Genomic DNA, 563,366 nt, shown 5'->3' on the forward strand with positions numbered 1-563,366 from the left:
CCTATCGTTTGAACTCCCCCTAACAATCTGATGTAATAGAATATTTGGAGGTATTGAAACCATGCTCCAGCCGGTGAGCCCTGACCCCAAGCACCTCTCTCATGGTTTTAAGACAGTCACCCCCATACATATTTTTTACCCTAGGGATTTCTTCTGACTGATCACTTACCAACATGTTAACAATGCATAAGCCCTTATAGAATGTAGGAATGTCTATATTTCCCACTAGCGCCATCAACGGGCCTAGTCTCTTGATTTGTCCTGCCCTGGTTGAAGCCTAATTTTAAAGCGACCCTCCAGTCCAAGACAAACCAAGATGGCTGCACTGCTTCGTTGACTACTTGGGAGGCTATGTTTATTTGCCTGGGACCAGAGGGTCACTTTAACAAGTGCTCTTGATTGCCACAAAATAATCACGGGACTCTCATGCTCATGGAGCAAATTATGGGATACAAAAACCAATCAAAAAGCATATTTTTTCTTCATGAGTTTCATATGGATACTGTAGTAGAACAACATTTTGGCCAAGCTATTTAATCCATTGAAGCAACTTTGTTACAGCACAAAAGAATGTACTGATATGAGGAGTATGCATGGATTTTTCATAGATTCTTCATATGGTTGTATGCCTGAGGCCCAATTTTGATTCCGCTATATCACATCACTTGATAAATTTGTTTTGAAGTCCATTAAAAAGTGTTTTTTTAAATTTCTCAACAGTGCAACATTAAGTTTGTATTTCTAAATACTTGAAAGGCAAACCTTATTCCCAAAAGTGAATATGAAGATATTGGTTATTTCCCCTTTCAGTAAAAAACAAAACCAAACAGCTGCAAACATTGAGCTTTTTGGTTAACAGGATGTGCGAAGAGCACGCACCCCGCTTATATGCCCTGCTAGGGTATATGAACGTCATAGAGTAAGGTTTTCCCACTGGAGACTCAACCATATAACCCAGGAAAGGGAGATGCTTCTTAAGTGTGGCTCCCATTGTGGCTGAGAACCTTCCCCCCCTGGTATTACAGGACAGCCATTCAAGTGAATAGTCATCGTGTGATAGTAAATTTACCCTGCAGCTGTCAGGCTGGCCAAGGCATCCCCATTGCAAAATCAGCCAATGGTCTAGGGTATCTAGAGCGGGACCAGGGCAAATGAGTTGTTCGTTCTGGGCTCCGCATTCTGGAAGGAGTTGTGCATGTTGGCACAACCCCTTTAACCTTTGTCTACACAGATATCCTGCAAAACAATATGTGGGACGAGTGGATTTACAACACTGTATTCCTAACACAACCCTAGTATCTATGATTACAAATACATAGTAAAAATATCTTAAATCCTAAAGTTGTGAATCTGGTGCCTTTGCGAATATAATTCTCAAATTCACCAGTAGCTCTAGCTGTGTCATCCACATCATGTCTACAAACATTTTTATATATATCATCTTCTGGTCCAACACTGGAAGAGATCAGCTGGCAACTACTGGGGTGATCCTTTTAAGAAGGATTAGCAATGTCATTCTGCGCTTTATTTCATCTCGCGCATCACTCCAACTGTTCGTAAAATGTCAGCCCCAGTACCTGCTGACGATGAAAAGAGCCTGGAACCAATACAGATGTTTAGTATAAGCAGGAGGGCTGTGGATAACACTTACATCCAATACTGCAATATACACAAGCGGAGGCTTGGAATGATCAGACCTAGTTACTGCATGTAGAGCAGAGGTGTTGGTTTAACCAGCAGGTGACTTTAACGGTACTTATTGTATAAGACAGCTGAAAAATATCAAAACCGGAGAGTCAAAAGGTGATAAGGAAAATTGTATTTTTATCAACATTAAAGACTGCTTACATAAATATATATATTGCTGACAAAGACAGCTGTGGCTAGCTAGCCACAAATGGCTGCATTTACCCTTCATACAAGCCAGACCTACACACAATTTTTTATACTATAAAATATACATTATTGTCCCGTCGACATATTATATGCACCTAAACAACAGTAGAAGATTTTTTTTATACAATAGTGTTGACTTCAAAATGGCGTAGAGTAAGCAGCTGCCCTTTCCTTCCCACTTGCGAATGTTAGTCTAATAAAATGGGAATAGCTTCAGAAATCTTTGGCAATCAGCTGTTCTCATTGGGGAAAGTTATGGTTTGACATAGATTTAAAATGCAAGTTTGCATAGTGGTCAATGAAATAAATGACCATTCATGTCAGGCCTTGTTAGATCACATTTCAGCCTCCATCCCGGGATTTCCATCTGGGTCGCCGAAAATAGCATTGAGACAGAACTATAGATTTTCATTAATCTTTGTTTGGCAAAAATGATAAAAAAGGAATGGAAACCTGGCCAGATAGACTAGTATAGCTGACTGGAAGGTAAACTGTGAAGTGTATAGAGCTTTCAATATTCCACTGAACAATTGTATACCAAATTATATACCAACTTTTTAAGCAGGCAGACCAAAAATTTGGGAAGTCTGAAGCAAATTTGAGACTTGCTTTAGACCCTTGAATCTATGATCAGAACTAGAGATGAGCGAGTATATTCGCTAAAGGCAATTGCTCGAGTGAGCATTGCCTTTAGCGAGTACCTGCCTGCTCGAGACTGAAGGTTCGGGTGCCAGCGGCAGGCAGGGAGCTGCGGGGGAGAGCGGGGAGGAACGGAGGGGAGATCTCTCTCTCCCCCCTTTTTCCCCCCACTCCATCCTGCTGACAGCCGCTACTCACCGCTCTCCCGTGCCGGCACCTGAACCTTCAGTCTCGAGTGGGCAGGTACTCGCTAAAGGCAATGCTCACTCGAGCAATTGCCTTTAGTGAGTATACTCGCTCATCTCTAATCAGAACGCAATCACCGACTGGGTTGATCAGGAAAATGCAGTGGATATAGTATATCTTCACTTTAGTAAAGCATTTGATAAAGTATCTCATACCATACTTATTGAAAAAAATGACCAAATATGGGATAGACAAGACAATGGTTAGGTGGATTCACAACTAGCTAAGTGATCGCACTCAAAGAGTGGTCATATATGGCTGCACATCCAAGTGGAAAAATGTTTCAAGTGGGGTACCACAAGGCTCCGTGCTAGGCCCAGTGTTGATCTAGATGAGAGAAGTGAGGGGAAACGGATCAAATTCACTACCAACACAAAACTAGGAGGGATAGCTGACACTAGAGAAAAGAGAGTGAGGATTCAAAAAGATTTGGACAAGCTTGAACAGTGGCAAATAAGAGAATGATATTTAACAAGGAGAGATGCAAAGTCCTACATCTGGGCAAGAAAAATGAAAAAAAGCACATACAGAATGGGAGGAATTGAGCTGCGCAGCAGCACATGTGAAAAAGACTTGGTTATACTAAAATCACAACCTGCACGAGTCAACAGCGTGCCGCAGCAGCAAAAAAAGCAGTGTGATGCAGCAGCAAAAAGCAAACAAAGCAGGGATGTCATAAGAGACGCATAGAGTCTAGATCACCTGAGGTAATTATCCCCCTCTACTCTTCCTTTGTATTCCAGATGAGGTCTGACTATGTCCAGTTCTGGGCACCCCACTTTAAAAAAAGACATAGACAAACTGGAGCAAGTTCAGAGAAAATAGACTTTAAAAATATTTTTTTACAAAAAAACTGCTAAAAAATGCCAGAATTGCCATTTTAGTTCATTCCCATGACAAGAAAAAAAAACAAACTTCCATTCACCCCAAAACGGTGCCAATGAAAACCACAACCCACAAAATACAAGCCGTATGTCAACAGAGTACTGGACATGTGATTTTTTTTCAAGCCTTTTTCTTCTTCTACAGAAGCCTATGGAAAAATGACTGAATAAAAAGGCACACCTATACCATGCTGTGTTTTGAAAGATAAAACAAAAAAAGAAAACTCACAACACTACTGACCCCACCGGTTCCTTGTTGAGTTACAGCCAACATCTGGCTCCAGCTTTTTTTGAAAACACAAAAAAAAAAATAAAGAGAAGAGGAAACAATGCCAAGAAAAACATTGTAAAACAAAAACAATTGACGTGTGAAACCACCCTCAAGTTGCTGAAAACTTTGCGTTTGGCCCCGTTGGGATTTTATTAGACCATCTCTACCTTTTGTTAATTTTAGCTAAGGAATTATTCTTACTGTTTTTTTTTTAAATTTCGGTTTGTCTTCAGGTAGAACACAATACGACTACAAATATCTTATTTCTACTCGTGAGCAGCTTAAATGTTAAGAGTTAAGACAAAATTGTAAAGTTACAATGTAAAGGCTAAAATAAATCTATGCATAAAGTAATTAGCTTTTATTTCTTCGTTCTTAATAAACAGCCCTTTTCTCCTGTTCAAGTACAGATCCCGAATCCTACATCTTTCTAACTATCCAAATTTACTGTAATGTCCACAGAACTGATCCGAAGTACATAGACGCTCAGATTTGTAATGCCTCATTAAGAGAGGAAATGAACGCCCTTCAAATGCAGTTTTCATGTCAGTTACCAGATGTCCCTGCAAAGTCTCTCAACTAAGATCCCCTATTATAACTACACACCAAATGCTGGAAGTGATGTTCAAAGCAATAGTTCCACCTACAGCTGAAAAAGCCGAAAACATAACCCAGCTGAAATGAGCTTAAACTGAGTGCAGAGACAACCTACCCAAACTAATCAGATCCGCCGCAGTCTGAGCCGAACAGCCTATTATTGTCTAATGATGACATTTATTTTTATTTCAAATAGCACTTCATTTCAATGGAGAAATTATGAAAGTAACGCTCTAAGGACAATTTAAAGCAGAAATGGAACTGATTTAACATCCATACATAAGGTCCTAAGACTCAAAGTAGTCGGATATGCTGAAATACCAAAGGCACAAAAACCTGAAAAAGTAAGGCTTACAAATTACATCAAGAAGATTAACACTCAAGAACAAAGGAAAACCAGTGGTTAGCATTGCTGTCTGTCCGACAGAGTCTGCGTTCCCCCTGTGTTATTATTAGTTTACTTTTCTTGGTGTCCTAGTTTTCCGCTTTGGCTTAGGAAAAACCTACTTGTGTAAAAAGAAAAATAGAACATAAAAAATATTCAAAGGCCTAAATGATACAAATCTATTATTATTAACAAAAGGACCTTATGGTTAAGGTTGGGCTAAGAGACTGTGGAAAAAAATTCTGCCCTATTTTCGGTTTACTGAGGGTAATTATTTGAATCAACTTTTTACCCTACTTTTACTATCGATTTCCAAAAACAGTCGCCGTTCTTCTTCCTTGGTGAATGATTAGCCAATGGGGGGACATTTTTTTCTCTGCCTTCTACCCTGCATCATCATTTAGCCTCTGTTATAATTGTGATTTCATTTGTAAAATGTATTAATTTCATTATTAGGAGTTTTTGTAGCAATTGTAGTCTGTATTATAAGATTCTGCAGAAGATGTAGCCCAACAGCAAGTCCTTAGATCCAGTGAAGAACTGCTCTACCTAGGCATTGAGACCTCATGTATGGAGAGGGCAGGGGAAGGCTTAAAAATCTTTTATACCAGCCAATGAGCATGAATGAATGTTCGTCAAATTTTTGGTCACCCAATTAACCAGAACTGGCAGCAATCGTGTGTTGGTTGATTGCATCTTTTCTGCTCCAGAAAAAAACCCAAAACATTGTTGCTAACAATGATGAGAAAGTATGAGGGCTGAACAATTGCATGAACGATTGGCTGAGCAGTGGCCAAAGAACCAATCAGAGCCATCACTTCCTGGAATTGGCTGAGCCGCGGCATTGAATGACCAATTCATAAATACCGCCTGCACAATGTGCTGGTTGTTGATTGGTTCATCCAGAACTGCATTGATTGGCTGAGCAGTGGCCAAAGAACCAATCAGAGCCATCACTCCCTGTAAGCGGAACTTATGAATCCAGCAACCAGAAAGTGATGATCTGTGGGTGACTGAGGACTGCAGAACACCTGGCAGAGCTTTGGAGAGCAGCGGGAAGACCCAGACTGAGCCTTTTAGGTAAGTATTCCCCTTTTTTTTTTTTTGGAGTGCAGCCAGGACTTCGCTTCGAGGTAGGGCTTATTTTTGAATATTAAAGTTGCATTGTATTAAAACCGTGATTTTGTGCATTAAAGTGACAAAAATGAAGGTTCCATAGGGATACATGGGCTACAAAAGAATAAAAAAAACAAAAAACACAAATCATGGCAATATAGAGCATCCCGCAATTTTTTTTGCATCGCAAGATAGCATCAGAGAACACAGCGCTAACGTGAAGAAACCCATTGTAAAGCATGGGCTTCACATACACGTGTTCAAGTACATACAGACACAGGAGCATTTCCGAAAAATTATTTCAATCGAAAGACTGTTAGGTTCTACAAACCTTTGAAGACAACAGTGTGAGCAGACCTAAGGTTTACTCGTATATATTATAGCTCCACAAAGGAAGCCTTAGCCAACTAATTATAGATGCTAAATGTATATGCTTTAAATGTAGTCTTGGCAATATACCCCCTGATATGTTGTTTCAACATGGCACGTTCTATAAATCCCCAAAACGTTCCTATCTTTCATGCCATAAACCCTCACCCTTCAAGTGTACAAAGTCCTTCAGATCAAACATGAATCCCGATCATTTGAAGCATCAGTCACATCAAAATGTTCAATGAAGGTAAACCCTGTGGTGTCAAGTTAATCATCTTTTCAGTTCTTCTCCCAGGCAATAATACCTTTGTGAGCTTCCCTTCATTTGCAGTCCACCGTTACACTTAATTACTAAAATACAATGGATAACACCTGCATAGTTTAAACTTGGCTTGTCTGTCGGTAGCTTAAACATTAGGAATCATCACAATTACTGTTTTCTAAAGAAGTAATCCACCCCTCAGTGTAGTTATTGTCCTGCATTTTTACATCATGTATAGTATGTATTCGTGACATGCGACAAGGTGTACGATGCGGATATTAGAGGATGTTCACGTGTGGCAGATTTGGGTTGCAGAAATCCATCACACAAGTGTCCTTTGTGAAAGTTCCATGTAGAGTACTTTGCAAAGTTTTAGGCAGGTGTGGAAAAAATGGTGGAGTTTGGAGCCGTATTACAGCAAATGGAGTTGGGGATTTGGTCAGGAGTAATGGTGTTGTCAGTGCTGAGAAATACAGGTAGATACCTATATGTAATACCATCAGGGAGGATTCCGATTGGCCCCAAATTTATTCTGCAAACATCTAGCCAATGTAATTAAGAACTATCTCTTCAGTGTAAAAAAAAAAGGGAGTCCTGGAAGTGATGATACGGCCCCACAGAGCCCTGATCTCATCATCAAGTTTGTCTGGGATTACATGAAGAGACAGAAGGATTTGAACAAGCAGACATCTATAGAAGAACTGTGCTTAGTTCTCCAAGATGTTTGGAAAAATCTCCCTGCTAAGTTCTTTAAAAAAAACTGTGTCTACGTTTACGTAGAGGAATTGATGTGGTTATAAAGGCACATTTCATAGTGGCAGTGCCTGATATAGCAGCTCAGAACATTTAACAAGTGAACGTGAGTTTAAAGGCCCAAAAATAGGGCACAACGCTCACCCGAGCTCTATGCTCTTTTCCAACAGCTGATTGGCAGGGGTGCTGAGCTACAGACCCACACTGATCTGATATTGATGACCTAGCCTGAAGATAGGTCATCAGTACTGAAGCCTTGGAAAACCCCTTTACGGTTCAACTGCCCATGCTATACATTTAAGGTGATAAGGGGGTAAATACAGAGAAGGTTAATAAATCAAAAACAAGATATTACATCTGAATCGGTCTGTTCGATTGTCAGATTTGAGCAATGTATTTACATTTCATTTCACGATGAGGTTACTTGGATAACTTGGAAACATTAAGAGGAGTTTTTAAAGCTACTTTCAGATATACGTCCTCCTGTATTTGTAACTTAGCCATGTTTTGATAAAAGATAAGATGGTGTTAAGTGAATTGATCCAAATCACAACAGTCCAATCCTTATTGCTTGCTGTGGATTAGAAAGACAGCAAATCAATAGTAAGTCTAAGATTTATGTCCAGTCTACATACCAGTGTAAACACTATAGTTGTTTCATTACATCAGTGCAAAAACAACCAATGTAACACCATTGCACAGTTTAAGGATTTAGACAAGAGATACATGGAGACTTTTTATCTCACTACAAAAAAAAATTGCTGTGATATCCCGGTCTTTAAAGTTTTACTATCTATTTATTTTTTATTCACTTAATAACGGAATTTTAAAGGACCATTTAAAAGGAGATTTTTTTAAAAATTTTTTTTTTAGTTATTTGTTATGTAGTTATTCCCCAAGTATATATAACTAATGTTACCTTAGTTAGTTATTTTTTTTGTGTATGAAACATCCGGCCTCCTCCTCAGATGGTCATGTGATCTCAGATCTGCTTGGGGTTATGTATTCATTTTCTTGTCAAATTTTGAGTCCGTGTGATGCTATTACACGAGCCCTAGCACAGAAACTGCCTAGAGGGGAATACAAGCACGCCTATCACAGTAACCAATGATGATCACGCAGCTCCTGTCACACTGTTATAATAGAGGATATCACAGTTCATCCTCCTCACTAGATATTTATGGGTTATAGCTTAGTTAAGTGATATAGAAGGTAATGATAACTAAACTGTCCCACCAATAGGCAAAAATGGTATAGTCTCAGCTAATGCTGTGCGGATGCATCATTAGATAGGTGTGAAAGTGAAGTAAAAAAAAAAATCACAGCCTCAAGATAGTGCTGGATAAGCAGACAGGGAGCTACAGTGCAGGGAAGTGGCTGGAAGACGGGGATGTAGAAATGTGTTTTTGCTCTTTAAAGTGGCTCTTTAAAGTGGTAGCTACTAGAGATGAGCGAGTATACTGGCTAAGGCTAACTACTTGAGCGAGTAGTGTTTAGTCGAGTATCTGCCCGCTCGTGTCTAAAGATTCGGCTGCCGGCACGGGTGACAGGTGAGTTGCGGCAGTGAGCAGGTGGGAGCGGGGGGGGGGGAGAGAGAGGGATCTCCCCTCCGTTCCTCCCCGCTCTCCCCCGCCGCTCCCCGCCGGCACCCGAATCTTTAGACACGAGCGGGCAGATACTCGACTAAGGCACTACTCACTCGAGTAGTTAGCCTTAGCGAGTATACTCGCTCATCTCTAGTAGCTACCTATTTCTCTATAAAGAGATATGAAAATCACTCAGAAATGTTTTGCAAATCACTTATTATAAAGCAATCTTCCAGTAAAGACTGGGAGAAGTAACATTTTCCGGGTCCTTCCATTTGCATTGTTCTGCTGCGGATCTTCGTAAAACAGAAGAATAGCCCCAGAAATGACAGATCTGTGGCAGAACAGCAGAAATGAAGGGCACCAGATGATAATACTATTCTTCTATATCTAGACATTGTCTCTGGGACCACAGGGCCATTTTATCGTTTGGATTTCTCTATAGAAAAGGAAAAAAAAAAGTCTTCGTACAAAAAGCCTAGGTCTAACCCCAACTATTTGCTCAGTCTACACAAGGCTTTTTTTCCCCGCTGATTGATTTCAAGTATTATGGAACATCTGCAGTCCACAAGATTGTGTACACCTCAATGTATGGATCAATCAGTACTGCTACAAAAAGTATCTTTAAAGGGCCACTCTGGAGAAAACACATTTTCCCATTCCTGCATCACTCAACTGATTGTCACATGACTGTCACAATCTGGAGGTCTCCTAGAATATATTGCAATCATTTACATGCTGTGCAGTTTCCCATTTGATACTTATCATGCACCATCTTGATGCTCCATGCTCACTTTCTATATGCTTTGTTAACAACTCGCATGATGCATCAGCACATCATCACATGAACAGCCAGAGACTGTACCATCGCTGCCTAGAGGGAGGACACTGCCATTACCTTTTGTATTCTATATTTACCTAAAAAAGCTACAAACCATAACAGTCAGGAGGCTGAGCTGTGACCTCCTTCATTATAACTGTGTGATAGGAGCCTCTAATCATCAGCAGTAACTGTGGTAGGAATGTATGTATCCCCCTGTAAAGATCTTGTGTGGTAGGGTCCATCACAAAGCATTGTAACTAAAAAACTGATTCATTTGAGAACACAAAGCCAAGTAGATCTCAGGTGGTCAGAAAGAAATTGCATGGCCATTTAAGAAAAGGGATCCAGGAGTTTCATATAGAAACCAAGTAATATACTCATATATACTGGGTCTTTAACTTAAGTAATGAGCTGATGTGTTGCTTTACTTATCTTGTGAGGATTCTAAAACACAGCCTTCTGTATCATCTTCTGGAGTGGTATTCACAATTCTGCAAGCTTCAAAGTTTAAACACTACACAGTAATGCTCCATTTAGACAGGACGACAGTCGTCCAAGTGCCTGCACTAATGTCAATGTCACCGCTAAGGTCGTTAGCGCTCGTGCAGAGTATTTAGATAGGCAGAGTACACTGGTGGATCGGGGGCTTCTTGCTCAGTGCTTCACTTTGTATGTGAAGCCAAAATTAAAGGTGGGGCTTCACTTTAACAGGCGCCTCTCAGTCTTTTCGAGCAGCATACACTAGCGTTACAATGCTTTAAGGTGAGGGCACGAGGAGTCTGGGAGGTACGTTTTATACTCACCCAGACCCTAGTTACCGTGTTGTGTCTGTACAAACAGCTTCACTCTCTTAAGGCAGGATGTCCACGGGCGTTGCGAAGTCCCGCGGCAGATCTCCGCCGCGGGAGCGGCCGCCCGGGAGCAGATAGGCTGGCCGCGGAGAATCGGGGCAATTCGGAGCATGCTGCGAATTGCCCGCCGCGAACAGAGAATCGCAATGATTCTCCGCTTGTGGACAGGGCCGGCGCTTTCCATAGCGATGCTATGGAAAGCTTCAGCCGGCGTGATTCGCTGGCGGTTTACCGCCGGCGAATACACGTCCATGGAAAGGGGACGTAGAAAGCTCTGTGAACAGACTCTGCAATTCATATCTATAGTAAAAGAATAAGGTCGTGTGCACATGCCAAGTCCGGGGGACACATCACAGAAACAGGAGCTCCGATGAGTATAAAACATACTTCTTTGGTCTCCCAGCTCCCTCAGCTTTGATCACCGTAACCTAGTTCAACATGCTCAAATGTGTTAATAGAGGCCCTTTAACCCTTTCCAATCCACTGTGTGACGTCTTCACACATTATGATTTAAGGCTGTATAGCTCCGATGTTGGAATACGTCCGCCGGGGTTCTCTTACTGTATATTGCCAGCCTCTCTGCTGTCGGAGCCTATCCAACGTGTCACCTCATGCAGTATTGACTTTAGCCAGCATATAGCGGCATTGTATAATGGCAGAAAAAGAGTAAGCCCCCTAGGAAACAAATTGGATTGGAAAGGTTTAAGGTACGGATTTCCCAGCAGCCCTATTGAAAGTTTCAATTATCGTACAATGATTTCACAATGAGTTGTGTCAAATGACAAAAAGCCATGCTACAAATACAACTCTTCTGAATTCGAATGTTCTCTTCATTCATGAAACTAATTACCGAGTTTGTTAGTACATGTACCCTCTGAACTGTAAAGCACTACAGAATATGTTGGCACGATAAAGCATACTACCAAAACAAACCCGACGACCATCAACTATTGCCAGGCCAGTTGGCATCTAGCAAGGGTTTGTCTTTATAAGACAACCCTATCTGTATTATTCTGTACTATACCTAATACTAAATGGCACTGCTTGTGCTGTTGTCTTCACTTCAAATAACCTATGATTAGCTAAAGTGAATTGGCTCAAGTCAAGAACAGTATAGAGACAGCAAAAACTATTTCAGGTGTTGGAGGTGACATCTGACATGGTTACACCCACATTTCTGAACTGTAGACTTCAGCATGTGTGATGGCCTATGAAGCGTACCTTTACAGAGGTAGTTGTATGGGAAATCAAAAATGCATTTCCAGCATATGAGAACTTCAGGATGGATTAGACAATGTGTAGATGTGTGCTGCAACATTGAATTGAACTCAGTAAAATACGACATACAGAAGGACCTACAGCTCCAAAGTGTAGACTTTTAGTTGCCAAACTTATAATGGTGGTAATCTTTTTTTTTCACAAATTAAATAACTTTTCTGATTTGCTTTGGCTATGAAATGAGGATCGGCAAAATTGCAGAAAGGGCGATGAAACTTATTCCCATACCTGAATCCTTTACAAAACTTAACATAAAATATTCATCAGAGGCAAATTTACTGAAAGCAGAAGGCATTACTCACCAAAAGCAGAACTTATTGCCCACACTCACACAGTGACCTTTATGCTGCAGTTGAATTACACGTCCAATTTAAAGATCATTACAACCATTCAGGACATTTTATGGGCGATTACGACTCCTTAGTTATGTGAGCTCATCACTTTGTATCAAAGAAACCCTAAATACAGTTCATTCCCAAAACTATGGAATAGGTCTATTCATACAAAAACCTGGATCCCATCAGAGGTTTAATACGGACAAAGGCCGCAATCATAACCATAAATAGCTTGCCAGCAGTTACAAGACAAAAACAAGCGTAGAGCGGAAGAGAAAATAATATTATAACTGAGTGAATGATCAGCCTATAAGTGCACATCAAGATATTACATGGAATACAGGTTGTCTAAGAAGTGTGGAAACACTCATAGAATAAAAATGGTTTGGCAGACAGTGATGTAATTTCGCATACAAGCTATGGAAAAAGAGGGAAACTTATTGGGCGATTTCATTAAAATGACGGCCATTTTGAATGCGGTCATCTTGGATTCAACTTTAATTTTTCCAGTTGAAGGTCGGTGTGTGATATATCAGACTAGCAGAGAATTTTACCAGGAAAACAATGGTGTGGTTCATTTTAACATAACGTTATTTGTTCCCATGTAAACACAGTGATTTTTCTTAATTACAATGTGAATGATGCTGTTATCTTAAACAGAACATGTTGAGATCATCCTTATACCAGAAGCACATGTGTCATTGCTGCAGATTTCAATCAATGCCACCCAACCAGACCTCCCATTATCCACATTGCAGTTGCCAAACTGATTTCTAAATTCCGAGAAATGAGTTCTGTCACTGATTAATCTAAATCTGGATGACCAAAAACCATTGATGATGAATGAGGCCAAGGCAGTGGTTGCTGATGCTGCATGATGCAGATATAAAATCAGACCAACCTGCAATCAATGGTTTTCACCAGAATAAAAAATGCTAAAGGAAAATCTATAGGCAGTCGATGTATTGAAAAAATCTAGAAGGGTCCTCATTAAGAGCGCCACTTTAGCAATGAGCCCACTCAATAAGCGGACGCTTCTTGTACTGTGTAAACAGAGACAGCGACAACAGAGAACAGAGGGTATCATGACGGCTCTATTGTAGACCTGAAGGTCAAGATAAGACAGGATAGCAACACTTGACGCCCAGATAAAGATCTGCATGTATGTCACTCCCTATTCTCTGGGAAGGGGGTCCATATGCCATCACTTCCTCGAGACTGCAATACACTATTGATATTTCTCTGACAATTAGCTTCCATTCAATGCAGCTGCCGTAAAGCGCACACACACCCTGATGTATAGTATATAAAAAGGGTAGACGGATGTATGTATTCAATATATTCATCCCCAGCAAAGCTGTTCAAATTAAAAACTACAGTAGCTACATTAAAAAAGTACAATTTTATTCTACAGATTTAAAGGTTTTGCCCCACAAAATAGGCTGATTGTTGGGGTTCGGACCGTTACAAGCAATAGAACTTGGCCATCTCTCGTGGCTCCATTTTAATAAATGGAACTGTGGCACGCATTCACGATCATTGCCCCAAGTCTTTGGAGATGCTCAAGACCCACATTTTCCCATTTGTCAGGAATCCCAGCGGTCGAGCCCCCAATGATCCAGCTAGTTATCCTTAACTTAAATTTTGTGAGACAACCCCTTTAAGGCCCACATATATATTAGGGAAACATTGTCCGAACCCAACTATTATGGTGGAAAAGATGATGTTGGGGAAAAGGAGGATTGGGCACACTAAATGTCAACGGCCGAGGCTTTTGTCCTTCCTGGAGATCAGCCGCAGCTTTCTGCACTTTTTCCAAGGAAAACACACGAACGCTTAGCTGAAACAAAAATTTATGGGTATGGGGAAGTCAGAAGAAATAGCTGTCAGCTGAACGAGCATTCAGCTGACATCTATTGAAAGTATATGGGAACCTCTATTTTAACATGAATTAAACTAAAATGAAATCCAGGAAATACCCTTTTATGCTAATCCTACATATATCTACACATTCTTTACATAACGACATCATAGGTATGCAACGTGTGAATATGTATAAAGACACCCAATAAACAGTCAAAGCTTAGCTATATTGAGTTGGAGATATTACAGAGGTACTCCAGTAATATCAAATTATCCTCTATCCATAGTATAGTGGGATAACTACCGGATTCGTGGGAGTCGTGACCCCTGGTATCCCGAATCTATCACCAGAATGAGGGCCCCATATACCCCTGTATGACTGCCAATGAATAAAGTGCTTGTGTGCATGCTCGGTCATCACTCCATCAATTTCAACGGGACTGCCAAAAATAACTGAGTGCTTGAATTCAGCTATCTCTGGCAGTCCCATTGAAATTAATGGGGCATGATCCACGATGCTAGCTCCTCCAATTCATTGCCAATCCCACCAGGGGACATGTGAATCCAGTTCCAGCAATTAGTAGGCCAGGAGTCAGACCCCCTTCAATCAGGTAGTTATCCTCTATGCTATGGATAGCTTGATATTACTGGAATGCCCCTTTAATAAACACAGGGAATTCTTCACCTGTATAGATGCCATCTTCTTTTTTTTTTGGGGGGGGGGGGGGTGAGTAAAGACAGGTCATGGACTTTTTGTTGCCCAAATTCAATTGTCTTGAGAAAGGTTATGGGAAAGCAAAGGGGCACAACCCTACAGACCACACAGTGTCTAGCATGCATCTTGACTTGTAAGTCTAGCTGTTATATAAACATCTTGCATTCGCCTCTTAAGTCGCGCCTCAATATTCCTTTTTTTTAAACCGAGGACAATAAAAACTCAGCTTCTAAATTTAACACAACAAAAAGTGTTTGTGTTCCAAGCAGCTCCAGTTAAAGATATAATAAATGCATCTACTGATGTGGCCGTCTAACTTATTAATTACGAGAAGGACTCTGGGCATTTCCAGACTGTGTTTTTGGCCTAATTGTGAGTATTTCATTGTCTGCCAATTTTTAACTAGCAAGTAAAGCCAGTCAGACCGCAAGCCATCAGGTTACCTGCGGCTAAAGACTTTACTGATGTCTTCATGAGTCGCAGACTTCAACTTCATACCGGGCAGCAACGCCGGCTGCCAAGTATGGGAGGGACACCCGGCATGCCAACTCTTGGCTGCAGCAAAGGTCATAGAACTACTCTATTAACACAAGGCACATCAAGTCAGGAGAGTGCTTACTTATTCAGTGTGTACCCTGTAGGAGCGGGAGGGATACACGTGCAAGCATCCAATGCTGGTAATTACAGTAAAATGTGTTATTTTCCCTTCAGGCTGAAGACAACATCCTGTTTCTGCAGAGGTGGAGAAACCCTCACATTCAGATCAGTTCTAACCACCAATTAAATCCCCTTGCCTCAAAATGACAGTCACAAGCCCACTCTGGCATCATGTGTTTAACTCGGGGACTTTACAGTCCTGTTCAAAGCGCAGAAGGATTCAAAAGCTCCAGTTAACCCTTGGGACACCGGGGAGGTTTTATTGCTGCATGTTTATAGAGCAACTTGAATTAAGATACATAGCAGTCATTAGCCCCCATATGGTTAAAGAGGTCTTTTTATATGGCAAACCAATTATTCTCAGCAGTGTGAGGTTCCCTGCCATGCTTTACTTTGTAGTTATAGAGAGCAATGCTATCTGCATCTTTAACTCTAGTTAACAGATGCTGTAAAATTTACTTTACTGCATGTCTAATCCAATACTGCCACTTTGCATGTATGATGCAGGAGAACTGCAACCAAAAGACTAATATCAGCTCAAGAAAATGAAACAGATGTCTGGAAAAGTGATTATAGGGAATCTGGCAGCAGTTTTGATCCATGTTGACAGCACTTTATAGGTGATCAGGAAACCAGATCAGACATACAGTACATGTGGGTGTTCTTAGTAGGGGCATGGCCAAGGAAAAGGGGTCAAGCGCTGTTATGTGACCACTGTGCCCTCTGCAGACCATACAGATTGGGATACTTTTTGGACAAGACAGAAAAACTTGGCAGCTGGCATTTCTCGGCCCTGTCGAAAAACAGTATACGGATGTATACAGTTTATTTACTTTTACACAATAAAAGTCAAATGGCAACCGGATCCAACTATATGGGCGTCCGGATGCAGTCTGTTCTAGTAGAATATATATTACAGATTAGAATCTATCCATTTTTCATGCACCAAAATCAGATGTTCGTCTGAAAAAACCCTTTTAGTCGTATCCCTCATCCATAGACTATAAAGTCATGAGTTTCTCATGACAGATTCATTAAAAGGATGCCTTTATAGTCTATGAGTGATGGATGTTAGTTAGGCATCCTTTTCACACAAGTATCACCTGTTGGCTACAATGGCCTTTGTACAACATAGACGTTAAAAATCAATGGGAGCTGCAGTTATAAGCACTGGCCACTACACAGGAGCTGGAGCAGGAGATTCCGCTTCGTATCCCTGTGGGTAGCGGCACTGACAGCAGGTGCCCGATCAGCTGCGGTCCTAAGCCGAAGACCCTGGGCAATCAACTGTTGACCTATTCTGAAGATGGTCAGAGAAGGCAAGTGTCAGCAGGACAATCTTAGTAGTGGTCTTCAGCGAGGCAGTTTCAATGCAAAGTCACAAGGGAACCTGAATTAAGAGTCCAAATCTATACCAGCAGCAAGGAACTATGACAGTATTAGTGGTGCAAAAGCAAAGAAGTCTCTTTATTCTTCCATGACGACATGTCAGCAGTAGTTGTTTGGCGGGAATCCACTGTTTGGGGTCCCCACCAATCATGTGATCTTTTGGTCTGCTATCAGCACAACAGGGCCAGATGTCTACATCAGTTATCAGGACTGGTAGTGTAATAAACTGTTTCACTCCCACTGAAATCAATGGCAGCAACGTCTTCTATTATACCTCCGGCTCAGCATTATAATCAGAGCTGGAAGTGAAATAGAAGGTATCCACCGCTTACATTGAGTTTCATGGAAGCAAAGCCATCTATTAAACTTCCAACCCTGAACACTGATGTTCGCATCCAGCCGCACTGCACTGAAAGGACTAGAACAGGAGTCCCCAACTCCAGTCCTCAGGGACCACCAACAGGTCATCTTTTCAGGATCTCCTATAATAAGAACACCTGTGGCAATGTCTGAGGCGCCGACAATAATTACATCACAATACTGAGGAAATCCTGAAAACATGACCTGCTGGGGGTCCCTGAGGACTGGAGTTGGGGAACACTGGACTAGAAGATTAGCTGATCGGTGGGGATCCCGAATGGCGAATTCCCGAGGATCAACTATTGAGGACCTATCTGGATGGTAAGTGAACAATAATAATTGGCCAAAATACCTCTTTAATGGGGTCTGTCACCCCTCTGGTATTTTTATGCAGACTAGGATATTCTTGCTGTTAAAATTACAAGAAAACGTTATGGAAATTCTTAAACCACAATTTGAGTGGGAACCTTATCCACAGTCCGTGGTAATATCACGTTTAAAAAATAAATAGAGTTCCTGCAGCTGTCTTGCTTTTTCCATGCACTCAGTTTTCCGTATACGTTGCATGCCTTACGAGTTCCCTTTTTAGTTGTATTCAGATCACTTCTAAAAGGCACTGCAAGTGCAATCAGTTTATATACGCGGCAACAATGCGTTTTTCCAGTGTGTTTCGGAGAGCGTTGTCTAAGGTCTCCTAATGGTTATTCCTTGCAAGAGGCAGAAGTGTGACTAAGCCTAACGCTCTTATTTTATCATCATTTACAAATCTTCTTGGAGAATCCCTGTAACTATCCCTACTACTTTTTCTAATTAAGGCAGTAAGAAAATAAGGAAAGGCAATGCACAATCCACACCATCATAAAAAGTGGAAGCAGTCTATCTTACGGCATCAGCATGTAGAGCGAGCCTGATAAATTAGCCATGTAGCGGTGGCTGCTGCATGCCTGATATTCCACATGACTGGCTTCCATCCTTCATCGTTAAATGGCTGGATTTACTTGTGATCTATGGTGTCTCTATTTCACACAGAACACACACGGAAGCAGCTGAGCTTGTAAAGAGGAGCGCGGTTTGACCACATCATGCAGTTTATTTGGTAATCGCTCAGTCGCACTAGCTACAAGACTGAGGAGTTTCATTGCTGAAGCCAGAGCAGAAGAAAGAAGATTGAAGAGGTTGAACCAGAATCCCTATCCTGTGGATCACTGAGACCTACAGCTGACCTCGAGAACAGGGGTCCTGGGATACCCTCTGAGTGTCACTGTTGGGTTGCTGCTTGCCCCACAGTGACATCAGAATGAATGGAGCACTGGCCAAGTATGCGCCATCGGCACTGCATTCATTTCAAATGAGGCTGATGGAAATACTCAGGCACTTGCTGCTCAGCTACGTTTCCATGGCAAGTTCCTGAGTGCTGATCCTTACTATCTGTCAGAGGCGTAACTTGAAGCTTCTGGGCCCCAGTGCAAAACCTGTAATGGGGCCCCCAACTATAATGTTTTATTCATAGTACTGAGCACCCTATATGGAGAGGAGAGGCCTTATGGGCCCCCTAAGGCTCCTGGGCCCGGGTCCAACTGCATCCCCTGCACCCCCTATAGTTACGCCCCTGCTATTTGTTATATGATAACTATCCTAAGGATTGGTCATCAGCAGTATTCTCCCTGGAAAACCCCTTTACAAATCTATACTGCGATATGAAAAAGCAATGACTCCTTTGTAGGCATAAGCTGGGCTTCTAGCAACCACCCACTTACAGATCAGCTATGGCAAATCCTACTGCTATTATATCAATATCTAACTATGACTGAACTAGCCTATTCATAGAGAGATGTTCAACATGGCTCAGAAAACGGCAATCCTGTAAAAACACTAAAAATAAGTTCTTTAGCTTAGGGCCTCGTTCAGAATTCCGCAGAGGATTCCGTACCCAAGTATGTAGCAAAATACTCATCATTTTAGTATTCTATGAAAATCTGCACCATAGTTCGGGCGGCAAGGATATTTCTGCACACAGATTCTGAGGTTTGCGTTGTAGAAAAAACAGGTTGGTTGGCACTTGTTTATTTTTTTCCCCTTTTTTCACATGGGTGGAGAATCAGCTTATGGGGACGAATGATCATCAATATGATTGTTTCTCCCTAAAGGCCAGCTGTACACCTCCCTGTACTGATGAGCAGCAAGCATTTTAATGCTCGCACAAATAAGCCGCAAGCACAGAATGAAAATATTTGTCGGCTGATACTTTGCCCCTTTACACTACCCCTTCTGAAAACAGCTCAGGCCTGAAAATCAGCTCCTGTCAAAGGACCATAAACCTGAATGCAAATCTGTGGCAGAACTCCAAGCTCTAGCACCAAGTTTCTGCTGTGGATTTAGTGTCAGACTAATGCCCAATGTCCACAGGCAGATTTGAATTGTGGAATCTGCATGGGGTACCCGCGTGGATAATCCGCAGCTCAAGCCACCCATAGGGAAACATTGGCATCCGCAACTAAATTACAGCATGCAGATGTAAGAACAGCCTGCACCCGACGTTGTATGGAGCGGGATCCACCCGTGATCCTGCTCCATACAAGCATTTGTTCGACTTGTGAACAAAATTGACTTGCGAACAGGTTCCTGGAACGGAACCCATTCGAAAGTCGGGGACTATCTGTACAAGAAAAAGGAGCGCAGATCTTTTACTGTAAATGTGCACTGGCCGGTACTTCCGTACACATGTGCAGTAGAGAAAAAAGAAGGCCTGGACGGGTAAAGCAGGGTCCTCGGCCATGGGCAGGGTCGGATTTCGCTGCAGACTCCCGCATGCAGAATCCGACCCCACCATGGACCTGAGCCCTAAGATTGGAAGAATCTAAGAGGTTTTAAACCATATGAATCTGCCCTAAGTGGTAGTCGTAGAGCAAACTTGAGTACCTCCCAACAACTTTCGCTGCAGTCCTTTGGTGTTCAACAACACATAATCCTAGAACTGCTTCCATGAGAAACTTTAATTGTAGTCTCCATATGTAAAATAGACATCCAATTTCACTGGGTTTGAATAATAATAAAGAAGGCACTGGCTGCGTCTTATAAGCTTTCAAAAAATGTACATATTGTGATAGCCTTCAGTATTCGACCATCTTAAAAAAAGGAAACAGATTGAACACGGACACGATAAATCCTGAATGCTTCACATTAGCAGGGAGAGTGCGCGACCGGCTTACCACAAATCTACATTTGTTCGGATGGAAAACGTGATGCACAGCAAACTGTAGTAGTGGGCGATAATGAAAATGCAACACCATTTATTAATTTTAAAGACTTCTACACTACCCTAGAGACTCCTCGAAGGGGAAGAACATGTCTGAATTTCACCATTCAGTGCCACAGGCAGTAAGTGAGAGAAACTAAACAAGTACATCCCAAAGGGAACTGGAACGCCTGCAGCTGCTAATGACCTTACGTACTTCGCTGAAGAATTTTTGATGTTGTAATTTGTTAATATTTTTTAAGACAATTCCGGTTGTAGTTTGTTGAATAGTTAAGCACCTGATGTTTTTAAAGCCCATGATCAAAACACATCAGACATTCCTCAAGAACATCAGTTCAGCAACAGAAACAGTTAAAAACTCAAGATTGTTTTATAAACTGAAGTAAAACTTGTGAAATTCAAATTTTACATTTGCAAATTACATTTGCTTAGCTGTGATCTAGCAGGTTGAATACTGCTCCCAATATTGGGGAGAAAACACACCCACTGGCCATTCTGAAAAATAGTAAAGCAACATATACCCACCTATCCCCTGCAGTGCGGTTGCTACAGTTTTCCCCGATAATAAGACCTACCAGGGTTTTCGGGGGAGGCTTGAAATATAAGCCCTCCCCCAAAAATAAGCCCTAGCTAACCTACTTGAAAAAAAACACATCAATACTCACCTGGTTTGCGGTGTCCAGGCCCAAACACAGCCGGAGCTTGATCATTTACAACCATTCAGTGAATGACATAACTGAATGGTTGTGATAGGCTGGCGCTCGATCCAATCACAGCACTCCCTTTGCTGGAGGCGGGGTATTCAAAGCCCCCTTTACCAGAAAGAAACGGATATGTCAGCACGAAGTACACTGCAGCTTGCCGCAGCGCTGCTGGTGACTATCGCGAGGAACTGGGACACCGCGGACGAGGTGAGTATAAACCACCCACCCCCATCCTGAAAATAAGACACTGTGCCTCTTTTCGGGCAAAAATGAATATATGACAGTGTCTTATTTTCAGGGAAACACAGTATATTGACATGCTGCAATCAGTGTATCAATCAGAATGTCACAGACTGACTGCAGCCATGTAAAGGCCATAGTGGTGCATCTGCATTCTGACAGCAGCATACAAATTTCCCAAACAGCCCACAGCGATGATATCACAGAGGGCTGTTTGGGTGTCATGGCAGCCAGGGGCCTTGTGATGGCCCCCAAAGCTGCCATATATTTTTGTCCATCAAGATACTTCAATGGAATGTCTGCAGAAATACTTAAGTATTGCAGTATATTGTATAAGCAATCAAATAATCGCAAATTAAAGTCCCCTAATGACCTTAATGAAAAAAACAAAGTAAAAATGCTAAAGTTTTTTTCTAATACAAAAAAACTAAAAATTAAATTAAAAAAATACCTCTGCTATTGCCGATGCCATACACATATTGATCTATTAAACTCATGCATTATTTATACTGTACAGTGAATGCAATTTAAAAAAATACACAATGCCAGAATTGCGCTTTTTTGGGTCGCTCTGTTGCCGAGAAAAAAATAAAGTGTCAAATATACCCTAAAAGGGTACCAAAAGAAGCCCCAGGTCATCCTGTATAGAGAAAAAAAAAACAAGCCTTCACACAGTATCAATCATCAGAAAAGTAAAAAAAGGTTATGAATGATGGATAAAAGATGACGACAAAAAAAAAAATTTGACATTTTATTTTTAAAAAGAAGTCCAAAAAAAATAAACCTATAGAATATTTAGTATCATCGTAATCGTACTGACGTACAGAATATCATCATATCCTTATCGACAGTGTGTATGCTCTAAAAGTAAGAACTCTCCCCTCCTTGCCCCCCCCAAAAGGCACAAATTAATTTTTCACATTCTACTGCACTTACAAACTTCCGTTTATTAAAAAGCAACACTGAAAGACTATAACTATGTTTAATGTTTACAAGTTTTTTTTCCATGTTTCTCACTATGACCCGTCTGATTCCTAGGAAAAAGCTTAACAAGGAGATGGGAGGGCCCCGACGACACGGCACGACCACCACTCAGTTGCACCCACGGCTCGCTGGGACCGGGGGACGCGACAACAACAAAGAGGCAAACACAACGGTAAATATAACCAAAACACACACATCAATATGCCCATAGACACAGAGACAACAGAATACCAAACACCCAAAACACTACAAATACTATCCTGGAACGTAGATGGACTTAACACACCTATTAAATGAAAAAAAGTACTAACACACCTGAAGCGAAACAAACCAGACATTGTGTTTCTGCAGGAAACACACTGGAAAAAAGAGGGGAAGGGTGAGCTGAAGGCACCTTGGATAGACGCATGTTACACAGCTTCGCACACATCAGCATCCCGAGGAGTAGCCATCCTAATTAGGAAGAACATAACATACACAACGAAACAAACCATAGCAGATCCGCAAGGAAGATACCTGGTCCTGAGGGTCGATGTAGGTTCACAAACATACTGCTTGGTGAACATTTACGCCCCCAACACAGACCAACCAAAATTCTATACTGCACTAATAGAACAATTACAAACCTATTCAAATGACCACATAATCTTGGGGGGAGACTTTAATGGCATACAAGACGACTCACTAGACAGAACGGGACCCTCCACTCAACCAACCTCAACCACGCACGCACTAATCACAGTAATAGACCAACTCCACGTGTGTGAACCGTGGCGACTCTCGAACCCCACTAGCAGAGAATATACATGCTGCTCCAATGCCCATCACTCATTTTCCCGAATTGACTTCTTAATATCAAACAAAATCGTTAACTGCCACCAACAGTCCATAATCCACCCGACATCCCTAAGCGACCACGCACCAATCGCAATAACATTGCAAATGATCCCCTCTCGGAAATTGTCACGGATATGGTCTTTCCCCTCATATTTAAGGGAATCGGAAGACTTCAGAGAATATTTAAAACTACACTGGAACAACTACGCAGACGATAACAGAGAACACAGACAATATAACACTATTTTGGCAAGCCTCAAAGGCAGTGATGAGAGGCCACGTCATAGTTTACGTGTCCCACAGAAGGAAAAAATTTCAAAGAGAATTTGAGGACTTACATAGCTCCCTTTTGGCAGCACAAAAAGAACACAGACTCCCAAAATGACGACTCATACCAAATATTTCTCACAGCAAAACACCTGCTGAATGAATTCGTACACACACATGCACATTGGCAAACGCAACTAACAAAAAACAAATTTTACAGATGGGGCAACAAGACAGGACGTTTGTTAGCAAATCTAGCTGAACAAAGACAGCCACACAATCCAATACTAACCCTAAGACACACTAATGACAACACCCTTACAACAAAACAGGAGGAGATGACTCAAATACTATACGAATACTTCGAAAACCTATACCGGGCAGAGCCAACCAATACACAAGACATTCACAGTTTCTTAGAAACAATGAGCCTACCGAGACACAGAGGAACAAAGAACATTACTGAATGCCGACATACGAGAGGAAGAGGTTCGAGGAGTAATAGCGACAGCAGCGGGGGGGGGGGGGGGGGGGGGGGGGAATCACCAGGGCCGGACGGCTTCTCGACGGAATATTACAAAATATTAACAACAGACATAGTACCAGTGCTGACCCAATTATATAACGCAATATACACGGAAGACACTCAAATAGAGGACTTCGGAACCTCCAGAACAGTCTTGCTCCCCAAACAAAACAAAGACCCGGCAGACCCACGATCATACAGACCGATCGCACTACTAATGTGCGATTACAAATTTTCATCCAAAATATTAGCCGACAGGCTTCAATCCATTCTACCATCCATACTAGACCCCTCACAAAAAGGCTTCATGCAAGGGCGCAGCGCCTTAAAAAACATCAGAGCCGCCATAACGGTGACTGTCGCAGCACAAAACCCTGAGAATCCCGTAATGATGCTTCTAAGTTTGGATGCTGAGAAAGCATTTGACACAATGGCCTGGCCATTTTTAAATATACTACTGAGAAGACAAGGGTTTGGACAGACTTTCACAAACTACATTAACAGAACACAAACAAACGCCACCACAATTCTCACAGTTAATAGCCTCAACACCCCCCACATCGACTTATTCAGAGGAGCTCGACAGGGCTGCCCTCTCTCGCCATTACTCTTTAACATATCAATAGACCCGCTACTTAGATTCCTAACGCACACAACACTCTTTGCGGGAGCACGCTATGGAGAAATAAAGATAAAGGTAGAAGCATTCGCCGATGACCTCTTACTCATAGTTAACAACCCTAGGGAAACACTAACACCCCTACTACAGGAAATAGAGAAAATAGGCAAACTCTCGGGTTATACCCTGAACCTGGACAAAACAGAAGCATTACTACTTAAAGGACCAGCTAAACCTCCATGAGCAAATCAATATCCATTCAAATGGGAAAAACACTCCATAAAATATCTGGGAATCCAAATCACAAAAAAACCCTCTGCACTTTACAACACAAATATTGAACCATACATCAAAAAACTAGAAACTACCCTAAATGTATGGAAAAACTTCACGGTCTCCTTCTTGGGGAGAATTAACCTCCTAAAGATGATAGAATTCCCAAGATTACTATATATCCTACACTCGCTACCCATATTCTTAAAATTAAAAGACATAAAGAAGATCAACTACCTATACAGAAACTTCATTGGGGGGGCGACCGCGTATTGCTCTCAAAACCCTACACAAACACAAAGATAACGGCGGCGCTAATCTACCAAACATACGGGACTATAATTTAGCAGCACAAGCGCGAATTATCCATGACTGGATTTATTCCAAGTCACAGTTCACAAATACACAACTTGAACAGACAATGGCTAACCCAACGCAACTACAAAACATACTTCATCAACCATACTCAGAATTACCAGGAAAAATCAAACATAACCCTCTGATACTGGCAGCATGGAAAACATGGAACAAATTACGCAGAGACAGTCAAACATCACCACACATATCCCCACACCTATCACTCATAAACAACCCTAACTTTCAGGATGGAAACCCCCATAACATTTTTCTTGAATGGAAGACACATGGATTGGATTCAATAGATAAACTATTACACAAAAGGGAAAAACGAATTCTAACCCAAACAGAAATAAAACAAAAATACCCTGAGCTTCCGATCCCACTATTCTCATATCTGCAGGCCAGACACTACATCACGGAACTCATACCACAACTCCAAGAACCTGACTGGACACAGACAGGAGACACTTGGATCTCCAAGAAAACGGGAACCTGGGGAATGATATCTAGACTATACAGAGCAATTAGGAACATGAGGGAGGAAGAGGACATTGACCCAGACCTCACACCTACACTAATTAGGGTCTCCCTGTCGTTAGCCCACAAATATCTGCCATTGGCCAGATTTCTGGAGATGAGGCCACAAATAGCACACAGGTCATACCTCACCTCAATCAAGGGATTTTACATGGGAATCTACGATACCCCAAACTGCTTTAAATGCAGGGAACCAAACACCAACTTATACCACAGTCTGTGGACATGCCCCCTGATAAAAATATTTTGGGCCCAAATACGCGAATATACCATATCACACCTGACAAACTTCTGCCCACAAGAACCAGCCTGGGCAATATTTGGGTACCTAGACCCCAAGACATATCACTGTGCTAGAGGAGTAAGAAAATTACTGCACTTCATAGCAGCAGCAGGACTAAAAGCAATTTTACAGACATGGGTGCAACCAACAGGCTCCCCATTTAGATTGTCCTTGGAAAAACTCGCATTCTTGTTTCAAATGGATTGGGCGGAAACAGCTCTATTCAAGGAGAAAATGGTGCAGGCTTTCTTCGAAACGTGGGGAAGCTTTATCCAACTAATGCCACAGAGAGTAAAAGAAAAACTAAAAAAAAAAATCCTTTCACCACACCTATTGGTTCCAGGAGCGAGTAGTGGTGGGAGATATGCCTGTGTAGGGTGAATCATTGGTCGTGCCGTGGTCGAGCGGGGCCTCCACATTTTCCGAAGATCTCCAACTTGAAGGTCAACAGACTAAATATGTTACTATCAGAATGGGGCAAGAGTTTGGTTTAATGCATGTGTTTCTCCCCCCCCCCCCTCCTCCCCGATCTCTTCCCACCCCGCTGACACGCCCCCCAAGAGGGATTACTATTATTATTATTTTTGTTTTTTCTTCTGTCCTCCCTCCCCCCCTCCTTTTTGTATTTTTTTTATTTTTTATTTTTTTCTCCCTCCTTCTCCCCACCCCAGCCCCATCCCCCTTCTTCCCCCCCAGTTATATAAAAATGTTATGCAAAATATGAATCAGGATGACTTATACATCTATGATGCTAAAGTATCAAAAACAACTGTAATGATAAGATTTGTCCTGGTTTATCTAATAAAAACAAATTAAAAAAAAATAAATAAAAATTAAAAAAAAAAGCAACACTGAAAAATACTTTTTGTGGGACGATTTGTAAGCCAGCTACACCGATTAAAAAATTATAAAAAAAAGTTAACACAATGAAAAAACAAAAAATATCTGTCCTCAAGAGGTTAATATTAACTGCAGAAAACGGTCATCCATTAAGCAAAAATAATAGGTTTTCAAGTGGAAGAAAAAAAACACATAGCGGAAAATCCCAGCAACCAGACCCCGGGGGTCATTGGCTTCAATGATCATTTTTTTTTGCCAATGGTTCATACAACAGGAATTTGCCAAATTCCCCTGACTTGTCACATTTTTGTGAACCTCGCCTCCAGTCACAAGGACCCGCACGCCATATATAATAATAGCAATTGAGCTCCTCTATCCTGTCCAGCACCTACCGCAGTGCCGGTGAACTCTCGAAGAACGCAGAATTCAGTGCAGTTTCTAAACCAACCCTTCTCCAGGATTCAGGTTAACTTTCTTCTTTATTAATTTTAACGTTTCTTAACATCTATTGATATTCTGGTCAGATACAAACCCCAAGGCTTTTGACATACTTTCAAAAACCCACACCTCTTTCTCCAGAAGTTCCCTGGAGCCTCAGCAAGGCATCCAGCAGAGTGAATGGAACATCAGATGTGTGTAATGGAGAAACGTTAAGTCCGTTTTAGCCTGGCAGAAACTTACTTTTTGTGGATGAGATCGGTTGAATTATTTATGCTTATTTCATTTTTAACACATATATTTGAAGTAGATATTACAAGATAGATCGGCATAAATGTTGGATAAGGTGTGTAGGGCTTATTTAAAGATTGCTGTGTGCTCTCGCTGCGAAGCTCTATGACCTCTTCAACCGTGATGCACTTTTTTTTTTCCCTCCTTCGGCTTCTCAGCTACAATATATTTCCAAATATTCCCTGGTGTGCTCATGCAACCAGATAGCACAGAAAGATGCTGAAAAATCCAAGAGCACGATCACAGGCAGATTTTTTTCCCTCGCCTTCATCCTGCATAAGGAGAGGAGCTTACACTTCAAATGAGTAATTGGATTTTCAGAACTGCAAGTGGGCTTTCTTTGCCTGTTCAGTCAAGACGGGGCCACAAGGTAATGATACATCTGCCACGATGCAACAACCTGGCACGTCTACTGTCAAGAGTTGAAATCATAAAGGAATAAGCTGTCGTTAACAGCCTCTTGCCGAACACTGGAGCTGTCAGACTATTGTTTTCCCTCTCCTGTATGGGGGCTGGTGTGGGCTTACAAAACCTGTCAGCTCTGTAAAAATAAGCTTTTAACCTCTGATTTTTCCAATTCTTTATTTTTATTACTTCAGCATCCTTCCATGGGTCTTACCGTATAAAAGCTGATAATTCCACATAGGCAATTAACGAAGCTGTTAACAATAGAAGCAAGATGTGAAAATATAAAGCCTCATAAATGTCTTCCATCCTTAAAGAGCATTAAGGCAAAAAATAATTATAATTCCTCAACAGCTTAAACAGTATTTACTTACTAGAAATTATACCTTTCCTTAACTTGATTTTACGCAAATTATTTTTTCTTTTTGCTATACAGTGGAAATGTATGTAATTAAAATTTCTGCCGAAGCTATGGGTTCCTGACCTATCTAACGTAGAATTTCAATTAGATTGATTGTTAATAATAATGTGAATGGACTGGAGTAGTTGAAAATAAATAGAAGATTAAAACATTTCATTTTGACATTAAGTGTGAAGATCGGGGTTCATCAAAAAGTTTTGGGGTATCAGGCACCATCTTGATGTTGAAATTTTTGCTTTCGCATCAATACCATGATGCATCGGAACAGCATTACATGAGCAGCTAGAGGTTGTACCATCTCTGCTGCAAGTAAAACAGTGCCATTACATTCTGTATTCACCTAAATAAGCTACAGACAAAAAGTATACAATCAGGAGAATGAGCTGTGATCTCCTCTATTATAACTGTGTGATCATAATCAGTAACTGACAGGAGTATCCGTGTCCAGCTCTAAGGAGTTTCTAAAGGTATGGTCCATGTAATAGCATCACACAGACTGAGAAACTGACTAGAACCTGAACACATTACCCGAAGAAAATCTGAGCTAGTCAGAATTGAGATAACATGACCCATCTAAGAAGAAAGATGCCAGGAGTCTCAGATAGAAAGGGATAACTAGTGGACTTAAACATACTGGGGGACTGGCTGCATAGTGAATAGGGGGGGGGAGGGGAATCTCTGGGAGTGGCTCTTTAAGAACAAATCTTGCATTAGATCGTAAACCAAAGAATACAGCTAATTTTTTTGTCAAATGTATACTTGTCAAAGTGTAAAAAAGTTTTTAAAAACTTATGGTCTGTTTTCAAGTTGAAGGAGACCACTGTGATCACCTCAATGCATAAGGAGCACCCCAGAACCAAGACTGATTTCTAGAAAATGGTAGAGTCCAATAATGTTCATAAATGAGAGTCACACACTTAAGTGGTTGTCTAATTTAGGACCCATCACTTGGCCAGAGTGGAGAGCAAGTACAAAGAGCATCTCTTGCTTCGGGGGACCTGTCTTGCATTTCCCAGACAGCTCATTGATTTGAATGGTTTCGGGATCTGTACACATGGGGGGGTGAAAATAACAGGTACTTACTCGGCATTTATTAGGGTGGGTTTACAAGAACAGCCATCATCCGAATAGTAACTCAAAATAATCACTACAGTGAATTGTTAGTGTACGAATGACTGCTGTGCTTCTACACACCATGATTGATGCTCGCTTGTTTATTTTTGCAGTCACTAAATCATACACCTGCAAAGTGATTGGCTAGTCATTGAAAGACAAATTAATGCCTGTTTACACCAGGCATCACTCTGTTGGTGGCCGCAAAACACATCAGGTCAGTGTTGCATGGGCCAGACTTCAAATATCAGTTCCATTTGGCATTCTGAATTCTGAAACCAGTCTACACTAACTAAAGACTTGAAATATTCCAGTTATAAGCTCTGTAGCAGCATCCATGTTGTTTGAGGGAAACCTGGAAATTCCACACTGGAAGGAGAAGAAATAGCAAGTCCCAGTACCAATCTACTCATGACAACATTAATATCCAGGCCCAGAAAAAAAAAACTTACCAAAGGCTCAGTAAATTGAGCTCAAAGAGAAAACAGAGCTTTCCTAGACTTTCCTGTCTCACCCAAGCTGGACATCTGAGTGAGACATATACTTCCTCCATTACTTTTTGACCTTCTGGGTGCTCTCCTTAAGGAGAGACAATTCCCCCCCAACTCATGTCATAGGCCACCCTTTAGCCAAGTCAGAAACCTACTGCACACTGATGAGGGTCAAACACCATAAAACAGCTGTTTGTGTATAGATTCTGGCTTGGTTTTCAATTCCCAATCTTTGTTAAGACCTATATAAAGGGGTTTGACATTGATTTGAAGGAATGCTGCCATCCAATAGGTGGCGCTGTGGAGGTATTATTCCATCTTCCTTATTTGCATATTACCCAGAGGAGCATGCATGGCCTTAAAGTGTCCTCACTCACCTTCTAGTTACCCTCCTCAAGAGACGACAATACAACTCCTATTTCCAGCTGTGTACTTACAGCGGGCACTGGGTAATGTTTAAAGAGAATCTGTCTCCACAATACAAATTGCATACATGATTACTACTACATCTCTTACACCTGATAAGGCTGGTGTGCTTAGTTTGAAAATCTATGTCAGAATGGCTGTACCATCTTTTCTAAAAATTTCCCCACCTGATAATAAAAATGGGCATTTTATGAGTCCAGCTAGAGACAGCAAGAGTTCATGAGTCTGATATATTTAACGACTCATTCACACGGGCGACACAGCATTGCAGCAAGAAAATCGCAGTGATATCGCATCACTGGTCCGTGCGATATCGCTGTGGTTGCATGCTACAAAACATCGCATGTGTGAAGTAACCCATAGGAAAGCATGGGCTTCACATACATGCGATTTGGAGCATTGTAGCAACGCAACAAAATTGTGTGATTGTCGATCGTGTGAACGAGGCCTAAGAGTGACACTCAATCTCCACCCAACTAGAGATCTACTCAACCTGCTAGAAAAACAAAAGTCTCACCCAACCCCCTACTTATCTCACCCAATCCCCATTCTGCTGATACCCGATCCCTCATTGCTCTGTACTTCCTGTTGCAGCAGCAATGACATCTTGGCAGAGGGATATGTAACCCCCAAAGGGAGTCTGTGTTGGGCTGGAGTGGGCACATGTCCATGTTGTTAGTGACATAACCCCTGCTGCTTGAAGATGGGTTCTTTCCTACTACAAAAGCAGTTTGTACTGAGCAGTGTGACACTTCAGCATGAGGGGAGGTCCACTGAAAGTAGCTCGTCAATTAGGATAGGCGGGTGGAGACCCAGTTTAGCCAAGGAATACACCGGACTCATGAGTTCTCAGTTTCTATCTGGACTTATAAAATGTTTATTTTAATATCAGGCAGGAAAACTCTTAAAAAGAATTATAAAGTCATTCTGACATGGATTTCAAAGTGAGTGCACCAGCCTCATCAGGTCTAACAGATCTGCTTAATAATGTATGCCGCTTGTATTGTAAAATCTACCAACAAAATCTCTTTTAAATTCTCTTGTGTTAGCGCAGCAGGGAAATTAAACACTTGCTGCCAACAGATGATAGCGGATCACCAGGGGTCCCAGCAGGGGAACTCTTTATGAACATCGCATTATCAGGGGCCCTTCTAGCAAGTAGGGATTATCCAAAGAGGAGAACCCTTTTAATGTCGATAAGTCAAACCTGATGGGACAGTCCCTCCCCATCTGTCCTTTATTTAGGGCATATGAAAGTCATAGGGAATCTTAGGGACAGCCCTCTTAGGCCAGCTCCACACGATCAGGTCAGATTCCGCATGCGGGAGCCCGCAGCGGAATCCGGTCCTGAACGCAGCTAGCGTCTGCGCGTACCTGTCTCTTTTCTTCATCAATATTGCGGATAGACATGGCGAGTCACCGTCGGACATGCACAGTACAGATTTTTCTTTATGTTTATTTTCCCGTGCCGTCTTTGATGCGGGTACCTGCGACCTATCATTAATGTTAGCTGTGGGTCGGACAGCTTCCATTGACAATAGAAGCGGTCAGTGTGGAATCCGCACTAAAATAAAATGTGCTGCGATTTTTCCTCTGCTTGCAGGAATTGCAATTTGCTTCAGCGAGTGCGTAGGAAAACGCTTTTTTACAGGTTCTGAACGGCATTTACTGCAGATCTGCGGGGTGGTTGCTGACCACGGTTCCTCAATGCCAATCTGTTTGTTTACAGCCGGCCTTAGTCAGAGCAGAAAGCCTCTGGAAAACTTAACACAACCATGTATTATTACACGTCCATTCAGGACTATGTATACCAATCAGCTTTCTATATCTTTCATTTGTGATAACAGCTAAATCACTGGGGGAAGCCAGACCAGCAGCGATTAGCTCAACACCCAGTTAAAGATTACACTCGTACACAATTGCCCATTTGACAACTAAATATTTATACAAATCCTACAACTTTAGTGTTTAAGTTTCAACAAGGTTTTATTGAATATTTTTGCAGAATTAAATGGCATTTAAAAAGTGTTAATTCCTCACACAGGGGGCTAAAAATTGTAAGTTTGAAAACTATAAACTAATGTAAAATGAGTAAGAGGTAGGGGGTAACCAACAACACATAGCAGAGGGTCGTCAAGAATCCACATTCATTCTCCATAGCTATTGCAGTTGGTAATCATACCTAGTTAATGGTGGCCAGGTTAGGTAGTTGAGATATTATAGTATAGCCCCAGGGCTTCCAGGTAATGAGTCCAGGGGTTGCCAATCATTCATGAAATTGGGCAAAGAATCTATTCTGATTGCATGACTTCTTTCGTACAGCATAACTAAAGATATCGTATTAATGACTTCTGGAAAAGAAAGATTAATGGATTTCCATCTGGGGGCAATGTGGATTCTTGTGGCCATACAAATATACGGTATAAGTTTATGGACTCTAAACCTAATACGTGGTGGGCAATCTCCTAGTAGGAAGACTGAAGGAGAGTTTGGCATTGGACCTACAAACATGTGGTTTAGTAGGCCACAGACCCGTGTCCGCAGCCCGTCCACTACTGGGCAGGACCACCGGGTGTGAAGCATGCTCCCCGTTTCTTGGCAACCATGAAAACATAGAGGTTGATGGAAATATGGTAGGCAGTGTACCCTTTGTGGAACCAAGTACGTTCTGTGTAGAATCTCAATCGAGGTTTCCATAAGGGAGACCTGATGGCTACTTTTAGATACCGTTGTGCAGCAATGTTGCCACAACTTTAGTGTCTTATTGCTATATTCAAAATAACTAAAGCTCCTTTCTCAAAACTCCCAAATGTCCTGGATCCAATGGGACAGTCCTGGATTTCAGGGGCTGTTCTGCTGTCCTGGGAGGTTTGTTGTATTTCCCGACAGGCCCCTAGTCCTCATCTTACACCTTACAGCCATTTGTTTGATCCTCCAGTCCCAGTAGTGCAACATGTTTTACATAGGCAAGTGAAATCAATATTTTTAGCAAAGTGGGGGGTGGGGGGTTTTGGGTTGCCATATGGAAGGTATGTCTCTAACTAAAAAGTTACCATTCTCTACATGTGCTAAACAACGTACAGAAGTTTGTGTGTTAAAGCTGCTTTTCCTACTGTAATTAGGGGTAGTCATTTTGAAGCTCTGGTCACCCAGGAACATGATGCATACAAGTATACACAGACTCTTATCTACTTACTTATCTTGCTTCATTGTTTCTTTATCTGCCACTTCCGATAATGTTACTCACATGATACATAAAGGACTCCTACACTGCGACAGGGATAACTGCAAGACAGCCTACATTCATACTGGTAGCTACAAATGCAAAATCTGCCTTCTAGGCTTTCCATTCATTTCGAAAGGTAGGCAGAATCTGAGAAAAGCACCATAACATAGGCCAAATAATAAAATTGGTAAAGTACACCTGTGGTATTTTAATCCTTTCGCTGCCAGGGTTTTTGGACGTTTTGCACCTCTGGTATCAAGGACCGTGTTCATGGTTTTGATATGTACTTATAAAGCCTTAATTACAAATTAAAAGATTACACTAACCCTTTATATCCATATATTTTCTGAAACCAGACAACTGTCACATTGTCAAGATGCCTCTCAGCACTTTATACACACAATCACTTATGTGCAAATTACAAAAACCGCAGGAATGTACAGACCAATTTTTGCAAGCAAGTGAAATTAGAGATTATATAGTTCTATCACTTTCCATCTCCTTATACAAACTCTATCCTTAATCAATAATCATAAATCTCTAAACCTAATAAAATACATTAACTAAGGCTGCTTTCAGACAGGCGTAATACGGGTGCTTTTATGCACTTCAACTTACTCTATTTCAGGTTTTAAAGGCCTGAAGTTTGGTTTTAAAACAAACCATGACTGCTCTAGCTGCAATCTAGCCCGAGATAGAGCCATAAGGAGCATGGGCTAAGATGAGAGCAGCAAATATATAGGACACTCACACTTCAGCTTGCTCCATCACCAGCTGGATCCTTTAATAGCAAGGATACATCTCTTACATCCTTTGCTACGTCTCCTTACCTGGATGTATGGCATACGGCCTTAGCAGGAAAAGAGTTAACAGTACTCCATGGAACACATATTTACAGGGAATTATGAGGCAATTAACCAGAAAGAGGCTTTGAGTTTAATATTGATGCTTCCTGTATACTGAGAAAACACTCCATTTCAGATATACAGTAAAAGCTTCCGTTTTCCCTCAGTTTTTTTGAAGTTCAATGGAAACTTGTTAATACCAATCCATAGACTGCAAAGAATCTCAAAGTACTTCACCACATTCATTTACAATAGTGCTTTAGACAGCCGTAGAGAGAATCTGCACTTACTTCCACGGCTTTCTTGATGTAAGGAATTTGTGTTCCGCTGTTTAGATCTTCATTGATTATAAGTCTTCTTGCCCACTGTCCTGCTCGGACCACTCCACTACCATGAATTAAGACCAGCATTTTGTCAGGATTTGTCATTGCATCCTTGCTCATAAAAATAAAACTCTTGGGTTCGTTTTCAGTAGCGTCTATCTGGAAAGGAAAGTAACACACAATATAAGCGCTGCGGAATAAGTTGGCGCTATACAAATAAAGATTATTATTATTAATATAAATTTACATATCCTCAAAATGGGAATGAACTACGGTATGTGATAAGGGTATATAGGATTTGCTAAATTTATAGACACATTTTGAGTTTTAGAAACATTGGTAAAATTAAACTTGAGTCACAAACTGAAGAGCCAAAAACTGTTACTTGCTTGAATGCTGCCATTCTAGACAGCTATTTTCCATTGTCCTCTACTAAGCCGTAGTTGAAGCCCGAGTTGGCCTGAAAAACTTGACCACAATCTTTTTCGGGAGATGAAGTGTCCCATGTCCCTGGCCAAAAGCTGAATTTATTTCTTGAGCAAAGCTTCACTTGAAATCAGATCTCTAAATGCCAAGTAGATCATATGTTAGAGACTTTAAACCTGATCTGTCGGTATAATATTTTGCCCAAGAAGTCAATGTCAAAAGGGTTACTAGGGTAAAAATATGTCCAATACCCCTTCACAAAGATTAGACTCCTCCACACCTTTCGAACCCTCCAAAGTTGAATGTTGAAGAAGCCATTATTCACTGGTGAGGAGGGAACAATAAGATGATGGCCACTATCTCTTTATGAATACCACCGTACAATCATGAGCACCTACACTTCAAGGAGCTCTATCGCCAAGTAGCAGTAAGCCATCATATCCTGATCAGTGGTGGTTATGTAAGGAGAGGAGAATTCCTTTTAATTCCAGAGAATGGAGTTTACATTTTACATGATGTAAAATATATGCATTTATTTTCAAGCGGCCTCTGCAATATGCTTTATATGTTCTTAAAGGGAATTTGTCACCTCCTTTCAGCCCTATAAGCTAAGCTTGTAGGTGTTATACTTACCTGCCCTATCATTCCACCTGTATGAGCGCTGGAAACCACCATTGAAAGCACTGAGTGGCACACTAAAGTAGTCTTCCTGTTCTAATTTTATAATGGGTGGATTACTTAGCATTGCCGTTCAATGCATTCAGTGTTGGCTTCCAGCACTAACATCCCTGGACTCCATGGGTTACCTACTCTCAGCCCATAAGCTTAGCTTGTAGGGCAAAAATTAGGTGACCGAGTCTCTTTAAAGGAGTTGTCTCATCACTAACAAACATTTTCAGAATGGAGCACCCGAGGCTACCAGCTGATGCCATGGTGTAATACAAGGTTGGCACAAAGTCCACCAGGAGGAGAGCTCTTACAGAGTGGGGACCTCACTAACATTCATATGAACAGGAGTTGGGATCTTTAAAACCCCTTAAGCTTGTGTATTTCTTGTTACAATGTTGCTAGGGTGTTAACACATCATGTTTTTCACCTGCTTCTTTGCTAAATATATTAAGAGTCTGTTCCTAAATGCACGAGGCAGGCCTTAGACTTCTTCCCAGCGTGGGCTGGTTAAGTTGGTTTTTATGGAGTTGTTGACAGCTGTATTGTACCCTTCATTTCTCTACAACCATTCAAAAATAGCCATCTCCTGCACCACCAGCTTTTTCAGGTTTGACCGATCCTCAGAATGAAGGGGCTCCAGAGCTGTTTGAGTTAAGTGATGTAGAGACATCTTCACCTTTTGGCTTCCCCCTGTGTAGGAAACTGCGGCATTGCCCCATTCACTTTCATTTGTTAGATGCAGAGTTACTAGAAACCAACCCTACCCTCCGGAGGACTGAATCCCAGCTATAGCCCATCAGTCACATTCTTTGTGACTGAGTATACTGCCTTTAATATAATGCAGAAAATGGGGTAGTACTACACTTGCTTCAGTACCCATTACCAAGGGATGGATCCTATCAGTCTACATATGCCAGGCTTTCGACCTCAACACGCGACAGAAACTGCCCTTACAAGGGTATCCAATGACCTACCGACAGCCAAATCGAGGGGTGATTACTCCCTACTGATCCTCCTCGACCTCTCCGCAGCATTTGACACTGTTGACCACAAACTCCTCCTCAGTATGCTACGCTCCATTGGCCTAAAGGACACTGCCCTCTCCTGGTTCTCCTCCTACCTATCTGACGGCTCTTTCAGTGTCTCCTTTGCTGGCTCTACCTCCCCTCCTCTTCCCCTTGCTGTTGCGGTCCCCCAGGGCTCTGTCCTCGGCCCCCTTCTTTTCTCTATCTACACAGCCCCTATTGGACAAACCATCAGGAGATTTGGCCTCCAATACCACCTGTATACTGATGACACCCAGCTATACACCTCTTCCCGTGACATCTCTGCACCTTTACTCCAAAACATCACTAATTGTCTGTCTGCTGTCTCTAACACCATGTCCTCTCTCTACCTAAAACTAAACCTCTCTAAAACTGACCTGCTGGTATTTCCACCCTCCACTAACCGACCTCCTCCTGACATCTCCATCTCAGTGTGTGGCGCCACCATAACTCCTAGACAACATGTCCGCTGCCTTGGGGTCATATTTGATTCTGATCTCTCTTTTACCCCCTACATCCAATCTCTTGCCCGAACCTGTCAGCTACACCTCAAGAACATCGCAAGAATCCGCTCTTTTCTCACTGTAGACACGTTAAAAACGCTTACTGTTGCCCTCATCCACTCCCGGCTCGATTATTGCAACTCGTTGCTGATCGGCCTTCCCTGCACCAGACTCTACCCTCTCCAATCCATCCTGAATGCGGCAGCCAGGCTCATCTTCCTGTCCAGACGCTACTCGGACGCCTCTGCCCTGTGCTAGTCACTGCACTGGCTGCCCGTTAAATACAGAATTCAATTTAAACTCGCTACCTTCATCCACAAAGCCCTCCACAGTGCAGCGCCCCCCTATATCGCCTCCCTCATCTCAATCCATCACCCAGCCCGGGCTCTCCGCTCTGCTAACGAAACCAGACTGAGTGCCCCTTTAATTCGAACTTCTCATTCCCACCTTCAAGACTTCTCCAGAGCAGCACCGGTCCTCTGGAACGCACTACCAAAGGCTACCCGAGCAATCCAGGACTCGCAGAACTACAGGCGTGCTCTAAAAACGCACCTCTTCAGGGAGGCATACCGCATTCCCTAAATAAAGCCCTCTGTACTCCGCCTGATAACATGCTCCCTGACCTACTGACTGCAATCCCTGCTAGCCATCATAAACCGCTCCTGTAGTCATACGGTTTCTGCCGTCACACGGCTCAATGTCTGACCATTGTCTGTGTATAACATCCCTCACTCTCCACCTCCCCATACCGTGCACATCTCCAGCCCGCCATACCGCGCACATCTCGAGCCCTTTACCTTCTGTATCACCCCACTATTCGTAGTATGTAAGCTTGTTGGAGCAGGACCCGCACCCCTATTGTTTCCATCAATTGATTACTATGTAACCGTGGTTCTGTAATGTTTGTACTTTTGTCTTTCTGTATCCCCCCTGTCTATGTAAGTGCTGCAGAATATGTTGGCGCTATACAAATAAAGTTTATTACAAATGTTGCAGATTCTGTCTATACACTTCCCAGTTAACTTTCTATATAAATTCAAGAAAACTTTTCTAGGATAATCTCAATAATTTATTTTCCATGTTAATGAAAATCATATTTCCATGACTTTTGCATCAATTTGTAACACATAATGCACTTTTCTGTCCAGTTTCACCTTCGCCCCACATCCTTTGTTTCAGTTGTCAATGAGGTTGCTCATTGAAGATTACAGCCCGGCTCCTTAACATTGTGCTACTCTCTACACAACAAATTATTTCCTCTGACATTTTAAATTTCTCTATTTAAAAATCCTAATTAAAACTTCATACAACAGCAATTTGTCTTTTTACTGTGGTAATTCATTAAACAAAGCTTTCACTGAGGAACGTCCAAAAAGGTCAGGGCTGAGCACAACCTCGCTTTATCGACAAATCAACCAATAATGCATTTAGTCCTACCAGCAGCAAGACTACATAAAGCAATTTGTATCTATTAAACCTGCACAGTATGATAGGGGTTAACAAACAGGTTCAACTTTAATAGGCTTTTTAGAAAATATACACAAAACTTAAAAGATCCAATGGAATTATAACACAAGATGGCCTTCCCATAAATATTGCTTTGCTATTCCTGATGACGAGATTGGAGTGTAAAAACAATTTTCAGAATTGCAAATGTACAAAATAAACTTTAGAAGGGTCTTTCCAACATGGACATTAAAGGGGTTGTCTCGCGAAAGCAAGTGGGGTTATACACTTCTGTATGGCCATATTAATGCACTTTGTAATCAGGAGGCTGGAATCGGCACACGTGACGGGGGCGGAGCTATGCAATGACACGTAGAAGAGGGCGGAGCCAGAACGCCGCTGCTGCCGAACCGAGCCGAAGGCAGAAGACCCTTCTGCGCAAGCGCGTCTAAATCGGGCGATTAGACGCTGAAATTAGACGGAGCCATGGAGACGGGGACGCCAGCAACAGAGCAGGTAAGTGAATAACTTCTGTATGGCTCATATTTAATGCACGATGTACATTACAAAGTGCATTAATATGGCCATACAGAAGTGCTGAACCCCACTTGCTTTCGCGAGACAACCCCTTTAAGGACATGCTCCTCAAGATTGTCACAAGCTCAAGATGCCTAATCTTCACCAATCAAAAATATGCAAAAACAGTGAATGGAAATCCCTCCTCAGTAGATAATAAAACAAAATCATCATTCATCTTAATTATAGGTCATTTATATATCCATCATTGCTGGCCAACACATATACAGTTAGTCCCCGACTTGCGAACAGGTTCCGTTCCGGGAGCCCGTTCGCAAGTCCGTTTTGTTCGCAAGTCGAACAAATGGTAGTATGGAGCGGGATCGCGGGTGGATCCCGCTCCATACAACGTCGGGTGCCGGCTGTTCTTACAGCGGGCACCCGGCGGCAGCAGTTCCGACGAGCCGTGGCGCTTGTCGGAACTGTTAACACTTTAAATACCGCTCTGACAGCGGTATTTAAAGTGTTAACAGTTCCGCCGAGCAGCGCGGCTCGTCGGAACTGCTGCCGCCGGGTGCCCGCTGTAAGAAACAGCCTGCACCCGACGTTCAGGGGGCCGGTACAGCGTCCCATGATGAGATCGCGGGACGCTGTGTGGTTGCTAGGCAGCCGGGGACCTCCTGAAAGGCCCCAGGGCTGTCTATGCAGAGTGCCTATCAAGCGCACGGCTTGCTAGGCGCTCTGCATAGACAGCCCTAGGGCCTTTCAGGAGGTCCCGGGCTGCCCAGCAACCGCGATCTGACCGGACAGGCTTCTATCAGGCTTGATAGAAGCCTGTCCGATCCCTGCACAGTATGATGTAATGCCATAGCATGACATCATACTGTGCTGTACAGATAGTTCGTATCTAGCGAAATTCGTAAGTCGAATGTTCGCAAGTCGGGGACTATCTGTACGTCTGTGTGCACAAACCAGCTCTTCCAGATTAGCTGCTGTGTAGGGGCACAAGCTCACCAGGAAGGCAATGGATAAACAATGGATATCAATTACACAGAGGGAATGATTATAAAACTACAAGCAACTAAAAGATCAAAAAGCAAATGAGCCACAGTGTGGTGAATCATGGAGTTAAAGTTGGAGTTTCTCCAGGCCTGCAGAAACAAAGATGGCTGCACCAGCTTCTCCGACTACCTGATGTACACTGTGTACTAGTAGACATCATTAGTGTCGAAGTGCCCTTTTACACACAACGGTCGCCCAGAAGCCATCTTTTGAGCGATAATTGTTGCATGTAAATGTGCCCATCTTTCACTTTTCTGCCGAATAATGATTTTATGTTCGGCATAAAATCTATAGTTCGGCAGAAGAGCTGATAGCAGGGACTTCACGCCGTGTTCTCCGTGGGGAGCGCTGATAACATTGTCTCAGCTGTCAGACCCACGACAGAACAAAGGGAATGTATTCAGAGAACAGACCACCCACTGTTCTCTGAATATAGCTCCAGGTGGCTCACATGCATTAATAAGCTACTAATTGGCATTAGTACCAATTAGTAGTTTATGCAAAAGGATTGTTTAAAAGCCATTTTTGAGCGATTATCTGTGTGTGTAAAAAAGCCTTAAGACACTACATGCTGTTTAGATTAACCAGTGCTGTCCACATGAGCGATGCTGGCGGGTCAGAGCAGCATGTAATGTCTTAGACTAATGATACATACTAATGCAAAGTGTGCATCAGGAGCCAAAGAAGTGGTTCGACCAGCTTTGCTTCTCCAGGCCCGGAGGGTTGCTTTAAGTTTTAGGGCTCATTCACATGGGCGTATTCCGTTTGTCAAATACACAGTGTTTTCATGGACTGAAACGGTGTTCATTCTCTGCATATTGAATTTTTTTTGTATACATTGCATTTTTCACGCGCTCAAAAAAAGACGTAACCTCCCCTACCCGTCATACCTATCTCTATCTTCTCTCTCCTGTTTTTTTTTTTTTTTCCTCTCCCCTACATTACTTCATCTCTAACTCTACTCCATACTTATTTGATTTTACCAGTTCACTAAAAGTTTGCACTTAATTGTAGTAGTAGATTTGGATACTAGGTGATTGCTCAGAATTATTTAACTGGAAAAACAAACTGCCTTAAAGATTAGATTGCACTAAGAATAATGAAGATAATGAACGGGTATTTTTATGTTTATTTGTTGATATCTTCAAAATAGCAATGTGTTCATTATACATGCATGGCAGAACAATAAAATTCTTTTGAACTTTAAAAAAAGAAAAAAAAAAAAAAAAAAGACGTAAGGTGGCCCCATTGATGTAATGCGTATTTACACAATCGCATTGACTTTAGTGGGCTATTTCAGTCTGTAATACGGACTTGAATAGGACATGCTGCGCTTTTTTTCACAGGAGTGAAAAATTCATGTTTGAATACCTTAAAGGGGTTGTCCCGCGAAACAATGTGGGGGTATACACTTCTGTATGGCCATATTAATGCACTTTGTAATGTACATTGTGCATTAATTATGAGCCATACAGAAGTTATTCACTTACCTGTTCCGTTGCTAGCGTCCTCGTCTCCATGGTGCCGTCTAATCTTCAGCGTCTAATCTCCCGATTAGACGCGCTTGCGCAGTCCGGTCTTCTCCCTTCTAAATGGGGCCGCTCGTGCCGGAGAGCGGCTCCTCGTAGCTCCGCCCCATCACGTGTGCCGATTCCAGCCAATCAGGAGGCTGGAATCGGCAATGGACCGCACAGAAGACCTGCGGTCCACCGAGGGTGAAGATCCCGGCGGCCATCTTCACAAGGTAAGTAAGAAGTCACCGGAGCGCGGGGATTCGGGTAAGTACTACCCGTTTTGTTTTTTTTATCCCTGCATCGGGTTTGTCTCGCGCCGAACGGGGGGGCTATTGAAAAAAAAAAAAAACGTTTCGGCGCGGGACAACCCCTTTAAATACAAATCAATGGTGTTTCAGTTTTCCATATCATACACACAATACCAAGCGCAAATACGCCCAGTGTGCAGTTGCATTTGACTTTCCATTTTCCTATTCTGTCATGGGAGCAGGAAAACAGAATACCATATCCATCCTATTGCACAAAGTAAGGGTACCTGATGGTAATTTTACTATAATTGGGTCTGTTGGACTACCACCATGCCCTGCACATTTCCCAGATATGATAGCGCAGCATGCTACACTATTTCACCCTAGATCTTGTGATAGATGTCCTCCAGAGGCCCCGACACAGATGTAAACAGAGCCAAAAATGTTGCCTTTCTGGCAAAGATAAGTTTAGGCTATTGTTTGTCATGTGACATTGCCTAATATCACTTGGAACTTGGGCCATCTTCGGTAATGTATGGGACGAAAGTCCACATGTGCGCTATCCTACACTTTCACACACTTTGGGGCATTCCACACATCGGCTGTTGTGAAACAACTCCTGGTAGGAGGTTGGCAGGAGTATGATGCGAGCACATACCTTCTTCATACATGATCTCTCCAGGTTGAATAAAACAAAGTCACGTGGGTTATTAGTTACATAGACCATATTCCCACACTAAAACAATGTATGTGTGACAACAATTACCAATGCACTAAACTAAAACGTCTTTGTCGACTGCTTACAAAATGATAGAAAATATTCCTCTGTTACAGTACATTCTGCCTCAAGGCATCTGGGTATATTTCATGGCCTTCAACACTGAAAAAGATCTGAAGTCTTTATGTTGCACATAGACTCGAGCAATAACAACAAGAAAAACAAGATCTGCAGGATAACACATATAATACACTACGTTATTACAAATGTACACAGATCTGAGCCAGCCAATTCAATAATTACTCCGCTATTGAAAGGGCATTAGAATTGTTTTTGCTTTCATCTTCTCCCATTATGAGTATAATGGGTTATAAATCAAGTATCCATCTTTGAATGATGCGAGGGGGTGAAAGAAGGAAAAAGGGAAAAAAAAAAAAAAAAGAAAAAAAACTCACGAAGGGTCGCAGATTAGTGGAAACACAAAGAGAAGCTAAAAGGGAACTCCACAGAGGTGTCCAACCGGGTTATTTGATTATAAGCTTGACGTTACAAAGGACATTTTGAAATGTTCAGACACTCAAATAAGAAGAATTTACATTTATATAGCATCTTACATTTGTCTGGCCTCTTTACAGTGCTTTAAAAACAGAACTAGTATTAAGAAGAATTCTCATGACATCAGTCACAAGCACCTGCGTGCAGCCGAACATAAAAGACGGGGCTTCTTTATGGAAGGACTACAAGGCAGGAAACACAAGCTGCTGACCTCATATTTCTTAGAGTGTCTAGCTTTCTACATCCATCTTACGTCTGTATTGTTATTGTAGAGCATTCCTGACCCTGCCCATAAAAAGGAAATAATGAGACGTCTGGCACATTAAAGGGATATCGCTCTCGGAGACACTGAAGCGTGGAGTCCCAAATCAAGTCTACAGAATCGGGCTTGGCTCAGGACGCCTTATGTCTAAAAAATGTATTAGACAATATCAGCATAACTACATGGTGTGAGTGGATTACACTCTAAAGTCCAAAGGCAAGATGACACACTGGAAGCCACTCTAAGGTTTCCTACTATGGCAAAGTTAAACTTTTTTTTCATGCTCAACCATTTCTTTTTATAAACATCTGTCACACAACTGCACACTAGATAAGAACCATTGCTATATAGGATCTATCTGTAGATGCCTTAAAAAGGGTTCTAAACTTAGTCAGTAGTCAATTCCTTTCCTTATACTTTTAAAAGCTAGACCAAAACTCCATAATATAGTATACCTGTAGATCAATATATTCATTCTCACCTAACGAGCTGTTAAAGGCCATCAATAGCAAATCATCAGAGGTTGGCTGCTAGGAGCCACCTCTGATCACGTGTCCACCAGCCCAATGTGCTTATCCACTGAGCTGATTTTTGCAGGAAGCAGACAGCTGTGTTTCCACTGCAGTGGCCAGGCTTGGTATTACAGGTGAAGTTCCCATTTGCTTCAACAGGAACTTTGTAATACCAGGCCTGGCCACTGCAGTGGGAACAGAGCTGTATTCTTCCTGCAAAAATCAGCTCAGTGCACAAGGCCACTTGCCGAGCAAATAGCTGATCGTCAGGGGTCTTAGGCAACAGAAACCCGCCGATCTACAACAGATGGTCTATTCTTCAGACAGGCAATCAAAAGTTTACAACTGGACAACCGTATAAAATTGCAGACGAATTTGAGACACATATTGGGTCTTCCAGTGAACTACATTTATGATGTCCAATGAAAGAGCATCAGTAATCACAAAGCAGTTTTCATATTTCTGCATACATTACTTTAGAATGATATAATATGTATATTTTGCACTACATGAGAGATATTGGGGGAAATTTACAAAAGGCTATATGCCAGAATACAGGCGTACAAAAGTGCGCTAAAATGTTGTGACTTTTCTTCCTCCTGCATCGGCACTGCCACCTTTTCAAAAAGTGTGCAGGGCTTGTCGGTAGGGGGCATAGCCGCCAGAGACCAACAGATTTATGTGTAATTTACACCAGAAACTGGCATAAATTACGCCAGGTATGTATGCCCGGTCTGGATCAAACATACATTTCTCAGAAGGCGCATGGACCTCCCGGGAATGCACCGAATACATGATGAGGCTTGAATCCCTGATGAATGTCCAGGATTCAAAAGCCTTACGGAGTATTGCGAGAAATAGATAAAGGGGGTGCTACCCAACCAGGTGGACCCATCAACGACGGGCGGACTAAATGTGCAATGAGGAAAAAAAAGCTGATACCTCAGCGCCACTCTCCAATAAAAGTCGTAAGACAGTGGGATGACATATCCAGCTTCTCTTAGGATGAATTAAAAGAAGACAAAATGTGAATGGCCCTCAGAGGTCTTACATGATGTCATGGGGGACATAGATGTAGAATAAGGATAAAAATAAATTTAAAAAATTACAGAATAAAAAAAAAAAAAAAAACATTTTAAATTTATACTTATTAAAGGGGTTGTCCCGAGGCAGCAAGTGGGTCTATACACTTCTGTATGGCCATAATAATGCACTTTGTAATGTACATTGTGCATTAATTATGAGCCATACAGAAGTTATAAAAAGTTTTATACTTACCTGCTCCGTTGCTGGCGTCCTCGTCTCCATGGTGCCGACTAATTTTCGCCCTCCGATGGCCAAATTAGCCGCGCTTGCGCAGTCCGGGTCTTCTCCTCTTCTCTATGGGGCTCCGTGTAGCTCCGCCCCGTCACGTGCCGATTCCAGCCAATCAGGAGGCTGGAATCGGCAATGGACCGCACAGAAGCCCTGCGGTCCATGAAGACAGAGGATCCCGGCGGCCATCTTCAGCAGGTGAGTATGAAGACGCCGGACCGCCGGGATTCAGGTAAGCGCTGTGCGGGTGGTTTTTTTAACCCCTGCATCGGGGTTGTCTCGCGCCGAACGGGGGGGGGGTTTAAAAAAAAAAAAAACCCGTTTCGGCGCGGGACATCTCCTTTAATTATATATAGATGTTCATCCTCACCACTGACGACAACCTAAAACATCATATCTGCCCTGTAATCCAAGACTATAATAATTATTAGAGATGAGCGAACGTACTTGGTAAGGCCGATTTCACAATCGCGCACCGCGATTTTCGAGTATTTTCGGGGGTCGCCGGGGGGCAGGGGGAGGCGTGGTGGAGTGGGGGGGGGGGGGTAGCAGCGCGGAACAGGTGGGAGCTCTCTCTCTCTCTCTCTCTCCCCCCCCCCACTCCCCTCTGCAACCCACCGCTCACCCACAGCACACCCGAGTACTTTTCACCCGAATAGTGAAGTACTCGAAAATCGCGGTGCTCGATTGCGAAAATCGGCCTTACCGAGTACGTTCACTCATCTCTAATAATTATATATCAAAACGTCTAAAACAAGATGAGGAACCCATTCCTGTATTTTTTTCTAGCTTGAAATAGACAAAATTTAAAAAATAAACTAAAAATGTACAAAGAAAAAAAAAATTCCCCCTAATAAAACTAAACAAAAAAAAAGGGGGGGGGGGGGAGGAAGGACGAACAACTTATAGATGTCATGGGGAAAAAATTACTACAAAATAATTATGAACCCCCCCGAAACAAAAATTGCAGTATGTCCCATCCTTGGGTGTTCCCTCTGAACATCTCACCCATTGTTTTCAATGGGGCTGCAAAACACATTGCACAGCATGCGAGGTGGACGTGAGAGCAATGCAAGGTTTCTCATTGAAAACAATGGGAAACACTTTCTGATCCTTAGCCGCGCCCGAGGATCGCAACTATACTGAAGTGATGGGGGAACGTATTTGACACAAAAATACATCCCACCCGCGGGGACCGCGCAGGATGGCAAGCATAATATATAGAGGTGAGTTTCACAGCCTGATATCGCACTCGTCCGTGTGAAATTAGCCTTAAATAAGGCACACAAATCCAATGTGGTAAATAGAACGATATTACCAATACTAAGGACTCACCGGTAAGTACACCTTCTGTAGATTACAGTCTTCTTCCAACAATTCGTATACATGCTTTGTTATAATCTGTCATTAGAAAAAATAAAATGGTAAATCATCACTACAGAGAAATCACGCATTAAAGAAGACTTGGACACAAAATAACAAATTGCTGAATACAAAGGTGATGTAAATGTGTGAATTCAAAATTCAGTTTGACAATAGCAGTTTTTAGATTTCGCTGCAACAGGTTCTATTTGCCATATTTTTGTAACATTCTATTTTATGTATGATATGAGGAAAAGCCAGAAGAAAACGAGTGTACAGATAGTTCCCTACTTCCGTTTCAGGAAGCTGTTTGTAAGTGCATTTTTACGTATGTCTGAACAAATACTTATATGCAGGTAGATGACGTGTGGATCCTGCTCCATACAAGATAGAGTGCAGGCTGTTTCTTACAGCCTGCAACAGCTCCGATAAGCCGCACCACTCATCGGAGCTGTTAATTCTTTAAATATTACTGTTGACAGAGATATTTAAAGAGTTAACAGGTCCAATGAGTGGTGCGGCTTATCGGAGCTGTTGCAGGTGGGTGCAGGCTGCGAGAAACAATTGCATTGCAGATGGGCCGTGGATTCCACAGGAAAGCAGGAGTTAAAAAAAATAAATAAATAAAATCTGGACAGCACTTGTCCGATGGCGAGTCCTGCGGACCATCCGCAGTACAGATGTCCTGGAAGAAGATAGGTCCGCCTGCAGACACAGGTACACAGGGTCCTTGGCCGCAGGCAGGGTCGGATTCCGCTGCGGGCTCCCGCATGCAGAATCCAACCCGTCCGTGGACATGGGGCCCAAGTCTGTACATGATGGCACCCTATACAAGTCTTATTAGTGTGCAAGTAGAATACTATGCAGCTCCCCTTCTCGAAAAAATGGTAGGTGTGGTTGCTTATCAGTGGTTCATAATGTTTTTATACCCTATTGTACAAGGGGTTACCCAAAGGAAACCGTAATCTTCTGGTGAGCAGGCATTACTAGTACAGGCTTCTGTTGGTAAGTGAATGTCTGCAGAGCCCTTTTGAGGTGGTATGTCAGCCGGTGTTGTTGGGGAAGGTTGCACTCAGTGATTTGATTTTCAACAAGTTGTTCAGTTTTAGATTTTTTGATGGCCGATTCATATGAAAGCACAATTTTGAAATGTTGTTTTCTTTTCCGCGGTTCAAAGCACACTTAAAAGAAATGGCACTTGGAGCGAGATCTGGCAAATACGGAGGGTGATGCAAAGGTGTCATACCATTATTCATCAAAAATTGCTTAAAATTCAGCACTGCGTGGGCAGACAGCTGGCTGGTTCTTTAAGATACATTGTCATGAAGAAGAAGAACCCATCACCCACTTGCCCACACAGCACTGAGTGTTAAGCAATTTTTGACAAAAAACACCCTCCGTATTCCCCCAATCTTGCTCCATATCACTTTTTTTAATGAGTGCTTTGAGCAATGGAAAAGCAAACAAACATGCACAACTGCATTTTTGTATAAATGAGCCATGACAAAAGGCAGAAAACTGAACAACCTTTTTGCATTAAAAAAAAAAAAATCAAAAAAAAAAAATCACTGGAGTCCAAATGCAACCTTCCCCAACAAGGTCAGCTGGCATACCGGCTCAGAAGGGTCTCAGAGACAGAATTTCTTGTTACCCCCTGCCTGCTCAGAAGATTAGAAGTACATACTGTAGATACATGTAGATTTTTGATGACACACGTGTACACCCCATTGCAGGCTCCACATACAAAAATATTTATCATACCGTCGGTAATGTGAGAATTACAGTGGCTAAAAATCATAGTGCGGGTCTGAGAGGACATAACTTATTGACAATAAATGATTTTACGTGGCTATTAGCTCTTCCTTGCGCTGTAGCAGGTGTTCGGGAAGAATTCCTAATCAAACTTAATCATTCAGTTAATAATTTTGGCTTAAAATTTGTTGCATTAGTAAACCAGGTTTTTGTAATTCCTATGAGGTGAGACTATTCTCATGGATTACAATGGCTGTGGCGTCAGAGAGAGAAAAGCAGGTAAAACAAAGATTTCTATAAGGATACCTATAAAGAATTACACTATTTGGGTGCCAAGAACTCCCACTACACAATACTCAGAACCTGTACGTTACATCCAGGCATTTATGAAGACCATTTTGAACAGCTGATATGAAATAAATAAATCTTGTTATTTGTATAGCACCAACTTATTCCGCAGAGCTTTCAGTTAATTTATTTATTACACCCCACCAAGCTGGGTACTCATCTTACCGACCTCAGAAGGATGGAAGGCTGAGTCAACCTTGAGCCGGCTACCTGAACCATGCGGGGATTGAATCCACAAGAGCTTAGGACTGTATTTCTGCAGTCTTCTATATTGAAAGTGGTCAACAGCCAATACTGTTCCCGAATGTTTTCTCTTACATATAAAGCACAGCATACAGACCTCCCAAAAACTGGTTCCTGGAGCTTTACATTGAAAGTGCTTAGAACCCCCTATGATGATCCTATATAGACATACTATAGACCAGTATTTATCAATATTTCTAAACTAAACATCCCCTTATAACAATAATGATCTTTATATATCACCAACATATTTCACAATACTTTGAGTATCCCGAAGACTATCATTAGAGGTATTTCAAATGATAAGTACAGTAGGAAGAAAGTGTGAAGTGGTAAAAGGAACCCTTAACCAACATTTCACCCCCAGAACTAACTTAACTTCTATTGCCTTCCCTTTCATATTTAACCCCCGTACCTCTGCAATTATGTATCAAAGTTATCATGCAAGTGTGTAAATGAACAGAGAATAATAATCTGGCCGAGAAGAGTCATGCCAATTCATGATCTGCCAAGTTAACCCCAGAGTCTTGAAAAGACAAGTTGACACAATCCCTATTGCACAGGAAATCATGCGTATCAAGAGAAATGCGGCATACTTACCTCGGCACCTCACGAACAAGTGTGACTCTTCTCAGCAAGATGACCCTCTGTTCAGTTGCATGAGACACAGGATGACTTTGATACCCAATTACAGTGCTACCTGAGCTCATTGGGAAAATCAAGGGCATTATAAGCTATTGAGGTTTCATTCCCTGTTGGCCAGTAAAGCTAGTTTTGGGGGTGAGATGGTGACAAGTTCCCTTTAACCCAATAGTGTACCCATTAGTATGATATGCTGATTTACATATCCCCCTACTCAAGTAGGAAAATGTAAAAAAAAACAACTATAAAAGTCACATTCAGTAGTATTGTGAAGCCCCATTCACTTTTTTCAAAAAGTTTTCTTTGGACAGATGTAATCTACATATAACTTTGGCAGACGATGCAACTTCAAAAGGATCAATTTGCTCTGTGGTCATGAATCCATCATGAAAAACCTTCTAAAGTTTAAAATAAAGTTACAACTGTATTAAAAAAAAATAAAAGTTACTAAAACTTGCCAGACCTGAAAGTTGTATAAATACATTTTTGAAGGTGAAGCAAGATATTCTACTACACAGCAGTACAATAACAACACAGAGGAGTAGAGCCAAGCGCTAGACAGCCTGGAACAGATGTTTTTGTATCTTTTTTAGTTCCAATTGCTTGGCGACTACTTTGTTTATGTCAGACTACTGATGGTTAAGGCTTATAAAAGACCCCTAAAAGATAAAACTTGACAGAAGATGCAGATCAGATGCAGGGGTGAGGCACATCTTATTTAGGGAAGGACCTCTCAATAGTCCATTTGAACTATGGAATGCTGAGATTCTTACCAAGTCTCTTCTCGGACATGAAAACACATTTGTAAAAAGACTTCATCTACTTATTTGCTTGCAAATAAGCAGTTTTTTAACCACACGCTGGCAATATAATCAGCATTTCAGAAGAGAGATTAGTGCTTCACTACTACCAATTACAGGTTTTAAAGCAAAGGCACCAAGATATAAACTATTCATTTGTGGCGACATCTAAAAATACTGTTTGCTCAAAAGTATATTGTCTGTTCATAGTCGTAAGATAGCAGTCTGATGTCTTAATTGGGTTATTTAGGCCAGTATCAGATCCACCCTTTCGCACATCAATAGGGGCTCCTGCACACTGGCGAGAGCGATATCAGAATGTGATTGATGCCCCAATATCACTCTCGCAATCCATCTGAAGCCCTGAATGTGAGGCGTTTCCGCAGGGAAACAGCCTCCCATCCCAGCAGGGCTTAGGGAATCTCCTGCTGTGGCGGTCACAGCCACGGCAGGAGATAGTGATCTTCTCCCATTGATTTCAATGGAGCCGGCAGCAGCAGCAGCGCCAGCACCATTGAAATCAATGGTGAGGATAGCGATCACAGCAGTGACAGGGGACTCACCACGATAAGAATTTTCGGGTGTGGGGTGCTTGAAATATAAACCCTACCCTGAAAATAATCAAAAAAAAATTTAAAAAGAAGAATACATCACCTGGGAAGCGCTGGTATCTCTGGCACGCCTTCTTGCAGGTCCGCTGCACTCTTCTTCTTCTGCTTCTCTTCTGGCCGGGGAATGATAATCCCCGCCTCCTGAAGCGCTGCCTCTGATTGACTGGGTGCTGTGACCAATCAAGGGCAGCGCTCAGCTGTCATTCAATGCTGAGCGCTGCCTCTGGTTGGTCACAGCACTCAGCCAATCAGAGGCAGCGCTTCAGGAGGTGGCGATTTTTAATCCCCGGCCAGAAGACAAGCAGAAGAAGAGTGCCGGGGACCTGCAAGAACACGCACCAGAGATGACAGCACTTCCCAGGCTATGTATTCTTGTTTTTTTTTTTTTTCTTCTACAGTTATTGATTATTTTTTAGGGTAAGGCTTATATTTCAGGCCCACACCCACGCCCCTCCCCCCTTCCCAAAAATCCTCAACGCGGAGAGTCCCCTGCCACTGCTGTCACAGCAGTGGGAGAGGATCGCGATCCTCACTCATTGATTCCAATAGGGGTGGCGCTGCTGCCGCCGACCCCATTGGAAGCAATGGACAAGATCGCAAAAAGAATGGACATGCCACAATTTTTTTTTATTTTTTTTTTTAACGCTGCATCGCAAGCATTAAAACACTGCAAATGTGCATGGAGCCATTGGAAGCCATTGGCTTCATAATTTAGCGATTTCTCACAGAGCTGGGAAATCACGCGATTTTCTCGCAAGTGTGAAGGCACGCTCAGGGTGGTTTCACACACTGTTTTTTTTTGTTTTTTTATTATTATTAAAAAAACAACGCATTCATTGCAGTATTTTTTTTCTGGCATTTATTGACACATTTTCTTCTCTAGCACAAGAAGCAATGACCAGATATTACACAGTAGCAGTTTGTAACCCTAAAAAAGACCTACTATGTTCCCTGTCTTACATTAATTTTTGCCCCAAAAGAGGCAGTGTCTTATTTTCAGTGGGTGTCTTAATACTCACCTAGCAGGCAGATTTCGGATCACTCGCACTGGTCTCTGGCGCTGCTACAGGCTTTGTGTAGTCCTGAACGCCAACAGAGTATTTCTTCCTGGTAGCGGGGCTTGAATATCCCGCCTCCAGCAAGCAATGGCTCTGATTCATCAAGCGCCGCGTCAGCCAATCAGAGCGGGCACTCGATTAACCAATCACAGCCATTCATTGAATGACACAGCTACCAGAAATAAATGCTCTGCCGACGCTCAGGACTACACCGAAGCCTGCAGCAGCACCCGAGACCAGTGCGAGGGACCCAGATGCCACCTACTAGGTGAGGTAGGTCTAGTTTTCGTGAGAAACTCGGTATGTCCATCCAGTTCAGCCTATTATCCTGCCATGTTGATCCAGAGGAAGGCAAAAAAAAAAAAGAGGTAGAAGCCAATTTTCCTCATGTAAGGAATAAATAAATCCTTCCCAACTTCAATCTGGCAAATCAGACCTTTCTGGAGGTAAGCTAATGACTAGAACATGTAATATTATAGCGATTAGATGAGATTCCAGCATCCAAGTAGAAGATTCAAATACTATTTTTGTTCCACATGTAATACTTTTTCATACAAGAAGGAGTTTAGGCCCCTCTTGAATACTTGTAGGGAGTTTGCCATCACCTAGTCCACCAGAAAGAGTTCCATAGTTTTACTGCCCTTACAGTAAATAACCCATTTCTATAAGGATGTAAAAACAGAGGATTCTAGTTGTTACAGTCCTGTCAGTAGCTCATGGGAGAGATCTCTCTATTGGCCTCTGATATACTTCTATATAGTTATTAGGGCACCCTTTAACCAACTTTTTTCTAAATAATAACAGTAATGAAACACACTACAGAAAGTGCATTTGTTTGTGCCATTTTCCTTGCTAGTTTTTTTTCACTAAGTGGCATTTTTTTTCTTTTGCTTTCAAGAAGCAACATATTCCTCTCCGTTAACCGTTCAGCGATAGCCTTTACAGCAGTCACATATACAAAGGAGACCAACAGTTTGGAGAGAACTCATTAAAGGGCCACTCTGGGATTTAAAGAACAAAATAATGTATTTTATTCATTCATTATATAGCTATCCACCCAGTATATATAAGTGAGCTAGTATTACCTTGGTTAGCCATTTCTGTCTGTCTGAAATTCTGCCTCTTGCTCCTCAGATGGTCATGTGGTCTCAATTCTGACCAGTGTGGATTTACTTGGTGGTTATGGATTCATTTTCTATAACTTTCTAAGTCTGTCTGAAGCTTTTACCTGGATCTACCACGCAAGATCTTTACAAGTGGACACAGACACGTCTATCACAGTTAGGGCGAGCACCCACTGGCGTTTTTTTACCTGCGTTTTTCCTGCACAGGCATAGAGATAACATGTGTTCCTGTCCACTGGCATTTTTTTTGCGTTGCGTTTGCGTTTTTAACATAGGAACTGTCAGTTGCATATGTGTCCTTATTTTTCTCCTAATGCACCCATGAATGTCAATGGAAATTAACGGAAAAGCCGCGAAAACGCCGCGAAAAACGCGCGGAAAAATCGCGGGAAACGTGGCGAAAACGCTGCGTTTTTTCCCCGCGGAAAACGCAATCGCCAGTGGGTGCTCGCCCTTACTGATGAGAATGATGATGATCACACAGCTGCTGTCACACAATCAGGTGAGGGGGGTGAGGGATGGAAAAATGTGTTTTTGTTGGAGTGTCTTTTCTTTGGCATGCAGGAGCCACTATGCAGGGAAGGGGAGGAGGTGAACAGTTTCCATCACATATTGGTAATGGTGGATCCTGTGTTGTTGGCCTCCAGCTTTATAATTGAGATGTTACCCTCCATTGTAATGAGATTACTGCTAAATGTTTCCATTACAGAACCAAGAGTGACTCAGTATGGTCAGTGTGATAGGCCCTTTTTATTTACATATATATATAAAAATAAAAGCATCAAAAATGTTTAAAAAAATAAAATATCACATGTTTATCATAAACCAAACAAAATGTTAATTTTCTAATGTCACATACCATTTAAGTAGCAAAGGTTATTATCAGTCAAAGAATCACTTCAAAGTATCCGTTCTTATACAACATCAACTTTGAAGACCTGGGTTTAAGAGGACACATGGTTGTCAGTTTTGACCCCTCAGTTCTCCTCTCCCTTTCATCCCCTTTTTCCTGCTTCCATCTTACCCCTGTCCATCTCTAAATGACAACATTTGCCCACTGTGCATTTTTACTGCCACTTATGTCCCTTTAAAGCCCAATGTCCACTGGCGGATTTGAATTGCGGATTTTGTGCGGGTGCAGTTCAAGTCACCCATAGGGAAACCTGGGCGACCGCAACTGAATTAAAGCATGCAGATTTGATTTGCGGACCTTTTGCTGCGGAAATCAAATCATAGCATGCTCCATTTCAGTGCAGTTCCCACACAGACGGCTTTCATTGAAGCCCCAAATCACATTGTAGAGCAGCACACAGAGATTTGTTAAAAAGCATTTAGCACCATAAGGTGCCTCCTTTATGATCTCTCCATAAAATCAGCGACGTTTCAACCAAATCAAGGCCTTTGTCAAGCCATCATTTGGCCAAAATGTCAGCTAATCATGCTTGACAAAGGCCTCGGGAAGTCTGGATTCCATTTAAGCGTGCACCTTCACGGCTCCCCCAGTTTGTGGGACTTATCTAAACTGTGCTGCTGGAATCTTTACTTGCTTCGGCTTCAATTGAAGCCGTCCAATCTGCGGGTCGTGGATTTCAAGGGAAAGCAGGGGTTTTGAAAAAAAAACAAACAAAAAACAAAAACTTTACTCCGATGCGCGCCGACGCTTCCGCAGTGGAGGAAAAAAAAAAAAAAAAAAAGGCTCCCGCATGTGCAATCCAACCTGCCCATGGACATGAGCCCTATGCCGATTTCTTCTCATATGCTATATTAATCTGTGTTTCTATGAAAACTTACAATGTAGTTTACCCGCAAGGACCATGGCTTACAAAGAACATGTCTTCCTAGCCACAGTGCAACAATCATTTGCATTGACCAAACAACTAATGGAGGCCTGTCCCCAGGACAGTTGATGCAATCGGCCATCTTCATCAGAAGGGTGCTGTACAGCTGGATTGGCTGCTCATGGGTGGTCAAATGACCCATCATTCGTTTCTTGTACCAAGACAAAAGCCTGCAGGAAGCCATGTTAAATCTGCGTCCTTAGAATGACAGAATGTGGAATATGATGAAAATAATTGTCAACCACAACTTGTTATTCACCTTTAGGAAGATCTATTTAAATAAACAAAGAATCCAATCTTTGGAGACCTTTCAAGCAATCCCTGGTATAAGACGCACTTCATCTTTCAGAATAGTTACTATTGTGCTTTAGATGTAGAGTGTCATTAATATCATGAGGTTTTCTTCTTCACTACAATCATTTTATCACACTTTGTATAACATTTTGTTAAATACAATAATGCCTAAAGGACACAGACAGCTAAGCCGCCTTCTAGATTTTTTTTAATAGCCTACAGAGGAACAATTGCAACTGCTTCAAAGAATCCTACAGCTTAGAGTATGAGGGAGTCCGGGGAATGGATGAAATCCGCTAGCAGGTGGGGGACTGTTTTGTTCATGTCCTTAACAATACACAATAAAAAGAATTTATTGTCTATAGGGCAGATATTAAAGTCCTACAATTCAACAAGAAAGTTGAATCATATTTTGACTCTAGTGAGTTTGCAGTGCACCGATATAGATCTGGATGGAAGAATTAGCCTCAAGTAAACAACCAGGTCAATAGGTCTTTGCTCCGTTCTGTTGGAATAGTTGGAGAAGACATGTTTGTTATCAAAGTTTCAGGCTGTGAAAGTTTGTATTCAAACTTCACAAATTTCTACTTGTAAATAGATCAGATGATAAGAACTGTCCTGGTTTACTACACATAGCCATGAAACTGTAGCAAACCGCTTGTTTTTTTCATGGATGTATTGACATTGATTAGATTAACGTCTCCTGCAATGGTGGGTCGGACCGCGCATGCGGGATACCCACAGCAGAGTTTGACCCCATGCCCGGCCTGGTGACCCGTGCTGACCTGTCCAGCGGCTTCTGCACACGCTGCCGATGTGCCGGTCGGCACTCCGTCGCGCATGCGCAGTAGCTGCTGGTGCTGGGGGGTAGTGCGTATCCCACGATACTTCTGCAGTGCTCACCACAGAAGTGCCGTTGGACAGATGGCTTCCACTGACTTTAATGGAAGCCAGCCGTGCATAACCCGCACAAAATCACAACATGCTGCGATGTATTCTCTGCAGAATCTATTTCCGCTCGTAAAGATGAAATGGTGCTTTGCCCTTGAATAATATGGGCTGCATTTGCTGCGGAGTCCGGAGGCGGATGTCCGCTGTGGACTCCGCAATGAAAATACGCCCCATGTGCAGAAGGCTTAAGTCAGGAAAAAAAACAGAGTATGGAAATATGCAATATAAAAATGCAAGAAATAGCAACAGATATAAAATACCTTCAACTGTGACAAAAGTTCCAAAATTAAGCACTGAGGAACAAAGTTTGACATAAATTTTCTTTGCCAGTATCCAAATTCCAATAAACTCTTAAATCCTACAATTGTCACATTGGCCACGGAGCCAACACTAGAGGATGATACTTTCTTTTTCGTAGAGTTTACTTTGCAGCGTGTTTTGTTTCATAGAAGTCAATTAATTCATTTAGTACTATCCCCAAAAGGATGCAGACAATGTCAACAAGGGGCTCTCTTTTTGCGTAAGCAAGAAGTGGCATGTTTTATTCACAGTATACTTTGTGCTTTACCATGGACACGTTATACATCTGCTTGTGAAATTATGAGTGTAAGCCATTACTGGATCTTATCCATGCAGATATAAGCCATTTAGTACTGTTTATGAAAGTTAGCCAATGATAACGTACCTCTCCAAGAGCCTCATAACGCTTCTGGTTCCATCTATGCAAGTCTTCTTGATAGTTGAAAACAAATGGTTCTCCAGTCTTAATATGTCTCAGCTGACCATCTAGATAAAAAGACAAAAAAATATTACCAATAAAAGCTTTTTTTTTAAAAATTAGATATTTTTTATTGAACATTTTTTTCTTTTACATATTTCAAATATATTATCAGTCATCATTGTACATAACTGTTTCCCTCCCCAACCCCCGCCTCCCTCCCCTGGTCTCTCTCTTAACAATTGGTCCAGTATATATGAGTAGCTTAGGTTCAGTAAGTTCCATCTGGTGTTCTGGTTATGTTATAAACAAAGAGGGTTTTAAATGATAAATGTCCATTATAGTTACCAATAAACGCTTTTAAACAAGCTAAATTGACTACGATCTTTAAAAATGAGGCTTCAATTATATCAGAACAGAGTCTCCAGCACAGATCCAGCACAAAATCTAGAATGAAATAGTGCAGCATGCTTCGCTATTATGCCCAGGAAAGTGTCTGACACCATGCCAGAAGTTGCACAGACCCCATCAGAGGCGTAACTTGAAGATCCTGGGCCCCAAAGCAAAACCTTTAACAGGGCCCCCAACTATAATGCTGTATTCATAGTACTGGGCTCTATATATGGAGAATAGAGGCCTTATGGGCCCCCTAAGGCTCCTGGGCCCGGATGTAACCGCATCCCCTGCATCCCCTATAGTTACGCCAGTTGACCCCGCTATACTCAATGGAGTCCGTCTGGGGCCACCTAGGTCTGATATGTACCAGATTCAGAGATTAACGTATTTTTGAAGTTCAACTCCAAGAATGGAGCCAAATAATGGAGGAACAAGCACAGGTGTAAAAGGGGCCTTACAGGTTATGTAAAACATCTTCTGACATGTCAGTGAGACAAGTCATCAGATGCTATTACAGGAGGGATCCGTTATGCAGTATTCCACAGATCTACTTTATTTGTGTATTTGATCATTTATCATTTTTGTTGCTTGAACGGGTTATTCTCACCTAATCCCCGCTCCTGTTGTGTCCCATGGCGCCTCTCGGTCCTCCACTCCTATATTTGCTAATAGCTGCAGTGCTGCGCAGTTTACAGGACGTCCCAGGTACTGCAGCCAATAACAGAGCTACAGTGCTTGTGACGTCCCATAAACAGGCTGGGAAGTCTGTAAACGTGACGTCAGAGGCGAGTCCCGAAGTGGTGCTGTGCGGCATGGCGAGAGAGGGGAGTAGAAGCCTATTTGTTATGTTACTCCTTGGAGGGAAATAGTTTTAAACAGTATCTATAACTTGGACAACCCCTTTAAGGGCTCTTGCTGGTGGATTTCTCTGTTTAGGGCTAAGGACTTCAACTATGCAATTTTGCAGTACGCGTTTCAGGCTTAGACTAATATTAACAATTATACAAAAATAGACAGGGATATATTTTACATAATTGAACTATAATCATATTGAATTAATACATTATGTACATGTGTATAGATAGATATCCTGTTTCCCCTAAAATAAGACAGTGCCTTATATTAATTTTTGCTCCAAATTTTTTTTTACATCTATAGCTGCCTGGAGACTATTTAAATAGGTTTTTTTAATTATTAACTGTAACTAGGGCTTAATTTTCGAGCAGGACTTATGCTTCAAGTATCCTCAAAATACTGAAAAATCATATTAGTGCTTATTATCAGGGTAGGTCTTATTTTAGGGGAAAGGTATATACATACACATACCTTACATCTTTGTCTATTTTTGCATCAGCTGTAAACTGTTCTGTATGGGATGGTTGTTGCTATAACATACGTATTTTTGTATTCTGTCTCTTTGTGTCATATTGAGCTCTTAGCTAGTATTTATTATGTAGAACTGCATCCACTTTAGGCCTGATGCCCACGGCCGGGTCAGATTCCGACTGCGAAATCTTGCAGTGGGGCATGACACAGATTCCTGTGATACTTCTGCAGTGCTCACTGCGAAAGTATTGCGGGATAGACGGCTTCCATTGACTGCAATGGAAGCCGTCCGAGCAATTTTACATGCCAAATAGAGCATGCTGCAATTCTCCCCTGCGAGCGGAAAATTGCAGTTAATTTCCGCTCGTGGGCAGGGAAGAAAGTTTTAACATAACATGTCTATGGATGCACATTGCTGCAGAATTTGCGGCGGGCGTTTGGACGCAAATTCCGCAGCAAAAAAACGACCGTGGGCATTGGGCCTTATTATAAGATTCTGTAAGGGTAAAGGGTGGGGATGCTGCCCTTCTTTCAGGGGTGCCCCAGATCCATACATTGTGTCTATGTACAGTTTTAAATGTACTAACATGTATTTTTCAAAAAAATGCTATCATGTAAGATATATATATATATATATATATATATATATATATATATATATATATATTCGGGTGTGCCGGATTATTTATATCATCACACAAACCAAAGAAGATACGGTGTATCACTAAAAAGCAGGGGCTGCAGAACTCTAGAGCGCATAATACACCTTTGATTTCCGATTTAATTAATATTTATATCATTGCCATACAATTTATCAGAAAAAGACTGGGTAGAGTAAAAAAAAAAAAAAAAAAAGTTATCTGCATAAACCTTACTTTCATTAAAAGCATATTCAAACCCCTCCAACGTATCTGGGAATTCAAGAGGTGGTTCATCTTTTTTCATCAGTTCATCCAAGTCTATTCTAGAGAGGAGATCTGAATAAAAAGAAACATAATAAAATTATATAATTCAAGTAGTACTATTCAATTTTGTTTTGACTTCTTTCCTGTTTACTAGCTTACCACCATGGAAAATGCACTTCAGTTTCTGCATTTGTTTTAAATATTATCATAAGTATTATAGAAGTAATGAAATAAAGATCACTGATACATTAAAGACTTACATTAGAGCTGTTCAAGTTCCAAACAGAATCTCAATGTATCTTATACATGCACTGGATATTTTAGGTGATGAAAAACGTGGCAAGATCCATGTGTTCCGCCTTATTTTAGCACAGGTGTAGACTTGAACCAGATATTTCAGATCCAAAAACGTCTGCTACCCAAAAAGGGCAGAGTCAGCCATAATTGTTGACAGAAGTAAAATAATGACAGTGCCGTTTTCCATGATTTGAGGCAAGAACTATCAATAGTTCAGCATAGGACGATATTTTAGAGCAGAGCAACTATACAACTTTGGAGTGGAGCTGACACTTACTGAAGAGAGGCGACGGCTTATGGAGACATAACCATCTACATGTGCTTTCCTCATTCTCCCCCTGGCCATGTACTCTTGCAAAATCTGTGGCTGCAACCCCCACAGTGAAGGCAGAAGTTAGTGATAGTTCACGTGAGCAAAGTCAGAATTTGAATTAATTAATTTTGGGGGTCTGAGTCTGGCATATGAATTCACTTTGGGGGGGGGGGGCTTTATTAACTTTGGGGGTTTGGGGTATGAATCAATGTTTGATAAGCAATAAACATCTGTAATGCCGAAGAGAAAGTTCGAAGATTTTCCCTGACCCACTTCTATTTATCGCAGGATGCTGAAGCTACACATGTGTAATGATATAAGTCTCTATAGGTTACGTGCCAATTTGCAACTGTGAACTGATAACGGTCTTTCTTTTACAGGTGCTGAAGTGGTGAAAGGTCTGATAATGGACCCAGTGAATACAGAGCAGTCATCAAGTTCTTTTAGTTGAAAGGCCACAAACCAAAGTAGACGTTTGATGAGATGAAAGAGGTTCATGGGGAGGATTCCCCATCATATGACGTAGTCAAGAACTGGCATCGTCAATTCAAATGTGGTCAGACTTTGGTGGAAACAGCTCCAATTCCTACGTTGCTATCGATGAACACACCATCCAGCAAGTGGAGGCTGTTATTTTAGAAAAACGCCATGTAACCATTTGCGACCTAGCCCAAAATGTCAAGATTAGTGAGGGGTTCATGGAAAAAAAAAATCATTCAAGACCATCTTCATATGCATAGGGTATCCGCTCGCTTGGTTCACCAACTGCTCACATCTTTCCAGAAGCAGGAATGAGTCGAATGAGCCAAGGCTCCTTTGACGACGTGCCATGGAAACCAGGAGGACTTTTTCAACAGACTGATCACACAGGATGAAAACTGGGTCCATCACTATGATCCGGAGACTAAAGTCCAGTCGATGCAATGGAAGCATGAGGACTCACTGCCTCCAAAGAAGGCACATGCCCAACCCTCAGCAGACAAGGTCATGATCACAGAAACTAGCACGGAGTAATCTTGATAGATTTCCTAGCAAAGGGTACCACAATTACTGGGGCGTACTATGCTGCACTAATCCAGATGTGGCAAGCTCACCAAAGGTGTCCTCCTTCTGCAGGACAATGCTCAAGTTCACAACTCACATGTTGCCCAGATGGAAGCACGCTGCTGCGGGTATGAAATCCTACCGCATCCCCCTTATCCACCCAACCTCACACCACTGGACTTCCACCTCATTCCAACAATGAAGTCATTTTTAAAGGGCAAGAGTCTTCCAGAAAGTGGGTCAGGGCAAATCTTTAATGAACGCCCCTCGTAATACAAATGGGATGGGCACTAATATTCTTAAATTCTTTGTTGCAGAAAGCATAACATGGCTTAATGATTGTGCCTATGCAGCCAACCAGTCTTGTGGGTCATGCAAGGCAGGCAGCCGGCCCCCTAAGATCTTCACCTTAGGCGCAAGGAAAGAAGGCTACCCTTATCCCCCTAGATCCAGTAAGACAGTACGATCCTTCAGCACTTAACGGGTTCCAAAAACAGCTTCTTTGTAATGTAAAATAAATATTGTTCCTCAGCAATAGCACACCTTGAGGTAAAGATAAAATGCTCAAGATGGTTTCGGTTCAGAAAAGGCCAATGACTCATTAAAAGAGAAACAAGATTACACCATATTTGTACTGATTAGAATGAGAAAACTACATCAGAACACGAAAGAAATCTGCACTTGACCCACTGAACTGACTAAATCCTACTTAGACTTACAATGGCTGCAATAATAAGTATACCATGAGCAGATTAGTTTCCCCAGGTTCATCTGATTGACTTCTATCACAGCACTGCACATTTTCTCAGTCTTCTGTAATTAAATGCATAGCAGAAACTAAATGAGAAATCATTTCCATAGCACATTTGTGGAGATTTCCCATGTCTCCTCATGCCAGGTATAACCTTGTATTGTGTAGCTATGTATGTAACTGAAATGAGGGTGGTTATAGAGGGAGTTATACAGCGCTAAGGATTAAGAAGCATAATGAAAATATTTTGAAAGCCAAAAGAAAATTTAATTACTTTACAAAAACTATATGAACACACTCTCTTCTATATGCCCGTCTAGAAATTATGCTACGGCCAATTCCACAGGTGCCCACCTCCATCCTCACTAGCATAATGCAATGCTCAGCAATTAGGTAAACACCAACAATCGATGGAGTACCATCACTCATTGACGCAAAGGATTCCATAGTGAGTGGTCCACAGCTTGCCCCAACTGCTTGTAGAAGTACATAAACAGTCACTACACATGGTTTCCTTTACCTCGAAGGAACTCAATATTGAGAATCCACTTTTTAAAAATACTCTTACTTTTTAATGTTAGCCCGTAACAGTTAATCATTATGATTATATCGGATTGTGAACACATGGACAGTGAAAGGCTGAAGGTCAGTCTCCTTGATATGAGCAAATGCTCCAACCCAAGAAAGGCGCAGAAATCTGTGAGGTTCATTGAACACTGATTTCTGCTCGGTGTGGTGTAATATAACACTATAATGGCTTCTGTATTATATGGGGAGAAGGCACAGGGAACTTGTTTATCATGGGAATCCAAAAAGTAGGGCTTTAAATTGTCGCTGAGCAAACACATTTGTAGTGTACCAGAGTTGTACACTCCATAGGTAATGTGGTTATTTCTGAAATGTGTATATATTACTTTAAAATGTTAATATCTTGCTGGTTTTGCACTCATAGTTTGGTTGGCAAGTCACTCTGTACTTTATTGGATAATTACGTAGCAAGAGATATCTACCAATCCCCGGGCAACTAAGCCCTCCACATGGGTTGACTGAGAAGAAGCAAATACAAGAGAGAGAGGGGAGTAGCAGTAGTTCGTTAAGAAAGGCCTAGTCTACAAAGTAAAGGAAGGAGAAGACGTTGACTGAGGAGAGCCAGTGCAGTAGGAAGGAAGAGGTGCGAGTACCCAAGCAATGTGCAAATTATAGAAGAAAACAAGAAAAACAAAATACCTTTTAAAGCAGTTGTCTTTTCTTTTTCATCTGGACCTCCTCCTTGTTGGAGTTGTGCCATACTTAAATCAACAAACAAGAAGACCAATACTAAGAAGAAAATGGACATCAACCTTCTTGTTCACTCCTGCAGATTCAATAAAAAGAAACAAACTTGTTATTCTTTTTGCCATTTTATATTTGCTAAATCTATATTTGTATTTTGTTTCTATTTGAGTGACATAAAATGAGCAAAAATACAGTTTTCGGCATAAAAGATGGAAACAGACAGAAATAGGATAGGATAGGGGATAACTTGCTCACCAATCTCAAGAACATGGCTCCTGAGGAGGAGACTAAATGAAGCACTGGTCACTTTCAATGGGACTGCCGAGATACCAGAGCAGCACCCACTCAGGGATTTCCATTAGTCCCATTGAAATGAATGGACGGCTGACCACGCATGTTATTTGTGTCAAAAATCTGGTGCACACCATAAGGCCACCTGCCCACGGACGGAGCAAGATACGCCCGTGGTTTTACACGGCGGGAATCCAGTGGGGATAAACAAAAAAAAAATCCCTGCTAGTGATCGAGGAAAAACGCACTTTTTACCGTGTTTTTCTGTGGTCTCCATTAATACTATATTATTGGAAACTTCCCGCCGTGGAAAAATGCAGTAAAATAGAACACGCCACCATTTTTTTACCATGGCGTAAATCCGCAGCAGGATCCTGCATGTGAGGGCTGAGCCATTAGGTTCAATAGAACCTAATAGCTGCGTTGTTCCGCTGCGGATTTATGCCGCGGGGAACGCGGCATAAATTCGGTCGTGCGCATTAGCCTTTAATCTGCCGTTTTAGACTTGACAATACATGCAACCTGTTGAAAGACAGTTTTGAAAGTAGCCAGTAAAGGTACCAAGAGTGTCTAAAACACATAAATGTGTCAAACGGCATGTATGCTAGTATTTTGGCACAGCTCTGGCACACAGGCATTAGTATCATAAAAGAATGGGTCAGATTAGCTACATGCCCCAAAGTCTTATTCTATGGCATTTATTTATTACCCCCTCCACTTGTTTACAGTGTTTATCCAAACTAGACCCAAAAATAAATATTTGAATTTAAAAAAATAACATAGTATAAGGCTGAAACAAATACCCTTGTCCATCTAGTTCAGCCTATTATTCCCCAATGTTGATCCAGAGGAAGGCAAAAAAAAAAAAAAAGAAGAACATAAGGTAGAAGCCAATTTCCCTATGGAACACATGCACACTACACAAAACACTGGCTAACCCTAGGCCAACACTAGGCTAAGCCTAAAGCAAATGTAAGGTTTTTTGTTTGCTTTTTGTATCCCACAGCAGTTCTGCAGGATTTAACCACATTTGAAAATCTGCATTTGCAATCCACCACCCCTTCCCAACTTCAGTGAGTGTGATCAATGAGTGGAACAGGTTACCACGGAAGGTGGTGAGTTCTCCTTCAATGGAAGTCCCCAAACAAAGGCTGGACAAATATCCGTCTGGGATGACGGAGTGAATCCTGCACTGAGCAGGGGATTGGACCTGATGACCCTGGAGATCAGTTCCAACTCTACCATTCTATTGCTTCGGGAGACAGTGGAGACTACCTTCCTGGTCCTAACTGTAGCTACTCAGGAGGCAGAGCTAGGTTCGAGCTACTCTACCAAGGATTGGAGTAAGGCGTTCACTCTCCTGCAAAAGTAACAAGATCCTTACCAGAGGGTACAGGACACCTGCCTTGCTCCCTTCCTTCTGCCTAAAATGCTCTCACCTCTGATAGCGTAGTGGTACATCTCGTGTAACCCATGCTCACACCTGGTAGCAATGATCATATATTGCTCCTTTCTGGCAAGCTACTAATGCACTCTATACTAGGGTTTGCGGCAATAACCATCAATGATCTCCAGAGATGGCTTTACTTTCCATTATTCCTGGGTACCCATCATCTCTGAAGAAGAGTCTCTTACTTTGAGCAGCTCACCAGAAGAAATCCTCTCAAGTTGCTAGCCTACAGGAGTGGCATGACATTTTCTGTGCTTATTGCCCAAGATCAACAGCCCTTGTTCCTTGGATATTGTTTTAGGATAGCCCAAAACTCACCACCTGTCTATTTAGACTGTGATTCATGTTAAGAGGCAGTTTCACCACCACCTACCTTCCCTGCTCCCCTCCCATCCAGTCCGTCCCCCCTTTTTCCTTCTTCTTCTTCCCCTCTCTCTTTTTCTTATTATAGTAAATGTGATGTCTATTCTGGTTGAGTTTTTCATGACTGAAGTGCCCGACTCGACAATTTATCATTTATGACTCGTACCAGGGCACGTTCAAGTGCAAATTAATATTGTTACTTTTGTATGTTATGCTTTGTCAGTTCTGAATAAAAGCGATTAAACCATAAAATGTATGTTTTTTGACACTCATTCAGCAGCAGTTACACGGGTCTCCATTTCCCTTAACGCAACATAACAAGTGTGAAGAGAGGCAGAAAAATGTGGACAGACTTAACTTTGTTTTGCAAATAAAAGTTTATGCGATCACCATGGTCATATGATTGGTCATAACAGTGACCAATCATATGACCTGGATCAATTCTATTGAAAGAAACAGCCTGGACTTTGGGATTGGAACGAATGGCTTCTGGGGTTTTCTTAGGAACCCATCAGCCCTTTCAACCCTACTAAGCAAACTATAGCAGCAGACTAATAAGTTACAGCTCTTTCCAACAATACGCTTGTTATCTTTTCATTAGGAAACATACCTACAGGATGTACATTTAAAAATTTACTGTGCTGCATGCCAACGCCTGCGGTCCGGAGGGTGGCCGGAGTGTCTCTTCTTGCCAGAGTGTTTAGCATGGACCAGCTTAACTCTGTTGCCATGTCTTAGGTCATTCATGGAGTGGTATGAACTCGGACGCACTTGCCAGAAGTTCGTGGACTGACTCATGCGTGAATTCATACCACTATATGGATGACGTAGGACACAGCAGCTCAGTTGGGTGGGTTTATGCTAAAACCTGCAGCCAGAAGAGAAAGTCCAGACCACCAACCAGACCGCATGCAGACATGCCGTGCAGGAAATTCAAAAAGATTTTTTCTGCAGTTATGCTTTCTAATGATAAGATAAGCTTATTGCTGGGAGAGCTATAATCGAGTAATCTGCTGGTCTAGTTGGTTTAGTAGGGCTGAATGTGCTGACAGGTTCCCTTTAATTAACAAGAAAAACCTCGATCATAATACTTCATGAGACTAAAACCTGCCCTTGTGTATGTAGGAAGGTAGAACACCATATCAAACAAAGCCAAGTATTCGCGTCGTCTTAAAGCTCAGACATCCAATTTCTGCGTATTCCCAAGCAATAATGTTACCAAATAAGAAAAGGCCAGATAGGAAAATCAAAAGGATTTGTATGGTTAACTTTCAAGCACCATTTGTGAGATACATTAAAATCTGAAGTGCTCAACTGCACTCATGAGAAAATTCATATTTCATGCTTGAAATAGAGTATTATACATCGATTTAATACTCCTTAGTTCAGCAAGAAGAGACGGGAGATTTACACATACTAAAAAATAAATAGAACCCCTGTATTCTCTCATCACTGGGGAAGGAAAAGACAAAGTAGGAGAGACCAGATATGCCACAGATGCTTGTTCTGCCACCCCTTTTTTATAAAACGGGACTACAAATGATAGAAACCAAGACCCTCTAATGATATTTGGAACATACACCATGTACTGTATATCGCGTTAGAGTAGCTGGATTCATATACTGCACATCACTACAGTAATAATGCGTCACTGCAACAACTTTGGCCGCTGCCCACAAATGGGTCAGATTCCGCATGCGGAAGCCCGCAGCGGAATCCGACCCTTTGCCCGGCCGGTGTCCACCCGTTCCTGTAACTTTCTGTACTGCGGATGGTCCGGACGCTTGCCGTCAAACATGCGCAGTACAGTTTTTTTTCTTCAAATTTATTTTTTCCGCACCGTCACTAGGCAGTTATGCGGAATCTGCGGACTATCCGCAATGTCAATTGTGGAAGGACTGCAGGTCGGAAAGGCTTCTATTGACTTTAATGGAAGCCACTTGTGTGGAATCCGCACAAAAATAGAACGTGCTGCGACTTTTCCTTTGCTCGCAGAAATAGCAATTTAATTCAGCGAGTGTGCAGGAAAAGCACTTTTACGTAGCATGTAATATACGGCATTTGCTGGGGATCCACGGTGCAGACATCAACCGTGGATTCCGCAATGCTAATCTGATCGTGTGCAGCCGACCTTACTTTATTGCTTAAAGCAAAAACAAACAAAAAAATCTGCAACTGAAATGCCACGTGTTAATACACAACCCAAGGGCGGCTTTCCTCGGTATCCTCCATTGCGTCTTTTTCTGCATTCTCTCAAGAAAAAAAAAAAAGGCCAAAGGTCTAATCGAATTCTTTTCCATTTGCCCTTCTACTGTATATTCTTCCTCTAAATCTATTGAAGTCAAGGGAAGCCATCAGACCCGCAACCCTTTCGCAATCAACGTTGCAAATAGGTTGCAGCCGTCGATCAGCTAAATAAAAAAAACAAAACAAAAAACAAGTATACTGCACATGACCAACAGAGAGCGTCCATGGTCATCTTAATACAGAGAAGACTGGGTAAGCAGGGTCGCCAGGCAGGGACAAAGCCGAATTCCTCTGCGGGCCACCGCACATGGAATCCAACCCGTTGGTGTGAGACCGGCCAAAGAGGCATTCCTTTTTAAGAATAATAAATAAAGGTGGTGGCCTAAGTGGTGCCCAAAACTCCACCACAGTTTTTGAACAATTTTTGTTGTAACCTAAACAACTAGAAGATGGTCTAAACTAGACAGTCTTAACCCTTTCTAATCGAATCTCCCTGCCGCCCGCACACTCCCCGGCTCTTATTTATTTTGGGTGGGAAAGCGCTTTGTGGATTCTCATCAAAAACACATAAAAATTATGTCATTATGATTTTATTAGCAATTTTTTGAAAATTAAACGTGTATATTATATATGCATGTTACAGTATACAGGAAAGAGGTCCGACACTTAATATTTCCCCGATCCAGATTGTTCAGTATAAGGCCTAATGCCCACGGCCGTGACAGGCTCCGCAAGCGGAATACCGCAGCGGAGCCCGTCACGACGCCCCCCCCCAGAGACCCCATACTTACCCCCGGATTCGCCGCCCCGCATGACGTTCCGGTGCCCATGCGCAGTAGAGCGCATGACGCGCCCACCTTGCCACATGACACGCCCACTGCGTCACATGACACGGCCGGAGGTAGGCGGGGACGCGTTTTCACGCTATCTTCCGCTGTGCTACACAGCGGAAGATAGCGTGACAGACGGCTTCCATTGAGTGCAATGGAAGCCATCTGCATGTACGGCCACGGCAAATACCGTAGAACATGCCGCGGGTTAGTACGGAAGAATTCACGGGGCGTAATTCCATGGTGGAATTCCGCACCGTGAGCATTGCTCTATTAGGTTCAATAGAACCTAATAGCTGCGGGGCAGCGTCGCTATTTCCGCCGCGTGACACGCGTTGGAAATCCACCCGTGGGAAGGAGCCCTAAAAGGGTCTGCAGTCTGCACTAACCTTATACAATATTAGCAAATAATCCCCTTTGAGTCCTCCAGATAGAAGGCACTATTTGCAGTTAAGCCGGGTTTACACAGGCGGGTCAGATTCCGCATACGTATTTCCGCAGCAGACGACCTGCGATTATTTGCAGAAAATAATTGCGAATGATTGCAGAAGATCGTAGATGTGATTGATTTTCCACGTAGATACACGTTATGCACAGCGTATTGTCCGCATGGACTATACGCTCCAGTCGGCATTCCTGACGCTCATACGCAATGTTAATTGCGTATGGTGCAACACCCCAAAGGGATAACCCTGGGCACCTGGCTAACGTGAAGAGCTGGGAGGGATAAGTGCTGTCTTGTCATGGTGGCACTTACCAGGCTCTGGTCCCTGAAGGATGACAAGCAAGCCAAGGCCAGTGTAGATTGCAAGCCAGCTTCGACACTCCTTTGGCAGGGAGTGCCAATAAAGGGGATGAGGGAAGGGGGTTGTAGTAGTATGCATCACTCGTGACGCCACCATTCCCACACACCGTTATTCTATACGGCGGAGTAATAACTATAGAGACTTGTGTATAGTATCTCGGGTCCCTAGGAACGGTTAGGGCCCGGTATAACTTTTACTTGAAATCAACTTGGTATAACAGATAATACAGGTACAGTTCACTCTCAGCAGAAAAACAGGCTAAAGCTCAGAGGTAGGGAGGATACACAGGAGGAATACGGCCCTATAGTCCACGTTATCTATAGGTCACCGGTCCTGGATTGGGAGCACTCCAGAGGAGGTAGAGGGGTAGGGGTCACTCCGCAGACACTCTGACAAGAACACTTATTCCGGAAGGCTTAGCCAATATACACCCCGCACAGCAGATGCATGGGTGTCTCACTAGAGTACCTCTGTGCAGTTAACCTAATGCCGGACGGCCGCACAGGAAGAGCCTGTGGTGTGAACAGGTACCTGTTTTAGGAAACTGGGGTCCTCCATACTCAACACAGGGAAACCAGAGGTGTCCCTCTGCGCCCCTGCAGATTCTCCAACGGATGGGGGAAGAGGGAAGATCCTCAGCTCCTGCAAAGGGAGCCTCTCCTTCTCCATTTTCGACACAAGGAAAGCTGAAGGTACTTCCCTGCATCATGGTGGGTCCTCCAACAGCATGGGTAGATGGATGATCATCAACCACCTTTACCGCTCTCAGACACTCACATTTATAACCTCACTTATACCACATGACACAGTAGAATAGATACATTCAGCAGAACGAGCTGACTGGCAATAATTTTATTAGTTAACCCTTCAGACGCTGCTGCTGTCCAACACACATGCAGAAAATGACACGACAGCTTTGCACAGTGCATCCACATAAGACAATACATGCATGACATTTATGGAGGGGACCAGCATGGTGTTCCGGACCACTACAATAGGTGATGGAGCTTTCGCATCCATTGACTTCATTGGGGGCTGTCCGCATGGAATTTGTGCAAAAATAGAACAGGATACGATTTTTATTCTGCTCAGAGGATCCGCAATTCCTACCCGCACGTCTGAGCGAAGCTGCAAAAATTCATGTCTTTCAATGGGCACGTATTACTGTGTATCGTCCACGCGGCTGCCAATCGCAGATTCCACAATTCAAATCCACCCGTATGAGCCTGACCTAACTGTCCGATACAGACAACAGTTGAGAGCCCCTCAAATTAGCCAGAATTTCCTAGCAGGCAATTTGAATATGGCTTTTCTAAACCAGGCAACTCCGCAACAAAGACATAATAGCCATCTCCGACATAGCCAGTGGCCATATACAAGACATGTGCTACAACCAACTCCTTCTCAGATCCAGTTTACATAACCAGCGGATTATTCTGACTGCCATTATTTTCCCTCCAAAGTGGGGTAAATTGGCTTCTGCCTCGTTGGGTTTTTTTTTTGCCTTCCTCTGGATCAACAAGGGGGGTGGGCGGGGGAATGGAAACAGGCTGAACTGGATGGATATTTTGTATTTTTTCAGCCTTGCAGACTATGCTACTACTATATTACAATGTAGTTGACCAGGACAAGGAGTCATTTATTTTTTATTTTACTTTTTCTCTTTAACTTTTTGGAAGCTGAACCGATTTACTATTTGACACATTATAAGTGCTAGCAGACTTATTAGCTTTATACGGTCAGTCACATCCTTCAGCAACCAATAACGAACAGCTGGAAAGCCTGGCCAGTATTGAGGTCATACATGAAAACAGCAGTTTCTTTAGGCTTCATTCATGCTACTCTATAGAATGTGGAATAAAGTGAAAAACCAGGTTACGGATCACTAATAGCCAAGTCAGTGTGTCAGAGCAGCGGAAAATCTGTCAAGTCCCGCTAGACCCCAAAAATACATCTGATCATTATCAGTAATCTTTACACTGACTGAGCAGGTCTGTCACCATATAGGATTGGGTCTGTCATTGTAGCGGTGCGCCGGGCTGTCAGTAACTGTGTCAGTGTGTTTCCAGCCACATCTCATCCAGCCTGCTGTCTGTCTCCATTGTATCTTATTTCTTCTGCCTGTCAATGATGCCTCCCTGAAGGGGGCAATGATGCAGAGAGATAGGGTGAGGAGGACAAAAGGATGGAAGATGCTGTGTGTAAGGGGGAATCCTCAGGGATAAGTGATTTACTGTATAAGAAAGGATCCTGACTGCTAGTGAAGAATTATTTCCACTGGATGAAATGACCTGCAACGTGTCAGCTGTTTACATAAAGCAGTTCAAGTGTGACGTCTGAGACATTTGGCAGACTGTCGAAAACGCACAAACAAGTTACATCCCCCCCTTTCACCTCCAGCAGGAATTAATATTGGCGAATGCATTAAGCAAGATCTGAATGATTAGCGGAATTTACATACAGTACATAAGAACGGTTGTTACCATCAATGGTTGGACTATCAAATACTAATCTGCAATCTAGAGGGAAATACACCGCATGCCAATGTGAGATCTGCTAACAGCCCTCCCATCTTTAGATGTATCTGACGTGTGGGACGATACAGCGCTACAGGTGTATACAACACATCGGGTGCTTGAAAAATTGGCTTGCGCAATTGAAGACAAATTACCATTCTCAAATTTTAATGTTGTGTTTTATGTATAAATAGGGCTCTTTTCAAATCAGAAAAGCTACGTTCTCAATGGCGACGTCTTCGGTGAAATTCCAATCATGAAAGGATCGCAAGTCTTTCCCAATGAGAAGCTGTGCACTGCACATCGCACAACATGCAAGTACCATGCAGTATCTTTTAAGATCCCATTGAAAAATATGGGCGAGGCGTTCTGATGGAACCCCAAAAATGAACCATGCAGTGTGGCTCATGTGAATAAATCAATTCAAAAGAATGTATTTCATATTCATATGACATAAAGCTTGTGTGAATAATTCTTTACATTTGCTGCAGTCGCCAGAAGAATCTCTTGAAATACACAGGCAGCAGCGTAATAAGTACAATAAATAACTCCATTTACAGGATTGTAGTTGAAGGGGTTCTCCATGTAAATGCTACCAATGACCTATCCCCAGGATAGGTCATCAAGAGTTGATTGTCTGCGGTCCAGCCGATCAGTTGGTCAGGCATCCTCCATCAGTGCCACAATACGTAGGGGTCGGATAGGAGGTGGATGGCTCGGACTCCAGTGTAATAACCATAGCTTCTATTTACAGGCATAGCTCTCAGTAAAATCAATGGCATATGCATCTGCAATTACAAGCTCCAGCCACTACACAGGGGTCCCAACCATCCGCTTCTGCTCTGATCAGCTGATTGATCAGCTTGGGTCCGGACCTGGCCAAAGCTATCATCAGAATTGGTCATCAATAGTATTTGTGTGGAAACCTCTAAGTTATAACACATTGTCAAGTTAACATTTGCTTCGCCTGTATGTACTGAGCGTAAAGCCTGTGTATGTACTTGTGTGCCATACAGTTGTATACTTTAACATGTCATCTATAACATGTCAGTAATGGAGATTCCCGGGTGCAACTCACATCGGACAGCGCATGGATAACCTGCCCACGTGTTGTCTTATGTGCGGGACAGCGAACACTGCGTGTCCTACTCTAGTCCATGAAACGGAACAGAATAGGAAATGCTGCAACTTTATTACAGGGACCATCAGTCCACGAAAAAAAAATCACGTCTGAATAGCCCCACTAATTTTAATGGGTCCAAGTTCACTCAGTTACAAACTTGGATCTAAAACTCGCTAGTGTGGCTTGGGACTTTTGGGTTTGAATACCAATGTTATGGGGTAACTGGTCATTGTGACAGCCATTGTTAAAAAAGGTAGGGTGGCTATAAAACATATATACACCACCATAATGGTAGACCTGCTATGATAGTCATTGTTATGACAGGGTAGCTTCTTAGTCCACGCCAGCCAATGTTATTGGGGGTCTTGCAATGTGCCATCCATTGTTACATGGGGTAACAGTAGAAGTAGATATGGTGATCAGGACAGGATCTCTGTGGCAGTCTCTTATGTGGGAGAGCAGCATCGCAGCAATACGGTAGTGGCGATGGTGGCTACCACTGCTATAGTGGGAGACAGCGGCTGTGACTTATGGGGAGCACCATGGCAGCCACTGTTTCAGATCAGGAGCAGTGTGGTGGCTCTCAAAAAGAGCCGCGTAAAAGCTTGACCACAGAATAGTGTACAGACTACATATACAGCACAAGCTTGGAAGCACTGTATATATGTATTCTTGATTCCAAAATATAGAAAGGAATATTGTTCCCTGTTCTAACTAGTGATGAGCGAACTTTTCAAAACTTTGGTTCAGCTGGGGAAAAAAAAAAAAGTTTGGTTTGGCCGAAATTAGTTCTAACTGAACTTCAACAAGGCTCCTAAAACAGCGAGGAGGAAGAAAGGGGAAAAAATGAAGCACAGCTATTTTTGTGGGTTCACTCTAGACGAACTACAAGCTGCATGAGGTTCAGGTTCGCACCAAACTTTTATCCAAGTTTGACCCAAAACAGGTTTCAACTACTTCGTTTAGCTCAGTACTGCTCTTTTCAGGGTCTCCAAAAGGTACAGCTTTATTATGTATTGGGGGCTCAGAATTTTAACAGCAAACATCCACTTTGTAATGAGTATTAACTAAAAACCCAAATTCCACGTAACCTTTCTTCCACCTGCATATAATAACCCATATCCATCCAGAACATAGTCACAAATACTGCCCATATGCCTTCTGCATCCTGTTGCTACTGGAAGGCTAGAGGGAACTTTTTGCAGCCCATCTTTTGTCCCCTCTATTAAGACCTTTGTGAATCGGGCAGACAATGTATGCAGCGCTGGTAGCAGGTGCTTGCGGCACAGAAATCCCCTTCCTGTCTAGAGTACTATATCATTAGGCAAGTTGATCATTCACACTATCAGGACAATCAGCTAAACTCTGCAAGAAATCCTACATAGAATTCAAAGCTTAGGGATTACATGTTTCCAAATTACTGTCACAGCAGGGCTGCTTTATAAAAATAGGTGCCCGCTCAAAACATACCTCCCACTATGAACCTAAAAACCCAATTACAAAAATAAAGCACAGCATGCGTGAAAATATTCCACTTTCTGAAGATTTAGAAGGCTTTGCAGGGGGCCATATATTTTGTAAACTGCACAGTACTTAAGTATGGATCTTTCTACCTTTTGTGCATCTAGAAATAAACATAATACAGAGCCACGCTGGCGCTTACACCGCATCATCCGTAAATGGCGTGGGTGCATAAAAAGCTAGAAGCACTAAATCAAGGGTTTCATTATCTAAAGAATCCCTTCAAATAGGTGCAGGCTAGAATTACAGAATCAGGGAGCAGGGCACCGCATCACAGCTTAACATTCTCTGATATGGTAGAAGAAGAAAAAAAAAAGAAAACCTAGAAGCAAAACAAACAGATTAAGACGGTAAGAATTACTTGTAAAAGGGTTTGACAATTGGATAATATAAATGTAATATTTCCAAACACTTTCCAAACCATGAGCTAAGAGGAAACTCGTAACACTTCATGCAGTATGTATTATGAGAAGACTATACCCCTACTATAAATTATGAAGAAGATTGATGTATAAAAACCAAATGGATTGTCAAAAACCAAATGCGGTTACAAAAAAGCCACAAGCACTATTTTGATGTGGTTGAAAACTGCAACAAAAACCGCCACATGTGAATGCGGCCCACTGCTACCATCTTAACAAGCTGTACCTGGTAAGTTTTAATCATTACCTGCACTCAAATGTTTGTGTATTGGCACCATAGCAGGTGGCACTCAGGGTAGGGTTCCAGCATTTGGATACGCCAACAGGTTTAACTTAAACCCCTTCACTGCCCTAGATTGCTAGGTTTGCAGACATTAACTGTTTCTTTTCCCTATGGCCCAGGAACAATACCATAAACCCATTAAGTATTCTAGCCAATGATTTGGCATTATACAACAATATTTATTTGCTGCTGTTTTGGATCACCCAACATGGAAGAAACACCCCCAGTGACTGCCCCCCACTCACTAAATACAAAGACTTAGCTCACGTGTCAAACTCAAGGCTTGCAAGCCAAATCCGTCAGGCACGTGATTTTATATGCCTACCATGAGGTCCAGATGTAGGACGACTGGCTCTACACTTTTCCTGGATGATGCTGCCAGCGCGTGGCAGAGGGGGCAGCACCAACACAGGCAGTCTTCTTGGACTCTGAGCTCTGGCGCGTACCTTTACATGGTTCTGTTCAGCAAATCACAGGTGGTGGCACAGCTCTGACAGCCCTTCCTGGGCAGCCTGGCCACCCTCCAGTGTAGTAAGATCAGTGCCAAAGAGGCGGAAGGGGAGAAACACCACCATAGTGTATAGAGCTCCAAAGCCATGTTAAGGACTCATTCACACGGCCATATGCATTTTCGGTCCATGACATACGCAGGGTTTTCACAGACTAAAACTGCCTATTCAGAGCGTGTTTTATTGCGGACGCATTTACTGCATTCTTCATATGCACAAAAAATATGCCGTAAATCCGCCCAAATCATGCACATTTACACAATTCCATTGACTTCAATGGGCAGTTTCAGAGCATGACACGGACCCAAATAGGACACACTGCGGTTTTTTTTCACACATGTAAAATATACACTTGAAAAATCTATGTTTAAATACCCCAATGCAAATCAATGGGAGTCAGGTGGTCCATATTACGAGCGTACTACGGAATGCAAATACACCAGTGTGAATGAGCCTTTATAAAAATAAATAAATAAAAGCCCTTGAAAGGCAACCATAATGCTGATATGGCCCTCGTGAAGATGAGATTGACACCCCTGACTTAGATGAAACATTGGCCACTTTGTTGTTTCCTTGGAATTGAATTAATCCCATAGTTAGAGGAGTTGTCTAGTTGTGAACCATTAATGTCCTATCTGCAGGACAGTTGTAGACTAGTGGGGGTCTATTGCTAGGTACCCCCCTGCCAATCAGCTGTTCTCTAGGCCAGTGTCCTCATGTACATTGTTGATTTGTTCATTGCTGATTTCTGCAGGAAGAAGATGGTACTATTCCTACTAAAATGAATGGGAACTTGTCCTGTAATACCAAACCTGGCCACTGCAATGGGATTGGCATTGTCTGCTTTCCACAAAATCAGCACAGTGCATTGGCCCAGAGAACAGCTGATGGTTGGAATTCTGGGGAATTGTATGCAGGCAGTCTACCAGATGTCTTATCCTGAGTTTAGCCTGTGAAGGCAGCATCCACACAGGCAATTTTGTAGCTATGTGACACTGCTACAAATCACATGTATGCAGAACCCATGCTTTCCTATACAAGCAATGTTTTGTAGCCTGCAACATTGCAAGACTACAAAACACGGCATGCTCTTTATGCCTCCTTCACACGGGCGACACGGCATCACCGCGAGAAAATTTGCAGCAATATTGCATCACTGATCCGTGCGATATCGCTGCGCCTTCTCACGGCAGTACCGTGATTTTGTAACGCTACAAAGTCACGCGACTTTGTGGCACCACATGCGAGGATTTTCGGGGGGGGGGGGGGGGGGTGTAATATAGGCCCTACCGCGAAAATCAGCCATAGCTGAAGAAAAAAAATAATAAAGCATACATCACCTAGACGTGCTGTCCCTGGCTCCTCCGCAGCTTCTCCCCGGGTCCCAGCACTGATCATCTTCTTCTCTTCTGGTCGGGGTTTGAAAATCCCCGCCTCCTGAAAGTGCTAGCTGTGATTGGCTGATCCTTAGCTAATAACAGCCAGCACTCGATGAATGTCTTGATTGGCTAAGCATCGGCCAATCAAAGCCAGCACTTCCAGGAGGTGGGGATTTTTTAATCCCCAGCCAGAAGAGAAGATGATGACGATGACAAGTGTCAGGGACCCGGGATGCGGCCGGGCTGACAGCGCTTCTTAGGTGATGTATGTGTATTTTTTTTCCCTGCAGCAAAGACTTAGATTATAGCTTGGACAGTAGAATTTCCTACTGTCAAAGTTGCATAGCACCACACAAAAATCATGTTTTGTGCGATGCAACAGGGAGGAAGGCTCCATAGGGAAACTTGTGTTACAAAACCTCATAAGTTGTGTGCATATCGCCGGACCCGCAAGGTTTGTCTCTGGTTGTAGCATGCTACAAAACTTAGCATGTGTGAATTAACCTATAGGAAAGCATGGGCTTCTCATACATGTGATTTGTAGCAATGCAACAAAATCACGCGTCTTTGTCGCCTGTGTGAACGAGGCCATATAGCTGTGATGCGCTGTTTTTTTTTTTAGCCCATTTTTCTCTATGGAGCCTTCTTGTTTATCGCATAGCACATATTTGTGACTTCCATGCTATAAGATGCGATTTTAACATTAGAGAGTCCTATTAAACTTCTCGCTACAAAATTACGCAAGAAAATCGTATGTGGCAGCGACACGAAGCTACATTTTTTCCCAAGAAAAAAAAGCATCACTGACACTACAAAATTCGAGTGTAAATACCGTGTTACCTTGAAAATAAAACCTACCCTAATTTTTTTTTAAATATAAGCCCTACCCCTAAAATAAGCCCTAGCTACACTATATGAAAAAAATAAAGCAATCCTCACCTAGCAGGCACCATCTGGGTCCATCCCGCTGGGCTGTGGCGCTCTGGCAGGCTTCTGTGTAGTCCTCAATGCTGACAGAGCATCTCTTGCTGGTGTATTGAATACCCCACCTCCAGCAAGCGATTGGTTGGTTGGTTCAGATTGGCTTAGGAGGTGCTTTTGAACCAATCGGAGGCAGCGCTCGATGAACCAATTACAGCCATTCATTGAATGGCTGTGATTGGTTCATCGAGCGCTGGCTTTGATTGGGCAGGGTATTTACGCAGTGTCACCAGCAAGAGATGCTCTGTCGGAATTGAGGACTACACGGAAACCTGCCAGAGCACCACAGCCCAGTGAGAGGTACCCAGGCGGTGCCTGCTAAGTATGTATAAGACACCCCATAAAACTAAGACCCTGTGCCTCTTTTGGGGCAAGAGTTAATATAAGACGGTCTTATTTTCTAGGAGACACGGTAGTAGCAATTAAAAAGGAAATAGCAAAGTGGCCAATGTTTCAGCCAAGGCCGGGGAGTCAATCTCATTTTCACAAGGGCCATATCAGCATTATGGTTGCCTTTCAAAGGCTTTTTATAAAGGTTCATTCACACGGGCGTATTTGCATTTCGTATTACACTCGTAATATGGGCCGCTTGACTAATTGCATTGGGGTATTCAGGCACACAGTTTTCCACGTGTATATTTTACAAGTGTGAAAAAAAAAATGCAACGTGTCCTATTTGGATCTGTATCAGGGTCTGAAATTGCCCACTGAAGTAGATGGAATTCTGTAAATGTGCATGATGTGTGTGTATTTACTGCTGTGAGGGAAACACCACTCATGTGTAGGACTCGATTCTAAAGAATGCAGTTCATATCTGCACGTGTATTGTGAATCTTGCAACACACAAAACTCGTGCACGATTCTCACCGTGTGAAACCAGTCATATGTGTTTGTTCTGAGGTCTGCATTTTTTTTGTTGCTATACAGGCTAGGGATGGCGGAAGAGGAAATGGTTCAAAGATTTCTTAGCAGCAAGCTGGAGCTGTCAAGATAACTGTCACTGCGGTCTGGGCTGGATGAAGAAGAAAAGGAACGACTGTATAAAATTAAAGATGACATCAGCTGAGGGTCACTAGATTTCTAGAGGATCTGTCCACTCTACAGCCTGTGACTGTATTCAATCAAAAGTCTTTATGTAGCACAATCCTAATTTACAACTGCGTGTTACCATTCCCTTAGTCAAGAAGAGGTGTTCCTAGACAGTCTGACCATGTCAACTATAATTAGACACTGACAAGGGAATGGTAACAAGCAGTTGCAAGTCTATTCATAAAAGCAGAACAAGGAATTCACTACTGTCTGGACATAGACAAGAAGTTGGGGGGTGTCACTCGCCTGCGGATCGCTGACCTCTCGGTCCAGAAATGGCGCACCTCCCGTGAAGGTAACACTCAGCAGAAGTGTTAAAACTGGCACCTGCCAGCGTTTATTTCACATTAGCACAGCATACAAATACAGTCCAGCTTATCATATGACACTTCGCACTGCTGTAGGTCACAGTGCACACAGCATCAGTGTTTCAAACAGAACAGCAATGTCCATATAAGCACCCCACCTGGGTGCAAGTGTAGGGGCGTCCTTCCCTGTCAAACTCAAGGCCTTTTTATGTCCATAAGTTTAGGGTTCACAAACCCACGGTGTCCCATCACTAACCCCGCCCAGGGTGTCTAGAGGGCATCTTCCTCTATCAGACGTGTGACGGTCGCAAACTGGTCCACAGGGATCAGGCTCCCAGTTCCCGACTCGGCGTCTCCACCGCTTCCACTAGACCTCAGGTTTTCAGCCCTTCCAGCTCACTGGGCTGTAACTTCCTTTCTGGGTGTGGCAGTGGCAAACTTTTATTGCTTCCTGCCACACTCAGCAGGTGTTAACCATTTGTTTTAGTGGTATGCTGCCTGCAGCCCTCTAGAGGCCCTTCTATGTATTGCACTGCCACACCACATGAATGACCCCATTTTAAAAATACACAATTGAATATATTCAGTGAGGGGTGTCAGCAGTATTTTGACCCCACTGTTTCTTTTCAGGAATTAATGCAATTTAGGAGGAGAAAAAATAAAATTACATATTTTTGCAAATATGTCATTTAAAAAAACAAGAGTTTTTTCTGTAGTGCACATGAAAATGAGGATTTGCACCCCAAAATGGATACCCCTGTTTGTCTCGTGTTCAGAAACATAGCCATTGTGGCCCTAATCTTCTGTCTGGATGCACAACGGGGCCCAAACTAAATGGAGCATCAAACTTTTAACTGTCTTAACTTTTACGTTATCACCATTATCCGTTGGGTATTCAAGCTTTCGGGTACCTTTAGTAGCCAGGAGCAAGGAGATTTTAAATTTCCCAGGCTTGCGTCTACCATTTTGGTGAGGTGCACATGCACCGAAGCTAGGGAAAGGTCTGCAGATAAGGATCCTGTCGGGAGACATTGCCGCAGGCCTTAGTTAAGTAATTTCACCTTCCTTCATCGTTCGGATCCAAGGTGAAACTTCAGCTTTTTTTTTTCTTTTTCTTTAACTTTTACGTGATCGCTGTTATCCATTGGATAACTGCAATCACATGACCAAGAACCATGTACTGTGGCCCCCTGTGAGATGCCCAGGCTTTCAGCTATGTTTAGTAGCCAGGAGCGGGGACATTTTAAGTTACCCTGGCAATCTGTGGCTTTTGCGAATGCGTCTGCCATTTTGGCAGCGGGTGCGTGCGCATAAATCCGGAAGCCTTAGGTACATAATTTCATCTACCCTCACAGATATGATCGATGAGGGGAGGGAGATGAAACAATTTTTTTTTTTTTTTTTTAAAACACATTTTTTTAAACTTACCTGATCGCTGTTATCCATTGGATAACAGCAATCATGTGACGAGGAACTGCATACAGCAGCTCCCGGTGACAGCTCCGTGCTCTCGGCTACTCATACTAGCCGGGAGCAGGGAGTTTTGAAATTTTCCTGCCCTCTGCGCATGCATGTGAATTAATGACGTCTGGCGTGCATACGCAGACGCTGGTGTCAGTTCCTGCAGGACCAGAAGGCCGCAGGACATCTCAGAGGACGGGGGTCAGTATTCTCAGCTCGCCGATCCGTTAGGGGAGTTGAAACTCAAACTTTTTTTTTTTTTTTTTACTTTCAATTGACTTTAATGTGAATGTGATACCGGCGATCGTGTGACTTGGGAGGGAGGATGCGGTTAAACAGTGGTTAAAAGGGTTAACAATGATTAAAACACTAATAAATATACACTGTTAAAAAAAAAAAAAAGGAATAGTCTTTTTACTGCAAAACTCGACATGCAATTACATCTGAAGGCAATATGCAAGTTATTAGAGCTGTGGTAGGATTACATGTTTGGTCTGGTTCAACCCTTGGCTTATAAAAATGTTCTGAGAGGCTGCTTGTATATAATGGACCTCTTTTTCTGCTTGTGTAGAGCTTGTTGACCACTAGACGTTTTCGTCCTGTTAATAGTTTGGATGATCATATCAACGAATTTCCTGCCAGCTGGGCCGTTCTGACCAGACTGTTAGGAGGTGTTGGGACCAGTGGATGTGTGAGGGCACACATGGTGACCAGGCTCAGGAACCCCCACTCGACAGAGAAGATAATCTGATACACATGAGCAGCTCCAAACGGTTTTGTTGTCCTCCATCCAGAGGCATCTGACACCATTGTTACAGGCCCGTGTCTGTTGGTACCACTTCCAGGCAATTGGCTGAAGGACATTAAGTCTCATGGGGCCCATTACATGTACAACCTTTGACGCCTACCTCCTTGTTGCCTCCATTTGCAGTAGTGTTGTGGGCGATGAAACTGGACTGCTATGGAGAGGAATCATGTTGTCCTCAGTGATAACTCCAGATTTAGTTTGGGCACAGACGATTGCTGTGTTCATGTCTGGAGACCTAGGGGTGAGCACGCATCAATCCAGCCTTTGCTGTGGAGCAGCGCACTGCCCCCTGCTGGTGTGATGGTCTGGGGGGCCATCACATACAACATTCACCCATAGTAGTAGTACGAGGGACAATGACAGCTCAGCGATATGTTCAGGACATCCTGCAGCCACATGTATTCCTCTCATGGTGGCTTCCAAGAGGTATTTTCTAGCAGGATCATGCTCAGCCGCACACACAAGGGGGTCACAGGAATGTCTCCACAACATTTTTACACCTCCATGGCGGCCCGGTCGCCAGATTTATCCCCAATATAACATGTATGGAACCACCTAGGATATCACATTAGACAGCCTATGCTGACTGGGGAAGGCAATGGCAAACCACCCCGCAAAAACAGTCTGCCAAGAAAACGTCACCCCACGAGTCAGTCATGACTTGGTGCTTGCACCAGGGGACTTTACCTACAGATTTGAATTCTCATCTAAAGTTATACAAAATAGTCTTTTTTTCCCCTCATCTGGATATTTAAGGTAAGGAAAAAGATATCTAAATCCAACTGTTATACTTACAAATTGGGGACTCTACGCTTCGAGGAATGTACCATCTCTCACCCGGGTCGGAGTGTCTAGCTATACTACTAGACTATTGGGAATTATGTTCATTCTCTAGCTGGAGCCTTCTTTTGGAAAAACAAGAAAGAAAAAAAGCTTTTAATAAAGAATGTATGTAAAAAAAAGAAAAAAATTATAATTTGAGCAATTTTTCAGCCAATAGTTGGCCCTGTGTAAAAGTACCCTTAGATAACAATCAGATCCCATCTTATTAGTTTGCACAAATATAAGTAGACCCCCAGTATTCACGATTTATTGCAACTATGTACACAGACCAGGGTTACTTTTAAGGTAAGAGAAGTAAACTATCTGCACTGTGTTTGGCCAGCTTATGAATTGCAGCCGTGCCATTATCACCCCAGGAGAAATGCCAATTTATCAACTTTGGTGTGCTAAATCTTATATGACAGAAGAGCAAAAATAGAAAGCAAATGTGTGCATCTTCCATATGGAAGAGAAGACGGCCGTATCCTTGGGCCACAGGCGGGTCAGAGTGGCTTCACCAAGATAACCTTTAAAAGGTGTATTATGTCTATTCTACGTGATGCGCGACCTAGCTGCCCGTCCCAATCACAGTAATCATAGAGACGCAACATTAACCACTACACAGGGCCCGCTCCGGACTGTCACATGGTCAGAGGGCAGCGCAGACTGGAAATTCACGGCCAGTAAACTGCATTACTCATGTAATGGAATAAACATTCTCAGCGTTCAATGCAAAAGGTAAAAGAGCAATCTAATTTAGGATGGTTAAAGGGGAAGAGTAACATCAGAATACACCCTTATTGCAGTGCGGTAAGAGGGGCGATGGTGGTCAGCAGAAATTAATAACTCAGTCGCAGGGAGATAGACTACACCCAGAAATGCAGAAACTCAGTAAAAGACGCCTTCAGCCCCATTCCCATGGTATATTTTCAGCATGATTTCTGCCGTGGATTATATATGTCAGATTCACGTCCGAAAAATCTGATGCAAATCGGACACAAATTAAGTCATTTAAACATGCCCTTAAGGTGTGGTCCCATGCAGAAGATGTCTTGGACTGTCCCATAGCTCTGAATGGAATTTGTAAAGATCTATACACATATTCCAAAAACAACCCAATTCATATGTAGGAAGTGAATTCTCAGTCTTTCAGTAGACTTTTAGGTGTTGGGACCAGTGGATGCATGAGGGTACACAAGGCGACCGGGCTCAGGACATTCCTCGACAGACCACCAGTAAAGAGGACCGTCTGACAAGCACAAGCAGCTACAAATCTTTCATTGTCCGCCATGCAGAGACAGGTGGCACCATCATTACAGACCCCTGTGTGTCTTTTGGAATTTGCCACCCACCGTCTCCCCCATTTGCAATGGTGTCATGAACGATGAAATTGGACTACTACGGAGTTGAACCAGGTTGTCTTCTGTGTTCTGGAGACCTAGGGGGTGACGTCTCATTCCTTCCTTTGCTGTGGAGTGCCACACTGCCGGTGTGATGGTCTGGGGAGCCATAACATACGACAGTCAGCCACCCCTAGTAGTGGTCTAGAGGCTCAATTACAGCAAATCTAGAGGCTCAAAAACAGCAAATAAGGACTAATATGCTGAATGATACCATACAGAACCGGTGTACCTCCATGCCTGCCCGTATCACATCTTGCATCCAAGCTAGAGGCAGGACAACAGGGTACTAGAGCCTCTCTGCCCACCCGTCTCACATCTTATATCCAAGCTAGAGGTGGTACAACAGGGTACTAGAGCCTCCATGTCCACCCGTATCACATCTTGTATCCAAGCTAGAGGCGGTACAACAGGGTACTAGAGCCTCCATGTCCACCCGTATCACATCTTTTATGCAAGCTAGAGGCGGTACAACAGGGTACTAGAGCCTCAATGTCTGCCCGTATTGCATCTTGTATGCAAGCTAGAAGCGGTACAACAGGGTAATAGAGCCTCCATGCTGGCCTGTATCACACCTTGTATCCAAGCTAGAGGCGGTACAACAGGGTACTAGAGCCTCCATGTCCACCCGTATCACATCTTGCATCCAAGCTAGTGGAGTTACAACAGGATACTAGAGCCTCCATGCCCACCCGTATCATATCTTGTATCCAAGCTAGAGGCGGTACAACAGGGTAATAGAGCCTCCATGCCCGCCAGTATCACATCTTGTATCCAAGCTAGAGGTGGTACAACAGGGTACTAGAGCCTCCATGTCCGCCCGTATTCCATCTTGTATCCAAGCTAAGGGCGGTACAGCAGGGTACTAGAGCCTCCATGCTGGCCAGTATCACACCTTATATCCAAGCTAGAGGCGGTACAACAGGGTGCTGGAGCCTCCATGCCCGTCCGTATCACAAACTGTATCCAAGCTAGAGGTGGTACAACAGCGTACTTACTAGAGCCTACATGCTGGCCTGTATACCACTTCTAGCTTGGATACAAGCTGGGATAACAGGGTCCTAGAGCCTCCCTTCAGGTGTTCAGTTTTCCCGCAACAAATTAGCCTTTTGCTTTCAAATATTGTAATCACTTCTATCAACATTACAATCACACAGAGAACGTTTTATGGCCAATTCCAAGCACTCCTGGGTACTTCATTTATTTATTTATTTTGACAATGAGTGTATGTACCTGAAGAATGGCACCAATAAAAACTACAATTTTTGATGCAAAACACAAACCCCCCAATATGGCCTTGACACCATGGGGTATCCATGCACAGTTCGATGAGAGCTGTGCTTGAGAATCTGGGGTGAATCTTGCCATCGGCCGTGTGAATATGGCCTAACGGAGTTTTCTCACTAAACTTATTACTACAAGACTGGTGAAAATATTATTGCTCGCTGGCACGTGAGGCACCAGCACATCCGCAATGCAGAAGACTTGTAAGCATACGATAGACAGCTCCAAGGAAGCGGAAATGCTCAAGTACGGTACATTGTCAGTGAAGGATAGATGGGGAAGAACTGGCATACTTCTTACCTCCATAATAGTGTTGTTGGGTCCCAGCGACCTAATGTTTATCACCTGTGGTGTAGACAGATGTCAAATATCCCTAGTGGAAAGCACCCCTTAAAGGGGCTGCATCGAGATCTAAAGTCATCCCTCATCCATTGGATAGGGGACAACTTTATGATCTGTGTAGTCAAACAGCTCAGACCCCTATTGATCCTGAAAATGGGGATCCCGACGGTCCCTGCATGAATGAAATACAGGTGGCAAACGAGCGCTGACGCTCCATTCACTTCAACAACAGCACTGGAGATTGTTGAGTGCCCACATGCTGCAATGCGAGTGCATTCCGTTTTTTTGACTAGGCAATTCTAATCTGAGAATTGCACCAGAATATACACATTGACTTTAATGTGTTCAACTCATGTTTCAAATTTGGACATTAAAATTGTCCGTGTGAATAAACCCAAAATATTGTAAAGCTTTTTTTTTTCTCTCCTTACACTCTATAGGCTGGGTTCACACGGGGCAGAATTGCTGTGGAATTTCTTTGCGGAGAATCCACAGAACTTTCATTTATGTGACAAAACCGCTGACAAGTGTAGTTTATTATCGTGTTTATTGTTGCGTACTATGTGCGTTTTTTCTGCACGGAATCTCTGCGGGTTATAAAATATTTCCAGCCACGGTTTTTGCTACTTACATTGAGGCCTATGGGCAAAAAAACCCAAAAAAATGCTGCGTAAACATCCAAACAATTGACATGCTGCGTCTTCAAAAATTGTGATGCAACAACATTTCCGCACTGCGGCAGAACGGAAAAATCTGCACTGTGAGAACAGCCTTTTGCCAAAACACATTAACTGACTTGCATTGCAAACGCAGCGGTTTGTCCATCCTGCGGATCTGTAATCACAAAACGCAGCAAATCCACCCCATGTGAACCCAGCCATAAAAGGCCCCTCCCTGCAGATCAGCAGTTAATCCACAGCAAAATCTGCAACTATTTGGATTGATTGTAGGTTTTGACTTTGTTAAGGAAAATCTGCAACCAATCAGCATCAATTAACACGCTGCAGATTTATAATCCGCACTTCAAGTCAATTTAAACTGCAGATTTTAAGCAGCACATGGATGAGATGTCCCTAAATATCATCCGCTCTGCTATAATACACTGCACGCTCTTTGTATGCAAAACTGTGGCAGAAGATAAACTTCATAAACACCCTGAAAGTTGGAAAGATTGAGGCTCCTTTACATGGGATGATTGTCGGGCAAACAGCCCAGACCGATACATTTAGCAAACAACAAACATGAACTGATACAATGTAGAAAACCAACACACAGATGTGCTGATGATGTCTGGAGCTCACAGAAAGCTTCCCAGACTGAATACACTTGTGTCCACCTCTCAGCTCTACACAGCATGGGTAGGGGATGTCTGGGACTTCACTACTGCTGATCTGTCTTCCGGATAGACGATTGATGAGCAATGGTCAGCCACTTAGGATCCCAGCTGATCACTGGGCCGCTGTCAGCATGGACAGACCTGTCGTCATTGCAGCGCCCCGGTTTAGTACTGCGGGTGCAGATCTCTTTGAATGCCTGCAGTAGTAAACAGGGCTGCTGTAACACGGACAGCACCATCTGCTTCCAGTGGCAGAGGCCTGTCCATCAGCTATAGATGACCTACCCTGAAGGTAGATCATCAATAGTAAAAGTCCTGGACAATTCCTTTAAAGAAGCTTTCTCCAGGACTGTAATATTGATAACCTATCCTTGGGTTAGGTCATCAATATCATAACGTGCCAATTTAGCAGCTTTTTCGAGCGTTTCCCGATTCCAGTCCTCAGGGTACCTCACCAGATCATATTTTGTGGATTTTCTCCGTATTGCCCAGCTGATGCGATGTCTTACCACAGGTGTTATTACTATAGTATATCCTGAAAACATGACCTGTTGGGGTGCCTTGAGGACCGGAGTTGGGCAACACTGCTCTGTGCATTGGGTGTGCTTGTATATGGCCATCTCCAGCAGTGCCTTAAAGATTAATAGGGTAGCAGTGCACATGCGGGACTTGGGATCCCTATTTTCGTGATTGTGGGCTCCCAGTAGTCACAGCTCCGCCCACCGATCAGACACTTAACCCCTGTCCTGTGAATAGGCGATACGTTGCTTTATTGGGACAACCCCTCTTAGCAGTTCTCTCCATTCAGCTGGTTACAGAGTTGTGAAATTTAATATAAGTCATGCAGATGTGTGCAAGAAACACGTGTCAGATTATCAGATGCCGGATCACACGCATGCCACCAATTACAGTCACACACATGGATGTGATGAACTAAAAACTCGCCATTGCAGTGCGGCCATGCATTAACATCAGATAGACATGCAGAAAATCATGCTCCCCCAAAGTTACAACCCCCATGCCGTAGCCCCGCGCTGGCGCTGCACACTCACTTGGCCGCCCGCTTTATAGGGGCGCTGCACCACCTCCGCGTGTGATCAGCTCCACAGACACAACGCTCCAGCGAAATAACACAACTACTACTAATACAAGGCTAAAGATTAGTCTGCAGGGCTGGCACTGCACACACAGCTGAGGGGCACTACTGAGCCAGCAGGATGGGGCAGCACTTCTTCCACACTTCTCAGATTCCTTCAGTTACTAAAAAAAGAGAAGAATTAAAAAAATCCCATTAAAATCCCCCATAATCCAGAAAGCAGCCCCTCCAGCCACTGACATGCACAGCCCTGCTAGAAAGCTAATTTGAGAGGACCCGGCCGGAAGGAAGGAAGAGAAACTGGATGTATGCGATGCAAGCCTCGCTCTGGCTGGGCTCCACCTTTTATTAGTCATGTGATCAATCTCCTCTAATTCATAGAATGGTTACTAAATAGCAGAACGCGAGAGGACCTTCGGTGACGTCACGATCATGTGATCAGTCATGTGGCTGGGAGGAGCCAGTGCTGTGCTGGTGGAAACGAGGTGTTGTTATGTACGATGTGACCACGTGACGTGTAGCGCGCGGACTGCGGGGAGTGGAGGGACGAGTGTGAGTGCAGCGCCGCTGTCTGAGTGCTGCTAGTCGGAGTGGCCGGAGCAGCTCCGGTCTGCCGTGTAATATGCATGCACTGCAGCTGTGTCCATGGAGCTGATATATATATATATGTGTATATATATATATATATATATATGTGTATCTCAGTGTTTCCTAAGCCTCTCAGCTTTGGGGCACCCTGGGAAGCTTTTTTTTAACAAAAAAGGGGGTGTGGCTAATCACAAGGTATGATTTTACCTGCCATGCCCCGGGCATCGGGCGACCTCTAGTAAGTGTAACAGCGCCACCTCTGCATCACCTGACCAGCAGCGCTGCACTCACTGGAGGCCACCGGAGCGCGTATTTTGAGTCAAAATCTGCAGTGACTGCGCCTGTTTTGACTTTGTGTCTATTGTAGAAATGCTGTAGACATGGCGGCATTCCCTGAGGCTGGTGTCACATGGGCGAGGGGAAGTCGCGGCGCGATATTGCACTTTCCACCATGTAAAAGTCCTGTACGTGAAAACAGCCACGCATCGCTGCGGGGAATCTGTTCATCCCTGCCGAGGCTGAAGGAATCCCCCGCCGCAGCAGAGGAGCAGGGAGTTCCCCCATTGTTTTCAATGCGGACGGTGGTACCAGGCGAAGTCGCAGATAGGGCATGCTGCGATGTGTTTCCCGCACTGCGGTGCCATGCAGGGCGATGCCAGCCGTGTGTCTGACCCAGTCAATAGAAGAGGGGTTCATATTTGAGCGTCTCGCTACACAGAAATCTCCTGCGATTTCCTCGGTCGTGTAAAGGCAGCCTCAGGCGGGGCTCAGAGCTGATTGGCTGCGGAATGTAAACCCGCTCACTTGAAATAGGTGGATTCCGCAGCAGAAACGGTGATACGATTAGCGTGCTGTGGAAGTGAATTCCGCACCGCATGTCGGTTTCTGCACGGGTTCTGTAGATTGTTTTTCCCAAGCAGCCATCTCATCCACTCTGCTGCTGCTGTAAGTGCCGTGTGCCCAGCCTTAAGGGGTTTTGCAGGCAGCATCCACCACGATTTAGCGGGGTCTGAGTGGAAGCCGCTGCTGTGACCCCTGTGTAGCGGCTAAAGCTCGTAAAGCAGGCGCAGCTCTCATTGAAATCGATGTGCACCCTGCTTGTAATTGCAGGCTGGGGTCCTGTTCTTTTCCAGGATAGCTGCAGCTGCAATTACAAGTCTTGGCCACTACACAGGGTCGGAGCAGTGCTTCCTGTTGAACCCTGGTGTATCCCGGCGGGTGCTGCCTGGATAACTCACTTAATGCGGACAGGAAGCTTCTTGTAGTTGTTTCAAATTAGACGGAGGTGCTGATATGCTCTGAGCAGCTAACAGGAAGGGGTCATCCATTCATGCTGCTTACACCAAATTCTCCCCCATCAGTATAATGCAACGGAAATCTGGATCATCTGACCAGGCCGTGCTGTCCTCCTGCTCACTGATCCGGAGGCGCTTGAACTAATCATCTGCTGCTATAGCCCATCTGTACTGAGGAATGGCGAGCTGTGCATTCAGACGCACCAGTGTTGTATTCAGCTGTGATTTGCTTTACGGCACCACCTGGTCTGCAGTTCCTGACATCCTCTTCTGACCCCTTTCACCAACACGTTGAAAGGGTTTTTTCATTAGAGTAAAAACTTTTCCAGCAGCTGGGCCCGTTATAAAAAATAGATAATACTCCCCTCTGATTGGACCCCGAAGCGGCTCACCCTTCCGTGGCTTCTGGACGGCTACAGCCTGTGAGCTAATCCCACAGCCGCATGCATAAAGTGCTGCGGTTTCCCGTGGCGTTTTATACATCACAGCCGCTACGCTCTGCAAGGCAGCGTCATTATGTGCTTTTTTTCTAATGCTGATTGCAAAATAAAATCTGTCATCAGAGTCATTGCCCCGTGTGCAGCCACCTGCAGCCACCTGCAGCCACGGCTTTTCTCTGCAGTCCTTCTAGGCTACAGTCGCCTATGTGACTACACATGGCTTTTTGTTAAGTCGCATGACATCCCAGTCTTGTGGCCAGGGCTGCCCCTTTTCATCACAGTCCAGCTCCTGTTTGTATTGAATGCATGCGTTTTTGTAAAATCGTAAAATTTTTGTCGCGTTCGTTGACTATCCAAACGTTCTATTTCTGCAGCAAGAATGGATTAAAGGCGATTAAACTCAGCAAAGTTGTGATTCAGCCACCGCCGAGGAGCGCCAAGTACCAGTAAACTCAATGCCCTCCCGACTAGAAGAAGGAGATACAACATAGTTTTAAATAAACTTTCTATTGTCCTTTGTTGGTCTACTTTTATGTGCCGTCTACTCGTCCAGCTATTAGGCCTCATGTCCACGGGCACGCACGGTGGAATTCCGCGGTGGTTTTCACCCATGCCCACAGCCATGAGGCCAAAAATGTCATTATACTCCCCTGTCTGGACGCTGTGGGTCTCCCCTCCATCACGGACGGATCTTCTTTCTTCTCCCCGACGGATGTGCAAGCATGCGCCGTGCACCCTTTTTTTTTTTTTTTAAATCTGCTCTCCCGTGGATCCGCAGCACAGCACAATGACAGCTGCGGGTGTGCCACGGATCCGGACGGCTTCCATTGACTTAAATGGAAGCCGTGGCAACTGTCCATGTGGGAGATCCACAGGAAAATGGAGCATGCTGCGATTACTTTCTGCGCGTGCGAACCACAGGCCGGGAACATTAAAAATCACATCTGCATGCGTTTACCTGCCCTGCGGATGCTAATGCATCCCTATGGGCTTCTGGAGCTGCGGATCTCCCGCACAGATTTTATAATTAAAATCCGCACGTGGACATTGGGCCTTATGGAAGTGCAGGATGTGCCTTAACATAAAAACTCTGTTTTGTTTCTAGTAGCTAGATATTTGTGAACACATTTTCTTATACAGAAATGTTTCTTTATTTGCATTTTCATTTGTTTTTATTTGTATTATTTTTCAAATAAAGCAACTAAACAAGCTGATCTAAGGCCGGCTCCCCCGCGGAATTCCACGGCGGAGCCTGTCACGGCGCCCCCCCAGAAACCCCAATACTTACCTCCGGATCCGGCGTCCTACGTCCCACATGACGCTTCGGCGCGCATGCACAATAGAGCGCGTGACGTGCCGCAGCATCACGACGCGCCGGTCGCGTCATATGACGCGGCTGGCGGTAGGCGAGGAAGCGGTTTCACGCTATCTTCCGCTGTGCTACAGCAGAAGATTGCGTGACGGGCGGCTTCCATTGACTGCAATGGAAGCCGTCCGCGCGTACACCCGTGGCAAATAGAGCATGCCACGGGTGATTTTATGGTGCAGTATTCCGTGGTGGAATTCCGCACCGTAAGCAGTGTGCTATTAGGTTCAATAGAACCTAATAGCTGTGGGCAACGCGGCGGAAATCCGCCCGTGGGAAGGAGCCCTAGCTGAGATGCAGAGGGCAGCCGAACTATTATAAAAAGGGGTAGTAAATGATGTAAAACAGATTTAGGCCACCTGTACACGGACGGGTTGGATTCCGCTTCCGGAATCCTCCCCTGGCAGCAGCGGTGTCCACACGTACCTGCCCTTCTGTATCTTCATCTGTACTGTGGATGGTCCACATTGCTTGCTGTTGGACAACCACAGTACAATTTTTTTTTTAACTGCTAGGCACTGGCATGGAATCCATGACCTTTCCACAATGTTAATTGTGGAAGGTCCGCGAATCGGACGGCTTCCATTGCCTTCAATGGAAGCCATCCACATGGAATGCGTGCAAAAATACGAGCATTCTGCCCCGCTTGTCTTCTGTATCCAGCTGTTCTTTGCTTGAAGCACCTGGCTGTTATACAGCTGTGTGCTCTGAGCAGGGTATGGAGAATAGAGCTGGACCGCTGTGTTCTTCATACCCAGCCTGTCATCAGGGAGCGGGATACAGCTGAAACAATAGTATCAGCTGTATCCCGCTGTGAATCCCTGATAAGGCTCATCGTTGTCTTTCAGCATGCTGAACGAAAACTGCATGATGTCAGTGCAGTCACACACAACGATTATCGCTCAAATACGGCTTTTGAGCGATAATCGTTGTGTCTAAATGGGCCTTTAGAACTGTTTCTCCGAAATGTATTTGTGTGCGCTATATGCAGTGAATACAATACATTGATTTCAAGGGATCAGTTCACATAAGCATATTTTGCACGCACATTTCATTCATGAAAAAAAAAAAAAAGCACAGTATGCTATATTTCCTGTGCATTTCCACATGAAAATAGCACATATTGAACTAATTACCATAATTGGATATTTCAATGCATGGTGTTTTTTGTTTTTTTTCTCACGTGCAAAAAGTACAGTAAGCATACACATGCAAAGCCCATTGAGCAAAAATGCAGCACCGTCCACCTGACAGTGATGTGTGAACAAGTTCTAAAACATACCCGCTGTGTAATGAAGAGTGATGCAACTTTCTGTATCTACTCATAGCAACGTTTACTCTTCATTCCTGGATGAAGGAGCATAAATCCACATTGGTCAGCCGATGGGGGCCCCTGAGCTCACAGGTCCAGTTATCTCTTTATTCCTACCTGCATTTCTGTCTTCTTCCTTCTCTTCTCTGCTGTTGTACAGTATTTGCATTTTCTCACCTGATCCCCAACACTGATAACTGGCACTTTGTTTTTTTTGTGCTGTTTATATTAGGGAGTGTTCTCTCTTAACTGCGCCCCTCTATGCCCCGGACCTCCTGCTGTTTGTTATTTGTTACTGTCTTTTGTATTGTAATTCAGTTTGACAATATAAACAACATTATGTAACTTTCTAATATATTCTTCACCATCTTCAACACCTCTGCTTGCAGGCAGCCTATGGAAATATTGATTATATTGAAAAGCTCATGTCATCAGACTGTAGACCCACCCTCCGTGCGCACATTTAAGACTTACTGCTTTATGCCTTGCTACAGTAAATGAATGAAATGTAAACTGCGACTAACGGAGAGTTCAGATGAATCTAGATTTGAAGCCCTTTCTATAATAAAGTGCACTTTATATACCATAAAAACAAGCTGCAGAAGGGAAATAGCCATGGTTTACACGCCGCCTGGCAACATTCTGCACAGCAGAGTGAGAGGCAGAAAACAAATTTCAATATCAGGTTCAGAATGACACTCGGTATACAGTAATAAATCAATGGCATGCCACTTAGTAATCTAAATTATATGCTTAGTTGCACTTCATTTTCCTATAATTTAGCTGAATAGATGCTGAATGTTTCAGTAAAATCACCTACACACGAGAGTTCGCTTGGGTTTTTCTCTTTCAATCTTAAGTCTTGTTGCCTTTTCTTAAAACTTGGCTGCAGGATGTTAAGGCAGAAAAGTTAGAACAACAATAAACTTAGTATTTAAAGGGCCACTGGTGACTTTTTTTTTTTATCATTCACTAGCTTACCTGTCGCACGTTGCTGCGAAGACAGACATACATACATTCGTTTTTATATATCTAGATAACAACCAATCAAAGCGCAGCTTTCAAGTTACCTCAGCGGTATAAAATATAACAACCAATCACAGCACAGCAGCTTTCATGTTACCTCAGCAGTATAATATATAGCAACCAATCACAGCACAGCTTTCATGTTACCTCAGCGGTATAATATATAGCAACTAGAGATGAGCGAGCATCGAAATGCTCGGGTGCTCGTTACTCGGGACGAAATTATCGCGATGCTCGAGGGTTCGTTTCGAATAACGAACCCCATTGAAGTCAATGGGCGACCCGAGCATTTTTGTATATCACCGATGCTCGCTAAGGTTTCCATTTGTGAAAATCTGGACAATTCAAGAAAGTGATGGGAACGACACACCAATGGATAGGGCAGGCGAGGGGCTACATGTTGGGCTGCATCTCAAGTTCCCAGGTCCCACTATTAAAGGGGTTGTCCCGCGAAACAAAGTGGGTCTATACACTTCTGTATGGCCATATTAATGCACTTTGTAATGTACATTGTGCATTAATTATGAGCCATACAGAAGTTATTCACTTACCTGTTCCGTTGCTGGCGTCCCCGTCTCCATGGTGCCGTCTAATCTTCAGCGTCTAATCGCCCGATTAGACGCGCTTGCGCAGTCCGGTCTTCTTCCGTTATGAATGGGGCCGCTTGTGCCGGAGAGCGGCTCCTCGTAGCTCCGCCCCGTCACGTGTGCCGATTCCAGCCAATCAGGAGGCTGGAATCGGCAATGGACCGCACGGTGCACGTGAACATCCCGGCGGCCATCTTACTTAGGTAAGTAAGAAGTCGCAGGAGCGCGGGGATTCGGGTAAGTACCGGACCGCTTTTTTTTTAAACTCCTGCATCGGGTTAGTCTCGCGCCGAACGGGGGGGCTATTGAAAAAAAAAAAACCCCGTTTCGGCGCGGGACAACCCCTTTAAGCCACAATAGCGGCAAGAGCGGGCCCCCCCCCCTCCCAACAATTTTTACTTCTGAAAGCCCTCATTAGCAATGCATATCTTAGCTAAGCACCACACTACCTCCAACAAAGCACAATCACTGCCTGCATGACACTCCGCTGCCACTTCTCCTGGGTTACATGCTGCCCAACCCCCCCCCCCCCCCCGCACGACCCAGTGTCCACAGCGCACGCCAAAGTGTCCCTGCGCAGCCTTCAGCTGCCCTCATGCCACACCACCCTCATGTCTATTTATAAGTGTGTCTGCCATGAGGAGGAACCGCAGGCATACACTGCAGACGGTTGGCACGGCTAGGCAGCGACCCTCTTTAAAAGGGGCGGGGCGATAGCCCACAATGCTTTACAGAAGCAATGAGAAATATAATCCTGTGCCACCGCCATCAGGAGCTGCACACGTGGGCATAGCAATGGGGAACCTATGTGCCACATACTATTCATTCTGTCAAGGTGTCTGCATGCCCCAGTCAGACAGCGTTGTTTTATAAATAGTCACAGGCAGGTACAACTCCGCAATGGGAATTCCGTGTGCACCCACAGCATTTGTGGCTCCCTGGAACCCACCGGCTTGACATAAATGTATCCCATTGCAGTGCCCTGGACAGCAGAGCTAACGTCAGATTAAATGCAGGTGGGCTTCGGCCCACAATGCATGCCCCAACCTGACCGGGGTTTTTAATTCATAGACACAGGCAGGTACAACTCCCTATTGTGAAGTCCCTGTGGACCGACAGCATGGGTGGGTGCCAGGAAGCCACCGGCGGTACATAAATATATCCCATTGCATTGCCCATCACAGCTGAGGTAATGTCATGTTTAATGCAGGTGGGCTTCGGCCCACACTGCATGCCCCAGTCAGACTGGGGTTCTTTAGAAGTGGACACATGCAGTTACAACTCCGTGTGGACCGACAGCATGGGTGGCTCCCTGGAACCCACCGGCGGTACATAAATATATCCCATTGCAGTGCCCATCACAGCTGAGGTAATGTCATGTTTAATGCAGGTGGGCTTCGGCCCACACTGCATGCCCCAGTCAGACTGGGGTTCTTTATAACTGGACACATGCAGTTACAACTCTGTGTGGACCGACAGCATGGGTGGGTGCCAGGAAGCCACCGGCGGTACATAAATATATCCCATTGCAGTGCCCAGCACAGCTGAGGTAACGTCAGCTTTAATGCAGGTGGGCAAAAAATTAATTGGATTACACTGTAGGCGAGGGCCCAAAAAAATTGGTGTACCAACAGTACTAATGTACCTCAGAAAAATTGCCCATGCCCAACCAAGAGGGCAGGTGAAACCCATTAATCGGTTTGGTTAATGTGGCTTAATTTGTAACTAGGCCTGGAGGCAGCCCAGTTAAAATAAAAATTGGTTCAAGTGCAAGTTTCAACGCTTTAATGAGCATTGAAACGTATAAAAATTGTTTACAAAAATTATATGACTGAGCCTTGTGGGCCTAAGAAAAATTGCCCGTTCGGCGTGATTACGTCAGGTTTCAGGAGGAGGAGCAGGAGGAGGAGGATGAATAGAATACACAGATTGATGAAGCTAAAAGGTCCCCGTTTTTGATGGTGACAGAGAACGATGCTTCCATCCGCGGGTGCAGCCTACGTATTGTTTAGGTATCGCTGCTGTCCGCTGGTGGAGAAGAGAAGTCTGGGGAAATCCAGGCTTTGTTCATCTTGATGAGTGTAAGCCTGTCGGCACTGTTGGTTGACAGGCGGGTACGCTTATCCGTGATGATTCCCCCAGCCACACTAAACACTCTCTCTGACAAGACGCTAGCCGCAGGACAAGCAAGCACCTCCAGGGCATACAGAGCGAGTTCAGGCCACGTGTCCAGCTTCGACACCCAGTAGTTGTAGGGGGGCAGAGGCGTCACGGAGGACAGTCGTGTGATCGGCTACGTACTCCCTCACCATCCTTTTACAGTGCTCCTGCTGACTCAGCCTTGACTGGGGAGCGGTGACACAGTCTTGCTGGGGAGCCAGAAAGCTGTCAAAGGCCTTAGAGAGTGTTCCCCTGCCTGTGCTGTACATGCTGCCTGATCTCCGCGCCTCCCCTGCTACCTGGCCCTCGGAACTGCGTCTTCTGCCACTAGCGCTGTCGGATGGGAATTTTACCATCAGCTTGTCCGCCAGGGTCCTGTGGTATAGCATCACTCTCGAACCCCTTTCCTCTTCAAGTATGAGAGTGGAAAGGTTCTCCTTATACCGTGGGTCGAGCAGTGTGTACACCCAGTAATCTATAGTGGCCAGAATGCGTGTAATGCGAGTGTCACGAGAAAGGCATCCTAACATGAAGTCAGCGATGTGTGCCAGGGTACCTGTACGCAACACATGGCTGTCCTCACTAGGAAGATCACTTTCAGGATCCTCCTCCTCAGGCCATACACGCTGAAAGGATGACAGGCAAGCAGCATGGGTAACCTCAGCAGTGGGCCAAGCTGTCTCTTCCCCCTCCTCCTCATCCTCCTCATGCTCCTCCTCCTCCTCAACGCGCTGAGATATAGACAGGAGGGTGCTCTGACTATCCAGCGACATACTGTCTTCCCCCGCCTCTGTTTCCGAGCGCAAAGCGTCTGCCTTTATGCTTTGCAGGGAATTTCTCAAGAGGCATAGCAGAGGAATGGTGATGCTAATGATTGCAGCATCGCCGCTCACCATCTGGGTAGACTCCTCAAAGTTTCCAAGGACCTGGCAGATGTCTGCCAACCAGGCCCACTCTTCTGTAAAGAATTGAGGAGGCTGACTCCCACTGCGCCGCCCCTTGTTGGAGTTGATATTCCACTATAGCTCTACGCTGCTCATAAAGGCTAGCCAACATGTGGAGCGTAGAGTTCCACCGTGTGGGCACGTCGCACAGCAGTCGGTGCACTGGCAGATGAAACCGATGTTGCAGGGTGGCAGCGTCCGTGTGGGACTTGCGGAAATGTGCGCAGAGCCGGCGCACCTTTCCGAGCAGGTCTGACAAGCGTGGGTAGCTTTTCAGAAAGCGCTGAACCACTAAATTAAAGACGTGGGCCAGGCATGGCACGTGTGTGAGGCTGCCGAGCTGCAGAGCCGCCACCAGGTTACGGCCGTTGTCACACACGACCATGCCCGGTTGGAGGCTCAGTGGCGCAAGCCAGCGGTCGGTCTGCTCTGTCAGACCCTGCAGCAGTTCGTGGGCCGTGTGCCTCTTCTCTCCTAAGCTGAGTAGTTTCAGCACGGCCTGCTGACGCTTGCCCACCGCTGTGCTGCCGTGCCGCGCGACACCGACTGCTGGCGACGTGCTGCTGCTGACACATCTTGATTGCGAGACAGAGGTTGCGTAGGAGGAGGAGGAGGGTGGTTGAGTGGAGGAAGCATACACCGCCGCAGATACCACCACTGAGCTCGGGCCCTCAATTCTGGGGGTGGGTAGGACGTGAGCGGTCCCAGGCTCTGACTCTGTCCCAGCCTCCACTAAATTCACCCAATGTGCCGTCAGGGAGATATAGTGGCCCTGCCCGCCTGTGCTTGTCCACCTGTCCGTTGTTAAGTGGACCTTGGCAGTAACCGCGTTGGTGAGGGCGCGTACAATGTTGCGGGAGACGTGGTCGTGCAGGGCTGGGACGGCACATCGGGAAAAGTAGTGGCGACTGGGAACTGTGTAGCGCGGGGCCGCCGCCGCCATCATACCTTTGAAAGCCTCCGTTTCCACAACCCTGTACGGCAGCATCTCCAGGCTGATAAATTTGGCTATGTGCACGTTTAACGCTTGAGCGTGTGGGTCCGTGGCGGCGTACTTGCTCTTGCGCTCCAACACTTGCGCTAGCGATGGCTGGACGGTGCGCTGAGAGACATTGGTGGATGGGGCCGAGGACAGCGGAGGTGAGGGTGTGGGTGCAGGCCAGGAGACGGTAGTGCCTGTGTCCTGAGAGTGAGGTTGGATCTCAGTGGCAGGTTGGGGCACAGGGGGAGAGGCAGCGGTGCAAACCGGAGGCGGTGAACGGCCTTCGTCCCACCTTGTGGGGTGCTTGGCCATCATATGTCTGCGCATGCTGGTGGTGGTGAGGCTGGTGGTGGTGGCTCCCCGGCTGATCTTGGCGCGACAAAGGTTGCACACTACTGTTCGTCGGTCGTCTGCACTCTCAGTTAAAAACTGCCAGACCTTTGAGCACCTCGGCCTCTGCAGGGTGGCATGGCGCGAGGGGGCGCTTTGGGAAACAGTTGGTGGATTATTCGGTCTGGCCCTGCCTCTACACCTGGCCACCGCACTGCCTCTTCCAACCTGCCCTGCTGCTGCACTTGCCTCCCCCTCTGAAGACCTGTCCTCAGTAGGCATAGCAAACCAGGTGGGGTCAGTCACCTCATCGTCCTGCTGCTCTTCCTCCAAATCCTCTGTGCGCTCCTCCCTCGGACTTACTCCAATTACTACTACCTGAGTGATAGACAACTGTGTCTCATCGTCATCGTTCCTCCTCACCCACTGAAAGCTCTTGAGACAGTTGCCGGAAGTCCCCAGCCTCATCCCCCGGACCCCGGGAACTTTCCAAAGGTTGGGCATCGGTCACGACAAACTCCTCCAGTGGGAGAGGATTCGGAACCATTGCTGCCCATTCTGGGCAGGGGCCCGAGAACAGTTCCTGGGAGTCTGCCTGCTCCTCAGAATGTGTCATTGTAATGGAGTGAGGAGGCTGGGAGGAAGGAGGAGCAGCAGCCAGAGGATTCAGAGTTGCAGCAGTGGACGGCGCAGAACTCTGGGTGGTCGATAGATTGTTGGATGCACTTTCTGCCATCCACGACAGGACCTGCTCACACTGCTCATCTTCTAATAAAGGTCTACCGCATGGACCCATTAATTGTGAGATGAATGTGGGGACACCAGAAACGTGCCTCTCTCCTAATCCCGCAGCAGTCGGCTGCGATACACCTGGATCAGGAGCTCGGCCTGTGCCCACACCCTGACTTGGGCCTCCGCGTCCTCACCCGCGTCCACGTCCTCTAGGCCTACCCCTACCCCTCAGCATGCTGTATTACCAGTAATGCAGAAACAGAACGCTGTAATTAAATGTGCCGCTTATTGGCCTGTGGTTGGAGGCTGACTTCGCTTACGGAACGCACAGCAGAGCCAGGAAAGAATTTTGCGCAAGCCTGCTGTAACACTTAGCTGGCCGCGTATGAATTAGGACAACTACCCCCAGCAGAGACGCAGTACACTGAGAACGGTCACAGGCAGCCCAAATAGATTTTTTTTCCCAAATTTTTTGGGAAAAGCCCACTGCCTATATAGACTGTATATGTCTTTCACTGTCCCTGCCTCACCACCACTACTGGCCATGGACTATGTAAAGTTACTGCAGACTGTTTCACTCTGGACAGAATGACAGCGGTGATGTAAGAGGCAACGCAGAGCCAGGAAAGAATTTTGCGCAAGCCTGCTGTAACACTTAGCTGGCTGCGTATGAATTAGGACAACTACCCCCAGCAGAGACGCAGTACACTGAGGACGGTCACAGGCAGCCCAAATAGATTTTTTTCCCAAATTTTTTTGGAAAAGCCCACTGCCTATATAGATTGTATATGTCTTTCACTGTCCCTGCCTCACCACCACTACTGGCCCTGGACTATGTAAAATTACTGCAGACTGTTTCACTCTGGACAGGATGACAGCGGTGATGTAAGAGGCAACGCAGAGCCAGGAAAGAATTTTGCGCAAGCCTGCTGTAACACTTAGCTGGCTGCATATGAATTTGGAGAACTACTACACCCAGCAGAGACCCAGAACACTGAGGACACTCACAGGCAGCCCAAATAGATTTTTTTCTCCAAATGTTTTTGCAAAGGCCCACTGCCTATATTCAATCAATATGTCTTCTGTCCCTGCCTAAGCGCTTCTGACCCTGGAGTATGTCAAAGAACTGCAGAGTGTTGCACTGTGGACTGCAATACAGCGGTGATTTAACAGCCCAGACAGAGCCAGGAAATAGTTGTGCGCAAGCCTGCTGTAACACTTAGCTGGCTGCGTATGAATTTGGAGGACTACTACACCCAGCAGAGACCCAGAACACTGAGGACACTCACAGGCAGCCCAAATAGATTTTTTTCCCCAAATGTTTTTGTAAAGTCCCACTGCCTATATTCAATCAATATATCTCTTCTCTCTCTGCGTCACCACTTCTGTCCCTGGAGTATGTCAAAGAACTGCAGAGTGTTGCACTGTGGACTGCAATACAGCGGTGATTTAACAGCCCAGACAGAGCCAGGAAATAATTTTGCGCAAGCCTGCTGTAACACTTAGCTGACTGCGTATGAATTTGGAGAACTACTACACCCAGCAGAGACCCAGAACACTGAGGACACTCACAGGTAGCCCAAATAGATTTTTTTCCCCAAATGTTTTTGCAAAGGCCCACTGCCTATATTCAATCAATATGTCTTCTGTCCCTGCCTAAGCGCTTCTGGCCCTGGAGTATGTCAAAGAACTGCAGAGTGTTGCACTGTGGACTGCAATACAGCGGTGATCACAGTCAGGACGGTCACAGGCAGCCCAAATAGATTTTTTTCCCCAAATTTTTTTGGAAAAGCCCATTGCCTATATAGACTGTATATGTCTTTCACTGTACCTGTAACGCAGAGCCAGGAAAGAATTTTGCGCAAGCCTGCTGTAACACTTAGCTGGCTGAGTATGAATTAGGACAACTACCCCCAGCAGAAATGCAGTACAGTCAGGATGGTTACAGGCAGCCCAAATAGATTTTTGGAAAAGCCCACTGCCTATATAGACTGTATATGTCTTTCACTGTCCCTGCCTCACCACCACTACTGGCCCTGGACTATGTAAAATTACTGCAGGACGCAATGCTCTGGACGCAATGCTCTGCACGGCCGATATACAAAAAATAAAAAAATGTGCAACACTGCAAAAAGCAGCCTCAACAGTACTGCACACGGTCAGATGTGGCCCTAAGAAGGACCGTTGGGGTTCTTGAAGCCTAAAATCAATCCTAACACTCTCCCTATAGCAGCTCCGGCATCAGCAGCACTTTCCCTGATCTCTGTCAGAATGCATCTGTGGCGAGCCGCGGGAGGGGCCGATTTATATACTCGGGTGACACCTGATCTCGCCAGCCACTCACTGCAGGGGGGGTGGTATAGGGCTTGAACGTCGCAGGGGGAAGTTGTAATGCCTTCCCTGTCTTTCTATTGGCCAGAAAAGCGCGCTAACGTCTCAGAGATGAAAGTGAAAGTAACTCGAACATCGCGTGGTGCTCGCCTCTAGTAACGAGCATCTCGAACACGCTAATACTCGAACGAGTATCAAGCTCGGACGAGTACGTTCGCTCATCTCTAATAGCAACCAATCACAGCACAGGTTTCTTGTTGCCTCAGCAGTATAATATATAGCAACCAATCACAGCACAGCTTTCATGTTACCTCAGCAGTATAAGAAATAGCAACCAATCACAGCACAGCTTTCATTTTACCTCAGCAGTATAAGAAATTGCAACCAATCACAGCACAGCTTTTATTTTACATCAGCATTCTCAATATCCAGCAATTGTCTTGCGAAACGTTCGGCAGATGCATCATTTTGTAGTTGAACACACATCCCGTTGCTCGTAATGCCTTTTGCTTTTGTGCTTGGGATGGAAATCAAACGATCTTTGTCTGGGGGGCATAACTGTCGACGATGCTCGCACGCGCGCCATCTATCGTAGGATAGATGTACTATGCCAGTAATCTTCCCAGGAGTGTACTCAACAACTTCCCAAAGTTTCATGGCGATTAGATGAATGGTGTAGTAGCGCAAAAAGGACAGACAGACATTCCTTTTTATATATATATAGATGACATCAGGAAGTGAGAGAATTAGATTCCATACGTATAATTTAGATGCTAATTCTTTTGCTCTTAGAATTGAATAATTGAGTTGGGACCCATTAACTTTTCCAATTTTTGACATAATCAATGCTCGTGCCAAATTTCAAGTTTCTATGACATTGGGAAGTGAGAAAATTAGATTCCGTACGTAAAATTTGGGCGCTAATTCTTTTGCGCATAGAATTGAATAATCGAGTTGGGACCTATTAACTTTTCCTATTTATGACATAATCAATGCTCGCGCCAAATTTCAGGTTTCTATGACATTGGGAAGTGAGAGAATTAGATTCCGTACGTAAAATTTGGATGCTAATTCTTTTGCATTAAGAATTGAGTAATCGAGTTGGGACCCTTGAACTTTTCCTATTTATGACATAATCAATGAGAATTAGTGGCAATGATGGAAATCAAACGATCTATGTGGGGAGGAGGGCGTAACTGTCGATGACGCTCGCACGCGCGCCATTTATCATAGCATAAATGTACTATGCCTATAATCTTCCCAGGAGTGTACTCAACAACTTCCCAAAGTTTCATGGCGATCGGATGAATGGTGTAGTAGCGCATAAAGGACAAACAGACACGCATACAGACAGACATACATTCAATTTTATATATATAGATTATGTAGCTATTATATATGTTAGCCAGTATTACTTTATTCCTTCCTATCTGAAACTCCTGGCCTGTTTCTCCTCAGGTAGTCATGTGATCTCAATTCTGATCAGTTTAGATTTACTTGGGATTATGGTTCAATTTCTACACTATTTCTCAGTTTGTGTAATGGACACAGACACTCCTATCACAGTTAGGCTGCCTGTCCACGGGCGTTGCGATATCCCGCGGCGGATCTCTGCCGCCGGGGAGCAGGAGCCAGCTGACGGATCTCCACAGTGAGCCTATCTGACGTGTTGCTATGGAAAGCGATTACTACGCTCCCCGCGCCCAGATTATTGCCGTGGGGAACGCAGTGGACAGGAGCCCTAAGGCTGGCTCCACCCAGCCAAGAAAATTGCACGAGATTTGTGCGTAGCGAGACGCAGAAATCTCACACAAATATGAATCCTCTTCTTTTGAATGGGGTCATGCACATGAGCAATGTTATCCTGCATAGCACTGTGATGCAGTACTACACGGGAAACAAATTGCAGCATGTTCTATTTTGCGGCGTGTTCTCACATCGCAACGGTTATTGTTTTCAATAGGGCTGGCGGCAGCAATGGGTGAAATTCCGTGATCCTCTGCCGCGGCTGTGAAAGACGCATCAGAGGATCCCTTCATCCCCACAGTGGTTTGAGGCTGTTTTAGCATGAAAACACCTTACATCTCTGGGGAATTCACATGGCGGGAGCGAGATTCACAGCCCTATATCGTGCTTGCCCTTGTGAAGTTAGCCTAACGGATGATGACCACACAGCTGCTGTCACACAGTTATAATAGAGGCGATCACAGCTCACCCTCCTGACTGTATACTTACGGACTGTAGCTATTTTAGGGGAATATAGAAGGTAATAACTAAACTGTCCACCCAGCAGACAGAAACTCCTGGCCTCTTTTTTTTAGGGCTGCTACCAATTAGGTTTTTTTAACGTTGGGATATCGCTCCAGTTTTTTTTCGCAAATGTCAATGGGACTTTCTAATGTTAATAACGCATCGCAAGTTTGTTCTTTGCGATTTTTGTGCGCTGCGTTTTTTAACTTCAGAAAGTCCCATTGACATTCGTGTTAAAAAAAGCAAGTGGGTAGGAGCCCTTAGGTGAATGTAGAAACTCCTGACCAGCTTTTTAACAGGTCTACAACCTGTAGATAACGCTGTGTTGATGCAGCATGGCATTGATGTGCAAGCAAATTTTTAACCATCAAGATGGTGCCTGATAAGCATCAGAAAGGTAGCTGCTATACTCAGAGGAGACCTCAAGAGTATGACAAACAATCATGTGAGGAGGACAGGAATGGAAAAATGTATTTTCGCAAGAGTGGCCCTTTAATATAATAAATAGCTACATCTTCCTTTGTATTTTGTACTTTATGGACTCATTCACACGGCCATATTGCGTATTTCAGTCTATGAATGCAGTGTATTCCTGCACCAAAATATGCTGATACTGTGCAGATTTCTGCTCATCATGATCTTTTTTTGGATGCGTAAATATGCAGTGTATTCACGGGTCCAAAGAAATGCATGAAATCCTATTGATTTCTTGCATAAATACGAAGTGAGTATGCAGGCTTCCTGCATATTTATGCATGCCCATTCACTTCTATGGGCTGTTTTTGTGAGTAATACGCATTACAATAGGACATGCTTGTTTTTTTTCCCATGACCGAAACTTGCGAGCAAAATACGCAGCTGTGAATGAACCTGTGGAGATCAATGAGTTCTACGCACCGTGCATTCCACACTTAATACGCTGCGTAAATATGTTTGTGTGAATGAGTCCTTAGTGTAAATATTAATGTAACATCTAATTCCACATTTCCCCAGCAGGCAAGCACCGTTTACACAAAACGATTATCATTCAGTTTAAACATGACCCAACGACTGAATGACGAGTGGGAATAGTGAGGTTCTCGCTAGTCGTTTAGTTTCGGCCGACATAAAAAAGCAGCGCCGGCTCGTGCACTTATCATGACTAGAGTTGAGCGAACATACTCTGCCGAGCTTGATGCTCGTTCGAGTATTAGCATACTCGATGGTGCTCGCTACTCGAACGAGCATCACGCCATGTTTGACCCCGCCCCAGTTTTTGGCTCCTCCACACCATGACGTGACTGTTTTGGACGCAGCGCGCCCGTCAATGGCAAATTTTTTGGCTGAGAGGGAGAGAACACACGAACCAAGAAAAAAAAAAAGCTCCAGACTCGGCGTCCCACATACAAAAATGCTTGAGTCTCTCATTGTAGTCAATGGGGTTCGTTACTCGAGTAGAGCTCTCGAATTTTACGGGAAGCTCGACTCGAATAACGCGGACCCGAGCATTTGGGTGCTCGCTCATCTCTAATCATGACGTTTAAACACTGTTCATTCAGTGTTTTATATAGGAATGTGAAATGTTGAATGATAAATGCATGAGGACTGCACAATTTTCAACAAGAATTGCACAGTTTAAACGGGATGCCCAAGCGTGAACAAGCTGGTGATGACCTTTTGGGCAAAAGAGAATCGTGAGCTTCTCAGCCTGTGAAAAAGGGCCATTAGAAAAGCCAAGACCAGTGGGTCTATTTAACATGGGGATGCCTTTGTGAGACAGCCTCCCAACCCCCATTAGTAAGATATGGTATTGTCATAGGTTGTGTCCATATATAGATGTGACAAATCTTACCTTGATTGTAATAGCATAGTGCAGAAAGTTATCTTAATCTATTAGAAAGCTATTGTTCCTTTAGAAAGCTCTATGTTCTAAGAAAGCTCTGAGTTCTATTAGAAAGCTATTGTTCACTTATTGTAACATAACAAAACTGCCTCAGGATGTGGTGGTGGCAAATTCAATAACCTTTTTTAAGAGGGGCCTGGATGCCTTTTCTTGAACAATACAATATTAGATGTTATAATCATTAATAACTTCAGAAGGGTTGTTGATCCAGGGATTCTTCCGATCTCCAGATTGTAGTCAGGAAGGATTTTTTTCCCTTAAATGGGAGAATTGGCTTCTATCTCATTGTAGTTTTTTTTTGCATTCCTCTGGATCAACATTGGGGGTAATAGATTGAAGTGGATGAACAGATGTTTTTTTTTGGCCTTACATACTAGGTTACTATCAGTAGGGCCAGTTAGACACGCCTGGAGTCTCCTCACCGTCTCATGTTGTAACTATGGTGGTAGATGTTTTCATCTAATTTCTCATGCCATACAGTGTGCTATATTCTATCACTACCATGTTACATTCGGCCATGGTAAAGAATTCAAGAATGGCGGTGCCAGAGACAAACTCTTTTCGTAGTCTGAACATAGCTAGTAATTTTTCCAAACTGAATGCACGATTCTTCAGCAGCATTATATTGTAAATTAATAAAATGTACACCTATTGCTGTAATGTATATAGCTCAGGAAAAGGGTAAATCTAAGGAAAAAAGTAAAAAAAATTACGTAAAATACCATAACCGCTTCACAGTTCGGACCTTCTTGGCAACCTCGTGTAACTTCATGTGATAGCAATTTTGGAATGATTTTACTCACCCAAATGATTCTGATATTTAGAGAAAATTGTGAAAAATTTTCATTTTTCTAAATTTGACATTTTCCATTTGTACTACTGATAGTAATACCCCACAAATGGTTAATGAATTAATAAAATGTTTATCAGTTGTTTGGATTATTGTTTTAGTGGAATGGTGAAAGGTGTCTCAGGTCCAAGATAGTAGAGGCTTAAGGGTAATTATCCCTATGATCCGATCCCATGTCCATACAAAGAATCTACACCTATCCTGTAGACCTGATAGTAACTATGCCTACTAGGAATAGAAGTGTTTGTGTTCAAAATCAATTAATTCCAAAAAGAAAAAAAATTTAAAATACTTTTTATTATTCAAATCTGCATCCAAACTGCAAAATCCATGGCAACAGGCCAAGAATGGCATTGACATGTAAAACATTACATCTATGTACTGATAGCTCATCTAGGTGTACTGTAGCACAGCTATAACTGCCCCATATGTATGAACAACCAAATATTCATTGTTGAATAGTCATGAATCACTGAACTTTTCTGCCCGGTACAGTCTCTTAAATCTTCTGACGAACTTGTTGAAGTCACCATCAATGTCTTCAGGAAGGCTTTTCTCCACATTGTATCATATCTTTCAGCTGTTCCATCAAGTCCTTTTCCTTATCTGTAAGACTTGCTACATCTTTGCTTTCCCACCTGGTGAAAAAAAAAATACACATTAAGTTTGTAATATGTAAAGAATTATTACATGCGTATATAGAATAATCTGAGACATGTTCATCAACAATATATCCCTCAACAACAGCTGATAGAAAATTGTGATCTTCATGTCTTGAGTTACACTTTACAGAAGAGCTGAAAGTAAATCTGAACTATATACAAAAGTTAAAGTTTATGTGTTCAAGAGAATATCTACAGTATGCAGTAATAATTGATGAAATGGGTGTTCATGCACCATTCATCTACCTCCTAGCACTGACACAACTTATTTCTACATCAGACCATCTTCAAGATAGCTGCCTAGATAAAAAGCAACACCCAGTCCATTTTCAGATAAGCCTCTGCATTTGGTCTGTGTTTTGTGGACTGTAATATGGAGTTAATGTAAATTTGTGTATCTATTCCAATGGCCATATTTTATTTTTCATTTTTTTGCCTCCTTATTTGTATTCTTTTCTATGAGGCAAATACAGATCAGTATTTGTCCAGTAGACAATCAAACTGCTAACAACCACTTGTCAGTTAGTATGTGAGTGCTTCTCATGCTCCGCCCCTGGTGACGTCATCGCAGGTCCTACAACATACATAAAACACAGAGCCTGACAGACAGAAGAACAACACAGTTAACAACACAGGCTCTTGGAAGGGGAGGACAAAAACAACAAAATGAAAATACAAATAAGTCATTATCTCAGACACAACTCAGTGGTCCTGACAGAAGACACTGACCTACCGCCACCACAGAGATACAGTGAGCCTAAGAACTTTCAGTGATCTCACTGCTGTGGGAGGGGCCATTGTGCAATTTGGTAGAAAGTACTGTATACTGAATAAGCTGACAGCAGACACCAGGACCTGTGATGATGTCACCATCATGTGATCATCTGTGTGGGTGGAGTCAGGAATTACATGACCATGAGTGATAACTGTATCCAGGAGTCTGGTGATGTGTGGAATAGAGCTGTCTGTGTCATGTCCCATGTGTGGGGTCAGGATGGATGTAAAATGTAGCAGAGCTGTGTGTGTGTGATGTGTTGGGTCAGCATGCATGTAGTAGAGCTGTGTGTGTAATGTGTGGGAATCAAGATGGATGTAGTAGAGCTGTGTGTGTGATGTGTGAGAATCATAATGAATGTACAATGTAGCAGACCTGTGTGTGTAATGTGTGGGAATCAAGATAGATGTACTAGAGCTGTATGTGTAATGTGTGTGTGTGTGTGTGTGTGTGTGTGTAATGTGTGTAATGTGTGTAATGTGTGGGGGTCAGGATAAATGTAGTAAAACTGTGATTCGTTGGGTCAGGATGCATGTAGTAGAGCTGTGGGTGTCGTGTTTTGTAGTAATCAATATGGATGTAGTAGAGCTTAGTGTGTGATGTGTGGGGATCATAATGAATGTACCATGTAGTAGAGCTGTGTTTGTCTTCTGTGGGAATCAAGATTGATGTACTACAGCTGTGTGTGGCATGTAGTAGAGCTGTGTGTGTGATGTGTGAGGTCAGGATGGATGTAGTAGAGCTGTGTGTGTAATGGGTGGGGATCGCAATGGATGTACCATATAGCACAGGTGTGTGGCGCACTGCGTCACCAGAAACACTAGCACTATAATTTCCTAATAATTCATAGTATTAGTAAATATAGAGGAAAATACTGATCAAGTACTGATAACATATGTTTAAAACGTCTTATGGAACCAGCCTATTGCCCCTTTTAACCAGTTTAGGACCTGGCAATGTAAATTTATGGCACCTGGTCCCGCACTTAAAGCCCATCCGTATGTAAAATTAGGGCCCCCTGCTCTGCAATCAATCAGGATGGGTTGTCAGCTGTTAGTGACAGCCGATAACCCGGAGGAGAAGGCAGGAGGGGTTTTTAACCCTTTCTGTCTTCTCCTTCCCCAAGTACACAGCGCTTAATGAGCGAAGTGAAAGCAGAAGTGTAACTTTCACTATGGGAGTCCGGCGGTCACGTGACTGATGGGATTCCCTGCTATAGAAGAACAGCAGGGTCGTATTAGACCCTGACCAGCTCTGCCAGTGACTAGTGTCACTACAGGGGATGTTTTTCCCTGTAACTGGGGCTCCTAAGGATGCCCCAGCTACAGTGGAAAAATGTCAAATAAAAAAACAACATGTGAATGTCCTCCAGGAGGTCTTATATGACGTCATGGGGGACATAGATAGTAAAAACACATAATTACATACATGAGTAAAACAAAATTACAGAATGAGGTCTTATTTAGACGACCGTATATCGGCTCGGTTTTCACGCCGAGTCGATATACGGTGTCCTTGTCTGCAGGGGGGGAGGATGGAAGAGCCAGGAGCAGGAACTGAGCTCCCGCCTCCTCTCCGCCCCTTGCCACTATTTGCAATAGGAGGGGGGCGAGCGCTGTTACTTAGCTCCGCTCCCGTCCCGGGCCTCCCATTGCAAATGGTGGTGATAGGCAGGGAAGGGGCGGAAGCTCAGTTCCTGCTCCTGGCTCTTCCATCCCCCCCCCCCTGCAGACAAGGACACCGTATATCGGCTCGCCGTGAAAACCGAGCCGATATACGGTCGTCTAAATAAGCCCTAAAACAACAATAGATACATAAGAAAGAAAATAATCCAAAGCCGACGTCAACCAAAACCTTCGCCGTATGCACCCTGTAAACCAAAACCATATATATTATATATCAAAAAATGAGGAATCCATTCCGATACTTGATTTTAGCGTAAATATACTAATTTAAAAAAAAAAAAAAAAAGTATAAATGTTAAATCTTTTTTTTAGCTTTTTACCCCCAATAAAACAAAAAACGGGGAAAAAAGTCAGTGAAAGCGATATTTTAAAATATAGCCCTATATGTCACGGGGAAAAAAAACGCAGCAAAAATAATTTTGGTAGCTAAAGAAAAAATAGGGCAGTAAAACTACCACATGGGTAAAATCCCTAAAAAGTGTCTGGTCCTTAAAATACAAAACAGCCTGGTTCTTAAGGGGTTAAACAAGCTGGTTCACCAATACTCGCTCACTATGGAACTCAACAGCTAGATCTGTGACCCTCCCAGGGGACTCCAACTCACCTTCAAGTACATCCTCTACTCTCCCAACAAATATATGAGGTATATATCTATGGAGCTAAATCAACAGAACAGTTTTCTGTACCCTTTCAACTCAGGTGCACCGATATGACAGGCTACAAGCACAGCCCGACTCCCCCCACTCCTTGATCCTCTCCTTATGTGTTTTCCCCACTGTCTTTATACACGTCTCTCCCTAAATGTTAAGGCTGATTTAGACAACGATTTTTGCTAAAAATTACTCAAAGCCGTTTTTTGAGCGATAATTGTTGTGTCTAACTGTACTGACATCGTGCAGTTTTCGTTAAGCAGTCGCTCATCGTCGCCTTTAAGCATGCAGAAAGACAACGATCAGCCTTATCAGGAGCTCACAGCGGGATACAGCTGATACTATTGTTTCAGCTGTATCCTGCTCCCTGAACACAGGCGGGCTATGAAGAACACAGCGGTCCAGCTGTGGTCTGCATACCCCGCTCGGAGCGCACAGCTGTATAACAACCAGGCACTCTGAGCAGAGGACAGCTGGATGCACAAGACAAGCGGCCCCGCTTGTCTTCTGCATCCCGCGCTTGGAGCACAAAGTGATCGCTCAACGTTTGAGCAATCACCCTGCGTTTGAAGGCACACAACAATCATTGCTCAAAAGAAATCTTTTGAGCGTTAATCGTTGTGTCTAAACCAGGCTTAACTCTTGTTTCAGGTCTCTTCAGGCTGATTATAGTTTGTTTCATTAGGGGTTTATCTAATAAAGGAATAAAACTTTGAATTTTACTTTAGGCCTCCTTCCCACGAACGGATTTCCGCTGTGTAATTCGCGGCGAAAATCAGCTGCGTTGCCCGCAGCTATTAGGTTCTATTGAACCTAATAGCTCAGTGCTCATGGTGCGAAATTCCACCGCGGAATTCCGCACCGTGAAATCTCCCGTCCTCACCCGCGGCATGCTCTATTTGCCGTGGGTGTACGCGCAGACGGCTTCCATTGCAGTCAATGGAAGCCGTCCGTTCACGCTATCTCCCGCTGTAGCACAGCCAAAGATAGCGTGAAAACGCTTCTCCGCCTACCGCCGCGTCATATGACGCGGCCGGCGCGTCACATGACAAGGCCGGCCACGTCATGTGACACGGTGGGCGTGTCACGTGCCGCGGCCGGCGTGTCACATGACGCGGCTGCGGTGGGCGGGGAAGCGTCATGCGGGAGCGGGAACGCCGGATCCGATGGTAAGTATGGGGTCTCTGGGGGGCGCCGTGACGGGCTTTGCCGCGGAATATTCCGCGGCGGAGCCGTCACGGCCGTGTGCAGCCGGCCTTACTTTACTCTGTAAGAAGTAATAACTGATGTATGTAATTCTGGCATTTTGCCCAACTTTGTAACTTTGTAATGTAATATTGAAAGTCATGTTTAATATGTTTTGACCTTTCTAAAAAAAACAAATAAAAACTTTGTTAACTTAAACAAGCTGATCCTCATTTGAATGAGTGAGTGATAAAGACCCGTTGCGGGTTGAAACGTCGCTGCTGGCGCTCGTACCATGGGTTAATAAGGTCTATTTGTTTGCATCTATTAGGCTGCTTGGAGTGCTGCCTTTACAGTTCATTATTGAATTACTCGGGGATTGTGGATCCAGTCCCTTTAAGGCGAGCACCATTATCTTTTCTATTCCACCATACTTTGGTATTGTGGGGAGTGCTGCTGACTACTGCTTATTCACTGGACTGAATGAGTAAGTGACGTCAGCGCTAACTCATTTGCAATAGGGCGAACTGTTAGGACAGTAAGATTATTGCTGAGACTTGTTAACTTCTCGCTCAGTGTGCCATATTCCTACATGAAACACTGAGCGGGAGTGTTTAAACACAACAAGAAGTGAGTGGTCCAATGATGATTTTTAGTCCTGATGAAACTGAACGATGAACAAAAAGTGCATGGTTCTTATGCGTCGTTCCGTTGTGTTTAAACCAATTATCACTTACTTTCGCTCATTTTTATGATTTTTTTATGATAATCGTTAAGTCCAAATGCAGCATTACACAGAGAAAGGCAGCAGCTACCAGATTTATGAGCACTGATGTATTTTTAACCAAGGAATAATCGAATTAGCAGATCACAGCTCTTCTATAACAGAGCAAGAAGTCTATTTCCTAGAGAAGTGCATGGCATGTTCTACAGGTCGTGCCCTAGGTCAGTTTGGCTTTTCAAAAAATGTTGTATCTGGGATTCTGTGATGAGCCTCCAGCTTCTCCTCTCCTGCTTTATACTATTTGACACAAAATAGCATTTTGCTCCACTCCATCATCTGCCTAGATGAATAGACCCTTCCCTGGATTCTGGGAAATGTAACAGACAGGACTGTTTATGACACCACTCCATGTTCTCACTCGCCAAAAGCAACATATTTATCAACTGGCTCAATTATGATTACTAAACGAACAAAATAATATATGGCCTGTGCCATATTTCTCAACATGGAATATGACCTGCAGTAAACTAACTCGGGGGGGAGTTACCTATTCGATCCCATAACGACTGTAAGAAATGTAGATGCACATTATAGTTTATGTGTGGGGGGGTGATGGGGGGGGCCATCACCCCCTCCCCCCACACACACACACACACATAAACTATGATGTGTATCTATATTTCATACAGTCGTTATGGGATCAAATAGGTTCAGGAACCCGTCAGGTATCGGCTTAGTCAAACAGCTGAAACATGAAGGCCGCAATTTCAGATCACTGATCTCAGTCATTTAAAGAGTAACTGACATGTCAAAAGTTTCCAAAAGGTGCAAAGCAACAGATCAGTGGTGGTCCCGCTGCTGAGACCTCTGCTGATTACTAAAATGAAGGGACTGCAGCACTCATCCGAGCGCTGTGCCCCTTCAGCTGTCTTCACTGCCTGTCAGACCTCTCAGCAACTAAAGATGGGCGAGTAGAGTTCCCATAAAAGATGTCTATAGACTTCATCAGATAAAAGGAGTGGATAGGCAGCAATGGTAGCCAAAGAGGCACAAAGCTTGGGCAATTGCTCTAGACCCCTCGTTTCAGCAGTGTGACCCTTACTGATCAGAACATTTGACATACCGCTCTTAACACATCAAAAGTTTGTAAAAAGTGCAGTTACTCTGTAACCAATCAAAGCTGACTGCGGTATATAAGCCTCAAGACAGAGTAAAGTGGCTTCCTCTGTTGCCTTATCGCCTCACCCCTCCATCCTGATAGGTTTGATTAGTAGGCTAACATTGAGAGGTGCAATAGAATGCATATTACAATATAGTGTACTATACTGTATGAGTAATCAAGTAATTGTATGTTCAAGTCCGATAATGGGCCTAAAGTAAAAAAAAAAAAAAAAAAAGTTTATATATGTTTGTAAATGTTATTAAACAAATTATATAGTCCCATTTTTTGGGGTATAGCATGGGAAACTGTTAATGAATACACCTCCTAAAAAGGAACCATCAATACTATGTTACATTGTGTTATACAGATAACAAGTATGTAAGGGCAAAACGGCAGAAGCTCATAGTTGCATATGTTCTTTTACACATTATGAACAATTGTCTGCCTCTAAAATAACTACAGTAGTATGAAAGGAACAGAATATCATTCCCACAAAGGTGGTTCTATAATAATTTCATGCACAGTGAGTAAATGATTTGTAGCCTGGAGAACAGAAAGCACCCCCAACAGTCCATTATGTCGTCCTCTGCACCAGCAGTGCTATGTGATTAAGTAAAGGACAGCTTGTCCACCTCACATTGTTGAGATGTGAAGTCTAAACTACAAGTGCTGTATTCCTGTCCTAGTGGAATTCTATTTAAAGTCTTGAGTTTCCTCAGTAAATCACTGTATTTCTCCAGTCTTGCGAGGCTGTCAGGAGTAGACTATTGTGTTTAATATCAGCCAGGGATCCCTGAAGAGAACAGGTGCATTGTTGGAGACAACAGTGATTAGACCGACCACTAATATAATGTACTCAGGCCGTACATGGCTCTCCTGAGGTAGCATCACTGCTTAATAAACAGGTCTCTAATCACACTCATATCCCTCACTGGAAAGTGCAGAGCAAAGCTTAAAACTTGTCAATTTCCTTGTCACTAATGATTTAAAGCCACTATAGAAGGGGAAAAAATCGTTTAGATTATGAAACAAGTACAGTATGTCCACCTCTATTATTCACATCTCTCTGTTAAGTCCTTACTAAGGTCTATTCCAATAAATATATCAGTAACTTCATGGTGTTTCTATGTTTACTGCTGTGTGGCCGTACACATTAGATAAATGTTGAACAAACCTGACAATTTTCGATGGGGCCTCCCAATATCATGCGAATAAAGGATTGGGTATTTTGGATTTCAGCATGCCTGATCCTTTGTATCTGCGGGAAATAAGTGGAAGCCAGAGCTGTCTGGCAGCAGCTCATCCCTTTTTTTCCCCCTTTGTAAAAACATGCATGTGCCACCAAGAGTGCATGTGTATGCTTAAAGGGGTTGTCTCGCGGCAGCAAGTGGGGTTATACACTTCTGTATGGCCATATTAATGCACTTTGTAATATACATCGTGCATTAAATATTGGCCATACAGAAGTTATTCACTTACCTGCTCCGTTGCTGGCGTCCCCGTCGCCATGGCTCCGTCTAATTTCAGCGTCTAATCGGGAGGCTGGAATCGGCACGCGAGACGGGGCGGAGCTACGCGATGATGCGTAGAAGGGGGCGGAGCCAGAACGCCGCTCGTGCCCGGACCGACCAGAAGGGAGAAGACCCTTCTGCGCAAGCCGCTGAAATTAGACGGAGCCATGGAGACGGGGACGCCAGCAACGGAGTGGCTAAGTGTACAACTTCTGTATGGCCAATATTTAATGCACGATGTATATTACAAAGTGCATTAATATGGCCATACAGAAGTGCTTAACCCCACTTGATTTCGCGAGACAACCCCTTTAAGTTGGGAAGAACACCTAATGAGCATTTGATCAGGCAACTATCAAAAGTATAGGGCCAGCTAAATAAATCTTGACTACTTAATAAAGATATTCATACTGGAAACCTTCCATGTGCCATCGCAGAAAATACCCTTTATTAGAGATACGCTTTAGTGGCTAACTAATAAGGCATCCCTTACATGTGCGTCGCGGGGATAAGGGAATCCCCTGCCATAGCTGTCACAGCTGTGTCAGGGGAGTGCGATGTATTCCCTTTTTTGTCAACAGGGCTGATACTGCCGCCGCCGGCCCCATTAGAAACAATAAGCGATAGCACAGATTATTCTTAGCGCTGCGAGCCTTGAGTGCAGACATCGCTAATGAGAATGAAACCATTGAAAATCATTGGTTTCATAATCATGCATTTTCACTCACTCTCGTATCGCAGGAAAATCTATTGTCAGTGGGTAAGAGCCCTTACATCCATATTCATCTAGCAATGAGAAAAGTTAGTGTGATTTTCCAGTTGATGTAATTTAGGCCAAAGTTAATAACTAGAGATGAGCGAGTATACTCGCTAAAGGCAATTGCTCGAGCGAGCATTGCCTTTAGCGAATATCTCCCCCACTCGAGACTGCAGGTTCGGGTGCCGGCGCGGGGGAGCGGTGAGTAGCCGCTGTCAGCAGGGGGGAGAGAGAGATCTCCCCTCCGTTCCGCCCCGCTCTCCCGCGCAGCTCCGTGCCCGCTGCCGGCACCCGAACCTGCAGTCTCGAGTGGGGGAGATACTCGCTAAAGGCAATGCTCGCTCGAGCAATTGCCTTTAGCGAGTATACTCGCTCATCTATATTAGTAACCGAACTAAAGAGGACTGGTGTTGCCAGAATCTGCAATGAGTGGAAGCTCCCAATGTAGATGAGTGAGACCGTCATAAAAATGTGAACATACCCTAAAGGAGAGTGACTAGAGATATGTGACCTCCTCTCAGCCTGATAACAAGGAATATGACAAATATGTGTAATCATCTGCTTTAGACGACGTCTTAGGTGTTAAATTGGAGCAGCTAATTGTTGGGCTGCCGTAGGAGAGAGAGGTCTCCTGCTCCAGACCCTCATCCATTATGGAAAGTCAAGAACTGCATCCAACACGTCTCTGTGCTCTGGACCACTACACGTCCTATGAAAACATTGCATTAGATTTCCTCTTGATTCCTACACTGGAAGGCATTGGCTCAATCCAAGCAATGAGTAATAAATAATTGTCTCCTTAGTATAAAGTCATGGACTATAGTGGGGTTCATGTATCAATGTGTTCTAAGCATAAAAACAACACTGTTGATTCATGAATGCTGCTATGACTGGGTAATAGGTCTGCAAAACAGATTTATTCCCTTAATTTTACTACTATGTTTAGTGGTCTAGTAGTTAAATTCATTATCTTGTAATTAAACCCTACCTAGGAATGGATTCTCCCCATTTACAAGAGTGTGTTCTCTTCGCTGTGATTTATATTAAATGCAGTGGTTTCTAGTTTTCACTCAGTGCTTTTAAGCTATTTATCTATATTATCAGGCAGAATTGTTACTTTGCAGCCATGGGATACAACACAGATCCTCTGCGGCCTTTGTTTAGAAGACAATTGTATCCAGAGAGAAGCTTCATTTTGTATCCCAGGGCAATGAAAATAAATAGACTGGCTTTATTATAAAATACGTGCATGGAAAAAGAGAAGGAAGCCATCTGAGGGAGGGAGGGGGGACGCACCTGTTTAAACTAGAATTAAAGTATATCTAAAATTTCCTATCAGTATTAGGCATGGTGGATAGCGGTGTTATTTACACTCCCTCTTAATGGGGATATAATAGCTAGTTTGTAGACACAAATGTATGCTGCGCTAATAAATACAGTATTTGCAGGGCTCCAGCAAAGGATTCATGCAGAGCTATATCCTATGGAACAGAAGAGAATGTGTTCCTCTACGGCTTGTCAGATTGTTATTTATATAGAAACAAGTTTTCTTTTAGCAGGACTTCTAAGTGGAGCTGTGTACCAGAAAATGTATCCAGGAAGTGTTATATTATATGTAATGAATACAAGAAGAAGTACAAATATTGGGAAGATATTCTCCATGGAAGCTGAAATAAACGGAAAATACGGACATGCATACATAAGAGCTCCAATTACTGTCAGTGGATGGAAACATATATCCATAGGCCATTTGTTGAGAATATTACCCTAAATAGTTTACAGCGATCCTCTGGTCCAGGACAGACAAAGATGGCCACACCGCTTCTTTGACTACCTGATGCATACTGTATGTATCATTATTTTAAAGGCCCAGTTACACGGGCCGATGATCGCTAAAAGATCGCTCAAAGGACAGTTTGAGTGACAGCTTTGAGCGATCATTTTGGATAAACTATTAAGTAGCTACCCAGCTACTTAATAGCAATTAAGTGTGCAAATGAAGCCTTAGCTGAATGCAGTTAATAGCCTGAGGGCTCTGATCTGCATTCAGATCCTTTGTTCTCCACGGGGAAACAATGCTGTCAGCACTCCCCGTGGAGAACTGCTGATAAGGCTGGCCGATGATTTTTAGGTTGGACTGAATTTGACGATCAGCTAGCAGTGCCTGAAAAGTGCATGATGGGCACACATTTAGACACAACGATGATTGCTAAAACGATCACCGATTAGCGATTTTTATCAGTGATCATCGGCTGGTGTAAATGGGCCTTAAGACACCACATGGCGCCTTGATTGGCCAGGGTTGCCCACGTGAGCAGCATGTAGTGTCTTAGAATATCAAAACATACTAATGCACAGTGTGTAACAGGTCGTCAAAAAAGCAGTTCATTTTCGCAGTTGCTGAACTGCACACCTTCCTGCAAAGTTATTGGCTAGTTATTGAAAGACAAACTATTGCCTTTTTATACCAGATGGTAATCAATGAACCAGCGACTATTTTTAGGTGAACTGCAGCAACTAGTGAACAAATTCTCACCGGTCGTCCCACTGTGTTTACACGGAACAACTGTTTGTTCGCTTTATCGAGTGACTATTAGGACAATAGTTGTGCTGTGTAAAACTGCCCTAAGGCAATTAAGAGGGCCAGCACTATCAATATTTTAAAGTATAAAGGGAAAAGGGTTTCTAGAAGTGTTTGGTATGCTAAATGGAAAATGTTGTGGTACAATACAAACTGCTGTTTTTCTCTTGGTTTCCATTACAGTTGCAGTTATCACATTAAAATTAATAGGAAATCAACTGCCATGACATAGGACATCCTGAGGCCATCGAGTGTGCCGTTCCTCTGTTATTCCTCCTACAAGTTTATGAATAGAATTTGTATCTGAGTGTTACCATTCCTCCTATCAAAGTGGTGTGATTGGATTGAGCACTGATTGGACTGTGTGGAGACACCCCCACTTCCTCCAAATGCTAAAACCCATTTGTCAATTTCTATGCAGAATAACAGAGTATCACCACAGTGTGCAGTTATAAGAAAAGATGCTCTACAATTGTTACATGGAAAGTACACGGGAGGTAATAGAAACTTTTTAAAAAAAGATTTAGATTAAAAGTGACACTGCAGTTTTGGGACATAACTTTGTATATCAGCTGCAGTTGTTCATCTCTGTCGTCCCTCCAATCTGCCCCTTCCCATTGTGGGTTGTCCAAGGTGGCTGATGCAATCTTTAGGCTAACCAAGCCCCACAGTGCATTGATAGTGTTCAAATACCTATGCATTATACCTGCTCTCAGATTGGCTAGAACTGCTCACATGATCAACACTAACCAGTCAGTAAGCAGTGCACAGTGTAAATTAGGTAGTCTGAAAATTATTGCAGGCACCCTGGATGATAAGGTAATAAACCTCCTGCCCCTTCCTGTCTCAGAACAGAATTTTGTCTCGAAACTGGAGGGTTGCTTTAATTTTACACCCCCCCCCCTCCCCCTTCCATACAATGCTCATAAATTAACTCTGGATGACTACCCCGGGTTAAAATTCATCCAACCCAATTCTCAGACTGGTGCCACCAGTGTGCTATTCATTTCATTTATTGTATTACAACAAAACTGTATTGAGCTCTTATATGTATGATGATGATATACTTGGCAATTGTTGTAAAAATACCTTCAGAAAAAAAGATATCTTCATATATTTTTTATTGTTTTAGGTCAAAATGCAAACCAGGTGAAAATTGACCCTGATGCAGTATTAATGTTTGTCCGGAAAGCTGTAGTAAAGCAGGGTTAAAGGTTTACAATAGCATTAAAAGGAAACAGTATCTGTAAAATATTATGGAAAACATTTTTAAAAACATGGTGTTACTAACATATTACAATCAATATCCATAAAAAAAACCCAAACTATCATCTGCAGTGCGGGGGCGAAGTAGGTGGGAATAATGTTAGGGGGGGGGTGAACAAACCATCATGGCAAATAACAACATTAAATCATTATAGGGTAATAGCATAAAAGTACTAATAAGTTAATGGAAAAAATAGAGGAGGCACAGTGTGTGAACCATTCTACTCCTCTTTAACCCTTCTGACAAAGAATTGCCGCTAATTATATGTGAAACTGTAAATTTCCTTTTTCAAGGTGACAATGATCACACATTGTGTGACTTTTAGAAAATCAATCCAAATGGGCAAATTAAGAATACTGTATCCTGGTAGCTTTTATTTAGCGAAGTAGACAATAGGCAGCATATTTAGCCTGTGGCTCCTGTCTCCAGTGCATGCATAGTGAAGATGTGAAGAGCAACAATAGGTCCAATTATCTAGTAGGCTGTACATTTTACTGGATTACTCAGGATTACTCAATGTCATCAGATATCATTCTCCCTGTAATTTGTAAAACAGTGTGATAAATAGTGGGGAATTATAATGTTCAGGTAGAGATAAAACAGCCTGTTAATAGTTCATTTCCCAAGTGTTCCATCCATGCCCTCAAACCATTTAGCAAAGTCAGTTCTTTACATCAAGTCTGTGAAATGCTAAGATGTTACACTTTCATATTGAAATCATAGCCAGATCGCATTTCGGCAAGCTGAGCGCAGAACCTTGTTCACCAACAGAAAATGCAATTTGTAAGGGGAAAACAATCAAAGGAGCGGGTAAAGATGATACCTTTGTTGGCCATATGGTATAATCAGATGGAAGCTTTCTAGAGAGTTCATGTCATTTCCTCAGGCATCTATTTATCCGGACGCTTGAGAAAGAGTGCTAGCGAATGCCACCAACGCTGTATAATCTTACCACACTCTTTGTTATCCATCTACTTAACGAAGATAGTAGGATCCATAAATTGTGTCAGGTTAAGAGAACTAATGCTACCTGTCATCATTCCCTGAAAAATAATGCAGCTCGTAACAGTTAACACTCTATGGTCTGAAATATATTAAAACCCAATCGAAAGGTTCACTTTCAGATGATAATGCGAAAAAAATAAAACAAAAAATAAATAAAAAATTAAATTAATTAGAAAAATAAATTTGTATATATAGGCAGCAGTCAACACCAGTGCTTAGAGTATATCACAATGGGCATGAGGGGGGAGGGTGTGTGAATTTATCAACACACTTGAGTCAGTAAAGAAAGTCACAAATTTCAGTGCATGTTCCCCCCCCCCCCCAAAAAAAAAAAATTGTTTTTTTTTACTTTTTGAACCCCACATTCAGCACTTTTCAAAAAGTGGGTGGAGCTTAGTGGGAGGACGCGGCTCCTTATGGACACACAATTTCTAAGATTTACACCAGAATCTTGTATAAAAATATGATACAAAACTATGTCGGTCTAGATTTAATTTTCTGGCGCACAGACTGCCTCTTAATAAATTTGGCGCAGCTTCCTCCAACATATGAAATATGCGTCTTAATAAATCTGGGCCGAAGAATATTTTATGGCACCATGTTTCAACAATGTTGCCCCAACTGATAATTACAATTAGCAATTGAAATTGCTGACAATTGCAAATGATCTATCTATGGAACTCTGCTATGTGGCAATCACAGATTTTTACATTTATTAACACATTGCCTGCCACACTAGAAAAAAAAATTCCCTTGGTGTTTTATTACCAAAATAGGATAAAAGCTTTGAAAACAAAATGATCCTTTGTAACCTATACTAGACCTCTAGGGTTATTACACATTAATCCATAGAACGCATGAATATTACCTTCACTGCCTGTATGAAACAGCGAGATTAGGGATTAACCCCTAAACTACTCTTTAGCTCTAGGTATATTACCAGGAATATTCTCTCTAAGGGCCCCTACCCACTAGCGAAATGTTTTATTGCGATGCGAGTGAAAACGCATGATTATGAAAACCAATGATTTTCAATGGTTTCATACTCATTTGCCATTTTTTATCCAAGCCTCGCAGCGCTAAGAAAAATCTGCAATATCGCTCATTGTTCTCAATGGGGCTAGTGGCAGCAGCGCCAGCCCCTTTGAAAACACAGGAGTACATCGTGGACTTCTGCCACAGCTGTCACAGCTGTGGCAGAAGTCTGCGATGCTATCCCATTGCTTTCAATCGGCCCAGCGCTGCTGCAGCCTTATTGAAAGCAGTGGGTCGCAGGCAACCCCGCAGCAATGATTTTCGAGAAAGGGCTTCAAGTATAAGCTATTCCCTGAAAAACAGCCTTAGCTGTAAAAAAAAAAGTAAAAAAAGATTTTTACTCACCTAGGAGAGCAGCCCGGCCCTTCCTCCCCGGCCCTGGCAGTTGTCTTCTGGAGGCTGGGGATTGAAAAATCCCTGCCCCCATGAAAGCGCTGCCTCTGTGACCTATCACGGCAGTGCTCAGCCGGCATTTAGAGGCGCTGCCTCTGATTGGTCACAGCGCTCAGCCAATCAGAGACAGCGCTTTCTGGGGGCGGGGATTTTTATTAATCTCCCTGCCTCTCCCCCTCACATACACTTCTATAGCACTCTTTGTCAGCTAGTTGCGTTTTTGCGCAGCAGGGAATTTCAGTCGCTGAGTTCAGAGGCTGATGTCCTATCTTTTTAGGTGCGATTTTTTTTTTTTTGTGCGGGTTAAAAATGTTCATTTGAACATTTCCATAGGAAACCATTGGTTCTATTGGATTTTTTTGCACATGTAACTTAGCTGCGCAAATTCGTCCATGTGAACGAGCCCTTAAAGTACTATATGTAAAAATGATTGAGCTGGATATAGTATGTAGTCAAAATAATTTCCATGTTGCTAAATGAAAACCAAGACATTTTGCTATTTAAAGCTGTTTTATTATGTTTGGCCATGGGAAGAAGTGCCCAGTGCCTATGGATTAAACAGTTCTAATGGCTGAACTGAACATTTACTCTGCTGTTCACCTTTCTAATCAAGTATTACAATCATTTAATTAAAAGAAACACAAGACACAATCAGAATAAGTTAAATAAAGTGAAGCGTTACAGATGATATCAATGGTGCAAGTATCCGAAGAAATAAGATATTTCTCGCCGTATACTGTGTAATGGTTTTAGAAGATTTAGTTTTCAGATATTAGTCCTACTAACTGGTGTCACACCACAGCCTGTTTCACCTTAGCAGATCGCCTTACATTGATCTTTCCCCACTTAACATGCAAGCAAATTTTAATCCAGTATTTATTATGAGCCATCTGGACTACTGAAACTTGCTTCTATTGGCTTTCCTCTCACGCAGTTGGCCTACTAATTACAACAACCCCTGCCAGATACATCCACATTATCTATTACATTTAAGGTGCCCATACACATTAGGTAAAAATCAATGAAAATGACCGATATGAACCAAATCAGTTGTTCGTCAGGTGAAACAGTAATCATCTGGAAATAAATTGGCCATATTTGAATCCACAAACGATCTTTCTTTGAAAGAACATTCCTAGAAAGCTCTATCGTCCATTGCCTGGTGTGATGGAACATGTATGGCCAGTTTGAATGACTCTGATATTCTCTCTCTCCTTCTCTCCCCCCCGCTCCCCGCCGCAACTCACCTGTCACCCGTGCTGGCCCCCAAATCTTTAGAGACGAGCGGGGAGATACTCGGCTAAGGCACTACTCACTCGAGTAATGTGCGTTAGCGAGTATACTCGCTCATCTCTAGCCAGGAATCTTTGCATAACTCTATGTAGCTAATTAGCTACTTAAGAGTTAATGCAGGCAGAGCAGGATAACGCCGCAATAGCTCTGAGAACAAAACAGCTGTTTTGTATATGCAAACAGCTGCATTGTTCTCGGAGCTTTTAGCCGGTGTCCCACTGAGAACTGCCAGTGGAATACCAGCTGAAAGAATACTATCAGCGCCGCTCGCTGAGAAAATCAGTGTGCGGCGCTGATAAGAGTCATCGGTGATTTCTAGCTTGCTAGAAATCTCCGATGAACGAATAGTACATGAAAAGTTCATAATGGCCGCACGTTTAGACACAATGATTTTCACTCAAAAGGTGGCTTTTGAGCGATAATCGTTGCGTCTAAATGTGCCTTAAGAAATACTCGTGTTCCAGAAAAAGTCTCTGCTTAGCCCAGGCTTAAATGACAATAGGGCTTTACAATTCTTTTTCCCAAGTGGCTGTGCCCCTCCACATTGTCATACTGTCAGTGATAATTAGACACTGTCAGTGCATAGGGACACAGCCCTTTGACAACGGAAATGGTGGTATTGATATAGACACAGCATGGCAAGGTGGCAATGGGGAAGTGGGAGGGCTGATAAGAGACCAGGGCCTAAGATCTACTTCTAGGGATTGTGCCATATTTGCAAGTTATAAAAATACCCTTAAAATAGGCTATTTCTAGCAGTCCCATTGAAGTGAATGAAGCAGCAGCGTACATGCTGCTACCCACACTTTGGAACTTGCTGGGTAATAGCAGTTGGACCCTTGTGCATCTGCAAGTTATCCCCTAACCTGTGGATAGAAGATAACTTGCAATCATGGCACAACCCATTTAGTCCACTACTCAGCCTAGCACTTGTTTGAAGCCAGTGAGTAGCATGAAAAGTGTATCTTCCTGTTTCTGTAAGAGAAGGGTAGGAAGGGGAAGCTACAAGTGGCAGCCTGTTACTTTTATTTCTCCCCATGTATAGCCTCCAATGATCACACAAGGCCATACAGTAAGGATCATTTTACATGGGACAATTGTACCTCTGCACTCGCACAAGAGTGATGGTCAGTCAGTAAATAGAGGGAGCAGCAGGCTGTTCGTAGATGAACAACTGCCTGTTTACATGGGCCGATCATCGTTTGATATTTATGCCTGCAGAAACTGAAGAAGTGAACAACTTATCGTTCGCCGCTCAGTTACTGACAGCATTTACACTGAATGATTAAGATCCCTGCTATCCAGCGATAAAGTGAACAATAATCATTCCACGTAAAAGGGCTCTAACTATTCTTCATATTATCAATCTCCTTAGCAACTACAGAGTATACAGTATGTGCTGTTTGATTGTCACATCTGGAGGAAGAAGTCTATTTTCTCTATTAGAGGTGTAAAGAGATGAGCAGTTTTACATTGAATCTCCACTTACACCTAAGCAGTCTATTTGTGGACTCTTTGTTTCATATGTTTGCTGGCATCCGAACTGTAGAGATGTTTGGTGTATTCAGTTCTTATGGTTATATGATTGTATTAGAGGGGTTGTCAAAAGATAAAAAGTTTTTAACAAAGTGGTCCCACAGTGTATAAACATAATAAAGAGCTCATAGAGCTCACACTCACCTCTCTCCACTCATCCCCTGCTGGCAGCTCCAGGTCTCCCTGGTGATGTCATTTTTGCAGGCTGCAGTCAGCCTGAACGATCTCCAAACAAGCTGCTGCAGCCAATAACAATGTTCAGCAGTTGTTACGGGACATGACAGGCTGACACAGTGGAGGCCTGGAGCCGCCAGCAGGAGACGATCAGGGAGCGAGGAGAGGTGAGCATGAGCTCTAGTAGGTCTTTATTACATTTGCCTTCCTCTGGATCAACAACATGAGAGGATAAACAGGCTGGACTAGATGGACATTGTCTTCAATCAGCCTTACATACTATATTACTATGTTAGAATGTGGGGCCCCTTCGGAAAAAGACGTTTACCCTGGAGAACCCCTTTAATATCGTCATATAACCATCAGTACTGAATATACCAAAAATCTCCACAATTCAGATGCTAGCAAACATTTGAATCACAGAGTCAAAATTAAGTGTAAGGTATTAAGATACGTGTATTATGACATAATGTTACATTTGTACGTAAAATTGCATGAAGGTGCCCATTGTCAGGTTTTGCTGCTGGGATTGTTGTTCTATATGGGTTTGCAGCAGCACAGCTAAACAGGTCTGGAATAATTGAGCTAGCTGGGTGTGGATTTCTCCAGCCAGCAAATCCCCTCTGGTCTTCTGCACATATATACCAGCCGTCCGGTTAGAGGATGCTGGTTTCCCTTCACACTTGGGTTTTGCTTTCTTGCATGCCTGTTATGTGTTTTGTGTGTGTCAGGTTTCTGAACATGAGGTATGAGCAGTCCTGTTCTGTGTTGCATACATTCCAAGGTGTGTTGGTGTGAACGGCGTCCTGCCCTGCTTTGGATTATTTTCCATCCTGGACAAGTTAGGTCCGCTGGTTCCAGCATGGGAATGTTCCTATTGGGATGATCGCCCTGCATTCAGGCAGGTTTCATGTGGAAATTGTCTTGTTAGAGTAGGGACCCAAGAGACAACGAGGACCCTTGAATTGGGCTCGCATGCTTAAGTATCCTGACTAAAAATATGAACTAATACTTCGTACATTCCATAGTTATTCCATCTGGCTATGTGTTCAGGTATGCTGGTGAGTGCTTTGAGCATTTGTCAGTCCATGAGTTGCGTTTGCAGTTCTACAGTTCACGCTTGAATAAGATGTGACACCCATGAATGTAAAGTGCTGAATATCATTTTTTATAATGTGGCAAATGTCTACTTTCAAAAAATACATGGGTATGGGGGTAAAATAAGGTTTTATTGCATTATTTGCATCGCCAAAAGGGTCAAAATTTCCCTAGCAGTGAAAGGATCAAACACTTAAGCTGGCTAATAATGAGTTATTCTGCAAAATGTGAATAGTAACACATCAACCAATCAGTCATCAATGTTAGCTGGTCTATGTCTGGACAGTAGCGTAGATAGGTAGGTCATTGTGGTGTTGCACATACCTTGCACTAGAATGCAGTATTAGGAAAGGATGCTCTTGGAATTATCCTTGACTGTATTTTTTGTCCTATTTTGTCAAGCTATATGAATAAGACAAGGATCCAATAGGCATTTTGGAAGTCTTCTATGCTTTCCTCACAGACTTGCATTAATTCACCATCTGCTGGCTTCCACTCATTTATTTGCGTTAATTGCTGGTCATTCATCTCTATGGTTTGATGAATCACTGAGAAAAGCTAGCAATATCAAAAGGATTATGTATGAGGTTTAATTTCTGTCTGAAACCATCACAGTCAGCAAGTTAATACCACAAGTTCCCCCCCTTCCACCCTTTAACCACCTCCTATATTAACTCGTTGATTGCTGAATGGAAGGAGGTTATTAAGTGTCCTTATTGCAATAGCTGCCATCCCACATATACACAGCATTACTCACGAGATCCATCCTCCATTTAGCACATAATTCACCACCTTTGCCACAGTGATCCATGTACTAAAATTAAATATGAAATAAAGAAAGATTGGAGAAAATATCCCTAATGACCATCATTGATTACACCAAGACAGGTGTCTCAAGCCTGGGAATTAGTGTCAAGCGGCTCATTTTTCATCTTTAGTTGGCTTAATTTGAGAATGTGCAATGAAAAATCTGTGTATTATATATTATGTATGCTATTACTATACTGGGCAGTGAGACCAAGCCTGGCAGAGGAGGTGCACCCTAAAATTGCCCAATACAGCTCATTCAAATGATTTGGTTTTTCCAAGTGTTTTGTGTACAAAATATTAAATCTATTCATATACGGTAATAAAACTGGAAATGGGATTTATTGACTTGATGTGCCCAGATACTGTATACCGAAACTTTCATCATCTTCAAATATATGAGGTTTCATTTCTGTCTAAAATCATCACGGTAAGCAAGTTACTAGCAGAAGTGCCCCCCTTCCACCCTTCAATCACCACCTATATTTCATTACCTTTTTTTTTTCCTCTCCACCTTAGTCCGGGCAGGCCCGCAGCAGATTCCAGCTATGAGCGCGGCCGGTGACCCTGCGTACCCAATTAAACTGTATTATAAATGACCGCAGTGGCTCGGAGGCGACCATTCGTAGTATGGTTCTTTTCCCTTTGTTTGTATTACCGACGCCGTCGCTTAGTGATGACGTGGGTACCTGCAGCCCATGGGCAATGTTAATTGCGTAAGGGCTGCGGGTCGGATGCCTCCATTGACTTCAACGGAAGGAGTCCGTGACAAAATAGAGCACGATACGATTTTTCTTCCGCTCACGGAACACGCAATTCATATCCGCAAGTGTGAAGGAAAAAAAATTGAAACTACATGCCTTTCAACGTTTGCATTTTACCGTGCAAAATTCACATGGATGGTGATCACGGATTCGGCAATTAGAATTAGTCTGTTTGAGAGCCATTTAACAAGAGCCTTTTTTTATTTTTTCCATGGACACAGATGCATGGGGGCTTGTTTTTTGTGTGGGCCCAGCTGGATTTTTTAATGGCGTGTTTTTATGTACCATATAATGAAGTGAGAAACATAAAAAAAATTGTATGGTGGAATGGTAAAGATGCAACTTTTGTATTGCTTTGTGGGTTTCAATTATATGCTGTTCACTGTGCGATTAATATTTTTTACGTAATAAGAAAAACAACTTTTTGTAAATTTGTGGTTTCATTCAAATTGCTTCCTGTCACCATATTTTGAGACACTTGTAGGGGGTTTACCAGGATTTTACTATTGGTGACTTATTTTCAAGATAGGTTAATAGTTGATCACCACTCGGGATCCCTGCCAATCATCTGCTTGCCTAGCCCGCTGTCAGAACAGACAGAGCTGGAGACAGATAGCTTGGTCCATATTGTAGCAGCCCATGTTGGTAATGCAGGTACAGCTACCATTGAACTCCATGAGCTGTGCCTGCATTACCAACCCAAGCTGCTGCAGTGTCTATTAAATTCAATGGGAGCTGGGCTAGCATTACTAACTCGGGACATTGAAGTGTTGATCGACCTACCTGCTTCCAGCTCTGTCTGGGCAGGGACCCTGAGCGGTGAAGCCCCACCAATCTACCATTGATTACCTATTCTGACGACAGGTCATCAATAATAAAGTCCTGGAAAATCCCTTTAACTTATTTATTTTCTTGCTGACACAGATATGTGGAGCCTTTTTTTTTTTTGCAGGGTGAGCTGTAGCTTTTATTTGCACCATATTGGGCTAAGTACAACTTTTTGATCACATTTTATTCTGTGGAGATGAGTGTTTGTTTTTTAGGATGTGTACCATGCAAAATAAATAAAATGATATTTTAATAGTTCAGAAAATTACAAACCTGTTTTTTTGTTTACATAAAACATATAAAAAAGGATTTTTTACATTTTTAATATTTGGGGATTATTTATAGATCTTTGAAAAAATTTCCAACTTAAAAAAAAAAATTCTTTTAGTCCCCCAAAGGGACTTGAACAGGTGTTCGCAGGCAATGTATTGTACCTGTTATTGTTTATTTATTAATCCCTGTCTCTGCGAGATCCTTATAGGTTCCCTTACACGGCAGGTTAGGAGGCCATTGTTAGGCAACAGACTGCCATGAGAACCACTCTGCAATAATATCACAAGAAGTGCTGATTGGGTGACAGAGGGAGCCCTCCCTCTGTGTCTAACCTCTTCGATGCTGCAGTCCCTATTGACAGTGGCATCTAAGAGGTTACATGGCGAAGGTCAGACTTATCTCTGTTCTTAGCCATTACAAATGGGTGTCAGCTGCATAACAGTCAACGACCATCATGTATGGATCAAACTAAGGTATTATATTACCTTTCTAGGGTAGCAATCATGTACAAAGCCCCTTCTTTTCCATCTGCAACTTTTAGCTACGATTAAAAGCAAATGTTCCTTGAAACGCGTGAGACCTCTGGTAGGCATTTTAAAATTGGAGATTTATTTCATGGATTTTAAAACAGATCTGTAAAGTTTTGGAGATTTCCTGTCATCTGTGAACTTTATTCCCCTATATCTCTGGAACTCGTTTGGGGTGGAGACCCAGTGAGAGCTGGTGCCTGTGATTTATGCAATTTCCATGTATGATTTTTACTGAAGTCATTTGTATTAGATAAGTTGCTCATCATATTATGTATAAAATCCTTTTATTTCACAGTTTCAATGCCTGAACCAGCAGTCCCCTCAGAGCTGTATTAAGGGAATGTTAGAAATGATTTCTGTGAGTCTATCAAGTACACAGTAGCCTGGGGTAATCCACAGGGAACAGTATCAATCACAACACAGGCTCTGTGAGTGATTTATATGTTCACATACAGCAAATCAATTAGTGTTAAATAATCATATGCCGAGAACTGAGTTATTATGCTTCACATCAGGCCTGAAGATCCTGAGAACAGAAAGGGGAAAACAGATTTAATTTTTGGAAAGCTACTTTAGATACTCATATTGCAAGAAGATGATGCTCCTTTCTTGGAGCTTTGAATAAAGATGTGCAGCTGATATACAACTTTATATATATAGTGCTCAGGTCTTATGGCCAAATGATGATACTCATCACCAGTTAGACTTGATTCACAAGGGTACATAGAGATGTTCTACTGATGTATGTTGGCATCTGGTAAGAACTGTAAATACACTATAAAAAGTAGTAATTGCTTTGTCTAGCATATCATTTCCTCTTCACATTGCTCACATAAAACCTCATACCCCAGCATATAACCAACTTACTGCAGTCCACTCCCACACACCATCGTATAGCCAGTATGCCTCCATACAACATCATACATCCAGTATCCATCTATGTAAGGCTTTTTTCACACCACTTTTGAGAAGTAGCTTCCAACATATGCCTCCAGTCGAAGGCTCCTACATATCACACTGTACATGCATGTATTGGCATATGTTGCCTATTAGATAGCCATACATGTGTCAATTTTCCCACAATCCAACTAGTCTAAGGGCGTTCTTTACTGCTCAAATGCTAGAGATTAAAGGGCTCTATACTACAAGATTTATGCCATGATGAGAATGATTTTCCCCCTGAACAATTGATCCCTTCATTCTAAACATTTATGGGTCTTTCAGCATGTTAATCCTTTCCAATCCACTGTCTGACGTCTTCCTAAATTCTGATTGAAGCTTGTACAGCTCCAATGTCAGAAGACATCCGACAGGGTATTCTTACCGTCTATTGCCAGCCACTCCACTATCGGAGCCTCTCTGGCGCTCACACACTGGCTTTAGCCAGCAGATGCCACTATTGTATAACAGCAAAAAGAGAGAGCCTTTTAGGAAACCCTGAATTCGAAATTGGATTGGAAAGGGTTACTTTACTTACACGATAACTACAATCCTAACTGATGTAATTATTATGGTCATAAGAGGAGATTTACTAAGGTAATTGCAGTAGAATTGTGGTTAATTTGCCACAAAAACTGGCTTACAGTGCATATAAAAAGTCTACACACCCGTTAAAATGCCATGTCTTTCAAGTCTAAGCAAGGAATCTCATAACTTTCCTAGCTTATTTCCCCACATGAATATATTACTTTCATTTCATGTTATGATTATAATCATTATTCTTCAATGTTGTCAAAAATCAATAAAAATATTGTAAAAAGAAATGTTTTATTGCTTTGTTAAAAAATCCGACATAGATGAATAATTTCAGATTTGTTTCCATCGACGATGTGACCCGTTATCGGTACAATTCCATTAAAAAACAAACTGAGATCATTTATGGTGAAAAAATGAAAAAACTAAAATAATGTGGTTACACGCTTTAAAACGAACACTTGGTTGGTGTACCCTTTGACTTTATGACAGCATTCAGTCTTTTTGGGTAGGTGCCTATCAGCATGGCACATCTTGACTTGGCAATCTTTGCCCACTCTTCCTTGCAAAAGCACTCCAAATCTGTCAGATTGTGAGGGCATCTCGTGTGTACCGCCCTCTTCAGGTAAACCCACGGATCTTCAATTGGATTCAGGTCTGGGCTCTGGCTGGGCATTCCAAAACTTTGATCTTCTCCTATTGTTTTGTTGATTTAGAGGTCTGGTATGGGTTGTTGTCGTGATGAAAGATGAAATTCTTCTTCAGCTTTTTAGCAGAGGCCTGAAGGTTTTCTGCCAAAATGGACTGATATTTTGAACTTTTTATAATTAGAAGAGATTTTTTTGTGCTTTTGAGCTGGCTAATTATGCTTCACCTGAGAGTGCTCATTAAAGAGAGGTGTGAGACTCTCAGCTCTGGCTTCCATTCTGAAATAGAAACAGACTGCCAACTGGAAAGAGAGACAGGCTGGGCCAAACAACCTGTGGGAGTCATATAGCAGTGACTATAGTGCATAACTAGGTAAGGGATGCACCCTGTGCAGTGCTATGGATTGTGAGGTTTTGGTTCCTAGGCCTGGCGGAAGACCTGTGATTCATCGCTGAAACGAATTGCGATTGTTTGTGGACTACGAGGATGCAATCATTTTTTTTGCATGGATGTACATGGAGGCACAGCGTATTGTCCGCGTGGAAAAAAGACAGCAAGCAGGTGATTACATCAGAAAGTTGCCCAACCACCTGGAAAAACCCTCCTATACAAAAGGCTTATGCCCCGACAACATTCTCTTCTGCTTTTGTGGTGCTGAGAGCTTAGAACCGCCTTCAGAACGGCATGCTACTCTCTTGGCTTGGGAGAGCAGTGAACCCGCCCATATACAATCCCTTGGCTACTGCAATGGACAATGCTGTGTTCTTCTCTGAAAAAAAATAGTCCTGCACCATCTTTTCCCCGCATTCCTGCTTCCTTTGTTTCATTTTGTTATGTGGTCTCCTAGCAACCTACAAACTACCTGCCTACAAATGCATGCCCATCTGCACTGCAATTTGAATGCTCCCATAGAGATCAATGGAGCCGTCTATGCAGAATCCACGCTAAAATAGAGAATGTTGCGATTTTTTTTCCAATTAAAAAACAGTGCAATTCGCATCCACACATCTGCTTAAAGCTGTACAACTTAATACCTTCCAATGGGTGAATATTAAAGCGGATCGTTCGTGCTGATGCCGATTGTGGATTCTGCAATTCAAATTCGTTCGTGTGCAGGCGGCCTAAGAGGTCAGATGACCAGGGTTTATTATGGACTGCACTGTGTTGATGTAAAGTGCTGTAGGGAGGTATTTGCTCTGATAAACAATAAAACTAGTCAAACTTGAAAACAAAAACTTCAGTGTGCTAGTGAATTACTTTGTGTGCCAACTGACTTAAGGCCCATTTACACAGAGCGATTATCGCTAAAAAATCGTTAAAAAGTGATCGTTTTAGCAATAATCGTTGCATCCAAATGCGTGCCCACCGTGCACTTTTCATGCACTGCTAGCTGATCGTTAAATTCAGTCCAACCTAAAAATCATCCTTCAGCCTTATCAGCAGTTCTCCACGGGTAGTGCTGATAGCATTGTTTCCCACTGGAGAACAAAGGAGCTGAATGCAGATAAGAGCCCTCGGGCTATTAACTGCTTTCAGCTAAAGGCCCATTTACACTGGACGAGTGTCAGGCAAATGATGCCCGACACTCTTCCCTGTGTTCCTCACTCCCGTGCTCCTGCACGGAAGCTAGCACAGCTGGCTCGCACACGGAGCGGCCAGCAGGGGGCAGGGCAGGTGATTTCTCTCCTCTCACTCCCCGCCCCTCTCCATTGAGATACACAGCAGCCATTCGCTATTGAACGGCGGCTGTTTAAAATTAACGATCAGCTTCATCGCTCATCTTTTATGCTACATAAAAGATGCGTTATGTAAATGGAAATTGGCGGGGGAGCGAGAGGAGAGAAATCTCCTGCACTGCCCTGCCCCCCTGCTGGCTGCTCCGTGTGCGAGCCAGCTGTGCTAGCTCCTGGGCAGGAGCACAGAGACACAGGGACGAGTGTCGGGCATCGTTTGCCCGACACTGTCCAGTGTAAATAGACCTTCAGGCTTCATTTGCACACTTAATTGTTTTTAAGTAGCTGAGTAGCTACTTAATAGTTTATGCAAAATGATCGCTCAAAGCTGTCACTCAAACTGTCGTTTGAGCGATCTTTGAGCGATCATCGGACTGTGTAATTGGGCCTTTATGCAGAAAGATAGTGATCTCAGTAAGTGATCAATCCCCCAGTAAGTAATCAATTGCCCAGTATGTGATGAATCCCCCAGTAAGTGATGAATCCCCCAGTATGTGATGAATCCCCCAGTATGTGATGAATCCCCCAGTATGTGATGAATCCCCCAGTAAGTGATGAATCCCCCAGTATGTGATGAATCCCCCAGTTGCCACACTGTATATAAGCTCCTTAACAAAGAAATAAAGTGTAAAATAAAATTCCCATTCTATATATACTGTATATATTCCAGTCTATCAGTCATGCTGCTATCAACAATAACAATAAAATACTGATAATGTAAGCTAGGCATTGTTCTTATACCTTATCCGATCAATACGCTCCCCAGAGTGATGAGCGCGTCCAGTCATAACGCATATTAAGTGACTTGCTGTCTGTGTTTATAATGCAGGTTACACGTATCTATAGGACTAAACATAATGGACTACGGCGAGACTTGTTTAAGTACAAAAACAATAAAGTGTCAGTCAATAGTAATGGAAGATCAGCCTCCCTGTTATTGATAAATCAATTGGCTCTCACTCTACTCAACTGTAAATGTTAGCAACTTGTCATTTGTTATTACAAGTGGTGTCTCATGCTGGTAGCCCATTCTGTTCTCTGTCAGCGGTCAGACAGTGACGGGGAGCTCTTTATTGGAGATGGATTTGGATATCCCAAAATGATTTCCATCTATCATTTATAGTAAAGTAACTCCGGAATCCAAGCTACCTTTATGAGGTATTGATTGGTATAGTATTATCATGGTATTTTATGTGGTTTCTTAATTAGATTTGTGACTTGAAAAGTCTGAGAAACAAGGAAGAAATAGAATAAAATAGGCAATTATCCGATGTGATGACTTTCCCTGAATTTTATCTCTTTACATTGACTAAAGACACAACTGTGCCAGGATTATAACATAGTGCGCAAGGCTGAAAAAAGACACGTCTATCCTGTTCAGTCTATTACTAGAGATGAGCGAACGTACTCGGATAAGCACTACTCGTCCGAGTAATGTGCTTTATCCGAGTATCTCTCCGCTCGTCCTGAAAGATTCGGGGCGCTCCGCTGCTGACAGGTGAGTCGCAGCGGGAAGCGGGGCAGAGCGGGCGGGAGAGAAGGAGAGAAAGATCTCCCCTCCGTTCCTCCCCGCTCTCCCCTGCAGCTCCCCGCTCCGTGCCGGCACCCGAATCTTTCAGGACGAGCAGAGAGGTACTCGGATAAAGCACATTACTCGGACGAGTAGTGCTTATCCGGGTACGTTCGCTCATCTCTATCTATTACCCTACAATGTTGATAATATAGAGGGCGGTAAAAAAAAAACCACATGAGATATAACCGAAAACCAGACCCAATCTGCAAGTAGGCACTTGTTGGAAGGACTAGTGAACCAGACTACAGTAGATTCAGTAAGTGTTAACCATTTCATATCATAGGCATTTCTGTTTGTTTGTTTTTTTCATTTCCCACCATCCAAGAGCTATGACTTTTCTATTTTTCTATCAACAGCCATATAAGAGCTTGTTTATGTAGGTTAAGTTGCACTTTTTTAATGGTACCATTTAATGTATCATATAATGTAGTCAAAAACATTAAAGTGGGGTGAATCAAAGAAAGAAAGTAAAAAAAAGAACGATTCCGCAATTTTAATTTTTTTTTGGGGGGGGTAGAGGGGTGGCTTCAAGTTTCATAGCATACACTGAGCGGTATAAATGACATTTTAAAGGAAACTTCAGGTCCTGAACAAACAAAGATGGAAACACAGCTTCTCTGATATACACTGTGCAATAGTATGCAACATTAGTCTAAAGGCCCATTTAGACTGGACGAATGTCGGGCAAACGATGCCCGATACTCGTCTCCGCACATACTAGTTCTCCTGCTGCTGCACGGGAGCTAGAATTGTTAGCTCTCAGCGGGGAGGCTGCAGGAGATTTCTCTCCTCGCTCTCCTCTGCCCCTCTCCATTGACTTAATAGCTGCTATTTACACTGAGTAATCAGCGATAAGCTCATTGTCCATCGTTTATGCTGCATAAACAATGAACGATGAGCTGATCGCTCAGTGTAAATAGCAGCGGTTGAGTACTGAACAGCTGCTATGTTAAGTCAATGGAGAGGAGCGGGAGAGCGAGAGGAGAGAAATCTCCTGCAGCCTCCACGCCCCCTTGCTGGCCGCTCTGTCAGTGAGCCAGAGATACTAGCTCCTGTGTAACAGCACAGGAGCGAGTGTATGTGGGGAGAGTGTCGGGCATCATTTGCCCGACATTCGTCCCATCAAAATGGACCCAAACACACTACATGCTGCTCTGAGTGGCCGATGCTTCTTATGTGGGCAGCCATCAAATACATAAATGAGCCATCATTTCCCACTGGTAAGATTAGGATTGATCTTGATTTGTACCAGGGCAGTTTTTAATGCCTCTTATACATTCACATCTATAAATGCATACATTGTGGCGCACACTCTTCAAGAAAGAGGAGAATCTGCAGAATGCCTGAGTCGTTGATAATAGGTATTTCCTCAACATACTGTCATATCCTCATACATTCCTTTCATCTAGTTCACCAGCCATGAACACTTAAGTGTACTGTAGCAGTTCACTGTATATGGGGAGTAATTATTCTTGTAGAAACTGCATCTGTATTCTTTACTAATGCTATTAAAGATCCCATGCCACGCAAGACTTAAAATAATGTTTATTTGTAAATCTAGGGAAGTTTACATTAACACAAAGCCAAAGTGACAAAACTAAGGGTTTTCATTGAAAAGGGAGAAAATAAAATAGTGTAGAAGCAGACGGCTAGCTGTGGGAAATAGAGATTCCAGGAGAGCGTGCTGTGAATCCAACAGCTGGGACCCCATTAAACATATGTTAAATTATGAACTAACTTTTAAAAGTGGTTCTTAAAGTGATGCGTGCCTGAGTGCGTGAACATAATGGTTATTCCATACATATTACTAAGACAAAGAATCACTCGTATGCCAACTGCATAATCAGCGCTACTTTAGAAATGATAGATTCATTTAAGATAGATAGATAGATAGATAGATAGATAGATAGATAGATAGATACATAGATACATAGATAGATGGATGGATGTTTCTTTGTGGAGCCCTGCACAGGTACCACCACTTATTAGGAAAGGTGGTAGGACCACATAGTCTGCCTCCATAGTACATATACTATTGGATTAGATAGGTACATACATACAGGGGCACAGCTATAAGGGGTGCAGAGACAGCAGTCACACTATGGCCCAGGGGCCTGAGAGGTTCCAAAAGCTGTCTGCACATAAGCAAATCCCAATATTATGGCACATAATAGGTGGAGGATGGCCCAATAGAACCAGAGCACGCAACTGGTATGGGGCCTACAGGACAAGGGTGGGCCAGGGACCGAATGGTGCCAACCCCCTGCTCCATTTGCAAATCCCTTATCCCCTGAATCACCTTCTGGCAGTAAAAATGTGATTACATACTTTGTCAGGATGACGTCCACTGGAGCTCTTAAGGCCCGTTTACACGCAAAGACAATCCAATCTTTCAAATGATTGAAAGATTAACAGTTCTAGTGATCATTTCGCATAAACTGTTAATGGACACTGATGTCCATTAGCAGTTTATTCCATTCATTTGTGTGTAAGTAAGACTCCAGCAGCTGTTTGCAAATCCCAGCATGTAGTCTGGACTTTGCACTCAGCTGCATTGTCTGTGCACAGGCTGCTGTGGGCTGACAGCTGAATACAATGTAATCAGCTGCTCCCATAGAGAACACAGCGTGTGATCCCTGCTATCTCTCCAGGTGAACCATGGATTTTATGCTCACCTAAAAATCATTGTTCAGCCAAAGAGTGAAAGATGAAAGCATTTACACGCAATGATTATCGCTCAAAAGCCATTATGTGAATGAATTTTGAGTGATTATCGTTATGTATAAATGAGGCTTCAACGCACCATCGGACTCCTCCCTTACCTGCTGTCATTGTAGAGTGTGCAGGCGACTGGGGGAGTAGGGATGGTGCACTGAGCGCTTCGACTAGCTTAAGCATGACAATGTATATAATCACATTTTTACTGTAGCCTGGTAGTTCGGGGTATAATGGTACTGTGGGGAGGCAGGTGGACTAATACTGAGTGGGAGTAATAGAGGGCACCATTCCAAATTTTGCTATTGGGCCCTATGAGCTTTGTGTATGCCACTGTAGGTGGGGCCATGCTTTAAGTTCAGCATTGGAGCCGAGAAATTTCAAGATATGCCAATGGATAGATGCATCTGAATTTGGATGGCAGCAACTTTATCACTTATTGACAAAATGAACTATTTACAATTACGGCCCGAGTTGTTCTTGTCTTGTGTCCATAAATCTATATGGTAAATTGCATTACAGAAACAATGCTGGGAGAAATCCAAGCTTTCAGCCTGCGCTGCTGTATGTAATAAAGTTAAGAACAACATACATTATCAAATTAGCCGTTAGCACGAGCAGATCCATTGTATTCAAATGATTTTATAGATAAAATGGTTCTGGAGCCTGAGATTTGAAATGGAGAGTTAACTATATTAATGGTAAAAGCGCATGCATAAGAATAACAGAGCTCTTATTATTCACTTCTAGCATTTGATCCTCTGGATTGCTAGTGGGGAATATTACATAAAGCAATGTACAGACAAACCTGCAGGAGCCTCCTAGTTCCTGTCTGGTTCTCTGCTTCTTAAAAGGCAACTGGCCATTTCTGGGAAATAACAGAGGGTGAGTAAAAAGGAAAGTTGGGTATTATATTCTGATATATCATGGATAATTGCATGGAAGTCACACTGTTGACAGTCCTGATCTAGAACCAGTACTGATCAGCGAGTTTATAAAGCTCTCTCACCCGGCGTAAAAATTTCTGTAAATAGAAATCTGACATGAGATTCTAAGCAAAGGACTATTTATCTAAAAGGAGTGTGAAATCAGAAAATGAGATTCTTTAAACCACATTTTTATGCTAAATATTTTATTTATGGGCAATTTTTATATTTATTTTAATTTTCCATGTCACTATCTATATATTCTATAGAAAATCCTTATAACTTGCAGTTTTCACTTTGGCCACTAAGCCTAATAATAGGCTGATACTTCCTGTTCTGTAAGGATCACTTCTCAGCAGTCACCTCATTACCATCATGGGCAAGATTACAATAAACGGTAACCTCTATATAGAAAACAAAGGAGCCACTGTTCACAACAGTTGTTGGTTACAGCTCACCTCCTCCCCCTCCTTATGCATTGAACTCTGCACAGGTCATAGCGCATGACGCCAAAACTCTCTCATAGAAGTCAGTGAACATTTCTGATGTATTGTTTCTATGGTCCATGAGGCTGCTGTACAGAACTCTCAACTTAGTGGACTGAGTGAAAACTGCAAGATGTTACTTTTTTGGTTTTTTTTAAAATATACATAGTGATGGGGAAAATGAGAAAAAAACAATATGTAACATAACAACATAAATATAAAAAATATGTCATTTTTTGATGACACATTCCTTTGAAGTACACCCTTTTAATCTAGCAGATGACCAGTTTGAATGCATGTGTCCATTAAAGAGAATCTGTTACAAGACAGATCTATTTAAATTATGGCATCTATTAAATACCTAAAAGTAAGTTCAGCTATGATGGTTTTGTTCCTTTATATAGAACTCATTCTCTTATGTCCACCAACTGGTTGTTCAAAGCGGTGACCGTTAGTGCAATAGCAGCTACTGGCTCACTTTTATATGGGGATTGAATACGGTTCCTTGATAGTTTATGTTTTTATTAATATTCCAGTATTGGAGAAGACCAGGTTGGAAACTAACTGGCTAATATTTTAATTAACATGATCATCAGTTAAATTATTATTTTTGCTAAATCCTTGCTCTGCATGGTCTCCGAACTACAAGCCCAGCTGAATAATATGGAATAGCGAGCCCAATCTGAAAACTCCCAACTCTCCTCATATACATGCAGCTATGGTATAAATGCAGGTATGTGTTGTGCTTTCTCAGTCATTAGCACTGATCTCTTCCTATCACAAATGCTTTTTTGAATGGCTTTAATTGCATATATTTTTATAAAAATATTGACATCAGCCAAATTAATGTGAAGCTAGATCCATATGTGTTTTTTTAATCTGCATGACAGCCATCATTTATGTGGATCTATAACCATGATAACCACATAGAACGTCATCACTAAGGGTCCAGTAAGTGATTTGTGAATTATCTCATAAGAAATATTATAGATCCTAATGGTTAGAGATTGGCTCCAAAATCAGCACCCAATGGTGTTGTCTTCTGTTGGACCTGTGGTGCCCTGTTGTATTAGTACTATATATTAGCTACCCAATAGTGATAATATTTTGTGAAGAAATGCCTCGGATGGCAAAGGGGTTTTCCAGACATTGTTTTTCTCCATTGATGACCTATCCTCAGGATAAATAATGTGTTCAGTTATTTTACAAGTCATTATGGATATGATGATACCAAATATGTAAGACACTTAATTTTTTTTTTCATACAAACGGGAAAGTTTGCAACAAAGAGTTGGTTTTGTAATTTCTTTACATGTTTTTTTTTGCATTATTTTTATTTTTTATGTCCCTGTAGGGGACTTGAACCATAAAAGCTCTGATCACTATTAAAATGCATTGTAATACTTCTCTACTGCAATACCTTATTGCTCACAGTGGTGATCACAAGCAATTGCAGGCCCGATGTCCAGTGTATGGTGTCTGGTTGCAATGGCAACCTATTGGCACGTTGCGATGTGGACCTCTTGCATGCCACAATGTATATTGATTGCGGCATGTAAGGGGTTAAGAGTGGAGATTGGTGTACTCATTGATTCCCGCTGTTACAGCAGGAGGTCAGCTATCAGTCACAACCGCTTCCCATTGTGGGATCGCACAGGCTCAGAGCCTGAGCTTGTGCCATCCACAGGATGTAGGTTTACATTCTGTTGCATTAACTACCACCCTGCCAGGATGCAAACTTATGTCCTATGATAGTTAAGAGATTAATGGGAGCTGTGCCTGCAATTACCAGCATTGGCCACTACAGATAGGCTGGAGCCATTTGCTCCTGCCCCCCACTCTGTGTATTTTGTCAGTAACAGGGGGTGCCGAACATCTGATCCGTCAGGGTCTCAACCAGCAGACTCCAGCCAATCAGTTATTGATAGCCTATCCTGAGGATAAGTCATCAGTGAAAAATACCTGGAAAATCCCTTTAATTCACCACTCAGATGGCTATAGCTGAACTGAATAACCCGTGAAAAGCACAATGGACAATCCTCTAATGTTCTGGCTGGCCAATTCGAACCATGATTGCAATTGTGAAAAAAGTGGTGAAAACATGTATAATCAGTAAAAAAAAAATAGCGAAAATGTTAAAACTTCCTATGGTGAGATGGGAATGTACTAATTCACTAAAGTGATTTTCAACATACAGACTTGAAAGCCAAATGTGGTCACCCAACTAGATCAGAAATAAGTGCTCTACATAGCCAAGTATATAAAACAGCTTTATGTGTGCAATTCCTAGTCTGTTATGTCACTGATCATTACATTTTTGCATCTTTTTAATTCTAATTAGTAGTGAACTGTGTAGAATAAAATTTACAAATGTAAGCTACAGCTTGTTTTTACCCCAAGCTGCGTGTGCAGTAATATACTCTAAATAGCAATTTTCCACCACATTCTTATGCTCCATTACCCAACACCTTCCACTTTCATTATTTTTATGGGGGAAATTAGATGGCTAGCAAGATAAAAAACCAAAACAGAGCACTAAAATAGGAACAAATGCAACACACATACTCCCATTATTGTGCTGCCCCTACAATGCCCCAATATAGGACCAGCGTGTATATATACAGTATTTTATATATAACCCTGTCCTTTCTTAATATTTTCATGGGTGCTGTTGGAACACAAATGCATGCCAATTTTCTTATGAAGGCGGTTCAGTATCTGTTTGCAGGAGTAGAGTAATCCATAAGTATATTATAACACCTTCGAAAACTGAGAAGATATCAATATATATATTTTTTATTTTAATATTTCCTTCAGAAATACAAGATGCAATTATTGATATTAGAGAAGAGTGAATGCTAATTTAATATCAGAAGATAAATACCTTTTATTATTGAGGAGCCCAGCACAGAAAATGGAAAAAGAGTATAATAGAAGAAAACAAAATGAAATCATTCTTTCCACCCGATGTAACCTTCATGAATCCACAGTTGAAAGAAAGGTAAATTACAAAAGTATGCGTTTATCTAATCATTTCAATACTATAATTACAAAGATGGTTCATGAAAAGACTCATTAAAACATAAAAACAATACTAATTAAACCCATATTTAAATAAAGGCTATAAAACCAGGCTCTACAATAAGGGCCATGCTGAAAAAGAGAGGATTCTATTAAATTACATTTTTTTTTCATAGGATTCATTAAGCTATTATTTCACTGAATGTGTATATTTTTTTCATCATAAAGTAACCTAAATATAAGCCATGAATTATGCGCCCTATAGTATAAAATCGTGGTATAACTGAATGGCAAATTGTATTCTCAATTGCGGATTAATGGTAAAAGTGAATAGCATATAAGAGGTAAAAAGGAAATAGTTCTAGTATAATAGACAATGGGAATCAAGAGATTTCTATTATCCTAACACGCTATGCAACACATGGAGGAATAATAGACATAATAATATAATAAAATATTCAGGTTTCATAACGTAATTATTGTGTCCAAGCAACAATAACAGTTTACTATACAGCTGAACTCAAAATTATTCAACCCCACCATTACAAATTAGTTCTATTTGCCAAATTCAGAAAAGTTTCAGCTTATTGTAAAAAATAAATAAATACAATAATTAAGTAAAAACAACTTAAACAGCTAAACACCACTAACATAATTCAACACAATATGCCACTTTAAATGACTTCTGCAGTCGCAGAATTATTTCACCCCTTCATGACAAGTATCTTTAGTACTTAGTAGGACTCCTATTTGCTGTTATGACCTGCTGGTGAAACTTATCCCATTTCTCATGGGCAATGGCCTTCATATAACCAATATTCCTGGGTTTACTACCAACAACCGCCTTCTTCAAATCCCACCACAGATTTTCTCTGGGGTTAAAGTCAGGGGACTGTGGTGCCACTCGAGAATCTTTCATGACTTCCGAAACCAAGCTTTGGTGAATCTAGAGGTATGCTTGGGGACTGTTACGTGTGCTGCTGGGATCTGTAGTTCTAGCACAGGGACAGTTTGCCTGAAATCCGTGTGCGCACCCAGTCCCCTTTGGTTGCAATCGTGTGGGCCCCGTGCTTACTTTGCCCACACGATCGTAACAGGGACATTATTTTCTTGGAAGATCCAATGATACCCAAACTTCAGCTTCCTCACAGAAGGCATGACATTTTCTCCCAGGATTTTCTGATACTTGTCTGAATCCATCTTGCAGGTTTCCAGTGCCTTAGGAAGCCCCAGAGGATCACTGAGCCACCACCATGCTTCACTGTAGGCAGGATGTTCCTTACTGTGTATGTTTCATTCTCTCTTTCTCCAGAAATGACACTGATCCATAAGCCCGAAAAGTTCCAGTTTTGTTTCATCACTCCACAGAACAGAATCCTAAAACTTATTTCTATGGTTTAAGCATACAGGAGCTGACTTTTCTAGTGCGTTTTAATAGGGGTGTACGTCTTGGAGTTAGGGCATGAAGACCTACAGCGATAAGTATGCACCAAATCTTGCTCCAGGTCTTTTGCAGTTACTCAGGGCTTTTTGATCACCTTCTTCCTTAGGAATCTGGTGATAGCCAGAGATGCTGTAGCTTCTTGAGTGTCTTTGCTCTCTTTTTGTATGCTTTTCCTTGTTTGTGCAAGGCAATGATCTCCTAACTTTTTGGACCACTCTTCTGATTAAGGGCCCTTTTACATAGGCCAATAATCATTCAGATTACCACAATCCATGTAAAAGGGCCCTTAGCCATGTTTCTAACGTGTCATCAAACGTCACTGTCAACAAAGCTCTACAAAGTCCAGGTATTGTGTTTTATCTCAAGCATACCTCATGCAACTAATGAAGCCCTTGATTAGTTCCATCAGGTACTCTTGAGACAATACCCAATTTGCAAATGTGTGCCCTTATGAGAGATTCTATTGAATTTGTTGAAGGGTGTTGAATTTAGAGAAACCACTTGTTATATTAGTGGTGTCAAATTATTTAAATTGTTTTTGTTTGATTGTGTTTTTGCAAACAGATGAAAATTTGTAAAATTGCCAAATAAACCAACTTTTTAATGGCATTTGAATAATTTTAATTGCAGCAGTAAAAAAAAGGACTGATCAAAGTGTTAATGGCTTTTCCCATATTGAATGGCTACTCATACATAAACTCTTCTTTCCCTTCTACATAATTGTGTGACTGCCATACAGAGATGCCTTTGACTCAGGAATCAAAAGGTTTACGAGAAACCTTTGTCTCATACTATCTCTCTTGACTTTGACCTTGCAACATCCCATATATTTTACATCCTTCCACCTTCTTACACAATGCGTATTGTAAAAAAGAAAAAGTCAACATCTCTTTAAGTAGTGTTAGATGTGTATTATATGCAGTCAGAAATGATGTGTGCAACCTGCATATTCTGGGTATTTCTTCCCTTCCTCCTCATAACTGTAAATGTCTATCTTCTCTGTATAACTGTGCAGAGCGAGTTCTTCATGGGATGGAGCTGTTGAGTTGCGCTCTGATCAATCAACTGCTCCCACTCCCCCTCCCTCAGCATGAAACCTATACAGACACTGAGGAAGAGATACTGCTGCAGCACCCCTCCTTTCCATCTAGAGTTTACACTTTAACACTAAATCAGACTTTTTGTTGAATGATGTTTCTGAATATTTACAGAAAAGCTGCATACAGGAAAAGCTTGACATAGATTGAAAGCTTTAGCCAAATCAACCTCTTCCATATATTCCATGCAATCAGTAAGCCAAAATACTTTTGATGATGGTTTGATGACTCAGCACGGTACCTCAGTTAGTATTAGGCCGTGTTCTCATCTACAGTGGAAGCCCTATCAAGACCGCCATACCAGATTTTGTCAAAAATACAAAAAAAATATTAAATAAATAGCACAGTATGCTCTGCTATTTTTCTGGTTAAATGCAGTACATCATGATGGAAACACAATGCTGTTGGTCTCTATCTGAGCAGGACAACAAAAATAACAACCTAAATGTGAATGAGACCTGATATGACCTGATTCCATAATATGCTTATAACAAGCTCATAGGGAAGCTGGAAAATCAAATTTCCTACTTGTGTCAACGCATTAGTAGAATGCAGGCCAGATAGCAAACAATTAAGATGGGGCCCCCTTCTGTTAGTGGAAAAACAGTCCAGCTTACTAATAACTGCCTCTGGCTACATGGAAATGGAGGGTTACATCTAATGTCTTGCAGAGTAATAGAAAAGTACAGCGTCCAAGAGCAAGATAAAATCCAAGGCTTTACTGGATTACTGTATACCATCCAACACACACAGGGCAAGCACTGCTAACACATTTCAGACTGCACTGAATCCTTAGTTGTTAGTAGTGTACACCATGCAGGAATCGTAGTCATCGCAACCCAGAGGGTCTGCAACACGTTAGCAGTGCTTGTCATGTGTGTGTTATATTGTATGCAGAAATTCAATAAAGCCTTGGATTTTATCTTAATCTGGACACTGGACAGGAATTACCATGTTTTAGCTGGTAAACCTTAGTACAAGAAAACAAAGAAAGTTGTGGTTTACACCACCATATTGCTAAGTAGATGAGACAGGAGGCCTTTATGGCCATGAATTACACCTAGGGCACTCTTACATGGGACAACTGTGGCAGCACTTCAGTGCCCAACACTCATCCTAACGATCAATGCGCCTGTGTTTTCACACAGAGGCAATTATCGCTAACTGAATGGAGGCAGAACGCGTCAAGATCTTGTCCAGCCAAGTTCAGGCAAGTGATGTCCGGTGTAAACAAGGGACTTGAGAAGACAAGTGAGCGAGAATTGCTCACTGGTCAGAGTCACTTGGTTTTCAGATCACCTAAAAACCAAGCGAATGTCAAGGTGCACCTCCATGTTCACGCCATGTAAACAGGCAGTGGTTCATTTAAGAATGACTGCCTGTTTATTCTGAATGGAAGGGGCTAGCTGGAAGAGATCTCTGGAGTGCTTCACTACCAGTGAGTGATAATCACTCCAGGAGTGATGATCGCTGGTATGACTGTGGGGCTCTGTCTGTTGTCCTGTGTAAAAATACCCTAAACAAGCAGCCGTTCACAGATGAGCAACTGCCTGTTTACATGGCCCAGCAGTCAATTGGTTTTTAGATCAGCTGAAAACCTAGCGACTCCAACATGTGAGTAATTCTTTCTCAATTACTCTGTCGGGTCCTGTCTTTGCAACGGGACAACAGTCACCCGTAATTGCTCCTTTGAGCAATTAGTTAGGCGATTATTGGCCTGTGTAAAAGTACCTTTATACATCACTAACCACCATGAGGACTTGATACCTCCCCACCACCCCCTACTCCTTTGACAATGTTGCAAACTATACAGAAAGAATCCCTTAAATTTCTCACCATCCATTAAAATAAGGGATGAAGCCAATGGACTAGTCTATAAGCCAAGTTGTTCGGTGGCTCCAGTGGTACTCTATTGTATGTGTGGGATATCATTAAGTATGAATAATAATGATTGTCACTAACAGAGCTCGCTGTAACAGTCGAAGGGAGGGTGAAAGTTTCTGGTTTGTGCCGAAACAAAAATCCTCCCGCCACTGCTGAGATCACACAACCGACCCTATGTAGTAAAACAACCACTGGACATTCTATTACTTCTGACTATAATAAGGAACTAGTGTGATATATAACACACATTTGCTACTTTCACATGCATACTATGAAAATTCTGCAATGTGCGTGTAAGCAAGTGGTGCGAGAGAGGTTTGTCCCCCCCTCCCTTTTAATTCTAAATCTAGGTTGTTGAAATCTGTTTTGGAGAGCAGCATGGGGCACCAATACTTTCAGATGCACCACTGTGCCGCACAGAAAGATGACAAAAGAAATTTGAATATGATTTGTATTGTATGAGGCAGCAGAGAGAAACAGGGGGGGTCTATTTTATTTCATCCTGACCTCAGAACAGCAGGCTTGAGGAATTGGAAGGGAGGAGATGAGAAGAATTAAAAGCATGCCCTTGATCCATAAATAAATACCAGAACAATACATGGCGGGTATGTTTAACCCCTTCATGCTTGAGAAATGACTTTCAAAGTGTCCTCTTATAGGACTGCTGGCCTGTCATTTTAACTTACTCCAAATCCCATTCTCAAGTACAAAAACAACATTACCAGAAGTAATAGTTTTTATTTTAGTCATTCCCTTTTCCAAAGTCTGCCAGTTTTGACAGTGCGAACCTGCTTGATGTATGCCTTGTGGGAATCCCTATATTGGCTGCTGGTTAGTGATCTTGTTTTCGCACAGGAATCCCTGGGATGGTACGCTGATCCAATTCACCACCCAGGTGGCTATATTTGGATTAAATGAGCTGTGAAAGGGTTTTAACTCTACCCGTCACTGCTTTCCTTCATGGAGTCCCACGGTTCGCAGCCGCTTCCCTGGCTTGATTTGTCACAAGCCGTCAATACAAAATAAATTATTGCTTTCTCACTTGTCAATGAGCTTATCTTCACCTCGCCTGGCCTAATGATTGGAGACTCTGAGGGAACATTTTCTCCTTGGTAGAAGTCATTATGGGCTGGACACATTACTTTATGTGCCCCAACCAGTTTAAACATGTAGGGTGAGCAGATTAATTGGATCTTTGTGACAATGATAATAGCATTACGCTTCAACATCACAAAAGCTCATTTCAGATACTGAACACTGGGCCAGCTCGGATAATTATTTGCTTTCAAGGTTGTTGTTTATAGCCGCCGCGGAAAGTGGTCAAAGAGTCTAGATCAAGGATCCCTACCCTGTGATAAAGCTGAACGTGGAGCTGTAAAAACAAAAAGGGCCCCAACTGGTCGAGCAGCTCTACAGCTCATAACGAGGGCGGCGAGTCTACATTTACAGTTTTGTTGCTTGTTTTCTTTATTTTCTGTACATATTTACAGCAGTTTCTTTCCAAACCCTGCTCTAGTGATGGCAGTCATTTGTAAATAGGGCTCCTTGGGGTTGCATAAATGTGTTTGACTTACAGTCTCCATGTATTGTACATTACTGGACTGAGAATTTGCAGTGTACAGATGGCAATACCTTCAAAGGCTTTCTGGGCTTATTTCAATTAAGAATGAACAAATATTGTGCCCATGCTAGTATTATTAAATCAAATAATTGATAGATAATTTAATTATTATGGCTTTGGAATGTAATTTTTTCTGAAAATATTAAGAATTTTTTTTGATATTATGAAATATACACACGGTTAAGTGTATCAGGTCACGAAATAGAGTTTTACGGCAGTCAGAACAAATGAGCTGTCATTACCTAAAGATTGCAAATCTACTCTTTTTGAAGCAACTCACATGCATATACACTGTCTTACAAAAAGCAATTGGACACCCGAGCAAGAATCAAAAGTAGAATTTATTTACATATGTTAATACTTAGTGGGGTTCCTTCGGCCCTAATAACATCTGATACATTTCAGCTGGTATTTCTCTGCATTAACCTGCAAACAGCTGTTGAGTTCTCTCAAAGAAAATGGATGCTATTTATATTTCTTGACATGTTACTGTGTGTTATCTGTGGTGTAACATAGGACTGCAGGTCACATCTACTACATCATCTGTCCTCAGCGTTATCACTGTGTTCTCTGTGCTGTTGCATAGGACTGTAGAGGACATCTGCTGTACTACAGTACATCATCTGTCCTCAGCGTTATCACTGTGTTCTCTGTGCTGTTGCCTAGGACTGTAGGTGACATCTGCTGTACTACAGTATATCATCTGTCCTCAGCGTTATCACTGTGTTCCCTGTTGAGTTACATAGGACTGCAGGTCACATCTACTACATCATCTGTCCTCAGCGTTATCACTGTGTTCTCTGTGCTGTAGCATAGGACTGCAGGTGACATCTGCTGTACTACAGTACGTCATCTGTACTCAGCGTTATCACTGTGTTCTCTGTGGTGTTACAAAGAGCTCCAGGTGACATCTGTTGTATTGCAGATGTCACCTGGACTGCAGGTGACATCATTATCTGTCCTCAGTATTATCACTGTGTTCTCTGTGGACTGCAGTTGACATCTGCTGTACTGCAGTACATCATCTGTCCTCAGCGTTATCACTGTGTTCTCTGTAGTGTTACATAGGACTGAAGATCACATCATTATTTGTCCTCACTGTTGTCACTGTGCTGTTACATTGGAGTGCAATTGTACAGTACTGTACTCTACTAGTTTATTACCCATCACTGATTATGGAGAAGGGCAAGCTGCATTACCAGCAGCAGGAGGAGGATATGCCAAGCAGGAGATCATGTGTGTTCTGCAGCAAGGTCACATGGGCCGTCACACACCGATGTTATTAGAGGCAACCAATGTTACTAGGGACAAAATTTTTGCAAAAAAAGTGGCTTTACTTCAAATTGGCCTTAGTAGATGTCAATGCTAGTAGAGGCTTTACTGTATCTAAATCTTACGTAGCATGGTTTAGAACACGTTACATGCTAATAAGACTGATAGCGGAGTCCAAAACCATTTAGTAAACCATTTGTAGCATTTGATATTCATGATAGGGTGTACAGTACATAATGATAAAAAGAAGGTGGGAACGGAATTTCGATACTAATTAGCAACTGATAGTCAGGACTAACCTAGGAATAATAATTCAGGTTGAGAAAATATATATATATTCCTTTAACATTCATACTCAACTGCAACTCACAAGTGGCTATAATTTGCAACAATTAAAGAGCTTATTCATGTTTAGAAAATTTGTTTGTGTACCTTCATGCCAACATCACATTCCCCTACAGTAAATGGAGGTTTACAATTGTGCGCTAGTTTTGGCATAAATATTGTGGCAGAGATGAGTCCTTCCTTAACTTGCCTTTAAACCCAACATATCCCAAGAAGTATGGTGTAAGAAGTTAAACAAACGTGAAAAAAAGATATGTGCAATGGATGCCATCCATCAGACATCAGTGGTCCATTGACGCCCATGTTAAAAAGTACGTTTAAAACATACATCATTCTACTGAATAGCTCTGATGAATGCCTTCCATCACACATGGTTTCCATGTAAAAAAAATTAAAGTAAAATTAAATATATATATATATATATATATATATATATATATATATATAGAGTCGGTATCATAACAAATTCAACAGCTTAACACAATTCAAGAAAGGTTAAGGTTAAGTTCACATAGGAATTAAATGCTACAGGTTTTCTGCAGCAGAAGATCTGCAGCATTTATAGTACAAGTATTGTGATGAGATTTTAAGAAATCCCATCCACACACAACAGAGAAAATCCACAGCATAAATAGACCTACACTGCGAATATTAATTTCACAGCGTGTCAATATATCCTGTGGATTTTCACTGCGGATTTGACTCCTTCAAATGAGTGGGTGAAATCCACAGCAAATGAGCTCAGTTTGTGATTTGCCACTTCGGATCAGATGCAGATTAGCTGCTGTAGAAAATCCGCAGAAATGAGCAGGAAATCTGCAAAGTGTGAAGAACCACAAGTGCGATCACCTCTGCACGTATATGTATGTCAGCTACCCTGTCTCCCAGAGAAAAAGACATACCCTGAAAATAAGACATACCCTGATCTTTCGGGGAGGCTTGAAATACAAACCCTACCCTGAAAACAAGCCCTAGCTGCATTACATAAATAAAGGAATACATTACCTAGCATGCTCGGTCCAGGTCCGTCCCGCTGCTCTCCAGAGCTCCGACATGCTTCTTGCAGTCCTCGACCGCCCACAGAAGATCACTTCCTGGTTATGCGATTCATAAATCCCACCTCCAGGAAGCGATGGCTCTGATTGGTTCTCGAGCCTGCTCAGCCAATCAATGCAGTGCTCGATAAACAAATGTGATGGCTGTGATTGGTTTATCAAGCGCTGCATTGATTGGCTGAGCAGTAGTCTAAGAACCAATCACAGCCATCGTGTTATGAAGGCAGGATTTATGAATTGGCCAATCAATGCCACGGCTCAGTACTTCAAAGCTCCAGAGAGTAGCGGGAGGGACCTGGACCAAGACTGCTAGCTAAGTATAATAAGACATCCCCCCGAAAATAAGACCCAGCGCCCTTTTTGGGGGAAAAATGAATATAAGACGGTCTTATTTTCAGGAAAACACAAAATTAGGTTTCTAAAATGCCATCAATTTTATCAGGCCATGTACGCCATTTTGACTCTTCAAGCTTATAAATAGATGCATCTTATAACACTAGTTAGAAGTTATCCATATTTGAAGGGGGGAAATCTTTAGATCCAATTTATCAGGTTTCTTCATTTGTGAATCTGGAACATTTCGTATCGGGCCAAACCGCATAACATCACCTTACTAACCCAATGTGCTTGGATTGAATGAACAATTTTGTTTAATATTGAATTGATTTGTTATCTTTCCTTCAACTTTATTATACAGCTGTGGTCATGTCTCTCTGATAATAAAATATTAAAAACGGATGCCAGGAAGCTACATTTGAGTCAAACACAAGTAAGATGTATCAGGAACAGCTGAATACATTTCAATGCCGAGGCCAATCTATAAGAAACAGCTTGTAAATATTCATTTGATACAAGTAGAATTATTCTGTGAGAGCTGGAGAATAATGTACGCTTTAGAAAGAAGCTGTATTACACAACACGTCAAGATACATCTGGAAATCAAATGCCTGCACTAAGTACAGTGGCTTTAGGCTTATCCTAATGCCTGGCTCTGAGCCACTGAACATTGAGCTTTGCACATGGATGTGTCATAGTGCGCCCTGTAGGCTATAGAGTCAGAACAAGCACATGGGGCTTCTCACTATCTCAACTATGCAGTTGTCAACTGGCACCGTTTAAGTAATGAACGCTGCATGTGACCTGCAGATCGGAGCCGTCTGCACGGATCAGATGCAGGAAATAAACCAATGTAAGTTCAATTTTACCTACATAACATGATGCCTATAGTAATGGGATAAATATCGATTTTTTTTTTAACAATTTAGTTATACTTTAGTAACACTGTGGGTCTTAGCAACCCTACAAACTATAAGTCCATTACGTTCAGCCTATTATCTTGCAATGTTCAAACCAGAGGAAAGCAAGAATAAATCTCTGGATCACTGTTCCAACTATAGTCAGTTGCAAAGTCAATTGAGGCCCTTGAGGAAGGTAGATACTGTTATCCTTACACCTATTCATAGCTTTTATAGTGACTGTAGCTTGTAATATTATTACATGCAAGAAAGGCATCCAGGTCCCTTTTGAACTCTTTTAGTGAACCCAACATTACCATTTCCTTAGTTGGAGCCTTCCATAGTCTCACTACTCTTACAGTAAAACATATAATGTGAGCGCATGAAATACTCATCCTTCCTGGTAAATATTCTGAATTCCCATAATTTATTGGCACTCTAACCTCTTCAGAGGCAGGTTTATTATTACCATATCAGTGCAGCAAGCCCCGGAGATTTTCCTGAGGTAATTTGAAGTGGCAAACATGTACAGTGGTACAATAACTACGTTTCAAGGCCAGCATTTCAGCACTAGAGCTGTCCGCGGAAATCTTCCGGGGTTTAACTGCTTGGTCAGTGCAGCAAGCCCTGGGGATTTTCTGGGTGTGCCACTAAAGGGGTTAAAAGATGTCCTATTAGTAGAAAGGTATAAGAGGTGCTTTAATTTTAATGCACATTAAAAATGTGAAAACTTTTTTTCGATTTCTTAGGACTTACACACAGCAAGGCCTGTGTAAGCAGCCTGTACAGCAGTGGACAGAGCCAGTATGGCTCAATAAGACTCCATGTGTACAAGCTCTTTTGAACATTTGATAGGGCATATCCCAATCTACTCACATGACTGAAGTAGATGCAGATACAGAGTCTACTGCTGCTCCTTATGCCCTTTAGTAATTTCAGCAGAGCTCATATTATATATAAAGTGTCATCACTCTAGGTAGCACTCACATTAGGTAATCTTGTTTCAGATACTCTGAGTGCAATAAAAGTTCATTTTTTCCTTTCCAAAATTAAAAAAAAAAACTAAATCCATTAATAAATAAAATACTAATGCTGACTCCCTCTGCCTTACCAGGAGTTACCAAGATGGTGAGCGGTCTGCAAATCATGTCCTATGAAGAACGGTTAAAGGATCTGGGAATGTTTAGCTTGCAAAAAAGGGGACTGAGAGGAGACTTAATAGCTGTCTACAAATATCTGAAGGGCTGTCACACTGCAGAGGGATCAGCCCTATTCTCATTTGTACAAGGAAAGACTAGACGCAATGGGATGAAACTAAAAGGGAACAGACACAGATTAGATATTAGAGAGAACTTCCTGACAGTGAGGGTGATCAATGAGTGGAACAGGTTACCACGGGAGGTGGTCAGTTCTCCTTCAATGGAAGTATTCAAACAAAGTCTGGACAAATATCTGTCTGGGATGATTTAGTAAATCCTGCTCTGAGCAGGGGGTTGGACCCGATGACCCTGGAGGTCCCTTCCAAATCTATGATTCCCTGACATCCCTAATACTAGTGCTAATGGCACATAACACACTGTACAGCCCTTCATCTGCATGGCAATACGACTGTATCATCACAAGTTAGACACGTGTAGTCTGAAAGACTACCGAAAAATAATTACAAAACATGTGAGTTGATAACAGATATGTATTTATAGAATAATTGGCAATGGTTGTGAACATTCCTATTTATAACACTAAATATCCTGATCTTTACAATATGGAACATGCAGAGAATAAAAGGAAAAATGATTGTATGCAATTAAATCATTGATTGTGAGATTTAATTACAGGAATAAAATAATAACTGCCTAAGGTCAGTAATGAGATAAAACAACATAAAAATGAAAACTCAGGAAGCAGCCAAAGACAGCCTGGTCTTTTATAGTGGAACCTCTCAGATGAATAGAAAAGAATATGGGCTGTGTACACTACTGAAAAATGTGGATGACTGCTGATTTACCAGTTTGCTGAAATAAAATACCCGATTGGTCACTGAAATATTCTTTAACACTTTTTTTTCAGCTTAAAGTGAAGATACAACTGTCTGTAAAATAGGCTAGGCTATCCTTCATTTTTCAGTTTTGTTAAACTCAGATCAGTGCTGTTTCCAGGAAACTATCAACAAGCAGGGTAGCTACTGCAATCCCTCAACAAACAGATGATTTTGATAGAGAAAAATGAGGTTGGCTATATACTTCCACTAAAATTGTCATTATAGGGGAAATATACTATTACATAGTGATCATTCAAATGAATGAATGAATGAATGGATTGCTGGCAATGGATGTCTCAAATCTGCCAGAGTGGCATCCCAACTGAGAATCTTGAAGATGTCAGGACTTTTGTGGATCTGATTGAGGAGGGGGAAAGGGTTATGAGAAAAGATCCCTTTACTGGCCTAAAACCTAAAAGTATCAGAATGTCCCCTCCATTTGATACACAAGCTATTGACATTTTTGTGAAGGTTGTAACAGAGGAACTAGAAAAACTGGGGGAAGTTCTCATCAATTTAGGCACAACTTGTGTAGAGAAGAAAGAATGAGCCTTGCTAACGTAGAATTGGATCCATCCATTATTATTAAACCCTCAGATAAGGGTGGGAACCTGGTAATATCAGACTATGACAAATGCTTGAGAATGTGTAAGGATTAAGAAATTGAAATAGAAATTCTTGTAAGGTCCTTAATTCAGATCCTACTAAACAATATGTACAAAGTTTGGAGGATCTATTAATTGAACCGCTGGATGATAATTTGATCACAAAGGAGAAGTTTGGATTTATGTTAAACAAGGAACCAGCAATCCCGACATTTTATGCATTTCCAAAAGTGCACAAGGGGCTTGTACCCCTGAGGTGCAGACCTATCAGGGATAGACTCGGTTGCTCAGAACCCTTGTATGTACATGACTCACTTGATCTGTTTCAAAAATTTGAAGGTGTGTATTTGGATGAGAAAATTAAGTTAGCATCAATAGATCTTGGGGCTCTATACAACAGCATTCCACGAAGAGCCCATGTGCACCCACTTATGCCAACTTGCTCCTGAGCTGGTGGGAGCACACCATAGTATTTGGAGAAAAAAAACATCAATGGTGCTTCCAGATTATATATTGGGTGTTTTTTTTGATGAGGTGTTCATTTTATGGGATAGTTTTAAAAGACTTTTTGCTGTGTTTGTGAATTTTCTTTAACTATAACAGTCTGGGATTAAAATACACTTTTCGCTGCTTACCACCAGGTTGGCATTCTTGGATATCATAATAGAAAAAAATGGACTAAGGGGTCTTAAGGCAAGTACATGTCACAAACCAACCACGTGTAGAAATGTGTTGAGGTGAGAAAGATATCAATCACCAAATGTAAAGAAAGGAATTCCTCATGGACAGTATCCACCATTGAGACAACCGTACTTCCCTGACTGATTACCACCAGAAAGGAAAAGAATTAAGGGATCATTTGGAGAAAGGGGGTACCTGGTCCTCTCCTCAAAGAGGCATTTGATTTTGCTCTGGGGGAGAATAGATCAGGATTGTTAATCCTGAAAGTAAAGAAGGAAGAGGATAGTTTGATATGCTTCATTGCAACCTATGATGATAGATCTGAGATTATTTTTGATATTTTGAAAAAGTATTGGGGCATTCTGAAATGTGATTCCATCTTAATGAGGTTGTCCTCAATTGTCCTTTAGTAACATACAGAAAGGGGAGATCCTTCAGGGACCATTTGGGCCAAAGCCACTATAAAAAAGAAGGAATCGAGGGGTATGCAGCTGGATAGACGCCTAATTGGGATGTTTCGGTGTGGGGACTGCATTGCTTGCCCATAAATTAAATACACTAAATCATTTAAGAGCCAGGCGACTGACAGGAGTAATGACATCAGGGGTTTTGCAAACTATAAGACCGAGGGGGTAGTTTATCGATGCAGCTGTAGTTGTCCACTTGATTATGTGGGTAAGATGAAACATCAACTTCACAGAAGGATAGGGATCATCTGGGTGCCATTCTTCTAAAGCATGATACACCATTGTCAAGACATGGGTGGGAACATCATGGAGGAAATATGAAAGTGTTAGGTTTTCTGATCATTGAAGTTGTGCCCAAATCACAGAGAGGCAATTGGGACAGGAAAATCCTTCAGAGGGAATCAGAATGGATATTCCTCATAAAATTGATGACCCATAAGGGTCTGAATGAGATGTTTTCTTACAAATGTTTTATTTGATTTGAGGATAGTATACCAAACCTGAAGTAGTATTCAAGTACCCTAGTGATTGAGTAATTTGATTTATCTGGAAGCTTTTTTTCTTTATTCATCAGCCATAGGCTAGTTTTAATATCCAGCTTGAGGATGCATAACTTTTCATCATAGTCATAAACAACAAGGAATGACGTTGTGTTTCCTGATTGGCAAAAGTATGCATGATGAAAATCTCCACTATTGGTTCCGATTACTAGCAATTATGTGTGAGTTCTTGCTTTTCATCTTTTATTGGCTAGTACCTCTCCACATAAAAAATGCTACATTCTCTACTGAATGACATACAGAGTGTAGTCAAAAAGACTGATCCAGCTGTATATCTCAATACGGGTGTCCTATATAGAAATCATAATAGCTTACTTTAATAGGAAAGCATTGATATGCTACACAGTAGTGTGGCGCAGGGGCCCTTGATTTCAATTTGGTGTTGTGACCCCTGTAAGAGTAAATTGCAAAGCCGAATAGTGGCATGATCAAAGCAGAAATCTGCTTTCTGCATCTCTCTATGTCCCGTACAACTGCTGCTATGACTGAGGTACAGAAATAAGGGGGTTGAAACAATACCTCCACAAGGCCACCTATTAGAAGGCAGCAATACCTAAAGTCAATGTTAAACTCTTCATACAAGCCTTGCAACAATGACTAGAAATTGAAAGCACGCACAGCTGTTTCATGGTTTCTGCCCTTCATCAGTGTGCAGTAGGATTCTGACTTTGCTAGAGAGAGGCCTATGACGTGGATCAGAAGTGCTAGCTTTTCTCCTTAGGAGAGCACCTAGATGGTGAGTGAGATATGGAAGTCATACTCAAAATGGCCTCCTTCTGGTACAATACATGCATGAAGCTGTCGTTGTAGCTATGTTCATTCCTGGAACTTTCAAAGCAGATCGATGCCCAATTCTCCTGCAGACAATGGTGGATGATTTCTTTGATGATCTGCCCTTTTTGCAGCAGGAGGCGGCCACTTCAAGTATGCGCTCCTTACTTCATTCATAGCAGCAGTCCCACAGGACTAAGATTTCTGCTTCTCACATGCTACTCTTTAACTTTGCAATTTGGTTTTCTCTTTCAGGGGCCACAACACGAAATTGAAACCAATGTTCCAGGGTCCCTAAAGTACCATGTGTTATACTATTGTGTAGCACATCCATGTCTTCCTACTGAAGTATGCTATCATTATTTCAATATAGGGACACCAGTATTGAGATTTAGCGCAGGATCAGTCTTTTTGACAATACCCTGTGTATTAAACCAAGTTATGCCCTGGAACCACCGATGTACCTATAGGGGATGCAGGGAATGTGGCTGCATCCGGGCCCAGGAGCCTTAGGTGGCCCAGAATGCCTCTCTTCTCCATATAGGGAGCCCAGTGCTATGAATAAAGCATTATAGTTGGGAGACCTGTTACAGGTTTTGCATTGGGGCCCAGGAGCTTCAACACCTCTGCGTTAAGGGGTTAAGAAAAGTTGCGGAAGGGGGGGGGGGGGGCAAGAAAAACGTTTGCACCTGGGTCCATGAGCCCATGCCCCTGCCTGGAACCACTGTTTCTTGTACAGTATTTTAGGATAACATGATTGATCATAAAGCACATAGCTAAATACACAAGGCCTCAGAGCACGCTGGGTAAAATCTCCTCAGAACTTGCACCTTTTTCAAAAGTACCCTTTAAATGAGCAGAACTGTACACAATGATGCGCATTATTCTTTAATCACATAAAGTAATTGTAATTGTCTGTTTTTCCAGCTGCAAGTCAACCAGAGCCTGGTGGTATCACAGGAATAATTCTGCATAAAAAGAAATATCTGATGTGATAACACTAATGCGTTTTTGCAACTATTAAACCAATAATCATAGCAATAAAAATGATAATAAAACTGCATGGAGAGAAGACATTACTAATATCTCTCTAACAGGAGCAGGAATAAAGTAGAACACAGGCACAGAACTAAAATACTTGGTATAGGTCTAGTAAAAAGTGACTCCGGGTGTTTTTGGTGTTGTGGGGGTTAATCACGCCTGCCTGAAAACGTTTAACCGAGTGCGTTCTGCTAAAGAATCGATAACATAAAAGGCGGTTTACGCTTGCAATGCATTTTTGTCCAATTAATAGATTGCCTGTGTGTTGCATATTTTGCATGACAAAGGAGCGGAATATTAAACTGCCATTCATAATGAAAATGCACTTTGCAAATTAAAAGCATCGAAACAGAAATTTTTCACCCTGTTTAGGAAATAAACAGTCCTTAACCAATTAAACTGCATTGTAATAATCCTATGATTTATGGCAAGTTGTTTAACTTTCAAAACTCGGCTAACCCATATTAAGGTCACAATCCATCATGTCTTGCTTGGAAAGGCAACGAGTAATGGCTGCTGTATTAGCCGCTTTTGATGATAGTATGAAAGAAGTATTAGCGCTTGTCAACAAAACTGCTTACAACATAACATTAGCATGCATGGGCTGCTCTGCCTATTCATTATTCTGGCAGTTTCACACATATTGTTACAAGCTTATAAAACCCTGTGTTGGATAACTTGAAGCTCGGAGCGTACAGTTTGGACTGCTGATAGACTGCATGCCAGAAATGCCCGGACGGACTGACTTAAGCACCAATGTAAACAGAGACCCACATCCTTTAGCCTGCACTTATTGATAGCGTAAAAGTGCTGAATTATTCAGAATCGGCCTCTTCTATTTGTGTCTACCAAAGTTATCAATTGCCCATCAGTCTCCATGTCAAAACAGAATGGATTAATGTGGCTGAAAATAAGACAAATAAATGGATACTATTACAGGGGTGCTGGCTTGCCAACCTGTCAGAGGGGAATCTAGGCTGTGACATTTTCCATCAAAAATGGGATATCTGTCTTAAGTGAGCAAACGATTCCCCACTGTGAGCCAAGAATGCACTTAGTGTACCGTAAGTAAATTAATCCGCCGTCTATGGCGAGTGCTGTATTATCAGCAGCGATAATAGAAGCTAAGAAGTTATTTTTGCTATGCAGACTGTTGTACCTGGACATTTAAATGAGTGAAATGTTTGCGTAATTTGGTAATAACGATTGATGGGGGAGATAGGGGAGGTAAACATATTTTAATTGGATGGTGTAGTACGGTTTTTAGCATGGTATTGGTATCAACAGATCAAAGGATCACTTTCAAAATAACACTACTAAAAAAAAATGTATTCTCCAGGAGGATCCTGCCTGGTTTCTGCATAATGTTTCAAGATGTCTTTGCCAATAATATAGGTGAGGTAGTATTTCAGTTCTTTGATTTTTTTCCATTTTGAATGTATAGTTTTTTAATCCCTTGGTCTTCAAGTAAGAGATGGAAAGTGCATAATAAATACAGTATATGAGCTGCGGTGGGTTCACATATAATGCCGAGTAGTATCTCAAATTACCTTCTGGATTACGATTACTTCAATGAGCAGAGAGTAGAAAGGCAAAACTCAAGGTTTTTTTTATCTGCTGTCTCGTCTGTTCAGTCCTGTTGACAAAACCGGCAAATAGATACAGAGGCCTAACACATACTAGGAGTGTAAGACAATAGAATGAACTGTGCAAGTAACAGAAGCAAGACCTAAATGGACCTGCCAATAGAATAGAGCACCCGCCTTGAAAAGGGTGACCCTACGGCTGGAAGCTAACTAGATTGCCTAACCATCCCCAGATGTAATTAGGGGGAATGGGTAGACATAAGGGAAGAGCGACACTGAAAAGACTTATAAACAAACCAAGGATGGAGGATGACAGAAACAAAGATTGGATACTGGGATAAATTGACAGTAGTAATCCAAAGTCACAAAGAAGTACACAAAAGCTCAAAAGGCAAAGTTAAACCAAGCAGCAAAGCAGGACCAGAACACCAATGTATAAAAAAAATTATTCCTGGCATCTTCTACAGAGAGGAGCCGAGATAAATAACCAAAACAAACCACTCATCTTCTGGCTGGGACGATAACGCAGCAAGCCAATCAGTTAAAGAACAGAAGGAAGATACTACTAATTTGTTATGCAGCACTGAACACCACTGCACATGCACCAGCAGGCACATCACATGGTCCATCACTAACGCCATGATGTCACACCGCACTTGCACATGTGCATGACACCCATTGGTGCCCTGCCATCTGCTTTTTATGTTTATGCACATATTTCATGCACAAATCTCAGCCTGATCTCGCGTCTAATGACGCATACTAAAATCATCATAAGAATCTATATCATTTTATTAACAGTCCAGACAAGATAACAGACTGAACAATTCACCTGTTTGCTGATCAGCCTTAGGGCTCTTTCACACGAGCGTATATTGGCCGCTGTTTTCATGGCCAGACGATATACGCTACGATCTGATGCACTGAATTCCAATGCATCAGATCACATGGCCGTATTCCTGCAGCGTAAAAGTGCAATATAGCGGCTTTCATGCCGCGCTGAAGAGATAGTCTTGGAAACATCTTTCCGGGCAGAATACGTTGGCCACTGCATAGGTTCCTAAGGGAGCCAATGACAGTGGCCGGAGAAGGGAGGTGGGAGGGAGTTTAGCAGCATGACTGCTAAACTCCCTCCCACTTCTCTCCTCCTCTCTCCTTCCCTCCGGTTGTTTGCAATGGGAGGGGGCAGGACTGGGGCAGACCTAAGCACCGCCCTGCTTTGCCCCCTCCCATTGCTGGCTGTGGACAAGGGGCAGAGAGGGGCAGGGTGCTTATCTCCACCCCCATCCCACCCACTGCCATTGCAAACAGCCGGAGAGAAAGAGAAAGGAGGTGAGCCGCCAAGGGGGAGGGAAGGGGAGGCAACGCATTGCGGCCTCGGCGTATTTGCGCCGGGGCCCATGCTATCTAAGCAGGCACACAAACGTTAGATTTGTGCACCCATTCACACGTTTTTACGGCGCTGGTGGGCACATGTAAAAATGCCTACAGCCGTGTGAAAGATGCCTTAAGGTATGTTCAGCCATTTAAAATTTGCGTCAGAAAAATCCAACATGGATTTCAATAAAAATCCTGGACAGAAATCAGTGCAGTTAAATTGTTGTGGACTTCTGATACAGATTTGCATTACAGCTATTATTCTCCTTTAGTTGGGCTAATCTGCATGTGGACATCCAAACGCAGATTACGCAGGAAGAAAAATTTTACATGCGCTGTGATCTGTATGAAGTAAATGGGACACTTTGGCACAGATTTGCCATAAATTTGATTTGGAATCAGAGTGGATTCTGCAGCAAATTCCGCCATGTAAATAAGGCCTTAGGGTAGATCGGCACATACAGTCTTTGGGGCAATTTGTTTCGGTGAACATAGGAGCAGAACCCCCCCAAAACAGTAATACCTTAAACAAATGGAAGCCATTTGTAAGCAAATGTAGACATTAAAATGTCCTCCGAAAAACAGAACTACAATTACTGCATTTTCTAATATTAGTCGCCCTTCTATGTTATTGTTAGCGGAAGCACTTCCCTAGAACATTTATGTCTGCCCCGAATGAGTTACTATTTTTTGGCACTTTAATTACTCCATGGCACACACTGCAACTTGCTGGATAGAAGTGTTTTTGATTGATAGTCCGGTTGGTAAGTGCTGAGTCTTGGCAAATCAAGAGATGGTTAAACATACTAGAGAGATAAATGAGATGACAGACATCCTTTCTGTTCATAAAAAGCATTTTTCTCAATTGTAGGCATAACAAAAAGAGTTACAGAAGATATATATAGCTGTGTGTGTCTGCGCGAGAATTTATTATTTATTAGGGAAAATATATTACAGCTTTATCATTTGTAAATTATCGTTACTTCCAGTTTTATACCCTTTTGTCTACAAGAGTTTGTGCCTTCAAACCCCATATCTCAAGATACTGATTGGGTGGTGGAGCAAAGGGGTCTTTGGGTTTCTAACATACATTCCACCATGCAGGCTACAGACAACTTTTGGCCTGAGATCTGTGCAGACATCTGTGCATTTACCAAAGGCACCGCACCCTATGACTGATGAATGCTACTGTATAGCATCTGTTACAGGCCTCCATTGGACGTATATGCCATTAGTATATACCTCTGGCGGAAGCCACAAACGCTATGTGCACAGAGCCTAAGCTGATCATGCAAGCCACATTCCTGCACATCTAGCCTTGGCGTATGCTGTACAATTCACCTCTTTATAGAAAAGATAGCGTGTAGGCTACACAGGAAGCAAAAAATTGCACCACAACTATGTGAACAAGCTGCGTTTCTGAGAAAATACAGTTTATAAAACAAGGTGGAAATGGGGGAAATATCTGTGCAGTTCCCAGCTGGCTTCTCCCCACCTGGCTCAGCATGATTGACAGATCTCTCCCTATATCCAATGGGTGTAGACTTGTCAATGTAGCCAAGCCAGGCGGGGACAAGCCAGCAGAAGGTTGCACAGAGGACTGTTCTTCCCATTCCCATTTACTTTTTAAAGCCTCTCTAAGGGCTCAGTTAGACGAGCGTTTTTTTGCGCACGCCTATGTGCACAAAAAACTTGTCTATTAGAACCATTGGTTTCCTATGAAGTGTTCACATGTCCATTTTTTAGAGGCGCAACATACTCGCACCTGCAAAACATAGGACATGCATGCCTAGAATGTGTGCCTGTAAAGGTGCAAGCTGTGCATAATTACACCGTGTAAACACACTATTTTGCGCACATGGTAAGAAAAAAAGCATGGAGCCTCGGTCACGCACATTTTGCACATCCGTGGAGCGCATTTTTTTGTGCGCAAAAAAACACTCATCTGACCTCGACATTAAGGCTGCATAAGACAGAATATGCTGGCAGGCAAACTGATTATAGGAATGTCTGCTCCAAGTATATGTGCAATGCTTTGGGAGAAACGCGGTATTAGTAGCAGTGATACACTGGTGACTAGTACTTAATATTCATGAGCTGTGGAATAGCCCTACCCTACCCTGTGGGTGAGGCTAGTCAGAGTGCACAAGTTTTGAAGCTAGTTCCTGTGTGGCCTTCTACAAATAAAATGAAAGTTCCTTCAAACTCCTGCATGTGTACTTAGAGCAGACATAATGCTGTATTCGGTGTACCTGTTACTACCTTATGCTGCTGTCAGAGAGGTCAGCAAAAAGATTTACCTGCATTATAATATATATGTACGTCTAAATCATACACAAAAGCAGAGTTTTACACATAAGAACAATACAAAAACACTAAATGAAGGTTTGTAGAGTTCATATATCGCACATATAGGAGTATCCCAGAGCTTAAAAAAAAGTAAATCAACATATACTCATCTACTGTTGCTCTGATTGCAGCTCACTTTTGAGTACAGCGTTCGCATTGCCCATCTTAGTGTGTGACCACAGCGACCGGTCTCAGTACCATTTAGGCCAGTGATTGGCCACAGCAGTCATATGCTTAGAGGGGCACTTAACTAATGGATCATGAAGCAAATTAGGACTAGGGGACGCTGTACATTAGAGTGCAGTCTGTTAGGTTAGGTAAGTATCACTATTTATAATTTTTTTAGACACAAAAAAAGTTTGGTAGCAGATGACAGGTCACAGTTAGGCTCTAATGATACCCGTGCATTGGGCCCATTAGAGTCTTCAAATATTGGGCCCACTAGAGTATTAAAACATCACTGCTGCATCTTCCCTGTGCTATTGGGGGAATATAAGAATGCAGGCTATCTATAAGCAGAGAGATGGCGAGAAAACACTTAGTTAACGTAAATGAATTCAAGTCTCAAGGTTCAGATGAACTGCATCCTAGGATACTAAGGAAAGCAGCGGAGGTAATTGCTGAACCACTCGCCATAATCTTTGAAAATTCCTGGAGAACAGGAGAAGTCCCAGAAGATTGGAAAACAGAAAATGTTGTCCCTATCTTCAAAAAAGGGAAGAAGGTGGATTCAGGAAACTACAGGCCTGCGAGCCTGACTTCTATATTGTGTAAGATCTTTGAACAAATTATTAAACAGCATGTATGCAAGTACTTGGATAAAAATGGAGTAATTAACCAGAGCCAGTATGGGATTGTAACAAACATGTCATGCCAGACAAATCTAATTTCTTTCTGGGTGGATCAGAGAAATGCGGTGGATATAGTATATCTTGACTTTAGTAAAGCATTTGACAAAGTATCTCATACTATACTTATTGAAAAAATGACCAAATATGGGATTGACAAGGCAACTGTTAGGTGGATTCACAACTGGCTGAGTGATCGTACTCAAAGAGTGGTCATAAATTGCTGCACATCCAAGTGGAAGAATGTATCAAGTGGGTTACCACAAGGCTCTGTCCTAGGCCCAGTGTTGTTCAGCATTTTTATAAATGATTTGGAGGAGGGAACTGATGGGAAACTGATCAAATTTGCAGACGACACAAAGCTAGGAGGGGTAGCTAACACTAGAAAAGAGAGAGAGAGTATTCAAAAAGATCTAGAAAAGCTTGAACAGTGGGCAGCAAATAACAGAATGGTATTTAGAAAGGAGAAATGCAATACCCTACATATGGACAAAAAAAATGAAAAAAGCACTTACAGAATGGAAAGAATTGGGCTAAGCAACACATGTGAAAAAGACTTGGGTATACTAATAGATCATAGACTGAACTGAACAAGAGTCAACAATGTGGTGCAGCAGCCAAAAAGGCAAACACAATTCTGGGATGTATTAAGAGAAGCAAAGAGTCTAGATTATGTGAGGTCCTTATCCCCCTTTATTTTCCCTTAGTCAGACCTCATCTGGAATATTGTGTCCAGTTTTGGGCACCCCACTTTAAAAAATACATAGACAAACTGGAGCAAGTTCTGAGAAGAGTTACCAAGATGGTGAGCGGTCTGCAAATCAAGTCCTATGAGGAACGGTTAAAGGATTTGGGAATGTTTAGCTTGCAAAAAAGGCTGAGAGGAGACTTAAAGGGGTTGTCTCGTGCCGAAACGTTTTTTGTTTTTTTTTGCATAGGCCCCCCGTTCGGCGCAGGACAAACCCAAGGGATGTGTTAAAAAAAAAATATATATATTACTTACCCGAATCCCCGCTCTGCGACTTCTTTCTTCTTCCTACTTCTTCCTTCTCCAAGATGGCCGCCGGGATCTTCACCCACGATGCACCGCGGGTCTTCTCCCATGGTGCACCGTGGGCTCTGTGCGGTCCATTGCCGATTCCAGCCTCCTGATTGGCTGGAATCGGCACACGTGACGGGGCGGAGCTACGCGATGACGCGTAGAAGGGGCGGAGCCAGAACGACGCTTGTGCCCAGACCGAGCAGAAGGGGAGAAGACCCTTCTGCGCAAGCGCGTCTAAAAAAGCAAGAAGACAGCGAAATTAGACGGAGCCATGGACGCCAGCAATGGAGCAGGTAAGTGAATAACTTCTGTATGGCTCATATTTAATGCACGATATATATTACAAAGTGCATTAATATGGCCATACAGAAGTGCTTAACCCCACTTGCTGCGGCGAGACAACCCCTTTAATAGCTGTCTATAAATATCTGAAGGGCTGTCACAGTGCAGAGGGATCAGCCCTATTCTCATTTGCACAAGGAAAGACTAGAAGCAATGGGATGAAAGGGAGGAGGCACAAATTAGATATTAGAAAAAACTAATGAGGGTGATCAATGAGCGGAACAGGTTACCTCGGAAGGTGGCAAGTTCTCCTTCAATAGAAGTGGTCAAACAGAGGCTGGACAGACATCTGTCTGGGATGATTTAGCAAATCCTGCACTGAGCAGGGGGTTGGACCTGATGACCCTGGAGGTGCCTTCCAACTCTACCATTCTATGATCTGGTGTTAAGCACCTGAGCTGCCCTTTTTTCCACTCCTGCCTTAAATCTGTTCTGTACTTCTTGCTAATCTGCCAAACATAATATAGGTGACAAAGCAGGCCATAAATGGAAGAAACTATGACTGTAGGATTAGACTGTACAAGGTTTGTGGAGGGGCAATGTCTGCATAGGTGATGCAAAAACAAAAATATAGTTTTCTTGTTTTGTTTTTCATTAAAACCTGTTAAAAAGTAGCTTCATTTTTGAGCCAATAAGATAATACAAAAATTGGTTGTGAATGTAAACACAGCCTTTAATGAGGCACAAATACCAAAATATTGTAATGGTCACATAGGAGAGGATATGATTTAAGCTGCTGGCACCTAAATGCTGACAGACAGGACTTACAACTAAGTACAAATGAGATCGAAAAGCTATGACTTTCACAGAGAAGCGAACAAGAGTATCTTCAAAGTAACTGGGATTTAAGGCTTTACAAACAAAAAATGTCCTGGCTATCCAGACAGATAAACATATCCTGGATTTATCAGTAGAGACATGCTAGAGAGATTGAATAACAGCTGTGGTCATATGTAATATTTCCATCATTAAGGAAGACATCCCTATAAAAAATGTTGCTATAAAGGATCACGATTGTTTCTCATCAGCCTTCTACTCCTGGTTTTGTCAGCTTCTTGATTTTCTTGCAGTTCATTGCCAAAACAAGTGACAGTTTATCAGAATTTCTGGATTAACAGATGCTAAATTAAAAGGGCTGTCTGCTTATTGGACAATATTCACCCAATAGCTACAATCTACAAAGAGCAGTGCTTACCCATCCTCTGTCATGAGTACCCAGCATGTAGCTCTGCCATCTTCCTGACGTTTGCTGTGCAAGATGTCTTCACAGGAAGTCACCCCTGCAGCGTCACCGGTCATTTTCCTGGCATCAGCACTCACATCCTGGGTGCCATAATGCCAAAAGTTCAGAAAGGTGACTGTGCATACTCTGACTGCATGCAGTGGTTAGGTGACTTCCTGTGGCAACATATTCCGAAACAAACACCGGGAGGATGGCGGGGCTAACACATTCGATCCCCATGACAGAGGACAGGTAAGTACTGCTCTTTTTGTTATTTTAATGCAAGTGCAGCTATCCAGGGAATGTTGTCTAGTAACTAGACAACCCATTTAAAGAATTGCTGATGTAATATACATTTAGATGCTTGATTAAAAGAATGCTTACAACAATCAAGCTTTTTTAAATATTGCATATTTTTTCAAGAATCAAACTACTAACGACCAATTGTCCGTCCGTGTGTGAGTGAGTTACATACTCCGTTCCCGATCACATGACGGGGACATCATCACAGGTCCTATTCCATAGCAACTGAGGCCGCGGGAGTTTGTAGGGGATGCATAACTCACTCACTCGGGATGACCTCCGGATGAAGGACCTGTGATGTCACTGTCATGTGATTAGAAAATAGTGAATATGGTGGCAGCATAAGCAGAAAGCATTTCGTAAAATATACAGAAAACTTTATTAATCCATGGTCCTTTACAAAAGATATAAGCCAGGGGTTGTCCCGCGAAAGCAAGTGGGGTTAAGCACTTCTGTATGGCCATATTAATGCACTTTGTAATACATCGTGCATTAAATATTGGCCATACAGAAGTTATACACTTACCCCCTCCGGTGCTGGCGTCCCCGTCTCCATGGCGACGATCAAACTTCTTCTCTGGTCGCACGAACAGTCGGGCTTGCGCAGAGAGGAAACCTCTTCTGGATGGTCCGGGCTCACGAGCTGCGTCCTGGCTCCTCCCCCTTCTCAGCATCATCGCGTAGCTCCGCCCCATCACATGGTGTCGATCAGCCAATGAGGTGGCTGGAATCGGCAGTGTAACGCAGACAGCAGAAGAACATCCACAGTGCACCATGGGAGAAGACCAGCGGCAGCCATCTTGGACAGAAGATTTTTTAAAGTTGCTGAACGGGGATTCAGGTAAGGGACTTTTTTTTTTTTTTTTAATAACACATGTCAGCGGTTTTCCTTTACAGATACTGGGGGACTGGGCAAAAAAAAATTTTTATCTTTCGGAGCGGGACAACCCCTTTAACTTCACCAATAGTCCTACTTTTGCAAAGAGAAGAACTGTAGAATGTTTGGCACTGTCTTCTTGGCTCTGAGAGACTTTTTATTTTTGCCTCATTCTTTCTATTCAAAAATTGATTTGTTTCTCTAGGATGCTACAGGTTTGAGGGAGGTTATACAGACCAATATCAGAACCATCACCTGGTTAGATGATGCTCTAGTGTCTTTATCACTACATGATAAGTTTCCCTATTCTCCTTCCTTCCCTTTGAGACTTAATGAATATATGTTTCCCACCCAGGACACAAATCTAACTTGAAAGCCGAATTAGAAATGTTTTTTTTTTTTACCAGAGAGAGAAAAAATTAACTTCCCTGATCTTTCCAATTAATACCATTGACTCCCCAAATAATGCTAATCTGAAACCTCAAAAATTGGAAGAGCTATTTAGGTTGTGGGAGAGGCCTCAAAGTCTTTTGGTGGTAAAACCTAGTTTTCTACTGAATACAGCTGTAAAAATGTATAATAATATCCTCAGCATCTAACTCTTCTATTCTCGCAACATTGGGTGCTGCAGATCAAGTTGGTTTTGTCCCACAAAGCTCTCAGTCGAACCACTGGTTCCTGAATCTCAAGTCTGCTGACCTTGGTCGTATACCTTCTTTATTCCTAGCGAGAGATGAGCGACTATACTCGCTAAAGGCAATTGCTCGAGCGAGCATTGCCTTTAGCGAGTATCTCCCCCGCTCGAGACTGCAGGTTCGGGTGCCGGGGCGGGGGAGCAGTGAATAGCGGCTGTCAGCAGGAGGGAGCGGGGGGGGGGGGGAGAGGGAGAGAGAGATCTCCCCTCCGTTCCGCCCCGCTCTCCCCCGCAGCTCCGTGCCCGCTGCCGGCACCCGAACCTGCAGTCTCGAGCGGGGGAGATACTCGCTAAAGGCAATGCTCGCTCGAGCAATTGCCTTTAGCGAGTATACTTGCTCATCTATATTCCTAGCCCTAGATGCAGAAAAGGCATTTCAATGGGTTATTTAGAAGCTGCCTTAGGGAAAGTTTGTTTTTTTTCTGGTCCCATTAAATCTGTGATCTTATCTTTATATTTTGCACTAGAGATGAGCGAGCACCAAAATGCTCTGGTGCTCGTTACTCGGGACGAAATTATCGCGATACTCGAGGGTTCGTTTCGAGTAACGAACCCCATTGAAGTCAATGGTAGACTCGAGCATTTTTGTATATCGCCGATGCTCGCTAAGGTTTCCATTTGTGAAAATCTGGGCAATTCAAGAAAGCGATGGGAACGACACAGCAATGGATAGGGCAGGCGAGGGGCTACATGTTGGGCTGCATCTCAAGTTCCCAGGTCCCACTATTAAGCCACAATAGCGGCAAGAGTGGGCCCTCCCCCTCCCAACAACTTTTACTTCTGAAAAGCCCTCATTAGCAATGCATACCATAGCTAAGCACCACACTACCTCCAACAAAGCACAATCACTGCCTGCATGACACTCCGCTGCCACTTCTCCTGGGTTACATGCTGCCAAACCCGCCCCTCCCCCCCCCGCGCACGACGCAGTGTCCACAGCGCACACCAAAGTGTCCCTGCGCAGCCTTCAGCTGCCCTCATGCCACACCACCCTCATGTCTATTTATAAGTGTGTCTGCCATGAGGAGGAACCGCAGGCACACACTGCAGAGGGTTGGCACGGCTAGGCAGCGACCCTCTTTAAAAGGGGCGGGGCGATAGCCCACAATGCTGTACAGAAGCAATGAGAAATATAATCCTGTGCCACCGCCATCAGGAGCTGCACACGTGGGCATAGCAATGGGGAACCTATGTGCCACACACTATTCATTCTGTCAAGGTGTCTGCATGCCCCAGTCAGACTGCGTTTTTTATAAATAGACACAGGCAGGTACAACTCCGCAATGGGAATTCCGTGTGCACCCACAGCATGGGTGGCTCCCTGGAACCCACCGGCGGTACATAAATATATCCCATTGCAGTGCCCAGCACACCTGAGGTAACGTCAGCTTTAATGCAGGTGGGCCAAAAATTAATTGGATTACACTGTAGGCGAGGGCCCCAAAAAATTGGTGTACCAACAGTACTAATGTACCTCAGAAAAATTGCCCATGCCCAACCAAGAGGGCAGGTGAAACCCATTAATCGCTTTGGTTAATGTGGCTTAATTGGTAACTAGGCCTGGAGGCAGCCCAGTTAAAATAAAAATTGGTTCAGGTGCAAGTTTCAACGCTTTAATGAGCATTGAAACGTATAAAAATTGTTTAGAAAAATTATGACTGAGCATTGTGGGCCTAAGAAAAATTGCCCGTTCGGAGTGATTACGTGAGGTTTCAGGAGGAGGAGCAGGAGGAGGAGGATGAATATTATACACAGATTGATGAAGCAAAAATGTCCCCGTTTTTGATGGTGATAGAGAACGATGCTTCCATCCGCGGGTGCAGCCTACGTATTGTTTAGGTATCGCTGCTGTCCGCTGGTGGAGAAGAGAAGTCTGAGGAAATCCAGGCTTTGTTCATCTTGATGAGTGTAAGCCTGTCGGCACTGTCGGTTACGCTTATCTGTGATGATTCCCCCAGCCGCACTAAACACCCTCTCTGACAAGACGCTAGCCGCAGGACAAGCAAGCACCTCCAGGGCATACAGCGCGAGTTCAGGCCACGTGTCCAGCTTCGACACCCAGTAGTTGTAGGGGGCAGAGGCGTCATGGAGGACGGTTGTGCGATCGGCTACGTACTCCCTCACCATCCTTTTACAGTGCTCCTGCCGACTCAGCCTTGACTGGGGAGCGGTGACACAGTCTTGCTGGGGAGCCAGAAAGCTGTCAAAGGCCTTAGAGAGTGTTCCCCTGCCTGTGCTGTACATGCTGCCTGATCTCCGCGCCTCCCCTGCTACCTGGCCCTCGGAACTGCGCCTTCGGCCACTAGCGCTGTCGGATGGGAATTTTACCATCAGCTTGTCCGCCAGGGTCCTGTGGTATAGCATCACTCTCGAACCCCTTTCCTCTTTGGGTATCAGAGTGGAAAGGTTCTCCTTATACCGTGGGTCGAGCAGTGTGTACACCCAGCAATCTGTAGTGGCCAGAATGCGTGTAACGCGAGGGTCACGAGAAAGGCATCCTAACATGAAGTCGGCCATGTGTGCCAGGGTACCTGTATGCAACACATGGCTGTCCTCACTAGGAAGATCACTTTCAGGATCCTCCTCCTCCTCCTCCTCCTCAGGCCATACACGCTGAAAGGATGACAGGCAAGCAGCATGGGTACCCTCAGCAGTGGGCCAAGCTGTCTCTTCCCCCTCCTCCTCATCCTCCTCATGCTCCTCCTCCTCCTCCTCCTCCTGAACGCGCTGAGATATAGACAGGAGGGTGCTCTGACTATCCAGCAACATACTGCTTCCCCCGACTCTGTTTCCGAGCGCAAAGCGTCTGCCTTTATGCTTTGCAGGGAACTTCTCAAGAGGCATAGCAGAGGAATGGTGACGCTAATGATTGCAGGATCGCCGCTCACCATTTGGGTAGACTCCTCAAAGTTTCCAAGGACCTGGCAGATGTCTGCCAACCAGGCCCACTCTTCTGTAAAGAATTGAGGAGGCTGACTCCCACTGCGCCGCCCATGTTGGAGTTGGTATTCCACTATAGCTCTACGCTGCTCCTAGAGCCTGGCCAACATGTGGAGCGTAGAGTTCCACCGTGTGGGCACGTCGCACAGCAGTCGGTGCACTGGCAGATTAAACCGATGTTGCAGGGTGCGCAGTGTGGCAGCGTCCATGTGGGACTTGCGGAAATGTGCGCAGAGCCAGCGCACCTTTCCGAGCAGGTCTGATAAGCGTGGGTAGCTTTTCAGAAAGCGCTGAACCACCAAATTAAAGACGTGGGCCAGGCATGGCACGTGCGTGAGGCTGCCGAGCTGCAGAGCCGCCACCAGGTTACGGCCGTTGTCACACACGATCATGCCCGGTTGGAGGCTCAGCGGCGCAAGCCAGCGGTCGGTCTGCTCTGTCAGACCCTGCAGCAGTTCGTGGGCCGTGTGCCTCTTATCTCCTAAGCTGAGTAGTTTCAGCACGGCCTGCTGACGCTTGCCCACCGCTGTGCTGCCGTGCCGCGCGACACCGACTGCTGCCGACGTGCTGCTGCTGACACATCTTGATTGCGAGACAGAGGTTGCGGAGGAGGAGGAGGAGGGTGGTTTAGTGGAGGAAGCATACACCGCCGCAGATACCACCACCGAGCTGGGGCCCGCAATTCTGGAGGTGGGTAGGACGTGAGCGGTCCCAGGCTCTGACTCTGTCCCAGCCTCCACTAAATTCACCCAATGTGCCGTCAGGGAGATATAGTGGCCCTGCCCACCTGTGCTTGTCCACGTGTCCGTTAAGTGGACCTTGGCAGTAACCGCGTTGGTGAGGGCACGTACAATGTTGCGGGAGACGTGGTCGTGCAGGGCTGGGACGGCACATCGGGAAAAGTAGTGGCGACTGGGAACTGAGTAGCGCGGGGCCGCCATCATACCTTTGAAAGCCTCCGTTTCCACAACCCTATACGGCAGCATCTCCAGGCTGATAAATTTGGCTATGTGCATGTTTAACGCTTGAGCGTGCGGGTGCGTGGCGGCGTACTTGCGCTTGCGCTCCAACACTTGCGCTAGCGACGGCTGGACAGTGCGCTGACAGACATTGGTGGATGGGGCCGAGGACAGCGGAGGTGAGGGTGTGGGTGCAGGCCAGGAGACGGTAGTGCCTGTGTCCTGAGAGGGGGGTTGGATCTCAGTGGCAGGTTGGGGCACAGGGGGAGAGGCAGCGGTGCAAACCGGAGGCGGTGAACGGCCTTCGTCCCACCTTGTGGGGTGCTTGGCCATCATATGTCTGCGCATGCTAGTGGTGGTGAGGCTGGTGGTGGTGGCTCCCCGGCTGATCTTGGCGCGACACAGGTTGTACACCACTGTTCGTCGGTCGTCTGCACTCTCAGTGAAAAATTGCCAGACCTTTGAGCACCTCGGCCTCTGCAGGGTGGCATGGCGCGAGGGGGCGCTTTGGGAAACAGTTGGTGGATTATTCGGTCTGGCCCTGCCTCTACCCCTGGCCACCGCACTGCCTCTTCCCACCTGCCCTGCTGCTGCCCTTGCCTCCCCCTCTGAAGACCTGTCCTCAGTAGGCGTAGCAAACCAGGTGGGGTCAGTCAGCTCATCGTCCTGCTGCTCTTCCTCCGAATCCTCTGTGCGCTCCTCCCTCGGACTTACTGCCCCTACTACTACCTGAGTGATAGACAACTGTGTCTCATCGTCATAGTCCTCCTCACCCACTGAAAGCTCTTGAGACAGTTGCCGGAAGTCCCCAGCCTCATCCCCCGGACCCTGGGAACTTTCCAAAGGTTGGGCATCGGTCACGACAAACTCCTCCAGTGGGAGAGGATTCGGAACCATTGCTGCCCATTCTGGGCAGGGGCCCGAGAACTGTTCCTGGGAGTCTGCCTGCTCCTCAGAATGTGTCATTGTAATGGAGTGAGGAGGCTGGGAGGAAGGAGGAGCAGCAGCCAGAGAATTCAGAGTTGCAGCAGTGGACGGCGCAGAAGTCTGGGTGGTCGATAGATTGTTGGATGCACTTTCTGCCATCCACGACAGGACTTGCTCACACTGCTCATTTTCTAATAAAGGTCTACCGCGTGGACCCATTAATTGTGAGATGAATGTGGGGACGCCAGAAACGTGCCTCTCTCCTAATCCCGCAGCAGTCGGCTGCGATACACCTGGATCAGGAGCTCGGCCTGTGCCCACACCCTGACTTGGGCCTCCGCGTCCTCGGCCGCGTCCACGTCCTCTAGGCCTACCCCTCAGCATGGTGTATTACCAGTAGTGCAGAAACAGAACGCTGTAATTAAATGTGCCGCTTATTGGCCTGTGGTTGGAGGCTGACTTCGCTTACGGAACGCACAGCAGAGCCAGAAAAGAATTTTGCGCAAGCCTGCTGTAACACTTAGCTGGCTGCGTATGAATTAGGACAACTACCCCCAGCAGAGACCCAGTACACTGAGGACGGTCACAGGCAGCCCAAATAGATTTTTTTTCCCAAATGTTTTTGGAAAGGCCCACTGCCTATATACACTAAATATGTCTTCTGTCGCTGCCTCACCACTACTGGCCCTGGACAATGTAAAATTACTGCAGGACGCAATGCTCTGCACGGCCGATATACAAAAAAAAAACATTTGCAACACTGCAAAAAGCAGCCTCCACACTACTGCACACGGTTAGATGTGGCCCTAAGAAGGACCGTTGGGGTTCTTGAAGACTAAAATAACTCCTAACACTCTCCCTATAGCAACTCCAGCAAAACAGCACTTTCCCTAAACTTTGTCAGAATGCATCTGTGGCGAGCCGCGGGAGGGGCCGATTTATATATTCAGGTGACACCTGATCTCGCCAGCCACTCACTGCAGGGGGGTGGTATAGGGCTTGAACGTCGCAAGGGGAAGTTGTAATGCCTTCCCTGTCTTTCTATTGGCCAGAAAAGCGCGCTAACGTCTCAGAGATGAAAGTGAAAATAACTCGAACATCGCGTGGTGCTCGTCTCAAGTAACGAGCATCTCGAATACGCTAATACTCGAACGAGTATCAAGCTCGGACGAGTACGTTCGCTCATCTCTATTTAGCACCATCTGCACAGTTTTTTTCATCTGGATGCATTTCCCCTCTATTTATAATTTCTAAAGATACTCGAAAGGACTGCCCACTCTTGCCCCTTATTTCTGCCCTTCTTATGGAACCTCTAGCTTAATAGATTAAAAAATGTGAAGCCATCGTGCACTATTTTTTCATTGGTCGCTTATTGCTGAGTTTCAGCTTAGGCGGAGAAGCAAAACTTACATAACATTACACCGGCTAAGTGATACATGAATAACATGTGATTAACCCTTGGTTATATGCTGCAAAGACTAACAATTATTTTTTTTTTACTTTTTGAATACTATTTCAAGAATTAACACATTAAAGGAATTCTTCTACCTGGTTCATGCTGCTGGAACCACGGGCAGCATTAAACTTGGAAAGGTATGCTCATTACTCCTGTGTATGTTTTATTTTGAAACGCTGTAGCATTTTAGAGTAAACACACTTTGAAGTTTGACTTGGAGCTGAGCTCTGAGTCACAAACACGGGCCCTGCCGGTCTGCCCCCACCTGCATCATGCAGAGCGACGGCATTTCACACTGGCTTTATCAAGGAACAGAGGCAGTGTATAGCCAGCATCCGGGTCTGTATTTCTAATTGTACTTTATATACATCTTTAGAGGAAGTGTGTTTGTGTCAGTTAGCTAAGCCTTTATTGTGCACTTGCACTTTACTACTTGGTTTCTAACCTAGTACTGCTAGTCTTACCATTGCTTATACCTGATGTGGCTTTGAATGAGCCTGTGTGTCATTTTTTGCATTTTAATAGTTTCATAATAAATTGAATCTCTTATTACTTTAGTTTTGCGGTATGTTTATTTATAGGTTTGCTGCACATTGATTTATATGCATTCTAGTGGTCATATTTTGGACTCTAATGTATTTATAGGTTATATGTCTACCATGAACCTGGTGACAGAATCCCTTTAAGATTTATAGGGGGAGGGGTAAAGACGAGTCAGAGTTTGCTGAAACTTTATAAGTATTTTCAGCTTTATTTTGGTCATTATGTTGAATACTTCTTAGTACTTTGCAAATTCAGTCTGAAGTAGGTCATGCTGCAAGCACCATAACATAAGTAGGCGTTATAATGTTTATTAACATTGTGAAAAAAATCTCACAGTCTCCGATCCGGCCATCAAACTGACTAGAATTAATTTCCAAGTGGTTGACGTGGGTCACAGACAACTTGTTTTATTTTCTGGATTCAGCATAGGCATAATTCAAAAACGAAGGCCTTGGCAAGTTGCTCAGTAACCTCAATAACCCTGTTTCACATGCATACCTCTCAACCTCTGAACCAAGCGTTGATGCCATCAATCAGCTTCCTCATCTTAAAAGGAAAATCTGTTTTATTTTTCAAGTAAATACAAAATGCAGCTGTTAAAATGATTTAAACTGTAAAATTACATTGAACTTTTAAACTCTGCAGGTTTCTCAAGTACGAATCGTTTTGCAAGGGGATTGTCGATCGCAGACTTTTTAAGAACAGCTTCAAATTACTATATAATATACTTCCCAGCCCTTCTAACCCTTGCTAAAATCAATAGCCATTATACATGCTGGTATATTTATTTCAATATCGCTCAGGATTAAGCTTTATTTCAGCCTAAATTAGTAGAAGGAATAATATACCTGAGGTTAATAAAAAATAAAAATCAGGAGAGGTCATTTATACAAGGTAGGAGTGTGTTATTGGAACTCCAACAAATGCGTTTGTGTAGCAATGTATCTTTAAGCCAGCAGCTCCTGATTAGTTAACTGCCATATTATAGCCAGGCATATTAATGGAACTGAGATATGCATCATTAACTTGTACTCCACTCCATATACCAAATCCCTAAGGCTGTAACGAGGAAACATGTAGTATATCTAACCATGCTGCCTGACTCACAGCCTGTGATAATACACACATATGTTTATGTGATTATATATACACACACGGGGTTAACACATTCCTGGAACATGAAGTTAAAGTGCTGTATAGTAAAAGGAAGATTTAGGATTCTGCTTGGCAACTGCATGAATGTATAAAAAAAAAGAGTCATATGCTTATATTAATGTTTGCAAGAGAAAACTATTAATTAATGTACAAGATTAATCTTAAAGTTTATCTGCCAGGATGTCAACATTTCGTTCTGATAGAAGGTGGAGAGGTTATTTTTTTCTCAAATATAATGAATGCCCTGATAAGAGATGCTGCATATAAGTGTAAGGGGTCATGGACAACTGTACTACGGGAGCCATATATTTAAAGCCAAGCACTGGATGTCATCTTGTTAGATCCCAAAGCTAGTGGAGCTGTAGTATAGAAATGTGCATCAGGAGCTTGAAGTAATATAAAGAAAGAAGAACCATCTTCCAAGAACCAAGGACAGCAAGTCCCACTTGCAAGGGTCCTGCTCCATCGATGACACAAATCCACATAAAACAATGATCCAGCATGCCTAGGGTAGATAAGATTCCAAACTTTATTCCAATATTATTTTTTTAAAAAGTTTTCAGTTTCGGACTGAACACATCCTTAGTCGAGTTACGACTAAGGAATGGTTTCATCCAAAACACATCAGCAGTCAGCAGCTTTTGATGCAGTATAGCAGTTCAAATCATTTTCTTATGTGGACTTAGGCAAATAATTCAAAAGTTCACTGAATCTCTAGTAAACTCTCCCAAAAGGGGTAAATCTTGTGATAGAGAGCCAGATGGACAGCAACTTATCGGAGAGTGAGGGGAAGCCAGAATGGGAGGTACCAAAGGAGCCCGCAGAAAAGTGACGAAGGAAGAACCATGGGAAAGTCAAGGAGAGAGTGATGTGGTACAGACAGAAGGGGAGCTATTGAGAGGACTGCTGGCGGAGACCGGACGCTAGGAGTCTGAGCAGACTAAAAACTGCATAGCGAAGCCAGCACGAAGAGGCTTTTGAGAACAGAGCTAGAAGGGTTGCAAGGGTTAGAAAATATGGTTCCTTACACAGCAATAGACCAATCAACGTACCCCAGAAATTGGCCACAAAGTAACACTGCAGGCTTTGCTTGGTCCCATGCCTAAGGATTGAACTGTGACCTCACCCTGCCCTATATCAGGGTGCATTAATCTCTACTACTGATGCTTCTCGTTGAAGAAGAAGGTGCTGATCACAATAGTGCACCCCAAAGACCGTGAGAAGCACATTTGAGTGCCATTTTTTTCCTCATTTTATATTCTTCACTTCTGCCTCCCCCTTTCCCACTGATCCCCTATTGCCTTGTGTCCCCATTACCACAGAGCCCATGCCTCTTATGATCTCCTTCTCAGCCCTCAACAGAGCACTGCACTCTGTGTCCCCCTGTCTACTATCCCCTACTAAAAGAGCCCATGCCAACTTTTGTCCTTCCAAACTTCTCCCACAGAACCCTGACTACCTTGTGATTCCCCTGCCTACCTGACAAAGCGTCTGCCACCTTATGGACTCACCACACACACAAAGAGCCACTGACATCTTCTGCTCTTCCAGACTCTTTCTTTACAGACCTCCTACCACTTTGTGTCATCACTGCCCTCTTATCCACACACAGAGCCACTGTCCCCTTGTATGCTTTGCCCCCTAAAGAGCCCTAATATCTTATATCCTCCATCACACATACCCCAGCCCAAAACAAATTCTAAAGGCTAAATAAAAATTAAATATTAAATATATCTACCCCAAAAGGGTGCCATGAAATAATATGACTCACCCAGCAAAAACAACAAGCCCTTGTGTATGTGTACGTAATGGTAAAAAAAAAGTTATGGCTGTTAGAACACTGTGAGTAAAAGTTTCAATATGGCCTCTGGATTTAGAAAAATATGACAATTCAACCCCAGACTAAAAAAGGTTTGTGCACTTCAATATTAGACAATATGTTCAACAGGAGAACTGTGTATATGAGGACAAGCTCCTGCTTTAAGGCCCATTTACACGGAGAGGGACAGTTTTAAGAGAACATCTTTGCATAACTCTAAGAAGCTAATTAGCTACTTAGGAGTTATGCAGGCGGAGCGGGACACCGCCGCAATAGCTCGGAGAACAAGGCAGCTGTTTTGTATATGCAAACAGCTGCTTTGTTCTCGCGGTGTCCAGCTGAGCTGCTAGCTCCGAGAAAGAACTCCTTTGTGGGATACCAGCTGAAAGAATGTTATCAGTTCCGCCCGCTGAGAAAATAAGCGTGCAGCACTTATAAGGCTTATTGCTCATTTCTAGCTGGCTAGAAATGAGCGATGAACAAATAGTGCACGGACAGTGCACGATGGCAGAGCATTTAGACAGAACGATTATTGCTCAATTTTGAGTGATAACATGTCTAACTGGGCCTTTGGCGATACATTCTCTATGCAGAGACTCAGACTCCCATAGTTTACATTGTTTTTCAGTAAACACAAAGTTTCTTAATAGTTATGGACATGACAATAGCCTGGTGTAGGGGAAAATGGTCATCTTAAAAGTAGATAAGGAGCCATTTTGATTTGACAACATATATTACAATTCTTTTTTATCTTTGCACACTCTGTTGATTTTTATACATATATATCAGCCACTCGCCAATTAATAGCTTATAGATTTTTTTTTTACATTTGGAAATACCATGGAGAATAGTATGGTCTCTAATACATAGAGGCTTATCATGGACTTTTTGACACCTTGCAGTAATGCTTTTTAACCGCAGATCGCAGTGCAATATTCACAATAGACTGCAATGAGCAACCTTCTAAATTATGTAGCAACAAACAAACAAATATTTGCTATCTTACACTGCCAGCACTATTTAGTGTGATAGCGCAACAAAAATATACTTAATTTTGATTGCAAATTTCATTTGTATCCTTTCTTTCTAGCGGTAGGCAGCTAAAACACAAACAAACACGTAGATACATTAGCAGTGCAAATAATTTGCAGGCGCAGGTTGAGATATGCAGTGCAAGCTAAACAGGAGAACATTTGCAATTTAAAGTATAATTCATGGTAATGAAAATGTAAAGCAGTAGTTCTGTTTTATTCAGTATGGCAGGTTAGGAGTCCCTGTGAAGATACCGAGAAGCAAAGAGTAGATTAATAATTCAATTTAGCTCTGAAATGTGCACGTCGGGCGCCATGAGCTTTTATTCTGTTACCAGCTGCTGACCCTAATATGGATTAACCAATTAGACATCTCTATTTAATTGCTGGATGACCCATCTAAAACTCACTAGGAATGTTCATTACAAACAAGCTCAATTGCCTTAAAGAAACCAAGTCATCCCCCTACTGGAGACTAATGGTTGGTAGAGGCACACAAAGACTCTTGGAGAAATGCTGGATCATTACAGTTCTTGTTCAGTAACAAGCCATACTTATTTTTTTTTTTTGCCAGTCCCCTTTGGCAGAGTACCAGCTCCCTCTCGATAACCCCACATAAAGCAAATACCATTTGTCTGAAGTTACATTTGCGTCTTGTTATCACAACTTACGCCACTTAATTCGTTATTCAACGAATTCACTTTCTTGCTTATTAGATGCAAGGTAGCTGCTCTCCCCTGAAGGCCATGTATGCAAAAGACTGCTTGTAATCCTGTCACTTCAAACCTCTCTAGGCTCTTACACTGCTCCAGGAATGTGAAATAAAGAAGCAAACAATTTAGATTTATTCATGACAATATTAAATCTACAGATGAAAAAGGAACGAGAACAGCATAGTTGCTTACAATAAAAAAAAAGTTCTAAATAGTTGAGATAAATGAGTTGCTTAATAGATAAAGATTAAAAAACATATCTCCTCCAACCAAATAAAAATCAGCTCAGGTATTATTCATGTCATAAAAATGCTTTTGTTTCGACCTTGTCTTTATTGGACTAGTTAGACCATATTTGCGAGGGAGTAATATTTCAATGTCAAGTCTAAATCAGTATTGTACTGCTAATGCATGATAAGTATCTTCAATTACCTTTATTATAGTTCTACTTACCGGATGCATGGAACCTATGCATTTTTTGGCACACTAAATACATTTAGATATACAAATTAGGGCAGTCTAACACATCTGATCCACTAAATTGTGAGGACATGTGGATGGTTTTTTTAAGCCCTTCAAGAATTAGTCTTATTTGGGCTTCAGAACCACAATTGTTTTAACATTTTTTTTATTTTTCATATTGGCATTCCAGAATTTACAACCTTTTTTATTTTTTTTTATCAATGCGCCAATTTATGTGTTAATTTTGTCCAGTTTCTACACTTGGAACTTTGTAGCATGTATATATAATAATAATCTTTATTTGTATAGCGCCAACTTATTCCACAGCACTTACATGCTAATATTTATTTTTTTATTAACTTTATTTTGAGGGAAAAGCAAAAGAAAAAAATTCTGCCATTTTTGACATTGTTCATCACTGACCAAGAATGAGATCTCCTACAGGGGCTTCAATGAAAGTGACCAATCAACTTAATATTATAGTATGAAGATGCCTGAACTACCTATGGCCTTGTTCAGAGGAGCGTGCATTTGCGTGCAAGTATGTGCGCATAAATCAGCACATTCACAGACGTGTCAAAACACGAGTGAATGCAGGTCCGTGCCCATTGCCTTTAATGGGGCCGCCACTGCTGCCGGCGGCCCCATTGCAAGCAATGGGCTGCCAGCAACCCCTGCAGTGATTTTCGGGGAAGGGCTTTAGATATAAGCCCTTCCCTGAAAATCATCCCTGGCTTGTATAAAAATAAAAAAAATATATACTCACCTCTCCGCCGCTGTCGGGGCTAAGGCGCATCCAGTCGCTTGATCTCCCGGCAGTGTAGTGAAGTTCTTTTAGCAGGTGGGGATTTAAAATCTCCGCCTGCTGAAAGGGTTGTATCTGATTGGCTGAGTGCTCAGACAATCAGATACAGCCCTTTCAGTAGGTGGGGAATTTAAACCCCACCTGCTGAAAGAACTTCACTACACTGCCGAGGACTAAGCAAAGAAGATGCACCTGAGCTTCGACAGTGGTATATATTTTTTTACACAAGACAGGGATGATTTTCAGGGAAGGGCTTATATTTAAAGGCCTTCCCCGAAATCACTGCAGTGGTTGTCTGCATCCCATTGCTTTCAACAGGGCGGCGGCCCCATTAAAAGCAATGGGAAACATCACGATCCTCTGCCACAGTTGTTACAGCTGTGGCAGGGGATCCTTTACTCCCCGCACGGAGTCCCCTTGTCACTGAATACCGTGACAGTGCTGTCACAGTGTTCCGTGACAAGGGGACTCCCCGCGGGGAATATTGAAGTGTAGCATGGAACTATGGTGCACGCATGTCCTATGTTTTGCAGGTGCGCGCGTTTGCACGTCTGTAAAAGACGGACATGTGAACCAATGGTTTTAATAGACGCATGGTTATGTGTGTACGATTGTACGCACATAAACACACTGGTCTGAATGAGCGTTAATGTAGTAAATGTAAGTAGCATCAAGTGGGGTTTCGGAGGAATACAGGAAAATCAATTTAGCAAACCGCCAACAACAGTGCATTGAGCACTGCATAAATTGACCTGAATATATTCTTATAAAGTGCAAATTGTTCAACAGCTGGAACCAGATGACAAACTGCAGAGACGGGAATGTGCCACCAAAATGCTTGATCGTCTGAACACTGACAGTCACTTTCTTGGAAGCATCTTGTTGTCAGGCAAGGCTACATTTCACCTGGATATATCAAGTTGGCATAATATGCAAATATGGGGAAAGTAAAAACTTTAGAGAGAGAACATATCCAATATAGCCCAAAACTGAATGTTTAGTGTGGTGTAACGAAGGGCAAGATTATTGGTCTGGTTTCTCTTCGGTGTACGGACACTAACTGGCTCCACATACCTGGACATGTTGGTACAGTTCCTGTATCCGCAAGTAGTCAATCTGCAGCCCAACATTATCTTCTAGCAAAAGGGGCCTTGCCTACATTGGAGTGTTGATGTCCAGAGTTCCCCCAATAACACATTTCCCGACTGCTGGATTGGACGCGGCAGCAGACCAATTTGGTGGCCACCTAGTTCATTATATCTAACTCCACTGGATTTTTTCCCTTGGGGTTAAATGAAAAAAGCGTATATTTGCTACAATCCATGATCCCCCCAGACTTGTAAGCCCACACCTGTGATATATTGGAGATAACACAGCAATAAACTGAGTACAGACTGGATATTGTTCTTGCTACCAATGGGGCAGATGTGACGGGTGATTAGTGTGCATCCCAAAACATTTAGAGTTGTTCTTACATTTCCTGTAACTTCATTTTCCTACCATTCATACTTTCTGATCTGCTAATAAAACTATATAATACCAGCAAAATATTTGGGGACAGGTTTTCATGTATTTGGTGTTCTTCATAGAACAATCATTCATGTAATGGAAAAATGGCTCATCATCCAGGAGTATATATAATTTGCTAGTATGACTAATGAAAGAGTGGATATACAGCATCATATCTAACGGTAGAGACATAGATAATCTTGTACACAAGCTATACACTAGTTCCAAGAAACCACAGTAGGTAAACTCTATTGCAGGGATAAAGGGATAATCTTTGTAGCGAGATAGTAAGATTATACTACATCAAACTGACACTGCCAAATATCTACATATAATGAGGAATTAAGTTCATGGCCCTTTAGGAAGTGAAAACCTCATTTCCATGTGCTTAGCACATGTAACCTTGAAGTGCATTTGCATAACTATTCTTCCCTTTTTTATATAAAATAAACTGCAAATTAGGAGAGATCAACAGTGTTGTTCTCCAGCTCTTACAGATGACACCATAAGTGGCAAGTTTTTCAGCTTCACTTCAATTGTTTTTTATTAACTTTGAAAACTACAGTGTAAAGTATGTGAACACCATGTCACTTGTATTCACACCATTGTACTTCTAACAGCTTCTACTTAAAATTGTCACTGACATCCGTGACAATGGAGGAAATTTACTATATTACGGTATTTTCTGCGTCAGGCTTAGTACATTTCCCCAAGCAGAAGTATGAAGAGGTATACACCTCTTCATGTATTCAATGCGTCCAGGCAGCTCCATGGGTCTAGACAGAAATGTACGTCAGGTTGGACTTGGCGTACATTTTTGGTATAAATTAGGCCTCCTGCACACGGGCAGAAATTCCGTAGTGGGATTTCCCGCAGAATTTCCACCCGTGCACACTGCCATAGGGCTGCATTGAATAATAATGCAATCCTATGTCTGCGTGAAAACATGCGCGGAAAACAAATTGCGGCATGTTCTATTTCTGTGGGGGTCTCGCAGAGGCCTGCACAAAAATATCACTGATGACGGGCCAGCTCCGCTCTGTGCATGCGCCGGCTGGGCAGCAGCTGGCACATAGTGCAGAGAGAAGACACTGGTAGCGGGTGAGCCGCAGGGCTGTGCAGGGGCACGGGTCCGCATCCCGTTGCGAAAATTCTCGCAGCGGGATCTGACCCGGCCATCTGCAGGCGGCCTTACACCAAATTCTGGAGTAACTTATGCATAAATCTTGACGAGCCCCACCAGCTTTTTGAAAAAGTGCCTGAGTTGGTGCAGAAAGAAGAAAAGTCAGAATTTTTTGTGCAAATACACTTTGCAAAAATTTGTGACTTTTTATGCCAGAAACTGGCATAAAAAGTCATAAACATGCCCCCAATGTCTTGTGGGTTTTAAAAGTTAGAAATGTTGCATGTAGGATCCAGCCACATCCTAAGGGTGGCTTCACACGAGCGTATTTATGTGCGTGCATACGCACGCACAAAAACACATGTCTATTACAACCAGTGCATTCCCTATGGTGTGATCACATGTTCATGTTTTACAGGCATGCGCCTGCAAAGACAGAACATGCGTGCACCATAGGGAATGCATGCATTGCTTTCAATGGAGCCGCAGCTGCTACCGGCGGCTCCACTGAAGGCACTGGACTGCTGGCACCCTTAAAGTGCTTTTCAGATAAGAGCTTTAAGTATAAGCACTTCCCTGAAAATAATCCCTTTTAGTGTAAATAAATAAAAATATATATACTTACCTGTCTGCCGCTGCAGTGTCCCCCATGGGGATGAAGAACACATCTGCTGCATGCAGCAGATGTGTTCTTCATCCCCGTGGGGAATAAAGAATTCCCTACTGCACCTGTCACAGATGTGACAGATGCGGCAAAGGAGTTCTTCATTCCCGCGGGGAAAAAAGAATTCCCTACCGCAGCTGTCACAGATGACAGCTGCAGTAGAGGATCCAGCTGCCGGCACCCATTAATTGTTTTTCAGGGAAGGACTTTAAATATAAGCCCTTCCCTGAAAAACAAGCCAAAGTAGTGTAAAAAATGTAAAAAAACACATACTCCATTTTCTTCAGCTGCCGGGGCTCAGATGCGTCCTGTCTGCGCTATCCCCAACTCTGCAATGAAGTTCTTTGAGCAGGCGGGGAATTAAAATCTCCGCCTGCTGAAAGAGCTGCTTCTGATTGGCTGAGCACCTCAGCCAATCACAGGCAGCTCTCGCTGAAAATTACAAAAACAGAAACATAAATGCGCTCTACAGTGGCAACCCATAGACAACCACTAGAAGTCATTTTGTTGACTACACCCCTTATAAGATTACCTAAGATCTCATTCATATGATTTTCATATCCATATTCTCTTCTATATCCTTTTTCATGAAATTTGCGACAGCATCCCAGCAGATGAAAGAAAGAAATTCCTTTGGAGAAGTTTCTGATACTACTTGTACTAACCCTATAAACTGTGTGTCCTATAAAACAACCTCCATTTCCAATGCATTATTGGCTTATCTTGTTAGCAGACTATCTTTCAATGCCCATACTAGTTGCCTGACCAAATTGTGGGTTTACTGACCCCAACTCACAATATCATAAATGATGCTCTCAATTCAGGTCAATAAAAGTTGCGGTTGGACACTTGTCCGTAAAATGGATCAAAAGTTCACTCATAATACACCCGTGTGAAAACAGCCTAACATTTACTGCAATTAAAAGAATTGTCCCAACTTGAAAAAATAAAACCTTTCTACGTGATCTATTAGGACATATGGATGTCAGATAAAGGTGTCTTTGGCTCTTGACGCCCTCTAAGAGCCACAATGGGAAAAAAATTAATACAAGCTTGGACATACAAGCTGTGGCTGTTGCTATTATTTTGCTGGATGTAGCATTATATATGTAGTCAAGTCTTTTTCATTGTAGATTATACAATATGCACAGACCTTTTGGAAATCAGTAAAGGGGTTGCCCCAAGATCGACACTTATCACCTATACAAGACACAGAAGGTGATACGTGTCGATCTTGGCATGCTACCTCTTCACTGAAACTCTCTGGGACAGACAAAGATAAGCATTCACGAATGGAACGGTGATTGGACATGCAAACAACTGCTCCATTGGGAGTCTATAGGACAAACAAAAATAACCATTCATATATAGAACTAACATCCTGAATTAGTTCTATATATGTTAAAGATGTTAAAGTCAAATGTAAATGTTAGGTATAATATACTAAAAAGCAGCAGCAAACACCAACAACGCGGATATACTCTAAAAACATTCAGTATTTTCCTAATGTCAAGATACGGCAGCCCGTAGCAGATAAGGGACTGCAGATAGTACATCTATCTCTTCCAACATCGACAGCAGTGCATTTATTTTATTATTGTCCAATGTTACATAGGTTTGTTTTATCAAACGGGAAACTGAACTACTTCAGGCTTTTGTGCCATTTTATTATCTTTGCATTACCTAAAATTCTCAGTTTTCCTCATGCGAGCAGCTAATTGACAGAATCACATTATCACTCCATTTTATGTTACTGCTGATATCTGGGACAGATAAATTTGTTCGTCATTTTACAATTCTTGATTTTTTAATTTTTTTTTTTGCAAGTGGGAGATTTTAAAAGTCACCTAGTGATTTTTACAGTGCAGCCATATGCTAGATAAAGATATTTAAGCTGTCAGGATAAACCGCTTCTGTTTTCATTTTGCATTTATTTCACTGCCAGACTCAAGGCATAAATTTTTCATCACCTGCAATGCTATGAATAAAAGATTAAAAAAAGAACTGAGAAGAGATTCTAACACATGCAGTGTATGCAGGACATTGTGCAGACACAGTATGCATAACTAGATGTTTAATTTTCTTTTTTTTTTACGTCAAGAATATTATTATCTAGGTTAACATTGCACCAGACAATTTCCAGACTGGGAAAGCCTGACCATACACAGTTTTAGGCCAATTATCTCCTATTTTACTAATAAAAGGCCCTGAGACACAATCTGATCTTATGTGATCACGAGGGGGTAAAATAACATCTTAATCATATAAAATTCATGTATTTGCATTAGTAAGACTGAAGACCCTCAAATCCAATTTAGACTAATGAAAGTGCTCCAAATAGAAGTGCTAGTGTACTAAAAAAATATATAACCATTTATGTTAACACGGATTTTACTTTCCAAAATGGGTTAAGTGAGAAGTGGGCCTGAGTTTTCTTAAATGCTTGTAGAGTACGACTAATGTACTGGGTAGGCAGTGAAATACTATTGATGACTGATCATCAGAATAGGTCATCAATTGATCGGCCGGGGTCCGCTGCTCAGGATCTGGACTGATCAGCTGAGTGGGCCCATGTTGTCAGCGCCACAATAATACAGAGGTCAGCACGGAAGTTGATTACAATGAGAGCCGTGTGTACAGTTACAAGCGCCAGTCACTACATGGGAGGTCGTCGCAGAGACTTCCGCTTCAAATACACAAATGCCATATAGTGGCTGGGACTTGTAACTGCAGGCACGGCTCCCACTGAAATCAATGAGAGGCATGTCTGCAGTTACAAGCGCCGGCCACTACACAGGGGTCACTGCAGAGGCTTCCTCTCTGATCTCTGTGTTATAGTGGTGCTGACAACATGGTCCCGAGCACCAGATCCTGGCCGATCAACTATTGATGACCTATCCTGATGATAGGTCATCAATAGTATTTCACTAGAAAACCCCTTCAACTTGTGAAGAGCTATCAAAGCAGCGAGCACATAGATCCAATGTTCAAGGTTCCTTTATATGGACCAACTATTGGCCAAAATACATCACTCAAACGAGGAATTTTGGCCAATAATCATCCCGTGTAAAACCGGGACCCAACAGTAGAGATGAGCGAGTATACTCGCTAAGGCACTACTCGTCCGAGTAATGTGCCTTAGCCGAGTATCTCCCCGCTCGTCCATAAAGATTCGGGGGCCGCCGCAGCTGACAGGTGAGTTGCGGCGGGGAGCGGGGCAGAGCGGGCGGGAGAGAGGGAGAGAGAGATCTCCCCTCCATTCCTCCCTGCTCTCCCCCGCAGCTCCCCGCCCCGCGCCGGCACCCGAATCTTTCGGGACGAGCGGGGAGATACTCGGCTAAGGCACATTACTCGAGCGAGTAGTGCCTTAGCGAGTATACTCGCTCATCCCTACCCAACAGTAGTCGCTAGTCTCTTTATTTCAGCGGACTGAAACGAGACAACTAATGAGCGTCTTCTCACTCAGTATAAAGACAGTCATTCATCTACAAATGATTGCCTGTTCACTGTGAATGTAGGTTGGAAGAAAACTGTGGCACACTCCATCTCCATTCACTGAACACCTATCACTCTTGTGTAAAAGCACAGAAGCAATAGTTGTTGGAATGGCTGTTTGGTGCTTAACAGTGGCTAAACCTTCAGATCAGCGCCTGCAAATTGGTTCCTTCCTGATGGCACATAAATCATTCGTCAAGGAAATTTCACCCTTACTAAGTAGGTTTTATTTTCTTGAATTGAAACCAGACCAAAATGCTTTTCAATAAAAAGTCCAAACCAAACATTTAGTAGACAGGTTTGTGGGGGAAAAGGGAAGCGACAAATTTCCAGGTGCCACCAAAAAGTGCTCAACAGCATTAAAAAAACCTGTATTGCAAGTATCATGTGCATGGTACAATCTCAACCACCTCATGGCACATTCGGCATAATTTAAAGGGGTTATTTTGATTAAGACAACTTCTTTTCAGCCTCCACAGACACTTGGTTTAATGCTGAATACAGGAAGTCAGATTTTTGAAGCCACCAAAATCAGTGGTGGTCGCTAAGGAGCAGCAATGTTGATGCTAATTTGCCCTGCAGTGCAACTGCAGTAAAATTAAAGGGGTTGTCCCGCGCCGAAACGTTTTTTGTTTTTTTTCAATAGCCCCCCCCCCGTTCGGCGCGAGACAAACCCGATGCAGGGGTTTAAAAAAAAAAAAACGGATAGTACTTACCCGAATCCCCGCGCTCTGGTGACTTCTTACTTAACTTGCGAAGATGGCCGCCGGGATCTTCACCCTCGGTGGACCGCAGGTCTTCTGTGCGGTCCATTGCCGATTCCAGCCTCCTGATTGGCTGGAATCGGCACACGTGACGGGGCGAAGCTACGAGGAGCAGCTCTCTGGCACGAGCGGCCCCATTCAGAAGGGAGAAGACCGGACTGCGCAAGCGCGTCTAATCGGGCGATTAGACGCTGAAAATTAGACGGCACCATGGAGACGGGGACGCTAGCAACGGAACAGGTAAGTGAATAACTTCTGTATGGCTCATAATTAATGCACGATGTACATTACAAAGTACATTAATATGGCCATACAGAAGTGTATACCCCCACTTTGTTTCGCGGGACAACCCCTTTAAGTGTTACAACTCACTTAAATCCATGAGCATCCGCTAAATATAATGAACCTGAGCCAGGATATATACAAAGTTCAGCTTTAACCAATAGGAAAAAATGCTAAGAAGACTTGAAGGTGTTTTGTTTTTTTCACAGTAGCATCAGTGTTCATTTTGCTAGTTTTGATTTGGATGAAAATCAACAAGGTGATACTTGGATAATGACTAAATCAGAAAAGCAGTAGAAAGCTTGCTTAGCCCTTTCCAATCCACTGTCTGACGTCTTTCAATATTCTGATTGAGGCCTGTACAGCTCCGATGTCGGAAGACGTCAGGCAGGGTATTCTTACTGTATATTATTGGCCGCTCTGTTGTCGGGGGCCTCTCCAGCATGTCACATACTGCAGTACTGGCTCTAGCCAGCAGATGGCGCCATTGTAAAATGGCAGAAAAAGAAAGCCCCCTAGGAAACCCTGAATCCAAAATTGGATTGCAAAGGGTTAAGGCCAATTTCAGCTGGCCATAATATGTCAACATGTTAGTGTCCCTATTGCAGCTGGAACACCTGTATCCAACACAATCCTACTGAAGCAAACTTCTTTCAAACCAAACCTCAATGTTTTATAGTCAACAAGTTTCGTTCAGTAGAATCATAAAAGTAGGGGAGTCAACATGTTATGTCCATCATAAAGAACTATGGGGAAAGTTAAAAAGTCTAGTACCTACTGGAGTTGTGCATTGAGTGCAATTATGCCTTGCATATAAAGTAGACATGTTTTTGACACACTCCTGGTTTCCTTCTTGGGACCATTTGTACAGGAGAGAATCCCTGGTCCTAAGAAAGTGAGACATGTCCACAGCGCTGTTCCAGAATATCCACCCTGGAAGTGCAGGTTAAAATACTGGTGATCCTTGTGATTGTGTTATCTAACCTTACAAAATTGATGGGCTCTCATCAGGACAGACCATCAGGATCTGATTGCTGAAGATCTATAGCAGTCGCTTGAAGTACTAGAGGTCTGTCTTATTCACTTCAATAGGTCAACCCTGTAGTACTCATAACAGCCACTAGAAGTACCACAGCATTCTAAGTGCAGACAGGTTCTTCCTCAGATGTAATCATTGAGTAGGCAGCAGCAGCAGTAGAACCAGCATCGTGGCCCCTTCAATCAGTTGATCAGCACGAGTTCCGAGTGGCAGACTCCGGCTGATCAGATACTGATAGTATATCCTGAGGATAGGCCATTAATTTCAAAAGGTTGGATAACCCCTTTAAATCTCTACAGCTAAAATAAGGCATAAAACTGACTGCACTAAAAAATATATTTAACCAATCCATACTGCATCAAAACAATTATGTACCAATATTAAATGACCATACCTTCCAAGAATGTATAAATCAAGTTCTAACACTCAATGGGGAACAGGTTAACATTCTCCTTGAAGTTCAAAGCACATAAAATAAGTTTGTTAAAAAAAATTCAACTTGATTTAATTCCTAATTAAAGCTCATTTTGTGTTTAAAGCCGAAGGATGCGCACAATCCCGCGAGACCTATGAGCTCACACTTAAGGCATTACTTAATTTCACTCCTATGAGTTCTCATTTTTAACAGCATTTCACATTTCCATCCTTTTAGATTAACCCCTGAGAGGTGCATGGATAAGTATTCTTGTTATCTCCCATATGCAGACACTATCAATGCAACATTAATGGGAAGGGATGGAACGCAACTAGTGTCTTCTTCCTGCGTCCTAAGATTTCTCAGCCCAGCACTGGTGTTAATTGACTGTATTCAAATAGGAAGTTGGCTCAAAATGCTTGGAAATTATTCAACACTTCAGGATTAATCCAAGATAAATTTTATGTCCATTAACTACGGATATTAACTTTTCATTAACTCTTAACTGAGATGGTACCAAAATATAGTCTTCAACATAGACTAATTGCTATACCATACAGAACTAACAAAGCTGAGGGCCCTATATCAAAATGATTTTATACATAGGTAATAATAAAATAGTACATGGACACAATAAACATCAGATAGGTGCACCTATCTTCTTTCTAACCCCCATAGCCCCCGACCTACCTCTACGAGGTGGTCAGCATTATGGAAATAGCTGAGGGGGCTTTTTCTGCAACTGTTTCTGTAACTCCCACAGAAGTCAATGGGAGTTACTGTACACAAACAGCATAGCACAACGAGCTCTGCTTTTTCCACAACTCCCAGGTTATAAAAACAACATAGCTCACTAACGCTACCTGCGTAACTCTCATTGACTTCTATGGGAGTTATGGAAACATCACAGCCCAGCTGTGCTTGACTGTTTCTGTAGTCCCGACTACTAGGCTACTTTGTACACTCCTTTCAAAAAAATCTCTATATACAAAGCAGGAGGTCTTGGTTTGGCATCCAGCCTAGGTGACACAACAAATAGAAGCATATTTTTGATCTGAACATAAAAAAAACAATTTTTTTATATAATCCTCTTCCCACTGCAGCCTTTTTGTCTTTTTTCATCTTTTTTATTCCCACTTTTAAAATATATATTTTTTTTTTATTTTTTCGGTGATGTAGCTACAGGAGGTTTGTTTTCTGAGGGACAAGTTGTATTTTTCAAAGGTACCTTTAAATTTACCATATAATGCGTTGGAAAAATTAAACATTATTAAGTGGGGCAAAATGGAAAAAATGCACATGTGCCATTCTCTGTATAATAATGTTATAATTTAATAAATGGGACTGTTATGAATGCAGCATTACCAATTTTAACATTTTTAAAAATGTTTTTTAGTCTTTGATGTGATGACTGGGAAAAGGATTTTTTTAAGGGATTGTCCAAGTTGTAGCTTCTCAGTAAAAGCCTTTTCCTATGCACTAACATAACAAATAGGCTTATACTCATCTCTCCCCGCTGTGTCTTGGTCCTCTGCTCTGGTGTTTGTTTACTGGCTGCAGTCCAGCCCGATTTACAGGATGTCACATGTGATGCAGCCAATGACAGAGCCCAGCGATCGAGGGCTGAGCTTTGCCATTGATTGCAGCACCTGTGACGTTTTGTAAACAGGCTGGGGTAGCCTGTAAACATCACACCAGAGGGAGACTCAAAGTGCCAGCACAGGACACAACGGGATCCGGGAGAGGTGAGTATAAGCCTATTTGTTATGTTACTGCATGGGGAAGGGTTTTTATTGGAAAGCTAAAATTTGGAAACCCCTATTAAAAAAACAAACAAAAACATTTCCCAGTCATCGAATCAAAGAATAAAAAACTGTTTTAAAAAGTTAAAATTGGTAACGCTGCATTCATAAAAGCCCACTTTATTAAAATATAACATTATTAATCCTGCACAGTGAATGCCATCAGAAAATATATGGAATGCAAAAATTATGCTTTTTTTGTTGCCTTGTGTCCAAGAAAAAAATTGAACAAAAAGCAATTAAAAAGTCATATGCACCCCAAAATGCTAACTTGGACAAGCATTTTCATTATTAAGATTTTTTAATTTTTTTTTTTTAGTAACTAAAAAAGTCCAAAGGGACTTGAACTTACTGTTGTTTGATACTGTAATTTGACAGGCATTCTATTCGGGCGTGCCACCTGCACATCTTAATAAGCAAACATTCATGGCAGCCTTCAGAAGCTTCCAGGCAGATATGACATCTGTACACCTCAGGATTTGATTGCATTGCAGTGGTTGGGATGCTTGGGATGTCTCTTTCCCAATCAAGTCATTTAAATGCTGCTGTCAGTACTGACAGAAAATTAAAATGGTTAAGATCCATTATCGGAGTTATGTCCTATCCTGGCTATCGCTGGCAGGTTTCAGCTGCTGAAGATATCCGACAGCCACCATATAACAAGTGGGCCCATTTCCCGAGCCTGTTCCATACAGTAACACCCTATGTGCCATATATGTACAACATATGTTAGGAAGAGGTTCATACAACGGCTGTGTGTCTGGTGTGCTACTCTATGCCTTTCCATTGCCTAGAAATGCAATATGACCTCTGACTCCCCAAAACATACTTGAAATTAGATAGCAGATAAGCAGCACAACCCACTACTATAGTCATCCCCCAGTGTATAACGGACTTTTCTGTTTCATTTTAAAGGAAGACTATATTGGTTGGAGTAGAATAAGATGTATCATCAGAAAATAACATGGGCTTTTATTATAAACATTTTTTTTAATAATCATTTTTTGTGAGCTTTATTAAAAAAGGGAACATAAAAACAACGCAAAATCTCTTCAACGTCCTCTCCCTCCTTCCATCCACTTCATTCTAGTGTACAGGTAAATACAGTGAATGTTAGCATAGGAAAGAAAACACACATTTCATAAAGATCTGCCAGTACAATCCATCTATACAATATTGTGACAAATATTAAACAACCTGGAAATAGCAACAATTGGTCTCATTTATCAAAACTGTCCAAAAGAAATACTGGTCTTTGTTGCCCATAGCATCCAATCAGAGCAAAGCTTTCATTTTATTAAAGCACTTTTAGAAATTAAACCTGAACTCTGATTGGCTGCTATGGTTTTGTTTTACATAGTTTTCATAAGTGAGGCCAAATATATTGAGTCTGTTTCTTTATTTTTATGTGACTATCCATGTAAAAAAAATGTAGTTTTTGCACTAGTCACCAGAGCAGACAATACAGGCAGCCAAATTTGCTATGTAGACTGACACAGAGTCAGCAGAGAGTGGTAGATTTCATGAAAGCTATATTGTACTGCTGGAGATAAGGCAACAATGCAATAATAGACGCACAGATAAAGCTCTGCACATCATCCTGTCACTCCCTGGTCTCTTGCGGATAGACAGTTATCTATCACTTCTTGAACACTCTAAAGGCCCATTTACATGGAACAATGATCGTTCAAAATTTGCTCAAACGACCGTTTTGAGCGATCATCTTTGCATAACACTAAGCAGCTAATTAGCTACTAAAGAGTTAATGCAAGTGGAGCAGGATTCCGCTGTAATAGCTCGGAGAACAATGCAGCTGTTTTGTATATGCAAACAGCTGCATTGTTCTCGGCGCTTTCAGCTGGTGTCCCACTGAGAACTGCCAGCGGGATATTAGCTGAAAGAATGCTATCAGTGTGTGGTGATGATAAGGCTCATCGCTCATTTCTAGCTGGCTAGAAATGAGCGATGAAGGAACAGTGCACAAACAGTGTGCGATAGCCGTGCATTTAGATTCAACGAATATCACTCAAAAGATGGCTTTTGAGCGAATTTTGAGCGATACTCATTGTGTCTAAATGGGCCTTAAGGGCCCTTTTACATGGAACGATTATCGCTCAGATTATCGCTGGATCTTGTATATCTGACCAATAATTGTTCACTGTAAGCCCCGCCACAAACTGAACGACGAATGATAATTTGTTCATTTATCATTCGTCGTTTCGTTCCGGTAGGCATAAAAATCAAACAAACGATGGGCCTGTGTGAACAGGCAGTTGTCCATCTATGCAAAAAACTGTCTCCATAGTGCATTAGAGCTCCCACAGTCCGGCACTCCAAGCAATGTGAAAGAAAGCTGGCACAATATAGTGCTACAGAAGTAGAGAACATACCATTAGACTGCATAACTCCAACTATGTCTTCCTAGCCCACTGCAACTGATTTAATGATGTTTATCAAGTTTACTATAATACGGCAAACTCCTTAAGAGTACAGTAACACAAGCACAATTACAGCCATACGGTACCCTTGGTGCATACTTGTTATAATATTCTAAACTACACACTCCTCACTTAGTAATATGGATCTTTCTTGGGATCGACATCATGCAGAATTTCTGGAAAAGTTCTTGAGTAAAACTTCACTTGTTTATAGAGTTGTTCTTCAGCAGACAAATTGGAATAGTAACTTTCCTGTGTACTAAAGGGTCTCTTTCGACCCTTAAGGGTATTTGAGTATTGCATCAGTGGCTCTTTGATTAGTTTAAGATGCTTACAACTGTATTGGAAGAATGAGAATGAGTGAGACTATGAAAACGAATATAACAAAGTAATAATAGGCAGAAATCAGGTGCTGAGAAGATGCCTCTCCATATGTCATTCTGACAGCCCACTCATAACAATGAGAAATCCTCTAGTTATGCCAGAGGGTATATTTAACACTCACGGGGTTAAGGCAACTAGCAGTAGAGACGGCTCCTGGAGGATGCTGAAAAATAATCTAAAACTGGGAACCATATGAATAAAATATGATATTAAAACTAACTTCTCTTGCTATCATTTCTAAACTAGCCCTTGTTTTATTTTCTTCTGTAACCCCTTGCTTTATTTTAATGGCCTAAAGTGTATGATAAAGGCATCAGTTCAGAGCAGGATAATATTTGAAGGTTACATGTATACTTGAATGCCAAAAACTCAAAGATGTTCTTTCTTTCATAATCCACTATAATGTGGTTAGAAGTGCATTGAAATTCATCTTGTTAGAATGGTAGTAATATATCCCACCAGGACTTCTGTTCCTAGTAGCAATTTAAAATAATTATTGTGAGACTTGATGCTAGACATCAGGTTTGTAACAGAATTACAATGAGGGAAGTGTATTAGAGACAAAACATTGCTGCAAGAAAACTTCATAATGGTGCAATTTGAAACCAAGCCTCAATTTTACAGTAATAGATTCTCTTTATGGTGGCACAAAGGAGTAAATGCACTTAGCAAATTTAAATCTATTACTTGCCACACTTTGCGGATTGTGGTGCAAAAAAAAAAAAAGAAGAAAGACCAGAGAAAGGAAAGACTGAAGTGGCATTACCTCCAAGCGTCTTCCATGCATAAGCAGGTCCTTCACTAAAGAGCAGCTCATTAGAGTCGAAATATACAGCGCCCATTACTGCAGGAGATGCTACAGGTGAAACAAATATGTATGCCCAAATTACATATTCTAATTAGTGTGTGAAACCACGGTGGAGCCACAGATTCTTTACCCACGAGAAAAGTTGTTAATAACCGAAAATAGAATTTTACTTCCCCTAAACAAACCATGGATGCCTTAAGACATTTACAGATTTGTAAGAATAGACTATAGATAGCCTTGGTTTATATATATATATATATATATATATATATACATATACATATTATTATTATTTTTTTACAAACTAAAGCTACACCTACATACACATTCTCTAATCCTCTAATATATATATATATATATATATATATATATTTATATAATACATTTATAAAACTCAATAGTATAATATTGTGTTAGGACATTAGTCTACAAAATTGGTTCAGAACCTAATTGTACAACATGTTCTTAGTGGTTGAACACACACACATTATTATTTTTAAAGGGAGCCCATCATCAGTTCTAAGTATGTAAAACCACCTAGACTTACAGAAGTAGAGTGGTTTTCCTAAACAGATTTTCCTATGATGCTTGAATGAAGCATAACTTCAAAAACTGCTGTTTAAAAGTTTCCACACTGCATGCAAATGGTAGCCATCCGGTCAGGTGTACAGGCCGGACTGTCTCTTATTACTGCATAAGTCAGTCTCTCTATGGCATGATGTCATCAACAGGACAATCCGGTCCTCCAGGAAGTGTGATGACTGGTGGTGCATTTGCAGATCAGTGCACCAAATCTGACCACTAAAGTACCAAATGATCTGCGCCTATGTCACTCTGCTTTATTATAGTGCATGTGTGAGAATGTGAGAATAAACTTGTTTTTTGGATGACATCACAGGGCAGGCTTATGTAGCAAACTCTGGTCCGACCCCCCCCCCCCCCACTGGACTGGATGGCCACCATTTGTATATAGGGCAGGACATTTTAAACAGTGATTTCTGAAGGTATGCTTTATTCAAGAGGCATAACAAAATTAGTTTAGGAAACAGCTCTACTTCTGTAGGTATAGATGGTTTCACCTGCTTAGAAGTGATGACAGGTTCGCTTTGCTGCTATGCTATTAAAATTAACTAAAATTTGTCGGTACGATTTTGCACCATATAAAAAAAAGTTATTTATATAAACATTAAATTCTAAAATAATTATCTGCCCTTCAGGGGACTTCATCCGACCACCATTTAGACAGCTTCCATTACAATGAAGGATTCAGGGATGAGCAGTTGTCTTTATTGCAATCTTACCGCTTTAAACCAAGTACAGAATCCCTCACATAGCCTCCTGATTAAACAAATTAACTGTGATGTTCACTGCAAATGTACACACCAGAGTGCTGGAAATGAACAGATACAATGGCCAAGCCTGTATTTAATTTTAATTAAATTTCGTTCTCCAGCTCAATTAATCTACGTCTCCAAATGTCAGCAGGACTTAGGCAAATGGAGTGACATCTGCTGTACTGTACACTAACTACGAAAACTGACTGTATGCTGGAAGTTTACAAGTACCTCTGTAAATATTAGCTGTCTGCATGAAGCAAAATCTATGGAAATTCAAATATACGGACATGTCCATTAAAGTGAACAAATACAAACTCCATGCGATGCCAGTGTTATATGACAAATATTCTATACTTCACATAAAGGCATGATCAGAATTCTTCATGAAATCCTGGTTCACCGTGTAGAAGACTACAGGCTATACAACTCGTGTTAAGGTGATTAATCATGAATCTGTAGCTTTCTTTGGTCCCAGGTTCGGAAGTAATTACAAAGTCAACCACAAAATTGGCTTTTGTAGTTCGAAGATAAAACCTTGTATGAAGCAGTTTGTTTGTAAAATGTTTTAGTTACTTTTACTGTATATGTTAGTGCCTGCCATAGAATGAGGAGCATGATATGCCACAGACTTTTTTACCCCCCTACCTGGGTGTCTAACTATCCCTCCAGTCGTCATCCCATTAAATCACCCCTTTCACTCAATCCCCATTTCTCTTGCTTTAGGAATACTAATGTATTCTTGGTTGTGCCAATAAAGCTTTGAATTGAATTGAAAATTGTAATGAACATGTAATTGTTCTAAATTGACTAGCTAGAAGATAGATACACTATTCAACCAAAAGTAATGCACATCTGAGCAAGAATCAAAAGTAGTATTTATTTACATAAGTTAATACCCAGTGGAGTGTCCTTTGGCGATATTGACATTGGATACTCTCCATGCATACTTTTTACTAATGTCTGATACATTTTAGCTAGTATTTTCCTACATTCATCCTTCACACATCTGACCAGTTCTCTCAAAGAAAATAGGCGCTTTTCATATTTACAGACCTGGTGTTCCAGTTCGTCCCAAAGATGTTCAATAGGGTTCAGGTTGGGACTGTGCAATCATGGAACATCCATATCCTCAAACAGCATTGAATTTGTGACAAGGCATGTTCTCTTGTTGGAAGTATTGTGGACCGTTTCTAGAGTATTGCCATATTGTTGGCAAAACATTATTGTCTAGAATGTCAAGATACACATCTGTGTTCATGGGTCTTGCGATTACAACGAACAGATGAAGACCATGCCATGTAAAACTTTCATAGACTATACCAGAAATTCCACTGTACTTAAGGATTGGCACAACACACTCAGGCAAAAGGCATTCTCTAGTTGTCCTTCACATCCAGGTACATCATTCTGATTTTGAGATGGAGTAGTGTAATTCATCACTTCACAGAACTGTCCAGTGATGATGCTTCTTGCACCATTGTAGATGGGCCAATGCATTGTGCTTCATGATTGACAGTTTGTGTGTAGGGCCTTCACCAGTATATCCAATACTATACAGTTCCCATCCAGGGGTCTGCATCACATGTATCATAATTTAAGGCATGTGACTTGCTAATAAGACGTGATCCCTACCACTGATGGGAGGTGTCCAAATACGTTTGGTAGGATAGGATAGTATTAGATAGCTAGAGTACTAATGGGTCTTTTTTCACCTATTATGCTGTATATTACATTTTTGTTTTAGTATTATATATCACCTGAGAATGCCAACATTCATGGGTAGTGAAGTCTAATCTAATTTTGGACATAAAGTATACAGGAAATTCAGTTCAAAGCATGGGGTAAAATTAAATGGAATAACAACCTGCATAGCAATGATCCTCAAGCACCAATCAATAGCAGACCATTAGCTCTACCCAGATCAAAAGTAAACACAAGATTAAAAGTGGCTGGCATAGCGGCTGTAAGAGGTCACACAAAGGCTACTAGAAACTTTGCCAGAAAACTACAGAATAATTATAACTTGCTTCTGGAAGAGATGCTAGAATGAATTATGTTACTATACAGTGCCATTTTTTTCAGACAGATCAGACACTGACTTAAATGAAATACTTACCAGTATATAGTAATCTGTGATTCGACCTTTAGTAAGTACTAATTCCCCTTGCAGAGATCCAGCTAGTAGGGAGCCCTCATGACAATGCTCTCAGGTATGCAAAACAGCTAGAAAAGGGAAACCTCTATCATGCCACCCATAGATGGCTATTCTGGAGGTTAACATCAGATCAATTAAAAGGTATTAAAACACAATTCAATCAAAAGCCAAACCAGACACACTCATCTGTAGACCGAACTGTTTGGAAGTTGTTGCTCATGTGAAACAGTGCTAGTACACCGAACCAAGTTTCAAGGCTGTAAGCCCTCGACTATCATAGGCCACAAAGAATATTGGAATTAACCAATTTAACATCTTAGACCACCTGAAAAATATGCATTGACACTACATATCACAGCTATTATTGGGATGCTGTCAGTTTACTTCAGTCAGTCTGTTGTAGTATCAGGCTGGTTTCACACCACCCTCTACTGAATGACTTTTTATAACCCCTTGTTGACATCCGCCATACAGGTACAGCAGTGTCAATGTATGGAGCAGGCTTGATAGCTGAGCCAATATCCCTCTAGCGAGATAATTGGTATTATTCATGTCAAACGTGCAAACTAATTTATGATATCCAATCTATTTAAAATACTTTGATTATGACTTTCTATTTGGTATCCACTTTGGTATCCATAGAAATAGGTAGAATGATAGAAGATAAGTTTTATAAGCAAAGACATTTGAAAGTAGCGTTAAAAGGCAAAGAGTGTGCCAGTTACGTATAGGTTGTGCAAAAGGTGAAAGCAAGGAGACAAGCATTAGGAAATGACAATGACAAATGACTTGAGAAATAAAGTACAGCTTTCAGAGCAAACATCTATAAGGAAGGCTACGTGGATATCAGCCTTCAGAATTACTTATTTGGCCTCCACGATGCAGAAGATATATTTTTAGCGTTTTAGTGTATCAGCCATTTAACAAAACATAAAAAATGCTGCAAAAGTATTAAACCAATTTTTGAATAAGGTAGTTATGCCTCTCAGCCTAGGTTCCTAATACATCTATGTTGTGTTGTAGTTGTAAAGGCCCAATCATATAAGTGTGAATAAATACAGTCATGAGAAAAATGAAGTATATGCTTTTAGAATTCTATAGTTTTATGTATCAGGACAGAAAAAAAAAATCTGGTCTTAATATAGGTCTTAAAATTAGGTAAAAAAACTCAGATTAATAACCCATGAAAAATTACACTGTGTCATTATTTACCAAAAACTAGACACGCAGTGTGTGAAAAATTAAGTACAACCTTACTGCCTTTATAGAAATTAAGAGGATAATTAGAAGCCAGGAGTTGCTAATGAAATGTCCTTGACTAACTGATCATCAGCAAGTATGACCACCCTTATAAAAGCAGAAGTTTGGATAGTTTGCTGGTCTGGAGCATTCGGGTATGTGTTGCACAATGCCAAAGAAGGTGTAGATCAAGAACAATCTTAGAGAAGCAATTGTTGCCGCCCATTAATCTAGGATGGGCTATAAGTAGAGATGAGCGAACGTGCTCGGCCACGCCCCTTTTTCGCCCGAATACCGCGATTTCCGAGTACTTCACTACTCGGGTGAAAAGTACTCGGGTGCGCCGGGGGGCGGGGAGAGGCGTGGCGGCGTGGGGGGTAGCAGCGGGGAACAGGGGGGAGCCCTCTCTCTCTCTCCCTCTCCCCCCCACTCCCCGCTGCAACCCCCCGCGCCGCCACGGCGACCCCCGAATTTTTTCGCCCGAGTACGGAAGTACTCGAAAATCGCGGTATTCGGGCGGAAAAGGGGCGTGGCCGAGCACGTTCGCTCATCTCTAGCTATAAGGTAATTTCCAACCAATTTTGCCCTCATTATTCCACAGTGAGAAAGATTATTCACAAGTGGAAAACATTCAAGATAGTTCATGAATCATGATCTTCCTAGAAGTGCATGTCCAAGCAAATTTATCCTAAGGTCAAACTGTGCAATTCTCAAGAGTTGGTGCAAAACACCTAAGAGCTCCAGGTCAGACTCTAAAGGCCTCAGTTAGTATGTTAAAAATAGAAGTTCATGACAGTTCGATTAAAAAAAGAATGAACAAATATGGCTTGCTTGTAAGGGTTGCCAGGAGAAAACCTTATCTTTTTAAAAAAGAACATGGCAGCACACATAATATTTGCAAAGCTGCATCTAAACAAACCACAAGACCTCTGGTACAACATGCTTTAGACAGATGAGACCAGATGTCTAAGCATAAGGCCGCTTCCATGCGGGTAACTATCACCCGATTTTGTTGCAAATGACAGTGCAGCAAATCACAGGTATGCAGAGCCCATGCTTTTCTATGGGTTCTTCCACATGAGCGATGTTTTGTAGCCTGCGACATTGGAAGACTACAAAATTGTGACATCCTCTATACAGCGACGATTTGAGATTTTTCTTAGTAGCCCAAGTTTCCCTATGGAGCCTTCCTTTCTCTTGCATCCCATCACACAAAAATGCGGTTTTCATGCGGTGTGATGCAATTTTTACAGTAGGAAATCCTACTGTAAAAGCCATGAACTAAGCCCCAGCTGCATCAAAAGAACAAAAAAATAATACATCACCTAAGAGGTGCTGTCATCTCAGGTGCGCGTCTCCTCTTCACCCCTGGTATTTGCCTTTAGTCTTCTGCCAGCCCTTCCTGGATTGGAGGATCAAAATCCCCGCTTCCAGGAAGGGCTGCCTGTGATTGCTTTTTGAGCGCCGTGGCTCAGAGCCAGCGCTCGATGAACCAATCACAGTCATTCATTCATTGAATGGCACTCAGCCAATCAGAGAGAGCTCTTCCAATCCCTGACCAGAAGAGATGCCTGAAGACAACTGCCGGGGACTGGGGAAAAACGTGGTAGAGCTGACAGCGCTTCTTAGGTGATGTATGTGTTTTTTTTATGCAGCTAGGGTTTATATTTCAAGCCCCCACTTCCCCCAGAAAATCCTTGCACGTGGTGCTACAAAGTTGGCGCGACTTTGTAACGACACAAAATCCTGATATCGCTGCGAGAAAACGCATGGATATCGCACAGACCACCGATAATAAAAGGACCTGTGACGATGTCACCATCATGTGATTAGGGACAGAGCTCACGGCCCCAGTCACTGATCCCATGACAGTGGCACCTCGACATGTAACTCAGACAGTCACTCATTCAGACAAGTGGTCATTAGCATTGCATAGCAACTGAGGCTGCGGGGGTTTGTAGGGGATGTAGTCAGCCTGTAATCTGCACAGAGATGAAGGACCTGTGATGATGTCACCGTTATGTGATCAGGGGTGGAGCATGTAATTTCGGGACACAGAGCCCAGGTGACTGATCACATGACGGTGACATCATCACAGGTCTGCTGTCAGGCTCTGCATCTTTTATGTTTTAGGACCTTTGATGACATCACCATTATGTAATTAGGAGTGGAGCATGTAACTCACTCACAGACAGGTGACCATTAGTATTTTGATTCTAGAGTCAAATGTGAGGACATCTATCCAAAAACTAAGGCCTGTGTCTCACTTGTCCCTGCAGCCAAGGGTGGTCACCACCACGCTCACACTCCAGTATGTTGGGTCCCATCTCCAGTTTCTTCTTTGTCCTCTTCTTACTCCCTGACCTCTGCCCAAAAGGCTTGCACGTTCCCACCCAGTTCCCTTAAAGAGCCGGTGCGCGGTCCCATAAAGCATCCATTTCTGATCTTCTTATTCTACCTGCGGTATTAGGCATCCACACCCTAGGGTGGCTGCCTAGGCTATTTGGTCTCCTACTGTCATTTGTGATAAAGCTCTTGTTTGTGCATTCTGGTTATGACTTCTACACGGATTCACGGGCATTCTGATTTCTGTGCTCTCTGACCTGGGCATTACTATTGCTTGCTGCCTACTCTGACCTTCTGCCTGGACCTTGTTACTACTGTGCCGCTAGCCCCAACCATTGCTACGTCTCTGGATAAGTTCTTTTTTTATTGAAAAAAACTATGTACACCCTGATATGTAAAACCATAGAATCCAAAGACAGTGTACTTAGCTTTTTTCAAGACTCTACCATGTGTATTTATAGTCTACCAGCATTACCTCTCTGTTACATATAATAAAGTACTCCTTACAGATGCAGAATCAAATAAAAAAGTGAGTTGAACAACTTGCAAGAGGAAGACAACCTGCTCCACACTGAATGGCTACTATATCTTACTAAGTGAATGTGCAATTTATCAATATAATATGACATTCTGTAGCTTTTTACATATAATTCCAACAACTCCACTATTAACATTTATAGTGAAATTCCACCATGGTGCCAAATATAATAAGTCAGGACTGAACAATGAGCAAATTTCGAATATAATAGACAATCTTTATTAGGCTGGGCTAACATGTTGTGATCTGCATTTCCATGCACCTGCAAACCATGACAATTAAAACAAAAAAACACTAAAAATTTTTAAAAAAATGTGTTTAACATAAAACCTAATTTATACAATAGGTCATTTTCTGATGACACATTGAGTTTAAGTGCATTTCAACCACGCTACTGGCTGGAGTGCCTCTCACAATATTGTTCCTGCTTTCTATTTATCCTTATAACGGGACAGTTTTAGGCCCCCTGTCCACGGCAGTTTATTCTCCGGTGGTAAACCGCCGGCGAATCACGCCAGCCGACGCTTCCCATAGCATTGCTATGGAAAGCACCGGCACCTGTCGACGAGCGGAGAATCACTGCGATTCTCTGATCACAGCGGGCAATTCGCAGCATGCTGCAAATTGCCCCGATTCTCCGCGATCAGCCTATCTATCAGATAGGGCTGACCGGCGGAGATTCGCCGGCGGCTCCTGCTCCCGGGCGGCGTCTCCCATGGCGGAGCTTTGTTGCGGGATACCCTCTCACGTATGAACAGCAGATAATATATATTGATACTATTGCTTTGAATTTCCCCTCTCCTCTTTAGCTCTGTTATAATTACTTGTATTACTGTGTTACCAGCTCGGGGCACCATTTTATGCTTCTACACTACTGTGGCGCTGTTGGAATAGATGTTTTTACATGTTAAATGTGGCATTTATTATATTCTCCTACGTTTTGGACTAGCAGTGTTACTGTTGATTACGACTCGCTTCTTTCACCTGTTTGCACACTGAATTGCTGGTGTAATTAACTTTATATTTTGCTGGTATTTAATTATCTTTATGCATTTTAGGGGGGAGGGAGGAAAAAAAACTATTGGGATACTGATTTTTGTGGTTTATTTTTATAGCATTCAACCCACAATTACAAACATTTCCTGTATGTTTCTATCCCCATATATTCCAGGGCTACTATTGGAATAGTACCACCTGCTGTTTCTTTTTAGGAGCTTTTCTGTGTCCAGTCCACCTTAGTAAACATTGCCAGATGGTCTCACCTACTCAGTCTTGCTTCTCTGCATGTCTCACATGAATCAAAAAAGGTGGCCATTTTCAATGTGGTGCCCAGTCTACCATCAAGGCTGTGTGTCCTTTATTACTTTCCTTATATCTATGTATTAATATGAATATTCTATTAGGTTCAGGGATGAGGCAGGTTAGGTTATACAATATCAAAGCAAAAGGATAATTTATTGTAGAAAACTGAACACTTGAAGGTAGGCTCTAGTACCCTGTTGGGCTGTCTCTAGTGTGGATGCAAGATGGTGGGCATGAAGGCACACAGGTTCCATGTGGTATCCCTCAGTAAATCAGTTCACATTGCTGTAACTAAGCCTCTAAATCGTGCAAACTCATAGGCTGTCATAGGTGGTGTCTCAGATGGTCCCATACATGTGCTATTGGCGATAAATCTGGCAACCAGGCAGGCCACATAAGTGTGGCAATGTTGCGCAGGCATTCCTGTGACCCCCTTGCTATGTGGGAGTTGTAACTGCATGCCAAGTTTTGCAGCAAAATGACAGCTCCTTCTAAGGCCTCATGTCCACGGGGAAAATCAGATCCGCTGCAGATTCTACATGTAGAATCTGCAGCGGGTCCCTCCTGCCCCGCGGACATGAGCGCTGAAAATAGCAATTTAAAAGCATTTACCTTTCCGTAGCGGACGGCGAAGATCAGCTGTTCCTCACGGCCGGATCTTCATTTTCGGCCGGCGGATGAATTCCTGACGCCGGCAGCACATCGCCGGCACGTCGTCGACGTGCCGCGCGCATGCGCCGGGCACATCCGCCGAGCCGAAGCAAGGGAGATGCAGCCGTGAGGAAGAGCAGAGCTTCGCGGCCGGCTGCGGGTGAGTAAATGCTTTAAATTCCTATTTTAGGTCTCCCGCGGATCCGGACGGCTTCCATAGGCTTCAATAGAAGCCCGCGGGAGCCGTCCCCGCGGGAGACCCGCATGAGACCCGCATGAAAATGGAGCATGGTCCAGATTTTTTCATGCTCCATTTTTTTTAAAATCACTTTTATTGACGATCCGCGGGTATTTATGTACCCGCGGGTGGTCAATGCATCCCTATGGGATGCGGATCCGCGCGCGGGAGATCCGCTGTGGATTTTAAATGTCATTTTGCCCGTGGACATGAGCCCTAAGAGTTTGTATTTTTTTCCTTTACAAAGAGTGCATTTTATGACTTACAGTTATTATTTCTTGGTGTTATATCCCCTTCTGTAAACAGATTTATCTTTCTATGTAAACTAACTTAAGTGTAGTCATGTTTTAGGCACAAATCACTGATGTTTGTAAAGGCCCCTTTACACGCAACGATTATCGCTCAAAAGTCATCTTTTGAGCGATAATCATTGTGTGTAAATGTGCACCCATCATGCACTTACCGCTCACTTTTCGCCCATCGCTAACTTCAGGTCCGCATGAAATCCTCGTCCTTCAGGACGATAAGATAAGAATGACCGCACACTGTGTTTTCCACTGGCAGTGCTGATAACATTCTTTAACAGCTATTAACAGCCGCTATCCCGCTCGAGAACAATAGCAAAGTATTTAGAGAACAGACCACCCACTGTTCTCTAAATACATGCAATGAAGTACTAAAGGGCAGATTTAGCCCCTTAGTACCTATGCAAAATGATCACTCAAAACTGAGAGTTTCTGACAAATTTTGAGCGATCATTTGTATGTGTAAATGCACCTTAAGTTTCTGGACTACTCTAGGAATTGATGATAAATATGCCCCTTTATTTTAATGGAATACAGACAACAAACCTTAAAGCATACCAACAATTTCAGATGGCTTTTCAGAATAAGCTGCTGTGTATGTGAATGAGGAATACCAATGTATTTGACAATTCTATGGTTTGTATCCTCTATTTTTTACCAGTTTTCCCTTCTGCAGGCTCTCTCTCTCTAATTTTCTGTTTTTCCTGAGTAGATGGGAGGAGACTAGTTGCTATGATGTTTTCTATACACTGCAGATGGAGAAAACAGCAGATTCTGCTCCCTAATTGCGACACACATAAATAGCATCATTATCAAAGTCAGTGTGCTGTAGAACTGATCAGTGTAGATGTGATTTCAGTAGCTCTAACACAGTAAAATACTATTAGCTCCAGCCATTTCTGTCTGCCTCTTTCCCTCTCCAGCATCCTTCCCCTCCCACCTCCAAAGACTTCTTTTGGCAGCATGAAACATTATCCTCCTCACCTCAGTGTATTCTGCCTTGTCTCCGATACTGGAGAAAGATTTCACTTGACAGCAGGCAGTGGACAGCAATTTAGAAGGAAAGGAAATCACTAGTAGCCAGCCAGCATATCAAAGGGATTTGTCATCACAAAGAGGTCTTTTAAGTAAATAAAGTGATTTACACCTTTGCTAGTTATCACATTGGCCATCACATAAGCACAAGTTGCCTTAAAATGGGATGGCCATCTAATAATGCATCCCATTTGAACAGGTCCTAACACCTGCTTTACAACAAATCTGTTGGAATTGAGACATTTACATAATAACTGTATGACAGATGCCAGCAGAAAGAATACAGATATGGAAATCTATATAGCACTGGCATCCATATTGCAATATAAAGTCAGCCAGTGACATGTTCCATATTTTTGCATTACTATCATTTCCGACCGTGAATGACAGAGAAAATACATAATAAAGCTATTATACATAGGCTCATGTTCAGCTTAGTGAACTTATGTGAGATTCTCGCTCAATTACAACTTGTTACACAAGCCCTCCTTTCCCATAGCTCCATTCATTCCATCTGATCACCCAGATCAGAGCTGACTCTCAATTACATAAAATCTTTCTCAGAAGATGACAGTCCAAATACAGTAGAGATAAAATATATCAGGCTGCGGAATAGGTCCGTTCAGCCCCAGTGCAGTTTCATCATGAAATGATATAATTCACCACTGCCTCTGCCTGCTCTAACATATGTTCAATTCACAGCCTGCGTCAGTCTTCATTTATAATTATTCCTCTTCCCTTTCCTCCGTCCCTTCTCGTAATATACATTGCTTGGCTGAAGACAAATAGTGAGAGGCAAGAGTATTATCACATGATGACCTGTTCCAGGGTGTTAAACCCCTGTCAAGGTTTGATCTGAACATGGGGCACTGATGACAGTACATCAATTCAAGAATCATGTTGTGAATTAGGCTGTATTAATTATCACTTGGGTGCACAATGCATGAAAATGCTGTGCTGCTGACTATAGGAATGTGAATGCAGAAAAATCTATTCTCATTTAGAGGATTATTTATAATTTTTTTTCTTTTTTTTTTTTCCTTTGACTTTGCTTTGAGTCTCCTGCTCATTCTCTTATAGTTTAGCTTCGAGGGATTCTTTGGGAGTAAAAAAAAACAAACTGTTATCATAAACTTTGAATAGGCCTTCAATATGTAAATTGTGGGAATCTGACTTCATCATTAGAGTGAACATTCGAGTTAGGGTTTATTCATGCGGGCATGATTCACATCCATATGGTGTCCATATGTTAAACGGAGTTTACAAAGACCCATAATAGCCAATAAGACTATTTACACCTGCACTTTTTTTAAAAGACCAGCCGATGGTCCGTGTGAAAAAAATTACAATGTATGATGGTCCATATTCAGGACAAGAATAGCCAATTCAATGGTAAGAGGTCTGTGAAAATACGGACAGCACATGGACGGCGTCTGTGTGCTGCCAAAAGTTTTTTGTATCCATTTTTTTTCTAACCCAACACGGGCTCGCCAAAGTGAATAAGCCCTTATTGAGGCTAGACATGTCAAGCCACTCGGTTTTACAGGAAGTCACCCTTTTTTCAGCCTACTTGTCATAGTCACCCTATGATTCAAGGTTTTGCAAACTTACCCAGCTCTTGTTGAGCTCCAACAGTTTTGGACTGGGTCCTGACTCCATCAAGCGTTAGGATGTAGTGTATGGAGGTGCATACAGCATCCCGATACTGGACAGTTGTCAAGACCCAATGTAAAGCAGTCTACAGCTGAATAACAACAGAATGAGAAGGCTAAGTATACAGTTTAGTCCGGGAACAAAATTTGTTTTTAATCCGAGGTCTGAATAAAGTTAGAGGTCTAGAATAATATAACAGGTCTGGGGTCTGACTCTATTTAGAGGATCTAGGATGTAAATGTATTTAAAGGATCTGGTTTGGGGTTTGAATTACGTTAGTTGCCTGATATAAATATGGGGGGTTGGGGTCCAAATATATTTAGGGTGTCTGTTCTGTGGTCTGATATTAACATAAGGGGGTCTGAACATATTTAAAGTGTCTGAATATATTTAGGGGGTCAGTGGCCTGAAATTAAATTGGGAGTCTATCCTGGGGTCGGATATAAATATAGGGGTCTGAATATATTTGGCCCTACTCTTTAAATAATAAACACCCCTTAGAAATGCAACTCTCAGTTTCCCGTAACTGGCTATTCAAGTATCACTCTGTAAAGGGCTCTCCTAGCTTGACATCTCTGTGAGGCTGATCTACACTACTAGGCACATTATCACAGGAACATGGCTAAAAAACCCCATAATTTTTAATTAAACATAAGTAGAATACCAAATCAAAGATATCAAATAAATCCATAGTTCATAATGCCACAAGGGTATAATAAACCAAGAAACAAAAAGAGTTAGTCAACCAGAGGATGGACAAACAATCAAAATATATAGCAGGCAGCGATAGGAACGAAGGTACACTTAAATACCGTCCCTCATCAAGACCCGGGTCAGAAACGCTCTTTTCTCCTTAGGGAGAGCAACTATATACTATAAACTAAGTGAGGAGACTCAAATGGCCATGCATGCTCCTCTGGGTAATATGCAAATAAGGGAGATGGAATAAATCCTCCACAGTGCCACCTATTGGAAGGCAGCATTCCTTCAAGTCAAAGTCAGAGTCTGACTTTGACTTGAAGGAATGTTGCCTTTCAATAGGTGGCACTGTGGAGGATTTATTCCATCTCATCAAGACCCTTTATGCCCTAATGTGATACACAGCACCGACTCTGCAAAGAGCATCCTCCATCCAGGAAACTCATCCTAATGCACCCAACACAATTCCTTAGCATAAGCATCTGCGGAAATTTGAAGACTTCCAATAATCCTGCGGAAAGATCATTGGAAGTGTTCAAACAAAGGCTGGACAAATATCTGTCTCGGATGATTTAGTGAATCCTGCACTGAGCAGGGGGTTGGACCTGATGACCCTGCAGGTCCTTTCCAACTCTACCATTCTATGATCTCAATGCATTTCTTTATTAAATGTTGGTTCAAGAGGGGACAACAATAGGGAAAGAAACAATCAAGATAATCAAAAAGACATAATATAACAAAATGGACAAATAAGATAATGATCAACCAAATACATTACTAGGAACAGCTACACATATGACTGAACAATTGTGCCAAGGTAAACAATGAAGAGGCCAATCCAAAGCAAAATCTGACATGAAACCTACTGTAGAGTGGTTCATTTATAATGCTGGTGTCTTCCAGTGTGGTAGAGGGGTCTTTGCTCCTCTTCTGCCACCAGGACCCAGGTGCAGCTGTTACCTCTGTATCTAATATACCTCTTGTTTAAATGGGCGTATTCCAAATATTCAGTTACACTGGGTCAAACCATACAAGGATTTGTGGTGCGGTAAAAAACTTTGGGGGTAATGGGGGTTGCAGTTGTTTCATCTGGAACATGGACAGTACATTGTTAAGGGGCATTTCTAAAATTCACCTTTATCATCTATCCTAGGATAGGTGTTAAATGTCTGATTCATGGAGTCTCACCACTAAAAACCCCACCAATCCCGAGAATGGGGGTCCAATGTCACCCTCTTCTCATCATTATGGGCTTGCTGCATCCACTTGCAGTGATGTGGGGATTGAATGGAGTGATGGTTACACATGCGTGGCACTTCCTCCTACATTTCAATGGGGATGACGGAAACAGCAAAGTACAAGCACTCCGCTATCTCTAGTAGTTTGATTCAAGATGAATGCAGTTGCACTTTGCATACCCGACCGCCACTCCATTAAATCTCTTCCTCACTGTGATGAATGTAATAATCCAGCAGTGTGGTGGAAAGGGGCACAAGGGAATCCTGTTCTTCAAATTGGTGGGGATCTCAACAGTGGGAACTCCACTGACCAGATTTTTATCATAGAATGGTAGAGTTGGACGGGACCTCCAGGATAGGTGATAAAAGTCATTTTTGGTAGAACCCCTTTGAGTACAGTGTACTTTGCTGAAATTAGATTCTAGAGACCTTTGTTATATAACACTTAGGCTCATTGAGACGAAATTATAATGTCTTTTCATACTTGTTCTAACCAATTTTGCAACAATTTTTTTAAATTGCGGCAAAACACCAACACAACCACAACACAATACCTTAAACTGTTACAAACATCGCTAACTGCATACATCATTCAGATCCCCGAGGACACTCATAAATATTAACATACCCAAAATAATGTCATTTTGGAAACATTGCACAGGAAAAATAAATTCGCACCTTTTTCCATCGTTTTCTTTAAGTTGACATTGATACACATGAATGTATTCATCTCCCATACAGAGACATACAAGTATATGAGCTTCGAATGAAGGTATTTAATTAAGCGGTGTCAGACTCAATGTATGGGCAAGGTTTTCTTCTTTCCGTGTCGCTGAGTTGTGAGAAATGTTGAAATGTCTTGCTAAAATAGATCTGGTGAATATAGTGATTAACGGATTAACATGTTTAACAGGATTTTTTTTTTTTAAAAATCACAAAAATATGTCATACAGCAGAGTGATGAACACTGTAATTAAACTTAGCGCTGCGGAATAAGTTGGCGCTATACAAATAAAGATTATTATTATTATTAACTTAAACAGAACCTAAACTTGTAGTAGTGGAATGTTAGGATCAAGGATGAGCATATTATTACACCGCAATACCACTGTATAATATATGCAATAACTGTGTTTGAGAAAATTACCATAATAATAAAAGGATATATAAAATACTATTCTACAACCCTCAGCATTCAAGTAATTTATATTTGGTTGCAATTTGCTCTTTGACCACAATTATAAGCTCATACAGATGAATACACTTTGCAGCATGTCTATGTTTAGAATAGATCAGTTTGCAAAGGTAAGAACTACTGCCATGCCATGCAGAAATATGTTTCACCAGTGACAAGCACTGACATGTTCCTCACCCCCTGCTGTTACAGTCAGCCGTTCTGACTTTGGATTCTTATGGATTCTATGCAGCCTGGGAAAATGATCTGTAATATGCTGTATTCCTGCTTCCCTAGTCAGTGTTATGTATCTCACTCAGCGATGTCATGCAGAGGAGAAGACTCAATTCGGAGACATATTTTATACAGACATCAAATTGAAACAGATTTGATGCAGGAAGATCTCCCCAAGAGATGATGGAACTGGGTGTCTGCCATTCTGACTGTAAATTCAGTTGGACACTCAAGTTTCATTTGCAGCTTCAGTGAAACAAAATGTATACAGTTTAAAGCCAACTGTCAATGGAGAAATGAGCAGCAGTCTTCTAGGCTGGTTTAGGATTTCCTTTATCATATCTTTACTTGAACTATACCTGCTGTATTAAGATACATGTGATAATAAGATGAGATGAGAAGAGGGAAGCAGGAAGAACCAAGCACATGATCTTAAATAGGGATGAGCGAACTTTTGAAAAGTTCACTTTGGCCGGTTCACTGAACCTTTGCAAAAAGTTTGGTTTGGTCCGAATTACTTTGAACCGAACTGGACCATGACCCTTACAACAGGTGTATAACACTGTCTAAAGGCCCTGTATGCACTATGAGAATGTCATGCAGGGCTTTTATAGTTCTTACAGAGTGTTCAGGACTAATGTTGAACAGACCAAACCAGCTACAACTTTCTTAAAAGCCCAGTTCGGGATTGTGCCAAACAGAACTTTTAGCAAAGGTCGACCTGAAATTTGCTCAACACTAATCTTAAAGTGCCAGTCTTATCAAAGCAACATGTACATAATCCATATTAGGACATACCAACATCATGGATAAGGGTTCCCACTCAGGACCCACCTCTATAAGCAAGAATGAAGAGACACTAAACTTAGCAGTCCATTTATAGAATGGTCAGCCATTTGTATCATACTACATTTACCTGTATTGGGGGCCAGATGAACTTTTTCCTGGTGAGAATAGATGATTCTTGGAGGCTCCATGTGTTAGACATGTGGAGCTTATGGAGAAATTTATAAAGCTATACACCTGTATAAGCGGGAGAGCTGGGAAACCTTAACATGTAAGTTCAGCAATAAAGTGCCAAGAAAGGAATGATCAGATTGGAGAGGTTGACTTGTAACACTGCCATCAGTGCCTTCCCACAACTGACTGGCCTTCCAAAACAATTCCGATGATGCAGTGACAGCTCGCGTATAAGTCAAAGAACACAGAATGAACAACATATATCTGTAACCTCCGATAAAGTCGGTGTTCATGACTCCTCAAGGGTTGTAACACTGTACAACTCCTGTACAACATAAAGGTATATTTACATAATACTGACCTCTTTAATAATTGTATGGAGTAGATAACTTTTCATGCCCTATTAGGAACTATGAACAGGGGTTGTTGTCTTAGGCCCAACCTTTCTAATATTATGTTTAAAGGAGCTCTGTAGTTCTAAACAATAGTAGCATAGCGCTAGGTTATATCACTGAGGTCTCCACCAATCACACCGATTTCATAGTATTCCAAACTACCTAAATTACGTAAAAAATCCATTTTACAGGTTGTAACGAGTAAGAGGTAATAAGAATTCTATTTTATTTAAAACTATTTGTTTAATGGTAGCATCTATTATTTGTTCTGTGTTTGTGTTGTTTAATCCTTTCAGGACCAAAGATTCTTTTTGTCCCCACTTCCAAAGCCATAACTTTTTACATTTTCATTCAACATAGCGGTTTGAAGGCTTGGTTGTTTTCATGATGAATTGCATTTTTTAATAGGCCCATTTGATCCATCATAAAATGTACTGAGAAACTTTCAAAAATGTTTTAGGTAGGGTGAAATAAAAAAAAAAAAAAAGAAACAAGTGCACAATTTTTGGGGGGTTTAGTTTTTACAGTGTTCATAGTGCAGTAAAGTTGACATGTGAACTTACTTCTGTGGCTAGGATTATGGCAATACCAAAATAATGTACCGTATATACCGGCGTATAAGACGACTTTTGAACCCCGAAAAATCTGCTCTGCAGTCGGGGGTCGTCTTATGCGCCGGTAATACAAAAAAAAAAAAGTGTAAAAAAAAAAATTTTATTACTCACCTCCCACGGCATTCTGTCGCGCTCCGGCAGGATGTCGCTCGCTCCGGCAGGCTGTCGCTCGCTCCTCGTCCCCGCCGCAGCATAGCTTTCTGAATGCGGGGCTTGAAATCCCCGCTTCCAGAAAGCTAATACACACGCCGGCAGCCATGACAGCATTGAATGGCTGTGATTGGCTGAAGGCGCACGTGTTAGCAATCACACCCATTCAATGATGTCATTGAATAGTGTGATTGGCTGAAGCCACGTGTGCTTTAGCCAATCACAGCCATTCAATGCTGTCATGGCTGCCGGCGTGTGTATTAGCTTTCTGGAAGCGGGGATTTCAAGCCCCGCATTCAGAAAGCTATGCTGCGGCGGGGACGAGGAGCGAGCGACATCCTGCCGGAGCGCGACAGAACGCCGTGGGAGGTGAGTAATGAATTTTTTTTTTTTTCTCCACTGTATACCGGCGTATAAGGTGACAGTTGGGGGGGTCGTCTTATACGCCCCGTCGCCTTATACGCCGGTATATACGGTAGGTTTTTATGTTTGATTACTTTTAAAAAGTAAAGGAGTATTAAAAAAAAATAAAAAATTACTTTCTGTTGCCATATTCTGAGACCCATAACATATTTTTTCCATCAACTGCGCTGTGTGTGGGCTTGTTTTTTGAGGGCGAGCCTTAATTTTTATTAGTACCATTTTGGATTACATATATATTTCTGACCACTTTTTATTCATTTTGCATAAAAGCAAGGATAAACAAAACTCTCCACAATTTCTATATTTTGTATTTTTTTATGGTGTTTACTGTCCACAATGTGGGTTTTTCATGGTTTTGATTTTTTAACCCTTTCCAATCCAATTTGTATCCTGATTTTCCTAGGGGGCTTACCCTTTTTCTGCCGTTATACAACGGGACTATCTGCTGGCTAAAGCCAGTACTGCATGAGGTGACATGTTGGATAGGCTCAGACAGCAGAGAGGCTGGCAATATACAGTAAGAGAACCCCGACGGACGTCTTCCAACATCAGAGCTGTACAGCCCTAAATCATAATGTCTTCAGAGGTCAGACAGTGGATTGGAAAGGGTAAAGAAAAAATGGAGAAAGGGTTTTTCTTGAAGTTATAGTATTTTTATATTTCTTTTAAATGTTTTAAAAGTTTTACTAAATCTTCTTTACACCTTATTTAGTCCCTATAAGGGACTTGAATTTGGAGGCTCTTGAGTATTTAATACTATATACTGCAGTATATAGTAACTTTTAATGTTGCCTATTAAGCCCTGGCCAAAGCAGGGCTTAATAGGCATCTATGCATGACAGCCCTGAGAGTCTTCACTATGCTTCGGGGTGTCATGCTAGCCCATCAGCACCCTGTGATCAAATCCCAGGGAGGTCGATGGGGCCCCCCTGCAACTGATTGTTTAGACATGCGCTCAGCTTTGATTGCAGCATTTCAATAGTTAACTGCCCTGACCTGAGTTAGCTCTGACCACAGCAGATGACAGTGGCTATTAGCTGTCAAAAACAGGTGATAGTCACCAGACATAGAGCAGCTGCTATGTAATGTGATTGATTAACTATTTAATCAAACAATTTTTTCTGCCCGTAAAGAAGAAATTAACTATTTTTTATTATGACGCATTGGAATACCTATGTTAAATATAAAACACACATGTAAAATGCACAGGTAGCTGTTAGGACATTCATTAGGTACAGTATGGGGACTTTGTTTTTTCCTATCCAGACCATTGCTGTCATATAATAGCTATCAATCAGAAAGGTTGCGAATGCGATGTTACTCCTCATGCAAATGTATGAATTAATTGACAATTGGGTGTTACCACTCTCCCTGGGCAATAGCATGTGTTGCTACAGAGTTTGACAATGTCAGCAGTATTTGTTTAGGGTGACTTGGGACAATTGTTGGACGTGTAAGTGCCCAATAGTATCCCAACAACTATCGCTCCTGTGCTTTCACACTGGAACTATAGTCATTAGTGAATGGAGATGGAGCGTGAGGAGATCACTTCCAGCTGCTTACCTCTATTCAGAGTAAACAGGAAGTCATTCATAGATGAGCTACTGCCTGTTTATACTGAGAGAGAAGTCGCTCGGTAATCTCTTTGTTTCAGTGAGACGAAACTAAAGGTGCATTTAGACACAAAGATGATCGCTCAAAAGATGGCTTTTGAGCGATCATTTTGCATATTCTACTAATTGGTACTAATGCCTATTAGTACCAATTAGTAGCATGTGAGACACTGGGGGATGAATTTATTCAGAGGACTGCCCGCTGTTCTATGAATAAATTCTCTTTGTTCTGCTGGCAGGGCTGATAGCTGAGACAATGCAATCAGCTGTTATCAGCTCTCCCCGGGCAGAGAACAGTGTGCGGTCTGTCTTATCAGCTGCTCTGCTGAATGACAGATTTCAAGCCTAACTGAGATTCATTGCAGAAAACTGAAAGATGGGCACATTTACACACAACGATTATTGCTCAAAAGATGGCTTTTGAGCAAATTTCGAGCGATAATTGTTGTGTTTAAACGGGCATTTAGTGAGTAATGAGCAATTTCTCACTCAGTACCCTGTGTGGTTCCATGTTTACACTAGACAACTATAGAGGAAAATCACATGTTCGAGTGATTTTTTTTTGGCTGATAGTTGGCCTGTGTAAAGCCACCCTTTGTTTCAGACTATGTAGACAGGTACCTCATTAACAAGGGGAATGGTAGGACCCTTTCCATGAAGAATAACAGCAAACATGTCAGGAGAGCTTAATTTTGTACTATTCCAATTTAATAAAGTTGTGTCCAAGATGATTTGCTCTCTAATATTGGCATGCATAAATAAAATATTTTGTAAAAAAAAGTAGTCCTCCCTCTAGTTATAGTTTTCCTCTCAGTGAAAAACCCGTAGTTCAATCATAGAACTAAGATTTTTCTAAATAACTAATGAACACCCTAAAAATGAACTCTATTTTTTATACATAAAAGTAGTAGCTTGAAGCCAACTACAGCCCATGATCAAACTGACCAAAAATAGAATCAAACATAGAAGTGAGTGAATCACAATTTCAATGTATGTGTCAAAAACAAAATGCTGACTGAATGGGCAGCCAAATAGTGGTCTCCACCCCAACCTTCTCTTCCCTGTTCAGATAAAAAATCTCAAGACAAATGTAAGTGGCTCCTACCCTGGACCAGCAGTATATTTTCACATCAAGTGCAATTAGGATTTTTATTGACTGATTGGTTCATCTTAATGGGAAACTTAAAGCAAAATAAATGAACGTAGCGCATGCTGTGTATCTTATACATGTGAAAAGCTTCATAGTATGGGACGATCTTTAATGAATGGTCCTTAGTAGAGATGAGCGGGCATACTCGCTAAGGACAATTACTCGATCGAGCATTGTCCTTAGCGAGTATCTGCCCGCTGCGAAGAAAAGGTTCGGCTGCAGGTGTTGGTGACAGGTGAGTTGCGGCAGTGGGCAGGGGGGAGGGGGAGAGGGAGAGAGAGACCTCCCCTCCGTTCCTCCCGCCTCTCCCCCGCCACTCCCCGCCCCCTGCCGGGAGCCGAATCTTTTCTTCCGAGCGGGCAGGTACTCGCTAAGGGCAATGCTCGATCGAGTAATTGCCCTTAGCGAGTATGCTCGCTCATCTCTAGTCCTTAGATTATGCTTTTCAAAATAATACAATTATATATACAAAGTACGCTAAAATTGTGAATAGCACATAAATGTTTACTAAAAGCAGCTGCCATTTTCAAGAGCAGAGTATAAAACAAAAGCTGCTCTGTGATTAGTTGCTATGGGCGAGCGAGAGAGAGCTGGAGTACAGTACTAAAACTGCCTAAAAGCCAAACGGTGCAAACTAAAGGTCCTTTTAGACAAGCCAATTATCGCTTTAACAAGCGAATGATGTCACCACTATCTTGTTCGCTCTCGTATATCCTGTTTACATGGGCAGACACATCGTTGGCTAGTTCAACTGTGTATCGTTCAATCTTTCACATTCCCTGTATAAGCAAATGAGAAAAATTGAATGATTGCTGTTTAAACTGAAGGATAAGTGAACGAGCCAATGATGATTTTCATGCCTGCATAAAATGAAAAGCGAACACAAACTGAACGTTTATCGTTCGTTGCTCACTCACTGGCGCACGTTTAGACTGAACGATTATCGTCTGTTGCTCATTCACTGGCGCACGTTTAGACTGAACGATTATCGTCTGTTGCTCACTCACTGGCGCACGTTTAGACTCAACGATTATCGTCTGTTGCTCATTCACTGGCGCACGTTTAAACTGAACGATTATCGTTCGTTGCTCATTCACTGGCGCACGTTTAGACTGAACGATTATCGTCTGTTGCTCATTCACTGGCGCACGTTTAGACTGAACGATTATCGTCTGTTGCTCACTCACTGGCGCACGTTTAGACTGAACGATTATCGTCTGTTGCTCATTCACTGGCGCACGTTTAGACTGAACGATTATCGTCTGTTGCTCATTCACTGGTGCACGTTTAGACTGAACGATTATCGTCTGTTGCTCATTCACTGGCGCACGTTTAGACTGAAGGATTATCGTCTGTTGCTCATTCACTGGCGCACGTTTAGACTGAAGGATTATCGTCTGTTGCTCACTCACTGGCGCACGTTTAGACTGAACGATTATCGTCTGTTGCTCATTCACTGGCGCACGTTTAGACTGAACGATTATCGTCTGTTGCTCATTCACTGGCGCACGTTTAGACTGAAGGATTATTGTCTGTTGCTCATTCACTGGCGCACGTTTAGACTGAACGATTATCGTCTGTTGCTCATTCACTGGCGCACGTTTAGACTGAACGATTATCGTCTGTTGCTCATTCACTGGCGCACGTTTAGACTGAACGATTATCGTCTGTTGCTCATTCACTGGCGCACGTTTAGACTGAAGGATTATCGTCTGTTGCTCATTCACTGGCGCACGTTTAGACTGAACGATTATCGTCTGTTGCTCATTCACTGGCGCACGTTTAGACTGAACGATTATCGTCTGTTGCTCATTCACTGGCGCACGTTTAGACTGAACGATTATCGTCTGTTGCTCATTCACTGGCGCACGTTTAGACTGAACGATTATCGTTGACTTTCACTTGTTTGAATGTTTTTTTGGAACAATAATTGTTCTGTTCAAAAGGACCTTAAGACAGACGGCCTAAAAATGCACCGGATGTATCGCAGTAACTCATGCTGGATGTTCAATATGTCAAATTTTAAGACTGTCTAACCTGAGTTTATATCACCAATTAGTTGGCATACTTTGCGACAAAATGTGTGCAAAATTTCAGTGCAATTTGGCACAATTTAGGTCATTAACCCTTTTCGGAGGAGCTGGGAAAAGTGTCCGAAAGTGTCTAAAATGCATCATAAATGTGGCACAAAACATATAAAACAATTTGCACCAGAAAACTTATATTTTGAATAGCAAATCTGTTCCAGTTATTGTTTTTGACAGCTGTCATAAATCTGCCCTTTAACTTCAGGACAAAAAAAGTTGTCAGAGTTTGCTGGAAGAAAAAGTGCATAATACACAACCTGGAGGGGACAAGCTCCAGAACTGGATTCTTCACAGCAGAGGTCACTGATATTGTTATGGATCCCTTAAAAAGTTCTCAGCTGGTCGTATATACGGCTTTCTAAAGAAACAGAATTATGGTAAACACTCCAGTGTCAATGCTTCAGTGTTCCTAGCTGCTGGGATGGAATTCATGACTAGGGAGATTATATTGTTGGTTGGGTCGGAAGACCTGTGGGGAACAGCCTCTGCTATAAACCCTGTCACCTATAGTTGTCGATACATGCAGTCGTGTCAGGGGTGAAAGGGCACCACAGAAAAGATTAAAATGATGGCCTCCTTTTGCTACTGGTTAAAGGGGTATTTCCATCTCACCAACCAATCGAGCTACTCTGTTTTTTTTTTTTTAACTTCCATTCACTTCTAAGGGAGTGTACAATAGTCTGCATGGCTGCCTCTGAACTCCTGATCACTGCTGGCCACCAGATACAGCTGGCCCTGGGAGCTCAGTTTTTGAAATAGGTGTAGATCTCAAAGGTGGGATCCACCTATGTAAGACCTAAAAGTAAAAGTCTGAGATGGGAATACTCCTTTAAGGATAGGTCCACATCTGCACTTATATTTCAGTTCCATTTTAGGATACTCATTGTTATACTGTTTATTATTTACACAGAGAATAGTAAATCTAATTTTAAAAAGCTTGCAGGCTTTTTCTTGCACCACATTTTGACCCCTTTGCATGACCTTTGGTGGATTATTTTGGGGTCATTAGATTTATGACATCCTCGCCACCGCCATAAAATCATAAATTTGAGACTGATACATTGAGTGACCAATCAGGCCAGGTCAAAGTTGCTACGTTAACCCTTTCCAATCCACTGTCTGACATCTAAAGACATTCTGATTGAAGGCTGTACAGCTCTGATATCGGAAGACGTCCGGCAGGGTATTCTTACTGTAGATTACTGGCCGTTCTGTTGTTCGGCATGTCACATACTGCAGTACTGGCTCTAGCCAGCAGATGATGCCATTGTATAATGGCAGAAAGAGAAAGCCCCCTAGGAAACCCCAATCCAAAATTGGATTGCAAAGGGTTAAGTCTTGCGGCGTGGTTGTGCTTCAGCCAAGAGCGCCACTAGGGAGAGTCAAGCGTTGCTAAGTTACGTTCATATCAAGTGCTTACCAGTCTGACTGTTGCCATGTCCCCAAGACGTGGAAGACCATGCTGTGGATGGCGAACAGTTCAATCCTCGGCCCAGCAACATAGAGGCGCAATTGGTACACTGAAAATGTAGTTGATCCTGAAGTCCTGGCCAATTAAAATAATCAGTTCTTAAAACATTTACAACCATCTCTCCAAATATTTTATGTTCACATAGCGATGAAATAACAGGAAAACGGAAACCCTGAATGTGAACAAAGCCTTAAGTAAGTAAATCAATCACGCTTATCCATTTCCAATGTGCACATGGTTCCGACTCTCCTATTTATTTATTTCATACAGTGCATAGATATTTCGCAGTGCTGTACACAGATTAGCATTACTTACATTTGGCTCTATCCCCACTGGGGTTCATAATTGATATTCACCTAATCAATGTTTTTTTATTGTAGGAGGAAACTGAAGAACCTAAAGGAAACCCATGTAAACACGGGGACAGCATACAAACGCCATTTAGATGTTGCCCATGATCAAATTTGAACCCAGGACCCCAGTGCTGCAGGCCAACAGTGCTAACCGATCAGCTTTGTGCTGCCCCACTGTGGCTGAGTGAAACTTTAAAATAAGTGCTGATCAATAAATCATTAAAAGAACCTGAAATAGATGATGGGAATCATTCTTCACGTTTATCTGATGTTTAGCCAATAAGGCCTCCTGGCTAAGTCTAAACCAAAGTAACTTAGCAGCTTTGTCCTATTCACCCTTCAGTAATGCTGCTCCCACACACAGGGAATAGTCATGATAAGGTCAGCAAACATAAAAGCATGCAATGTGTAAGCAACTTCGTGCCTTGGAGATTGCACATAGAACTATATACTGTATTTCATGCTACCAAATCAAATATTTGAGCTTTAAAGGGGTTTTCACACAAAGCATGCCCCTCTACAAAGATTTCTGCACAGGGCATTATGTGTACGTACAAGTCATGCATTCCTCCTGGCTCCAATTCCTTTCACTTGTAAAGCTATTTTTTTATATCTCTCAGAGCAACAACTTGCTACGTGGATGGTTGCCGAACCTAGATTTTTTTAATGAATTGGGTGTAAACTCTACAAGCACTTCGACACCCGTAAGAAGCCTTTATAAATCATACATGGAGTACGACATTCTTTACGTCTTAGAATATCTTCAATAATAAGCATCTCATATCAAAGTGGAAACTGTAGAAGGGCTACAACAGAGCATATATATATATATGAACAGCATTCACCAGTAGTCTTCTACAACAATATGTCAAAGCACATGCAATAGAATACATTGCTTAGAAGCCGTGCACCCTTCAAAGGAACCCAGCCATGTAGGACAGGGCATGAAGACGCCGCACTCTTGTATTTGTTGACAAGGAGTCTCAGTGTTGTCGCCTAGCTGCCTGCCTCTAGAATCGGGGTAGATTACAGATCTCTTTTATATTACATGAAGGGTTCCAAATTACCACCCAGTAGAGAGAGTTCACGGTAGGTTCTCTGCCTTTAGTTTATTTTAAAAGCTGTTCTTAAGGTGTCATATAGGTCATATGATAATTATAGGCTGCATTCCTTTTTAAGACATTGCCCGATTTAAATCTCAAGGCTGACCTACAGTGTGCAGAATATCTTATGGCGAGGCGTCACAGGATGAAAAGAGAAGTCACACAAAATCCAAGACATTCCCCGTCTTTGATGCTGCTTAGTAAGATGAAATGGTTTATGTCCTCGTGAATATGACTGGTGCGTTTCGGTTTCGCACTGGAAAGTTAATTTGTTACCCTGTTCCTTGCACCTGACAGAAAACTACCCGTTAGTTATAAATGGCGTCACGGTTTGCACATCAAAAAATAAGAAGACAATTACTCAGATATTGTCTTGGCAGCCAACAATTATTCATCAAGAGCCTTTCAAACATTGAATTTTTTTTTCCAGACTGGCAGATTAAAGAAAATAAAAGAAACTTTTGTTTTAGAGAGAAGCCAGTTCTTGAGCAAAATTTAGAAGAATAAGAATGAAGTTATTGTAAATGCGTTTGTGTGAGGAACCGACTTCTCCTCAATATTCACAGGTTAACATTCCAGCATATTAAGTCAGTTGTCTTTGACTTGCCAAAAGACAGAATGGCTGCTAATTGTAAGCAGATAATTGTAGACGCAAATGTGTAGACACAGTGCTTGGGGAGAAAAGTACTATATTAATAAATGGAACTATTGCTATCACTATGCAAAGTAAGGGCTATTTATTGAATAAGAATGTGAGGCTGCAGTTCATGGAGATAAAAGAGGCTATATTTTCCGTTCTCTATGTGCATACATTTTTCTTTTAATTCCGAGGTCAGGCAATTCATGTATAAAAATATATAATTCTAGTATATCAAGTATATGTAGGTGTGTATATGAATGAAGAGTGTGTATGGTGTGCAGCAGAATCGAGTTAGGCAGATATAGTAAAGTTACACTTGTCATGTGTCACAACTCATCAAGGCTGGTTTCATGTACGGATGTAGCAGGCGTTAACTTGACATTTAACATGTTACAACTTAACTGCAATGCTGGAAAATTAGTTATCAGTCATGTTAACGATTGATACGTTTGTATAACGCTTTTAGGAAAAATTGCACTTTTTTGCATCCCGGTTCCTGGGCATTTTTCAAGTGTTTTTTTCTTATTTCATAAAATGCTATATAATGCACTGCAGATATGTTTTCCCACGGGCTTCTCTGTCAAAATGCAAATATATGAAAAAATATATGAATTTTCCAAAGAAGAAACTCAAAAATATATTGGTATATAATGCATGAAATTCATGGCGGCTTTTTTGGGTTTTTTTTTTAAAGAAAAATAAACCATAAAAATGCCTAAATGAAGAAATTCAGCTCTGCTACACATGTGTAAGAGAGCCAAATGTCTTATTTGACAATGAGTTTATTACACACATAGCATACTACATCTGACTCAGTACTGCTACATAGACGTATATAGCCTTAATGCTGCATAAAATGATACAATGTGGTTAATTATATAGGATCCTAATTTAAATGTAACATGGACGCACATCATACACACCTTTATTCATAAAACTATACACAATGCTGTTAATTGTTTACAAACAAAAATAAAAAAAAGTCAGGAAAATGTTAACATATAGAAAATGCTAAATAAACGAAGACATTTCTTACGAAGAAAAGATTCCCTAACTACAAATCCCAGGATAAAAGATCCCTAGTTCCCATTGAAAACCCAGAGAACAGCATATTATAGCTGTGATGAGAGTAAACACAAAGTACGGTACTCCACATCGTGGCTGCTCCATTATTAACTGTAGGCTCTACTGCTGTGTTAAGCATTCACCTGCATGGGCAAAGTGCTTTAGAGCGACACTTTAGCAAACTCTGCAAGTTGTTTAAATAAAGGTCTGCCCCTATTCATTCCCACCCCCTTCATCTGCTACCAGGAGACCATTTTAATTCACTCACTAAAATAATTTCATCGAATATAGAAACATAGGAAGCAATATCCCAGCTATCAGTTTTCATACAGCCAAGCTGGACCTTTTCCATTACTGCTGCCCTACATTCATTGCTCTTTCATTGCATCTGTCAGCATTTCCTGACAGCGCATTATGGAGCACATGGCTACAAAGTCACTATCAATCAGCCGGCGACCATGCAGATATAAGTAACAGACTATTGATAATGGATCCTAAATCAGATCATCATAGCTTTAGCCCAGAACTCTTAAAAGGCAGCAGCCCGCTGGGATTCCGCACTCTTTTTCATCTGTGCCTTTCGTGAGATAAAAAGTATAAAAATGTCTGCAATTTCTCCACCTTGCCAGCAGTGAGCATAAAGAAAAATGTGACCACCGCAGGTCAGAAATACAGCATGTCACCCGTACTGTGAATTAAACACACCTTTCTATTCATGCCAAGTGCCAGTCACAGGAGAACGGATAGCATCTGCCAACAGGAGCTGTTTAATAAAGAACTGAATGGCTACAATACAAGTAGCAGCTCTATGTGGACGTTGCTCTGTTCCGTGCAATGAATGACATTTTACTTCAATGGAATACAGTCTTTATGCATTTATATGGCGTTTTGTGATGCCCTCGTATTAGTAATACTTGGGGTATGTTCACACATGGTGGATTTATGGTGGCAAAGAACATTAGAATTCTAGTTCTTAAGGTTTTACAAAACCTCATTCAAATGTGTTAAAAAAATATCAAGAAGGACGTTATGGTCATTCTCTATATGAAATGCAAAGGGTGAAGTCTTCAGCACTTGCTGATTGTGTCCAAATGAATGGCAAAAAAAAAAAATCATGTCTGTATAGAACTTTACCGGTTATTCCAGTAAGACATCTGCCAATTTAACTAGGGCCTTATACTCCGCCACAAATGTTAATGTTTCCTTGTATGTTAAATATGTTCATTTGTTTCCATGGATCTATATTTTTTAGAAACTTTAAAAGTGCGAAAATTTGAGGGTTTTTTTTGCAGATTTCTAAAACCAGAAATGCAAATTTTCCCAAAAGAAAAGAAAAATTAAGGTGATAAATAGATTAAAAAAAAAAAAAAAAAAGAGGTTGACTTGGCGTTTAGTATTCCTCCGTTATCACCATAATTGCTGCATGTCTGTCATCACTAGGAAAAGAAAAAAAAAGTGTCTTTCTCAGCTGCTCCCCTGCTTGTTTTGTTCCCGTATTCTTGTAAAGTGGGAGAAAATATGTGTCATTTAATGAATAGTGCTATTCTTTGTCTGACAGCTTCATATCTGTTAGGTGTAGGAGGCCTAGTACTTTCCTTTTCTGATAATGTTTTTGACAGTGTGCTAAAATCCTCCCCCAAAAGGCCGGCATAGATATTCTGCTAAAAGGGGTTTCATCTTTACTGAATGGGTGCCCTCTTTTAACCCCCTTCAGCTTCTCTTTTTCCATTAATTGAGCTGATCAGATTGAGCATATGAATTTGCCTTTGATGTATTCGCGTGTTTAGTCGACGTTGCTGTCTCTCTCATTGGCAGCGGACGAAGCTCTCAGACAAATAGGACTGTTGCCTTGGTAACAGGCAATAGCAAGGGATCACTTGAAAAATATTTTTATTTCAAAATTCAAACTGGAAAATTCTCACTGGATATGATGCCGGGTTTTCGACATGTCATATCTAATGATGAATGCAATTAGGAATCTCACTTGTGTTTTAAATAATAAATTAGGCTAATTTCCGAGACCTTTTTTGATAGCATACAAATATGCCATTTTTTTTTATTATTCAGAACTAAGAATTTATTAATCACTTTTGTTCTTTGGGTTTATTAAGATAACTGTAGCCAGGCAATGCAACCTTCTAAAGTGTTAAAACAACAGGCCTAAAGGTAATCATATTTTTAATACTCAAAGCTGCTCAGCTGTTTGGTAATTCCCTTTAAAAGCAGGTATAGAAATCACTGTCTAAACGCCTATAGCGATACTAGTGAGTGAATCTCACAGGACACGAACATGCCCACAGCAATTTTTAATTACTGTGCTGGAAAAGTGGCTTGATGCAGAACATAAGTTTTTGAGGCCCTGCTATCTTGGAAAGCTAGCTTTGTTGTTAGTGGAAAATCACTTGATAAATTGTATTTCTGCTGGCTAATAATGCAATACGGATCTGAAAAGATCGCAAAGTAATGGTTGTTATGAGACTAAAGGTAATACATAACCTTTAAACCAAGTTTTTGTGTTAGACCTCGGTCACACTAGAACTTTTCTTTTTGTTTCACTCCATCATAGGAGAGCTGGAGCTGGCACTACATGACATAAACGGTGCATGCTAGACCCCACTGATAATGGGATCCATCAGGATCAGTCATGCCGCTCAGCAGTTTCCCAGACAAAATATGCACAGCATGCTGTGCTATTCTCTCCAGGAATGAGTTTTTTCATACTGCATCCCTTAAAGGAGATGTCCCGAGGCAGCAAGTGGGTCTATACACTTCTGTATGGCCATAATAATGCACTTTGTAATGTACATTGTGCATTAATTATGAGCCATACAGAAGTTATAAAAAGTTTTATACTTACCTGCTCCGTTGCTGGCGTCCTCGTCTCCATGGTGCCGACTAATTTTTGGCCTCCGATGGCCAAATTAGCCGCGCTTGCGCAGTCCAGGTCTTCTCCTGTTCTCTATGGGGCTCCGTGTAGCTCCGTGTAGCTCCGCCCCGTCACGTGCCGATTCCAGCCAATCAGGAGGCTGGAATCGGCAGTGGACCGCACAGAAGAGCTGCGGTCCACGAAGGTAGAAGATCCCGGCGGCCATCTTCAGCGGTAAGTATTGAAGTCACCGGACCGCCGGGATTCAGGTAAGCGCTGTGCGGGTGGTTTTTTTAACCCCTGCATCGGGGTTGTCTCGCGCCGAACGGGGGGGGGGTTTAAAAAAAAAAAAACCCGTTTCGGCGCGGGACATCTCCTTTAACTCAATCAGCATTTAAGGAGCTACTATTATCACTCTCTGATCATCGGACAAAGTGGCAAATGCATCCAAGCCAAATATACTCAACTAAGAAGCATACAGATCTTTAAAATAGAGCAAAAATGTCTCCAGAATGTCATCCTCCTTTATGACCACAGAATTCTCAAGCCTTCTCAATGCTGCCATATAAGATGATGATTTCCTGTGCCTTAATTATAGAGGCCAAAAAACAAACCCCTACTTACCCTTCCTCAAAGAGCTGCTGTTTCATAAAAAGACACTTATTTTTTGCAACAGCTCTCAGATGTTCCAGAAGTTCAGACTTTGCCTCTTTCCAATTAATTTCTGACCTGATTAGTGGGGATATATATCTGGAAAATAGACTAAGGAGAAATAATTTCCGACTGATGGAGATTCCATAAACGGTGGAAAGATTGTATCCAAAAGAATTTTTTGAGGGATGGCTGAGAATGGCATATGAACAGTCCATTCTTCCAGTTCATTAATACGTGTCTCTGCTTGAAACAATCTTTCGAAAACTTTCTGTTAAACATGTCGTATAAATCCAACATTCTCTTTCAGGTTACCAACCTGGGCATAAAGGGATGCCAAAAAAGTATTGCTTTTTGTCACAGCTAAAAAAACATCACATTGAGTGGGTTCATTTTGTGTTTCATTTTGCATATCCACACCACTAGCCTCTGCTTAAATGGCCTGCATAATAGTATTCACAGAGGCAGATGAAGCATATAAAACAGGGCCATGCTCTCCCTTCTCAGCAGAGTGAGATGACATATTAAAAGTCCCATCAGAGGAGGCAAATACAACTGTAGATGTTTCATGAGCATTTCTTACCAGGGTTGCAGGAGTTGAATAAGCCAATTCCATCAACTTGTTTCACCGCCTCACTGTATCTCTCAATAAAGTAAGCAGAATGGTCAAACTGTTCTATGCATTCAACACAATCACCTGGGTCAATATTCAATATTACCTCCAAAGTTGCATTGGCAGCCTATTGGTGCAAAGTATTCGCAGTAACATTCACATACACCTGTGCCTGAGCTCCATCATGAAGCATACATGCACTGCCAACTTCTTTCCTCCTCAGCATTGCAACTCAGGGTTAAACGGCAGACAGACATCACAACAGACCGGCCTCTGCTATCACTGCTCCTCCATTCCTCCACAACAGAAACTGTGGTGCAACACTACCGAAAGACCCACGGACCAGCAAGGCAGCCAACTCAGAAGAGTTAAAAACACTGCCTCAGGGGAAAAACAGACAAGCTAGCATAACAGGTGGGAGCTCTCCTGTGTCTCCACTGTTCACATCACACTCTAGGCCCCACCCTGTTCATGTCCTGTCTGGGATTTGGTGCCAGAACCTCTAAACAGAGCCCTTGATACTGATGTAAACTTACTCTTAAACATATTATTCAAAAATATACTTTCAGAAATTTTTCACCCAAGTCATTGAACATTCACAAGAGACTTTATGTAGATCACCTTTCAGTTTATGCGGTATATACTGGGGCAGTATTGGCAGTCATCATCAAGTGGCAGAATTACAATGAAGGATAATGCCTCAATTATATAGCTGGAATTCAATAACACAAGATTATCTCATGGAAGCTACTGCATATGTAACAGAGCACGCCTCAACACTCTACCATTTTTTTTTTAATTTTAGGTTTTTACATGTCCAGATGTCTGCTGTACAGCAAATCTCTGCAGATTCTTTTGAGGGAACCTGGGAAAGATGTCTGCCACTTACATATTCATATAAAGAAAGCAGCAAAGAAATATATACAATAAGAAAAAAAAGAGCATGTTTCCATACATATTAAGGGCTCGGTCAGACGAGCACGTGTTTTGCATGCACATAATGCACGCTTCTAAAACAACCAATGGATTTCTATAGAAGCGTTCTTATGCATGGAATTTGAAGCGCAAAATAACGCGCACCTAAAAATAGATAGGACATAGGTGCGCGTTTTGCTGGAGTTTCGATTGACTCCTATGGGAGCAGCAGTTAATGGAAACGCCTGCGAGCGCAATAGCCTCCCCGCTACTTACAGCAGGGCATTTAAAAGGTGCTTCTGGCCAGAAGCACCTTTTAAATGTCCCACTATTAACCCCTTAGTCCCCGCGGGGATAAGGGGACACCCCGAAAGTTCTGTTAATCCCCGCGGGAGCTCCCCACATCACTGAACACTTGGACAGCATTGTCACAGTGTTAAGTGATGCAGGGACTGCAGCAGAGACAAAAGAATCCTTTGCCACAGCTGTGGCAGAGGACCGCGATGCTCTCCAATTGCTTTTAATGGTGCCGGCGCAGCTGCCGCCCCAGTGAAGGCAGTAGGATGAGGGCAACCCCCACAGGGATGTTTGGGCAAGGGCTTGAAATATAAGCCCCTTCCCTGAAAATAGGCCCTAGCTGCTGGAAAAAAAAATACATCACTTAGCAGCGCTGTCGGGGCTCTGTCATCTCTTCTCCCTGGCACTCTCCTGTATGATTTCCCTTGGCCGGGGATTTAAAAATCCCTGCCTCCTGGAAGCGCTGCCTCTGATTGGCTGAGCGCAGGGACCAATCACAGCCATTCAATGAAGTGGGGTGCCCTCTATAAAGTGGGGTGCCAAGAGGTTATCATAAAAGCCTGGGCTTAATGACAGTTTCTCGGGTCTCATGACAGCTCTGGTTTACTGCTGAAGGCTTAGCTAAGATAGGATAGTAACAATACGCACTGAGATAAGTCACTTTATGCAGCTCCCTTGTCACTTCCTGGTATCGCAGGCAAGTGACTGTACTCTGTTACCTCCTGGATTATGTAATATATAATTTGTCTGTCAATTGACTCCCATTCATTGCAGTTGCTAAAAAAAGCACAAACTCTTGCAGTAATCTCTAAAAAGACAGTAGAAGTTGGAAATGTCCCTCTCCAATATAGGCATCTCAAAGAAGTCAAAAACAAACAAAAAAAATAAAATTATAACATTTTTAAAAGGAAAGAAACCACATTATTTCTCTATTGTAGACTGACATCTATTTTATAACGCTAAAATTAAATAAGGAAACATCTCCACTAATGCGTTTTTCCAACATCAATAGTTGATAACTGCCTAGAAACCCCTTCCCCAAACAGCTGATCACCAGGTGCTGTCAGAAACATATTGCTCTGTACACAATGTAGTGGCACAGAATGGTACTGCAGGCAAGATTTCCGCTTGTTTCAGTTAGCATGCTCCAAAAAAAATGGAAATTCATATAAACCTGGTCCAACTGAGACCAAATTTTGCAACTTTGGTGTCTGTTTCACCAATTAAAATCTTCAGGTTTAAGCTGGAAAAAGGGGTTTGTGTACCCCGAAATGTATTGCCCTGTATTTGTCTTAGGCCTCTTTCATATGAGTGTGCATTTGCACATGTGTAGGTGTTGACAAATCTGCGCATCCAAACTCGTGCTAAAACAAGCGTGAAGGAAGCTCCATGCAACATTGCTCTCAATGGGGCCGCCCTGAGTGTTTTTTGGGGAAGCGCTTTAAATATACGCGCTTCCCCGAAAATCATCCCTAGTTGTAGAAAAAAATAAGATTATATATATATATATATATATATATATATATATATATACTCACCTGTCCACCGCTGCCAAGGCTGAGGTGCATCTAGCCGCTTGCTCTCCCTGTATTGTAATGAAGTTCTTTCAGCAGGCGGGGATTTAAAATCCCCGCCTGATGAAAGAGCTGCGTTTGATTGGCTAAGCGCTCAGACAATCACAGGCAGCACTCAGCCATTCATTGAATGACAGCTGAGCATTGCCTGTGATTGGTCACAGCGCTCAGCCAATCACAGGCAGCGCTCTGCCATTTATTGAATTTTAAATCCTCGCCTGCTGAAAGAACTTCATTACAGTGCAGGGAGAACAAGTGGCTAGACATGCCTGAGCCCCGGCAGTGGCAGACAGGTGAGTATATATATTTTTTTATTCTTTACTACAGCTAGGGATGATTTTCAGGGAAGGGCTCATATTTAAAGCCCTTCCCTGAAAAATCACTGCAGGGGTGTCGGCATCGTATTGCTTTAATGGGGCCGCCCGCAGCAGCATCTTCATTAAAATCAATGGTAGAGCTTCGTGATCCTCTGCCACAGCTGTCATAGGTGTGACAGGGGATTCCTTACTCCCCACGGGGAATAGCCTTGTCACTGAACACAGTGACAGTGCTGTCGCAGTATTCAGTGACAAGGGGACTCCCCGCGGGGAATATTGATGCGCAGCACGGACCTATGGTGCACGCATGTCCTATGTTTTGCATGTATGCGCGTTTGCACGCCTGTAAAACACAGACATGTAAACACACCACAGGGAACCAATGGTTCTAATAGATGCACGGTTTTGTGCGGACGTATGTAGCACATAAACACGCTCGTCGGAATGAGGCCTTATGCTGTATGCCATTTTGTGCGAATAATAAACAAAAGGACATTCCGTGATCTACGTTGTTTTGAGGCGAACTTGGAATGGGGGGAAATGGTTGTCTCCAGATCCCCCCAGTGAAGTAAGTGTATACCTTCTTGTGATTTTTAATAGGCAATTGTAGCGATTTTTTTCTCTTTGTTTTCTAAATATCTGTGACAGAAAAGGCAATAAAATTCATTTTAGAAAAATCTAACCAAATGTAGACAATGCTAATATATTTCCAGATTCCAGGCTAACCTCTGTCTACTTGGTGTACACTTCCTGTACCAAGTGATAATTTTTAAAAACTTCTGATCTGTTGCATTTCTAAGAATAAGTCTGGATGATATGAACTATGTTTAGATTTTCCATAAAGTAATATAATAATATAGCAAAAGGCAGAGCAAGACAAGGACTTGAATAAGTGCTATGTGCAGTTACTAAGGTACTTTTTTTTCCAAATGGACAATGACAAAGCGCTATATAGTTAGATGAAAAGCTCAAGTTTATATATATATTGTAGCTGTTCAGTATACATCATTATACACAAATATAGTATTTATTTACATACTTCGTTAGGTCTCCTTTAGCCCTAATGATAGTGGATACTCTCCGTGGTATACATTTTACTAATGCCTGATACACTTCAGCTGGTATTTTCCTCCATTCGTACTACAAACATCTGACGAGTTATCTAAAAGAAGATGCATTGGCCGGTTCACAATGGTGCAAGCAGCATCATCATTGGACGGTTGAGCAATGGAAGAATCTTCTATTGAGTGACGAATCATGCTACTCCATCTTTTAATCACATGAATGTACCCGAGTGTGGAGGATGGTGGTGGAACTCCTTTTATCTGAGTGTGCTGTTAACAGTTAAGCACGGTAGAGGTTCCGTTATTGTGTGGTGATGTTTTATGTGGCATGGTCTCTGTTTGTTAGCTGTAGTGGCAAGAATCATGAACATTCTAGACAGTAATGTGCAGACAATGCGGCAACACTGTGGGAATGGACAGCAAAACCTCCAACAAAACAGTGACTTGCCACAAATCCAACACCGTTTTACATTGGTTTAAGGATATAGTTGTTCTACTATTGGACTGACCTGCAGAATCCCAATCTGAACCCTACTGAACATCTTTGAGATGAACTGGAACATCAGATATTAACAGTATCCATTTTCTCTGAAACAAATCACCAGATGTTTGCAGGATGAATACTATATTCATCTTCTGGACAAGCAGAAGATATGGATAAACGCTTTCTATATCAGATGGCCAAGCTCTTAAAAAAGCATGACATAGTGATTATGGGAGATTATAACTATTCAGACATTTGTTGGAAATCTCTCTCAGGTAAAAGTAATGGATCCAACCAATTCTTATCCGCACTTGCTGACAACTTTATCTTCCAAAAGGTCGAAGAGAAAACAAGGGGGTCTGCTATCTTGGATCTAATTCTTACAAACATGGAGGGAATGGTTGAGGAAGTAAGGGTGGCTGGGACCTTAGGAGGCAGTGATCATGCTATCCTTAAATTTTTGGATAAAAAGGGGAGGAAAACCTGAGAAAACGCAGACCTCAAGGTTGGATTTCAGAAAGGCAGATTTCAATGAACTCAGAAAGAGGGTAGGAAAAATCTAATAGCTGGATGTTCTTAAGGACAGAAATGTCCAAGAAGGTTGGGAAATATTGCGAAATGAGATTCTCAAAGCACAATCGTTAACAATCACTAAAAGAAGGAAGAATGGGAAGCATTTAAAGAGACCAGGATGAATGAACACAGAACTTGCAGACATGTTAAGAACGAAGAGAAATATGTTTAGCAAATGGAATGAGTGGGGGAATATCTAAGGAAGAATATAATGCGGTCTGCAGAATCTGTAGGGCAAGTGTCAGAAAAGCTAAAGCTAATAATGAATTTAGGCTTGCAACAGAGGTCAAAAGCAATAAGAAAGGATTTTTGGGGTAAGTCAAAAGCAAAAGAAAAGTCAAAGATGCTATAGAATGCTTACAAGATAAACATGGTGAATTGGTTAAGAATGATGTTGAGAAAGCTGCACTTTTAAATCATGTCCTATAAAGTACAGTTAAAGGATCTGAGAATGTTTAGCTTGCAAAGAAAAGGCTGAGAGGGGACTTAATAGCTGTCTACAAATATCTGAAGGGCTGTCACAGTGCAGAGGGATCAGCCCTATTCTCATTTGTACAAGGAAAGACTAGAAACAATAGGATGAAACTGAAAGGGAGGAGACACAAAGTAGATATTAGAAAAAACTTTCTGACAGTGTGAGTGATCAATAAGTGGAACAGGTTACCATGGGAGGTGGTGAGTTCTTCTTTAATGGAAGTGTTCAAACAAAGGCTGGACAGACATTTGTCTGGGATGATTTAGTGAATCCTGCACTGAGCAGGGAGTTGGACCCGATGACCCTGGAGGTCCTTTCCAACTCTACCAGTCTCTGAGTCTATGAAGTGTATCAGACATTAGCAGAAAATATGCCACAGAGTATCTGATTTCATTAGGGCCAAAGGAGCCCCACTAAGGATTACCTATATAAACAAATACTACTTTTGATTCTTGCTCAGGTGTCCAATTACTTTTGGTATGTGGTATGATAGTGGAAATTCTAGACAGCTATAGTTTATTCTAGAACAGAAAAATAGGCATAGTGATTCCTAGGGTAGTATATTAAAGTAACAATGGCACATACAGAGCAAAGCCTTGCTCACCTTCTAGTGTTGTGCCTAGAGCACAACATCCTTACAAGTATAAATCCGTGAATGGGTATGCTGATGCACTGGATAAATTGGTAAAGCATATAAGGTTCCAGGACCAGGGCAATATGACAAACATGAAAAAGCCAGTACTTGCGCACCACAATGAATGGAGGGAAATGCTAGCTGAAGTGTATCAAACGTTAATAGTAAGTATGCCATGGAAAGTATCAATGCCATTAGGCCAAAGGAGGCCCGCTAACATATGTAAATAAATGCTACTTTTGATTCTTGATTAGGTGTCCAATTACTTTTGATAGAATAGTGTGAATTCCAGACCGCCATTTTTATATCCCTGAAATTTTTTTTGTTGTATTCAAATTGAAAGTGGGAAACAGGTGGATATCACTTGTACATCAATTGAATGTTATCTAGTACTTAGGCCCCGTGCACACGGGCGGAAATTCCGTGTCGGGATTTACCGCAGAATTTCCGCCCATGGAAGCTGCCATAGGATTGCGTTACAAAACACAATCCTAGGCAGACGGCCGCGATTTGTTCGTGCGAAATCACGAGCAGAAAACAAATCGCGGCATGCGAGACCCGCATAGAAATGTCACTCCCCGGCCACCAGCTCCGCTCTGCGCATGCGCCGGCTGGCCGGTACATCAAAGAGTTGGAGCCGCGGGAGAGGTGAGTGCCGCGCTGGTCCCTGCAGGGGCTCGGGTCAGGCCCCGCTGCGAGAATTCTCGCAGCGGGATCCGACCCGGCCGTCTGCAGGCAGCCTTATGACAAGATCATTATTATATTACAAGGGTTGTCAAGAATTAGCTTCCCCCCCCCCCCAGAAACAGCACCACTCTTGTCTCTTGGCAATGATTAGTATCTCGGCTCATTCTCATTTAAAGGTGTTTTCTAAAATCTGTCAAAAAATACAGGGGAAGATAACCTTATAAAAGAAAAAAAAGTATAAATCACCTTTCCAGTGGTCACACCTGTCCAGCACCACTGCTTTGACCCCCACTGGCTCAATCCCGGAAGTGACTACAGTGGCCAACTACCATTCATCACTCACGTTATTCTTCAAACAATCACAGGCTTCAGTGGTCACACGCCATTCACGTACAGAGGCCCAATAAAGCCAGTGATTGAGTGATCATCTGAGTGTTGAATGGCACGTGATCACTGCAGTCTTTCTGGTACCAGACCGTCAGGGACTGGAACTGTGGCACTGGTTAGAGGAAGCCATTGAAAAAAAGAGTATACATTTTTTATTTATATTATAAGGTTATCTGCCCCTTGTAATATTTTTTGATGTCTTCGAAAATCCCTCTTAGTGAGACGGACTCTTTTTGTAGGAAAAAGGCAGACCCAATATTTCTAATCCGGGCCAAGCCCTTAAGTGTCTTACACGTACAGCTGTCCTTGTCATTCCTAATGATCATAAAATAAGAGAAGTAATCAAGAACACCAACAAGGTATATGATAACTTTATTATTCATGCATCTGGGGTAATATACCTGTATGTGTTTGGTCTTGTTAACTTTTTCTCATTTACATTCTCATTGATCCTTTTAGTGAAGTGACCTGTATAGTTGACTTGCATTCTGCTACTGCTCATTAAAATCCCTTTGCCTGTGTTTGCCAAGACAAGGATTTTCACATCTTTCCAACTTTTCTGCATATAACACAAGGTTGACCACAGGAATCAAGCTAAAGTCGTGATGCAGATGGCTGGCAAAGCAACAGAGATCCCTTGGGTACTGCTCCATCCACAGTACTGTCTACACTAGAGGAACGCTAACAAGACAGTGTGAGAAATACTACAGCGCCTGTATATGAATTTTTGGATAAAGCCTTCAATAGGAATAAACTATATTACTGGAAGATCATTTTTCTTTCCTGCCAGACTGAAATAAACTAGGTAAAATCTGTGTGCAATGATATTACAGAAACAACCTATAAATTATCGAGCTGTTATGAAGTAAATCTAAATACGGCTATAATTTACAGAATTAATGAATATAAAATTTAGCATAATTTGTGTAATACAGCTGCATTGTTTGGTACCAAATCACTACAGCTGTAGATGTAACATTTCTGATACTCTAATTCTCTTAATATTTAAATAATGTATTAAAATTTAATTTACAGCACCTGGAAGAATCTGTTTATGTGCCAGAAATGAGGTAGTTGGGCCTGGAGCTTCGATACATATGGGACTAAAAACAACCTATCACAAATAATTGCTAAGCTGTAGCAGCTGTAGCCACCACACTAGTCATTTAGAAAGCAGGTCAAAGTTCTCAACTGCAATGCTTTACACAGTATATATGTATATTGTCTATTCGAGCTAACATTATTTTTGGTCGATAATTTAAGTAAACCAATATTTGCTATTTTTAGAAGTAAATTGTGCACATAGGATATTTTTATGAAGAAGGTAATTTCTAAATTGTTATTATGCAATTATGTTGTATTATTATGTTATTGTTGTGTTGTTTGCTTCTAATTAGTATGTTTAAGTCCAACCAAATGGAATATTAAATTATGCAAATGTTAACATTTTCACATTTTAGGTTAGGAAGACTAGCAGGATCGTTGATATCATCAATATAACTTCTTGATTACTTTTAAAGTGTAGAATTGGTTTAAGTAAAATGACTATTCTGAACTAAATCCCCGAACTAAATGATTGATCTTCAATCTCACAAACAATTGGGCTCTCACTAATATCAAGGCAATAATAGATAAACCTCACACTATAAACATTTCTAAACTGTTTGAAAGTATGAGTGGAATGTACCATACAGACCACTTTACTGCATTGAAATTACAATAACACACACACATATATATATATATATATATATATATATATATATATATATATATATATATATATATGTATATATATAATTTCTTTTTTTGTTTCAATCAAAGTTGACAAGTTCTAAAAACCCTTATTTATTGCCAGATTTTTACACTATTTAAAAAAAAATTTAAAAAAAGATAAAATTGAGCAAAAATTTAAAGCTATTGTTTATATGATTACAAATAACTACAGGTTCAAAATGTTGTATTTTATTATTTATTCAAAAACGTAAGTAAATTAATACCAAGTCATCCTTTTAAAGAAAGGAGCCCAATAAACAATAAGTGATGGTCGAAAATATATATCAAAAAGACTCACAGGCTAAGCTCCACAATTAAAGAGTGTTAATGAACACAGCCTTCAAAGACTGATTTAGGAGGAATTGATTAGATTGCCTCTAACTTTATGTTTTGACACCTTCGTCTTTCGTGGCATTATATTGTCTTTTCCCATCATACAAAGGAGGTATTTTACAAGGCCCACACATGAACAGGAGACAGCGCCGCTTCTGAAAGGGGCTGTCAAGGCACAGAGCCAAAATGGGACTCATTTAGATTTCAACAGAAGAAAACTCCTAATGCATTTCATTACAATGTATGTGAGCCACTCAAAGGAGGAATGGATTGGGAATCTCATCCCTATTAATTTATTGAAATTGATTCAGTTTTTCCCTGTGTATATCAGGAAAGACCATGTGTTTCAAGCAAGGTAACAATGTTATAGTCCTAAGAACCAAATATGCTATGATGTTTCACACCCATTGTAAATCAGGGAGTAAGTTATCCCATGATAACTTGGGTCTTAAGCTGAAAACCAATTATTTATAAAAAAAAAAATGAATGTTAAGGGAACTCTAAAAATTCCTTTAAGACAAATGATACTTTACTTATAAAGCATGGTGTCTCATACATCATATCCTTCCTTGGATACATAAATCGGGATATAAAAGGAAGACACTATTTGGAATATTGGGGACATTTATGAGGCAATATCTGCCAGGATTCTGGTAGAAATGGCACAAATAAGAGCAATGCTGGGTGCAGGATTTATCATGGAGTTTAGATTTTGCACCCTTGTTGATAGTTTTAACCTATATCTAGAAAATGAGGCATGGCTACTGTCATAAGAATATTGGTGTAAAGTACATCCATTATGAGGTCGAATAACTGGAAACGGACATCTTCATCCAATAGAAGCAACTCTACCATTTTGTGTGCACTGCTTTGTTAAATTTGGTGCAAATTAATATACTTTCACTATCTCATAAAATAATGCACTGTATAGCATAAATTCCTCCACAATCGTATTCTATTACAGCGCTCTAAGTTACAAAACAATATATATAAGTTGCTGCAAACCCAATGGCAAAAATGGTTGACAGCATGAGACTGAAAAAAAAAATAAAAAATGCAGGAGCCCTTAAGTCTGTGCATATATATATATATATATATATATATATATATATATATATATATATATATATATATATGCACAGACTTAAGGGCTCCTGCACACTTGCGCTTTTTTTGCACTTTTTTTCACACGATATCACTGCGCTTTTTTCACGCGATTGTCAATGGGACTTTCTAATGTTAAAAACGCATCACACAAAAAATTGCAAAGCACCAACTTGCGATGCGTTTTTTAACATTAGAAAGTCCCATTGACAACCGCGTAAAAAAAATGCAGCGATATTGCATGAAAAAAACGTGCAAGAAAAACACAAGTGTGCAGGAGCCCTAAGAATTAAAGAACTAAATATGTATGATTTGGTGATTTGGAGCATAAAGGAGAAAAGGGCAAGATGACTAAAAACTATGACCAGGGTTACATTTTGTAAGGAACGATATTTACTAGATAGTTCACTGGTCAGGTGTAATTATTGCTTTAATTAAAGACTTGCTCATTATATTACCATGCTGGCCATTATACAGAGTGATTCAAAAGTCAAGGCCACCCAGAATGTCTTCTGAATGAAAAGAGATACAAGGAGGAAACTTTGTAGAACACTTAAATGCAGGGGGGACGGGACTTTTCGGCACTATAGTGGTGCCTGTCGGTTATCTTGGTGGCAGCAATCTTGGATTCTGCATTTCTTTTTGTTCTGAAGACATTTCAGGTAGCCCCAACTTTTGTGACCTCATTAACCATCACAATGATGGGGTGCATTCAAAACTGCTGTTGGACGCAGTAACCTGCATCCAAAAACGGCAGTAAAATCAATGCAAAATGCCACAAACAATAGTGGAGTTTTGCCGACGCTATGTGTGAGAGTGGCCTTGGGCACATACAGAGATGATTGGACCATGCCAGAGTACATAGGGGCACACCTCAATGGGTAACACATTTCTAGGAAGCGTTATAGAGGAAATAAATAATACAGAGTTCTTAGAAAATGTTTACTTCATGAAAATATAAGAATAAACCTAGACATTTCAAGTGTCCTACTTTTGATCTATGTAGGTGATCTTTTTGGCATTTTCATCTCCCTTTTTCAAAAGTCATAACTTTATTTTTCCACTGACATGGTCATATGAGGGTTTGTGTTTTGCGTAGTGAGCTATAGTTTTTATTGGTATGGTCTTTGGGGTACATATAATGTGTTGTATAAATTTTGTAAATTTTTTGGGAGTGTAGAGTGAAGAAAAAAAAATTCTACCATTGTTTTTTGCTTTTTCTTACAGCACTCATCGTGCAGTATAATTGACATGATAACTTGTTTCTGTGGCTTGGAACTATTATGGCAATTCAAAGATTATATTTTTTTCTGTGTTTTTCACTTCTGCACAATAAAAATAATTTTTTTAAAATATTTTTTTTTGCATCGCTGCATTCAAACACCCATAAAAATCCATAAGAATTTTGGCTCATATTTTTTTTCTCTTATAGAGTTTGCCTTGCGGAATAAAATGTCTGTTCAATATATTGTACGGGTCGTTAGAGATGTAAGGATACTAAGCGTGGTTTTTTTTACAATTTAATTTTTGTAAACAAAAAACAAAAAAAGTGTGCAAAAAAGGGATTTTTTTACCGTTTTTTTTTCCTTTACTGCTTTTTTCCCTTGTAGGGGACTTGAACCTTTGATCCCAAGATCACTCAGATAATACACTGCATTACTTCTGTACTGCAATGAATTATCACTATTTCTGCCTATGGCAGGCAATGACTGACCTGGATGCCATTGACTGGCGTCCAGTTGCCATGGAAACCAACCGGTCTTCGCAATTTCATGCTAAGGGCCGATGAAGTCAGACAGAGCGCTCTCCCTCTGTTAACCTCCTATGCTATTAACATTGATCATGGCATGTAAGAGGTTAATAATGGGGATAGGTGTTTGCACCGATCCCTGCTGTTGCAGCAGGAGGCAGGGTGACAGTCACAAAGTACGAGCTCAGGTCCTGAGCCCACACAATCCATAGGGCATACCTTCTCACCCAGGCTGTACATATATACCCTAGGGCAAAAAAAGGTTAAAGCAAAGATCCACTTCTTTCACTGTCCCTCTTTCTGGTGGCACACCTATATTAATAGCAAACCTTGCAGATATCTGTGCCTTGATATGGTCAGTATACCACTTAAAGTAGTACAGTTGATAGTTGACTGGGATCTTTTTTTTAGATCACAAAGAATTTATTTTGTTGCCATCTTTAAAGCGACTCACACACAAGGTCATTCAATGCCCTTAAATAAATGGTGGCTGTGGATGCTGGTGCACTCACTGAACAAGCAATAAATGTCATTGCTTATAAACAATGTTTATATAGTCTTCTTAGCTCATTAGCATTCATAAGTACATAAGACATCTAAAAGTCCCTCTAGTTGGTACAGTAACATCCGCTTTAATCAATTCTACAATTAAATAAGAAGTGGGAGCAGGGAGGGCTTTTTTAAAGTAGACTATCAATATAACTTTTATTAAATAGATGTTATCAACCTATAAAACCTCCAAATACAAACATGTTTCAATTAAAGTTTTTCTTTTTTTGAAGACTTTTTTTTACTACTGCAGGAAGAGGGTAGGGGCAATCGCTTATATAGGTCCACTCTTATCTCTCCCCAGTTTCTTCCAAAACCTCATTTTTCTTTGATTTCTAAATCTGTGACCATGTAGAAGATAACAGGTAATCAAACTATGGGTCAGGTGAAGTCAATGATTGCTCCTATTAGACAGATCCCTTATTATTTGTCCTGTCATTCTGGCTAATAGGGGGGTTGCCCCGTCCTCTTACTATGCTGCCCTTACATAGTCTGGTGATAGATCTGCTTTAACAGATGGAATGTTTTAGAACAATGCATATTCAGTTTTTGACAGAAGCAAATTGAGAAGTCTGCCGTTGCCCCTCCTGTATAAGCAGGATACAGGCGCTGTCTATGGCCCCTGTAGACCGTGTTTGGGGAGAGGATTGGGACTGCTGCACTGACCATCCATATTGTAGAATATTCTTGGCATCATCTTTTCAGTAATCTGAAATGTACGATACTACTTTTCTCCATTATCTAGCTATACTAATTTTTACTCTTTTAACCCAAAGTGTACACACATTTCAATAACAAATAAAATAAACTACTCTTTAATACAAATGTGTAAAGTACAATAAGCTTAGATTTTCTAGGTACCATGTTTTTCCCAACCAGTGTCTTATTATTTTTGGCTGTGGTTGAGCATAATTGGCCAGCAGTTCTGGGGAATAAGAGAAGCCTTGAGGGTGTCTAAGGTTATGGGGTCGACCTGCCATTGTTCTTGCTGTTTGTCTACAGTAATTTAACAAACTCTTTTTTAGATATCCCGAATACAGTTTTTTTCTTGTGAGAAAACATGAACATATATGAATGTATATCTTCAATTTTAGTCTTACAGAGAAGCACTTGACGAATTGATATAAATATATATTTAATTGGACTTGCAGTCCATTGGAGAATAACAAGAAAATAGTCTTCATTGAAGGCTACATTAAGTGAGAGCAGACTTCTCTGATCAAATTTTTACTTTTTAACTTCATATATATATATATATATATATATATATATATATATATATAGACATACATATACACACACACATATGTTATATGCACAGAGCGAGAGAAAGACAGACTGCTTGCTTTTATTTCAATCTTGGTGAAGGGGCTAGATTAAGGCCAGGCTCACATGAGCAGGTTGGATTCTGCATGCAGATTCCCACAGCGGAAGACCTGTCATCAATCATAGAGAGTAATTGCAAATAATCGCAGGAGACCGCGGATGCGAGCGTTTTTCCACGCAGGTGTACGCAATTGCACAGCATTTGTCCGCACGGAAGAACGATCTCTCGCTCCCCTCCAGCCACCATTCTGGCTTTTCTATCTATTGTCCTCTGAAGTTGCAAGCATCTAAGCGGCTCATTCATAATGTTAATTGTGTAAGGGCAACAGAACACTTGCATCCACTGACTTTAATGGGGGCCGTCTACACTGAATCCACACTAAAATAAAGCATTCTGCAATATTTCTCTTCTGTTCGTGGAATACGCAATTCTTATCCACGAGTGTGAAGAAAAACTTTGAAACACATGCCTTACAGTGCCCACCTTTTACTGCGGATCTTCCGTGCGGACGGTGACCATTGATTCTGGACATAAGTTCCGCCCGTGTGAGCCCGACCTAAGCCTCTGTTGCCAACTTTCATGAGAGCGCTGTGCTGTTGTCTGGGAAAATGCTCAATAGTCAGACGGAAACTGAACAGACTTCATTATAGTCAAATGGGGTCTGTTTGGCACTGTTCAGCTCCATCATAAGATGGATCCATTTGATCAGTGGGTGCAGTTTTCCTGTTCCCATAATGAAGGAGAAAAATCAAAACTCCAATGCAAATGGGAAAAAAGCATTAGTCTTCAGAGTGATTTATCTAGAAATATACAGTCAAGAAGACTGATCCAGCTGTATATCTCAGTACTGGTGTCCTATATTGAAGTAACAATAATGTACTTGAATGGGAAGGCATGGATGCACTATACGATATATGGCGCATGGGCTTCACCGCTTGCTAACACAATCCCGCAAGGATAGAATCAGCCCTGGGCTGCACTGTAGAACGACTCCATGGATGTATGATAATAGGAGGAGGCCACTTCGAATCCTCTTTCCTTACTTAAATTACAGCAGCGGTCCCACGGGATTAAGAGAGACGTCAGAAACAGAAATCTGCTTTCCACATGCTACTCTGGGTTTTACTCTCCATCTCTTACAGTGGACTCGCACAAAATTGAAATCCATATTCCGAGGCCCCCATGCCTTCCTACTCAAGTACGTTATTGTTATTTCAATATAGAACAGCAGTATTGAGATATACAACTGGATGAGTCTTTTCGACTACAAGGCTATATATGATATAATTGGTCTGCTGTTCTTAGTACACTCTTTGGGCTGATGCTTCAGTAAGGTTAATTGGTCAGGATTAAAGGGGTTGTCCCGCGGCAGCAAGTGGGTCTATACACTTCTGTATGGCCATATTAATGCACTTTGTAATATACATTGTGCATTAATTATGAGCCATACAGAAGTTATAAAAAGTTTTATACTTACCTGCTCCGTTGCTGGCGTCCTCGTCTCCATGGTGCCGACTAATTTTCGCCCTCTGATGGCCAAATTAGCCGCGCTTGCGCAGTCCGGGTCTTCTCCTGTCTTCTATGGAGCCGCTCGTGCAGAATGCAGGCTCCGTGTAGCTCCGCCCCATCACGTGCCGATTCCAGCCAATCAGGAGGCTGGAATCGGCAATGGACCGCACAGAAGAGCTGCGGTCCACGGAGACAGAGGATCCCGGCGGCCATCTTCAGCGGTAAGTATTGAAGTCACCGGAGCGCGGGGATTAAGGTAAGCGCTCCGGTAAGCTTTCTTTACCTCCCTGCATCGGGGTTGTCTCGCGCCGACCGGGGGGGGGGGGGGTTGAAAAAAAAAAAACCCGTTTCGGCGCGGGACAACCCCTTTAAAGATGAGCGAACGTGTTCGGCTCCGCCCCTTTTCGCCCGAACACCGAACTTTGCGAGCAATTCCGTGCTAGGGCGAAAAAAGTTCGGGGGTCGCCGTGGCAGCGCGGGGGGGTGCGGCGGGGAGTGGGGGGGAGAGGGAGAGAGAGAGGGCTCCCCCCTGTTCCCCGCTGCTGCCGCCCGCGCCGCCGCGCCTCTCCCCGCCCCCCGGCGCCCGCCGAAGCTTTACGCGCGGACACTGAAGTCCTCGGCAAAGCCGGTGTCCGGGTGCGTAAGTGTTCGTTAAGAACACGTTCGCTCAACTCTAGTCAGGATGCAACATTTTTAACTCACCCGAGTAGCCTTTTCCAAGCCCAGCTTGGACCTAACTAAGGTTTATTGACAAGCTCAGTCTGTAATATTATTTAGGTAAAAAACAGCACTTAGGACGCTATGACACAGTGCTGCTAGTGATTTAGATCTAACTGCTGGGTTACCCCTGCATCCCCAGATGCCGCCCGGCAATTATTTCATAGCATTATTAAAAAGATTTATTTTGACGTTAGTTCACAAATGACAAAGTTGTTTCTACTACTTTTCTTTACCCCTTTATGGGATTTAAAAACATCTTGTGTACCTGCTCCAGAAAGCATCCTATTCACATGTATGTGTTACATTTCTGTAACAGTTTGCATAAGGCATGCATAGTATGCTGGGAGCAGTGCTATACTGAGAGAACAGCTGAAAGTTGCCCTGTTAAATGCAATTTCAGTACTGCCACCCTAAAAGCCATTATATATACACGTGGGAATTTGGTAATATTAGTGAACTTATAAACATTGGACAACAAATGAGTTGTACCAGAAATGACTTTTAACATCTATCCATATGATGAGTTATAAAAGTCTGATAGGTGGGCTGAGCCCCTCATCTATTCTAAGAACGGGGATCCCGTGGCCTCTCCTTCTCGTTACTGTGTGCTCGCTACACCCACCCGCAATGGCATCAGATTGAAAGGAGTAGTGACTGTGTATGGGCAATCACAGCTACATTCATTCCAATGGGAATAAAGAAAATAGCAAAATACAAACACTGAAAATTAATGAAGTGTCACCACTAGAGATGAGCGAGCATACTCGTTAAGGTGATTTACTCGAGAGAGCATCGCCTTTTTTGAGTACCTGCTGGCTCGTCCCTAAAGATTCGGGGGGCGCGGGGGGAGGGGGGGTTACGGAGGGGATCAGGAGGGAGAGAGAGATCTTTCTCACTCTCCACCCCGCTCCCCTCCGCCGCCCTGCGCTGTTCCCTGCCCCCCACAGCCACCCTGAATCTTCAGGGACGAGCCAGCAGGTACTTGAAAAAGACTATGCTCTCTCGAGTAAATCGCCTTAACGAGTATGCTCCCTCATCTCTAGTCACCACCCATGCATGACAGTTGCTATATTCAATCTCCTCTTTACTGTGGGTGGTACAGTAAGCCAGCAATGAGGAGGTGAGTAGGACAAAGGATCCCCCTTCTCAGACTTCTCTGCTAAGACCCCCACCAATCAGATTTTTATCTACTATCCTATGGATTTTCTACGGCCATTTTTTCGAAAACACAGCATGATCTATTTTTCTGCACATTTGTCTGTATTTGTATTCTCTTCTATTGGGCAAATACGGACAATTATTTGCCCAATAGAACACATTAAAAACTCAGACGCAAATACAGATGAAAAACTGATGCCATATGGATGTCTTTTGTAATACGGATCTATATTACGGATGTGTTGTTATATACTCATCTAAAACTGGCTTTACAGTGGGGTCCACTTAGTGCTGCTAAGGTGTCCATTGTGTTGATAGGAAAAACAATGCCTCCAATGAAGATGTGAATCTAGTCAAATGCAATACCCAGAAAGCTCCTATGGAAACACTTTTGTCAAATTTAGTTATGTTAAATGTAACAGTTCACATATTTTTCCAAACTAAATCATGTCACGAAACGTGAAAATAAATCACAAAAATAACTCATTCAATTAAGAAGCAAAGCAAATCTGCAGTATTTACGGTAAACATTTTTTTTCTGCTTGTGCGCTTCAGGATAGCTATGACCGCACTGGGTAATCATAAAGTTCTGATACAAGAATAAAAAAAAGTTCTTTACATCTTTAGCAGGCTAACAAGAAACTGATATCCTGCTGTACTGCTCCAGGCCCAGAATTAAGGCTCGAATGGCACAGGGAATTAGCGGCCAACATTTGCCTGGGCATTTTTAAGAAAAGCTATGCTTCTCCCTAGTGCTCAACACAGAGAACTATTAATAGCTGAGACACTCTGGATCTTTTTGGAGTTCCAGAGGAGTATAAAACATCATTTAACAAACTACAAAGAAATAGTTGGATGATAAATTATAATTAACAGCAAAAAAGTTAACCTTGTTAGATTTCATTCGTACAGACATACTGTATAAAAAATATCAAACATATGCTCTCAGTGCTCTTTAACACCATTAACATTTAAAAATGATTGATTGTGTTATACCAATACCATTTACAGAGTTTCAGGCAGATCTGTTTTTATGTTAATCATGCAACCTGGTACTTAAAGTAAAGGTTAAATAGACATAAAATCTTACTCTGCAGAAGTTAACAGCATATATTGCATTAGATGTCAAGTTACACTTTCCCTTCAGAAAAAATGAAAATTAATGCACGGCTTTAAATAGGGGTTTAAAATGGTTATAAATAAAGATGTTTAGTCATGAATTGAAAAAAAATAAGTTACTTTGTAACATAAACTATGTTTTCATTTTGCTATTTTGTAAAGAATGGCTGTTTCAGTTTGGTTGCCATAGTTACGTCCAGGGGCACTGTCTATATTCCATTGTAATGGTATTTGTTTTTTTATGTTTTTCTTAAAGGGGTTATCAGGCGATTAAATATCTTACCAGAACATGCAGAGTCATACCTGTCACTTCCGACAAAAGGTCACATGGTATCGGGGCCTCAATTGTCTGTGATGTCATAGAAAAGTGACGAGTTGTCACCTCATTAAAATAATTAGGCAAAGCCCTTTTTTTATCACTGCACTGATGGAAAGAGGGCCTTGCCTAAATATTTTAATGAGCCAACAGCCTGTCAGTTTTCTATGAAGTCACCAACAGGCCGCAATACCATGTGACCTCTTGTCAGAAAGCAACCGGAAGGGACGGATTCGACTTTGGTAAGAAATTTAAATTGCTGGATAACCCCTTTAAGGAAATAAAAGCATTTACCTGCTAAACTTCAAGAGGGATACTTATAATATATCTGTGTATTAGTAAGCTAACAAATATACAGCCAGATATTTTACATGTCCAAAGACGTGACCATTTGACATATCCCTCAACTTGACTTTGGCAACCAATATGGAAATACCCAGTTCTAACATTGCTGGCTACATTCAGAGAACTAGATAGGATGCAGAAGAGGCTTTTGGTTTCAATTAATCACTGATGCAGAGGCATATGAAGCTCATACTAAGGAGCAACAGTGACTTCACATGCTACATTATGGTACCTCTGTACAGTACAGTATTGTGGAGTTATTCTCCCCTAGATGTAATATTTCCAAGGAAGGATACCTTTATACTATGGCATTCGATTCTGCAGATCACAATATTTTTTTCCTGTAAGACTGACATGGAGCCCAATAGGAAAAAAAAACAGAAGACGACTGTATTCCAGCACAACCATATAAAATATATCTTTCATTGTTGCATATTCAAAATATCCGCAAGAGGTTCAAGAACAACATGGTGAATGCTTACATGTTTCGATTCATAATGGTCCTAAGCGATGAGCTTACATTCTACTACTCTTAGAAAACAAAACTGTTGTGCATGAGCCCACTGGGTCATCTTTAAGTCCATATCAATGCAACCTCGTACAAGGGCGTCTGCACACTGGCGATCACGATAGTGCTTTTTTTTTTTTTTAACGCGAATGTCAATAGCACTTTTTAATGTTAAAAACGCATCGCACAAAAATCGCAAAGCACAAACTTGCGATTTTTGTGCAATGCGGTTTTAACATTAAAAAGTCCTATTCACATCCGCGTTAAAAAAACGCAGCGCTATCGTGATCGCCAGTTTAAAAAAAATATGTATATTTAGAAGATCATTCAGTTTGCTAAAGAGTAATTTATTGCAAAATGGCGCAAAGAAACATGGTAGAATATCTGTGTTTTAGAGTAAAGCATAGCAGTGTTTCTTCCAAACTTTAGTATTAGACTTTAACATACACTTTAAGAGGAATCTAAGTGTAAATACCCAATGATATAACATATTATATTAAATATTCATTGTGTTCTTGATTTTTTAGAAATCATAATTTAATCAGAATGATGCATGTCTCCTGTTTTATCTTGACAGATTCTGTATATCCGGGTACTGCCTATTAAACACAAATGTTCAGCAGGTTACTTGCTGAATAATGCATTCCTGCTACTTAAAATTACCAAGATTTTGCTAAGATCTGCACATAAAGATATAACGCTTAACATATATCCAGCTTAACCCCTTAGTAGGTTCTATTTGTTTATGCTGTATTCTTGGCTATTACATCTGCAGCATATTAGAGCTGAATTTATATATATATATATACATATATATATATATACACAAGGAAAAAGGGATATTCCTATACCATAGAAGCCGAAAACAACTTTTATTACAAAAATATATAATAAACTAAAATATCAATTAAATAAATTAATTACAAATAATAATTTGTTTTCTATTTAGATTAGATCTATAAAAAAATATGTTTCTCCTGGAGGAAAAAAAAATGTACATATTGACATCTAATCTTCTAGTTGTGCTTCATGTCATTAATGATGCGGCACAGTTTATTCTTCACAACGTTCCTGTGAACTATATTTTTAAATTGAAATATTGAACTTTTCTTCTACTGAGCGACGAGTAGAATTCCTTCTGGATTTAGGCATTTTAGTCAATAATTTGGCATACAGTTTCTAAGGGATACTACTCCAACATTCAATTACAGTCTTAATGTTGAGAACAAAGCAGGAGACTTTTTTCACTCTATATGGCATTAGAGATATGATTGATTCCACTGACTAAGGCAATTGCATCGGTTGTCTTAATGGTGGAGCTGTCAATGCCAAATATGTGTTTATCTTTTCATTCTGCCCATTCTGGAACACACAAATCAAATGTTTGAAGGACATTTCACTGACCTGTTACGGCCCTTCAAACACAATACTGGTATTACTCATATAAGTGCCACATTTTGGAGGAGAGAAGCTTTATCAGTGACTGTTTTGCGACATCTGGCGGTTCCTAGGATTTCTGAAAATTAAATTACGATAAAAAAAAATAGTTGCAAAAAAAACAAAAATTATTGCATGTCTTTAAAGCTCTCCATATTTGTATATCTTTGTTCAAAAGCCTTTAGTACCCCCTAGCGGGGGGACAAAAGTAGCCCGGTCTCTAGAATCACCACTTGGACTGCCATGAATCTACATGGTGCAAAGGTCACAAATCTTGAGATGCCATGACGTGGTGACAATGGGACACTTTCTAGACAGAAGCTGACCCAGCTTGAATATAAAAAGGGCCACAATCACATGTTCCCACACATTTAAGTCTATAGATATAAAGCGACATGCAAAGCATTCAATTCACTTGCTAGGGCTTGGAATTTAACCCTGTATAATCCTGCTAAAGCACAACAAGAAGAGGATCTGTTCATTTTTGGCACAATATATCTATATAGGAGTTAAAATCAGAACTATTTAAATAACATAGACAAAGCTTACTGCAAAGGATGATTTTACTCTAAATTTGGACCAGTTAATAACAATATCAATTCCATTAATCCTAGAGACTGCAGAACATGGCCTATAGGTAGCTCTCAATTTAAAAGTACTCGTTTTAATAACTCCTTAGTATTATATCAAGTTCACTTTGTATGTAATATACTCATGTTCACAAACTCCTACTGTAATAGATGTCTTTAGACTCATGGGAAGATAGATAGATATGAGAAAGATAAATAGATAAGAGACAGATAGATAGATAGATAGATAGATAGATAGATAGATAGATAGATAGATAGACGGATAGATATGAGATAGATAGATATTACATAGATAGATAGATAGATAGATAGATAGATAGATAGATAGATAGATAGATAGATAGATAGACTGAGTATGTATTGAATCCATTATTTTTACATGTCTAGCTCCTGCTCATCTTTGTTCTGCAGGTTTATTTTATAAGGGATGCCTTCAGTTGCTGGAAAAGGCATACAGTGGCCCCCGCTGCAGCCGCACAGCCACAGCTCCAAGGGGCTTCCTCGCCACCGACTCACAAGGCGAAACCAACCTATGTGTTTTGGCGCAGCACGGGCTACAGAGCACTGAGGCGAAAGCACTGAGAAGTGCATTTTCCTGCATCGCCCCAAAAGAGCCCCCAACCGATGTTACTTTCACATACCGGTCGCTGCAGGCTGGCCACAGGGCTGGCGAGAGAGACACTCAGAGCCGACCCGCGCACCGTCCAGGAGCACACGCTGGAGGCGGCCCCTACTCCCCCAACACCACCCGATGTAACTTTAAAACCATGGCCATTGCAGGGAGGCCACAGGGCCAGCGGCAGAGACACTGACCGCCGGCGTCCGCACTGTGCAGGAGCACAGCAGGGATCACACAGCCCAGTCGCCTGAATGGATTAGAAGGCAAGGGACCCAACAGCGTTGGGGGACTGCCACATGGACTGCAGCTCCCTGAAGCAGGAAGCCAATAGCAGTGGGACAGTGACACCAAGGTGGTAACATGGGTGCAGCACAGCGGTTGGTAAGAGAGAGGGTGTGCAGCTCACTTACATGAGACGCCGCTCTGCCCCTCATCCATTGTGGCACCTTGTAGGACCTTTACCTATTCCGCCAATCGGAAACAAAGGGTGTAACTGGGGCGTTTTCCCTGTCAAACCCCTAGCTTCCGGTGGCGGCAAGATACAATAATACAAATAGATAGATAGAAGATAGATAGATATTAGATAGATAGATAGATAGATAGACTGTATTGTAATGTATTGAATTCATTATTTTTACATGTCTAGCTCCTGCTCATCTTTGTTCTGCAGGTTTATTTCATAAGGGATGCCTTCAGCCAGGGAATTCCTCTAATAAGAAGCCTACATTGCAAATCCTTATTAAGTAAGACCTTAAATTATTATAGGTTAATGATACACACTGCTGAAGACAATAAGGGAATATTATTCAGCATACAGAACAAAGTGAAATGTGCAGGTGGTAAAATGCAGCTGTTAATTTCTTCCTGTAGTTATCATTTATGAAAAAAGTATATATTTAAAAGCCACTCATCTCATCTCGCCTCTATGATACATTAATGCTGCACCGTGAAGCCACAGTGATACCAAAGTGACAAGTAATGTGTGATGTACTCCAGGCACATTCTGAATACAAATTAACAAACGGTATGTAAAAATGATTTCTTTTAAATAAGCATTATAGGTTTACCCATCTTAGTCATTTATGGCATATCCATAAGGTATTCTATAAATGTCTAATAGCTGGGGGTTCCATATATGGCAAACCTAATCACCTGTTTTCATAAGACTAATAGACTTGAACAGAGGAGCCATTCATGAGCACAGCCGCCTTCCCATTCATTCTTCGCCTGGATTGGGTAGCCATTTAGCCTTACACAGTGGAGGTCAGGATATCCCAATTCTTCCAATGAGGGGATTTCCAGAGGTGAGTTATGTAGATGTGTCCACCCTTAACTTTCCACAAACCTTGTTATGGAATCAAAATTCTCATTATACAAATTCAAAACATTATAGGGACATGCTAGCAAAACTCTCAGCCGGCTGCAATTCACATCACAACCACCAGGTGGAGTTAAACTGGCAAACGTAGCATAGACATCTCCCGACAGAGTATAGTAAAATAATTTTTTTTTTCAAAGCTGGTCATCTTATGCCATACATCTCAGGTTATGTCAAGTCAAGAGTGAAAGTAAAGAAGGACATATCTGTATATATATTTTGTATATTGTATAACAGGACATACCGTATATACTTGAGTATTAGCCGACCCAAGTATAAGCCGACTCAATAAGTTTTACCACAAAAACTGGTAAAACCTATTGACTCGATAAGTATAAGCCGTGCTATACTTGAGTATATGCTGTGTAAAAAAAACAAAAAAAACCTCCATACTCACCTCCCAGCTGGCATCTGTGTCCCCGGCGGTGGTGCGGCAGGCTGCTAGAATCCTCCCCGTCCTCTCTGCTTGGCTCTGTCATTCCCCACTGTCAGCGCTGTGATAGGTTGTGAATGATCGAGTGCTGGCTGTGATTGGCCGGTGCTTGATCAAATCACAGCGCTTCCTTTCACAGCGCTGACGGCGGGTGATTTGAAAGCCTTCCCTGACTCGAGTATAAGCCGACGGGGCTTTTTCAGCACAAAAAAATGTGCTGAAAAGCTCGGCTTACACTCGAGTATATATAGTAGTTCATTTAGTTATTAAATCTAATAGACTATATCCCATATTAAGGCCGGCATCACATGGGCATATTTGCATATGCAATATGCAAAGAATAGAACCCACTGGTTGCACAAAAAAAAAAAAAAAGTAACATGCTATATTTTTCTGTGCAACTGCGTATCAAAAGTCCCCATAGACGTCAATGGGGGGTGCAAATGCGTGCACAATATGCTAGAAGATGCGTAGTACGTTGCATAATTCGGCTGGAAAAACAAAACATCTGGTACTAATTATACAAATTATCCATTACAATCGGTGCGTCTGTTTGCCGCGCACAAATGAACATGGCCCACATGCGGACAAAGCACAGTAAAATACACCAATATATGTTTAAAAAAGCCTCGTTCGGTGCGCAAAAAAGTTGTTCTGAGGCAAACACAAACACGCATACATCCGTGTGATGCCATCCTAAATGTATATATTTCCTTGATGTCCGTGACCTTGTCGTGATTGATGTGTAAAAAGCTTGTTCTGACACAACACAGCCAGACATGGAGAAAGGGGCTCGCTGGAATATCTAACAGCCTGCCTTAACACTTTGGAGCAGTTGCAAGCTATTTGGGATTTGTGGGACAATTAACCTCATGGAGAAGCCCACATGGTGACCCTCCCTTACCGACTGAAAATATATTTCCTATTCATTTGTTTCAGATCAGGGTGAGAAATAATGGAAATGATCTATTATAGGATATGACAGGATAGTATACATTTCCTTTATTCTGACTTAATTGTACTGCACAGTTCTTTTGTTTAAGTACCTGGACAATCCGTTTTATCTATTTAGTTATTGATTTCTTGATTTTGGAGATTTTGTCCTCTTTTTCTATATACCGTACATTTTTGCAAAACATAATAAAAATTACAGTTATAAAAAATACATAGGCTGAATGGCTTTTCCATTAATAAATGTTAATTTATTCAGCTCATTCAACACAAAGTTTGGGTTTATTTTTTAATGCTCCATTGCATAGATATTGCACTTATGTACTTGTTCTGATTCCATCTTAGAATGTCCATTTAATGTGTTCAGTGCTGGTGAGAAAAATGTACTTCTATTGCGCCAATTCTTACTGGCTGACCTGCTCAATAACAGGAATCACTCCCCATCATGTATATAAGAGGACTAGTAATTATTAGGAAATTATATAGTACCAGTGTTTTTGGTGGGGCAATACACCACACAGCTCTGCTACATGCACGTCACACATACCCAGCTCTGCTACATTGGTTTCACATATGAGCTGCATATGAATTACGAACTTCAGCTGCTCACTGAGGAGACATGTTCACTCGTAGCTTTTGCATATGTGCTGCACATGTTTTACTAACTTCAGCTGGTGGCTGAGGTGAAATTGTGGCTTGTCACTGTGTCACATAAACTGCATTATCTTCACGGCGGTGTTGAACCCTTTGCGGTGACATGTTTGCATGACATCGATGGTTTGTTTCAACACTGGACAACGGTTGACGATTAGATGGAGGCTGGACTGGTGTTGGCGGCATTAGCACTTGAGATGACATGATATGACATTCAGGAGATGTGAAGATAGTGGTGAAGGACTAGGCTTCAATGTTGTTGGTCAATATGCACTGTCTGCTATGTATGTGGACATATGTGAGGTGTCATTTATTGGAGTCTCCACACAGGTGTGCAGCTGTCTCAGAACCAGCTACAAACTACCAGACTGAGGACTTCTGTATCCATAGCAACTCAGACTGCATGGGTTTGTGGGGGATGTAGTCCACCGATAATCCCTGATTCAGCTCAGAGTCCATGTGACTGATCACATGATGGTGAAAATATCACAGGTCCTGTGAGCAGACGAGCTATATATGTGTACATTTATGAGGTGTCATTTATTGGAGTCTCCACACAGGTGTCCAACTGTGTCACTACAAACTGCCAGACTGAGTACTGCTGCATCCATAGCAACTGAGGCCACAGGGGTTTGTGGGGGATGTAGTCCGCCCATAATCCCTCCTTCAGTATGCAAGGATAAAGGATCTGTGATGACATCACCGTCATGTGATCAGGGAGCAGAGCTAAACTGGTAACTGACATTCACAGGTGCTGTCAGGCTCTGCATTCAACTCACACACACACACACGGACGGATGGACAAGTAGTCGTTAGTAGTTTGATTCAAGCAATGGGAGTGAGCTACTGAGCATGTATGACCACAAGCTTTGACAAATGAGCTGGAAGTTCAGGGGGGCGCAATAACAAGTACATCATAGCAATATTTAGGCAAAGGAGCATTTTTATAAAAAATAACTCTAGTTAAAAAACTGTTGTATTTTGCATGATCTAATGGCGAAAACTAACATTACTATATGCGGCAACCCCCTTGAAACAGCTGTATATTTTTAATTAAAACATTTACATATATTCCCAGATAACGTAACACACAACTCCAGAGTTTAGATAACACTTAATAACCTTCGTCAGGTTGTCACTAAAACAGCCCAACTGTAACAATGTGATAAGGAACTGACATAATCCCCGTCATCAAACTGCAATAACACAGAACTTCATTGGAACTTTGTGTTTGCTACTACGTAAGCGACAGATTCCACAATGACAAGGTGCCATGGAAACATTTGAAGTCTTAACAGGTTAACAGAATAAACACCTTTAATGCTCAATCTTTGTAATATATTTGCTATCCACATTCAGTCCCTGAGAACTGATCTTACCGATAACAGAAGAGGCAGGGGACAGGGCATTGTAAATTGTTTCATCAAGAGCCTAGAGGCCCTTTGACACTGAACAACAACCTCACGATTCTCGTTTGCGTAGTGAACCAGCTGGTGACGTCATCAGCAGCTCGTTTGTGGTAAGCCAGCCTATTTAGACAGGCAAATCATCGTTCAGTGTGGGACATTCCTATGTGACACACTGAACGATCAGGAGTTACACGCAACGAAAAGCCAACAAGCCAAAAATGTTTTTTTATGCTGGCTGAAACTGAAGGACGAATAAGAAATGTACAATTCTCTTTGGTCATTGGCTTGGATTTACACTGAACGATCCGTTTACTTCCGTTTATTTGAACTACTATTTGAATTATTTTTTACAATAATTGTTCAGTCCTGAGGCACCATAAGGAAGCTACCTGTGAGTGTTTTCAGCTCTAAGGCACTTTTTAATATTATGTTTTTTAAATCCAGTGCTTGTTCCATCCTCCATGCAGAACCCAGGAGGACACCATAAGGGAGTTTAGTATATGTGAGATAGAGACCTGTTTGGTCTTTGTCTCAAAGTTTCGGTCCCTGACAATATTTTACGCTAGACAATAAAGAACCAAGCAATTAGGCCTATAGAACCACAGCAAGCCAGCAATGGTACTTGAACTGGTTGCCTGCTCATACAGCGAATTCCTGCTAAGGAATGTGCATTTAGTTACATTAGTTAGAGCACTAGTAATCTATTCACTTGTAATCTGCTTGACTGTGAACCGCTTGCTCATCAGAACTATTCTTGACATCCTCCTCCGACCCCTTTCATTGTATATGTCAGCAGGATCCCCTTTGGCTTGATGTTTTTCTTCTGTCATATCATTCTTGGTATACTCCCAACACCGTAGCACAAGGAAAACATACAAGGTTGGCAGTGTAAAAAATACTGGCCCTGGTTAGTCCAGCACCAATAACCAGGCCTCATTCAAAGTCGCTCATATTACTCGATTTTACCATCTAATGTGGATTCACACTGAAACGGATTCACAGAAAACTTGCTCACTTGATTTAATGCTGCACTCTGGGGTCACGTGTTTCAATTAAATACAGGGCAGCTCCAATCATAAAAGACTATGTGTTTCTAATAAAGTGGCTATTCAGTCTACTATCTAGCAAATGTTAACTTGACACAATGTGTTATATACACAGGTGTAGAAAATGTAAGAGCGCTATTACATGAGCGCTTGAATTTTGCCGACAATTGCCCGCTGACACCTGTGCCACAGGGCAGTTAGTGTTATTACAACTTTTTAATAGTGCTAATTGCAGGGTGCCACCTGTACTCACAGGTGTTGTCCAGCAATTGTGGGGAAAACAGGAGTGCTAACAGCTGCTACTATCGCTCATGTAATAGCACCCTAACTTGAATTTTTCAATGGCTTTCATCGTGTTAAGTGGCAATATAAAGTTTGCTGTAACTTTATACAGTAGTTAACATGTTAAAGGGGTATACAACTGATGTTAAAGGGGTATACAACAGGCCGCTGTCAATGTGGTCAGCTCAGAAGCAGAATGCACTGACTATAGTGCTGTGGCCCGGGTTGGCCTCTTGAATCCCATGGGAGCTGCACTGCAGAGCCACCCTGGGCTGCTGTACTATAGTCAGCTCATTTTGCTTCCTGTGCTGACCACAGTGACAGCAGGGTCAGGGATCAGGTGATAAACGGGGATCCAAGCAGCAGGTCTCTCTCAGTTATCAATAGAATATTTTTTTTAGTCTAGAAATTTAAGTGTCAAATTAAGATTCGCTAAATCTGTGCACCATCACGAATTGATCTAGATCAGGGATTCTCAATTTTTTCTGCTGGGGCCTTGTCCGCCAAAATATGCTAATGTCTAAATTATGGTCCATACCTTTATAAAATATGTATCACTCCTTTGTCACCTGAACCTAGTAAAACAATACAATAACCAAACAAATAGTCAATAATGTAATACCACAGTTTGGTGGGGCCACAGAAAAGCCACCAGTTAGGTCCCCTCACAAATTGAGAGGCATTGATCAAGAATAATTTGTACTTGATTAATAATAGACCTTTGGAGAATGAGTATCTAAGGCCTTATGCACCCAGTACAATGCTGGCATACAGAGGTACAGTACAGGTACTCAGATTTCTATGGGTGCTGTATTAAAGGGCATCTGTCAACTACTTTTAGCCCTACAAGCTAAGCTTATAAGGTGGAAAGTAGATGACCCACTAAGCCCAGGGATGTGTTATACTTACCTCCCCAGTCGTTCCCCTGGTGTCACCACTGAAAACCGCCACTTAATGCATTAGTCCTCCCTTTCTAATTTCAACACTCACACCAGGGGTACGATGGGGAAGGTAAGTATAACACTTAATAATATAATAATAATCTTTATTTGTATAGCGTCAACATATTCCGCAGCGCTTACATAGACAGGGGAAATACAGAAAGACAAAATACATAAATTACAGAACCACGGTTACACAGTAATCAGTTGATGAAAACAATAGGGGTGAGGGTCCTGCTCCAACGAGCTTACATACTACAAGTAATGGGGTGATACAGAAGGTAAAAAGGCTGGAGATGTGCACGGTATGGCGGGGTGGAGAGTGAGGGATTCTATACACATAGACAATTGTCAGATATTTGGCCGTGTGACGGCAGAATCGGTTTGACTGCAGGGGCAGTTTATGACAGCTAGCAGGGATTGCAGTCAGTAGGTCAGGGAGCATGTTATCAGTCGGAGTACAGAGGGGTTTGTTTAGGGAATGCGGTATGCCTCCCTGAAGAGGTGCGTTTTTAGAGCACGCCTGAAGTTTTTGGAGTCCTGGATTGCCCGGGTATCCTTTGGTAGTGCGTTCCAGAGGGCTGGTGCTGCTCTGGAGAAGTTTTGGAGGCGGGAGTGAGAAGTTCGAATTAGAGGGGTGTGCAGTCTAGTTTCGTTTGCCGAGCGGAGAACCCGGGCTGGGTGATGGATTGAGATGAGGGAGGCAATGTAGGGGGGCGCTGCACTGTGGAGGGCTTTGTGGATTAAGGTAGTAAGTTTGAATTGAATTCTGTATTTAACGGGCAGCCAGTGCAGTGACTGGCACAGGGAAGAGGCGTCCGAGTAGCGGCTGGACAGGAATATGAGCCTGGCTGCCGCATTCAGGATGGATTGGAGAGGGTAGAGTCTGGTGCAGGGGAGGCCGATCAGCAACGAGTTGCAATAATCGAGCCGTGAGTGGATGAGGGCAACAATAAGCGCTTTCAGCGTGTCTATGGTGAGAAAAGAGCGGATTCTTGCGATGTTCTTGAGGTGCAGCTGACAGGTTCGGGCCACAGATTGGATGTATGGGGTAAATGAGAGATCGGAGTCAAATATGACCCCAAGGCAGCGGGCATGCTGTTTGGGAGTTACGGTGGTGCCACACACTGAGATGGAGATGTCAGGATGAGGTCGGTTAGTGGAAGGAGGAAACACCAATAAGTCAGTTTTAGAGAGGTTTAGTTTTAGGTAGAGACAGGACATAGTGTTGGAGACAGCAGACAGACAGTTGGTGATGTTTTGGAGGAAAGGTGCAGAGATGTCACGGGAAGAGGTGTATAGCTGGGTGTCATCAGCATAGAGCTGGTATTGGAGGTCAAAGCTCCTGGTGGTTTGTCCAACAGGGGCTGTGTAAATAGAGAAAAGGAGGGGGCCGAGGACCGAGCCTTGGGGGACCCCAACAGCAAGGGGAAGGGATGGAGAGGTAGAACCAGCAAAGGAGACACTGAAGGAGCGGTCAGATAGGTAGGAGGAGAACCAGGAGAGAGCGGTGTCCTTTAGGCCGATGGAGCGAAGCATACTGAGGAGGAGTTTGTGGTCGACAGTGTCAAATGCTGCGGAGAGGTCGAGGAGGATCAGTAGGGAATAGTCGCCCCTCGATTTGGCTGTCAGTAGGTCGTTTGATACCCTTGTAAGGGCAGTTTCTGTCGAGTGTTGGGGTCGGAAGCCAGACTGTAGGGGGTCGAGGAGAGAGTTCTCTGTTAGATAGCTTACAAGGCGGGAGTAAACCAGCCGTTCTAGTAGTTTGGAGATAAAAGGGAGGTTTGAGATGGGTCGGTAATTGGCAACGTCAGTCGCGTCAAGAGTCGGCTTCTTTAACAGTGGGGATATGATGGCATGTTTGAAAGAAGAGGGAAAGATGCCAGAGGTCAGAGAGAGGTTGAATATAGTGGTGAGATGGGAGATGACCACTGGGGAGAGGGATCGGAGGAGGTGTGATGGGAGATGGTCACTAGCGCAGATGGTGGGGCGAGCAGAGAAGAGCAATTTGGAGACTTCTTCCTCTGTCGCTGGTCTGAGTACAGACAGTGAGCAGGAGCTAGATGCAGTGCTGACAAGACTAGGGTCAGGGCTAGTCTGGGATTGGGAAGTTATTTCCTGACGGATGTCATCAATTTTCTTTTTGAAATAGGCAGCCAGATCTACAGCACTGAGATCCGTCACAGGGGGCTGCGGTTTAGGGCTGAGAAGGGAGTGAAAGGTATCAAAGAGCCGCTTAGGGTTGTGTGATAATGAGGAGACGAGAGAGGTGAAGTAGACTTGTTTGGCATGATGGAGAGCGAGGTTGTAGGTTCTGAGCATGAATTTGTAGTGGAGAAAGTCTGCGGATGTTTGCGATTTCCTCCACAGCCGTTCAGCACTTCTAGAGCACCGCCGGATAAAGCGCGTTTGAGGCGTGAGCCAGGGTTGGTGCGTTCTACGTCGGATGGCTTGGATCCTGGGGGGAGCCGCTTCATCCAGGGCATGTTTGAGAGCGGTGTTGTAGCAATCGGCAGCCAGGTTGGGGCAGGAGAGGAGAGGGATAGGGGACAGAGAGGACTGTAGGGACTCAGCAAAGTCTTGGGTGTGTATGGCCTCAAAGTTCCTATAGGTACGGTAGGTAGGTGGGTGTGGAGAGATGTTAGGGAGTGTGACAGCAAAAGAGAGGAGGTTATGATCCGAGAGTGGGAGAGGGGAGTTAGTGAAGTTGGAAGCAGAGCAGAGACGGATGAAGACCAGATCAAGACTATTGCCATCCCTGTGAGTGGGAGAGGCTGTGAGTTGAGAGAGACCAAGGGAGGAGGTGAGTGAAAGAAGCTGAGAGGTAGATGGGGAGTTGGGGTCATTAGTGGGGATGTTAAAATCGCCAAAGATGAGGGTTGGGATATCGCAGGATAGGAAATGGGGGAGCCAGGCGGCAAAGTGGTCCAAAAACAGGCGAGGCGCACCTGGGGGGCGGTAGATGACTGCCACTCGCATGAACACTTACATCCTTTGACTCAGCGGATCACCTTCTTTCATCCCATAAGCTTAGTTTATATGGCTAAAAGTAGGTGACAGAGTCTCTTTAAGAATCCATAATAGACTGGGCAGACAAGCCTCCTCGCATAGCCCATTGTGCCTTGTCAAGGCCCAAAAAGAGAGGGGTCTAGGCCTACCAGATATGGTGGCCTATCATCAAGCCTCCCATTTACTGCATGTGGTTGACCGGAATAGGCACACAGTGTTTAAGCAGTGGGATTTGCTGGAACAGTCGTTCTCCTCTGTACCCCTGACCGCACTACCCTGGATACAGGGGGACATTCCCCCGGAGACCACTTCACACCCTACAATAGGTTCTACTCTTCAGGTCCTCTCCTGAGTTTTTCCAAATCAGGGCATTTCACCCGGGCCTTCTCCACTATTTCCCATTTTGGGGAACCCAGCTTTTCTGTCTAGCTTGGAGGGAGGTGGGCTCCACCTTTGGATCCAGAGCGGGAGATGTAGAGCAACCCACGTCTTATCAGAGGGGCATTGGTTATCTGTAGATGCACTAGCAAATATCACAGAACCCACACCACTGAATTCTCTTTCAAATTAGACATTTCATCTTCTCTTTGCCCCCCACCTTGGGATTCTTTAGAGCAAAAACTCCATTTAAGCAACTCTGTAGTGGCTTGGCCCCTCTCGACATACCCTCTCACATGTATATAAGATATTAACTATAAATACCGAGACTCCACTACCATCGTATGTTCTGCCCGGGAAAGGGACTTGGCAGTATCATTTACACCAGAACAGCTAAATAAAATCTTCACCTTCACACATAAATCCTCTATTTCAAGCAAGACTCAGGAAACCGTTTTCAAGATCATCTTGTGTTGGTACAGGGTGCCCTCCCGGCTTCATAAAATGATACCCACTGTTTCCCCCCTCTGTTGGAGGTGCAGCACATGCCATGAGACCATATTACATATATTTTGGGAATGCCTAGTGCTAACATATTTCTGGTCCTAGGTATGGCGTATCTCCTCCAAATTTACGGAGTATGCACTTCCAAATTCACCTGCATTCTTTCTCCTATATTTCAGCGAGATTCCCTCGTACTCCTATATGCGTTCTGTGGTGAGACGAGCGTACTGTGGTTGAGGCAGGAAGGACATGTATTCCAAAACTGTGGCGACAATTGTCAACTCCTTCTATTTCAATGTGGTTTTGTAAGGTCCATGGGATTATGGAGATGGAGGACCTTACAGCATCCATCAAACACACAGGACAAATTCTCAAAAACATGGCATTATTGGATTGAGTTTCAAAACTCAAGTATAAGGAGTAGAAGAACCTATGCGCGTAACGGGCTCATTGGACCAAACACTCGACGCCCAATTCTGAGCCCTAATTCCGCCACTCCCAGGCCCTTCTTACCTCAGGTAATAAACTAATAATAATACAATAAAATGTAGGGGGGTGGTTGGGGATTGTGTGTTTTCCCCCTGTTGCCACCTATGTGTCTCCTGCCCTTCCCTTCCCCTATCCCTGTCCTCCCCTCCCCCAGGTCGTATTCTACCTCCCTCTCTTTTGGCTTCTGGGAGCCAGTGGAGAACTCCCACTTTAATGGCATAGTTTGGTTAAATAGGTAATTCAGTTGAAGTGTTCTAATTTGGTCAAATTCCACATTGATTAAGAAAATAACCTGCTACAGCTATGACAGTTGACAGAGTTTACGAAAATTTTGAATCATGATCCTTGTGCTGCTATCTGACAATGTGAAAATATATAAATAAAGAATAAAAAAAATAAAAAGAATCTATAATAGGCTATATTAACACAGGCAAGTGCAATTTTTGCCAGTGAAAGCTGCATGATTTAACTGCAAGTGTACATACATTTGAAATCAGTTTTTGTTCAGTGGTTGCGTTTTCAATGCGCGAGTATCATCTGGGTGGAGTCAGTTTTTCACAAGCTTTAAAAAAAATGGAAAGTCGCCCAATTGATGTAATTTAAAAATCCCATTGAAGTCAATGAATGCATGAAAAAGTAAAAAACAGCTCACACATGCCATGTGAGTGAATTTTGGTTTTTGCACACACTCCCTGACTTTAAACGTAATTTTGTTCGTGTAAATGCATTAAAATAGTACATGCTGCGATTTTCTAACAAAGACTACCAGTCAGTGAAAAAAAACTAATTGCAAATGACTGCATTCACTTTAACGGGTCTGAGTTCTGTCAGGGTTCTGCAAACTCTGATGTTAAACTCGTCTGTCTGAGTAAGCCCCTACTACCATGAGCAAGAGGTGAAATACAAGGATAAAGCTTACTACGTATTCTACTAATTAAGGAGTAAAGAAGTTCCAGTGGTGACAACAGGCTCTGTGATGAAGTCATAAATATATATTTTTTTTACCAGTGCAGACTGTAAAATACTCCAAATAGGATCTTAATAAGACAAGAGGCATTAGAGAAAAAATACACATCTGCTTCAAACAAGACCCCTTACTGTGATGCCTCATACTAACACTACTTCAAAGCTGTCGGCAGATGGAAAAACTGTATATTCATGACTAGTCTAAAAAATATGATATTTGTATATTAATGCAGCAGTTCTGACACTCGCTTAGATGATTTAATCATTACATATGTGCTGTTAAGTTGCATTTTCCTCTGTCTTGCCCAGTTCCTCCCACCCATAGTTCTCCTGCAGCTCTCTATTAGGCAGCGGTAATCCCAAGAACTTGCAAATTTAACAGTGTAATGAATACGTAACATCCAGCAAAAGTTGGAAACCACTAAAAGCTATTTCAAATTCCTCTATTACTTTTTTTCTGATTCTGAACAATTTTATACTCCAAATATTCTGAGCGGGTATCCTGTACTTTTGAACGGCGGGCAATACCACATTTGCCCTTTTGCCCTTACCGCGGTGATAAGAGCTGATTATCGGAGATTTCTGAAGCAGAAAAACGTTGACCAGCTGATCACAGGCAGGCTTGATCTTGATGGGGCTTGATGGGGTCCATTGCTTAGGAGTCTGGCAGATCAGCTGATCGGGTGTCCGCTGTCAGCACCACGACACACTGGGGTATGGAGCAGAAGCAGCTGCTTCGCCCTCAGTGTAGTGGCCAACGCTTCTAATTTCAGGTTGGGAACTCATTAAAATCCATCGAAGCTGCAGCTGCAGTTACAAGTACTGGCCACTACATAGAGGTGGAAGCAGTAGCTTTTGCTCAGTAGATGTCCAACTGTTAACCCGAGGTAGACCCCAGCTGATCAACTACTGATGATCTATCCTGAGGATATATCATAAATAATATTTCCCTGGAAAATCTTTTTAAAGCAATCGTTTTCTGGTTTGGGGACCAAATTCTGTCCTGGAATTGGAGGGGGTATATCACATGTAGTTGTTCTTCTCTGCTGCCCCTCCAATCCACCCCTTTGGACCTAGTTTTCAGCTGTCTAAGATGACCGACGCCCTCTTTAGACTACCTAATCACCTTAAGTGAATTGGTAGCGTTAGACTACCAATGCACTATACCTGCTCTCTGATTGGCTTGCACTGCTCATGTAATCAGCACTGGCCAATCACAGAGCAATGCATAGAGTGTATTAGGCAATTAGAAAATAGAGGTGACCATATTGACCGCCAAAATCGAGGCCCTGAAACTGCAGAATGGAGGCATGGCACTGAAGATTCTTATAAAAATGGTTTGGGGCAGCTTCAGAGTACAAGACACCATTTGGGATGTGCTGGCATTAACCACTGGAATGGTATGGATCAAAAAATCTTTCACTTTCCACACCAATAAAAAGAACAATGGGGGAAATGTATTAAGCCGAGCATTTCCTGTGTCGGGCTTATTAAGATTTCCCACAGTGCACGGTGCACTGAATACATGAGGAGGTGCAGGCTTCTTCATGTATTCAGCACATCCCCGGCACCTCCATGTGCCTTGCAAGAAATCTATGCCTGGTCCTGGCAGGTGTACATTTCTGAAATAATTGACACCAGTTTGTGGCATAGATTATACAGAAATCTATTGGTCTATGGGCCACGCCCCTCCGAAAAGCCCCACCTATTATTCAGATAAGTGAAAGTGCTAGCATAGCAGGAAGAAAAGTCAAATTGTTTTGCGACTTTTCTATGGCGGTATTCTGGTGTAACCTGTAAGTAAATGTACCCCTATATATATTCCTATTAACATAGTCTCACCAAAAAATTGTGTCCGTCCCTTAATTCATTGTCCCAACTAGATCTAGGGATAGGACAGATCAAAGATAATGCTTTTAGAGGAGAGAAACTTGTAAAGCATAGTCTGCACCACTGGCGTAACTATAGAGGATGCAGAGGATGTGGTTGCACCCAGACCCAGGAGCCTTAGGGGGCCCATAAGGCCTCTCTTCTCCATATAAGGAGCCCGGTACTATAAATAAAGCAATACAATTGGGGGCCCTGTTACAGGTTTTGCATTTGGGCCCAGGAGCTTCAAGTTTTGCCTCTGGTCTGCACTATGGATATCCTACACTACTATACCTCTCTAGCCTAAAACATTTGCCCTATGTGTTTCATCCCCTTCAAATTAACTGCTGTGGATCACCAGGGACAAGCAGTGAACCTATAGTAAGCTAGATAGCCATTTAGTAGCAACTAGCAGTGGTGCACCCGCTATAGTTGGGAAAGGAAGCAAGGTTATTCTGGGTGCAGAAGGTACAGTTGGGGTTCTTGTTGGGGATGACTCAAGGTTGCTGAGACATACTGTACCTAAACTGAAAGAAGCAGTGTAAAACCAAAAACATGGAGGGAGCTCATCCTTTAGGGTCGTCGAGGGTCATGAACAACTAAACGGCTAACAACAGCAAAAACATTACCTAAAGGCTGGTAACTGATGGCAGTATTGTGTTTTCGCTGTAGGGTGAGGTGGTAGTTTCTTAGGCCGAGGACTTTTCAGCATGCATTCCGATTATTTGCTCTACATTCAAGAAATGCTGAAACATTGACAGTGTGGTCATTAGTTAATATTATCCTAGCTCAGCAAATTAAATGAGTATTGGCCACAAGTAACCACTTAAATATGTCATAGCCACATCACTTGTAAAAGATAATTTTTTAATACAGTACTTCAATTCATGAGCATATCTGAATAGTAGATAATTCTGCTCTCCAATATTTCCAATCTACGGTTAAATTGTCCATATAATTATCACCAGAGAAATCATTATACTTCTTTTATTGCTAATTTGATTATCTCTCTAATGCTGCGAGTTTGCCTAAATTTAATTTGAGTTAGTCGACTTTATCTGAGTTTAATACACACTTAGGAGACATTCTACATGCACATAACGTGTCAGACACTTCCATTTTAACCATGCTCTGTAAACTTTAGGACTTAAAGGGGAGATCAATATGTCGGAAAACATATTACAGATTTAAAAGAGATGTGTGCCTGGCTACATTAAAAGCAGTTTCTCTCTTCTACTATACTTACTATATACTTTTATACGAGCCGACAGTCGCCCAAGTAATCAGTCAGTCAAACAAAAGGGTACAAAAGGGGCCCTACAGGGCAAGTGAGGGAGAATCACTGACAGTCGGAGTCACTCAGTTTTCAGTTCATATAAAAGTCGAGCGACTGTTGGCCCATGTAAACAGGCAGGTGTTCATCTATGAACGACTACCTGTTTACTATGAATGGAAGCAGATGGAGAGAATAGATCTCCTGCATGCTCCACCTCCATTCAGTGATTGATCATCGTTCCTGTGTCATCGGAAAATGACCTATTGTTTACTTCAAGTTTTTGTGTTATGCACTTTTTTATTTTTTTGGTGATTTTTTTTTTAATTTTTCATGTTACTATGTATATTTAACCATTTCCAACCCACTGTCTGACGTCTAAAGACATTCTGATTGAAGGCTGCACAGCTCCGATGTCGAAAGAGGTCCAGCAGGGTATTCTTACTGTATATTACTGGCCGCTCTGTTATCAGGGGCCTCTCCAGCATGTCCCACACCACAGTACTGGCTCTAGCGAGCAGATGGCGCCATTGTATAATGGCAAAAGGAGAAAGCCTCCTAGGAAACCCTGAACCCAAAATTGGATTGCAAAGGATTAAAAATAATATCAGATCTTGTGGTCTTAACCCTGGCCACTGAGCCTTATAATAGTTTGACACTTCTTATTTTGTACAGCAGTCTCATGAGCTATAGACAGAGTGTTCTAGGCATGTGCTGTGCAGAAGTCACTGTGCAGGGAGAGGAGGAGGTGAGCTGTGACCATCACCCATTGTGAATGTTGGATCCTGTATTATTTATATGTAGGTGTCACTTTTCATTGTAATCTTGCCTGTGTTGATGACAAAATGAGAACTGAAAAGTATTATCTAGCGAATAGCAAGTATCAGGCTATTAGTGTGAAAATTGTAAAAACTGCAGGATATTATGATTACTTTTAAATATACACGGTGGTATGGAAAAATTAAAAAATAACCAACATATAAAAAAATATTTTTTAACATAAAAGCTTGATTTAAAAATATGTTTAACATGAAAAAAAATAACTTTAAGAATAAGTCATTCTTTGATGGCACATTCCCTTTAAAAGGGCTAGGTGAGGCCAAATTTCTTCTCTAAAACTTGCTCAGGCTGCAGGACAAACATAAAAGAAGATATACCAACCTTCCTTGATTCCCTGTTGTTCATGTTCCACCAGCACCCAAGTTCCTGCTGGTCTTCCAGGTACAGTAAGCCAGTGATGAGATAGCAAATGACATGTGATCACTGCAGCCAATCACCAGTGTTTAGCTGCAGCAATCATATGACCTGGTGTCATGACATCATCACTCTGGACCCAGAAGTAAAGACTAGTTGGACCTTGGCCCGAGTGCAGCACAAGCGGGGAGTAAGCGAGTATATCTTCTTTAATGTTGGTCCTACATCTTGGGCAACTTTTGAAAAAAATGTCCCCGATAACCCTTTTAAGAAAGGGAGAGACACATGGAAAAATTCTTTGGAATATTTACTGTGGACAGTTTTGTATGGGCATGCTCAAAAGGAACCTATTTGTGAAATATTACGGTAGTCTTCATAGTGAAAATCAGCAACCAATTTTCTCATCTTTCCCTTGTGTTTCCATATTTTAGCTGATTAGAGAGATTCTCCTTTTTCACAAGCCCAATTTTTATTCAGCACCTCCTTTGGAAAAAGTATGTCAGTATCGACCAGGGATTGTCATGTGTCTATACATCACCTATTTACTAGTCCACAAAGAGTAAACTATAAACTCCACTGGTGTGAGCAAAGGATAAAATATACAGTCAATTCAAGTAGAGTGTGACATGTTTAATGTAAAGCTTCACTAGGTTTACAATGTAAGTAGCTTAGATGAACAGAATAGCTAGTAGTTAGAGATGGCTCAGCTCTAGTGGAGAACCCTGATAGAGCAGTTCTAAATGGGAAGGAATTATTTCCCCATCTAATACAAAGTAATTGACAAGTACTTCGTAGAAGTTGTTTTGCTTTCTTCTGTTTCAACACCGTAAGATGCAAATGGGAAGATGAAACAATGCCTCTACAGCGCCACCTATTAGAAGACAGTATTCCTGCAAGTCTTTATCAGACCTTCTAACAAGCCTTGTAACAATGCCTGGGAATATGAGCCAAATCTAGAGTCTTATCCGGAAGGAAAAGATAATCATTAGAGATGAGCGAGTATACTCGCTAAAGGCAATTGCTCGAGCGAGCATTGCCCTTAGCGAGTACCTGCCCGCTCGAGACGAAAGGTTCGGGTGCCGGCGGCGGGCAGGGAGCTGCGGGGGAGAGCCGGTCGGAACGGAGGGGAGATCTCTCTCTCCCTCTCTCCCCACCGCTTCCTCCTGCTAACTGCCGCTACTCACCGCTCCCCCACGCTGGCACCCGAACCTTTCGTCTCGAGCGGGCAGGTACTCGATAAGGCAATGCTCGCTCGAGCAATTGCCTTTAGCGAGTATACTCGCTCATCTCTAATAATCATGTACAGATAGACTGTTTTGGGTTTTTGCCCCTCATCTGTATGGTTGCTGGCTTGGCAGGCTAAGAGTTGCATGTTGTGGGTCAGGAAGGGTATAGTTTCTCCTTAAGGAGTGGACCTAGAAGGTGTAAGGAGACTTATAAGGCCATACATGCTCCTCTGGGAAATATGCAAATGGAAAGATGGAACAATGCCTCTACATTGCCACCTATTGAAACATAGCATTCCTGCAAGTGAATATCAGATCTTCTCCAAAAAGAAAAGATAAACATTTATAGACAGACTGCTTCAGGGTTTTTGCCCTCATCAGTGTGCAGTACATGAGCAGCAAAAACCCTAAAACAGTCTAAAGCGCCACCTACTGGAAGATAGAGGCCTTGTTCCAACTTCCTATTTGCATAATTACTAGGGGAGCATGAATGGCCTTCTAAAGGCCCATTTACACCAGCTGATGATCGGGAAAAAAAATTGCTAATCTGCGATCGTTTTAGCAATAATCGGTGCGTCTAAATGTGCGCCCAGCGTGTGCTTTTCGAACACTGCTAGCTGATCGTTAAATTTAGTTTAGCCTAAAAATCGTCCTTCACTTTTATCAGCAGTTCTCCACATGTAGTGCTGATAGCATTGTTTCCCTGTGGAGAACAAAGGATCTGCGAGCAGATAATAGCCCTCGGGCTATTAACTGCATTCAGCTAAGGCTTCATTTGCACACTTAATTGCTATTAAGTAGCTGAGTAGCTACTTAATAGTGTATGCAAAATGATTGCTCAAAGCTGTCACTCAAACGACCATTGGCCTGTGTAAACCAGCCTTACGTCTCTTTACACCTTCTAGGTGCTCTCCTTAAAGGGGTTGTCTCGCGAAAGCAAGTGGGGTTAAGCACTTCTGTATGGCCATATTAATGCACTTTGTAATATACATCGTGCATTAAATATGAGCCATACAGAAGTTATTCACTTACCTGCTCCGTTGCTGGCGTCCCCGTTGCCATGGCTCCGTCTAACTTCGGTGTCTTCTTGCTTTTTTAGACGCGCTTGCGCAGATCTATCTTCTCCATTCGGCTCGGCTCGGCATCACTGGCATTTTGGCTCCGCCCCCTTGTACGCGTCATCGCGAAGCTCCACCCCCGTCACATGTGCCGATTCCAGCCAATCAGAGGCTGGAATCGGCACATGTGACGGGGCGGAGCTTCGCGATGACGCGTACAAGGGGGTGGAGCCAAAATGCCGGTGATGCCGAGCCGAATGGAGAAGATAGATCTGCGCAAGCGCGTCTAAAAAAGCAAGAAGACACCGAAGTTAGACGGAGCCATGGCAACGGGGACGCCAGCAACGGAGCAGGTAAGTAAATAACTTCTGTATGGCTCATATTTAATGCACAATGTATATTACAAAGTGCATTAATATGGCCATACAGAAGTGCTTAACCCCACTTGCTTTCGCGAGACAACCCCTTTAAGGAGAAACTGTACCCTCCCTGACCCACATCACACAACTATCAGCCAGCCAAGCCAGCAACCTTCTCCTTCTGGACAAGACTCTGGCTTTGACTTATATTTCCTTTCATTGCTATAAGTCATGTGAAAAGGTCTAGCATTGACTTGCAAGAATGCTTCCTTTCAATAGGTGGCACTGTAGATGAATTGTTCCATCTTTGTATTTGCATATTTCCCAGAGGAGCATGCATGGCCTTCTCACACCTTTTAAGTCCTCTCCTTAAGGAGAAATGATACCCTTCATGACCATCGCGATAAGATAATAGTTTGTCCTTGTTGACTTTTCATAACCCTAATATGTAGGATTCCCCAACAACAACAAAAAATGTAACAATTTAATCAGTCAAAGAGGGATAGGGGATAGGAATTCAGGCATATAATGTCTATTTTAGCATAGGATATAGAGAGGGGATTAGTTAATGATTGCTCCTTCTTGCTAGACTTTGCAGGAACTCCATATAGTGGTAGACTTGTCAGCATGTGTGATAGCAGAACTATATCTTCTTTCTTCTGCAAACTGGTACCGTAGCTGTAGGAGCTCATGGTCCCTGCCAGTGTACTCTTCTGAAAAATGTATATTTTTTCTGGATCTCTCCTAATACAAGAAAGTTATGCAAGTCTAAAATCTGAAATATTCTAATTACCTTCTTTATGAGTCCAAGTGAATTGACAGTACTTTGACCACATTTCCTGTTTTACTTAAGTTGATGTATCAAGCAAAATCCAGCACACTAGTTTGGATGTGACTTTCACAGTCTGTTGGCTCGTCGTGAAGAAATCTCCACACCTGTGACTGTCATTGATAAATGAGTTCTTCAAAACCTTGTCCAGCCTTTTTTTCTAAGCTTCTCTCCGTCAACTTTAGCATTTCCAGGCATGCTGCATGAAAAATATTGCAAGTGCCTTTACCCTACTGGTACAACCACTGATGAAAATACAAGGAGAGCCCTTCAGCATCTCTGGATTTACAGACAGTGCACAAGCTCAAGATGTCATTTCCCAGACAAGTCACAATGTATGCAAAGGTAGACAAAAGACTTATTAAAGCACCATGAATTCAGCTTTGTCATAACCCGTCAATCTCATGACTATCGTAAAAGTTCATCCCCCATTACATACTGCATAGTGTCACCTTGCAGAGTGACAGTTTCAAAACCATACTTTACAGACAGCATCCCTGTCTATTATTTTGGAGGTTTTCCAGTACAATCTTTCCGTGTCGGAGGACAGAAATGTCTCTTTTGTCCTAAATATCTCACCTTGTCTTTAGTGATATTCTGTCATTTACAATGGGAGAAAAACGGACTGGAACATTTTTCTAGCTTTATAGTTTTAGGGCTGTAATACAATAATCTTATCAGAAAGACTATTTCACAACGCCCTTACCTGCAACAGTCTTCAGGCAATTACAAGTTATGTAACTTTGTGTTTAGAGATGTTAGCGGAGCAGGGTATGTACGTGCAATGAAAGCTTCATCTTTCATTGTGATATTGATATCGTGATACATATTATGTTGTTGTCTATATGGCTAAGAGTAGATGAAGTGTCCGCTTATCTCAGTGAGCTGCAGTATCATTGTGTTCAAAAGGACTGGTTTAACCCTTTCCAGTCCACTGTCTGACCTCTGAAGACATTATGATTTAAGGCTGTACAACTCCGATGTTGGAAGACGTCTGTCGGGGTTCTCTTACTGTATATTGCCAGCCTCTGTGCTGTCGGAGCCTATCCAACGTGTCACCTCATGCAGTACTGGCTTTAGCCAGCATATAGCGCCGCTGTATAACGGCAGAAAAAGAGAAAGCCCCCTAGGAAACCCAGGATACAAATTGGATTGGAAAGGGTTAATAACCTCTGCTACATATGTACATATTGAAGTAAGAACTTTGGTATTTTCATCACAAATAGAGAAATGTCATTTCTGGATCAATAGTATTGCTGCTGGAAGACAATGCTCACACATCAGAGGTGAACGACCTTTCTTCATATGAAAGTTCTTCAGTGATGTGAAAGGAAAGTTATTCTCCCGTTACAGATTCTCTTTAGAAGAATATTCCAACTTAAATAATAGCTGCACATTCAGATGACTTTTCAGAATGAGCTGCCATTTGTGCGTACAAGAGGTATAACGCTATATTAGGCTATTACATGACCTGTATCCTGCATTTATCATCAGTTTTCCCCTCTGTAGGCTGTAGCTCTGATTTTTAGTCGTTCCCGAATTGGTGGAAGGAGCCTAGCTGCTGTGATGTCTCTAATACACTGAACATGAAGAAAACAACACATTCTGTTCCCTAACTCTATATATCACACACAGATAAATATCAGTATCATAGAAGACAGTGTACAGCAAAGCTGAACAGTGCAGATTTGATTTCAGTAGTTTTGACACAGAAAACATTATTAGCAACAGAAGCACTTCTGTGCGAGTCTTTCTGCTTCTGCCTACCTCCTCTCTCCCCCTCCATAAACTTCTATGGGCAGCATGACTCATCCTCCTCACCCACTTACTGCTATCCATTTCAGGGTCTCTGTTACTAGATACAGATTTTATTTGATAATAGACAAAGGACAGCAAGTTAGAAGAAAATGGGACCCCTAGTTACCAGCACTCGAGTGATTGTTTAATACAAAAACATCATTTTTGATAAATAAAGTGATTTGCACTTTTTCTAGTTACTACATTGGTTGTTGTATAAGCACTGTTTTTTTGAAACCATGTAATGTTCTAACTATTAGACTAGCAAGCAGAAAATGCATTGTAATAGATACTATTCATTTAAAATAGTTTATTTCTAGAGATGAGCAAGTATACTCGCTAAGACACATTACTCGAGCGAGTAGTGCCTTAGCTGAGTATCTCCACGCTCGTCTCTAAAGATTCGGGGGCCGGCAGGGATGGGGAGCGGCGGGGAGGAACGGAGGGGAGATCTCTCTCTCTCCCGCCTGCTCCCCGCCGCAACTCACCTGTCACCCGCGACGGCTCCCGAATCTTTAGAGGCGAGCGAGGAGATACTCGGCTAAGGCACTACTCGCTCGAGTAATGTGCCTTAGCGAGTATACTCGCTCATCTCTATTTATTTCCCTTGTCTACAGTGAGAAGCAACCATCCTGGAAGGAGCAATAATTTCGATAAACAACAACAAAATTGGTGATTATGAGGTGTAAAAGAGGTATGTAACAATTTTTTAACTGAATAACAGTTCAACGTTGAGGGGTAATAGGCTGAACTGAATGGACATATGTATTTTTGGAGCCTTACATACTACCCTAATTACATTACATTAGTAAAAGGAATACATTACCTAGCAGGCTCAGTCCAGGTTCCTCTCACTGCTCTCCATAGCCCTGGCATGGTTCCTGTAGTCCTTAGCCGCCCACACAAGATCACTTCCTGGTTATGGGATTCATAAATCCCGCCTCCATGAAGCGATGGCCATGATTAGTTCTTCAAGCGCTGCATTGATTGGTTCTTTAAGCACCACGGCTCAGCCAATCACAGCCATCATGTCAGGGAGGCGGGATTTATGAATTGACTGAGCAGCGGCTCAACCAATTCATAAATTCTGCCTCTATGACATGATGGCTGTGATTGAGTTTTTGAGCGCTGCATTGATTGGCTGAGCAGCGCTCAAAGAACCAATCGCAGTCATCGCTTTGTGGAGGTGGGATTTATGAATCCCGTAATCAGGAAGTGATCCTGTGTGGGCTGCCAAGGACTGCAGGAACTGTGCTGAGGCTCTGAAGAGCAGCGGGAAGGACCTGGACTGAACCGGCTAGGTAAGTAAAATAAGACATCCCTGAAAATAAGACCTAGTGCCTCTTTTGGAACAAAAATTTATAGTGTCTTATTCTCAGGGAAACATGGCATGTTACTATATAGATGAAAGAATTTAAGTTTTCAAGACAGAGATATCTTTTTTTTTTGCCTCCTTGTATTCAGTCAGCAATAACTTTCTAAGGTTTTGCTCACACAAGGTGATCAATGAACCCCATAACTTCTACCCCTACCAAATATAGAGGCAAGAATAGCTCTATGTCAAAAGTGATAGAAACCCCAATGGAACCAGGCAGAGGCTCTTAAAGGGCAACTCTGGGGATTTTTTTTACAATACATTCATTGTGTAACTAGCCCCCCAGCATATATAAGTGAGTTACTGTTACCTTAGTTAGTTATTTCTTTCTATCTGAAATCCCTGGTCTCTTATTCCTCAGATGGTCATGTGATCTCAATTCTGACCAATTCCGATTTACTTAGAGTTATGATGCCTGAAACAAGTCATTTCTCATTCTGTGTGATGTTATTACATGATCTCTAAAATAGAAACTGCCTACCGAGGGACACAGATACAACTATCACAGTTGCTGATGATAAGCACACAGCTCCTGTAATACAGTCATAATAGAAGAGATCACAGCTCATCCTCCTGACTGTATACATATGCTCTGTAGCTCATTTAGGTGAATATAGAAGGTAATGATACTTAAACTGTCCCCCAGAAGACAAAACTGGCATAGCCTCAGTTAATGCTGTGCTGTTGCATTTTTTTTACTTTGTTTCACATCATGGGATAGTTGTGAAACAAAGTAAAAAATCCCAGCCTCAGAATACTGCCTAATAATCATCAGACAAGGGGCTGTACTGCATGGACGTGACTGCAATACACAAAGAGACCTCCAGAGTGTGACAGGCAATTAGGTGAGGGGCGCAAGCATGGAAAAATATGTTTATGCTGGATTTACCCTTTTAACAGAAATGTGAATTCAGTCTTATGTTTTTGTCTATGTGACTATTTGACGCCTTTATCGGGGGGGGGGGGGGGGGATAATTAGTAGATTTTTTAAAGCATACATTTGGTGCACTTGTTCTGAATTTCATGTAACCTCTACTCTCTGCAACATTGCAGAAAGTTTATTACAAAAGTCATACAAATACTTTGCAAACAACCTAGTGAAAATGATGGAAAATGGTCTATACTAGAGATGAGCGAGCACCCAAATGCTCGGGTCCACGTTATTCGAGTTGAGCTTTCCGTAAAATTCGAGAGCTCTACTCAAGGAACGAACCCCATTGACTACAATGGGAGACTCGAGCCTTTTTGTATGTGGGACGCCGGGTCCCGAGGTTTTTTTTTTTTTTTGGTTCCCCCCCCCCCCCGCGCGCGCTGTTGCGGCGGGGAGGGGCCAAACTAGGCATGTCACAGTGGGTATGTTCGCTCAACTCTAGTCTATACCAACAGTATATGTTAGAACTTCTATGGAGTTCAATGTAAGTGAAAAAGGTTCATAAAATTATGATTTCAACAATATTCAAATAAACAAACCATAAATGCAAATGTTTCACCAAGCAGGAGAGGATAGGACCCAGTAGTGTTATACTGCAACTACATCTGATATCATGACTTATCTCCAGCTGTGGAAAGATCAAATTCATAAGAGTTCTTGCCAGGAGCAACTTAAACTGATGACATACTAGGTTTGCAAATTGCAACCACAAAACAGTTGGCAGCAATAGGAGACTCCCTGCAGATATTAAGATAGCTTGGCAATGATCTTAATACTAGAGAACACAGAACATTTCTATAGTAAATTATATTTCTAGATACTTTTAGTAGTTTAGATGCTAAGATTATGCAACTTTAATCCACTAAGCACAATATTTTTCTTTTAGAAAAGCGGAATATTAGGGGCAAATTCAGAACACTCGCCAAACAAGAAAATCTGATCAGGTATAGCTTCTTAATTAAAGAAATGAAGAACAGTGTCCTCTTATCTAGCAATGGCAGATACGGAAACATCTATCAGCTTTTAAGTGGAATACATTTTTTCATGAATTAAAGGTGTTATTTAGCCTTTGAAGAATCTCTGATCATTGGGGGGGGGGGGGGGGGGGCAGTGGGGGGGGGGGGGCTGTTGCTCAGGATCCCTACAATCAGCTGATTGAAGGGACTGTAGCGCTCAGCCTCTTCAATGTTTACACCTGAGCATGAACCTATTCATACTCAGAATGCTGTATTATTTATAGTGGCCGTTCTAAGTACTACAGACTTGTCAAATATAAAGATAGGTCAAACATTCTTTAAAGATTGGATAACCCAGCCTTTAAAAGGTTTTCACAGTATTTTAATTGGATGGTCTATTCCACAGATAGGTCAGCAAGATGTTAATAGTGGAGGAATGATTCCCCGGATCGCCATGGCCAACAAAGGCTAACAATATCCATTCCCATCCCTGGCTCCTAGTTCCTGACTAACGCTGTTCTATACCATGGAACACTACTTTTCTTCGCTTTGCAGTCAAAAAGTAATTGACTGTGTATAAAGTAGACTAGTGAAAAAGGCATTTAAACAAACCTATGGCCACTCTCAAGAAGTCAAAGAGCTTGTCACATCATGAGAACCACTTTTGAAAAGGCTGCCGATCTGGCAATCAGCTGATCGCTGGCCTCTGAAACCCCCAGGTGAAAAGTTGTCATAATCAGGGAAGCTGCATTTCCACTGCGGGAAAAATGTAGTATTATAAGATGACGGTCCATGTAACCACTTTTAAGGCTTGTAATAAGATAGTAAAACCTGTTCATCTGTTGAAAGGGGCCTTTATCATTTGCAGCTCAATGAGAGATTGGCAAAACGCCACTGTTTAAAAAAACTCATAAAATACCTTAGATATAGTTTGCCAAAAGAGTCGTGGAAAACAGATCAGGTGGAAATTAAACGATTTTGTCACACAGAAACCTGCTGTTTAATGCAAGTTGAAAACTAGACACCATCAAATGCACACTTTTCCCACCTTAGAGTATGGGTCAAGCAGCATCATGTTCTATGAAACTGGCTTAGGGAGACTTGTGAAAGTGTAAAGCATAAAGTGAGTGCAGCGCATTACAGTGACACCCTGAAGGAAAACCTGCTGCAGCCAGCAAAAGAACTGCAGAAGACAACAGCCCCAAGGTAATATAATAGGTTACCTCCAGCTGGCTGTCCTCCATGTATTTCAGCAAAAGCAATGAAATAATATAGGTGACCTCTTTACTTAAAGATGTTGCTGAGCCGAATTTATCATTAAACTTTTATTTTGTGTAACGTGATGATTCATTAAGATATTCTTAAATGTTTAAATGAGAGATGGAAAAAGACGGATAACATAGTGAGATCTTAATGAATTATGGCAAATTAAATGTTTTTATTCCAATATATTAAGGTGAATGGAAAAGTAATGCCTCCATGTCTGCAACTTTTAATCTATTCGGGTGACTGTGAGCGGCTATGAACTATGTTATATAGGTGTCCTTACTCTACTAATGCATACTTTTCTTTTTCAGACCGAGTGATTAGAACCATGGATTTGAGGCTGAAACAAAGAGCTGTCATTGAATTTCTGGCGAAGGAAATCCATATTTGGCTGAAGAATGTTTATGAGGACGCTGTCCTAGCCCAAAGTTTGTGCTAAGTGGGTTCCCAAGCAGTTGACAATCGGAATAGGCAAATGTAGGTCTATCAAAAGATCCTGGTTGCCTCTGAAACTGAAAAACAGAACTTCTTAAAAAATGTGGTTACTGGGGACGAGATGTGGGCATACCTGTACAACCCCGAGAGTAAGGTTCAATCCAAGGAATTGTGCCATAGGGGTTCTTCAAGTCCCAAAAAATTCAAGTTCGCCAGATCGACACAGAAGCAAGCTTCTCAATTTTTTCAAACTGGATCTCATTACTTGGGTTCAAAATGGAGTTAATGTATTGCATGTAATGGTGACTATCTTGAACAATAATTTCAAGTCTAAGAGAATTCAGGCTATAATATATGTCACTTTTGCTTTGATATGTTCATTACTAAACTTGTAGTAACGGTGGAAGCATTACTTTTTCATTCGCCCTCATATATGTATCTGTATACCCTTAAAAAGAGGTTGTCTCATCACAGCAACTCCTTCTTAAATTGAAGTGGTTTTGAGAAACTCAACGTGATCAGCTGATAGTACTGAAGGAAGCTGCAAAGGGCCATGAATGGCCAAGCATGCAATTTATTGACCGACTGGATCTGCCTGTATGGGGGCAGCTCCAAGTCACTGGTTCTATGCAATTGCTAACTGAGGAAGTTCCTGAGCAGCAGACCCTCCTCTACGACACAAATTTGCCCTAATGGCTCCATGAGACAAACCCTTTAAAAGAAAAACTTCAGTCTAGAACCACATTAAAAGTTATAATAAGGAAATGCCTTACACTGTCTATTTATAAGCTGGGAGAAAGGTTATAAGACTTCCAAGATATATCAAACTCCCCACCCTTGCCTTGTCGGAGTCATCAGAAGAATACAAGTCGCTATTAATAGCAGCCTCTCCATACAAGATATTTTTCAGAAGATTTGTACTTTTGATAAGATGAAGAACATACAGTATGTACAAATTTAGGTTTGCAGAAATTACAATCTTTCACACCCTCTAAAAACTTAACTTCAAACATAGACATGTATAAGAGAGTACCTGTGTAGAAGAAGTTCTCCCAAGGTCACAGGATTCACCCCCAAACTGTGTGGTTGCACCTTTGACCAGTCCCAGCTCTCTTCCATTGCGGTAGACTGCTGATATAAATGAAGGCGGCTTTATTAGTTATTAATCTTAACTAACGCCACTAGTAATTTATCTATTATAAACTATGGGGGAAAGGCGGACTTGGTCTGTTAGAATAAATCAAGTTCAGACAGCCTAGTCTTTATTCCAATAAGACAACAATTAATTTACAAATCCACTAAGTGATGTAGTCATTATTTATTAAAAGATAAATCAATTTTTGTACCACATTCCAACTGTTAGTGGCAATTTGCCCAACTACTTTGTCTGAGAGCTGAAGTCTTTGTTTGAAAGGAGAAATAAATGGATGCTTTGAATGCTCAGTAACAATTTACAATTTCCTACTGTCAGCAAGAAGTTTACCAGGAAATAAACAGAGGGGGAGCTAGGATTTATACTGCATGATGTATCTTAATTAGAAGCCATTTTATGGTTCTAATCTAAAATTGGTACCACGGATTTAAATAAACAGATGGTACACATACATATTTGGGAGCATGTGAATTACAAACTCTTGTTACGTATGACCGATTGCACAATAAATAAACTATTTATACACTGGTTATGACTGAAGACTTGATGTCTGCAGAAAATGCATGGAAGATTTAAAGGAAAGTGTCATATATACTGCTGGAGAAAACAATTATGATTATAAAAGGTATGGAAAGGTCACAAATAAATATAAATTCTGTGAAACTGTAAAACTGTAACAGTAATAAAGCAAAATTAAAAAGGGGAAGAAAAATGTTAATAAAAGTAAAACTGCCAGTTCACAAAATTTATGAGATGTCAGGGACAAGTCAGAAGAGTTAATCGTTGGAGGTCTGGATGAAGAGGGCACTACTGATTGCTAGAGTAAAAGGTCATGGCTGAGTGGTGTGCCCCTTCGGCTCTGATCAGTTTATTCCATCTCACCTGGGAGCAGCCGGCCAGGAGTCTCAGCACCCTAAATCAATCAGTCAAAACTTCTAACATTTCACTATGACCTGCCAGAAGTTTTGTTTAACAACAGTGACTATTTAGGTGCTTTCTAGGGCAAAATATTAACAGTAAGCAAACAAAAAATATTCAGTGAAAACAAACAAAGAAATACAAACAATGTGATCATTTAAAAGAGACCAACACACATATATAAGATAGAATGCATATTCTGTAGCTTAGTGAATTTTACATGCTAAGGTTGTGTGCTAAAGCCCTTTTACACGCAACGATTATCGCTTAAACAACTGCACAACTGAACGAACGGCCAACATTTTTGAATAAAATTACACGTACAGATAAAGGCTTTTAATCATCTGCATTTCCTCCATGAGTTGTTTGCTCAGCTGGGCGTGTGTTTTTTTTGCTATGGTTATGTGGCCAGCAGGATTCCATTGTCTCCCCCTGAGTAAACAGCGCACTCATTATGTATGCTAGGCAAACAAAATCAGCCGCTCAAAATTCCATTCAAATGGAACAAAGTTTGAACGATCAAACAACGGTTTTTATGCCGGCTAAAAACCAGCGCTAAACGACAATTGAACGAACATGGCGAAAAATGTGTCATTTCAAAAAGTGTCCATAATGCCACTCTTATATATGATTTTAAAATGCATAGATGTTAATTGGATACCTATCAGGCCGTATTGTCCTGAACCAAGATTACCATTGGATACAGGCAATCAGCAGTCACAGTGGTTATCTTGTATGTCAAATGACTGCTGCAGACAGTGACTGGCTGGTGTGGTCATGTGTCGCTAAGGCACATGACAGCACCAACAAATATAGACCAAGACTGGCAGGGAATCACTGACTAGGAGCAGCGGATTGGCAGGGGATTAGAAGAGTATCAGCTTTTTGTTTTTGCTAAATTATGCCATTTGTAGGTAACAGTACTTTTTTTTTTTAAGAACGCCCACTTAAAACCTCTTCAAGGTGGAAACAATTACTGAAAACTTCACATAAACAGAAGCGGTTGGTTAGAACACAGGGAGTTTTAAAAAGAAAAGAAGAACTGGCATTTGCTGTTTTTTTTTGGGGGGGGGGATGATATTTCTTGTGGTGTTTTTCTGGGCGGGTTTGCTTACTTTTTTGCAAAAAAATGCCAGAACCAAAAGTCAGCTGGAAGTCAGTAGGGGGATATTAAATGTACTACAAACAGTGAATTTTGTTAGTTTTTTTTGTTCAGAAGTGTTTTTTGGTGTTTAGGTCATGGAAAATACTAGAAAAAAGATAACACTTGTTAAATATGTCAAACATAAAAAGACAAGATTAGCTGTAAAAAATGCATCTATCGGTTAAAAAATGCCTATTTTCTATCAGTTTTTTTAGTGTAGATAAATATCAGCAAAAAGTAGGAGTGAAGGAAGCTTTAGTTCAGCATTTAAAAGGTCACGAATACAGGACTAATTTTTTATATTCCAGTCAATATTATGTACCTAAGGTTTTTTAGGGAATGGTATCAGAGGCATAACATAAAGCTCCTGAACCAAAGCAAAATCTATAACAGAGCTCCCCATTTACTATTTATAATATGGGTACCCTCTTATGTGGAACAGCTGCCTTTGACCCTCTCAGGCACTATGGCCAGCTACAATGACTAAGGCCTCGGTCAGATGAGCGTGTTATATGTGTGCACTAAATAAACTCTCCTAAAAGAACCAATGGGTTCTTATAGAAGAGTTCATATGCAAGGAATTAGCAGCGCCGGGCAGGAGTTTCCACTGACTCCTATGGGAGCAGGAGTTAATGGAAACTCCTGCATTGGGAATAGGTTCCCTGTGTTACGATCGCGTGGGAAAATTAAGCACGGGGCCCACACGATCGCGACCAAGAGAGTCGGAAGAGATGGAGAGAGAGACGCACATGGGTTTCTAGCAAACTGACCCTGTGCTACCAGGAGGGATGACATGGCCCTACCTAAGCGGGGACATCGCCCCAATAGAGGGCGGCCCAGCAGTCTTCGGATCTGGGCCCTAGCTGCTCCTAGGAACCACGCACCAGAACAGGACAAACAGACATGCCACAGGCAGGGACAGTACAACAGAACACAGAGCCAAAAAACACAGCATACAGCAGCCAAAATGCAAACACCAATAAAGATGATAAGCTAAATATAAATACCAGGTATTCCTCAAAGCAGAGAGAGACAGCGCTGCTATGGGAGGGGGGTTCTCCAGAGCAGGGACAGTGAGCGGAGCTATAGGAGGTTTCCCAATAGCCCGGCTCCATCTCTCCGTGCTATGGGGAAACCCCCCATAGCACAGCTCACTGTCCCTTGTCTGGGGAAATCTGGAAGTCCTGCAGGGCTTCTTCTCTTTTTTCCTTGGTGCTTGGAGCCCCAAGCGCAGCTGCTCCAGTGAATGGGCAAAGTTTCATGCACTGCACATATGAAACTTTGCCCATTCACACGTTTTCTGCATACGTGAGCAGCAAATTTTTTTTAGCACATAAAGACACGGAAGAAAACACGCTCGTCTGACTGAGGCCTAACTCTGCACTCCTTGCCCTTAATGGTAAATTTTATATCACGACTTCAGACTTTGGATGGTTTTCATTGATGTTTTACGGAATTTAAGCTACACCTATTATGGAGTTAAGTACCCAATGAACCAATCTTCATTGACAATAAGACCTGGCTGATGTACCTTTTTGCTTTATGGTGGCATTCCATCTTATTTGGTAGGCATCCATCAGCATGGTACATCTCAACTTGGCAATCTTTGTCCACATTTCCTAGCAAAAGCGCTCTAAATTTGTCAGATTGCAAAGACATCTCATGTACAGCGCCCTCTTCAGGTCAACCTACAGATCTTGAGTGGGATTCATTGAAGATCTGAGTCATTCCAAAACTTTGATCCTCTTCTGGCAAAGCCATTCTTTTGTTGATTTGGAGGTCTGCTTTGGCTCGTTGTCATGCTGAAAAGTGAAATTCCCCTTTCTTTTTTTTTAGCTGAGGCCTGAAGGTTTTGTGCCCAAATAGACTGATATTTGGAACTGTTCATAATTTCCTCCACCATTATTTAAGTCCCAGTTCTAGCCACTACATACACTTCCATCTAAGCAGTTCTCCCCTTCCCTCCCACTCACTGGCTCTCTGCCTTTCTCCTACCCTTCACGTGGGTTGCAATGGGAGTGGGTGGGATGTGGGCAGAGCTGAGCTCCCTTCCCCTCCCCGCCCCTAGTCAACAATGGGAGTGGTTGGGACAGAGCAGAGCTTAGCTCCACCCCATCACGCCCTCTTCTATTGCAGACCCTGAAATGTTAGAGAGAGCAAGAGAGGCAGAGAGCCGGTGGGGGAAGAGGGGACTGCTCAGATGGAAGCGTATATCGGCCGGCCGTGAAAACGCTGGCCGATATATACTCATGTAAATAAGCCCTTATGCTGTAAAAAAAAATCTATAGCAGAATTGATGTGTTTTCTTCCCATGCTTTTATAAAAAAATTAATAAAAGTTTTATTATATAGTCTTATGTACCCAAAAATGGCACCAATAAAAACTACAGTTCGCCACAAAAAAACCAAGCCATTATATGGCTGTGTCAACGGAAAAATAAAAAAGTTATGGCTTTTGAAAAATGGAGATGAAAATCCGTCAAACATCGTTGCTTTCTTATGGCCAAAATGGGCTATGTCCTTAAGGAGTTAATGATGTGGCCCTTTTTTTTCTTCCATTTTTGTTTTTTCTTCCCCTCTTTTAAAAAATCGTAACTCCATTATTTATCCATTGACGTAGCTGTATGAGGGCTTGTTTTTTGCGGGATGAGTTGCATTGTAGCTACTGCCGGTGGGTGTCGGCTGTAATAAACACTCGTCGATCTCTCTTCATATATACCCTGACCCCGCAGGACGAAATTGTGCGTCCTACAGCGGGAAGGGGTTAATGTTGCTATAGTCCTCATAATAGCCTGCCGGATAAAATATATTTTTAAGGAACGTCCAGTTCTTGGTAATGTCACTGTTGTGCCAAATTTAACCCACTTCTTGCTGACCATCTTCACTGTGTTCCATGGTATATGTAATGCCTTAGAAATTGGTCCCGTTCTCCTAACTGATACCTTCCAACAATCAGATCCCGTTGCTGTGCGGTAAGCTCTTTACAGGCCATGGCTTTTACTGAACATGCAACTAGGAAAATGTTAGGAAAATCCTAGTAGAAGAGCTGAACGTTATACGGGGTGAATCAGAATCACTTTAGATAATGGCAGCGGAGTACTGACTATTATTTACCATCAGTCTAAATGTGATTGGCTACTTTCCCCAAGTGTAAGAGGGTGTTCACACTTATACAACCACATTATTTTAGTTTTCTTATTTTTATTTTTCCACCCTGAATGACTTCATTTTGTTTTCCAGTTGAATTGTACAGATAACGGGTCACATCGGAGGTGGACATAAATCTGAAAGGATTCATCTTTGTCAGATTTTGTAACATAACATTTTAACAGGGGTGTGTAGACTTTTTATATCCACTGTATGAATATATAGACAGTTAGACACACAAATCTAAAAACAATGAAAACAGTGTTCAGCCAACACTGGTCAAAGCTCAAACACAATCACTATCATAACATATTTCCAACGAATGAGTTTACAACCGGTGGTGTTATTGTAACAAGAACTATTTGTAGGGGGCTTAATAGATTGGGTCTCCAAACTGAGGAGCCAGACTGGTGGCAAACAGAGATCCTTCCTTAAAGTTATTATTATCGTTCAAAATTCATTCAAAAGATGGCTTTTGAACGATAGTCATTGCGTGTAAATGCTTCCATCTTTCACTCTTCGGCTGCACAATGATTTTTAGGTGAGCATAAAGGTTCAGCTGAGGAGAGATAGCAGGGGCCGCATGCTGTGTTCTCCATAGGAGCAGCTGATTATATTGTATTCAGCTGACAGCTGCTGGCAGCCCATGCGAAGACAATGCAGCTGAGGGCAAAGTCCAGACCACATGTTGGGATTTGCAGACAGCTGCTGCAGGCTCATTTGCAGGCAAGTGAAGCTGATAATGTGCTAATGGACATTAGTGCCCATTAATACTTTATGCAAAACGATCGCTAAAACTGACAATCTTTCAATCATTTGAAAGATTGTTTTTGCGTGTAAATGAGCCTTTAGTTATACAACACAAGAGAGGGCCAATCGCATGTAAATCCCCCTGTCCACTGGCGCTGCGGTATCCCGCGGCGAATCTCCGCCACAGGAGCCGGCAGACGGTTCTCCGCAGGTCAGCCTATCTGACAGATAGGCTGACTGTGGAGAATCGGGGCAATTCACAGAATGCTGCGAACTGCCGGCAGTGAGCGGAGAATCACAATGATTTTGTTCGTGAACAGGGGGCCGGCGCTTTCCATAGCAACGCTATGGAAGCTTCAGACGGCGTGATCCACCGGTGAAATCTTTCCCGTGGACAAGGGGCCTTAAAGCCAATGGTTTTGCAATGAGCTGTTTAACAAGCACACATGATATCTGCGTGTCTACATTCTTTTGGTCATGTACTATAAATTAAATGTGGTAAGTGGCATTTATGAGTGTAATCACCCTTCTTATAGGTATAATTACAATCTTTGTCATTTTCATTGTTTAATTACCAAATGATAACAACAACAAAGGCCCAATGCACATGGGTGTATTTGCATTGCGGAATCCAGAGCGGGCGTCTGACTCCATATTCCGCAGCAAATACTGCCCATAGACATGCTATAGAAAATCACTCTTCCCTGTCCATGAGTGGAAATTAATTGCGATTTTCCGCTCGCAAAGGTAAAATCACAACATGTTCTACTTCGGCGTGGATTCAGTGCGGACGTCTTCCATTGAAGTCAATGGAAGCTGTCACTACGGACGGGTCAAGGAATCCGTGCCGTCGCCTAGCGACTACGCGGTGCCATCTGCACTGCGCATGTGCGCCGGCCAGGACATCCTCATTACAGATGAAGAACAATGGGAGTGGGTGGGACAGAGCAGGGGTCACCGGCCGGGCACCAGGTCCGATTCCGCCACTGGATTTGTTTGCATATCTGACTTTATTGAATGTTGGATATGCAAATTTATCTTCATATGACACATAACAGTTATCTTCTTACCTCACTCAACACATTTACAGAGGGCAGCAAAAACTTTTGCAAAGGGTTGAAGGTTGAAAGCTGGTCTTCCTTGGTAATGGTCAGTTTAAATGCTTTTGAGGCTGTTACTCTCTTTTCAGACTGTTCCGAAGACAAGGCATCATAAAAGTATTCCTACAAAGAAAAGTACATTTGTGTACATGAGACAAAGGCACAGATATGACCTACAAGAGTATATGGTTCTGTGTAGACAGTAAGCCCTGCAGACTCCCTTCTTTTTTGCCATCCCATCACTTGGTAAGCTCATGTTTATTGTGGCTGACTGTTTTTACCTTTCTTCATGTTATGCATTTAGACTCCTCTGTATTTAGAAGAAACACTGAAAATAGATGGCAGAAAAAGACCTCATGGTCCATTTAGTCCGCTCTTATATTACTGTATTTCCTTTTTATTTCTCTTTTACGCTCATTCCAGGCAGCTTACAAGCCCTTATAGTTGATTTTCCAACCATATCTGCAGAAAGTTTGTTCCAAGCATCTACTACTCTTTCAGTAAAATAATATTTCCTGATATTGCATCTGATCTCCCCCAACTAATCTCAGATTGTGTGTGTTCTTCCTGGTAGCAGGGCTTGATTACCCCCCCTCCACCAAGCTAATGCTCTGATTGGTTCATTGAGTGCCACAGTAGCCAATGAGACCGGGCACTGGATTAACCAATCTAAGCCATTCATTGAATGGCCGTTCATTGCCTGACACGGCGCTCGATTAACCAATCAGAGCATTAGCCTGCTGGAGGTGGGGTATTCAAGCTCCCCTACCAGCAAGAACTGCTCTGTCGGCGTGCAGAAGGACACGGAAGCCGCACCGCAGCCCAGCTACAGGGACATAAACGCCGGCTGCTAGATGGTTTTTTTACATGTAGTGTAGCTAGGGCTTATTTTCAGGGGAGGGCTTATTATCGAGGAAGCACGATATATAAAAGTAATAACTGGGAAAACCCCTTTAAAATGACTAAAATCTCTGTACTAGTTTACTTTTAAGTGCAGTTTTGACTACTGCATATCGCAGGTGAGGATCAATATCAATTTTGCAATGTAGAAAATGTATCTAGTGTATGTTCTTCACAATAATAATAATAATATTGTAAATGTTGCAGAGGAAGCTGTGAAGAAAAATCTGAAGTAGTAAAGAGATTTGATTCCCATGTAATACCTAATCTGCCATTGACTTTAAAAAGTATTACCAAGTCTTTGACGAATGCTTAGCTGCCAGCACAGTCTGCCTCAACCCAATACGCACCTAATTGCTCGGCAAAAAGGCAGTTTCCTTACCTCATTGAGCTGGATGATGTGATGAATTTGCCTCAGGTACTCGCTGCCACCTGGTTTGTGGCAGATATCCAGTACCATCATGTTTATTTTCTGCTCAGTCAGATCGAGCCGGCTGCCTTGGTCTTTTAATACTGAACTGTCTTCTTGCATCGCAAAGTCACTGGAAAAAGAGAAAATGTATAGCACTGCCTGATACAACTGCACGTAGAATAAAAGTATGTCATTGTCATATTGTAGCACACCGCTGACAGCCAACATCTAGAATGTTGTACCTGACGCAGCCAACTCATGGAAATCCTACTTCATATGTGTATCTTATCCAATGTAATTCAGTAAAAAGTATTCTTTATTATATAGTTTGTATATGCACACTTAAATCTACAAGCATGAGTACATTTGGTATAGACTATACAGTTTGCCTAAAAATAAGACCTACCCCAAAATAAGCCCTACCCTGAGTTTTCGAAGATACTTGAAATATAAGCCCTACCTCAAAAATAAGCCCTGGCTGCATAACATTAAAAAAAAGCAATACATTACCTAGCAGGCTCGGTCAACCTCCCTCCTGCTGCTCTCTGGAGCTCTGGCAGGCTTCCTGCAGTCCTCGGTGTCCAACAGAAGATTGCTTCCTGGTTACGGGATTCATAAATCCAGCCTCCAGGAAGCGATGGCTCTGATCAGCATTGATTGGCTGAGCAGCGCTCGATGAACTACTGTAGTGCAATGGCAATTGGTACATCCAGCGCTGCACTGATTGGCTGAGCAGCGCTGGAGAACCAATCACAGCCATCGCGTGGTGCAGGCGGGATTTATGAATTGGCCAATCAATGCCACAGCTCAGCGGAGAGCAGCAAGAGGGATGTGGACCGAGCCTGCTAGGTAAGAATAATAAGAAATGAAAATGAGACCTAGTGCCTCTTTTGGGGCAAAAATTAATATGACAGGTTCTTATTTTCGGGGGAATCACGATAGTTGTCCTTGGACACAATCATGCCATCCAAAATGAATAAATCTATCGAGCATATAGCTGGCTGCATTCAGAGAGCAATAAAATAGTGCACAACCCTTAAGAAGTTTATATTGTAGTGGGACTTTCAAAACTAGGCAACTATAAAAAAGTTTAGGGCCCCTTTTAAATAGAGCTCAATCTACACACAAGGTTCATAGTGTACCATGTGAATCACAAGGTGCTTCATATCATGTAGTACGACTATACCTAGTGTGGCATGATTCTCTACAAGTGCCCAGAAGGTGGAAAGTGACCAATTACTGCTGTCACATATGTGCTCAGAACAGCTGTCACTTCCATTTTTTCTTCAATACATGAAACTCTCCTTCCATGTGCCGAAATCATGCTCAGGCCAGAGAAACATGACATCACAGTACTTCAGTGCTTTCGAGATACTCAAAAATTAAAGGGGTTATCTGAGGTCATTTGTTTTTGCAAAAACCTACTCAGCTTGTAGTAGTAACATAAAATAAATTGTACTCCCCACCTCTGCAGCTACCATTACACTGATGTTTGATCCCCACTGCTCTTCACTTCCAGATGCAGGAGTCAGAGATGACATCACCAACACCATGGCCATGGGACAACTGCAGCCAATCACCGGCTTGGTGACAGCTGGTCATTAGCTGCAGCAGTTGCATGACCTGGTATTGGGATATTATCACTCTACACCTGAAAGTCGAGAGCAAAAGGGATTGGGCACTAGCAGAGCGGGGTAGCGAGGGAGTGGGGAAGGTGAATATAACTTCTTTTATGTTATTACTGCAAGATAAACAGGTTTTTTTTTTAAATAAATGTCCCTGAATAACCCCTTTAATTTAGGAGGCGTTTAAAGGGAATGTATCATGTATATAAGACACATTTTTTTAATCTAGTTTTATTACTCTTTATATCTATCCTAAGAGAGACATAAAAGGAAATTATAAAATGGCAGGCTAGACAGACCATGTGCTCTTATTCTGCTGTCACTTTTCTATGCTTCTATGTCTATGCTTATTTTCCAATTGCAGATACCTTGATTCTATTGTCTGTACAAGGCTTTGCGGACAGACATCTTTCCTGAGTTGCTATTAACAGTATTCAGAGATATGTACTTTACACCTGCAATATGGACCATATACATTACTAGAAATGACTCATTGGCCTCTATGGAAGAGTGTTCTAGGCATACACAGTAGCATGTGCAGAGGTCATTGTGTAGGAAATAAGGGGGAGGTGACCTGTGACTTTCACCTATTGTGGATCCTGTGTCTGTGTTATCTATATACAAGTGATACCTGGGATTGCAATCCTACCTGTGATGATAATTAGATAACTACTGAAAAGTAATGTCTACAAAACAGGAAATCTAAGGGCCCTTTTAGGCCTTATTCACATGGGCTACGAAACTGCCCAACTTTGTAGCACTACAAAAATTCATGTATGTGAAGCCCATGGTGTCCAATGGGTTCTTTTAGGCTACAAAACCTCTCTCATGTGAATGAACCCGTTGGAAGCCATGGGCTTCACATACATGTGTTTTTGTAGTGCTACAAAGTCGCGTGAATTTGTAGCCCGTGTGAATAAGGCCTTACACACAAGGATTATTGTTCTCCCGCAAGGGGGCAAGTGTGGTCGTGGGGGGTGTTGAACGATAATAGTCCCGTGTAAGCATGCTGAAGCTGAACGACTGGACGAGAATCATCCAATCGTTTATCTTTTAAACTGCTTAAAAGATGAACGTATATCATTCGGCGTAAGCAGCAGCCGCTCAGTACTGCACAGCCGCTGCTTACAGTGAATGGAGAGGGGCGGCGGCACAATGGGGAGAGAACTCTCCTCTAGACGCCTCACCTCCCTGCTGGCCACACTGTGAGGGATCCAGCGATGCTCACTTTTGTGCAGAGCAGGCATCACAGGACGGATCTCGGGCATCGTTTGCTTGGCACTCATTGTATGTAAAGGAACCCTAAGACTAATAGCTTAATGGTCAGTGTAAAAACTGTAAGATATTAGGATTTTGTTTAATATACATAGTGATGTGGAAACTAAGCATAAAGATAACTAAAAATTACTTAAAAACATACATCATAAAAACTTGATTTAAATTAACCCTCTGGTTTTGGGACAAAACTCTGTCCTGGGACCAGAGAGGCAGAGGGGTATATTAAATGCAGTTGTTCTTCTCTGCCATCCCTCCAATCCATCAGTCCAGGTCCTGTTTCAGATGTCCAGAATGGCCAACAATCTTTAGTCTAGATAGTATCCATAGTGCATTGCTATTGTTATTGACTATCAATGGAATACACCTGCTCTCTGATTGGCCAGCGAAGCTCATGTGATCAACACCGGCCAACCAGAGAGCAGTGCACGGTGTGCATTAGATAAATAAAAAATGCTGTAACCATCTTTAATGGCCAAAAACGGGGCCCAGAACTGGCAGATCTGAGGGGCAAAGAACTACTGTATGTAATATACCCTCTACCTTTCTTCTGCCAGGACAGAATTTTGTCCTGAAACAGGAGGGCCACTTTAAACAATAGGTCATTTTCTGATGACACATTCCCTTTAAAAAGTGTTTATCTTTAATTGGACACACATTAGGCCGCATGCGCCAAACTTAGAACGCCTTTGGCCCCACGCAATCACTGGCTACCGAAGTGGTTCCAGTGTGTGTGGCACATGACTGCTGCAGCCAGTGATTGGCTGGAATGGTCACGTAACACTACGGTACATCACAGCACCAACAAAGGCGAACAAAGACTGGTGGGGACCCGTTGATTAGTGGCCATGGATTAGTAGGGTATTAGAAGGGGAGCATGAGCTTTTTGGTTTGCTAAATTACACCATGAAACAGTACATTTTTTTAAATAAAGCCGGCTAAAGTGACCCTCTGGTTTTGGGGGGAAATTCTGCTCTGGGACAGGAGGCACAATTATCCACAATTGTTCTTCCCTGCTGCCGCTCCATTCTGATGGTTTTGGGCACGGTTTTGGGCAATCCTAGATGCCTGCAGCAGTTTTCTAACTACCTAACGCACATGGTGTACTGCTCACTGACTGGCCAGTGCTGATCACATGAGCAGCTCTGCCCAATCATAGAGCAAGTATAGTGAATTAGTAGGGTAACACTGCCAGTTCAGATTTGGGGATTAGGTAGTCTGAAGATTGCGTTGGAGGGATGATTATATACTGCAGATTATATACTGTACCCCCCTAGCCCTTGGGTCCCGGGACAGAATTTTGTCCTGAAATTGGAGGGTAGCTTTAACCCCTTTCACGGTGGAAAAGATAACTAAAAACCTCACATGAATAGAAGCTGCCAATATGAACACAGGAAGTTAAAAAAAAAAAGAAGAGCAGCAACAAAACTTCAACTGAAGAAAAGTATTTTCGAAGAAGTAGCTTCAATATCATTTGTGCAGAGGCACCAAATCTGTCCATCTACTGTACTTCCATAGTCTGTGTAGAAGGAGCTAGAGGAAGATATGGAGGAAGACACTTGACATGTTATTTCAAAGTTCTATTAATATTCCAGCACAGAGATAACTATACCAGAACACTCCAGATAACCAGAATGCCCGTTATATCAAGGGTTTGTGAACAAAGTAATGACTGTAGGAAGTCCCATGTAAACTGCGCCATCCGAGTTTTACTAATGATTTTATTAACATAGAATAAAAATCTTCAATTTGTAATTAAATCTAATTTCAGCTTCGGGGCCATAGAATCTAAATCCAGTTCTCTTCTTTTTTTGCTCCAAACAGAAATTGGTGTTTCATTTGCAAGAAGCACTTGGAAAGTTATTTTTATCTGTTCACCCTATGACTAATCTCCGTCACACAGGTTTTTAGTAGTTCTTCATTTTTCTGCTATTTTTTTTATACAGCAGGAATAATAGAAAAAGGTTTTCGCTTTTGGATTTAACTTCTGCAAACCAAATATTAAAATAATTATTACCTTCAAAACAGCATCTCTGACAGAAAACTTTAAGAGGTTCTGACTGGTTAAAGTAACAGCACATATAGTACTTTAACTTCCTTCGATTTACTGTGTTAAAGGGGTTGTGTGGGACTTTTACTATTGGTGTCCTATCCTCAGGGAAGGTCATCAATAGTTAATTGGCGGGGGTCTACCGCTCAGGATCCCCGCTGATCAGCTGATTGCCGGGCCAGTTTCAGTGTGGACAGTGCTGGAAGCAGATAGCACTGTTAACATTGCATTCAATGGGAACTGTGCCTGTAGTACCGAACTAAGCTGTTAAAATGTTGACTGCGCCATCTGTTTCCAGTGCAGTCCGCACTGATAGCTGACCTGGCGATCAGCTGATTGGTGCAGATCATGAAAGGTGGACTCCCTGGCGATCGACTATTAATGACCTATCCTGCGGACAGGTCATCAATAGCAAAAGTCCTGGGCAACCTCTCTACATACAGGTGTATATGATCTTAGGCCGGGCTCATATGAGCGGCTAGGTGACCCTTAACTGGTTTGCGCATGACCGTGGAGGCACGCAGGTGGTCATGTACAGTCCAGATTTTTTTTGTTTGTATTTCCCACACCGTCGCTTAGCGTGGACGCAGGTAGCCGTCAGTTTTGAAAAAGCATGCCTTTCAATATTCACATTTTACCGCGGATCATCTGCGTGGACGCTGATTGAGGAATATGCAATTCAAATCCAGTCGTGTGTCCTTAGTGACTGGCCCATTTTGCACCTTAAAGTTAAGGTTTTTTTTTTTTTTACATCATCATATTCCAAGAACCATAACATTATTTTTTCGTTGACAAATGAGGCCTTGTTTTTTGTGGAACAGGTTGTATTTTTTACTGGCACCACTTTGGGGTATAATGTATTATTTAACTTTAATCTGTGGAGGGTGTTAAATTTCTGCCCCCTCTCCCTATCAACTGCTTAGATAATAAGATCACTATTAATCAAGGCATGTAAGGCGTTGAATAGCCAGGACCGGAGTTCCTCCGCACTTGGCTGTTAAAACAAGAGCCTAGATCTTAGACTAGGCCTCTTAGTGACCATCATAAAAACACGCTTTCCAGGTCTCTATAAGGTTAAATCATCACTTGTAAATAGATTCCCACTGCAGTTCAGAGCAGAATGAGAATGACTGGTGCTTTCTTAAGTTAGTCTATATAATGAAAACTTTGATCCCTAGATTGGGGACGGAACAAAAAACTACAAACAGCCCCCATACAACAACAGCATATGAGCCCCTAACTATCTAATAGTTTACCATGGAGCACCCCTTATGTCTCTCTAAGAACTGTCCAATAAATGTAAGCTATAGAATGTATTAGCTCGATCCGTTACATGATATGTGTCCCTTTACCTACTAGCTGAATACATTGTATGTCCATCCCAACCAGAACCCCTATAATAAAGGTTTACATTGACAAAGTATGTAGGATGTGCATACATAGATATGATTACCTTGCAGAAGAAGTCACTGGTTTGGGACGCTGGCGCCAGTATCTATTAAGTCATGTGTGCCATGTGTTAGATATGCCCTGATTGATATTTATTGCACATCTGCTCCAATGACCTCAATATAAATGGTTTTACATCAGCTAGAATTGTAATAAACTGATCAGTGAGGGTGAATTACATTGTAAAGCTTTGTTTTGAAAGTTTCAGCTTTTCATTGGTGCTGCTAGTGGAAAATATTATTAAGTATCATTGCACTTTTTGGATCACTTTGACCTAAATTATGTGCTATGTAATTAGAGGCTTCTGCAAATATGCAAGCCGCTCTATGGCACTAGGAGGACATTTTAATGCATTTCTTTTCATGGCAGGTACAAACCACCTTTATATTATCAGAGGATTTTGTATGTGTGTACGTGAAGATGACATTGAAAAAGTTGAGGGCCTTCTGACAAAGGAGTGTATCACCCAAATTGTATCCTTTCCTGTCCATCACTTTGCAGGTGAAGCAGATGATTGGATTCAGTCAGTGCTATGATTAATGAGTTCCTCTCTGTATTTGGTATAGCCTATCAATCATGTCATTAGGGAGAATGTGCCCTGAAAGAGGCAGACCTCAGCCAAGGAATAACTGCATTCATCTTAATCTGTATATGCACCCAGCCAGCCAAGTCAGGGTCACCATGATGAAAAACAATAATCTTCAACGCCACAAATTACTTTGCAAAGACGGACGTTTCCTCACTTTTTTTTTTTTGGGCAGCGTGTTCTCTAAAATACAAGATGACTGTTTACAGCCTGGGTGTTACTTTGTAGTGAAGGTTATTTTAATGAATAGTAATGCTTTCAGGCAGTGTACAAGACAGGCGGTACATACAGCTGCCACTTTATACTGGGGGAAGTTTTTTTTTTTCAGTACAAGTCAAAGTCACATCTAAACTAAACTACTTAAAATTCACTGAGCTGCAGAGGTCATCACTTTATTGAGTCTGTCTGTGTTCCTATCTATCTGAAAACATTTTAGCATATTATACTGTATTATATAACATGTTACTGCATATAATTGATGCACTGTTCTAGCACATACGTCCTTTATCTGTACGATAGTGTTGGATAAATGGGGAGGATTTACAAATGCAATGTGCTACAATTCACGCAAAGTGCTCCGAAATAGGAAAATACTCATTTACAGCACATTAAAGCTTGGTAGAGACGAGTGTATTTTTCATTACTAACCATCCAGTATGTTCCAAAATCTTTTATAAGGAGAGCATTCCTGCATATTAATAGATTGTCACAATTATATTGATCCTCCAGTTTTGGGACAAAATTCTATAATGGGATCAGACAGGGCAGGTGGAATATATCTGCAGTTGTTCTTCTCTGCCCTCTGTCCTGTTCCAATTTTGGAAGATGGCATACACAATTACAGATTACCTAATCCCAATAGTAAATTGGCGCACAAACTACTAATGCACTATGCCTGCTCTGTCATTGGCCAGTGCTGCTTGTGTGATCAGCACTGGCTAATCAGACGGCGGTGGATAGTGTGCAATTAGCTACATAGAAAATTGAAACTCTTATCTTAGATGGTCAAAGACCAGGACTAAAATCAGTGGATCGCACAGATGGCAAGGAAATATAAGGGCAGGTAATATACCCCCTGCCCCTCCAGTCCCAGGACAGAATTTTGTCATGAAACCGGAGGGTCACTTTAAATGAAGAATTCTGCTTTAAACAAATGATTCAATCTTGCATAACTTTCAAAAAACGGCATCATATTATGATCATTTCCACTGTAAGATTATTTCATAGAATGAAAAAAATCTGCAAAAAGGTCTACATATGCATCACCAGCCTAGTCTCGAGTGAACGAGAGACTATGAAATACACTTGTTTTAGTTACATAGCTTAAATACTTGTAGGCTGTGCCCCCAAAAATAAAAACAAAGCTTTTTTAAAATATATTTCGGGTCAGTTGGAATACTCAGCGTCACAGGTAGTATAGTTTAGCACCCATGAAATGGAGTCGCACGCATCAATATATACTCCCTCTCACATTTCAAAATGTATTATGACAAAAAAACAGATATTAGCCCGTACGTCTTTCAAAAGCACACCAAACACCATTAAGGGGGCTTACACAGGATTTTGTGGTATTTTTTCATGCAGTTTATTGAACCAAAGCCAGAAGTGGATTCAAAGGGATTGGGGCTTATACTTCTCCTTCCTGTTGGACTAATTTCTGGCTGATACATAAACCCTGTGTGAAACCACCCCAAAGATCAACAAATGTCATGAAATGTTAGCAAAATGGAGTAACTTTATGAACAATGCTCAAATAATACTGAAATTAGGACAGATTAGAATTAATCCTACTGATCTACTCAGCACAATCCAGCAAAAATCCTAGCCAAATTCTGTATAGGGTCATTCCCCAATCATAAAAGCAAAGCTGCTAATCTATTGTGGACTCAAATTCTCATAGATCAATTTTGAGAAGATCAAGAGATTAAAATGAAACTCCAATGTGGCAAGAAATACTGACCACCAACCAGCCAGTCTATCTAAAAAGTCTGTACATCACAAACACTGTGGTAGTATTCCTAATTACTTGAATACGACTTATTTATCGATCCTGATCCAATAGGACCAGAATGTGTAAACATTTGGACATGTAGGTAATTCGAATACATATATTACAGAACATTTTTGCTTTTTTTTGCATCAGGTCACACTTGATGAAGCATTTTCCTATTTTTTAGAATTCTTTAATGCCAACATTACTGTATCCTAGCATTATGGTAACACTTATACAATTCATAGATCAATACATACTATGACTGGCTGCAATGGGCATCTCTTCACCTAACAGACCAACAAGTAACCCAGTACCCAGATAGCATGGCAATGAGTAGAGTTTCTACAGAACTACCATACTTTAGAGGGCCAAGCAAAATACAAATCTGATGAAAATCTTTATCCCAATATCTTCTTTCCAAATTTCATGAGGTCAGCATTTAAGAGGTAATGAAAATGACCTACTAAGTGCAGACTACATGGTTGAAAGCTTGACGAATACATTCTTCTATGTGCTAGCATGCCTGTATAGCCTCTTATATAGTACATCATACAATAGACGCATTGCAGCTGGAAAAGCTCTCTCAATGTACGTACAGTAAAGACATATATAGATGTATATGTACAATGATGGTCTCTTACCTGATTGTGCTTAGAAGTTTGGCTTTTCTTAACTTGTTCTCAATCCAGTTTGGTCGGTGTTTTTCTAGATCTTCAAAGATACTTTTTGTATTATCCTTGGGGTCACTGGTCGTTATCCCAATGGTTTTCTCTAAGCATCGACACACTGAAGCAAGCCTTTCATTACTCCACCGAGACAATGTGGTACCTGTCATTTGTTCTATGGCATTTCCATCTTCTAATATATGACAAATAATACTGATCAAGTTCCATACAACTATACCTGTATCTTTACATCCAGAGTACTGCTCTGATATTTTTCTCTCGGAGAATGAGTAGAAGTACTTTATTGGGGGAGGCAGGCACGCAATTACTGAAGGTAGTTTGCTGATCACAATGGAGACTGCTTCAGCTGTCAATCTTGTAACGTCTTTAACAGGAAAGAGAAAATAATTAATAATTTGCTGCCATGTTCTGGTAACTCAAGAACATACATTTCTTGAATGTAAGGCAAATACTGGCCACTATCAAGGCCAACCCTTCAACTACAGTATATTCAACTCCGAATGACCCATGATGAGTTTACTTAATATTAAAGTGCTTCGTTTCAACATGAGGTTTGTATACTGTCCCTATGATTTCAAGCACTTTTCTATAGGCTTTCTGAATAATGTACTTGCAATTCTGTTGACTTTTTATGTAAACTGACCTCCGTTTGTATATCTAACATTCTAATTTTCCCATGGAGAGAGCTAATATAAGCATGGGCCTCTAATAGAGTAGCATTAACAAAATTACAGTTTATGCTTTCCATTATGTACCTGCTGGCATCAAGTGACATCTTTTGCAGAAATTATGATGAGGCTACAGTATTTTCAATCTTTTTAAGGTGAGCTTTATCTTATAAAATGCCGGAATTAGGACTATTATCTGAATTCTTGCTTTGAATAGGATTACTTATGGACATCATTGGCCACGTATGGCTTTGTAGTTGTGTGTACTAGGTCACACTATTTAATTCCAGGTTATTTTGCAAATTACTGTCTGGTTTTGCTTCAGTAGGGTTTCTCCCCTTCATTCTCTACTGAGCCTCACATTATTCTGTTTTGGTTTGAGTATTTATTACTGGATGGTACTTATTGTTGAGTGGACTCAAAAGTCTAAAATAAGCACTGTAAAGAGCTAAAACACCCTCACTATGTAATTCATGTATTCATTCATGTACTTCATAAGTCATTACCAGCAAACAGGGACACTGTTCGATTATGTTTAAAGGGCATGTATAAGATTATAAAAATTACACTTCTTTCCAGGAACAGCACCTTATTTATAGGCTGTATCATTTTCTCAAACAGCCTTGATATACTAATAGAAAAATGCTTGTGGATCCAGCACCAAGTCTAAAACTGCAAGTTTTAGTTAACCATCTTTAAAAAAAATCCAAAAACAATTTTAGGAGATAAGCTTCATGTTTCAGGCTGGATCCTTGCTGCCCTTCCTCATGGCATAATTCTCTAAACTAAAAAAAACACATTTAAAATGGCAATCCCAAGGGGGGGGGGGGGGGGAATGGTCACGTCTTCATTACAGCTGTAGCTAATTAATCACGTTGGTGTTCACAGATCTCCTGAAAAACTACCCCGTTAATTATGATATGCTAGATACTGTATGGTCCATGGTCAAGGGTGGTCTAGAAAAAAAAGCTTAACTTTTTTCCAATGACAAACAAGTTATTTAAAGGGATTGTCTGGGGTGTGTGGCTACGGTAGGGCAGCATGAAAAAGCGAGTTCTTGGCATTCTGGGTTCCTCCAGCCAGGAAATCCTTTATAACCCACTTCAAGTGACCCAATTAGCGATGACCAAGGGGGAAAAAATAGAGAGCACTGCTGGGAAACTCGGGGACTGAGTGCATCAGCAAGTTTCTAAACTCTCAGCCTGACCACTCTTCCCTGTGACCTGATTGCAACATGTTAGTGGTAGAGATGAGCGAACGTGCTCGGCCACGCCCCTTTTTCGCCCGAATACCGCGATTTCCGAGTACTTCCGTACTCGGGCGAAAAAATTCGGGGGGCGCCGTGGCGGCACGGGGGGTAGCAGTGGGGAGTGGGGGGGAGAGGGAGAGAGAGAGGGCTCCCCCCTGTTCCCCGCTGCTACCCCCCGCACCGCCACGCCTCTCCCCGCCCCCCGGCGCCCCCCGAATCTTTTCACCCGAATACTGAAGTACTCGAAAATGGCGGTACTCGGGTGCGTAAGTACTCGAAACGAGTACGTTCGCTCATCTCTAGTTAGTGGCTAGCACACTGAATAGTGTGGTACCTCCATTTATGCCCTGGGCGCTCTGTCCTTTGCCTTCTACTTCCGCAGCACAGCACATACCAGCAGAGAACTCACCGACATTTCCCGCTCCTGCATCGACCAACGCTACATTGGAGGTAAGAGGGGCACCATTGGGCTCCCCATACACTTTTGCTACCAGGCTGTCTCCTACTCAGGATGCTTTTGCACCTCACTACACCGTATCTAATTTGGCAACAACATCCACACTGGGCTTACCAGCCCCTACGTCCTTCTCTATAGACCGGACCTTGGGAATGGTACTTGAATGGCCCACAAGATCTGATTTGGAGGTTAAAGTACAGCACTTAGAAGAGGAGCACAGTAAGGTGCTTCAAGAAAAGGAATTTACAGGTTCAGTCCCTCACAGAGCAGGTAGCCACCCAGGAATGCAAAAGTGACTACACATCTTTGGACCTATCAACCCTTATGGAAAAGCTTACCAGCCAGGCCTCCCAGTTAAGAGCATTTACCATATACCTGTATAATATCGCTTACGCCCACATATTTTAACATCCACAAAAAAGAATGCAAATGGTCCCATTGAAATGGTGTACAAATATGTAGTGAATACAAATGTTTCCTGCGTATTTGTGCCGGCCCATCAAAAGTAGGTCATGCCGAGCATTTCTTTACACGATTGTACATTGCATGAAAATATATGCTCACGTAAAGGAACCCACTGGAGTCAAAAATTGCGAGTGTAATGCATTGAGCAAATACGGTCATGTGAACAAGCTCTTACTATACAGTCTTACAATTACAATTGGCCCTTTGAAGGCAGCCAGAAGACTATTGTGGCCCTCGGTGAAAATGAGTTTGAGACTCTGGGGCTGAACCAATTAATTCATCCTTCTTCCAAGAAGCTTAACCCTTTCCAATCCAATTTGTGTCCTGGTTTTCCTAGGGGGCTTACACTTTTTCTGGCATTATACAACGGCGTTATCTGCCGGCTAAAGCCAGTACTGCATGAGGTGACACGTTGGACAGGCTCCGACAGCAGAGAGGCTGGCAATATACAGTAAGAGAACCCCGGCGGACGTCTTCCAACATCGGAGCTGTACAGTCTTAAATCATAATGTCTGCAGAGGTCAGACGGTGGATTGGAAAGGGTTAAAGCTGGGTATCTAAGGCAAGGAGTACACCTACTAGATATATCATAGTTCTGCTGAAGACCTAAAAGTGATCAGAATTCTAAACTTTTAATAGCAGCAAGAGCAAAACCAGTACAACTAATATAAAGTATATTGCAATTAAGCATATACTTACTTTTTTGACATTTTTGAGGCTCTCTTGGGTTAGTAAAGTTCCATTTTTCTGGTAAGGCTTTTATCAAGACATCAGGGAAACTGCGATGATGTGAACTGGATAAAGAATGATTGGTGGTCTCACTGGAACTGATGAATGAGGTAACCTGCTTCACCAAGCCTCTCACCGATCTTATTAAAGTTCTTCTCAAATATCTGAGCACTGTATTTTTGCTGATATGCACTAGCGAGAAGATTAAAGTGACATTAATGCAAAAAAAATCTTACAGACACTATTCATGTATCATCTGAAAAGACATGGGAAAAACTGGAGGAAATTTACACTGTTAAATGGGATTACAAATTGTTCCTATTTGTAAGGATATACAGAGTTTAGCATTACATATTCCTTCTAGACATAGTACAGTAGCTTAAATAGTCACTACTAGAGATGAGCGCGCATACTCGGTAAGGACAGATACTCGAGCGACTATCGTCCTTACAGAGTACCTGCCTGCTCGCCCGCAAAGTTTCGGGTGTCAGCGGGGGAGAGCGGAGGGGAACGGGAGGGAGATCTCTCTCCCCCCGGCTCCCTCCTGCTCACTCCCGCAACACAGCGCTCACCCACGCCAGCACTCGAATCTTTGCGGGCGAGCAGGCAGGTACTCGGTAAGGACGATACTCGCTTGAGTATCTGTCCTTGCCGAGTACGCTCGCTCATCTCTAGTCACTACCTTTTCAACAAACTTGTGCTTATGTGGTAGCAAAGGTGATTAAATAGCAAAATTGCATACTTTATTTACTTAAAATGATATTTTTGTGCTAAGAAAAACTTCTAAAAGTGCTGGCCATTAGGGGTCTCATTTGCTTCTAACTTGCTGTCCGCTGCCTATTGTGAAGTAAAGTCTGTCCCTAGTAACAGAGACATCAAGGCAAATAACAGAAAGTGGAAATGAGTGCTTTCCTATGCTACGCATGGAAGGCTATGGAGAGATAAAGAATGGAGATGGGAGAGAGAAAACTCACACAGATGTGTCTGCACCAGCTAACTGGTAAGGGACGTAAAGCTACTGAAGTCACATGTACATTGCTCAATGCTTCACTAGTGTCATCCATGATGCATTTTTTTTATATGTGGGTCCTAAAGATAAACAGCAAAAAGATTCTGCTGTTGTCTCCTTGTGCAATGTATAGAAGACATCACAGAAGCTAGTCTCCACCCACAAGCTCACTGAAAACTGAAAGTTAGAGAGTTATATATTCAGCCTGCAAAGGGGAAACTGGTGATAAATGCAGGATGGAAGCCATTTATTGGCCAGCAATAGTATTATTTCTCATCTAGCCATACATGGCAGCTTATTCTGAGAAGTAATTTGAAAGTGAGATTTTCCAGGACTTAAAAAAAACTGTTAGGAGGTCTTAAAATTAATAAAAATTGAATACTCAACTATCCCAGCGGCTCCCTGTCCAGCGTTGCAGCCCTGGTGCCTGCCACACAGAACCTGGAAGACACGATGAGCGTTCACGTGCCGTACAATATGCATGTGACCATTCAGCCACTCACAGACTTCAGCGGCCATGGAAGAGTGATCGCTGAAGGCTCTGAAAGGCAGGGTGGTCACATGCACAATTAATGCATGTTACTGCTCGCCGTGTCTTCCAGGTTCCATGTGGCGAGCACTGGGCTGCAGCACTGGACAAGAAGTGGCTGGAATAGGTGAGTATCCCATTTTTCTTAATTTTAAACCCTTTTAATTGTTTTTTTAATGTCCTGAAAAACCCCTTTAAAGGCAATGCATCATCAAAAAATTTCATAATACTTAAATTGGCTTTTATGACTTTTTTTCATTTTTGTTGTTTTTGCCATTACAAACACAAAAATCTTGAAATATTATTACTATTATTATTTGCAAAGCACCATTAATTCTAGTGTGCTGTACATATGAAAAAATATGACAAAGGTCAAATACATAACAAGCCCAAACAAGGACAATAAACATGAACAAAAAAGTGGGACAGATTAGAAAAGCGGGAAAGAAGACCATGCCTGCAAAAAGTGATATGTGATTGATGTGGGTCCGCTTCCTGCTCAATGAATTGAAAGGCTGTGGTGCTCATGTAAGCATTGCAGCCTCTTCAATGCTTACATCTGAGCACAATCCTGTGTGTACCCAGAACACCATGCAGCCATTCTGAGTACTAAAGGCCTGTCCTCTTCACTTCAATAGACAAGCCTGTAGTACTCAGATTGGACACTATACAAAAATACAGCTTTCTGTGTACTAATTACAATGTAAATATTGAGGAGATGCAAATGCAGTGGCTACTTCAGTCAGCTGATCGGCAGGGATCCCAGACAGCGGACCATGACAGTCAGATATTGATGGCATAACCGGAGGATAGGCAATCAATTTTCAAAACCAGGCTAACTTCATTAAGTTAGGGTAAATGTTTTTTCTCTAGCATACTGTTCAGCTTTGCTGTGTAAACTGGGACAAAATCAGCAGAGTCATCTCGTTATCATTACTCATTCCCTCTTGGTGTCTGTGCTAATATATGACATTTATATGTCAATTACAGGGCCACTCCAGTGAAAACACATTTTTCCATGCCTACACCCCTCACCTGATTGCCTGTCACACTCTGGAGGTCTCGTCTGTGTATTCTAGCTACTTCCATGCCTGTCTGATGCTTGTCAGGCACTATCGTGAGAGGGAGATTTTTTATTTTCACTTTCAATCAACTGAATGATGCATCAGCACACGTCTAACAGGCTATATCATTTTGTCCTGCTGAGGGGAAGTATAAGGATCATTACCTTCTATAGTCAACTAAATAAGCTACAAACGATAAGTGTACAGTCAGAAGGGTGAGCTGTGATCTCCACTATTATAACTGTGTGACAGGAGCTGTATGATCATCATCAACAGTAACTGTGGATCCATTTCAGTAGATCCATGTAACAGCATCACACACTGAGAAATTGACTAGAAAGTGAATTAATAACCCCCAAGTAGCTACATAATGAATGAATAATAATAAAAAATATCCCCGGAGTGGCCCTTTAGCTCCCATTCATTGCATATCTTAAGAATAACTGCACTCATGAAAGTTTTAAAAAATAAAACAAACACATTGGACCTCATTTATCAAAACTGTTTAACAGAAAAATTGGCATTTCTACCCATAGTAACCATCAAAGGTCAGCTTTATCCTGCTCTGGAAAAATGAGAGATGCTCCCTGATTGGCTGCTATGGATAACAAAGCCATTTTTAAATGGGCAGTTTTGATAAATGAAGCCCGATATATCCCTCTACAGAATTATTAATAAGGTCCAATATTTTTCTGAAAAAAATTAATGAAGGAAACTACAATTACAGGAAACCTGACACATTGAACATGTATTCTGATCTGCAATCAGTATGTTGTAGAGCAGAAGTAGGTGAGCTTGTTGCCATATAGGTTTTTGGGGAAATATTTAGCATAAAACTTGTCTTTTATTGATCTAAAACTTTTCTCATTTGGGGGTTATCAATAAATACTGTTCATGTGCTCGGACACTCAGTCTAGAGGATAAAGCTGAACTCAGCAGATAGCCGAAATGCGTTGCACTCCTGCACTTTGTGATTCCCCTGTAAATCATCTAGGGGTCCTCCTTCTTGGAGGCCCTTTTTGTTGTTGCTTTTTATGAATTAAAGTGGAACCTTTATTTTTACATCCTGGATGTGGACCCAGTGTGAATTATATTTACAAGGTACTTCCGGACAATCAGAGGGGAGAGAGTTATTGGCATCCAGCTGATCTCCCTCCCATCTGCTGGGTGAGTTCAGCTTTATCCTCTAGACTGAGTGTCCGAGTGCATGAACAGTATTTATTGATTGTCTTTACTTGGGGGTTAGGAGTCCAGTGGGCAGTTCTATTCAATAATTGACAACAATCCTTATATGAGCATACAGAGATAGCTATCAAACCTTTAGTACAACCACCCACTGGACCCCTAACCCCAAATTAGCTGATTTTTAGATCAATACGTTACATAAAATCTGTTCACAAAAACCTATATATAATATTATTTGGCTCAGCTACTTCTACTCTGTTCCAGGCGGCCTGCAGATCGGACGGCGTGGTCAATGTGATCGGCTCTCTTTAATTAAATGAGACATTACCTTTAATAAAAAGCGAAAAATGATTGAACAAAAACTGCTCTCAAGTGAAAACATATGAAACAACGGTATCCTTAATGGAAAGCGAACATAACGCTATTAATTGTAATATGAAGTAATCTTCAGTTAATTATATTTTATTATTGCTACATGTAAATAAGACAGTATATCACAGCTTCCAGTTTGAAGTTATTTCACAATCGCAGTGGGATTGTTGCATCCAAACTACAAATATGCCCAATGAGATGTCTTTCATAACTGGCTGGTCTCTCCTAATCCGCTAAAGTGCAGTCTAACGGTTAGGTGTCCGTTTTCCTAGTGTACTATATATACAGTATACAAACCTGTAGATAATGCAGCACAGCTCAGTTGACAACATAACACTGTAGAAATGCCAATTAAAACAGCGGATTGAAGGACTGACATGTAACAGTATGCTTTCTGCTAAAGATAACACACTGCAAGCCATCTGGGTCTGCATCTCTTGTAAATTAGACTGTGTTTTATGTTCTTCCATCTCGTCGAGCTCTATGTTTGACTCATGGTAAACTGGAGTTGTGCCGTTTTGCATTTTCTAGTTCTGCGACAGCTGTTGTATCTCAACTCTGCATCGCTGACAAACTTGTTTCTGGCATACGTATTGCATGCAGATGGAAATGCTGGTCATTTCAACAGATCCTCTCACTCATACTATGACTTGTGTGTTGTTGGAAAATGAAAAAATGGTGCCACTTGACCAAATTTCAAAAAGAACATTATCGCTGCTTAAATACAAGAAGCGAAGAAGAAAGCTGCGCACGTAACACTCCAAAATGACCATGTAATGTGTTTTATATGTAAATTCATGAATAGCAAAAACAATGAAAAATAAAACAATTTTAATACACTTGCTAGATAAATACAGTAGGTCACTAATAGTACAACAAATATACAATACATAGCAGTGCAATTTGCAGTCTATGTGTAAATCATGCTTTACTTATTACTAGTTTTAAAAAAACTTTTGACCCCTTAAGGACCAGACACTTTTTAGGGATTTTATCCATGTGGTGGTTTTACTGCCCTATTTTTTCCCTTTAACTACCAAAGTAATTTTTTCTGTTTTTTTTTGTTTTTTAGTTTTATTGCGGGTAAAAAGCTAAAAAAAATATATTTTTAACATTCATAGTTGTTCTTTTTTTAAATTAGTATATTTACGCTAAAAATAAAGTATGGGAACGGGTTTCTCATTTTGTTTTGGACATTTTGATATATAATATGTATGGTTTCGGATTACAGGACGCACACGGCGATGTTTTTGGTTGGTGTCAGTTTTGTGTATATATTTTTATTTTTATTTTATTCTGTAATTTTTTTCTTCTTCTTGTAACAATTTTTTTACCATCTATGACCCCCATGACATCAGATAAGACCTCTGGGGGTCACTCACGTGGTCTTTTTTTTTTTACACACTTTTCAATGTAGCTGGAGCATCCATGGGAGCCCCAGTTACAAGGGAAAATATCCCCCTGTAGTGACAATAGTCACTGGCAGAGCTGATCAGGGTCTGTAGAACCCTGCAGCACTGCTGTAACAAGGGGGGACTCAGCAGTCACGTGATCGTCGGGTCGCATAGTGGAAGAAAGACTTCCACTTTTACTTTTTAGTACATAGCGCTCATTGAGTGCTATGTACCCAGGAAAGAAGAAGGCAGAAGTGGTTAAAAACCGCTTCTCCCTTCTCCTCTGGGTTCTCAGCTGTGAATAACAGCTGACAACCTGACCTGCTTCTGCTTGATTGCAGGAGCAGAGGATTTAATCCCGCGCTGAACTCCTGCTATCGGGCAGGATTAAAGCCCAGTACTAAGCGCCATATATTTACCACGCTTAGTCCTTAAGCAGTTAAAAGAGGTTTTCCAAGAGTGAAAAAAATGTTCTAGGCAGGGAATGTTCTAAAATTTAAAAAATAAACAGTACTGACCCATTCAATGGTCACTGGGTCTAGCACAGCTATCACAATCCTGGAAGCTTCTGTAGAGGTCACGTAACTGTTCAATCTTTACGTGACCACAGCAGCTAAACATTGGCTTCTGCGGTTATGTGCTGTTCAAGGCAGATTCACGACTGAAGCCAAAGAGTTGTTGCAGTGGTCATGCAAATAATGAACAGCACATGACCTCTGTAGCAGCTTCTGGGACTGGGCCAGCTACGCTGGACAGGTAGGCATTTAAGAGGTGAGAATTGCTTATAAATTTGAGCCCGTTTCCTACCCTCTCATGAAATACTTTTCAGGGTGCATCTCATGTAGCCGAAAATCGCAAAATGGCAAAAAATCTGTTTAATTTCTACATCAGAAATCACATCAAAATCTGCACTGTTGGTCTAAATTTACCCTTTTAAGAGGATTTTAACTCAGTTTTTAATGCAGAAAAGATGCAGATTTTGGTGCAGAAAATCTCCACCAACTTCAGCTACATGTGAACGTGTCCTTATATAGCGCGGGTCTCCTGTGCCGTTGTACACATATGGAGCCCTGTTGCTCAGCCAGAGACCGCTGATCTGTTCATAACGGGAATGTGTTTACAAAATGCTGCCCTCCTGCAATGCCTGTGTAGCGGCAGCATTTCGATATGGAGCCCATAAGAGGGCTCCATACCATACGTGGAGAAATAGTGTATGCTGCGATTCATTTCTCGGCCACATGCTGGTGAAAAACCGCCCATGGACATTAGCCCTTACTCTGTAGTTCAAACACTGTCAATGCCAGGTGAGCAAATAGAAAATGTGAGCCTTTCAAGATACTTTATTATCAGTTGTATATAGAGTTAAGCAAAAGTACTCTGACGAGCTTGATGCACGTTTGAGTATTAGCGTACTCAATGGTGCTCGTTACTCGAACGAGCATCAAGCCGTGTTCGACCCCGCCCCAGTTTTTGGCTCCTCCCCGCTCTGGAGAGAGAACCAAGAAAAAAAAAAGCTCGGGACCCGGCATCCCACATACAAAAATGCTCGAGTCTCCCATTGTAGTCAATAGGGTTCGTTACTCGAATAGAGCTCTCGAATTTTACGAAAAGCTGGACTCGAATAACGCGGACCCGAGCATTTGGGTACTTGCTCATCTTTAGTCATTAATATCAATAGGTGGGGGTCCACCGCTAATGACCCCCCCCACCAATCAGCTGATTGAAAAGGCCACAACCTTTTCTCAGGCCTGTGACATCATGTTCATCAGTCACATGTACAGAGAGTGTCTCAGTCCCATTTAAGTGAATGGGACATTGTTGCAATACCAGGCACAGCTGCTATGAAATATACAGTATTGTCCCTGGTATGCAGAGATGTTATAGGGATCAGAGGAGGATGTGAAGTGCCACAGCCACCTCAGACAGGTAATCGGCAGGGGTCCCAAGTAGCAGACCTCCACCAATCTGATATTGATGATCTGTCCTGAGGATAGGTAAACTGTTTTGAAATCCTAGAAAACCCCTTTATCCTATTAGGGCATATAAACATCCCAGAGAGGATTTCCCCTCTCGTCAGTGGGTCCTTATTTAGAGAAATAGTTATCCACAAATGGACAACCCACTTTAAGGTCTGTTCTTCTTTTTTTCTAGATAATAGCCAGCAGCCAAATGTACAGTAAAGCATGAAAAAATATTCACACATGGAGCAAACCGTTTTTTTTTATCAAAACACAGCAGAAAGTTTTTTCAGAAATGACATGAAAAAAAATGCCACCAGATGTGAGCTGCCATGTACTGTACCACTCTAATCAGTTTCAACCAGTTTTGTGGTATTCTATAAGTGAACCAAGAACAAACTCTCGCTTACGACCTGAAGGTTGCAAGTTCAATCCCTACTTGGTTCAGGTAGCTGGCTCAAGGTTAACTCAAGCCTTCAATCCTTCTGAGGTCAGCAAAATGAGTGGGGGGTAATAAATAAATTACCTGATCGCACTGCGGAATAAGTTGGCGCTATACAAATAACAAGATTTATTTATTTATAAAGTATAATAGTTCTATAGCTCCTACCTAAATACTGGAAAGTTGAATGGGATAGTACTGTGAGCAGGCATAAAGTAAAGTGTATTTACCTGGAACAGATCTTTAAAGAGTAAAGTCTTTGAAGAAGAAAAAGTATAGTTTTATAGACAACTTATTTTGTACCTGTCTGATTGCACAGGGAATCCCAAAGATGCTCCTGATCCATATAATTCTCCAAAAGGGTAGTAAAAGACTCAAGTGATAGAGAACAATAAGAAAACACCCACAGGACGATTTCTGTGACATTTAGGTTCTTGCCATCATCATCTTCCAGCATTAACAAATTGAAGTTATGTATTTCCTGCACCTCAGCTACTAAAAAAAAACAACAAAAAACAAACAGCATTAAAAAGTGATAAAGACAAACTTAAGAGTGTCTTTTAAAATGCATTAAAGGGATCACCAGTTTCATTAAGTTTGACTCAGAGCTGAACTTTGAGTCATGGATGTGGGCTGCGCTGACCTTTCTCTCTGCCCAGCAAATGCAGAGTGACAGATTTCTCTCAATACACAAAAGGGGAGAGAGAGCTGTCAGCCTGCATGATGGGGGCAGAGAGAAGCCAAAACAAGCCCCCCCTCCATGACTCAGAGTTCAGCTCTGAATCAAAGTTCATGAACCTGGTGACAGAATCCATTAAAATACATCCACATACATAAACTGTATTCTTTCTCGGCAGCCAATGTATCATGATAATATACTGCCCTTAACCCTTTAGGCCTCCCATCCACGGGGAAAAGAAGAATTAAAATCCGCAGCGGATTTTAACTCTTCTCCCGCCCGCGGATCCGCACCCCATAGGGATGCATTGACCACCCGCGGGTAGATAAATATCCGCAGATGGTCAATAAAAGGGAATTTAAAAAAATAGGGAGAAGATTCGGCCGCGAAGCAGAGAAGACCTGCCCGGTCCGCTGCGGGTAAGTTTATTCTTATTTTCAGCGCTCATGTCCGCGGGACAGGAGGGACCCGCAATGGATTCTCCATGGAAAATCCGTAGCGGGACTGATTTTCCCCGTGGACATGAGGCTTTAAGGATGAAGCTTTTTTTCATTTTCGTTTTTTCCTCCCATCTTTTAAAAAGATCAAAACTCTTTTATTTCTCCTATCAATCGCTTTTTAAATCGCTTTTTACATTTCTTCTAGGCCCCTATAGGGGACAAGAACTTGCTTTGATCGCTCCTGTAGTACAACGTAATACCATAGCATAACATTATACAGTGATCTGCTAGGCAATCTATCAAGCCATCTGCAATGCATCTATCAGACAATCTGCAATGGCAGCCCAGGGGCCTTTTAGAAAGGCCTAGGCAGCCATCGAACCAATGTCATCACAGGGGCGGTGGAAAGTTCTGGAAGCCAGAAGACCGACAGGGCATTGAAATGCCGCTCTCTGAAATGACGGTGGCATTTAAAGGTTTAGCAGCTGCAATCAGATCATATATTCTGAAAGCTGAATGATATCACAGTGCCTTCAAAAGAGCAAAAAAGATAGTAGCTAATAGTAAGAGTGTACACATATCGTCAAACCGTCCACTTCTGGTAAAGTGAAAGATGCCCCACTCCTTAGCATATCTCCTCAGCCTACCTCTTCTGGTAAAGGGGCTGATAGCCCGCCCACTTACCATATCTCGTCAACAGGCACCCTTCCCTGTAGTAGTAACAGGCAGCCCCTCCCAAAAGTACAATTTATCAATCTGCCCCCATCCCTGGAGTAGTGATAGCCCCACCCTATGATTCTCCTGAAACAGGAATTATTCATTTCCCACACTGCAGCTCTTGCAATTCTTTCTTTCACCCCCAGTTTCTATTATAGTAGCTGCCAAATGAACACAGCCCACTATTACAAAGTTTAAAGGCTTTTTAGAACAATCACAAATATACAACAGGCATATAAAAGCTTGTGAAACTACACACGATAAGACGATATAGTGTTTTCTTTTGAGTGACACAGTGGTTAAAATTTATAGGCAAACATCTTTTTGTCTGTACTGGGGCTTTTCGTTGTACTGAGTACCAAGTCCAGTATGTTAGATTCGGGAATAACAGCTCCCTTCTGAATAAACTCGCTTTTATCATTCTATGTTGTAATATTTCTGTTTTGCAACAGCCTGCTTAGTAAAAGCACAGCATCTTTTTTGAAACAGTGTGGTTAGTCTCTACTGTATAAAACAACACTAATTTCATCCCCCTAATGTGTTTAATCCAAATTCTTGGACTCTGACATTCCTTTTCCCCTTATTAAGCCTGATATTTCATAGCGGACTTGTGTGATGCTGTCCGAAACAAGAATGAAGCAAGCAGACTTGTGGGAGTAGAATGTGGATTTGTAACGCCCACATGGCATCTCCATGGTTTGGAGATGAGCTGTAGTTCTGAAAGTGTCTGGACATGTCTAACTCTAATGTATCCCTAATCTCTCCATATACCTCAATGCTGTTATAGTGCTCCACAGTTTAATAATAAGTAGAGATGAGCGAGCACCAAAATGCTCGGGTCCTCGTTATTTGAGTCGAGCTTTTCATAAATTTCGAGAGCTCTATTTGAGTAATGAACCCCATTGACTTCAAAGGGAGACTCGAGCATTTTTGTATGTGACCCGCCGGTTGGCAAGCTTTTTTTCTCTCTTTTTTCTCCCTCTCCCCCTCCCTCTATCTCTGGGGAAGGGTCAAATCTGACACGTCAGCAGCAGGGAAGGGCCAAAACTGGGGCGGGGTCGAACAAGGCGTGATGCTCGCTCGAGTAGCGAGCACCATCGAGTATGCTAATACTCGAACGAGCATCAAGCTCGGCAGAGTATGTTCGCTCAACTCTAATAATAAAACTACACGCTTCTGAGTATTTGATCCCCATGGATAGATATGCCCTCCTTGCAATGGGGGTTAGCCCAACAACCTCTATATAAATGCAAAACCCAAAACACAGTCTCACAGCCCCCCACTTTGGGTCATTACCCCGAGAGAGAAGCACCCCCTTCTCACTGAAACATCCCCTCCTCCTCCCCTTTGTCATTCACTGGCCCTGTGCAGGCAATTGTTACAAGTGAATTTCTACTACCAGATATACAACAATGAAAGGCGGAGAAAACTCCAGTTATATCGGAACACCAAAGACTTTGTATCGTTTATCAAGCCAGATCAAATATTCCTATGTGATAACTCATCCATAATTTTTCAGGCTGCTATTCTTATGTTTATTGGAAAACTTTAAATAAAAAAAAAAAAAAAAATACATATGACTACATGCAGTAAAAAATGTGACTACACACTTGTCATTTTCACATATATCAAGTGTTACAAGGAGACGGACGTTTTTGCTTCTAAATACAACATAAAATACAGTCCGATTTTACATGATACAAATTTTTTTTACAAACATTTCCACTAAGCGGTCATTTCTTTTAAAATCATCTGTAAAGTAATGTAGAGCACTTTTATAAAATATTCCCCTAGCAATGTGATAAAGTATAAATACACAATAACGCCTTCGAAACGAACTAGCTGTGTATTGTAGTTGTCAATTTTGATAACTGAATGTTTCAGTTTCTTTTTTAAAAATCTATAAATTATTTTGGAACTATCTCGCTGGTTGGTTATAAATAAGGATGAGCGAGTATACTCGCTAAGGCATTACTCGTCCGAGTAATGTGCCTTAGACGAGTATTTCCCTGCTCGTCCTTAAAGATTCGGGGGCCGCCGCGGGGCGGGGAGCTGCGGGGGAGAGCGGGCAGGAACGGAGGGGAGATCTCTCTCTCCCTCTCTCCCGCCAGCTCTTCCCTGCTCCCCGCCGCGACTCACCTGTCAGCCGCGGCGGTCCCTGAATCTTTATGGACGAGCAGGGAGATACTCGTCTAAGGCACCTTACTCGAGCGAGTAGTGCCTTAGCGAGTATACTCGCTCATCCTTAGTTATAAACCATAGCTGTCAAAAAATATGGCTTTCCCATCATTACAATTAATATGCAATGATTACCTCGCTGTTGCTCACAATATATGTAGCCAGCTTATGAGCCACCTTGTAGTGTGGCAAGAAATCACACGGAAGTACGTTCGAAAAATATACGTTTGGATCAGATTTCAAAAGATTTGTAGGCTGCAGGGTATCCGTCATCAGTTATAGTCATATAGGACCTCTCTTCTGGGATTGATTTCTAGAATAGACAGGCTGACAGAATATACTATCATATTTGCAGTATTTGGCATCGGCACAGCAAATCTTATTTTAGCTCACAGGTTTCCTGTTTTAATCAGTGATAAGTGTCTGCCTGGTTCTTAATCAGGTGCCGAATCAAAAGCAAAAAATGCGTACTCATTCATGAACTCTTCCCGATCAATTAATAATCAATTATTATATTTCTGATTTACGGATACGTGTACAAGAGCCATATACTCTCTGACGGCAAATTCAGTTTTAAAGTTAGGATGAAAAGGTCTTCCAGGAATCTTCTGTCCGTACAAACACAGAGATGCATTTTTCATGTTATAATGTTGGAAACATAATGGGTTTCACTGGTAACTGCAGCTAAATGATTCGTTATCGACAAAACCTAATAACGGAACAGATTTTCATGATTGGTAAATCTTGTACCCATTGATATGCTATAGCTGTCCAGCTGTATCTTTATAGAACAAATCCGCTGTAAATTGCAAGGCCAGGGTTTGCTAACTGTACTTTAAAATATTTTCAATGTATGCTATATAGCTCAAAAGGTTATCCAATTGTGAAATAATTCAATCCCCAAGATTAATGTCCACCTGATTGAAAAGCATAGTTAAAGAATAATTATTAAGACACACACGAGAACAGTCAGTGCTAGCCATGTTACTTTGTTTCACTATATGGCAATTTATGTACAAGAGGGTGGTATTCAAATTGTAACAATATTCGTCACTTCCGGATATGAAGAATTCTAATTGGACGTTGTCAAAGCAGCGCATCTAAGGAGTTTCTGGCGATGATGTATTTTACATATTACACTCTTATCCATGAGCAGCATTGGGAAATGGTATGCAGAGATGCCTTTTCTTTGACGTGACTTTTGTTTTACGCGAATAAGCAACAAGCCTTCCTGCTCTTGCAGGGGGTCGACTGATCCTATCCATAACAACCATTGACATACTTGGAACTGCATCTTTAGCAATGTTTTCAACAGCATTCTTTACATTTGGTTTTACTAGTTCTATACCTTTTTTGAAAAGAGGATCGGCTCTTCTAAAAAGTTCCCTTAATAAGCTGGCAAGTCCTGCTCCATACATGTGTTCATCACTGCGGAAGCCCTCTAATCCATAACCCGTTTGAGCAACATACTAGCGGTCATAAATAGAAGGACCATCCCCCGAGCCCTTTGAGGAGCTGATCTTAAGACCAGATCCCCCGGCCCGGGTGCTTTCCCGGATTTATAGCATCATTCTGGGGGGTCTCACATGAGGCCTGCCAAACTACGCAGAGAGATGGAGTAGGGAATTGTGGATAGATCTCCAGGACTCCGATTGGGAAAGGGCTTTCACGTTCGCATACAAATTACCCCTAGCCTGTGCCGCACAGGAGAAAAACTTCAAGCTCCTCTCCAGATGGTACAGATGCCCAGACGCAATTCACCGTATCTTTCCCTCAGTTCCAGAGGAGTGCTGGAGGTGTGGGTGCGGGCGTGGCACCATGCTACACATCTGGTGGGAATGCTCACTAATCCAACCCTTTTGGAACAAGGTGTTCGAGATTTACAAAGAAGCCTCGCACTGCCCGTTGGAAGCCTCCCCTCAAATAGCGTTGCTATCAATCTTACCGGGCTCATTTGCCACCATCAAAAAGGGGTTGCTGCAACACTTATTTACCGCAGCCAGGGCAGTGATTCCACGCCCCTGGCGCAGCAATTTACCCCCTACTACTCTAGAATTTGTCCCAGAATTGAACCAATTAATGTATATGGAGGAACTAGGCGACAAAGGAACCGAGAGACCCAGGCAGAGCGTCCAAGCCTGGGCAGTATGGAACACGTACCGTGACTCTCCACAATTCCAGCTGACGATGGGTTGGTGACGAGGTAATTACGGAGAAATAAAATGCCAGAAATATGCCACAGACACAATTATGTAGTCATCCCTGAATTGAATCAGAGAAGGCCTCCCTCCCCTTCCACTCTATTGGGTTTCCTCCACCTTCTGTGGAATCTTTTCTCTCTTCTTCTCTATCCATAAGTCATAAAGTTTGTATTATCCGCTCTGACTACTCCATGGTTGGCTCATATCTCATGTTGTGATAACTCAGATACTTGGGAGTAACGCATTAAAATTGGTACAGGAGATGATCAGCTATGGAGTCTTAGAGCCAAGATTTATCTGTTAAATCTAGAAAGTTCATGTTATTGATGTATCGAACCCAAGGCCCCACAAGAGAGAGCCTCAAACTAGCCTGGGTTCTCAAAACAACGTTATATTTGTACTTCTACATATTATATCTTATTTGGGGTCCTGCGTGGCCGCCACTGAACAAGTGCTTTCTTCCACCTCCCCCCATCCTTTTTTTTCCTTCTTCCCCATTCTCCTCTATACCTGGTTTGTTTTGTATTTGGTTTATATGAAAACTCAATAAAGCGTATTAAACATAAATAGAAGGACCACCATACATTCTTGCGGGGTCTAAAATGTAATCGAATACTTTTACCATACTTGAATTTAACAGGCTCTCCCTGGTCTTATAAAATTGAAATGGCTTTGGAATCAAATCATGTTGTTTGCATAAAGGTATGTAATCTGGCCGTATTTACTGAAGGGTGACGATTTTGCTGTTTTTACCACTAATCACTAATCTCAACTGTTCTTAAAAGTTGTAGAAAGCTATTATCCACAAATTGATGTTGCATTATATCTGTGTACACAAATAATGTGTAAAAGCCTGCTTTTATATCTTCATAATGCTTCCTCCTCTCCGGTATATTACGCACAGAAGATACAATATACTCTGGCATTCCTAAAAGAAGTGACAGCTTGTGTCCTGATACAAACTCCGTTGTTTGTGAATCGATAACGGTAACTCTTCTTTTTACATCATGTCACAGATTAAAAAGTCTTGTTTGTAATCCTCAAAATATCAATCTGGTCATTGATGGCTCTCACCAGATCACCAACGCTAGAGTTAAATCTGGCCTTCACATAATATCTCTTAAACATATTGCCTTGTTTAGCAATGAAAAAATTGCCGTCATTTGGTTCAATTATCCTTATATGTGGATACTGTATTTCGGTTAGTGCAGCCTCATACGTTCCAGAAAAGTGAACAGGTTTGCCAATTTAATGATATAGGTAGAAATTGAGTTATTAGGGTAAATTTTGGAAGAGGCGTTTCTAGGCAATGTTATATAAACAGACCCGGCCTCCGTGGTTTATACGGCCATCAACTCCTTTTCTTCAATCCAACTATTATATTTTGTAGGGTATCCCTGGCCACTTTACAAAGTAAAATGTTTTACCACGCGGATGTCTCTTTTTCAGTACTTTCCAACCCTGTAGACACGGTTCCTCTCTTCTTTATAAAATGACCCTTCTATAGGCTCTCTGCTCAAATCAACCAATTTATAGAGCAGCTTGTAGGATTTTGTACTGAAAGCGTCAATGTCATCTAAGTTTGTTCATAACCTTCAGTGAAAGATCCTTCCTTTCATGATCTCTGATTTTTAAAGGGAGTTTAAGAAGCTTAAATTCCCAAATCTCGCTATAGATATTTCACCATATTCTTGAGGGGTTGTGTTTTGTCACAGCAGCAGCTTTGCAGCGAATTCTTGTATGCTAAGTATGATTGTAACTGCATACCAAGTCTGGTACAACATCAATAAACCTAAAAGTGTTACATTTTGTAAAGTAACACCACAATTTTGTATTTAACCCCTTAAGAACATGGCCTATTTGGAGCATAAGGATACAATGATTTTTAGGGGATTTTTATCTTCACTTTTCAAAAACCATAACTTTTTTATTTTTCTGTCGACTTGGCCGTATGAGGACTTGTTTTTTGTGTGGCAAACTGTAGTTTTTTTTGGTGCCATTTTAGGGAAAAAATGTACTGTATTGTAAAACTTATTATTTTTTTTTTATATAGCAGGGAGAGAAAACACATCAATTTTTTTTAACAACATTAATTATGTAACATTAATGACATGATACATTTTTTCTGCGGGTCGGTACAATAACAATCCCAACATTCTTAATTTTTTAGTTTTTTTCACAAAGAAAGCCCTTTTCTTTAGAAGTTATTTTTTTCCTGCATCACTACATTGAACGTTCTGGAACTTTTTAGATTTTCCATGGACAGTACTCTGAGGGAGCTTCTTTTTTGCACGACGAGCGGTAGTTTTATTGTTATCATTTTTGGTTACATACAGCTTATTTGATCACTTTTATTGTGCTTTTTGGGAGGCAAAATGAAGAAAATAAGCATTTTGCTTTAGTTTTTTAGTTTTTTTTTCGTAACATTTTTTGCTGTGCAGGATTAATAGTGTGTTCAATTTATTGTATAGGTTGTTACTGATTTGATGATACCAAATATGTTGGATTTTAACCTTTTTTAAAATTTTTATACAAATAGGGGAAAATGTGCAAAAAAGGATTATTTTGATATTTTTTTCTACACTATTTTTATATATTTTTTTACACTCTTTATATCTATGTAGGGAACTTGTACCATAGTAGCTATGATCCCTATGATAAAGCATTGCAGGACTTCTGTACTGCAATGCCTTATCGCTTGTAATAGTGATCATAGACAATGGCAAGGCTAGACACCACTATCTGGCGTCCTGTTGCCATGGCAACCCATTAGCCCTTGGGGGTTACACTGCAGCATGTGGGAGGCTAAAAGCGAGGATCAATGTCCTGATTGATCTCGGGTTTTGCAGTGGAAGGCTAGCTATCGGCAACAGCCAACTCTCGCCACGGGATGGGCTCAGCTTCTGATCCCGATCCATCTATGTGACTTAAGTTTACATTCTAGTGCATTAATTACCATGCTGCCATAACGTAACCTTACATCATATAGCATTAAGGAGTCAAAGGGGTTTTCCAGGGAAATACTATTAATGACCTATCATCAGTAATTAAATTATGTATATTGTATGTACAAAGTCACTTCATGGCATTATTCATAAATTCTCTGCCTCGGTTCATCTGTAATTTTTACGATACTCAATGATCATTCTTAAATATCAGCTCAAATCCTTTCGTCCTGTTTTGCCCCTTAAGCACCAAGTGTATTTTGATAATATATCTATTACTGTTAAAACATATTTTAAACCATCCATTCTCTTTAATATTCGATTATGCTTACAAGATCAGCTTCCATTGTGAATCAATATCTGAAACAAATATTTTATTTCTTACAAACTCCTTCCTGACAGGTTTATGAAGTGTGTAAACATCCTGTTGATTTAGCCATTCTTGCAGATCTTTTCTTTTATCTTGTGTTTCTTAATGCTTCTGTATAGCTTTTCAAGTCCTTCAAAAGAAGATTTCGCCATTGCCCTAAAATAATGGTTCTGTAATATTTTTTCCACACGTTTTCAAGTCATAAATTCACGAAAGACTAAACTTGAAGAAGCGCGAGTTTTAAGTATTTCAAAGACCGAATAGAATAAGTGGTCATGAGACATGAGATGAGATATGGTTTTAACTGATGGCTAAATGATCATGTGATTAGCATTGGTTAGACTGTGAAATGTGAACTATACAGCGTCTGGGATTGGGCAAGAGCTGACCACTGAGTTATAAGGCTGCAGGAGCCTGACAAAAAGTGATTTCAACTCCCTGATTATAGTAAATACCCCAAAAGACTGAGATGAGATATCGTTTTAACAGATGGCTAAATGGACATATGTTTAGCAATAGTGGGGTCTTTGAAATTTGTTCTATACCAGGGTCTGCTTTGTGAACATGTCTCGGCTTGCCTTTGTTAAAAGCAGAACAAGAGTGCACTCTATCCAAACCTCTTTGAGCAATCATCGGACTCTCGATACAGCAGTGCCTAAAAATAGGGCCAGTCTCACACGACCGGATTTGAATTGTAGATTCTGCGATCGGCATCCGCGTAGACAATCCATGGTAAAACACGGGCACTGAAAGGCTTGCAATTTCAAATTTTCCTTCCCACTCATGGATACGAATTGTGTATTACGCAAGCATAAGAAAAAATCACAGTATGCTGTATTTTATTGCAGAATCCGCACGGACAGCCTCCATTAATGTCAATGGAGGTTTGAGACCTGCAGCCTATACGCATTTAACATTATGTATGGGCTGCAAGTACCCCCGTCATCGCTAAGCAACGGTACAGGAAATACAAACAAACCATTAAAAAAGCCTCCACTGAACATGACTGCTTGCGAGTAGAGATGAGCGAGCATACTCGCTAAGGGCAATTGCTCGAGCGAGCATTGCCCTTAGCGAGTACCTGCCCGCTCGAGACAAAAGGTTCGGGTCCCGGTGCGGGGGAGTGGTGAGTAGCGGCAGTCAGCAGGGGGGGAGCGGGGGGGAGAGAGGGAGAGAGGGATCTCCCCTCAGTTCCTCCCCCGCAGCTCCCTGCCCGCCGCCGGCACCCGAACCTTTTGTCTTGAGCGGGCAGATACTCGCTAAGGGCAATGCTCAATTGAGCAATTGCCCTTAGCGAGTATACTCGCTCATCACTACTTGCGAGCCTTCATGGTCATGCACACTTCAGTCAAGTCCTGTACACAATCTCACAAGCCAGGCTCACAGCCAGAATCTACTGCGGGCCTGCTGCATGCGTAAGCCCGACCAGCTTGGGTAAGCCCAGTCTAAGTAGTATTTTAATGTATTGTTTTAGCAACTTTGTTTAATGATGTCAATAAATGATTTAAGCATAAATTACCTCTTTTCGATTTACAATACTTGCTTTCTTCTGTTATATTTAATGCGGATTTAGATATCAGACCATACACACTAGCACTGCTCATTGTTATTGTGTAATTCAATTTGAGATTCATATATTTCTATTTATTGACCTCTTATTTCTTTTAGTCATTCTGTAGAAACAACCACCCTACGTATTTGCTGGCATATTCTTAATTTACATCCGATTTTCTTTTATTTAATGCACATGTATAAAATCAAAATGTTAGAACCGAAGGTGTATATTTTGTTGCATGGCCTTTAATTTCAGATGGAACCTGAAAATGATAATAACTAGGCAGCTGTATCTGATATTATTTCTGATTCTAAGTAGGTAAATATATTGTGTTTACACTTTTCTTTTCACACTATATATGCATATACTTGTTAACTTTATCATGTATCATTCCTCCCAGTTTGGACTGAATGTTGGGATTTTGAATTTGGCGAGTCGTTCTTCACGAATTTTAATACTAATTCTACGACAGATGACTCTACTCTGGCTGCTGATATTTTAAAGCTGGCGATCAATGGTGCGTTTTATATAAATTAGTTTGAATATTTATACAACTATAGGCATGAAACTAAATATCCTTTCTCATGCAGAATCAGAGTTGTTGAATGTGACACCTGTGACAAAAGACAAAGTGTTTTAAAGCTGATGAAAATCCAAAAAGGCAGAGAACATATAGTAAGCACAGGAAGCAGAGATTTAAAGAGAATATTCTGCCAAAACGCCGTACAGTATTTACAAAGTTTTGAACCTAAATCTGTTGATATAAAGAAGATGTCATCTATTACAACAACTAGCCTAACACTAGGACCTAGCAGGATGAGCAACTCACAGAAGTAGTATATAGTGTTTAAAATTTGCAGAATTATATGTCTTGCAATACTTTAGACTGTGTATCTTTAGACTGTGTGCACTAGTTATTAGAGATGAGCGAGCACCCAAATGCTCGGGTCCTCGTTATTCGTGTCAAGCTTTTCGTAAACTTCGAGAGCTCTACTCGAGTAACGAACCCCATTGACTACAATGGGAGACTCGAGCATTTTTGTATGTGGGCCGCCGGGTCCCGAGCTTTTTTTTTCCGTTGGGGTTTTCTCTCTCTCTCTCTCCCAACCGAAAACTTTGCCGTTGACATGCGTGCTGCGTCGTGGCAGGGAGGGGCCAAAAACTGGGGCGGGGGTCGAACACGGCACGATGCTCATTCCAGTAACGAGCACCATCGAGTATGTTGATACTCGAAAGAGCATCAAGCTCAGCAGAGTACGTTCCCTCAACTCTACTAGTTTGTGTATATGTTACTCACATCGCTACACTTTTTTTCCAGAGATAGACACCAGGAACCCGAGAAGAAGAATCTTAGCATCAGTGTCAAAACTCCCTTCTCTAGTTCAAGAACACAACACCTCTCCAGTAGGGAATGCCAATCCAGAATTGCCAGTATTAAGACTGTAAAATCATGCATACAACAACCAATCGATGGGGCCATTACGACCATAAAATTGAATTAGAAGACATACGGCATGATCACCAATTTCTGAAATGGTCAAAAACCGGCCAAGTCTCGTCACCTCTGGTAAGCCGCATTTCGTAAATCCAAACAAGATGCAGGTTTGTCATAACATACAAATGTCAGATACACAGCAAATATTACCATATGCTGCTAACACTAACAATATAATTCATACAAAAACACGCATATCTCGGGAAAATATCACAACAAAAAGACAGAAAAAAACATTGCAATGAACCCAAATCTCAACTACACTCAGCGGCCAAATTACATACTAAATATTTTAAGTAGAGTGGAGGGTGAAAGTATGCATATTGCCAACAGAGATGTACATTTTATCTCTTTGTCACATCAGTATTTAGAGATATGCGGCTCTAAGCCAAACTAATGCAAAATTCCAGAAATAGTTGCTTTAGACCCAAAGTTTCAAGCGGCAAACAGAGCAGATAAAAGTTCTGACAAAACAGGCAGATACCCTTTTATGACTAGATATGTAAGAAACGTTGCATCCACCTTCAGTAGATCAAAGGTTATAAAAAGAGCTATAAAAATGTTGTTCGAGGCCATGCAGGCTTTAGCATCCGGAAAACAGAGAGAAGGTCAGAGTAGCACCGAAAATGTAGCAAGCACATTGTATGACGCTCCAACACAATGACAAAATTCAGATTTTCAACAACATTTTGCAGATAGTACAAACACCTCCCTGAATGCACAAAACTGTGCACATTATGAAGCGCATGAAGGGGTTGAGTATTCTGGTGACGAATTTAGTATTTTTACAACATTTTTTTCATAGACATCAAGACCTTAATAATTTCAATGATGTTGAACATGTTGATCATTTTAGGTTTGTGAATTTCAACCACAATGATAACATTGTAGAAGTTGTAGAAGCTGTGAAGGTTGTGCATGCCGCCATTCAATCTTTACTGGATAGTATTATCAGAGACTATCATGGGATGACTTGGTGAATCCTGCATTGAGCAGGGGGTTGCACCAGATGACCCTGGAGGTTAATTCCAACTCTACCATTCTATGAGACAAACAGCTTGGTGACTTTGTACAGCTAAAACCTAAAGGTGATCACACTCTGCACCCTATTTATTCAACAAAGCAGTCCAGGGAGGATTTTAATGCGGAGGCATTCTTAAATGCTATGGCTCGCACAATGCAGAGTAATGTAGAGTGTCTAGGTGGTGACTGTCTGAAACTAGCGGTCACTATAATCAGAAACAGGAGAGGTGGTGCAAAGTATCGGAGATGTTTTAGATTTCAAACAAAAAAAATGATGGCTGTATGACTTTTAACAATTATGCCTTAAATCTGTGTTTGTCAGTCTATGTGTTTTGACTAGTAATTGTTAGGAAATTATAGTACCAGTGTTTCTGGTGGCCACACACTGTGCTACATGGTACATGTATTATGATCACACATCACACACAGCTCTACTATATTCATCTTGATTCCCACACATTACACACACAGCTCTACTACATGCATGCTGACCCAACACATCACACACACAGCTCTGCTACATCCTGATTCACGCACATCTCACACACACAGCCCTGCTATTCCACACATCACCAGACTCCTGGATACAGTGATTAGCCCCTGGTCATGTGATTCCTGACTCCACCCACACAGGTAATCACATGACGGTGACGCCATTACAGGTCCTGGTAGTAGCTACTGTGGGTTTATCCAGTATACAGTACTTTCTACCAAACTGCACAATGGCTCCTCCCACAGCAGTGACATCAGCACAGATCCTTTAGCCCACCGGATTTCTTTAACCAAACTGCACAATGGCTCCTCCCACAGCAGTGACATCACCACAGGTCATTCCGCCCACTGGATCTCTGTGGTGGTGGTAGGTCGGTGTCTTCTGTCAGGACCGCTGAGTTGTGTCTGAGATAACGGCTTAGTTGTATTCTTATTTTGTTATTTTTGTCCTCCCCTTTTCAAAAGCCCTAACTGTGTTGTTCTATGTCGGTCAGGGTCTATGTTTTATATATGTTGTAGGACCTTCAATTATGTCACCAGGGGGGGGAGGGAGCCAGAACGTCACCAGGGGTCGAGCATCAGAAGCACTCACATACTAACTGACAAGTGGTTGTTAGTAGTTTGATAGAGGATGGTGCTGTTGATGATGATAGGTGTTTTATTGTATCGTGCTAAGCAGTTACACAGCAATTTGGCCATCTGTAAAAATCAACTAGTGAGCTTTGGTAATATTGCTGATTTGAAGGAATACTTGGGAGTAACCATTAAAGTTCTGATTGGCGATATTATCACACAGGTAAAGGCCCTACAGGTAAAACTGTATAGATTTTGCATCATAATAACCACTACGATGCAAAAACAAATGTAAAAGGTTTAATTGGAGAGCACTACTTGTGTCAAGGGTGCAGTTCTATATTTCACCACAAGAAACTTTCCTGCCAGTACTTTTGTACAGCTTGTCAAAGAGAAGGTTGTGATGAAAGCGTAGAAACGCATATCCGGTGCCCTAGTTATCGTGTGTTTGGTCGCTCGAATGATTGTTTGGATCAGCACAAGCAACTAGCCAGAGATGATGTTATGTTTTGCAGACTTCAAACTTTTTGTGATCAGTGTTGTTGCTTTGTGTACAATAGCAAGGAAGGGCAGAAATACAAGGCCTGCGCTGAAGTGTTTGTTGGGTTCATTTGCATAAATTTGATAGTCATCTATGTTACATGCAGCAGTACAATCCAAAAGATCAAACTGATCTATATATATTCTGTTCCTAACCAGGTGTTGTAAGAAATAAGAAGTATTGGGACATTAATACTGTCAGGACAGGGTCCAGGATAATTAAAGTCCCTGAGAAAACCAGCAACCCCTGTCCCTGCCTACTTGCCCCCCTGGGCTAACCCCCAGGGCGACAACTGGGCGGCAGTCCTTACACTAAACTAGGGAAGCGGGACATGGGTACAACAAACAGACACTGGAGACAAATAAACAGTAGAATGCTCAGACTATCCGGGTCGGCAATAGGAGGGTACGCGGTACAAAGGGGTCAGGCAAAAACAAAGTCAAGTCCAAAAGCAGAAGTCAGAAAGCCGGGGTCACAACAGGAGTCAAAACAATACGCGGGTGGAGCTGGAAGACCAAACTAACACTGGCAATGCTGGAAGGAAACAGAGACATTTAAATGCTGTCAGAACTCCAGCCCCAGCAGCTGATTGGGGTGGGGAGCCTGACAGCAGCAGGGCACAATCAAGGAGACACTGGGAACACCGCCCCCAGCCTTGCTGAACAGACAGATACCAAGGAAGCACGCCTGGTAGTCATGTAAATGGGGACGCGGCGCGAGGCAGCACCAGCTGCCTCCCTAGTAACCCGGCGGCGACCAGATTTACAGCGGCCAGGGGAGATCACTAGAACTGGGGCTCCCCTGCGCCACACTCCTGCAACCCGGGTGGTAGGACCGGTAGTGCGGGCACAGAGACCCCGAGAGTCGCCAGTTCTGACAAATACAACCCCGCAGCACAAAACACAAAAATGCGTATATATGAAGAGATGATTATTAGATGATTTCACAACTCTTCCTTCCGCTTGTTAGCACTGCAATAATGGACACACGTTTGCAGAATCCTTTGTCATGTATTTTAGCAGGTCCATCTAACTCTGGGAAAAGCTACTTTGTAAAACAATTGTTACATAACGCCGACACTCATTTATCACAGAAACCCGCTAATACGGTTTGGTTTTATGCATGTTGGCAAAAACTATATGATGAGCTGCCTCATTCTTTTCCTAACATCAGGTTTACCGAAGGACTCCCGTAGACATTTATAGATGATGAGTTATTTCCTACTGACAAGGTAAATTTGAATATTGTTGATGAGCGCTAGTGAAAATTGTGAAATAGAAAAAGCATTTCTTAAATATGAGCAACACGGAAATCTCAGCATTTTCTATCTGGTACACAACATATTTTGTCAGGGTAAAAAAAAGTAGAACGATAAACTTAAACACCAACTTCATGGTCTGTTTTAATAACCCCCCGCGATAAATTGCGGGCTCTGCTAGCAAGACAATTGTACCCCAGGAAGCTACACTTCTTCTTAGAAGCTTCTGAGGATGCCACATGAGAGCCTTACGGGCATTTGTTAGTAGATTTAAGAGGCAATACACCAGAGGAACTCCACTTAAGAACTGGGCCGTTTCCACCAGCTTTACCGGCGGTGTAAGTTCACCAGGAAATTGACTCTAAAAAATGATTTTATCATCACGCTGACTATTTTAAGCTCTGTACGTGGTGCTGACAAGATGTCTGAGAGATTAGACCACAATTGGGGCCTTTTAAAAAGGCTTGTGAAAGAAAACTCCTACAGTCAGAAAATCTATTTTGTGCAATGCGAGCAATGATTTAATCACAGCTATAGGGGAAATCGGTTTAAATATGTTAAAAGGGCGAATATCTCTAAAAGAACATTAAAAATATATATTTAAGAAGTGGTGAAGAGCTATAAGACGCCGGGGTGATCAAACTCTGCTGATCAAGGAAAAAAAATGGATACTGAATCAAGTGGATGATATTATAGGATCACTTGTAGGCTTTGCGATTTACTGCTGTGGGCAACTCCGGTACTAGAGAAATTCTTGATGGACTACAAACAGACTTAGCATCCATCAGCGCAGAATCCATTCTATTCCTTCTACAAGAATAACATAGGGCAGTTTGCTGCCTAAAAAAGAACTTTACCCCTGCTTCAAATTTGGTTAACTTTGTAAATACAAATTATACTATAAATATGTGAATGCGATATGACTTTTGCCTATAAATTCTATCCGCTCTATCGCTCAAAGAAAAACACGTCTTATTGGGAGTGTGCAGGATGACGAAAAATGCTAAGTGTGCGGGCCGTCTGTCACTTTACCGAAAGGGGTGGGTTGACAAGATATGCTAAGTCAGTGGGTCACTTTACCAAATGAGGACAGTTTGATGAAAAATGTACACGCTTTACTACTGCAGCTCTTCCGTGCTGTATATTTGGGCAGAGTACTCATTGTACAGCTTGCACCTGATGGGGAGAGGAGTAGCACCATATGCATGAGCCTTCCCCTTCACATCAGGCACATGAGGGTGATAGGGGGCCCCAGGCTACTAGTTGGGTATGTTGTAGAATACTGTAGTAAAGTAACCTCAGAAATCAGCCTTTATGCAGTATAATCACTTGCACAGGGATAAAGATACAGCAAAGTTCAACTTGAGTGTGGTAACTATCTGCCACGAGTTGTCTTATCTAGGTTATTAGAAAGCTACTGTTATCTTACCTTAACACAACAAAAGTTATTGTAAAGCAACTGAAAGGGTAAATAAACTGTGGTACAGAAAGTTAAGCCCCATTTACATGCAAAGATGATTGCTCAAATTTCGGTCAAAAGATAGGGAGAATGACAGTTGAGCGATCATTTTGCATAAGATGCTAATGGGCACTAATGCCCACTAGTAGCTTATTACCTTCATTTGCATGTAAATGAGCCTCCTTCACTGTATGCAGAGAACAGCAGGTGGTCTGTTATCTGCATAATCCACTTTGTTCTGCTGTGGGACTGCAGCTGAATACAATGTTATCGGTGCTCCAGTGGAGAATAACAGCCTGCAGTCCCTGCTATCCTGTAACAGCACCGGAGTGAACATCACTGGGACGAGCTGCTGGCATTGTTTGCCCGACAGCTCATCCCATGTAAATAGGGTCTTAACACATTGAGTCTCAGGTTAAAGAGGTTTTTTCACTTCTAGCTGCTTTGTTGCAGGTAGCAAACAGCTCCATACATTGAGCAGTGGCCTGGTTTGGTACTGCAGTCTGAGCACCATTACTTTCAATAGGACCCAGCCAGCAATACCCTTTAACCCGGGCGCCTGCACAATGTACAGAGCGGTCTGCTTCCTGCAACAAAACAACTAAAAGCGTGACAACCCCTTTAAACTTTGCTACATCTGTATATCTAACAGTATATTGTGCATAATTCCATATATAAATTACCTAGAAGCATTTACACATCTGGAAATTCAGTTACAAAAAATGTATCAAAGAAAAATGGTTTCGAGGAACAAGTGTATCAGCTTTCTCCTGGGCACGCCATTCACGGAGTTTAAGTACACAATGTCATTTGAAGGCACATATTCTGCTTCAGCTCAAGAACCTGGCCAGTCAATAGATTTATGCTTTCTGTCATTTTATCCATGTGATAATTAAAGCAGCTAGCAGAATTCAATACAGGAGAGCACTAGGGTAGTAATGTGATCTTGATCAAACATTTGTCAGTCTTTGTAGAAGATGACAGGTATTTGAATAGGTAAGTGAATGGCGTACAGTTGTTAATATGAGGTAAGACAGAATGTGAAGCAGTGGTGTACTTCTGACAAATGTTAGACCACTTTACAATGACAGAACCAAATTACTTTATGTATAACAGGCTTTTCAGCCATCCCTTTGTACTTAACCCTATATAAAAGAAAGTTATAAATCCTGCACATGAATACAAAGATCTCCCTTGCTGTTAGATATCAGTACATGCATTGCACTGGGGTTGGAACTGATAACAAGTGTTTCATTTCTTACATAACATATGGTTTATACCGCACCTGTCACCAACACACGGTGACGGCATCATCCATATTGGGGGGGGGAGGGGGGGGCTGTGTCAACATTTCCGAAACTCTAGTATTGAACCAATACTAAGAAGAGTGCATGAATCAAGATTAATTCTGTTAGCACAAATGACAGAACGGAAAAGATTTGTTTAAATGTTATAAACGATATATAAAGATGAGAACTGAGCAAGGCAATGATGGAGGAGATCTTAGGGGGAATTAATGGACTGGGCTGCCGGTACTATCAATATGCATTCCCGTGTAACACTACATTTGTTAGAAAAATAGCCGTCTCTTCAGGGTAATAACAAATAGCAGATGCTGTAAAAACGATGAGGTCATTCCTAGCAGTCATTACTCAGTTTTCTAATATCTGGAAAAAAAATTTGCAACATCTGTTCCATTGAGATCGTGTCATGTACATGGTGGGTTGGTGTAACTTTATTAGATGCTGTAATTTTAACACAATTTCATTTTTTAATTACGATTACACATTCATCACATCATTCCAGTCTACCTGTCGTACCGCAGTAACCTTTATTGTAGTCCTTGGGTAGGGGAGGTGGAAACAGGCTGAACTGGATTGACATGGTCTACTTTGAGCCTAACATACTATGTCAGTATGTTACATGGGCAGTACAGAAGTGGACATACAGAAGAAAGGAAGACTTCAGGGGAATGTAGAGATAGGAAGAGGTGAAATAGGCTTTAAATGTGGAGAATATTTGGGGGGAACAGCTTGCTCACCCACCTGCTCGACAGGGAAGATGTGGTTAGCATGAAGTAGATAGAGATATCACCAGCAGGCATAAAAAGTAGTTCTAGGCTAACTATATGGAAGATGTTCTGAGACTTGAAACACATTCCCTTCTTTTAACACTCCATTCAGCTGATTAATTTCAGAATTTATCTATGAATTAGAATAAAATTCAAACATATCACTGTCATCCATGAAGCTCTCCATAATGCTGCACTGCCCTATATCCCCTCCCTCATCTTTGTCTACTGTCCTACCCATGCTCACTGTTCTACTAAAGGGCTTAGACTAAGTTCTGCCGTAGTTCAGAACCTCCCACTCTCGCCTCAAAGATTTTTCCTAAGCTGTTCCAGTTCTCTGAAATGCACTACCCCAGACAAACAGGTTAACCCCCAAAACCTATAACTTCAAGTATATCCTAAAAACAAATTGCTTCAGGCAGGCATATCATATTCCCTAATCTAACTCTTCCCCATTTATCCCATTTCTACACTCTCCTTCCAAACCTGATCAAAGAACCCCCATTACCCCAAACATATGAATGTGCTTATGTATGTAGAAACCGGCTGGTGACTAACTCACATATAGTTTTATGTATAGTAACCTATTTATATAAGATACAAAGAGATTTTTCATTCAATAAAAATACTTCCTGCGCTCACAGAACTTTAAGATCGCATTTAAAAGAAAAACTTTTTTTCCTTCAAAAGAAGGAGACTTACTTTGAAGGAGGGGGTTATGATGTCCAATATTCCCCCTCCTATTTCCCACAGGTCTTAGTCACTCCCAAAGGATAAGGTATCCAATCAAAGATTTTCTCCTTTAGAGTTTATTGAAATACAGCCAAACAATGGTGCAACAAGTCAGCTCATACACAATGTGACAGGTTCACCAAACGATCATAACAACGCGTTTCGGTACAAACGGTACCCTTATCAAGTTAACTTGATAAGGGTACCGTTTGTACCGAAACGCGTTGTTATGATCGTTGCACCATTGTTTGGCTGTATTTCAATAAACTCTAAAGGAGAAAATCTTTGATTGGATACCTTATCCTTTGGGAGTGACTAAGACCTGTGGGAAATAGGAGGGGGAATATTGGACATCATAACCCCCTCCTTCAAAGTAAGTCTCCTTCTTTTGAAGGAAAAAAAGTTTTTCTTTTAAATGCGATCTTAAAGTTCTGTGAGCGCAGGAAGTATTTTTATTGAATGAAAAATCTCTTTGTTTTTTATATGGGGGTTCCATTTATGGATCCCTGAGTGACTCCCAGCGTCTCTCCTCCAAACAAGAGAGGATATTTGCATATAAATACAGAACTTGAGAAGATCCACTTTGAGGTGAGATCTTGAAGGTATTATACCAGTTTTCTTTTCTTCTTTTTTTTTTTGGAAGTATAAGGAGAAGTTTTGTATATCTTTTCTTTGGCGCTGTTTTCCGTTTTTTCTTATTTATATAAGATGGCTGGGCCATTGTACAGAATAAGCACATGTATACTTCCAAGCTCTTGTGGGTAGGGCCCTCAGCTCTGTTGTGAATTGGGTAATTAGCTTTATACGGTATGCAGTGTCTGATTTCATCTGTACATGTACCCTCCGATTTATAAAGTGCTGTGGAATGTGTTGGCACTAAACATTATTATATAATGGTTGGCGCTCCCACAGGGGTTTGAACGATAGTTATCCAGTGTAAATGCATGCAGAGACTGAATGACTGAGTGAGAGTTTCCAGCCGCGGCTCAGCCAATTCATAAATCCCGCCTACACAACGTGACAGCTGTTGATTGGTTCTTCGAGCACCGCGGCTCAGCCAATCAATGCAGTGCTGAATGAACAAATGCGATGGCTGTGATTGGTTCATTAAGGACTATATTGATTGGCTGAGCGCGGCACTCGAGAACCAGTCCCAGCCATTGTTTCCTGGTGGCAGGATTTGTGAATCCCGTCACCAGGAAGTGATGATGTACAAGCAGCTAAGACTGCAAGGACTGCAGGAACATCGCGGAACTCCGGGGAGTGGAGTAAGGGACCTGGACTGCGTCTGTTAGTTCATGTATTCCTTACTTTTAATGTAGTGTAGCTAGGGATAGGGCTTATATTTCAAGCGCCCCCCCTTCCCCCCAAGATCCTAAAAAATCAGGGCAGGGCTTATTTTGGGTAGGTCTTATTTTCAGGGTAACACAGTAGTTAACAGACAAAACTTAATGTTGAGAATAAAAATCATTGCAAAGGGCCACACTTACTGATACAAGGATACATTTGCGGGTTAAAAAAACACCAATTCCAAGCAGCATGCAGAAAGGCAAAACGCTATATAGGGAAGGGGTAGAAGTACAAAATACTGGTGAGCAGCCACTCACACATCTAACATATATTGGATGGGGGTGGCTGCTTAGTATTATACTTGTACATACAGTAACAGTAAAAAAAAACATAGAATGAAAAAGTATGTCCAATTTTTTTTTCTATATTGCAGATTAATATTGGAGGCACGAAAACTATGAAGGAACACATATAGAATTAAGTAGTAAACAAAGAGGTGTTAAACAAACCAAAAGATGCTTTATATTCTATATTTTGCAAAGTAGCCCCCTTTTCTTTGATGACATGTTGACAGTTTTGCATACTCTTGGTATTCTCTCAATTAGCTTCAATATATTATATATCATTCACTCATTGTCAAAAGTATCAAGCACCTAGAAGAAGTTGTTGTTCTGCTGCAAAACTTGGCATGCAGTTACATCTCAGGCAGATATGTAAATTAGAGTTGTGGTGTGAGTAGATGAACGGTCTTGCCACCTGAGGCTCTAAAAGCGGTTCCACCCTTGGCCTACAAAAAGGCTCTCAGAGGCTCCTTGTGTGTAGTGACCTCTTTTTCTGCTTGTATAGAGCTTGTTGAATACTAGACGCCTCTATGATACAGAGAGATTTCGCCCAGCTAACACAGTTTGGGAGGGGGTGCTTTATTGGAATGATCATATCACTGAATTGCCTGCTATTTGGGTCGTTCTGACAAGACTGCTAGGAGGTGTTAGACCAATGGATGCGTTAGTGCCTGCACACAAGGAAACCAGGCTCGGGACACCTTTGACAGCCAACCAGTAGAGAGGATTGTTAGATTGTCCAACAAGCAATAGCAGCTTCAACTGTTTCGTTGTCCGCCATCCAGAGACAGGTGGCACCATCGCTACAGGTCCATTTCCAGGCATTGGCTGAAAGCCATTTGGTCTTATGGCGCCCATTATGTGTACTGCCTTTGACACCCATCCACTGTCACCTCTGTTTGCAGTGCTATACACACATACACACACTGTATTTTTCAATAGCTGACTTGAGGTATTCTAGATGCAACATTTTGAAACCACTTGTGCTAGGCCTCCCTCACACAGGCATTTTTGTACAGCGTTTAGCGCTTCTTTTTCAGCACAGCACTAAACGCTGTAAAAGGCTCCCATTCATTTCAATGGGGCTGCTCACACAAGGCTGAAAAGGCAACGTTTTCAACGCTGCGCTTTAACAGCGTTGAATGTCCTATTTTTGGCCGTTTTCAGCCCTGTGTTGCCCATTGAAATGAATAGGCAGCGGTTTCAGCGCTGCCGAAAACGCGGCAGAACTTGGTTCCACGCTTTTGGCAGTGCTAAACGCCCTAGCTATACTGCCTAAGATTTAAAAAAAAAATCAATACTCACTTTGCAGGTGTTATCGCTGTCCCTGGCGGCACTCCCGGGACTTGCCGGCCAGCAGGGGAACTTTTTCTCTGCTGACGGGGATTTGAAATCCCAGCCTCCAACGAGAGATTGCCCTGATTGGCTGAGCGCCGCTGATTGACAGCCCACTCAGCGAATTACGGCCAGCACTGGATGCGGCAAATCACAGCCATTCATTCATTAAATGACTGTGATTGAACGCATCCATTGCTGGCTCTGATTGGCTTAGCCAGCTGTCACTCAACGGTGCTTAGCCAATCAGAGCATTCAGCGGGCTTCACAAGGTCCCGACAGCGGCGCCGGGGACAGCGACTTCACCAGCTAGGTGAGTATTGATTTCTTTTATCTGCAGCCATGGTTGCGCTTTCAGCTATCCTGGAAAAGCAGCCAAAATGCTGGCATAATGCGTGCCAGCGTCGCTGAAACCGGGCGGAATCTGCAGTAAACACAAGGTTGGAAAACGCTGCGTTTCTGCAAACGCCTCTGTGAGGGAGGCCTTAGGAGCAGCTGGTTGATGGTACACAATTACCATGTGGATGATCATTACCATTGTCTCATTAACTTTTAAAAGCACCGATCAGGTATACAGTAAAAAAGTATTAAATGCTCGACAACCGCCTATTCACAACTGCACGTTTAAGGAACTAGTTCTTAATCTTAACATAAAACAGAGCAGGCAAAGTGTGTTTTAATTATATTAATGTGCAGATGGCATGCTAACACTTTTTGCATTGAAATGTCAACTTTAAATTATCTTTTTGGCCTGGTCGATGTAAGGCGAGAACTTACTTGGTGAGATCAAATCAAGAACAGATTGCTCTCTCTCTCTATGCAGAACAGCCAAGCATTTTCTTAATAGGATTATTCACAATGCAAAATATTCCTTTACAAAATATTCCTTTACCATAAGACCCCTGCCTTCTATTCATATAGAGTTACATGACTTTAAGCTAGGTGGGGCATGACAACAAGCCATTAAAATATCACAAAGTATTTAGGAAGATAACTACTATTCTTAAAGTGTACCTAATTTTTCAAAAATGTTTTCAGAATACGCTGCTATGTACATGACGCATAACACGATTTCTTGTCATTGTGTGATCTGTAGCCACTATTGTTTCCCCATTTTCTCCTCTGCAGGCTGTACATCTGATTCTTAATTTTCTCAAGACTGGTAGGAGGGGCCTGGCGGTTGTGCTGTGTTCTATAGACTGTACATAGAGAACTGCAGATCTCTCCGTCTGTAACACAGGCAGAGAAGCAGAGCATCATTATGTAGGAGTGCACAGCATTACTAAGTAGTGTACATGTGAATAAACAACAGCAGATAACTTAGTAGTAGCTCTTGCAATATGTCTGTGTGTGTCTCCCCTCTGCTCTACATGTAGTTTAATGAGCACAATGACTCATCTCGCTCCTCTTCTAACATTTTTGCTTCTTATGTCAATCATTTGACAACAGGCAGTGTACAGCACTTCGGAGTGATTTTTTTTTCAGCGCAAAACTGTCATTTTAGGTAAATCGCAGTTTTACAAATTATCACCATGTAAGAGAAACAGTGTCTATTCTCGTAAGGAAGCATAACTCAGTAAAGACATGTAAAAATGACATGTAAAGGATGTCCATATACAGTACATGAAGTAAAAGCCATCTGAATGACAGGATCTGCTGATAGTGTGTATGGGGCTCTCACTCGGAGATAAAAAGAGAAAGAGGGATCAGGCATGCTGGATTTTAACAGAAGACAGAATCGCTTGGTGACAGCTTCTTCCCCTCTGCCCATTGAAATAAAAATAACAGCTTGGTCAAAGATTCTTAATGAATGGAGGGATTTAGAGTTATAATACCTTTATAGACAATACTGAATATCCATGTATAGGCAGTGGTTTTGGGGTTCTTGAACATCACAGGAAACATCGCTCTTAGCATGCAGGCCATGCAATGCCTTGGTGCTCTACCAAAGAGAAACATTCTACCACCACCCACCCGCCGGACTAACCTTTCTAAAGGCCCATTTACACACAAAGATAATTGCTCAAAGTTTGTTTAAAATATAGGGAGAATGGCAGTTTGAGCGACCATTTTGCATAAGCTGCTAATGGGCACTAATGCCTATTAGCAGCTTATTACTTTCATTTGCATGTAAATGAGTCTCCAGGGCTGTATGCAGAGAACAGCAGGTGATCTCTTCTCTGCATACAGTTCCTTTGTTCTGCTGCGGGGCTGCAAGCTGAATACCATGTAAACAGCGCTCCCAGTGGAGAACACAGCATGCGGTCCCTGCTATCAGCTCTCTGGTTGAAGGATGGATTTTATGCTCAGCTAAAAATCATTGTTCAGCCAAAGAGTGAAAGATGAGAGCATTTACACACCATGATTGCCGCTCAAACAATGGCATTTTGAGCGATAATCGTTGCGCGTAAATGGGGCTTTAGATACCGTACACTATTAAAGTAAACATTATTAGACTACACCAGTTTATTCAAGCGGGCGTATGCAATTTCAGTCAGTGAAAAATAGACTGATTTCAGTGTTGGTATGTGCGTGCTGCATGCATTTTTGTTGCATACAGTATGTGTCTGTATGTTTTTTTTTTACATTCATGTGCCATTAATGCTTCATGCGCACAAAAAAGCAGGATGACCCATTTGATTTCACTTTTTTGTTTTCACTGTCTCCTGGCAAATGCAAATAAAATGCAACACACGTAAGTAATGTGTGTTTGTGGCTTTTTTTCTGCTCCCAGAATGTACCAATTTACTTTAATGTAATGCAGTGAGTAAAAAATACAGACAACACGCAGACAGAAAATATACCGCTGTGAATGGTCCTTAATGTGAAGACTAACACTTCCATGTTGATCTGGAAAGGCTTTTATACCAGTGGAGATCACCAATAACTAACTGCAGATGATCAATACTGTACAATTTGTTAAAATACCTTTACACTGGCTGATCATCTGAATAATCACAATCTTTGAACGACTGTCTGTTTTCTGTGGATGGAGGTGGACAGCCGAAAGAGAACTCTGGCGCACTCCACCTCCATTCTCTAACAGGCTATCGCTTCTGTGCTTTCACACTGGAGCAAAAGTCTCTGGGATAGATGCTGGGCGCTTATGCACCTGGCAGTCGTCCCCTGTAAAAGGTACCTTTTCTTATACCTAAGAAGTGAAACAATAACATTTTACACATGGGAAATTAATCACATTTTATACAAAACCAATCAATTTCCCCCAAAAAGTTTGTTGTTGATTGTTTACTAGGGATGAGCGAGTATACTCGCTAAGGCACTACTTGCTCGAGTAATGTGCCTTAGCCGAGTATCTCCCTGCTCGTCCCTGAAGATTCGGGGGCCGCCGCAGCTGACAGGTGAGTTGCGGCGGGGAGCGGGGCAGAGCAGGCGGGAGAGAGGGAGAGAGAGATCTCCCCTCCGTTCCTCCCTGCTCTCCCCCGCAGCTCCCCGCCCCGTGGCGGCACCCGAATCTTTCGGGACGAGTGGGGAGATACTCGGCTAAGGCACATTACTCGAGCGAGTAGTGCCTTAGTGAGTATACTCGCTCATCCCTATTGTTTACCTGTGGCCCCTTTTCAAAATTAAAAAACAAAAAGTTTTTTTTTTTTTCTAGTCTAATTTGAACAGTAATTATTATACATAAATGCACCTTAAAGGAATTTCTACACCACTGCAGGAATGGGGGTTAGCTGGCTCCTGGACATGGTAGGGAGAGGCGACTGTACAATCACCATTCAAGGCTATGGCCAAGCCAAGGTTTTTTTTTTTTTTCACTAGGTAAACAGTGTTCCTATATAACACACCAGAGCAATTATCCTTTATAATGCTATGTAATTATTCACTGGCTCTATGTATTACCCTAAATGGGATAACCGGTTGAACGATGCATTGAAATGGCTTCATTTTCTTTTTGTACATAACATAGAAGCTACATGCTCAATTCCATGCCATGATAATTTGTTGCCTGTGTAAATAATTTAGATAAAACAAAGACAGTTTGCTGTGCAGATAAAACTGAAGATGTTAATTAACTGGGTATTAAAATAACAAATGGCATCGAGGGCTTTGAAGGTCATGTAACACTAATGAGAAAAACTATTTGGATATCACAATCTTGTAAAGAAGAAACTTTGCACAGACAAAGCGGTCACCATACATTTTTCACCATGTCCCCCCTCTGTCACGCTAAATATTCCTTTACCTGCCCAATTTCTATTAAATGTGTACATTATATAAAATGCGAGATATTGTAATACAGCACCTGTAATATCAGTGGTGCAAGCTCTGCTGACACTAGAAAGCAACGGAAGGTTAGTAATGGAGTATACTCCGGCAGCGCTTTGGCAGGAAGACAAAATCCAAGCAATTTTTAACAGTTAAGTTCATTTTTGTAAAATGTACTAAGTGATTTACTCTTTAAAGACCTTATTGTGAATCGTTTTTTAGCATTTGTTTTTATGGAAGTGTTGTGATTTACAATGACTGCGCATATAAAACATGAGGTGAAGCAAATATCGCATATTAGTCAAAATAAGTCTTAAACTGAAGAGAAAATAAACTGGGATAAAAAGAAAAACATCAAACTAAATATATATTATTTGCACTCATTAATTTTTATACATTGTTGCAGGTTGCCAGAATAATTGAAATGGTATCTTATTTTAGATTTGCCTGTGAACCAGATACTATGGTTTCTTTAAAATTTCAGTTTATCGTCTTATGAGACTACACCTTGCTGTAAACAATTCTTGATGACTTATTACAATTCTCCCTAATGAGTTCTAATTAATTATACTTGCAGCACAATACATACATGAATTAAGATAACCAGTTGGGCTATGGTGTGGTACAATAAAAGTGACCAAAGAAGTTCTCCACTGTAAAGGCTGGTTTACACAGGCCGGTGATCGCTTAAAGATCGCTCAAACGGCAGTTTGAGTGACAGCTTTGAGTGATCCTTTTGCTATTCAATTACTTAAGAGCAATTAAGTGTGCAAATGAAGCCTTAGCTGAAAGCAGTTAAAAGCCCGAGGGCTCTTATCTGCTTTCAGATCCTTTGTTCTCCAGAGGGAAACAATGCTATCAGCATTACCCGTGGAGAACTGCTGATAAGGCTGAAAGACGATTTTTAGGTTGGTCTGAATTTAACGAACAGCTAACAGTGCACGAAAAGTGCACGATGGGCGCGTGTTTAAACGCAACAATTATTGCTAACGCGATCACCTTTTAGCGATTTTTTAGTGATAATCCGATCATGTAATTGGGCCTTAAGTCAGTGAACATTAGCATACCAAAACAAAAGTTAAATCTATCACAACTTCTCCGCACCCAAAACAACGGATTTTGGGATAGTGGGCAGAGCAATGTCAATTTATTTTTGTTCTACGAACATTTATACATCCAAAACGGCTGGTGTATATAATGGAAACAGCCATTTTGTACCCAGCCATTTATTTCAACCTGCACGTACAAGTGTCAGACTAGTCAGTCCTCATCAGTCAACAATACAGGTGTAGAAATTGGAAATCAACCAGAAAACATAGTCGGCGAGGTCATCCTGTCTGGCGTAATCACTGTGCCATAACTTTACTGGTTATTCTGTTTATAAACCTTTGGACAAGATCCGAATGACCAAGATTTGACAGCTTGGTACAAGGGAGATTTTGTATGTCGATTTACATTAGTGCTGAAAAGTGGCAACAAGTTTAGGATACACACCTTGAAATGGCCCGATCTTATTAATAGGCCACTCTTCAAATATTCCACTTCATGAATTCATTATTCATGTGGAATTATGCCATATAGAATTAACTCCTGTGAGGTGATTTGGCAAGAAAGAGGCAATCTTGTCCTATCCCCACATTTTGGCAAGGTGGCAGTGGCATAGATATGGGGTGTGCAGTGATCACATTTCCAACCGGGCCCCTAAGCCAGGGAGCCCATCTTATCATAATAAGGCTGCTCTGTGGTCTATTTCTGCTCTACCTAATGAGGTCTTGGCAGCCCTCCTACCGCAAGGCAGTGACGCTTCATGCAGAGCAGATAGGCATGGACAGGGCTGTATTCTCCCAAATGTACAGGCCTAATGCTGACTATCTTACCCTTTTGCAGACTCTTGTGCTGCAGGATCTGAGCAGTGGGGCCATGCGCTAAGAGAGGAATGAGTCTAATGACTTCGGACCTGGCTGCTGAATCATCATGGCCACCGAAAATGCAACCAGAACCACCCGCCTGCATAACATCTGGGAGGAGAATGTGGGAGCTGATGAGGATGTAGAACTGAGTGTCAAGATGTAGGTGGAGGACACAGAGTAGATAAGTCAGGTGCAGGCTGAACAAACAAAACACTACTCATACACAGAGACAGACATACTATTTCCTCCTATGTCGCTACTAGTGTATACTATCACAACTTATGTTCCCAATCTTGTATACTATGAGCCCACTATGTCCTACTCCTATATAATACAATAAAACCCTACTTGCACCCCCCTTCTATGATCCCCTGTGTCTCCAATTCTATCTACTATGACCTGCTATGCTCTCCACTCCTATATGCTATGAGTCATCATATACAGGATTGGGGGCACGGGGGGGTCGTAGTATACAGAAAGGGGGGCATAGGAGGATCATATTGCAGCATACAGGAGAGAGATATAGAAGGGTCATAATTAGAGATGAGCGAGCATACTCGCTAAGGACAATTGCTAGATCGAGCATTGTCCTTAGCGAGTATCTCCCCGATCGGCAGAGAAGGTTCGGGTGCCGGCGCGGGTGACAGGTGAGTTGCGGCAGTGAGCAGGAGGGAGCGGGGGGGGGGGGGGGGAGAGAGATCTCCCTTCCATTCCCCCCGCTCTCCTCCGCCGATCCCTGCCCCCCGCCAGCAGCCGAACCTTTTCTCTCGAGCGGGCAGGTACTCACTAAGGGCAATGCTCGCTCGAGCAATTGCCCTTAGCGAGTATGCTCGCTCATCACTAGTCATAATATATAGGAGTGAGGGCACAGGTGTGGTATTTGGATACAGGAATAGAGGTACAGAGAGTCAAAGTGTATAGTAAGGGGCAGAGAAATGGGTTGTATTATGTAAGAGGCTCACATGGGACTCACAGTATATAGGAAGGGGCGGTAATAGTTTCAGTATATTAGTAATATTCTCTTATAGTCTAAGCATAATTTCAGAATTCCTGTAGTGTAGTAGCATTATTCAGTTGCAGTATCATGGTATTATTTAGTCATAGTACAGGAGTGTTACCAACTCACAGTATGGTGATATTACCCAGTTAGAGTATGACTATTTTATTTAGTCACAATATAGTGTTACACCATTGGTGCCCAAGCTGAACTTTAGTTACGACCCTGACAGATGGGATAGATAATTCACATACATGGAAAAAATATTTCCTGGGAGCTTGATGATATTCTGCACATACGAAAAGTCATACAGTAGGAGATAGAATAGGGGCAAAATGTCAAATACTACTGCTATTCATATTGCACTTTTGTTGACAGAGGTTATACCGCCATTTTGGGGCTAGAAAACATGGCTTGATTCTTGCACACAGATGAAACTTTTGATCATGTCTAATCTCCAGATAATCTTTCGGTACAAATACATAATCAGGTTAAGAAGTGGACTGTGGTATGTGTATATATAAAGAACCTATGATTACCAGAGGTGCTCAAATTTGTGCAATATTTTCCAATACATTCAAGAAATAATTTAGCAACGCTCCATTCTTTCTCTTTTTTCACAGACAATGGCATCTCACTATATATGGAGGGTGTAAATTTCCTAAAATGAACACAATTAACCAAAGGCAGTCTTTTTAGATCTTTGTAAAGTTATAAAGATAAAACTAGAACTGTCGATTTTATAACCTTGGTCTTTGATGCCTTTTAATACAAGATTGTTAGGACATTTCCAGTAATGTTTCTACCCCTCTGTAAGTCTGTGTTCTTTTTCTTCTAAGTGTGGTATGTCTTTTAACTTGGTAATACTTTCCACTAGTAATTCTAAGTTGTCACCTCCCTGCTGGCTTAGGGACAACTATTCAAATTATTCTTACTGTTCAGAAGATGTAGCCAACAGTTGTAAGTATTAGAGAGCTTTGGATACCTTTCATGTGCAGCAAAACTTAAAAAAATCACTGCATGTATTTGCAATGGCATAGACCACATGGAATAATTGAAATAATTTGATGTAGAATGAACATCGAAAGTGGTAAACATCTGAAATTTTAGTCTCCATTATTCTAAGCCATGCATCATTATGTCATCTTTCATTGTTTCAAATATCTGGGAACCGATTTGACTACTGGATAGCAATTAAGTAGCTTTAAACTTGCTGCCCTATCATAGTAACACAGCAACACAGTATGTAATGTTGAAAGAAATAATATGTCCATCCAGTTCAGTCTATTATCCTGCATTGTTGATCCAGAGGAAGGCAAAAATCCCAATGAAGTAGAAGACAATTTTCCTCATTTTAGGGAAAAATTCATTCTCGACTCCAAACCTGGCAGTCAAAATAAACCCTGATTCAACGATCCTTCTGAAGTAATCAGCGACTATAACATATTGGAGCTTGAGCCAGTTCAAAGACAGGCAACTAATATGTTACACTCAAGAAAGGCGTCCAGGCCCCTCTTGAACCCGTTTAATGAGTTTGCCATCATCGCGTCCTCAGGGAGAGCGTTCCATAGACTCACTGATTATACAGTCAAGAACTCAGGTCTATATCGGTGTAGAAACCTTCTTTCCTCTAGACGTAGAGGATGCCCCCTAGTTAGAGTCACAGTCCTGGGTATAAACAGATCATGGGAGAGATCTCTGTATTGTTCCCTTACAAATTTAAACATACTTTTTAGGTCCCCTCTAACAGGCTTTTTTCTAAATAACCTCTCTGGCTGTTGTAGTCCACCCATACCATTTATTAACTTAGTTGCCTGTCTTTGAACTAGCTCAAGTTCTGATATGTCCTTCTTGAGTGCTGGTGCCCAAAACTGTACACAATATTCCATGTGTGGTCTGACCAATGCTTTGTAGAGAAAAAGATGAATTTTCTCATCATGTGCCCCTATATGTCTTTTGATGCACCCCATGATCGTGTTTGACTTGGCAGCAGCTGCCTGACACTGGTTGCTCCAGTTAAGTTTACAGTTAAAAAAATTCCCCAAGTCCTTTTCCATGTCATTTCTCCAAGTGGTTTCCCATTTAGTGGCATTTAGCAGTGTTAAAGTCCTTTGCCACTTTTCCACCCAAGCCCCCAAACCTCGTCCAGATCCATTTGCAAGCGTATATTGCCCTCCGTTGTGTTAATTATTACTTAATTATAACGATACATAATTTAATTTTGTATCATCTGCAAATATTGTTATCCTGCTATACAATCCCTCTATGAGGTCATCAACAAATATATTAAAACGAATCATTAACTGTATAACCTAAAACAATCTTATAAACACTTTATGAGTATATCACCTTAGGAAACAATATTGTAATTATCATACCCATCTTATAGCATTTTTCTTAGAACTTTATTTTGGGTTAAACATACATAAAATGTTACCAGCTACTAGAACAAAATGTTTCAGAACACCTTATTCAATTGTTTATTGTGCATTGTGTATTACCTAAAGTATTTATATTACGAAACCTTAGTACTGGATGTTTTATCTTATTAGTTAACATAATAACTATCAGCAGTCATTTACTAGGGCCTTAATCAGATCCTAACAGTAAAACCACTTTTGATTTGCTTTCTACACCACTACTCTCAATAGACCCCCCTGCCTAATGGACATTATACTGCAAAATCTTTAAGAACCCATCTGCCAGAAGGCTTAATGTTTATGGGAGCACATGCAATTATATCCTATATATAGCTATATACGCATGCAGACAAGTATATTTGAGTGCTACACATACTGTACATTCGCCTGCTGTAAGACATATATGAAATAGAAGATGTACTTACTTGAGCAAGTCAGCAAAGTTCTAGCAATGAGACAATCAGGATGCAGCAGTGTTTCAAGCAGCAAGTTCCAATTACAGCATGGTTGGGATAAGAGCAGTTTGAGCTGACCCTGGACTGCCATTTCTCCTGCTGATGGAGTTCTTTCAAAACGTAAGATAAAGAGAGAATAATGTAGTTAATTTATCTATGAAATGAATAGCCTTAAAGTGCAGATGTAATGCTAACTCATTTAAATGTCAATTCCTCCCAGATTACTCAGAAAATGCTTTCATGCTTGCTTACTTTAAAACTGCTCAGGGAAGGAATTACATTTAATCTCAAGTAGCTAAGAGCAAATTAACATTTGGTACACTGCCAGATATGTTACTGACACAAAGTAACTTCACTTATCCTTTGTGTAGAGCCATGTATGTTCTTGTTGTAGAAGGTAAAAATTGGAACTTTGTGCGCATGAATAAATCTGCCTACACTAAGCCTTACCTCGGTGTCACGATACCCAGGAGGTGCACTCAAATTAATTCCGTTTACTGAAAGTCGTTTTGACATGCAAAGGGCTAATCTAAGAAATAACACTCGGTGATTTATCGCTATACATTGCCAAAATACTATAGTGCAATAAAACAGCAATGGTGTTTGTCAGGGTGCCCCGTTGAGTGCGTTTAGAAAAGGAGCAACACAAGAATTTAACTTCATCTTAAAGAGGTTTTCCAGGATTGCCTTTTTTTTGAAGAAATATAGGTCAAATAAAAAAGATAAAATACTAATTCATACGTATTCATATATCCCTCAACGCAATTCCACTTCTGCTGGCCACATTTGGCATAAAAATTAGCTGCAAAGTGACATATATCCTATAGAGTCATAGTGACTTCATGGTTGTTGTCAAGGACTTGGGGCCGGGTATGGAAAGTCCCTGAAAACTGCTGGCAACCACTGTCCCTACCTACTTGCCCCCCTGAGCTAGGGCCACAGGGTGACAACTGGGCGACAGTCCCTAGACTAACTAGGGCAAGGAGTAGACTACAAACAAACACAGAGACAGGTCAGGCAATCCGGGTCGGCAACTGGAGAAGACGCAGTACAAAGGGGTCAGGCGAAGGCGAAGTCAGAGTCCAAGCAAGCAAATCCGAAACAAAGCAGCAATCAGAAAGACGCGGGTGCAGTTGAAAGACCAAACATACACTGGCAGTGCTGGACAGGAACTGAAAGGTTTAAATGCTGTCAGAACTCCCGCCCCAGCAGCTGATTGGAGCAGGGAGCCTGACAGCAACAGGAGCCAGTCACAGAGCACTGCAAAACCCACCCCCAGCAATTGATGGGCGGGCGAAACATAGGAAGCGTGCCCGGTTGTCATGGCAACGGGGACGCGGGGCGGTGCCTGCCACGTCCCTAGCAACCTGGCGGTGTACAGAACTACGGTGGCCAGGGGAGGTTACCAATACAGGGGCTCCCCTGCGCCGCAGCCCAGCCACCCGGGTGATGAGACCAGCGGTGCGGGCATGGAGGCCCCCGGGAGCCATTGGTTCTGACAGTTGTGTCAGTAAACAGCAACTAGCAAGAGTGAAATCTAAATATTTATACCCAAAGATCTTCTCTAGTAGGATACAAGTTTCTAGAGTCTTCTAAGTCAGTCAAGTTAAAGAAAGTTCATCTAATTCAAGCTATTGCTGTGTAGCGATGATATGGTATAAACACCAACTACGGCCTGTGGACAGCAGCCAGATGGAGCTAAATTGCCACAGGATATATGGATATGATATTTTATTAATTTAACTCGAGCTTGAAAAAGACCCAGTTATTGTAATAGTCAAAACACTGCTAGTCTGTGCTTGTTTGGAAATGAGACAAATCTGCCTATAGAGGATGCAGTCCTTTCCAGCTTTCTTTTAAGAACCACAGTATTGGAGAGATTTGGGGATCTTTCTGTGCTTACGACCTCACCGCTACCATTTCCCAATAACCCGGTGCTGTCCTACCTCTTGAACCTTTTTACAGCTCTACCATGAAAATAAAACTGTTTTCATTGTGTGCATCTAGGTCGCCTTTTGAAGCACCTCATGATCTTGTTTGCTTGGCAGCAGCGGCCTGGCTCTGGCTTCTATGATTCAGGTTATATAAATATATATAGGAATATCCCCAGTTGTTTCCATTTCAAGTTTACTCAGCGTTATACCATTTAATATGTCGTCGTAAAATCAGTTCGAAGTGCATATCCTTGCTTTAACTTATAAGTCCAATTTTCCAAATTCTCCATGCCCCCTAGGACACAGTAATACCATCATGTTCTATGTTAATTGTCTTGTACAGTTTATTGTATAGCAAAAAAATGTCACAGATCACATTCCTCAGTTCACACTATACAAATTAATAGAATATTCTCTACAAATGAGCAAATGGTTCTTTTTAGAGTCTGGATCACTTACAATGTCATTGACAAATATACTAAAAGAGCACTGGGCTGTAGTTCAAACACTGACCCTTGTGGAATCTTACTGGTAATTCAATGTACATGGTGAAAGTGAATACAATACATACAAATGAAGGAGTTGCCAACAGCAACTAATCAGATTTTAACAGGATCTGTGTCACAATTTGGTGCCAGGCTCTAGTCACTTGCTGTAACCGCTGCTGGTGGGAAATGAGGTCAAGGAGGCAGCCGGGGTCTGGTACACAGGATGGCGGTGCAGCGCAAAGGGTTCAAGCAGTAGCGAAGTCAAGAGGAAATAACTGGGGTCTGGTACCAGGGATGGTGGTGTAACCCAAGGCTTTAAGCAGTAGCAAAGTCAGGAAGAAAAGACAGGGGTCTGGTACACGAGATGGACGATCTGTTTATAGAAAGGCAGCTTTGCAGGATGATAGCTTGGTTAAAGGTTAGAGGCAGAAGGCACAATAAACACGCAAAGAGGGAGTGACGGGGCAAGGCTTTTATAGGGTAACTAATCAGGAAGCAGGGTGGAGCTAATCAGGAATACAGGAGAAGGAACAAGAAACAAGGACAAGGTTTATCAGGGGAGCTGTTCAGTGAACTGAATGGCTCATTAGGAAGGGCTACTGCTAGGAGTACAGGAGGTTGCAGGTTTGAATACTAACAATCTGATTCGTTGTATGGACAACTCCTCCACTTTTAGCTTGCATAAATTTGGTAAGCCTCCCCTAGTATCCATGACATTATTAGTGTGCCTACTGTAACACCAGGAAGCTAGAGCGCATGCTACACATTCAGTGTTGTCACATATGGCTTTGAAAAGTAGGATGGTGCTGAAACAATAACAGGATTTTTATAATAGATGTATCACATGAAATGCATTAAGCTCTCTTTATATTTTTCACTTGGAAATGTACCCACACAGATGAAAGGGGACAGTTTGTGGTTTTCACCAGAGGTTTCCCTATACAAGTATATTTCTTCTCCTTTGAAATCTATGACAATGCAGAAATTCAGTAAGTATTTTCACCAAACCCGTTGCTGACTGCTGAATCCCAATTTGCACTAAATAGCTGTGGGTGCTCCACTCGGGACTGCCACTAATCAGCTGAATGAGGAGACCAAGGCACGTGGGTGAATGCTATGGCCTCTTCTCAGACCTGTCACATTCATCAGTCCCATGGCTACAGTGCTCACCCAAGCGCTGCAGCCAGTTGAGACAAAATAGGTACACAGAGGTTGGCCGGCATACACTTGAGGAATCTGCTAAACTGTTGTAGATTTATTAAATACTCCAAAAGTATACAGAATAAGTAGGCAATATTTTGGGCTTGTGGCTCTTTATCAAACCAGATGTATGAAGAATCAGACTTCAAGTTTATGCTTCTCTGTCAGTCTTGGATTTTGATTCTCCATACATCCTACTTGATAAAAGACCACTTGCCTGAAATGTCACCAGCTTATTTTGTGTACATCTGGAGCATTTATTAAATCTACAAAAATTTAGGAAATCCCTAAAGTGTGTGCTGTACAATCACTGTAAACCTACAGTATTTGGGATCCAAGACCGTGGAACTCCTGGATATTGCGCCACATTCTTCCAGTCATGAGAGAGTGCTACCATGCACATACTTTTGCAAGTTGCTATCCTAAGGATAAAATATTCAATACTTTAATCCCTGAAAATCCCTTTAGGTTAGTAGAGGACTCTGGGAAAAATATTTTATGGTGGTCCCCCATACTTCCTTTGGACTCAGATCTGCCTAATCCCTATTGCAGCCACACATAGAAGAGAGCTGCCCTCACAGGGTCCTCTCCAGTGAAATTTTGGCCATTACAGACAGAGGTGAGTAACTACCTTACACACACACACACAAAAAAAGAGCGCTACATACAAGACTCACCACCCCTGGTGCTGTTTGTGCCCTCCTCGCAATGTGACCAAAGAACTGGATGATTAATCCATTATGCTCAGAAAAGTAACCACTAAAATGTTGTTTCTGCCCTCAAAATGATGAGCCAGGCATATTCAAGTACAAAAAATGTAATATAAATATATTTGAAAATAAAATACAATGAAGCATGCAAAGTAAGTTTTAGTACAGCTTGTATATATTTACTTAGATTATGATGATCTACTTCTACTTTTATCAAATTACGGTATGTTCACACATAACGGGAATGTTGTGGATGCTACTAAGCACCGCAGCCACCAGTCAGGTGATGTGGAAGTGGGTGTATCACCTGATTGACGACCACAGAGCTTAGTAGTGGTTGCTGGGTGATGGCTGCTCGAAGCGCTGCAGAGAGGGGCTGCTAATTATGAGGTGAGTAGAGCGCCACGCTGAAATCAGCTGAAGATCTGGAGTCGAAATCTGCACCAATGTTGTGGAGTTTGACTCTATTTTTGATGCAGAAATGCTACGGATTTTCCATTGCAGAAAATCCGTAGAATTGCGGCTATATCTGAACGTACCCTTAGTAATACTTACCAGTATTGTTTAGAAGCATACAACCGCTAGTAAATATACACCAAATGTGAAATAAAGCTTTCGACTCCTCGCCTCATTCTTTACTTACAAAATATGCAATATGATTTGAAAAACTATGAAACACCAAAATTACTAAAATGAAAAAGGTTTCACAAGCTGAATATTATTCTCTCTCTTTGAAGCACAAGTCATGTATAATCATTATGATGCTGACAGCAGACTGAAGTGAATGACATTTTACTTTTGTTTGATATGTACACAAAGCTCCTGACGCCAGCAAAAAAATCATGTATATTATTAAGTGGATCCATTGTATTACTTATTGGTATAATTACATTTCATATGCACATGAAGTCCAGGTCAGATTAAGTCTATAAAATATAGTGGAATTTCAGAAGCAAAGATTAAATTTTTTCTAATGGAGTCTGAGTCTATCGCAAATTTCCAGCCTTTCATATATTCGTTATTGGCCTTTGAATTGAAGCAAATAACATACAAGTGCTTTGATATTCCAGAATCAGCAGTTCACACAGCTACAGAATATGTATATACCCTCTATACCAAGGAATTGTATATAATAGACACAAATACCACTATGTTCACATCAGTGTTTTTCTAGCTATATAAAAACTAAAAAAGATAGCTAGATAGACCGATACAAATGTACCTGAAAAATGCATCTCTCATAAAGGGTTAACCTACTACAAGGTTGACAGATTGCTGATAGTTTGGGTTATAATGCACAGTGGCATTTAAAGAGTTATCATGCACAGTGCACATTGGGAAGGGGTTAAACTCATCACTCTCATTCACGAAGTTCTCAACCGTGCTACACCATCCTATATCTCCTCCCTCATCTCTTTCTACCACCCTACCAGTCTGCGCTCCGCTAATAACCTTAGACTAGGCTTCTCTTTAATCTGAACGTTCCATTCCCATCTCTAAGATTTTTCCCGGGCTGCAACACTCCAGACAATCAGGTCAATTCCCAAGCCCACAGTTTTAAGCATGCCCCAAAACTGCCTCTTTTTTTAGAGAAGCCTACTATATTCGCAAATCTAACTCTTCTCCATTTACCTTGATTCTATATCTCCCCTTGGAAACCTGACCCCCTTCATCCCCCATATCACATACACCTTAATGCACTTTATATCTGTACGTGCACAGATACCGGCTGGTGACTGGTTCATACAGCTTTATGTATACTATCCTATTCATATACTGAACCTCTCAAAAACTGATCTGCTCATTTCCGCCCTGTGCTCTCTGACCTCATCCTGACATCTCCATTCAGCTTTGACTTTACTGACCCAGGTTGAGGCAAAAACTGGTCTAAGAGCTGACCCCACTGCCTTAAGGGAAATTTGGTTAGGGTCTCAATCTTCCTATCACACACATCTTGAAAAGATGGAGCATCCACTATAAGAAGAGTGGTATGTCTTGCCAACCGGGACACTAGTGGATCCACAACTGGTGAAGTCGACCATTTTTTAAAATTAATTCTGCTGGTAAGGGATACATAAGATCTAAGCGTTTAGGCATAATGAAGCTTTTCTTGAGAATATTCCATTCCCTAGTCAATACTTCATCGAAGGAGGAATATGTTTTGGGGAACACCTTAGACGTCTGAAGAAAAAAACAGCTGTAGATTGTGTCAGATATCTGCAGGGTATTGGTTTTGGCAGCCATTAGGCTATCCATCATTGTGGAAAGCTTGGAAGCTTGCTTCTCATCCAGATCGGAATTAGAGGGAGAGTCAGATAATTCGCCTGCTGAGCAACTGCTGTGTCTGCAGTAAAACTGGAGTTTTACTCTGAACGCACTTTGGGAGGCGCTGAACGGGAGGATGTTGCAGGCAGCCAGGATGACCATCTTGAGTGAGAGGGCCTACATTTCTCTTATGGCCTTTCTTGGGAGAAACTCTAAAATATGGAGTCAACTCCATAAGATACCTCCTAAATGGGAGCACTGGACATATGTTCTAAGTTATCCAGAATGCAGAAACTGCAGCGCCCACCAGACAGCCCACATCCACAGCTAGGCAATGCTACGCCAGCTGTGGACAGCTCCAGGACCACCCCTGCCTCTCTGTTGATTCCCTATTCCAGAATGGTGCTTGAAAACTAGCGAGAAGAATAGGTCTGCCTCCTGCTGACACTAAGCTAAAACTGATTTGCTGGGTGCCTGCGGGGAGAAGTTAATTTTTTTTTCTGCTTAGTATCTGCCTCATAGTGGCATAAGTATATACCCACTGTCGAAACCGTGTCCCCTAACGATACACACGAGAACCGACATTTTCTGTCATGGCGTCATTAATAGGTTGCTGGTCTGCATGGTGAACTACATATATCAGAATGGTCTGGCACCCTGTATCCACTATGTGTGGTAGTGTACACCAAGCATCCACCCCCCTCATTATCAGGAGGCAGTGTGAGTGGCTGTTTTATCGGTGCCCTCACAGGTGTTATTGGCTCCTCCATTTGGTAGTCAGCTACCTGCATGGTGAGAGGAGGATGCATCTATATGCATTCCTCAGTCAGTAAGTAATGGCCATTTTTTGTGATTGTTTTTAATTCTTGATTTCCCCTTCTGTGATGCACACGAGAAGTTATAGTACATTTCTGCATAGGCAATTATAAAAGTTAATTAAAAATAGCCACCCGTACAACACAGTACAGGTATTTAAGGATCATGTAATTAGCTAATTTTTTGCAGATTTTAATTTAAAAATTTTACTGCAAAGAGCAAGAGATGAAATTCAGTAGCTGCAAATGACGTGATGTGTTATGCAACACTTGGTGAAACACTTTCCATATGCATCTGTTTAAATGGAATTAATAAAAAAGTAATTTATAGAATATTCTGTTACAAATATAGTTTTTCCCATAACCAGATGGAGAATGATCAAGTTGCAATATATACAAATTTCTGGCACTTAAAGTAGCTGCAGATTGAAATATTCACAGGAAAGTGATTCGCTCTAAGGGGAGAAATTACATGCTGTAGGAAAAAACCTTGGCCACCGAACGACCACCGATAGCTGTATGGAGTGGTTCTATGTTGGACATATGGAGAGGCATATGCTAGCTCATTCTCATAACTAACACAGCTCTGTGTGAGTAAGACGAGCCTCATAAATGGAAGAAGAAAAATCTCATGAAACAGAACAAGCACATAATTCTAACTAAAGCGAGATATTAACCAGAGAAAGAAAAAGCATTTACATCTTTCCCAGAATTTCACAACAGATGTAAGAGGAAAATAGGTTACTCCTAACTGTGCAATAAAGCAAATTAAGGTAAAGTGAAGGCACAATCAGATAGGTCAGTTATTAAAACAGAAAGACAGGCTGTTGATAGGAATACAGCAATGAAAATATTTTTATAGGGCTCAATTTATTGGTGTCTTTTTTATATACAACTAATTGTTACCGTAAAATTAAACACATGCATCAATTACCAGTAATCTCCTATCAACAGGACAGGCATGTTACAGCACTGCATCACAAATGCTGTAGAGTATTCAAATAATATAGGTTTGATCACACAAACACAAGAATGATTCAACATTGACGACTATACAGTATCATTGTTTTTCAGTATATGTAATTTTTTACTTATGTTTGCTTAGATCCAGAGGCGTAACTTGAATCTTCTGGGCCCCAATGCAAAATCTCTAACAGGGCTCACAATTATAATGCTTTATTCATAGTACTGGGGTTAGGTCTGGCAGACGTGGGCGTCGTGCTCTGAATCTGTGATGGCCTTTATCCAGCACTGTCATGGTTAAATTAGGTCTGCCTCTTCCACCCAACTGCAGATTGTTAGTGATCTCTTTACCACTATATAGAGGCCTCAGACCTGACAGCCTCTGCTGCAGTGTTGGTGTATGAGCCCTCATATATGCACGTGGCGCAGCTGCTCCTGTTTGCTCCTGTGTTTGCAGTTTATGCTGTGTCTTGAGTTTGCTCAAGTACTTCCAGCTAGGTTCTGAACTTGCTCACTCCTTGGTTCTGCAGACGGCATGGTGTTATCCAACTTCCTGGTGATCAGCCCTGACAGGGTTAATCAGCACCTAGGTTCCCACGCAGGGCCACCCTTGTCAAGACGAATTCTCTGCTATTGATAGACAGGGACTTTCCATCTCCTGCTTCCAGCATAGGGCTAGATCCCCTGGTCACCTTGCATTCCAAGTCATGCCTTCTAGCAGTAAGCATTCGAGTTTCCAGAGTCAGCTGTCTGCCCTGCCAGTCTGTTCCATCTACTGGTTGGGCGACACAGCGGATCCACGTCAAAACCCTAACAACTTGGCCCGGGAGCAACCACATCCCCTATAGTTACGCCCCTGCTTAGATTAAATGACATTATCTTATGCAGCAATAACACTCGTCTAAATAAATGATAAGAATAAAAAGGCTAGATAAACTATATTAAAAAGGGAGTCTGTCAGTTCCTATAAGCCCATAAACTAAAACTTATGAGGTCATGGAAGTGGAAATGCTTAATCTGGGCATGTGAGTGTTATACTTGCCCTCCTTGGTGTTTCCCCTCTGGATGCTGTTAAAGCCACTGCTGCATGCACCCAGCAGACTACATAGATGTGCAAGGGGGTACAGATTGTCATTGTTTAACACTGTGTGGTTTGTTCGAGTGTACTGTAACTTTAAGAGGGGCGGGAATGGGGGTAGACAACCATGAGCAGTATTTGGCCAGAAATGGAGTTGAGAAACAACTACGCTGAAAATGGAGGCAGAGAGAAGTTTCTCCTGAGTGGTCTCCTCTGGTGAAGATGGAACAATACCTGTGCAGCGCCACCTATTGGATGGCAGCATTCCTTCAAATCAATGTACGACTTTTTAACAAGTCTGTAAAACAATGATTGGAAATTGGGATTCCTATTCCCAATCATTGTTTTACAGACTTGTTAAAAAGTCGTACATTGATCTGAAGGAATGCTGCAATCCAATAGATTGTGCTGCTGAGGTATTATTCCATCGTCCTTATTTGCATAAATTACCCAGAGGGGCGTACCTGGCCTTATAAGTGTCCTAACTCACTTTTAAGGTGTCTTCTCACACCCTTTCTGGGTGCTCTCCTTAGGGAGAGACGATGACATCCCCCAAACCCACTCACCCCCTGGGTGTCTCCACACTTTTTTTTGATGCTCTCCTAAAGGAGAGACGACACCCCTCTTGACCCTGGAATCAGAGAGGCACAGAAAAAAGGAACTCAGAGTCCATCAGACCCCGTTCCCTCCCTTTCAGTAATGTCACCTACCTGCAACCGAGTACAGACTGTTAATCCTGGTAAACAGGTGCAAACTTTTGCTATCTCACAGTTAATACGGAAACCAAAAGTGTTCTTGTTGAGTGCAGCTTGTGTTATTTTATACAAAAGTGACCAAGCAATCCAGGACTCTGTCTATTCACCTGATTGCAATTGTTTGAAGCATAAATGATGATACCTAAGGCCTACATCAGTTTTCCGAGAAGCCTCCGTGCTACAGCAACTAGCAGGGCCTATTTTAAGTCCAGACCCTCTCCTAACCTGGTATAGCCATAACCAGGTCATGAGTTCCTGCTGCCCCATCTGTCTACACAGAAGGTCAAAGGAACCATGACTTTGTTCATGAATATCAGCATGGTGTATCCAACAACTACCCAGGCAACCAAGGAAGCTCCGAGCCTGCCACCAGATTCCTCTCACAGGTGAGCACATGGAACGAGAAGGCTAGTCCCTTTAAGTATGACTATACAAACCGGATAACGCTGCTACAACTGCTTTTTTTAAAAGAAAAATTATTTTACATTTTAATACGTTTACCATAAAAACATACAATTGTAATGACAAGTAGAATAACGTTAACATATTATTTAAACTACAAATGACATTAAGAAAAGTATGGGGAATTTTCAGTTCTTGCTTTCAATTTCCACTCTAAAAATTGAATAAAAGTTTTACAATAATTATTTGCCCTAAAATGGTGGCAGTAAAAACTACAGCTTGTCCCATAAAATATAAGTTGTCATACAGCTACACTGCCAAGAAAATAAAAATACAGCTAAGGCTTTTTGAATGGAGCAAGTGAACAAAACCCTCAGTCCTGATGGTCCAAAATAGGCCAGCCTTAACGGTGCTAAAGTCTGACCACGAGAAAACATTGCAGGGCTCAAAAGAAGTTTAGAAACTAATCAAAATATTCTAGACCTTCCTTTTTTAAATTTGGTCATTGTCATTTTTAAAAGTCTTGGCATGTTATACTGATATGTCAGCAATGTAAAAAGTTGGGGTCCCAGTGCTGAAACAATCAATGATCACTAGGACAAATGGGCTGCAGACTTCTATTGTGAGTTCTGCACTTTGTACTGAGTTCTGTAACCCTTTGACTCCTGTTTGCTACCCTTAGCTCTCTTCAGAAAGTTACAGGCAGTGTTGGAGTGTGTTACTGTACCTGGAACCAACCAAAGGAAATCATTCTGAGGGCCCATATAAGGAATTAAGCAGCTCCCGGGTCCAGCGAACTCTCAGGCAGATGCTGCATGTTTTGTCCTCCATTCTCAGCACCAGAGGTGTACATAGAACTCATATAGTCTATAACACGGCAGGCTTAGATTCAGCGGCTTAAGTTCTATGTATGGTAGTATATGATAACTCTATATACCAGTTCTACACAGAGAGACGCGATTACAGGGCAGTTACCTCCAGTGATCACAGGTGACGCCTATTCTGATTGGAGTCGTTAACTTTCCATTTCCTTGTCTATCCAGGCCCAGACCACCATTAAGTCTTTCAGCTACAACTCATCTTTTGACACTCCCCCTATCCTGCTGATATTCCCTCCTCTCAGTACCCCCACTCACAATACTAACACCTCCCTAAATGTGACCCCACTTGGCAATAGCACCCCTTTGAACCCCCACTTGGCAATAATGCCTCCTCTGTGACTTTACTTGATAATAGTGCCACCTCTATAGTCCACTTGGTACCACAACTTTGGTCATCAGTACAAATAATTTTAGTCTCTCAAAAACGCCTCATGCAGCACACTCCATTCTACCCAACTTTTCCCCCATCTACGACATGTACTGTACTGTGAGAGCAGAAGATGGGGGAGAAATCGGTTAGCACAGTGAATGCAGCATCTAAGTAAAGATAGTTGTACGCTGGCCAGATAATTGGAAGGAGAGACCTGACAAGTGGGCCAGAGCCCTCCTACACCACTAGCCCCATAGCAGTTACATGGGGCCCATTGGCACAAAGAACTAGATACAGAACAGAAGAGAGCTGAAAAACCTTAGTGGGTAGAAGGCCATACCTCTTTTATCCTAGTGATTAGTGGAGGTCTCGGTACCCAGACCCCACACTCACACCTTCAGACATGACTTTAATCCTTTAAAAATATGCAGTGTGAAAAGTTGGCTAATGATGAAGAAGTGCTGAATTTGATTGAAATGTGTGTCTAGGTTCTTTAGAATAGTCTAAATTGGTTACTCATATGCAAGCTTTTTTCTGTAAAATGTATCTTTCAATACATTCATACATGAATAATCAAGCAATCAGCATCTTGGTCCAAATCTCGGCAACTATAATGAGATAAAAATGTATTATATGATGAGATAAAATAAATTATCTCCAAGCTTGAAAAAAGAAGATAAAACAGCACACGATATTTGAAATACACATCAAAGTAAGCAGTAATAAAACAAAAGATACTTACTTAGACAAAGAAGGGAATAGGTTTGGATTAATAAAAGTAAGCCAGAACAAAAGGTCTTCTGATGCTGATTCTGAAGAATGTGAATGAAACTCATTCAAACTTGTCTTGATAGTCCTAGAATGACATTATTTGCAATGAGAAATTAAAACAATACAGTCTTCTTATTAAAGATAAAATGTTCATCCAGACAGTGGAAGCTATTTTATATGGTGAATTAATGTTCTTCAAAGAAGACCATAACATATGTTTCATCAGAATATAATCCAAGTCTTGTGACTATTTAGAGATAAAAACACTTAAACTGATGTCTTTACTATACATCCTAAAGAATGCCTACTCCTGGTGGAGGTCCAAAATAATACCTTCACTATACGTCATATGTAGAGATGAGCGAGCACCAAAATGCTCGGGAGCTCGTTACTCGGGACGAAATTATCGCGATGCTCGAGGGTTCGTTTCGAGTAACGAACCCCATTGAAGTCAATGGGCGACTCGAGCATTTTTGTATATCGCCGATGCTCGCTAAGGTTTCCATTTGTGAAAATCTGGGCAATTCAAGAAAGTGATGGGAACGACACAGCAACGGATAGGGCAGGCGAGGGGCTACATGTTGGGCTGCATCTCAAGTTCCCAGGTCCCACTATTAAGCCACAATAGTGGCAAGAGTGGGCCCCCACCCCCTTCCAACAACTTTTACTTCTGAAAAGCCCTCATTAGCAATGCATACCTTAGCTAGGCACCACACTACCTCCAACAAAGCACAATCACTGCCTGCATGACACTCCACTGCCACTTCTCCTGGGTTACATGCTGACCAACCCCCCCCCCCCTCCCGCACGACCCAGTGTCCACAGCGCACACCAAACTGTCCCTGCGCAGCCTTCAGCTGCCCTCATGCCACACCAGCCTCATGTCTATTTATAAGTGCGTCTGCCATGAGGAGGAACCGCAGGCACACACTGCAGAGGGTTGGCACGGCTAGGCAGCGACCCTCTTTAAAAGGGGCGGGGCGATAGCCCACAATGCTGTACAGAAGCAATGAGAAATCCAATCCTGTGCCACCTTCATCAGGAGCTGCACACGTGGGCATAGCAATGGGGAACCTATGTGCCACACACTATTCATTCTGTCAAGGTGTCTGCATGCCCCAGTCAGACCGCGTTTTTTTATAAATAGTCACAGCCAGGTACAACTCCGCAATGGGAATTCCGTGTGCACCCACAGCATGGGTGGCTTCCTGGAACCCACCGGCGGTACATAAATATATCCCATTGCATTGCCCATCACAGCTGAGGTAATGTCGTGCTTAATGCAGGTGGGCTTCGGCCCACACTGCATGCCCCAGTAAGACTGGGGTTCTTTAGAAGTGGACACATGCAGTTACAACTCCGTGTGGACCCACGGCATGGGTGGCTCCCTGGAACCCACCGGCTGTACATAAATGTATCCCATTGCAGTGCCCAACACAGCTGATGTAACATCAGCTTTAATGCAGGTGGGCAAAAAATTAATTGGATTACACTGTAGGTGAGGGCCCCAAAAAATTGGTGTACCAACAGTACTAATGTACGTCAGAAAAATTGCCCCTGCCCAACCAAGAGGGCAGGTGAAACCCATTAATCGCTTTGGTTAATGTGGCTTAATTTGTAACTAGGCCTGGAGGCAGCCCAGTTAAAATAAAAATTGGTTCAGGTGAAAGTTTCAACGCTTTAATGAGCATTGAAACGTATAAAAATTGTTTAGAAAAATTATATGACTGAGCCTTGTGGGCCTAAGAAAAATTGCCCGTTCGGCGTGATTACGTCAGGTTTCAGGAGGAGGAGCAGGAGGAGGAGGATGAATATTATACACAGATTGATGAAGCTAAAAGGTCCACGTTTTTGATGGTGATAGAGAACGATGCTTCCATCCGCGGGTGCAGCCTACGTATTGTTTAGGTATCGCTGCTGTCCGCTGGTGGAGAAGAGAAGTCTGGGGAAATCCAGGCTTTGTTCATCTTGATGAGTGTAAGCCTGTCGGCACTGTCGGTTGACAGGCGGGTACGCTTATCTGTGATGATTCCCCCAGCCGCACTAAACACCCTCTCTGACAAGACGCTAGCCGCAGGACAAGCAAGCACCTCCAGGGCATACAGCGCGAGTTCAGGCCACGTGTCCAGCTTCGACACCCAGTAGTTGTAGAGGGCAGAGGCGTCACGGAGGACGGTCGTGCGATCGGCTACGTACTCCCTCACCATCCTTTTACAGTGCTCCCGCCGACTCAGCCTTGACTGGGGAGCGGTGACACAGTCTTGCTGGGGAGCCAGAAAGCTGTCAAAGGCCTTAGAGAGTGTTCCCCTGCCTGTGCTGTACATGCTGCCTGATCTCTGCGCCTCCCCTGCTACCTGGCCCTCGGAACTGCGCCTTCGGCCACTAGCGCTGTCAGATGGGAATTTTACCATCAGTTTGTCCGCCAGGGTGCTGTGGTATAGCATCACTCTCGAACCCCTTTCCTCTTCGGGTATGAGAGTGGAAAGGTTCTCCTTATACCGGTGGTCGAGCAGTGTGTACACCCAGTAATCCGTAGTGGCCAGAATGCGTGTAACGCGAGGGTCACGAGAAAGGCATCCTAACATGAAGTCAGCCATGTGTGCCAGGGTACCTGTACGCAACACATGGCTGTCCTCACTAGGAAGATCACTTTCAGGATCCTCCTCCTCCTCCTCCTCAGGCCATACACGCTGAAAGGATGACAGGCAAGCAGCATGTGTACCCTCAGCAGTGGGCCAAGCTGTCTCTTCCCCCTCCTCCTCATGCTCCTCCTCCTCCTCCTTAACGCGCTGAGATATAGACAGGAGGGTGCTCTGACTATCCAGCGACATACTGTCTTCCCCTGCCTCTGTTTCCGAGCGCAAAGTGTCTGCCTTTATGCTTTGCAGGGAACTTCCCAAGAGGCATAGCAGAGGAATGGTGACGCTAATGATTGCAGCATCGCCACTCACCATCTGGGTAGACTCCTCAAAGTTTCCAAGGACCTGGCAGATGTCTGCCAACCAGGCCCACTCTTCTGTAAAGAATTGAGGAGGCTGACTCCCACTGCGCCGTCCATGTTGGAGTTGGTATTCCACTATAGCTCTACGCTGCTCATAGAGCCTGGCCAACATGTGGAGCGTAGAGTTCCACCGTGTGGGCACGTCGCACAGCAGTCGGTGCACTGGCAGATGAAACCGATGTTGCAGGGTGGCAGCGTCCGTGTGGGACTTGCGGAAATGTGCGCAGAGCCGGCGCACCTTTCCGATCAGGTCTGACAAGCGTGGGTAGCTTTTCAGAAAGCGCTGAACCACCAAATTAAATACGTGGGCCAGGCATGGCACGTGCGTGAGGCTGCCGAGCTGCAGAGCCGCCACCAGGTTACGGCCGTTGTCACACACGACCATGCCCGGTTGGAGGCTCAGCGGCGAAAGCCAGCGGTCGGTCTGCTCTGCAGCAGTTCGTGGGCCGTGTGCCTCTTATCTCCTAAGCTGAGTAGTTTCAGCACGGCCTGCTGACGCTTGCCCACCGCTGTGCTGCCATGCCGCGCGACACCGACTGCTGGCAACGTGCTGCTGCTGACACATCTTGATTGCGAGACAGAGGTTGCGTAGGAGGAGGAGGGTGGTTTAGTGGAGGAAGCATACACCGCCGCAGATACCACAACCGAGCTGGGGCCCACAATTCTGGGGGTGGGTAGGACGTGAGCGGTCCCAGGCTCTGACTCTGTCCCAGCCTCCACTAAATTCACCCAATGTGCCGTCACGGAGATATAGTGGCCCTGCCCGCCTGTGCTTGTCCCACGTGTCCGTTGTTAAGTGGACCTTGCCAGTAACCGCGTTGGTGAGGGCGCGTACAATGTTGCGGGAGACGTGGTCGTGCAGGGCTGGGACAGCACATCGGGAAAAGTAGTGGCGACTGGGAACTGAGTAGCGCGGGGCCGCCGCCGCCATCATACTTTTGAAAGACTCCGTTTCCACAACCCTATACGGCAGCATCTCCAGGCTGATAAATTTGGCTATGTGCACATTTAACGCTTGAGCGTGCGGGTGCGTGGCGGCGTACTTGCGCTTGCGCTCCAACACTTGCGCTAGCGACGGCTGGACGGTGCGCTTACAGACATTGGTGGATGGGGCCGAGGACAGCGGAGGTGAGGGTGTGGGTGCAGGCCAGGAGACGGTAGTGCCTGTGTCCTGAGAGGGGGGTTCGATCTCAGTGGCAGGTTGGGGCACAGGGGGAGAGGCAGCGGTGCAAACCGGAGGCGGTGAACGGCCTTCGTCCCACCTTGTGGGGTGCTTGGCCATCATATGTCTGCGCATGCTGGTGGTGGTGAGGCTGGTTGTGGTGGCTCCCCGGCTGATCTTGGCGCGACAAAGGTTGCACACCACTGTTCGTCGGCCGTCTGCACTCTCAGTGAAAAACTGCCAGACCTTTGAGGACCTCGGCCTCTGCAGGGTGGCATGGCGCGAGGGGGCGCTTTGGGAAACAGTTGGTGGATTATTCGGTCTGGCCCTGCCTCTACCCCTGGACACCGCACTGCCTCTTGCAACCTGCCCTGCTGCTGCCCTTGCCTCCCCCTCTGAAGACCTGTCCTCAGTAGGCGTAGCAAACCAGGTGGGGTCAGCACCTCATCGTCCTGCTGCTCTTCCTCCGAATCCTCTGTGCGCTCCTCCCTCGGACTTACTGCCCTTACTACTACCTCACTGATAGACAACTGTGTCTCATCGTCATCGGCCTCCTCACCCACTGAAAGGTCTTGAGACAGTTGCCGGAAGTCCCCAGCCTCATCCCCCGGACCCCGGGAACTTTCCAAAGGTTGGGCATCAGTCACGATAAACTCCTCTGGTGGGAGAGGAACCATTGCTGCCCAATCTGAGCAGGGGCCCGAGAACAGTTCCTGGGAGTCTGCCCGCTCCTCAGAATGTGTCATTGTAATGGAGTGAGGAGGCTGGGAGGAAGGAGGAGCAGCAGCCAGAGGATTCAGAGTTGCAGCAGTGGACGGCGCAGAACTCTGGGTGGACGATAGATTGCTGGATGCACTTTCTGCCATCCACGACAGGACCTGCTCACACTGCTCATTTTCTAATAAAGGTCTACCGCGTGGACCCATTAATTGTGAGATGAATGTGGGGATGCCAGAAACGTGCCTCTCTCCTAATCCCGCAGCAGTCGGCTGCGATACACCTGGATCAGGAGCTCGGCCTGTGCCCACACCCTGACTTGGGCCTCCGCGTCCTCGGCCGCGTCCACGTCCTCTAGGCCTACCCCTACCCGTCAGCATGCTGTATTACCAGTAATGCAGAAACAGAATGCTGTAATTAAATGTGCCGCTTATTGGCCTGTGGTTGGAGGCTGACTTCGCTTACGGAACGCCAGGAAATAATTTTGCGCAAGCCTGCTGTAACACTTAGCTGGCTGCGTATGAATTAGGAGGACAACTACACCCAGCACAGACCCAGAACACTGAGGACAGTCACAGGCAGCCCAAATAGATTTTTTTCCCCAAATGCTTTTGGAAAGGCCCACTGCCTATATACACTGTATATGTCTTCTCTCTCTGCGTCACCACTACTGGCCCTGGAGTATGTCAAATAACTGCAGACTGTTGCACTGTGGACTGGAATACAGCGGTGATTTAACAGCCAACACAGAGCCAGGAAATAATTTTGCGCAAGCCTGCTGCAACACTTAGCTGGCTGCGTATGAATTAGGAGGACAACTACACCCAGCACAGACCCAGAACACTGAGGACAGTCACAGGCAGCCCAAATAGATTTTTTTCCCCAAATGTTTTTGGAAAGGCCCACTGCCTATATACACTGTATATGTCTTCTCTCTCTGCGTCACCACTACTGGCCCTGGAGTATGTCAAATAACTGCAGACTGTTGCATTGTGGACTGGAATACAGCAGTGATTTAACAGCCAACACAGAGCCAGGAAATAATTTTGCGCAAGCCTGCTGTAACACTTAGCTGGCTGCGTATGAATTAGGAGGACAACTACACCCAGCACAGACCCAGAACACTGAGGACAGTCACAGGCAGCCCAAATAGATTTTTTTCCCCAAATGTTTTTGCAAAGGCCCACTGCCTATATTCAATAAATATGTCTTCTGTCCCTGCCTCACAATATATGTCTTCTGTCCCTGCCTAACCACCACTTCTGGCCCTGGAGTATGAATAATTACTGCAGGGCGCAATGCTCTGCACGGCCGATATACAAAAAAAATTGTGCAACACTGCAAAAAGCAGCCTCCGCAGTACTGCACACGGTTAGATGTGGCCCTAAGAAGGACCGTTGGGGTTCTTGAAGCCTAAAATACTCCTAACACTCTCCCTATAGCAGCTCCGGCACCAACAGCACTTTCCCTCCTCTATGTCAGAACGCATCTGTGGCGAGCCGCGGGAGGGGACGATTTTTATACTCGGGTGACACCTGATCTCGCCAGCCACTCACTGCAGGGGGGTGGTATAGGGCTTGAACGTCGCAGGGGGAAGTTGTAATGCCTTCCCTGTCTTTCTATTGGCCAGAAAAGCGCGCTAACGTCTCAGAGATGAAAGTGAAAGTAACTCGAACATCGCGTGGTACTCGTCACGAGTAACGAGCATCTCGAACACGCTAATACTCGAACGAGTACGTTCGCTCATCTCTAGTCATATGGCATACCATATTATCTATGTAACTGAAATCAATCTATCTCCAGGTCAAGTGTCAATGAGGTTATGCTAGTTATCTGGCGCAATTGCACTGAAGTATATGAAGGCTCCCTGCAAGTTTTAGGGGTGCAAACTACTTTTTAATTCTTGGCAACAAGCCAGTCATACAAGCGCAAATGGGTTACAAAATGTATGCTCTCTTTTTACAGAAGAGCAGTGGAAGACAATGTCCGGTCTTACCAGGATGTTCAGTAGTGTTGACTATATCACCAAACATGTGTACATAGCGTTAGGAAAAAATGCTCTTAGTACTGATTCTCATATTAGAGTACCGCTTGGCTGTTTCACCAGTTGTTATTAAAAAATATTCCTACTGTCATCTCATAGATAGTTATTAGAGATGAGCGAGCGTACTCGGAAAAGCACTACTCGCTCAAGTAATTTGCTTTATCCGAGTATCGCTGTGCTCGTCCCTGAAGATTCGGGTGCCGGCACGGAGCGGGGAGCTGCAGGGGAGAGCGGGGAGGAACGGAGGTAAGATCTTTCTCTTCCTCTCTCCCGCCCGCTCTCCCCTGCTCCCCGCTGCGACTCATCTTCAGGGACGAGCACAGCGATACTCGGATAAAGCACATTACTCGAGCGAGTAGTGCTTTTCCGAGTACGCTCGCTCATCTCTAATAGTTATCTAAAAACAGAGATCTTGCTATTGATCATGTCCTATAAATTTTGGCAAAAGAACAGGGTCATTATACTCTGCATTCTAACCCAAGTAAAGCACACAGAACCAACACGGAAAGAAGTGGATTTTACGTTCAAATATCATATATTCCAAGGATAACAGTTGATTGCTAAGTTGGCTTTAATATTTAAAGAGCAACTGCACTTTTTAAAAACTTTTGACATGTTAGACTAACGTGTCAAAAATTTTGATCAGTGTGAGTCCACGTGCTGAGACCCCCACTGATCACTCACATGAAGGACTCACCCAAGCGATGTGCCCCTTTATCTGTCCTTGCTGCCTTTTGGCATCTCTTGGCAGCTGAAGACTGAAACAAACTTCTATAGACATGTATGCGTCTGTTTTCAGCTGTCGACAGGCAGCAAAGACATCCTAAAGTGCACAGTGCTTGGCTGAGCGCTGCAGCCCCTTCATTTGAGCAATCAGATGGGATTTCCTCACCTGGACCCCTCTGATCAAAACATTTGACCCCACTGATCAAAACTTTTGACATGTTGCTCAGAAACAGGGTTATCCAGTAGGATATAGCATTAATGTCCACTTAGTGGGGTCCCAACTGCTGAAAACCTGCAGAATGCTAATAAAATGTTGCACTCCTTTGACTCCATTACATTTTTTTGCATGCCAGGCCTATTATAGTATGCTGCCTTGAAAAAAAGGTAAGCTGAGCCAAAGCAACCCTGCCCTTCATTCTAGCAATTGGAAGGGATCACAGTGATCCCCATCATAAATATACCAAATTACAGTATATACACTAACCACATTAAATAATGCAAGGTTTTTGGACGTTAGGAGATGGGCCAATATGATTTGATCACATTATTTATTTATTAGTGTGAATACTGTAATTTGGTATATTTCTGATAATAAATGTATTTGGGTGCTGTTGACACTTTTTTGTTTCTGCTTCTATGTTGCAGCCATGGTTTAATGGGCACCTCTAGATTTATATTGGGTAGTGCTGAATTTGTTTCCTCTTTTATTGTACGACTCTTGAAATAGGTTTTCCATATGATATTATAGTATGTTCAAATAATGTACGAAGTTTTAGAAAACAGTATATAAAATGTCTTACTTTACAGGGTTACCGTGATCTATTTTAGAATGACAATTGGGATGAAAAACAATAACTCCATTTTCTGCAGCAAAATTACTGATGCACGTGTACTCCAACCATGAGGTGCAAAAGCAATGGAAATGTTTCTAAGGTGCCGAAGAGCTTTGGAAAATTTATTATGCTGTATGCACTACTTTTAGAAATTTGGCAAAATTGAAGACATTTTGCAGACTTGTAGATTCATACATCTTGCATCACTATTGAGAAATGTCTTATGATGTGCTTTAGAAATTAAAACATAGGACAAAAATCACAGAGCCTAACTGCTTGATAAGGTGTAGTTATTTTCAGATATCTGCAATTTGCATCTTTTACAGATGGAAGTGTGAATTTAGATTACTTAACCACTTCCTGACCAGAGGTTTTTCCTCTTTTCCTTGCCTGGCATTGGTCACCTAGATGTTGACTGCTAGAAACTGGTTAAAGGAATTATCCAGCCCCAAAAAATGTTTTAAACATGCTCAGTGTGGCAAAAAAGCAACCTCACCTGATCCCCCGTTACTCCTATTCTTCCACTGCCCATCCCCTGCTGCTACCACTTCCTGCTGCAGCAAAGAAGTCACAGACACCTGGTATATATGGCTTTGGATGGTGAATTCATGTTGTGGTCACATAGCAGCAGGAGACTGAACACTAGAGGAATGGAAGCAGCAGAGGATCAGGTGAGGGGAGTATGGCTTTTTAAAAAAAAATCCCAACACACTGAGCAAGTTTAAAACAATTGGGAAGTTTATAACCCTTTTAACTGATGGTGAAGCCAAGAATAAACGTTAATGCCAACAGCACCAATGTTAAACCCTTCTCAAGGGGAGGTTTAAGGCTGCACAGCCACAATCAGAAGATGAACTCCCGTCTTCCTTTTAACAAGTCCCAATATCCAGATAAAGTGACAGCAGCACAAATCCAGGTGCAATAAAACAGGTTTCCTTTATTCCATCAAAAAAGCACACGCGACGTTTCGGCCATTGCAATGGCCTGATGGTGAACATATAGAAAAAAGCTATGCTAAAGAGCCAATAGACATTTCCAATGAAGATGGTATAGGATGACATTAGATGACCCAGTCTTAAAGTTTTCTTTTGAGTTTGACCGAGGTTAAAAAAGCCAGAGTAAAATGTCATCCTTAAGCAGCATGCTTAGTTCTTGGGGAGAGAGAACAGTTGAGCCTTTTCAAGACCGGCTGTAATATTAGAAGGGGGATGATCACACACAAGCAAATACTTACTGCGTCAAGAGTTCCAGAGGTGCCGATAATACAATCATTGCTGTAAGTAGGCTGTTACAGTGATTGTGTATCTTAAAGACAGTGCTGTTAGGATTATGTGGTGTTGTTACAAGTTCTTTCACACTGGTACATATTGACCACAGAAAGTTTTCTACACAAGATAGGATAGCTAGGACATCAACTCTGCAAGGGAAAAAAACAGGACATTATTTTCCCTTTATTATCATAAAACGAGTCTGTTTTTTAAACATTTTAGAAGCATAAATTATTCATACATCTATAACCAATAAATCTGTTAAGTGTTTAATTTTGCCAAAATCTATAAAATGTTGCTAGTGGAGCTCAGCTGTAATACCACTAGCAACCTCTGAAGTAAGTGTGGCACTGTTTAAGAAAGAAGGCAGACAGACATGTTTTTCTAACCCTGAATACCCCTTTAATTTGCCATAAATGTCTAATTAGAAAATGTCCAACCATTGAGACTACCACTTGTCCTAAAAATGAGTGTATGAAATAATGAGTGTTTTGATTCTGGAAGCAACACAATAGTATAGAAAAAACTTACTATGGCACTATAATAGTAGAGCACAGTATACAAGAAAATTAAAAAGATTATTGTGTCAGTAAGATAATAACAAACAGCCTTGGAAAAAGACAATCACTAGTGCGACATCACTACAATAGAATAAGGGCTAAACATGTAACATGTATGGCAGCATCAAAAATAACACCCTCTGATACCTAATTGAGGAATTGAAAGGAACATTGGGAAGACTGGCAGGGCAAGAGAGAAGCTAAAGTTCCCAAAGAGAACTGACACATTAGCAAGAAAACCACAAGGAAATGACAAACCATGACACAACAGAGGCAAATTGATGTGAAAGATCATCATCGTTATGTCTCCCCTCCCCCAAAACCCAAACTCATAGTTTCCCCAGTCAACTTCACTCCCTCCAATATAGGGGTTAGGGCAATCTAAATATTGATTACGGCCGCCTGCGGGCTCGGCTCGGGTCCTGCTGCGAGAATTCCGACTCTTCTCCTGGCTGTCCCCGGCTCTCTAGTGCTGATCTTTCAGCAGGCAGGGATTTTAAATCCCTGCCTGCTGAAAGAGCTGTTTGTGATTGGCTGATGTGCTCAGCCAATCACAGGCAGCTCTCGCCGAATGAATGCCGTCACGTGATCAACACTGGAGAGCAGGGGATAGCCAAGAGAAGACGCGGGGGTGAAGGAAACATCTGCCACATGCGGCAGATGTGTTCTTCATCCCCGCGGGGGTCACGGCAGCAGCGGACAGGTAAGTATATTTTTTATTTATTTTTTTTACACTAAAATTTTTCTTTTTTAGGGGAGGGCGTATATGTAAAGCCGTTCCCTGAAAAAGAATGCAGGGGTGCTGGCAAAGAATTGTTTTCAATGGTGCCGCCGGCAGCTCTTCTTCTGGCTGTCCCCTTCTCTCTAGTGCTGATCTTTCAGCAGGCAGGGATTTAAAATCCCCACCTGCTGAAAGAGCTGTTTGTGATTGGCTGACGTGCTCAGCCAATCACAGGCAGCTCTTGCCGAATGAATGCCGTCACGTGATCAACACTAGAGAGCAGGGGATAGCCAAGAGAAGACGCGGGGGTGAAGGAAACATCTGCCACATGCGGCAGATGTGTTCTTCATCCCCGCGGGGGTCACAGCAGCAGTGGACAGGTAAGTATATTTTTTATTATTATTTTTTTTTACACTAAAATTTTTCTTTTTTAGGGAAGGGCGTATATGTAAAGCCCTTCCCTGAAAAAGAATGCAGGGATGCTGGCAGAGCATTGTTTTCAATGGAGCCGCCGGCAGCAGCCGCAGCTCCATTGAAAACAATGTACGGACCTGCATTCACGCGTGTTTTTGCACATACATGGGTGCGCAGCTATGTACGCTCGTGTGAAGCCACCCTTAGTCTTCTTTTATTGGTTATACAGTCCTAAATGGGACTGTAACTCCAAATCCATGACTTCGACTCCACAGCCATGGATACAATAATGCTTATATTGTTATGATGTCACTATAGACTTGGTCTTTTTTTATAGGTATACATATTATAATTAATTAAATGCAGCATGTATTGTCTATTTCCTTTCATAGGAACTTGGGAAAATTTTGAAATGTCCCATTACTACACGCATACTGTATTGCATATTTACAATTTAGTAAACGTTTTGTGTTCTGAAATTGTATTCTAATAAATATATTTTATGTTTTATCTAAATAGCTTGACTATTTTATCATACTGGTGATGAAAAGCTTGATGCTACTATTGTAATACAATAAATTTCTCCCTTAAAAACATCCTATATGAAAGAGTCGGAATCTGGAGTCAATGTCTGAGAAAATTGAGGAGTCGCAGTCAAAGATTTGATTTACCGACTATACAGCCCTGACTGTATCATCATTAAAATAGAACTAGGGATAAGGACCCTAGTATTGTTATAATAGAAACACAGAGAACAGCCTTGGAATAGAAACAGTATTGTTACATTGATACAGACTATTGTAACATCAGCACAATAAAACATGTCCTTCGGTTGAAGCCGAATACTATTGTGACATCATCAAAATACAAAACAGCCTAAGAATAAGGAAAGACAATTATATCATAAATAAAACACTTTCCTTAGAATAAAGAGTAACACTATTGTGACATATCGTAATCAAAATAGAACAGAGATTATAAATGAAGAAACGGGTTATTGTGACATCATAATAGAGCACAGTCAAGCAAGAAAAACAATCTCCATTGTGACATCACAAAAAACAACAACCAAAAGATGAAAATATACACTACTGTGGCATCAAAATAGAGCACAGGCTAGTGTTAAACACTAATACTGTTGTGACAATGCCACAACTAAACACGGCCTATCAACGAAGGCATACAGTAGTCTATCTACAATGACATCTTCACAATATGATACAGCCTAGTAATAAAGAAAATTAGTGTTGTGACATTGCTACAACAGAACACATCTTATGAATAAAATACAAGTACTATTGTGACATAATAAAAAAGAACAAAAAGTGATTAAACATAAACAGTACTGTAACAATCAAAATTGAACAAAGGCTAGGAAATTCAGACAAAACACGACTGTGACATCATTCCAATAAAACACGGGCTATAAATGAGGATATAGTATATTGTGACATCATCAAACTAGAACATAGCCTACCAATAAAGACAATTACCATTAGAACATCACTACAACAGAAGACAATCTATATTGTGAGATAACCAGAGATAAAGGCATAAGAAACCAGTGTGGCATAATTATAATAGAAGACATCTTCTAAATGAAGACATGGTCTATTGTGACATCATCAAAATAAAATTCAGCTTATAAAGGAAAAACACAGGTCACAATCAAAATACTACACCATTTATAAGTATGGACTCAGGCTGCTGTAACATAATAACAACAGTTCATAACCAAGAAATAAAACACAAATGCTATTGTGAGATTATCCCTTAAGATGTAGTCTAGGAAAAAAAAATAGTGGAAAAAAGAATGCCCCGTAACACCATTATAGAGTATACTGTAGTCTTAATAACACATGGCACTCTTAAAGTGTGAACCCCACAAATCTATTTATAAAAGTGAATATTTCTTTGTTCTTCATAGGCTTCTACTCTGCATCATAGAGCTTCAAGAAACTTGGAGGTTTCAACTGTTTGTTGGTCATAGTAACCAATTACAGCACAGTTTTCATTATACTAGAACAGCTTAAGAAACGATGATTGGTTGTTACGTGAAATAACAGGGGTTTTTTTGTTTTGTTTTTTTACACAGTTTCAATAAATAAAGGCCCATTTACACGGAATGATGATTGCTCAAAAATCTAATTAGCTACTTAAGAGTTAATATAGGCAGAGTGGGACACTGCCACGATAGCTCTGAGAACAAAGCAGCTGTTTTGTATATGCAAACAGCTGCTTTGTTCTCGCAGTTATCAGCGATGTCCAGCTGGGAAGTACCAGCAGGATACCAGCTGAAAGAAGGCCATCAGCACCACCTGCTTAGAAAATCAGCGTGCGGCGCTGATAAGAGTCATGGTTGATTTCTAGCTTGCTAGAAATCAATGATGAACGAATAGTGCACAAACAATGCACAATGGCTGTGCATTTAGACCCAATGATTATGGCTCAAAAGATGGCTTTTGACCAAATTTTGAGTAATAATCGTTGTGTCTAAATGGGTCTATAGTATAATGTATGGTAAATAAGATGCTTTGTGATTCGGCTTGTTGAATAATTCAGATGTGTGGTGGATCTGGAATGCCCCTGAAAAACGGAAATCCTTTGGACAAGTTCAGCCAGAAGCAAAGAAAGTAAAATTACTGCAAGTGCCTGAGACAGGAGCCAGGACATCAACATCTGCAGAGACATTGAAGCAGGCAGAGCACTAAATTCAAAAAGATAGGAAAGAGCCAGGACATCAAGGGCTGCAGAGACCTCAGATAGCATCAGGACCAAATTCTAGGGGGCATTCCAATTTGAGAGTCATTTTGCATAAACTTTTAAGCAGCTACTCAGCTACTTAAGAGCAATTAACTGTGCAAATGAAGCCTTAGATAAAAGCAGTTAATAGCTCAAGGGCTCTTATCTGCTTTTAGTTCTTTTGTTCTCCAGCGGGAAACAATGCTATCAGCACTACCCGCAGAGAACTGCTGATAAGGCTGAAGGGCGATTTTTAGGTTGGACTGAATTTAACGATCAGCTAGCAGTGCGCGATGGCTGCACGTTTAGATGCAACAATTATGGCTCAAACGATCGTTTTTTTGCGATTTTTGAGCGATCTTCGTTTTGTGTAAATGGGCCTTTAGATGGTATAGCACTTTGCATTTAAAGGTTTTCACACCTACGGTGGTTATTTTAAAGAAGCAAGCACTTCAGTGTGGTTCTTGTTGCCATACATTGTCAAATTATTCAATGTGTAAACACAAAAAAAAATATACAAAAAAGCCCACAACGCAGTAGAAGGAAATCGAATGTAAATGAATGAATAATTAGAAGTGTCTGATCATGGAGTGTGGTGTGTCTAGTGTATGTATAAATAAGCTGCACAGCAATCCCAATACATTATTATGTACTGTACATCAAAATGTCAGCAAGAATTTGTAACACATCAATGCTTGATTTATGAAGAACGTTTTATTCACTTCTCTGCAGGAAATATAAACACTGCATTACTAAATGATGAAGCATGACAACTCCATTCTATTTTACATATTCAACATAAATACAGTAAATATACAAAATTCAGGCAGAAACATTATTCCGCCTACAGTACCAGCCGTGCATTGTGTTTAGATATGTTTAGACATAATGCATTACCTTTCAAAGTACAGGAAAGTGTTCACTGTAGATGGACCTCTGGTTCACATATGTATATAGGGTTCTGGTAGCAAAGACATTATTTTACTACTTCTACTGATTTAGTATGAGGCACCAGTGACATTCTGACATCTCTACCACAAAATGACACAAACTTTATCTATTAGAATTCCATAAATATCCTCTCAAAACAGTGAGTATAGAGTGAACTTCATGATTTGTTACGCCCCCGCAACAGCATATGACACTGAGCATGCCCACAAAACTCTCCATGATAAGTCAATAGGTCTTTTTCTGACTTAATTTTCCACTTTATTGCTGCTGAAAAACAAATCTCAAGAAAAGTAACTGTAGTAACTCAAAGATGACAGCCTACATAATCATGCAAAGAAAATGAAATCTAATTCTGGGGAAAGCTACATCTGTAGTACCGGGTTTCTCTGAAAATAAGATCTACCCCAAAAATAAGCCCTACCCTGATTTATCGGGATTTTCGGGTAGGCTTGAAAAATAAGCCCTAACCCAAGAATAAGCCCTAGCTGCATTACATAAAAAAGAGCAATACATTATCTAGCAAGCTCGGTCCGGGTCCTCCCGCTGCTTAGCACACTTGCTGCAGTCCTCAGCCGCCCACAGAAGATCGCTTCCTGGTTATGGGTCTTATAAAGCCTGCCTCCAGGAAGTGATGGGTGTGATTCCTTCATCGAGCACTGCATTGATTGGCTGAGCAGCACTTGGGAACCAATAAAAGTCATCATATTGTAGAAGCGGTACTTATGAATTGGCCAATCAATGCCACGGCTCAGACAATTTATAAATTCTGCCTCCACAATGCGATGGCTGTGATTGGTTCACCAAGTGCTGCATTGATTGCCTGAGTAGTCAATTGGGAAATCGATGAAGAACATATCTTATATGTCCCAGGAGATCAGCCATGTCCCCCTGCTCCTCACTGACATGTCTGGCTGTAGGACAACTATCTGCAGCAGGAGACTCCCCCCTCTGTTCTGCCTACAGTATCACCTGTCACTGGGTTCAAGCCGCCCGAACATCAGGAAACATGATCCAGGGACAGATGACTGATGTATGTTTTATTCTGCTGCACTTAAAAAAAAAAAAAAAAACATACTTAGAAGTTTGACTCAGAGCAGAGATGGAAGAGAGCCAAGACAAAGAGGCGGCATCGCTACTGCCCGCAATTTTCTCACGCAAAAATCAATAGAAGTTTCTAATGTTAAAAACGCATCGCACAAAAATCACAAGTTGGTGCATTGCAATGTGATAAAAAGGAGACTCCATGCGAAAACATAGTCTAGTAATACATTTTAAAAACCGCAAAATGCAGAAAGATAGGACATGCAATTTTTATTTTTAACGCCACATCGGATGAGTGAAAACATCGCTAATGGGAATAAAACCACTGAAAATCACTGGTTTCATTATTATGTGATTTCACAAGAAAAAAATTGGTTCCTTCGCGCTACAATACACCATTAAAAGAGTGTAGACATTTGGAAGCAGTATACACCTACTTCAGTTAGGGGGATGTGGAGCTAACCATTTCCCCTCATTCCAAGTTCTCCTCAATAGATAAAGCAGTAGTATTTTCCTTTTCTTCTTTATTCACATGTAAAACAGGTACAGGACAAGGCAACGCGTTTCCAGGTCACAAACCCCTTTATCAAGCCTAACATACAGTAACAGACATACTCCCTTAAATAGTAGTTGCAGAGGACATCATAAAATGCTTGCCGGCATCCTGGCATGACACCAGAAAATGGCGCCAGAGCATATTCATGACAAGTTATCCTGTGTCGTCCCAACGCGTTGTGGTCAGGGGCGAATTCCGTTGTGAGCCCCCGCATGTGGAATCCGGCTCTGCCGTGTGCAGGCGGCCTTATACTAGTTATGTACATAGAATGGGAGATTGCGCTTATATTTACATAATAGTCACCCAGTAGTTTGCTGCTTTATTGAGTGCCTTATGCTTTTTTTTGTATTTTCAAATACTTTTTGCTAATCAAGGGACTGATTTTATTTGAAGTGGTGTATATTTTTGTAGCTCCATATGTTTATCGATTCCTCATAGACAATGTCTTTGCTCTGGTATTTATAGGTTATATGTATGTCTAGCCATTCTGCACCTACGTCACACCACCACCCATGACACAGTGTGCATATAGAGTACAGTAAATGGCAAGTGTGGATTAAAGATCTCCTCGGACTCACTTGCAAGCTCCCACCTGCTCAAGTGTAGTAATAATAAGGTGTGATCAAGTACAAATGTTATAACAAAATGGCAAAAGACGACGTGTGCAAAAGTGCTAAGAGACAAATGTCAGTGCAACATAAACTTCTAGTACAGGTCTACATTTATAATGCAAATGTTACTTTAGCAATTCCACAAAAATGTTCTCTCCCATCACCACCACTCTATTGTTAAAGAAACAAGACGTATAGATCTAGTTAATAGTTTACGCTTTTTTAATTAATAGAGAAATACAATACTGAGAATAGTGTGGTGTATTTTATACAAATGTCCCAGACAAGTACAGTACATGACATCTAACAATAACACCACTTCTCCACATAAGACAGATTAAATTAATAACACTAGTTACTTTGCCTTTGTGGTAGATGGCTGAGAGGTTCGCCATTTTGTCTGTATTTTCTGTTGTCAGCTGTGAAGATGCTATATTGTGTCTCTAATCTAAACCTCTGGGGGAAGGGAACATCGTCCCCCCACCTCCACAAGAATTGAACGAGCAGTGTTGACCATAAACTGGTCAAACCGGTTCTAACTAGCAGAGAACTACTTATCTAGGAATGTCTTTGTGTAGAGGAACAGGAAATAACTGTGTGGAAGAGAAAACACAGGAAGTATTTCCTTCGGACAACACGTCAAGAATGAATAGAGCATGCTCAAGGGAAGCTCCTCCCGGGTGAATGATCTCACAGCTACCTCACAAATACCTCCCTATGAGAATGGCCTATCAGCACACAAAATAATGTTACTGTATCCTAATTTACCTATCTTCCTGATTTGAAACCTTATATAAATTTTTACCCGCCTAAATAAAGACGGACTCTTTTGGGACACACGATGCAAGACGTGTGGTCTTTGAAAGGCTCTCTAGGCCTGTACATTATTCTTATCTAATATGGCACCCACAGTATATCGAATAGCGAAAATTGTGCTAACACCTTTTACCATACATTTCCCATGTACAGATCCCCAGTAAAGTACCTTTGTGTGTTTAGTCACTAATAGCAAGAGATAGCAGAGCATTGATCTCAATGTTTATTGGAGCATAGCACCTGGAGGAGTGGAGATTGGTGTTGGGACTAAGCACTGAACCTTATGATTCCGTGTATAATTCATGTGTGCTGCATACATACAGTATAAAGCTAAAATTATGTCATATCAATCAGTAATTAGCCCAGTCCAACAAGTTTGCTGTCTTGGTGTAACATTTAATTTTGTCCTGCAAGGCCGAATGCACACAACCAGGTCTGATACTGCAGCGGAATCCGACCCAGTGCCCATCAGGTGAGCCCTGCATACCTGTCTGGATGCTTTTTCTTTTATACTGCAGATGTGCCGGCCAGATCCTGCGATGACGCGGATCCTGCAGCCTTTCCGCAACGATGATTGAGAAAGGGCCGTGGGACGGATGGCTTCCATTGACTTCAATGGAAGCCGTCCGCACAGAAAACGGCTCAAAATAGAGCATGCTGAGATTGTTTCCCTGCGAGTGGAAAATGACAATTGATTTCCACTCGTGGGCATAGAAACCCACTTTTACATTGCATGCTATGGCAGGTATGTTCTGTGGAATCCGAAGGCAGGCGCCTGCTCCAGATTCCGCAATGCAAATTTGGCCGTGTACATTGGGCCTTACTCAAACCATATATACAAACCCTCTTCACCTCCTGCCAGCTTCAACTCTTGTATATAATCTTTTTTTAACCTTGCGTCAACATAAATGCTAGTGCATACCTATCTCCTGCCTAGATTACTGCAACATCCTTCTCTGTGGCCTCTCATCCAATTCATCCTCAACTCTGCCACCCAACTAATCCACTTCTCCCTCTGTTACTCTCCTGTCGCTCCCCTTTGCCAATCCCTTCACTGGCTGCCCATTGCTCAGAAAATCCAATTCAAATTATTAACATTGACATACAAACCTGTCCCCTCCATACATCTCTGCCCTAATATCCTGATAACTGTCCACACCTAACCTCTGGCCCTCACAAGACCTCCTTCTCTGCTCTCCCCTAGTCTGCTCCTCACAGGATCATCTTCAAGATTTCTCCATATGTCACCTGTACTCTGGAACTCACAACCTCAACCCACCAGACTCTCCACCACCTTGTGAAGCTTCGAAAAGAACCTGAAAACCCACCTCTGCAGAAAATAATACAGTTTCCCTGATATAACCACTATATAGGGAGCTTCTACCCTCCCCTACTCCTTCCCTTGTAGACAGTAAGCCATCACAGATGGGAGTTTTCCCTCCCTCCGTATCGGTTTCTAACTCATTTAGTTCATAATTCTTGTTGTTTTTTCATACGAGTATACAGTGTATTAAAAGAGCAACCGCACTTTTAAAAACTTTTAACATGTCAAAAGTTTTGATCAGTGGGGGTCAGGGAGCCAAGAGCGCTGTGATTCTTTCACAGTCTTTGCTGCTTTTTGGCTCCTCTCGACAGCTAAAGATGGACACATAGGTCTACGCAAGTATATGCATCTGTCTTCAGCTACCAAGAGACACCAAAATCAGTGAAGAAAGCCAAAAGGCAACAGCACTCAGGTGAGCCCTGCACCCACTTCATTTGAGCAATCAGTGGGGGTCTGAGCACCTAAAGCCACACTGATCAAAACTATTGATATCGCTCTGATGATATACTATCACTGAACCACCTGGGTTATGCAGTTAGCATACACAACAGTTCAGCTGTGTGCAGATATTACAGGTGTATGAGTGCTGACGCATGTGTTTGTTACTAGAGTTGTGGCAGCCATAGCTTATGTGCACCTTTACATTTAATGTATTGGTTAGAAATGGAGACTTTTGATTTTTGCTGAAGCTGCTTCTTGCAATACAAGTCAGACTCTCTGCCCAATTTCAAGTAGTAATACAATGCAAACATAAGTACAGATACTCCCTTACTTAGGAAAGTTCGAGTTACGAACTTCACTAGATATGAACAAGCCTGTCCTGCAGTATGATGCAATACTATAACATTACATCATACTGTGCAGTGATCGGACAGGCATTCTATGAAGCCGTGCCATATAGGCAGCCCTGGGGCCTTTCAGAAGGCCCCCGGCTGCCGTGACAACCGCATGTCATCCTGCATTTTTATCGTGGGAGTCCATACGGGACCCTCAAACATTGGGTGCTGGCTGTTTCTTGACCGCAGCATTTAAAGCGTTAACAGCACCGAGGAGCGGCGCGGTTTGTCGGTGCTGTTGTGGCCGGGTGCTGGCTGTAAGAAATAGCCGTCACCCAAAGTTATATGGAGCGGGAACCACCCATGATTCTCCTCCATACAAGCATTTGTTCAGACATACGAACAAATGCACTTACGAACAGCTTCCTGGAACAGGTTTCTTCATAAGTAGGGGATTATCTGTACTTCTGCAACAAATGCAAAGCAGAATGTAAATTCTAATGATTGCAATATATGCTACAGTGATGGCACTGTAATACAGGCACAAGTGGAAATGCAGCAAATAACTACATATAAAAGGGCAGCAGCAGTTGTGGTAACGAGCAATTAAACAGCATTGTTCCAAATGTACGCAGCTACGGTACAGAGCCGGACTCTGGTTCGCACAGCATTTCTGCAGCAGAGGCAAATACATGCCGGGTTTGAAAGAAGCAATATCTTATGCAAAAAGGTAAATATTTAATATGATTTTGAAGAAGACTTGGCATCAGATTTCACTCTGCAAATTAGATTTGGCACTAGATTTGGCTCTGTAAAACTGTTTTGTCTGTACATGAGAGTGTGCAGATTAGGCTTGATGCCAGACTCTGCAAGAAATTGTGTAAAACACCAAGCTTTTTAAGAGGAGTTCATGGTGCTTTGATGCCCACAATGGTTCCCCTCTTTTCCTCTCTATCACCAATCATATTTACTTTGCCAACTTTCTCTGTCAGCATCATACAGCACTTTTTCAAAAATTTACAAATGGTATTTTAGAGGTTAAATACGTACTCCTGAGATATTCTAAAGTAGAACATGAGTAATACTTGTGTCTCTGGTGGTCTGGGGTAATGAAGGGGTCATTCTTGATATTCATCATCCCTGGTAGCCTAGGACAGTTAAGGGGTAATACCCACTAATTGACATAAACCCAAAAGTATACAATGTAAAATTATGACTTGGTTTATTTTTACATGGTTTAGAGTGGGATAAATTGTATTATGCTGGTGCTAGAATCCTTATACCCTACATTAGAAAACACAGACAAAGCCCTGCTTCCCATGGAACAACCCAGTTAAATGAGACAATCCTGTCTGCCTCCAGATATACCAGAGGAAGCTTAAAGCATAAGAAGTCCGTATATGCTTTCCTCGGTGTAGACTAGAGATAAGCGAGCATACTCGTCCAAGCTTCATACTCGTTCGAGTATTAGGGTGTTCGAGAAGGTCGTTACTCGAGACGAGCACCACACGGTGTTCGACTCCATTACATTTCCTTCCCTGAGAAATTTGCGCGCTTTTCTGGCCAATAAAAACACAGGGAAGGCATTACAACTTCCTCCTGTGACATTCCAGCCCTATCCCACCCCCCTGCAGTGAGTGGCTGGGGAGATCAGATGACACCTGAGTATTAAAATCTGCCCCGCCCGCGGCTCGCCACAGATGCACGCTGAGAGAGATCAGGGAAAGTGCTGTCTTGCTGTAGCTGCTATAGGGAGAGTGTTAGGTGTTATTTTAGTCTTCAAGAACCCCAATGGTCCTTCTTAGGGCCACATCTGACAGTGTGCAGTACTGTTGAGGCTGCTGGGAGCAGTGTTGCACAATTTATTTTTTTTTGTATATCGGGCATGCAGACCAGAGCGTCCTCAGTCTGCAGTCATTTTACAGAGTATAGGGGCAGTACTGGTGAGGCAGGTAAAGAGGTATACTGGCTATATAGGCAGTGGGCTTTTTCCCAAAAAGTGGAAAAAAATACTATATTTGGCCTGCCTGTGACTGTCTTCAGTTTACTGCGTGTCTGCTGGGGGTAGTAGTCGCTGATTAATACCCAGCCTTGCGCATAATTGTTTCCTGGCTGCACTGGCCTTTCAGTAACCACAGTCATCCTCCAACAGGGAAATCCAAATACAGCGTATATCAGAGGAAGTGGGCTTTTTCCCAAAAAGTGGGAAAAAAATACTATATTTGGCCTGGCAGTGACTGTCTTCAGTTTACGGCGTTTGTGCTGGGGGTAGTAGTCGCTGATTAATACCCAGCCTTGCGCATAATTGTTTCCTTGCTGCACTGGCCTTTCAGTAACCACAGTCATCCTCCAACAGGGAAATCCAAATACAGCGTATATCAGAGGCAGTGGGCTTTTTCCCAAAAAGTGGAAAAAAATACTATATTTGGCCTGGCAATGACCGTCTTCAGTTTACGGCGTGTGTGCTGAGGGTAGTAGTCGCTGATTAATACCCAGCCTTGCGCATAATTGTTTCCTGGCTCTGCTGTGTCCGTTACATGATCACCGTCATCCCGCCAGAGGGAAAGAGTATACATATATACGCTGCATACGGTGTCTGTCTGGTTTTTCACCTCACCATTTTAAAAAATTGAAGCAAAATACTTAAGGTCTACCACTGGCCTTTGGCCACTTGACTGGTCCTGCCCTGTGAATTCCAGTAGCTCAGTCATACGCACCTAGGTCTGACTACCGGCTTGCGCATAATTGTTTCCTGGCTCTGCTGTGCGTTCCGTAAGCGAAGTCAGCCTCCAACCACAGGCCAATAAGCGGCACATTTAATTACAGCGTTCTGTTTCTGCTCTACTCATAATACACCATGCTGAGGGGTAGGGGTAGGCCTGGAGGACGTGGACGGGGGCGAGGACGCGGAGGCCCAAGTCAGGGTGTAGGCACAGGCCGAGCTCCTGGTCCAGGTGTATCGCAGCCGACTGCTGCGGGATTAGGAGAGAGGCAAGTTTCTGGGGTCCCCAGATTCATCTCACAATTAATGGGTCCACGCGGTAGACCTTTATTAGAAACTGAGCAGTGTGAGCAGGTCCTGTCGTGGATGGCAGAAAGTGCATCCAGCAATCTATCGACCACCCAGTCTTCTACGCCATCCACAGCTGCAACTCTGAATCCTCTGGCTGTTGCTCCTCCTCCCTCCCAGCCTCCTCACTTCATGAAAATGACACATTCTGAGGAGCAGGCAGACTCCCAGGAACTGTTCTCGGGCCCCTGCCGAGATTGGGCAGCAATGGTTCCTCTCCCACCGGAGAAGTTTGTCGTGACCGATGCCCAACCTTTAGAAAGTTCCCGGGGTCCGGGGGATGAGGCTGGGGACTTCCGGCAACTGTCTCAACAGCTTTCAGTGGGTGAGGAGGACGATGACGATGAGACACAGTCGTCTATCAGTGAGGTAGTAGTAAGGGCAGTAAGTCCGAGGGAGGAGCGCACAGAGGATTCGGAGGAAGAGCAGCTGGATGATGAGGTGACTGACCCCACCTGGTTTGCTAAGCCTACTGAGGACAGGTCTTCAGAGTGAGAGGCAAGTACAGCAGCAGGGCAGGTTGGAAGAGGCAGTGCGGTGGCCAGGGGTAGAGGCAGGGCCAGACCGAATAATCCACCAACTGTTTCCCAAAGCGCCCCCTCGCGCCATGCCACCCTGCAGAGGCCGAGGTGCTCAAAGGTTGGCAGTTTTTCACTGAGAGTGCAGATGACCGACGAACTGTGGTGTGCAAGGTTTGTCGCGCCAAGATCAGTCAGGGAGCCACCACCACCAGCCTCAACACCACCACCAGCCTCACCACCACCAGCATGCGCAGGCATATGATGGCCAAGCACCCCACAAGGTGGGACGAAGGCCGTTCACCGCCTCCGGTTTGCACCACTGCCTCTCCCCCTGTGCCCCAACCTGCTACTGAGATCCAACCCCCCTCTCAGGACACAGGCACGACCGTCTCCCGGCCTGCACCCACACGCTCACCTCCGCTGTCCTCGGCCCCATCCAGCAATGTCTCTCAGCGCAGCGTCCAGCCGTCGCTAGCGTAACAGTTTGAGCGCAAGCGCAAGTACGCCGCCACGCACCCGCACGCTCAAGCGTTAAACGTGCACATAGCCAAATTGATCAGCCTGGAGATACTGCCGTATAGGCTTGTGGAAACGGAGGCTTTCAAAAACATGATGGCGGCGGCCCCGCGCTACTCGGTTCCCAGTCGCCACTACTTTTCCCGATATGCCGTCCCAACCCTGCATGACCACGTCTCCCGCAACATTGTACGAGCCCTCACCAACGCGGTTACTACCAAGGTCCACTTAACAACGGACACGTGGACAAGCACAGGCGGGCAGGGCACATTGGGTGAATTTAGTGGAGGCTGGGACCGAGTCAGAGCCTGGGACCGCTCATGTCCTACCCACCCCCAGAATTGTGGGCCCCAGCTCGGTGCTGGTATCTGCGGCGGTGTATGCTTCCTCCACTAAACCCCCCTCCTCCTCCTACGCAACCTCTGTCTCGCAATCAAGATGTGTCAGCAGCAGCACATCGCCAGCAGTCGGTGTCGCGCGGCGTGGCAGCACAGCGGTGGCGAAGCGTCAGCAGGCCGTGCTGAAACTACTCAGCTTAGGAGAGAAGAGGCACACGGCCCACGAACTGCTGCAGGGTCTGACAGAGCAGACCGACCGCTGGCTTTCGCCGCTGAGCCTCCAACCGGGCATGGTCGTGTGTGACAACGGCCGTAACCTGGTGGCAGCTCTGCAGCTCGGCAGCCTCACGCACGTGCCATGCCTGGCCAAAGTCTTTAATTTGGTGGTTCAGCGGTTTCTGAAAAGCTACCCACGCTTGTCAGACCTGCTCAGAAAGGTGCGCCGCCTCAGCGCACATTTCCGCAAGTCCAACACGGACGCTGCCACCCTGCGGACCCTGCAACATTGGTTTCATCTGCCAGTGCACCGACTGCTGTGCGACGTGCCCACACGGTGGAACTCTACGCTCCACATGTTGGCCAGGCTCTATGAGCAGCGTAGAGCTATAGTGGAATACCAACTCCAACATGGGCGGCGTAGTGGGAGTCAGCCTCCTCAATTCTTTACAGAAGAGTGGGCCTGCTTGGCAGACATCTGCCAGGTCCTTGGAAACTTTGAGGAGTCTACCCAGATGGTGAGCGGCGATGCTGCAATCATTAGCGTCACCATTCCTCTGCTATGCCTCTTGAGAAGTTCCCTGCAAAGCATAAAGGCAGACGCTTTGCGCTCGGAAACGGAGGGGGGGGGGAAGACAGTATGTCACAGGATAGTCAGAGCACCCTCATGTCTATATCTCAGCGCGTTTTGGAGGAGGAGGAGGGGGAGGAGCATGAGGAGGAGGGGGAAGAGACAGCTTGGCCCACTGCTGACGGTACCCATGCTGCTTGCCTGTCATCCTTTCAGCGTGTATGGCCTGAGGAGGAGGAAGAGGAGGAGGAGGATCCTGAAAGTGATCTTCCTAGTGAAGACAGCCATGTGTTGCGTACAGGTACCCTGGCACACATGGCTGACTTCATGTTAGGATGCCTTTCTCGTGACCCTCGCGTTACACGCATTCTGGCCACTACGGATTACTGGGTGTACACACTGCTAGACCCACGGTATAAGGAGAACCTTTCCACTCTCATACCCGAAGAGGAAAGGGGTTCGAGAGTGATGCTATACCACAGGACCCTGGTGGACAAACTGATGGTAAAATTCCCATCCGACAGCACTAGTGGCAGAAGGCGCAGTTCCGAGGGCCAGGTAGCAGGGGAGGCGCGGAGATCAGGCAGCATGTACAGCGCAGGCAGGGGAACACTCTCCAAGGCCTTTGCCAGCTTTCTGGCTCCCCAGCAAGACTGTGTCACCGCTCCCCAGTCAAGGCTGAGTTGGCGGGAGCACTGTAAAAGGATGGTGAGGGAGTACGTAGCTGATCGCACGACCATCCTCCGTGACGCCTCTGCTCTCTACAAGTACTGGGTGTCGAAGCTGGACACGTGGCCTAAACTCGCGCTGTATGCCCTGGAGGTGCTTGCTTGCCCGGCGGCTAGCGTCTTGTCAGAGAGGGTGTTTAGTGCGGCTGGGGGAATCATCATGGATAAGCGTACCCGCCTGTCAACTGACAGTGCCGACAGGCTTACACTCATAAAGATGAACAAAACCTGGATTTCCCCAGACTTCTCTTCTCCACCAGCGGACAGCAGCGGTACCTAAACAATACGTAGGCTGCACCCGCGGATGGAAGCATCGTTCTCTATCACCATAAAAAACGGGGACCTTTTAGCTTCATCAATCTGTGTATAATATTCATCCTCCTCCTACTGCTCCTCCTCCTGAAACCTCATGTAATCACGCCGAACGGGCAATTTTTCTTAGGCCCACAAGGCTCAGTCATATTACTTTTGTAAACAATGTTTTTGCGTTTCAATTCTCATTAAAGCGTTGAAACTTGCAGCTGAACCAATTTTTATTTTAACTGGGCTGCCTCCAGGCATAGTTACAAATTAAGCCACAGTAACCAAAGCGATTAATGGGTTTCACCTGCCCTCTTGGTTGGGCATGGGCAATTTTTTTGAGGTACATTAGTACTGTTGGTACACCAATTTTTTTGGGCCATCACCTACAGTGTAATCCTAGTAATTTTTATGGGCTTCGCCTGCACTCATGGTACAGCAAGGTGTGTAGGGTTGGCCTACACTTTTGCTACATAAATGTAACTGGGGCCTTGTCTATACTGCAACTACTGAAATGAGACTGTTATCCCCCTAAACTGCTGCAACGGGAATGTTACTGTGGCCTGTCTTGACTGCTACTACTACTGAAATGGAACTAAGACTGTGCTCCCCCTATACTGCTGCTTCGGAATTGTTACTGGGGCCTGTCTTGACAGCTACTATTACTGAAATGGAACTAATACTGTGCTCCCCCTATACTGCTGCTTCGGAATTGTTACTGGGGCCTGTCCAGACTGCTACTACTACTGAAATGGAACTAATACTGTGCTCCCCCTATACTGCTGCTAGTGATATGTTACTGGGGCCTGTCTTGACTGCTACTGTTACTGAAATGCAACTAATACTGTGATCCCCCTATACTGCTGCTAGTGATATGTTACTGGGGCCTGTCCCTAATGCTACCGCTGAAATGTTACTAATTCTGAGCTCTGCCTATACTGCTGCTAATGCTATGTCACTGGGGTGTGGAAACGGAGGCTGCCCAAAGACATGATGGCGGCGAGGCCATTTCTCACCAACGCGGTTACTGTTAAGGTGCATATAACCACGGACACGTAGTGCCTCAAAAACATCCCCCTCCTCCTCCAACAATGAAAACATTGTTGGCAAATACCTTTGCATTGGTCCGTCTGGTGGCAGTCCAAGAATTTCACCTTTAACGACACAACAAGAGAGCCCCCCCACCATACCCCCGCCACGGCCCACTTAATCCTGGCCACATTCCGAAAACCAACTAAATAAAACCGCGCTACTAGGTCGGCAGTCGCGACCACATTCCCACCAACGCGGTTACTGTTAAGGTACATATTACCAGTCTGAGTGGGGCATGCACTGTGGGCCGAAGCCCACCTGTATTGTATCTGACGTTAGCTCTGCTGAGCAGGGCACTGCAATGGGATACATTTATGTACCGCCGATGGGTTCCAGGGAGCCACCCATGCTGTGGGTCCACAGGGACTTCACATTACGGATTTGTACCTGCCAGTGTCTATGTATTAAAAACCCCGGTCAGACTGTGCATGCAGTGTGGGCCGAAGCCCACCTGCATTTAATCTGATGTTACCTCAGCTGTGCTGGGCACTGCAATGGGATTTGTTTATGTACCGCCGGTGGGTTCCAGGGAGCCACCCAAGCTTTGGGTCCACACGGACTTCACATTAGGGAGTTGTACCTGCCTGTGTCTACTTATAAAAAAAAACCCAGTCTGACTGGGGCATGCAGTGTGGACCGAAGCCCACCTGCGTTTAATCTGACGTTACCTCAGCCGTGCTGGGCAATGCAATGGGATTTATTTATGTAACGCCGGTGGCTTCCTGGGACCCACCCATGCTGTCGGTCCACACGGAGTTGTACCTGCCTGTGTCTACTTATAAAGAACCCCAGTCTGACTGGGGCATGCAGTGTGGGCCGAAGCCCTCCTGTATTTAATCTGACGTTAGCTCTTCTATCCGGGGCACTGCATTGGGATAAACTACAGGAGCAATACAGCGCTAATGAGACATGCACAGCTACGCTAGCATAGGAGTCCGCTGTAGGCACGCGATTGCTGAGGGTTTGTGCAGAGGCCTATGTTCTGGGTGCAGTGAAAGTCCGCTTCCAGCCTAGGATTGCTGAATCTGTGGGCCAAGGCCTATGCCGTGGGCGCGGTGCAAGTCTGCCATGTTTGGCCGCTCAGATCAATTTTTTGTTCATGTCTTGGGTTTCCTAGGACCCACCTATGCTGTTGGTGCAAACTTAGTTCCCATTGCGGTGTTTGACCTGTCTGGCACAAAGGCACTGACTGACTGACTTGGGTAGGGGGCAGAGCGCTGACGGCTTTCCGCTTGCAGTGTGGATTGAGCTATGCGACACCTTGACAGAATGGAAAAGATATATGATGGATTGCGCTCCAAGAAGTGGATAGAGAATGGTTGCAAGAATGTACCAGGAGTATATGGAGAAAAGAAACTGTAGAGAAAAGATTACTTACCCCATGACGCCGGGCCCGTGTATTGGGTGCCCGTGCGTCAAAATCCGAGATGGCATGTAAATCCACAATGAGGGTAGTACTTCCTTGCACCGGTCACAAAAGACATCTTGAAGAGAGTGTCTTGGTGACTCCCAGAGATGAAAAAACACACCACGGGATATAAAACAAGCCAATAGAAAACAAAAATTTAACCAGCGCTCCAGTGTTTAGAAAGGTGACAATTAAATGATGCAGAGGTTTGTAGTACTGTGGTAGTAAATATTAATTACTATACAGGGGTGCTAATGGTTAAGCACCCCTGGATCCGAGATGGCAGGCAGAATTCACAAGGTGTATACGGAAATTCTTTTTTTTTTACCGCATCATTTGATTGTCACCTTCCTAAACACCGGAGCGCTGGTTAAATTTTTGTTTTCTATTACCTTGACAGAATGAATACTGTGTGGCACATGGATTCCCCATTGCTATGCCCACGTTTGCAGCTCCTGACGGAGGTGGCACAGGATTGGATGTCTCATTGCTTCTGTACAGCATTGTGGGCTATCGCCCCGCCCCTTTTAAAGAGGGTCGCTGCCTGGCCCTGCCAACCCTCTGCAGTGTGTGCCTCCGGTTCCTCCTCATGGCAGACACACTTATAAATAGACATGAGGGTGGTGTGGCTATGAGGCCAGCGTGTGGCATGAGGGCAGCTGAAGGCTGCGCAGGGACACTTTGGTGTGCGCTGTGGACACTGGGTCGTGCGGGGGGGTTGGCCAGCATGTAACCCAGGAGACGTGGCAGCGGAGTGTCATGCAGGCAGTGATTGTGCTTTGTTGGAGGTAGTGTGGTGCTTAGCTAAGGTATGCCTTGCTAATGAGGGTTTTTCAGAAGTAAAAATTGTTGGGGGGGGGGGCACTCTTGCCGCTATTGTGGCTTAATAGTGGGACCTGGGAACTTGAGATGCAGCCCAACATGTAGCCCCTCGCCTGCCCTATCCGTTTCTGTGTCGTTCCCATCACTTTCTTGAATTTCCCAGGTTTTCACAAATGAAAACCTTAGCGAGCATCGGCGATATACAAAAATGCTCGGGTCGCCCATTGACTTCAATGGGGTTCGTTACTCGAAACGAACCCTCGAGCATCGCGGGAAGTTCGACTCGAGTAACGAGCACCCGAGCATTTTGGTGCTCGCTCATCTCTAGTGTAGACAATAATACATTTTTTGTTTTCATTTATATAATACTCACCTCACCATGTTCCTCGGACAAGTCCTGGCTGCTTCTTCTGACTCTGTCATTAGTCGCAGCCCTGCCGGATCTAGTCATGGCTCTCTTCCTCATCACGGTTGGTGGCATTGGGCTACCAGGGTAATTGGTGCCTGCTGATGACAGCGTGCCTGGCAGCCTATTGAATGGGGAATTGGCCTACCTGGAGATTAAAGGAGATGTCTCGAGGCAGGAGTGGATTTTTTTTTTTTGCCCAGTCCCCCTTATTAAGCATACATTACTAAGCCCCCCTGTAAATGACTTTTCTAGCTGGTTTGTACTTACCGTTCCAGCGTTTCAGCAACTTATAAAAATTTTCCCAAGATGGCCGCCGGCTCTTTTCCCGTCGCTTGCTGTAGCCCGACGTGCGCGCTCCCGAGACGCTACCAGCTGTGTCTCCCTGACAACCAGACGCCCCGCAGCCGCCGACCGGACCCCTGGAGTGAACACGGCCGACCAGTCACCCACCGCCAGGCAGCAGGTAACCGGCGCAGCGGCCCCCCCGGCACAGCGGCAGCCCCCCCATCGCAGCGACAGCCCCCCCATCACAGCGGCAGCCCCCCCATCACAGCGGCAGTCCCCCCATCGCAGCGGCAGCCCCCCCCATCAAGCGACAGCGCCCACATCGCAGCGGCAGCCCCCCCATCGCAGTGACAGCCCCCCCATCACAGCGACAGCCCCCCCATCAAGCGACAGCGCCCCCATCACAGCGACAGCCCCCCCCCCATCAAGCGACAGCGCCCCCATCACAGCGGCAGCCCCCCCCCCCATCAAGCGACAGCGCCCCCATCACAGCGACAGCCCCCCCGGCCCATCACTTACCTGGGCGGCAGGACGGCGGGACAGCTGGGCGGCTCTGCACCTTCCTCTAACAGAGGATGGTACAGAATGGCTGCTCCAGCGCGCTCCCGAGCAGTGACAGCTTGTCTGCGCATGCGCAGAAGAGCTGTAGCGGGGAGCACACTGAAGCGGCTCGTGCTGAAAGGAGAAGAACGGACTGCGCAAGCGCGTCTAAAAAAGCAAGCTGCCAGCGATTTTAGACGGATCCATGGAGACGAGGACGCTAGCAACGGAGCAGGTAAGTGAATAACTTCTGTATGGCTCATATTTAATGCACGATGTATATTACAAAGTGCATTAATATGGCCATACAGAAGTGTATAACCCCACTTGCTGCCGCGAGACAACCCCTTTAAGGTATTTGGAAAAGCAGGACTTGTAGAACTCTAATAAATAATATGTAGTATTTGACTAAGAGCCTGGATTATATGGCTTAAACATGTACGCATTCCTTTTTTTCCTCTACTTTGCACTATGTTGCCTTTTAAAGGATGCAATAAAAAGTAAGTCTTATTTATGAGAGTGCTAGAAGTCCCGATTTTCCTATGACCTGTTGATTCATTGCTGGATCGAGGGTTTTTCTTCTCTGCGCCTTCTTATTTAAATGATAACTGATTTAATCCTGTGGTGGTGAGCTGTTTTTTTTTTCTTCTAGCTATTTGTACAGATTAAGGTTTTTACGTTTGTTTGGCCCCCATTCCTGCACATTGGGACTCTCATCCTGACTCCGAAATTGACTCTGACATTGGGGTTGTTCTTTGATATTCCTCCTGACTGGCCCTTTAAAGTTTTTGCATGGTACCTATTACTCAACTTCTTCTCTGGCTCTAATCCTTGGCTTCATTCCTTAGTACATTACCGCTTCATCAGCGCTACTTCCATTGTTGACTATTCTGGGGACCAAGACCTGAGAATTCAAACCTCCTTGAAGGGATTGATGGTGAAGACGTGGAGATTCCTTTGACTTTACACTCCAGTCAAGCCAGTGCCAATGGTGACTCTTAAGAATCCATATTTGTGGGTAAGAAACATTACAATTTATCTTAATGTTTTCGACTTTCATCACAGAGGGGGTTTATGGGTACTGGAACGCTCATATCACCTTAAGCTTGCCTATAAACAGATCATTGAATGTAGAAAATATGTGTTAACCACATGCACATGATTGTAAGTTTAGGATCTCTGGTATGTGACTCCTGATTTCTAACATGTGAATAAGTAAGGAAAAGTGAATAGAAAACTTTTGACATGCCACTCTGATGATATACTATCACTGAACCACCTGAGTTATGCAGTTAGTCTAAAGAGCGAAATACAGTAGAAATGTATCAAAATGTGCGACACAGTTAAATGCTAAATTACATTGTCAACAATTTCTTGTCAGATTACTCAGGCAGTCAAATTGATTTAAGTAAGTATTTAGACGACTATACATATGCCATCCTATTAAACTTGTACACTTAATCCTTTTCTCTGTCCCCTAACATCCAATATACATTAATCCCAAACCTAATTCTATGTAACCATTTAGACAGCCTGAATGGTAGAAATCTACAGAAGAATTGCTCAGCTATACTGCAATCTGAAGAATGAACCAGCTAAATCCTCATTAAGCGCAGAATCCTTCCTAAAGATATTGTGCATTAAAGCAACAGTGTCATCTAGTGCTAACAAGAGCAGAATCCATATTACCCATAGGATGAGTGTCACAGACATGCAGCAATAATGAGCATTAGCAGGCAATAGAAAAGAAGATTTAGGCTTAAAGTGGTTTGCCCTATTCAATGTATACTGTACATTGTAATCCATTTGCAACCTCGTTAAAGAATAGAGACTTAACCAATTTATAACATATTTTTTCTTTCCGTGCAGGAAGCTTTTCAACATTTCTGTGCCATATAAAGGTAAAAAGCCAACATTGCAACCGTTTTTTGTTTAATGCTGTAGACCCAAAATGAAAAAAAAAATTTTTTGCAAATACTCTTAATTAAAAATCCCCTTTTGTTTCAGCCCCTATGTAAACCTATGTGTCTCCATAGCAACAGACTACACACAAACCTTGTGTAGTCATACTCCCTTCTAGCTGTTCCCTTTACTAACATGCCTTTCACAAATTTGCAGTATGTTACATTGAGGACATGTAGATTTGCATAGGAAGTTTATATACAAAACAAGAGAGGACTTCTAATTAAGTCTATAAGCAAAGTTGATTTATTTTTATATTAGATGCATGTAAACTAGGCAAAAAAATATTGTTCATGAAGATCATCCTTCACATTTAACAAGTTATACACGAATAGCAAAACATAGTGACTTTTTTCCACAGAAACAGCGCCACACCTGACCACAGGTTGTGTATGGTGTTGCATCTGAGCTCTATTAACCCCAATGGAGTTTCTCAAGGAAAGCAGCCATGCTTTTCATATTCTGTACACTTCCATTGACTTTTATTGCTATTAGAAAATAATCTTTTTTTGACATTTTAGTGGTTACATATCATACCGTATTTGTGATGCCCGTTTGTAGTTGGGGTGAACCTGGTTGTATCTGAAGGTCAGCAGAGCTAACGTTTGTTCCACAACTTCGGAAAAAATCTTGTGTGCATGAAACGGTGGTGCAATGGTCCACAGATCATAGAGGAGGCCATTGCAGAAGTAATACCACATCTGGATGGAAAATGAACAACGTTCACCCTTTATAAATAAATTAAAAAGGTATAGTTTTTAGCATAAAAAAATCTTACATTACTACATTTAATACAGAGTCAAGTCACATTATTATGACCACCAGCTAATATCCAGAGTAATCGCTAGATGGGCTGAGAGTGACTTAATAAGGTGCTGGCAGGTTGTCTCAGGTATCTTGAGCCATGCTGACTGCAAGCATCCCACAGTTCCTGGAGGGTACATGGGAGTGGATCCATAAAGTGAACACAACAATTGAGGTGGTCCTGCAGATGGTCAATTGGGTTTAAGTCTGCAGAATTAGGGGGCCAGGGAAGCACTTGGAAGTCTTGGTCGTGCTCTTCCAAATATTGGCAGACATTTCTCGCTATATGACATGTTACATTGTCTTGCTGAAAGATTCCATCTGCCCCAGGACAGACAAACAGCGTGCATGGGTGTACATGATCTGCAAGAATGGATTCAAACTCAAATCTTTTTTTCAGAGTGCTTTCCATATGAATGAGTGGGCCCAGAGAATACCACAAAAAATTCCCCAGACCATAATACAGCAGCCACCAGCTTGTGTTCTTCCAGCAATGGTTTCAGAGTGTTTGTTCTCGGATGTGCCTGACACGCCAACGTTAATACAATGAAGCAGAAAATGTGACTATTTGGAGAAAGCTTAGCCAATCAGTGGTGGTTCAATTCTGACGTGCAAATTGAAACCTTTTCTTCTGATGCACCATTGTTAGCATAGATGTAGTGACCATCCGTCTGCTTCGAAGCCCCACACGCAGTAGGATTGGCTGATTTGTTATTTTAGCCACTTAGTGCTGCACTGTAGTGTACAGGTCAGCCCTCGCATACCTTTGTAGCTGATGTTCACTTCTTACATAAATGACACGAGGTGCTCCACAGTTTCCATGTCAGTTATTCCGAATCGTGCCATTTGTCCATACACTTTCACCACAGCAGCATGCAACCAGTTCACAAACTGCACTGTTTGACACATACTGCCACCCTTGGCTCGAAAGCCAATAATCAGCCCTTTCTGCAACTTTGATAAATCGCCCCTTTTACCCATGACAACAATGAAAGATATGTGAGCAGACATGTCACTTCCTTTATGGGTTGCACGCTGCCGACAACAAAAATAGGAGGTAGAAATAATAATGTGACTCGACTGTGTACAATCATTAAAAGCAATGAAAATTCTTTAGGCAGTGATGTTGGCAAACAAACCACAGGAAGGCTTTCCAAGAAAATTTAATTTTACATAAATATGATTACATCGTGTTTGGGACTTGCATTCATTGTGCATGCCCATGATGTAGTCAGGAGATGCTTGTATTGCAAGGCATATTCAACTATGGTTTTCAATACAGTTAAGAGCGGCTGTGAGGGAGTACTGTGGCAGTGCGGCTTTGAGCTGATAAATTAAGTCATAACTTATGCCCCTTTTACACAGGACAATTCTCGTTTGCCCAGGTGAACGAGCTGATGACGTCATCACCAGCTCATCTGCGCTTCAGCCTGTTTACACAATGATTCTTGTTGAGGATCGTGCAGTTCTCGCTCATCTGCGCTGTCATCACCAGCCGCCTGTTTAGACAATGATTCTTGTTGAGGATCGTGCAGTTCTCGCTCATCTGTCGTTCAGTGTTTCACATTGCTATGTGAAACACTGATCGATCAGTGTTTAAGCTCCCTGACAAGTGAGTGAGTCGGATCTTATTTTTGTGCCGGCTGAAACTGAATGATGAATCGTTGAGTGTAAACACACCTTTAAGTCTAGTTGCTAGTAATATACTGTTCAACACCCACATTGGGGATATCAGAGAGCTTGCCCCAAGAAACCGATGTTTGAAAACTCTTCAGCTGAAGGTAGAACTATAAGGGCAGAGGTTGGGCAAGGAGGCTTAGCAGAACTTAAGGGGGTACTGCAATTAGTTGACGTTTTTTCAAGTTTTCACTCAACCACTGGATAGGCACAAATTAATATAATCAGTGGGTGTCCAGCATTGGAATCCCCACCAATCACCAGAACAGGCATCCTGAAGTTTCCCAAATGAATAGATCAACAGCTCCACATGCGTTTTGCCATTCCATTCATTTCAATGGGACTGCCAGAGAAAGCTGGGTGCTTCAAGTCAGATATCTCAAGCAATCCCACTGAAATAACATCCCATTCATTGAGGGAGTTTTTGGAGCCCATTCTGGTCCGAGCAGTCAGACCTACACCGATCTATCATTTTTTACCTGTCCAATGGGTGGGTAAAAACATTTTAAAAAACATCAACTGACTAGAATACTCCTTTAAAAGTACACTATTTATCGTATTAGTCACACAATGAAATTTCCAAAATGATCTTCCATGGGAGGTCCGGCCACTCTTACTGCTTTTATTTTCTAGTCTTCCGCAGATGAGTTTGTAAGCAGTATGGGTTACAAAGCTTGCTGGGTTTCCTTCCACTTTGATCGGAAACCTCAGAATCTCCATGCCATACACTGGAATGTGACTGTAATGGCCCCTAACTAATGTAAATTTATGATCAGTCTCTAAGGTTGCTTACTTGTTATATGAATTTCTCAAAAGTTGCATATGAGAGACGGAGACTCCCCTCTATCCCTGGGACTCCTGAAAGTATAAATTCCATTAAAAGGAGGAATGATTTAAAAGGCTCTGATCTCCACCATAAAATTAAAAGTCTTAACTCCTGCATTATCTAAACTAGGGTGTCTCAAGCTTTTTCTGCCAAGTCTCACCAGCCATAGATTTCTGCAAGAATGAAGCAATTTGTAGTCAAGTGGGAAGTATCGTCAGAGAGCAGAACTACTGTGCTGTGTCTGAAATACCTAAGAAGCAATGACATGAGTTTTGAAGGAGGTACCAGAGGTTGGGCCTCAAAGCTTAAAGGGGTTTTCCAGGTCTTAAAAAAAAATCTAAGGTTAAAATGGTGTAAAATTAACAAAAAAAACAGATACTCACTTATTTCAGGAGGCTCACAGTCCAGAACTGGATCTCCATTGCCTTCTGTTCATAACCTGGACGAAGCCGGTGGGTAGTCATATGCCGTGCATTGTTCAAAATGACTGCTTGCTAATCATAGGCGCCAGTGGTAATTTTTCCATGGCCACAGAGGCCTGCACATTATACGGCACATGGCCACCCGCCAATTGTTCTGGGTTCTAAGAGTCGGGTGACGGAACTCCAGTGTTGGACGAGTAGCCACTGGAGTAGGCAAGTATCCATACTTTTTTTTATTTCACACCACTTTAAGTCAACTGATTTTTAAAGTCTCAGAAGACTCCTCAAAAATCTGTGTACAGCCACACGCTGTACAGGGGAAAAGCCTATATAACCAATTAATATGGCTTTTACCTAATGATATGATTGTGATTTTAGTAGTGAGTTCTAGTGATGCTATGTGACCCCACTGGTGTCACCAGTAATATCTAGAAGAGATACACTTTGGCTTATTGACACCCCCTCACTCATTGTTTGACTGGGATCAGTGATAAGTGAACTTCTAAACTCAGAGTGTTATACAAGGCTTTTATGGCTCTTAGGCAGTGGTATACACCAGTGTTCAGGACTAGTGTTGAGTGAATTGAACCAGTAGAACCCTGTTTTGTGTAGAACTTTGCTAAAAGCTCAGTTTGGATTCATGCCGAACCAAACTTTTAGCAAAGTTCTACTGGAAACAGGGTTCTACTGGTTGAGTTCGCTCAACACTGGCCAGGGTATTTAGATACATGTCAGCACTCTGAATTTTTGCCCCAACTGAATGAAACCCTAACTATATTATGCCTCTACAAGAGTGCTTGAGAGCCGCATTTAACTCCTGAGCAAATGGATAGGGCAACAATTGTATAAGGTATCTAGATGTACACCCTACCATGTTTCATCGGAAATACATGGTAACAAGTCCTTTTTACATTACCTAGCAATTCTCTGCCAGTAATATATTCTTGCCTCATTGTGCATTCCCAGCTCTATCATAATTTTATTGTCCCTGATTTATTAAACTCCTGGTTTGCGGAAGTTGTTCTGTTTCTTATCTTCCAGATCTTCAGCCTCATAAAAGGATAAGAAAAAGCTAACCAGATAACGGTGCCCAACTGTTAAGCGTGACCCAATGATGCCATTTTAACAGAAACATTATTGGAGTTGTTCAGGCAACCACATTTGTGTAGATTCATTAGCATTACTAATGGACTTTTATGAACTTCTTTCAGTGTATTATGAAAGGGCAGAGGAATAAAATTAACCACACAACTCCATTCACATAAATATGTATTCATGTGAGAGCATAGGCCATGGAACATTTTTAAGATGTGTCAAGACGTTTCACCTATTACATGCACTAAAACTGATTTTTATGACTTTATGAAGAATTGGCAGATGTTCTAATAGATTAAGATGACCTCATTTCTTCCTGACCAGATCAGAAGATTAGTGTAATTTCCGGGACTTCTTAAATAAAATCAGCCCATGCTATTATGCTGAGAATAATGCATTCTAATATGAACAGAGATTCATCAATATAGATTTTATTCAGCTCTAGGTTTACTCAGCAGCTCATGATCAAACATGCAAAGCCTATTACTGAGGTAGTTATTTCCTTACAATTTATCCATCTCAGGCTGCTTATGAAATTTGTTCGGTTACATTATGTCAGGTCACAGTGACCTGCATTCATTATAAGACATGTGGTTTCCAGGTCCGGCGTGACTGTATAGAGTAAGTCTTGCATTGCATTAATTACACATGTGGCCATTAATTTGGCTTGTGTCTTTAAATATACACATCATTATTTCTGATAGTCTGTTATTCTCAACAAAAAAAAAAAAAATCCACTGCCTAATGACCATATGGTACTTAGTGCATTGCAGAATACAGCCAAACTTTGTCAAACACTCATCAAAACAGGCTGCACTTCAGGTCAATAGATTGAGGAAATTTATTACAGGTTTTTTGGAGTAGCAAAGATACAAAATTTAGGGCAAGCCCCACAAATTTTTGTGACCTTTTAGGTTCTACGATAAAAGGCTGTGGATTGTTGGGAGGGGACGTGGCCACGCCAGCTTGACTTTTTTTATGTATAATGTATGCCAGAAACTGGAGTAATTTATACCAGAAATCTACCTCAGGCCCTAGCTAGCGGAGATTTCTATGTTAGCGAATGGACTTGCCGTATATGCGCCTAATGTATAAAGTATTATGCTCCTATTCATACATTAGGCACATCGTGCAGGGAACATATTAAGACAGGCATTTGAAACACTGGTCTTTAGGTCTCATGCACACGGGCTGATTTTTGCTGCGGAAACCGGGGCTGGCATCCGCCTCCAGATTCCGCAGCAATAACCCTCCATAGAATGCTATGGAAAAAAGAATTCTTCATGCACACAAGCAGAAATTAATTGCAGTTTCCGTTCGCGGATGAAAAATCGCAGCGTGTTCCATTTTACTGCGGTACCTGCACAAACAACTTCCATTGAAATCCGACCCGCAGCCCGTCCACAGTTCACACTGCGGACGGGTCATGGATTCCGCAGGAAGAGTAAAACATTATAAAAAAAATACTGAGCATTTGCGCCAGCTTGCACGTCCACACACATCCTCAGTAAAGAAGAAAGAAAACACTAACAGGTACGCAGGGTCGCCGGCTGATTCACATGGGATTCCCCATGCAGAATCCGCACATACTGTAGACATGAGGCCTAAACCAGTTTTCCAGCATTACACCTTTTTTTTTCCAGATGGTCATGTGATCTTAATTCTGACCAACTCAGATGTAATTAGGGCTATGCTGCCTCAAACTACCGTAGTCAATTTAACAGTCTGAGTGATGTTGTTCCATTAGTCCTACCACTGAAACTGCACTCCCGTCATAGTTACTGATAATGATCACACAGCTCCTGCCATACAGTTATAATAGAGGAGATCACAGCTCATCCTCCTGATTGTATACTTACGGCCTGTAGTTTATTTATGTGAATATAGATCAAACAGTTTCCCTAGCAGCCAGAAATTATAAAGCCTTTAGCTGAAGCTCTGCTGATTCATCCTGGGATCGATTTAAAACCGAAAGTAAAAAATGTCACCATCAACTTGGTGTCTGATAAGCCTCAGACAGGTGGCTACAGCGAATGGGAGTGGCTGCAATACACAGAGGAGACCTCCAGAGCATAACAGGCAATCACATGAGGGGAGCAGAAATGGAAAAATGTGTTATCGCCAGAGTGGCCCTTTAAGGAGGTGTAAATCCGTTCCAAGACCACAGATAGTGCACAATTTCTCACGGTAAAAATCTTGAGGCCAGGACAGTAGATGGATGGATTTCATTATAGTCAATGGGGTCAGTCGAGCACTGTTTGGTTCCGTCACAAGAGAGATTCTTTCCCTGCAAGGATTCTGTTTTCCTGTCCCATGATGGAACAAGAGACTAGAAACCCAAACCCAGATATGAACAGAGCCTAACATACATTGTAAAGTACATTCAATTTACAGACAGGATGGACAGGATGAAAAGAAATCAACTGTGTGGCTATGTTCCCTACTTCACGTTTGGATGGAGAAGACTGCTAGCATTTTCTCTTGAGACCATCAATCAAATATAGGATGTAGGATAATATTTTACTATGTTAGGCTACCATCACCTTGTATTTTGCAGTGTCCGTTTGCTGTATGTGCCGGTAAAGCTCACGATGCATATCTATAGACCTCCATTTACCTGATGGTAGCCAAAGCAGGGGCATAACCATAGGGGATGCATAGGATGTGGTGGCACCTGAGCCCAAGAGCCCTCGGGGGCCCATGAGATCTCTCTTCTTCATATAGGGAGCCCAGTACTATGACTAAAGCATTATAGTCTAGGGCCCTGCTACAGGTTTTGTATAGCATTCTGGCAGAGTGCTGTGCTATTTCACACAGAGGCATGCAGTAAAAAACAACACCTCACATAGTATAGGTATGATGAATACCAATGTAAGATAGTAACATAGTAGGTTAGGCTGAATGAAGACAATGTCCATCTAGTTCAGCCTCTTCCCCCCCCCCCCCCTCCCCTTGTTGGTCTAGAGGAAGGCAAAAAAAACAAAAAAAAAACAATAAGCCAATTTAGCTCATTTGGAGGAAAAAATTCCTTCCTGATTCCATAATGGCAGTCAGAGTAATCCCTGGATCAACATTTGAGATCGACGACCCACTGGTCACCTAATGTCTATATCCTGTAATATCATAGTGCTTTAGAAAGACATCTAGTCCCCTCTTAAGCTCCTCTATGGATTTTGCCATCACCACGTCCTCAGGCAGAGAGTTCCACAGTCTCACTGCTCTTACAGTAAAGAACCCCCTTCTGTGTTGGTGATATGTATGGTTATACAGTGGTAAACATCACAGGCATCGGTTAAGACATCCACCTGACGGCCACCACATACAGACACTGCAAAATGGAGTGCGAAGGAACCCTAAGTTATTAAAAAGAAAAAACTAAGAGAAATAGCAGTAGTATACTACTGTATTGCAAAGTCCAATTTGACTGACTGTAGTGCCAGATATACAGTATAATCTAGTACTCAGGAGCCAAGTGCCTGTGATATTGTTCAGTGCCAACTACCAGTTATGCAAAGTTCTGATCCCAGTGCCAAGTTTTAGTAATGATATGACATCTTTGCTGTAGTTGGTGCAAAAACAACTAACAGCTAACAACTAAGAAGACATACAGTGATTTGCGAGCCAAACCATATGCTACACCCAAGCCAACAGGATGGGTAACGATGGTCTTTAGCATACGGCAAGGATGGACAGTGAACAGCAAAGTTAAATGGGTTGTACAAGACTTTTACTATTAATGACTTATCTTCTATAATAGGTCATCAAAAGATGACCAGTGGAGGTCCACAGCTCAGGATCCCTGATCATCCACTGATCTCTGGGCCCGCTGTCAGTGTAGACACTGCTGGAAGCAGATAGCACTATTAACACTGCAGTGGCTCAGTTTGGCATTGCAGGCATAGCTCCCATTGAACTTAATGGGAGCTATGCCTGCAGTACCAAAACAAGAATGGTTCAAGAGCCTCAATCACCGAAGCAAAAAAGTAAAATGTTTCAGATGTATGTCCTGCTTTTTACTGAGGTAATGAAATATCTCATGTATTACAATTAGTAGTTTCCTACAAAAGGGGTTCCATACACATTGCAATAGCCACAGAATGGGATGATTTAGTGATTCTGCATTGAGCAGGGGCTTGGACCAGATGACCCTAGAGGTCCCTTCCAATTCTACCATTCTATGGTTGGGATGATATGTTGGCTTCCATTAAAGCAATCATTCTGCTTTCTGACTCCCTGGCCTGCCAAAAATGATGCTTGTATTGTGCCGAGAACTCAGGAGAGCGGCCACTGCTCTTCTCTTTTACCTGTATCACTCCTGGTAAAGGCTTACATTCGAGAAATGTACTTTGCCAAAACATCAAATAGGCAAGGGTTACATTTTTTATACTTTTTGGAATCTGAAATAAAACAGTTTTCTTGTTATCCAAGATTTTACAAATGTTGGTATTATTAGAAAATGTGCTACTGGTGAATATGTTTCATCATGTTGTTTTAGCTGACAAGAAACACATAAAGCGCTGTTTACTAGACAGTATTGATGTTTTTAGCATGATCACTTGTCTACACTCATTCACTTCTTTTGACCTTTTTGTTATTCTAAACTACTTTCTCCTAGCAAACATCTGCTCTTTTTGTAAGCTAGTACAACATAAACAGATGTGAGGTTTTACTTTGCTTGTACACCAGGAAACTAAACATCTGGGCTTTATCACATAAACCTCCAAAATATTATCTTTACACAAGCAATTATTTATCCTTTTGACAAAAGCTACAATAATTGCAGGAAGGGACCTAGTTGCACAAAATCATTTGGGAATGGATCTAGAGCAATGTTCTTATATAACAAAGACTAGACAATCCAGGTAATATCTCTTTGATGCCAACTAATTTGTTTGCTTGTCTAAAAGCAAACAAGAAAGCAAAACAGCTCTCTGATGCTATATACCGTGTTTTCTCAAAAATAAGACCCCGTCTTATATTCATTTTTGCCCCAAAAGAGGCGCAGGTTTTACGGGGGGTGTCTTATACTCACCTAGCACGGAGCCGTTCGGGTCTCTCCCGCTGGGCTGCAGCGCTCCGGCAGGCTTCTGTGTAGTCCTCAATGCTGAAGGAGCAGCTCTTGCTGGTGATAGGGCTTGAAAACCTCCGCCTCCAGCAAGTGATTGCTCTGATTGGTTCATAGAATAATAGAATGGTAGAGTTGGAAGGGACTTCCCAAGTTATCTGGTCCAACTTCCCTGCTCAGTGTAGGATTCACTAAATCATCCTAGAGAGATATTTGTCCAGCCTTTGTTTACACACTTCCATTGAAGGAGAACTCACCACCTCCTGTGGTAACCTGTTCCACTCATTGATCACCCTCGCTGTCAGAAAGTTTTTTCTAATATCTGATCAGTGTTTCCTCCCTTTCAGTTTCATCCCATTGCTTCTAGTCTTTCCTTGTACAAATGAGAATAGGGCTGATCCCTCTGCAATGTGACAGCCCTTCAGATATTTGTAGACAGCTATTAAGTCTCCTCTCTGCCTTCTTTTTTGCAAGCTAAACATTCCCAGATCCTTTAACCGTTCCTCATAGGACATAATTTGCAGACCGCTCACCATCTTGGTATCTCTTCTCTGAACTTGCTCCAGTTTGTCTATGTTTTTTTTAAAGTGGGGTGCCCAGAACTGGACAAATTATTCCAGATGAGGTCTGACTAAGGAAGAGTAGAGGGGGAGAATGAACTCACGTGATTTAGACTCTATGCTTCTCTTAGGATTTCCAGGGTTAGTGGAAATATAGTCTGTGCTATCACCTGCATATAAACACTGGTCAAACACCCAGTAGTTAAATATTACCAGTAAATAAGGATCCCCTGATTGCAGTTTGGTAATCCTACACATCCAAAAAATGGAGACATGCAGGTGTTTCTCTGTTTTAAAGTTTAAGAGTTGCGATGGTTCGTCTGGTTCTGTAACTTCAATAGATTTCAAGAGCTGCCAGTTCTACATTATGTGAATGCAATAGGAGTTCAACTGGGGCCCGGACTAGGTGGGAGCCAACACTTAATTTTTTTCCACAGAAGCCTTCACAAATATTAATCAAGCCCTGACTGAACTCTATGGTGATTTAAGTTCCCTAGTAGAACTACTGGTGATCTAGGTGTTGTGATCATATTAAGACCTTGTCTTAGGGTATGTTCACACGTTGCTGGTGTGCTGCAGATTTTGGAACAGGGATCTGTACAGCGGATTTCACCCATTCAATTGAATCAAACTGAAGGTGTGAGATAGGCTGCCGATCTGCACCTAATTCGCAACTAAATCTGCAGCAACGAAGTGACATGTGAATGCACCCTTATACACAACCTGAAGGAATACTTCTAAAGTACAAGTATATTGTAAATGCACAGTAACTCACCTCGTAAAAAGCCTTGTTGTCATCCCAGTGGTGACTCTCTGCATCCATGAAAAGGCTTGTAGCACAAATGGTGACACAGTAATCTATAACTTGAGTTTGGAGATTACTGATAAATTCCTGGTATCGCTGGACAACAGCCAGAAACAAGGGTCTACAGAAAAAGAGATGATGATCAAATGAGGATAAACTATTGTGAGGAACACAGTAATAAAGTCATGTATGTGCGCTTCATTGTAATATAGTGCAAACTTTCTCCAAGAATTGTAATATAAAAATCCATCTAATTAATTAATTTCTTTGTTAGTTACTTAAAAAGAGTCCATCAATGTTCTAACCTCAGCGATTCCCAACCGGGGTGCTGTGGCAAAACCCAACAAGGGTGCCGTGGCTGGAAATCACTTAGCCAACATTAAACTGGCTTTCTAGGCAGCGCCGAACAGGATACACCACGGTCGGAGCGGAAGTGCTACTTCAACCCAAGCTGTGTCTGCCATTATGAGCGCCGGTCACTACACAGGGGTTGGTGCATCCTGGTGGACACTGCCTGGAAAGCTCCTTTAGGCTGGTTATGCACGGGGTGGATTTGCTGCAGAATTTCCATGTGGATCCTCTGCGAAGAAATTCCGTGGTATTTACAGTAGCAAAAAAGAGGATGAGAATTTAAAAATCTAGTCCACAAGCTGCAGAAAAAATCCGCACAGAACTCACGCGGAAATTGACATTTAATGCTGAATTTATTTTGGCAACATGTTAATTTTATAGCTGTTTTCTCAGCGGAATTCACCTCTTTTCAATGAGGGGGTGAATTATGCACAAAAATACGTGATAAAACCCACACCAAATAGTCTGTCTCAAAACCTGCCCTTTCTCTTGCTGACCTGCTACAGAAGGTCCACTGCAGATATTCTCCAGCAAACCAGTTAGGTGTGGACCCAGCCTTATGGCGTGTTTACACGTAGTCGAAATGTTGCGGATTTTCGCAGCAGAAAATTCCACGGCAAAATTCACACAAGAGTGAAAAAATGCACCATTGGTGTGGATTCTGACTCAAAATCAGCTACGATTCCTCAGTTGATTTCAGAAGTTACCACACTCCCCTCTCACCTCAAAAGTCTTCGCACTCTCGGCACCTCCTTCGCTGCACACCTGGCGGCCTCTAGTGAGTGCAGCATCACTGATCAGGTGATGCATAAAAGGGTCTCACTAGAGGACGCCGGTACCAGGAACATCGAGGTAAAATCATACATCATGATAAACCACGCTCCTGACCAAACCCCCTTTTTGCTAGTGGCGCGCCACAGTAAAACATTTTTCCCAGGGGTGCCCGATGCCTAAAAAAGGTTTGGAAACACTGTTCTAGCTAATAAACAGATCAATATAAAATCCAACAAATTTCATATTATCACAAGTTGTTCTTCTTTTCTTTTAACTTCTCACTTAGTAAAACATAAAACTGTAGAGAAAAATGTTTAACTATATATGCAATTTTAAAAACGCCTTTATGATAGAAATTGCTTGTTTTAGTCTCCATATTGATCTACTCCAGTGTTGCTCTGTGTGCCTAACATGTCTTATATGGAATAAGGAACACCACACTGTCTATGCAGCCAGTTTATATTCACAGCTTTGGGAACACTTCATACTTACTCCTGAAGCTGTGCAAAATGTCTGGAGATATTCCTGCATGATGCATAAAGGATGTTTATTTCACTCCCTATATATATATTCCTGTGTGCAGCAATACATGAAGAGAGGAGGCCTTATAGCAAAGATCATAGAGGACCTCATTAGGCTCTGTCTGACATCTCTCATCTGCTGCCTAGGTAGCGTAACTTGATGTACCTGCACTTCTACACTGCAGCCTTGCTAGGACAGTAAAAACATTTAAGCCGCCATGTACAGATGTTGCGATGTTTAACTTAAGTGTGATAACTTCTTGCAACATATTACCGTATCTTATCTGAAGGCATTGAAAAGCTATTGTTACCTTGTTTTAACACTACAGAATCACCAGTAAATCAGTTGAAAGGGTAACTAAACTGTTGCAGATGAAGCCCCATTTACATGCAAAGATGATCGCTCAAAAGTTGTTCAAAAGAAAACTTGAATGACAGTTTGAGTGATCATTTTGCATAAACTACTAATGGGCACTAATGCCCATTAGTAGCTTATTAGCTTCATTTGCATGTAAATGAGGCTCCCTTTGCTGTATGCAGATAACAGCTGGAGGTCTGCTATCTGCATACAGCTCCATTGTTCTCCTGCAGGACAGCAGCTGAAAACAATGTTATCAGCGCTCCCGTGGAGAATCACAAGGTGTGGTCCCTGCTATCAGCTGGCCAGCCGAACAATGTTTTTTTATGCTGAACTAAAAATCATCGTTCGGCCGAAAAGCAAACGATGGTAACTAGAGATGAGCGAGTATACTCGGAAAAGGCAATTGCTCGAGCGAGCATTGCCTTTATCGAGTACCTGCCCGCTCGAGACTGAAGGTTCGGGTGCCGGCGCGGGGGAGCGGTGAGTAGCGGCAGGCAGCAGGAGGGAGCAGGGGGGAGAGAGGGAGAGAGAGATCTCCCCTCCGTTCCTCCCCGCTCTCCCCCTCAGCTCCCTGCCCGCCGCCAACACCCGAACCTTCAGTCTCGTGCGGGCAGGTACTCGCTAAAGGCAATGCTCGCTCGAGCAATTGCCTTTAGCGAGTATACTCGCTCATCTCTAATGGTAACATTTACATGCAACAATTATCGCTTAAAAGACATAGTTTGAACGCATTTTGAGCAATAATCCTTGTGTGTAAATGGGCCTTTAGGGTGTGTTTACATGTCGCTGATATGCTGCAGATTGTTGTGCAAATCTGCAGCATTTTTAACCCTATCAATGCAATTCAAATTGAAGGATTGAAATCTGCTGGTGATCTGCAACAAAATCCCCTACAAAATATGCAGCAAATCAGTGATGTGTGAATGCACTCTTAAAGTGTTAAGAGTCAAGTTAAACTTTGCTATATCTGTAACCAAAGAGATTGTCAGCAATTTTTCCATAAACAGCATCACTCTTGTCCGTTGGCTGTGCTTGGTATTATAGTTCTTCCCTGGTCAAGTCAATGGGGCCAAGCAGGTAAACCAGATACACACCAGAGCACCAGCGGCAGTACCAGATACATCATGTGTTTAAGAGTGACACTAGTTTTGGGGAAAAATAACTTTTCTTTATTCTGGACCACAATAAAAAAAAGAGTTCTTTATTCCCAAAATTAGTGTCATTCTTAAACACTAAAGTGTAGCGGTAACTTTTGAAAGTTTTAGGTATATATTCATGAAGACATTAAGAGAGAGTCCAGCTGCTGAGACCCCAGCTGATCACTAAACCAGGGGGCAGGAGCGCTCAGCTTAAGACTTTGCCACTTCGTTTGAAAACTATGACTCATTTATCCCTACAGAGATAATATGAACACAATGTAAGTCAAGTCATACATACCTCTTACTCAACTGATCATTATAGTGCGATGCATGATACAAGACATGGGCAGCAGAGGACAGGACAACAATGGCTGTCTTCACGGGAGCTTTGTCTGGAACTTGTGAACTCCATTCTTCTAGTTTACTAAGGACTGAAGATGCAGCTTTGCTAAACACATCTACAAAGCAAGTCCTTATGTTCTGCAGTGAATCAGATGTGCACGCCAAAGCCAGCGGGAACAGTTTGTCAAATTCTTCCATGACATCAAAGCAAAACTGGGGTAAAGACATTTATTTAATTGGTGATGTATTTGTGCTACAATATGGGCTATGATTGTATAATGCAGCAGACAGCAATAGTGATTACAGAAAAACTTCATATTGACATTAACCCTTTGCAATCCAATTTTGGATTCAGGGTTTCCTAGGGGGCTCTCTCTTTCTGCCATTATACAATGGCGCCGTCTGCTGGCTAGAGCCAGTACTGCAGTATGAAACATGCTGGAGAGGCCCCCGACAACAGAGCAGCCAGAATTATACAGTAATAATACCCTGCCGAACGTCTTCCGACATCGGAGCTGTACAGGCTTCAATCAGAATGTCTTCAGATGTCAGACAGTGGATTGGAAAGGGTTAATATCAGATTATTCCTCTATACCGCAACTATAGGGCACAGTTGATAACTCTACCACTGCCTGTTCCTTTATGCCCTATGTTCAAAACTGCTCAGATATATAACGGATGTATAGTATAAAATGTAAGCAGTTTAAGTCCTCGCTCTCTGTAAATACATTAATTTTGCACATAAGCCCTTTAAACATGACCTGTCACCACCTCTTCCCCTTTGAATTAGACATCAAGGGCTGTACAGGTCCTATAAACAATCCTTGGCTTACACTCTTTAATTTTACAACTTCTTTTCTAAGGGAGGCACTAATAGTATAAACTAAACTGCAAGCTTTAAGGAGTCTATAAAAGTCAAAAGAAAAAACTCATGCTCCTACTGTATTGCGCCAGACTAGTATGCTATAACAAACAAATTACCCTTTGCCGGTTCACAAGAGTTTACTTTAATTGGTGGTTTGACAGAAATTGTGTTTAATCTGTTCCTACTTGTACCAGAATTTACCTTTGCAACTTTTTTGGGCCTCTGTTTTTCCCAAATGGATCCATAGTGCTCATAGGCCTTTGAGATGTCGGCAAGGTCCATTTCGGATTTTCCTATAGCAGACAGTGCTGCATCATCTCTTTGCAGAACACAATTGGTCAGTATTTCCAATTCACTGCTTATACTATGTGACAGGAAAACTGATAGTTCTTTAAGGTTGTTCCTCCAACCAAATTTCAAGGTAGGCTATAATACAAATCATACAAAATTAAGATGAAAAGATCAACTCAATGGACATATGTCATTTTGAAGCACAACATGGTTTCAATGTGTGCAGTAGCAGTTTGCTGAAACAGTATGTCAGTGGCAGGTGATAGTCTTTAGAACAATCCCTAGTCTGGGCACTGCTTTCCTACTACAAAACGAAATAATTCTACATTATATATGGAGAGATTCCCAATATGTAGCTCACTACTGTTATGGCTTGCCATCTGTGTTGGATCAGGACTAGGGTGACATCACTGCGTCAGCCCGGTCCCACATGATTCTGACACTGATGCATGCTAAGCGTCATTATGGTGTTGGACGCCAACATAAGCACTTCTCTGCTGGTGAGTGGATGGATTAGTAAACTAGGAGGTGTGTGTCCCAGCTGGGCCAATCAGTGTGTTTTGTTCAGGCTCCTCCTCACTGATGACACTGGTTATACTTCTAGTCTGAAGATGTTTCTGGTCAAGTCTGCAGCTCTTGTCCTGTTCTACAGTCAGATAAGTCTGTTTGGTATTAAAGGGGTTGTCTCGCGAAATCAAGTGGGGTTATACACTTCTGTATGGCCATATTAATGCACTTTGTAATATACATCGTGCATTAAATATGAGCCATACAGAAGTTATTCACTTACCTGCTCCGTTGCTAGCATCCCTGTCGCCATGGTTCCGTCTAATTTCAGTGTCTTCTTGCTTTTTTAGACGCGCTTGCGCAGATAGATCTTCTCCCTTCGGCTCGGAAGCATCGGTGTTTTGGCTCTGCCCCCTTGTACGCGTCATCGCGTAGCTCCGCCCCATGATGTGTGCCGGTTCCAGCCTCCTGATTGGCTGAAATCGGCACGTGACGGGGGTGGAGCCACGCGATGATGCGTACAAGGGGGCGGAGCCAAAGCGCAGATGCTTCCGAGCCGAGCCGAAGGAAGAAGATCTATCTGCGCAAGCGCGTCTAAAAAAGCAAGAAGACACTGAAATTAGACGGAACCATGGCGACGGGGACGCTAGCAACGGAGCAGGTAAGTGAATAACTTCTGTATGGCTCATATTTAATGCACGATGTATATTACAAAGTGCATTAATATGGCCATACAGAAGTGTGTAACCCCACTTGATTTCGCGAGACAACCCCTTTAAGGATATTCGGGGTGTTGTAACACCATTCTCCTGACTTGTTTCGGTTTCAGCATTGGTATTTCATCTGTTTCATTGCACACTTGTTCAACATCTATACTGCATATATTATTTATTGTAGTAAACATTATCCCAGTTTCCATCTAGGGAGAGTCAGGGTTGCCCCAGGTTTCTTAAATAGGGTTGCCCTTATCAGAGAGAGTGCTTCATGTTTAATTAGAGTATCATTGCATTAGAAGGTTAGGATCAGATTTCTAATTCCCCCACTTTCTGGTTTTGTTTTAAATATATTCTGTTCTCCACATTAGTATATTATACTTACATTGGCCTTTTTAGAACAACAAATTATGTCTGATCCGGACAAGGTTTTTTGCATCCAGCTCGAATATAACACTTACTATACAAGCACTGGATCAGTTTTGGCATATCAAAGATGAAAATATTCGTTGCGCCCTACATGATCTAGTGTTAGGTTAGGCCATCAAAGGAATTACAAGAATTAGCCAATTTTTTTATATGTCTGATGTAAGCTTCGGTCCAGATTTCAAATTAAATTCAGCCGCTAATGTTGCCAGTCCACTATTCACAACTAAAGCACATTTCTTCATACTGGTTTAATATGCCTGATCTTGAAGGATCCAAGATTATCTATCAATTGCTCTTGGCAATATCCCTCTGTATACTCAAAGGCGCTACAAGATCCGAAATTTCCTGTTCTGGTAAATGTACTTGAATGAAAATTTTCCACTTCCTAAAAAAAATTCTGTTTTTCTTTGTGGCATAGTGTTTACAGCCTGACCGTTTCCATCAAATGTCGCATTTGCACAACCAATTCTGAAATTGCTGGGATTTGGGAATTCAATCATTTCTGCATTCTACATCTTTTAACCACTAGAAGTACAAGATGTACTGACCTTGGAATCCTCTACTTGGGCAGTGTTTTATTGAGCTCTATGGTTATACATACAATTGTCTAACAGTTAGCTACTACCGAGATCTAACTCTAAAAACCTAGAGTATTTTGCCTATTTCGGCATTACCATTTCTTTCATCAGCAAGGAGCTCTCATCCAGAATAATGTTTTCTCCAGTACTTTCCTCATTGGAATCCATTCTCCGACTTCCTGAACACAAAAAAGGTAGACCGATAATTTGGGTATATTGCAATTGTAGTAATTCTGTAGAAAATTTACAATATTGAAGATGGCTATACACCTTAGATAGCGGCCGGCTGAATGTTCATTCGGCTGACAGCTATTCCTTCCAACCCTATAGAGTGTGCTGTGTTTATAATGAGAAGAGGGAAAGACGTCACCTCCAGGCATTGCTTATCTTCCTCGAAAAAAAAAAGCATCTGCCATCGGAGGAGAGTCATGGTACCCCATACAAATTACATGGTCAGCTGATTCTATTGAAATCCGTGTGTTTGGTCAACATTCATCTAATATGTATGGCCACCTTTAGTCATACATCTCTAAATGATACTATGGTATACTCTGTTGTTGCACTCTTGTGTGGTTTTGTACATTGTGTATTCTGTGCTTTATGAAGGCTTGAATAGAAATGCAGTTTTATCTGTTAATATTTTCATTTTTAAGCACAAGATATTGTCCTTATCACTAGGCTGACATCAAAATCCATGTTGGAATTTCAGCAATAATCAGAACCGATAAAAGTATTGCTAAAAATAAGTTATATAGGATTCGGCAATCACGTGTTCTCGCAGCCCCTTTTTCTAGCAGGTTTTTGATCACACCTACTATGGCAGCTAACACAAATAGAAAACTTCTAATCCCTTATCAAATCCTTAGTGAAAATTTAAGATGCTGGCAGGCAAGAAGTACCTGGATTTTTATCTCTGCAAGCAGTATGAGATTATTCTCAAAATTCATTTGTAGGACAAAGATACAGAGACCTTTCTGTCTTGACAATGTGAAAGCAGCAATAACACTTTTTTCCCCTTTTTCTTATCATTAGAGGTTATCTCTTGGGAAGCAATTGCCTTCTTAACAGGTTCTTTTAATCCAACCTCAGTAGAGACCTTTATTAAGTTTTTAAAGAACACTGAAAGCTCTAAACAGGCAATATGACTGCCATGATTCTATATTCTCTGTTCATTTGTCATGACTTTTTACAATGGGGAAAATGTTACCAGTGATAAAAGGGCAGAAAGAGCAAGGCTGCCTCTGCCTATCCCTTGGTACCTCTTGGAAAAAATCCTTCTATTATATAACAATTCCTTTCACCTAAGGAAGATTAAGAAAAGCAGGTTCTACTTAAAACACCATGTCTACGTCTTTGTTCTAAAACATAGATAAAAGTGAACCTATGTCTTTACTTCAGTCTAGAACAATGCAGTAGGAAAATGAACAAAAAACCATTGCTCACATTTCTTCAGATCACAAAAGTATAACTATCCTTCATTATCGCAGCTGACATTTTATATTCCCCCCCCCCTCGTAATTTGATGTCTAATGAAAAAAAAAAATCACAGTAGAACAATTTAAAGTCTACATTATATATATATATATATATATATATATATATACATATACATACATACATACACACACACATATATATATACACATATATATATATATATATATATATATACATACACACACACATATATATACACACACTATATATATATATATATATATATATATATATGACATAGGTTGTCATTGCCAATAATGTTTCCTATGAAGAGATCAAAATGAACCCCATTGGCGAGCCTATTTTTTTGGTTTAAGGACGATTGTTATCATGGCATTGCAAGAGCCATAACTCATTGACATAGCCATGTGAGAGCTTGTTATGTTTGGGGACAAGTTGTACTTATTAGGTACATATACTGTTTTGTAAAACTTTTCTAACATTTGTGGCGGGGGGGGGGGGGGGGAGGGAGGAAAAACCCCTCAGAAATTCCACAATTCCTTTTGTGTTTTGTTTTTATGGTGTTCACCATTCAGTAAAAATAATAGGATAACTTTCTTAATCTGGATCTGGACGATTACTATGATACCAAGTTGATATACATTTTTATAAATATTTACTGCTTTTGCAGATAAAAAACACCACATTTTTAAAGAAAAACAATTGAATTTGCATTCTAAGATTGATAACTTTGTTATTTTTCCATCAACAGTGCTATATCAGGTCTTTTTTTATGCGAGAAGAGTTGTAGTTTTATTGGTGCCAGTTTGAGGTACATGTGACTTTTGGATTGCTTTTTATTTTTTTTTTAAACTCGTTTTATTGAAAATTAAATAGCATACAGAAACTTACAATCGCAGGAAGGTGCAGCACGTAGATAATACACATCACTGTATAATTAGGTTGGTATAAAAGTTCAGTCAATGCAGTACAACATAAATAACACATTAATTCTGTAAAACCTGATCAGTCACACAGAAGCCAAATCTCCGAGGCCACAGGTCTCGCTCCAGAACATGTATCCACTATGGGGCACGTCTGAGCTCCAGAATGGATGAAGCCATTAATTGTGGTGAATATAACGTGAGGGGGGAATCGCACCACAGACCCCACACTTTATCAAATTTCTCAGGACACTTGCGTCCCTTGTAGACTATATAATTATATGGCACCACCGAATTGACCAGCTTCCTCCACATTGAGAGTGAGGGGTTCTTACGATCCATCCACCGCAATGCAATCGTTTTTCTAGCAAGGAACAAAGATTCCCTCAGAAAAATCTTTTTATGGTGTTGCCAGCTTTCTTCATCTAGTATTCCAAATAAGCAGATCTCTGGGCTCGGTGGAACAGGGACTTCCACAAGTTCAGAGAGGAAACCTGTGACCTCCCCCTAGAAACCTTCAATAACAGGACACTCCCACATCATGTGCCAAAAATCTGAATATTCGCAGGAACACCTAATGCAGTTTGTAGACTGTATTCTGCCCATTTTGTACAATCTCGCTGGAGTGAGATAGCACTGATACACTATATACAGCTGGATCATTTTATTATTGGCTGCTGGGGATACATATAGAGGAGATTCCAGGAACGTATCGTCTGTTAGTGTCGGTATCAGTGTCCTCCATTTTGTTAGGGCAGAGGGTATATCCTGAGAGGCTCGTATTGAGATGAGGTGGGAGTATAGTGCCGATATGAGGCCCCGGGGGCCTTGGGAGCGAAGGATGCCTATTAAGGGGTAATGAGAAATAGCAGGTCTGGGTGGCGGGAACTGCGCCTCTAAAGCGTGTCTGACCTGGAGAAATCTATAAAAATGGGAACGGGGCAGATCATATTTATTTTGTAGCTGCTCAAATGAGGACAGGGTGTTCTGTGGATAGAGGTCTGCCAGGGTCCGGATGCCATATTGTTCCCAAATGTGGGCGTCCTCCAGTCGGAGTAATTCTGGGAGCCCATGATTACGCCAAAGGGGAGTGTCAGCTATTATGTCCATAAAATTGCCAATTGACTTGGCCTGCCGCCAGACCTGAGAGGCCAACCTATGAATTGGTAGCATTTTGCCTGTTAGGGTAGAAGGAGATTCCAGCAGGGGCCACAATCTAGGGATTTTAAGATAATGTGCCAGATGCGCCTCAGAGTTGGGGAGAGGGTCATCACTCAGCCAGCTTCTCAAGTGAATTAGCTGGCCTGCCACATAGTAAATGAACAAATCTGGCAGGGCAGCGCCCGCGTCTTGCTTCGGCCTCTGAAGCGTAGAGATTCGTAGTTTGGGGCGGGAATTTCCCCAAATAAAGGAAGACATCAGGGACTGCATGGATTTAAAGAAGCGGGACGGGATATGCAGCGACGCATGCTGCATTATGTATAAGCATTTTGGTAATACTATTAGTTTGATAAGATTGATTCGCCCCGCTACCGAGAGCGGTAGGGAGCCCCATATTTTAAACTTAGACCTGAATAAATCTATGAGGGGGTATACATTTAGCTCTAGAGACTTTCCCACATCATTGGTTATCTGTAACCCCAAGTATTTAAACTGGTTTGAGATCCGGAGGCCGCAAAGTGAGTCAATATCGCCCAGACGACTCTCACGAGAAACAGGCATCAGGGCTGATTTAGTCCAGTTGATTTGAAGGCCCGAGAATTCACCAAAAGTATTAATAAGATTTATCACATGGGGGAGGGTTGCCTCAGGGTCCGCCAAGAAAAGCAAGAGATCATCGGCATATAAAGCCACTCGATCTTCCCTATCCCCCACTGTGACACCCCTGTATAACTGGGTTTCTCGTAGAATCATTGCCAACGGCTCAAAGGCCAGGGCAAATAGTATGGGGGAAAGGGGACACCCCTGTCTAGTTCCTCTATGTAGTCGGAAGTAGGGAGAACAGGATCCATTAATGGAAATAGCTGCTAGGGGGGATTTGTACAGAAGAGTGATCCAGCGTATAAAAGTCTCGCCGAAACCAAATCTCCGTAAAACTTGGAAGAGAAAGGGCCATTCAATGGAATCGAATGCCTTTGCTGCATCTAAGGAGGCCAAGGCCCAATCCTCTTCTCTGGCCGCCCCTATCTGCGTCACCACTTGGGCCCTCCTCAAATTCTCTCTAGTGGATTTTCCGGGCATAAATCCAGTTTGATCCGGGTGGATTAAATCCAGTATTATGGTATTGAGACGATTAGCCAGCATTTTAGTTAGGAGTTTGTAATCAGTATTAAGTAGGGAAATTGGCCTGTAGGAACCACAGTCTAGGGGATCTTTATCCGGTTTTAGAATTAATACTATTGTTGCTTCGTAGAAGGATGGAGGGAGATCTCCGTTCTCATAGGCCGCATTGTATGTTGCAAGTAATGTAGGGAGCAATATGTCTTGGTATTTGGCATATACCTCAATTGGAATGCCATCAGGGCCTGGCGATCTACCGTTGGACATTCCCGAAAGCGCTTCCGTTAATTCAGTCAGGGTAAAGGGCGCATCCATAAATGCTTGTTGGTCCTGTGTGAGTGTCGGGAATGTAGGCTTATTTAGGAAATTGTTCAGGGTGTCCTGAGAATGCTGGAATTTGGTGTTGTACAACTCAGTGTAGAACTGTTGAAATCGCATCCCAATCTGATCCCCGTCAATAAGGACTTCTCCGGAATCAGATTTGATACGTAGTATAGAGGGAGACGCTGAATTCTGATGGACTAACAGAGCCAGCCAGCTGCTGGATTGATTACCTTGTTCATAATATTTTTGCTTAGCAAAGAAAGTAGACCTACGGGCCTTCTCCTGCAGATATATGAGATATTGTCTTCCCTGACTCAACCACCTTGTTCTATTGTCATCTGAGGGGTCTGCGACATAAGTCGCTTCCAATTTGGAATATTCGGATGCCATCTCCTGCTCACATCGGGAAGTATTGCGTTTAATAAATGATATAGAGGAGCGAAGGCAGCCTCTGAGAAAGGCCTTAAGGGTCTCCCAGAGTAGTGCCGGGTCAGTATCAGGGCTATTTATTTCAAGAAAGGTGGCAAGCTGGTCGGGAATACGATCGTGTGGGTCAAATAGACTTAGCCAGAAGGGATGTATTCTCCAACCATGTCTATTAGTCTTACTATTTGCTATAGCAAATTCAGCCCAAAGGGGAGAATGGTCCGACACATCCCTAGGAAGGTATTGTACTTTCGCTACTGTTGAACAAGCACGGGCGTTACCGAAAATGTAATCAATGCGTGACAGAGAGTTGCTGCCGGCTGAGTGGCACGAAAACTCCCGATCCGCTAGATGTTTAGCTCTCCAAACCTCCTGCCAGCCTACCTCCTGAGAAAATGTAGTTAGTGTTGTAGGGTGTGGGTTAATAGAAATTGGCAGAGTAGTGCTAAATTTATCTAATGTTGTGTCAAGCAACATGTTAAAATCACCCATACAGACAACAGCAGCGTTTGGGAACTGAGCCGCAAACTGGGCTGCCTGATGAAGGACAGTCAGGTTTGCCGGTGGCGGCAGGTAGACCCCAAGGATAACATATGGATTTGACTCAACCCAGGCCTGTATAAAGACATATCTCCCCTCAGGGTCTCTCAGGGTCCGACCAGGCTCCCATCTAAGTCGCTTGTGTATCAGGATGGATACTCCCCTGGAGTATGAAGTGTGGGTAGCGTGGATGGACCACTGGACCCAGGGCTTACGCAACCATGATATAGACTCTGGAGTCAGATGGGTCTCCTGGAGACATGTAATATGCGGGTTACAGCGCCTCACTTGTGAGAAAACCATAGAGCGTTTTCTGGGAGAGCCCAGCCCCCGGACATTCCAGGACAGCATAGTGAAATTAGACATTAATATTATACTTTACATGTAGTAGTAGGATAATCCCTAAGTTAAAGGAGGTGGACCCCCAGTAGTGGCCCAGGAGCATCCCAACCTCTACAAATCCCCTCCAATCACATATCCATACATTGTGCTGCACCAATCCTTGCAAAACTTGAAAAAAAACATAACTAAACGTTATAAACCAAACTTGAAGTTGCATGTGTGCCCGATTACTTAGAATGAGGAGAACATTGGTATTTAGTTCATGCAACATAGTAAATATAGGGGGAGAGAGTGCACCTTTCAGATGGCAATATATAGGGCACAATCTCGCATTTCGCACCAAACATAAAGTCCGTGGATCCCGGAAAACATATATAACCGTTATAATGATAATTCCCTGAGGCGTGGGAGAAGAAGTCGCAAAAGGTCTCTGTCACGTAGTACTGCCCAGTCCACACAGGGTAGGGGAACAGAAGGGAGTTGAAGGTGTTAAATACGAGGTAGAGAGGGCAGACTTCCGACAGGGTCACAACACTTAGGTTACCAGTTCTTGAACTCCTGGAGCTCCAGGTCAACGTCTGGGCGATCCCGGGAGTCGCTCCAACCAGGTCTCAGCCTCCGCAGGTGTAGAGAAGAAGATAGTGCGGTCGCCATGAATGACTCGCAGACGGGCAGGATACATCATGGAATACTGGATAGCAGCTTCTCTCAGCCGACGCTTGACGTTGACAAAGGATGCCCTCGTTTTTTGAAGAGTGGCCGAGAAGTCGGGAAAAATGGAGACGGTGGTGTTGTTGAATTTAAGTGCCCCTTTACGTCTAGCAGCTTGTAGGGCGGCGTCTCTGTCCCTGCTACTGAGTAATCGTGCCAGCATGGGTCGCGGTGGGGCACCCGGAGGTGGGGGCCGAGATGGAACTCTATGTGCCCGTTCAATGGCGAAGGCCGAAGAAAAGGCCGCCTCTGGAAGAAGGTCTTTCAGCCACCCCTCCATAAACGCACACGGGTTTTGTCCCTCAACACGCTCCGGCAGGCCTAAGATTCGAAGATTGTTTCTTCTTAGTCTGTTTTCGAGGTCATCAGCTCGTTGAGACCATAGACCGGCCATCTTCTCCACTTCGGTCAATTTAGCTGGTATTGGAGTTAGAGTATCTTCCACCTGTGAGATGCGGGCCTCAGTCTCTCCGACTCGCTCCCAAAGATTCTGCATATCCTGTCGTAGGAGGCCCACGTCAATTTTAACTTCCTCAATTTTGCTCGTTAATGAGGTAGTAGAACCTTTAATGGCATCTAGCAGTTGGGCCGTAACTTGCCGTAGTGTAGGTTCCGAGTCAGAGGGTAGAAGCGTGCTAGAGCCTGGCGAGGGGGGGTGGCCGTTTCAGTGGATCAGAGGGTGCGTGGCTAGCATCATCAGGTTGTTCGTGAGCAAATTCACGTAGCCGCTCTGCTATTGGTATATTAGATTTGCGGCTCATTTTTGAGGTTCTACGGCTCCCTCGCCGGCAGGACACCGGTGTCGATATGATTGCGGTCAGCAGGACCCACCACTAAGTCTGATGTCACCCACTCTACTGGGGTACACTAAAGGCATACACAGGTCTTTTTAGGTAGAAAGTGTCACTGGCTCCAGCTGGGTTGTGATCACCAGGAGTGGTAGTACTAGAAAAACTATCTCCAGCTGTGGTATGACCGTTTGGAGTGGTAGTAGTGGTGAAGTGACACTATTTCCAGCTGTGATGCGTCCACTAGGAGTAGTAGTAGAGTGACTATTTCCAGCTGGGTTGTGTCCTCTAGGAGTGGTAAAGTGTCCCCTCTCCCCAGCCGTGATGTGTCCGTTGGGGGGAGTAGTAGTAGCAGAACAGCTCTCTCTTCCACTGTGTGCGTCCGCTAGGATTAGTAGTAGAATGGCCTTGTTCCTAGTTGTAATGTGTCCGCTAGGAGTAGTAGTAGCAGCAGCAGAGTCACTCTATCTGTAGCTGTAATGCGTCCACTAGGAGTAGTAGTAGCAGAATATCTGTCTCCAGCAGTGACGTGTCCGCTAGGAGCAGTAGTAGTGGTGGCAGAGTGGCTCTATCTCCAGCAGTGACGTGTCCGCTAGGAGCAGTAGTAGTGGTGGCAGAGTGGCTCTATCTCCAGCAGTGACGTGTCCGCTAGGAGCAGTAGTAGTGGTGGCAGAGTGGCTCTATCTCCAGCAGTGACGTGTCCGCTAGGAGCAGTAGTAGTGGTGGCAGAGTGGCTCTATCTGCAGCAGTGACGTCTCCGCTAGGAGCAGTAGTAGTGGTGGCAGAGTGGCTCTATCTGCAGCAGTGACGTGTCCGCTAGGAGCAGTAGTAGTGGTGGCAGAGTGGCTCTATCTGCAGCAGTGACGTGTCCGCTAGGAGCAGTAGTAGTGGTGGCAGAGTGGCTTTATCTGCAGCAGTGACGTGTCCGCTAGGAGCAGTAGTAGTGGTGGCAGAGTGGCTCTATCTCCAGCAGTGACGTGTCCGCTAGGAGCAGTAGTAGTGGTGGCAGAGTGGCTCTATCTGCAGCAGTGACGTGTCCGCTAGGAGCAGTAGTAGTGGTGGCAGAGTGGCTCTATCTCCAGCAGTGACGTGTCCGCTGGGAGTAGCAGTAGTGGCAAAATGACTCTCTAGCTACAAGTGTCCACTGGGAGTAGTAGTAATACAGTGCCTACCTCCAGCTGATGTCTGTCCACTGGGAGTAGTAGTGGAGTAACTTGATTGCCAGCCGTGCTGTGACCTCAGGATGCTGTAAAGCCCCCCACAGAGCTGGTCTGTCTGAAGCTGGAGAGAGCCCGCCCGGGATTCTCAGTCTCCCGCTGTGTGCTGTAGCAGTTTTCTTCCCCCACGCTTCAGCTAAGCAGCAGCCGCCTGTCAGGATGGAGGAGGGGCCGTCTCCTCAGCCTCGGCACCCACTCTCAGCCTCCGCAGCAGTAAGGGACTCCCGAGGAGAATCCCAGCCCCGTCACCGTTCACCTCACAGCCTCCACGTCAGTGTTCTGCCTGCAGGACTGGTGAGTGCCCATCAGCGTCCCCGCGCTCCCCCGCAGCCTCTCAGGCAAAGGTGGGGGAGGTGCCGCACTGCACCCGACGCTCAGCTCCTTGTCCGTATCGTGGATCTCACCCACCAGTTGCTTCAGGGATGCTCAGCAGGGAGGGAGCCGCAGCGTTATCTCTCCTGCCGCCGTGTTCCACGTGGGCCGGTCTCCCAGCGCGCGGCACGTGTAGCATGCAGGCCCAGGTCCGGACCTCCCGCCTCTCACTCAAAACAGCCCAGAAGTTGCACCAGGGACCCCGCCAGCACGACCACCGGATTGCTTTTTATTACATTTTTTGGAAGGTGAATGAAAGAAAAATAGCAATTCTGGTGTTAGTTTTTAACATTATTTTTATGGCATTTACTCGGTGTGATAAGTAATATATTTCCATTGTCTGGGTCATAACGAACGCAGTAATAACTATTTTGTGTTGCTTTTTAAAAATCGTCTTTGGTATTTTATCCATTTGAAGAGGGTTTTGTGGGAAAAATGCATTTTTTTAAAACTAGATTTGAAAATGCAATAGTTTGATTCCTACAGTAATACATTGCATCACCTATGTAGTGCATCCTACTAAACCTATTGCAGCAGCCTACTAGATTCCGCTGGAGGCGGGGTCTAATAATCTGAGTTACATTGAAGATATGGAGGCCTTTGTCAGGCTTCCGGTTGCCATGGGAACCCATTACTACCTTATAATTGTGCTGCAGGGTGCCGATATCTGACAGAAAGGGCCCCTCCACCTGTCATCTGCGTACATGGTGCAGTTGTTGATTGTGGCATGTAAAGGGATAAACTGCTAGGATCTGATATTTCTCTGCTACTGGCAGTTAGAGCAGCAGTCTGCCTGTCAGTAGTCAGCCAAGCCACTGCCTTAAAAAGATGTATGTGCAAATTGAAAGCTCATGAGTGAGGTCAGTAAAAAGGCATATTGGCTGTCACTAAGGGGTTAAGCAAATTCCATATTTCCTAAAGGGGTTCAACTGAGATAATGCACAATGAAAGCTCAATCATTATACCATAAAAGATCGGAACATTTTTCGGGTAGGATTCATATAAGACTAGTTCATGGGAAAAGTCAACCACAGTAGCGCTCCTGTTCACGTTTTTTAAAGATGCAACAGACAACAAAAATGGGGACACGGTGCAACCTGCCAAAAATATTTAGAGGACGAGAAGGAGTAAAGTCCAACTGCTCCTTTATTTTAACAACCATAAATTAAAACGTGTATTAGGGGTATAGATCGCCTTCCTCAGTTTAGATGGAAAAGATATAGTTGACTCCAAAACATGGCTTAGTTGTACCTGCAGGGGTAGAACGCTGGGAGTAACCACGCGGAGGAGGCATATGCCAACTGCCCATGTGGAGGTGGGATGTATCTGCTCTAGATAAACTTAGGAGGGCGTTCTATACCCCAGAACACATTTCTGTTGTTAGTTGTTAAACTAAAATGTAGGAGAAGTTGGACTTCACTCCTTCTCATTCCCCAATTATTTTTGGAAGGTTGCACCATGTCACCAGTGTGTTTTTGCCTATTGGATCTACTTTCCTTCATGCCTATGTTAGTGGAGCAATCATCTGCTTGGCAGCACATCCACATCATCCCACACCTGTTGACACTCTATCCTTCACGGCCCTCTTATTAAATTTTGGGCCGTACCTGCATTTTTTGGATTTGCTACACTCATTTTTCTTCTGCATCCATCACATTTTTTTACCTTGGGAAAAATTAAACTCATTGGCTGCAATTGGTAACCAAGCTGATTTTTATTTGCACTAGTTTTGATACATCTCCTTTGGGTCTCAATTCCTCACCATTTTGAACATGGTAACATAGTATGTTAGGCTGAGGGAAGACAAAGTCCATCTAGTTTCCACCCCCCCTTGTTGATCCACAAGGCAAAAAAACAATGAGGCAGAAGCCAATTAGCCCACCTGGGGAAAAAAATTCCTTCCCAACTCCATAATGGCATCAGAATACTCCTTGGATCAACATTTTAATAGTTCCTACCTCAGTCCAAGACCCGGAGCAACAACCCCGCTGGTTATTTAATATCTATATCCTATAATATCATAGTGCTCTAGAAAGGCATCTATTCTCCTCTTAAACTCCTCTATAGATTTTGCCATCACCACGTCCTCAGGCAGAGAGTTGCACAGCCTCACTACTCTTACAGTAAAGAACCCCCTTCTGGTATGTTGATGAAAACTTCTTGTTACCTTCACAGTCCTGGGTATAAACAGATCATGGGAGAGATCCTTGTATTGTACCCTCATGTATTTATACATAGTTATTTGGTCGCCTCTTAGCCGTCTTTTTTTCTAGGGTAAATAATCACAATTTTGTTAGCCTCTCTGGGTATTTCAGTCCTCCCATTCTGTTTATTAATTTAGTTGCCCTTATTTGAATAAGCCTATGCCTCTTTTAACCCTTTCCAATCCACTGTCTGACGTCTAAAGACATTCTGATTGAAGGCTGTACAGCTTGCGATGTCGGAAGACGTCTGGCAGGGTATTCTTACTGTATATTACTGGCCGCTCTGCTGACGGGCGCCTCTCCAGCATGTCACATACTGCAGTACTGGCTCTAGCCAGCAGATGGCGCCATTGTAAAATCACAGAAAGAGAAAGCCCCCAAGGAAACTCTGAATCCAAAATTGGATTGCAAAGGGTTAATGCACTCCAAATCATACTTGTTTATATCTAGAGGCTAAAATAATTTTCAAACTTAAGGCCTCATGTCCATGGGTGGCTTGGATTCCACACGCGGATTTCCGCAGCGAAAGACCTGCAGAAACCATTTGTAGGAGATCGCGGATGTAATGCTTTTTCTGCGCAGATGTACGCGTATCATTCGCAACCTCACCTCCCTAATTGATTTTAACCTTCAAATCCGCAGTGCATCCGCAATTGTATTTGCGGACCAACTGCTGATCGTCCGCATCCATTGACTTCTATGGAGCCCGTCCGCACGAAATCTGCACTGAAATGGAGCATGCTGCGATTTGTTTTCCGCACTAAATAGTCCGCAAATCAAATCTGCATGCTTAAATTCAGTTGCGGATGCCAATGCTTCCCTATGGGCACTTTGAATTGTGGATCTTCCGTGCGGGTGACCCATGCAGATTCTGCAAATCAAATCCACCCATGGACATTAGGCCTTAAGCTTTCTTTATGTCTGGGTCAGAAGCTCCATTAAGAGCCTCTTTCACATTTGATGAAAAAGACTGCTTTTTCCAGTAAAACGGATACGATAACAGATTCTGACGGGCTTCTAAGGGTATATTCAGATGGCAGAATTTACTGCGGAAAATTCTTTATGTATTCCCCCTCTAAAATTTGCATCAAAATCCGCATCCTTCTGATATGGTTTTTGGCAAGGATCCACAGGCGGAATTTGTCCTGTTAATGGGCGAAATCTGTTTGCGGAATTCTGATGCGGAAAATCATATTTCTGTATCAAGAACTAACATGTTAATGGGCAAAATTCATGTCACTCCTTGATGCAGAAAGGCGATTTTCTGCATTGGAATTGCGTGTGTGGAATTTGCCAATTGACAGAGCAAATTCCACGTGTGAATCTGCACCAAAAACTGTCAGAAAAGCGCCGATTATAAATGCAGAATTCACATGGAATTTTCCGCGGTGAATTCCGCAGTGTGAGTATACCCTAACAGTTTTGCTAAAACTGTATTCAATTGTGAGCTAACAACATCTGAAACACAATTCTCAATCCCAGTGGTGGCAAACCAGAGGCAGCATGCAGAGCCCTCCTTGCTGGCACGCGCCACCATCGGTCGCTCACCACAATAGTGATTACTGGCCGGGGTGCCGCAGCTCCCCACTGGTAATCATGCAGCAGCGCTGCTGGCAACGCTGTTCCCGATGCACACTCTGACGTCAGTGTGGACCCGGGATCCTGCTCCCCAGAGTCCTTTCCTCCTTAGTTCCACAGGAGAGGACAAGGGAGGAAACGTCACTGTGCACCCGAGTTCAGCGCCGAGAAGAGGCAGAAAATTTCAAGTGAAGCAATATATTAATGTTATCTATATATATAAAATTGAATGTCTGTCTGTCTGTGTGTGTGTCTGTCTGTCTGTCCTTTATGCGCTACTACACCATTCATCCGATCGCCATGAAACTTTGGGAAGTTGTTGAGTACACTCCTGGGAAGATTATAGGCATAGTACATTTATGCTATGATAAATGGCGCGCGTGCGAGCGTCGTCGACAGTTACGCCCCCCCCACGTAGATCGTTCGATTTCCATCATTGCCACTAATTCTCTCACTTCCCGATATTGTAGAAACATGAAATTTGCCACGAGCATTGATTATGTCATAAATAGGAAAAATTAATGGGTCCCGACTCGATTATTCAATTTTAAGCGCCAAAGAATTAGCGTCCAAATTTTACGTACGGAATCTAATTCTCTCACTTCCCAATGTAATAGAAACTTGAAATTTGGCACGAGCATTGATTATGTCATAAATAGGAAAAGTTAATGGGTCCCAGCTCGATTATTCAATTGTAAGCGCCAAAGAATTAGCGTCCAAATTTTACGTACGGAATCTAATTTTCTCACCTCCCATTGTCATAGAAACTTGAAATTTGGCACGAGCATTGATTATGTCATAAATAGAAAAAGATAATGGGTCCCAACTCGATAATTTAATTCTAAGCGCAAAAGGATTAGCGTTCAAATTTTACGTACGGAATCTAATTCTCTCACTTCCCAATGTAATAGAAACTTGAAATTTGGCACGAGCATTGATTATGTCATAAATAGGAAAAGTTAATGGGTCCCAGCTCGATTATTCAATTCTAAGCGCCAAAGAATTAGCGTCCAAATTTTACGTACGGAATCTAATTCTCTCACTTCCCAATGTAATAGAAACTTGAAATTTGGCAGGAGCATTGATTATGTCATAAATAGGAAAAGCTAATGGGTCCCAACTCGATTATTCAATTCTAAGCGCCAAAGAATTAGCGTCCAAATTTTACGTACGGAATCTAATTTTCTCACTTCCCAATGTCATAGAAACTTGAAATTTGGCAAGAGCATTGATTATGTCAAAAATAGAAAAAGTTATTGGGTCCCAACTCGATTATTCAATTCTAAGCGCCAAAGAATTAGCGTCCAAATTTTACATACGGAATCTAATTTTCTCACCTCCCAATGTCATAGAAACATGAAATTTGGCACGAGCATTGATTATGTCATAAATAGGAAAAGTTAATAGGTCCCAACTCGATTATTCAATTCTAAGCGCCAAAGAATTAGCGTCCAAATTTTACGTACGGAATCTAATTTTCTCGCTTCCCAATGTCATAGAAACTTGAAATTTGGCACGAGCATTGATTATGTCATAAATAGGAAAAGTTAATAGGTCCCAACTCGATTATTCAATTCTAAGCGCAAAATAATTAGCGTCCAAATTTTACGTACGGAATCTAATTCTCTCACTTCCTGATGTCATCTATATATATAAAAAGGAATGTCTGTCTGTCTGTCCTTTTTGCGCTACTACACCATTCATCTAATCGCCATGAAACTTTGGGAAGTTGTCGAGTACACTCCTGGGAAGATTACTGGCATAGTACACCTATCCTGAGAGCATCGTCGACAGTTATGCCCCCCAGACAAAGATTGTTTGATTTCCATCTCAAGCACAAAAGCAAAAGGCATTACGAGCAACGGGATGCGTGTTCAACTACAAAATGATGCATCCGCTGAACGTTTCGCAAGACAATTGCTGGATATTGAGAATGCTGAGGTAAAATGAAAGCTGTGCTGTGATTGGTTGCAATTTCTTATACTGCTGAGGTAAAATAAAAGCTGTGCTCTGATTGGTTGCTATTTCTTATACTGCTGAGGTAAAATGAAAGCTGTGCTCTGATTGGTTGCTATTTCTTATACTGCTGAGGTAACATGAAAGCTGTGCTGTGATTAGTTGCTATATATTATACCGCTGAGGTAACATGAAAGCTGTGCTGTGATTGGTTGCTATATATTATACTGCTGAGGTAACATGAAAGCTGCTGTGCTGTGATTGGTTGTTATATGTATTATACCGCTGAGGTAACTTGAAAGCTGCTATCTAGATATATAAAAATGAATGTATGTATGTATGTCTGTCTTCGCAGCAACGCGCGACGGGTACGCTAGTATATATATAAAAGGTGATTATGAAACACAGGAAGAACATAGAGGCTCCATGCAGATGATGTCACATTTAAACCTAGAACCACAGCACTGCAAGGCAACAGTGCTAACCACAGAACTAAAGGAGAAGAACCCCCCTCACCCCCAATCATTTGGCCAGGTTACTTATTACAGATGAAGTTCCAGTTCAGTTCAAACTAATTCAAACCAAAATCTTTTCCGAAATTCGGTGTACTGGCAAAACCAAACTTTTCAAAAGTTGCTCATCTCTACCCATAATGCAACACTTTTGGACCATCTTTTCTATAACATTAAGTTTAGATTTTCCTTTGTTCAGAAACCCTGGAAATCTCTGAATAAATTGACAACTGGGTGTTACCATTACTGTAATTGGTCCCCTTGTTTCTTAAGGAATGCAAGTATTTACTGAAGAGACATGTCAGGAAAGCCAATTGGTTCATTTTAAAGAGGACCCGTGGCTGTAAAAAGTCAGTGGGGATGGCCATCTGCATGGCTTTACAGACGTGGCCCAGCTGAATCTATCCGTTTCTTCTTCATACTCGCTTCCATCCGTTCAGACACGCTTTGCTCTTAGATACAGTTCCCGGTGCTCTCAATGTAAAAAGTGTTTAGTCCCCAAAACGAACTCTAAATGGATAACATAGGAAACCCATAACACATGGGGAGGACATAAAATCTTGATTTAAATGTAGCCCTTACTCGGACTCTAACCAATGACCCCAGCACTGCAAGGCCACAGCGATGTCTTGAAAGGCTGACACAGATTTTGCATTGGGGCCCAGTAGCTTCACGTGTTGCCTGTGATTCATTGTATATTTAATAGCGGTATCTAGGAGCACCTGCTGTTTAGTAAATAATACAAGAATTCATATACATTGTGACAAATTTCTTCTAGATATCAGTGCAAAACATTACCTTGTACATTTCCTTTTATTTCTGGGTAACAGGAAAGAAACAGGATTTCAGAAGTTGTCTTCTCCACTTTAGTTTCAAGCCACAAAAATAGGCTAATGAACGTTGACAAGGATTTCAGCCGACTCAGCTGTAAGGGTGTATCAAAAGCTTTTTTCTGCTGATCCTCTGTATTCAGGGCTGAAAACAAAAATGTTAGTGTTTTTATAATACAATGCATTAACCTATCAGATGCACAAAACTACCGTAATTTCATATAACTTGAGGAATTGTGTAAATCAGAGATCCCAATGTCCAGCCATTGCTGAGGATTAGGGCACATTTACACAATTGTTAGGAGCAGTAGTGCCCGACAGCCATCCCGTTGGCTATCGCCTGACTTTTCAGCAAGTACTGGATTGTAAGAAGAACTCGGCAGTATTCTATATTTTAATGCCTCATGTACTTATATTACTACACTAACTTACCAGAAGTATTTGGACTCCCCTATGAATAGAATGGATCGTGTCATAGGCCGCCTGCAGACGGGCGAAAATTCCACGGCGGGATTTCCCGCGGAATTTCCACCTATGGAAGCTGCCATAGTGCAATCCTAGGCAGACGGACGCGATTTGGCCATGCGGAATCTTGCGCGGCAAACAAATCAAAGCATGCTCTATTTCTGTGCGGGGCTCCCCGGCTCCCGGCTTCGGTCTGTGCATGCCCGGCAGCTGGCACATCAAAGAGCCGGAGCCGCGGAAGGAGGTGAGTGCCACGCTGCTCTCTGCAGACGCTCGGGTCGGGTCCCGCTGCGAGAATTCTCGCAGCCGGATCCGACCCGGCCGTCTGCAGGCCGCCTTACAATATTAGCATGCCCCTAAATAATGCTACATATATAATACTACATATAAGGAGACCCTTGGAGGTGTCAGACATTGATACTTTTGCTTCATTTTGCTTAAATGCCTCATTCCAATGAATTTACAGAGTATACACATGCACAGTGAGAATCCGCCAGCAAGCAGAAACCAAGTCAGTGTCAGCACCATATGATGGGAACTGCATGCTATTAGATATATGAGTTAGACCGCTACACACCAGCTGCCCATGACAAAGCCATTGCGATTCTTGCTCAGGTGTCAAATACTTTTGGTAGGATAGTGTATCTGGAGTTCAGATCTTGGGGACAGACAGTAAATGAGCAGTCTATCACCACCATTTAAGTACAGGTAGAGATTCCGCTATGTACTAAACTGATTACAAGAAGTTCAATCTCCTGTAGCAATACATGTCTTCTCTACTCTATACATGTAGGAGTCCAGTGTCGGTCCTATCAGTGATTGACAGTTATCTCTGTATGCATACTGATACAGGGAAGGTGCCTATCACTAAGTAGGTCTTCCCACTGAACTCCTACACATAGAGCAAAAAAATTAACTAAATAAATTACAAGTTATACTGCATCTTTTTCTACGAAACCTTACATAAACCTGCTCAGCTGTTCCTGCTTTATCACATGCTGCTTTGGAGATTGGACAGCATTTTCAATGTGAATGGATCACTTTAAAGGAGATGTCCCGAGGCAGCAAGTGGGTCTATACACTTCTGTATGGCCATAATAATGCACTTTGTAATGTACATTGTGCATTAATTATGAGCCATACAGAAGTTATAAAAAGTTTTATACTTACCTGCTCCGTTGCTGGCGTCCTCGTCTCCATGGAGCCGACTAATTTTTGGCCTCCGATGGCCAAATTAGCCGCGCTTGCGCAGTCCGGGTCTTCAGCTTTCTTCTATGGAGCCGCTCGTGCCAGAGAGGGGCTCCGTGTAGCTCCGCCCCGTCACGTGCCGATTCCAGCCAATCAGGAGGCTGGAATCGGCAGTGGACCGCACAGAAGAGCTGCGGTCCACGAAGGTAGAAGATCCCGGCGGCCATCTTCAGCGGTAAGTATTGAAGTCACCGGACCGCCGGGATTCAGGTAAGCGCTGTGCGGGTGGTTTTTTTAACCCCTGCATCGGGGTTGTCTCGCGCCGAACGGGGGGGGGGGTTAAAAAAAAAAAAACCCGTTTCGGCGCGGGACATCTCCTTTAAAGGAAAGTCATGCAGGAGATACAAGCACAACTGAGTACTACTGTGTTTCCTTGAAAATAAGACCTACCTCGATAATAAGCCCTATGCTGATTTTCGTAGTGGGCTTGAAATATAAGCCCTCCACCGAAAATAAGCTCAAGCTACACTACATGAAAAACAAAACAATACTCACCTAGCAGGCGCCGTTCAGGTACCGCTCACTGCGCACCGGCAGTCTTCCGTGTAGTCCTCAGAACTGAAAGAGCATTCTCTTACTGGTAACAGGGCTTGAATACCCAGCCGCCAGCAAGAGATTACTGTGATTAGTTAAGGAACACTGCCTCAGCCAATCAAAGCCGTCGCTCAATAAACCAATCACAGCCATTCAGTTCCTGAATGGGTGCAGTTCCTGAACCAATCACAGCAATCTCTTTCTGGAGGCGGGGTGTTCAATCCTCGTTACCAGCAAGAGAATGCTCTCTCAGCGTTGAGGACTACACAGAAGACTGCAGGAGCGTCGTAGACCAGCAAGAGGGACCCAAACTGCGCCTGCTAGGAGAATATTAAGACACCCCCTGAAAATAAGACACTGTGCCTCTTGTGGGGCAAAACTTAATATAAAACAGTGTCTTATTTTCGGTAAAGCACGGTAAATGATCTTTTGGGGGCCACAGCACAATAATGTGCACCGAAAGGTACAGCATAAGACAACCCCATTTGGAGTTAATCACTAACCACAAGAATCTATTTCTAACAGGTTGATTAAAAAATAACCTATTAGACCTTAGTGATGATGAGCATGACAGCTATGTGTGTAATTAAACAGTTTATGATGCAATTAGAAGAAGATAGGCAGTCTGACACTGGGGAGATACTGTGTAGCTAACAGACTTTATATAGGTATTCCCATCTGAGACTTCTATAGCATACTTATGGGACATGCCATAAAAACCTTGAGGTGAGATTTGCATTTATCTCCAGAATGGCCCCCACAGACCCTTATCCAGCCTGTATATGGTGGCCTCGATTACAGAAAGAGCTGAGCAGGCTCTTTTTCCCCATTACTTTTATGGGAGTTATGGAAAAAACTGGCAAAGCCTCCTCCCGTGTTTCTGTAATCCCTGGCCAGGGTATATCATTGAGTCTGCAGACTCTCCTGATAAAGTTGCTCTTGGAGTAGTGATACGCATCGGGTTTTATCCATAGTAAAATACCATGGATGGGTATCATTCTTACCAATTTTCACACCTACATTTCCTTGTTCTTGCTTGGCCTCTACTTTTTTGTAGTCAAAACATGTCACATTGCCTCTTATATGGGTATGCTGCTACATTTACCATATGTCGTTGGCTTTGAACCATGGATTGGTGTATATATATATTCGATATTTTGTATCATTTTATCATTCATGTTTGTGTTTTTTGAATAGTGTAATACATTTTTCCACATTTCTTTGTATTTGGGTGTGCCATGCTTTTGTATGGCTCTACTTTTTGTTTGAAGTTATAAATGTAGTTTCTAGATACCTTGTAGCTGCATCCAGTTTTTGTTCTATTGGGCGGTGCCCATCCTATGGTATGTATTAACATATTCACTTCCATTGGAGTTATGGAAAAAGCTTGTCACAGCCTCCTCCTGTGCTTCTGTAATCCCTGGCTAGGGACACTTGGTATTCCAATTTTAGCCATGAAAGGCCAAGATTGAGAACACCTCTTTAACTGAAAAAGTTGAGTTTCTCTATTGCAAATTTCAAAAGTTTATTAATCATCTGTCCTACTGGAAATAAAAAAAAATGGTATTAGCTTCCCTTAGACACTGGTAACACGTTTTTATTATGTGGATGACGAGACTTCCTGCGCTAGAGGAGTCATGTATGGGAAGCTGAATTTTTTGATGGAAAACACTGGCATAATCAAAAGGCTTCCGCACGCCTTAAGGAATCCAATTTAAGATTAAATTCTCTGAGCACATTTGTAGACACTACTTCATCTTGAAGCAAATTCCAAAGTCTGATTACTTTTTTGGGAGAGGAAAAGCTTTCTTGTTAGAAAGTTGAACCTTTGCTTGACCCATAATACGTTAGATATCTTCCTTTTCTTAGATTTCACTCCTGCACTAACAAGACCTCATTTGTTTTCCTGTATTCACAATTTATATTTATACACTATAACCCATACACAGTCTCGGGATTAGATTTTTTTTCTAAATGAAACCTGGTTATTCAGGTTAAAAACAATTCAGGGGTCATCTGTTCCTTGGACCTATACAATTATAATTTGTCCAGAACTATGTTCGATATAATTTGCAGTGAGGATATGGCAACTCGTAATATCACACAATACATTTACACAGCTTTACTAGCATTGCCCATAACAACTGCAACATACAAGAAAATGATTGCAAGACCACAGAGGGCAATAAGGAAAGTACAGTGATGGAATTGAATTCACTAGCTCTTCAAATAATACAGTTTTATGACCATTGTTGGATTATCATCCCCATAATGAGTTGTAGTTCCACAACAACCAGAGGGCAAAATGCGTTCCGCACTCATTAAAAACTATGCAATTTGGGTCAAAGTAGTAACTCTAGTGATATCAGTTTTATTATCTGGTAATACAGTATAAATGTTGGCAATTAAAAAGGCCAGTTTAATCTTAATTGTATTTAGTTCAAGAGCAAAAATTATAACTAAATTGCCTAAATGAAGAAAACATACAGAAGAGCCTCTTATAGATTTACACAACTGCCTACAATCATGTGGAATGATGGAGGCAGTCAAATGGAAATAGCCGCCGTAGAATCTAACTATCCAAATGTCTGCCTTCGAGTAATAATAAAAAACCTTCTCACTGATAGTAAAAGTTTACATGTGCTCATAAATGTTCCTGTTCCGAGTTGAAACAGGACTTGAAAGAGCAACAGTCTGTGCTTCAGAGCAGATCTTCGGATTATATCTATATATCGGAAGTTGCAACTATTGTCTTCTGGTTAGCCAGTCACTCATTCACACAATTGTAAATACACAGAGACTTTCCCCTTCTGCCTCTCTCCTCTCTGCAGGTCTGGCAGTCTACTTCCACCAATGTTCCATTGTGTCTACTTCGATTACTACTCAAGAGGAAGGCACCTTTACACTGTGGTTAGAATGATAGTATGCCAGCTCATATACTTCTTGGAGCTAGCATGCTGCTGGGTTTACATTTATTTCACTGCAGGTGGCATCCAAGGAGAAAATTACAAAATCATGGTAATTTTCATTTTTTAATTGAAAAATCTAAAAGCATGAATTGTCAATGTGTTGCAAGTAGTAAATTAGCAAAAAGTTGTCCTACAAAATGTCCCCATTGACTGTTCTCATTAAACACGACAGTCGACTACATTTTCTGTTCTCCAAAATGGATGGAAATGAATGGAAACCATGTCTAATGGATACCAAAGTAGTCTCCATTTGACTCATTAAAGGGTATTCCCAAGATACACTGTTGTCACCTATCCATAGGATAGGTGATAAAAGTCTGATCAGTAGGGGATCTCACTCTGACCCCCACAAATTCCAAGAACAGAGGTCCTATATCCTCCTTTTCTCTTCACTGTGGGGGTTCCTTCTTCCACCTGCAGTGACGGCAGAATGAATGGAGCTGTGGCCATTTATGCACGGTCAAAGCTCCTTTCCTTTCAATGGGGCTGATAGAATAGCTGAGCACTTGTACTTAGCCATCTTCAGCAGTCCCATTGAAAGTTAATGGAGTGGCACCGCTCATGAGCAACCATATCTCCATTCAATCGCATCCCTGCAGGGGAGCAGCAAACCTGCAGTGAGAAGGACTGGGAAAATGGGACCCCTGTTCTGGGGATCAGTGGGGATCTCAGCATGGGAGCCTCATAGATTAGGCCTTTAAAATTTAATTTTGGCACAAACCCTTTTTTCAGTCGATTGTTCCGTTCAGGGTTGTCTGAACACCATTTTTGGTTATTCAGACAGAACTCCGAGATGGAAAGCTACAGCGTAGTGAAAAACGCTCTATGAAGAAAGCCTTACACACATCATGTAACACATGAACACTTGAGTCCTCCAGAGTGAAAGCCACTCTCCATTCTGGTTCCAAGAGGAAGATCCAGAGCAAGGGAACAGCCTCTATGACATCCATATGCCCGTAATGTGGAATATCAACAGGGATGCTCTTCATGATACAAACCTCTTTAAAATAGTTGTCCAGTTTAGAAATCCTACTTTCCCTTCCCCGCCAAAGAATTCTGAGTTAATAGAAGGGATCCTCATCTCTTGGCCAGAGAAGGCAGCAGCTATAAAGAGTGTCTCTCGGTCTGGAAGACCTATCTTGTTTAACATTACACAGGCGATTAGACATTGATTTCAATGGGAATTGTGTAATACAGATAGTCCCCGACTTGCGAACATTCGATTTACGAATTTCGCAAGATACGAACAATCTGTCCTGCACAGTATGATGTAATGCTATGGTATTACATCATACTGTGCAGGGACCGGGCAGGCTTCTATCAAGCCTGATAGAAGCCTGTCCGGTCAGATCGCGGTTGCTAGGCAGCCGGGGGCCTTCTGAAAGGCCCTAGGGCTGTCTATGCAGAGCGCCTATCAAGCCGTGCGCTTGATGGGCACTCTGCATAGGCAACCCTGGGGCCTTTCAGGAGGTCCCCGGCTGCCTAGCAACCACACAGCGTCCCGCGATCTCATCGTGGGACGCTGTACGGGCCCTCTGAACGTCAGGTGCCGGCTGTTTCTTACAGCGGGCACCCGGCGGCAGCAGTTCCGACGAGCCGCGCCGCTCGGCGGAACTGTTAACACTTTAAATACCGCTGTCAGAGCGGTATTTAAAGTGTTAACAGTTCTGACGAGCGGCGCGTCGGAACTGCTGCCGCCGGGTGGCCGCTGTAAGGACATCCGGCACCTGACGTTGTATGGAGCGGGATCCACCCGTGATCCCGCTCCATACAACCATTTGTTTGGACTTGCGAACAAATGGACTTGCGAACAGGTTCCTGGAACGGAACCGTTTCGCAAGTAGGGGACTATCTGTATAATTAATTTTCCCTGTGGTGGAAAAATTGGAATATATCTTAAAGGGGTTGTACCAAAATTAACTTTTATAACCTATCCATAGGATAGCTGATAAAAGTCTGATTGGTGGGGTTCTCACTGTTGAAACCCCTGCCAATCCAGAGAGCAGGGGTCCTGTATGCCCCTCTCCTCCTCACTACAGGCTCACTATACTCCCCGCAGTGAGGAAAAGATTAAATGGAGCAACGGTCGTGCATGCACAATGCTCCTCCACTCCTCTGCAATGGGACTGCAGTGGAGTTACCTGAGCACTTGTACTCAGCTATTTTCATCAACGCTGCTACAATGATTGGAGCAGCGCTGCACATGTGCAAGCATCACTCCATTCAATCTCCACATTATTGAGGGTGATTGCAGTGATGAGAAGAAGGGGATACAGGACCCCTGTTCTCAGAATCAATGCGACTACCACCAATCATACTTTTAGCACCAATCCTGTCAATGGGTAATAAAAATCAATTTTGGTACAACTTTTTTAATGACACCTGACATGAACCATTAGAAAATATCAACCTTTTAGAAACTAACTATGCTTAATACAAAGACTAAATGGGTCATCCAGTTTTAGAAATAAAATAGAAAGGGCTGAAAATGAGATTAAAATAAAAATAGTACTCAGCTATTCTCTGCCCTGAGGATCCAGTGTCGCATCTCTCATGGTCCTCTTGGACTTCATGCATGCACCATATGATTGTTGAAGCCAATCTGTGGCCAAAGCGGTCACGTTCCTATATAACGGGCATCACCGATTAGCGATAGCTTTACTCCTGCATCATGGCTCCTAACTACACACGGGCGAGCACGATATCAGGACGTGAAACTCGGCAATGCAAAAAGTTAGAGCATGCTATGATGCGGTGCAAAAAACCTCGCTCATGTAGAGGACTCCACGCAAAAGAATGGGGTTCATATTCAGATTTGTGCGTCTCGCAGCACGCAAATCTTGCGCGTTTTTCTTGGCCATATATAACCGGCCTAAGGCACATGACAATTGTTGTTACTCGCTATATGTACACAGAGATCAATGGGAGACCATAGCACTTTATCATCAGAGCAGAGAACGGGTGCATACTGGTATATATTTTATGCCATTTGCACCCCTTTTTAAAAACAAACAACAACTTGATAACCCCGTTAACAATTCATGTGTGTATATGGTTCCCTTTCACATTTTTTATCCAACACAGTAGCACTTTTTGATGTCTTTTCAGAGCTCCCTCTTTGTATATTGTGCCCTATGTTCATGAAGTTAACTTTTGCTTAACACCACTATGTTTTTTTTTCCAGGCCCTTTAACAATATATATTTCAACATATCTGATCTGCTCGATACATCCCCAATTTGAACAGAGTGCTCTAAAAATTGTGTTTATGGTGCAAAAATATTTACACTTTGGATCTCTTCTGTAATGTTTTCAATTTCCGATTAGAACGCCATCAATCAATCGTAAGGATGCTGCCAATTAATTTGGAAGCCACTTAACAGAAAAGTGATGATATAGAATTTCATCGAAAATAACGCTGTAGCATCATTCATTTCCAAGCACTTTAGTTAAAGCTAGTATTAAATCTGCAAGCCAGTGAATTCAAATCATGTTAACCACTGTGCCATATCGCCTTTTCTTGCAATTAAGAGTCAAGAATGTGCGTTTCCATGGAGAACGGTCCATTTTCCAGACTCTAGAGTTCAGCGTTGCATGTTCACTCAGCAAATAAGGTGTTAAGTATGTAATATATTTGACCCCTTCAAAGTAGAAGTGGGCTGCAAAGCATTACCCCTGCATTCAAGTGGATAATGGCTTTCTAGTGGTTGTAGAACACCACATGATATGCCTTGACAGCAGAAATCAAACTAGTTAATTTGTGAGGTACAAGATTCCCCCGCTCCACCGTTGCTATTTCTAATGTTCTGTGCCTCGTACGCAACTTGGCAGTATCTGAAAAAAACCATTGTGCATGTAAATGTACTTGGGGGGGGGGGGGGGGGAGATTAAAAAAAAAGAAAAGAAATAAAGGTTAATTAATCGAATAAAAACAACCATAAATGCCAAGTTGCGAACAATAAAACGTTACAGAAAAAATGTAACTTCGGTCGGACTACAATTGAAAAGGAGGCTGTTTAATAAAAGAAAAGCAATTTAACTGGCCTATTTTGAATTTGAAGACATTAAGGGGTACATTTTCCAAGCAGTGCATGGGGAGTTACGTGCACAAATCCCATTAACATTAATGTGTTCCTTTGCTCTCAATGATATTAAGTGATGCTATAACTATTATAACAATCCTTTGTGACAGCATTCATCTGTACAGTGTATATCCTGAATATGCCTGGTTACACAAGATACTATCTCACATCTAATGATACGTTCGCTTCTAGAGGAGATAATAACTAACAGACTCACACTGTTTCAGGCATATTTCTCCGCCTCGCCCCCCCCCCCCAGCCCCCCTCCTTCTTCTTCTTCCTCCAATTCCATATTTCACATAATCTGCATAGCTTGGTCTAATCATCAAATTTCCCAAAAACTATAAAAAGCCACCTTAATATTTCAGTACACCAGCTGTAATACGACAAACTAAATTATTACCGAAGGTGCCAGCAGTTTTCTATACACAGTACTTTAGATAATTATAAAAAATCATCTTCATTACTGCATGCAAGCAATTTTTAACAGTTTAATTTGGACAGGTTACAAAATACATTCAAATTGCGTCGATATAATTACCGCGCGTCTTCGAAGCAATAAAATCTTACCAACCAAATCCCTTTGACCCCGTTAATGTCTGTTCCTTGTTAATCTAAGGCAAACATTGTTTGTAGCGAACGTTTTTTATAGAATATGATAAAAAGAAAAGAATTCCCTTAGCTGTTGTTATTGATTCCAGCGTTTACCGGCTGAGCGTTAAGTGCCGTTTACAAAACAGAACAGATGCAGATGCTGACAGAAAGGTAAACAATTGTTGTGTGGCTCGCTGCCAGACATGGAGGCGATATATTAAACTCCAAGTGAAGCACATTTCCCCTATGGATTACACTTATTGCCACTTCATTTCCTATGTGCTCCGTCTCTCTAGTGCTGTGCCTAGTGCTAAGCTATTTCCAGTCCTTTGCTGACCCCCGAGGCCCGGTGCTACCTCACACAGCCATTAGTGAAGGGAATTGCATGTGTCTGACACAGGCTGAAACCAATTATTAGATATTTTCTTCAGAATGATGCCCAACTCTGTTGGGAATGAGCAATCATGAAATAATTTACCTCCTGATTTAATTTTTTCCTGCACAAATTAGTTGTAGTGAGAGGCAAAGCCGTACACAGCTGCTTGTGACACGGTGTATCTCTGTCTTATCAAGCTTATACTTGAGACTAAAAGGAAGGAGGGGGGTAAGTGGAGATTCGGAAAGGGACTGAATAGGATGGGGAATCCTGCTTGAAAGAAAAAAAAAAACATGGAGAAGTTTATCAGACATACTGATCATGAGTGCTCCTGGATGATTAGAAATGACAGAGCCGTAAAAGGATATGAAAGGAAGGAGGGGGTCAAGCCTTTCCAGGATCTCGTGTTTTATGCACCTTACTGCCATCCAATTTACTTCTGACACAATATCAAAGTTAGGGACCATTGCGAGGCATACAAAGTAGATCTGATGAGATCAAATGTTTAAAGCAACTCATAATTAGCTAGAAAGAAAATTAGAAATCGGCAGATAAAATAGATGTCCCAAAGTGTTGGAGGCTTACAGAAAATAATAACTGTAAATGAAGCGGTTTCATTAAGGAGAAAATAAAAAGGAGATGGAATGGGCCAAGAAAAAAACTGAAATAGAATTTTAGGAGACAGGATAGGCACAAAAAGGGTAGGTATTGGAAATAAGGGCGTTGGGGAAGAAGAATTAATGAATAAGAAGAAGTGGGAGTAATCTAAAAAAGGACACACCTGAGTCACTGCTAATAAATCAAATCTACTGAGGATTCTGGTTAAACGAAGAGAGGGGAGGAGTTATAAGTGGGAAGGTTAAGTCCCCTGATGCAAGCACCGAGCCTTACTGACTCCTATGGTGACATCACATTGTGACGTTTTCTTGGCAGACTTGTTGGCCATTGCCTTCCACAGTCATCTTTTACCCCTCAGCAAGCTGGGCACTCATTTTACCGACCTCAGAAAGATGGAAGGCTGAGTCAACCTTGAGCCGGCTACCTGAACCACGCTCTGTTCTAAGTGGACTAAGTAGTAATTACCAAAAGACTCTGCACATAGGCTAAGGGGATCCAAAACCGCATGGTTAGGGAGTAATGAAACTAGGCTGACCAGGTTCTCTCACGGTTTGTAAGAATGGTCACTAACTTCTCACTAACCATTATCCATGACAACTCAATCCTAATGAGGTCAATATTGATCGACCTCTTCGTCCAGAAGCGAGCAATTGCCATTCAGGCAGCCAAAAAACACAATGAAAGCAATCTAAAATGTATGTCTAGGAATATCAGGTATCTACTTCCCAAGAAGAGCCTCCAATGGAGATTTGCCCAAGTCAACATTTGTGATAGTAAACCTGAATCCAGAGGTCAGCTGAGCCTGTGTTGTGCTAATATTCTAAAAACCTGTTGACTTTTAAAGGTCCGTATTGTTTTATTTATTTTAGGGGAAAAAACATAAAATTAATATAAAACAATTTACTTCTGCTGCATGAGGTTTTTAAAATCATAAGTGTATCAAGGAAAGAATAGATGAACATGACAAAGACATAACAGAAAATGAATATTTGTTAAGTTGGTTACTTTATACTCCTTTATCCAATGCCAATTTCTTGCTGGGTATGGTAGATTATGGTTGAAAATAGTCATTGGGGAGTCCTGCAGCAACTCAGGAGATTTGCCTACTGGGCAGCACTCAAGTACAAATGGCACCACCACCAACACCTCCCACAGTCTGTAGTCAGAAACACCTTTACAAAATATAGGCTGGCATAAATGCATGGAGATTAATGCAGTCAACCTGCCCTAATAAGAAAACAAAGCTTCTGCAATGCTTGAAGTGCAGCAGGGAATTACAGACAACCCGGAGGCCAAGAGTACATTTCAGTGGAGTGGTGTAATCATCTACTTATGCCCCAAGCACAAAACCTGTTTCTAAAGATATGGCATTCCAGCATTTAGAAAATACTGAGGTAATTCCCTCCTTACAAACCTTTTTTTACATTTAATTTAAGAGTTATTCTCCTATATTAAAGAATAGGAATACCCCCCCCCCCCCCCCCAGAAATCTGATATAAAGGCTATTTATGAACCATATTGTATTGGAAACCTAGAAGGCACCCAAAAAACCCCAACAAAATTATTTCCAGGTAGGACCCTGTTCTGATACAGAATCTCAAATCAAAAGCACTTATAAAATACCTAACCTTTTATGTCACTTTTCAGAAGCAGCTGCAGTTTGTGTACATGAGGAATATCACCATTTCTGTCCATCATAGGACTTGTATAGGGCACGGATTACTAGTTTTCTAAAGGTTTTGTATCTAATTCTAATTCTCCATGAGCTGGTGGGTGGAGACTAGCTGCTACGATGTTTCCCATAAACTGCACACAGAAAGGAGAGGAGATTCTGATCCCCTCTCTCTAGCTATCATATACGGAAAAGCAGCAGCAATGTGGAGAACATTACACAACAGTTATGAGCTGTATCGCTGTGAATCCAGGGTGAAATTAAAAAATAAATAAAATTATTAGAAGCTGCAGCCATGTCTCTGAAGCATGGGGAATCACATAGTCTACCTCCATGTTTAGTTGTATGATATGCCAGAAAGTGACAGTGCTAGTTAGTGCTGAAGATAGAAGATCCTGCCCCCAGTAGTACAAGCTGATAGTTTCCCGACATGACACTTGTCGATATATAAAAAAGGGGAAAATCAGCTTCATCACAGGAGGAGAGGGCTGTGGTATTAGCGGAGGTACTGCTGAACACTGTGGTTCGGAAGAGCTGTTGAAAAGGTGCAATAGTCTGCAGAGTGCCACTGTATGCCGAAAAAGGCTGTTGCTGGACTGACTGCGTGAGCCTGCAGTCATCTGCACCTGGATCCATACCTAAACCATACAGCCTGTAGTCATCTGCACCTGTGCCCATACAGCCTGCAGTCATCTGCACCCGTACCCATAGAGCCTGCAGTCATCTGCACCCGTACCCAACATAGCCTGCAGTCATCTGCACCCGTACCCAACACAGCCTGCAGTCATCTGCACCTGTACCCATACCTAAACCATACAGCCTGCAGTCATCTGTACCAGTACTCATACCTAAACCATACAGCCTGCTGTCATCTGTACCTGTACTCAATATTATTGTATCTTGTCACCACCGGAAGCTAGGGGTTTGACAGGAGTTGCATGAAGAAACGCCCCTGTCACACCCCCAGCTCCCAAATGGTTGACTTCTCTAAGGTCCTTGCAGCAGCGTGTATATAGATTGTTCCCTGGGTTGCACAGTAATGGTTAGGGTTAGGGGTTTGTCTTCAGGTGAGGCTTACATTATTAGCTGTAATTACTTCCATGTTACAGGGGTAACATGGAAGCATTAACAGTGAATAATGTAATAATAATAATAATCTGTATTTGTATAGCGCCAACATATTCCGCAGCGCTTACATAGACAGGGGGAATACAGAAAGACAAAAAGAAATAAAAAAATTACAGAACCACAGTTACATAGTTATCAGTTGATGGAAACAATGGGGGTGAGGGTCCTGCTCTAACGAGCTTACATACTATAAGTAATGGGGTGATACAGAAGTTAAAGGGCTGGAGATGTGCACAATATGCTGAGGTGGAGTGTGAGGGATGCTACACAGATAGACAATGGTCAGACATTTGGCCGTGTGACAGTAGAATAGGTATGACTGCAGGAGCGGTTTATGATGGCTAGCAGGGATTGCAGTCAATAGGTCGGGGAGCATGTTATCAGGCGGAGTACAGAGGGGTTTGTTTAGGGTATGCGGTATGCCTCCCTGAAGAGGTGTGTTTTTAGAGCACGCCTGAAGTTCTGTGAGTCCTGGATTGCCCGGGTAGCCTATGGTAGTGCATTCCAGAGGACCGGTGCTGCTCTGGAGAAGTCTTAGAGGCGGGAATCAGAAGTTCGAATTAAAGGGGCGCTTAGTCTGGTTTTCTTAGCAGAGCAAAGAGCCCGGGCTGGGTGATGGATTGAGATGAGGGAGGCAATATAGGAGGGCGCTGCGCTGTGGAGGGCTTTGTGGATGAGGGTAGTGCGTTAAAATTGAATTCTGTATTTAACGGCAGCCAGTGCAGTGACCGGCACAGGGCAGAGGCGTCCGAGTAGCGGCTGGACAGGAAGATGAGCCTGGCTGCGACATTCAGGATGGATTGGAGAGAGTAGAGTCTGGTGCAGGAGAGGCCGATCAGCAATGAGTTGCAATAATCGAGCCGAGAGTGGATGAGGGCAACAGTACGCGCTTTCAGCGTGTCTACAGTGAGAAAAGAGCGGATTCTTCCGATGTTCTTGAGGTGCAGCTGACATGTTCGGGCAAGAGATTGGATGTAGGGGGTAAATGATAGATCAGAGTCGAATATGACTCCAAGGCAGCGGGCATGTTGTCTAGGAGTTATGCTGGCGCCACACACTGAGAGGATGAGGTCGGTTAGTGGAGGATGGAAATACCAGTAAGTCAGTTTTAGAGAGGTTTAGTTTTAGGTAGAGAGTGGAAATAGTGTTAGAGACAGCAGACAGTCAGTCATTGATGTTTTGGAGGAAAGGTGCAGAGATGTCACGGGAAGAGGTGTATAGCTGGGTGTCGTCAGCATACAGGTGGTATTGGAGGCCAAATCTCCTGATGGTTTGTCCAATAGGGGCTGCGCAGAAAGAGAAAAGTAGGGGGCCGAGGACCATGCCCTAGGGTACCCCAACAACAAGGGGAAGAGGAGGGGAGGTAGAGCCAGCAAAGGAGACACTGAAAGAGCGGTCAGATAGTCCTTTAGGCCAATGGAGCAAAGCATACTGAGGAGGAGTTTGTGGTCAACAGTGTCAAATGCTGCAGAGAGAGGTCGAGGAGGATCAATAGGGAGTAATCGTCCCTCGATTTAGCTGTCAGTAGGTCATTGGATACCATTGTAAGGGCAGTTTCTGTCGAGTGTTGGGGTCGGAAGCCAAGTCTAGGAGAGAGTTCTATGGTAGATAGCTTGAAAGGCGGGAGTAAACTAGGTGTTCTAGTAGTTTGGAGATGAAGGGGAGATTAGAGATGGATCGGTAGTTGGCAGCATCAGTCGCGTCAAGGGTCGGCGTCACCTGAAGATAAACTACTAACCCTAACTGTTACTGTGCAGCCCAGGGAACAATCTATACACACGCTGCTGCAAGGAGTTTCCTTGTACCAGCCGTCCCCCTAGCATTTCCCCATGGCAACCGTTATGGCTAACCTATGGACCCGCAGCAATCCCCCTTCACTGAGGCAGGTTCTCCGTCGCCTCACTGTTCCTTTCTCTCCAGCCGGCGTTGCAATCCCCCATCACTGAGCCAGGGGCTCCGATCACTCACTGGTCCCACATGTCCTGCTGCCGCTGCAATCCCCCTGCACTGAGGCAGGGGCTCTGCTACCTTAGTGCTCCAGTGTCTGCTGCCGCGCCGCATCCACTCTGACCGTTGCCGCTGATATACGGGGATTAGCAATGGCTCAGCGTCTCCTCCCGCGCCTGGGTGTGGATGTGGTGCCTCTACGGCTTCCAGGTTTGTCGAGGTCCTTCCCTGCCTGAGGATCCTCTGCAGGTGATGCTGGCACTATGGAACAACCTTTAGTGGGCTTCCAGGACCTGCAGACCAGCTTGCTCTGTAGCCAATCAGCTACAGGGGACGTAACTGGCCTGTCAGTCTTGTCTCCACCAGGACTTCCTGATGGTGACAAGATACAATAATACCCCTGTACTCATACCTAAACTATACAGCCTGCAGTCATCTATACCTGCACTCATACGTAAACCATACAGCCTGCAGTCAGCTGCACCTGTTCCCATACCTAAACCATACAGCCTGCAGTTATCTGTACCTCTACTAATACCTAAACCATACAGACTGCAGTCATCTGTACCAGTACCTATACCTAAACCATGCTGTGAACAGCTGCAAAACAAATTTATATACTGCATATACTCGAGTATAAGCCTAGTTTTTCAGCACATTTTTTTGTGCTGAAAAAGCCCCCCTTGGCTTAAACTTGAGTCAGGGAAGGCTTAAAAAAAAAACCTCCATACTCGCCTCCCAGCCGGCATTTGCATCTTGAATTCTCTCCGCTGTCATCCCCCGCTGTCCTCTCTGCTCGGCTCTGTCAACCCCCGCCGTCAGCGCTGTGTAAGTAAGAGCTGTGATTGGAGCAAGCGCCAGCTAATCACAGCCAGCACTGGAACATTCACAGCCAATCAAGCTGCTTTAGAATTCTCCCCGCTGTCATCTCCCTGCCCAGCTTTCAAATCTCCTGCTGTCAGCGCTGTGTAAGTAAGCGCTGTAATTGGATTGAGCGCCGGCTGTGATTGGCTCGCCCTCAATTCAATCACAGCACTTATTTACACAGCGCTGACAGAGCCGAGCAGAGAGGACGGCTGGGGATGACAGCGGGGAGAATTCAAGCAGCTTGTTGCACAGACTGGGAGGTGAGTATGGTTTTTTTTTTTACCTAGTATATACTGGAGTATAGCTCGGCTTATACTCGAGTCAATAAGTGTTCCCAGTTTTTTGTGGTGAAACTTATTGGCTCGGCTTATACTCGGGTCGGCTAATACTCGAGTATATACGGTATATGATCTAGCTCCTTGGCATAAGCTTTCCAAACTTGACTCATTTCTTGGACTACAAGAAAATTTATTTGTAGCCCCTTAGGCTGTGTTAACACGTGGTGTTTTTTGTTGCGCTTTTAAACCACAAGTAAAAAACATTTTAAAAAATGCATGTGGTATTCAAAAACCACATGCATTTTGAAGAAACTGCACACACTATTAAAAGTGGATTTAAAAAATAAAAAAACACATGCAAGCTTTTTTTATGTGTCTTTTTTAATTGTGTGTAAAGTGTTTAATCATATACAGGAGATGCCCAGGTTATACCAGCATGGCTATAGCACTATATATAGGGAGATGTATACCTTATACCAGCATGCTCCATATCACTAAATACAGGGAGATGTAATGTGGCTTAAGGGTTGGGTCGCAACCACGACCCCTATAGATATGCCGCTGGACCCCAAGATTTAGTTACGTGTAGTCCGTAAGAGGTTATTCTATGGTAACTGTTTAATTCCTTTTTTTTTAATCACGGTAATCATTTTCTTTTTTTTAGTAAAGAAATGTTTTGTATTTTTGTAACTCCTTCGTCTGCATCATATCTTGAATCTGCATCGCGATACCACTGCCCGTGACAAAACAAACACAGCTGCTACAAAACAGCTTTTATTCAAGGGGAAGCAGAAGTTTATATCAGTTATTAATTGACAGAAAAATTTCTCCCGCACTCTTTATAAAGTAGTTCTGTAGCAATTGCAGTGTGAATTATTAGTACTATATGTTAGCTACAGCAGAATCCCATAAAATATATACTTCAGCCTTAGTGCCAATTAGATCTTTTGCCCGATAATAAGCCCTACCACAATTTTCAGGGGGAGCTTCAAATATAAGTTCCATCCCCGAAAATAAGCCCTAGCTATGCTACATGTAGAAAAAAACCCCAAAAACAATACTCATCTAGCAGCCGGCATTCAGGTCACTCACGCTGGGCTGCAGGCTTCCGTGTCCTCCTTCACGCCCACAGAGCAGGTTAATCGAGCGCCGTGTCAGCCAAGAATGTCATTCAATGAATGGCTGTGATTGGTTAATCGAGCGCTGGCTCTCATTGGCTGATGCGGCGCTCGATTAAACAATCAGAGCATTAGTTTGCTGGAGGCGGGGTATTCAAGACCCTCTTCCAGGAAGAACTGCTCTGTCGGCGTGAAGGAGGACACAGAAGCCTAGAGCAGCGCCGCAGCCCATCGCGATGGCCCTGAATACTGGCTGCTAGTTAAGTATTATTAGATACTATTAGATCCGAAAATAAGACACTGTGCCTCTTTTGAGCCAAAAGTTAATATAAGACAGTGTCCTATTTTCAGGGAAAGCACGGTATTAGGAATCATCGTGTAGGCTCCTATAAATTATGAGTTCTGTTCTTTTTTATGGTCACAGAACTCCTTAGCAACTTCTTATAAGTATATAAATTTAGAGAATTCTTCATTTATCCCTCATATATGCAAAAGTAATCCAATAGTGACCATAGTAAGGCCATTGGCAATCCTCTGTGCATTAGTTAATTTTTGTTAATATAATTAATGAATGCAGTCGGTCTCTCACACAGATGTTTCCTGTTGAAGTAAACCTCAGCACAGATGCAAACATTTTTTTTTCTCTTTGATGTAATCTCTATTGTGTTTTGTGTGCAATGTAAATATTCATCATCACCTATAGATTTATTTAATAAATTCTTTTTATCATACGAGAGACTTTTTATTAACGCTGTAGAAATAATAATTACATAATGATTTTTTTTCTTGTACAGATCCAGTGATTCTCAGTAAAAACACTCATCAGTTATACTACTGCAGCCAACTGAGAGATTCTATCAGGCAAGAAGGGACAGATACAATGTCAACAATTTGGGATTAGAACTTGGGCTTATTAACACGTCAGTGTTTTTTACCAGTATTTTGTAAGCCAAAACCAGGAGTGGAACGTACAGAGAGAAAGTATAATGGAAAGATTTGCATTTCTTCCATATTTTGGATCCACTCCTGGTTTTGGCTTACAAAACACTGGCGTGTGACTAGGCCCAAAGGCTAAGGACACATGGTCCAGCTTATTGCCAAACCACACCCACCTACATTATTTGCTGACAAAATAGGTTGGGGTCTGGATGCTTCGGGTGGGTACGGTTTGGCCACATGCAAGCCAGCTGGACGGTAGATCTTTCACCTGGCCATACCAATAAGATTAACCTTTTTTCCATCGGAATCAGTCTTAAAGGGGTTGTCCCGCGAAAGCAAGTGGGTCTATACACTTCTGTATGGCCGTATTAATGCACTTTGTAATGTACATTGTGCATTAATTATGAGCCATACAGAAGTTATCAGAAGTTTTTCACTTACCTGCTCCGTTGCTAGCGTCCTCGTTTCCATGGAGCTGTCTAATTTTCAGCGTCTAATCGCCGGATTAGACGCGCTTGCGCAGTCCGGTCTTCTTGTTTTCTGAATGGGGCCGCTCGTGCCGGAGACCGGCTCCTGGTAGCTCCGCCCCGTCACGTGCCGATTCCAGCCAATCAGGAGGCTGGAATCGGCAATGGACCGCACAGAAGCCCTGCGGTCCACCGAGGGAGAAGATCCCGGCGGCCATCTTCAGCAGGTAAGTAAGAAGTCACCGGAGCGCGGGGATTCAGGTAAGCGCTGTGCGGTGTTCTTTTTTAACCCCTGCATCGGGTTTGTCTCGCGCCGAACGGGGGGGCTGTTGAAAAAAAAAAAAAACCCGTTTCGGCGCGGGAGAACCCCTTTAATTTTTTTTTCATCCCCATTTTCCAAGAACCATAACTTTTCTAATCTTTCATTGACGAAGTCAAATAAGGACTTATTTTCTTGCCAAACACGTTGTGTTCTTAAGGACACCCTTTATACACAATACCATATATTTTTACACCTGCAGCAATTGCAATTGTGTTTTAATAGTTCATATTTTTTACACAAGAAATGGGTGAAGTTTTTCTGAATAGTGAACTTTTTTCTTAAACTTTTAAGTTAGTTTTTTTTTCTTTTGCTAACTCCACACGGGGAACTTGAGTATGCAACTGCTAATATAATACTCCGCAATACTTCTGTATGTTGTAATTATGCCCATCAGTAATCGCCCACTAAAGAGGTTGTACTAGAATTCCCTTTTATAACCTATCCATAGACTGGGTAATAAACGCCTGATAGGTCGGGTTCCCACTGCTGAGACCCCCACCATTCCCACAAATGGGGGTCCCTTGTCCCCTCTTCTTGTCACTGAGGGCTTACTGAACTTCTCACAAGGAGGAGGAGATGGAATGGAGCAACAGTCCAGCATGGGTGGTGCCACCCAATGCATTTAAAATAGGGCCACTGGAAATTGCCGAGCAGTTGTACTTGGCTATTTCCATCAGCCCCCTTGAAGTGAATGCAGTGAGAGAAGGACTGGACAGCTGAGCATGCATATGTATGCAGGGTGGGCTGGAAGAGATAGACATCAGCTGAACAAGTGTTAAGTGCAAGACCAGCTTTTGGCTTATGGCAGACCTGAGAGGATGGAGTTTTAAGCCCTGTACTACAATCATAGGCATTTCTTTTTCTTACGGTGCCTCTATATGGCACCTGATTATGTAGATATGCTACCTTAGGATCGCTGCTTCCAGGAAAAATACCTCTGTAATACTGTATATCAGAGAGACACAATATATTTTCTGTTAGATTCATATGAAAAAAAACCTGCAAATGACTCCATATGAAATCAGCATTACATAGAGGCACGATATGGCTCCACAGGCTTCTAATAGTATCATATTATTACTTTGCACACTTCTGGATTCGTACAGAGCCGTGATAGAGTCCCATTATCTGAATATGGACTTAAAAGGACAATGCCGTATGTGTGAGTCCATATCATGTTAGGCAGAACAATCATAAATAACATACTATATGAGGAAATTAAGGTTTACCAGCAACTCAGACAGCATAAAATACTTATTTCAGCAAGAACATAGATAAAAAGCTAGCACAGATGTTTAAACACCTACATGATTTGAGCAGGAGCTCATGGAAATCATGGAGTAAGATTGCTATGACTAAAGGCCCATTTACATGTAACTAGTGATGAGTGAACGTACTCGTTTAGGGCATCGCTTTTTTCGAGTAACTGCCTACTCGGGCGAAAAGATTCGGGGGGCGCCGGGGGTGAGCGGGGGGTTGCAGAGGGGAGTGGGGGGGGGGGGGGGGGAAGAGAGAGCTCCCCCCTGTTCCCCACTGCTACCCCCGCGCTCCACCACGCCGCCCCCCGAATCTTTTCGCCCGAGTAGTCAGTTACTCGAAAAAAGCGATGCTCGATTGCGAAATTGCCCTAAACGAGTACGTTCGCTCATTTCTACATGTAACGACTATTGCTCAAAATTTGTTTAAATGACAGAAAATGAGCGACAATCATTGCATGTAAATGCAGCCATTGTGCACTTTCCATTTGCACGATGATTTTATAGTGAACCTAAAATCCATCATTCAGCTACTAAGAGATAAAGCAAGCACATTTATCTCTCAATAGACTGCACGCTGTTATCTCAACGGGAGTCAGCAGATAACAATGTAATCTTCCAGCAGCCACCAGCAGAATAATGCAGCTGAGCTGGGTGTGTGATTAATGAGAGGCTGGGCTCTACAAACAGCTCCTGGAGGTCCTTTTACGTGCAAATGAAGATGGTAAAGTGGCCATCAACACTTTATGCAAATAGATTGAAAGATTATCTTTGCATGTAAATGTGCCTTAAGAGGTCCTTCTTGAAACATGTAGGCATTAAACATTTATGCACATTTTTTAATCCATGTTCTTATAGAAGTCCTACAATAAAGAAGTCTTTTATGCTATCCAAGTTTCTGTAAAACCTTCATTTACTTCTATGCCGAACAGCATTGGCTCCTTGCTTCTGTCCACTTGGTGGGGTGCAACAGCAAGACTGATTGAGCTGACAATGTCTCCAGTTCATAAATAACATGTCATCTTTAGGTAGAACTGAGCATCACATATGTCCGAAAACAACGTGTCCATTATGGCAGCTAAGCACATATCCTCGGTACACTAATAAAATACAATGAAGTACTCTTGCCCTCGACCTGACACATCAGCTGACCCATCGATACATTAAATAGAGTTCTCCTGGATGACCGACACCTTCATCTCTATATAACTTATATTGTCGATCACCAGAAGACCCGTCTTCTACTTGTTTAGATTGGGACCGCAGACGCTATGTTTACTGTCTGTTAGGTTTATCTAGTATCATAATACATTTTCATTTGATAGGACTCCGATCCGCTACAGAAAGGTATAAATATTATGTGACACGAGGACTGCGAAACCTATTAGTTCCTCCAGCAAAAGAGAAAAAAAAATAATAATTTGCTGCTGCTGCATTCAATATAGATTGAGTTGTATGTAGGCTGCAATGAATTACTCAGAAATTATTTTGTCAGGTGGTTCACTGACATTATAAAACATAAAAGTGATGCTCAAGTGGTTTGAGTGCTGTCAAAAAAACAAACACGATGGAATTATTTCCTGCCAATCCACTTGTGTCCTATTTATTATTCGGAATGATATACAGTATGTTTGTTAATCCTGATTTTTTATTAACTCATTTCTCTTTTTCTTTCCAGCTTGTATTTCAGACTAATTGGGTTCATATAAAAAGTCAAATAAAAGAAGGTTTCCAGCTAACAGGAAAGCAGAGTGAAAGTTGGAGAGAGACAGAAATATTTCTACAAGTGTGAATTATGAAGTGGCGCTATCACCCCAGGGCAAAAGGATTTATAACTTGAGCATCTCTGTGAAATTATAATATTGTAATAAGGTATGAATCTCCTTGCTGGGTTCTCAAATAGGTTTATCTTTATTGCAAAAAATACATCAAAATAATGGGTTAGAAACAAAGTAAATGACCCACAATAGGATCCCAAATTTCTACTTCTAGCAATACTCTGCTCAAAATGGATTTTCTGTCTGGTTGAGGGTAATCATAAGGTCACTGTCCACCCCCAGAAGTGCTGATTATGCAGAAAAATAAATATAATTATAATCATCTTAGAAGATGCTTATTCGGTACATTTAAATATACTGCAGTGCTGAACAGTCTGGGTTTCTACCGTATATTAAATTCTTTAAAATCGAGAGTAATGATTTCTTCTTTCTGCAGATTGATTTTTTTAAAGTTTTATTTGTATCAATTTTTTTTACTATTTATATGTTTATATTTTCCATTTCTTTCTCATTTGGCTGTATTAGGTGTTTAATTTTGTTTGCATATGTAGCATTTTACTGACATACCATTGCTACTTCCTACCTTACTCCCTCTGTCAATGTCCCTACATTAAGGCCGGTTTCACACGAGCGTGACGGGCTCCGCCGCGGAATATTCCGCGGCGAAGCCCGTCACGGCGCCCCCCAGAGACCCCATACTTACCAGCGGAAGATAGCGTGAAGACTCTTCCCCGCCCACCGCCGCCGCGTCATGTGACACGCCCACCGCGTCACATGACGCGGCCGGCCGTGTCACGTGATGCGCCGGCCGCGTCATATGACGCGGCGGCGGTAGGCGGGAAAGCATTTTCACGCTATCTTCCGCTGTGTTACAGCGAGAGATAGCGTGAACGGATGGCTTCCATTGACTGCAATGGAAGCCGTCAGCGCGTACACCCGCGGCAAATAGAGCATGCCGCGGGTGAGGACGGGAGATTTCACGGTGCGGAATTCCGCATCGTGAGCATTGTGCTATTAGGTTCAATAGAACCTAATAGCAGCGGGCAACGCAGCGGATTTTCGCCGCGAATTACGTGGCGTAAATCCGTTCGTGGGAAGGAGGCCTAAGGTTCCAGAAGAATGCTTAAAAATAACGTTCAGTTCAGGTAAAATATGCAACTCATGACCACACAAACAATCACATATCTGTATATAAAACATATGCCTGAGTAGACTATACGTAGAGCAATGAATCTAAGGTCATAGCTACGCTGACTCGTATGGCGCCATCATTCTACAGATGACAAAGATTACTAGGTAGCTTACTGAAAGGGTTTTTTGGGACTACACTGCAAATGACCTATCCTTATGGCTGCATTCCCACGAACGTATATCGGCTCGGTGTGAAAACCGTTGTCCTCATCTGCAGGGGGGGAGGGAGGATGGAAGAGCCAGGAGCAGGAACTGAGCTCTGGCCCCCTCTCTGCCTCCTCTCCCCCCCTCTGCACTATTCGCAATGAGGAGAGGCGGGACGGGGGCTAATTAGCACCACTTAGCCCCGCCCCTGTCCCGCATCCTTTCATTGCAAATAGTGGAGAGGGGATGGAGAGGAGGCAGAGAGGGGGCGGGAGCTCAGAGCACTGCTCCTGGCTCTTTCATCTCCCCCCCCCTGCACATGAGGACAACGTATATTGGCTCGTCGTGAAAACCAAGCCGATATACGTTCATCTGAATGCAGCCTAAGATTTATTGAGCCTTTGTTGATTAATTTGTCATTAATTGATCGTCTGGGTTCCGCCACTTGGAATACCCACAGATCAGCTGATTGAAGTGACAGTAGCACTCAGGTGAGTGTTGTTGTCACTTCAATCCATACTAGGCACAGCGCTGTACATTGTATAGCGGCTGTACCTGGCACTGCAGCTCAGTCATGTTCACTTGAATGAGACCAATCAGGCCATGTGACCGATGAACGTGATATTACACACCTGAAAAGAAGCTACAGAGCTCACTCTACGCCACTGTCTCTTGAATCAGTTGATCGTTGGAGATCCTGAGCATCAGACCTCTGCTGATCAACTATTGATCATCTATCCTAAGGCTGCATTCACACGAACGTATATCGGCTCGGTTTTCACGCCGAGCCGATATACATCGTCCTCATCTGCAGGGGGGGAGGATGGAAGAGCCAGGAGCAGGAACTGAGCTCCCGCCCCCTCTCTGCCTCCTCTCCGCCCCTTTGCACTATTTGCAATGGGGAGAGGCGGGATGGGGGCAGGGCTAATTCTCGTAACTTAACCCCGCCCCACCCCGCCTCTCCCTAAGGATAAGTCATTAAAACTTTAGTCCATCTCACAAAGTGATGAGCTCTTGTAAGGAAATGTCATCATTTATGCTATGTGGAACCCTGATCTTCAGAAGGAAAGGGTCAAAGCGCTGATTTAGTGCTATCTCTTTTTCATAGCAACACCCCGGCATCCAGCTGTGCAAGGAACTGCAGAATGGACTCATTCAATTTAATGTGCTGACGCTGCTGCTCCCTGCACAGCGGATGGCAAGGAGCAGGGAAAACTTAGAAGGGAACACAGTGCTAAATCTGCTTTTTTGCCTCTTCATTCTCGTGATACGTGAAGGTTCCAAAGTTGGACCCTCAGCCATCATAAAGTTATGGTATATCCTTGGAACATGCATAAATGCTTTTGAAAAGTGAATTATAATATATGCTTTTTCTACATTATTGCACAATATTTAATATAAAGATATCAGTTCCCAGAATGCAAATCACTAGATCAAACCCTGTGCAGCAAGAAAGCTAACCGATTATAGCTCTGAAGTCTGCAGAATTCTGAATACGGCACAGGATTATAACAACGGCGGTAACTCAAGATCTGTACAAGATCAGTAAAGCAATAAATCATATTCACAAAGTTGCTCAACTGTCTGTGAAGATTTCTATATGTAAAAGAGAAAATGGCATATAACACACACACAGCTCATTTTCCATAGGACCAAATATCGCGGATATGGTCATTTTGGACCTTGCAAAGGCATTTCACACTGTCCCTCATAGATTGGGTGAATAAATGGAACTGTGTAGAGGTATATAAGGGTAGGCTGTATATTTTCTTGTCATTGCAGTGATGTGTAATTGTACGATATGCCATTTCTTTAATCGTATGGCCATGCTCTGTTTAGGTCTTAGGGTTCTTGGCGGAGTGGGACCAATGTATAGAGCAGCTCTCTGAAGTGTCACATTTTGATTACGAAGGAAGATAAAAAGATCAGAGGCCTATCCAGTAGCCACTGTCCCTACTAAGTGTGGGGCCAAAAGATTAAGAAAACACAACCCAAATGGTATACCAGAGAACCCAAGGGTTACGCATCACCATCGTCTAAACCGCAGCCTCACATTACCACAAGAGACTATAGTTTCATTTGCACAAGTAGAAGATGAACTAGCACAGAAAAGTTAAAAATCCAAAAGCTTTCTTAAACTTGATAAAACAATTTGTATGACAGCAGATCTAAGATAGAAAAGTGTATATCCACACAGATTTCAAATCCCTGCATGGAGGAAATCTACGCTATATAGACTATGGTGGGGATTCCCATTAAAAGTCATGAGGCATATGTTACTGCATGTGCTTTACCGGAAACCAAAGAATGGAAAGTCAGTTATGAAGTGATGGCCACTCCAAGAACCCCGGACACGAGTACCAGTCTTCTATGTTAATAGCTTCCTTACAATTAGATATATCTACTTTCAAAAGCATCTGACATCTCTAATGCAGATGTAGAAGAGGAGATATAGTGCAATGAAGCTTTGGCTGGAGCAAGTATGGGAACATTCCTTTTATTCTATTCACAAACAGTAACGTTAAAACAGCATATAAAAACACTCCAAGATGGAGAGTCCTCCTCTACTTTTTGAACTTTGCCTTCTTAGCTGACCTTCCATTCTTTAGTTTCTGGTGAAGCCCATTCCATAACGTATGACTATTGGTATAAAGATTAGGGTGGCTTTTTACAAGACGACTATTGCTCTTGTGCTTTCACATAAGAGTAATAGTTGTTCAGTGAATGGAAGCATGAAGATCTTTTCCGGCCATCCACCTCCATTCACTGTGACTAGGCAGTTTGTTCATAGATTAATGACTGCCTGTTTACGCTGAGTAAGAACTTGCTGACTAAGAGCTGGAATAAAGCAACTAATGACTAATGAGCGATATTAGGTACCCTTTTGGTTGCTGCGTTTACATGGGACAACTATCGCTGAAAACCACATGTTTGAGAGATGTTTTGGACAACAGTTGACTTATGTACAGAAAGTCTAAAGATGTGCCAGAATTATTATATTTAAGCTGCCTGTCCATGGGCAATGATCCGCTTGCGATAAATCGCCCAAGGATCATGCTCTGTAAAGCTTTCCATAGGATTTCTATAGAGAGCACAGCGCCGGCGTCCATGAGCGAAGAATCATAGTGATTCTCCACTCCCACGATGTAAATCGCAGAATTCTCTGTGGTGAGCCTATCTATTAGATTGGCTCATCTTGGAGACCTGTCAGCGTTCCCCCCTCCTCCCCCGCTGCGGAATATCGCTAGCGATATTTCGCCTCGGATGTGGACAGAGGTCCTTAGCATGAGTCACTGTGATAAATTGGTGCATTTTAAGATTGCCTAGTCTAAGTTTCAACCATCTCGCTAATAGACCGGATTAGTAAATCTGCCCTATTGTTTGCAACTATGGGGACATTTTAGAAAGGATTTACAGCATATTTCTGGCATAGAAAATTCGCTAAATTTGTCATAAGTGATGCTTGCACAAAAATGCTGCCACATTTGGGCAAAGTCAGTGGGGCTTTCTAGAGGAGGCATGGACATTCCAGACTGACAAATTTATATAAAATTGACACCAGAAACCAATGTAAATTATATCAGAAATGCACACCTGATCTGGTTGTGAAGGCGCACGGAGCTGCCAAAGTTGCGCCTAACACGTGAACAGTCATGCGCCTCTTCATGTATTAAGGGCACCATGCACTAGGGGAAATTATAATAAACCCGGCATCGGAAATGAGGGGGTTAATAAATCCCCCCTTATATTCTCTACTAGGTAAACCTTACAGAACATATAATTAAAACTACAATTTAAAATCAGATTAGACCAAAAGTTCCCCCAAGTAACAGAAGAAAGTCGTCAAATTAACAGTTCTGAACATATTGATATTTCCAGGCAGCCGGCGCTCGCCCTGTAGCGGTGTACTGCAGAGTCGCTCACTATATACTCTTCTCTACAGCTCTGTGTTTTAGGCCATAAACAACCAATTGAAGCAGAGTAATAACGTGAAGGTTAAAATATCATACATCATGATTATCTGCTACCTCCACAACTGTGATGATGCAACTGAACATGACTGCAGTCCTGACAGTATTACAGCTTCAATGAATTACGTTATAGCTTGAATATGTCTAATAAATATCGCAGAGCGTATGTTCTGCCTTAGCTGCAGCCCAAGACGGCAGTCATACATCTGTATTAAATTTACATGGGTCAGTGTTAGATTATTCAGTTTTATTCATCCACTAGGATCAGTTACTGTGGCTGCATTTCCCCGTACGCTACTTAGTAAAACAAACATTAAGCCGGTCACCTCCTCTGTCTTACGGTCCCGACTTTTTTCACTCAATGTAAACTTTAATGCAACTAATTGTAAAAATATCTGAAAATGACCCTAATGTTATGCAGAATGTATATTAAAAACTTTAACTTGTACTTTGATTATCAGGAGGAGATAGGGAGGCAAGAAGTGGAAAGCAGACTATGTGAAGCTTAGGCTCCTGTTCATGTACAGTATGCATTAGGAACATCTGATGACCATTCCGGTATTTTTGATGGCAGAGTCTGCAGTGAAGTTCTTCCCATTAAAAATACAGGAACCCCAACAGACAGATGTGTATTTAAAGGTAACCGGTCACCTCCTATACTCACCATAAACTAAGTTAAAGTGCTTATAGAACAGGTTCTACTGGGTACGAGGGTGTTATCTTTTGATGCTTACCGGGCTTCCTGTTCCTGCATGGTCATCCTTGGAAGTTGGTGCTATGTCGGTCAGTATGACTCGTTTAATTTAGTACTGTTCTCTATGGGAGTGAGCGCGCGTAAACTGAATGAAAAAAGTGAAACTCGTAGATGGAGCACTGACTTCCAGGGTGGCAGCGAGGGAATTGTGAGCCCAGTAAGTATAACAATTATACTCCCAGACTTAGCAAGACCTATCCTCCAAGCACCAGAACTTAGTTTATGGTACTTATAGGAAGTGACAGGGTCCTTTTAACAGCTAAAGGTGGTTTTGCCACAAGTGACATTTAGTACCTATCCATAGGACAGGAACTAAAGGTCTGATGGCCTCAGCAATCACTAGAATAGGGGACCTGAACCCCCCATTTCTCCTCACTTCAAGACCGCAGTGAGTAAGAGCTTGAAAGGAGGGGGGTCAAGCTTGTGCTCTGTCACCCCATTCAAAGTCTACGCAAGTGAAGGAGACCGCTCAGTACTGTACTCAGCTAAATTCTCAACATAGGCTATAGAGTGTTCCACTGTAAGAGTATTATCACACATCATGCGTGCAGATTTTGATGCTGCCTTTTACATGGTACTCTAGCATGGCGAAGAGGCCTAGTAGCCTCGAAACTTGCATTTACAATTTTTCTGGTTAACCAATAAAGGTATCATTTCTATAATATTGTTGCCTTTTTTGTATACAAGTAGTTAACATCCAGTGATATCTAAAATGCAAATAGACATTTCTTCTAACTATGAGACACCGCGTTTTGGGCTTCGTAGTGGATTTTGATTGTGTAATGATCAAAATAAATTTGTAGGTTACCCAGACCATAATGTTTGTCTATGATGAGTCGCCACGCAACAATCATATGATTTCCGATCTTACTGCATTACTCAAATGACCAAAAATTGTCCACAAAGCTGTTGTATTTGGATTTCCCAGTGCAAAGATGAATAAAAGAAGTACAAGTTATCAATACAATGTCTCGAATAATGCATTGTAACCACTTACCAAGGGCATGAACCCTCTGTTTGTGCTTCTTCTTGTTTAGCCTTGCTGGCTGGAGACCCTGCTCCTCTGTGCTGGATTCATAAAGTATATCAAAGAATGTTTTCATCTCCTCTATGATAGCTTCAAAGAAAGTTTCATTGATAAACTTAATTATTGATGAAGAGTCTATAACACGGCTTAACACAAACAAATCTTCTTTTATCATGGTGTATACCCTGGGAATAGCCTTCTGGTATGCCCCAAGTACACTTTCTATCTTCCTTTCACCAAAGTCATGGAGGAGTTCAACAACAAAATTCCGTTGGATATTCTGATATTTAACAAGGACATCAGATTCGGGATAAAGAAAAAGAAGGCGCTGCAAGCACTGGGCTTTGAAACTAATCCTAGATTGACTGTTACAGGTGTCAAAACTGGTTTGCAATTTTCCAACCAGATGGCGTCGTAAATGCAGTCTTACATCATCCCACAAAGCCTGAAGATCCATGGAAGAATCATCGTCAATGGCATGTAGTGAAGTCTGAGATGTGAACTGAAAACTGCTTCCACTTGGAGAAGAAGGAAATGTTATGCCACCCTGACTGTGGAGGTTCATTAGAAATTGAAGAATCAAGTCTTCTTGATTTTCACAGTTCTTCAGAAAATGTTGCTAAGTTGTAAAAAGACAAAATGTAATTGTATTTGTGTATCAAAAACAAAACAAAAAATTAAGAAACTTTAGTGTCTGAATCACCAGTGATTAATTCAGACATCTTATAGTGTTCATGCTTGATAGAAGAAGTTGCTGAAAGGTTTAGATGGACTATGGGGGACATTAGTTTTGTATCAGATTACATAGACGTGCTTTAGAGCCGTGTGGAATAATTTTAACTAACCGGAGGAATTAAAGAAAATGCTAAGAATTATTAAAACACTAGTCAGTCCGGCTTAAAGGCCATCTTCATCTTCGAGCATCACACATACCTATATAACATAATGAGTGGACATAAAGTAAGTAAATCCATAACATTAGTAATTCTGAACTCACCCTATGTTTTAGTGTGCATTAGACTCCAAAGCTACAGTATAGTGGTTGTAACACAAATTAATATTACATTTTCTGTTAGATCACACAATACATAAGTTTTTAACACTTTAAAAGGGGTTTTCCCGGCAATTTCTATTCCTTAGGATAGGTCAGCCATAGTTGATATGCTGGGGTCCACCACTCAGGCCATGGCTGATCAGCTGTTGGAGCCTCTGCTAGCATTGTTGACAGCAGGCACCTGAACAGCTGATTAGGCGCTGTCTAGAACACTGCATTCCAGCCAATTAACTATGGATGACCTATTCTGAGGATAGGTCATCAATAGAAATAGCTTGAAAACCCCTTTAAGGATGTGGCCTAGTTTAGTACTTAAGGATGCAACTATTAATTGGGATTTTTATCTTCACATTTCAAAAGCCATACCATGTTTATTTTTCCATCAAAATACTGGTATGTGGGTTTGTCCCTTGCATGGCAAGCTGTAGCATTTATTTGTACTATTTTGGGGTACATATAATGTATTGTATGACTTTTTTCGTGGGAGGGTGGGGGTACAGGGTTAGGGAAAACATTAATTTTGTCATTATTTAATAGTGTTTATTATGATTTTTTTTGGCATGATTACGACAATACCAAAAGTATGTTTTTTTAATGTTTTTCTACTTATGTATTTTTTTGGAAAATAATGTGTTTTTGCATTATTGAACCTCATGGCGCTCTTTTGGTTTCCTCTTAATTGGGAGAATTTTTCAAGAGATATGCTCTATTTTTCTGACAAAAAAAGTCACAAATTTGCAATATGAAATTTGAAACTTTTTTGACTTTGTGCCATTCTCGCCATTTTTCTTAAGTGTCGTCAAAGGGATGTGGGGTTTAGCATTAGGAGTCAGAGTCACCAGAAGGAGTAAGTCGTTCTATTGTACAGTATAGCTAAGGGCACATTCATGTCTTCAGAGTCGAACAATGAAAATAACAGAACAGGCACATGCCAGACCTGAAGGGCGCCAAACAGACCTCATTGACTTGATGGGGGTCTGTCAGGCTTCTGGCATTCTGACTAGCATTTTCCCGGACAATAGACCGCAGCATACTATGCTATTGCATTGTGGCTTAAAGTTGGATTTGCGCTGGAGACTATGAACGGGACCGCCGACACAGATATGAAGCCGGCCTAATCTGTAGACTAGAAGCAGCTTGTCATCAGCAGCTCTGGACACATTAGGTTGACGTTATGAGAGGGAAACACATGAAAACCAGGAGACACTGTAACCAGTATGTGATAGCAATAAAAGTGAGATAAGTAATGCAACATATTTGCAAACTACTCACTCTTTTATGCAGTCTATTAATTACATTGGAAGCTGTAAAAGAGTGCCCAAATCTGGATATTTAATACATTCTAACGCTTCCCTAACTTCCTAACATTGTGTTTTGCTACAAAGCCTACTTGTAGTCTTGTTACATTATCTAGTATATATGACATCTACTGACAGTTACAATAGAGTTTAGCAGAATGCGAGACAATTTTTTCTGTTTACCAAAGTCTTGAGGAATGTCATCACTTCAGTGTGAGGGGTATCATACAATCTCCGGGAAGATGCATTATTCAGCCCCTGGAAGCAGTCCACATTGCTCTGCAGGATGTCACTAGCGCTGCTATTTTGGACTTCCTGGTGGAGGTTTTCCAAACATTTTTCAATGCTAAAAAAAAGAAATAAATAAAAAACAATAAAAAGTGAATATGGATGAAAAAAAAAAATGAAACTAAGGAGGACCTGTCTGGTCACCTAGCATGTTGGTATCTGCATTGCCCATGAAATTAACCACTTCTCTTCCTTCCTGCCTCTTTATGACTCTCTGAATTTACTGATAAAATGTATACACAAGAGTTGATACACTTAAGAAATCATACAGTTGCTTGCTGCCCATAGAAGTTTATGAAGAAGACAGGGGGAGGAAGAAGTGTCTGGAAGGAAACAAAGGCAGGCAGAGATGTTGTTGTAGCTTCTACTAAGTTTTCCATCTCACTCCTGTGCTGGAATCCCAATTCTGCTGTATAATGTCCTACATGCTCCTATTTCTGAGGATATACTACAGAGAGATAGGGAAGCAGGATCAGCTTTATGTGTGGAGTGTATGAGGAACTTCACAGCAGCTAATCTACATCCACCAGCTCGGGGTAAATTTACAGTTAACCCCTTCAAGGCCAAAAATGTTCATCTATTTTTTTTTTGTATCCCCACCTTCCAAGAACCTTTTTTATTTTCTTTCAACATAGCTGTAAGGGTGCATTCAGATGACCGCCCAGCCGATATACGGTGTCCCTCTCTGCAGGGGGAGGAGGCTGGAAAAGTCAGAAGCAGTGCTCTGAGCTCCCGCCCCCTCTCTGCCTCCTCTCCACCCCCCTGCACTATTTTCAATGAGGAGAGGCGGGACGGGGCAGAGCTAATTCCCGGAACTTAGCCCTGCCCCTGTCCCACCTCCTCTCATTGCAAATAGTGCAGAGGTGGTGGAGAGGAGGCAGAGAGAGGCGGGAGCTCAGAGCACTGCTCCTGGCTCTTCCAGCCTCCTCCCCCTGCAGAGAGAGATGCCGTATATCGGCCGGCATGAATACCCGGCCGATATACGGTCGTCTGAATGCGCCCTAAGACTGTGGTTTTTGCAGTACATGTTGTATTTTTTGGTACAATGTAATATACTATGTAAATGTACTGAAAAACTTCCAAATTTTTTAGGTGAGGTGAAATGAAAAAGAAAAAAAGAAACTTGGCCATTTTTGTGTACATAATGTTTCATTATCTGGTTTTAATTAATTAATTAATTAATTAATTAATAAAAAGAATATATGTGATACATTCCCTTTTAAATAAATTAAGATCATGACTACTTATTTATAATGTATAAAGAGAACACAGTGGAGTTTCCTTACATCCAAACCTAATACTTTATTATATTTTTTTTGTAAAAATCTAACAATACTAAAAAGGAGGTAAAAATGTCCTCCAATTATAATATGAGATTTTCACATAGCAACAGCAAAAATTAAATAAAAATACCCCTAAACCCTTCAAATATGATGGACTAAGACACACTTTAACATCAGCGTGAAGGCCTCTTCAAAATGAATTAAGACTGGGTGGGCTGGAAAACACTATAGAGAAAGGTAAAGAAAAGACCTTTTCAAGAAAGCTCTAAGCATGAGTGAGTTTAAAATGAAGTGTAGTGAAACGAATATCTTCTCATTATCAAACAGGCTTTTCATGACGGCTGAGCACTTTCATGAGAAAGAATACCTCACTGCCTGTGGCCCATTCAGATCTCTGATGGGACAACCCCAATTGTGAATACTGGTTTCTAAGACTGACAAAAGATTGGCATGTATCTTCTTAACTTGTGTAAACTCTTCTCAGGACTGCGAAATGCGATGCTCCAACCATACACCTTGGCTTTAGGGATTTTCAATGAAAAGGCTTCTATTGTGGTATCATGAAGTGTCTCAATCAGTGAAACCTAACCGATTACAGTGCACTCAATTGTACAGGCTTTTCTGTTGGTAGCCTACATAAATCTGCTTCAATTACGAATGGACTAAAACTAATCTCTGACATCGAAATCTGGAAACTGGCCAAAGACAACATGCCAGGAATAGTTTTGAATAAGGAACAAGAAACAGATACTTTAGTAATTTCTCTCAATACCAAAGACTGGAGTATAAAAAAAAACTAATTCTATTATAGCATTGCATTTAATTGATTTATATTCAATATTAAAGAAAAAAAATAACACATTCCAAGTTTCTAATGTTATCAAAAAGAAATTCAACCATCAATCATTTGTATTTGTTTAATCCTTTCACGACCAAGAAACAGAACAAAATTTTTGGAATGTTGCATCCTAAAAGTTTTTTTTTTTTTTCAGTTTCTTTTGTAACTGATCTTTCTTTATTTTCCCATGCAATTTTTTTTAGGTAGTTTGCTCTTTTAATAATCTCTTTTTACAGCAAAAATGAATCCTCCCATTCCTAATAATATCACATATGTGTATTTTGTATAATGTATGGGGTCACCATAGTTGCGAAAACAAAAACTATATTTTGGTTTCAGGACATTTCATCCAATCCATAGATTTTGTCCATTGCTTTCCACTAGGACATTTTGTCCAATTTCTTCTGTCCAATCCATTTTTCATCCAATTGCTTTCCTCTTCCAGTAAGACATTTGACATTTTGCCATTGATACTTTATGACCTTAACAATGTTGCCTCTTCAAGGGTTTGTCCACTTCCAGGGTCAGGTCAACCTCTTAAACGTACAGTCCCATAAAAATGTTGCCTCTTCAATGGTCTGTCCACTTCCAGGGTCACCTGTTAAAGGGTCAGTCCCACCACAATGTCGCCTCTTCAAGGGTCTGTCCATGGACGTGGACAGACCTTTGAAGAGGTGACATTGTGAGGGGACTGGCCTTTCAAGAGGCTGAACCTGGAAGTGGACAGACCCTTGAAGAGGCAACATTTTTATGAGACTGGCCCTTTAAGAGGTTGACTCTGGAAGTTGACAGACCCTTGAAGATGCGATATTTAGAGGGGACTGACCTCCAGACCCTTGAATAGGCGCCATTGTAAGGTGACTGGCACTTCAAGAGGCGACCCTGGAAGTTGACAGACACTTGAAGAGGGACATTTTTATGGGACTGTACGTTTAAGAGGTTGACCATGGAAGGGGACAGACCCTTGAAGAGGCGACATTGTGGGGGGACTAGCCCATAAGAGACGACCCTGGAAGTGGACTGACCCTTGAAGAGATGACATTTTTAGGGGACTTGCCCTTTGGGAGGTTAACCCTGGAAGTGGACAGACCCTTGAAGAGACTTCATTGTAAGGGGACTGGCCCCTAAAACAATTGGCTCAGAATCACTTTTGTGTTTTCAATGATAAGTGGATAAACTCTAGGTTGGACGTAGTGATATGTAGGACAAATGGAGATTGGACGAATTGTCCGCCTGGACATTTTACCTTGGACAAACTTATGAAAGGTCAAGAAAATCTTGGATGTAGTGCCCGCCCGAACAAGGTTTTTTCTTGGACAAACTTATGAAAGGACATGAAATCTTAAACCAACTGCTTTCAGACCTATATTTTAGCTCTAAATGAACCTTCCTCCTTAGCTTTAGCCACAGCCTCTGTACAAGAATGATAAGCATCTAAAACCAGATTTTCTTTTAGTAAGGGCACAAAAGCAGTTAGAGTAAGGGTGGAAGAGAGTAAACTTTGTGACTGGGGGTTTCATGTTTCAAATTATTTTATGTTTTTCGTAACATATATTCAGCATGACAGGGACCCGAGTAATTAATGCAGGAGCACCTGATGCTTGTGCAAAACATATAAATTTGGAAAGATTAGCACTTTTTTGAGGGAGAATAAATCTTTATTTTTGTATGTTTTTATTTTTATCTTTTTTTACACTATTTAAAAAAATTTTTTTTTTTTTTTACACACTTTACTGTTTGTAGTTATTTTTTTTTTTACCACTGCGGCACAGGTTAACAAGGAGCACATACAGATCACAGTGAGTAACAGCTCATTAGATCACTGCCAGCAGTGATCTGTATTCAGAGATATCTAGATAGGACACAGATGGAGTCTCCTCTGCATGACTCCAATCAGCATGTGAGAAGAGGGAATCTCCTCTCCCAAGCCTTGACAACAGGAAGAGATTGTTCCTATGTTGTGGGGACCTCACAACTGCAGACTTCAGCTCTTGCTATGGCGGTAATTAACATCTTCTGATCCGCTATCAGGACCTGAACTAATAAGTTCCTAATGTTGGAACCTGGACTACAGGTTGTTGATTACTGCCATAGCAGAAGCTGAAAGGCAGATCGCAAATATACGGCAGCTCAACAACCTAGCCCACTGCTAGATACTATATATTTACGTGAGGTGGTCGGTAAGGAGTTCAGCGGGTTGTACCAGGATCACAAGTTACCCCCTTATTCACAGGATAGAAGATAACTTGCTCGTTGATGGGGGTTTCATCAACCAGCAGGTTTCTTACCCTGCAGTGAAATCAGAATGAGGCTTCCAACACACAGCCGAGTGCAATATTGGGCCATGAAACTCGGCCCGATATCGCACATGTGTGATGTGTTGGCAGATGCGAGGCATTTGTCTGTCAAAAATGCCTCCCATCACTTCTGGGGAGTTGCAATCCACTGGCATGGCTTTCAGCAACGCCGGTGGATCGGCAAGTGTTTCCCATGGCGTGCAATGTGTTTTACAGTCCCATTGAAAACAACAGGCAAGAAAAGTTAGAACATGGCATTTTCTTGGCAGTGTGACACTCTCCATCTATGCTGAAATCCCCCATATTAGTTGGTTCCTGTGGCTCCTCTTCTTTCTTCTAAGATGGCACAACCACTTTTGTCACTACCTGGTGCATACAGTCCATTGTTAATCTAAGGCACTTTACACTGTTCTGACTGGCTAGTGCAGCTCACATGACCAATACTGGCCAATCAGAACAACGTATAGTGCCCTAGACTATTGATGCACTAGCATTGCTCAGTGTGCATTGGGAAGTCTGAGAAGTGAGACGATCATCTTGGAACAGCTTGAGAACTGGCACGTCCGGGGAAGAGCGCTAGGTAATATTAATCCCTGGACAAATTTTGGCCCAGGACCAGAGGGTTGCATTAAGCATGTGAGGCGCCCAGAATGACTATACAGTATGGAAACAGAGTAGTAGCATTAAGAACATACAAGTACTGTATACTATTCAACCCAACTGAAGTTTGGATTCCTTTGTAGGATTATATATATACTTCGCACCAACAAGTCCATAAATGAGAAGAAGAATGGCACCACAGGGGGCCGTGTAAGAAAAAGATGAATAAGGAATTGGAGAGGATAACGCTAAAAAAATGTAGACCATGTAATGGCAATAGTCTCTTAAAATAAAACTGTATAAAGCGTTACTCGTATATAACAATACATAAAGGACTTGTAATAAATTGTAAGAGAATAGCCAGGCGCACATGTTATTATAATGCCACATTCTGCGGAGGCTCATTACTCATTCTATTTACAGTAAACTACAATGAGAAAATAACCATTTAGGCTCTAAACACAGAGATTGCTATTCAATTGCTGCTATCGAATGCTCTTGACAACAAGCCTATTTTAATACAGATTATTGAGCTGTTTAGTTATAAGAAATGATAGGTATAACCTACAGGGAAAAGATGCAGCCGAATTTCTTAAAGTTATTGGGCAGAGTAAGAAATAAGCCTATTGAATGCATATATTGTTTTCTTTTTAAATCAGATCATTTTTATTGAAATTATATTTTTGAATACAATTAGCCCCTAATTTCAAGACACTTATAGACGCATAAGCATAATATATATAGAACATACCGTTACCCCACGAAACAATACAATGCAATCAATCATAACTATATTTAAGCAAATCATAATCACGCCATACCAACAAAATAAAATATATTAACACATTAAAAGAAAAAACCTAACTCTTCTCCATCTTCTCACCTCCTCCCCCATATCCCATCAACTTTTCAGCAATACCTTAACACAACCAGCATTCAATGTGAACTATGCATTATATATCAGATTATCTTCCCCAAATTTCCTCAAATTTAGTCAAACAACTTTTTTTTAAATTTCTATCCGCCTTTCCAAACATACAAATGCTCTCTGTATCCCTAAAAGAGTATGGCCATTAACAATACCCAATATACTAATTATCAGATTAATACCAATGTCAACAAGATATATATTTTTAATTATCTCTAACACCCCATTCTAAAATGTACGCAATTTTACGCAATTCCAGACCATATGCATTAAATCTGCACCATCTATGTAACATTTCGGATAGTCTGAGTTTAATCTAATACCCATGTTAATGGAGTACAATAAACTCTATGCACCAAATATAACCGAGATAGCAGTTGACTCAGATAGAGATATCATTGAAAACATAGACATCTTTGCAGCCCATTTATCTTCACTAATATGCCCTAAATCTTTTTCCCATTTTTTTTTTACCTTCACTGGGAATTGCTGCAAACAATAAAAAAGCATCTGTCTATATAAATAAGATATTACACCCTTCGTAGCTCCAGAGCACCCAAGAAAATTCACCAAAGGATGTTAAACCATAAGCACAGATATTGATCGGGCCTGAGCAGCAAACACATGTTGTAACTGAAGGAACTGAAAAAAATAACTATTGGAAACATTATAAAGCTCTCTAAATTGTTCAAAACTATAAACCAGAGAGATGGGGGGAAAGAAAGTGTAGACAGTGACTTGGAACTAAATAATGGAAATGGGGTCAGAACGGAGGGGAGAGAACAGTTAGAACTAGGAGAACAGTTAGTAGGGATAAAAAATAACCAAAACCTTCTAAACTGTATGGTGTATAACCAATAAAGTAAATGAACTGGAAGTAATAATATCTGAGGAAAACTACGACATAGTGGGAATAACAGAGATCTGGTCAGATGAAAGCTCTGACTGGGTGGTGAACTTGTGGGGTTACAGTCTGTTCAGAAGGGATTGTAAAAAACAGAAAGGGGGAGAGGTTTGTCGTTATGTAAAATCCTGTTTAAAGCCCACATTACGGGAAGATATATAGGAGAGATATGAACATGTGGAGTCTCTATGGGTAAATATACAACAATAAAATCCTCATAGGGCTTTTCCATAGACACGAAATATAACAGAAGCCACTGAAAATCTATTATTGAAGTAAATAGATGAAGCAGCAAATCTCAATCCGGTAATTATGGCGAACTTGAACTATCCGGATATAAACTGGGAAGCAACTTGTACAGGACCCAACTAGAGGGACAGCCATTTTGGACTTATGTTGGTGCTATATAAATAAAGATTATTATTAATACTAACCAACAGAACTGACAGAATAACAGGGGTGCAGGTTGGGGGTCACGTGGGAAATAGCGACCATAATATAATACATTTCAACTTGTCCTTCAAGAGAGAGTTTTATAGGGGAGCTACGAAAATGCTAAACTTTAAGAAGGCCAATTTCGATCAGCTTAGTGATGCCCTTAACCTTATAGACTGGGACAATGTCCTCAAAAATAAGAGTACAAACAATAAATGGGAAAAGTTTAAAGCCATCCTAATTACTTACTGTAAGCGGTTCATACCTTACAGGGATAAAAGACTTAGTAATAGGAGAAAAACAATGTGGCTCAAAGGGGAACAATAAACAAGAAAAATAAAAGTGGTTAAACTACTAAAACAAGAAGGCAGCAAAGAAGAACTAAAAACAATAAGGAAAAATAAATTGTGAAAAATCAGATATATGATGACCATCCATAATATTCTTTTTAATTTTTCTCGCTCACTTTAAAATAATGTCCTGATCTTTATAACGCAGGAATTTTATCAAAACAATTGGTGTGACACCAGGGAGAGGTAGCTGAGCAGGAACTCTATGAGCCCTTATCACAGCAAAGAAAAATGTCAAAGTATCTTCCCTAATAGTTGATTTCAGCCATCCCTCAAAAAAATGCTCTTACGTAGATACAATCCTTTCCCCTTTTCTGGAACCCCCACCAAATTATTTCTCTTTAGTCTATTTTCGAGTTTATCTGTTTTGTATTGCAAAGTACAGATAGACTGCTCGCATTTATTAATTTTATCCCGCATAGGAACTATTTTTTCCTCCATTTAATTAATACATATTTCTGCTTTAGGGCTCATGCCTACGAGCGATGCGGAATACGCTCGCAGATTTACCACGAATCAAAACAAAAAATTGCCAGCAAGTGTTCGCGTTTTTCCGCGGTTTCGCTTCCGTTGACATCAGTGGAACCATCACACGGCAAATCTGGCAGGTCGAAAGCTATTAGCTTCAATAGAACCTTGCAACTGCCGAATTCACGAGCGGATTTCCGGAGCATGAAATGTGATGCAAATCCATCCGTGGGCATTAACCCCTTAGACAATCTTTCAGTAACTTTCTGCAAAATTGTGTTTATAAATCCAACATCCTTTTTTAGGCTACCAACCTGAGCAGAGGGGGAGGCCAAGAAAAACGGGAATTTTTCTTACCGATAATTCCCTTTCTTGAAGGCATCATGACAGCATACACCTGGAGGTTGCTCACCTGCTGACCTGATGGGACAGGAAGAGGCAGAACATAAAAGGCACCTCCCCTCCACCAAACACCAGTGCGTTCCAAATAACCACAGTGACAGTATACTTAACCAGAAGGTGTGTTTTTATTGGCACCACACACCTTAGACAAAGAAATCATAAGCATACACATTACCTCATGTGTTAGACAAACAAGGGTAACCGTGTCGGTAGGGGGGAAAAAGCTCGTATGCTGTCATGATGCCTTCAAGAAAGGGAATTATCGGTAAGAAAAATTCCTGTTTTCCCTCTGACATCATGACAGCATACACCTGGAGGAATACCAAATAACTGGCATGGGCTTTTTTAGGGAGGGATTATTGCTTGAAGCACCTTCCTCCCGAAGGTTGCATCCTCACTGGATTTTAATGTCCAGCCTATAAGGTTTAATAAACGTATGACTAGAAGTCCACGTGGCTACGTTACAAATCTGTTCGATTGAGGCGCGCGCTATTTCTGCCCAGGAAAATGCCACCGCCCAAGTAGAGTGGGCTTTCAAACCTTCTGGGGGAGGAATGCCCTTGGCCTTGTAAGCCACCTGGATGGCTCTTCTGAGCCACCTGGCTATTAAATCTCTAGAAGTGGCCTTCCCTTTGGCCTGCCTCTGAAATTGAATGAAAGTTTGTCAGTCTTTCTGCAACTTTCCGTTGCCTCAAGGTACGCTAGTGCAGCTCTTTTAACGTCAAGATTATGGAGCCTCTGTCTAAATTTTAAAAACGAAAAGGAGCAAAGGCTGGAATGACTATTGGCTGGCCTCTGTGGAAGTCTGACAAGACTTTGGGTTGGAGGGAAGGGTCTAAGGAGAATACGATCTCATTGGGGTGCATAGTCATATATGGGGCCCTTTGCGAAAGGGCCTGGATTTCACCCACGCACATAGCCGACATAACTGCCACAAGGTGGGCTACCTTGTACATCAGCAAGGCGATGGATAGGTTTTTAGTAGGTTCAAACGGGGGGAAAATCGCAGAAGGCCTGAAGGACTATAGTCAGATCCCAGGGGGGGGGCGCCGCAAGCCTTAAAAAATGGATGCAGTCTACTCGCCCTTCTAGGAAATTTCCTGATCCCCTTGTGCTCAGCAAGCGCGAGATCAAAGAATGCCCTCAAAGCCACTACTTGGGCTTTGAGGGAATTTGGACTCAACCCTTTATCCGGGCCTGCCTGGACGAAATTTAAAATTTTTACGAATGTCTGATTGGATGTCCTGACCCATCCATTCTGAGAATTTTTTCCTTTGGAATAAATCTTTTCTGTCGAGGGCATAAGGCTCTCGCAATTAGTGGAAACCCCGTTAGATGATAGACCCTTTTCTAAGAATTTTACCCGTTCAAGATCCAGGCTGTAAGCCTGAACTTGTGAACATCCGGGTAGAGAAGAGGACCCTGCAGCAATAGGTCCAGTCTTGGCGGAAGATGGAGAGGCTCTCCCACTGACAGATCTCAGGAGAGGAAACCAAGGTCTTTTGGGCCAATAAGGCGCTACTAAAGTTACTGACAGCCTTGGCCGCAGTAATTTTCTTAGGAGGAGCGGAATCAGGGGTAAAGGGGGAAAAGCGTAAGCTAAGTCTCAAACCCAGGGGTGAGAGGAGGCACCCGTGCCTAAGGCTTGTTTCTCCGAGTCTCAGGAAAAGGGAAGACGGCACTTGGTATTTGCGCTTCACGCAAATAAAACTATTTCGGGTACCCCCTATTTGTCCCGAGTAGGCTAAACTCTTCGGGATGGAGTCCCCATTCTCCTGCGTCCACTTTCTTCCTGCTTAGAAAGCCCGTGGCTGAATTCTCGGCTCCTTTTATATGGAAGGCCGACAGCGACGTAGTTGTGAGATCCGCCCATTGAAGGATCCTCCCCACCAAATGCTGAAGTAGAGGATTCCTGGTGCTACCCTGGTGGTGAATGAGTGGCACTGCCATCATGTTATCGGAGAATATCCTCACATGCTTCATCCCTAAACGGTTTGCAGGCTACGTCGGGTTTCCCAAACCTCATTACGTTCTTTAACGTTAGATAACCTGGATCTCTCATGAGGGTCCTATGTACCCTGTATATGGCCACCTTCAAAGGTGACCCCTCACCCTCTGGCGCTGGCATCCGATATGGCGGGGTCCCCACTGAAAGGTTGTCTGAGGACAACTGCCAGCGGAGTGAGGATCTAGCCCTAGTGGAAATAGGGATTGTCCTGTCAAGTGAGGACTGACTTGTCCCCATTCTGGAGGATAAGTGTCTGGAGATCACAGCTGTGGAACTGGGCACAGGGACTCCAATGCATGAAGTCATTATCCCCAGGATCCGCATCGCCTCTTATTGAAACTGTAGATTTTTTATAGAGAGCAGAACATTCTCTAGAATGAGCTGTTTCCTTAGAGGAGGAAGGGACAGACATTGGAGACAAAAATCCAAAATGACTCCCAGGAATTTTTTCCTGGTGTCCGGATCCATGTTGGATTTCAAATCATTAGTGATCCAGCTCAGACCCTTAGATAGCTGAAGTGTGGACCCCAAGTGTGACCTCAGAATAGTGAGGGAATCTGCCACCAGCAGGGAACCATCTACTGAGCTATGCCCTCTTTCAGATGGGGGACGATGATAATCCCGCGATTGCGCAGAAAGGCTACCATTTCAGTCACCCCTTTGGAAAAGATCCGTGGAGCAGAGGAGATTGCAAAGGGAAGGCGCCAATCTCAGCGTAAATTTAGGAACTTTTTGTGAGTTGACATAATTGGGGATGTGATAATACTCATCCTTTACGTCAATCGTAGCGATAACGTTATCCCTACCAATCAGGGGGGTTGGGGTTCTGATAGTCTCCATCGGCGGGAGCCATCTGGTTGGGAGCCAGAAAGAGAGGGGAGTAAAACCCTTTCCCCCCATTCCCTCTTAGGGATGGAGATAACTGCACCGAGATCCAGTATGATCTGTTCACCCTTAAGTAGAGCCTGCTCTAGGGTTGGTGCCTGGATAACTGCCGCGATGGAACCGGAAGCCCGTACTTGGACTCAGGCCCACACAGTCCCCCGAGGTTAAAATGAATCTATTTGGAGGGCGGGATTCTAGCTCAAATCTTGTACCCCTCCGCCACCAGGCCTGCACTTGTGGGATCGATTCCTGTCCTTAGGATCATTTCCCAGCATGTGGTAGGCACCGTCAGTAGCTATGTTTCTCCAACTAGTGCACAACTGAACTAATCTTGTGCTCACCGGGCATGAAGATGCAGGTTGAGGGACAACAGTAAGAGCCTTACCCCTTCCTCCGGTCTTTCCTTTCCCCACGTACTTTGTAGACGAGGGACATGGAATGAAGGTGCTTTTTGCGGAGTCTGATGACTAGCCGCCCCGCGGGCTCCGAAGCGGACCATAGAAGCTAACCCAGTCAAACCGCCATAAAGGGAGCCACCCAGGTGGCCACAATATTAGCTTTATAATGAGACTGGACATGGACCAAGCCTTACGCATGGTCATGTCTACTTTGTTGTCCATGGAGTCCTTTAAGTGGGACGTATCCTCAAATGGTACCCAGTTCTTTTAGACACCATAGAGATAGCTGTGTCAACATTTGGCGTCTCCTCAAGGATAGCCACTTCATTGTCTGCAAATAAAGGACGCTCCGAAAATTCTTTAGAAATTAACGGAGCTTGATCCACACAATTCCAATCATTAAGGATTAATTGTTTAAGTGTGGCGTTTAGAGGCAATGTAGATTTACGTTGTGGAAGCAGACTCGCAACATGACGTCCTGCACAGTGCAAGGTTTCTCTGTTAGTGTTTTTTTCGAAAACGATATATTTTTTCTCCCCCTGCGACACTGCCCCAAGATCGAATTCTTCCACCATGTCAGAGTCGGACTCTAACACTGCCGGAGCAGACTTTCTTGTGGCCCCTAAGTTCCCTGGTTGGAGGTCCGAGAGGTAGGACTGATTCTTCACGGACAACCGACTGGATTTCGGACATGGGGGAAGATTTTTCTTCCTGCAGAATTTTCGCTGAGCAGGAAGCGCATAATGTTTTAGAATAGGAGTCGTCAAGTTTTGCTAAGCATACTGGACGCTTTTTACTCCTCCTAGCCTCCCTAGGTTTTTGAGTATCCCTGTCGTACATGACAAGGGAGAGCTCTGTTAGTAAGGGAAGTGTAGTGCAGGTGTCTGTAGGTTGGCCCACAGGACCACTTACTGTTTGGAGATTCTCTGGGTCCTCTTTTGGCCGACATCCTGCGCTTGTGGGATCCATTCCTGTCCTTAGAATTGATTCCCAGTGTAAAAAGAAAAAACACCAGCCGACTTCTCCTGGTGCAGGGGCTTTAAATTTTCAATCTGGCACCGAGCCGCGCCAGGCCACGCCCCCTTTGTGTGCTTCGTCGAGGCCACGCCCTCCTGCGGAGCGTCTGGCGTCACACTACAGCTGGGACCCAGAGATGGCGGCGGCCGCCTGGTTGACGGCCGCGGTGGTGCCGGAAAGTCCGTCCTTGGACCCAGGCCCACGCAGTCCCCGGTTCACACCCAGATGAGGTACTTCCCACTGGGGCAACCGGGGCTGCCAGAAGATGATATCTTAGAGATGGCGGCCGCCGCCTGGTTGACGGCCGCGGTGGTGCCGGAAAGCCCGTCCTTGGACCCAGGCCCACGCAGTCCCCGGTTAGCTTCCAGATGAGGTACTTCCCACTGGGGCAACCAGGGCTGCCAGAAGAGATGCCGCCGCTCACCGGTAAGTCATGGAACCTCCGGCATGGGACGGCATCGCTGGAGCTCTGCCGCGGCTGTCCTGGAGGGAGGGACAGGAAAAGCACTGGTGTTTGGTGGAGGGGAGATGCCTTTTATGTTCTGCCTCTTCCTGTCCCATCAGGTCAGCAGGTGAGCAACTTCCAGGTGTATGCTGTCATGATGTCGGAGGGAAATCTCACTTTTTGCTCACAGCTAAAAAACATTACGTAGAGTAGGTAAATTTTGAATATCATTTTGCATATCCGCACTATTAGCTTGTGCTGAAATGGTCTGCATAATAGTATCCGCAGAGGCAGATGAAGCATATAGAACAGGGCTATAATTACCCTTCTCAACAGAAGAGGCAAATCCAAGGGTAGATGTTCATGAGTATTTCTTACTGGGGTTGCAGGACGAGTTGAGTCAGTAAACTCTGCTAACCTGTTCTCCGCATCATGGCATTTCTCAGTAAGGCGATCAGAATGGTCAAAGTATTCCATGCATTCAGCACGATTACCTCGCTCAATATTCTATATTACCTGTGATGGTGCGTGGGCAGCCTCATGGTGCAAAGTATTTGGAGTAACAATCGCAGTTGCCGCGCGCGAGCGCCATCATTGAGCGCACGTGTACTGCCAGTTTCATTTCTCCTCGTCATTGCAAATCAGTTAAATAACAGAGAGGTCACACAATAGGCCAACCTCAGCGGTCACTGCTTCTCTGCTTCTTCATTCCCCCACAACAGGAAGCATGGTGCAACACAACAAAAGGCCTAAAGACCAGCAAGGCAGCCCGCAAAGCAGAATAAAAAACGGACATTTTTTTACTTTTATAAAGTCTGGAGAATTGTGCAAATCTACTAATTTATTAAGTTTCTGTTTTTGGTCAGTGATCTAACTGGTTATTGTGGGAACCACTGACACTCTGGTGCACATTTACTATGACCAGTATGTCATATGCTGGTCTTAGTGCAATGTGTGCTCAAGTAACCTACAACAAATAAATTAAAAGTTGCGTATCTCTAGCAGTCCAGGCAGCAGAAAGCCAACTTTGTGCCAGTTTCTGATGTAAATTACAGTACATTTTTCTGACCGCAGGTCCACTAAGCCCTACCCATGCTTCAGAAACAGGCCAACTACAGAGGAAAAAGGACAAATATCTTTAATTTTTATATAACTAGGGCGTGCACAAAAATACGCAAATTTTTTAGGCCTGAATTCTGGAGCATGGCTCTTCATAAATTCCCCTGCTTAAATTTTTGTTTGAGCATCCCCAATTAAAGTTGGCTCTTTAACAAATAAAAGTGATCACAGACAACTTCCGCACACTAAGACCAAACACAAAAAGTGTTTTCATAAGAAAACAGTGGCAGATTAATTACACCATAGGCCCGGCTGTTTAACAAAACTCAGCTTCCCCCTCGCGGTCCAAGACTCGGATCCCCACCCTTCACTAGAACATTCCGTAGTAAGGAGGAGTTTGAATGGAGAGGGGGTTGCTAGTCAAGCATACAGCCTGCTACTCAATTCACACTACTCCTCACTGGAACCCCTGTACTTCTGTTAATCAGTGGGACCACAAGTGATAAACTACCTATCCTATGTTTAGATGACAAATCTCCATGTGGCACAACCCTTAGCATAAATCTGATCAATAATATTGGTGACATAAACAGGTAATCTCCTCTCGTCCAAGCAGGGCTGAGATGGGATTACTAATCAGTATGCTGCAGCCATTGATGGTTATGGAAACAGCTGATCTAGCTGTCCTATGCGGTTTTTCATTACTACCATAAAACTGAAAGGGAGTTACAGAAACAGCATAGAACAGCGAGTTTGCATGTTACCATAACCCTGTCTGCCGATAACCATGAATGTGAGCGAGGCCAGGATTAGGGAGCCTGTAAAATGAATGCTGCACTGTGATTAGTTGCTATGGGCAACAAAGATTTTCTTTTAGACAGCTTTCATAATAGTGTGGTGCTGGGCTAATTTTCCATGCCCCCCCCCCCCCCCCTGTACAACAAACTTCATTGGAATGATGTTTACCAGGAAATATTTTAAATAAATGTGCTAAAAATAAAATAAAAGCCTTCTGAAAAATTCGAACAGTGTCTACAAAAGTAGGTCAGTGGGCAACATGCTAAGGGACCTCCATGTTGGTTTGCCCTGAGTATTTCATGTGCTTTCTACTAGTATATGATAAACATCGTTGGAAGGAACACTCTGCAATCTTATGTTATACTCTTTGAACAACTAAGGTCAGTTCATATTAGATTTCTATAGCCCTGTACAGGGGTCCTGTTTAAAGGAAATGGAACACCTATATTATTTTTAAATAAAGTTTAAAAAAAACAAGAAAAACAGATACTGAAACGTTTTCCACTTTTCTAATCCATTTTTATTTTCCCGATTGTAGATTTTTTTTTCTAGTGTCTGTATATGGACACACTGGACTCTGACCTCTCCTTTGCCCCCCATATCCAATCTCTGGCCCAAACATGCCACATGCACCTCAGAAATATTGCTAAAATACGTCCGTTCCTAACCACGGACACGCTAAAGACGCTCGTGGTTGCGCTCATCCACTCCCGGCTTGACTACTGCAACTCGCTACTCATAGGCCTCCCCCGCACTAGACTCGCTCCGCTCCAATCCATACTAAATGCAGCAGCTAGACTCATTTTTCTATCCAGTCGTTATTCAGACGCCTCTGCATTATGCCAGTCGCTGCATTGGCTGCCCATCCACTGCAGAACTAAATTTAAACTCCTCTACCTCACTCACAAAGCTCTGTATGGCGCTGCGCCACCATACATCGCCTCCCTACTGTCAGTACACCACCCAGCGCGCTCACTCCGATCGGCTAACACCCTCAGACTAAACACCCCTGTAATACGAACCTCTCATGCTCGCCTACAGGACTTCACCAGAGCAGCACCCATCCTCTGGAATGCTCTACCCCAAGGCATCCGGACAATTCCCGATGCACGAAATTTCAGACGTGCCTTAAAAACGCACCTCTTCAGGGAAGCATACCAACTCTCCTGACCTAGTCCCTCGCCCCTCCCTATGGTGCTCCACCCTGTTTGCCTTCTGATAAATGATCTGTACATAAAATTTCCTATTGCCTGTGTTCCCCACCCCCTGCACCTCCTGTACCACCCTCAACCCATTTGTGTCTAACCCAATGTACCTTATATTGTAATTGTTGTATTTTGCATTTATCCATGCCTGAAAGCACTGCGGAATAAGTTGGCGCTATACAAATAAAGATTATTATTAAGATTATTATTATATGACTATGGGGGCTGCCATCTTGCCTGAGTCGTATTTAACAGCATTTAGAGATATGCTTTATGGAGGGGACCCACTGATTTGTATGGAAGACTGTTCTAGACATGCTCTGTAACCAGTGCAAAGGTCATTGTGCAGGAAGGAGGAGGAGCTAATCGCAGCTTATCACCAATTGTGAATGGTGGATCCTGTGTTATCTAAATATAGGTGTCACTTTCATTGTATTCCTGCCTGTGATGGTAGAGAGATGACTGCTGAAAAGTTTTCTCTACAGAACAGGAAGTATCAGACTTTTATTAAGCTTAGTGATCAGCGTGGGAAATGCAAGATTTCAGAATTTTTTGTCAAATACAGATTGTGTTTAAAAATAACAAAACAAAAAAAACTGCAAAAATTCTTATAAAAAATGTTAAACATAAAAACTTCATTTATACAATAAGTTGTTTTCTGAATACAGATTACCTTTAATTATTCACTCAACTTGCATTAGGTTCTCTAGCTATTTTCTTGTTAAACACTGAATAATATGGAAGCAAGAGAAATGGAAAGAATACTTTAAATACCGTCACATTGCCTCCTTCTCAGCTAAGTGTTAATAAGGCCTTCAGTTGACTAGTTGAAGACCTGAGCGATCTAAGAACGACGTGTTGCTAGATAGAGACACTACCTGACAACCCTATTAAAAAGGTTGTCACTGTTAGGCCTGTAATTTAGCTTTTTTCTGGTCAAGGACCGGCATTGTGCCGACAGCAGAGAAATAGAAAAGCAGTTGGCATGTGTTGGTCTGAAGGCAATCATGATTTCTCCACCTTGATCTTTACTTTAAAAGTATAAACTTGAAGAAATCACACAAAAATAGTAAAAGTAATAGTAAAACATACCCAAGGGGGTTAGTCGCTTTATAGTCAAGTTTGCAAAAATGCCATAAACAGTTATGCCCAACCCCAGCTGCTCAGTTAAAGGCGCACTGCTACTCATGGATAGGATAGTTAAACAATGTAGAGTGGACCAAAATGGATTTCGTTATGTGAATTACTCATGTGGCCACTTATCCATCTTTCCCTTGTTGCACCTACTTCTGCACAGGTACTGAACAGTAGCTGAAAGCATTTGGCACATCCGCGGAAAAGGTTTCGCTATCCATATTTGCATAGGCACTGATGCATTCAGCCACTGTACAGAAGGGGATGCAGCAAAGGAAAAAAGCAAGTAACCATGTGGGTAAAGCCGTATCACATGGACGATATTCTTGCGTGACTTCTGTCTGTATTCACATGAACGATCTTTCACTTGGACCTGCAGTCCAAGATTGAAATATGCTGCATGCCCCATTCTCGTGCGAGTATTGCATGAGAATGGGACATGAAATGTGCGGTGTCCCACTAATCGCACTATATACGGATAGGAGTGTTCGTGTGTTGTGTGATTTAAGTTATGCCCGAGCCTCGGGGGAGGGGGGGGGGGGACGACTTACTGTGGCCTTTGTATATACAGCCTTAGGCCACTTTCACACATACCACTTTTTAATAGCGGTATAACGCTCCCACTGATTTCAATATGGCCTCGCAGACATGTGTTAGAACGATTTTTGAGCACTGCCTGCTGTATGATGGGGTGCATTAAAACGCGCTGCTGGAGGCGGTAACCTGTGTCTGAAAATCGCTGCATTTTGCCGACACTATGTGTGAGAGTGGCCTAAGTCACATAACCGTCTTACTTCCACCGATGAAGATACTGATGTTCTCTCCACTGTTCAGATATCCCATCCATGGCCAACTGATGAGTTGAGGTAACAGATTAACAGTCCTCGGCATTTCAAGAAAGTTTATCATAAAGTGGCCGACCACTCTAAAATGTTACACTGTAGATATACTTACAGTAAGTATGAGACAATTTTAAAGATGTATACATTTTAAACTTGTCCCTCGCCCGGTTATATAACCCCACTACCACCAAAAAAAACTATTTGCAACAAATCTAATATTGAACATAAACTTTTCTTTACTTCACCTTTGGGCATTCTCCTTTAGCTTTTCATCAATGTCATTAAGAATCTGTTGACATTCTGAATGTCCGGGGAACATATCTAACACACAATCCAAAAGAGCAAAGCTTAGCTGGTCTTCTCCTACTCCCTCCATTGTGGCTTCTGCAAAACACAAAAGGAATTATACTGTCAGAATAACCAACGATAGATTAGCATGATGTAAAGTATTATAAACAGACTATAGCTCCATGGGCGGTGTTAGGGGCACGTCCATGCTCTTATTTTACATCTTGTTTCTTAAAACAAATCTGTAAGAATATGCTGCCCCATTTAATGGCAATTCATACTATTAAATGGTAGCAGTATAACGACACATCCTCTAGGCTATTATACCAAGTGGCAAAAAGGAACATTGTGTCATTTGTAGAATAGACACTACGAAAAAAATGCAGCTAACTCTTCATTAGGAGAGTACTGTTCAATACCCCCAAGGTATAGTGGCCAGGTAACAATATTTTTAACATACAATAGTCTTTCCCTTGAACATATTCAACAAGCAATGTTGCAGACAGTCCAGATCTGCGGCAGGAGTGATTAGCTGTAAGATCCAACCAAGAACTCCGGGCATTTCCTTGGTAAATCTCCAGAATTACTGAAGTGTATGCACAGGTTGTGTTACGTTTGACCGGACTGCCAACAGGAACAGAGTACGGGGGCAGCCAGAACAGACGCTGGAAACTCGGGTGACTAGACGCAGGATACAAACAGACAAACACAAACCAGAGACTGACAACACCCAAAACCCTCACCAAACATCGCAAAAACAGATGTTATAGCTATAAAAGTAAGAGGTATTGGTTCGTATATTTGCCAAAATACTTAAGCCAGTAAGCCACTACAAGGCTCCTCGCTGTCTTGCGGATCCCTACACTATCAAGACAACATCCCCCAGAACCCTGCCCGAAAGTAGGGTGATCACCCCGATAAGCGCGGCCCCGCACTGGAACCTAAGGGCCACACCAGCCTAGAGATGATACATGATCCAGGAAGACAGGACACAGTTCAAACCTACACAGTCTGAAACCCAAACACACCACATGTCTGGCAGCCAGCTCACACCAACAGAGCAACAAGCATGAATGCAAACACAAGGGGGAATGAGGAAACCAACATACCAGGTTATGCATACAACATATAACGGGAAACCCATCCATAGCTCACATGCATACAGATGGTAAACCGTAGCCAGTCCAAGTGTCCTCACATCAGGGGAATAGAAAGTCAGCCACTGTGCTGACATAGGGAACAGTGTCAGGCATCCAAAGAGCAGCATGAGGCTTTATTGTGTTTTTTAGATTTTTTTTAAAATTATTATCAGGATTTGGCATGAAGCTTTCTTCCTTCCAAGACTATTCCTTCAATGGGAGAATATTTGGGGGGCACCTGTGGTCAATCGACAAGTGTGGCTGCCTTCACATCTGCGTTGGAACGTCCGGTTGGAGGTTCCGATGCAGATCCGACACAAAGAAACAGTGCTGCAAGCAGAGTGTTTTCCTCCGGTAGAATTCCAGACAGCTGAGCGGAAACTAAATTATATTCAATGGGGTCCATTCTGTGCTCTTCGGTTCCGTCATAAGACAGATCTGTTTGGCCAGAGGATCCCCCCTTCTTGCTCCCTGAATGGAGCATGAATACGGAATCCCCGTCGCAGATGTGAAAGCAGCCTAATGCATGTAACATGCAGTAGAATCTTCTATATTCAAGAGGTTTGAGGTAAAATAAGATACATTTTCAGCAGGAAGCTACAAATTGGTGTGTCAAATAGACATTTTAAGCATACAGTAACTCTGATTACATCACATAAACTGTAATTCTGCTCTGCACTCTTCCAGCTGAGAAAAAAAACATTTTGTAAACATGACAGCTTAGTTTGCATATATGTATTCCTCTTAGACATCTATGTCATTTTTTCAGTTAACTTGTCAAAACAATTTATTTGCTTCCCTCCGATTTGCATGATCTAGTTAGCCTATGAAAATCAAACCGTATTCATTCAGTTTGGCAAATCATCACTTCAAATGGCCAATAATCATACTTCCCGAATCCCAACTAGATAAGCTGTGTGACTGGGATATGAAGCAGTCAGAAAAGAATTACATATAGATGTGGCATATGAACACTCAATGGTGAATTATTAGCTGTATAACATGATTTTTTACATTTATCGCAAACTATAAAAAGCAAAAAACAGTTAAAACCATAAAACATGTAAACAGACTGTGTAAAGTTTGTATCACTTGTTTGCCTACATGGATTTTTACAATGGACCTGTTATGGATGGAAGCCGTGATGCTAGTGGGGATAGATCCTTAGTTACGCACATGGCATTCATTGGGTAGTGAGTGAATAAATGAGTGGTCTGTAAATGTCCAAGCGGATTGTCACATCTGTCCAGGACTGCCGATGAAACCAGGGTCATGGAGGTGGAGTTGAGAGAAATGTACTATTTCCTTTCATAGGAATTTAGGTATTTTTTTTTAATGTTTATCTAAGCCCTTATTTATCAAAAATATTGATAAGTAGGATGTGGAAACAGCAACAGAAATCAGTTATTGCCTTTCCTCTCCATTAGGCCGAGCTCACACGGTTGTATGCGGAATCCGTTGCAGGCCTCCCGCAGAGGATTTCAGCTGTGAGTCCAGCTGTGACTCTGCATATGGCCACCTAATGTACTGTATAAAACCATGTAATTTCAGCTATTTCCCTAAGAGTAGAGATGAGCGAGCATACTCGCTAAGGGCAATTACTCGATCGAGCATTGCCCTTAGCGAGTACCTGCCCGCTCGGGAGCAAAGATTCAGCTGCCGGCGGTGGGTGGGGAGGGGCGAGGAGAGAGCGGGGGAGGAACGGAGGGGAGATCTCTCTCTCCCTCTCTCCCCCCTGCTCATGGCCGCAACTCACCTGTCACCCGCGCCGGCAGCCGAACCTTTTCTTCCGAGCGGACAGGTACTCGCTAAGGGCAATGCTCAATCGAGTAATTGCCCTTAGCGAGTATGCTCGCTCATCTCTACCTAAGAGCACATATACAGCAACGGCGTTTTTATGTTTTCACGCCTAGTCCGTATAAGGGCTTCCACACACTTGCAATTGCGTTTTTTTGTTAACGCGATTGTCAATTGGACTATTGTAAAAAAAACGCGACGCACACAACTGCGTTTTTGGTGCACTGCGTTGCATTTTTAACATTAGAAAGTCCCATTGACAAACACGTTACCAAAAAGCGCAATCGCAAGTGTGTGGGAGCCCTAAGTGTCTGAATGGGCTTTTTTTTTCGTGATCACGGTCAGCGTTTTCTTGTCCATTTACACGACCGCGAACGTTGTTTTTAGCGAAAAAAATACGCCGCACCACGGAAATCCCTCGCTCTGCCAAGATCCTCGGGATGCCTTTCAGTGCCTATATAGAGGCACCTGTAAGCTTATCGCAGCATTGGATGCTGCAAAAATACTCCCTTCTCTTTCCCTGCTCCCATAGGAGTCTTTAGGACCCGCTGGCGTATATTGGCCAAAACATAGTTCCAGAACTATGTTTTGGCTGAGCATATATGCGCTGGACGCATATATGTTCTTTTTTTTGCGGTCCTGGCGTATTTACGTGCCGCATATTCGCCCTTGTGAACAGCTACACTGGAAATCAATGCTTCACATGGATAACATATGCGCCGGGGCGTGAAAACGCGGCATATATGCGCTTGTGGCAATAAAGCCTTAGATTAAGTATCCCAAAGCCTCTTTCAGACGGGCTACAAAATCATTGCTATAAAACGCATGTATGTAAAGCCCATGGTTACCAATGGGTTCCTTCAGGCTACAAAACATCTTTCATGTGAAAGAACCCATTGGACACCATGGGCTTCCCATACATGCGTTTTGTAGCGAGATTGTGTAGCCCGTGTTAAAGAGGCTTTAGGGATCCTGCACACTTGCGTTTTTCTTGCGCGTTTTTTCAAGCGATATCGCTGTTTTTTTCACGCGATTGTCAATGGGACTTTCTAATGTTAAAAACACATCACAAGTTTGTGCTTTGCAATTTTTGTGCGATATAATCGCGTGGAAAAAAAAAGGAAAAATTTTAATACATTAAATTCATCACTTAAAAACATGAGCCATATACGAAGAGTCCGGTCTGGGAAAATTGAGTCATCGGAAGTTTGACGTACCAACTTCCCATCCCTTGCCAAAACTAGGGGCAAACTACAGGAGGAGCTAAATACTGGGGCAATCTGGAGAACATGTATATGGGAGACTAGAAGTTTGGCTACTAAACTACATACAGTGCCCAAAGAACTCATAATTATAAATTATATTATCAGTTCTGTATGAGGGCCGCTGTGGTTTTTCTCCCTGAGCTGCTTTCTGGCTGCAAACTAGCCCTGATCAGAGCTAACAGATCTCCAGCTGCTTGCATCCACACACTTGATGAAATCCTTCACTAAACTCTTTTAAGACTACGTTTCAGCTGTTTCCCCTCTATGCTTTACCCCTTAATCAGTTTCTACCACATGGCAGTTCTTTTATTGGTTACAGTTTGCCCCAGAAATAAAAGATTATATAGTATGGCCTCACTGTGAGGGTGGTTTCACAGCTGCATTTGGAGTCCTTTTAAAACTGAAGCAGAACTGATACATGCAAATACCTTTTTTGGGGTGGAGCCGCAGATTATTGGATATGCAGATCATTGCACACTGCACAAGTTTCACTCTGGAAGGTCTGCCGGAGCTCTTCCTCCAAGCCAGCACAATACACACTCCTGGCTGGTGGGTGGTGGTGGTTGGGCTTCTCCCTCCTCTTCCCTTTCCCTCCCAGGTCACCTATTGTATTGCTTTGCAGTGTACTGATAAAAAGGATCCGTTCAACACTATAGGCAGGCTGAAGCCCTTTAATTTGTTACCCCGTTATTGACTTTTTTTTTAGATGGGAACAATAATGCTGCAAGCTGCACTTTTTTCCGTTTAGAAAAACTAAGGGCTAATGCCCACGGCCGGATTTTCGCCTCGTGAAACGTGACGGAAGTCTGCGGCGTTACACCGCAGCTATTAGGTTCTATTGCACGTCATGTGGGACTCACGCAGCAGATCCGGAGGTGAGTATGGGATCTTTGGGGGGGCGCCGTGACGGACTCCGCTGCAGTATTACGCTGCTCTGGGCATGAGGCCTTAAAGTTAACGGAACAGACTTAAACTAAACCCAAACTGAGGGAAAAAAAAAAGTATTACCCTCTCTGCATCCATTTTTCTTCATTTTTTTTTAATTAACAGAAAACAAAAACTGAGGGACAGACACAGATGGGAAACCGCCCTTATTCCTCCAATGCCATAACAAATATATGGTACTTGTAACTCATTTTACCTAGTAACAGTTTGTAAGGCTGAAAAAAAGACACATACCCAACCAGTTCAGCCTATTATCCTACAATGTTGATCCAGAGGAAGGCAAAAAAAACCCAATGAGGTACAAGCCAGTTTTCCATCATTTGAGGGGAAAAAAATCCTTCCTGACTCTAATCTGGCAATCACAATAATCTCTAGATCAACAACCTTTTTGAAGTAATCAATGAATATATAATATTATTACACTCAAGAGAAGTGTACGGGCCTCCTTGTACGCTTTTAGTGAGTTCATAGAAGTTTACCATCATCACATTCTCTGGAAGTGAGTTCCATAGTCTCACTGCTCTTACAGCAAAGAACCTCTTCTATGTTGTGTAGAAACCTTCTAGATGTAGAGGATGCTGCAGCAGTCACGTCTATACAAACATATTATAACTGGAGACCAGGATGCAGACCCCAGCTAGAAAGCAGGAAAACGTTCAAGGAAGTGGGGATTAAATGGAGAAATAGATTTTTATTTTTATTTTTTTAAATTATTTTACAATTTTATTTTAAAAATGTCCTTACCTGCGTATTTTACAGCAGATCTGCAGGTAATATACAGCAAAATCTGCAACAACTGACTTCTCCAGTGAATTGCTTAGTGCCGAGGGCAACATGAGCTGTAAATAGGTCCCTGTCTGTCCCGAGCAGTATGTCCAGTGTCCCGGAGCTGCCTCTTGACAGATCGTTTTGCCCCCAGCTGCTTGCACCAATGCCACCTGCTCGCTGCAAGCGGCCAGGAAAATAATGTTACAAAAAAAAAATCTGTTTTGTATATACTCTAACAGATTCCTATCCACATGAATGGGACAGTTACTTGCAACAGATTTGCTGTAGATTTACTGATTCATTGACGTGGATTCCATGGAGACTCTTTGTCAAATCTGAAACAAAATAGGAGGAGACCAAGGACAGCGGTACGAGTTTGGAGTAAGTAATACCAGTGCCAATTACCACCACCTCTGTTTTGTAGACTTCATGCCAAGAAGTTAAAAGCAGGTTCTTGTTGAGTTGTGGGGTATTATTGTATCTTGTCACCACCAGAAGTGTGGGTGGTGACAAGATACAGGCTGCTTGACAGCCTGGGCACACCCCCAGTTTTTAATTGGCTGCAGGGCTGACTCCCCCTCCTTGGGCTCTCAGGTCCTGGTACTCACTAAGAGAGGCTTCCCCTGCAGCACAGTGGCTTCTTGATGCTGCTAACCTCAACTCATCTCCAGCCTAAAGCTCTTCAGAATAAATGTGCTGATGATGAGACATGAATGCTTGTTTGCCCAGTCAGTCCTTTGAGTATGCCAATGACTAGCTGAATAACTTGAGTTTCTAAACTTGGTGCCTGCAGGGTTTAAGGGCAGCGGATGGAAAAAAAGAGTGGAAAGCCCGGCTGAACTGGAAGAGAAAAAGTTAATTTGACGGATATCAGTTCTTGCATTGCTCAAAAGTGTGGCTCTACCCTAACAGAAAGTGTACAGACTCTGCAAGTAACATGATGCCGAACTGACTAGGGTATGGTTACATGAACTGCCCCATTCAAATATCTACTTACTTGTTGAATACACGGGTTAGGGGAAAAACTGAAAATTTCATGAAATTGTTCCAATACCCACATGGAAATGCGCGCACTTGAAGACTTTCTGTTCCATTACCTCCTGCACACTCCAACCAACACAACTATGAGGGCAACTTCACACTGGCGATTGCGATTTTGCTGTGAGAAATTCATCGCAAAATCACGTCTTTGCTCCTGTTATTTTTGAGCGTCAGCAATGCTGAGAGCAACCTTGCATCGCACTGCTGCTACCTGCAATTTTCTCACGCAATTTTTTTTAGCCCGAAAGTCAATAGGACTTTTTAATGTTAAAAACACATTGCATGAAAAATCGCAAGTTCATGCGTTGTGATTAAAAGGAGGCTCCATAGGGAAACAGGAGTTTAAACATTTTTTTTTTTTTTAATTTAAGATTTTTTTTCTCGCAACGTCGCAGGAGTGAAAACATGGGAATGGGAATGAAAACAATTGGAAATCATTGGTTTCATAAATCTGCATTTTCACTCTCGCATTGCGCGATGTTACCTCAAATGTGAAGGCGCCCTGAGGCATGAAGTCTCTCCGCCCTTCATACATATAACTTCCCTAGTAGCTAAACAATTTGTCCTGAAATTATTACTTCAATCACAATCTGCTATCTGTATGGTTAAAGGGATTCTCTGGGACTTTTACTACTGATGACCCGTCCTCATAATAGGTCATCAATAGTTGATTGACATGGGTGTGCCACTCGGGATCACCGGCAAGCAGCTCAAGCCCAGGCCCACTATCAGTTTGGACAGCTCTGTCCGTGTTCCAGCAGATTGGTTTGATATTGCAGGCACACCTCACATTCAAATCAGTGAGAGCTGTGCCTGTGGTACGAAAACTGGGCTGCAGCAATGTTAACAGCGCTACCTGTTCCAGTGCTGACCATACTGGCAGTGGGCCTAGGGATGAGACGATTGGGGGGTTCCTGAGTTTCAGACCTCTGTCGATCAACTATTGATGTCCTATCCCATAGAACCCCTTTGATATGTGTCACACTTGTTAAACTCACCATAGAAAAGAACACGCTGCGACAACTTTTTTATTTTAACAAAAGGAAACACTTTATTGTAACACAGTACACATGTGAGGAAACTCCTCCAATAGTACCACTACCATGTATCCAATTAAACATTTGAGCGTCCTAAGCCCCCATTCACAAGGAGTAATATAGAGCTAAAGATACTGTGTGGCACCATATTCACCCTTGAGATGTACACCTCCATAATATGACATGATGCAAGATGGCAAAACTTTACTCTCACGGATTCCCTAAGAAATCAAAGACAATCTGGGTCTCGGCTCTCCTCTTCTATCTGTGCACTAGACAGTCTTTTTGTCAACATCCGGACCCCAACATGGTTCTACTAAATAAAATTATCGCAGTTTGGGTCATTAGTAGAGATAAGCGAGCACCAAAGCGATCTCTCTCTAGGTTCGGGGGCTGGCAGGGGTGAGCGGTGAGTTGTGGGAGTGAGCATGGGGGGGGCGGGGGGGGGGGGGGGGGGAGAGATAGAGAGAGATCTCCCCACTCTCCCCCCCGCCGTCCCCCGAATCTTTTGGGACAAGTGGGCATGTACTCGAAAATGGCGAGTAATTTGCCTTAGTGAGTATGCTCGCTCATCTCTATTAATAACTGTTAAGTTAAGCAAATTGGAAGTCCAAAAGCAGGTTTCTCACCCAATTCATTGTATGAAACATAGTCAGGTGTAATTGGTCATATTTGATACCACTAAAATATATACACACATATACGGTATTATATAGACACATACTTTTTTCAGCTTCTTCTCTGGTGTGGCTCATTTTCAAAAGAAATTTTACAATTGGAACAAAAGTTTCACTTTCACTTGTATTGGAATTACAGGGTTAGGAAAAATATGTTACAAATCAACATATCATTACGAAGAGAATGACACCGTGCACATCTTCCTACGCCCAATAATCTCTGAGATATGTAATCTTGTACAAACAGCATGATACCTTTTAATGGCTAACAAAAACACATGATGTTATAGCGAGCTTTCCAACCTACTCAGGATTCTACCTCAGGCTTATGGAAAAGATCTGAAGACCGAGATATGAATTATCAAAAAATATGGTCCTCGGTGATGTTCCAAAAATTGTATTTTTCCGCTGTACTTCTTGACCACATGACCCGATGGGTCTGAAAACTGAGATTTTTATATACATTCTAGTAATCATGAAATGTGGAAACTTTTGTACAAATTGGAAATAGTCAAGTGTTACCTCTTGGGCGAGTTGTCCTGCAATGGCCCCATTACTGTCTAAGGCTGCCTTTACACGGGTGAGATAACCGTGCAAGAATTGTGTGTTGCAAGACGCACAAATATAAACCGCATTCTTTTGAATGGTGTCATACACATAAGTGACGTTTTCCTGCATGGCACCGCAATGCGATGTGGGTAACACATTGCAGCACGCTCTATTTTGTGCGCCATTAAAGGCAATAGGAGAAACTCTGCAATCCTCTGCGCCGGAGGATCCCTGCACCCCCGAAGTGATGCAAGGCCGTTTTCACATGAAAATGTCTTGCATCCCTGAGGATTTGGTGAGGAGTGAGATATGGGGGCGGGATACATGGCCTTATATTACCGACGCCCGTGTGAAACTAGCCTAAGGGCTCCTGCACACTTTCACAGCCACAGAAGGAGATTGCGACGTTTGCCACTGTTTGCAGTGGGGCTGGCGCTGCTGCCGCCGGCCCCACCTAAACACATGTGGAAACCTCTGGATGCGACAGCCTTGCATCCCTGCAGGGCTGAAGGAATCCCCCACTGCAGCTGACACAGCTGCGGCAGGGGATTGCGATCTTTTCTGATTGCTTACAATGAGGCCGGTGCTGCTGTTGCCGACGACCCCATTGGAAACAATGAACGACATTGCAAAAAGAGTAGACATTTTGCGATTTTTTTTTTCATGCAGCATCGCAGCAGTAAAAACATCACAAATGAAAATGAAACCATTGAAAATCATTGCTTTCCTAAATCATGCGTTCTTACTCACTCTCGCACTGCGAGGAAATCGCCTGACTTTCTTGCCAATGTGAAGGCGCCCTAAGATAAACAGAAAAGCAAAACTCCAAGAGGCAAAAGTTTGATCACTGAGCAGCGGAGAAACTTTTACAGCAAGCAGCATGAATGGATGACCCCTTCCTGTCAGCTGCTCAGAGCACGTCACTACCTCAATCTAATTAGCTTCCTGTCCGCAGGGGCCGAAATTCCTGCAGATCAATACAATGAAGAATTGCATTCTAAAGACCAAAGGCGGTCCGACGCGCTACGAATTGGGGGTCTCCAATACAGTGGCCATTCAGTGTATGTGCACAGCCTGGAGTCTACATTGTGGAGGGCTGCAAGAAGTCTCCTACAGATATCGCAGCTAACGTTGTCACAAGTAACGAGGACTCATGGTTTATGTGATATATATTAATAAATCACAAGGCTTTATATCTTGATAAAAGAATTTATAAGCAAAGATTTATAAGCAAGAAACACAAGTTGACTCTGCTACTTGAGTAACCATAGCAACACTGCAGGCTACACCATCCACACATACTACACCGACTACATGACAGGTCAGCTATACACACAGCAGAGAAGCAGTAAATCACAGCCCCACAGGTTTATTCAGAACTACTCCAACTCTCAGCAGAGAAAGTCAGCCTAAAATCAACATATAAACACAGTAAATCACCATTAATTAGTGCAATCAATAAAGTGCAAAAGCAGAAATGTCAGAAATACAAGAACATCACTCCCACATGCAGAAGATGAAAAGTCAGAAGACAGTGAGGAGCACATACCTAGAAGAAGGCACACTCAGCTGGAAGCTCACATGTATTCAAAGTCTATCAACATCCTGTTCCTCCAAGTGCGCATGAGCAGTCACTGTGTACACACCCCCAGTGTACAGGGGCTGCCTGCTATGATTGGCTGTGCACAGATGAGGCTGTGGCAGCCATCTTTAACAAGGGCATCTCATAGACAACTAATGCAAAACTGCCCATAAGTGATGATCCAACCTAAAACACAGTGAGAATATATAATAAAGTAATAACAGAGCTCTCACATCACATATTCCTGAGTCAATAAAATAATAATGCAGAACAAGTTACCATTTTTGGATCTAATATCTGATTTTGTCTGCACACGGACCCTCTGATTTATAAAGTGCTGCAGAATATGCCAGTGCTATATAAATAAAAATCATTATTATTATCACCATGGTAACTGTAAACAGATTAACATCGATATGCACATATTGTACAGGAGCGTATGGCTGTTTTGACATCTGCGATGGCGATCAGTTCAGGGTTTCCATCTCTCTGCTCCGTTTTTCGGATTTGCTTTCCATTGTTTTTGAACCTCATTGAAATCAATGGGAAAAAAATAGATCTGTGTTTTTACATTTTATTTCAATTTCTCGCCTCTAAAAATGGAGCAGAAATGGAAAGCCCGTATTCGCACGGGCTTACTGCAGGTTGTGGGCGCATAAATAAAAGTGTGTGTGTTTAAGCGCAGCATATTTACGCATTCTATATAATACAGTATGTTAGTGCGTAAATATGCACAAAGATGGGGCTTTTTTTTTTTACGGGACTGAAATACTCTGTAAAAATGCCCAAATATGAATGAAGCCATTGAAATCAACGGGTTCTATTCACGGGTATTACGCACGCAAAAAGAAGCTTGCATAAATACGCGGTGTATATACGCTCGTGTGAATGAGCCCTAGGAGTATATTCACAGCGCTAAATCTGACATGCATTTTTCCAAGCGGTTTCTGCCCCCAAAACTGCAACAGAAATCCGAGTATTTCTGCAGCGTATTTTGCAGTTCTGCATGTGGTTTAGCCCCTGTGAATGGCCAGAATTCCCGACGCGAATTCCGTGTGGATCTGCCCACAGGTAAGAAGTAGCGCTTTCTCTTTTTTTTTTTCACAATGCGGATTTCCAATCCTATAGAAAAATGCAAATTCCCATTCAAATAGGACGTGGATTGCGCACAGATCTGGATTTGGAATCTGCGCCATAGTCCACAGCACACGTGGAAATACCCTTATGAGGTTCTGCAGCAGCCGGGACGCAGAATCCACATAACTCTATACTACACACTGCAGCTGCTACAGAACCTCTTGTACAACTTCATGTCAGTCAAGCAGAAACGAGGAAGAGATCAGTAACTTCCACATAACAGGACTCATTGCTGTATAATCATCTGATTCTGACGTCACAAGGTGATGTTTATAGAAACATTACAGGATTTCCATAGATCTGGACTACTTTATAATTGCACAGGTTTTTTCTTGTTTTGTCTTACTGTTTTGGGGTTTCCCACTTACCTGTAATGCCCCCTGTGATCTGCAGTCAGTCAAGCCTCCTCAGAGCCAGCATGTAACACTAGTTGTGACAGTGGGTGGAGCCAGCAGTGTCCCTGCATTCCTGCTCCAGCAGCTCACGTGTTCTGCGATCTGTTTACAGTCACCATGGTAACCGGCTCTGTCTTATTATCCGCCCTTCTCTTTATACTTATGCGATATAACGCCTCTCTTACATATATGACTTTACTATATATTCTCGCTGTAGTTTTAAGCTGTATCACTATTTATGGGCAGTTTTGCACCAGCTATCTATGAAGTGCCCTTTTTAAAGATGGCTTCCGCAGCTTCCTCCATACTGAAGCCAATGAGAGTAGGTGGCGGGTAGACGGTGCCTGCTCATGCGCAATTGGAGGAACAGGATGTTGGTAGTTTCAGTGCATGGGAGCTTCCAGCTGGGTGGTTGGGGAAGCCTTGCTAGGTATGTGCTCATTCCATCCTCTACATGTGCTTATGGTGTAGCTCTGCCAGTGATGTGCGCACAGGGTCACATATGGATTTATTATGCGGTTTTTGCACCATATTGATGATATATGAGTGATGATTTGCTCTGTCCATAAGGGCACTGATGATAATCAGGGTGGAGCATATAAACATATGTCATGCTACATTGTGTAGTGCATGGCGGATCAGGTCTTTTCATGCTAACTTATTTTTCATGACATGGGATTTTTTTTTTTTTTTACTGTATTATGTCCGTATTTTTTACAGACGCGATACGCACAGCGCACAACACGGTTGATGTATTAAGGTGAGCGTCGTTTTCATGGACTCATTAATCGCATTTTAGAAAAAACATCGCAGATTTTTTTTTTCCCCCCTGTATTTACAGACCAAAATTGTTGCACTAATGTCTATGAGATTGCGTAAAAATGGAACAAATACGCGGTTACACGTGTATTCACTGCAGTTATTGCTCATGTTGTCAGACTGTGGGGAAAAAAAAAGTTTTATTAATTGCCTATTTTTTGTGTGTGCATAAAAAACGCAATAAATACAGAAGCAACACAAGCGTAAAAAATGCTTGCATGCATCAAAACCGCATGCAATGTACACGCAGAGAAAACCCTGCGCTTTGCAGAGAACAAAACCGCATGCGGCCGTGTAAATGAGCTCACTGTTCTGCTGTACTTCTGTGCAGCTGCTCTTCTGGATTAGGCCAGATGAAGACGGGTGTATTCTAGCAGGGTATTTGGTCCATGTTTTGGGGACCGCAATACGGAGCTAATGTAAGGTATGTATGTATTCACATGACCGTATTTTTTACAGACTTTTTTTAATGCAGGATGATTTTTTATTTAGTATTTTTTTTTGTATCCGTATTACTATTCCTTTCTATTGGACAAGTACTGATCAGTAATTGGCTATTAGAAAAACATCTATAGAGTAGAGAGGCAAATACTGATGACGTGCGGTTGTTATGTCATCTGGGCATGTCCGTAATATGGATTCATGTTAGGTTTCCATACGCTGATCTGAACCCGCCTTATGCGTATTACAGGGCTCTCATGGTCGACTAATTCTGTGAGGCACACGACTAGCGCCACGGTGTGTGTGTAAGCTCTTCCCATCACCTGCCCTACTGCCGGTCGACCCCTGCAGATGGGAATGGCGGCATTGGATTCTGCAGTTGCTAACGACAAGTATGAGCCAGTGTCAACTGGTATGGCAGCTGTCCTGTCACATCATCTAGGTTGTCATGCTGGTGACATTATTGCTTTGGCAGCTCTGTGATGTCAGGCGGCGTAAAGGAATTATACATGGAGTAGTTTGGTGAGTCTGGAGACACAAAGATGGCTGGACCAGCTTCTTGGACTACCTGTGCATTACTGTGTTTCCCCTGTAGTAAGACCTACCCTGATTTTCAGGGGAGGCTTGAAATATAAGCCCTCCCCCAAAAACAAGCCCTAGCTAGGCTAAGTGTTAAAAAAACCCAAAACAATACTCACCTACTGCCAGTGTTCCGGTCCCTGCACTGGCCTCCTTCGCTGCTACATGCTGCTGTGTTGTCCTTCAAGCCAATAGAGCAGTTCTTCCTGAAAGCGGGCCTTGAATTCTCCCGCCTCCAGGAAGCTAATGCTCTGATTGGCTGACACATGCGCTGAATTAACCAATGAGTTATTCAATTATGTAATTCAATGGCTGTGATTGGTTAATCCAGCGCAAGCTCTCATTGGCTGACGCATGCGCTGGATTAACCAATTAGAGCATTAGCTTCCTGGAGGCAGGGGAATTCAATCCCCGCTTCCAGAAACAACTGCTCTGTCGGCTTGAAGGAGGACCAAAATGCCGGCGGTAGGTGAGTATTATTAGACACCTCCCGAAAATAATACATTGTGCCTCTTTTGAGGCAAAAATTAATGACAGTGTCTTATTTTCAGGGAAACGCAGTAGTAGGCATCATTAGTCTAAATACAGATTTTTTAAAATCTCCTCTTCCCCCAGAATCCGCAGCCCTTCCGCAATATCAATTATGGATTGGACGGCTTCCATAGACTTCTGTAGAAGCCGTCCATGTGGGAACTGCAGTAAAATGGAGCATGCTGCAATATTTTTTTTTTTCCATAGGATGCTATGGAGGGTTATTGCTGCGGAATCCGCCCATGTACACTACACCCGCTTTGATTGACCAGTGCTGCCCACCTGGGTAGTGCTGGCCGGTCAGAGCAGCATGTAGTGTCTTATACCACTGATGTAGACTAAGGCCTCCCTCACACAGGGCGTTTGCAGAAACGTAGAGTTTTTCAACGCTGCGTTACTGCAGATTCCGCCCCGTTTTAGCAGCGCTGGCATACTTTATGCCAGCGTTTTGGCTGCGTTTTCAGCCGAGCTGAAAACGCAGCCAAGAATGCTGATAGGAAAAAAAACAAACAATACTCACCTAGGCGCTGCAGTCCGGGTCGCAGCCACTAGTCTCTGCCGCTGATTCGGGCTTCCTCGGCACTCCCAAGTCTATTGCCGGAGGCCAGGTTTGAGAACCCCCGACTCCGGCAATAGAGTGCTGTGATTGGCTGTCGGTGCTTGCTCGATGCCCAATCACAGCCCTTCATTGACTGTCTCAGCCAATCAGAGCTTGCCGGTGCTGATTGGCTGAGACAGGTCATCGAGCGTGCCGACAACCAATCACAGCACTCTATTGCCTGAGGCGGGGTTCTCAAACCTGGCCTACGGCAATAGACTTGTGAATGCAGGGGAAGCCCGGATCAGCGGCAGAGACCAGCAGCCGCAACCCGGACTGCAGCGGCTAGGTGAGTATTGCTTTCTTTTTTCTGTCTACCTAGCTGGGGCAGATTTTCGGGGTAGGGCTTCTATTACAAGCCCTCATCCCGAAAATCAGTGAGTGGTTAACGCTGCCAAAAACGCGGCACCAAGTGTTGCCGCATTTTCAGTAGAGCTAAAACCGCTGCCCATTCATTTCAATGGGCGACGCAGGGCTGAAAACGCCCAAAATTAGAACTTGCATCGCTGTCAAAGCGCAGTGTTGGGAGGCGCTGCGTTTTCAGCCCTGTGTGAGTAGCCCCGTTGAAATGAATGGGAGTCTTGTACAGCGTTTAGCGCTGGGCTGAAAAGGCAGCGCTAAACGCTGTATAAAACGCCCTGTGTGAGGGAGGCCTAAGGCTGGTTTCACATGATGTATTTGCACGCACAATATGCAGAGAACAGACCCCGTTGATTTTAATGGATTCATTCACACGCACGTATTTTGGCACAAGCATCTCGACCGCGCAAAAAAGAACATGCTCTATCTTTCTGTGTATTTACACACCACAAGTCCTCATAGAAGTCAATGGGTGGTGAGCAAATGTCTGCGCAATACGTAAGGAGTGAAACACTGCGTCATTGTGCAGGAAAAAGAACACATCTGGAACCAATCAGATGAATTTGCCATTTCAATTGGTGTTTTTGTGTTCTATGAACAAAACAACGTGCCCTGCGGACAGAAAGACTGAAAAATACGCCGACGCGCATGCAAAAAACCTTGTTCAAGTTGCACTAAGGCGTGCGCAGTTGTGCATACGCTTGTGTGAGCTGGCCTAATAGACAGTGTGTATCAGGTAGTCAGAGAAGCGGGGCAGCCATCTTTGTTTGTCCAGGATCGGCCTTTCCCTTTAAGGCCTTATATACACAGGCTACAAAACACATGTATGTGAAGCCCATGGTGTTGAACGTGTTCCTTCTGGCTACAAAACATTGGAAACCATGGGCTTCACATACATGTGTTTTGTAGCCCGTGTGACAGAGGCCTGAAGGCAATGTGTTTTTCTTGCCCATCATGTCTTTGGGGATCGCATTGCTCTCGCACCCCATGTGATCTGCATGCAAGTATGATGCACTTTTTACCTTTGAAACTATTGGAAGCACTTGGATTTTTTTTTTTAAATGCGCATGAAAATCAGAAAATTCTTTCTTGTAAGCCAAAATGTATTGTACTTGCACCCAAAAATCCAAGTTTGAGTGTAATATGGGTCCACGTTTTCGGACAGATATCGCAATCGTCCATGTAAATGCACCCATAGCTGTTTTTTGGAATGCACTCTTCATATAGCACCAATATATTCCGCCGCACTTTACAGATGCGTCTACGTACAGACGTTACCTGCAGGATTGAAATAATTAAGGCTGCATGTCCACGGGCCGTCGGATCACGCTGTGTGAAGCTTTCCAAAGCGTCGCTATGGAAAGCGCAGTGCTAGTGTCCACGAACAGAGAATCATACTGATTTTCCGTGGGGTCTTAATTGCAGCATGCTGCGATTGGCTGCGACTCTCCATGGTGAGCCTATCTGTTAGATAGGCTTACGGCTGAGACCTGTCAGCGTTCCCTCCCACCACCACCACCACCCCTACTGGTCTCCCTCGGCAGAATGTCACTAACGATATTCCGTCTCGGCCGTGGACAGGGGGCATTAGAGTTTGAATAAGCTTCCATCCGTTTTCAAAGAGGGGAAAAAAAAACAACAACGAACAATCTACTATATCAGCACAACTAATAGAAGTTTTTTCTCCATGAAATACTGCTTCTAGTGACTCCTGCAGTCTGGGATGTCTTCAGAATCCCTCTTACCAGCACACGTTTACAGATCGGGTGTCTCAGGTACTCATGATAGAACTCATTAAGGGCTTTGTTAGCTGCCTCAGGTGTGTGTGAGATAACTACCCGGACTGGCTGTAAGGTTTGATCGCATGTTCAGAATGTGGCTAGTGGTCCGCTAGTGATGCCACCCGCCTACTGATTCGCACTCACACAGCCTGTTTAGGCAGATCTATACATCACTGACTTGTTCAAACAAGACTTGTTCAGTGGAAGCAAATACAGGGATGAAACGGTAAGCGAATGAGCCAACGATGATTTTTATGCCTGCAGAAACTGAACGGAAGGCAGGTGATTCTCGTTTAGTTGTTGAAAAAAAGATAGCTTTTGATGCTATTTTCCGCACTAATCCATATGTAGTATTTGCCCCGACAATGGGCAAAATCCGTGTGTGGAATTTCTACGTGGAAAATCTAGTTTCTGCATCAAAAGGAAGGTTCCATAGGGAAACGTGGGCTGGAAAAAAATGTACAGAGTATACCGCGATTTTGTAGTCTCGCAATATCTCAGGCTACAAAACATTGCTCGTGGGGAAGCACCCATTGGTTCACATACATACGATTGGTAGCACTATTGCATTGAGCTAAATCGCGTGAGAAAATCGCCTGATGCGGCTGAATACGCACCAATATAAGCTATGGGAATTTATTAGACCGCAAAAATGCACGTTACGTGAGTATTTGTGGTGTACGGCTAATTTAACGCGCCACATCTGTCCGTGTGAGTGAGCCCTTAGGGTATGTTCAGATTTTCGGACGCATAATTTGGCTGTTGAAAAATCTGTAGATTTTTGCAATATCAGCAATGTGAATGAGGTGTCAAAAAGACTTATCAAAATTGCGCATATGAAGAAAAAACGTCACCTATATAACCTAATTGGCTGTGGTGGGTCCGGTCCGTGGAATACATGGTCAACACATAGACCAAAAATACGCCTGTTTGAAAGGTCCTCCCTCACTGATGGCCCATTCATGTCCTGCTGGCTGTATCACCCCTTTTATTCATACTATCACTTGTCAATCAAGTCTGATGTCCCCATCATTCGCTGTCGGTGGGTGACATGAGACTTGATTGACCATTTGGTATCACCTATTGACAGCAGTGGGGACAACCCACTTGACAGTCAAAGCGACAGGAGCCGGATCTAAGAAAATTCCATGTGGGAAAAGGGGGCAAGTATGAAGAGAAGCATCAATAGAGGCTGCAACGGCCAAGCTATACAGCCAGCCACATTGGCTATAAGACGCAACAGGTCCAACTAGATGAATCATGTCTTCTGTCAAGAGTGCAGGCTGGTGGTGGTACAGAGTATTTTCTTGGGTCAGGAAGGGTATTGTTTCTCATTAAGGAGTGCACCTTGAAGGAATGTGAGGAGACTTATAAGGCCATCTATGCTTCTCTGGGAAATATGCAAATAAGAGGATTGCACAATATCTCTGCAGCGCCACCTACTGGAAGGCAGCATTCCTGCAAGTCAATGTCAGACTTTTTAAACAAATCTTATAACAATATCTGGGAATTGTGAGCCAAAGCCAGAATAACCATACAGCTGTTTCAAGGTGATTGTCCCTCATCAGTGTGCAGCCGGTTTCTGGCTTGGCTAGTGAGAGGCCCATAGACGTGGGTCAGGAAGGGTATTGTTTATCCTTAAGGAGAGTACTTGGAGTATTTTCTTGGCACACAGAAGGGCCACACTTGCTTACATTCCTGGAAGTCTCTTGAGTGAGCAAGTCTTCACACAAGGACCACCGGCTGCTGCCACTAGTGTGGGCTTGATGGATATTTACTAATACTACAGTTCATTAATTTAAATACACTACAAATAGGGCACATAACGGTGTCTCTCTCTCTCTGCAGGGGGAGGAGGCTGGAAGAACCGGGAGCAGTGCTCTGAGCTCCTGCCCCCTGTTTGCCTCCTCTCCACCCCTCTGCACTATTTGCAATAAGAGGAGGCGGAACGGGGGTGGGGCTAAGTTTCAGGAATTAGCCCCGCCTTCATCTCGCCATTCCTCATTGAAAATAGTGCAGGGGGGTGGAGAGGGGGTGGAAGCTCAGAGCACTGCTCCCGTCTCTTCCAGCCTCCTCCCCCTGCAGAGAGAGACGCCGTATATTGGCTGGGCATGAAAACCGAGCTGATATACGGTCGTCTGAATGCAACCTAAAGTTATCTTCAAAGGGCCGATTGTAATTGTAAGGCTGCCTGTCCACGGGCAATTGTTCATTGCGTTACCCATGGCGATACAGCCGCGGGTAACGCAGTGAACGCTTTCCATAGCGTTGCTATGGAAAGCGCAGCCGCAGCTCGCGGGATCTAAATTGCAGCAAGCCGCGGTGAGCCTATTAGTCTGGTTTTTAACATAAAAGAACTGAGACAACCTCTTTAAGGGGGTTATCCAACCTATTAAAATGACCTATCTTCAGGACAGGCCATCAATATCTGAATGGTGGGGGTCTGCCACTCAGGATCCCCACCAATCAGCTGATTGAAGGGGCTGCAACTCTACTTCCAGGACCCACGGTCGTGTTCGTAGACAGAACGCTGTATGGTTTATAGCTGCCATTCTCCGTCCTACAGGCTGGTCTTGATTACTTCAGTGGGACAAGTCTATTGTGTTCAGAACAGCTGCTGTAAGTCATACAACGTTCTGTGAACATTGAAGAGACTGTGGTGGTCTCAGTAGCTTTGCGGCCCCTTGGATCAGTTGATCGTCAGGGATTCCAAGTGACGGACTCCCAGCAATCGTATTTTGATGTCCTATGTTCATGATGGGCCATCAGTTCTAAAAGGTTGGATAACCCCTTTAATGTAATACAGCGAGTTGGTACACACTTGCCCTCCGCATGGCTGCTGTCTGAGAGGATGATGAGCGGGCAGAACTAACCTTGAGAAAAAATGAAGGTTAAAATCGTGAATACAGGAGGCCGTCCATATAGGCTTTTCACAAGGGTCCATTTCTGGTTCTTTGTGCTATTTGTACTACAGGTAGCAGTTTACGGAGAAAGCTTAGATCTTGTTCACATCTGTGTTATTTCCTGTAGAACAAGGAAAATCCTTCAACTGCCAGATCCTTAGCATGATGGACACCAACAGTGACTGACGTAACCCATGGACTACAATCTGGTCCATCTGATTTTAATCCTGGTGTCCAGCATGTTTGACAAAATCTGCGATGGAGACTTCCATTCGTAGATGTCAGCCCACCCTTAGATCTGTAGCAAAAGGCAATTTGTTTAGTTTTTTTTGCCTTCCTCTGGATCAGTGGTTCCCAATCTTTTTCATCCATGGAGCCCTTTTTTGAAGCAGGAATTTTCTGTGGAGCGCCAAAGCAGGACAGAGGGTGTGGTCAAGAGAGGGCTTAGGGGCGTGGTTTATCACAACATATGCTTTTTATCTTCGTCGTTATAAAAAGGGTAGGGCCATTTAAAAGAAAAAAAACAGGGAGAACACTGGAGCACTGGATGAGCTATTGATATACATTATATTTAAAATGAACATGCTGCGGAATAAAATCATGCACCACATGTCAATATCCGTACGGGTTTTGTGCAGATTTTTTCCGCAGCATGTGGATGAGATTTTCAAAATCTGTAGTGTGTAGTAATAGTGACCCCCTATATTGGTGGCCCCAGTAGTAGTATAGTAACAAAGTATGTTAGGCTGAATGAAGACAATGTCCATCTAGTTCAGCCTGTTTCTCCCCATACCCTTCTTGGTTCAGAGGAAGGCAAAAAAAAACCAGCCATTTAGCTCATTTGGAGGACAAAAACTTCTTCCTGACTCCATAATAGCAGCCAGAGTAATCCCTGGATCAACATTTGAGATCAACAATCCCGCTGGTCACCTAATGTCTATATCCTGTAATATCATAGCGCTCTAGAAAGACATCTAGTCCCCTCTTATTCCCTTATGGATTTTTTATTTTTTTTTCCCCACAGTCTCGCTGCTCTTACAGTAAAGAACCCTTTTCTGTGTTGGTGATGAAACCTGCTTTCTTCTAGATGTAGCGGATGCCCTCTTGTTACCGTTGCAGTCCTGGGTATAAACAGATCATGGGAGAGATCCTTGTATTGTCCCCTCATGTATTTATACATAGTTATTTGATCGCCCCTTAACCGTCTTTTTTCCAGGGTAAATAATCCCAATTTGGATAGCCTCTCTGGGTATTCCAGTCCTCTCATTCCATGTATTAGTTTAGTTGCTCTTCTTTGAACCCCCTCAAGCACTGTAACATCTTTCCTGAGCTCCAGTGTCCAGAACTGTACGCAGTATTCCATGTGAGGCCTGAGAAGTGCCTTATCTAGTGGAAGGATAATGTTCTCGTCCCTCGCCCCCTATGCCTCTTTTAATGTACCCCAAGACCATATTTGCTTTTGCAGCAGCTGGCTGGCATTAATTGCTCCAGTTAAGTTTACAATCCACTAGTATCCACAGATCTTTTTCCATATCACTTTTCCCTAGCAGTACCTCATTTAGTGTATATTGGTGACATCCGTTTCTCCTGCCCATGTGCATAGTCTTACATTTCTCAACATTGAACTTCATTTGCCATTTTCCTGCCCAAGCCCCCAGCTTATCTAGGTCCGTTTGTAGCAGTACCTTGTCCTCCATTGCATTAATTATATTGTATAATTTTGTATCATCTGCAAATATTGATATTTTACTGTGCTGCCCCTCTATCAGGTCATTGATAAATATATTGAACAGAATGGGACCTAATATTGAACCCTGTGGCACCCCACTAGCAATGGTGGCCCAATCGGAGTACAAACCATTTAATACCACCCTCTGCTTTCTATCTCTGAGCCAGTTCTTTACCCAGATACACACGTTTTCACCCAATCCAAGCTGTCTCATTTTATATATCAGCCTATTATGTGGCATGGTGTCAAATAGTTTAGAGAAATCCAGATATGAGATCAATAGACTCTCCCAGGTCCAACCTAGAACCTACTTCATCGTAGAAGCTGATCAAATTGGTCTGACATGATCGACCCCTCGTGAACCCACGCTGATGAGGGGTTATAATGTTATTTTCCTTGAGGTAATAGTGATCCCTCCCCCTATATTGGTGGCCCCAGTAGTGATAGTGACCCCCTATATTGGTAGCCCCAGTAGTAACGGGCTCCCCCCTATTGTTGGCCACAGGTCGTAACAAACAGGATCTGCGGTTGCATAGCAATGCAGATTACATGACCGGATTCAGCTCATGTGATCTGCTTTGATATGCCACCGCAGGTCCTGTTCCTCACTAGAGCCTGTCTGAACACTGCTACATCAATGAGTGGAGTGGGGACTTAGACACTTGGAAGGAGCCCCTAAGAAGCTCTCGCGGAGCCCAGTTTGGGAAACGCTGCTCTGGATCAACAAGGAACGGGGGGGAAAAACAGAACTAAATGGACATTGTCTTCTTTCAGCCTAACATACTATGTTACTATGAGCAATACCAACATGGTCTTAGCACTCTAAAGTTCATTTACAATAACCTCAGACTACTAATGACAACTTGACCCTGAGTATGTTGGTTTGTGTTTGGGTGCTTCTCATGCTCCGCCCTCTGGTGATATCATCGCTCTGCACTTTCCTGGGCCTGAGCTTCCCTACGGTCTCCCCAGCAGTTGCTCCTTCTGCAGCTGGCCGATGGTGCCTCAGCGCTTACAGCACCATCCCTGACAGGAGGGGAAAGAGGGAGATGAAGGAGGAAGGTGCCAGGGAAAGTGTGAGCAGCGGAGTCGGGAACCGAGGCAGAACAGCGGCATGTGTGTGACAGAAGGCCAGAGGACAGATTAAGGAGCACACCGGGGCCAGTGTACGCGGCAGCAAAATAAAGAACTGCTAGATGCGTGACAGGAGGCCGGAGGGGAGAGGATGGCAGAGCGGTAGAAAAACTGTGTGGTCGGGAGCGTAGAGGCCAATCCGTATAGCCTCCTGTAAGTTTCCAGGGCTCCTGTCTCTTACTGCTCCGCTGCCCCTTTGTGGCTTTGTGGCTGCTACGCGTTTAGTTTCCCCGCCGCTGTGTTACTCTGCTCCTGTAGCGCCAGTCGGTCTCCAGGAGCACATGAACAACATCCGGGACCTCCCATGCTCCTTGGGTAAGGTGGAAAAACCCGAGCAACAGCGCTCGTCCATGAGTCAGCCGGCAGCTAGGGGCCTGACAGAGGCGTTCCCCACTGCTATGGCTGTCAAACCCCTAGCATCCTGCCCTCTGTTGGTCTGCTTGTATTTTTCTGTTGGTTGTATCATCTGTCCATCCTGTCGGTATTCTACCTTCTTACATCTTGGTATGCCAGTGTCCCCTCTTGGTCCCTTGTGAGAGTAGGGACCGCCGCCCAGTTGCCCGCCTGGGGTTAGCCAGGAGTGGAAGCAAGTAGGCAGGGACAGGGGGTTGCGGAGTAAATTCTAGGGGAACCTGGGCTGGCGTACCGGTGGGTAGGATACCATAACAGAAACTGCTTAAAGGAGTTGTTCAGTTGTAACCTATTGATGGCCATCGATTGTAGATCAGTGGGGGTCTGCCGCCTGGGGGAACCATAGAGGCAGCCACAAGAAAACTTGTTTTTCAGTCGTAAAACAATATATTTTTTTGTAATGCAAGTATATTACAAGATTGACAATACACACACATATTAGATGAGCTTGAGTCCAGGCTCACACAGCCATATGCATAAAGCCCTGCATGACTCGCATAGGGTTATACAATTGTGGAGCCAGCAGTGAGCAGACCTATGGCCGCGTATGGCAGCGATATTGTACCACGCATGACAGTGTATCTCATGCAGTCTTCCTGTTTTTGTTTTTTTTAAATTTCCCATGCTATTGCCTCGCATTGGCGCATATATACACTGCCCATGAGCAAAGTATTGCATATGGGTGGCATTGAGAGAACAATGGGCTCTCTCACACATAATACGTGGTAAAATAGAACATGTTACGTTCTTTTTTGCGCTTGCGTTTTACGCAATTCTTACATGCAAATGTGAGCAAAACCGAGTATGGCAATGTATCTGATAGCTTGTAATCTTACACTCGTGTGAGCCCTGACTTAGGACACTCTCACAAATGTTTGTAAAAACACTGCGTTTTTCAGCATTGCGAGCAGCATTTGTCAGCCCCTTTTCTGCATATTTTGTGCAGTATCAACACAGGCAAAGCAAGCTGATGATGTCACAGCTTTTTACCTTCCCGATGGCGTAGTAAGCAGCGTTAAAACAGTGGTTTACCTTTTTTTTTTTTTTTTTTTTTTTACCCACTCCATTAATTTTAATGGGTGATGCAGGATGTCAAAAACACACTGCAATGCTGAAAATAGAACATACAGTATTAGTTTTAGCGTGTGTTATAAATGCTGCGCTAGAACGCTCATCTAAGAAGCCATTGAACTGAATGTAGGCTTAGTAAAGCGTGTTTAGTGGGCGTTGCAAACGCTGTTAAAAACGCCTGTGTAAGAGCGGCCTCAGTTGTGTGAAACATTGTCTACTTACGGCCTCATGCCCACAGCCGGGTCTGATTCCAACTGAAATCTCGAAGCGGAATCAGACCCTGTGCCCCAGCATTGACCCCCGCGAACCTGTCTTGTCTTCTCTCTCTGCCCTGCGGATGTACTGGCTGGCTCGCGCTGCCGCACATGTGCAGTGCAGAGGGTCGTGACGGTGATGAGGCGGATCCGCCGTTGCCTGCAGTAGAAGCCGTCCGTGCAAGTCTCGCATTAGATTCGGACATGCTGCGATTTTCCCTGCGAGTGGAAAATCACAGTTGATGTCCGCTTATGGGCCGGGAAAAGCATTTTCCTTGCATGTCCTATGGGCTGTACTTGCTGCAGGATCCAGAGGCAAGCGCTCACTCCAAATCCTGCAGTGCAAATATGGCCGTGGGCATTGGGCCTAAGACCTCATGTCCTCTAGCAAAATTCCGCAGCGGATTCCGCGGGTAAAATCCGCATTCAATTTTGCCCATAGGGAATCATTGGCCATCCGCAGTCAATTAAATTGAATTTTGCACCCACGAATGGCATTTTAATCGATTTGCGTTTTTCACGCGCGGGAATAAAAAACGCAGCATGCTTAGAACTCTTGACTCAGTTGGCCATTTAAAGACTTGGGCACACTTGTATTATATATTCACTGAGTTTTCACGCAATGCCATAGATGACAGCAGAGATTGTAACGAATATGCTAATATTAGAACGTATGTATCTTTTTATGTGCGGCTATTCAATATAGTCTGCTACTTTCCAGCTTTTGTTTATTTCCCTTCCTGCTTTGCAAGCAGACAATATGCCCCGATGTCAGGCTATAGTAATGGAAGTCAAACCCTATATGAAAAGAATCATTTAGTACAGACGTGATCTGTGAAATCATAAAGAACATTACGGGAAAATAAATTTGACTTTGTTTGCTGGTTAACAATTCTTAACGGGAAATCTACCATTTAGAAGCCATCATATCAAAAAAGTCATCATGATCCTAGCTCCAAATAATAGAGAGTGTCAGTGTCAATTTTGCCTTCTCACATTCGCTTCCCTTCACTTCATCTGATTTTAATAATCCCTGTCAAACCACAAACAGTCCACATTACGTTCCTGACACCGGAGCTTTCAAGAAGACGGAATCTCAACATTCATTTAGACACTACAAAAGAAAGCTGTCCAGCTGGACAAATATTATTTCCACACTTGACAGTCTCCACAGTTAAGTATGCCTTTTAATTTTAACTCGAGCTGCCAAGAGCTTGATATGAGCTTCTTGTTCACTGTAGATTGACTTGCAGGATTAGCGGAGCAACAACTGGAATTGTGTTAGACGACTACTTCTTTTTATTTATTTTTTTACCTTTTTCGAGGCTAACAAAACCATGAGCACAATATGAGGCTTCTGGATCTGTTTGCATCACAGATCAACCTTTACAAAGTGTACAGTGCGAAACAAAATATACTTCGAATTTCACGTAGACCATGCTATGATCAGTTGGCTTGCTCATCGTGCCCGTTTTCATGTCGTCCTTGGTTACCGTTTAGATACCCTGGCTTGCACAAAGAAGCTGTACCATACGCTTGTTAAATTCTCAGAAACCATGAAATCTGCCTTACTAGGCTCCATTTAGCCATTACTTCACAATAAATGGTTTTGTTCTCTCAGATGCCACCTACATGGAGCTACTAGTTGGAAGGTTCTGGATTCTATGAGAAAGTGGGTAAATATCTAAAAATAAAATAAAACTTTTATTTAAATACTTAAAAAAAACCCATGCCCTAGGCACTATACACATATGGACATACAACTCCTAATGGTGATATCCTCTGGATGTTTCCAACCTGTATCGCATCAGCAAAAATCTTAGACTATCCTGGTGGAGAAAACGGGCACTGTAACGAGACTTTTAGCACACAAAGCCCTGTAGATGGATAAAAAAGAAGAGGGTTGGGTATTTGGTGTATATAAAACACTTTATGTGATCTTTATACGCTCTTCCCTCTTTTTTCTGAACATAGACCCCTGCTGAGACTTGGTACAGCTGAAACGCGTTGGGTCCTTTTCTCTAGGTATATTTACAGTGTGATAACTCTCTACGAGGGTTTTCGTGCTCAGTCGCACTAGAGCGCCTATTTTCTCCACCTGGATAGAGTACCCTCTCTCACCTCAGATTTTCGCTGATGCATTTAGGTTGGAAATATCCAGGCGATAACACTATTTTTTGTATGTGTAGTGCCTGGGGCACCGGATCTGTTAGGCATCCCTCACACAGATGTTTTTTACCGTGATTAGGGTGGCGCATTCAGCAAAGCGCTACTCACGGTATAACGCTCCCATTATTTTCAATGGCACCGCTCAGACACCCGCTCGATCACAGTGCTTTTTAGCGCCGCGATTTTCGAGCGGTGTCTCTTCTATTTTTGAGTGTCCAGCACTGCTCATCAATGAAGATGAGCGCTAAAAGTTGGTGTCAGCCACAGCATCGCGGCCGAAAATTACAAAAGTAAAACCGCGGTGCTAACCACAACGTCTGTGTGAGTGAGGCCTTAAAGTATTTAAATAAGTTATATTTTATTTTATATATTCGCCTACTTTCTCAGTGAATCTAGAAACCTTTAGGCCTCCTTCCCACGAACGGATTTCCGCCGCGTAATTGGCGGCGAAAATCCGCTGCGTTGCCCGCAGCTATTAGGTTCTATTGAACCTAATAGCTCAGGGCACACAGTGCGGAATTCCACACCATGAAATTTCCCGTCCTCGCCCGCGGCATGCTCTATTTGCGGGTGTACGCGCTGACGGCTTCCATTGCAGTCAATGGAAGCCATCCGTTCACGCTATCTCCCGCTGTAACACAGCGGAAGATAGCGTGAAAACGCTTTCTCGCCTACCGCCGCCGCGTCATATGACGCGGCCGACCGCGTCATATGACGCGGCCGACCGCGTCATATGACGCGGCCGACCGCGTCATGTGATGTGGTGGGCGTGTCATGTGATGCCGCGGCAGTGGGCGGGGAAGCGTCATGCGGGAGAGAAAACGCTGGATCCACCGGTAAGTATGGGGTCTCTGGGGGGCGCCGTGACGGGCTTCGCCGCGGAATATTCCGCGGCGGAGCCCGTTACGCTCGTGTGCAGCCGGCCTTGGTGATTTCTGTCTTTTAGTTTTAAGGTTCTGGGCTCATACGGAATATTAGGGACTTGCTTGCAGCATGCGGTTTTGTTTTTAATAATATAGTGCAAGTACAATCCAAGGCTACAGAAGTAAAGCAGAATCAACGTCAGATTTACTATGGTTTGCTATGGTTGCTCCTAGGACTCATTTTCAGCACTTTTACACTCTTTCACGCGGGTGGAGTTATTTCGCCCGGACGTAGTGGAATTTGCCACTTCAGAAATCGGCACCAAAATCCCCATGGCTAAATGTAGCTTTTGATGCAAATTTTAAGCCATTTTCAATTCCATGTTAAAATCCGCACGTTGGTCATGTGACTTTTGCTACTGAATTTTCTGCAATACCGCAGATTTCACTGCACTCTGGTGAAATAATTCCACCTGTGTGAAAGCACCCCAAGGCCATGTTCACACAGGGAGGGTTTACTATGGAATTTCCACCTGGACGCTCTGCACAAAAAATCTGCAGCATTTCCAGAAGCAGCAAAGGGGATGAGTTTTTCATACTCCTACATGCTGTTGAAAACACCCGCTGCAGAAACTGACCTGCAGCATGGATTGTAGATTTGAAGAATGTTGTACATTATAGCACCGGATTTTCAGTGCAGAATCGACCTCTTCAGATAAGGGGGTGAGTTTGGGACCATAATTTGCACCAAATAGTGCAGTTTCTGGTACGGATTTTGCACTGCAGATCTGCTGCGGACAGTCCACAGCACATTCCGCCCCAGAGACAACTTGTGTATGTTCCCACATGGCAGGAGACTCTGCAGCAGGCTACTGATATCTGTAGCTGCTAAAAACACCACAAAATTGTCAGTGCATTTTTTGTCATGGATTTTGTTGCTGAAATACTGCATATTTGCTTCAGATTTTATCCTTTGCTTTGTAAAGGGCGAAAGCCGCTGTGCCGATTGGCAGCATTAATTAACATGCCGTAGTATTAAAATTCACACTGCGTTTATGTTCCATTGTGAAACTTTGTGCAGTGTGTGTGTGTGTATGTGTGTATGTGTATATATATATATATGTACGTACATACATATATATACAATTTTTTTTGTTAGTTTTGTTTATTTTTTATATTTTACAGCTGACTAACTGGAAAAAGTGGTTAAATTTTGTCTGCTGCTTATGGCCCAGAAAAATTATCGTATTTTGTGGCCCATAAGATGCACCTAGGTTTTAGAGGAGGAAAATGGGGGAAAAAATATTTTGAACTCGCGCAGACCAGGTAGTGAGGGAGGTATTACCGCCTCGGAATGAAGTATATTCCACTAGGTCAACCTGCCATTTAGAATCCAGAGACAGCTGAGTGTAAATGTAATGGTGATCTTATTACTTGTCACCCAGCTTTCCAGGAGTCCTTTCCAGGACTAGTTATAGCAATGTATGTGGTATACATGCTTGCATACCTCTGCAGTTGGTATTCAGGATCCTGGAAGAGCTGAGTGACAATGTAATGATGATTCCATTAGTTGTCACCAAACTTTTCAGGAACCCTGTATGGCATGTCTAATTATGGTGAGGTATGATGTATACATTTCAGCACAACTAGGCACCAATCAGCTGTACTTCCAGGCGTCTCTCCTCCGCTGCTACAGAGCCAGGAGCTGTGTGATAAGGAGTGGAGGAGAGCTGATTGGTGGAGTCAGGGGAGCAGCAGCAGTCACTTCAGGTACTCAGTAATCAGCAGTTTGTATGGGTGGCTGTTATGGAGCCGACCTGCGATGCTCATCGCACAGCAGGGGTGAAGAGCCGCCTGGACGAACAGCTGATTACTGTGTGCTCCCTCGCCTCCACCAATCAGCTGTTAGTATGGGATCCCCTGCTATGTTTGTGGTCCCGGCTGGCGGTTGTGTGAGAAGGACGTGCGATCCTTCTCACACAGCTGCCGGCTGGTCAAAATTTCGGCACGTTTGCCCTATAGGACGAACTGACTTTTTCGTGTGTGTGTGTGTGTGTGTGGTGTTTGAGGGAGGTGCGTTTTGAAAAGCAAAAAATACAGTACTTGTAAATTTATTATAAATAAGCCATGCACAAAATAGTCTTGACACTCTTTGAATAGCCCATATTAGTAAGTGTACCTGTGTCCACTCAAAATGAAAGTGACTGTTTAGAAATTAATCCCCACTCTTAAGTTGTCTTCTAAAAGGTTTTACCAAGTAAGCTAAGGTATATATGTAGTGCTATATACAGGTATTCTTGTATCTTGTCACCACCAGCAGAATGGGTGGAGAGCTAGTGATGGGCTGTATCCGTGCACTGTATGCCTACACACTGCTGAGTGGCTGTGTGCAGCCAGGCCCTCAAAGGTCCTAGCAGCATTATTTACTTCATGCTGAGATGGCTTACGGTTAGGGGTTGTTTCAGTGTTAGGGATTACTTTAGTAGCTGTTAATCCTTCCATGTCAGAGCTGGCTTCATGAACATGGAAGCATTTACAGCTAATAATACAACCCCAACACTGAAACCAACCCTAACCCTCTATGCCAGGCACACAATCTGTATAAATATTATTCTACAAGGGTGTTGATGTTTGAAGTGATGAAGATAGGTCATCAATAGTATTTGTTTTTTTTCTGGAAAACCCCTTTCATTTGGTTTTATCCTGTAAGTTATTTGAAGTATCCAAAAACTTTTATTGCGGGAAGGAGCTCTGGGTGAAGCGGGTGGTGGGTTGGTCTCATCCTTGGAAAGGAATGTTGTGTTTGACACCTGAGGGCTCCTTCACACTGGCGAGGGCGCACCCATTCGAGCGTAGGTCTGCAAAGCCCCATTGAAAACAATGAGCGCGTCGTACCACGGCTTTAGGCCATGTTCACACTGGGCACATTTGCAGCAGATTTTCTGTGCGAACCCTCCACATGGATCCACGGCATTTACAGTAGCGGCAAAGTGGATGAGATTTTAAAGATCGCGTCCAAATACTATGGAAAAAATCCACTTGTGGAAACCCGCATGTGAAAATTGAAATGTGGTACAAATTCCACACCAAATGGTCTGGGTTTTGTTGCAAATTTTCAGCTGTGGACCTGCTGCAGACCTTCCGCAGCAAATCTGTCCCATGTGAACACGCCCTTAGGTTCTTCTAAGTCTACATTGAGTAGGTGCCAGTAAGGTAAGTGTATTTGTGGGTAAGCCGTGCTCTCTGTTAATCATAATGATCTGACGGTGAAGATGGACATCAGGATAAAACAGGAGCCCATTGTTATTACTCTCACAATTTTAACAGAATCTAGAACATTTGCCACATTCCAATTAGGAACATGACATCTTATCTCTAATAGGCCGTTGTTAAAAGCTTTATTCTCATTTTTCCTTTCCTATCTGCAATGTCGTCTTCAAAGTGAACTTTCTAGCACAGTTCACAGTTTCACATAAATCACTTTAAAAGTAATTGATTTTTCTGATGAACTTGACAGTAGTTGAATAATTAGTGCTTTATTTAAAGCTTGCATATGTCAATCACATACCTTAGATTACTTAAAAAGGGAGAGATTAACTCCTTCAGTTACTTTTTATAACAGCAGACAACTGTAAATTGGTTGAGCATTTACAATTCCAGTCGGGTGGATTAATAAAAAAAAATATAAAGCTGTTTAACACTGAATGAAAGTGGAACACATCGGAAATGTCTTCCAGCTGCTCGCCTCCGTTCACAGTAAACAGGCAGTCGTTCTTAGATGAATGACTGCCTGTTTACACTGGCTGATTATCGGCAGGTTTTTATGCCTGTGTGAATTGAAGGTAAGCTGAATTAATTTTGTTCAATATTGTTAAGTTGTTGGCCGTGTTTACATTGAACTGTTTTTAGTCAGTTTTGCACAATCCAACTATCATGTTTCCCCAAAAATAAGACACTATCTTATATTAATTTTTGCTCCAAACAGGTACGGTGTCTTATTTTTTGGGGGGGTCTTAATACTCATCTAGCAGGCGGTATTCAGGTCTCTCTCGCTGGGCTGTGGTGCTCTGGCAGTCTTCCGTGTCGTCCTCTCCGTGAGGGAGAAGTCTGGTAACTGGGTTTGAATACCCCGCCTCCAGCAAGAGATTGCTGTGATTGGATCTTGAGCATTGCTGCTCAGCCAATCAGAGCTAGCGCTCGATTAACCAATCACAGCCATTCAATAATGTTATTCTCTCTTAGCGCTGGGGACTACACGGCAGACTTAAACCTCAACAGATATGGATGGTCAGAATATATAAAAAAAAGGTTACAGCGGTAAAGCTTTGCGTCATCTGACTTAAATATTTCTTCCATTGTATTTTATCTCTCAGATGGAAGTGACTCCCGGTAACCGAATTGTCCAATTAACCGGTTTTAGAGGTACTGAGAGAGAAACGCTGAGCCACCTACTTAGCAAACTTCCCTGTGTTTTTATTGATTCTGAGGTGAGATAAATGTTGTGCATAGTAAAAATTATTTAGATTAAATTTTTAAAATATATATTTGATAACCGGGTTCATTCACATGAACGTTATTTCACGCACTATGTACGCGCATGTAATACGCCGTGAATGGAGAAAATGAAAATACATTGATTTTCATTGACTAATTCACATTAGTGTTTTTTTATTGCATATAATACACACACAAAAAAGAATGTATACCCGCTTGGAGTGCTCAGCTGTATATCAGCTGTGTGCTCTGTGAACACAGCTGGAGTATGCAGAAAACAGCGCTGCAGCTGTCTTCTGCATACCCGGCTTGGAGCGCTCAGCTGTATGCAAGCTGAGCGCTCCAAGAAGTCAACAGCTGTATATAGAAGACAAGCGGCCCGGCTTGTCTTCTGCATACCCTGCTCGGAGCACTCAGCTGTTTATCAGCTGAGCGCTCCGAGAAGACAACGGCTGTATGCAGAAGATGGCGGTTCCGCTTGGCTTCTGCATACAGCGTGAGCCTCTATTTACACACTTATGCAAAGTGAACGCTCAAAACTGCCGTTTGATCGAATTATGAGCGATCATCTTGCCGTGTAAATGCACACAACGATTATCACTCAAAGGATGTTTATTGAGCGACTTTTGAGCGATAATCGTTGTCTAAATGGGCCGTAAGTATGATTTGATTCCCAATTCAGCCAGTCAGTAAACAGTTTTGCCCCAGAAAACCCCTTTCAGCTGCCAGATCTGCTTTAATGCTATCGGCAGACATCTGTTGCTCGGGATCCCTGCTGATGAGCCTGTTGAATTGACAGCGGTGCTCAGGCGCTCCCTTCAAAGTTTGTTTGTTGTGAAGCAGCGCAGCATGAACTTGGTGACGGATTCCCTTTTAACAATTGTTTTTTTGAAACACATTGCAATGCCAGAAGGATGGGGGCTTATTGATGCTTGTATGGCTTGGCAGAAGTTGCTAAAGACTATATTTTAATTGTCTTATCTGCCCAAATGAATAGATTAGGTTTTAGGAAAGGTGCATTAAAGAGGTATTCCAGGACTTAGAAAAAGTGGGGTTTTTTTTAATGTTTGGCATGGACCCATCGCTGGGATTCCTTTTCATTAGTAGATTCTCAGGTACCCTTATTTATGGTTAGCACAGGAAGCAGAAACCGCTGACCATGGCGCAGGTTGGAATTGCAGGCATATCTTCCTGGGAATTCAGTACCAACCCAGGCCACTGCGCTATGGTCAGCGCTTTCTGATTCCTGTGCTGTCTGCAGTGACAGCGGCCAAGGGAATCGGCTAACTGGCAAGGATTCAAATGGTGGGTTCCCATTGGTCATCTATTGACGAGCTGTCATTCCTCAATGGAAAAAAAAAAAAAGAAAAAGGTGCGGAATACCCCTGTAATAACCAAAGTAATTTCTCTGAAATCTTTTTAGACCTGGTGAATATTAAAAACAGATTTGATAAAGGTGTTGTCCAGATATCCTTAGGATAGGCCATTAATAGTAGATGAGTTTGCCACCTGGGACCCCCACAATTTAAGTGAATACCTGTAATACTAAGCCTGGCCACTGCAGTGAAAGCGGAGCTGCCTGCGTCCTGCAGAAATAAGCTCAGTGCATGACCACACACTGGCCCAGGGAACAGCTAATCAGCAGGGGTCCTATCAGTAAAGCCTTGCTGATCTCCTATTGTTCACCCAATCCTGTGGACAGCCCATTAGTAACTTACAACTGGACAACCCCTTTAAACGACTAGCAGTGTTATGGTTCTGTCCATTAGCCATATTTTTAGCTGTAAGGACAGGATAAGACGTCATTCTGAGGCCAAGAGAGATTTATATGTCCGTTGTTCCTGGATGGGATCCAATTTCGGCCTTTCTATATATAGAGCTAATGAAATAGAGCCACAGAGTGCATGAGCCTTAAAGGGGTTGTCCCGTGAAAGCAAATGGGGTTCAGCACTTCTGTATGGCCATATTAATGCACTTTGTAATATACATCGTGCATTAAATATGAGCCATACAGAAGTTATTCACTTACCTGTTCCGTTGCTAGCATCCTCGTCTCCATGGTGCCGTCTAATTTCAGCGTCTAATCTCCCGATTAGACGCGCTTGCGCAGTCCGGTCTTCTCCCTTCTGAATGGGGCCGCTCGTGCCGGAGAGCTGCTCCTCGTAGCTCCGCCCCGTCACGTGTGCCGATTCCAGCCAATCAGGAGGCTGGAATCGGCAATGGAACGCACAGAGCCCACGGTGCACCATGGGAGAAGACCTGCGGTCCACCGTGGGTGAAGATCCCGGCGGCCATCTTCGCAAGGTAAGTAAGAAGTCACCGGAGCGCGGGGATTCGGGTAAGTACTATCCGTTTTGTTTTTTTTTTAAACCCCTGCATCGGGTTTGTCTCGCGCCGAACGAGGGGGCTATTGAAAAAAAAAAAAACCCGTTTCGGCGCGGGACAGCCCCTTTAAGGACTAGTTCGTACTTGGCATTTTGGTAGCCAAAACCAGTCAAGGACCATTGCAGTGATTACTATAAAGTATATTTGTGTTCCTCGCTCTTTCGATTTCCATTTATGCTTCATTGTTTAGTTAATTACAAGAAAAAAAAGCATTTGTGGGCCTAAGCATTATGAAATGTTTTACCCCTTTAAAAGGTATTGTCCTGAATTAGGAAAAAAAAACATGGCTGCTTTCTTCTAGATGCAGCACTACAGCTGCCCGCAGGTTTTGTGGGATGTTGCATCTCTATCCTGATCACATCAATGAAGCTGAACTGCAGTACCAAACACCACCCATGGACAGGTGTGGCGCTGCTTCTTAGAAGAAAGCAGCCATGTATTTCTTATCCTGGACAACCCCTTTAAAGGTTATCCCATTTGTTTTTCAGAAGTTTGAAAACTGTTCACACCTGATTGCAAAAGCACCGAGTAGAAGTGAGAAGTGGTTAGCAGCCTGTGCAGCAGGTCAGTTCTATCTCATCACATCAACACCTGGGTACTTCAATAGTCACCTGAGGGGGACAAAACTACAAGACGCAGCTGCTACTAAAAGTACTGGGGTCTGCAGACTATGAAAAGGCCCCTACATACTACTAATCAGCATGGGGGCTAAGATTCAGCCTCCACTAATCTAACATTGATGGTTTTAAAGGCTATGCACACCTCTGAGCTATTTTTTCCTTTTTAATCAATTTTTGGAAATTATAACTTTTTGTAATTGGGTTTTCATTAAAAATCTCTGATTGTTTGCTGTTTGTGGTGTTTTCCATCACACTGCAAACTGGAGGACTGACATCTTATCATCTATGTAAATTCTATCAGCCAGAGTAAACTGATGGGTTATTTCTCAGCTTCTCCCCTAGCCTGCTTCCCTGCTCTGTAGGTGCATGCACTGCCTTTCCACTGAGCTATCACAGAGGGCTGTATGACAGGATGGTGGAAAAAGTTACTATTAGGGCACCTTCACACTGGCGATGAAGTCGTGAAGTTATAAAGCCAATGGCTTTCAATGGCTCACTTCACATGTGTGATGTTTTAACGCTTGCGATGCCGCATGAAAACAAAATTGCAGCATGTCCGTTATTTTCGCGATCTTGCCCATTGTTTCCAAATGGGCCAGTGGCAACAGTGCCGGCCTCATTAAAAACAATGAGAGAAGATTGCCATCCCATGCTGCAGCTGTGACAGCAGCAGCAGGGGATTCCTTGTGGTTAGTCCCCTCATCACTGAACACCCTGCCGCTACTGTCACAGTATTCAGTGAAGAGGGGACTACTCCCACAGGAGATTGTGATGTTCTTGCTATGTTTTCAACGGGGTCGGTGCTGCTGCCGGCCCTGTGAGAACAACATCCAGGGGTTTCGCATCCAAGGAATCCCCTGCTGTAGCTGTCATAGCAGCAGGGGATTCCCCTGCCGCTACCATCACAGTAGCTGCTGCTGCTCCATTGAAAGCAATAGGATGAAAGGAACCTCCACGGGCACGCAAGGCTTTTTTCACCTGAAACCGCCTCGCATCCAGGGGTTTTAGAAGGTTTGTGAGAGCAATATTGGGCTGTGAATCACAGCCCGATATTGCTCTCGCTAGTGTGCGGGAGGTGAAATTCACTCCAGGGCAATTTTCTGCCCTTTGTAGAAGTGGGAAGAACAGACCAGCAGTTACTCATAGAGATAATGAGATAGCTGTGTAGTATTGAGTGGGCGTGATTATGCTACAGTTTCAGGGCTCTTTTACACGAGCGTAGGCGATTTTTCGTCGGCTGTGTCACGGCCACAGCGCGACCGAAAATCGCATGGATGGGCGCACAAATGCGTTCAGACGGCCCCGGTCCGGCTAGTATACGCCAAGCCCTGGATACCATTCGGGCAGTGGCAGAAACTAGTATGCTAAGCTCCTGCCTCTTCTGGCTGCCAGCAATGGAAGGGGGCAGGGTGGGAGCTTAGCAACTAGCTCCCACCCCGCCTCTACACATTGCAAACAGCCGGCAAGGGGTGGACAGGAGGAGGGAAGGGGGTTGGAGTTTAGCAGGCACGCTACTAAACTCCCTCTCGCCTACCTTCTCTGGCAGCTGTCATAGGCTCCCACAGGAGTCTATGGCAGCAGCCGTATACCGGACGGAAAAAATAGTTCCTGAACTATCTTTTCTGACTGGTGTAAAAGTGACTGACTGAAATGCGCACCATATGTGCTATCTTGGCTGACTGGGCACTTTCACACCGCAGGAGTACGCCTATCTGAACTGATGCATTGTAAACCTATGCATCAGATGGGCAGCATATATCGGCCAGCTGTGAAAGTACGGCCGATATACACTCATTTGAAAGAGCCCTCCGAAAGAGAGGAGAGGGGATATTAGCCTTGTGTACATTCAGGAGAAAGGCAAGCTGATCAGTGCTGGGAGTTTCCCCCAGCTAGAAACTTAAATGTAGGAGAGCCTTCAAGCCAAGTATGAGGCTTTCTAAATGCATGAGAAGGGAAAACTGAATGCAAAAAAAGAGATAATTGCATAATTTTTTTCTGAAGAGACTTAGTAAAATGTATGTATTGATTTGCATGCTCAAATGTTTCCATAGCCTCTAAGGATAGGCCATCCATTTTAAAAACTTGAATGCCCCCTTTAAGTAGATATGTTGCATATCTATTACTGCACCATCACAGCGTAGTATGAGGGACGGGACACAATTTAAGTTGATTTTTCATTTAATCATAAAAATGTTGTCTGTACTTAGTGAGCCTATACGCTAACTTACCTGCCAGCCGAGAGTGATTGATAGCTTTTCCAGTGTAAAGGTGGATGCTGCTTGGTAACTGGTCTCAAAACATGCCTTGGAGTGGGCATCACAGTTGATGTGACCTATCTGCTTTAGAGTAAAGGCTTTGGTCAACTTAGGTTCCTATTTTAGCAAACTGCATATACAGCATTCCCGTAATACATAAATATATCATCAGAATTTTAACATGTATGAGCCACAGCGGTCTGAAAACGGAGCAGAAGTTTATCTCCCCCACGGCGGCCCTACGGTGCAGTTATTCTTGCTGTGCTATGGTCATAGTACATCTATATTGCTGTCTTACTGGCTTACTATATTGATCTGGATAGCTGTGTTATCTTAAGCTGTTACCGAGGAATAAAGTAAGCTACTTTTTGTACTCTAATGAATGTTTTTTCTTTTGTATTCCCTTTTATTCTTATTATGTAAAACCCAACCCCAAATAATTAAGAGGAACCCATCCCTGGCATTATTTCGAGGCTCACTGCCTAAAAGAGGTTAAGATTTAATTGGTGTTCTGATCATCCTTTTTATTAACTATTTGTACCCAGTATTTTTTATTTTTTTGTTTTCTTGGCTCACAATTCATTTACTTTCCAGGAAAGTGGGTACTGACTAAAGAGTACGTAATTAACAGTGCAGAAAGCGGCAGATGGCTTGATGAGACGACTTTCGAATGGGGATATAAAATGGAAAAAGACGCCCATTATTCACCTCAGATGCAATCTGCACCAAAAAGATGGCGCGAACACCTGACACACACTAGTGCTCTAGGGGCTTTCAGCAGATGGAAAGTGACCCTTCTTATTGAGAAAGCCGATAAAGAAAGGGAGGTTTTTTTAAGGTAGGATGCAATGCCGCTTTCTTAAAACCAGAACATAAAATACCTCATCCCTTCATTTCCTAAAGCAGCCTTCACTTTTTTTCTTTTTGTCTTTCATGTTTTTTTGTGTTTTTTCTGCAAATACCACATATCTGACTGTCACTGTCTGGTTTATAACATGACATTTATTCTAAATAAGAGGAAACGATGCCAGAAAACGCCAAAATGTTGAGTCCTGCTAGAACTAAAACCTTTTCAAAATAAGCGATTGAGCGCATACAGATATTACCTTATATTTATATCCTTGTCACCGAATATAGTGTTCACAAAGGAACATATGTAATGTAAAAAAAAACTTTTTGTAGTGGTCTACAGATTCAATGGAGAGTGACTGTGATTGTGATGAGACTACAGGCCCTCTGTCATACTTGTATGGGATGTCTAATTAGTACACCAAAAAGGGGAAAACCCATATTAACAAATACTAATCAGCAATCAGCATTGGATGCCGGGCTTATAGTACAGATGACATTATTTTTGACAATGTGTGAATATATAGGAGAACGTGAACCAGGTAAAACATGTCTTCATGTTAAAATCGGTTCTCTTATCCTGGGACTCTGCAGGTGCAAATATACACTGAATGGCCACTTTATTAGAGACACCTGCCTTTTAACAATTGGAGTTACCCTTGTGGAAAGTGGTCTTAGAGTGCGGCAGAAAATCAAATGATCAAGTTTTCTGGAGACTAGTTTCAGGGCTTATTCACACGAGCATTTTTCACGGCAACTCGATATATGCTACCATCTAGCTTTTACGCCAGACAGGGAAGTTAGGCATGGAACTATCTTCCTGGTCGGACTACGGCTACTGCCATAGACTCCTATGGAAGCCAATGACAACGGCTGGAGAAGGGAGGTGTGAGGGAGTTTAGCAGCGTGACTGCTAAACTTCCTCCTTCTTCTATCCTCCTCTCTCCTCCCCTCTGGCTGTTTGCAATGGGAGGGGGCGGGACGGAGATGGAGCTAAGCTCCACCCAGTCCCCTCCCATTGGTAGCTGCTGACAAGTGGCAGGGCGGGAGCTTAGCTCTGCCTCCTCGCCCTCTCATTGCAAACAGCCGGAGGGAAGGAGAGAGGAGGTGAGCCAGTGAAGGGGAGAGAAAAGGGGACACAGCTTAGCAAACTAAGCTGTCTGTACCTGCCCGACAGCATATACGCCAAGCCTGTGCAATACATGATAGCGTATATCAACCGGCCATAAAAACGCCGGCCGATATATGCTCGTGTGCATAAGCCCTCAGTGTGAATTTACATTAGAATGGGTAAACTAAACAATCTGAGCAACTTCAAACAAGGCCTGGTCATCGGTGCTAGATTAGTCGGGGCAGTTAAAAAATAAAGAAAACCCCACATATTTGGTATTGTCGCGTCCGTAACGACACGTACATTAAGTTGCACATGCTTTTGACTGTGCACGGAAAAAAGCGTTTAAAAAACGCTAAAAAACTGAGGCAAAATGCTAATTTTTAGCATTTTGCCTCACTAAAAATGCAATAAAAGTGATCAAAAAAGCCCTATGTACCCCAAAATGGTAACAATAAAAACTACAGCTCGTCTCGCAAAAAATAAGCCCTCATAGAGCTCCGTACATCAAAAAATAAAAGTTACAGGACTTTGAATGCAGCGATTTAGGAAAAAAAAAAAATTTCCAAAAAGGGTTTTTATTGCAGAAAAGTGGAAAAACCTAAAAAAAAGTAAGAATTTTGGTATCGTTGTAACCGTACCGGTCTGCAGAAAAAATGGAATGTCTCATTTATGCTGCATGATTAACGCTGTAAAAAAAAATTAAAAAATCTATGGCAGAATTGATGCGTTTTCTCTCCCAGCTATCATTTAAAAAAAAAAAAAAGTTTTACAATATAGTCTATGTACCCAAAAATGACGCCAATAAAAACTACAGTTCGCCACGCAAAAAAAAAGCCCTTACACGGCCGTGTCGACGGAAAAATAAAAAAAATGGATTACACCTACCTGATAATCAGGTTTCCAGTCGTCTCCACGACACCACCAATTGAGATTGCCTCCTCCTGATAGGACAGGAACACACTGAGAGGTTAAAAGCTCCCCCCCTTCCCCACTTTCCTCCTTACGAACTATGTTACTATGTTATGCAGCGGTGTACTCCCGAAAAACCCACAGAACCATAGGTCTCAGGAGCATAAAGTAAGTGGATTCTAACGAATTGCCGGGGTAGGAGCTCAACTTAAATTTCTTCCCTTAATCGGGGTTTTTTTGTTGATTAAAAATTATATTATATTATATATTTATTTGTTTTTTATATTATATTCTATAGTTTCTTTCTATCCATTTAGGGGGGGAAGGTACGGGTGCTGTCGTGGAGACTCCTGGAAACCTGATTATCAGGTAGGTATAATCCATTTTTTCCCCCAGTCGTCTCCACGACAGCACCAATTGAGACGTACCAACTAATGGGATTGCTGCCGAGAGGACTTTGCGGCCGAAGGCCATGTCCTCGTCCTGCTGCACTTTTACCCTATAATGTTTAATGAACGTGTGAGGTTTTTTCCAGACTGCGGCCTTGCAAATTTGCTCGACCGAGGCTGAGCTATGTTCGGCCCATGAGGATGCTACTGACCTTGTAGAATGGGCTTTAAGAGCTAAGGGGATTTCCTTCCCGAGGGCCTTATAGGACTCTATGATGGCCAGGCGGATCCACCTGGCTATGGAGTTTTTTGCCGCTTTGTTCCCTTTATTTGGGCCACTGAACTGGATGAACAGGTTGTCGTCCCGCCTCCAGTGGCTTGTCGCATCTATGTAGCCTAGGACTGCTCTCCTGACGTCCAGGCAGCTTAGGATTTTTTCTTCCTCGTTTTTTGGTTTGCTAAAAAATGAGGGAATTATTACGTCCTGGGACCTATGAAAATGTGATACCACCTTTGGCATGAAGGCAGGGTCCGTTTTAAATATTAATTTGGAATCCGAGATTTTTAGAAATGGGTGGCGAATGGACAGAGCCTGAAGCTCGCTAACCCTCCTTGCAGACGTGATGGCTATTAGAAAAACGGACTTGATTGTAAGCATTTTTATCGGTAGTGCTTCGATCGGCTCGAATGGTTCCGCTGACATGGCCCGTGGAACCCAATTAAGGTTCCAGTCTGGAACAAGTTTTATGGGTCTAGGTCGTAATCTAGCTGCTGCTGTCAAGAACCTGTTGACCCATCTATTGTCCGCGAACTTTGTGTCGCATATGGCGCTAAGGGCTGCGACCTGAACCTTCAGGGTACTTGGAGAGAGGCCCATCTGTAGGCCCTCCTGCAAGAATTCTAAGATCAAAGGGATGCTCGGGATAGACTCCCCGGAATCCCTTCCCTGTCTCCATGAGGAGAACCTTCTCCAAACCTTCTGGTAGATAAGGTGGGTCGTCTTTTTTCTGCTGGACATTAACGTTTCTATCACTCTTTGTGAGAATCCCTTCCCCCTTAGTGAGGATTCCTCAAGAGCCATGCTGTTAAGTGGAGTCTGTCTAAGCCCGGGTGGTTCAGTGGCCCCTGTGATAGCAGATCTGTCCAGGTCGGAAAGGTGACTGGGTCCTGAACACTCAATGTTGTCAGAAGACCGAACCAACTTCTCTTGGGCCAGAAGGGGGTCACCAGGATGAGCGTGCATACCTGGGTTCTGAAATGTTGTAAGACCCTGGGGATCAGCAGTATCGGAGGAAACGCGTACGCTAGCCCCTTTCCCCAGTCCTGGCCTAGGGCGTCTATTGCTGTAGGACGATCTCCTGGCCGGAGGGAGAAGAATTTGCCTACTTTGGCGTTCTCCCTGGTTGCAAATAGGTCCAATTGTGGGGACCCCCACCGGTTGGTCAGGATTCTAAATGCCTCCCGGGAGAGAGACCATTCTCCTGGGTCTATCTGCCTCCTGCTGAGGAAGTCCGCTTTTTGGTTTAGCGTCCCTTTTAAGTGGGTTGCCGTGATCGAAAGGATCCGGCCCTCTGCCCAGTGGAAGATTTTCTGCGAAATGTTTTGCAGGGCAGGAGACCTTGTGCCCCCCTGGTGCCGAATATGGGCGACCGTGGTGGTATTGTCCAACAGTATCTTTATATGCTGGTTCCGTAGCGAGTTTCCTAACTGCTGTAGGACCCGCCATACGGCCTGTAGCTCTCTGTAATTGGAGGATTGTTCTTTTATCCTTTGGGACCACGGGCCCTGAAAGAACTGGTTCCCCACATGCGTTCCCCATCCCCAGGCGCTTGCATCCGTTGTGATGTGCGTGGCTGGGTTTTGTAGCCAATGAACCCCTTCCTGCAGGTTCGCTGGGAATGTCCACCAACGCAGGGATGTTTTCACTGTGTTTGGGATATACATTTTTGTCCCTAGCGAGGACTGCTTTTTGTCCCATGCGGATAGGACGGAGGCCTGTAGAGCTCTGGTGTGAGCCTGGGCCCATGCTACTCCGGGAATGCATGACGTTGGGCTTCCCAGGAGAGACATGGCTTCCCGAATTGTGCATGATCGTTTCTGTAGGAAGGATCTGACCAGCCTTTGGATTTTTTGTATTTTTTCCTCGGGCAGGCAGGAGCATTGTGATTCTGAGTTGAGCGTTATGCCCAGAAACGTCTTCTTCCTGTCGGGGTCTAAGCTGGATTTTTCCCAGTTTATGATCCATCCTAGAGACTGGAGGAGTTCTAGCACTATCTCTAGGTGCTTTGTTAGTAGTTTCCTGGACTCTGCTATTATTAAAATATCGTCCAGGTAGGGTATTATTAGGATCGACTTTTTTCTCAGGTAGGCAGCTACCTCTGCCGTAATTTTGGTAAAAATTCTGGGTGCTGAGGAGATCCCGAAAGGCAGGCATCTGAATTGGTGGTGCTCTATTCCTTTGCCCATATCCACTGCGAACCTTAGGTATCTTTGGGACCCCTCGTGGATCGGTATGTGGAAATAAGCGTCATTCAGATCGATGGACGCCATGTAGGCCCCTCTGGGAATCAACTTTATCGTTGAAGAGATGGACTCCATTTTGAATTTCCTGTACTTGACACAGGTGTTCAAAGGCTTCAGATTCACTATCATGCGGTGTTTCCCGCAGGGTTTTCTTACTAGGAAGAGCCTGGAATAATGGCCCTGAGTTTCCTCGTTTTGCGGTACGGGGGATATTGCGTTTAGATGTTGCAGGTCCCGAACGCTTTGCCTTAGTAAGTGTAACTGTCGCCCCGAGCCTCCTGTGATGATGAATTTCCTTCTGGGGAGGGACACCAGTTCTATCCGGTATCCCTGCTGTAGGATCTTTGGGATCCATGGGCCTTCGCAAATTGTGGCCCATTGGTCCACAAAGTTCCCCAGCCTTGCCCCTACGGAGCTGGCGTCAGGGTCTCTGCTTGGGCTCCCCCTGGTGGGGATTAAAGAGGATATTTTTCCCTCTGCCCCCCTTGGGGTAACTCCAGCGGCCTGTCTTGCCCTTGCCTCGGTAGGCCTCGGGCTGTTGCCCTGGGGTTCGGAAGAAGGTATTCCCTCTCTGCGGCTTTTCTTCCGGGAATCCCTTCTTTTTGTCGGCCGCCTTCTCCAGGATTTTGTCTAGGTCTGGTCCGAACAAAAACTGACCGTAGAATGGGAGGGCGCATAGTTTATTTTTTGAGGCCAAGTCGCCTGACCATGATTTCAGGCATAGTACTCTTCTGGTTGAGTTGGATCGGGCTGTAGCTTTTGCCGAGAGTTTAACCGTTTCGGCCGCGGCATCCGCTAGAAAATTTGTTGCCATGCGCAGGATAGGTAGGGAATTTAGGATCTGTTCCCTTGGCGTTTTATTGTTTAAGTGTAGCTCCAGCTGTTCTAGCCATACCCCCAGAGTGCGCGCCACGCAGGTGGCTGCAATCCCTGGCCTAAGTATGCTTGCTGCTGCCTCCCATGATTTTTTTAGAAGGCCTTTGGCTTTGCGATCCATGGGATCTTTTAATTGTGCGGCGTCCTCAAAGGGCAAGCTCGTCCTCCTAGCTACTTTGGCCACTGGGACGTCTACCTTGGGTATCTCTTCCCAGCTTGTGCAAACTTCCTCCTCAAATGGGTACCTTCTTTTTACCCCTCTAGCGGAGAAGGAACCTGCGTCTGGTTTCTTCCACTCCTTTTGGATAATTTTAATGATGTTTTTGTGGACAGGGAAGGTATGTTTACGCCTTCCCCTAGTCCCCCAAATATCTCATCCTGCAGGGTGCGTGGCTCTCTGGGCTCTTCCATTTTTAATGTAGCCCTGACTGACTTAATTAATTCTGTTAAGTCGTCCTGATGGAAAAGGTATCTTTTGTAGTCCTCATCGTCTGAGGACTCCTCGGCCGCCTGTTCCTCTTGCTCCGATCCGATAGAACTCTCGGAGTCGGAAGGCTCGTCAGGAACATACGCCTTTTTCTGGCGTTTCGCTGGCAGTGCCAGCTGTGACGTTAGGGCTGATCGAACCTCCTCCTTCACCAGCTTCCTAACGTCATCCAGGAATCCCCCCGATTCCTCTTTGACTAGCCTAGCTACGCATGCCTTGCATAGAGGCCTCTGGTACGTAGCTGGCAGTCTCGTCCCGCACTCCACACATTTTTTGGGTTTTGTTCTGGGGGGGGATGTCTTTTTTTATCCCCCTGACAAACAAAGAGGGGAAAGTATTTTTTGCAGGTAAATATGCAATTTTTCCATATACCATACATTGGATTTTGCATTTTGTATTTTTTGCCGCACTGGCTACTTACGGCCGCTGAGGCTGAGGTTTCAGCTATCTCTGGGGCTGGAGCACTCATTACTATACCGTTGCTGCAGACACCCTGCGACCTGTAGTGCTGGTCCACCTTCTGGCTTCTCTCAGGTTCCTTATTTTGAATTTTCGCGTTCCTGCGCTAAGCCCCGCCCCCTCCGTGCGGCTCCTGATGCGAGCGTGATGACGTCACCACGCTGGGCACGTGACGCGACGCCCCGCCCCCCGCCGTCAAAGGGCTTCCTGGAGTGCCGCGCTGCCACTATACGAGGAGGAGGCGGGGGACTGAGGCTCCCGCTTTGAACCCCCCATGGGCCGCCGCGGGAGGAACCTGGCCCGGGGGTTACCACCCCATGTGGCGTCCCGGGAGTCGTCTGGCTGGGAAGGGAGGACAGGCTGACCCACTGCCCTCCGATCCGCCCGTGAGTAGGCTTCCGGCTGGCTTCTCCACCAGCCCCTCTCAGAGATCCTGCCTCCTGGCAGGACAGGAAGACACTGAGGAAAGTGGGGAAGGGGGGGAGCTTTTAACCTCTCAGTGTGTTCCTGTCCTATCAGGAGGAGGCAATCTCAATTGGTGCTGGCGTGGAGACGACTGGGGGAAAAGTTATTGCTTTTCATAAATGGAGAAGAAAATCCGCCAAAACTTGTTGCGTCCTTAAGCCCAAAATAGGCCATGTCATGAAGGGGTTAAAAATGGCAAATTTGGGGGGGGGGGGGGGGGGGGGGTGTTAATTTCATGACACTTAAAAATTTTTGAAACTTTTCAATACATTAAATGTTGCCATTGATAAAATTCAGCTCATTCCCCCAAAAAGCAGCCCTCTTATGGCGCTGCTGACAGAAAAATAAAAAAAAAGTTATGGCTCTTAAAAGGAGATGATGAAAAAAATGAAAACCAAAAATTGTTTAGTAGTTAAAGGAGTTATCTCAGAACAGACAATTACTTTAATAAGAGAACCGCCCGCGGTGATCAGCTGATTGCTGGGAGTTTAGCTGTCAAGAGCTTGTCATTGGCTGATAGTGTAATAATACATGGAAGCTGTAGGGGTGAGTTTGCCAGAGCAAGAGCCACAGCTTGTTGGCTATATACTATTCTGCATGGGAGTGGAAGGTGGAGGATAGAGAGGGGTGCAAGTAGAAGGCTAGAAACTAATGGGGGAGGTTACAACTGCCTTTATTGAGATGTAGCTTGGGACAGCAAGTGTGTGATTGTGACATTACTGTAGTGGAGAGGTGAGTGTGCTTGAATAGGATTCCTCCAGAGACCACTGTATTTAGTAGTAGAAGACCTGGTGATTTGCATTCATGAAGCTCTAGGACTAATTTTGCGCTCAGTATTTCTTCTGGAAACACATTTGCAAATCTTCAGCAGGAAATTCCTTTAAATGTTCACTTTTTGGTCACGTTTAAAATGCTACAGTTTGGGCGGTGGCATCTGCAAGGACCAGCGAGAGTCTCTTCTTAGAATGCTGACACAAAACTAAACTGCACATACTGGAAGATATTGGTTATTTGCATTTTTCTAATCTCACTATAGCAGACCTGCTGCAGTGAACTACATGTAGTCATGTTTTCTGTTGCACGGCCCCACTGAACTGAAAACCTTCTGGTACTTGTTAGTGAATGGACCTTGGTAAGCAAGGAGATCACACAGCTGCTGTATTCTCTACACTATGGGCATTTAACTCTTCTAATATCTGCAGTAATGAGACTGTGAAAAATATCTATGTAATGCTTAAAAACTCTTTATTAATGTACGGCGCCCCCAATCAGTGGTGGGAATGATTTTTAGTACTCTGTACATCTGTGTATAGTTGGTCAGGAGCAAAGTGGACGAAGAGATGTGGAAGCCAGTCTATTATCACACATCTGCTATGTGAGGATGTCCTAATTCATACTTCTCTTACAGAGTTCTTACGGCTGGACATGCGGTTGTATACAATGCACCCAGTGCGGATGAGGAGATAACACACGTGTTTACTAATGAGAGACGCTTTCTGCAAGATAGAACGGATAGAGTCTACAGTGCTCCGTATTACTCCGTGTTGTATGTTGGGAGATATCTGTTAGAGGTACAGTTATTTATGCTTTTTTTGGCTGTAAAATACTTCCTAGTTCTTTCTATACTCCAACAGGAAAGTTTATTATAGCACTATTTTACTTCCAGTGGCTTGTTCTTGGTTAGAGGACACTATATTGCTCCTAATAGCTGACGGAGGTCAACTGGCATTTTTGTAAGACTCTCATAAGTGTAATTTTAGACATTAGAGACCAGAAGCGTACTACAAATCGAATGCCAAATACCACATTTAATAAATATTTCAGTGAGAATTAAAAATGTAACTACTGTCTTAATATTGCTGGTAATGTTCTTAAAGGAGGATTTGGTTGTTAAATGTTTGTTCAAGTTTTCACCCAGCCACCGATATAGAGAATGCAGGTGTCCTGTTTGCCCTACTTCTGTTTACTGGAGGATCCCAGCTCCTACTTGATCCTACTGGCTGCCCCATTAAAAACAATGGGAGAACATCACAATCTTCTGCCGCGACTGTCACAGGGGGATTCATTCGGCCCCACAGGGATGTGAGGCTTTTTTCATGTGAAAACACCTCGCATCCAGGGGTTTCCACATAGATTGCAAAGGCAATATTGGGCCGAGGTTCACGGCCAGATATCGCCCTTGCAAATGGGAAGGAGCCCTGACTCTCCCTAGCGGCACTGCTGGCTGAAGCACAACAGCGCCACTAGACTTAAAATAGGAATGTTGACCTTGCCTGACAGCTCACCCAATGCATCAAACTAAAATGTTATGATTTTAAAGTGGTGGCGAGGATGTCACAAATCTAATGATACCAAAATCATCCACCAAAGGTCACACAAAGGGGTCAAAGTGTGGGGCAAGAAAAGCCTGCAGGCTTTTTAATATTAGATATACATGTAATACTAAAATCTTCAGGTCCACCGACTGTACACGAGATTCTATCACTGACATTGTAGCTGCTTTCTACGCCCAGAGGGGCTGATTGGGTGACAGAGAGCCCCTTTCCTCTGTTTACCTGCTTAGATGACCCAATATTATTAACACCAATCTTGGACATTTAACCCTTTGGATATCTCCAGTTTCAACCTTTTCCAGGTTGTTGTCATGTGTATAGGACATCTGTAACTGCGATTGTGCGCATTGAGCTCAGCTTGTAGGCTTTTTCCTACGGACATTCCTTTGACTTTTGCTGTACGTACATGGCTAGGGGCTGGAAGGGGTTCTGTAGAAAAAATGTTGTACACAGAAATACCAGTAATGCAACCGACACAAACTGCGTTGATGGCAAGATAATTTGACAAAAGTGGAGCTAGAGCAGGGCCGCTGAAGATTTTTAGGTTTGAAGTCTGAATTTTCGGATTGTACAATTTCATAGGGCGTCATAAAAGAGGATATTTCATACAATAACACTCGATTCATTAGGAGAATGGATGTCGCTTGCTCCTATGTTTGGCACTCCATTTTATATAATGAGAGTACCGAAAGCAGCTCGGCATTTCACAACTCCTATAAAGTACTGTATGATGGAGAGCAGCACGCTCCATGGTTGCATCTCCTCCAGCTCTTGTATTCTGCAGTTCCAACCTTCAGACATCTATGGACTATACCTGCCTTTTTATGAATGTTAGTTTTGCGTCTTTCCTTTCTATGTAAAACATGTTCCCAGACATACATATATTACTGAATGGCATAAGCAATGTTAATCAGAAAGTTCAACTTTCGTAAATGATTATCATTGATTTTATCTCACAGATAATTGCATATCCCGATTGACCCACCTGATGGCCTCTCTGACAGTGCATCCAAGCTCTCATTTTTAATCTGGAGTAACAATGAGTGTCCAGTATTGTGTATTAATTTCATTGACCTGCAGGCTCCGTTCATGTCGGTATGGGGCAGAACAATTACTGGACCTCTTTATTTCCTCCTATATCACCTGCCAGAGCGGATAGCAGGGGAGACAAAGATACTGTAAATATAGCTAAAGAGTATGAATGTCTTAAGCCCCTTTTACACAGGATGCCCCTTTTTCTGTGTCTGAAAGCTGTCTCATTGATGATCAGCTCTGTGCGTTTACACCAGAGCGATCATCGCTTAGAGAATGGAGTCAGAGCAGTCTATGAATCGTTCTGGCCCGTCCGCCTCCATTCACAGTCCATGTACAACGGGCAATTCACTAAAGAATCGTGCCATGTCAAAGGGGCTTTACTCAACCAGGGAATACCAAGCCGTTTCTATTTGTACAGATAACTTGCTAGTCCTGTGACTACCAGGGACATCTCTGCATGGGAATAAACTAGCGGTGGAGATGGGAAATGTGTAGTTGACTGTTTTTCTGTCCTCCCAAAATGCTGAAAAGGAATGAAGACCAGGTCAAATGGAGCGCCAAGTGGTCTCTGCTGTCAGACACAGTGATGCGACCGTGTTTGGGCAAGATGCTCGGTATACAGTAGTCACCAGTCCGCCTCTTCGGCACGACTATGTCTGGATATTCATTTTTTCATGTTAATCACAAATTGGAATTTCTAATGAGCTTTATGTAATGTTTTACAGGACCCAATAAGTGACACACCAGTAGATATGACCGAAGAGCAGATTGCAGAATTAAAGAGCTCCATATGGAAACGGTTTTGTGTGGCACAGGTTGGTTATTTTAGGCTGAAAAATATACCACCTTTCAAAAGTGAAAAATGAGAAGCCTGACAGACTCCATTGTATATCAGTGAGATCTGTCATATGTGTTATGGCTTCCCGAAGACCCGCTTGCCCCATTGGTGTGCATTAGCACCATAATTTGCTGCATCCGTGCAGCTTTCAGTGAGGATCCCTTTCTTTATGTAAAAAGTAATAACACAAATTAAAGAGCAATTATTTTTGGTCAAATTTGAACAAAGTTGAAATATCAGTTATTAAATGTCCAGTGAAGACAGATGGCAAAATTCATCAAAACTTTCCTTTTCCAGGCATGTCATCACAGATATACAGAAAAGTGTAATGGACATTCTGAAAAACGTAAGGTAAGAGTAGGTGCCAATGCTAGATGCCTTTTTATTTTTTTTCAACTACTAGATATCTGCAGCCATATGTGTACATAATTTTTTTTATTACAATGCTATTAGATGGTGGTATGCTCTTAAAGGGGTATTCTGGGCATTTGCTACTGATAGCCTATCCTCGGAATAGGTCATCAATAATTTATTAACGGGGATTCGCCGTTCTGGATTCTCGTTGATCGGCTGATCCTCTGGCTCACTGTCAGTGCAGCAAAGCCGAACGTCTGCATCAGTGATCAGGGCCGCAAGAATAATAAATGGCAGCAATGCTTTCTATTACACTTCCAACTTCTCTTTGTAGTCAGAGCTAGAAGTGTAATAAAAAGCATCACTGACTGCAGGTGGGAGAATCAGCTGATCGGCTGGGATCCTGAATGGCAGACCCTCGCTGACCAATTGGTGATGAAGATAGGTTATCAATAGTAAATGCCTGGAATACCCCTTTTAAAGGAGCCCATACACATTTAGACTTGTGTAGGAGGATGAAGGATTTCACCAAAATGATGGTTCGTTCGGCTGTCATTCAATATATATAGTCAGTTTGAAGGATTCTGATAGCCAATATGGGTTAAATTGTGTATTGCTGCATCCAAAATATGACTCTGCGTAAGATAAACATCCATTCAACACTTGTTCAGTCGTCATCCTACGTCTATCTAATGTCTATGGCAACCTTAAGTCCATTGTTCCCTTCAGCAGTGGATAATTGCAGCATGCTGTTTGAAATCAGTAGATTCCAAATTACTTCAGTCGGTATTTCCTTTTATTTTCTAAAGCACAACAGGGAAAATAAGTAGTGTAAAATTACTTTATCCAACATTAATGAGTCAGTTGCAGAAAATCAAGTATTCTGGCATGTCTAACGGTCATAAAACAGTATATACATATTTTTAATAATTCTTTCTGGCACTTGTGGGTTATCTGTCACCACTTTTTTAATCAATTTAAGAAATGTTTCACCAAGACATAGGCGTAAAAAAAAAAAAGAAATTATTTCTTAAACTATTTTTTATTTCTCCAAAACCTAAATATTATTCAGGTGGTATAAGCGTGGCAATAGTCTGCAAGATGGCGTTGAATGGAATATATTTAAAAAAGTGGTGACAGATAACCCACAAGTACTGTTTTTCTTTATTGAAGTGGTTTTTAAAACGTCAACATAACAAACTTGCGCAATAACAACCCAGGTCTAGAACTGGGACTCGGTAAACTTATCACAATATGTAAACAAGTAGGGATTTAAGAGAATGGGAACATTTAAAATAAAAATGTGTTTGTGTGTGTACAAGTTAGAAATGGATAAATATTAAAAGTAAGGTGTCTACTACTACTTGGTGTAACATAAAGAGAAAGGAGACTGGTAACTATAGCGTGGGTTGAACAGATCGGAACAATATACCATATTGTCTCATGTAGCCTACAGGCCCGGCATCGGCAATGCATTCTCATTAATGGAGCAATCTAGACAGTGTGAACAATTATAGGGAATTCTTAGCAAGGTATTTTATCCGAGGTGCCCAGGAGGAAAATGTGGAAGTTTTAGTAACCTATCTCTAGGAATATAATTCCTCCAAATGATATGTAAGATTAATGGAATTAATAACTTTGTTCAGAGAAGGTGCATCGGAAGATTCCCATTTTTTAGCAATTGCCAGACGAGATGCAAGAAGGAAATGGAAGATAACTGGACAAAAAGTTGGGTGTTTTTCTGCAAACAAAAAGCAAAGAGCCAGAGTCTGGTCCAGGGCCATAAAGTGATGTGTGACCGTATAAATAATAGGGCAAGACCACCACATATGAAAATAAGTCCCCCTTAAGGTCTTTATCCCCACCAACATGTTTCAGGAATAGAATTGTTCATTTTAGCAAGCGTAGCAGGAATGAAATAGCAGCGCATAAATATTTTCTGCGAAGACTCCCTCTCAATGACTGATTCTTATTAAAGAATTATCATAACTAGAAAAGTCGTTGGATGCCTAAGTAGATGAGGGAAAAAGGTATAGGGAAACCTGAGGAAAACAGGCTTAACAACATCTAGGGAACAAGAAGCATGCTTCAATTTTAAAAAGGCAAAGTACAGACCACTGGGTATCTGAAATGGCTTATATAATGTAGGGAAATCTAATATAGAGTTCTTTTCATATATGGTAGGTTGCTATTTTTTTCTTTTTTTGTCCAAAGATTCCCAAGATTCAAATTCAAACTCTGTAAGAGTGGAAGACAAAAAATATAAAGGGAGGACCGAGATCGGAACCAAAGATGCTGATGAGAAAATATATTACTGCCAGACAGAGACTGAAATTAGCAAGCTTGGTGGTGTCACACAGACAAACCCCTTCTTATAGCCTGAAAATCCCGGTTGATGTCAGTGTCCAATATTTCACAAAGGGATGTTCTTAGAGAATATAGCTCTTAATCTTTAGACAAAATTTGGATCTTTGGGCCTTAAGAAGGGGTTTGTTTGTGTGACTAATCCCTACCCCTCCATGTAAGCCTCTTTCACCACCATAATCCCTATGAGCACAGAAAGAATTTTTCTTTTTCTGGATCTCCGAGAATGAAAATAAGAGATGTGAAAGGGCAGCCCTGCCGACTGCCATTGCAGATTGTAAATAGAGGGAAAATTGATGCAGATGGCACAAAATGCAGCAATAAAATTGCAGATTTAATGGAGGTGCGAGAAAGCAAATTTTTCTCAAGTAGTTTCTAAATATCCCCAGTGAACCCGGTCAAATGCCTTTTCTGCACCTACGGCTAAAAATAGAGGGTATATGGCTAGGCTCAGCAGTTTTAATGAGATTCATGAGTCCGTGGGTTCTGTCAGGAGACGGTCTTTGTGGAACAAATTCCACTTGATTCGCAGCAACCGATGTTGAGAGGATAGATTTTAACATCTGTGTTTAAGGAAGTGGGACAAAAGTTAGCTGGGGAAGTGGCTTCTTTAACATGTTTGGGCAAGATGACGATAAAGGCTGCTAACATCTTTGATGGGAAGGTACCTTAATTCATTGCCGTATTAAACACTGATACGCTATGGGCCAAAAGGGAAAAAATACTTTTTATATTTACCATCAGAAAAAACATCCAGGCCCAAGGATTTGAAAGGTTTTAACATTCTAATGGCCTCTTCGATTTCCGATATCAGTGCAGAAAAAGAGGCTAATTGGTAGGGTAACAGGTGTTAAAGATTTAATGCTCTATAGAAAGCTTAAAATTTCCTTCCGTTGATACGTATTTGAATGTTCTCTTAGATTATAAAGAGAAGAGTAATCTGAAGCAAATGCGTTGGAAATTTTTTGAGGATAAGTGATTCTATGCCCACTCAGATCTAAAAGATATCTAATCCCTTCCTTGGATTTAAGATTAAGTTGTTTGGCCAATAGTGTTCCACTGCGATTGTCGTGAGCGTAAAATTGCATGTTCATTCTTTGGAAAGAGATATCATATTTAACAGCCAAAAGGCTCTGAAGCTTGCCACACAATTTAAATATCTCTTCAGTTCTTCGAGGCGTAGGGTTGGTTTTAATTTGAGAGGTTACGGGAGTCAGCTCATCTTCTCTCTTTCTCTTAGCCTTAGAAGAATATTTTAAAAACAAGCGTCTCAAATGGGCTTTATGGGAATTCCATATTGGAGAGATGCTGGGGACTGATGGGAAGTTAATGGTAAAGATTCTTTCTCGTTCTAGGTTTTCAGATTGGATTCGTATTCCAAGTGCGAGAGAATATATTCATTAAGTCTCCAAGGGAAGGAAGGAGAAAGACACTGGGGCATGATCTGACCAAATAATGGTTCTAATCTCGGTCTTTATCCTCTTTCCTAACCCTCTGGCATAAAAAAAACCAAATCCATTCTTGAATAATGAGCTAAAGATTAGAAAGGTATAGTCTCTCTGAGCCATGAAGATCGCACCAAACTAAATATAATAGGGGAGGGTCGTCTTGATCTGGGGGAGAAATCCAGCGAAAGATCCATGACTGAATTTAAGTCACCCCCAATTTCAAGGTGCCCTTTCGAATATATGCAATTTCTTTCAAAACGTGTGTGGGAAAAAAAAATCTAGCTTGCCACTTATATGGAAAATATACATTCACTAAAGTAAAAGGGGCATTATTGATCTCATAAACAAGAAACAGACACTTGAAAATGGTGTGCTGTGCTGTCAGCTCATGAACAAGAATGGTGAAATGGCCTAGGATATCTGCATACAGTTTTTGCTGAGAAAATTATACCAAATTGCTAATTGCAATTAGTACTCCTCTTTTTTTTCTCATCAGGGTTTAGAGCAAGAAAAAGATGTGGGAACTTAGAATTGTGAAATTTAAGGACCTCACACCAAAGCAAACTGTGTTTTGAAAGGACTTAGTTCACATTCAAAGAAGAGCTCGTAATTGGCATGATACAGTGCAGCATTTTAATTTATATCTTCATGGTATATGAAGAGTGGTGGACACTAGAGATGAGCGAGTATACTCGCTATGGCTAACTACTCGAGCAAGTAGTGCCTTAGTCGAGTATCTGCCCGCTCGTCTCTAAAGATTCGGCTGCCGGCACGGGTCACAGGTGAGTTGCGGGAGTGAGCAGGGGGAGAGAGAGGGAGCTCCCCTCCGTTCCTCCCCGATCTCCCCCCCCCCCCCCCCCCCCCCCTTGTTTCTCCCCGCCCGCCGCCGGCAGCCGAATCTTTAGGGACGAGCAGGCAGATACTCGACTAAGGCACTACTTACTCGAGTAGTTAGTCTTAGTGAGTATACTCGCTCATCTCTAGTGGACACATAACATAGAAAAAGACTTCTCCATCTAATAGAAACAAAGGTAACAAAAGAACAATAAGAAAAAAAACACGAAGCTGTATAATAGTGTTCATGTAGTGCGCACTGCATGAAATGTGAATAATAGTTTGGGGGGTATTAACATATCCAAACATCATGAATAGCTCCGTAATAGAAATAAGTATCAGAAAAAAAATTAAAGCAGAAGTATAACATCCTTATTAAAATATATAACCGTTAAGAGTGACAACCATTTTTGTTGACTGAGGACCATTCTTGTGTGATTCGAGATGGGGTCCTACTTGTTGAAGGTGGTGTAGCTTGATCAACAGGCATGTCCCATTTCTTCAGGAGGGACTATCCGTCTGCCACAGACGCCGCAACAGTGGATGATCTATTTCTTGAAAGAAGGAGTTTAGTATGAAAGCTGTATTTGTATTTCATGTTGGTGCCATGAAGAGCAGAAGTAACTGGAGTAAATTGTCTGCAGATTTGCTGAGTGGTTTTGAGAAAGATCAGGGAAAGTTAATATAGCACTATATGTGGCTGGTGAAGATCCTCTTCGACTCCCCTCATTTAAGAGTTTTGTATGATAAAAATGGATTTAGGCCAAGACGTTCCTTGGAGCAGCCTACAGTACAGAACTGCTTTAGTGCTATGTCAATATCATATTCCAGTGGAGATAAAGATGGAAACCGCATTTGGAGAAACTGGAGTAGGCAATGAGGAAGATCAGCAGGGTACACAGATTCTGGAATTCCTCGAAATTTGGTGGTTTCTTTGTGACCCTTTCTCAAGATCTGACATTTTCACGTAAATGGGTGAGCTCTTCTTCCTATACATTCTGAGCATCCACTAATTCATTGTGTGTAGTAGAAAATTCGCCCACATTTTATTCAACATCAGCTGTACGTGTAGCAAGATTATCAGTATTAGATTGTATCTGACAGGAAATCTTTTTCATATTTCGAGAAATGTCTTTCTGAAGAGATAAAAGCAGGTTTCAATGTGTTGCTTGTTAAGGGGATATCTGTACCTGATATGATTGTAGATTACTGGAGAAGTTCTCCATATTTAGGTCATCTGCAGTGAGTGTGTGAGATCCTTTTTTTAGAGGAAGGTCCCATGAAATTCAGGGAGGCCCATAGGAACACTTCTTTTAGTAACCTTTCTGGAGGCGATATTCTGCTCCAGGTGAAGAACCGGTAGAAGATTGTCGTGAAGGAGAACAATGTTCTTGATATGATATGCTACCTGTTCTGGTTCCAAATACACAAGCTCAGCAGCACACCAAGAAACCGCCTGAGCGGGGGAGATATAGATGGAATAAGCTTAAAGCTGGAGGGTGCGCGCTTACCAATGGACCTGGACTTCCAAGATCCTCAGGAACGTTAGATAGAAATAATGGCGTAAGCAGCACTCCGTGGAACTCTTTTCAAAAAGAAAGATCTTCAGGCAATCTTCATATGATAAAAGGTACGTACGACATCTTTATTGTTGTATACAAAGCTAAAACTCCACGTATATATAGGAGCTTGTGACGTTTCGTCCTTCTCAGAGGACTTTCTCAAACATGCTTGAGAAAGTCCTCTGAGAAGGACGAAACGTCGCAAGCTCCTATATGTACGTGGAGTTTTAGCTTTATACACAACAATAAAGATGTCGTACGGACATTTATCATATGAAGATTGCCTGAAGATCTTTCTTTTTGAAAAGCGTTCCACGGAGTGCTGCTTACGCCATTATTTCTATCTAACCCGTTGTGGTTCCGGGCCACGATCGTAAGAATCCGCATTCCTATTGGTGCCGTAAGAGTCAAGGGAAAAATCTGTAAGCTTTCTAGGGGTAGTAGACTTTGCATGTTTTCAACCCATTTTTAGCTGAAAATAACAAGCTCTATATGGAATGGTAATGCATCTGTTACTGACAGTAGAAAGGAAGTAATCTCTGATACGTTACTCCAATGGTCTGCAAACAAATGAGTTAATCTCCACTAAACATAATATGAAAAATGACGGTCTGGCTTGGATGGTCGTGTTGTGGGCCGCTTTGGAGCTATAGATGAAGAATCCAGGTTTCGATCGACCATTGCTTTATGCAAATTTATAGTCCTACAGTCTTAGAACCGTTATCGGCTCTTTGAAGGTAACCGCAAGGCTGACATGGCCCTCAGTGAGAACGAGTCGGATACCCTTGGTCTAAGGTGTATGTCTCAGTTGGGGCCACCGTGTCTAATAGCAGTGCAGTTGATGTTCTAATATAGGCTCCGTAGTCGCAGCTTGGTTATAAGTGGCAAATATAGAATTTGTAGGAAATCTAAGTAAGGGGCATCAAAAGGGTTAAATATCTACTAAAGCAGGCTGCTGCTATACCTTGGCCGCTAGAGGTCTCAAAACTGCGCTGGCCTGTTTTAAAAAAAAGTTAGCAGAAAAAGGGTTCTCCGGTATAGGGTGCTGTTAATTGTTATATACAGTCACTTGGGCAGGCAGTAATTTCCCCTCAGGGTTTATACCACAGGAGAGCAGAGCTGGGCACTGCCACGTGTGACGGAGAGCTGGTATATTTCTTGAAACCGTTTTTCGGACCATTTTTTTGCCACAGTTTAAAAAAAAAACAAAAAAAAACAAAACGCTGAAGCCATGTTTATGATAACACAAATGGGAATTATAAAAAATGTACTACATAAAGTGCGTGATTGTTTTTTATGTGGGATCTTGTGCACTGTGGCGTTTTTGCCTTTTTGGCTTCCCCCTTCAAAATTCAGCATGCTCTAGGTGTATTTTTTTTTCAGGTGTTTTTCCATAGACTTCTCTATAGGAAAAAACGTAATAAAAATGTGTTTACAAAAATATGCAGCGGGCAAATGTTTGCAATTTTGTGCTGTTTTCAAAAGTGAGAAAAAGAACGAAAAAGTATACGTGATAGTGCCTAATATTGCACCCACATCCAAAGGTCTGCCCACCAGACGTCTTACACCATTTGATCAGCACCTATGTATGATTGAAGATTTGTTTTATTTTTGTACATCGAAAATGTGTTTCTAGTTACAGTACATTGTACATCATACTTAAGTAACAGATCAATGCCAGACCTGTGATATGCATTAAAGGCTGGCACTGCCAGTCACATTCATCTGTCACATAAAACAATGCACAAAATAAAGGAATGTATAATGGGAAGCTGCTACCACATTAACATGCTCAATATGTAAATCAGCAAAACAAAAGATTAATACACTTACTTTGGAGATTCTGCCAGAAGCTCATAAACACCTCACAAGAACATCAAAGGGTTTCTGTGAACAAAAACTAAATATCAAAGGAATCAGTCCCAAATAGGCTGCTGCCCTTAAATTCATGCATAGTATACATGAGCTGTAATAACAGGATTTCATGGGAACCGACGGAGCTATAAGAAACATCGATTATTTACTCTGACGTCTTTTGAGGGATGATAACAGATGTTCTTACGAACACATATACAAGATTATATAGTATTCGGCGGTATCTCGTCACCATATGTACAGAATTGATAGAATTGTGTGTTCATGGCATATTGACAGGGTATGCCACAAAATGCCTGATTGGTGGTGGTGGGGGGGGGGGGGTGGCACCTCTGAACCTCCTCTATTGGGAGGATAGGGATCCTGTTAATATCCATAAAGAGTGAGCCAAGCTTTCTCATGATTGTCTTCATTTTGGTCTGTGGGACTGATGTTCTGTGCATGCAGTACTTGAGACTTTCAGTAAAGCCTAGCTTACTCGACCATTTACTGTACTAATGTAAGAGTCAAGTCAGGAAAAGCATGTACACTTGATTAGCATAAACACATTGGTCGAATGAATAGTAGAGTAAATGAGCAAACGAGTGGGTAAGTAAAGTGGTGGAGTAAAAGCTCCCATGGTAAACAATTGAGAGTTGACTAAGTTTGCACAACTTTCTGCACTGATATCAATAGTAAAAGTGGCCGTTGAGTGCTACTTTGACTCAGCAAATTGGGGTCTCCTAACAGAGGTGCGTTTCCCACTTAAGACATTTATGATTTACCTTGTTGGTGTCATGTATGTGTAATATGTGAATATCCGTTGAATGGGCATCTTGCATATATTTGTTTTAAAGCACTTTAGCCAAGGGCTTCATCAGTAAGGATCATCATCTTTACACTGCATGAGCAAACTATGGACAACTCTTCATTGCGGTCAATAGTTTGTTGAAAGGCAGCAGGAGAGCAGATAAGAATTATTAAAAATTCTGAAGACATTGCAAAAACAGTAGGTCAGTTTTGGAGTAGTGTTGAGAGTGTTTTTAAAAAGTTCAGTTTGGCCAGTTCCCTAAACTTATGCAAAAAGTTTAGTCCAAATTAGTTTGAACCGAACCATAAGTTCATTAAAAAAAAAACCCTAAAACTGGCGTATAACACTAAGAGCCCTAACAGCCCTGTATAATGCAGTGTGCTCTAGATTTCTGGGCAATTTTGGTCTGTTTTTTTCGGTTTACAAATCGCACAGATATTTGGCCATGTGTATACAGGTTTATTAACATGCAGACATTTTTCAAACACATTGTCAGCTGTTTTATGGCTTTTTATTTTAATAATTTTCATCTTTTAAATCTAAGCGACTGTTCACACAGCGAAATTCACCTTGGAAAAATTCCGCATAAATTCTGCTTCTAAGATCCTCTCCTCATTGGTGCAGTAACTATTATGGAATTTGCCTTGTCAATGGGCAAAATCTGCGCGCTTCTCGACACGGATATGCTAGTTTCCGCCTCAGAACTGTACATGTGGACTTTCCCCATTAACAGGGAAAATTCCGATTGCGAATCCGTGCCAAAAACCGTGGCAAATTGCTGCGTTTTTTACGGCTGGAAATCACCTTTGACAATTCTGACAATTCATCCATGTGAACATACCCATTGGGTGCTAGGAATTCAATTCAGTCTTCAGTTTCTTAAAGGGGGCCTGTGTGTGTGATAATTTCATACAATTTTTTTATTTTTTTTGGGATGGACAACTCTTATGAACTTCATTAACCACTTAAGGACAAGGCACAGTAAAGTTTTGGCGCTTGGTCCTGGGGTTTAATCCAGGGCAATAGTAAACGTGGCGCAGGATTAAAGCTCCTGAAATCTAGGAGGAGCAGGTTGGGTCTTGGGCTGTTAGTCACAGCCAAGGACCCGGAGGACGAGGCAGAATCATTTTTAAACTGCTTAAGCCTTTTGCTTTACAGGCTACATAGCACTCAATGAGCACTATGGAGTGAAGAGAGAAAGTGGAAGTGTTACTTCTGCTATTTGACCTGGCAATCACAAAACCAGCGGTTGTCCCCGATCACAGCAGAGCTGCAGGGTTCTAGCAAACCGAAATCCGCTGTTAGGCCCCCTGTCCACGGACGACGAATCACGCCAGCTGACGCTTTCCATAGCATTGCTATGGAAAGTGCTGGCCCCAGTCCACGAGCGGAGAATCATCGCGATTATCCGCTTGCGGCAGGCAATTCGCAGCATGCTGCGAATTGCCCCGATTGTCCGTGGCCAGCCTACCTATTAGATAGGGCTGACTGGCGGAGATTCGGCAGTAGCTCCTGCTCCCGGGCGGCGGCTCCCGCGGCAGGAATTCGCAACACCCGTGGACAGCCGACATTAGTGACTATTGTCACTGCAGGGGGATGTTTACCCCTGTAACCAGGGCTCCTATGGATGCCCCAGTTACAGTGCAAAAGTGTGAAATTAGGAAAGCAAAAAGACAATGTGAATGTCCACCAGAGTTCTTATATGACATCATGAGGGACATGGATGTTTAAAAAAACAAAAATAGTAAAAAAAAAATTATACAAAAAATAAAGAGGAAAAAAAAATATATAAATGAATGTGACCCACTGCTGACATAGACCTAAACCGTTGCCATATGTGCCCTGCACTCAAGACTACACACAATATATATCAATGTCTGAAACAAAAGAGGTAATCCATTCATTCCCTTTACTTTAGCGTAAATATACAAATTTTAAAAATTAACAAGTAAAAATTTAAAATTTATTTAGTGGCTTATACATTTAGTGGCTTGTATGTATACTAGAAGATATACGTTGTACAGCGATTTTATGAATAGTAGTCCTGGAATATACAAAGTGAGCCACAACATTGAGCCGAGCGCCGCAGTCTTAGGCCTCATGTCCACGGGCTTAGAATCCGCAGCGTTTCTCCTGCACGCGGATCCGCGCCCCATAGGGATGCATCAGACACCCACAGGTAGTTAAATACCTGCGGATGTCATGTTTCTTGTCAGGCGTGGATCCGCGTGCCAGAAAAAAATGGACATGCTCCATTTTCGTGCGGGTCTCCCGCGGGAACGGGTCCCACAGGCTTCTATTGAAGCCTATGGAAGCCGTCCGGATCCGCGGTAGACCCATATCAGAATTAAACTCACCTGCTCCGGACGATGCGGTTCTTCCCTTCTTCGCGGCCGGATCTTCTTTCTTTGGGCGGGCGGATGTGCTCGGCGCATGCGCGCGGCACGCTGCTGGCGTGCCGAGCACATCAGCCGGGCCGAAGAGAGAAGATCCGCATCGCCCGGAGCAGGTGAGTTTATTCTGATTTTTAGGCCTCATGTCCGCGGGGCAGGAGGGACCCGCTACGGATTCTACTTGAAGAATCCGCGGCGGGTCTGATTTTCCCCGTGGACATGAGCTCTTATGGAAGTCGTCCCAATTAAAAAGATGTTTCCCATAGCAACCAATCCCAGCGCAGCTTTTATTTTACCTCAGAAGTATAAGAAAAGAATGCTGAGCTGTGATTGGTTGCTGTTGGCAATAAAAATTACAGGGGAAGTCAGTGAGTTTTCGATTTTTAATTACGCCAGTATTTGTTGCTTGGTGCTGAAGAGCGCTCGTGCAAAATATCACTCAAATCGGACCAAAATGTGCATTTATATGCGACACAAACAGATTGTGTTTTATCTATCTACCGCCCGGTTACCCGATAGAGAACGCGTGCAATACAAAATGTGACATTTTATGTAAGCAAAGAGGATATCGGAATGTACGCATACATATGTGAAAGCACTGATGCTGATTAATGCTATGTGAATTTTTAAGCCATATATGAAACTGCTGAGGAAAAATAAAAGCTGTGCTGTGATTGGTTGCCATATATGAAACTGCTGAGGCAAAATAAAAGCTGCGCTGTGATTGGTTGCCATATATGAAACTGCTGAGGTAAAATAAAAGCTGCGCTGTGATTGGTTGCCATATATGAAACTGCTGTGGTAAAATAAAAGCTGCGCTGTGATTGGTTGCCATATATGAAACTGCTGAGGTAAAATAAAAGCTGCTGTGTGATTGGTTGCCATATATGAAACTGCTGAGGTAAAATAAAAGCTGTGCTGTGATTGGTTGCCATATATGAAACTGCTGAGGTAAAATAAAAGCTGTGCTGTGATTGGTTGCCATATATGAAACTGCTGAGGTAAAATAAAAGCTGCTCTGTGATTGGTCGCCATATATGAAACTGCTGAGGTAAAATAAAAGCTGCGCTGTGATTGGTCGCCATATATGAAACTGCTGAAGTAAAATAAAAGCTGCGCTGTGATTGGTCGCCATATATGAAACTGCTGAGGTAAAATAAAAGCTGCGCTGTGATTGGTTGCCATATATGAAACTGATGAGGTAAAATAAAAGCTGCGCTGTGATTGGTCGCCATATATGAAACTGCTGAGGTAAAATAAAAGCTGCGCTGTGATTGGTCGCCATATATGAAACTGCTGAGGTAAAATAAAAGCTGCGCTGTGATTGGTCGCCATATATGAAACTGCTTAGGTAAAATAAAAGCTGCGCTGTGATTGGTCGCCATATATTATACTGATGAGGCAAATTAAAAGCTGGGCTCTGATTGGTTACTGTTGGCAACAGCTTTTAATCCTCTTACTGCTGAGGTAAAATGAAAGCTACTTATATCTAAAACACAATCTGTTTGTGTCATATACAAATCCCCAGTTCTGGTCCGATTTGAGTAAAATGTGGCTTTTTTTTTGCTAATAGCAGCCAATCATAGCTTCATTTTTTTCTGCTCATGTAAAATGAAAGCTGCACCGTGATTGATTGCTATATATTATACTGCTGAGGAAAAATAAAAGCTGGCTGTGATTGGTTGCTATATATTATACTGCTGAGGTAACATAAAACCTGCGCTGTGGTTGGTTGCTATATATTCCTGAGGTAACATGAAAGCTGCACTGTATGTGGTTGCTATGGGCAACAGCTTTTAATCCTCTTTTGCTCCATGTATTCCTGTCTGGGGACATATTTCCTGAAACACACATTGTCAGCGCTCAGTCTGACTATTCTTGTGGGAATAACCAGGAATGCTAAATAGAGTACATAGAATCCATTGGTGAAAGCAAATTTGGGGGTTGCTGCATTAAAATTCAAGGAAAGGCAAACCTATGCAAATAAGGTAGCCGAGACAACAACATTTCAGAATTTTTTTTTTTTTTTGCCTATAACCTTCTCTAGGTATATATATTATAGGCGAAAACTATTGACTTGTCACTAATTCTCTAACTTCCCAGTGTCGTACAAACGTGATATTTGCCGCAATTCTTTTAGGTCCTAAATAGGTAAAGTAAAGGGGCACATCTTAATTATTCAATTCTTTGTGTGAAAAACTCTAAAAATCCACAATATGTGGGAGTTCTATAATCAGAAACCATAAAGCCTAGGGAACTGAGGAGATTCTACCTCACCTCTCTGTGTATATACTGAGGAGAATCTAATGCTCCTTTATGTGTATATACTGAGGAGAATCTAACTGACCTCAGTGTGTGTGTGTGTGTGTGTGTGTGTGTGTGTGTATATATATACTGAAAGGCGGTAAAGTACATGAGGAAGCGGCCATGGACTGCAGGGATGAAGCTTGCCTTTAAGGCGAAGAAGAGGCTGCAACCTGCAGTCTGGGGATAAATTTGACTAAAAACGGGTATTGCCTTTTAAGGGTAAAAAGTGAGTGGGAGGGGTGGCACATTCTGCAGAGGGACATCAGTACATGCAGTCTGAGTAGAATCTCCTCTATGTGTGTACATCCTCTAAAGTAACCATGACTTCATAAAATTTTCAGTGCGAATAACAGGTAAACACCTGTACCAAATTGACTCGAGCAAAGCCAGTTATATCAGCTAGTCCCTACAAAAAAAATGGGGGGAAAGTCAGTGCACAAAGATATTAAAAAATAGCCCTATATTTCCTGGGGAAAAAAACCGCAGAAAAAGTAATCCTGGTAGCTGACGAAATAATAATAGAGCAGTAAAACCACCACATGGGCAAAATCATTAAGGACTAAAACACCCTAATCCAGGACACGGCCTATTTTGGCCATGAGGGCTCAAAGATTTTTGGGGGATTTTCATCTCCACTTTTCAAGAGCCATTACTTATTTATTTTTCTGTCGACATGTCATATAAGGGCTTGTTTTTTGTGCGGCGAACTATATTTATTGGTACTATTTTTGGGTGCATATTATGTATTGTAAAACTCTTATTCTTTTTATTTTGAGAGCAGGGAGATCAATCACATCCATTCTGCCATTTGTTTTTTGTTTGTTTTTTTCTGCGTCAATCATACAGCATAAATGACACAATACGTCTTTTCTGGGGGTCAGTATGATTACGATACCAAAAATAATTTTTTTTTAGCTTTTTCCACTTTTGCACAATGCAAATTTTTAATGAAAATTATAATTGTTTTTACATCACTGCATTCAAAGTCTAATAAAAATTTTTTTTTTTTTTTTAAATGAACTCTGAGGGCGGTTTTTTTTTTTGCATCACGAGCTGTAGTGTTTTATTTGTACCATTTTGGTTATTTTGATCTTTTTTTATTGCGCTTTTGGGGAGGTAAAACGAGTTCTTAAATTATAGTATAGGTCATTACAGAAATGATGATACCAAATATGTGGTGTTTTTCTTAAATTTTAATTTTTTTTTATACAAATAGGGAAAATTAGAAAAAAAGGTGTGTGTGTGTTTTTTTTTTTCTTTGCACTATTCTTTTTTGTTTTCTTACGCCCTTTATATCGCTGAAGGGGACCTGAGCCATAGCAGCAATGATGAGGCATTGCGGAGCTGCTGTACTGGAATGCCTTATTGCTTGTAATAGGCAAACTTTGATCATAGGCAATGGCAAGTTTGGGCGCCTGTATCTGGAGTCCTGTTGCCATGGCGATTACATCGTGCGGGTCCGATGACATCACACAGGGAACGCTCTCCTTCTGTGAACTCTTTACACGCCGCAATCTACATAGATCGCGGCACGTAGGGGGTTAACAGCGGGGGTCAATGTCTTCAAATACCCTGCTATTGCAGGCACGTAGGGGGTTAACAGCGGGGGTCAATGTCTTCAAATACCCTGCTATTGCAGCGGGAGGCCTGCTCCCGCTGCAAGATGGCGCAGGCTTAGCTTCTGATCCCGCGCCATCCACATGACATAAGTTTACGCCCTGTCGCGTTAAGTACCATGTTGTCATGATGTAACCTTATGTCCTGTGGCGTTGGGGCAGAATTGCCGCAGAATTTGGATGTGGACTCTCCGCATTTTTAAGCCTGAGACTAAGCAGCAAAGTGGATGAGATTTGCAAAAGCCGACAGTCCGCTGCAAACAAACCGCGCAGAAACTGATGTGTGGCATGGAATTCAAATTCGCGACATGTCACTTTCCGCAGCGGAATACAGGCTAAAAAGCCGCTTCAAACCCACACCAAGTGGCGCAGCATTTGAAGCAGCCTTTCTGCTGCGGAAATATTTCAGAATTTCCGTGCGGTCCCGCTGCGGACATTCAGCGAGAATTCCGTCCCATGAGAACCAGCCTAAGGCCTCATGTCCACGGGGAAAATCAGGCCCGCTACGGATTCTCCATGGAGAATCTGCAGCGGGTCCCTCCTGCCCCGCGGACATGAGGGCTGAAAATAAGAATAAATAAGAATAAACTTACCTCCCACCCGCTCCGGATCCTTCCTTCGCTGCGGCGTCATCTTCTCTGCGTCGCGGCCGGATCTTCTTTCTTCGGCCCGGCGGATGCGCAGGATGACGTCGGTGACATGCCCCGCACATGCGCCGGCCCGAAGAAAAAAGATCCGGCCGCGACGGAGAGAAGATGGCGCCGCGCCGAAGAGAAGAAACGCAGCGGGTGAGTAAATTCCGAATTTTGTCTCCCGCGGATCCGGACGGCTTCCATAGGCTTCAATAGAAGCCCGCGGGAGCCGTCCCCGTGGGAGACCCGCACGAAAATGGAGCATGGTCCAGATTTTTTCATGCTCCATTTTTTTTTTAAAATCACTTTTATTGACCATCCGCGGGTATATATCTACCCGCGGGTGGTCAATGCATCCCTATGGGATGCGGATCCGCGGGCAGGAGAAGAGTTAAAATCCGCTGCGGATTTTAATTCTTCTTTTTGCCCGTGGACATGAGGCCTAAAGGGTTAAGGACTCTAACATTTTAGGATACCCTAATCCTAATCCCTTTTTTGACTCTAACATAGGAGCCTACACGTAGCACACAGCAATACATCAGGTTAGAGGAGGACACATCTGTATAGAGCTGCTGGGGGATTGCATTGAGACGAAGGGGGAGCTTAGAAAATGTGGAAACTTTTTGAAAATTAGGTTCCTTTTAGCACCAGAAGAAATCCTCTACAACCTAATTTGTATAATAAACACAACAATATTAAATTGTACGTAATTAAATCTGACCGAGCAATAGGCAGGTATTTAGGTGCACAGAGTAGCTGGGCTGTGTAGTTAGATAGTTAGAGGCTGCTGTCTTTGCTCATGAGAGGACTCGCTGTTTAGCAGAACAAATTACTTGTTTGTCATCAGAAATTCTATAATTTACGGTCAGGTTAATAACTTTCTTTGTGCAGCCATTTATGACTATAGGGCAAATTCTTTAAAAAGTTTCATTGTCAGATATGCAGTCCAGATCTTGAAGTACTGTGGATATATGCAGTGCCCCATGTAAATGTAATTGTCTGATCACTATACTGTTATCATCTGACTGTACAAGGAGCACTTGTATGCAGCAATAATTTGCCTTAAAGCTTTGATTGCCTGTTGTATGATGCTGGCTATTTATGTAATCTGCATCTGGTTTTGACAAAGGCCTCATGTGAATGGGTACGCACGGATTCTGCATGGGGGATCCCACACGAGTCCGCCCATGCTGGTGACCCTGCGTACCTGTCTGTCTTCTTTTTTTCGGTATTCCGGATGTATATGGAAGTGCCGGCTGGCGCATGTGTGCAAATCTTGTTATTTTTTAAACTCCTGCTTTCCCGCGGATTGGACGGCTTCCATTGACTTTAGTGTAAGCCGTCTGTGCAGGAACAGCAGTAAAATAAAGCAAGCTGCAATTTTTCATCTGCAAGTGGAAACCGCAATTGGTTTCCGCTCGTGTGCATGAAGAATCGTTTTTCCATAGCATGCTATGGAGGATTATTGCTGCGGAATCCCAAGTAAAACGCCCGCTCCAGATTCTGCAGCAAAAATCCACCCGTGTGCACGAGGCCTAACCTTTGTTCAGGCTATTAAAGTGCAAGCGTTTTACTGTTATATGGTCTCCCCACCAAGACTTCTTCCTTTACACAGTTCTTTTGTATCATATTTTGATATGGCCAATTATCAATGGGTGTAGTTCATGAAGGTAAGATGATACTATTTTGGTCTGGCTAGTATATATATATATATATATATTTTTTTTTTTTAATTTAAAGACGACCTTTCTAGCAATATTCATCATTTTTGTTTCCAAAAATTAGCATCCTTTCAATCCAGCAACATCTCATAATCCATAGTATCTGTTAATCCGGCACAGAACCACAAAATACTGAGGATAATTACTTGTCCAGGAACAGAAGGCCAAGAGAGACCAATTTTCAAAGAATTTGAAAAGTCCTAATACCAGGATTTGTCTTAGCATTTCACCCTAGTAATTGACTACTATTCTTTTCAATGACCGTTGGATAATCCTAATTATTTTGTAACCCAGCAGCTATCTGTCCTATTGATGCTAAATTAAAGAAATGTTACTGTATTTTGTGCCATTGACATGTGTTCTAATTATGTAGTATGACATTTAAAGCATATGTTCACTTTTGAACATTTTGTACAGTGTACAGACAACTAGCCTGCTTAAAATAATAGGGTTGTCACACGAAAATCATTTATCCCCATTCCACAGGATAGGGGAAAAGTATCTAATCTGCGGGGGCCCCTCTTGTACAGCCTATGTTCAGAGCAGCATTTGCAATTCTTCACAGCTGAAAGCTACAAGCATTCCCTGTTGCCACCGTGTCTCCACAACGCTTTTTTTTTAAGCTAATTTGCCTTTTAGAAAATGAAGACTTTAAATTAGAAATTGTATATTACTCTGTTGTAGGAACGGCTCACTAGGAGGTCAGCCAAGAGTTGGTTAACGGGGATGATGTCACCGACCACAGGGTAGAATTTTGAATATAACTCTGAACTATAATACAGATGTGACCCTATAACACTACTATATAGGATAAAGTGATGTGTTAAGATGGACATACGCTTTAAAGTGATGTGTCAAGTCCCATCAGCCCCATAAACCAAGTTTATGGGCTCATAGAACCAAAGCCACTGAGTTCAGGGGTGTTTTTGTTTTTCGTCAAATACTGCTCTGCTCCCCACCCCCATACCCCCCAATGCCTAACTGTTAACCCAGGAAGCCTCTGCTCAGTGAGTATATCTGACTTCTCTCCTCACGCTCTGTACTCTCATTATGGACGGTGTTTTTTGTGTGGACATAATGAAGATATGAGTCCAAAGGAGACAACAAGTGGCAGGTTGTTGGGAGTGGGAGGGGGGGCAGGTAAGTATGAAGGTCATATCTGTGGACTTAGGGGCCCTCCGAGTTTACTTTGAGGCTTGCACTGGTTTCCTGTGGGAGGAAACGAGTGTATGCGGAAGAAACCCGTGCATGCAGAGATGTAACATGAAGTCTCCATGTAGATGTAGCCATCATGTAATAAAGAGCCAAAGTAACAGTGTTGCATTTCATTGTTACAACGTGGGTGCAAACTGCCATAACTACGGGTCTCCCTTTTGAGTATGTGTGTGTGTACGCTATTTCCACTGCTTATAAAATTGCCAAGTCCTGGTTTAAATTTATTTCACTGTTCTTAACCAAAACCTCTTACACTTGTAGTTGAAAGTCCAACTTGGCCGAACAAGTCTGAATAGAATTGAAGATCTTATTGAAGGACAGTTCTTTACAGAAGCATTTGGGGAGATTGGACGCGTTATTCCTTTGGTCTTTCCGCAACCTTTTTTTGAGCTGCTTCTGAAGCACTTCATTAAGGTAAAATGCTTTAGATTTTGCTTACGTTATTAAAGGGAACCTGTTACCGAAAAGCACCATAAACTACATTGTGATGCTGTTTGGGGAGATGTGGGGAGGCAGGGGATGTCTCTTATACTCACCCGCTCACCTATCAACTCGTGAAGTCCACAAATTCACAAAATCTAACTTCAGACCGCTGTGGGTGCGTACTCCCAATACAAGTATGCAGTTTGCTTAGGGCTTATTCACACGGCCATTTGCCTAAAATGCAGTGTGGGGCACACAGTGTTTTACCGATGTGTATGAGCCGGCAGAGACCAAGTAGGGCTATGAGTGCACTGCACATGACCATGCATCTCTCACACGCTCTAATGCGCAGTGTGACTTCTTTTTTTTTTTTTACACTCCCCGCTCTGTTTCATAGCGGGGTTGCATATGTATCGTCAGCCATACGCATTCTTCTACATATAGACAGTGTTGCATACGCTGGCCATAAAAAAGAACTGTGTGATATGCGTTGAAATGAAACATGCTGCGATCTTTTTTTTTTTTTACATGGGTATCTAATGTGAACGCAACAATGAAAGTTCGTGTACCTTCATCGACTCCATTCACCACGTAGCACGCGGCTGTACATCGCACTCTAATCACTGTCATTTAAATTAGCCCTTACTTTCTCTGTAGAATTTTCTAAGTAAAAAGTTTTGGGGTTTTGGGGGATTTTTTTTTTTTTTTTACTTCCTCATAAGGGAAATTAGGGAGGATCTGCAGTAGAATCTCTTCCTCAGTGCTATGAGCTGAGAGATAAGGAGGAAGCAACGTTTCAGCAGGGGTGAGCTCATGATTGACATTGGAGCTGTTTTTGGTGCCCCGTGTCATACAGGTGTAGCAAACATTAACTTAATATTTAAAGTGTTATGTTACGTTAACTCAATTTACAGCATTGTAGCACATTTGTAATTATAATGGTGTGCCAGTCATGTTAACGATTGCTACATCCGCACCTGAAAAATCCTGCATTGCATTAACAGCAGTTATGTAGACGGATGGGAAAAGACCCAAAGAATGAAGGCTACATGTAACGTTTCTATTTAAATTCCATCCAAAACATTGCTACAGCTGCCTAAGGAGAGATTGTGGGTTTCGTCCTGTAACAATAGGTACTGTACTCTTTAACTAAGAGCTCTCCTTATACAACTGGAAGAGGACATCACAGTTTTGAACGAGCACAGCTATTCAGTACTTGGGGTACTCCACTTATTGGTACAGTTTTGATTATGATTACTCTTTAGAATTTAGCCACTTCTGGATTCACTTGCAAATCTATACCAGTGGACCTTTAAGGGACAGTGTATCAGAGTTTCTTACATCTACTAGGATCCCTTGTCCAAGTTTCTGCTCACTCAGAGAAAACTACTTAGTCATAGCATCCTTTTTCAAGGTGAATGTATTGATTTCAAAAACCATACTGCTCAATATGAGCTTTTAATAAACTTTCCAGTGATTTTCTAAATTAAACTTAGCGATTCAAAAAAGGCTCAAGTACAAAGTACACTCAAGTACAACTAGAGTACAGCCGCCTGCAGACGGCCGTGTCGGATCCGGCAGTGAGAATTCTCGGGACCCGACCTGAGCGCCTGCAGAGAGCAGCGCGTACTCACCCGCACCCTGCAGCTCCGGATCTTTGATGTGCTGGCTGCCGGGATGCGCAGACCGGAGTCGGCGGCCGGTGAGTGACATTTCTATGCAGGGCTGTGCGAGCCCCGCACAGAAATAGAACATGCTGTGGTTTGTCTGCCTAGGACTGCTAACGCAATCCTATGGCAGCTTCCAAGGGCGGAAATTCCGCGGGAAATCCCGCAGCGGAATATCCGCCCGTCTGCAGGCGGCCTAAAGCTTTCAACTTGAGCCTTTTTTAAATATAGGCGTAACACTAGCCTTTCATGAGTCCTTACTTGTATGTACAGAATCCTTAATCCCTTCTCATTGTGAAAAAGTTTTTTGTTTTTTTTTCATCTCCACTTTCCCTGAGCTGTAACTTTGATTCTTCTATCCACATAGTCATGAGAGATTGTTTTTTGTTGGACAAGTCGTATGTTTTAATGGTACCATTTAATGTACCATGTGAAAAAAATGTTAAAAATTTTTAAGTGCGTCGAAGTGGAGAGACCAAAAAAAAAGTTGCACCATTTGTTTTACTTTCATCTGCAATTTGCCTTTGAGCTTCAGCTAGTCTAAGTGCCTTCTTGCAGTTTTATTTTAACCCCTTAGTGACAAAGCCTGTTTGCGCCTTAGTGACGGAGCCAAATTTTGGAAATCTGACATGCGTCGTTCAACGTAGCATGACTCCGTAAAGGCTTTACATATCCAAGTGATTCTGACATTGTTTTTTCGCCACATGTTGTACTTCATTTTGGTTGTAAAAAGAGACTGATATCATTTGTGTATATTTATTAAAAGTACCAATATTGGAAAAAATGTTGAAAAAATTGTCATTTTTTTTCACATTTTCAACTGTAATATCTCAAATATATCCAAACATACTGTACAAATTTTTGATAAGATATATATTTCCATCTGTTTACTTTATTCTGAATGCACACTTGAATAACTTTTGTGTTTTTTTTTAACCATTTAGAGGACGTACAAATTTAACATTACTTTTCAGCATTTTGAGGAACACTTTGTTTTCCTGCACCAAGCCAAGTTTGCAAAGGCTCATGAGTGTCAGAATAATAGATACACCTCCCCCCCCAAAATGACCCCATTTAAAAAACTACACCCCTTAATGTATTCACTGAGGGGTGTCATGAGTATTTTGACCCTACCAGTTTTTTTCAGGAATTAATTCAATTTAGAGGAGAAAAAATAAAATGTCATAGTTTTGCAAATATCTCATTTTAAAGACATAGTTTTTTCCTATATTGCCCATGAAAATGAGGACTTAAACCCCAAAATGGATACCCCCGTTTCTCCCATGTTCAGAAACATACCCATTGTGGCCCTAATCTTATGTCTGGATGCACAACGGGACCCAAAATGAAAGGAGTAGTCGGTGTCTTTCAGAACATAAATTTTGCTTGAAGGCGTTTTAGACCCATAGCCCTTTTGTAGAGCTCTTGAGTGGCCAAAACCAAATAGAACCCCCACAAGTGACCCCATTTTGAAAACTAGACCCCTTAACGAATTTATCTAGGGGTGTACTGCCCATTTTGACCCCACAGTTTTTGAATGAATTCAAGCAAAGCAAAAGGAAAAAAATGTGATTTTCGTTTTTTTGGCAATTCTGTCGTTTTAAAAACTGCTTTTTTGGTACAGCACACACATGAATGAAGCCTTGCACCCCAAAATGGATACCCCTGTTTGTCCCGTGTTTAGAGACATACCCATTGTGGCCCTAATCTTTTGTCTGGATGCACAACGGGGCCCAAAATGAAAGAAGTAGTCGGTGGCTTTCAGAACAGAAATTTAGCATGAAGGTGATTTAGGCCCCATTGCCCACTTGTAGAGCCCTTGAGCTGCCAAAACGACAGAGAGCCCCCACAAATGACCCCATTTTGAAAACTAGACCCCTTAACGAATTAATCTAGGGGTGTACTGTGTATTTTTACCCTACAATTTTTGAATAAATCTAAGCAAAGCATTAGTAAAAAAAATACAATTTTCATTTTTTTGGCATTTGTATCAATTTAAAAACAGGTTTTTTTGTACAGCACACATAGGAATGAAGACTTTCACCCCAAAATGGATACCCCTGTTTGTCCCGTGTTCAGAACCATACCTCTTGTGGCCCTAATCTACTTAAAGGACACATGGCTAGGCCTATAATGGAAGGAGCACCCGTTGGATTTCAGGGTACAACGGAATAAATTCCAGGCCCCATTGCCCACTTATAGAGCCATTGAGCGTCTAAAACGATAAAGAACCCCCTCAAATGACCCCATTTTAAAAACTAGACCCCTTAATGAATTCATCTAGGGGTGTACTGCGTATTTTGACCCCACAGTTTTTGAATAAATCTAAGCAGAAGGAAAAAATTACGTTTTTCATTTTTTTGGCAATTTTGTCAATTTAAAAACTGTTTTTTTTTGTACAGTTTACATAGGAATGAAGACCTTCACCCCAAAATGGATACCCCCGTTTGTCCCATGTTCAAAAACATACCCATTGTGGCCCTAATCTACTTATAGGACACATGGTTAGGCCTGTAATGCAGGGAACACCCGTTGGATTTCAGGGCAGAACTGAATAAATTCAAGGCCCCATTGTTCATTTGTACGGAATAAAAATTGACTCCCTAAAAATCCCCCTCCCCCACACACTCCGCTCCCCTTTCGGCGTTCCCCAAATCTTAGATAAAAGTAATAATGTGAACTGTGTGGTATTTCCGAAGACAGGGGTAATTACGGAGGCTGGTTGGGATGGGTACATGGGGCAATAAAACCGTGTATCCCCCCTCCTCTCATGCTTTTTGGGGGTCATTTCTTGACCTCAGTGGTGGGTATAGGGTGTAAAAAGTGGCAATTCACGGCTTTTGCGCATGCGTCCGCCATTTTGGCGAAGCTGGGGTAAGGTCCGCGGATAAATCCGCGGGCCTTAGGTACGTCATGTCATCCTCCCTCACGGATATGATCCGTGGGGGGAGATGAAACGCAAGCTTTTTTAACTTTTTTTAAACTTTTTAAAACTTTTTTTAACCTTTTTTTTTTTTTTTTTACTTTTACACTTTTTTTTTCACTTTTTACACTTTTTTTAAACTTTACATGATCACTGTCATCCATTGGATAACAGTGATCATGTCCCCGGTATAAACTCTCTGTTCCTGGCTACACATGGCAGCCAAGAGCAGAGGGATTTTAAATTTTCCGGGGCTCGAGCCCGTCTGTGCACGCGCTTGATGTCAATCATCGGGTGCGCATGCGCAGACGGGGATTCGGGTCTCGGGACATCGGGGAGGACTTAGGTGAGTATTTTCACCTCCCCTCATGGATCCGATCCATGAGGGGAGGTGAAACTGACTTTTTAAAAAAACTTTTTCGCAATCGCCGCTATCCAATGGTTAGCGGCGATCGCGTGCACAGGGACCGCTCACCGCGGTCCCCAGTAACACCTCCTGGTTCCAGGCTACCTTCTGGAGCCGGGAGCCAGGAGATTTCAAATTTGCTGGGGGCTCCCGGGCTTCTGCGCATGCGCCTGACGTCATCGTCTGGCGCGCATGCGCAGAAGACCGCCGGCGGGTCCGGGAGGACCCGATCTCCGGGGGACACCGCCGACAAGCCAGGTAAGAATTTTCAGCTGCTCTGATGGATCCGATCCATCAGGGCAGCTGAATATCTAACTTTTTAGGCACTTTTCTTTACTTTTTTGCGATCGGCGCTATCCATTGGATAACGCCGATCGCAATACTGGGGGGGACTGCCCGCATCCTGGGATGACAGCTCCATGCTGTCGGCTACCTGCGGGCACCGACAGCATGGAGCTGTCACGTCCTCAGGCCAGTGGGCATTAATCCAAAGAGGATGCATAAAACTACGTCCTCTAGGATTAAAGCCCACTTACTGAGGACGTAGTTTCCCGATGGGGCAGTCGTTAAGGGATTAAACCTTGTAGCTCCTAAAAGATCCTGTCCCTCCAGACTTGGGCTGCTGTTTGTTGGTGTTATTGTTTGTATCATTTTAGGTTCTGCTTTCTTTTAGGGGAATGTAGACGTCAACAACTTTGGTCAGTTGTTGGATATATTTTCCAACCTTGTGCATTATTGTCCTCCATGGGAATCCAATCGGATGGTTCAGTACTACCTTACCACTTTTCAGTGTCCAGTTTGCAAGAAGGGAACATGGTTGTTCATCGAAACCCTGTTAAGGTAAGGAGCATTCTAAGCATTAAAAGATTGAGAAATTCTATGATGCATAAAAAACACACGTACATTTTGTAAGTGAGCTTATTATTTCTGAAACTGTTACATTATAGATAACATCTCCTCTGCTGGTTTGGGGTGCTAATCGTGTCTTTTCACATAAGTGTCCCGGCTTCTGTTTTTAATCCCTGCCTGCTATAGCCATTTTTCATTTTTTATTTTTTCATTCCCCAATTCCAAAAATCGTAACTCTATTAGTCTGTTGATATAACAGTACGAGGACTTTTTTTTGCATGACGAGCTCTATTTCTAATGCCAGGCTCACGCAACCGTATAGGAATTGCGTATTACGCAGGCTCTGTAAGCCCATGTGATGGGCTGTAGCTCGCAGGCAACCAATTACATTGCATTACACAGTCGTGCTCACATTAGCATGTTGGAATTGCGTAAACTGCGAGTGTAAAATAGAATGCAGCATCTATTTACAAAATAAAGCCCATTGTCGCGTATATATACACAGCCCATACGCAATTGCATTGTGTACAGGCTGCCGGTATACGCGTCATTCCTAAGTGATGGTGGGGGAAATATAAGCAGAAAAAAAATAGTTGTACTGCACATGGCCGCCTGCATGAGTATGTGGTCATGTGCACTACAATTTCACCGCCATACGCAGGCTCATGACCGGGTTCACAGCTGTATAACACTGTGGGAGCACCGCTTCGGTTTACGCTTATGGCCTTGTGAGCCCGTCCTTAATAGCAACATATAATGTTTTGAAAAGGTTATAGAAAAAATATTGGGGGGATGGGGTGGGGGGGGGGGTGGTAGAGAAAAACCCCGCAACAAAGCACAATTTTTTTTATTTTATTTGTCTTTTTCAATGTGGTGAACATAACATTTTGGGTAAAAGAACTACAGAGATGCCAAATTTTATATAGTCTTCATTGTGTTTCACCCCACTAGTGGACTGTACAATAAGAAACCATATACTGCAATACTTAAAAGTCTGCAGTGTATTGAGACTATGCTATCACATTTTTAAAGTGCTGCCTTAATAGGAGTGCTGCAATGGCAGATATGGGAGACTTCCCCAGGTTGCCATGACAGCCACTTGGCAGCACCCCAGAATTGAATCAAGAGGATTGGGGAGGGGGGCTGTATCTTGTAGCAGTAGGAGCCCTTCTTCCACTAGCTAGTAATTCAGACACTGTAGCCAGTACTCACCGCGGCATTGGAGGGCCGGGTTATCCCCTGCCCTTCAAGTCACCCACGGCATATGAAGTAAGCTCCACTCCATAGATTCCTTACCACCTTACACGTACAGCAGATAAATGACTCCAGATGGACCTCATTGACATTAACTTGTGTTCTTTTAAGTTTTTGATTTTTTTAAAGTGTATTCCTACGAAATCGTGACCGAAACCAATGCCTGAAACTATAGAAAAGAGTTTCAGGTACAGTAACATTAGCCAAACACACTGGATGGAATACAGCGCCTTATTAACTCACTGCAAATGGCTTTCCAATGGCTACACGGTGTGAGAATTGTTTGTCTAATAGATTCTGTATTTTAGATGTGAGACAATGTTGTACTCTCCTACAAGCATGGAATAAAATACTCCTGGTAACCGTACAGCATGCAGGACAACGTCTGTCATTGGGTGAATATTCAGAGGAGGCCAAACCTTCTGTTTTAATTGAGGTTCCCTTCCTGTTTGTAGATATTTTCTGGAGGACAGGCTGTGCTTATGCCATGACACCTCTGATATGGAAATTGATACTCCTAAAAGGAGGAAAATTGTTGCAACACTGCTAAAATTTCTGTCAAATGTGATGCAAGAAGAAGTAAAAGCCCTTAGTAAAAAGTGAGTTTATAATCTTGACTTGTAGATAACGTGTTTAATCTTGTTGTTTTCAATAACTCATCTTTTTTGCTCCTATATTATATAGTTTTTCTTAAGCCTTTTGAGATGTATGTAATTTTACTCAGATGAGTATTCTCCCGATTCAATGCATTGTACACATCATAGTGATACCTATAAAATGACGGTGTTCCTTACTACAATAGTGATGAATTACTAAAGGGGTAATTATTGGCATCCACCCCATTGCCTTTTTACATTCTGCTTTAGTGGGCTTTAATCCTCAGGGACGTAAAAACATGCTTCCTCTGGGGATTAAAGCCATGTGGAGCAGGGACGTGGCAGCTCCATGCTGACTGTTACTGGAGGTAGTCGACAACCTCAAGCTGTCATGGGGGGGCCGCAAATGAATAAATATATATATATAACTTTGTACAGTATGTTTGCACATATTTGAGACTAGCTGATATACCCGGCTTCACCTGAGTTAATTTGATACAGGTGTTTACGTGTTGTTCGCACTGAAAATTTTATGAAGTCAAGGTTACTTTAGAGTAACCGAGGAACAGAATATGTATACATATAGAGGAGCGTTAGATTCTCCTCAGGCTACATGTACTGATGTCCCTCTGTGGAATGTGTCACCCCTCCCACTCTCCTCATTTAGGACCTAAAGAATGCCTGCATCAAATTTCACGCTTGTATGGCCTCGGGAAGTTACATAGGGGTGTACTTATTTTTACAATTACCATTGAATAATCGAGTTGTGACCCCTTTACTTTTCCTATTTAGGACCAAAAGAATGTTCCTGCCAAATTTCATGTTTGTAGGACAGCGGGAAGTTAATAAATTAGATTAGGTAAATTATGTGGGGTGCCAATATTTTTGCAATTAGCAATGTTAATTTGCGGACAGGCCGCGGGTCGGATGGCTTCCATTTACTTCAATGAAAGCAGTCCATGCGGGATCGCAGGAAATTGAGCATGTTCCTTTTTTTTTTATTTATCCGCGAGCCGAAATTGGAATTGGTTTTTGCTCAGGTGCATGAAGAACCATTTTTTCCATAGCTTGCTATGGAGGGTTGTTGCTGCGGAACCCGTAGGCAAACGCTAGCCCCCGATTTCACAGCAAAAATCAGCCCGTGTGCACGAGGCCTTGGTTGGTTGTAAAGCTGCTCAAACATGTTGAGATAAACCACATATTCACAGCTGATTAACAGAAAATTGAGCCTACTATTTATGTTCCTGATACTTCACACCAATTTCCTGGTTGTGCTGCTGTGTTTTTTGAGCAATCAGCTACAGTGGAAAAGTGTGAAATAAACAAAAAAAACTAAAACGTGTGAAAAAAAGTTACAAAAATAAGTTTAAAAAAATTAGACAATAAACTAAAAATATAGACATAAAAAAGAAAATGACCCAAAGCAGACGCCAACAAAAACGTATGCACCCTGTAATCCAAAACCATTCATATTCTACATCAAAATGTCTAAAACAAAATGAGGAACCCATTCACATACTTTATTTTAGCCTAAATATACTAATTAAAATAAACTATAAATGTTTAACCCCTTAGTGACGGAGCTTTTTTGCTTTTTTTTCCATTTTTTTTCCCCACTCCCTTTTAAAAAATCGTAGTTCCTTTATTTATCCATCCACGTCGCTGTATGAGGGCTTGTTTTTTGTGGGATGAGTTGTATTTTTCAATGGCACGATTTATTGTACCATTTAATTTACTGAAAAACTTTTTAAAAATTGTAAGCGGAGAAAAATGGGGAAAAAAAACGACATTCCACCATCTTTCGGTGCGTCCTGTTTCTACGGCGCACAAACTGCAACAAAAACGACCTGATCTTTTTATTCTATGGGTCAGTACGATTACTATGATACCAAACTTATGTAGTATTTTTTTTGCTGTAGTACTTGTATTTTTTTTTTTTTAAGGTATTTAATTTTTTTCAATTATTTTCTGCGGTCATTTTGTGCGCGCAATACCTTTTTTTTCGTCGACATAGTTGAGCAAGAGCTCATTTTTTGCGGGATATCCTGTAGTTTCCGATAGTATCAATTTGGAATACATACGACTTTTTGATCACTTTTTATTGCGTTTTTATCTGGGAGACAGGGTAACTAAAAAAGTGTATTTCTGGCGTTCTTTATTTTTTTTTTTTCGGACGACGTTCACCGTGCAGGAAAAATAATGCACTACTTTGATAGATCGGACTTTTATGGACGCGCCGATACCAAATACATATTTTTATTTTATGATTTAGATTTTTTAATAATAGATATGGCAAAAGGGCGGTGATTTAAACTTTTAAAACTTTTTTTTTTTTTTTTTTTTACAATTAAAAAAACTTTATTGTTTTTTTTTTTTTACTTTACTTTGAAGTCTCCCTGGGGGACTTTAACATGCGATGCTTTGATCGCTCCTGCAGTATGACGTAATGCTATAGCATTACGTCATACTGCTTTTTCACAGGCAGTCTATCAAGCCACCCCACGGGGATGGCTTGATAGGCAGTCTGCTAAGGCAGCCCTGGGGCCTTTCTAAAGGCCCCCGGCTGCCATGACACTTGCACGGCTCCGCCGATCTCACCGCAGAATTGACAGGCATTTAAAGGGTTAATATCCGCGATCGGCCGAGCGCGGCTATTGCCCGCGGGTGTCAGCTGTAATAAACAGCTGACGCCCGCGCTGTCTGGAGGAAGATAGCGGTGCTACCTCCCTCCATACACGTCCTGAAACAGCAGGACGTAGTTTTACGATAGCGCCGTCACTAAGGGGTTAAGGGCGGAATTTTTTTTTTTTTTTTTTTAGCATTTTACCCCCAATAAAACAAAAGCTGTCAGTGAAAAAAAGATATAAATAACAGTCCTATATGTCATGGAAAGAAAAGCGCAGCAAAAATAATTTTGGTAGCTGAAGGAAAAAAAAATAGGGGCGCTAAACCACCACATGGGTAGAATCCTTAAAAAGTGTCTGGTCCTCTTCCAGAGAGTGTGGTTCCGGAATCGGAGGTGGGTTACATTCTCATGGCCCACCCTGTAGAAGGGTATGTTCACACAGCAACAACACAAACTGTATTTTTATTCTGAACAGGGGAAATAAACTGCCTTAATACAACTTTCACTTTTATTGTTTTTAGACTTTGTGAACAGGGGGATTTGTCACGCAAAACTTTGTTTCCATCTTTTATTGCTGGAATATTTTGGCCTGAGACCAGAACAATGGCCTTCTTAACGAAGAGTACTAGTGTGCTGACTGATCTTTCAATAATGTGTCATAAGAAGATGCATGGGGTAAATAATGTGAGTATTACGATTGTTGAATAATCATCACGTTTCTAGTCTGTAGCACAAGGGTGTTTACTCTCTTGACTTTTGTTGTCATTTTTGAGCACTGGGATCCAAAGATTTGCTCACAAGGAATAATGGGCAACAGAGGTAATATCCAATTTGCAGCCAAATCGTTGCCAGACTGTCAGAGCAATTGAAGATGGCCATACTTGCAGGCCATGTGGGACTGTCAGAGGTTATCGTTCCAACATTCCCTATAATGATCCTGTCAATTTCAGTTGGGTTATTAATGGCATTGGCACTTGCATTGTTTTTAGCAAGACATGCTGTGATATCTGGCCAGATGCCTGATGTCAGCTGCTGCACTAGTAAACATTGTGATCTTTATAAAAGGAGTAAAAGATCAAATGTCATGGGGATAAAATAATGTGAATGTAAGTCAGTTGCAGTAAGTAGCGAAAGGAATGGATGCCAGGCATGTGAGGCTCAGCTGAACCCAATGTGCAGTGCATGCAAACTTGAGTAAATTCTCTTTCTTACGGCAGCCGTTCAAATACTAAATAGTAAAAAGAAAAAAAAAATCTATATATGTTAGATGGTGGTTGCTGTCTAACGTATTGACTAACTTGTTGGCTAACTAATTTAAGTAAAGTTAATCTTAAAACGATCTGACCCTATAGACTCATTTACACGCAACGTTATCGCTCAAAATTCGTTCAAATGATGGAATATGAGCAATAATATGAGCAATAATCGTTGCAATAATCGTTGCATGTAAACACTGCCATCGTTCACTGTTTGGCTGAACGATGATTTTAAGGTGAGCTTAAAATCCATCGTTTAGCCCGAGAGAGATAACGGACCGCACGCTGTGTTCTGCACAGGGGTCGGAGATTACATTGTATTCTGCCGATAGCTCTTGCGAGAATAATGGAGCTGTGTGCAGAGCTTAGACCACATGCTGTGATATGCAAACAGGTCCCGGAGACCCTTTTACATGCAAATAAAGCTGATAAAGTGTTAATGGACATAAAAACTGAATGACCTTAGGCCGATGCAAACAGGCAGTCATTCATCTTAATTGCTTTGTATCAAATCCATTATGCTGGTGTGGAGAGGCTAAATTCTGAGAATTGTGTCAAACTGTCTAAATACTTGACTGCAATCAGTTCAAAACCACATGGTAGTATGGTATGAATGTATGTAAGCTGTTTGTGCCAACATAGTTGTATTTATGCTAGTTGTCATTACACTTGAACGTTAAATGTTAAGGTGGTTGTGAACTCGCTTACGTTTTTATGTTTGTAAAAGCCGTTCTCCCAAGAGGTGACCGCACACGTGGATGGGATCCTCGCTGCCGTAGTGGAATATTGGATACTCCTCGGCTTCTACCTGAAGAAAAACTTGCTGCATCAAGTTGCCAATGACTATGTATTCTACATCTGTGTTTCATGCGAAGGTATTGCAAATTTGTATCTCCTCTCAGATTCCAACATTTAAAGTGGGTCAATAATTCTAAGAAATAGTCTAAAACCAGACTCTAGTGTTTGAATATAATATAGATCAGTCTTTATTTTCTATCCTTTCCCTTTAGTTTTGATACTATTAAACAATAAAGTTTGTTGACATGAGCGTGCCGAGTATTCGCAGTCCGTAGTGCATTCCACGAAGCAATTCAGTCCCCTAGAGCAGTTTTTGGGGACACTGGCTATAAACACTACTTTCTACCAAATGGAGCGCCTGTAGCAGAGGTCCCTGAGGTCTGCCCTAGGGGAGCAAATTGCTATTCGGTGTACATTATACGCATGCTTCATTACATGTTGTACCTGTAGAGAACTCTTATAACATATGTCTTACTTTTGTTAGAGCTTACAATGGAAGAAAAAGTCCAGTTTGTTTCCTCCATTGCTTCGCCGTGGCTTCAGATGTTGGTTGCAGAGGTGATTTTTAAAAAGCTTTACTCAGAAAACAGCAAGCAAATGTCTAATGAGCCATTATCTTTACAAAAGCTGGTAAGTATTAGTTACCTTTCATCATTCTACATTAAAGAATCTCTTTATACACGAGTCTCTTTGGTAGTTAAACGGTAGTTTCATTTTTTTTAGCTTTTATTATTTCTTATATATATTTTATATGTTCTTACTACTGACTTTTTTCTCTTACTGCATCAGGTATTTACTATAACAATCAGTCTGCCGTTGATAAATTTACCAAAAATAATGCAAAAACCCAAAGATGCTTGAAAGGTCCCAAAAATGTCAGTAATTGTCTTTTAACTATGATTAAAGGGATATTCCCAAGATAGGTGATTAAAAGCCTGAATTCTATGGGTCTCACCGCTGAGACCCCCAGTGATCCAGAAAACGAGGATCCCATTCCCCTCCCCCACCTCTCCTCCTCACTGGAGGGTCCTTGCACCCCTGTAGTGGCGTGGAGATTTAATGAAGCTGTAGCTAAGCATGTGGGGTGCCGTGCCATTCATCTTCAAAGACGCTGATGTAAATTGCAGTGTACAAGATCTATTTCTAGCAGTCCCATTGAAGATGAATGGAGTAACGCATACTTGACTGCCGCTCCATTCAATCTCCTCCTCATTGCAAGGGGGGGGGGAATAATAATCTGCATTGAAGGGGACATGGGACGTCTGTTTATAGGATCAATGGGATCAGTCTCGATGGTAGAGCCCCAACTGATCAGACTTTTCTTACATATCTTGTGGATAGGTGATAAAATTCAGTTTTAGGAGTACCTCTTTTAAGGGGTTATACCAGTATTATAAGCTATTCCCTATTCACAAGACTGGGTATAACTTGCTGATCGGTGGGGGTCTTGCAGCTCAGACCCCCACCAATCCCAAGAATGAGGATGCCATGTCTCCTCCCTTCTTCACTCTGGGCTTGCTGCACCATCCCTGCATAAAAGAGGAGACTGAATGGAGGGTTGGCCATGTAAGCACAGTGCCGCACCATTCATTTTCACTAGGGTTGTTTGAGATAGCATAACAGCAAGTGCTTGGGTGTTTCCATCAGCCCCATTGAAAGGAATGGAATGCTGACAAAGCATGCAAGGTCAGCACTGCGCTCAGTGTGGCAACCACTGCAGGTTAGAGAGGCTTCCCCGCAGTGATGAGAATAGGAGGACGCGGTACCCCCATTCTCAAGATTGGTGGGAGTCTTAGCGGTGAGTTCCCCACCAATCAGCAAGTTATACCCTACCGTTTAAATATGGACTAACCTGTAATTCTGATACAAACCATTTAAGGCATAAAAAAGTTAATCTAAGGGATATTCTAATGGAAAGGTGCTAAATGTTAGATTGACGAAGGTTTGTCTCTAGAATTATCACTAATTTCTAGAATGAGGGGCTATGTCCCCATCCACATAACCTTAATGTGGAAGTCGTAGTAAGAAGTATGGAGTCAAACATGTATGCTGCCACTCCATAACACTTGAGAAAGAAGTTCAAGTCCTTCCCTTTTATATTTCCTATTTCTTTTGAATCCACTTTGAGCTTTGGCTCAAAAAAAGGCATGAAATACTTTCATAAAATGGTCTTTTTTTTTCAGAGACTTGCCTTAACTCTGGAACCTTACAAATATAAGACAGTTGCTTAAACTAGAAGGTGCTGAAACATTTGTCTATATGAAATGTGAAAAATAAAACCTAATTGGATAAATTCAGCAAATAACCAGTAATGGTACATGAAAATGTGCGCAACTAGATTTCATCTACCAAATAGTTGGTGTTTGTACATGTTTTCTTGATTTTTGTAGAGGCTGCCTAAACCTTTTGTACAAAACTGTATAAAGAAATGACCACACAGAAGTTTGTTTGAAAGCGCTATCTCCATCGTTGATTCAGTATCACAGTAAATGTGGCCCAAGAACAACTAAAATGCCCAATAATTATCCATGTGAAAATGATAGGATCATTATGAGGCATTCTTCCTTAATAAATACTACTGGACGACAAGTGCAAATGGCCTCTGTGACTCTAATAGTCAGCCCAGAGGTCTTGTCCTGTCTGGACATTAATCCTGTTGCCTAACATTTGAGTCAAGTAGGGGGACCGGGTCCTCGGTGGCCGGCCAAAGCGTCTCCAACCCCCTAATCACCTTTAAATGCGGAGATCCATTTACCATAACAGACTGGCAAGCAGGCACTTATTATCACTCAAGCTGTCCTGGCACTTTTCACAGTTCACTTCACATAGTTAACCTTTAATGCTGAGAGAAAGTGATGAGTTTTTAAATGCTGTATTTCGTCCACAGAGCAGAGGAAACATTTATAACGCATGAATATCACATCACCGTTTTATCAACGCTCTGGATCTTAAAATATATATAAAGTGGCTGAAGCCCTACTGAGCCGTCTTCTTCTTACCTGTTCTAAACTGAATGTATCTGTCTGCCTACAATGATCCGCTTTGTATGTTGAACAGTAGACGCACCAAATGTTAAAGGGCCACCGTCATAACCCTTGAACCCCCAATAAACTACATTATGGGGCTCAAGCGTGAGAGAACGAGGAGGCCAGAGAAGTTGTTGTGTTTCATACTCTCCGGGTGCCCCATTCCTGTGCTGTGTCCCCCGCGGAGTTGGCGTGTGCACACAGTGTAACTATTTCCAGACGGCTGTAATGCCCACGTTCTACCATTGTGATGAACGGGTGCACGGACACTCGGCTGGCTGAAAATAGTCATGCTGCGTTCCAGCACCGAGTATGAAGCACAGCTCCCGGGGCTCCCTGTTTCCTCATGTTTGAGCCCAATAATATTGTTTTGGGGGCTCAAATGTGATGACCGGTTCCATTTTAAAGGGGATTTCTACTTTTATGTAAATTAAACAATTAATCATTGCATAATAAAAGCTTCTGGATTGCCTTACTATTTACAAAATCCCCCCCCTGCTGTCAAAAACAAGTAGATTCTGGGTTTTAGCTTACTTTTCACAGCTGAGAGTTTGCCTCAATTGGTAGTTTGCGATGTAGGCAAAATGTGTTTCTGTAGTACAGCCTGTCTAGTTCACAGATGATTGCCTAGACTAGATGCACTTTGACAAACTTTAAAGGCCCATTTACACGCAACAATTATCACTCAAAGTTCGTTCAAATGAGCGATTAATGTGGCATGGAAACGCGGGCATCGTGCACTTTTCATCTGAACGATGTTTTTAAGGTGAGCTTATAATGCATCGTTTAGCCACAGAGAGAAAAAGTACCTCTCAATAGACCGCATGCTGTGTTTTCCACGGGAGTTGGGAGATTACATTGTATTCTGTTTGCAGCCCCGACCAGAACAATGCAGCTGTGTGCAGAGCCCAGCCCACATGGTGGGCTCTGCAAACAGCTCTTGGAGGCCCTTTTGTATGCAAATGAAGATGATAATGTGTCAATGGACATTAGTGTTCATTAACACTTTATGCAAAATGATCACTAAAGCTTTCAATCTTTTGAAAGATTATCTTGGTGTGTAAATGGGCCTTAAGCTGTGAGGCTTTAGATGTAAGTAACAAAGTTCCAAATCAGTGACAGAAATTTACAGGGGCAGTATAAGTCCAAGTACAAACTTCAAGAAAATTTACTGTGTGGACCTTCGAGCTAATAATATTAAAATATAACTTTTATTAGGAATAACTAAAATAAAAAAGAAGAACGAAGCATACAAATAGTGGGTCGAGTGAAAAACGATAATTCAAGAACACTTGCCACTCGTGTGTAATGACCAACTAGGTTTAAGTCAGTCATAAAACATGACTTTGATAGTCCAAGTTTGTTAGTCGTCTGTCAAATCGTTGGAAAAAGTGACACGCGATCGTATGTCAAGTTATTGGAAGAGCTGACACACGTGAAGTATTTAGTCAAAGAAGAACAAAGCGTTACCCTACGCGTTTCCCCCACCTAGTGGGTTCCTCAGGGGTTCCAATACGCTATTCCAGTAATGTACTGGATTGTGGCTAAAAAGATGGTTCTTAACGAGACCTCAAAGGTATCCAGGACCGGTAGAGCCGGGTACCGAGGAATCGAATCTAGGTCTGTCTGAATGCAGCTCTGAAATCACAGCCAAATTGCAATTGAAGAGTGCTTCCAAGTGCAATATATTCCAGGACAGAGCCAGAAAAGTACCTAAACCGTAATAATAACTACGAATAAGGTCAATTTAAGAGCAAAATCTATTCTCAAAGTTCAAAATTTGACCAGGATGATACGCCTTGGTCAAATGTAGCCGTCAAATATCAATTAGATCCCTAAAGTCCTCTATTATTCTGCAGGTGTTGCAGCAGATAAATGCTATCTATGATAATTCTTTGGTAAGCTAATCCCTGCGTTTAGAGCCTTAGACAAAAACTGAAATCAAAATAAATGAAAAAAACGGCGGCATGTCAGTCCTAGTGGTGGAGTGACAGCAATCAGATCTTTGAAATGGTAACTAATTAAAACCTAAAATGTATTGCATTTGCAGCACGTTTAATTATATAGGGTGGGGCCTGGAAAGTAGCCCGGCACCACACTCTTATACCTTGGCAGAATTAAGAATTCCAAATACGCGCTTATAAAATGCAGTATGTTCTATTTTACCATGTATTGCGCGCTATAAAGCCCTATTGTTCTCTATGGATACGTAATAAACACTGTACATGCACAGTTTCATTGCAGTCATGCGCAGTCAAAAATCGCTGCCATATGCAGCGTTTTGCCACACGCTCGCGTGAGCCGGCCTTGGTTGTGTATACTTTTTCTACAATGAAGAAGATATAAAAACAGCCTGTTTACAACCAAAAGTGTACTTTTTTGTTTTGCGTGAAGTTTACTTAACTTGTAACATTAAAGGTAATTCCATCCAAAAAGGATAATCTCCACCAAATGCACAAACTAGACCATAATGGTGTATGCTCAGGATTACTCTCCCATCCAATCTAATGACAGACTCAACTGCAGAGACAAAACTTATTGCTGGCCTAGATAGGCATTCATGGCAGCCCTGGAAGCCTTCAGAAATTCCCCAGTTGCCATGGCAACCAAATAGAACCCGCGATCTAATTGGGGAAGGGGCATTCCGGTCCCCTGAATTACGATCGAGGCATTTCAAGGGTTAACAACTGTGAGCGCTGATTGGATCACAGTTCAACTTCATATACAAAGCCCAACGCTGGAGGGCATGTATGTACGCCCAAAGTATCCAGGGGTTAATGTTGTGATTGCTACAGCAGCATCCTGCAGTGTTAAACAATGGTGGGCTGTCCTGTCAAGTTTTTAAGTTTGCTTTTTGTGTGACTTTTGCAGGAAGATGCAGCAAACGGTGCCGCATGAAGGCTCCCGCACACTTGTGTTTTTTTTAACGGGAATGTCAATGGGACTTTCTAATGTTAAAAACTCATCGTAACTTTGTGCTTTGCGATTTCTGTCCGATGCGTTTTTAACATTGGAAAGTCTAATTGACATTAGCTTTAAAAAAATGCAAGTAGGTAGGAGCCCTGAACCTTGAATCTGTAACGCATCCAGGCAGATACCCGATTACAGAACTAAGTCATAGATGGGAAGCAGGATGAGAGTCCATTTTTTTTTCAAATTCTTCCTTTTAATTCTGGCAAGTGTGCCATCTTAAAGGGGTTGTCTCGCGAAAGCAAGTGGGGTTCAGCACTTCTGTATGGCCATATTAATGCACTTTGTAATATACATCGTGCATTAAATATGAGCCATACAGAAGTTATTCACTTACCTTCCCTGCGCTGGCGTCCCCGTCTCCATGGCTCCGTCTAACTTCAGCGTCTAATCGCCCGATTAGACGCGCTTGCGCAGAAGGGTCTTCTGCCTTTGGGTCTGCCCGGCAGCAGCGGCGTTCTGGCTCCGCCCCCTTCTACGCGTCATCGCATAGCTCCGCCCCATCACGTGTGCCGATTCCAGACACCTGATTGGCTGGAATCGGCGCACGCGATGGGGCGGAGCTACGCGATGACGCGTAGAAGGGGGCGGAGCCAGAACGCCGCTGCTGCTGAACCGAGCCGAAGGCAGAAGACCCTTCTGCGCAAGCGCGTCTAATCAGGCGATTAGACGCTGAAGTTAGACAGAGCTATGGAGACGGGGACGCCAGCGCAGGGAAGGTAAGTGAATAACTTCTGTATGGCTCATATTTAATGCACGATGTATATTATAAAGTGCATTAATATGGCCATACAGAAGTGTATAACCCAACTTGCTTTCAT

General features: G+C 42.6%; 3 protein-coding genes across 6 annotated transcripts in view; 1 reads left to right on the forward strand and 2 right to left on the reverse strand.

Annotated features, from left to right (window-relative positions):
* ARB2A (ARB2 cotranscriptional regulator A) overlaps window positions 1-88,764 on the reverse strand; it is a 449,497-nt gene extending 360,733 nt beyond the window's left edge. The window contains exons 1-6 of the mRNA XM_066602994.1: window positions 88,446-88,764; window positions 63,775-63,901; window positions 60,113-60,214; window positions 57,483-57,583; window positions 47,110-47,175; window positions 34,951-35,142 (exon numbers count right to left, since the gene is read on the reverse strand). Coding sequence (XP_066459091.1) covers window positions 34,951-35,142; window positions 47,110-47,175; window positions 57,483-57,583; window positions 60,113-60,214; window positions 63,775-63,883 — 570 coding nt within the window. The 5' untranslated portion in view covers window positions 63,884-63,901; window positions 88,446-88,764. The remainder of the gene's footprint in view (window positions 1-34,950; window positions 35,143-47,109; window positions 47,176-57,482; window positions 57,584-60,112; window positions 60,215-63,774; window positions 63,902-88,445) is intronic.
* A 19,078-nt stretch (window positions 88,765-107,842) lies between these two features.
* KIAA0825 (KIAA0825 ortholog) lies at window positions 107,843-486,978 on the reverse strand. 4 transcript variants are annotated; one of them, XM_066602996.1, is made up of 20 exons: window positions 486,940-486,978; window positions 474,592-474,730; window positions 455,946-456,108; window positions 453,381-454,029; window positions 423,635-423,811; window positions 407,302-407,384; window positions 404,889-405,113; window positions 403,779-404,035; window positions 400,305-400,455; window positions 389,618-389,808; window positions 365,757-365,939; window positions 356,011-356,124; window positions 343,378-343,517; window positions 310,007-310,198; window positions 301,721-301,942; window positions 298,138-298,546; window positions 288,489-288,648; window positions 287,177-287,329; window positions 280,029-280,126; window positions 107,843-108,202 (listed from the first exon to the last, which is right to left on the reverse strand). In XM_066602996.1, exons 2-20 carry the CDS (start codon window positions 474,720-474,722, stop codon window positions 108,106-108,108), a joined length of 3,795 nt encoding a protein of 1,264 aa, XP_066459093.1. In that variant the 5' UTR covers window positions 474,723-474,730; window positions 486,940-486,978; the 3' UTR covers window positions 107,843-108,105. The 4 variants fall into 4 exon arrangements, with proteins under 4 accessions (XP_066459093.1, XP_066459094.1, XP_066459092.1 ...); XM_066602997.1 differs by lacking the exon at window positions 486,940-486,978 and adding an exon at window positions 485,402-485,463 and having other exon boundaries at window positions 280,029-280,123; XM_066602995.1 differs by lacking the exon at window positions 486,940-486,978 and adding an exon at window positions 485,402-485,463.
* Window positions 486,979-506,982: 20,004 nt separating this feature from the next.
* Window positions 506,983-563,366, forward strand: part of SLF1 (SMC5-SMC6 complex localization factor 1) — an 81,199-nt gene continuing 24,815 nt past the window's right edge. The window contains exons 1-12 of the mRNA XM_066603000.1: window positions 506,983-507,096; window positions 509,977-510,052; window positions 512,958-513,201; window positions 521,843-522,005; window positions 524,528-524,617; window positions 524,938-524,991; window positions 544,013-544,165; window positions 549,844-550,010; window positions 551,729-551,872; window positions 555,017-555,179; window positions 556,479-556,626; window positions 557,034-557,179. Coding sequence (XP_066459097.1) covers window positions 506,983-507,096; window positions 509,977-510,052; window positions 512,958-513,201; window positions 521,843-522,005; window positions 524,528-524,617; window positions 524,938-524,991; window positions 544,013-544,165; window positions 549,844-550,010; window positions 551,729-551,872; window positions 555,017-555,179; window positions 556,479-556,626; window positions 557,034-557,179 — 1,662 coding nt within the window. The remainder of the gene's footprint in view (window positions 507,097-509,976; window positions 510,053-512,957; window positions 513,202-521,842; window positions 522,006-524,527; window positions 524,618-524,937; window positions 524,992-544,012; window positions 544,166-549,843; window positions 550,011-551,728; window positions 551,873-555,016; window positions 555,180-556,478; window positions 556,627-557,033; window positions 557,180-563,366) is intronic.

Source organism: Eleutherodactylus coqui, chromosome 5 (genome assembly GCF_035609145.1).
Source record: "Eleutherodactylus coqui strain aEleCoq1 chromosome 5, aEleCoq1.hap1, whole genome shotgun sequence".
Classification (NCBI taxonomy): Eukaryota; Metazoa; Chordata; class Amphibia; order Anura; family Eleutherodactylidae; genus Eleutherodactylus; species Eleutherodactylus coqui.

What these genes read in the sequence shown, in the direction of transcription:
- KIAA0825 (XM_066602996.1), bottom strand. Translation starts at nt 474,722, where the DNA reads ATGGAGGGAGTAGGAGAAGACCAGCTAAGCTTTGCTCTTTTGGATTGT. An exon ending in CCTCTGGAACTCTTGACGCA is followed by an intron (nt 356,125 to 365,756) that starts GTAAGTATTTGC and finishes ATGTCATTCTAG; the next exon opens with GACTATCAAGACAAGTTTGA. An exon ending in CTGTAAATGTGTTGAGTGAG is followed by an intron (nt 280,127 to 287,176) that starts GTAAGAAGATAA and finishes CATTTATATCAG; the next exon opens with CAGTCTACCGCAATGGAAGA.